Genomic DNA, 516,131 nt, shown 5'->3' with positions numbered 1-516,131 from the left:
ATATGATCAAACTTATGTTGACGCGAGATTTGTTGCTTTGAAGAATTTGCGTGGCAAGTGTGCAATTAGGGATAACAGCAATAAAGGCATTGCTTCCATCAATATCGGACACTACTGGAGCTCGTACTGAGAAGTTTAAGTTGCTTTGGTGGAAGGCAACCTTGATCCACCGAAGCACGCAGCACTGATGCCTAGCAGCCCGCATCTTCTTTTTGCTGTGATCTTTGAATGAAAAGTCGAGGTCTACGTGGATATGTAGGGACTTAGCTGGAGAGATGAAGATGGGGGAGGGAGAGAAGGCATTCAGGGACATTTTTTAGACCCATTTTCCTATCACAGGCATGGGATCATGAATTGTATTTAAATTCATTTTAAGGTACACTGAAGGCATCCATGTCTGAATGGTGTCCAGGCATGCGTGGGGTTTTCCAGGTCACTGCACAATGCCACCGAGCTAGATTTGTGTGACTGTGGCATACTAATGTAGAGTGACACTTGGTTTGGACAGTAGTACTCCAATGGCTCCCTGTTAAGGAGACAGTTTTGAACTCTGGGCTACGCCAACGGAGACAGGAAGGGGTGAGATTTTTCACTGATGAGCTTTAACATAAAACTCTAGCTGACCAGTGATCCCACTTAAATCAGCTTTATTCCAGGGTCCCCAAAAAGTGGCAACCATAAGATTCCACATGTAATCTCTGCTCATCCGGCAGGGCAGCCCAATGAACTATGGCATCCCATCTCTTAGCATGAACAGCCCTCAGAACACTGACCCCAAGGTGAATATGGATGCCTTCTTCCAGTCCATTGTCCTCCAGGGGGACGGTCCTGGATTTAAAGGAAATTTCCTCTTGATGGCCGCAACATCTGCTGAATTTAAACACATGCACTCATTCCCTAGGAGCTGCTTTTTGTCGAAGCTGGTGTTAGGGAAACCAAATCGCCTAACTTCATTAGCCAAGTGACAGAAAGACAATGGGCCTCATTACACGGTAGGCGGTGAGCCATGGCGCTATTAGCGCCATGGCTCATGCCGGTAAAATACCGGCACCGCCTTGGTGGAAAGGGGATTTACCGCCCCATTCCAAGGTTGGAGGGAATGGGGAAGGCGTAAATTTTGCGGTGCCATAATTAGCTCCGAGGTCCCTTTGCGGGTTGGATTTTAACGCCTGCAAAAAGCAGGCGTTAAATCCCCCAACCCGCAAAGGGACCTCGTAGTAAGGTGGTAAGGATTTACCGGTACCGGTATTATACCGGTACCGGTAAATCCTTACCGCCATCTGTGTAATGAGGCCCACTGTGGCTTTCAGGTTGTCAAAATGAAAACATTCTTCACGTTTAATTGTTGCAGAAGATTATTAAATTGCTTAGCTGGCCTGGTCATCACATCTGAAAAGGTGAGCTAGTCAAATAGGTCACCTTCTTAGATGAGAAGTCAGAGGCCTGAGAAGTCCCCACAAAATCTTCCTACTCCTCTTTATCTGTGGGGTCCCTCTTTAGTAGTTGCACATCATCCCTCATGTCTCCAGATGCGGTTTCTGTGTCCCTTAAAATGTGAACCACAGTGAGTAGCACTAATATGCAAGTCAGGTGAATGCTGGCTCCTTAACAGTGAACTTTCCAAGCTGCTGTGAGCAGATTATGCTGAAAGGTGGTCTTAGCCTCACACTATCTCTGGGTGAGAACTGCAGCGAGTACCTTGCTAAACTCGGTGGCAGAACAGTGAGATCTTAAGGGGGCTGCCTGCCTTTATTTATTTATTTGTACTTTTGTAAAGCGCCGTAGCCCTGGGGCATCAGGACGCTGTTATTGAAACCAGTTACACATGAAGCTTGCGGATCCAGGGCAAGAAAAGATGGCCCCCCCTCAGGTAAAGACACGTCGGAGGAGGTGTTAGTACATCTTGCAGTGTCGTTTAGGGAAAGAGCCAAGTGTTTGGTTCGTCTTGCAGTGTCGTTTAGGCAAAGAGCCAAGTTTTTAGGGCCTTACGCAAGGGCCAGTAGGACTCCATTGCCTTTAATGTGCGGGGCAGTGCATTCCAGTGATGTGTTGCCACTGCGGGGAAGCTGGACCCTCCTCCTCTGGCTTTTTTGTCCAAGGGAGGGACAAGGCGGCGGGTGTGGGAGGATTTTACTGGTCTGGTAGAATTGGTTCTCATAATTCTTTGAGACAGGTATTTCGGGGCAATGTTAGCATGGAGAGAGTTTTGAAGAGGACTATTTCCTAGATGGGGAGCCAATGCACTTCCTTTCTTGCTGCTGAGATGTGATCATTTCTTGGGATATTTCGGGCTGCACGTAGGGCATTGTTCTGGATCACCTGCAGTGCCTTGATTTTCTGTTTAGATGTTCCAGCAAAGAGGACGTTGCAGTAGTCAAGTCTTGCTCCTATTATTCCTCTGGTGATAGTGAGGCAGCTGGTGGGTGTGAGGAAATGTCTGGATGCATTGATGCAATGAGCTTGGCTGTGTATGCAGCAGAGGCGGCGATAGCATTTACTTGTCAGGTGAGGGAGGCATCCAAATAGACCCCCAGGGTTTTTACTGAAGCTGAGACGGCAATGGTACGAAACGAAGTTCTAAACAGCAGAGGTAATATATACCAGCCCTGATTGAACTGTAAGGATCTGGAATTGGTTCCAGGTAGGGACCAGTTATGTTATGGAGTGACTTTGCCCAGACATAGGGCTCCCCCTAGTGAGCGAGCCACACAATGTACTGCCTTCTCAGCAGGCCGCTGTGAACAGGGTTCCTTGACCACGTATGAAGCATCCCAGGAGATAGGTACAGCCTCCGTCAGGAATACGCGAGTCATGACCCGTGCTCCCCTTGTTGCAAATAGTTGAAGCATAGACTGTCGCTGTCACTAACAGTTTTATCGCAGCCTCGAGAATCGACAGAAGCGGCCATTTTCCAGAGCTGGCGCACAAACAACAAATCACCACTGAATTCTGCTAGGTATGTATTATGCACCACTCCGATTGACACCGGCTGCAGGCACTTCTACCCGCACGCATCAGACTAAAGCAAGGACTATGACAACGTTTGGCTTTGCTGTTCACATAATACTCTGCATACTTACACCAGACTGCGCCTCAACAGCTCCGACATAAGAATGCAGCGCAGACTCATGACTAATTTGGAATGCTGAACACATGGCGAGTCTCCAGCACTCGCGCCATTTCCTGAGTCCTCTCAGCACCCATTCACATGCCTGTCCGCAAAGGCTGCTTTCTACTGGAGCCTTGCCAGCCCTGCTAAGCCTTATTGGCCAAATTCACGAACGCATCCTAAACGTACTCCCTGTTCTCCATCAGTCTGGACTTCGGTCCTCCAAGGGCATTCCCACTAACAGCTTTTATTGAGACAATAATAATGGTAAAAGGCGCTATATATAAGTGACAAGTACAATACAATATCAGGGCCTGTGGTGGAACAAGGTGCTGCACAGGTCAGAGTGGAGGATGACGAATGATTAGGTATGACTGAATAATATCCTAGAAAGATGAGCAGATGTTTTAATACAAGTTACCCCCACAATCCTACAATGTAAAGGCAAACGCCAAAAGGGTATTCCTGTCGGCGGTCTCTGTGCTTAAGGTCCGGTGACTGATGGTGTTCAGTTATATTATGAAGCTTTGTGCTGTGGCAAGTCATCACCGTGGTGGTCTTAGAACAAGACTAATCAGGAAGTTGGTGCATTTCACCCCCGCATGGGGCAAACAGACCTTAATACGAGGAGGGGGAACGTGCAGGGGGAGATAAGAGAATGAGGAAAGTGGTTGTACGAAAGAGGGCGGGGAGGTTACAGTGGAGGAAAGAAGGTTTTGGGCGCATGCAGGTCCAGTTAAGGCGAACCATGAATTAATACTGCAGAGGCGATGGTGCAATTTCAAATGGAACCCACTGGACTGCCTACATAAGGCAGTTTAAAAAGCAAAAGGCAGTTAATAACAAGCAGTAGATTGGATGCATGATGGACCCAAGATGTCCTCGGGTGGCCCCAGAAGTGAGGTAGCTTTTAGCACGAGATGACCTTTACATTTTCCCACAGGGAAAACTTGGGAATAGTAATTACGCAACTGCCAAGCCTGCAGGCCAGGCGTGTCCCACTCAAGACGAGACGAGACTGCGTGAAAGGTGAACCTGGGTGGATAACAAGAGGTTCGGGTGTGTCTTCAGACTCTTGACTAATTCCAATATAATGAGAGCTTTGCACCCTTTAAGAGCTGTTTTCGTGATAGGATCATTTCGGTGTAGGAGACAACTGGACTTCCTCTGAATGCCAAGTTCGCAAAGTAGGTCGGTCCCAAGCCCAGATGGAGCGGAGGCATTGAACATTGCATAACCAAAGAACAAACTCAATACTACTACCCAAAGAGAACGCTACACCATGTACATGTACATCAGAAATAGGCCCGGTCACCCAAAAAAAAGTGTCCCACCCATTGCCTCAAAAAAGTGCCTCATCCCCCGCCTCACAACCCTTGACCCCCGATGAACACCACCCCAAAGTGACATCACTAGAAGTGATGAAACACGACCTTTCATCCTTTGACAAAACAGGAAGTGGCATCAAATAGCATTGTCCCCAAGTACACTAAATTACTGTGAATGCAAGCAGATGTCCAAGGCCAAATGATAATATGTTATTGTATAGCACTTACGCTGAAGCTCTTTTTTATAGAACAAATATGCATACAATATCACCCAACCTGTGTTGGTACTCATGAATGGACGTAAGAAGGATGAAAGGCTTTTTGAAGAAGAAAAAAATATATTTTTTTTTCACCAGAAATCTCCCCATTAGCCCGTGCCTATCGTGCCTATGATATATGGCCAATAAACCTAGACAGAATGCATCATCTGCATGCCCTGCCCTTGCACTAGAGTAGGGCACGAGTTCCGGTTGCCTGATTGCAAGAGAGTTGTGAAAAGCCTGATCACTAAGATTCTGCATTTCTAGCTCTAGCAGGGTTAAGAATGTTGTTTTTCAGGAGTTACTTCGCATGCCTTTTACTCTTCTGCGACAGAAGAAAAAACATGCACTTGCCTGAATTTTGCCGATGCGAGCTTTCATTTATTTTTAACCAGTCGATAAAGTGAATACACTGCCGTAGGTGCATCTGGTTTCAAAGCCACCAAATAACCCATTTATCAATCTAATCTGCCAAAACAACATGAATCACAAAATGAAACCCATTTCATCTTTTATAACACTTTTTTCATCCCAGAACTACAAGCTGCATGCCCTTTTCAAACAATGACTACAGGCAGGCACACTTATTCAACACGTTCTTCTGTTGGGTGTTCTTTCTGTTCTAGGACAATGGAAGCTGGCATTTTGTTGAACTTTAGCTTAACTCGTTCAAATGAATGAATGCGCTAGAATAGTTCAAAGTTGGTCCTTTGCCTGCAGGAGCATACACATGAAAAGGAAAACCCCCCCAATTAAAAAAAATATAGCCCTGACCCAGAGTCCAACTGGGGCATAAAATGGTCTCAGGCACCAACAAGAAAGTGGCCCACATTTGCAAATGGGAATGTATTCCTTTAGTGACGATGTTTGAATAGTACCTAAGGGGGAGGTTTCTGATAAAATTTGATGCAAATGTACATTAAAAAAAAATATTTATTCAGCAACAATCGTCAAAAGTATTAGCCACGTGGTGAAGTAACTCAACAAACTGGCCCACTTTGTCCCAAAAAACCAGCATTTTACATTTTTGGTTCGGCCATGAGCTTATTGCCCTATAGGCCAGTCCGAGCCTGCATCTGGGTCCTGTGCACTGATTATCATCATTGTGGTATTTATTGAGTGTGGACCTAGCTTCGAGAAGCAACGGAGCGCTTTACAGAGGTATACAATATTACAGATGAATAACGGAGCACTTTTCTGAGGTAAGAGCAGAACAAATACACTACGGGGTGCAGAGGCGTTGCTGGGAGGGAGGGGGGTTGAGGGGGCTATAGCCCGAGATCTTTTGGTTGTAGCCCTGGATAGAAGCTCGGTGGCTACAGCCAAAAGGCTAGCTAGCCCCAAGTCCCAACAGACCCGACATTAGCGTAGCCCCGGATCTTTTCCAAACCTAGCAAAACCCCTGGCAGGGTGTGATACAGAGGGGCACAGAGGAGCGGTGCAGCTGTGGCAGGGAGGAGAGGGACAGAATGTGCAGGCCCACACTGGCAAGAAATCATGGCTGCATCCTTGCCCCTTCACTAAGCCCAATGCAGGCCCCCAGTCCACGCCCAAACACACCTGTCTATGACGATCTGACATTGCTGATGCAGCATTCTGGCTGCATATGTGAAAATAGGCCGAGCACATTAAAAACTGGTTGTTCGAGGTGAGGCGTAGACACACTTGCAGTCATGCAGGCGTCTGCTGGGGCTTGGACTTTACTCAAGCAGGTGACTCATACAATGTCCCCCCCCCCCCCCCCCCCTCGGCTTCCAATGCCGTGGTTGATCTTCACGGACGCAGCGTGCATCAGTGCTCGTGCAGACGGTGCCCAGACACCTGATCAACTGCCTTTGAAAATCGAGTAAGCAGTGGCGCACAGTTGGCCTGCAGGTCTGGTTAGTGCTTACAATACCACCTGGACAGAAACCTCCACGTCTCTCAACTGTCGTAACTTTATTCAGCTGTAGCTGAATGCTGTTTTACCAAACAAATGCAAAATGAATGAAAATACATTTTTTTTAAAAAAAGAGCCCCAGCTCGCTGAGCCAAGGGGGCCAATGGCTGAACCGCAGAAGTTGCACAAGAGGTTTCCCTGTGCCCATGGACTATCCACAATGTTGGGGGTTTGACCATCACATCGTTCATATAGTAGTAAAAAGAGGGGGCCTGGGCTTATGCCCCCACCCAGACATTCCATGTTGGTTTTCAGTTTTTCCCACTCAACCACCAGCTACTCACAGGACTAAAAGCTGATGCTTCTGCTAAGCAGGGCAACATCATAAGAAAACTGTTTTTCCAGATCAGGCCTTTGACAATATACGTTTAAGTTCCCACATGCTTGCACAACGACAGGAGCTCTAACCCATCTGCCAAAAGAGATTCGCAAGCGTGGGACAACCTCCCTCTTGATCTCAGAATTCAACCTGATCTGGATTCCTTTAAAAAAGAATCTGAAAACTCTGTTTCTTTAATTTGGCAGCCCGGGTCTTCTGTTCACCTGTCGGCCCTTTCTGAGATTCATGTTATGTCTCGCGCCCTAATGCCCACGGGTCCAGGGCTGCACTACATAAATGCTTAAACTAAACTAAACAAACCATGACAAAACATTTTCATACCCGCCTACACGGGTATCGTCTGAGCCGTGAATCTCCAGTTGCGAAGTAGGACATCGCAACGGCAAACACTCAGAGCAACATCGCTGAATACTCTGAAGCTGTTAAACAGCAAGATTGATCTTATTCTAACAATCATAGCTTTATTTGTAGAATTGAACAATTCTTGGTTTGAAATAGGCACAAAGAAGACTAAAACAAATGATTCATATACAATGGCAAAGGCAGACATTTGTGACAACAAAACAAAAACCTGAATTCTTAAAAAGGCGGCAATAGTGGCTCTCCATGGAGTTAGTTCAACTAAACTAGGATTTGCCAAGAGGATTTTGGTAAATCATTTGCCAGTGCTGCAGTTTCCCCTGTGAATGACTTTAATCAGCAGTTACGTCCAGCAGTGCAGCTTCATTTTTGAGTCCATGAAGCCAGGGAACCGCATTCTTGCTAGCTTGTCCCATTGCAGACCTCAGATATGTCTTGATGTGTAAGTAAGAGCAGGTGCGCTCCTCCCTAGAAAGGGATAGTCAGTACCATGAAAATGAGTCATGCCAGATCTGGGAAAACACTGAACGACCTTGGAATGATTCAAAGCAACCTGAAAGCATGGAACAGCAGCAGCTGGATTCCATGCACAAGTTCACAAAAATATTCCATTTGTAAACACGTACCCGTTACCTGTGAAGCACAGAGCCATGACTGCGGGGGCTCATTGGTCCTTTGAGCTTCACCTCCCCTTGCCAAATCCTTAAACTTGAGCCGTCCGGCTGAAGTGTGCACACCAGCCAGGGTCACGCGCAAAATGCTTAAAGCGCATCGTCATCACACCGTTAAATCAGATCGCAGGATGGCTGACATGGCGACCGATGATGCTGAACACCCAGCTGACAAACGCTCAGGAGGTGCTGCCTCTTTGGCCATTTCAACATCTCTGGAAAAACTTTTACCCGAAAGTAACAAGTGCACCTCTGTCTCGGTTATCCCATGAACCGAGGCTACTCAAATCTACCAAATGAAAACAACTTGGGGGGCCTAAGGAACAAAATGATCCTCCAATGTCTAAAATCACTAACTACTTCTCTCCACTTCAAGAGTCTAGTGGCATGCCATGCCCTGAAGATGAAGCTACTTTGCACATTGCCCGTGCATGTCTGGGAAGCAAACAATTGTGGCATTTATAACAGGTGCGCCTGTTGAAGCAGGGGTAACCCCTAATCTCAATACTGACGCGTGCCATACAGCCTTCTTGCTGATATTCGGGGCAGAAATCTTGTATGGCGTACATTTCTTCTCAATACAAAAACATTTCACAACCCGGGAATCAATCCATCTGTAAGCTCTATTTCGACTACTAAACCCGCAGAGTTACCATCTACTTTCTCTGTGGACTGATCTAACCAGACGTCTCCCACTTCTGGTGGTAACCCATCCAATTTGCCTTATACACTATCCAGAAGCAAACTATTAACATCTAGTGCCATACTGGTGCATCATAAGGACAATGATTGCCTGAACCAAAGGCTTTTGTCTGCCCCCGAATCTCCCAAATTTAATTCTACTCTATCTGGTACTGTGGAACCAGTGCACAACAAGACACCTGTTGAAAATGTTAGAATCTCACGGCCACAATTACACACTCTAGATTATGAACTATTGTCTCATGTCAGATTTGGCAAAGATCTGACTGAACCATCTGACCACACTTCGCTACTTAAGACTATTATTGAATATCCGAGTCCGCGGCGACCTATTACTAATGTGGCACATGTCATCTCCGATTCCATCAGTGTTCAGCCAGATGATCTTGAGGCTTCTCCAAAATTTGAAATCGTGGGAAATAACCGCAAACCCTCTGAAAATAATCCTAGCAATAACAAGCTTGCAATGCAGGATGCTTATGCTCCAGCCACAGATGGCGGCGATGACACTGTGGAGAACAGAACATAGATTATAAATCATAAAATACTAGAGGCGCTGTGACTTGTTCTGAAGGCTATTTATTTTTTTACTTGAATTTAATCGAAAAGATTTTTACGATTTTTACAAGAGCTATTTCTCCTTCTACAGATGCGCCTCAGCGCGTTCATGCTTTGATCGTAGGGGGGGGAAGGTTTCTCAGCTTAAAAGAGACTCCTATCTTTGTGTCTCCAAGTTGTGTCCCTTCTTTTATGTGACTTGAGTAGCGGAAAAATGTTTTGCGTTGATCACATGATGTATGGCGTTGTCGCGACCCCTTCTCAACCAGGTTTTATTTGCAATCATTTCGAAGGCCAGTTCTATCAGTTTCACCATTACGATGGTCCATCTCGTCCTCTCTTCCGATATTAACCCGTTCCATACAGCCTCTTCATACGGTGCTCGCCCCTTGTATACAAGGTAAAAGGAATATGTCTCTGTTTGGCCGTGTCTTTGGGCATATCAGGACAAGGTGTTTCAACGTTTCCACTTCCTCTTTAATTTTGCATAGCCGGCAGCTGTTGTCCGTCTTTGGAGTGCGAATTGCTAGGATTTGCTGGGTCATCAGGAGGTTTAGTCTGGCTTTCAAAAATGTTCCTCGCATCTTTTTGTTCGGGAATTGTCTGCAGTAGTTTAATGGCGTTTTTACCTTGTTATATGTCGGGGGGAGATGGGCGAGTAGCTTGTTGGCCCTTGCAGTATCTGATGACCGGATCCAGTCCATAAGTTCAATTTTGGTTTTCACTCGTTCAGGGTTTGTTTTCAGGTCTTCTTCTGTGCAGGCCATTTCGATCAACGTTTCTTGGATTTTGGCCGCCCATTTGTTGAGTGCTTAACAAGTGCCCTCTTTCTGAAGGCTATATGTCACTGGTTAAAAAAATACAAAACAATCCATCACACATACTAAAGGCATACTAAAAGGAAAGAGTAATAAATAATACTAACAGAAAAAACAAGAAAAAATGACTTCACAATTTACACAGAAAAACATTACCCAATAATGATTAACTCTGCTACCTCTACTCTTATCACAAACACATCTAGAAATTAAGCCCTTCTTGCAAACTGTTCCATTTCGAGAAAAAAAAGAAAAAAATCTAATGCATGTCCCAGCTCACATATTGAGAAAAAAAGGAATCAATTTCTTTGCTAAAGAAAAACAAGGGGGAGGGGGGCGACGAAACATATAGAAGGACTAAAAGCTATTTGACCCTACTTACTTACCACTGCTATATGCAATCCTCAAAAAACACCTTCAGTGAATAACAAAAAGAACAGATCAGTTCCCCCTCACCAGTGTCTGCAACGACATAACCTCGTTGGAGAGTCTTGGCTTGCGATTTACTCTTGACGAACATACTTTCCCAACTCAAACAAGGAGAAATGCTGGGAAATCCTCCACTGTAGCCATACGAAACATTGGTCTTAATAATTCTTTACCCACTAGTGGAAATATTGTGGGCACGTCTGCTTCCTACAGAAATGGACGGATGCCCTATATTGGCAAGAGCAACCCTTCTAACAAAGACATGCATCGTAAAAGAAATCCTCCGCATACACTAGTAATAGTGATGAATGCTATCTGGACCAAATCCTGCCTTTAAAGTCCATTATGTCATCAGATATAGACATGGTAGAGATACTAGATAATCTTCTACTTGCTTCTCCACGTGTTACTTTTAGTCAGAAACCATTATTGATTTCGTCACTTCCATTGATGTAGAATTTGGTTGTTTCGGATAATATTGCCACTATGAACATGTTAATTTGTCTAAATGCATTTGCTCGAACGGAAACACATTAGCTAATGTATCTACGTTTGCTGTAATGTCCTACAATGGAGCATACTGACCCAACATATATTTCTAGTGGGAATCATGCTACAAATAGCCCAAAGCAGGGTACTGATAACTTCACTATAACAAAAAACGAAGAGGGTGTTAGAAGGGTATATTTAGCCAGTGACTTAGGGGTGAACGGGCCAGCGATGACCTCAACTGTCAATATATTCCTTTGTTCCTACATCCAAACATTGTGATACGACTGTAGCATATCCCTTAGGATTTGGCTATCATGGAATAATCATAGTTATGCCCATCTTTTTGAAGAGGAAGGTTTTATTTATGTGGCTAATAAATTTAGTACAATTTCCTTTCAAGAGACTTGGTTAATCGAAGACATCGTGATAGATGGGGAAGCAACAATACAGAAGCTGGCTAAAAAGGGCAACAAGGGATGCCAAAGGGATGGCCTCCTAATTAGTGTGAAGAACTCACATACTTTGGTGGAACTAAAGGTCTCCTCCAAATCGATACTTGTTGGTACTCTCACTTGGGATGTCTCTCATAATGCACAATGCCCCATTTTATTGATCAATGTTTACGATGCTCCAGGACGCATCATCAACCACACTTTGATCTCTGCTGTCAAAGGACTTTTAAAGATTCACACAAACTCATCTGATCATTTTAAATGGAGAGTTTCATGCCAGGATACCAACTGCCCTTGCCACGCACAAGGGTTTACATCACACCTCACTCAGACGAACCATTCGTCATGCGCAATGAGTTGATTGGGCTGCCTTATTAAGTTCTTTTGGCTGATGTACGTTGAATGGCTGCTGTCGGGGTGACTTTCCAGGTCATTATACTAGAGTTTCCACCTGGAGCACCTCCACAATAGACTACATATGCGTTTCCTTTTTTGTTCTTCACATGTGAGACTGAAATGAAAGTCCTAGCATGTGAAGAAAGTGAAAGCTTTTCCCTACTTGCGCCTATTGGGATAGGAGGGCCTAGTTTACCAACTGACTGTGTAGGAGGAAACTACAGGCAAAATAGATTATGATGGACTCCTCGAAACATGCCCATGGCTAACTCTTTACTATACGAAATTGAAACTAGGCACTTAGAACCTTGTTTGAGTACATGGCAACTTCGTTTTGGGGATAATCACACTTTGATGATGATGATATATGGGCTGATCTATTTAAAGCTTACTTGAAGTACACGGGAGTAACAGGTGATGATATTAATTTAATCGTTTCTTTCTTTTTAGTTTGATTATCTTTATTAAGATTATAAGAAGTACTGGACAATACAAAATATCAACAACGCAGATGATAGTGAACAATGGTTATTGTAAAATGAAAACAAAGCAAATGCAACTCAGTATAAACAGTTAAAACCTTAATAGCAAAATGAGCAAAGCTATGTAACCAACTGGTGAGAAAAAACAGATACTCAAATCCGCCAATAAAAAATTAGTTTATGAGAAAAGGACAAACAATGCAGACGCACAAGGAAACAAACAAGAAATGGGAGGGAAGGAGGAGTGGAAGGAGCAAACAATTTGATTTTCTAGCACACATGAGCGGAAAGATCAACAGGTACAACAAAATATTTAAGTTTAAGAACCATGAGTTGACATGTTAAAGTGATCCAGATAACAAATGCCCATTTGGCATTGTACTTGGGTAGAGCATCGAGGTTTACAGCCATACAATATCCAACTCTTTGCACATGGCAAATATTGTTCCACCAACCTTTACTGGATACATTATTCAAGGATTTCCAATTGGTAGAGATGAGATTAAGAACAAGGGCAATAAACAAATCATATAATTTGGCAGACGCCCATTAATTAAAGTCACAGACAGCCAGACTACCAAGGAACACATTCCTAAAAGTCAGTTGAACATCAACAGTATAAACCAGCTTAAGAAATCTCCAAACCTCCCGCCAAATCTTATGGACAGTCAAAAAACATATGTTTGTAGAAAGCAGGTGCATCACCACATGACCAACAGTTGCTGTCCGCACCTGCTTTAAATTTGGCTAACTTGAGAGGAGTAACAAAGGCTCCGTGAATGAAAAAGTACATATGCTGAGTAATGTTGGCGGAAACAGAGATGCCCCTGATCCTAGAATAAAGAAGAGACCAGGTAAGGTCGCTTAGGACTTACCCAAAATCCATTTACCATTTTGAGCGCACAAGCCAACAAGAGTACACATCGGTCAATATATTGTGCAATTTGGATGCTTTAGTATCGGAAATCATGATTAAAAGCAGGAGTCTGGAGGCATCAGGCGTAAGGGTGCTGTTGGCAAAAGATGGAAGTGCCTCTAAACACGCATTGACAAGATTGGTATAAAAGTTGAAATCTGAAATGGAAAATGCAACACTAAGCTGTTGGAAAGATAGTATGGTGGGATCATTAACAATTTGGTGGATAAATCTGATGCCTTTGTTTAACCAGGATTTGCGACATAGAGCTCTGTCATTAATGGTGATGGATTTATTATGCCATAAAAATGGAGAGAGATTGTTGGACAGGGTTTTGCAGTGGGGAAAAACAGTCTTAGGGCAGAGATAGAGGCCTTAATGGGATCCGAGATCACTGCAGAGAGGTGACTAAAAACATAGGTGAGGTCTGCAAAGTCATACGGAAGTGCTAATTACTTTTCTAGCACACACCAGTAAGAGGTATATGAGGATTTATGCAGGGCGAACCAACTACGAGATTGTTTGAAAAGAAATGCAGAATGATACAGCTTAAAGTCAGGGTATCTAACACCCCCTTGATCATACAGGGGTTTTAACTTGGTGACTGCAACTCCTTTACACTTCCCAGATAACTCAAGCCTCAACTTCTTATGGTTAACTGATTTGAGGAATGAAGGAGGCAAATGAATCGAGAGTTATTGCAGGTAATATAAAACAATGTGAGACAACATCATTTTAATGGTGCACAGCAGACCCCACCATGATAAGTAGAGAGGTGAGCACATCAAAGTTAAGTCAGTAAGTCTATTGACCAGTGAGTGCATGTTGAGTCTGATGGTTTCACTAACTGAGGAAGCAAAATGGAGACCTAGGTATTTCATTGAGTCATTACACCATTTGTAACCAAACTGATCCAGTTTGTGTTTGATACAGAAGGGATTAAGAGGCAGTATTTTAGGTTTATCTTTGTTAAGCTTATAACCAGATACTAAGGAAAACTGATGGAGTCTGCTAAGCAATTGAGGAAGATGTAGTTAGGGATTCATTACAAGAATAAGAATATCATCTGCATATGCAGCAATTTTAAAGTTGGATTTTCCACAAGAGATCCCAGGAATATTCCTATCAGATCTAATAGTTTCTGATAGAGGTTCTAGAGAGAGAATGTAAAAAATGGGAGATAAGGGGCAACCTTCTCTAGCTCCTCTACGTAGGGGAAAGAAGGATGAGGATTGGCCATTAATACAAACAGATGATTTGGGGCATGAATAAAGGCGTCTGATAAGGGATATAAAATGTTCGCCACATCCATGCCATTTAAGTGATTGGAACATGAAGTCCCAGTTAACCCGATTGCAGGCTTTCTCAGCATCGAGCGTGATTGCAGCATAGCTAAATTTGCCTTTTTTATCTTTTCAGACCACATGCAGAGCATCTAGGAGTAATCTAGCATTAGCAGATATGTTCCTGCCCTTGACACAGCCAACTTCATTGGGTTTAACAAGGGCGGGTAGGGAAGATTCAATTCTATTGGCCAGAACCTTAGCAATGATCTTACTTTCAGTGTTAATAAGGGAAATTGTTCTAGAATTGAGTAAAGGCTCGGAGAAGGAGCCAGAGGAGGATTTCTGGGAGGCAAAGAAAGAGTATAACGCTTTATGTCTAGGGGTGAGGGAACAGGCACATTTATCAAACAATTCAATGGAAAAACCATCCGGGCCAGGGGCCTTCCTTTTACCAAGCCCTTTAATAGCACGAGTGATTTCATGAAGTAATGAGTAAGGTCAATCTGGGGATAAGATTGTCTATTAATCTTACTGAGGAAGATGTCAATGTCACCCAGAGATATTGTGGTATCAGGAGTGTATAGATCGGAATATAATTTCTTGAAGCAGTTAGTATATCATCAGAATGTGTATGGATGGTGCCAAATTTGTCTTTGATGTGAGAGATGTATGTTCTTTCCTCCTAGGTCTTGAGATAAGAGGCTCGTGGTTTGCCAGCTTTATTCCAGGTCTGGTAGATCTTGGTTTTATATTTGAGTAGAGTCGTGCAAGCCATCTCAGAGAGTTCTTTGTTAATCTGAAAACGTCAGGCCAGGACTGAACAGAGATTAGTTTCAGAGAAGACTTAATAGAACTGTTTTTCAGCCTTGGATCTTATCTTAAGATAAAGATCGTCAAGATGTTTCTTATGCAGTTTCTTTTTCCTACTGGAATAAGCAATAATATGGCCCCTGAGGGCAGCTTTAAAGGCATCCCAATTATTAACCACTGAGGTGTCACAATCAATATTATCATCAAAATACAAAAGTTGGAAAGCCAGACATGACTGAATAAACTGCTGATCGTGCAGCAGACAGTTAATTCTCCATCTGGAAGATGTTTTTTTTCATGTCCTCAAAGTTAAAGGAAGTAGAAACAGGGGCATGATCAGAGATAATGATATTAGAGATAGTAGAGTCAATAATGGTACCAGTAAGAGATTTAGAAGAGAAGATATAATCCGTGCGAGAGAGGGTATTATGGGGAGGTGAGTGAAAAGTATACTCCAATTGAGTCAGGTGAGAGAGACGCCATGGATCGACGAGGCCGGTTTCAGTTATACAACAGACAAAGGATTTGTGAGTCTTGGAGCTATTGAACATACACCTAAATTTCCCATCTAAAAAAGTATCCGGTATCTGATTGACATCACCACACAAGCTAAGATTGGTGAGGCCAGAGTTAAGAATAATTTGTTTCATGGAGACCCGAAATTCTGGATCAGGTAGGGTAGGACCATAAATGTTCATTATGGAAACATAATCAGAACCAATAAATAGTTTGACCCAAGCCCATCGTCCATTAGAGTCCGCATCTTGACCAAGGATTTTACATGACAATTTTTTGCTGAGTAGAATAGCTACACCATTTTTCTTACCCACAATCAATATTATCATCAAAATACAAAAGTTGGAAAGCCAGACATGACTGAATAAACTGCTGATCGTGCAGCAGACAGTTAATTCTCCATCTGGAAGATGTTTTTTTTCATGTCCTCAAAGTTAAAGGAAGTAGAAACAGGGGCATGATCAGAGATAATGATATTAGAGATAGTAGAGTCAATAATGGTACCAGTAAGAGATTTAGAAGAGAAGATATAATCCGTGCGAGAGAGGGTATTATGGGGAGGTGAGTGAAAAGTATACTCCAATTGAGTCAGGTGAGAGAGACGCCATGGATCGACGAGGCCGGTTTCAGTTATACAACACACAAAGGATTTGTGAGTCTTGGAGCTATTGAACATACACCTAAATTTCCCATCTAAAAAAGTATCCGGTATCTGATTGACATCACCACAAGCTAAGATTGGTGAGGCCAGAGTTAAGAATAATTTGTTTCATGGAGACCCGAAATTCTGGATCAGGTAGGGTAGGACCATAAATGTTCATTATGGAAACATAGTCAGAACCAATAAATAGTTTGACCCAAGCCCATCGTCCATTAGAGTCCGCATCTTGACCAAGGATTTTACATGACAATTTTTTGCTGAGTAGAATAGCTACACCATTTTTCTTACCCACTGCGGGACTTGCAATGACATCTTTGATCGAGAAGGATTTGAGTTTCATGGATTCTACCAATGAAAGATGAGTCTCTTGTATGCAAGCCACAGAAGGTTTGGGTTTGTTGAGATGAGAGATGATTTAATATCTTTTAATAGGATTTTACATCCCTTGATGTTCCATGAGACACATTTAAAGATCATAACGACAAATAAAAAGGAGATAAAAGCATAACACGAACCAATAAGCAATTAAAATAAAGATAGGTAAAGAAGAGCAATAGGTGCAGTGTTTTAGCGAACTGAATCAATGAAGTGCAATCAAGAAAGCCCAAAGGCAAAACATGTAAGTAAAACACAGGAGGGTAGAGGGTAAGTCTAACCAAGGAGTGCATTCTTTAAGCAAAAAAATGAGGAAGTAAAAGACGCTAAACCTGGCAGCAGAATGCATGAAAGACATACAACACTATCAGGCTGGGGTGTGAGGAGGGGGAAAAAAGGAAAAAAGATAAGAGTAGGAGGCACCTACAGAGTAGTCCAAAAAGGAAGATGAGGACGACCCACAAAAGGAGGACGCCAAAACTGTGACCATATCACCCGTGTCAAAGCACAAAAATTGAGACCAGCATTAAATAGAATAAGCAAAAGAGTGTCAAGTTCCAGAAGAGGAGGGAGATTTCAAAGGAAGCAACATGTCCATACCTTCAGTTTTGATAGAGCGAATAAAAGACTTCAGGTCAGCAGGGTCATCGAAAATCGCGATTCTTCCCTCATGCATAACCTTGAAAGAGCAAGGGTGATATAATCCATACCACACATTGAGCTGTTTGAGCACCGGGCAGAAAGATAAGAATTCTTTCCTACGTTGAGCGGTATTCTTAGCTACGTCTTGTGACATATGAAGTTTACTTCCATGCCAACTCAGAGTTCTTTTCTTTAACTTTAGACATAATAAGTTGAAGCTGAGTATACTGCAGTAATTAGAAAATAAGCGTACGAGGAGATTGGTGAGAGGAAGTGGAATTTCTTACAGGACCAATGCAATGGGCGCGCTGAATGTTAAATGTTGAATCCGGTGGCACATGGAGAAGGGCAGGCAACATCGTTTGTAGGAAAGCAATGGGGTCGGATCCCTCACATGCCTCTGGTAAGCCAGACATGCACAGATTATTGAGTCTGCTCTGATTCTCCAACTCCTCATTATGTTTCAGGAGATCTTTAACTGTCTTTTCAAGCTGCAAACCCCTTGGAGAAACATCTTCAACAAAGCCAACCCTTGTCTCCATTTCATCCATTCCATCTTCAAACCCTTTCCATCTGTCATCCAATCGTTCCGATTAGTGGTTTCAATGAAGGGCTGTAATGCTCTAATTTCCTTTAAAATGGCATCAATGGCAGGGTCAGGAAGGGAGAGTGGTGCTGGAGAGTCACTTTTTGGCCAAAAGCGATTAATCCCTGGTGGGATTTGGCATTTTTTGATTGTCCTTGCTGGTAGCCATGGTATTAGAAATTGTCAGGTTAAACAAAAATAAACAATAGGTGAGGAAAGGACGCCAGCAATACACAGGGCAGTGAAGAATATCAAGAGCAGCAGAGAGTAGTCATAAAAAAGACCACTTGGAACTGGGCCGATATAGTTTGGGCAAAATAACACAAGATAAATGCCAAAATCAATATTGAATTGCAGGTTTATGACAGAGAAAAGAATGTGGTACAACACTGGGAGGTGCTCACCAGAGAGTATTAAAGACAACGTTCAAAAAGTTAAAAAAAAGAAAAAAACAAACAAAATAAAGCTGATAAGTCAGTAAGTAGTTAATTTGTAGAAACATTTAGCTTTAAATACAACATTTGGGATAAACAGCTGGTGTAGTAATCCAAGGTCACATGAGGTGGAGCTGTAAATATGAAGAAAGGCCAACAAGGCCCAAGCCAGCCCACAGCGTCAGCACAATGCCGGATGTTTCCTCATGTGAGGCGGCCGTTGTCTGCAGCAGGATGCGCACAGCTGCCATGGTCGATGGAGCGTTGCAGGCAGAAACATCCAGGAGCGGCGAAACACTGGCAAGAAGCAGACCACAGCAGTCGGCGGAAAGGAGAAGAAAAGGAGGAAAAGAGCACCGGTTACCGGGGAAAATGCTGATATAATTTCAGGTGAGACGGAGCGACAGGATTAGGCAGCCATTGTCCTCTGCGCCTGGCACCGCCCCCCAACGTAATAATTTCTAACGAAAAGATTCTAAATAGCAAGACACTATTTGTTAGTAAACCTCCTCATAAACATCCTTATGGCAGAGAGATATGGGATGCTAAGAGGTCCCTGAGGGGTGACCTCAGAGAGCTTGGAAACTCCCTTCTTCCTTTTACAGATACAATAGGTCAGAACTAGGAAGGCCCACTATCAACAAGCATTGGCAAAGCCAACAGTTTAGGCTTTTTTTTGTGTGCACAAAATATATATTTTTTAAGCACTGCCATAATGTTACTTCCTGCCATAAGGTGGAAACAGCTTGAAAATGGTGTGAGTACCCGGGCAAATTATGTCGGCGCCTGCCAAAGAACTAAGCATACTCACGCCATTTTCCAGCTGTTTCCACCTTATAGCGGGAAGTACCATTAGGGCAGTGCTTAGAAAATACATATTCCGTTGACACAAAAAAAAAAAAAAACTGTCGAGTGTGAACTGGAAGCCAGGCTCGGTGGCTAGATTTTGGTTGGCAAATTTGCATTTTCTAAGGCTGGACAAAACCTGCTCCTGTTGCAACTTAAACTCTTCATCAACAAAACATGTTTCTGCATAATTGCTTGGCAACTTAAAATTGGAGTTTAGACAAAGGTGCCAACATCTTGATTTTTTGTATTGGGCAAGAGAAGTTTTAAGGTGCAATCGTTGATTGACCCAGAAGTGCCGGTAAAACATACATGCCAACTTGTCTCATGCCATTTGGAAGATGCAGATCCTGTTGCACTTTTTCAATTTGCACTTTGGCCTCATAGTGTTTTTAATTATTATTATAAAACCAAAAGGGCAAGTTCTACTTTGAAAAATAAATAAACAAATAATTACGACTGGATGACCTTCTCCCGGATGACTATGGGTATGCTGGCTTGCAGGGCAAAGGAAAGGAGGAGCATATTGTGCCTAGGTTTCAAACCAGTTCCTTTTTACCAAAAGTACTCTGCTGTTACTCACCAAGCCGGAAGGTGTGCGCGACCCCAACCTGGATCGAGATGTAGGATGAGCCGTAGACGTCTCCGAAAACCCAGTTCCCCTGATTTCAAGAATCAGGCTTCCTCTTCGAGAGGGGCTCTTTTTCACAATGTATCACTCTGCTATTTATGGAAGCGTAATCTATAATGCAAAAGAGCGGGATTGAGCGCACCGCCAGACAAATGCTGCAAGAGATACAGAAAAGGTTTTGAGTATTATGCCTAACTTGTTTCGTTTTAATTCATTCTATTAAACACAATAGAACGGCCGGTACCTGAGATAATTTATGTGAGTAGACCCGAGAGGAAATTCTGGACCAGTTTCAATAATGAGAACAAAATCCAAATGGTTGATGAAAACGACAGGAAAAAATAATAAATGGGAAGGTTAGTATAGGGAGGACAACCCGAACGGCACGAGGGACGCACTAGAGCCGGGTTGGTGCATGTCCTGGAAAGCGTTCGTAAATGCACTTCAGTAGAAAGAACAAACAGTTAATCAGGTAGTTGGAGCAAAGGAAGCCTTGATAAGCAGCACTGGTAAGAATGGTCTTATAGTCCAAATAGATGATTCAGATAAAACAGGAAGAACCAAGCAACGTCACGCTGAAACGGATCTCAGAAAATCGTAGAGCTGGAGACTCCAGATGGAAAATAAGGGCGTTTGTGCAAACGTAATATGAATGAGAACTGGAGTTCAGTTTTGAGCGGAAGTGAAGAACCACAGAGCCCGTAGAAACTGAAGGTTGAGCGGGGAGGCTCCTGTGGTTTAATGGCAGTAAAGAAAAACTACCGTGGCAACAAGTCCTTAGGGTAATCCAGATAAACAGAATCAGAGTACAAAGCCAAGGTCTGGTAACGAGAGTTCAGAGTCAAAGGTTCACGGAGGGTAATCAGAGGAAGGCAAACAATGCCGTCGGCGGGCTACGAAAAGGCACATAGTAACGTACAATTAGCAGCAACGAAGTTCCCGCGGCTGAAGGCTTCAAGGAACAAGGGGGCATGGCTTCCGTGTAAGCGAAGCACGTCCGATCAGCTGACTAGCACGTTTACGTGACCTGAACAGTTTCCAAGGCAACTTGTAACTATGCCAAAACGGAGTCCATGGTTGGGAAGATCTTCATAAGAAAGCTCTTTGCTGCCGTAGTGTAACATCTGCTCTTTCATCCTGTCAGTCACAAATAATGCAGTAGTCTGGAGAAAGCAGAACTGTTCCACTGGAAGTGCTGCATATTAACACTAATTTTCACAGATTTAGAAACAGAAAGCTTTCATGTTGTCCTATGTAGAGGTAAATCCAGGCATATTTTCTGAAATCATTCTCTTTTATTGTACACTAGTTGTAGTTTTATTTTCCCAGTACAAAAGTGGACCTACAAGCACCAGAAAGCAAAGAGCCTTGAAATAATTTCTTTAAATGTGCCGGCTTTATCCAGCCTACAGTACCTACACTTCTTATTTTTGCCCATAAGGGCTGGGACTTCTCCTAGCTTGAGGAGAGTACCGGTACTCATTGCCAACATTCCTCACTTTCTTGTCCCATTTCAGCATTCACACTTTCTCCTGTGAAAAGTCTAAGTGCAATAAAGCGCAAGAAAGCACAAGCGGTTCCCCCCGAAGTTTCACTTTAAGCAAACAAAGTGTTACAATAAGGGCAATTATGGGTTGCTTGCCCAGGAACAGGAGGACTACTGTCCATTAAGAGGTGTGAACAGGGTGTGAGAAAGGGGAGGGGTACATAAGATTGCATGCTGTGTGAAATAAAGACTTTTGCAGGTGACATAACATTGCGTTGCATAGCCTTTTACCGTGATATATTGATAGGTAAAATAAAGCTATAGTCCTATTTTTACTCAACATGTTTTATTATGATTTATAAGTCAGGATAGTGTTTTTACATAGTTTCTGTACATTTAAATGCATTGCTATATACATTTAATCTTTTCAACCCCAAACGTCACAAATACTTATATTAATTGTAGACGGAAAGATATGTGGCTAAGTGCTTAAATGGCCCACAGGGCTCAAATGTTTTCACCACTTAAACAAAGTGGGTGATGCTGAGCAAACCCTTTGATGGCACTCACTCAAGCCAGTGCAGCCTGGAAAAAGCAAGGTGAAATTGCGCGTTTTGCAAAGCTTTTCTTGACAGAGTGCTCAGTACATAGCGTGCGCTCGGTAAACAGATTTAGGAAACAGGCATGGTGGGAATGAAATGAAAATGTGAGCATGATGAAGCGTGTCATGACACAAGGCTGCTGCGTGTGTGGAAGCTTCTAGTAGCAGAGCATGAAGCGGCCACTGCCGAGAATTTAAGAGCCTTTCATTACAGCTGGCTCTGAGAATGGAAGATGCTGAATCAATCGCCACCACGGAAGAGAACGCATGGCTGCTTTGACACTTCATACTGCCGGAAGCAGAAGCGGAAGATGGGCGCAACGCACGCGCAGGCTGACACAGCCTCTAGCTCAATGATACCCAACATGTAGCTCGGGAGCAACATGTTGCTCGCAGCACCCTAAATTGTTGCTCGCAAGTTGCTCTGGGCCATGGTGTGGAGGGCTAGAAGGAGGTGCTGAAGGGATGAGACCTCAGTCGCAGTACGGCCAGGACAGAGTCCTGGACTGTGCAAGAATGTTGGGCAATGAGTCTGCTGTGGTTCCAGATGACTTATTTTTATATATGCAAGATTTGAGTTCGATCCCACCATGCAAATTATTTTTTCAGTAAATGTCGTTATTATAGCAGTGTCATTGTTAAAACCCTGTCCTCTTCAGATAATTTGCCCAGCTGACAAATGTATTATTGAGCAATATGATTGAAACATGTTTGGTCCCGGAGAAAATGGTCCTATCCTTTGTACAGCTAGTAGGAGCATAATGGGCAAATAAGTGGCATGCATGCTCAACTTACCTTTAATAAACAATTTGCATGCAATGCGATTTGTACAAGTCAGATTTTTGTATGATGCCACCATGCATTATATTTATTGAAAATATACATTTTAGTGTGACCAATATTTATTTTTACACAGTGTCCTACATAGTGTCATAGTGGCCAAATGGTCATCGTTTGATACTCTGCCCACCTGGCATGTGGATAATGGGCAGATAAGGTAAATGGCATGCCACACATTTCATAATTAATTTGCCCTATATTCAAATCCAATTAAATGACATTTAAATTAACCAGCCAATTAAGTTACCACCACAACACTCCTCTATGAAGTGGTCATGAAATGCTCAAAGCTTTGTGTAAAATCTCTTTTGGGAAGAGATAAGAAGCTCCAAATCCTTCAGAAAAATATAGTTTTTATTCCTACCTACTTTTTCACCAATGAATTAGGCCCCGTGAGCTTTAAAATGCACTACATGACAAAATAATTCTTAGGAGGTAACCTCCAAAGCCCCAGTGTAGTGATCTTTGAAGCCTACCGTGTAGTGACCAGTATTAATCAATATTTATGTAATCGTATTTCTCCATTAATTTAGCAACATTTAAAAAAAAATCCATATTTCATAAAATTCACATAGAACAAGCTGAAAAAAACCCAGCTTTAGCATATTCAAACAAGATTTATATAGAAACTCTCATCACAATTAATGATATAAAACATAGCTCCCATGCATGTCCACGCTTACGCAAAACAGAAACAACCACAAATTAACGGAAAATGAACCAAATCTTCATCAACTCTGTTTTTGCAGGCACACTTTGTGCTTCCTCCTGCACACCTTAATTTATTGAGGGGTGGGTACATTCAATTGCACCATTAGCATCAGCCTCCAAAATTCTGGGGGTCTTCTTTCACAGATTTCTCCTTGCCATTTTATATGTGTACTAAATCCGCTTATAAAGCTAAAGATGGAAGCCAATTGATATTTTGGACATCTGCCTCACTCCCTGTTGGAGAAGCTCTTGCTTTAAGAGATATTTTGAGTTGACTTAATAAGCCAAATTTAGTTATGTCCCCCCACCCCCATCCAAATGGACAGTGCCTTACAACACTGCGCGCCCCTGTACCACAAGTCTTTTTCTTTACCAGGGGAGGCTGCAATCGCACTTACACCGAAATTCCCTCTATGATCAGCAGAAAACCCCAGATATGCGTTTCAAAAATGAGTACAAAATCTTAAGTGGCCTGACACCTTCAAACTGAACACCCCCAATTCATCTCATAAGGCGATACCAGGTGTGTCTGTCTGCATGGAGACTTGCTATTTGGCACAGTAATTTATTTTGCAACCCCTCCAGGACATGACAGTTTGAACCACCCTAGATTTTGCTTCCTTTCATAAAATAAATGGCACAGACCTTTGCAATATATTCCTCCAGGCACTTGTCCAATCAGAATGCTACAAACTTGAAATACAAATGTAAAAAAGCCCATTAATCCTTAATGATGCCCTTTCAACTGCCTTCTTAAAATGATTGACCCAAGAACTGCTCTTAGAGAAGGTTATGCTCAAATAAAAATGAGACTGCCACCTCATCTCTACATTCATTTAAACACTAGCTACAAGTTTTCACCCTTTTCCCAAACACTATCATTTTTGTTTTCATCATATTTGTTTGTGACCTGCTAGTGTTAAATCTAAAACAGCTGTGTCTTCGGCATAAAGAAGCAAGCTATAAAATGAACCCTTGATAGAGGGTGTATTAAGAGAAGTACTAGAATCAACGTCTGAAGGAATAAATTGGGGACAGCTAATATCCCTGCTTTTCACCTTTATTGGTGGGGAAAAACAATGTATAATTCTCCAATATTGCATATCGGACAGATGCTGAGATGTCTGCATATGATAGTTGGATAAGATTTAATAAACCAAAAGAGACACAATAAAAACCATTAGGGACCACAAAATGTAAATTGCGCCACACTATGTTTTCATCAATCAAATAAAAAATCTTTTCTCCGAATCTAAAAAAAGAAAAAATAATCTCCCTTCCTTAACCTGACTGTATTTCTCCATGATGGTGTTCAGAGTGAAGAAGTATTCCACTGTACTAAGCCATCCCCTGAAACCCGTTTGAGAGGGCTTAAAGGAAATGTTACTTTGAGTCCACTCCCCCAGTCTGAGCAACAAACATTTTGAGAATATCTTACTGGCAATGTCCAGTAAGGAAATTGCCCTATAACTGTGTGGGGCTGATGGTCCAAGGACTACTTGTCCCAGGAGATGGAATAATGCATGTCTCGACAACTGCATTAAACACAAAACTATTTGGTGTCCTTGAAAAAAAGCTCCCATTGTTTAACAATATAATTTTTTTTGTTTGTCTTTTGGCCATTTTTATATGCCATTTTGAAACAATAACTCTTTCAAGCTGTCATGATGCATACCCCGGGCCATCCAGACCACGTCCATCAGCCCGGGAGCAGGCATCATGTTGCCTTGAGAAAACCCAGCAACCCTTGCTAGGGGCTGTCTGGGTTCAGTCCTGGCGCCTATGGCGCCAGGCTCATATGGGACATCAGTCCTGGTGCCATAGGCGCCAGGCTCATAGGTGCACACTTACCTGATGCAGACCATGCTGCAAGAAGATCCAAGCCCATGTGAGGCCTGGAAGGGACTACTTTACCTTAGGGACTGTTTTGTTACTCGGGTGTGGTCGGGAAGGAATACCTACCTGGGACTACTTTGGAGGCTATTTAAACCACGCCCGAAGAGCAGCACATGCTTCACGTTATTCTGCATCCAGCACCGTAACGTTCACCGTGCCAGCAGCAGCATCCAGCCTTCTGCCACGCCCGCCTTGAACCTGGAGCACCTAGAAAGAAGGAAAGAAGCAAAGGTTAGAACAAGAGTATTACCTGATTTCTTACCTGATCCCGGATTCATTGCATCTTCAAGCCAGAGGAAAGACTTTATTTTAAAAGCGTCACATCGCCAGCAGCAGCGCCGCGCCTTACTCACCGTTCCATGCAGCATCTCTTCGATCCGGCGCTGTCTTCATCTTTACATAGCCGAATCCCGGCACCTAAGGGGGACAAGAAACAACAAGGTGAGCAGAGAGAACAGACAGAGACAATCTCTTTAGCCGCCATATGCTTACCTGATTTTACCGCCGGAGCTATTATTCATCAGCACGCCACATCTTCTTATGCCGCACACGTAAGAAAAGGAGAAAGCAGCAAGTTAAACCCTTGGCATTATTTACCGGACAGTGTTGGGTAACACAGACTTTTACCAGAGCACTTTCAGCTGTCAATCTTCCTTTTTGGGTCAAAGCTGCAAGATAAAAAGAGAATTGGACAGGAGTGAATTCCAGACATTCTGAACTCTTTCGAACTATATACTTACGGCTGTTCGCCAGGATCTTTTGGAGTCAGGATTCGTCTACAACTCTTCCAATATCTTCAGGCCAGTGAAGTAACTGGTCATCAACGCGCCCCTGCATACTTCGCAGGATGGAGAGCTCATCCTTCAAGAATATAAGGTGAGATTGCTGAGAGGGCACTTCAGAGGTGATTAGTGGGAAGGTCAGTGGGGGTGCTATCACTTGAATCCACAAGTGGCTAAATCCATCTCTCCACTTGTAGGAGAATATTTCTACGAGTCAAGCAGACAAGATTAGGAGGGCAGATCCAGTCAGTCATCGCTGCACTAGGCATCACGTGGGTGGAGGCCGCAGCAGTCCGGGTCCGACCGATGCCCCTGTGGGAGCCAGGTGAGCGTAACACAAGCTGTGCACACACCACTCATTAAATCATGGTTCAATTTTCTTTTCTAGATTCTACATTCTGCTTTCTATATATAACCTGCACTCCCTGAACCTGGGGACAGATTGCCAACAGCTCTGTCCCGGATAGTTTCAACCAAAGACTAGCAAACCAACACTTTCCTTTGTGGGCTCTGAACTGTTTAACAGGTTTAAGAGAATATCTTAATATCTAGTGAATTAGTAATACCTTTCAATGCCTCCTTGTTGAGCATTCGGCATCACCAACAAGCTGATCTTGTATGCTTAGGAATGCACAATTTGCCACTAAAGATCCCAGAAAATCCCCAGGCAGAATCCTAAAGTACACCTGAAATTCAGTGCTCCATTTGTGACCAATTGTACAATTTGCCACTAAAGATCACAGAAAATCCCCAGGCAGAATCCTAAAGTACACCTGAAATTCAGTGCTCCATTTGTGACCAATTGTACTGTCCAAACATTTGCACTGTATTTTCAAAAAATATTTCACTCAAGAACCTGAAACCCCCAGTAATGTTTTAGTCCTTCTATATTTTTTAACTGGACTTGGTCTTATGTGTATAAAAATGTCCTACTGACCACTCAATTTACTCAACATTTCCTTTAAACAACCACTTAATGTCAAATGAAGTTAAAGGCCTTATTATTTCTAATTTGTGTTGCAATCATTTGTCTACCAACTAAGCGCTGATATGTTCTTTCAAAAAATTGATGTTGCTCACCATTTTATTTGATATACAAATTTTGCTCAATGCCCTCTAAAGGTTGGGGACCCCTGCTCTAGCTCCTTAGCAAGTCTACTGAAGCTCTTTGGTGAAGCAGCCCAGAGTCTTCCACACGGTTTCAAGAACACCCAAAAGAGGTGTCTGTCTTGCGAACATTTTTCTGCTAGGGTGAGAATTGTGACAAATAAAAAGAGCAAAGAGCCCAAATGCCAATACTTGCTCAAAATGGTTTTATGCTACTTAATATCCGACATATTTCAAATATAAAATAAGGTAATCATTGTCCCCCACTTGTATGGCTGTTGATTCCCGAATAGTGGGGGGTCTCTGCATGCTAGGTCTTACTGTGCAGATTTTTTATTTGGTGAGATTGTGTGTTGAGCTCATATTTAAATGTACCTGAATCAAGCCAAGCAAATTATTTTTGTCAACAACTATTCTTGGTTGTATTGTAGCATTCTGACCTTAACCTCTGAGTAAATTAACATTGATGTGGAATTGCATGGTGTGGACTGGTCAGTTGTGTGCATGTAAATGCTACAGATGGTGGTGAGGTGGCCCCTCGGGGCATTGAGGTGGGCATCCTGCGGCTTTGCCGCCCATGAGTGAGCTCCTGGAATGCCCGTTGACCTACTCTCCGTTCGCGGGACGTTTGTTAAATGCACCTCTTGTCAGAGTTTTGTGGGATAGTGTGCTCCTGTCCTGGAATAGCAGAAAGTCCCCTGGGTGGAAAATTGGAGTTTTGCCTTGGCCCTCCCCTAATTAATGTGGAAACCCCACTGGGTGCCATGGTCAGTTCCAACCTGGCAGCACGGCGCTGTGCCTGCAATTCTTTCTCATGTGGGCACTGCAAGGACACAAATAGTTTATGTATCCGCTAATTAAAGCGATATGTGCTACAAAACGAGAATGGAACAGGATGTGTGGTTATCAGGTTTAGAGGGCTGGCGTGTTTATTGGAGCAGTGGCAACAGCCCCGGCTCTGTGTCAGATTGGGTTCCTGAGCGGTGCTTCTCCCATGCGCCAATTTCGCCCCACCCCCTCAAATAATCCAGAAACATTCTGTGGCAAGCCAACACCACCTGTATCCATATTTGTTTGTACTTCTTACCTTTATTCGCTTTACATTCCTTATTTAGTCGTAGCCAATGTAACTACATTATCCAAATGAACAACAGGCATTCGCAACAATTGGGTTGGAAGCAATACGTTTGAAAAGAAGATGGACATTTACGGGCTGGGACTGGCAGCCCTTCTTTCTACTATTTATGTTGAAGTTGCACGTTATAACCCTACCTTATGGTGACAAAATTACCCCTGCCTGGAGATGCCTGTGCTTGAAACCGCAGTCTCAATGTGCAACGCATATCCGCTCTCTCACTGAGCTACCTCACTTTGGCAAAATAACTAACTATGCTGTAGTCAAGAAATGCTGTATTTTACAACTTAAGATAGTAGTTTGTGATCAATTAATTATAAGATGTGTTAATTCGAACAGTAACACTTAAACCCACCTTCCCCAACCGCTACTGAAGTGTAGTGCCTGGATAGCCACGGTTGAAAGTTAGTCCTACTTTTATGTTAGTAGCCCTGTCCCGGTTTTCCTTTTTTTTTTAGAAAATCTGGTCACCCTAGGTATATTAACCTACACCTGAGATGGTGGCAAACACCTGAAGTTGTACATCATTTTTATGTAGGACAGGCATACCTGGTCTCATAGAAACACAACTTGATTCAGGTGTTTCCCCAACACGATTGTGCAAAACACACCCCCAAAAAATACCTTCCAACATAGATAAACAGGATAGAGGTGATTGAATAGGAGCACATATGTGATTAATGCAAAAAATACTAAGAAATGTGGTATAACCGCCAAAAGGCACTTACAGAAGCAAGAAGCCGCACACAGGGAGCAAGAAGCAAGGTCACCTAAGGCTGAAACTGCCGAACTCGGTGACATCAGGCTGATCATGGATCAACTAATCAACAAAACAATATACCCGTTCAAAACACATGTAAGCACCAGTTCATAATAATGGCACACTGTCAGAATGCTAAGTGCTGACTGTCCAACTTCCTGTCACACTTCTGTCACAAGCAAATCACCCCCTAGATACTGCTGCTATCACTCATTCACTAAATGGGTTCTGTAGAACGCTGCTTGCGTCAGTAGCCATGGAAACAAGCAAGAGTGCCACATCTAAAGCACTGATTCAAACATTAGAGGAAAGGACATATGAACGTCTAAAGAACGTGTAGAAATCCCATAGTTAAAAGTGAAAGTACAGTTTAGGACTGCAAGCTAACTTGAAGTTGCCAATGTGCAAAAAGCATGGTGAAATAAGATGACACATGAATATTTGCCAATCCATAATACTAATACTGAAAAAGTGGAGTTCTGCATAATGACGGGAGGGGACAACACAAGAAAATGTAGAAAGGATGCTACACGTAAAGTGGAACATGCTCAAGAGCATTCATGGAGAATACACACAAGAAAACACCAGCTGAATAATAATTCGACAAGGAAGAACTATAATTAATCTTTTATACCTATAAAGTTAAGATACGAGTGCTGTGGATGAAGTAGACATGCAAGGCTAAAGCAGATAACTCATAGAAACAAGATGGCTGCCTCCATGGAAGAGCTTAGAACTCAAAGAGTTCTGAGATGGGCAGGAATGGGTGGGGTTAGCCATAGGGATTAGCATGGCTAGGGACAAATAATGGGAGGGGATCCATTACCAAACAACACCAAATACACTTTATATACCTCCTCAAATGTCATCTCCATTGAAAAGCCTTACAGACCCTCATTCAAAGCCCATATTTGAAGCTCTTATTTAAATGACAGTAGTACCATCTTAAAGGTAGCGATTTCAGCGCCACCTAATAGCCCAAACTAAAAATGGCTCAGATTACATTGTAAACGAAAAATTCAAGTCAATGTCAAGCATGTATCACCATTATAAGGGACAAGAACATTAAGGCCCTCTGGAAGTTAGTTGAGCCTTTGAGGACCCTCTAGCTCTTGTAGGTGGGGCTACCAATTAGGCTTCAGTTCAGTATATAGGAGAAACAATTTGACATCCACTAATCACCGAACACAAAATCGATCTCTCGAAGGAAAGATGGTATTATTATCTACATGTTTGCAAACTGGTCACAATTCTATGTCAAGACCGGAGGCTCGGATTATGCTTTCTCCACAACATTACTGTTCAGCAGCAAATAAAAAACAGTACCAATGAACATGAATACAAATCTATAAAAAACTACAATAACCAAGTTTTTCTGAGCATTTGTAGTCCATTTCGATTGGTCCTCGAACTGACCATGTGATATGTCCATAAACCAATAAACAAGTCCTTAAACCATAAAACACCTGTCCTCTTTCTCTTCCTTCTCTTTCTTTGCTGCTCGGCAGCGAGTTAAGTACTTTTCTTTTATTACACTATTGTGAATGTTGGTGTGCATGATAACTTTGACCTAAAGTGTGACGAGCGTGTTTATTTTATAAGGCGGAACATTCCGCAACGGTTAGGCGGTTCTAAGGGGCGGCAACCGCGACGGGGCTGGTGCTCCGGCGGCCGCAGCTCCTTCGAACCGTCAAAGAGGGCACTACATAACGGAAGGGAGAGCGCGATGGGACCGCGTAGTTCGGGCGCTCTCTTCTTCGTTTTTCATTGCGAAAGTTTATACGTTGGGAGTTGGACACGAGTGATATTGATCCAAAAGAAAGATTCTTTTATACTGATAAGGGCTTATAACAGCACGCATCGCACGAGCGTAGCGTCCTGTTTTACGAGCTCAGCAGCGCCCCTGCAGGCAATCTTCTGACACCGCACCCAAGACGGGCACAGTCCCAGGTAAAACCTGTGAAGTGAAAATACTGTTATATCTTTGATATAAACAGAACCAGGGAAGACTTATAATTTACAATTTAATACAATATCTGAACCTCTGTACTGAGAGAACCCTGGTACATTATATATATATATATATATATATATATTATATATTTCATAATACTACTCCCCAGGGCCTGGGAATCATGAGTTCCTCTAGTGATGAGGGGAAGGCTGGGGTCAGCCAAAAGCGGAGCCACTCGTACATGAATGTTGTCTTCCAGAAAGCCCTGGGGGCTTCACTGGGACATAATCCTCAGCAGATAGCGCTGATGGTGGATTGGCTCAGATTCTCCCAGGGCCTGGAGGAGGGCAAGAGCCTTAAGGCACGGATGAAAACAAAAGGGGGCAGTAAATCGGCCCGTAGGGCGGATGAAGCCCACACCCCCCCCCCCCCGGGCTCTCCACCAAAAAAGAAAGGTGGTAAAAGGAAAAGAAAGGGTAAGACGGTGCCTAGTCGGGGAGAGTCATCTTCCTATTCCTCAGATGAGGATGAGAATGATTGGGAGGAATATCCCGAGGAAGAAGAAGTGTTATCAATTTCCTCATCAGGGGATGAGAGCCATGAGGCTTCAAAGAAAAGGAAGAAGGAGGAGGATGGTGCTGATGAAGGGGATTTCGATCCGGAAGCATTGATCCATCCCAGATCATCAGAATGGGAACCCCCCAAAAGAATATCGGCATACTTAAAGAAACGCCTGAGGGCGCCATTGGCCAGAGAGGCCAGAAGTAAGATGAGGGCGGAATGCCCCAGACCACTTCTCCCAGAAGGTGCGGCAGATACACCTGTAATAGATGACAAAATGATAACTTTTATGAGCAAGTTTACCAAAGATGTGAGGAAGGGTCTTGATAGATCCTGGCGATCATGTCAGGACAAGATGCTCGATATTACGGGACCCCTCACAAAGATACTCCAGATGGGAGAAGAAGCGAAGGTAAAAGGGGAGCCGATTGACCCGGCAATTCTTATTGGATGGGCCCAGAGGGCGATATGCATGTTAGGGAACGCTAACCATGCTATAACTACAGAAAGGAGGAGATCTTTGTTAGTAAAGATCGACCCTAAATTGAGTGAGTTAGCCTCATCAGAATCCGCCACTTCGGCAAAAGGAAAGTTGTTTGGGGACTCCTTTATCTAGGAGCTCACCAAATTTGTAAATTCTTATGCAGCTTTGGATAAAGCTCAAGCCTCTCTTAAGAGTTTTCGGAAGGCAGATTTTTGGACGGGCCAGCAGAGGAAGGGGTCGTTCGGCTGGCCGGTTCCAATACAATCGATCCTACCAAGACAGAGGGCAATGGAGAGAGCATGAGGAAGGCAAACAAACACCTTTCTTCCCTTCAAGAGGTAGAGGAAGAGGCAGAAACTGGCGAGGGGAGCGTCAGCAAAATAACCCAGGTGAGAATAACAGTCCCGCGTCTACAGATTCTAGAAGTAGGTGGGAGAACGGCTCAATTTTTAAACAACTGGTTGAAAATATCGGGAGATTCCTGGGTGATTCAGACTGCTCAAGGTTATTATATAGATTTTCTAGATACACAGCAGCAGGAGAGACCACCAAGAGGGATGGTATTGAAAAGGGAAGACAAGATTTTACTGGAGAAGGAATTGAGAGGGCTGGAAAGCAAAAGGGCTATAAGACCCACATCAGGTCAGTCATGAGGTTACATAAGCAATATGTTCCTAGTAAAAGGGAAACACAAGACAAGACCGATAATCGATCTGAGAGGCCTAAATGGTTTTGTGGTGTACAGACATTTCAAAATGGAAGGGATACACCTACTAAGAGATACTCTAATTGAGGGAGACTGGCTAGCCAGGATAGATTTGAAAGATGCATATCTGAATATTCCCATAGCAGAGGAACACCGCAGATTTCTGAGATTTATCTGGGGGCAAGCGACATGGGAGTTTCGATGCCTACCCTTTGGCCTAGCATCGGCACCATGGTGCTTCACCAAGATGATGAAGCCAGTTGTATCACACCTCAGGGCTCAAGGGATAAGACTCATAATATATCTAGACGATATATGTCTGATGTGCCAAGAGAAGGAGACATTGATAGAACAGGTTCAGTTAACAATAGACTTATTAGAAAGCCTGGGCTTTATTATAAATTGGGGGAAATCCAGCCTAGTACCAACTCAGACAATGGAATTCCTAGGTTTCATAGTGAACTCAATTCAGGGAACCCTCAGTCTTCCCATTCACAAGGTGAACGAGATCAAGAAACAGCTGAGACACACTAACGAGGGGAGAACTCTCGCTGAGGGATTTTGCGAGAATAGTAGGGCACCTAGCGGCATCAATCCAAGCGATTTTTCCAGGCCCGCTGCATTACAGAGCACTCCAGAAGTTGAAAATTTATCACCTCAGGAAGGGCGCATCATACGAATCAAGAGTGAATATTTCCCAAGAAGTGAGGGAAGAGTTAAATTGGTGGCTCATACATATGGTTCATCCCCGGACCTGATCATCGAATCCGACTCCAGCAGATGGGGCTGGGGAGCCCGATGCGGGAACCTGTCGACAGGGGTTAGGTGGTCGGATCAAGAGAAGAGTCTCCACATCAATTGCCTAGAATTATTGGCAGGGTCTTTTGCAGTGAAATGTTGGACCCAGGAGAGGGTTCAATGTTGCGTTCTGCTGAAGATGGACAACGTCTCGGCAGTCAGGTATATCAACAGACTAGGAGGGACGAGATCCAGAATGCTAGCAGAACTGGCAAAGGAATTCTGGGATTTATGTCTGGAGAGGAGAGTATCAGTGAGAGCAGAGTATCTGCCGGGTCAGCAGAACGAAGTGGCCGATTGGAACTCCAGATACCTCAAAGACGCCAGCGACTGGAAGCTGGACGAGGGGGTGTTTCAGGAGATAATGTCTTGTTGAGGTCCATGCCAGATAGATCTATTTGCATCGAGACTGAACAGGCAATTACCCCAGTTCTTCAGCTGGAGACCGGACCCGGAAGCGACGGATGCTTTTCTGCAATCCTGGGGGCAGCAGACGAACTACGCGTTTCCTCCGTTTTCTATGATAACGAGGACGCTAGCTCAAGTGAGACGTCAGAGAGCATCCCTAATCATAGTTACACCAGATTGGAGAGGTCAGGTGTGGTTTCCCAGTCTACTGGAAATGACCCATCAGAACCCACTGGCGTTACCCAACATGGAATTAATCATTCGAGATCCCAGAGGACTCAGTCACCCTTTGGTGAGAGCAGGAGGACTCAATCTCTTAGCATGGGCGATTTCAGGGGATCTTGGATTAGGCCAGGTCTATCGGACAAAGCTGAAAACATCATTAAGGAATCCTGGGCCCCAGGGACACATAAGGCTTATAGATCAGCATGGGTTAGATGGAGTAGCTGGTGTTTGGAGAGGTACATACATCCCGATGGAACGGATGTAGTTCATGTAGCAAATTTTTTAGCTCAGATGGCATCTGAAGGCAAAGCGTATAGGACCATTAATACAGCCAGGTCGGCTATTTCGGCGGGGCATCCCAGAGTTGAAGGCTTGGCGGTTGGGGAACACCCATTAATATGTAGACTTTTAAGAGGTGTAAAGATGCTCAAACCTCCTAGTGAAAAATATAGTCAATTATGGGATGTAGACAAGGTTTTGAGATTATTTTTGTCATGGCCAGATAATGAGGATTTATCTCGTAAAGCAATTTCAGGCAAGTTAGCCATGCTCGTATGTTTGTTAGCTTGTAAGAGATCTTCTGATGTTAGATCTCTGGAGATTAACAGGAAAAGTATATCCCCCGACGGAGTAACCCTTCCTCATAACAAAGAGGACCAAAACAGGGTTGAGATCTATTTCCTAAGAGTTTTTTCCAAACCAACCAAAATTATGTCCGGTCAGATGCTTAGCGGCATACGAAAATATGACAAGAGAAGTTAGACACCAAGGAGTAACACAATTATTGATAGCAATTTGTAAACCTTTTAAAGCGGTTAGGCCGGCTACCATAGCCAGATGGCTCAGGTGGGTGATGGCACAAGCGGGCATAGATATTGAGAGGTATGGCGCACACTCAACTAGAGGAGCGATGGCTACTAAAGCTTATAACATAGGCGCTAGAGTAGAAGACATTATGAGGTCTGCAGATTAGTCGAATGAGTCGACTTTTAGAACTTTCTATTTTAAACCCATGGAAAGTGCAACATCGTTAGTGGTAAGTAAGCTTTGAACAAGCATAATCCGAGCCTCCTGTCTTGACATAGAATTCAGATTTTCCACACATTCGTTACAGAAAGTCATAATTCTATTAAAGACACGGAGGCGAAGGATTATCCCACCCGATCAATCGTAAGAATGAGATATTTTCATGTCATTGTACTGCTGATATTTTATGCTCAATGAGACATACAAGTTGTATAATAATTATGAAGATGTTGTTAATGATCAATGAAGATATAGATTATTTAAGATATGTGGAATTTGACGATTGACCCACCTTGTTTCGGTTTGTTGTCACCTTTCTCATTTATGTTTCTTTAGGGATGACGACAGACAGCAAACAATCATGAGTATGAGATTGGAAAAGGATAACAAAAAAGTACAGAACTCAGCCTTGCAAGGACAAAGAAAGAGGAGGAAGGGAAAGAGGACAGGTGTTTTATGGTTTAAGGACTTGTTTATTGGTTTATGGACATATCACATGGTCAGTTCGAGGACCAATCGAAATGGACTACAAATGCTCAGAAAAACTTGGTTATTGTAGTTTTTTATAGATTTGTATTCATGTTCATTGGTACTGTTTTTTATTTGCTGCTGAACAGTAAAGTTGTGGAGAAAGCATAATCCTTCGCCTCCGTGTCTTTAATAGAATTATGACTTTCTGTAACGAATGTGTGGAAAATCTGAATTATTGCCACGCTGAAAAATGTGTTGGGGCCTGAAGGGCTATGTGTTAGGGAGAATTCTCTTATAAGGCTAATTTCCCAAACCGAGTGAGTCCCCCAGCAACTTAGCAGGAGAAAAAAACAAACCCCAAAAATCCAGCAAAGAGTGAGACTCTTTTACTCCCACTCTTAGGCATGGTTTGAGGTATGTCTGACTTTTTGTGTGCTTATGGGCTATGGGGTCTTTTACTCCATATGGTATCATCTATTTTTTGTGTATGTGTTACACAGCACCCTCAGTGCAGTAACACTGGGGTGTCATAGTGACCCCCAAACCTAGACTCCATACCCTGGGACTGACTACTGTCTCCCAGGGCATGTAAAGTCACCATTGACTTTACTAGTCCTAAATTGTGAACAGAACCAGTACAAACCATCATATTGTGGAAATACTGGAGGGGGTTAATTATATTGCCCCTGGGTCTGTTTTCAAGGGGGCACTGTCCAGTCCCCCCGTGTCGAGTTTCTGGCTGGGGGCAGTGGTTACCACGCAAAATATTCCATCGGAATATTTCCTATGGGATTTTCCCATTGATTTTAATAGCACCCCTTTTTGGTGCAATGTTAAAGATACCGCCGGTTTATTTATATTGGGGTCGATTCATGGAAATAATGTGCGCCGAAAATTCCCGCGCAGAGGTGCCAAAACGTGCGAATCCCAGTAAAAGTGCGAAAATCGCAGTGCAAGTGCGAAAATCGCAGGGAAACCAGCACACATCGATTCATGGAAGTCCGTGCGCGAGAAAAACATTGGTCATCCAAGAGCGTGCGCCAAGGCCACTGTGAAATTGCACATAGCGCGGCGCACATCACAAAAGTAGGCGGAACACGGGGCGTAACACTCGGAATGGAGAACAACGCGTGAAAATATGGGCGTCACGGGGGAAGTACAGGAGGCAAGTGCGCGGAACGCCCACACGCTCGCCTACAACCCGTATTCATGGAATCGAATAGGGCAAACCAGCGCACGGTCAAAGACGCGCAGAGGGCCAAACAAGTATGCCAAAAGAAAGCAGGCGGTAGCGCCCCTGCGACTGAAAGAAATGTGCGCCAAAATGTGCGCTAACAAAAAGCACCCATATACAGCCATGATGAATGGGCCATACAGTGGCCCTGTAGGACAAATGAGGTGCAAAGGGGCACCGACAAACACGGACACCCGCTGTGTGAAAAATAGCGTGTGCGCGTGTTCCTGGGTGCGCAGGAAGTTCCACACGCGATTGGCCTGGGTACGTGTACTTCGGGGTGCGCGGGAAGTTCCACACGCGATTAGGCTGGGTACGTGTACTACGGGGTGCGCGGGAAGTTCCACACGCGATTGGCCTGGGTAGGTGTACTTCGGGGTGTGCGGGAAGTTCCACACGCGATTGGCCTGGGTACGTGTACTTCGGGGTGCGTGGGAAGTTCCACACGCGATTGGCCTGGGTATGTGTATTCCGAGGTGCGCAGGAAGATTCACACGCGATTTCAGCAGGGTACGTGTATTTCGGTGGTGCCGGGGAATGCTACACGTGATTTGGCCATGTGGGCCCTCCCAGGTGTTCCCTCAACACCCTCTGCAGGCAGCCCAGACCACAGGGTACTACCCTGCACCCCTGCTCATGTCCCACAGGCAACCCATCCACCATGGCCATGCCCACCAGCCAACCCACATGGCACCTTGCACTACTGATCACCAACACGTCTCCCATCACCCCCACCCCCCAGCAGTGCAGGGGCAGCCTCCCACACATGTCCCCCTGCACCCCCACCCCCCAGCCACCAGGGGCAGCCTCCATCACGCCCCCACTCATGTCTACCACCACCCCCACCCCCCAGCCACCAGGGGCAGCCTCCACCAGGCCCCCACCCATGTCTACCACCACCCCCACCCCCCAGCAGTGCAGGGGCAGCCTCCACCAGGCCCCCACCCATGTCTATCCCCCCCACCCCCCAGCAGTGCAGGGGCAGCCTCCACCAGGCCCCCACTCCTGTCTCCCATCACCCCCACCCCCCAGCATCCAGGGGCAGCCTCCACCAGGCCCCCACTCATGTCCAACTCATGTCTCCCTGCACCCCCACCCCCCACCCCCCAGGGGCAGCCTCCACCAGGCCCCCACTCATGTCCAACTCATGTCTCCCTGCACCGCCACCCCCCAGCAGTGCAGGGGCAGCCTCCACCAGGCACCACTCATGTCTACCACCACCCCCCACCCCCCAGCCACCAGGGGCAGCCTTCACCAGGCCCCCACTCATGTCTCCCATCACCCCCAACCCCCAGCCACCAGGGGCAGCCTCCACCAGGCCCCCACCCATGTCTACCACCACCCCCACCCCCCAGCAGTGCAGGGGCAGCCTCCACCAGGCCCCCACTCATGTCTACCACCACCCGCACCCCCCAGCAGTGCAGGGGCATCCTCCACCAGGCCCCCACTCATGTCCCCTATCACCCCCACCCCCAGCAGTGCAGGGGCAGCCTCCACCAGGCCCCCACTCCTGTCTCCCATCACCCCCACCCCCCCAGCCACCAGGGGCAGTCTCCACCAGGCCCCCACTCATGTCCAACTCATGTCTCCCTGCACCCCCACCCCCAAGCAGTGCAGGGGCAGGCCCCACTCATGTCTACCACCACCCCCACCCCCCAGCCACCAGGGGCAGCCTCCACCAGGCCCCCACCCATGTCTACCACCACCCCCACCCCCCAGCAGTGCAGGGGCAGCCTCCACCAGGCCCCCACTCATGTCTCCCATCACCCCCACTCCCCAGCCACCAGGGGCAGCCTCCACCAGGCCCCCACTCATGTCTCCCTTCACCCCCACCCCCCAGCAGTGCAGGGGCAGCCTCCACCAGGCTCCCACACATGTCCCCCTGCACCCCCACCCCCCAGCCACCAGGGGCATCCTCCACCAGGCCCCCACTCATGTCTCCCATCACCCCCACCCCCCAGCAGTGCAGGGGCAGCCTCCACTAGGACCCCACTCATGTCTATCACCACCCCCACCCCCCAGCCACCAGGGGCAGCCTCCACCAGGCCCCCACCCATGTCTACCACCCCCTCCCACCCCCCAGCAGTGCAGGGGCAGCCTCCACCAGGCCCCCACTCATGTCCCCTATCACCCCCACCCCCCAGGGGCAGCCTCCACCAGGCCCCCACCCATGTCTCCCATCACCCCCACCCCCCCAGCCGCCAGGGGCAGCCTCCACCAGGCCCCCACTCATGTCCAACTCATGTCTCCCTGCACCCCCACCCCCCAACCACCAGGGGCAGCCTCCACCAGGGCCCCACTCATGTCCAACTCATGTCTCCCTGCACCCCCACCCCCAGCAGTGCAGGGGCAGCCTCCACCAGGCCCCCACTCATGTCTACCACCACCCCCACCCCCCAGCCACCAGGGGCAGCCTCCACCAGGCCCCCACCCATGTCTACCACCACCCCCACCCCCCAGCAGTGCAGGGGCAGCCTCCACCATGCCCCCACTCATGTCTACCACCACCCCCACCCCCCAGCCACCAGGGGCAGCCTCCACCAGGCCCCCACCCATGTCTACCACCACCCCCACCCTCCAGCAGTGCAGGGGCAGCCTCCACCAGGCCCCCACGCATGTCTCACATCACCCCCACCCCCCAGCAGTGCAGGGGCAGCCTCCACCAGGCCCCCACTCATGTCTCCCATCACACCCACCCCCCCAGCCATCAGGGGCAGCCTCCACCAGGCCCCCACACATGTCTCCCATCACCCCCACCAGGCTCCCACACATGTCCCCCTGCACCCCCACCCCCCAGCCACCAGGGGCAGCCTCCACCAGGCCCCCACTCATGTCTACCACCATCCCCACCCCCAGCCACCAGGGGCAGCTTCCACCAGGCCCCCACTCATGTCTCCCATCACCCCCACCCCCCAGCAGTGCAGGGGCAGCCTCCACCAGGCTCCCACACATGTTCCCCTGTACCCCCACCCCCCAGCCACCAGGGGCAGCCTCCACCAGGCCCCCACTCATGTCTCTCATCACCCCCACCCCCCAGCAGTGCAGGGGGCAGCCTCCACCAGGCCCCCACTCACGTCTCCCATCACCCCCACCCCCCAGCCACCAGGGGCAGCCTCCACCAGGCCCCCACCCATGTCTACCACCACCCCCACCCCCCCGGCAGTACAGGGGCAGCCTCCACCAGGCCCCCACTCATGTCTACCACCACCCCAACCCCCCAGCCACGCAGGGGCAGCCTCCACCAGGCCCCCACTCATGTCCCCTATCACCCCCAACCCCAGCCACCAGGGGCAGCCTCCACCAGGCCCCACTCATGTCTCCCATCACCCCCAACCCCCAGCCACCAGGGGCAGCCTCCACCAGGCCCCCACCCATGTCTACCACCACCCCCACCCCCCAGCAGTGCAGGGGCAGCCTCCACCAGGCCCCCACTCATGTCTACCACCACCCGCACCCCCCAGCAGTGCAGGGGCATCCTCCACCAGGCCCCCACTCATGTCCCCTATTACCCCCACCCCCAGCAGTGCAGGGGCAGCCTCCACCAGGCCCCCACTCCTGTCTCCCATCACCCCCACCCCCCAGCCACCAGGGGCAGTCTCCACCAGGCCCCCACTCATGTCCAACTCATGTCTCCCTGCACCCCCACCCCCAAGCAGTGCAGGGGCAGCCTCCACCAGGCCCCCACTCATGTCTACCACCACCCCCACCCCCCAGCCACCAGGGGCAGCCTCCACCAGGCCCCCACCCATGTCTACCACCACCCCCACCCTCCCAGCAGTGCAGGGGCAGCCTCCACCAGGCCCCCACCCATGTCTCCCATCACCCCCACCCCCCAGCCGTGCGATTTGCCTGGGTACGTGTACTTCGGGGTGCGCGTGAACTTCCACATGCGATTGGCCTGGGTACGTGTACTGCGGGGTGCGCGGGAGGTTCCACACGCGCTTGGCCTGGGTACGTGTACTTCGGGGTGCACGGGAAGTTCCACACGCGACTGGGCCTGTAAGAGTGGGGTACATGTATTCCAGGGGTGGGCGGGAATATTTACCCGCGACTGGGCCTGGGAGAGCGTGCTACGTGTATTCCTGGGGTGGGCGGGAAGATTCACACGTTCGTCTACGATGTGCCGAAAAATAAATGGTCCAATCCTGAAACACGTACGCCAGCATGAGGCAGGCGTATGTCGACCCGCGCAGCACTAAAGTGCGCGCAAACAACAAACAAGCTCATACGCCAGGATGAATATACCGTTCCTAGCAGCCGTGGGTTACCGAAGGAGGAGGAGGAGGATAGTGAGGGCCTGAATTTTCACTCCCAGAACCAGCCTTTTTGGGATGCCTGATGACCAGGTGTATGGGAGGTAGAGGTTTGCACCACACATAATACTGGACCTGGTCAGTGAGTGGGAGGATGACCTCACATCACCCACCCTGTGCTCCCAAGCACTCAGCCCCCTGGAGAAGGTCCTCAATGTACTGCACTTCTTGGCCACAGGATCATTTCAGCGGACAAGTGCCATAGTGGGTGGAGTGTCACAGGCCACGCAGTCACGCTGCCTACACCAGGTCTTGAACATCATCACTGCACGCCCATCAGTCCGTAGGCACATATACCTGCCCAGGTCACCTGCAGAAAGGCAGGCTGCCACCCTCGATTTCTACGGTGTGGCACAATTCCCAAAAGTGCTAGGTGCCATGGACTGCACCCATGTGGCACTACGTCCCCCCAGGGCATCTGAGCACATCTATAGGAACCGCAAGCACTGGCATTCCATCAACGTGCAGGTAGTATGTAATGCTAAGGGAACCATCACCTCAGTATATGCCAACTATCCAGGGTCCACCCACGACAGCTTCATTTACCGAATGTCTACCCTAAGCCGGGACCTAGAAGCTGGGCGGCATGGCGATACATGGCTGCTTGGTGAGTATGAATGCCACTGCACATGCAGAGTTATGTCACTACCCCACTAATGATACCCATCACCTTCTCACCAGGGGGCAGTGCCTACCCTCTGAGCACCCACATGATGACGCCAATTCGGAACCCCATCACGCCTCCAGAGGTAAGATACAACACAGCCCATATTGCAACACGGGGCATAGTGGAGCGTACATTCGGAGTGCTCAAGTCACGCTTTCGCTCCCTTGACCGTTCTGGCGGGCAGCTGTTATATGCGCCCCCAGTAGTGTGCAGGATCATAGTGGCAGCATGTGTCCTGCACAATGTTGCAACACGCCGGGGCGTGGCTGTGGACATGGTGGTGCCCCCACATCCCCAACCACATGCACGTCCGCTGCGCATGGGAGGGGAGAGGGCACGGGGTGAGGCAGCCCGTACGCAGCTGGTGGCTAATTACTTCACATAGAAATCACACCCCAGTGGAGTGCACACAGGCCTGGCACATACCATCTGATAAGCAATGATGACTCGACCTGACAATTAAGACGAACAAAGGGACAGTCAACTGTCAGAACCATAGCAGCCTGAGATTGTTCATGTGGAAGTGTCACAATGTGTGCATCCCTACCTACACAAACACCACCAATGCAGTGTCATCAAAAGACACTTCCATGCTGCAGAAATGAATACCCACTCGCAAAATACTACATGAAAACAGTGCCATATCACCCAACAGTGCCATATCACCCAACCCCTCCCCGGCATGGCCACACAACACACCATGGCATGTCATGCAATGTGAGAGGAAAGAAATTAATCCCCACAACATGCCCTAAGTGTCACCAGCTACAGTGTCCCTAATGGAAACATGTCCACACATGAAATGCTCACAGTAATGCAGGACCTACAACCCACATTACCAAATACTTACCAAGAATACCAATCACCTACACAACCTCCAACCTACCTTAAACATGACATTACAGACTTAAAATTTTGCTAGCCTCACTACCTGATGATGACAGCCCTCCGAACACTTCCAAGTATACAGTGTTAGCGCCACGCAAGAGTGTAAGTGCACTGCTTACAACATGGACTCCAGTTCCAAGGTGGACCGCATTGTGAAGACATGAGGAATGGACCTGCAAATTAGGAGGATGAGATGGATGCAGAGGCACATATTAATACACCATGCAGTGTACAATACAACAACAATATGCACAATGAATGTATACACAGTATTGACTACAGACTGCCCACACAGCTCATGGGAGTCCAATGTCACCATGTACGTCAATGTCACTTGGGCACACCCTTTGCAAGCCCATGGAAACGGGAAGCAGGAGGGGTGTGTGTGACAAAAACCCAAGCATCTGAACCAAATCCATGACAAGCCTGCATGTGCCTAGCCACAATGCAGCGTATGCCCACGGGAGCCACACAAGGCAACATACTGTCCCAAAAAAAAAAATAAATGAAAATAAAAAAATGGCCATTAATGCAGGGGGGGGCACCCAGGAGGTCCGAGGACAGGGTGCACACCAAAACCCACCTGTGTGGATCTTGCGAACGAAAACACCTCCATGGGCTCATGGCCTACACGGCTACCCTATTGTCGCTCTCCTCACCCTCTGCAGCTGCATCAGGAGGTGGTGGCACTATGGGAGGCAGCCCACGCAAAGCCCTAGTCTGTTCCTCCATGGCTGCAAGCATGTGGGTGTGGTAGGTCCCCATGCAACAATTCACGGGATGCCCGGACCTCCGCCCTAGTTGCCTGCATCTCAGCTGAGAGCGTACGGGTGAGATGCTCCAGCTGCTGTTCTGTCCTTCTGTTTGTTGAAGCCTCAAGCTCAACAAGAGTAGTCCTGAGGTGAAGGAGTTCCACCCTCAGGGCTTCCCTGTGGCCCTGGGACTCTATGGAGATGGCTTCCTGCAGAGTCGCCAGTGCCGCCCGCCTGTCCCTGTCGGACGCCAACATGTCCTCCCTGTGTGACTGGCAGATGGAGTCGGTTGCCTGCTGTAGTCGCTCAATCAGCCTTTCGGGGGGGACAATGGAAGTGGCCACCCTATCCATGGCCTGAGCCATCATCTCTGATGATGCTGCCTGTTGGGTTGCCATACCGTATATGGATTGCTCCCATGCGGTATTGCCAGGTGGCTGACGGCCACCACGTCGGCGGGCACCACACCTGTCTGGGGCAAGGCGAACTGCGCCTTTCTGTGCCGGCACTGCCTGAGGCTGCAGGACTGCATTCCCCCTCTGATCTGCTGGCCCAGGAACAGGATCAGATGTTGCAGAGTGTGACCCTGCATCCGTAACCACCAAAGGCGTACCTGCCAACACTGACATCCCCATTGAGGGTTCTAACCCTGGTGCAGGTGGGTCGGACAGAACAGAATCCCTCCCAGGAACACTCACCTGCGACGGCACATAGGTCTCATCCGAATCGACACCTGAATACAGCTCGGGGGAGGTGCAGCCAGAGACACCCCTTGAGAGCACGACCTGCAGCAGTTGTGGGTTCTCACCCACCACCACACCACGTCCCTCACTGGTGGTCGGTCGGCCCTCAGACCTGGGTCTGCACCATCTCCACAACCCCAGCAGTATCAAGTGCGTCATCCCTGCAAAGACATAAAAGAAAACAAATGGAAACAGGCATTAGCACTATGGCACACAATTAGGGCTGAGAGGCTACAGAAACAGTACTTGATTGACACATGTCCCACATGACTAAAACCCTCCCATGCATGCACCGTCACTGCGTGTGATGGGGAGGCAGATGGCACACATTGATGGCACCAAGATGGAAGATGAACACATTTGCTGCATGCTGCCTAGCAGTGGCATCACACATTGGCCAGTGATTGGCGGGTCAAATACACATGCCATCACACAGATGGCATGTACCCTAGCCATGAAGTGAAGAGGGAGAGGAGGTCACCAATTGTTCATTCAGTCCAGTTTGCTCATATAATTGATCTTTTCATTGAAATGGTTCAAATGTTTAACCTGCAGCTGCCAGTCCAAAATGGTCCTATAGCACAGGGACATGTCTAAACTAATCATGTCCAGGAAACTAAGCCAGTCCACTGTACCATAGCCATGTCATACATGTGACAATAGGACTGAGAAATCCTGAGTAAAAGTGGTGGTATACAAACAATCTGCCTGAATAAACAGAGGTAAATAAGCAACAATGTTGTGGCAAGATGACACTCCAAGGGTAACTGGCATGGTGTTGGGCTGGATGTCTAATGTTGGCAGAAGGGATGTTGCTATACCCAAATGCTGGTGCCAAGAATGTATAGGAAGAGGCACATGGGTGACCCGAACCACTCAGGCACACACACCCTCACCTGGCACCCAAACAGAAGCCCTCCCACACACACCATGCACATGGATGACACACACATGCATGTGCACTCACCGGACAATGCCTCGTAATCTGCCAGTTCTCCCACGCCTTGGATCTGTTCCTCCGTGATGTAGGTCCCAGCAACCTGTTCATGTGGGTGAGTTCTATGTCGTCTGCTGGAGACCCACCTCCAGTCACTAGAGTGGCGGCATGACTTGAGGCCAGCTTATTCTTTGCCCTGCGCTTCAGGTCATTCCAGCACTTGTAGCATTCATTAGCTGTGCGCCTCACGATTCCAAGGGCACTTATGATGTCCGCAATGGTCTGCCAGTGTGCCTGACGTTGTGTAGGTGTGGTCTTGGATCCTGCAACAATCACCATTTTGCAGTCATGTGCGGACACATACTCTACAAGTGCATTCAGTTCGGCCTCATTGAAGCTGGGCTTCCTTGACGGGCCGGACTGTGTAGCCGTGTCTGGGGCATCAGCCTCTACTGGACGAGCACTCTTCCTCTTCCGCTTGGAAGGTGGTGGGGATCCTGAGTGTCCTACGCCGCTCTGGACACTAGGGGCAGGAGCATGGGATTGCACACTCAGCATGGGAGTTGGTGCAGGCATTAGCTCAAGTGTGATGGTGTCAGGGGGAATGTCAGCATGATGGACTTGGACCGACATTGTCCTGGCTGGGTGTGTGAGAGGTGGGGTGGATGGAGCCGCAGCTGCCCCTGCAGCCTCCCCAGCCTGCCTACGCGGGGCAGCCGATGACCTAGCTGCCCCTGATCCACGTGGCCTGATGACACCAACGTTCACCGGCGCACGTGGCCTAGATCTGCTGACCTGGAAGTCAGCCATGGAGTCACCCTGTGCCAGGTCTTGTTCCACAGTGGGCTGGTCCAACAAGGGCTGAGCATGGATGGTGTCAGCCATGTTAACCTCAACCAGGGGGGGGGGGCATGGGTGTCCCTGACTGCTCCTCCACACATCGGGGGGCTAGGGGCACCCTGCAAGTCACGGCCACGTCTCCTACTGGATCCACCACGGCCACCACTTGGGGCTCGGCCACCTTTGCCACCCTTGCGGCTTGGTCGCCTCCCAGCCATGGCACTGATGTTATTGTGCGTATGGGAGTCGATGTGAACTATTGTCCTGGGCAATTGGGGGTCAAAGGGGTTGGGTACCAGATGGTAATCGTACCCTAGTGCTCTAGCAAGGCTGTATGTCACCCCTTGGGAAAGATGACGGGTCACGCAACTTCCCTTTTTTCGGGTGCCTGTCACCCGAAAAAAGGGAAGTAAGGTGCACGCAACCCCTCCTAGACCACGTGCATGGAAAAATAAACCTGCACTACGCTGTGGCACCCAGAAACACAAGAATGAATGTATGCATGTCACACGCAGCCTAGAATGACCTCTGAAGGGGTACGCGACACGCGGGGCAAGCACAGATGTAAAATACGTGCGCGACTCACCGTCTGCCAGGAACAAAAGCGTGAAAAATATGCGCGTGTGCGCGTTGGCAACACCCCTGCCAAAAGAAGAATTGTACGCTGTCTGAGGAGACAGGACAACAGTAGAAGGGAACGCTGTTTGAGGAAACAGGCCCAGGAAAAAGAGGAAAAGAGAAAAAGCTGTCAGAGGTAACAGGGAGTACGAACTGGAAATGCCGTGAAGTAAATCGCGTGTGAACCGACAAGAAGTACAGATTTCACCCACTCGCTCTCCACGAAAAGCACGTACAAGGAAATGGCATTCTACACGTACCTTTTATACACACGTCACAGACGCGCATACGCGATGAGGCCATTTCCACCAACTACGCGCTTTGACACTCGGACGTGTATCTCTTCATTTTTACACGGGCCATTCTCTACGGCCATGCGCGTGACGTCACAGCTGCGCATGGTGGCCTTTGGGCCAATGAAATCGCATATGCGAGCACACGTGGTAAAACTGCACGTCCGAGTGTCATCGCATGTAATCGGAGGGAATTGAGTGTACACGCGATTGGCCTGGGTACGTGTATTTCTGGGGAGCGCAGGAAGTTTCACACGCGATTGGTGGAAATCCACATGTGCTCTGTCATCACGTGTAATGAGGGAAACACCCGCGCGCGTCACGTCACAGACGCGCTTACGCGCTAAGGGCCATTGGTCCAATGAAATCGCATATGCGTGCTGACGTGCATACGCGCTAAGGGCCTTTCCTCGATTTACACGCAGACGTGCAGGATTTTCACGTGCCAAATCACTCCGTACCAAGCTGGCCATGCGTAAGCACACGGAAGACCACGCTCCTGCCCAGAAGGCCGAATTACTGCCCCCCAGAGCCCCGAGCACGCTCCCACCTGCCATCTGCTGCTGCCTGACTGCCTGCTGCTCACATACCCTGCCATTTGCTGCCTGCACATCAGCCAGGGGTGCTGTTGCTGTGACCACCCCTGCTGGAACCGAAGACTCCCGACTGGGATTCCATGGCTCCACAGCCCAGCCCCAGGACCCAGTTGCCCACCCACTCCTGCCTCTGGGGTTGTCATGTCGGGCACTGCAACATCTGGCACCACTGACAACCCCCGGCCAGAGAGGCAGAGGGGCACCAGCTTCAGTGCCAGGAAAGTTGGTGTCCTGGTGGAGCAAGTCCTGGGGCAGTATGATGCCCTCTACAGAAGTGTGCGCGCCGACAAGGAAAGACGGACTCGGATCTGGATGGACATCGTGACTGCCATCAACACGGAGGGGGTGGCAGTCCGCGACTTCCAACATGTCAAGAAGCGCTGGGAGGACTTCAGGTCCAGGACCCTGAACAAGGCCCGGCGCCTCTTGAAGGCAGCGGATGCTAAGGGGCGCCGGGGCCACTTGTCGGAAGATCAGATGAGGGTTCTGGAACGCATATCCCCAGCGCTCCACGTCCAGGTCCTTGAGAGGCAGACCCGTCTGGAGTCGAGCGGTAAGTGTACATGCATCATGATTGTAAGCTGTGCGTGTGGTGATGTGCCAGTAGTGTGCCGGTTGCACATCTGTTTGTATGGGGTCGAGTATGGGTGGGGGTGTACAGGACTGTGAGGCTAACACATGCGAGGGCTGTCATGTGTGAGACATGGATGGTGCTTGTGTGTGTAGGCTTGCATGCCAAATGCAGATGTGTGGGCACACATGTTTGGATGAATGTGTATGAAGTGGGCATGTTCGTAATGTCACGCATGTATGTTGTTTTCAGCTGCATGTATCAGCACTGTGTACATGTGTGTGTATTTGACAAGGGTGCAACAGTGAGGCAACATGGCTGCATGTGACAGCGGGATGTGGAAGCCTGATTGGCAGATGTGACATGGATGCCCATCGGAACACTGCGACAGTTGGCTGAGATGTACACATGCATGCAAGTGTGGTGGTGTGCGTGCATGTGTAGTGCACTCCCTGTGTTGCATGTGATGTCTGGCTCACCTTTGCCTGCTCATGCTGTTGTATGTGTATGGATGATTCTGGCAGTTGCGATGTGGCTGTGGTATGGCTCATGTGTGCAAGTTGAAATGACATGTGTGTTGCCGATTGTGATGCCATGTCTGAGGTTTGCCAATGCCACTCATGTGCAACTGTCATGTGTGTATGTGTCCATTGTACAGTGCCCTGATGCCTGTGTTTTATTTCTCCCTGTCTGCAGCGTCAACTGATGAAGAGGGCGGAGAAGGTGCTGTGGAGCACAGCGGCGGGGATCGCACCGCCAGCCGGAGACGCAAGGCCCGGCTCCCCTCCCAGGTTGTCATCTCGTCAGGGAGTGAGGAGTCCGGTGCCGCGTCCCAGGCTGCAGCTGCCGGGGGGAGGTCCAAGAGGTGGAGGTCGGAGTTGGACTCCTCGGCAGCAGAAGGGGCAGCTGGGACCCCAGAGGGCCCAACGGGGGAAGATGGCACGGAATCATCCAGGTTGGTGGGGGGTTTGGTGGAGGAGGAGGCCGTGCAAGCAACAGAGACGGGGTCTGGAGGTGGGGATTCCACTGGTGCTAGTGGTGCAGTGCAGGACCAGGGACAGGAGGCAGCACAGGTCGCCGCGGAGGTGCCTGTGTGCATTCCTGTCCCTGATCCTGTCACTGCATCATCTTGCACCATCAGGGATGCCTACGTCCAGACCCGTTTTCAGGCAGGGGATGAGCTAACGACAACTGGCCTTCCTCTGCCTGCGGACGTGGCTATCCGGGTCCGGCTTGAGTCTGTCCTGACTGGTGTGGCGTTGCGTCAACGGGCCATGCGAGGTGACCTGCAGTCTTTTCACGAGGAGACTGCACGTCATCTCGAATGGCTCGTTGACCGCGTCGGCCTACTGGGACAGGTCACCCAGGCCGGATTCCTCCGTTTGATGGGGCTTGCTCAGACCCCCTCCTCAACTGAACCCCCTATGAGCTAGTCGTCCTCCGTGCCATCTTCCCACCCATCAGTCACCTGGGTGCCCTGTGGAGCTGCCTCTGACGGTGTGGCCAGGCTGGTGGAGGAGGCATCCCTGCCACAGTCGGAGTCGGACGTCCAGCAGGGGTGGCCACATCAACGACTGCACCCCAGCCAGCGGAGGATGTGCAGGCAGCAGGAGGCAGTGCACGGGCAGAGGCGCAGCAGCAGCAGCAACGTGGTGGGAGCCATGATGGCTCGGGGCCTTCGACATCGGAGGGGCAGGCATCGCCGGAGGGCAGGAGGACCCAGGACGGGAAGTGTCTTCCGTGTGGCAGCGGTTGGGCCACGCCATAGATGCGGAGCGGCAGCGGGCGGAAGAGGCACGGCTCACGATGGTCAGGGCGGAGAACTCCATGCAGAGGGCCCTGAGGCGTGCAGAGTGCCTCGAGGCAATCCGCAGGGAGTTTGGGGGGGGGGGGAACATGTGGACGGCCCTGCAGACCCTCTGGGCCATGGAGGAGGAGCGCCTCCGGGACATTGAGCAGGAGTTCGATGATGCCCTGGCCCGGAACATCCCGAAGTGAGCCGTCGGACTAGCCCGCTGCCCTTGTAAATAGTTATATAGTTAGTGTTAGGTTTCCTTTGGTTTAGCTTTTTTTTGGACCTTTTGGACAATGGGCCCCATTTTTGTATATAGTTATTTTTTTTAGGTAGTGTTATTAGATAGGTTTCATTTCTTCGGTTGGGATCATGGACCCTGGATAGTTTATCTGTACATAGTTGACTTTTGGATTTTCAATTTTTATTATGATTTCGCCATGGAGCAATGGTTTTCGATTTTAATTTTCCATTGGATTTACTTTTGTGGACTGTGACTTTGGACACCTTTCCTTTGCATTATGATTTGTGGTTTAGCATTATTTCACGGACCTGCAGTTTTTTAAAAAAAATTCTATTATTGTTTGTTTATTTTTGATTCAATTTATGTTGCTTTTAATACATATTTTTTCGTCAAAGTTCAATGTGTAGTATCATCTCATTGGTTTCATGCATATCATGATATGGGTTTTGACATTCAGTGACACCCATTGGGTGTATGTGAGGGACATGTGTTCATTTCCAAACTTGCAATTGGGCTTCTGTCATGTTTTTGCCATTTCTAAGTGGGTGGATGCAATACTCGGGTGGGTGTTTGCCATTTGGAGGCTGATCATAAGGGCCAGGGATCTACATTGTGGTGAAATGTTGGCTGGGAGACATGAGTGGGGGCCTGGTGGAGGCTGCCCCTGCACTGCTAGGGGGTGGGGGTGATGGGAGACCTGAGTGGGGGCCTGGTGGAGGCTGCCCCTGGTGGCTGGGGGGTGGGGGTGGGGGTAGACATGGGTGGGGGCCTGGTGGAGGCTGCCCCTGCACTGCTAGGGGGTGGGGGTGATGGGAGACCTGAGTGGGGGCCTGGTGGAGGCTGCCCCTGGTGGCTGGGGGGTGGGGGTGGGGGTAGACATGGGTGGGGGCCTGGTGGAGGCTGCCCCTGGTGGCTGGGGGGTGGGGGTGCAGGGAGACATGAGTGGGGGCCTGGTGGAGGCTGCCCCTGCAAAGCTGGGGGTAGGGGTACAGGGGGACATGTGTGGGAGCCTGGTGGAGGTTGCCCCTGCACTGCTGGGGGGTGGGGATGATGGGAGACATGAGTGGGGGCCTGGTGGAGGCTGCCCCTGCACTGCTGGGGGGTGGGGTTAGTGGTAGACATGGGTGGGGGCCTGGTGGAGGCTGCCCCTGGTGGCTGGGGGGTGGGGGTGGTGGTAGACATGGGTGGGGGCCTGGTGGAGGCTGCCCCTGGTGACTGGGGGGTGGGGGTGGTGGTAGACATGGGTGGGGGCCTGGTGGAGGCTGCCCCTGGTGGCTGGGGGGTGGGGGTGCAGGGAGACATGAGTTGGACATGAGTGGGGGCCTGGTGGAGGCTGCCCCTGCACTGCTGGGGGGTGGGGGTGATGGGAGACATGAGTGGGGGCCTGGTGGAGGCTGCCCCTGCACTGCTGGGGGGTGGGGGTGATGGGAGACATGAGTGGGGGCCTGGTGGAGGCTGCCCCTGGTGGCTGGGGGGTGGGGGTGGTGGTGGTGGTAGACATGGGTGGGGGCCTGGTGGAGGCTGCCCCTGGTGGCTGGGGGGTGGGGGTGCAGGGAGACATGAGTTGGACATGAGTGGGGGCCTGGTGGAGGCTGCCCCTGCACTGCTAGGGGGTGGGGGTGATGGGAGACATGAGTGGGGGCCTGGTGGAGGCTGCCCCTGCACTGCTGGGGGGTGGGGGTGGTGGTAGACATGGGTGGGGGCCTGGTGGAGGCTGCCCCTGGTGGCTGGGGGGATGGGGGTGGTGGTAGACATGGGTGGGGGCCTGGTGGAGGCTGCCCCTGGTGGCTGGGGTGGTGGTAGATATGGGTGGGGGCCTGGTGGAGGCTGCCCCTGCACTGGTGGGGGGTGAGGGTGGTGGTAGACAGGAGTGGGGGCCTGGTGGAGGCTGCCCCTGGTGGCTGGGGGTAGGGGTGCAGGGAGACATTAGTTGGACATGAGTGGGGGCCTGGTGGAGGCTGCCCCTGCACTGCTGGGGGGTGGGGGTGGTGGTAGACATGAGTGGGGGCCTGGTGGAGGTTGCCCCTAGTGGCTGGGGGTGCAGGGGGACATGTGTGGGAGCCTGGTGGTGGCTGCCCCTGCACTGCTGGGGGGTGGGGGTGATGGGAGACATGAGTGGGGGCCTTGTGGAGGCTGCCCCTGGTGGCTGGGGGGTGGGGTGCAGGCAGACATGAGTTGGACATGAGTGGGGGCCTGGTGGAGGCTGCCCCTGCACTGCTGGGGGGGGGTGGGGGTGGTGGTGGTGGTAGACATGGGTGGGGCCTTGTGGAGGCTGCCCCTGCACTGCTGGGGGGTGGGGGTGCAGGGGGACATGTGTGGGAGCCTGGTGGAGGCTGCCCCTGCACTGCTGGGGGGTCGGGGTGATGGGAGCCATGAGTGGGGGCCTGGTGGAGGCTGCCCCTGGTGGCTGGGGGGTGGGGGTGCAGGGAGACATGCGTGGGGGCCTGGTGGAGGCTGCCCCTGCACTGCTGGGGGGTGGGGGTGATGGGAGACATGAGTGGGGGCCTGGTGGAGGCTGCCCCTGGTGGTTGGGGGGTGGGGGTGCAGGGAGACATGAGTGGGGGCTTGGTGGAGACTGCCCCTGCACTGCTGGGGGGTGGGGTGCAGGGGGACATGTGTGGGAGCCTGGTGGAGGCTGCCCCTGGTGGCTGGGGGGTGGGGGTGGTGGTAGACATGGGTGGGGGCCTGGTGGAGGCTGCCCCTGGTGGCTGGGGGTGGGGGTGGTGGTAGATATGGGTGGGGGACTGGTGGAGGCTGCCCCTGCACTGGTGGGGGGTGGGGGTGGTGGTAGACATGAGTGGGGGCCTGGTGGAGGCTGCCCCTGGTGGCTGGGGGGTGAGGGTGCAGGGGGACATGTGTGGGAGCCTGGTGGAGGCTGCCCCTGCACTGCTGGGGGGTGGGGGTGATGGGAGACATGAGTGGGGGCCTTGTGGAGGCTGCCCCTGGTGGCTGGGGGGTGGGGGTGCAGGGAGACATGCATGGGGGCCTGGTGGAGGCTACCCCTGCACTGCTGGGGGGTGGGGGTGCAGGGGGACATGTGTGGGAGCCTGGTGGAGGCTGCCCCTGCACTGCTGGGGGGTGGGGTGGTGGTAGACATGGGTGGGGGCCTGGTGGAGGCTGCCCCTGGTGGCTGGGGTGGTGGTAGACATGAGTGGGGGCCTGGTGGAGGCTGCCCCTGGTGGCTGGGGCATGGGGGTGCAGGGGGACATGTGTGGGAGCCTGGTGGAGGCTGCCCCTGCACTGCTGGGGGGTGGGGGTGATGGGAGACATGAGTGGGGGCCGGGTGGAGGCTGCCCCTGGTGGCTGGGGGGTGGGGTTGCAGGGAGACATGCGTGGGGGCCTGGTGGAGGCTGCCCCTGCACTGCTGGGGGGTGGGGTGGTGGTAGACATGGGTGGGGGCCTGGTGGAGGCTGCCCCTGCACTGCTGGGGGTGGGGGTGGTGGTAGACATGGGTGGGGGCCTGGTGGAGGCTGCCCCTGCACTGCTGGGGGGTGGTGGTGCAGGGGGACATGTGTGGGAGCCTGGTGGAGGCTGCCCCTGCACTGCTGGGGGGTGGGGGTGATGCGAGACATGAGTGGGGGCCTGGTGGAGGCTGCCCCTGGTGGCTGGGGGTGATGGGAGACATGAGTGGGGGCCTGGTGGAGGCTGCCCCTGGCGGCTGGGGTGCAGGGGGACATCCGTTGGTGGGCAGTAGTGCAAGGTGACATGTGGGTTTGCTGGGGGGCATGGCCATGGTGGATGGGGTGCCTGCAGGACATGTGCAGGGTAGGCCCCTGTGGTGTGGGCCACCTGCAGGGGCCATGGAGGGTGTAAAGGGAACACCACGGAGGACCCACACGTGCAATTCACGTGTGGTGCTCCCCGCGCACCCCTGAAATACACGTACCCTGCAGATTTTGCGCGTGATACTTCCCGCGCACCCCTGAAATACACGTACCCTGCTGCTTTTGCGTGTGATACTTCCCGTGCACCCCTGGAATACACGTACCCTGCTGTTTTTGCATGTGATACTTCCCACGCAACCCTGGAATACATGTACCCTGATGGAATTGCGTGTGATACTTCCCGCGCGCCCCTGAAATACACGTACCCTGATGGAATCGCGTGTGATACTTCCCGCGCACCCCTGAAATACACGTACCCTGCTGCTTTTGCGTGTGTTACTTCCCACGCACCCCTGATGCACACGCACACAGGACAATCGCGTGTGGAACTTCCCGCGAACCACTGAAATACACGTTCCCCGCTTGGCGTTTGCTGTTTGCCAGGCCTGTGAACTGGTCCAGGGTTATCGCAGCCCTTTGCGATTATTTGGGGATTTTGGAGGCTTTTCCTTGCACGAGGGCGTTCTTGGGGGCGTAACTGGCGCTGCTGCAGGGTCACTGCGCCACGGCTGGTTTTGGATGCGAAAATCCATGAATACACTGTGGAAATCGATTTTAGCGCACGCGGCTGGCGCAGACATTCGCACGGGCACGCTGTGCGCCAGCCGCGTGCGCCACTTTTGTGCGAATTTCTATGAATTACCCTCTTAATATTAAATCAACGGTTGAGTCTTTTTGCCAGAACTCTTTTCCAAAATGCTGTTCATGTCCGTCTCTGTAACTCTGACCAAGGTCGAGCCCTTCGTTCCACTTTTTGGCGGGCTTCTCCACAGAAGCCCTCCAAATGGTGCCACTCTGTCTGGGTTCCACAGGATGTGTGGGGAGGGGAATTGGCACCCTGGACTGCGTTGCCTTAGCAACTCAAGTCACACTCTATTCTGATTGGCCCAGTGGTGAGCCACCCGGCTCATACTTAGCATGTTTGAGTGACAGCTAGGCTGTTGAATCGGGGTTTTTCTGCATAAAAGTAGGACTTTTGGGACTGGAACTTCAGGAGTCGCCACAGGACCTAAGAATCCGAAGAGGGAAGACGCTGAGCCATCTGCAACGACGACACCACCGGTGGAGCCCTGCTGCAACGACCTCACCACTTTCCCAACAACAAGAGGAGATCTTCTGCTGGAAGAGACTTCTCCCTCTGAGCTGGTGGGATAAACCAGTTCACCAATTCGCCTTCCAAAGACGTCTCTTGGTCGAATCGCCCATGCCAAGTACCCCGGCGACCGGATAGCCAAGCTTCACCACTTTGACCGCGAATAAAAGGAACGCACCTTTTACCGACGAACTCCGCGGCTGGTCTCTTCCCTGGGCAGTGCAACGACTACAAGTTTCCTCCTCTATGAGATCTTCTCTTACCCTGGTCAAAACCACGACTTGCATCCACTGCCAGGAATAACTGCCGCAGCTGGAGCTTGCCCTCTCGTTAAGGTACTGTGTTCCACCTGGCCTCCCTTTCTTTGGATTGCTAAAGGTGACCCTTAAATCCTTGGCTTTCCAACTGGTTTGGCTCCAGACCTTCTAACTTTACTTCTCGAATCACCCCAACCTCTTTTGAACACTCTGCAAAGACTTTTAGTGCATTTTAAACCGTGTGATCCTGGGCACATTTCGCTTTGCTCCATTTAAATTGGGCTTGGCCTATGAACTTTGGCTCTACAGTGTATACTACCTTCACTGACTTGCTTTGGACTTAGAAAAGTGTTGGGAATTGTTTTATTTTTATGCTCTGCCTTTTTCTCTCCCTTTAGTTTAACTATTGGAGTGCCATCTAGGTTACACACTCACATCTGTTTTAACAAATAGTGATGTTTTAACTCTGACTTGTCTAATAGTTAGCAAGGGAGGTGTTTATACTTTATTTGACTGTGTGTTAACTTGCTTTTGATTTAGAGTGCTAGTGTATCACCTAAAGTGTTTTTAAATAAATAATTATATACTTTTGATATAAAGCTCTGGTCAGTGTTTGCTTGTTCCACTGTGTTTTTGGCCCTATTGTGTACACTCTGTATACTGCCTCACTCTTCTCGAGAGAAGTCCGACTGCTCAGCCACAGCTACCAGGTACATCTGGGTGGTGCAGACTGCTACCAATTGGATTTACTGCTTACTCCTGTAGTCTTAATCTTTTTGCAGTGTTCCCCAAGGGAACTGCACAGGATTCTGCCTAACACTATGGAATGCTCTTATTTAGCTAAAACCGCCTTTGTGGGCACAATTACTTCACGTCCTGTTCAGTGCTTTTAGTTACACCAGTTTACTCCCAGAAATTTGGTGAGAAAGCATTATTTTTTTTTTTTAAAAAGAGACAATGGAACAACCCTAAAAATTACACAATTTATCAATTCCGGATGCCTCTGGGAAAATATGTGCACGTGTAGTCTCATGGAGTTGAATCACTAGGCATTGGAGTCCAACATTATTCAATTTAACCAGACAGGGTTTCGGAAGGGAGATGGAATATTCATGGAAGGTTCTACAACAAACCATTTATGTGGCTTACATTGACTACAGCTCTGCTTTGGATACTGTACTCAGTGTCGGACTCTGGCAAAAGTCATCTTCCTGGGGAATACCTGCTGGACTCCTCAAGATGATAAATGCCTACACACAGACACTAGTGTCAGAGTTAAGGTATCTCTTGCAGGGGAAGAAACAAACACGTTGAAAACCTCTGTAGGTTTGGAACAGGGTTGCAGTCTTGCCCCACCTCATTTAACCTTTACCTCTCTGACTTGCCAAAAGAGTGTTTTACTAATAAGGCCTCTACTCCTAGACTTGGTATGAATCGTATTCAATGGCTCTGGTATGTTTAAGACGTGGTACTATTAGATTGTACACCCAAAGGACTTAAGCAACAGCTTAACATCTTAAATACCTACTCCAGCAAAAAGGGATCATGTATTAATATAAATAAAACTAACATCATGGTCTTTCAATATTTCCGACAAAGACTTTCTAAAAAATACTGCTGGAAAATTGGCACTCAACCATTATATACGTTCAGTAAGACTACCTGGGAATTACCATTGATATTAAGCTCTGTTGGCATTCACAAATGGATAAAATTGAGGTACGACAGCAGCTTCAAGCAATTTGAGCCTTCTCTGGGAAACATTATGGCTATTTTCTCAAATTCATAATCAATGTTTCTAAAGCAAAGATACCTCTAGTCATACTCTATCGAGCGGAAATATGGGGACACAGGAATGGACTAAAATTGGGAGATTCGAAATTTGTCTCAGAACTATTTTTAAATGATCTACCAATTGAATATATGCAGCATCTGGCCTCATTACTATTTTCAGCTTTGTTAAGGTACGTCACCTTAACATTTATTAGAAATTAATGAATTCCACTCTTGATTCCCTCACATATCACACCGCCACTACCTACGATAAGGAGCCAGACAGATTGAGAGATACTAACCTCAGTATCTTATTTAAAGAGGCTAGCAGTAGGGGTAATCGTAAGGGAATCTATTCCATTAACATCTCCCTTCCATAAAATAAAGTACTACCAAATGGGTAATCTCTGCATTAGACAAACAATTTGGCAAGCAATTCCCTAACCGGATCATAGCTTCTACATTACACTTTGGCCATCAAAACATAATTTTAAATTAAGGAATTTCCTGCTAATTGGATTCTCCAAGAATACAATTGAATGCAGTAAATATGACAGAAGTAATGTGAGCAAGAGAGGGCTAGGGTCAGGATACAAGATATTGTAAACTTTGTAGCAATAATGTATTGGAAACTGTTACTCTTTTAGCATATGGCCATATATCAAATTTTACTGAAATGTGTAATTCAATAGGGGAGTGCATCTTTAGCGGAAATGACGTTGCAATAATTTATTATCTCACGAAAATGTGGCTTCATATCAAATATAAACTAGACATTTTGTAATTTTCATTTTACTTCTACCTGAACTGTGTTTAATGGTAATGTGAGCATTTATACTGTATTTTACAGATATATATATATTTGTACTGGTTGCCATCAATTGTCGAGTCTAAAGAGCATTCCTGCACCCCCGAAGCGCTTTACAATTGGGCAAGACTTCTGTTGACTGTTTCTAAGTACTAGAGAACTGAGAAAGCTTTTTTTCCATGCAAATATAATCACACACACAGACGTGGCCAGGCACTAAATGAAGATAAATTACTATTTAAATGTAAGGTGTAAATAACTATTAGCTGAATACACTTGTAAATGTTATTCTATTTAGTTTTAAAATCTCAACGCATGACAGAAGTAGGCTATGTGCCAAAAGGAATGCAGCCTGTGCTAAACATAGACTACAGGCATTGCCTGGTGTCCGCTAGTGCTTGAAAGACCAGCACGTAACTTAGCAGCTGTTTACTGTCTCTCAAAGAGCCCAGGCAGGCTAAGGCACATGCACACAATGCAGAATTATAGGAAGATAAGGTTTTAAGGGGAATTACTGGATCAGATAAAATTATGAATATGACTGAAGTATGTAGAGCATGACAGGAAAATGTATTTATATATAAATGTTCATAAGTAGCAAAATGATGATAAACAGGAGCTAAAATGTATTCTTGCATAAGCTAGCAGTATGTTAAGTAGTATGTCCTAAACGGAAACCCGGCCATGAAGGAAGGAAGACTGCAGCATCCCTTGTAAGGGAAGGAAGACAGCTTTGGATGAGCCATGCCAGGATCCAGTGACCAAGTTAAGAGTATATAAGGCTCTTGCCTGGCACCAGTCTGAAGGAGCTTGGAGCGGTTAGGGACAGAATGCCGTTCAGGGAGCAGAGTTCTTTGCCCCCCACCCTCATTTCCTTTAAAAGATAACAATTGTTATCCTTGCAAGATATGACTCTTGGCCTTAATTCCCTAGACGGGTGAACTTTAATCTGGTGTGAGCGCGATTAGGGGTACTCGTATAATTAAGGGGTACCCCTGTAAATTGGGCTACCTTTCAGTGGTGACCCAACATGACCTTAGTTTTTTACCCTTGTAATTTGCGAAGACCCAGGCCAGTCAGCCATGCCCATCTGTAATGACCGGTCCCTTAAACAAAAAAAAGATGTTTGCTGAGCGGTTTTAGTAGAAGCCATTTTAAAAACAAGTCCTCTCCGCTCACCAAAGCAGGGCGTGGCTCCAGAAAGACAGGCCAGCATGGGGACTTCGTAACAGAGGAAAACTCAAGTGAAACATGCGGATGCGGGTATTCGCTTGCAAGTGATCACAACATGGGAACATGTATGTATGGTGATGTGAATGATAGTATGGTGATGTGAATGATGTACAAGGTCAATGGAATAGATGGAATAGGACTTTTGGTGATGTATTATGGAATAGGATTTTTGAATAGATTGGATAGGATTTCAGGTGATGTGTTAAGGAGTAGATTGGATAGGAGCTGGGTTATGTATTGAAATTGTCGCATATTTCTGTTTTTCTTCATTTTATAATGGAAAAAGGGAGCCTTAGGGTATACGACTGAGATGAAAGGGAGCCCCAGCTTATAAGGACTGGGAGGTAAGGGATCCTCAGCCATAACAGATTGAGAAGGTAATACCATGCATTATTCTTTTAATGACGATAAAAGCAATAGGATTCTCAGCATATTAAACATTTTTGGGAAAGGCGGCATTACAAAGGATATAAGGAAAAACAGTAGTGGCTCGGTATAAGGAATTGGCCTGGATTTTAGTCAATTATTTTTTGTATATTTTCTCTTGCTGTCTTTTGTGGTAAAGGAAGATAGGTGGATGAGTCGCAGTGTGTGTGGGAAATCAAAGTGGAAAAAGTATAAGGGGGTTGTGGGAAAAATGGATTGATCTATATTTTTGTGTAACGCGCAGCAGAGTGCACAGCATAACATTAAGGTCTAAGTGAAGCATTAGGGACACGCACAACTTTATGGAGGAAGAAACTCCAATAAAACACATGCATAGGGTTCCGACACTGTACTGTGACAGAATAAATAAACGTTGGATAGTAGAAACAAAGGAAGGGGAGGCGGATGTCCTGCTCCTGGCCAGAGCAAGGCGCTCATAACCGAAACATGCTAGAAAAAATGTCCATCTTTTTAGCAGCACAATATAAAGGGAACAAATCCCAAAAAAGAAAAGAGATTCTAGATCCCTGGCAATTATCTGAGGATATGAAAGATCAGGAAGGTGAAAGATCAAATGTAGGGGGATATACCCCATAACGCCTAAACCTGCAGTAGGGTATTAAAACCCAGTCTATAAGCCTCCAGTGGTAGAGTGTCAACAGGATAAGCAACTAGTGGGGAAACTCAAGAACTTTTGCACCTCCATAACACCCATCCACCAGTGTTGATATGTCCGTAGCATCGGTGTACCTAGAGGGTCCACAAGTAGACATAGACAATGCGTTAAGAGCATTGCAGGAAACGTTAGTCAGGTTACAAGAACCTGAAGAAGTATCACCAGAAATAAGGGTAACAGTGCAGAAAACATGGGATTGGAAGTCAGGAGATTTTTTGTTTAGAGGATTCAACCTTGGGGCAATAAGAAATGTTTGTGTTGAAAAAGCTGATGAGCAGAGGGTATGGACGGTCCTGGGACAAGAAGTAGAACAAGCAAGGGAAAATGGAGGGGAAGATCAAGGTGGTATAAATAATGAAGAGGCAGGGCAAGAAGGAGAGGAGGTGGCGAGGAACCGTCCCTGCCACAGGAGGCAGTGAGGAGGGACAGACCAAGAAATAGACCAGATTTAATGATGGTAGTACAAGATCAGAAGAAAAAAGGGGCAGAAGACAAAATAGATATGCAGATGCCTATTATACATAAAGTAGTAGGGATACCGCAGTGTGTGCCATGGCCTCAAATGGACAAAAATAATTTGATTAAGCTCTCCCCCAAGCTTTATTTATTTATTTTTAAACTCTCCATCCCTCCCCCCCTTTGGCCTCCTCCTCCCCATTTGGCCCCTTCTTCCTTCCCTGCCCCATCACACTCCCCAACTTTCCCCCAACTCCCCCTATGCCGCTCACCCTCCCTAGCCCCAACTTGCCCAGTCTCCCCAACTGTTGCCAGCTCTATCCCTGGATCTCGGGCACCCCCCGCATCTAGCCCTTTCTGGCAGTTGCCTTACTCGTAGCTCAGCAGGGAGGTATCGCCCTAGTGGCGGTCCTCCTAGTCCAACTCTTGCGGGTAGGTTGTCTCTGTCCCTTGCTCCCTATTCAAAAATAAGGTTCATCGCACCTCCCCTCTCCTTATTCTCGTTACACATTCTATATTCCAGTCCAACATGTCCAAATGTCTCATGATATAACAACCCTCTGCCCCACGCCATTTATCTCGATATACTTGGCTATTAGGTCACTTATCGTTACTTCCGCGACCCTGCTCCTCATCCTGCTCCGGACAGCCAAGTGCATCCAACCACACCGCTGCGTCCTCTGGGGTTTCAAAAAAGTGCGTTTGTCTTTGTAAAGGATCTTGAGCTTTGCAGGGTACAGCAACATATATTTCAATCCAGCCGTGCGCAGTCTTCTCTTAATTGCCACATAACTGTAGCGTTGTCTCTGGAGTAGCATAGTATAGTCAGGATATGCAGTGATGGTCGCTGATGCTCTCTTGATCGTCCCCCCTTTCCTGAAGAACTCCGAGATCTTTTCCCTGTCTCTGTAATTCAGGATCTTCGCTTTAATTGCTCTCGGAGGGGTTCCAGGTTGCGGTTTCTCATCAGGGCCCTCTGCGCACGTTCCACCGCAAATCCCTGTGAGAGCTTATTTACACCCATCTCCTGCAGGATCATGTTTACCACGAAATTTGTAGGGTCTTAGCCTTCCTCTCCTTCCGGTCAGCTAACCACGCGTATATTGTTGGGTCTAGCTCTTCCTTCTGCCTCCTCTGCTCGATTCTCCAGGTTGGCTACCTGCTGTTTTAGTATGTGCACCGCCTTGGAGTTGTCCTTACTAGTATCTGTGTTGATTTTCACAGCACTCTCCAGGCCGCTAGTCCTTTCCGCCAGTGTTCTTACATCTTGCCTTAGCAGGTTGACCTCCACTCCAGCCGCATCGATTTTCACTTCCAATGCAGTCCTTCGTTCTGCCATCGTCGTCCCCCACAAGGCCTTCAGCTCCGTTATGGCTGCCAGAATCATGTGATTGTCACATGCCATTGCCGCTCCAGTGGCGCAGTGGTCCCGCTTTGCATGGGGGTGGTGGGCGTCTGCTGCGTTTTAACAAAAATGTCAATTGTAGGCTGTTTGCCTTTAGCCTTGCCCCCTCTCACCGACATTTCTGTCCTGTTGATTGTTGTTGCCAGCTTGCGGGTCACTTATCAGCTCTCGGTATATCAATTTTGGCGTCCCCGCCTTTCGACACAGTGGTTAAGCCAAGCTGCAGAGGGTTAATTCAGGATGATTTGCACTCTCAGGCTCGGTGGCGTTGATGTACTGTGGCACGTGGGGTGGCCGTCCTATGCCTCAGCCAACCTACTGTTCTGTGTCCACTCCTCTTACACAGTGAACTTTCCATGTGACACGGTCATCAGCCCACTCTATTGTATGTGTGCCCAAAGGTGTTGTACTGCTGCCTCACTGCTTTAGTGCTGCTTTTACTCCAGCGACTATGAAGTCCGCTTTTACCTCTCCTCTGGGCCCCCGGCACCCATGTCCAGGGGGGGTTCGGGGTACGTGGCACAGCTCGCGCTTTTTTCTTGTGCTGCAAGTGGGCTTTCTGACCACCACAGGGTGCTCCTTCTCAGTATCCCAGCCGCAGGCGCTTCAGGCTCCAGCCTCACAAGCTCACACTGTATCCCACCCAGAGCTTGCGTTGTTGTGCGCTGCAAGGGGCATTTGCATCATACAGGGCCAGGTGGTCCTATTCCCCATATCGTTTGGGTCATGCACTGTCAGGGACTGCGGGGTCGCAACCAGCACCCCAGCATACGCAACGTCTCTTACTTTGTTCGGATGACCATGCTCACATCCGTGTCTCCACAAGCGCACTTAACCGCTCTATCGTGCCATGTTATGGTTTTATTCCTGTGCAGCTGTGTCCTCGTTAATTACATTAGCAAGCCCTCTGGGCGCTCCGCGTGTACCCACCAGGGAGCTACAGACAACTTCACGCACTCGCTTGTATTGAATACGGGTCCGCCGGCGCCGCAGAGTCCTCCTCTTCGTTCAAGGCAGCCTGGGCACCTCCACACTTCGTTTGCCTCTCACAACGCGGGCTGTCCTACCCTCACGGACAGCCGCATATCACCGTTGTGACACTAGTTAGGATTGCCGCGATGCAGGCTCCCGGAGACTCCTTTGTTCTCCCTCCGCTGCCATTTTGTAGCCAGCCTTTTCTTCTTCAGCAGAGGCTACAATGTAACAGAACTTCTGTTCCTGTCATCCGATCTTGACGTGAGGTGCTGCATTCAGCGCCACTTCTCTTCCCATAGATTCTCGTCCGCATTAATTTCGAAAGTAGCTGCTTATAGTTGTGCGAATCCACGGATCGATTGCCGGATCTGGGAGCTCTGACAAAGAGCAGTCTATTACATGGCTGCCAGGCCACGCCCCCCAAAGCTCTCTCCAAGCTTATAGCCGGAACTAGTAAATGGATCACAAATTTGAAAAACAAACAGCAGGGGTAGCCTTAGCACTAGGAAACTTTAATAGTTTACTGGTCACCATAGTTGGGGACCAGGCTGGGGACATATGGGCAAGGGCGGGGTACTCTGGGGTAATCCTTGCAGATAGAGCAGCCTTTAATGAGGTAAGGGAAAGGATATGGGATGCCCTATGAAGGATGTACCCACATACCACTGACTTACATTCTTTAATGCAGTGCACAATGGGTGATGAGGACGACCCAGTTAGGTTTATTCTTAAGTTACAGGAAATGTGGAGGGTTGAGAAAGTACAATTTTTCTATTTTACCATAAAGAGGCGATTACCAAAAGAGGTCCAGAAGGCACTAAATAAAATAGTGGGAAATTGAAGCCAAAGGGTGGGCAGAGATACAAAGTAGAATAGTCAACACTTGCAAGAGAATCAAGGAGCAGGACAGGGAGACAGCCCAGAAGCGACAAATAGACTAGGCAAAATTAGTGGAAAAGAAACTAAATAAGGGTGTCGTCCAAGCACCAGTGACGGCAGGCTCAGGGGGAAAGGACAGGAGACACTCGCCAAATTGCGGCACTATGGGGCGAAGGAAGACAAGGACAATGCAGTGGGGGGAACAGTACCCCAACCCACAGTGGCAGTATGAAGGAGCACTAAGCGGAAGAGGAGGATTTCGAGTAGCACGAGCAGGAGGCTTTGGGGGATATGACCCTGGCGAGGAGGATTGGGAAGATCGAAGGGCTGGTGTTGCAAGAGATGGGGGCATTTCGCAAGGGAATGCAGATACAGGCCTGGGTGGGATTTAATTAGGGACCATCACATCCAGGGCAGGGATTTCAAGGGCCGCAAGGAATGGGGCAACATCAATTTGGCTGAGGGGGTCAAAATCAGTTCCCTCATGGGGCTGACCGGCAAGGGCAACTACAGCAGGGTGAGGGAACACAGTTTAACAGGATGGCAGGGGGAACAGGCGCCCCATTCCAAGGAGTTGCAATGGCAGGGGGCGGCCCTTTTTTATTATCCGGGACAAATACATATTCAAGGACAGCCCACAGAGAGCACTGTCGTGTCCAATCCAATGGATAACCGCGCACCCTGAAGAAGAGCCCTTGGTGGAGGTGGAAATAGGAAACAGGCAATTTATATTTGTGGTAGATTCAGGTGCAATTACATCATGCATTATGGAGGGGATCTTTCCATTATCAGGTAAGGCTCTTGAAATGCAGGAATTCTCTGGGGCTATTTTCTACAGTTCCATGCACTGAGGAGCTGGATATAAGTGGGAGGGAAGGTATACAAGCCCCCTTGTTATATATTCAGAGAGCTCCCTGTGAACTTGTTGGGTAGGGATCTGCTCAATAAATGAAATATAACTATATCATTCACAGATCAAGGGGTAGTGTGTTCCACTCCAGGGATGTGTGTAGCTCGAGCAATGGTAATAATCAATGCAATGGCAAGGGAGTTAGTAGTCTGTGTAGTTCCTGTGGTCCCAGATATATATATTTTTAATGGTATTAAGGTCTTAGTAAAAGCTGTGCCTCCAATTGCAACAGAGGGTTTGGCGTGCACCCACAGATTTTATTTTCCGACCCATGGTGCCACCCGAGATGGTGGCAGGGACAATTGTCATTAAATTTACAAGGACTAGTAGTGTCAGACAAAAGAGTAGTCCTGATTGGAACAGACCAGGACGGGTACGAGTGGCGGACAGTATTATGTATAGATCCAATAGTACAATTGAAGGAAATGACTGAGGAGGAGTTGAGGACAGTGAGCAAAATGGGGAGATTTGTTTGGAAATCTGCATCCTCTTTGATATCATGGTGCAGTATAGGAAGGTGCAGTGCCCCCTGATGGCAGTGGTGACCCAGTCCGTATTTTCTGAGGAGGGCATGCAATATGTGCCAGCACAATTATGGACTGTTAATCCACATGATGTTGGGCTGCTGAGAGGTGTGACCCCAGTACAGATTACACTGAAGTCAGATGACTAGCACAATCATCCAATATGTGGATGATCGTCTGGTATGCAGGTCCTTCCTTAGTGAAAGGACCATGAGGGTGTTCTCCCCACAGATGCAGCGGACCCAATCCCCATCTCATGCGGCGTGCCCCAGGGATCCTGTGTATCGCCAACACTCTACAACATATTTACTAAGCCCCTCTTTGATGATCTGGACCTTCTTGGTATCACCAACACTAACTATGCAGATGATACCCAGAGTCTTCTCCCGCTTTCAGGGGATTATAATGAGGATTTGGCCTTGGTAAATAGGGTGTATCTCATCATCCAGGCATGGATGGCCACTCACGGTCCATGCCTGAATGATGACAAAACAGAGTTAATCATTCTGGGCAACCACTCTAATCTCAAAAAACTAGGCCAGAACTACTCTGCTTTTGAGATCGATGGGAACACTATTAAGGTAGCCAGGGAAGTGAAGACTCTAGGCTTCCATCTAGATGCTACCCTCTCCTTCAACAAACAGGTGAACTCATTGGCTTCAGCCACAGCTTACACATGTAAGGTTATCAGAGCAGGCAAACACTGTATCTCTAATGACAATTGCATGATTCTAGCTAGAGCTCTTGTTCTATCTAGACTCGATTACTGCAACGCCTTATATATTGGGGCCAACAAACACATCATACACAGAATTCAAATTCTACAAAATAACACCCCGAGAGATGCCCTTGGTATCCCTAGACAAGCACACATTTCTAAGATAAGGTGCAATAACAATTGGTTGTCTACCCAAGATAAAATACCACTGAAAATAGCTTCCCTCACTCACAAAGCCCTCAACAACATGGCTCCTCCCTACCTTACTGACAGATTTGTAGAAAGAAGATCCTCCACGCAAGAATCTCCAACACCAACACACTTATCATTCCTAGATTTAAACTCACCAAGGATGGAGGTGCCAGCTTCCCCGTCCGGGCAGCCCAAGTATGGAACTCACTACCCCAAACTATACGCGAGGAGAAATCCTACCCGAAATTCAGATCCAATTACATTAACCATCTGAAAAAATTGGTCAGCTAGCTAGCAATACTTACCCCCCACTATCCTGATGATATACTTCCTGCAAACTGTTTAATACTCTGTATATAATTCACTGTACTAGTGATAAAACGTGTATATATTGTTAATTATATGTGTAACTACGTAACTATGCAACAAACAAACAAACAAGAAGAACAACGGTGCAGGAGGGATTCCGTTTCATTATTGCAATTGCTGGCTCACAAAGGGGTACAAGGCAGATAAAACAGCTACAATACTGCCAACAGGAGGTAGTATACTTGGGGCAACTCATTTTTGCAAACAGGAAAAAATATTACCAGATAGGGCGGCGGCAGTAGGCGCCACCCCTAGGCCCAGTATTGTGAAGGAAATGTAGCAGTTTTTTGGGCTTATGCAATTATTGTAGGGCATGTATACTAGACTACGCAGTCTACACAAGGCCACTTTTACAAAGTCTCAGGGAAGGACAGAGGACTTAAAAATAAATTGGAATGGACTGACAAAAGGACTATACAATTTGAGAACTTCAAAGAAGCTATTTGCACGGCCCCTGTTTTAGCAACACCGGATTACACACAGGAGTTTTATTTATTTTCTCACTCTGTTGAACAGCTTGTGCATTGACAGAAGGAGGCATACTATATGTTGATGGGTCATCAATAATTGACCAGGAGATGGGACGGAGGCACACAGGGGCGGTAGTGGCACGTGATAAAAGGGGGAGTGGGGAAATAGTGACCACTGCTGTAGGAAGCAAGACTACATTTCGATAACACAGCATTGCCCATATTACAACTGGACCATTAATAACTGGGGAACTGATCAGCCCCCAGTTTGAAGGTCCATATCAGATGGTGTTCTGTACTCCTCTCGCCGTCCGTGTGAAGGAGTTCAAATATTGGGTGCATTGACCGAAGAGCACTTGAGACAAGGCAAAGCTCAATCAACAAAGTGAGGACATACCTAAAGAAGAATTATTATTATAATTTTTTTAAAAAGGATCCATGCCAGGGTGGTGTCCAGTGGCACACGCCTGATTGTTTCTTTTTGCTTTCTTTTCTTTTTTATTGTTGTTTTTTTCTTTATCGTTTTTCAATTTTTAGATTGTTCTATTTTTTTTAAGGTCCACAACCCAGTCGGCCCTGGTGGAAAATGGGGTCTCTCTCTCCTTCCCTCACCCTCTCCCTTTCTCTCTCTCCACCCTCTCACTCTCTCCTCCATTTCTCCCTCTTTCTCTCCCTTTCTCTCCCTCTTTCTCTCTCTCTTTATAACCTTTTGTCTCCTCTCCAGGAATAAGCAAGGATGGCTGACACCGACATGTTCAAACCGCTCGGTTATGTAGGTATAATGATAAGGATATCATTTGTTCCAGGTATTATATATTATGGTTTTTAAGTATTATATTGTTTTGTATGACACTGGTCATGGCTGTAGGAGTGGATGAAGGTATGTGTTATATGGGGTGGCCATATAAAGGGGGTGGGACAGTTGGAAAATAATGTTAATATGAATATGGCTATAAAAAAGGAAATACAAAATGGCTCACTTTTTGCCGGCCACCGCCACAAGGTTTCTTAGACGAAGGAAACAGGAAGTATGAATGACGTATGATTTATATAAAGGCTTGAGCTTTGACACTATTTCTGACAACCAGCATTTAGAAACATTGAATAGCATGTACTCCAATATGCACACTGCACGAAGGAATATAATCACTGAAAGCTGTTACGTGTGTGCACTTCTACCGCACGCGGAAGGGGCTCCTAAGGTCTACCAGTCCCAATTATAGAGACACATTGCCTGGTACATCTTGCGCTATGAAGGATAAAGGGTACATTCCAGGCACAAAGCGTGCAGTTGACGAGCATTGATCTATAACCAGTGTTATGCAATGCCAACACGAAATACTGCCAGTGTCTACAAGTACCATATTTTTCCTTGCGAGGTTACTCAAATGTCAACGACAAATGGCAGGGCACCACAGTGACATGCCCGGCAGATGGACTGATCGAGTACAGCAAAGAGACAATAGCCCAACACATCACAAGGCTGACATGGATTGCAACAATTGAGAAGCCAGTGCGAATACATAGAGCCATAAACTTTGTTTTAGCAATGAAGGAACAGTTCCTGTTGGCGCAAACACAGTGCAACCACACTCTTGTGATCCCTGATATGACGAAAGGTATGGCAGAGGTGATGGATTACTACTGGGTTTTTGGCCAACAAGCATACTTGCACCTCCCACCCTCATGGAGGGGCAAGCGTTCACTGGCCACCCTGCACTCAGTGCTACTAGCAATCCTGGAAGAACGCCTGAAGGGAGAAGAAATGCATGTCAAGGTGCCAACAGCCATTCCAGCACCTAAAGAAGAAGAAAGAAGCTTGCAGATTACACAAGCATTTGGTATGCTGGCAGAAAAGGAACAATTTCAACAGCAGGGAAGAATGAAGAGATCAAACTTTCTCAAAAGACTGTTCCGCACTGCTCAGAGAAACACCTGATGAGAATCGACTTTTTAGCTCAGCAGAGACTTTCTTTTCATCTTTTTTGGCTCCTGGGGTACAAGCAGCTGCTGCACTTTTATATCCACAGAGGATGCTGAGAATGGGTCACTATCCCACATCATCGAGGTGGTGCACAATCTAAGTGTTCAAATGAAGACAGAAGTTGGAGTTCAGAACATGGATTGGCTATCGCTTGCCTTTGATTGGGTCCTGTCATGGCTGGAGGCAGCAGTAAAAATACTGGTTCTGGTTATCTTATTCTTCTTGGTCCTCTTCTGCACTTGCCAACAGGGTCTCCGATGTTGGGTTAATTTAGTCCCTAATAGTGCAAAAATGATGGTATCAATTGGGGGATCTAAAACACTTTGCCATACAATAAACAGCGAAACTCAAACTAATATTCCTGGGGTTGAAGATATGTCGGGTGGGGGTCAGTTCGTTACTGTAGAAGTAACAAAAGGGGGGAATATTGGGGAGGAGCTAGCGCCTTCCTGCACCCCAAGCGCTTTACAAGTAGGCAAGACTTCTGTTGACTGTTTCTAAGCACAAGCGCACTGCGAAAGCTTTATTTCATGCAAATATAATCACACACACACAGACGTGGCCAGGCACTAAATGAAGATAGTTAGTATTTAAATATAAGGTGCAAATAACCATTAGCTAAATATACTTATAAATGTTATTCTATTTAGTTTTAAGATCTCAACGCACGAGTGAAGTAGGCTCTGTGCCAAAAGGAATGCAGCCTGTGCTAAAGCAGGCCAGCACGTAACTTAGCAGCTGTTTGCTGTCTGCCCAGGCACGCTAAGGCTCATGCACACAATGCAGAATTATGGGGAAATAACGTTTTAAGGGGAATTACTGCATCAGATAAAACTATGAATATAATGAGTGAAGTATGGAGAGCATGATGGGAAAATGTGTTTATATATAAATGACCATAATTAGCAAAATGATGATAAACAGAAGCTACAATGCATTCTTGTATAGGCTAGCAGTATGTTAAGTAGTATGTCCTAAACGGAAACCCGTCCATGAAGGAAGGAAGACTGCAGCATCCCTTGTAAGGGAAGAACAGTTTTGGATGAGACATGCCATTATCCAGTGACCAAGTTAACAGTATATAAGGCTGCCTGCCTGGCACCAGTCTGAAGGAGCTTGGAGCGGTTAGGGACAGAAAGACGTTCAGGGAGCAGAGTTCTTTGTCACCGCATCCTCATTATCTGTAAAAGATTAAACTTGTTATCCTTGCAAGATAAGACTCTTGGCCTTAATTCCCTAGAGGGGTGAACTTTAATCTGGTGTGAGCGTGATTAGGGGTACTCATATAATTAAGGGGTACTCCTGTAAATTGGGCTACCTTTCACTGGCATTGCCTGAAACACAATTTTCTACATTAACTATACGAACGCACACTGACAATGCTGTGTGACCATTGACTACATTTACTCCACCATTGTCTTTGAGGTGAAGGAGAGGAGCCTTCCCCCTCCATTCAGGTGCCTGGGTGTTTCAATGCGGAGGGCTGTACAGAGGCCACGACCCTCCCTGTGCATGCTGCAGCAGTCACATGAGAGATCATGTGACGGCACATAAGGAAGTCCTGCTAGTGCGTCCACAGCCCTGGGAGTCCTACTCAAATGGCTCTGCTCCAAAGGCGTTGACCATCCGGTTTGTGACTGGACTGACGTTTACCACCTACTGTTTCTATTTGCTATGAGATTTCCATTCTAATCATGTCGCTCTCCACCATGTCACACCAGCCACCTCTCCCCAACCAGGATGATCCTTCCTTTAAGACGTTGGTCTACTGTCCCTCCAGCAGTTGGCCACTCTTGAGATAGCCATACCAGCTCATTTTTCTATACAATCTGTGGGGGTCCCTCTACTGAGAACGAACACAGTTCAAATAACCTGTTCTATGGGAGGTTTCCCACTCAGTAAGGTCTACAACTACCTTTTAGTTCACTGTACCCTTCAAAGAGGAGCAATTTGCAGGCCTACTTCTGCAAGAGTCTGTCCTGATAAATTCTACTTTCACCATCACCGTCTTGTGGCCAATGCTGGATTTGACTTTTATGGACTTCATTGATTCACGGTGCGTCACCCTTTCTCAACTCCCATGCTGGACTTCCTTTGCATCTTGCACTCATGGTAGCCCTGAATCATGCTGTTCCCCTCTTCATCTTGTATCCTGGCTTGCCACATTATGTGTTACTACTGACTTCTGCAATTGTATTCACTCTCCCCTCGTGCTTCTCCACTCTTGACTGCTAACTCTGTTCTCTCCTCCTTTCCCTTATCCCTTTTCCTATCGCCTCCCCTTACTTTCTTCTATGCACTTACTCTATCAAAGTGTCCCAGGACCTATTATGATAGCAACCTCGCTGTCACCTCCCCTTACTGTTTTTTTCCTCCCTACCGCCCCTCCAGCACTATCTGAAATGTCGTCAGGCCTAGTATGATAGTCCCTTTCTAACACAACCACCTCTGCTTTTCTAACCACTTGCTCATCCAATTCTTCTCATGCCCTAGTTAGCAGGGGTGGAGGGACTGGTGTTCGCCAACTCTTTCTTTGTTGTCTCCCCTTCTTTTTCTCTTCCAGTGTTCACCTCTTTTCAATACCATTTCATCTCCTTTGCTAAACCCAATGCTATCTTATTTATCATTATATATCACCTTCCTGCTCTGACCTGAACACTGTACTCAGTCCTGTTACCTCTATCTTCTACTTGCTTTATCCTTGGTGACTTCAAGCTCTATCTTTGATCTATTCACTCTTCATCCCCTTTCCTTGTCGTTATGGACTCCTATAATCCCATCTCTCTGCCATTTAATTCTCTCTGTTCATCTTCATTCTTTCTCATAATATACCATTCCTACTTCTCCTGTCACTCTCACCTCTAAACCAAGTTCTCTCTATCAGAAGGTTTGTAAGTTTGAATCCTGTTTTTCATCCTACCCTTCTCCCCTTACGACCTATTCAACTCTCTGTAGATACAGCAATTTCTTTCTCACTGGACGTACATCATGCGTTACGCTCTTTCCGGCCTTCTGCAAAAAATAAACCTCAACCATGGCCAAAACCAGACCTCTGTTCCTTGCACTCCTCTTGAGCAGCTCTGGGGAAAAACTAGCTCCCATTCGGATCTCATTGCTCTATCTTCTATTCACACTTCTTATGAGACTGCGCTTTCTGCTGCAAAACATTATTCTTTGTAATTTTATCGTCTCCTATTCTCCCCAGACATCCTTTCGAACTCTTTAACCACATTCTTTCACCCACCTCTCCAGATTCCTCATTTTCTTCCTCACTCTCCCCCTCCTCTGACTTTAGAAACCTTTTCATCTCAAAGGTTGCACTTCTATGATCCTCCTCTTCATCCGCTGATGACTCAACTTTGGTCACTGTTCCACGTTCATCGTCCTCTTTTTCCATCGTCTCCCCTATATCTGAATCTGATACAGCCCTTTATATTACATGTGCTTATCTTACTGCCTCTCCGCTTCACCCCATTCAATCCTCTGATCACTAAGCTCTTTCCACTTCTCTTAGCCTTTCCCCTTTAATCAACTTCTCGCTCTTCTGCCACTTCCCGCTGACTTTAAAGTAGCCGTCATACTCCCAAATCTGAAATAACCCTCTGTGGAAACCTCTGCCCCTTCTATCGTCTAATTTCCCTGCTTCCCTACCTTTCTAAGATCCTAGCACAGGAGGTTTACACTCCAGTATCATCCTATCTCAATATTAACTCCCTTCCGCCTTCTCAATCAATTCCTCCATGTCCTCTCCTCTTTTCAATATACACTGCTGCTATCGTTTCCTCTTTTGGGCTGTCTGCACACTTCTATGCTGAGGACTCGCATCTCTTCTTCTGACACCTTAAATTCTTCCATTTCTGGAGGTCTACTTGCTGCCAAACATGGCTGCATTCATGCTTTTTGTTTCTTAGCGGTTCTCAAAAAAGTGAGATTCTCTTTTTCCAGCATCTACTGTCACCCTCTGTCCCATCTACCCACCTGTTTCTCGTCCCTTCTCACCTTCTACCTGCAATTTAGGCGTTCTTTACAACTTTTCTCTCACATTCACCTCATATTTCAAACCCTGCTCGGTGGTGTTGTTTTCAACTTATTAACATTCAAAAAGCTCCTCCTTTGCTCACCTATCATCCTACTAAACGGCTGATCACTAACCTTATTTTTCACATTTTGCTCTTTCCGCTTCTCATCTGGCCCCTTTGCACTCTATTTTTAACTCTGCTGTTTAAACCCTCTGTTGCATTTCCCCTTGCTCCTCCATTACCCCCCCGCCCCCAACTCTCTCTTCATTGGTTATCTTTCGAAGCTCGTCTCCAATTAACCTCTCTCTGCCTTACTTTTAAATGTGTCCATGAGCTTGCACCTGGTTACCTTTGCTCCTTGGTTTCGCTGTACACTCCTCTCGACCTCTGCAATCCCAATCCGAGTTCCTCCTATCTGTCTCTAAGCCCCCTTGCGCTCAATCCAATTTCCGTCCTTTCAGTCTTCTTGCCCACACGTTTTGGAATGCTCTAACACTATATATATATATATATATATATATATATATATATATATATATATATATATATATATATATATATATATATATATATATCTGTGGGTTGGAGTCGAAAGAAGTGATTGTTAAAGGTTTATGTTAATCAAAAAATGAAAAACAAGATGAGGAGCTGTTCTGGTCAAGAAACTGTCCCTGACTCTATACAATATGTGTAGGTTATTGCAAATAAAAAACACTAGGTATTGAAAAAACAGCCAAAAAGAAAGGGCAACCACCAAAAATGAAGGTCTCTACGAGAGTGTAATTAGATCTTATAGACTAGACCGGGTTGTCTCAACTAACATGTGGTAGCTGGGGTTATCGGGATTTTATCTGAATGTTAGTTGAGATAGCATCATTTATTGCAGGTGCAGTACATTCCCAGCAAAATGCAGGCACTTTTTGTGTGATGGCCATGTGGCGTTATGTAAGATTGAAGGCAGCCACACAATCACCGTGTTGGAGGCAGGTCATCATCTGGGACCCCCCAAAACCATCTTGGTAAGTACAAATTAAACGTGTGCAGGCTCAAGGTCAGCTTTGACCGAGTCATCTTTTTGCCCATAGAGAACAAAGGGGCTAAAAGCCCTGCCCTCTAGTCGGAGCCAGAATTGTCTCCAAACCCACGCCCCCATCTCCATAAGCAGTTAAATATCCCATACCAACTGAGCAGGCACAAGTCCACTGAGTTACTAGGGTAAAACGGCGGGGGAGGTGCAGGAGAACTAAAACAGGAAGGTTGTATCCCTTGTAAAAACTCACCAATCCCAAAGAAGGGAAACTCTCCCTCCAACTGGGGAGTGCTCCACATTTCTGATCAGGGACTCATCAATTATTCTTGTCAATTTACCGAGGACCATGGGTGAGGTGCTCTCCAAACGGTTTAGGCTTTTTCTTGGTTTCCCACTTCCTGCTACACTCTCCCTTAAAAGGCAGACCAGAAACTGGCCCTATCAACAATTTAGGAGCAGAAGCAACCACCCCACGATTTCAGAGGGCTTTCTTATCATGAGCAGCAGCTTAGCTGCATGGTCTTGCACTTTTTGAGATGTTGGTCCATTAAGGAGTAGGACAACGATTTCCTATACAAGACACCGGGGAGATGCATACAAAATCAAAGCAATTCAAGGGCCCCAGCCTGGCATACCTTCAGGCATTCATATCTAGGATGAAGCCATTTTCAACAGTGTCGACATAGTGCATCTCAGAGCAAGGAAAGGTGAGACTGTTTGGTCACATACAGCTCTGCCACGAGTTTACACTTGTTGAGGATCAAGCAGGGCGTAGAGTCAGTCATCTTCGGTTTGTTGTTACATCTTGCCTTGGAAGACATGAAGGGAAGAGTTTGCACACACCTTCTACCCAAATAGTTCAGTTGTTTACACTCATCGTCTGTGGAATCAGAGGAGCTTGCCAATATTAATAGCAGCCATCACCATGAATTAATGTAAATGTGGATGCAACGCCATGCAGAGTCATCAAGCATGGTCCAGCAATCTGTGTCAAACCTCTTGCCCACTATCACCATGTAATGGGCCTTCTGCCAAAAGGCTGTCACCACCTTGATCAAAACCATGGTCATTGGAATCCCCGACCTATTGTGCCTGCCAGAGCAACACCATAATAATTACATCATAAATATTAGCACCCAATGCGGAGGCAACAACCCATCAGGTTGCTCGGAACGTGGGCTGAAACTACTGTGATGAAACCTGCAGTCTCACCACAGAACCCCAGCCTGAAGTCTCCTGCCATGTGGCTTGGGGAAGACAGCCGCTACCTGATCCAAATACTGGGGGTGGTATCAAGAGGGAGGATCACATGGCTATCAGGGGGAAGTGATGACTCTTTTGGGAGGGACATGGTGTTTGACCTCTCACGAGGATGAAAGCCCTATAATTCCCAAATAACTAATGGCACGCTGTCATTGTACAAGTGCCTCCCATGAAACTGCCCAAAGAACATGCGATGAAGTCATCTACTCAGAGTAAAATGTGTACCTTGGGAGTTCAGGAATTATATCTGACATCCCCGAATTGTCATGTTTCTGTTTCGAGTAAAGATCCTCACACCAATGTTAAATAACAAACCTTTTCTATAAAATTCCCTAACAACTCTCAGCTCACCAAATCCTCCTAACCAAATAAATGTAAAAGGTGTAATGCCACAATGGACTTCAGGGCCCATAATGCATGTGGTACTGGGACGAGGAACAGTGACCCAGATAATGCTCAAAGGTGCCATCGAACATAATGAGCATTCTAGTTGTTGTAGTGTGAAACGCCCGAGTGGGAAATTTAAATCCCAGAATAAGCTACAGCTGGGAGGAGAAGCTGAAGGAGTAGTGGAGGCAGCAGCAGGCCAGAATGCGGTGATTGCCATGAAAGCCGCAGGAGCACCAGCTGAAGCAGACGCGAGAAAAGGCGTGTGGCATTGCAGAGAAAGCACAGCAGGAAGCAGCGTTGTGGAAGGCTAGTGGAAGGGAAGCCCAGCCGCATGTGAGATGAGCTCCCAATACGACGTGAACTGCTCTGGTGAAAATGTGAAAGGGGAGACTCCACAGAGCTGTCAGAACTCCAACAAAGTGCTGAGCAGACTGCTACACTTACGCAGGAGCTGGCATCAGGGCTCTGAAGGTCTGCCACAGAAGCAGCGGCGACACCACAGAAGACCAATGAGTGGGCCTGATACAGAAGGTGATCCCGGGGCGCGCCGAACAGAACTTTGGGCCGCGCCCAATAGATTTGAATACCAAACATCTAAAGTGCAGGGGCAGCAAGGGCCCTATCTGGGGGAAAAATGCAATCCGCATTGCCAACAGCCAGGAGGTTGTGAAGAAGTTGGAAGGAGGCAACCTGGGCGCAATCCTCCTTTCTTGGGACACCAGTTTCACGGAACCTGAAACCCACATTGCCAAGAACCAAGAAACTATAAGAAGAGGCAACCAGTGTTCAGCCCTCCTCACAAGGGATACTGGTGGGGAGAAATCTGGAACAAATATTGCCACTGAAATTACTTATAGCTATAGGATTTTTTTCTTCCCGACAAGTGTGGGAATCAGGAAAGGGACCATTAGTAGTTAGAGTCCTGACAGGTGGGTATACCAGGAGAGAAATGTTCTGAAGCAATGTGGTAGTGGCAAAGAAGTATGGTGGAAAGAAGTTATTCACTTTCGTAAGATTTTGAAAAACTGTGGCATCATCAAAGATAGTTGTGCTGTCCTGACAAAAGTATTACAACTGAAGAATAACTTTTATGAAATTGCCTTGAACCTTAGGGAAAACAATTGCCTTGATTTATAAGAGACATTTTGCCTCATCAAGAAGGATGCTGTGAAAGATAACAAGTGTTTGATTTTTGAACAAGTGTTTGTAAAGGGACATTTACATCATTAAGTGTTAGGACGCAGCTGAAGGAAAAGCCATTTTTGTTTTGAACCGAACCAAACTTGCTTGAATCAGAACTTTGTCAAGGATATTCCTGAACTGACTGCAGGGGAAAGGAGTTCAACCTTGGTCACAAGGAGTACTTGCTAGAATCTATGAGTTTGAACTTTCATTCTGTTTTGTGAAACAAAAGACAGCCAAACATTCCTGGTTTCATTTTACTGTATGTATTAGTGTGAGGGTCAGAATGTTGTTGGACACTAGATCTTCCTTCTTTAGTTTGCTAGGTAGGGACATCTTTGTTAGGATAGGGAACGATAGGAGTTTGTCACACCCCTTTTAATTTTAATAAACGGCAAACTTTGAGAAAACGACAACTTTGTGTTCGTCTCGCATTTCTGACTCCTCACACTATTGATCTAAGTCTGAGTTCCGAGCAACCTAATGGCTGCTTCCCGGGCCCTGCCATCTTCCCTCCACCCTCCTTTCCCTTCTTTTAATCCCCCCTACTTACCCGATTCCTGCAGCGATTTCACCCACCACTGCTGCTGCTGCCTCCTCCCGTTGTCCGCCTTGGAAATGGATGAGGGGCTTCGTATGGAGCCCAGTCTTCCAGCTCCGTGGCAGCCATCTTGCTAAAGTATTTTGTTTGAATGAACAGGACGCCAGAAGGCTCTCAGCACCCCGGTTACCGTTTTGGCAAACTGGGGTGGTAATAGCATTCATACCCTCTGCCGCATGCCGGATCAGGTGTTATCGGCCCCAGGATCCTCAATAAAAGCCCTGGCTATGCTTGGGAGTTTATTATCAGCCATGTTGTTCATCATCTTTGGCCATTAACTAGATATCATAAGGCAATACATGGGTCTTAAGGGAAACCAGTAGATGACAGTCCATTATAAGTCTGATCCAGGTTGTAGTACGAGTGGAGACATCCCACTGCTGCTAAAAAGGTGCATGTATATTTGAGCAACACGTGCCAGCTCAGAAATTACGATGGCCAATTGCAGTATTGGTTGTCTAAGGGAGAACATATGGCCAGCAGCACTTGTTCATTTTGCCATCTACAACCTAAGCTGCTCCCCTGCTAGTATGATACTGAACAAGGAGAACAGAGACTTTACTTATTGTAAGAAGCCACACGAACTGTCTCAGACAATAAGTAAAGTCTCTCTGTACCTCATGTCAAACAAACGACATGCATCAAAATGAGCCACACCATTTCAAAGCATAATATAGCACGGTCCTGGTGGCTTCTACAAGCACGGCAACCGTATCCTGAGCTAGCAGCCAACTACAGTCTAGTCAGACGATAACCTCTTCCGAGTGGAAGGCAGATCACTCAGGACTGTGAGTGGCAGCGACTGTTATGGATGCTATAAGCTCAGGGGCGGAATATTAAATGACACTGCTGTGGTGACTGAAAGAGGCCGTGATAGGATGATGGTACTATTTGTTTATGCCCCAGAGTGTGAAGCAACAACCCCGACTCATCATGCATGTCTAATAGCAGAAAGAAGGACAGGGATACATTAATTCTTCCCTTCGTGGACATACCAGCATACCGAGTAAACAGGCTGAGTCACTCGCACAGGGGAGGGCACACACAATGTTTGCCAACACTCCTGCAGGCAAGGGGGTGCATATATACTACTGCTTCACTCACACAGGAAAGGGTGGGTACGCATGCACACACTTTGTACATCGATCATATTAAACATAAACCCGAAATTAGTGAAGCTTCTTGATTAAGCCGCTCAATTCTGAGCAGAGTACCGCTGTATGGTGGCACTCACTGCAAACATTACCAAAACTTAGCAAGGCATATTACACGGACACCAGAGGCTAGAGGCACAGCAACAGCAGTTCCTTAACACTTAATCAGCTGATCATGTGGCCTACCATCACTAGGAAAACTCTTCTAGACTGAAAAGGAGCCATTTTGTCACAGTCTCTGTCTGTAACAGAAACTGGGATCAACATCCTCCTGTTTGGAACGGGGGAGAAGGAGTAAATTACCACTGAGTTCCCCGAGTCAGTGTATCGGGTGGCACTCAGCGTATTATGATGTTAGCTCCAACAACAGCCATCTTGTCCTCCCTGTCACCAACAGAGGGCAGGGATGAAATGCGGGACAGCGTCACAATTCTAAACTGGAGTACATGGACGCGACACCTAATGAATAGGTGACAGTGCACCTCTTAACGAACTTGTGCAATTGTCTGCATTCCACTGCAACAGAAATCAGATGTATTCTTCAACACTCAAAACCCTCACCAGCTCTCCTATCTCCACCCAACAAACTCCCACTCACCCATCTGACTACAATGACTCACGCACTCACGGACTGAAAGCATCAGATTCACAAAACGGTACATCTCTCACAACTAAGCCCGCACTCTGCAACTGCTCCTCAGCACTCTTCTCCACTGTCCTTCCTGCACCTGGTCTCTCGGTCAGCCTCGACTCCTCCCAACCTCAACAACCAACACTCTCTTCCATTCCTTTCCTTATTATACTGTTCTCCTCCTTGGCCTATCACTGAGCCTTCCATTGTTTATAATGCTCACATGACTGCTGGCCAATCTAGGTCTACTCTTACACTAGTCAAATCCTTCAGAACCCCTTTCCCTTTTTACTGAACATGGAACGGCTTCTACGCATTGTGCATATCGTGTTTTGTGCTGAAGCAGTGTTTGCTTTGTTCGTTTGTGCTTTGCTGCCAGCACATAAGGTCCTGCAAGGCAAAAGAGAATTCTGGCAAGAAAAAGGTGGTTGAGGCACCATGAGACAGTAGGTGGTACTGGTGGTTCCAATCCAGGTATGCAAGGGGGTTTCATGGACTGTGCCCTCGCTGCCCCAAAATCTCACACCCCCATCTCTGGGACCAGGCTGGTTCTAGTTATTGCCCTGCTAGGCCACCGGCCCGGAGTTGGGAGGGATTCTTATGCCCCAGTGGCATAACACAAAAAGTGGAGCCCACTTGCGAGCCATGCTGAGGGTCCCCAACTCAGCAACAAATCACGGCCTGGCCTAGATCATCAGGCTTGCGCAATACGCACTAACGTGCTGCTGCAGGGATACGCCACACACTGAACTAGGAGAAATATATAAATATGTGTTTTAATGCATTATACAGCACATATCTGCCCCAATATATCAAGTTCAAAGGATCTCCAAGACACAATCAACCAGACCGGTCGGAACCCCCTACACCCACAAACCGATGATTCCAAAATTTTAAACAAGCAAAAGTGGGAGACGCCAGTTTCCCAGTCTTTGCCGCCAAGCAATGGAATGCAGTACCGCAGGCACTAAGAGCAGGGGAGTCCTACTGGGCCTTCCGCAAAGCCCTTAAGACTCTATTGTTTGTCTAAACTCCCTGCATCACCCCAAACTACCTATTATACGACTCATCTGAATACAGTTATTCTATATCTAACACAATGTATGCCTCCATGCCTCGTCTATGGGCTACATGGAACCTTTTTTCCAGCGCCCTGATGCCGAAGGGCTTGTGTGCGCGATACAAATGCAAACTAAATAAATAAAACTTTGAGATAAATTGGCTAAAAAGGCCAGAGCGTTTGCAACTGTTCTGTAGGATAACACCAATCCAAAAGTCCAATACATGCAAGTCACCAACAGTGCACACGAATAATGCTTTATTAAAAATGCCATGCCACAGTGAAAACATGTCCAACTGGCTGCACAATGTAGACCAGTCTAGACACGCAATAACATATTACAGTAAAGCATCCCAGGCCCCATTTAGACATACCTAGACTGGTTGCACCAAAATGCCAGTTGAAGCAACACCACTTAAATCATGGTTATTTTATCACAGATGCCCGCGGTAAGAAAAGGCTAGACTGGCGGCACTCAAATGCCAGTGTCGCCAGGTAATTACACTTAGGACTACTTTATCAGAGATGCCTAGTTAAAAAAAAGTCAAGGCAAACTAAGAAATGACTAGACTGGCTGCATCAAAATTCCTCTCTAGCCACTAATACCACATATCATGCCTGCTTAGCCTGGGCATGAATGACCATTACGATTTATCGCACAAACCCCATCTCAACCCACCCCCCTCCCCACACATCCCGTCTCCCTCCCAACCCCCAAAATCAGCTTTTTGGCCCAGAATTGCCTCCACGTCACTTTTCCTTGTCCCAGTGCTTACGTATGAGGTTCGTTGCCTCATAGGTAAATACTGGGATGAGGAAGAGTGGGACTAGGAGTAATGAAGATTACAGGTAACTAAGCCAGGCATTACCTCCATGTCCCTCTACCTCATCCCAGTACTTGTGTATGAGGCAAAGTGTCTCATGCACAAGTTCTGGGACGAGGAAAAATAGGGCTATGGGTAATGAAGATTACCAATAAGTAACCAAGGTATTAAGCACAAATTGTGGCACACCACCATTGAGCTGACTGGGCTTCAACCGCCTGCCCCACTGAAATTATTGGCTACGTCGACTCGATCTGGCTGACCTGCAGAGCCGTTGCCGGACAGAACAGTACACAGATGTTAAACGGCACATGGGTTACACTGTTAACAATGGCCTGGCAATAACTAACGTAAAGCATTTCACTGTTAGTACCTGCATTTAAATACGTTTAGTACTTGCATGCCAGGGAACTGATTGGAAGGGAAGAAAGGGGGCACACCCACATCACAAAAAAATATCCCATGCAATAAGATAAGCAGGTTAAACACCATCAATACATGAGTCAAATCAAAATGATTGTCCATCGCCATCATACACTAGCGTGAACCCTACGTAAAGCCGGTAACAATTGGATTGTCAATGTTCAATACTCTTCTCATGCGGATTCTCCCCTCACAAGCTGATGCCTGGGGCATATGTAACGGCCCATTTTCTTAACAAAGAAGAAAAACGTGCATTCCCAATACTTGGCGCGTCTATGGCTATACATGCACAACCTGTTAGATGCAAAGCATGTCAAAGATGGCACCTCCTGTTATCAGTAAAGGAACAGACACTTCCTTAGACCCATTTGCTAAAATGTCTGCTACTGTTGCATAAGGATAGCAACTGACCAGGGGCGTGGTGCAACCTTACCAATGCCCCTTTTCCTTCTTGGTCGATTTTCGCATTACTATCACTACTAGACATCGTCACTTTAAAAAACAAAAACTGTATTAAAACCACCTTCGAACAGCCTTGGAGCAAGGAAGCAATTACCCATAAAATGATAAATGCTGCATAAACAGAGACACTGCAAGGTGGTCTGGGGCAAAGTGTCATGGTCCGAGGGTGCATTGGTAACAAAGAGGGAGCTATCTCGCCCACCCACCCTTTTAAATATTCAAGATACCCGCCATTCAAGCCCAAGCGCAGGACCCCTAAGCACTCCCTTAAATGAATAATGGTGGTGTCATCATGCAATCCAGCGTAAGGCAACATTCGCCTAGCACCACGTCACCAAGCTTTCCCGCCCAGCGTGCTGGGACTTGAGATGTGTGAAAACACCCCAAAAGAAAGGCAAGCTTACTTTTTGTTTATTTTAAAACAAGGTTATTTGAGAGCATTTCCTTCTTGTCTGGGATCATTGATCAGCGAAGCCACACACTTGTCAGCAGGTACAAGAGGACATACTATACTGAGAAGACGGCGATGAGATTAGCGGCGGCTATCACACAAGGACAATTGTATTTCCTAGTCTTCATATTTAAGAAATGTATTGTACAAGTGTTCCTGGTTACACAGAATGGAAGCATTTGGAGTTATGTCGACTACACCTATGCTGTCAACTTTACCAATGCCTGCAATTGGCTGGAAACTGCCAAGGATAGTCAGCCCAGAAAGACTAAGCTCAATGATTTCGATGTAAATAAAAAAAAATCTTCCACACACACATTTCTCAGAATGACGATGGGAGAAACACGTTAAAGGTTTACTGATTTCCATCACTTGGTGGAGGCCAACCAATGCCCACAAGTTTCAAGAGCGTAAACAGTTGCTGCAAACTAGCAGGCATGACCAGAGAAAGAGCAAAGCTGATCTACTGAAGGAATGTCTTCAATAATTCAGGGGCATATTAAGCAACTACTTGGCCAACAGGCTACTAAACGGCAAGGAGGTAGAAAATATCAATTAAAATGAATAGGTCAAAACTATCCATGGACTTTTTAGACAAAACTTAAATATTTCGTTTCTCAAAGATAATTGATTTTCATTTGCCCTGTCCATGAAATTGACAGATATGGCTATATAAAACATAAAGGGTGTTGTGATCCTGTTGCCTGCGTTTTACAGGCAAAGGCCCAAACACCCGCAGACCAGGTGAGGGCCACACGGTAACACCCCCGCAACCCCACCAGATCAGCTGGAAAGCAGGGGAGCACTGCAACCTGCAAATAACGCCCAACGTCCTCACCCTACTCTAAATGGGACGGAAATACCAACGTGGATTTGTATGTTTTAGGGATACAATGGGGGAGGGGAAACACAAACTCCGTTTATTAGTTACCATTCCTAACCTATTTCCTCCTAAGACAAATCCCCTTCTATGTTCCCCTGGTGTGAATTGTTTCTAAGGGGATCTGCCCAGTCAGCCCACTCTTCCTTAAAGGGCGACCCAACTGGAAAAAAAACCGACTTAGACCTTGCACCATTCTGTGTAGAGAGGGCCCGTAGATTGCCACAGTGGATGGTCTCACCACCTAGGCGGCCTCTGGCAGGCCACCACTTCCCTTACATGTCTAATGCCAGGGTACACACAACACCCTTTCCCCTTCCTCCCACCTGTACGTTCCCCTATTTAACTATCAAAATACTTTGTAAATAATAACTTAGTATTTATACCTAGAGCTCTATATATATATACACATAACAAACATATAAATCAGGTTGTTACATAGGGGCGACTGCTGCACTGCCACTCCTGGTCTCTAGTGCTGTCCTTGGAAATGATGATGAGTCTGCCCTCCTCTGATGACAATAGCAGCTGTTCCCCCTCAGGCAGCCCTTCTGGTGTGGCCCCGGCTATCTGATCTCACCACGCAGTGCCTGTGCAACAGTAATGTCCACACAAGGGCCGCCACCTTTCAGCTCTTTCTGGGAGACACCATGCCCTGAGGTGCCTCCAGGGATCACTGCCACGGCCCTTGCACCTGTATTCTCTTTAGGCTGCGTCTCTGTTGTCATGGGGACACAGACATCACTGCCAGCCCTCGCAGCACCAGCACCCCCTCTTCATTGCGTAGTGAGGCAGGCTGCTCTTCTCCCAAAACGCCAACCAGTGGGCCGGAGATCTAGGCTTAACCCAGACCGACCGATGTGACGGCCTAGAATTTTTTTCACTGCCCCACCCATAGCAACCACCTCTTCACCTCCTAGGTTGAATTTGTTTTCAGGAGCCGCGTAGCCTGGGCCCGACACTGGGTACGACCGGGTTTCTGAGTCCAGGCCGCCCAGACGTGTGGTCCGGGCAGCTCTTACTTCACCCAGACCAACTCACACACACTGTCCGACATGTGAGGACTGGCCCGGGGTGAGCTGACTGCCATCACGGCTCCCGTGGGTCCTTTTATCCCTGGGGGGCCACTCCCCCGAAGCCAACACTTGGCTGCTTCTTCTCTTTCCTCATTTCTTTAACGTTTCTCAGTGATTTTTCTTAGCATTTTTTCTCCCCTGCCCACCCCATTCTTAGGAAGGGGAGCTCCAGTCCTTGTCTTTTTCTTCTTTCAACATTCCATTCAGCCCCATGGTGGGCTAGATGGTACAAGTTCAGGTATGTTCCCCAAGTAAACACAAACACTACACAATATACAAACACTAAAAGTATTGCATTCCTACGGCCTGGTGTCTGTGCCTATTTCCTAGGGGACAAGCATGTAGCCCTTGATTGCCAGGCCCAATTTGGGCCACCGGCTAGAATCATGATGCACTCTTTCTACTATTTAAAGATGCAAATCCAAGGAATGCGTGTAGTGAGGAATTTTGGAGAGTCTACTTAACTAGGAGACCAACATGTAAAAACAGTTATCATGGGAAAGAAAGGAAGACAATAGAGGAGCACTGGTCATATATCAATTTACTCCACCCCCTTACCTTATGTTACCTACAACAACGTGAACAGTGCTACGTTTTCTAGCTACGTTTGTGCATATAAAACCCAAATATAAAATACAACATTGGCATAACAAGAAATGAGTCAAGTGCAACAGGATATCAAAATGTTTTTAATTATATGAATATACTCTTATATGATGGTTCATGATGTAAACGCTGACTATCGGCCGAGTGATGCAGAAGAGATACCCTTCCTCTTAACCAAGAGACTTCTGGTAGATTCCTCTTGCAGGCCCAAGTCGTCATCCATTGCACAATCTTCCATCAAACGCCTCAGCAAACTGTGCTCTAGCAACAGGTCAATAATTCCAGTTTCAGAAGTCCTTCTCCAAATCTTGAAACAAAAAAAAGAGAACCTTAGAAGGGGCTCATGGTATGTTCCACAGCAAGTGCATGAATCAGCATAGCAACTGCTAGAGAAGGAATCAAGCCAAGGTGCAATACTGCAGTAGCGTCAAGAAGTGTTTCTGTTTGCAGTGCGCGCTATACAAAAATCATCCATGCTCCCATTTTGCATCGATAATTCGAGACTCCTTTCCTTAAATACGCACCTGTTTTTACCGATTTCCTGAATAAAGGCTTTGTTTGAAAGAACATGAACAAAAATGGAAATCCCCCATTTTATTCTTACCACATCTAAAACCCATTAAAAACGTTCTGTGGTGAAGAGAGGCAGAGAAAGGAATTCTTGGTGTAGATGTAGGCTCGTACTCTATGTGCGGGAAATTGACCTAGCAGCATTATAGAGTTGATTGAACCAATGTGGAATAGCCTTCATGACGGTTGGTAAGATTTGCCAGCGTATTTTGTGTAACTTCCCCCAGCGTCAAAGAGAATATATTTCAACAACTGATTTAGACGATCACCTTTAAAAGGGACAAGGGAACATACTCTGGTGTTCTCGCTACTTAGTACCTGATTCTTTACACCCAGTTTGCTCCCTGGTGGAGACTGGAGGTTTCTAATTACCTAATCAGGCAGCTGATGCTGCCACGCACAAGATATTTTCAAAATGCCATTCACTGAAAAATGAGTGACAGATGCCACTTTCCAGATCTAAGGAGGTCACACTGGGAGCTTTTCAGTGCCCAACCTCTGAACAGTCAATGATCAAGCTGAAATGTCACATCACTGTTCAGGAAGTCCTTGTCAACTAAAAATTCACCTTCTCTTCTGGTGGCCATTAGAGCCAAGTGTATGTTGGTCTAATGGACGACGACACACGGACAATGCATTATAAGGATTATGTTGCTTACCTGTAACACCTGTTCTCCAGCATTGGTATCTTTCATGGATTCACATGCTTTGAATATTCCCTGTTGTCAGGCTGGGAATCAATCCTAGGTAACCTCAGTATTACATTATAAAATAAAGATAAAATGGCTGCCTTTTGTAACCCATCACTGTACTTTTGGGTGCATTCAGCCTCAGTCAATGGGACGTCAAGAATTTAGTCTCACTGTGGAGGCCATCTTCATATTCTAAAAATCGGAGTAGCTACTTGAATGTAGCCTATGTGTCCCCGGGGTGGATGACGGACGCATGTGAATCCATGAAAGATACCAATGCTGGAGAGCAGGAGTTACAGGTAAGCAACATACTCCTTCTCCAGCATTGGATCTTTCATGGATTCACATGCTTTGAATAGAATAGACAGCAGTAGCATGTAGAGCATACAGTGGTGCAAAGGAAAGAAAGGTCTACCTTAGTGAAAAAGGTGCTGTAGCATTGCTCTCCCAATTCTTGCTTCCAACTCGTTCTGTACGTCCATGCAGTAGTGTTTCACAAAGGTGTGCAGCACAGCCCAGGTAGCCGCTCTGCAAATATTGGCCATAAGGATACCTGCCCACAACATTATCGATGATCCCATCAGTCTTGTGGAATGGGCCAAACTGGCCCCTGTAAGGGTCCGTTTGCTTGTGCATGACATTTTGAAATAGCCAAGGTCACCCACCGAGCTATGACTCGTGAAGAGATGGAGTGACATTTGTTTGGAGGGGGGATGGGAGGGCAAGGGCTACAAACAATTGTGAAGTGCGCCTAAATGATTTTGTTCTGTCCGGATAAAACTTTAAGACCCTGCAGAGGTCCAACAAGTGCAAGGCTCTTTCATCTGGAGTGGATGGATTAGCAAGGAAAGCACTATACCTGACTGTACATGGGAGTTTGAAACTAGGGTTAGACATTAAGAATACCTTGTTTGACTTGAAGTGAAGGTATGGTTCTTCCATTAATAACACCTGTATTTCTGAGGTTCTTCTCAAAAACATCACTGCCAGTAGAAACGCCATCTTCCACAAAGCCTATCTAATGTGGGCCGTGGCCATGGGCTCAAAGGGCGGTTTCATGAGTGCGGAGAGAACAGTATGTAAGCTCCACTGTAGCGACAGCTTTTTTGTTTGTTGGGCAAGTGCGATAAAGCCCTCAACGTTTTTAAAGATCCTGGCACTACAGGGGGGGCACGATCTTCCTTTCAGTTGTATTTGGAGATTGCTGCTATGTGCACCTTAATGGGTAAGTGCGTAAGGCTGTCAATTTCCAGCTTCAACAAGTATGGTAATAGATGTGGTGTAATGTTGAGAGGATACTGCTGCTGTTGAGAGCACCACCTGCAGAAACAGACTCACCTGTATCCATAAGATTTGTTAGTAGACTTTGCTCCAGCTGCATTTACGATTTCTGTATGATCTTGTGGAATCTGAATGTGACCAAATTCTATGAAATCAGGAGCCATACTTTGTGGTTCAGGGATCGTGGTGAAGGACTTGTTGGTTGTATAGTGACAGCAGAACTGGTGCCTTGCCCAGGGAAATGGGTTGGCCCGAGCTAAACGCAGACGGTCCGAATACCAGGCATGCCTCGACCATGTCGGGGCTACGACTGATTTTGCACATGTACATTGCTATCATTTCAAGGACCCTGCGTATTACTGGTATGGGGAGGGGGAACGCCCCCCAGCAGGCAGGCCCATGCCATGTCCACTACTATCTTGACCCCTCTTCCTTCTAGTTTCTCTTTTACACCCCTCCAGAACCTCTCTATGACCGGGCAAGACCAAAACATATGCACCATGCCTGCATTCTCTTCGTCGCACTTGGGGCATGCTTGCCGACCTGCATTCTCGAACCTCGATATCCTCCAAGGCGTCATATAAGCCCTGTGTGTTATGTAAAGCTGCATCTGTTTCAGTCTCGCGTTTCTAGACACCTTCTTATGATACCTTTGCACCCGTTCCCACATCCCATCTCCCATTTGGGCCCCAACCTCCGTTTCCCAGTCCATTCTCAGCTGCGTGACCTCCTTCCCCAGTTTAGACAACATCTCGTACAGTCTGGAGACCTCATGGCCCCCCTCAGCTATATCATATATAACATCTATGGTGGCGTCCAGTTCTTCCTCCAACACAGTTTCGGGCCACATTCTCTTAATCCTCTGTACCATTCTGTGGTACGTGATGTACTGGCCTTCGTGCAACCCAGCCTCCTCCCGCAGCCCCTCGAAGGTAACACAAGAGTCCCCCTGCCAAATATCCCCCCTCGTTGCCACCCCAGCCAGCTCCCAGTGGGTCCGGAGTATCAGTCTCAGCTGAGCGTCTGCCCCTGTCAATACCACCAATGACATCTGCGGCTAGCATGGGGACGGGTTCCCCATCAATTGGCATGCCTTGCGCCACACCTTCCACCCCAGCAGCATCATTTTAGGGCGCCCCACCATCTCCGCCCTGGGTGCCCACAACTTCTTTCAGATAAAAGGGTGCACAGTCCCGCCCAAACAGCCTGATTTCGGAGGTCTCTTCATCAGATAGCCATTTGGCAACATATTGCAACTGGCTCGCCACATAGTACGCCTCGTAATTGGGCAGCTTTATACCCCCTTTGTCATGGAAGTTCTGGAGCTTCCATAACGCCACTCTGTTTCGCGTGCCATGCCACAGAAAATCCCTACACATGCCATTCAGTTTGGCAAAAAACCCTTTAGGAATCAGATACGGAATATTTCCGAAGTAATGTAGGAGCCTTGGCAGGACCACCATCTTTAGCATCGCCCCCCGCCCCATCATCGCCAAAGGCAGCTTCGCCCAAAACCGCATGCATTTCTCAATTTTTTGGATTGCCACCTCTGTATTACACCTATGCTCCTCCCCCACGGTGTGATATATATCTATCCCCAGGTACCGAAAAGTACTAACCGCCCACGGTACCTGTAAGACCGGTAGCCTCTCCGCTGGAACCCCTGTATACCCCCCCAAATGGAACAGACTAGACCTCTGGGGGGTTCACTGCTATGCCTGATAGCCCAGCGTATCTCCCAAGTACTTCCAAAATGTACTGGAGGTTCTCCTCCGGGTACCGCACATACAGCAACATGTCCGCATATAGGGAGACCAAATGCTGCTCCCCGTTCACCTCGATGCCTATGGTGTCATATTGCTGCCTCAAATAGATCGCGAGAGGCTCCAGGGCCAAGATGTAGAGCATGGGGACCACGGGCATCCTTGTCTAGTACCCCTACTAAGCTGCCACCTCTCTGATATCACAGATCCCGTCTTTACTCTGGCCAGTGGTTCACTCTATAACCGCCTCTCTCAATGACTCCGGCAGGCGGGCCGTCTCGAACGCCTCATTTATCATCTCTAGCAGCGGGGGGGGGGGGAGGACCTCTTCAATATATACCTTGTAAAATTCGCTTGGGAGCCAGTCTGTCCCCGGGGTCTTACTAGTAGACAACTGCCTCACCACCTCCCCCAGTTCTTCCAGGGTAATCAGGGAGTCCAATTCCTCTTTCCTCCTCACTGATCGTGGGCAACCCCATATCCTCCAGTGTTTCTTCTATCATTGCCCGGCTACTTTCCCCGTCTTCCCCGTATAGCACTTTATAGTAATCCACAAACGCTTGATTAACCCCCTCCTGGGTGTCCTCCACGCTACCATCTTCCCTCTCTATAGTTCTGATTGTGGCTCTGGGGGTCTCGCTCTTATATAACCACGCCAAAAGTCTCCCCGGTTTGTCACCTCCCGCATGCTGTCTCTCTATGTACCTTTTATAGTTAAGGTTGCACAACCTCTCCCAATAATCCGCACATTTTTGCTGCAGCTTAAGTATCAAATCTAGTTTCTCCGCTGTATCGTCGCCGGCTTTTAAGGCCTCTTCCAATTTTGCTTCCATCTCCCTCAGTTCTGTTGAAACCCCACCCTGTAGGCCCTTGGATTTCGCCATGGCCGCCCCCCTCACAACTTTAAAGGCCTCCCATAGCGTCCCCGCCGAGTACACACTCCCAGTATTGGTTTCAAAATAGTTTACTATCTCCTCCCGTAAATCTTCTCTAAAGAAGGGGTCTCTCAACGCCTCCGCCCGTAGGCGCCATGTCGGGATCCTCGCCCTCGGGGGGCAATATTGCCACACAAGAATCAGGAGAGAGTGGTCCGAAAGGACCCTGGCCCTGTACTCTATGTGCACAATCTCCGCTATCATTTCTGGTGATGCGAAGATATAGTCCAGCCTTGTTGATAACTGCTGTAGGGCAGAATAATGCGAATATTGCCTATCCCCAGGGTGCCACACTCTCCATGCATCTTCCAACCCAAAGTCATCAAGCAGCGTCTGTAGCGCCCTCGCTGCAGGGGCCGGTCTAACCCATTTCCGTCCGATCTATCCACCCTCAGGTTTAATACACAGTTGAAGTCCCCTCCCCAGATCACCGCGCTTCCCACACACACGCTCAGGTTCGCACTAAGTGTCCTAATGCACACAGCTGTGTTCTGGTTCGGGGCATACATGTTAACAATACTTATCTCCCTATTCTCTACCAATCCCCTCAGCATAACCATCCTCCCGTCTGTTTCAGCCACCACTTGCAACCGCTGAAACGGGACATGTGGCGCCACCCATATAAGTACTCCTCTTGGGTAGGCCGAGTACGAAGAGCCCACCAACACCCCCTTCCACTTTCCCGCAATTGTGTCCATCTTCTCACGTGTAAGGTGGGTTACCTGTAGCAATGCAATATCTATTTTCTGCCTGCACAGATACAGCATAACCTTGTTCCTTTTTAAATAGCTATTAAGCCCCCGCACATTCCATGTGAGTATTTTAAGGTCCCCCATGGCCTGGTATCATCCCATTCCCTCCCCCCAGGTGCAGTGTAACCTTGAGTTCCATTCCAATCTATATAGGCTCGCATCCCCTTCTAAAACCCCATTAACCAAAAACACACCAAACTTCCCACTCCATCTCCCCCCCCCGCCTCCCAACCCTTCCAACACTCCCACCCCCCCCAAACTGTTGCCCAGCTCCATCCCTGGATCTCAGGCTCCCCCGCATCTAGCTCTTTCCGGCTTTCGCCTGTACTCGAAGCTCCGCAGGGTGAGGCCTCCCTAGTGGCCAACCTCCTATAACTACAACTACAATTCGGGGGGTAGGGTGCTACCGCCCTGCCGCTCCAATAGCACATCAAAGAACTACACATTGCTATACAGTTTAAACATATGTAACCGCCACTATATTCAAGTCCCTCAAGTCTCTCACTATCCGCAATATGTTACCGAATATCAGCCCCTCGTCCTCAGCCTTCGCCAAGGATGTTCGTTCGCCACCATAGCAAATTGCATACCGTGTCTGAGTCACTTTTCACGTCCATTTTGTGTCTCCTCCGTGTCTTGATCCGGGCAGCCCTGCCCTTTTACACGACCTTCAATTTCGCAGGGTACAGCAGCATGTATTTTATCTGAGCCGCCCGCAGCCTCCTTTTGACGGTTACATAGCTGTACCGCTGCCTCTGGACCAGCATAGTGTAATCCAGGTATGCCGTGATAGTGCTCGAGGCCCTCTCGATTGTACCGCCTTTCCGAAAATACTCCAATATTTTTTCCCGGTCTTTATAGTTCAGTATTTTGGCAATTATCGCTTGTGGAGGGGCCCCCGGTCTCGGCTTCCGCATGAGGGCTCTATGTGCACGCTCAACCACAAATCCTTGCGAGAGTATACCGGCCCCGACTCCTTGTAGGAGTAGGTTCTCGATATAATCAGTCGGTCCTGGCCCTCCTCGCCTTCCGGCAGACCCACCACACGAATGTTGTTTGTCCTCGCTCTCCCTTCTGCTTCTTCTGCTCGAGACTCCAAGTTGGCCACCTGTTGCTTGAGGACATGGATCTCTTTTGTATTGTTGGCACCGGTGTCCGTATTCGATTTCACCGCGCCCTCCAAGCTGCTTGTGCGTTCCGCCAGTCCCCTGACATCCTGTCTCAACAGGGAGACTTTGATGCCCACTGCTTCAATTTTAGCCTCCAGGGAAGTGCGTAGGTCCATCATCGCAATCCCCCAAGATTCCTTCAGCTCCGTAATGGCCTCCAAAATCTGACGATTGTCAGCCGCTGTCGCGCCCTCAGCCTGTGCCATCGGGCCTTTGGTTGAGGTGGCCGCAGGAGACAGTTGTGCTTTTGCAAAAAGGTCCATCGTGGGTTGTTTGGTGTTATTCTTGCCCACGGCCCCTCGCGCCGCCATTTTCTGGTCACCGTAGGGTCTCCCTATCACGATTCAGCGAACGAGTGTCCCCCGAGCCACAATTTCCGCTCTTTACAGACTGTCGCGGTGGTCTCCAGGCAGTCGCCACCTCCAGCTCCTCTCTCACCGCTGCTTGTTCAATGCCGGGCGAGCGCTTCTCATGCTGGTCGTGGTGCGGCCTGCATTTTCGCACCTCGGGCCCCTGCCGTCCGGGCCAGCGCCCAAGCTTTCACGACTCAAGACCTGCGGCCCACAGGGGGTTTTTATATTCCACCTTCACCTCGCCATTGTCGTTCTTTCCCCGTGGCCGCCGCCTCTATTCGTCCTCTTCGGGTACCCTGGTTTCGTTTCTTTTGTCGTCGGCCATCTTGTGTGACAATGGACCGAGCCGCCGCCGTCGTTCGTCAAGCAATTTCTCCAGACTCCTGCTTACAATTTTCCTCGATCTTTATACAATGAGCGAAGCATCCATTCCCATGTGTATGTGATCGATTCTGGAGTCAGTGGCGCACTTTTAAAGGTAGTTTGCACGGATCAACTGTCAGATCCTCCGGAGCTCCACGGGAAGTACGTCCTACTCCATGGCTGCTCAAGCCACGCCCCCATCCAATGTGTTAGTTGAAGGGGGTTGGCCCACCATTGAAGTTGGCGAGCCAGGTGTCCTGTGATCACCAACTTGTCATTCCACGTTCTGCTCGTTTGCGACCACCGGTCTGATAGAAAATCTTGTAATGCCTCATACAGAGTCTGCAATGAGAGATTAGAGGAATGCAATATGACATTGTCCCCAGTAATTGCATACATTTTCTCACTGATATGACATTTCATGGCTGGAATACTGTAAGTAGACGAGGAATTGAGTCTGCTCTTTCTTGTGAGGGGCAGACCCAGCCCTGCTGGTGTTGAACTGAGCCTCCAAGAGCTCTATACATACTTTTCGTAGTTGATGGTGAACCCTAGCCCCTTGAGGGATCATATAGCGTGTTGGATTGCACATTGCGCTTCCTGCCTCGTGGCCGCTCTCATCAACCAATCGTCGAGTTAGGGGTAGACGTGATACCCCTCCCATCTCAGGTATACAGCCACCAGCGCTAGACACTTTGTTAAAGTCCTTTGTGCCGACCGGACCCTGAAAGGCAGTACTTTGAACTGTTAATGGTTTATTACATTTGTAGAGTGCACGAAAACCCAAAAGCATCAAGGCGCTGTAAGCATAGATGCAAGGTTACAGATGCGTACACATCAGCTAGGCACATGGTGTTCAGTTCAGTTAAGCAGAAATGTTTTACTTTTTTTCTGAAGCTGGAGAGTTCTCCATTCTCAGGTGAGGTGGGAGGGAGTTCCAAAGTGCAGTGTCTTGGGCGGGGAAGCTGGATCCTCCTGAACTCCGGTGTGTGCAGGAGGTTGGCATATGCAGTTCTGGTGGGTCTGGAAGATGTTGGTTTGGTGATACGCTCTGGGAGGTATTGGAGGGTAGTGTTATTGATGGAGCGTTGGGTCAAGTTAAGAATTTTGAAGGAGATGCAGTCCTTCACTGGTATTGGGTGGGCATCTCTCCTGGCTTGGGATATGTGATCCGATTTTGTTAGGCCCAGGGCAGCGTGGAGGGCGTTGTTTTGAATAGTTTGTAGTTTATGCAGATTACCTTTGGCAGTGCCAGCGAGGAGAGAGTTGCAGTAATCCAAATTGGAGTAGATGGTGGCTCGGGCGATGTTCATGCAATTGTCTGTGGAGAGGTACGGGCGGCGGCCGTTGTGTTTGGCAGTATATGCAGATGAGGAGGCGATGGAGTTCCCATGCTTGGTGAGTGAGCGAGTGGAGTCCAGGTGGACGGCCAAGGTTTTGATGACTGGGGAGACCGGAACAGTGTTGTTGTCAATGGTGAAGTGGGAGTATTCGGTTCTAGGCACTGCTTGTGTGCTTTGTGGATTGGCACATGAAAGTATGTATCCTGTATATATAGTATAGTGATGGCAAGAAGAACAAGTTACTCTCTTACCTGGTAACGTTCTTTTGATGGGATGGTCCAACGACATACCATATCTATGACACAGTAATCACCACAGCTGTGCTGCTTCGGAAAATTTTCGGCGTCTGCGTCGATGACGTCGATACGCTGTCCTTAAGGGCCTCCGTCAAGCCAACATCACCGGATGTTATAAGTAGGACGCACGACGCCCGTAGCCTCAGTTGTAGTTTTTTTCCCCCCAACGTGTGGCACCAAACCACTGCCATTATGACCACAGAAAGCCTTGCGGAAACGTAAGCTGCAATCGCATAAGAAATTCTGTAGCGAGGCAAGTAGGGAGGGAGCTATATGGAATACGTCGTCGGACCATCCCATCGAAAGAACGTTACCAGGTAAGAGAGTAAGTTGTTCTTCGAGGGGATTGGGTCCTCCGACGTATTCCCTATCTATGACAGACTCCCAAAGCAGTACCAACGTATGGAGGAGGGAAAAGAATTTAGAATATAGAAATTTAGAATGCCCAATCAAATTGTAGAGTAAAGGACCACCTTGCCAAAGGCCAGATCCTGCCCATGGATAGAATCGAGGGAGTAGTGACGTACAAAAGTATGTACCGAAGCCCAAGTGGATGCATCACAGATGTTACAAATAGGAACACCCCTCTGCAGGGCAGTAGAGGCAGCCATACCCCTAGTAGAATGGGCCGTAAGCCTACCGGAGGGTCCTTACCCGCCAAGCGGTAACTTTCAGAAATTTCCAAGGTAATCCATCTAGACAAAGTCTGCTTAGTCACAGCTTGTCCCAACCGCCTTCCAGCGTAACCAATAAAGAGCTGATCGTCCACTCTGACTCGGGACATGCGAGAAATGTAGAAACTTAAAGCTCTCCTAGGATCCAACCTATGGAGCTTCTCCTCTTCCTTACCAGGATGTGGAGGAGGATAAAATGCCGGAAGAATAACCTTCTGGCTCAAATGAAATTCCGACACCACCTTTGGAAGAAAGGAAGGACGAACTCTTAACTGAAAGTGCCTGCAACTCACTCACTCTGCGAGCGGAAGTGACCGCAACTAAAAACACAGTCTTAAGGGTTAACAGCCTCAAAGGACAAGAATGTAAAGGCTCAAACGGAGCACCCATAAGGGATTTCAGAACAAGGTTCAAATCCCAGTCAGTCACCTGGAAATCCCCATTAGTGAGTCCTTTGAGAAACTGAGAAATTAAAGGAATTTTAAAATAAGAACACTCCTCAGACGAGCGCTTAAATATAGACAGCGCTGCCAGGTAACCTTTAACAGTACCCACTTGCAGGACCCTGTGGGCCAACAAAAGCAAAAAAGACAGAACTACAGGAATGTCACATGAAAAAGGATCCACATACTTACCCCTGCACCAGTTGCAGAACTTTCTCCAATGGCAACGGTACAGGGACTTTGTTGCCGGACGTCTGGCCGAAAGCATCACCTCCATCACGTCTTCAGGGAGGTCCCAATCCTTATACCTCAACCTTTCAGAAGCCAAGCATGAAGGTTGAGGGATCTGACCTCTGGATGGAGAACCTGACCCCCCTCCCGTGAGAGCAGGTCGTCTCGGTAGGGAAGACGACGTGGAGGGCAGATGGACAAGTTGAGAAGGTCCGGGTACCACGTCCTCCCAGCCCAAGCCGGAGAAATGAGGATCATCTGGGAACGGAACCTCCATAACCTCCGGAGCACTTGCGGGATGACGGGGACTGGAGGAAACGCATACAGCAGTGGGAAGGACCACTCCTAAGGCTCCTTTTGGAGGAAATTCCCGGGAGCAGAACCTTTCGCACTTCCAGTTGACACTGGAGGCAAAGAGATCCACCTAAGGGGTCCCCAAAGGGCGAAGATCTCCAGGAGAATCTCCTGAGCCAGCTCCCACTCGTGAGAGATTGCGCTCTGCCTGCTCAGAGCATCCGCCGTCTTGTTTTCATCTCTGGCCAGATGAACTGCCGGGATCGAAACTTCCTGCTGGATGGCCCAAAACCAGAGCTGCATCGCCACCCTGCACATAGGAAGTGACCCTGCCCCCCCTTTTTTGTTGAGGTAGTGCATGGCCACTGTGTTGTCTGTCAGAATCAGGACATTCCTTCCTCGCACAGTCGGCAGAAAAACCTTCAGGGCAAGCCTGATGGTCCGCAGCTCCAACAGATTGAGTCTGGACTCCGACAGAGACCAACGACCGCTGTCAAATTGTTGGCATGAGCTCCCCATCCCGTGAGGGATGCGTCCGTGGCAATCGTCACCTCCGGCCAGGGTAGCCCAAACGGAGCCCCCTTCATCAGATTGCCTTTGACGGCCCACCACAGAAGGTCCTGGGCGACCGAGGGCGGCACCTGAACGGGGTCCGACATCCTGCCGGAGGACTGCGACCATTGCATCTTGAGGGCCCACTGCAGAGATCTCATCCGCAACCTGGCCTCTGGCACCAGGAGAATGCAAGATGCCATGAGGCCGAGCAACCTCAAGAACCCGAACGCCGGAAGACTCTGGCCGTGTTGAAACTTGTACACCATCTGCTGAATGTGATGAGCCCTCACCTGGTTAGGAAAACACTGCCCCGATGTACTGGAGCCGCTGGGTTGGCATCAAATGGGACTTCTTTAAGAAGAGGGAGAAGCCCAGCCTGTGAAGGGAGTGGCAGGTGACTGACAGATGATCCAGGACTTGCTCGGGAGAGCGCGCCCTGATCAACCAATTATCCAGGTAGGGGTAGACGTGAATCCCCCCCTTTCCTGAGATACGCTGCCACCACCACCATGAGCTTGGTAAATACCCTCAGGGCGCAGGTCAATCCCAACGGCAGGACCCGAAACTGAAAGTGCGAGTCACCAACCGCGAACCTCAGGTACTTCTTGTGCTATGGATGGATCGGCACATGAAAATAAGCGTCCTTGAGGTCGAGAGACACTAACCAGTCCTGAAGTTGAAGGGCCTGGAGGACTTGAGAAAGAGTAATCATCTTGAACTTGTCCTTCCTGAGGACCTTTTTCAAACCGCACAAGTCCATGATGGGTCTCAATCCCCCATCTTTCTTCGAAATCTAAAAATAAGTGGAATACCATCCCTTGTTCCTCTCCGCTTCAGGCACCAGTTCTATGCCGCCTTTCTCCAGCAGGGATCGAATTTCCTGCGCAAGGAGTGGATCCGGACTCTTCCAAGAGAGATTCCCTGGTGGATTGTCGTGAGGCCTCTGCCGGAAAGGAAGACAGTAGCCGTGGGCTATGATCTCCAGAACCCACACATCTGAAGTAATGGCACACCACTCTACAAGATGCTGTGCCAGCCTTCCCCCAACCGGCGAACCATGGGACATGGCCTCATGACTTAGCTGAAGTGGCTGCGGCAGTGCCCGCGGGCAAAGAGGCAACTGCCCGAGCGGCCTTGGCACCTCGAGTACCCTGTTTTCCACCTCTGGCACTCCTAAGGTGGCCCCTTTGACTTGCAGCTCCTCTCAATTTACTAAAGGATGAGTAATATCGAAAGGAAACTCCCCTCCATTGCTGTCCCCTAGGACGAAAAGGCAGAGGTTGGAAAACTGCAGTGCTCAATGACTTTGCCGCAGCTTTTGAGGTCTGTAACCTCTCAAGGCTTTCGTCAGCCTTGCTGCCAAAAAGATGTTCACCATCAAAGGGCATGTTGAGGAGCCGGGCTTGCACATCAGGAGCAAACCCCGACTTCTGCAACCATGCAAACCTGCATATAATGGTGCTCGCCACCATGGACCGGCTGACACAATCCACCATGTCCAGACCCGACTGAACAGACTCACATATAGCATCCTTGCCATCCTGGACAATAGCAAGAAAACCATCCCGTTCCTCCCCTTCGGGAATATGTTCAGCAGCCAATGAAATACAGTTCCACAGAGTGTCCGTGAAACGTGACAAGGCGCACACACAGTTGGCTGCCTGTAAAGCCATACCCCCTGAAGAAAACACTTTCTTCGCCCAGCCATCAAAACGCTAGTCGTCCCTATCAGGAGGGAAGGTAGGGTACGAGGCCTGCTTTGCTGGGGCCGTGGCCGCCTGCACCACCAAACTCTCCAGAGTGGGGTGCGTGGTCAAGTAGCAGGGGTCGCTACTGGCTGGACGGTATTTTTGCGGCAAAGACTTGCTCACTGCCGCAAGACTCTCCGGAGCAGTCCAAGCTGCAGCCACCCTTCTTTGCAGAGCCATATGGAATGGCAGTACCGGGTCAGTTGGAGGACCTTGGTCGAGGATGTCCGTCAGGTCATCCTGCAGAAAATCCACAGGCCCTTGACATAAGGTGCCGGTACGAGGACTCGGCATGGGTGCCAGGCTCAGGCCGACAGAACTCCACCTCCGGAGAGTATTCCAGACCACTGGCGTCGTGCAGTGACTGACGCAGGTCTTCAATCTGGCTGTGACCAGACAAAATCTCGTCAGGCTCCTCCTCAGGCACCAAACCTTCCTCGAATCCCTCATCCCCCTCAGAAATAAAATCCAGAGGGCGGAAAGAGGGTCCATAAAAAGGGACAAAGACATTCTTAGCCTTGGCCAGAGCCTTTTTGGGGGGTTCCACCGTGCCACGGGGTACCTCCGACAAAGCAGCCTCGAAAGGCGTTGAGGGCGTCAATGGAATCGGTGTCGATGTTGAGCGAGGCGCCGACAACTTCGACGGCGTCGACACAGGCCTCGAGGGCGGAGCCCCGAGCGTGTCCTTCGACAGCCTGGGCGCTCATGGGGTCGACGACTTCCTCGGAGGCGGAGCCTCGAGAGAGAGTCCCTTAACAACCTTGACGACGCAGGCGTCGATGTCTTCCTCGAAGACTTCACAGGCTCAAGCGGTCTCAAGGGCGTCGAGGACCGGGACCTGGAACAGGCATGTCTAGAGCGACCATCCTTGTCCGACTGGGACCTCGAAGGCGCCTGGTGGTCGCGATGACCGCACGAGCCCGAAGGCGGACGAGCAGTGTCTCTAGCACGGTCACGGCTGGCATCCTTCGACGGTGCGGACGGACCGTAGCCCTGTGATTGAAAAATCGCCATCATCTCCTTTCGGAAGGAATCCCATTCCTCAGGAGTGGAATGCTTGTTGGGACAAGCAACCCGCCGACGGGAGGAGTCCTCGGATGAGGACGGGGAAGGCGACCTGTGACGGCGCTTCCGTGAGTGCCTCGAAGAGGCAGAGGATTGGTGAATCGACTCCTGGACCGAGACCCCCCCGGAATCACGACGACGATGCAGAGAGTCGCCCCTCGAATCGTCCGTCGAAAGTCAAGTGGATCGCGACTTCCGCGGTTTGGCCACCTTACCCACTGACGGCTTCTTCTTATGCTCCCGCAAGGCCTTCGATGTAAGCGACTGCAGTCGACACAGTCATCCGTATCGTTGTCCTCCCCGAGGCACCAGAGGCAAGTGTTGTGCGTGTCCGTCAACTACATCTTGGACCCGCACACCCGACACTTCTTAAAACCCGACCACGGGGTGGAAGAAGCCGAAGACATCATTTCAATACACAAACGAACAGGTTCGAAGAACCGGAAAGGACAGGATTCAGTAGAACCGAGGCGCGCCGAGATCTCCGAAGCGAACACGTTCGTTGAAAAAACGGAACTGAGGCTACGGGTGTCGTGCGTCCTACTTATAACATCTGGTGACGTCGGCTCGACGGAGGCCCTCAAGGACAGCGTATCGACATCGATGCAGGAGCCGAGAATTTTCCAAAGCAGCACAGCTGTGGTTATAAGTGTGTCAGATATGGAATACGTCGGAGGACCCAATCCCCTCAAAATCATTCTTTTTGCACTGCTTTAATCACATCGGTCAATGGGACCATTTTGAATTTTTGTTTCTTGATGGACTTGTGGAGCCCCCACAGATCTAGTATCTTTGCCCCATTCTTATCTTGGAATCTTTTCGATAACACGTTTAACTAGCATCTTTTTTACTTCATCTTGTAGAATGCGTAAATCTGGCTGTTGGATGCTTGGATACATTTGAGTCAGGATATTGCTGAATTCAAGGGCGTGCCCGTTTTGGATCATGTCTAATATCCATTTGTCTTTCATTATTCCCTTCCACTGGTTCTGATGGTATTGGCGTTTGCCTCCCACTTGTGTTTGCTACCTTGTGGGAGCTGGGTGATTGCGCGAGTCAGGCCTGTTTTTATTGTCTCCCTTTTTGGGAGGCAGTTCCTGGTGGTCTTCTCTGTGGTGTTCGGTAGTCTTTTGTTTTATACGGGTAGGTTTACTTGTATCCCTGTGAGTAGTATGTCCCTCTTTGATAGGGCGTGCCAACCCTGGCTGAATTCGTAGATTGTCTGGACGCTCCTCGAAAGGTGCGTTACGATTGAAGGGACGCAAGCGATCTTGCAGTATCAGTGTCCGTTTTAATGGCCTTTAGATCCTTATCAATTTTTGACCCGACTTGCTGGTCTCCCTCGAAGGACATGTCAAACACTTTCGATTGCACATCTGGTGGAAAGTCTGTGCACTAAAGCCATGCCTGTCTGTGCAACACTACCTCACTTGTGATCTGTTTAAATCCCTTCCCGGTTATATCTACCACTATATTAATTGCATGGTTCAATGCTTCTTCGCCCTCATGCAATATGGCTAGTGCTTCCTTGCACTTGTTGTCAGGCAAGTGCTCTAATATTGGTGCCACCCTGTTCAACATCTCACAATCATATCTCGTTATGAGCGCCAATGAGTTAGCCGCTTTTACTGTGGTCGCCCCAATCGCTATGATTTTCTTCCCAAAAGCATCACTATTTCTGCTTTCGTTTTCTACTGGGAAGGAGCACTTGGAGTCCGGGGCACGTGTTTTTCACTCTATTGCTGTAGACGCCACCGATCAGGGGTAGGCTGTGAAGTTAAACATTTGGGAGATATGTCTGGAGACCTGAATTTCTTTTCAAGCCTGCCTTCGAGTACAGGTTCTGAGAATGGCTTCTTCATGAGGAGTAAGCCTTCCATCCAGACATATTCTAGGATAGGTATGGACATGACCAATTTATGTTTTTAATGCACAAGGTCCAATAGAAAACAGACTTTTCTGCTCCGCTGGTGTTAGTCCAAACTCTTTGTAGCCCTTTTCCATTATCGTATGAAAAGCCCCCACCTCATTTAGAGGGGACTGTTTTGAAGGCTCACCTGGTATGGGATCTATGTCTGCATCCCTGTCATCCCAATCTTCCGGTGGGCGAATGGAGGGGGGGCCGCGGGGGTTGGAGTGGAACTATTACCTGCCACATCCCCATCAGTGTTTTTGCAGTTCTTCTTGTTCGTGAAACAGGGAACCAGACAGCCTGATCAGTGAATTGCAACAATGTAGTTTTTCTGGTGAGCCTTTAGCTCTAGCTACCAATGGCACTGAATGGTGTAGTTGGTCTGATTCGCTGTAAAGGCAGCCTGTGTGTAGAACGTGAATTGGTATGTGGAGACTTTGTCATTACTTTGCATGGGGATCTTGGTACATGTGCCGTTCTTTCATACAGGGAATGATATGGCACTTGGTGTATCCTGCCTGGTAAACTAGATGGGCCTGGCATAAGTGGATGACATGGGGCCTCAGACAATGTTTGTACTTGCGTGTGTGGTAACCTTTTGCTCACTTGAGCTACCAACATCTGGCGAAAACAAAACCTGTAAAGATAGTAACATCTGTGGGCCAAGTTCATCTAGGCATGGGCCCACCAGCGCTGGATCCAGGGCTACTGGTGTTGGCAGAAATAGCAGTCTGGAGCCATCTGTGGTAGTGGAGGCAGAGGGTCCAAATAATCATCCTCCTCCTCTTCTTCCTCCTCCTCCTCCAAAAATGCCGGTGAATATCCAGCACCATGTTCCCTTCGGGTGTAACTGTGCTTCATAAATTCAATTCATATCATATACCTGCTCGAACACGGAATCTATGTAATACTCCAGAATGTGTTCTGGTAATATGGAGGAAATTGGGGCGATTAATGGGGAGCTCCCATGCTCAGACTGCAGATTGCTGCAAAGTTGTCAACGCGATTTGTATGGAGTGTGGGCGGCACCTCTGCTTCCTTATGAACATGCTCCACCTGCTGCTGCTCTCCTGCTACCTTGGGTTTTGAAGTTTTAGCACCCTCGCGGGAGAGACGTCCTCTCACAGTGTTATTGGTAGCGTAGAAGGTGACTTGGGTAGTCAGGTCTTTTCTGATTTTTTCCTTGCGCCCCCGACAACACTGGCTTTTCTGCCTTTCTATGTACCGCTGTCAGGGTCATCGGTGCCGCCACCCCCTCGGTTACTGTCATCGATCCGATGGTCGTCGGTACGGTAATAGATTTTCCAATCATCGACAAGTGTGGTGTTAGTGATATGTCGTGCACAGTCGACTAGCATGCCATTGACAATGTGGTGGAGGTTGACGTGGACACCTTTGTGCTGGTGGCCTTGGTCGAAGATGGGGATGTTATTGCCATTTACGGGATGTCAAGTTTTGGCATGGTTGTCCTAGTAGACGAGCCTGCCGATGGGGATGTCACTGTTGACAGCGATGCCGCTTTGGCCAGTCATCGATGAATCTTTATTATTTTTTTTTTTTTTATTATTTTCATTTAGTTTATACAAACTTTTGAAAAACTTTATCTTTTGACATAAAGTCAACATTCCCTCTATCGTCCTTCGTTTTTTTTCACTAATCACCTCATTGAGCTACTTCTCGAGGTTTTTTCTAACCCCAATTCCTCTACCTTTACCTCAACAGATCCATCTTATCAGTCTTTTCAGTGCGGTTGGTCTCCTGACCTGTAGTTGCACCTGACGCTGTTTTTAGGCAACTACCGGATTTGATTTTAGGCACTTCTGCAGATGCTCTAAAAATCGCATTACTGCAATCATCAGTGGCTTGCTTTCGGTCAAGTGTAGTTGTCTCCACCATTCTTCTTCAGACAACGTCTGGTAATCTGTCATCATCTTTCCCATGCAACTGTCCCGTTGGTCGTTTAATTCAGTACAGCTTAGAATGAGATGTTTTAGAGTTTCATCTTTCTCTCCACAGAGTCGACAGAGTGTTTTCCTTTGATATCACACGCCTGTTTCCCAGAATTTCTTTTGTTTCAATAATATTTAGGCGAAACATCAAATAATGTTTTCTAAGGTGCTTGCACGGGGCCAATGCCAGATATTTCTGGAGAGTATTCCGTTTTTTTACTTCTTTTGGTTGATTTATCATGGATTTTTGACAGGCTCTTCTCTCCCCAATTGAGATCCAGTCATGGTCCAGCAATTTTCTCTTTACAAAATCTGGATTATTCCATAATGTTGTCTCATCCGTCCCTAACTGTTTGAGGATTTCTCTACATTGCTGTTTCCAGTCTCTTAGGGCCGACTTGTTTTCACCTATTTTGTTTCCCAACAGGATTTTGAACGGTGGTAGGCATGCTTCCTCATGCATTTTCCTGAAGAGCAGTAACTTGTTCCATGTAATCCTTACATTCAGAGTGGATATTCCTACTTCGTATAGAACACACGCAGTCGGTGTGCTTTGTGGTATTTGAAGAACTTTTTTCCAGAAGAATCCTTCACACCTGGACCATATCTTTATGTGCCAACAACAAGGATTTCTCGGAAGAAAGTTTATACCTTATTTCGCCCATACACAAAGTAATCTGCGAGAGTGTCGTCTACTAACTGGCTGCTTGTGCGGCAGGTTCGCCAGGGATTTACAGCTTCTCTTTTTAGAAGAGTGTGGAACCCTGCACTCGGATCTGGTCCCTTTTCAGAACACAGGGCTTATTAATGCCTGACAGCCACACTCTTAAAGGACTCTGTCTCTGACTGAGGGTACTTCCCCTCATTTAACCAACACTCTAGGCGCCTGTGCCTGTCACTCTGTGTTTTAGCACTGAGGGTACTGCAAATGTCGCAGTCTTCCTGGGTATGGTTGGGGTAAAGGCAATACATGCATTCAGAGTGGTTATTCCTCTCCTACACATTATTTATGTCATGTGTGTTACAAGGATTGAAGACAGATTTTTCCCTCCATAGCAATCCCTTCCCATTTAACTGAAGTAAGAAGCGTGTTGAAATCATGTGCTGACTGAAGATCTTTTTTTAGTTGAATTTTAGATAAGATTTATCTCACAGGAGAAAAGGGTTTAGAGGGCTCCTCAGCACAACCTGCGGTTAGATTCTGAAGATGGTCTCCAGGATGGGGCTGGATACTAGGCATCCCATTGGCTGAAGCTGAATGCACCCAAAAGGATAGTGATGGGTTACAAATGTGAGCCATTTTTTCTTTATTGTACAATGTAATACTGAGGTTACCGAGGATTCCCAGCCTGACGAAGGGGAATATTCAAAGAATGTGAATCCATGAAAGATCCAATGATGGAGAACCAAACGTGTGTCAAAGTCCAGGTCAACTGGAATCTACTGAATGATTTTCCCATTCAGTACAGCTTAAGATTGTGATAAGGAAATAAGAAAACCGCTTGCATCTAGCAACATTTTGAGGGTGGTAACCTCGCATAGACATGTATGACTCCGTTACCTTCTTTACCAGTAGTCTAAGGAGTTTGTGACGTGTTATTCCTGACATGAAAAACTAAATGGAGTTGGGGTCTGGGGGCTACAAATGTATTTTTAATCTTCCGTACCAATGGCATGAAGGCAAAAAAAATATTACTTTGAAGTGTTCTATATACCTTCCTCCCCATGCCAGGGACTAATCCAGCAGGCATGCTTACTCGAGAAAGATACTAATGGGTGCGCATCCTTGTTGCAAGCAAGTTTGTAAAGACTGGAGGGGGTATCTCTACTTCTTCCCACTATATGGTAGGGTACAGGCACAGAACACGCCAGCAAGGCTCTCAATTTGGTAAAACGTGGCACGCAGCCAGGCTTAAGCTTTCAGGAGGTGATGGAGGCAGGTTCTTAAGTACAGTGTTTACACAAAGCCCCGACAAAGGAATGTCCACACACTGTTAGGTGATAACACAGCTTCTTTATATAAAATATGTTTGTTACCTCTACCATATATGCATACATATAAATAACACTTTGTTCTTGGAATACTTATTCAAAGAATGGTAAATCTATACACTATGTGGTACCACACAATACTTACATTCAGTAAGAAATGTACAAACTGCAGACAGTTTTAAATAGGCATGTGGATTCTAAAGTGAGGTGTATCAGCATATAATAGGGAAGAAAGGCAGGTTAGTTGTTAACAGTGGCAGACTACTTTCTTTAGTTTAGATAGATAATTCTAAGGACGGATCGCCCTCTCCCCCCACCTGGGAAACCTCTAAGGGAAAAGCTAGGGAGTAACTTTAACTTATGTTGTCTTTCACAGCCCAGCCCAACAATGTTCAATAACCTTGTGCTTTCTTTAAAAGCTTCTACTGCCCCAAAGTACTTGAGAGGCCACAGGAGAACAGGATCCAAGACAAATATGTGACCCCTGGACGACTACTAAGGCTAGGAGATGCTCTTCATCACAGTACCTTTGCTGCCTTGGCAGGAGAAGTGGCAGAGTTTCTCGGCTTTACTCAATGATTCCCTCAGAGGATGGACCCCCTTTGGAAGAAGGAGCCAGTGGGATGCTGAGCACAAGAATAAAAAGGAACCAAAGTCTTTCTGAAGTGCAACAGTTTGGCTCTTGGCAGTGCTCGCCTTTGGTCGACATTTCTCCGACTGTAGAAGTCCTGTGAAGATTAAACTTGCTGTGGGCTCCTTAAAGGCTTGGCAGCTGAATGTAAGACTCCTGGGACCCTTCGACGATGATGGGTGCATAGGTCACTTTCGATGTCGGCTTTCAGAATATAGCGATTTTGAGACTTTCGGTTCTTCAGTGCTGCAGCTGCATCACAGACCTTTGGACGGCTTCTGGCAACCTGGACTCGACCACTGGAGTGGACCTCAGACCCTCACCAAGTCTGGACCCTCAGGACGTCTGTTCGCTTCTGGTGGCAGGAAACCCATTGGCGGACCCTTCCACTGCACCCAACGACTCTGGGCTCTCTCCGGTAGGAAAAAGTGGTCAGTGGTGACGGCAAGGATGTCCCTTCAAATGTTCTTAGGCAGTTTGGAACTTTCGCTGCTCCGGGTGTCCAGTAGCAGTATGCCCGGGTACTCCCTCTTCTGGGCAGTAGACAGCAACGGCTTCCAGCGGTTGCAAAATGACCCCGCCCCTAACCCCCCCCCCGGATCCTGGGCGACATCAACGGACTACTCTGACTCTGAACTTCGAAGATCCCTTCTTTGGACGGCAGGCACACAGTACTGGCTTCCAGAATACTTTGATGAAATGCAGCAGCTTTGCACGATGGTCCTTTGTAGCTCAGGGAGAGGTCTCCTATGCAGGACTTCTCTGGATCAGTCCTTGGGAGACAACAGTTTTTGGATTACTTGAATAAATTGCATCAGCAGACTTCCCCTCCAGCTGTGCTTCAGGGAACAGCGTCTTCCTGCTTCAGCTTCGAGTTCAGCTTCTGAACAAATTGGTAAGTGAGAGGTACCCAGATATACACATCCGTACCTCATTCACTCTGTCTGAGACAGGCTCAGTCAGCCAATCATGCAGAAGGGCCTTCATGCATGCAGCCAATCAGGCTCACAGGTATTCAGGCCATTCACTCCACCGAAACACCCATAACAAAGAATGTGGATTGGGGCAAGCCTTTCAGCACACTACACTGCATTCATGTCAGTTTCAGTCAGGGTTGTCTCATTTATTGTGTGCCACACACAGAAACCAGACACCGACAACAGAGAATATGAGTTGACTCCCAACTCCATTCACACAGGTCCCACTCCTAGGGGTGTACCTACAGCACACAACACCTAGGAAGGCTTCAGTCAGTCTGAAAGTAGGCAACCCCAGAACCATATATGGTGTTTCCAACCACCAGCCACTCAGGAGGAAGGGACAGAATCTGGGCTTCCCAGGACTTTGGGAAACAAGGTCAATAGAACCCAAGAGGCGAGGGGCCATCTCATCTTCTACCAGGAATCCATCGATTCCTATGGCAGGGCCTGGGGTGTCCCAAAAATGGAGGACACTCTGATCCACTGCCAAGTCAGCATTTTGCTGCCACCAGCCCATACCCTGCTCTGTGGGCAACACACAGATGACCAAAAACACACATAAGCGGTACAAAGGTGTACCCACACCCACGTGTACCCTAAGGTTATGCCATAGGTGTCGTTCAGCAAAAGATAAAATTAAGAGCTGCACTGCCAGAGGTCCAGGCTGGACCTTAGTGGCAGAAAACATAAGGAAAACACACATAGATAAGGACTTGAGGCCCTGTCCCTCCATAAGGTATTTCCAACATCACAAAGTTCATTTTTCATACCTCTAATGGGTGACATGCATGCATATGTGGTAATCAAGTCAGTGTATAGTGTATTGGCTTTTCTCAGTGCAATATTGAAAAATAATGGTGACCATCTACTTGTAAAGCATGGATTGTGCAGATGGTACACCTGAAAAATAACAGTACCTTTAGTGTCTTCCTCGACTAAAGAACATTCAAATACTTACTTTTTCCAAACCATTCACTTATGTATCTATATCCCCTACCAAGACATCTAACAGAATTCTTGGGGTTACAGCAGAGCATACAGTGCCACTCTTCACCCTCGAAGGTTTGCCAAAAGAAAGAATCACTTCAGCAAATATGAAGGGCTATGCACAGACTTATTTGGCCATATCACTTAAGCCTGCTCTGTGCTACGGGTGGGAGTTTAGGAGCCTAAATTGGTGCTTGTTAATTTTTTCATGGTGCGAGAGTCCAACGCAAGGAAGACTTTTTCTGTACAAAGTTACTGTCTAGGTTAACTTCAACTAAGGGTATTTTAGAAACCATAAGCCTCATGAACTACTGAGCACTTTCAAAGTCTGCCGAACATGATGAAAATGCCTCAACATCTACAGCAAACCTTTTTTATATTCTGATCTGTTATTTCATGGCACAGACTGCATTACCCACACTACGAACAGGCTAATTTCCCTGCCGGACTCACCACTTTTTCTCAAGAGTTCACCTTTGCGAGAGTGATCCAATTTTTCCAGGAAATTGTCAAAAACCTTAATGTATGGCGCCAAACTGGTCCTCTTGTAATCTGAAACAGACATTTAAAAATCATAAAGTAAATAAAACCCGAGACCTTGATGGCAAGAACAAGAGTGGAGACAAAGGAAAAAGCTTAAAATAATGTAGGGTTTGGTTTCAAGTTTAGACATGAGAACACTGGAGGGGTGAATCAGACTCTTCTCTGCGGTCAATTTCTTTAGATGAGAACAAATACAGAAAACGAGATGCTACGCTGCAAACCAAACAGGGCTTGGGAGGCGTCACATTCCAAAATGCTCAACATCGAAAAACTTTGATCCACCACCATGATCGATGTCTAAGCTGCTTCAAAGAGGGGTGCAGCTATCCATACTTCAATTTGGAATGCCCAAGAGTCAGTCTATGGGGGGTATTTATGTCAAGTCTGCTACCTCTTGTCCGTCGTTTAATCTCTGGCTCTCCTTCATCGCCAGCTTCCTCCACTACCATCTCCTCCTGCTCATCTTCTTCATTCTTTTTAAGCACAGTGTCCAGCTCACTGCAGATTTGGCTAAAAAGCAACAGAGAAAATATCTTGAAAATATGTAGCAAGTGTTCTTCAAATGGACATTTCACCCCATCCCACCAACTAACAACTCTGCTGCAAACACCAGTCAAGTTATTGCACAATTCAAAAATGTAGGATACCCAGCACCCACACTGGGCTCATACCTGCTTGGTGTGCCTTTGCTCTATTTAATCTCAGTTATGCCTCCTTATGCTTCTTTTCCATGAGGAGTCCTGCTCCCAGGACTGGCCATCCTTTCCCATCATAATGATCATATGAAAACTGAAGCACGTGCCAATTTATTTCCAGCTCGCAGGTAAGACTATTCGTCAACAGCCTTGCATGCATTTGCCTACTTCAGCAGCATTTTGCAACAGACTTTCAGAACTCTTACCACTCTGGTTTATAATCCTCCATCAATATTATGTTTACAATGCATCCCACTTCCTACAACAAGAGCGTGCATCTATATAGGAACACACAAACAGAAGGATGTTTTCCAAGCATTTGAACAAGCTAGCACACTTCATGTTTCTTCAGACTCCTTGCCCTCGAAATTGTTACCTCCCAAGAAGACTGTAGCAATGTTTCCTGTAACCTGTTCCACCATCATTTACATAAAATATATATGGCTAGTTGATGCAACATAACTTAATCTTTGATTATAGCCTTTCCCGCTCACTAGGATTTAGGTTCTCCATCTCCTGTAACCTAAACGTACACATGTTCGGTTCTATGGGGAGCCACCCCTTTTTTTCTGAACCTATCCAAAACCTCCCAGAGCTTTCCATCATGTTTATTCTCACCCTTTCGTTAAATATCCCAGTATATTATGTTGGCACCAATCTGAACGCCATGCAACACCCTAAATGGCCAAAAAGAGTCCTCATACAATGGCACCTGATGGTATGCAGCTGCTAAATCTATTGTCATAGAATTGTCAGCTCCCTTCATGTCATTCAGCCTTTCTGATTCAACTATTATATTTGTATTTAGATTTCAGAGGTTGACACACATGCTGCCGTTTGATTTGTATGCCACTACATTTAGTGCCAACCACCTTGAATATTCTATAGGGTCAAATATTCCTTCTAGTACCAGTATTATTTTTCTACTTTTTGCTTCTGGGAGAATGTACTGCTACACAATGTATGTACTACTGGAATAGCATCTACTAACATTGTTTTATGTGACTATCATTTCAATCTGCCTATTGTAAGGGTGCAGAAGTTAGGTTCGGACACAATAGTGGCATGTTTTGGATATATACTTATTTTTCAAAAGAGGGTTGGAAAAATGCCTCTGTAGCCCTAAAGCTAAGAGGGGTTTCCCTACCTCAAAGGAAACTAGTGAAGTTGTCAGGAAGTCCGAAACTAAAAGGTATGTCACGGCTGTGTCCCAAAACCTACTTCTGTTCCCAACACTAATAATCTAAGATAACTGTGCAAGGATGGCCTCTTCTCAAAATAAACAGTGTTCAATGTGTTTTCAACAAACAGAAAAGTTCCTTCCTAGTTTCGCTGGTAATAAAAGTGATGCAAAAAAAGTTCCAAAATACAAAGATTACAATGCTAGGGTTGTGCTCTAGACTTATCTTTAACCACTGGATAACGCAAAAGGAATGATTGTTAGCTTCACAGTTCTTGTATCCTACCAGCTTGGCACTACCAAGCATTGGATTTTGCTTCTTTTGTTAGTCCTCGGGTTCTTGGTCATCTTTTCCACAACCTCTCATGTGGATGCGGGTCCCAGACTACCAATACTTTACACAGCTTGGTTCACTCTCCTGCCAAGCAAGTCATCTACCATGGGCGGGCTCTTTTCTACTCACAGGGTTACAGACACACTGCTTTCAAGCTTGGTTTCTCGTATGGGTGTGGATCCCAGACTCCGACTGCTGCATTGTATCCGCTTAGTTCACTCTCCTGCAAAATATACAACTCTTTCTCGTTTGCTTCAGGATCCCAGACCCTCTCTTTCCTCAAGGTCCCAGACGCTTAATTCTGGGTGCAGGTCCCAGAATCAAACTGTTGTGTTGTATCTGCTTGGTTCACTCTCCTGCAAAGTATACAACTCTCTCTGGTTTGCTTCAGGGTCCCAGACCCTCTCTTTCCTCAAGGTCCCAGACGCTTAATTCTGGGTGCAGGTCCCAGAATCAAACTGTTGTGTTGTATCTGCTTGGTTCACTCTCCTGCAAAGTATACAACTCTCTCTGGTTTGCTTCAGGGTCCCAGACCCTCTCTTTCGAGTTCCGGAGCTCACCCTGTTGCTCCCCCAGAACTCTAACAGCTCCTGGGCAACCCAAGTACCCGTTTGCTTCCTTCTTGAAGGAACCAGCCGTTCCCGGGCAGCTGTGTCTCTTCAGGAGGTTCCAGTGCCTTCGGATGCTGCAGTCTGCTGCCTTTCTCCAGCTGTGCATTCTGTCTCTTCCATGCCTTGCCGGGTCCTTCATGGCTCCTGCTACTCCTCTTCGGGGGACGGCTCTCTTTTTCGCATCTCCTGCGCTTCGGCTTGAGCTTGAACTGCTTGTGAACTCCTGCGTGCATTTGATGTATTGCTTTGGGCCATTCACTGGCCTTTGAAAATTAGTGCGCCCATTCTGCTTCTTACAAGTGATCTTTAAACCTCACGGCCATCTTCTTCGTCCCAGTATCGACCTGAAAGCTACATGTGTGACATTTTGTACTTTCTAGGTTTTCATTGTTGTCATGTAGGTTAGATTGCCTGACCTGACAACAAAATATATCGGCTCTATCCAGGGAAGGATTAGGAGGATTTAGAGTTGGAGAAGGGGTTGAATATGGTAAATAGGGGGATTTCTGCCCCTCGCCCTCGGTGCACCACCGCCAGGGGGACCATTGTACTGTGGACGTACCCCCCTCTCCCCATGTGAAAGGTCTCCCCCTAGGGGAGAAGGGATGACATCCTTAGATTTGTCACACTATGCTTCATTCAGAATAAGGAAGAGGCAGAGTTATTCACTTGGCACCCATGATTTGTTTTACCATGCATTTCGGTGTGCTTTTATTTCTTCACTGACTTTCAAAACCAATTCTGTCTCAGTCACCACTGTTGCCTTGCAATTCACTCTCTTCCTGTGTGCCTGGACGCAGCCGCAGCCGTAAATTCTAGGACCCAAGGACGCAGGGAATCTGCAAGAGTTGCTGCCACATGAGCGCTAGGCCACGGCCCCTGCTGCTTCCTGCAATTTCATTGCACTGCAGGCCTGCCAGGGCCAAAGTCCGCAGGGACCCAAGACCGCGAGGGGTTTCGTGTCGCAGGGGTGTTCCCCATAAGCAGGGTGCCAAAGACCTGACGGACTGCAAGATAAGGCATATCGCTGGAAGCCCACCCTGAGGGGCTGAAAGGTGAGAGTAAGCCGAAGTTGGTTTGGAGGACTGTTGCTGGGGGAGGCCCTGGGCTGATCTGCCAGTTACTATTGCTAGAACATTCCAATGGAGGCACAATAAGAGGAGCCAGAGATTTCACCCGCCTCCACCTATCCCCCACTAATTTTCTGTAAACAGCCCGTTTCCCAGACCGGGTCCCAAGACCATCCCAAATCCATGTTTGATCGTAAAATATTAACAGTGCAAAGAAAAAAAAGAGGGCTTGTTCACCGGTTTGTGGCAGAGACATCGGCTGTGCGCCTGGGAAAATACACAGAAGTACCTTTAACTTTACGGGGGAGTTTTCCACCCTGGTGAATGACATACATCATTTCCTGGATGCCCGGGGGGTGAGGGAGTAGCAACTGTAGCAGGCAATCAGCATGGGGATGAAGTACCCAGAAACTTTGGTGTTGCACTTGCTCTGGGTCCTGATTCAAGCCCTACACCGAATAATTGGAAATAATTGAGAAGAAACAGCAAAAGCAGGACTGCCCCTCTCTGTTGGAAAATCTGCCTCTGTGGATACTTCCGAAGCCAAAACCAAAGTACCGGCTTGTGGGAATGATCCCTTTCTCCCTTGTTTAGCTGAAATGGAGAAACTGTTATTACCACCGACGCTCAATGTACTAGCTCCTACCGTCGGCGGTCTTTTGTCGAGCCCCAGATGGGGGTTTTGTTTCGCAACTCAAGCCCTCTGTTGTAAATGTTTGCTCGTCTTCTAAAGCTTTGGTTGTACCTGGTCCTACACAAGACCCTCTCCCCTCCACCTCTTTACTAAGCCCTTTAGACCTAATGATTATGGAGATGGCTGATGCGATTGAATATGAGCTTTCCCCTTGCTTGACCAGTAGTACCTGAAGTGAGAATAATTTGTCTTCGTACTCTGGGTCTAGCACCTTTCTTCACCTACCTCTGCTTAGGGTTCCTAAAACAACCAACCAGGGCACCCATCTCACCCCTGACCCCAACACTAAGGAGGTTCACACTGCCTGGGGTTTCTATGGAGAAAGGGTGCTGAGTGAATTGGTTGCCATAAATAAACGTATTGGTACTGATGGAAACCCAGGGGAAGGCAGGAGGAGGCTGTCAGGGGGAGAACATTATGGCTCCTCCTGCTTGCATGGAATCCTGTAAACAAACTCTGGAATGTCCTTCCAATCAAACTCCACTTGGGCCACTGACCTCTGAAGAAAAGGCACATGGACACACTCCTGATTTTTTAAGATTCTCCTTGGGAAAAGCATCCTGTGAAACCAACGTACAGTTTCATAAACCGCAGCCCCAGCGTGAGCAGCTAATTCTGCATAACAGGTCTAGCGAGGCCCCCAATCATCATGTAAAGCACACAGCCTCAAAGTTTCATGAGCACGGCTCAGTGGGAAACCAGGGACTAAGTGGGAAGGAGCCCAGAGTACGAAGTTATAAGCCCAGGGGGAGCATGACCAAGAACAATGTCCGGGGGTGGGGGGCGAAGTAGTGCTATAGTATTCTTGCACAGGGTTTCTAAATTGTCTGCTAATTGTCTGATTCTGTCAAATTTGTATTTTGGGACCAGAGGGTGGCCAAACACATCAAGGAAAGACCTAAGCACTAGGATTGGACTCCCAATAGTGGGATTGTAATTGGCCCCTATATATGTCGAGGTCCTGATGGCCTCCCAGGAAGGGCCTTAACTAACCATGTCCTATCCGGTGCAAATCTTCTATCTTTGGAGCTAATGCCATATTAATCCGGTCAGGAACCCACAAATCTGTTTTTCCCCTTTCCTTTTGTTTTGATAAGATTAAATGTTTTGTGGTCCATCATAGAAATCAAAGAAATGTTTTTATTAGGATGTATTTTGATGGCCTGACGGCCAAATAAAATTAATTGATGAGACGTAAAGGAATAATCCAATTAAATGTTTTTGCATAAAATATAGGCTTTGAGACCTAATTTGCACCGTGGACCAAGCAGAGTGCCTGATGCCGAATTCTAGATTTCACTCGCGACTAGTGCAGATGAAACTGCTCATGAGGTTCCAGAATACAAAGTAGTTGCTAAATTCTGTACCCTCTGTAATGTATTAATAGGGAGTCCAGTGAGGCCCAAATACAAAAAGGAGAAAGACATTTCATAGCAACCTTAACTGAGAATTTGGATTTCATTTTGGAATAGATCTATGTCCAAAGGGAGTGTCCCGTTGGTTCTATGCCCAGATTTTTCACCAGGTTGTGAGGGCTGGAAAAAGGTCTCATGCGCAGGGGCCAAAATTCCTCTGACCTTCGATAAATGGAGACATTAACCAAAAACCTTTTTCAAGCATTGACTTTTAATGCTTAAACAATAAACTACCAGTGGCATTCAAGCAAAGTCTAAAATGTATGAGCTGCATTACTTCAGTTATCTTATCAGACGATCTGTGGATCAACCGCATATGTGTAAAGTGCAGCCCAAAGGACTGACCCACATCAGCCACGGAGAGATTTTAACAGCAGTCATGACATTGCAGAGCCTTGCTGGACACCGCAGGTCAGGGGTACTTAAAGACATTTTGTAAGGTCTATGACTGACCGATCCTCCGAGTGCCAAGCCAATCCCAAGCTGTGCCGTGAAGGCCCAGCTGAAGCAACCTATCTAGTCCCAGCCAATGGTTAACTGTGCTGAATGCTGCAGATTAGTCCAAAAGGATCGGGACTTTGTGCTGAATGCTGCAGATTAGTCCAAAAGGATCGGGACTTTGGAGAGATCATCCAACACACTGGTGAGCATGGACTCCATACCCATGCTGGGAAGAAAACCTGCTTGTTGCAGGGGTAGTAGGTCATTTTCTTTAGCAAAGGCCTGCATCTGGGAAGCTGCAACTTATTCAAGTAGTGGCTCAGATGGGTAATTGAAAGATTGGCCGAAAGTTAGACTGTATTCATGTTAAGCAAGGTTTTTTCAAACTTGTGTTTGTCATCTGTGCATTTTCCTGCCTTATTTTCAGGAGTAAAGATTAGGTATGTTATCACAACATTTCTTTTAGTAACTAATATTTAATGGCTGCAGTGTCTGGTTACATTCATTGAAATTCATTGGCCAAAATTATTGCAGTCCCTAACTGCGATTTCTGCATCATTCATGGGTAAAATTTCTCAATGGAATGTGTCACTCAGACCGAGGTGCATTTAATATCCGGGATATTTTTTTAACTGTTGTCTATTCTTTAATATGTGAGAAAATGCATCTAATAATCCTTTCACTTTATGCATAGTATGGCCGGTTCCCTTGAAATCAGTAAAGAAAACCTCTGGGGGTGATGGCCGGTTATGTTTTGCTTTTTAATTTTGTGGGCGAGTACGCTTCAAGGATTCTACGTTATTTTGCTGCGGGATTTTTCATCGTGGAACTTTTCATTGCGTTTTTTTTAATCAATTCCCTTTCACCCACAAATATTTATTTAATTTTTAACCCCCGCCCCCAAAAAAAGAAAACAATTTTTTTCGATAAAAAAACGGCGATGAAAAGTCCTGTGACGAAAAAACCTGCGGTAAAAGAATGGTATACCGCTTCAAGACCTTGTAAGTTTTCAATTTGTCCATCAGAATAAAGCTCTCATTTGAACCCTCAAAAGAGTTGCGATAATGTCTAACAATGAAGCACATCTATTTCATTTGTTGTTAGCGCCCAGACCCGGAGGTATCACAGCGCTAGGACGGTTACAATATTGGCAGCAGCGTATCCGTTATTTGTTACAGGCAGTAAAATTCAAGTGTGATCATTACTATACAGGTATAATGCAATTTATGATGGTAGGTAGACATTTCTGGTGGGGTCATCCAGTGCGTTCAGGAGTATTTATTAAACAATGTGGTTTTACATTTTTTTTGCGAAAGATTAGGTAGGAAGGTTCATCTTGGATGCAGGAAGGTGGGGAATTCCACAGGTGAGGGGCAATGACTGAAACTAGATCCACCAGTTCTCTTTCTGTTGTATCTGAGGATGATGAGGGAGGAGGTGCGCAGGCCGCGTAGCTTGGCCTTTCTTGAGATGCGATGGGTGAGGTACAGGGGTCTGGGGGGCAGTGATGTGAAAGCAACAATGAGTGATAAGACGATTTTGAATTCAATAAGCGCCTTAATTGACAGCCAATGAGCTTTGCTTCTCGCTAGCGAGATGTGATCTGAACATTTCAGGCCCCACACTTCCTTAAGGGCGTTGTTTCGGATCAGTTGTAGTTTGTTGATGTTTTTTTGAGGGGTTCCTGCAAGGATGGCATTACAATAGTCAGTCTGCTACCAATGATGGCTCTGGCTAGGGTGAGGCAGTTACTGGTGGTAAGGGATTTCCTAGAGAGGTTGATACGTTTGGTGGAATAGACCGCAGACTAGCTTCTCGCCTGATATTCCCTGTCCAGGTTGGAGATAGCACAGAAATTCCCCGATGCCATCGTCTCTCCAGACCTGGAACTGTTCCTCTCGGATCCATCCAACACTAGCTCACACTCTCAAGCCACAAGGTCAACGATGTCCCTGGAGAATGACCTTCACTTGTGTTGGTCACCTTGTGCGTCCAAACTTCAATTACAGACCTCAGGAGGTCAGACTTCGGCTCATACCGTGCAGTTTACTAGTTTAGTTGCACCCTTACTTTAAAATGTCTGTGGGGAGGTTAGGTGAGAAGAGGGAAACCAACTATATATCACTTGAGGTGCTGCGTTTCTGCAGTGCCACTTCAGCACAACACTTCCCCGAAGTGATCTGTCAATATTTGGTGGATAACATGAGTGGGTAGCTTATCAAACAGTATCAGCTGAGGTTTCAACCTCCAGTTATGCAATCTAGCTTGCGCAGTGCGTTCTACTGCAACATGGGTCCATCAGAGACCACACAGCAAACTTCTATGAACAAAGCCCTTCTAGACTCACCATGGAGGGCTGCTGCAATGGCAGGGTTGTTCTGTCGGTTCTTGTCTGACTGATCTATCTATTAACTGGTCGTTATTTAAAAGGAAAGAATTATTGGCCAACAACTATGCATACATCTGCTTAGTTATGTATACAATTGATAGAATTATTCGAAACCCTAAACATTTACTGTTCTAAACCATTCACAATCCAGCCTACTGTGGTGGGGCAGGTTTGGATGTACTTCAAATAAATATGTCTGAGACCATTATGAGGTTTCTAGATTGTATTTGTAGAGTTTATATATATGCAATGGATAAGATTTTGGTTCGCATGCTCTGCACCCTACTCTTCCTCCACCCATGAAATGCCCACCTACCATAATATTACTCTCCTGTATCAGACCGGGTTACTCCACCCAATTATGCCCCCTTTGTAACAACATTTTTAAAAAATCAGTTAATTAGAAAAGGCATTGATTTATCGGATTATGCAGTTTCTTCCTGCGAGCTAGTTTCTGCACTCAGTTTCTTTTTTTCTTGTTCACAATTGCACATGGTCCGTCGTGTTCCGTGTCAGTAACTCATTGTTATGCTGGTGACTTCTCCTTGCTTCTTTGGGTTCTTCTTCTTGTTAATCATTCATCATGTTGGGCATTTTCTTCGAGTTTTTAGTATAGTTCTACTCTTTCCAACTTCCATGTATTTCCATCCATTGTCTGAATGACAAACATTACTCACCGTAATCGTATTTCTGGTGCTTGTATCTGCTTAGATACACATGATGTGCATATAGTCCGACATCTAGTGGTAATAGTGGAGTACTGCATTTTATTTTGCGGATCGAAAAAGGGATGTCGACATGGGCATGACTAACACTATCCGTAACGTGACGTGTAGTGTACCCAAAAGCCTTCATGCATCAAGGTCCCCACGGTTCTTTTTGTTCTGCCATGAGCGAGCCTGATAGAATGCTTGAGTTAGTACAGATGAAAAGCAAGTGTAAGAGGTCTATGTTCCTTCAACTCCAAGAGGGGAGGAAGGATAGGTGCATGTTAATCCAAGCATATACAAGAACCAGAAATACGATTACGGTGAGTAATGTAGGTCTTCTGATGCTTGTGAATCTGCTTAGAATCACATGCTGTGCATAGACTAGCGAGAAGTACCAGGAGATGGTGGTGGGCTGTGTGAAGGAACAGCAACAAAGCAATGTTTTAGCACCGCCTGACCCACCTGATAATCCGTCTTCGAGTGTGTGCTAAGCAGTAATGTTGAGTGGAAGTTCGAACAGGTAGCCACTTTGCAAATAGAATCATACAGAACATTTGAAATAAAATATATAGTAGCTCCTGTGCCTCCACTAGAATCTGCTCTATGCGTAAAGCGTAAATCTTGGATGCATTTAACAATCCATCTAGAGATTGCCGACTTAAAGACCGGGTTCCCTGCTCTACCAGTGGCAACAGAGAAAGAATTTGTCGGTCTTTCTTAGTGGTTTTGTTTTTATCAAGGTAATATACCACAGCTCGCCTAACATCTAGTGTATGGAGGCTTCTTTCAGCAGAGTTAGTGAGATGCTGAAAGAAAGTTGGAAATTCAATTGATTGGCTAACGTGGATATTAGAAATTAATTTAGGTGCCAGTCGTGGGTTTGTGCGTAGTACCACTTTGTCCTTATGAATGGTAACAAATGGGTCTTGAACTGAGAAAGCCTGCATTTCACCAACTCTCCTAATAGAGGTAAAAGCCACTAGAAAAGCAGTCTTATAGGTGAGAGCCTTAACACTAGCCTTATGCATTGGTTCAAAAGGAGGTCCCATTAGTCTTGTAAGAACAGCATTCAAGTCCCATGCGGGAGTCGGGTTAGAAATAGGAGGGTGAAGTCTTTTTACCCCTTCCATGAACGCTATAATCACTGGAATTTTCCACCCGCAACTCTTGTTCTGAGATGTGATTAACACGGCTGGACTGGGAACTAAAAGAGGCCCTGGAAATAATTACTGGGGACCAAAAGAGGCCCTGGAAATAAAGTTCAAAGTGGCCCTATATGACACATTTTGAGCAAGCCCAATGCATTTCCTATGAGAACATTTGGAAATACCACAGAAAAGAGGCCCAGGGTGCAGAGGCCCACCAGGAAATCTCCAGAGTTCCCTAAAGGCCAGTCCACCCCTGGTGATTAATGCAGAGAGGGCAGGAAGATGGACCTTTATTTAGTGAGTTGAAAACAAGTTCTGAATCTAATAGATGTGTTAGATAAAGGACTATATGTTTAGGTGAACAGTCAATAGGGTTGATGTTCTTAGTATTGCACTAAATGACAAAACGTTACCATGTATTGGAGTAACAATGACTTCAGTTGAGGGCATGGGTGTAGTGTTGTCCCTTGGTCTTGTGACAGCATGTTGTATGGGCAAGGCAGTTTCTTCAGCGGGGAGTGTGACATTCACATGAGATGTGAACCATGGCTGTCGAGCCCACATTGGTGCTACTAGGATCAATGTGACCTGTTCATGGTGCATCTTGTGAACTATCCTGTTCAGTAGAGGAACGGGGGGAAAAGCATAGGCAAATATCCCAGACCATGTTATCTATAAACCGTTAACTTTGGACTTTCTCTGTGGGTGCCTGGAGGCGAGATTTGGGCATTGTGAGTTTTCCAGTGTTGCAAAAAGTTTGATGTCTAGATGATCCCATTCTGCAAAGACGTTGTGTAAGATGTGTTCTTGCAAGCACCACTCGTGTTCTACGGGTAGGTGCAAGTCTCTGCTGAGTAAGTCTGCCAGAAGATTGTGTTCCCCTGGAACATGTTGCAACAGTTGGAACATGTGTTTGAGTGCCCATATGCAAATGTTCAGTGACAGTTTGGATAGCCCTGGAGAGCGAGTGCCTCCCCGTTTGTTCAGGTAATACATGGCCATAGTGCAGTCTGTAAGGACCAGAACGGTATTCCCTAGTAGTTGTGTGTGAAATGCTTTTAGGGCTTTGAACACAGCAAGAAGTTCCAACAAATGATATGTTTGCTTGCTACTGATAGTGACCACATGCTGTGCGCTGTGTGTTCTACGAGGCGAGCTCCCAATCCTGACAGGCATGCATCTGTCGTAAAAGTGGCTTCTACTGCTAGGGTGGTGAAGAATTTCCCCTTCAGATGGTTCTACTTTGACCACCACGGCAGAGACTGAACGGGGCTGTCGAGACAACCACTAGATTGCCCCACTGACCGCTTGCTTGACACCATTGGCTCGAGAGCCACTCCTGTATAGGATGCATACGCAGCCGGTTGTGTAGAACTAGGAAGATGCAGGACGCCATCATCCCTAATAGCTGCATGGTTTTCTGTACGGTTACCTGACGACTGGCCACATACAGAGGGATCTGGAATAACAGGTTTTGAACCCTCTCGTTGGAGGAACGACGAGCCGGTCTTCTGTACGAATTAGAAATTGTTTGACTTGAATGGGGCCAGACTTTCTCGTTGATGAGAACCCCAAGCTGAAAAGAAGATCTATTGTCTTTTGGGTGTTCTCTAGACATACCTGGTGTGAGTCTCCAGTTATGAGCAAGTTGTCAAGAGAAGGGTACACTGGAATGTACTACATGCGCAGGTGAGCTGCCACCATTGCCAGGGATTCACAAAAAATGTTTGGGAAAAGAATACTGAATGCGTAATTGGGCCGAATTGCGGCCGTTCAAAAAATCTGAACGGCCGAAAAGTTCGACCAAATCATGCATTCGGTGCTGGGGGATGCGGGGGTGTCCCACGCACCCTTGCTCACTATATTGAGAGAGGGGATTTGCAGGGGACATCCCTGCAGCTGTCCTGAAAAAAAATAAAAAAGGGGGATAGCACACTGCAGCCCAAGTTCCCGATCAAGGAAGGGAAAGGGAACAGGCATTGCAGGGCCCAGCGAGTTGGAAGAAAAGTAAGTAGGGCGTTAGGGGTATGGGCCAAGTCAGAAATGTTCAGGGGAGAAAAAACCAAAGGTTATTTCGAAAAAATGATCTTCGGTCTTTTCTCCCTCAAACATTCCTACCTCGGTCATTCAAGCCCAATCCATTGCCAGTACCTTGGTAACCACTGATTGTGAGTACTTTGAACTGATAGAGAGTGTTCTCTATTTTGAACCGGAGGTATTTCCTGTGCACTGGCAACATTGAAATATGAAAGTATGCATCTTTCATATCCAATGTGCCCATGTAATCTCCTTGTTTTAACACCAGGATCACTTCCTGCAGAGATGTCATCCTGAAATTTTGAGGTTTGACATACTTTTTCGCAGGACGCAGGTCTAATACAGGGCACTTGTTAGATCCCTTTTGGGTACAAGGAAGTATATTGAATGAATACCCTTGTTTACCCAAAGATCGCAGGCGACCTCGATCGCTGCCTCTGCAGCAGGGTCTGTACTTCTTTCAGTAAGATGTGGAGATGTTTTGGAGACAGTCTTCTACTTTTCAGTGGGTGGCATCGTGGTGGGTGGAGACATTCTATACAAGGAACCACTGATCGAGGCGATTCCCATTCCCTCCCATGCGTAGGTGAAAGATGTTAATCGTCCCCCTACCGTAGAAAGATGGGCAGGGACCTGAACCATTGAGTCATTTGCTGGCCATAGCAGGAGAGACTCTGGCTGCTGAATTTCTCCCCCTACCATGGCCACTCCGAAATACCCATTGTTGAAGGGTCTGATGTACCCTGGCAGGAATACAAGGTAGATCCTCCAGTTCCATAAGCACCTATAGCTGAGCTGGGAAAGGATTGCGCCTGCGAAAGGACCAGCGGTTATTTAAGACCCTATGTTGGACAAATGGTTGGGCTGAGATTTGATTCAGAGACTTTCAAGTTTGGTGCTCCTTTGTGGTTTCGATGGCTTCGTCCACCCTTTGCCGAAGAGGGCAGAGTTCTGAACAGGTTTATTAATAAGTGAAACCTGTGTCCCAGACTTGAATCCAGAATTCATTAGCCATGCATGGCACTTCAATAGGGTGCCTTCCGCTAGTACCCTACCCCCGCATTCTCAGTTCTTCATGTACAACTGTCAGAAGCTGTGTTCTAGTAGGCTCTGGAACATTTTACAGGCCTTTGTGCACTAGTCCCCACTGTACGTCATTACAGCTAGAAGGAGTGTCATGTGGAACCCTTGCATGTTTACTGGTCGTGGTAACTAGGAAGTCTAGAATGAATGTCTTCTGATGTATAGTGGATATGAAGTTGCTGGGCGAAACATCTCAACCCGTGGATTGACGGCATGAGCAAGGAGGGGGCAATGTGCATCCTGGTGGAGTTCAGAAGGGGGATGGCCTGGCTGATGGGGACTTTCTCCTTGAAGATATCTGCAACGAAATATGAGTCAGGCACCATCTCCTGCATCACAATCTTAAAGTGATCTGCTGCCTTCCCAAGGAGGGTGTTGAAGAGCATTTGATCATCTATTCGTGAAGCCTCCCAGGGTTGCGAGATGGGGGAGGGGCAAAGTGTCCAAGAATATATTATCCGGTTCAGCCTCTTGGACAGGGGGCCAATTCCCCTGGTCAAACCTGGTCCTGGGATCCAACATCTGGATTTGGGACATAATAGACCTCTTCGTCTAGGTCATATTGATCATACTGAAAAATATTTTCAGGAGGATCAGGCAAACGATGTCTAGGAGAAGGAAGAACGAGCTTCAGGAGAGTGAAGCGGGGACTATAAGGGTCTAGGACATTCAACCATAGGACACAGCCTCAAGGATTTCGTCAAATTTCCAAGAAAAGTCAATACATTCCGGCTTCTTAGTCATGCAGGCCTAAAACCTTTCTAAGTGAAGGTCATACACAGATGTGCTTTGCTCAACTATAGTGCTCCTCAGGTCTACAAATTAAAAGAACACTGTTTTCTGATGCTTGTGAATCTGCTTAGAATCATATGCTGTGCATATAGTCCGACATCAAGTGGTAATCAAAGACAATTGCATCTTTTTTTTGAAGTAAAATGGACGTTGACATGGGCGTAACTGTAACACTATCCCTAACGTGACGTGTAGTGTACCCAAATTCATTCACGTGTCGAGGTCCCCCAGATTGTTTTTGTCTGCCTTTCTGGTTGGTCGCTTTATGCAGAGCTTGTATTTCGAGATAATATTGCTGTTTGCTGCATCTTTGGCACACCCATCGGCTGACATTCTTGACTGGACGACCATCTTCGATGGCTGTTGCTCGTTTGCCACTTTGCAACTCTTTGCTGCCTCCAGCGACTCAACGGCTGTTTCCCAGTTGCCAGAGATGTGTACTTCACAACGTATGGCGTTTAATGCCCGCGCAATGGGTTATTCTTTAAAAGATCTTGTGAAGTACACATCTCTGGCGACTGGCCGTAAAACGCCATCCGAGAGCTACACACGCAGTGAGGTTACTTAAAGTCCTCAAAGGAGATGATGATGCATCACAGACTATGCAGCTCAATATTCACGCTGTTTGATTATTTCAAGAAAATATTATCAACAGTGAATGTGACACTGTAGGTGCAAATAGAGGGACATCTATTACCGAAAATCATCAGTGGTGATGACCTGTTTACTTTAAAGTAAAGTAATGGATTAATTCGAATGCCGCTCCACTAGGATCGTGCTGTACTAATCTCAGAACCATTTTACCTCCCACAACTTAAAGAAATGGAATCCAGTTTGAAATGGCTATGCGCAGGGCCCCGTGCATTTAGCCTAGTCTGTCCTGGTTCCATTAGTTACCTGCGTCCTGAAGACGGGTGTCAGTCTAACACCATCAAGAATTAGTTTATCTAAGTGTTTATACGCCCTCAGATACACGATTAAGTGTAGACGTTACATGTTTTATAGAAATGTACACATGGTTGCCAATAATCACTCGTTACTAACATCACATATCCCTGAATGTGCAAAGTTACATCTTGTCTGCCATATCAGGTGTTGGCCACAGTAGTATCTTCAATTGGTCTTTTTCTCTTCAATAATGCCTGTTAACATAAGTGTTGCTATGTGGTTTTCTATCAGATTGGATTTTAACAATGTTCACATGTACTGCCATACACTCATTAAAATATGTTTTTGATATTGAGTTTGTGGTAACACACACAATCAGGTGAGAGTTATCATCACCCGGGGAGTAGTTAACCTACATCCTTTGTGTGGGGAAGGTGGGTAGCTGGTGGTGAAACTGTTGCTCTATTACATGTGTTTACTTCCTCAATCAACCCAGCCCCCTAACAACAAAAAAAGAGGAATCCTTTTGCTCAATTATTTTTTAAACTCAATCCAGGTCTGTCAATGTGGTTACATGTGATTATGTGGAATCGCAAAATAACTAATCCAATTACAACGAATACCAAAATAACAAATTCCAAAATAACATTCCTTTTTTGTTGTTTTTTGGGGGGCAAGAGTGATTCCCCTCTAAAGCCCCCCTTTTATTGTTCCTAATATTTTTCCCTTATGCCCAAAACCCCTATTCCCACTCCCAACCCCATTTTTTGTTTTTTCCCCAAATTCGTTATCTTGGAATTAGTTTGGATTCGTTGTAATTGGATTAGTTATTTTGTGATTCCACATAATCGCTGCATACCCTAGAAATGTAGAAGCATACGTTTGGCCTCCACGATGCAGAATGTAATCCGACCCGGTTGTAGGACAAATGATCGAATCTAAATAGTCGACAGGACAAATGGTCGACACCAAAAGGTCGACAGGTCAAATGATCGATTTTTTTTGTTGTTTTTTCACATTTTTTGGGGGGGATGGGGGGTCCCCCCAATCCCCCTTTTTTTTGCCTAAAACCACTTTTGTTCCCTAAACGAAAACCTAAAAAAATATATATAACTAAAAAAAAGAATTCAATCATTTGACCTGTCGACCAAGTTGTGTCGACCTTTTGACTGTCGACCCTTTGTCGGTCGACCATTTGACTAGACCCATCTCGCTGTTAGGGGTGGTTCTGTGCACTGCTATGGCTTTCTGCACGTCTTCTGCAATCACATCTGGACAAACATGCACACCTTGGATTATGCTCTTGATGTACCGATTTGCTCTACATGCCAGTTTCTCTGGGGATGATAAAGAGTACTTCTCTTGCGCTTAATTCCATTCCAATTACAATATTTTTTCATTTCTTCAGAGGTGAATTGGACCCCGTGGTCCATTACTAGTCGCATTTTATATGAATGACTAAATAATGGACACATAATACACCATCACAGTGCCATACCACAGTCTTTGTTTCAGGCGTTCCATGGTCCCATGGAAATCACATTCCACTGGCCGCCATATTGTTCTGTAAAGCCGCTGGTGTGGCCAGAAGTCTTATTGCTGTCCTGCAGAATGGGCAGTTGGCTACTTGCCTTTCTATTTCCATATCCATCTGTGGCCACAAGCAATTTTGATCAAACCCTTATTTTGGTCAATGTCATTCATCCTTGCGTGTCCTTCATGTCCCAGGTGGATCAGTCCTGTCCAGATTGTCGATGGTTGGATGAACACATTATTTCTCATCAACAGACTAATTTGCCTGTATTTCTGGTTATACATTCTTGTAGTTTTGAAGGTCTGGTGCTTGGCCCCATTTCATATGTGCATCCTATTCAGGCGTCTAAAATGCTTGGTCTTCCTTGAATCCAATGATCGTTTACAGTGCATACCACACATTTCTCTTTAAGGTATGTTTTTGCTTTCTGCTCTTCTATGGGCAACCTTGACAGACAGAATGTGCTTGCCAGTTTTCACAGCCTGCTTTGTGTTTGTAATTATTCCTGTATTCTTGCACATTGGAGGCCCATCTCGCAGACCAGGGTCTCTGGTTGTGTTTGTTTCTAGGCCCTGTCCACAGTCTTCCCCCACTGGTACGTCCTGAAACTAAACAGCCTATTTTAATTCAGGTGTTTCTTTTACAGAGTAGTGCTGTTTTGTGTCCATTAGAGCCTTTGATGCAACTTCTAAAGTGCACGTTTCTGTATGCCTATTTGCTGCTCCTATGCCTTGCATTCACTGCCATTATGGTTTGTCTGTATTGAAGGAGTGTAGATTGGGTGCTTCCACTTTTTTTTATAATCTCAAATGATTCTTTGCACTGTTCAGTCTACTTGCAAGGTACCCTTTTTACTCAAGCGTGTCTGCATTCATTCCGTTTTCATTGAGATGTTTTGCACAAACATAGCAGAAGACTTTGCCATTCCCATAAGTGATTTACAAGACTGCATTTATTGAAACATTGTCTTGGGTGCGACAACAACCACTTTTCTAGCCTAATCGACACTTCTTCCAGAGTTTGGGTTTTTTCCATTGGATCAGCACAGTGTATCGGAATGTCATTCTGAAAATACTTTGCATTGGATACTCCTTGTAGAGGCTAAGCTCTCATCTTTATCCTTTCTGACAATGAGGCAACAGAACTCACGACGAAAGGCACCGTCTTAGGTTACCAAAAGCTGGTGTTTCAATATGGGGTGAAGCTTCATGGGATGGTTATGTCCAGTTTTGAGAGTACTCTAGTTTCCTGAAGCTAAATCATTATTTCAGTAATGCATACCACCTCCGCATTTAGGCTGCACAGGTTTACGCACATTTGCAACTTGTTTTTATCATTCCGTCTCATCACCACTGAACCAAACCATTCTTTGCCTTCCAGTCTGCATTATTCCCTCTGTGGCAGGATTCCTAGTTTGGAACTGGCATCACTTTTGCATTGGGTCACCGCATGCATGCATTCTTTTAAAAAAACCTACTGAGGACTTGAACACTTTTCCGTGCTTTACTAAGATACTATGCAAGGTAAACTTATTGCACTTAGGGTGATTTTTCAAATATCTATTGATGAGGGCTTAGAAAGATCAACCTACTGTGTTAGGCAGGCTCTACTACCAAGTGAGCTGGAACTTAAGGTGGCAACGAGACGAGCAACCAGACTTCATTCTTAGAAGGGGGGCAGGGTCGCCATAAGGTAGGATTTGCCGACTCACAAAAACGCAAAGGATGTGGTGCACAGTACACTTACTCAACATATGTACTCTTTAGTAGAAGTGAAGTATTTTAGGGATATATACTTTCACAGGTAAGTACTATGTTTAGGTACAAGTAATGAAAACAGCGAATGGTGTCTACCCAGACACACCAGCCACTTCCCAATTGCCAGCATTCTACTGACGGTACTCGCTGAAGAGCAGCAGTGATTTCCACACAAAAAGGCCTATGCCATGGCAGATAAATGCTAGAAACCACGAAGTTACTTAACAGGAACAGAATGGGATCTCTAACACACCCCGATTACCTGCACAGCCAACTGGAAAATGATAACAGGTTAGTATAGTCTTGATTACTTTACAGGGGCTAAAATAGGGAAAAGTAGAGATTTAACATGGATACGTGCATAGAAAAACAAAATCACAGGAGTATTTTAAAAACGTTGGGATTGCTTTGAAAAATCCATAACCACGTGGGAGGGAAAAGGCAGTTTACCAGCAAGTAGAAATTGTCACTTTTAGAGAGCTTTAAACGTTCCAGAAAGTTTTTATACATAGTTTAATGGGACAAACCGAATAGGTCAGCTGTGGTTATGGTGGAAAGGTAAAACTATGTTACAGTCCATAGTGCAGCGATGACACAGACTCCGAAAGGTCCAGGAAGCGTGGTTGCAGAGTTCTCTTCAGAGTTTAGGACTGGATACGGCTAGATAGTGGTTCAGGACTGCAGTTGAGTGTACCGGAAGGTGCCGAGGCTGAAACCGTAGGACAGAGGATGAAGGAGCACGTCTTGCAGGCAACCCACAAGGAGTGCCTGCGAGCAACAGCAGCTGTGAAAGGGAGCACAGAGGTGACCCAGCAAGCAAGGTCACAGGTGGCTCATAGAGGCAAGAAGAACTCTGCACAGGAAGCAAGAAGGCGCCACACGTCCAGGAACAACTTCAGCGGTGTGACTCCAGACATCCGACGAGGAGGAGCACAGACTAGCTGTGCAGATCAGCAGCACACGCCACCCTACCTTAGCATACAGAAGGGAACCCAATTCCATCCTAGTCACAGACAACAGATTCGGGAGCCTTGACCGAGGCACTCCGGGCTGCAGTGAAGAATGATCCAGCTGGTCCTGCTGTTTGTGAGGCAGTGGTCCGTCCGCTGAACGGGGAGGAGCAGAGTCTTGCCTTTGGAAGATGTGGAGGAAACGCAGGTCTATGGCAAGGATCTTCAAGAAAAATATCTTTCCTCAGCTACAGGTGGGATCTGATGGAATGGCTGAGGAGGCCACTTCCTTCACACAGTGTGAGATTCAGCACTTCTTGCATCAGAAGATTTTTTACTATGAAACATTTTCTCTTGCATTCTGGCACGGACATCCGACCACTTGCATGACCCTTAGTAAGGACAAACTAGTTCCCTGAAGGGAGTCAATCATTCACTGAAACATTTGAGATTTGCTTTTCACTGGTAGAATTTATTTTCTATGGGCCAGAGCATTTCTCAGCAAAAGCTTTGCAGCCACAGCCTTGCCTGTGCACTGGTTGTTGGTTGCATGCAGGTGGAGCCGTCACTTGCTGCACCATGGTTTCTTTTCAGAAAAGGCAGTCTGCACATAACTCGAGTGTGAGGAAATGTGCTCTTGTTTTGCTGGTCCATCTATTCTTTGTGACCAGCATCAGTCTTCGGACTATTATTTTCACGTGTTACATCATCATCATCATCATCGTGGTGGAGTAGGTTTGTATGCACTTGTCTAAGACTGTTGAGAAGTTTCCATGATTTATTTTAAGCCTTTATTTATTTTTATTTGTATTAGTTGAATTGAATCAACCTTTCAAATACAAACAAAACAACACTGTATACATTACAATACAAACTCGTATACATATTATTTACATTCACATAAAATAATATTTCATTCCATGAAAGCACAAAAGAATTTTGCAATAAACTTGTTATGTTCTCATTTGGTCAATGTATAATAGAATCAACAAGAAATGTATGTACATCTCCATTAAAAGATTTTTTTTTGCTAAAAGGTCATTTATGTATTTTGAAAGAAAATGTATCACGCCTATTTGGTCAACATCGATGAGTTTCGTTCTCAGTAGTCTCCAATTCCAATGATATTAAAAAATGAACAGTTGCAATTTGTAAAGGTAAGTAACAGGCACCCAAAATTAAAGACCAACATAAGCTCCGATTAGTTAGGCATAGGTATTTACAATGCCTTGTATAATGTATTTCACGCAATGGCCGTAAAGCACAGCATTCTGTGATAATTAATGCCAGTGTCTCACGAGTGGCCTTCAACAAACAAAAACGGTAGAAATTGTCATTCATAGCCATTTGTTTCCGCTTGGCTTGCAAATCCCTGGTGTTCCACAAATTAAAGCGTAGTCTTAGTATGCCATTATGCAGTTTAAGTGAGGGACATGGGACCAAATAAGGGGGTAAGGTTTGTAGTTTTTTATGTGGAAACCGGGCCTCTTCCATATTGTGGTACGAAAGACAAAGGGTTCTGGTTGTTATCCAGTCAAGCTCAAACAGTTTTACTTTTGCTTTGTCAGGGTTGTGTATCAATAGATCTAAAGACACATCTGCCAAATTTAGTATGAGATAGACCTTTGTGAGCCATTGTCTAATGAATGCATGATTAGTGGCAAATATATAGTTTGTCAAGGTTTTCAACAAGACATTTAAGGGAGTCGAAATTAAGCATTTCCTAAAAGCGCATACAAACGCCACTGGTATAAGGCATGTATTGAAACCAAACCCAATTCATATCTTATCCAGGCGGCAGGTATACAATTCGGAAGATGTAAGATACGCCGCCAATATTTTGCTTCCCATTTGGCAAAGGGAAAAGGTGAATTAGTGTTTAGTGTTTCCAGGCCATATAAAAGTGCTGGGATCATTTTCATGTTCCAAAAGAATAGTGCAGGCTTGATGGAAAATTTCCCATATTTGAACATTATTATTCTGGCTATTGAGATAGATGTTTTAAGTTTTGCCTCTAATTGTGCTATATGGCCTTTTGTGTGATACTGGCCCTCAAACAATATACCAAGATAGGTATACTTGGGAACCATTTGTATGGGTGATTGATCAAAGGTCCAGACAAATGATAAAGGGCCTCGGCGCTTGGGCGAGTAAGCAACAATTTGTGTTTTACTTAAATTTATTTTCAACTCGTTTCTTTGAGTATAGATATAGAATGCATTAAGCAAGCGCTGCAGACCCAGTTGTGTTTTTGAAATAAGAACTATATCATCTGCATACATGAGGGTTTGGATAGGTTGATCATTACATTTTGGAGAGTCTGATATGACATCTGTCATAGCCAATCTAACATCATGAATGAAATAGTTAAAAATTGATGAGGCTAAAAAACAACCTTGCTTAAGACCCCGGAATGTATTAATCTGGCCGGACAATAATCTGTCTAAGGTTAGCCTAACTCTGATAAAAGTTTGAGAATGCAGTGAATGAATAACATCATACAGTGTGGCCGGACAGTTATCTTTGCGGCGTTTGGAAAGCAGAAGTACTCGACTCACCGAATCAAAAGCCGCATTAAGGTCAACAAAGGCAAAAAAAACCTGTTTGGACCATGTGACATTGTAGTTTGACTGCATTCAGGGCAAATAGATTAATATTGGTGCCCATACCAGCTACGAATCCTGTTTGATTAGGATCACCGAGCTGGGCTTGTAGGGTCCCAGTATTAAATTTGCAGAGGATTAATTTGGTGAAAATGTTTCCTGGCGCATCCAGTAAGGCGATAGGCCTACAAATGGCTGGCACACTACGATCCCCCTTCTTGAAAACGGGGACGATTGTAGAGGTTTTCCAGGATAAGGGGATGGTGCGGGAGGTTAATATTGCCTTAAAGATGGAATTGAGGATGCCAGCCCATTCATCTGGACCCATCGCCCTAGAGGAGCTAGCCTGCATGATGATAGTGCGAATGCTCTCTATCGAGAATTGTACTTGCCATGAGGAGACAGATGTAGGTGTTCATGTCATTTTTGAAAAAACTGGGTCAGCATATAAGGACAAAAAGTGGGAAGTCCAGGTGGATTTTTGGACGCCATTGATTTGTGCGTCTCCCTGGAGTTGACATCTACAATCATTCAGTAACTGCCACATAGGGGCAGAGTTTTTGTTGACCATGGCATGTTGCATTGCTTCACTATCCCGTTGTACTTGAGCCGCCTTAATACTCTTTGGCCAGTTTTTATATCGACATTTTTATATCGACATTTGGCTGTTTTTAGATGTTTCCAACGAGTTGGATCTTCCAAAGCTGCTCATTTTTTCCTTAAGCTTTTATATTCTGCTTTGATACGGTGAATTTTCGCATTAAAAATGTGTGGATGTCGTATTTGATTATGCCATAAAACAGTAATCGTCTTCCTGAATGGTTGTAAAAGATCCAAGTATTGTCTAGTGTGCTGTTGCATTATATTATAATCCACACTATTTTGAAAATTAATTAATGTATCCGAATTCCACCAGAGACGATTTCTTGAGGAATTGACTATCGCCTCTGTATGAAAATTTTAATGGTCTTTCGTTGTCGCAAAATTCCATGAGGATTGTACAAGTAACAATCTATGATCACTATGAGATTGATCAATAATGTGCAATTTATTTACACTTTTAAACAATCCAGCACTCATATAGATGTAATCAATTATACTAGAGCTAGACACACGCCGCCAAGTGTTTTGGGGAGGTATATCTCCTTCGATGGAACCATTGAGCATTTAGAAATTGTGGTCCTGCATAAGGTTGTTCCATCTCCAAGCGTCCTGCGTGCAGCCAGAGGGCCTCCAACAATCCATGTTGAGATCACCCGCAATGATAGTACCTGAGATTGTGTTGTTCATCTGAATCATATCTAAGATCTCAGTTAGACCATCATAAAATATGTCATCCGACATGACTGCAGTATTCCTATAGATATTGATTAATGCTATTACCTGCGACTAATTGAATCTGAGCCCCCACGGAGGACCAAGGTTTGACACGCAGACCGCAAGAGATTTGGACTCCCACCAGGAGCCCTGAAGATGGTCTGCCTCCACTAGGAAGGGCAGGAAGCAAAGTGATCTCATAGCCATCCCATAGTGGTCAGGAAGTCAGCCAGGTTTCCTGCAATGCTATGACTTGGCACAAGTTAGACAATTTGGCAATGGAGGATTGTAAATGAGAATTGCCTGTCGTGTTCCAACTTGCTATTTCAAAAGTGGCCGAGGTAAGGCAAGTTGGTGGTTAATATTGTTGAGTGGAAACACTTTGAGCACCGACATTGTCCCATTTCACTCCTTGATAGATATTTGGTTTTACCTGAGTGTTTTGATTTTTAGGATGGACACCTACTGGGTCCTCTGCTAAAAGGAATCCCATATCAAACAATTGCATCCTACATCTCCAAATGGAATCCCGCACTAATCCCGATGGGAGCCATAGTCTCACAATTGTGCGTGTTAAGTCTGAGATGAATTCTACTTGGTCAATGTCCCGTGTTGATACATTGCATAGCTCAGGCACATCTCCAAATATATTCAGAACACTGGCGATTCAAATCGTAGGATGGAAAATTCCCATCTCGACATTTTAAAAAGAAGGTATGAAACTGAGCTCTGCATGGATGCAAATGACGTGAAACAGTGCAAATTAGGGTTCTGTGGCATCCATTTTAATTTTGAAATGTCGGTGCTTGTGTTACAATGAACATCACCCGTTTCTTCCTCTGAATGCTGTTCTTCATATAAGGAGTTTTGTGGTTTTTGGCCACTCTACTTTCTGTTTGAAATTCTCAAACACATGTTGGGTCAGTAAAGCATCTGGTATAGATACAGACACTTTTGGCACAGAGACACCAAGATGTGTTATATTAGGCATTGCAGGAAAGGCGGAGGGAACCGATAGCACTTCGTTAGGTTTCACATGAACTGAACCAAACAAAACAGCATTTTGTTGCTTTAACGCTGAGAATTTGTTCTCAGCCTCTGCATTTCGCGCTATCGATAATACTAACTGTGAAAGAGGAGACAAAACTACCCGAGCAATCTTTGTTGCTTAGTCCGCTACTGAGTGGAAGCGCCAAGGGCGGAATTGCCGGTGCTATTAAAACTGGTGTTGGAATGGGTGCTGTTCCAGGCACATTATTTAGAGAAGTGGTTGTTTTACTCAAGGCTTTGAAAAATGAATTAAGTGTTTTTTTAGTGTGTTTAATGTTTATCATAATTTTCTTTTTTTTTCTTTTTTTTTTTTTTTACAGAGCAAGAGCTTTCTTTTGAGCCATTTTAGGATTCCTGGCTTTAAGGGCCTCTAGATGGCTTAGACCTTGGCCTACTGATCGTTCAGGTACCATCCCCACATTCACCTGTTTTACTCCAGAGACGCTTTCTTGAGAGAGATGTGCCATAGAGGCACTCTGTATCTCATTATTCGAGGTAGCGCACAGACTTGTTATGGGGCGTATTATGCCAGAGATCAGGGGTAAAGCACACGACACTGAAGTCATCTCCAGATATGCAGTATGTGTATGTTGACTAATCGTTATCGGTTATGAACAATATCAACAACCGGATAGACACATGCCGCTGAATTATTCACTGCATACATATCAGTTGGCACAAGCAAACTCTTAGATTGTATGGATGAAAAATAAGCTGATAGCCACTTTAAGTCATCAAATTGTTTTGATTGTTGTGAGACCTTTGTATCAAGTAGCTCAAAGAGTTTGCACAAACTCATAATAGAGGTGTTTATGGCAGTGAAAGCTGATTGGATCATTGTTGAGTGCTGCAGAAAAACATCAGCAGGAAATGATTTAATTGCTCTAGGCGTGGGTAGAGCAAATGACTAACATGGAGTTACGAAAGTCTGCTCGAGAGTGTGTTTGAATTAAGACCTCCTTCCCAACATGGAAATCGGCGCCAGGACAGTTAATATCTCTCCATAATATTGGTGATTCACATTGGCTTGCATGGATAGACAAGCACGTTTGATGAAAACAGTAAACTGAAAACGCACCTTAACAAATGGTACACCCCATTCCGCAAAAACCCAAGGCAGCAAAAGAGAAATTGCAAGGCCACCTGGAAAAAATCCCCCTCAGCTGCAAACAAACTCAAACTCTCCAAACTAACCACACTCTATACAAAAGAAATCTACCTGGCCAAACGAACCTCCTTTGACTCTCGCATATCCCAGGCTAAATCTAATATGAAAGAACACTTCTCTATACTAGAAGTAGAAACCCCCATGCTACCCCCTGATACCTGCACCAAAGATAAAAAACTGGTGCTCTGAAATTAAAAATGCTTTGGCAAATAAGATCGTGACCCTTCAAAGTAAAATCTCTAGTAAAAAAGCTGCCCTAAAAGACACTCTCCCCTCCAAAACTCAGGATAAGCACACGCCCACGGATCCTATCCGCTTCAAGTTCTCCAAAGTCAATACTCTTGAAGTAGAAAGAATTACCCTGTCTTTGAAACCATCCAACTGCCAGGGAGATCTATGCCCAGCACAGCTTATCAAAGATGCCGCCCGTGACCTCTCCCCCTTCATCACTAAACTGATCAACGCTTCCTTCAACACTGGCTCCATCCCTTCCAACCTAAAACAATCCTGGGTACTTCCATTATTAAAAAAACCTACTCTGGACCAAGCCATACCCACAAATTACCGACCTATAACTACTGTTCCCTTCTTACTAAAAATCCTTGACAAGGTCGCCTATGTACGAATACAGAAGCACCTGGAGGAACACCACCTCTTAAGATCTAGACAATCAGGGTTCCGTCCTCAACACGGGACGGAAACTGCACTTATTGACTTAAAAGCTCAGATTGATACTCTTAGGGACAAAGGACAAGTTGCCTTGCTCCTCCTCCTTGACTTATCTGCAGCTTTCGATTTGGTCGACCATTCTGTCCTATGCTCACACCTCCATACAGCAGCACACGTCTCTCCAGAGGCCATCAAATGGATCGCCTCATTCCTTAACGGAAGAACTATGAGGGTCTTCTCCCCCACTGCTGCAGCAGACCCCATTCCCATCACTTGTGGTGTCCCACAGGGCTCCTGCGTCTCCCCCAAACTGTACAACATATTTACCAAGCCCCTTTTCGATGATTTGGATCATCTCGGTATCACCTACACTAACTATGCAGATGATACCCAGATCCTCCTTCCGCTTTCCGGAGATTATGAAAAGGATTTGGCCTTGCTAAATAGGGTGTACATCATCATTCAGGCATGGATGGCCACTCATGGACTATGCCTGAATGATGAGAAAACGGAGCTCATCATCCTGGGTACTACGCCCAGTTTAAAGAAACTTAGCCCTGCCTCCAACTCCTTTATGATAGATGGGAATAATATCAAAGTCGGTCAGGAGGTCAAAACACTGGGTCTCTACTTGGACTCCAACCTTTCCTTCAAAAGACAACAGAGTTCCTTGGCATCCACAACTGCATGCACGTGCAAATTAATCCGCTCAGCCAAACCATTTCTGTCAGACACTAGCTGCCTCACACTCGCTAGAGCCCTTATACTTTCCCGCCTTGACTATTGCAACGCCCTTTACCTGGGAACCTCCAAGGCTACCACCAACAAGTTACAAACCCTCCAGAATAACGCCCTGAGAGCAGCCCTAGAAGAGAGCACATTTCAGGACTTAGCCAATAGAATAACTGGCTTTCCACTAGAGACAAAATCCTCCTAAAAATGGCATCTCTAACCCACAAATCTCTCAACAATGCCGCACTGATCTATTTGATTAACAGGTTCCACAGACAAGCTTCCGCAAGACCCCTTAGAACTGCATACAAAGACTGCCTCGCTGTCCCAAATTTCAAACTTGGAGACCACCATATACACGAAAGAAACAGACAGAAACAGCATACTACATGCCAGCAGTTTCCACCCGAAAAAAACAGTAGAAAGCATACCATTCAGTCAATTTCTAAGATATAGAAGAATCATTTCTGAAGGAGAATACAACAACAAATCATTAGTCTTGAAACAAAAATTCGAGAAAAGAGGTTACCAAGCCAAAAACATAACCACAAGTGCAGATAAAGTCAGCAAAATCAGCAGAAAAGAAGCCCTAGATCGCAAACCCAAGGACAAAGGAGACAACTTGGTATATGTGACCACCTTTTCACAACAAAGTCCGAAGATCAATAAAATCATTAAAAAAACTGGACAACTCTTACATTGGATCCTGTAATGAAAAGACTATTCCCTGAACCTCCACTCTTTGCCTACAACAAAGGGAGATCGATCAAAGATCAGTTAATAAAAGCAGACTTTTCAGCAACAAGGGAAACACAGAATAAACACAAAGGGACGATTCCTTGTCACAATTGCAACAATTGTAACAATTTAATCAAAGGCAACATAATCACCCATCCTCACAAGAGATATAAGATAAACCTCCAACACTCGGCCACATGCGACTCAAAAAATGTAATATACGGCATAAGATGCCCTTGTGGGATCTATTATGTCGGGATGACAACGAGAAAAGTTAAAACAAGATGGGCTGAACATAAGTCAAACATAAGAACAGGGGCCATGAAATCGCCAGTTACGCAACACTTTAAAGAAGAGAGACAACATCGCGCCGATGAGGTTCATCATCCTGGAACAGGTGAAAACCCCAAAAAGGGGAGGCAACCTTAATAAAATGTTTCTGCAAAGGGAAACTTACTGGATTGAAAAATTGAATTCGATGCAACCCAATGGCATGAATGCTGATTGGGATTTAAGCTGTTTTTTTTATAACAACTAAACAAATGAAGAAAGATTTAAGATCACAATAGGCTCATAAAAACAGTAAGGAAATGGTAAAATGGCGCCCATGGAATACGAACAATAAGTCACCTCATCGAGTTCCTCAACAAAACTGTTACCATAACAACCAAATCATACGAGAACACGGAGTCACAGTGGAACGCTGCACACACACGGAAACATCAAGCGGTGGACGCCGGAGGAGCAAAGGAAAACGAGACGATCGAAAGAACAGTGAGCGGTCGGACTCAACACAGACGGCGACCGCGGTACAACAACGGGAATACGCACGGCACTGGAACTCTAGGACGAAGGTGAGCACATGATTTGAATGCACATTAACTTCTACTCATCCGGAAAATGTAAACAATCAGGGTTATGACACTGGGACCCAGCGCTTTTCCCAAGCGACTGATCCCGGTGCATAACCCGCATCAAAAAGCCTTAGCAAAAAGACAATATGTAGTGAAAACAATCTCCAATTGTTTTCTCAACAGCTCTAACCAAAGACTGTTTGTTGCACGCTAAAGAAATACAAATCACTAAAAATCTACCGGCGAAGTATGGAAGGTGTTTGGAAGAACACTGGAGTTTCTGTATCAGTGAAAACTGAAGGTCAGAGGTACTTTCAATTAACATTCTTGAGAAACACGCAATAAGTATTCTGAAACACTGAGTGAACTTTGACACTTACCAGAACTTTTTTCTATTTAAATTACAGAAATTGATAAATTGGAACTTGTGAATAAGTCGCACCTGATGAAGGGCTAGAAGAGCCCGAAACGCGTTGTGCATTAAAAACCAATACAAATGCCATCAAATTGAAAGAAACTAAACCACACATTTGGACTACCCCATCTGTAAAAGACAGGGAATAGGAAATTGTGGACTAACTATGTAAATTTGAGTGACTAATTCCACCATCGCATTTTGCATGCATGTGTACAAAAAACACACTGGGAACGTTGAATCCCTTGAAAGTAATGTTTATTTATGAATGTAATGAAGTCATGTACACAACAATTTGCAATGCTAAATTAATTGCGAGTAAGATATAAATTCCGTTTTGGTAATTCACTTTTTTGAAACATTAAAAAATTAATACAAAAAGTCTTGAACATTGACGAATACTTTAAAATTGAAAAGAAAGTCTTAATTTGGAACAAGTTACTTACCTGTAACTGTTGTTCTCCAGCATGGGTCTGGCATGGATTCACATGCTCATGAATATTCCCCGTCGTCAGGCTGGGAATCCGCGGTAAAGAAAAAACCAGTATCAGTTTCGTTTCTGATCTGTCTTTCGTAGCAATAACCAATCACTGGTCTCTGCGTCATACTGACCACAGCCAATGACTGCCCTCTACCTAAGCACCGCCTCTGGCAGCCATCTTCAGATTTGGAAGCACGTGAAGTGGCAGTATGACCAAGTGAAGAGCCGCAGAGGGGTAGGCGGGAGGGTTCGCATGTGAATCCATGCCAGACCCATGCTGGAGAACAACAGTTACAGGTAAGTAACTTGTTCCTTCTCCAGCATGGGGTCTGGCATGGATTCACATGCTCATGAATAAAGAATACATAGCAGTACACACATGCACAACCACGGGAGGTGGCAAAGGCTCAACATTAAGCATCACATCAACTCAACATTAAGCATCTTACCTCCTCACCAGGCTCACCTCAGGCGAACAGGTTGCGCAGCACTGCTTGGCCGACCCTGGACTCCTCCCTGGAATCCCGGTCGACGCAGTAGAATTTCGTGAAGGTGTGCGTCGACCTCCACGTAGCAGCCCTGCATATGTCCAGCAGGGGCACACCAGATAGGAACGCCGTGGTAGCTGCGATCGCTCTGGTGGAATGGGCTCTCGGACGGCCAGGCAGCGGTCGGTTTGCCAACCGGTGACAGTACATGATACAGCCGGAGAGCCATCTGGAGATGGAAGCCTTCGAGAGAGCCTTCCCCTGATTGACAGGTCCAAAGTTCACAAAGAGTTGTGACGTCTTCCGAAAACCCTTCGTGCGATCCACGTAGAACTTCAGCGCTCTAGCTACATCCAGCGAGTGCAAAGTCCTCTCAGCCGGCGACGAAGGCGACGGGAAGAACACAGGCAACACCAAGGGTTTGTTGAGATGGAAGTCCGACGGTACCTTGGGCATGAAGGAGGGGTGCGTCCTGAGCACTACCCTCGTGTCGTGGAAAGTCAAGTACGGGGCCTTGCAGGAAAGGGCCTGGATCTCACCCACTCGTCGTGCGGAGGTGATGGCCACGAGAAAAGCTGTCTTCCACGATAGAAACTTCAACGGGGCCGAGTGCAGAGGCTCGAACGGAGGTCCCATGAGCTTGGTCAGCACCACGTTGAGCTCCCACGCCGGGGCCGGAGCCTTCACCGGCGGGAACGATCTGAATAGTCCCTTCATGAACTCTTTCACCAGACGATGAGACCACAAGGACGTCCGACCCGTGGTTCTGGTGTATCGGGAGATCGCAGCAAGATGAATCTTGATGGACGCGTGTGCCAGTCCAGCTTTGGCCAGCGTCAGCAGGTACGGCAGTACTTGGGGAGCCGTAATCCGTAGAGGGTTAATCTTCTGTGCGTGGCACCAGACAGAGAACCTCTTCCATTTGTGTCCGTAGCATTTAAGAGTCGAGGACGCCCTGGCCTTTGCAAGAACCTCTCTGCAATCGGCCGGTATGTCGTATCCTCCAAACTCTAGCGCTGCAGGAGCCAGGCCTGCAAGTTCAGCGACTTCGGGTCGTGGTGGAGGATGGCGCCTCCTTCCCTGGAGAGTAGGTCTGCGTCCGCCGGCAGCTTGATCGGCGGGGACGCTGACAAGTCCAGAAGGTCCGGGAACCATATCTGCCTCGGCCACGCAGGTGCGACGAGGATCATCCTGCACCGTGACCTCTTGAGCTGGTTGACGAGCCGGATTAGCAGAGGCAAGGGAGGGAACGCGTAGAGGAACAGGCCCTCCCAGGGGAACGAGAAAGCATCGCCCATGCTCCTCGTCTGGGGAAACCTGCTGGCGAACCTCCGGCACTTGGTGTTCGTCGCCGTCGCGAACAGGTCGATCTGGGGTGTGCCCCACCGTCGGAAGAGGCGATCCACTAGATCCTGCCGTAGTTCCCACTCGTGGCACGAGCGCAGCTCCCTGCTGAGTGAGTCGGCGATGGTGTTTTTTATCCCTGCCAGATGAAACGGCACCAGAAAAATCCCTTGGGCGACGGCCCAATGCCACAGGTCCTGCGCCTCCTTGGACAGCGCTGGGGACCTGGTTCCGCCCTGTTTCCTGATGTAAAACATGGTGGTGGTGTTGTCGGTGAAGATCCTCACCACCTTGCCCTTCAGGGACGGAAGGAAGGACCTGAGGGCCCAAAACACTGCACGGAGCTCCAGGACGTTGATATGCAGGGACTTCTCCGTCGGGAGCCAGAGTCCCCTCGCGTGCAGATTTTCGGTGTGCGCTCCCCACCCTTCCAGGGAGGCATCCGTGGTCACAGTCTCCTGGTGGGCTGGGGTCTGGAAGTCCATGCCCGCTGTCAGATGCGCGCGGGTGCCCCACCACCGTATCGCTCGCCGGAAACTCTCGTCGAGCTTGATCCTTTCCTCGAAGCTGCCCGTCGTCTGGATCCAGCGCGCATCCAGGAATTCTTGCAACGGGCGCATCCGGAGCCTGCACATGGGAATGAGGTAGATGCAGGAAGACATCATCCCGAGGAGGGACTTGATGGATCTCACTTTGGCCGCGTCGGCCACCAGCATCCGTTGCACCTTGCCCAAGATGGTCCTGGTCCTCTCCTCCGACGGGGAGGCCAGAAGGGACACTGTGTCGAGCCTCGCTCCCAGAAACAGTGCGACTTGCGCGGGCACCAGGTGGGATTTGGTGTAGTTCACGGAGAATCCCAGGTCCGTGAGGAGTTGGACGGTCCTTGCCGTGTGGACCACGGCGAGCTCCTTCGTCTTGGCGCGGATGAGCCAGTCGTCCAGGTAGGGGTAGACGTGAATCCCCTCGCGGCGCAGCTGCGCCGCCACCGGTGCGAGGCACTTGGTGAATACCCTGGGTGCCGACCGCAGTCCGAAGGGAAGGGCTTTGAACTGGTAATGCCGCCCTTGGACCACGAACCTGAGGAATTTTCGGTGCCCCTTTAGGATTGGAATGTGGAAGTAGGCATCCTCCAAATCCAACGACGACAGGAAGTCTCCTTCCTCCAGTTGACCCAGGACGTGCTGTAAGGTGACCATCCTGAACTTCTGCGCCTTGATGAACTTGTTCAGCCGTCGCAGGTCTAGGATGGGGCGCCATCCTCCCGTCTTCTTCTTCACGAGGAAGTACCGCGAGTAGACTCCGGAGCCCCGAAGCCTCTTTGGGACGAGTTCGATGGCGCCCTTTCTGAGCATCGCCTTTACCTCCAGGAGAAGTTGAGGGACGTGAAGTTCTCTCCTGGCCACGGGGGGGACGCGCGGGCACCTTCTTTGAAACTCGAGCGCGTGGCCCCGGGCCAGGGCATCCAGCACCCAACGGTCGGTGGAGATGGACTCCCACACGCTGACGAAGCCCGCCAGCCGGCCTCCCACCGGGGTGCTTCGGTGGGGGCCCGACCCCACGGCCGGTTCAATCCTGCTTGGACGCGGCCTTGCCGCCTTGACCTCCTTGGCGACGACGGCGGGGTCCGCTAGACTTGCCTCGTCCTCTGTAGGCCTCTTGCGACGACGAGCGGGCCGCTTGACGGTAGGAAGCGAAACCGCCACCGGAACCTTTGGAGGCGCCCTTGCCTCCGCCGCTCCGAAAGGGCGTCCGTCGTTGCTGCAGGACTCCCAGGGCCCGGGCCGTCTCAGTATCCGCCTTGATGGCCTGGAGGGAATCGTCCACCGTCTTCCCAAACAGGTTGTTCCCGTCGAAGGGCATGTCCAGGACTCTGGTCTGGACGTCCTGCCGAAAATCCGTAGCTTTGAGCCATCCACGACGTCGAAGGCAAACGCCGTTGCCTAGCTGGCGGAACCCCGCGTCGGCGATGTCCGTCGCCACGGTGATGGCGTGGTCCGAAGCCACTTCGCCTTCCTGGAGGATCTCAAGGGCCTCAGCCCTCTTGTCGTCCGGCAGAAAATCCAGCAGGGGAGCCATCTTGTACCAGAGCTCCCTGTCGTAGCGGGCCACGATAGCCAAGGCGTTGGCCGCTTTAATCGTCGTCGCTGCCGACGAGATGACTCTACGTCCCATAGCATCCAATTTCTTTCCCTCGCCGTCCGGCGGGGAAGTCGATGTGGAGGCCGCACCCCCCCCCGCTTTCTTCCTGGCCGCCGCGGAGACGACGGAGTCCGGGGTAGGCTGCGCCCGGAGGCATAGGGGGGCCGTGTCCGGGACCCGGTACTTCTTCTCGTACCGGTCTCTTCTAGCTGGCGTCGTGGAAGGGTTCTTGAGGAGGGAAAGACCCTCATCCCAAATGTCGTCCAACAGAGGCACTGCGAGGACCGTCTTCCTCTTGGCCTCGCGCCGCTGATAAAGGAAGCCTTCCTTTTTCTTCTCCTCGGGGCAGAGTTGAAAAAGCTCGGAAGCCCTGGAGATCATGGAATGGAAGGATCCGATCTCGTCGGGCGGAGAAGCCCTGGTGGGGGGCGACGACGGAAAATCCTCGTCGTATGCCTCGTCGTCCGTACCCGTCGCTGCCGTGTCAGTCCCCGTATCATCCCCTCGGGTGGACGGGGAGGAGGGCTGGACGGGGCGCGACGGTTGAAAAGGAGGTGGAGGATGGATCCTTCTTTTCTTGGCAGGGGGAACACCAGAAGGTTCCGGTTCTGGATCCCCCGACGGGAGAGGTTCCTCCGTCGGTAACGGTAGCCTCGTCCTTATCTCAGTGCATAAGGACTGTATGGCCAACAAAATGGCCGCCGAGTTGTCTCGCGGCGCTGGCAGAGGGGAATCCGACGGGCGAGCAGGGGCCCCGTCGGCATCCTCGACGATGTCGTCGTCGTCGCCTGCGTCGGCACCCATTCCGACGGGCTGGTCTTGTTCCACGCCTAGGCCGTGGCTTAAGACCTCGACCAGCTCTTCTTCTGAGGTTGAGGCCGAATCTACGACGACGCCCTGCCCCCCCTTCTTCTCCACGGAGGTTTTCACGGGGGTCCTATCGATGGGCATAAAAGAAGACTCCCTCCGAGGAGGCAGGGAGATTCTGGGCCCTGAGGTCGCCACCACTGGAGTAGCCTCCACAGGCTGGGCCAGGGCCGCCGCGACCGTTTCGATAGAGGGCTTGGTCGGATGGATCAAGGCCTTCACCACCCTAGGTGCGCTCACCGCCTTGTCCTTGAGGGAGGGGGCACTGCCACGCTCCTCCTCTGCCTTCGAGCTCGACCGGGGCCTCTCCAGGAGCTTCGCCGGGTGCTCGGCCTTCCTCTTACCCGACCCAGAGCGTTGGCTCGTGGTTGATGGTGCCGGGGAGGGTGCGCCCTGCCTGGCGCCCGTAGAGCCCGACCGTTCGGCGCTCCCGGTGCCAGCGGACTCGCGGTGCTTGGCCTTATGTTGGGCCCCCGTCGCCGGGGCGCCCTCAAAGGTCTTAGAAGACCGCTCGGATTTCTTCTTCTTCTCGCCAGACGGGCTCTTACCCTGCAGCCAGTTGGCGAGACGTTGATGACGGTCCTTCATGGTCCGTTCCGACATGTCGCCGCAAAACGCACAGTCCTTCTCCACGTGCGTTTTGTCCTCATGAAGGCAGTAAAGGCAGAAAGAGTGTTCGTCCTCCTTAAAGACGTTCTGCAGCTGGCATCCAGGGCAGACCCTGAACAGCTTTCCGGGCGTCGAGCTTCCCTTCTCCTGGGCCATCTCCGAGACCGGGCCTGAGAAGCTTCTGGAGTCCTCCGAAGCGTAGCTCGACGAAATCTTCACCCTTGAGGGGCACAGATGAATCCGACACGGGTCCCCGTAGATCGGATGTAGTATCGGTGGAGCTTGAGGCTCTTTGACCGAAGAATCGAAGTTTTTGTGAAAAAAGCGCGAAAAAATAGCACTAACGCTCGAGAGCAATAGCACGAGGATCCCAACACATGAACGTGCGGTAAAAATCTGAAGATGGCTGCCAGAGGCGGTGCTTAGGTAGAGGGCAGTCATTGGCTGTGGTCAGTATGACGCAGAGACCAGTGATTGGTTATTGCTACGAAAGACAGATCAGAAACGAAACTGATACTGGTTTTTTCTTTACCGAGGATTCCCAGCCTGACGACGGGGAATATTCATGAGCATGTGAATCCATGCCAGACCCCATGCTGGAGAAGCATGGTTACATGCACAAGAGTGTGCACTGAGAATAGGTCACTCTGGGGTAGAGCGACTCTGTTTATTTTGTATGCCCAAATTTCAAACTTGCCACCATAGGAGGTAACAGTTTTCCGGTAAAAGCAGCCAAATTGTGGAACTCCTTGCCTCACAACTTGAGAGCAGATATGCCCTACTTGAAATTCCGATCCATGGTAGTTTCATGGCTGAAAACGAGGGACCACCAAGATAGCTAGGTGCCAAGGCTATCACTTCCTGCTACCCGCACACTGTAACCTCGTGCGCCCACCCGCACTCGTGTTTATATTGTATATATTGCTTGTTCTCCTTACTATGCTCTGTATATACTTCCATTGCCTACATGTATATTCTATATTTGTAACCAAGCTTCGTATATTCTTGTAAATGCTGCGCATTGATACCCCTGGGTATAGCTGCGCATTATAAATAATAAAACAAACAAAACAATCAATCAATACACAAAGGAGGAAACTTTATGGGTGAGGTAACAATACGGGAGGACGAAAGCTTTGGAATGTGTTTGGTCGAGGCTAACATCGTATAATCAGATAAGGGTTGTGGATTGGCTGTGATACCAGGAGTATTCGCAGATAATGGCAAACTATTGACATGTGCCCCACCAGATTTGTTATGATCAACCAGGTGGGACGTGGACATAGATGAAATACACACACTGGAGTCCTTTGTGTGGTTATCAAAAGTGAATGTTGGTTTCAGAGAGGACCCTCTCATTGGTGTAATTGAAGTAGCAGAATAAAATTTCGGCTGAAGAGGTTCCGGGTCACCCTGAAGAGATTATTTCCTTACTGATGTTAAAGGAGGAATATACGGCGGCATACAAGTTGTTAATTTATATGCCATTATTAATTTCTTGACTGATGCAAGATTGGTACAAGCTCCAAAACCAACCCACAAATACCCTGTGGACCTTATGCACCTTCAACAAACTTCTACAAAACCTCCTCCTAGGAGCAAACAACTAGGAGCAGGCGGCCGAAAGACAAACGCCAACTCCTATAACATCTCGTGTCTAGGCGGAAATTTTTCCGTGAATCTTACCAATGCATCAATTAAATTGCTATAATACGTGGGTAGACTCGACTGTTCAAACGGTCTAACCCCACAGTCAGAGTCAAGCAAAATAGTTTAAACAAAAATCACCAGTTAGTCTCTCTTGCATGCATTCAATGATGTTTAGGCAATGCGTGGATGAGAAGCTGAGCTGGACTGTTCAAAGGGACTAGCCCCGCAGTCACAGTCAAGCAAAATAGGTTAAGCAGAAATCGACAGTTAGACTCTCTTGAGTGTGTTCAATGGCGTTTAGGCAATGCGTGGATAGGAACCTGAGGCCATGCCTCACAGATACCAGCACAGAATCCACTAGCTATTTGAATTGGTAAACCATCGATGGTGCGCCACAGTAATTCGTATGATTTTGATTAGGTGGTGCACAGTCAGTAGTATGTGAGCATCAAAGATTTTGCATTGGACTCACTCACCTTTTCTCTTAATGCGGTTGATGACAAGCTCGCGTGCACTGTCCTCAGAACACGCGGGTAGAGTCACTGACAGGGAACTTCTACGGCTTTGCACATCACATTAAATACCGGGGAGGCTGATACAACCTTCTAGGACACCCGAGGAGCACGCCACACAGTCCACACAAGTATCGCCTCCAGAGCCTAACAGCAGCTTAACAGCTTCACCTCACAAAAAAACGCCGCCCTTGACACCACAGCCGGGCTTTACGCCGCGAGGGCTGGGTGTAATGAATTTAACTTCCTGGTTGCTCCCAGGGGCGTGGCTTTGCTCTCGAAGGATGCTTTAAAGGTGTAGGCAACTCCAATAAACTGCTATTATGTTCGTAAAAGGCACAGGAGAATTCCAGGCAATACACTGCAATAGGTTGCCTTCAATAAGTGCACAGAAGCACAATCCACAGAGCGCACAGTGAAAGTAAGGCTCAAACAGCAGAGCCACAGCAGCTTAACAGCTTCACCTCACAAAATAACGCCGCCCTTAACACCACAGCCGGACATATGGAGTACACGTGTCAGCCGGTGGCCGCTGCTGCTTCCCATTACCAGTCCCCACACAGAACTGATATTACCATGTGCCACAGGGAGTCCGACCGCCCCAATATCACTGCCCACGTTTGGCGGCATTACGCCATCACACCTACATCTAAGCTAACAACTGCAAAAATAGGTTAATTTGTATGTATTTAGCCTGCAAACATGAAAGACAATTCGATGAAGCAATAACCAACCGTAATGTGCAGCTCAAACAGAGTAATATTGATGGGCCTGTTTACTTTAAACCATCATGCGATCAAATGTGTGTGCCTGAAAGATGGTGGTCAAAACAGTCCCAAAACATTCAAGTCGTGCTAGCAACACAATTTCCTAGTGTGTGTTGTTCCAAAGGCTGGTATCGTCCAGGATGCATTGTCTGCTGGGCTGCGTATCGCAACGTAAATGCTTTACACTATTATTTCAAAGTCTACTGAAAAACCAATGCAAAAAAATCTGCATCATGACTCAAATGTAGTTCATGAATGTAAACTGTCAAAAAGATTACTTGAATTATGAAACATTTGGATGCCCAAATGCACGTGAATGTGAAGTTAGCTCTAAACATGCAGCACAGTGCAGGATAAAGGCCCTATGATTGGAGCAAACACTTGTCAATACTGCCAATTAGAAAATGAAAACGGATGCGACTTGCCTTTAATGTATAAGCTTAGCCATGCTGATCTTAGTCTTGCCATCTCTCAGAAATATCCCCCACCATTGCACTTGCATACTGACCTGTAGTGTGTACAGATGTGTTATGGCGCACACCTATGCAGAGCTATTGACATGTAACAAGTAAACCAGTTGTGTTTAACTGGATTACCCTTTATGAAGACACCGACTGTTTAGTTATTCAAACTGCAAAGCTGAAAGTTGATGCCTGGAAGGTTTTTAATTAATCATAACCCCTGGCAGTGCTGCAGACAACCCTCCAGACCCTTTTCAGCCTGCTATGCCAATTACAAAAGGGTAAAGATCATTGCTACTGTCCTTATCAACATTTTATGGAGTGTATATTTAGAGCGCTCATGTGTCTTTTCAGCAGCCGAAGTTAATGATGACAAGCTGAAAAAAAGGGGTTGACATTTAGATCAGAATTTTTTTTTTATGAAGTTCCGTGGCATTTTAGCAACCTGAGGGGTCTACACATACACTCCATAAAATGGTGCTCGCACTTTAACTACATTTTGACCTGTGGGAAGATAAGTGTGCCGGCCAGGTTTTCAAAGCACATCTGCAATGATTTATAAAGGCGACATATGTAGGGGAAAACATACTGGAATGGTTACAAATCCCTTCCTTCGAGAGTGTGCAACCCCCTCTCATGCCAAACCTACCTGATTGTTGGAACAACAAAGGGGTCGAATTGATCCAGCTTTTTTAGGTCAATTGGCACAGAAATGCGACCTGAAGATGAGAAAATACAATGGAGTTTAAGCAGAGAAAGGGCTCTTCCAGATGTAACAGAGCTTGTTATGGCAGTTATGCAAGGAGTGCAATATGGATACAAAAATACACAAATGTAAGATCTTAAGAGGTCACCTACTGAAAAGCAGTAAATTAAAATAACCATGGCATGGAATGAAGTAACACAAGCGATAAAGCACCACAAAATGGAACACATCTCGAATGATGATGTCTTGGTTGCTGGTTTCGGTCAATTACAGTCAACGAAATACAAAGCTGCTACCAGTACCAGAATATTAACAAGAAAAGCTATTATGCTGGGTTTTTCTGCACAAGAACCATGACCGAGAGTAGCCACATGCATGTAGATGAGCAAGGAGTCCGTGCAGATCAGATATGGGGCACAAGCACTGGACTTGTCGAGTGGTAACACTGTGTATTTTGACACAAGTCAGGCAAAAAGGTCAGCCAACCTCTTTGTAGGTATTAGCGTAGAGTAGACTTGAGACCTAGTTCTGATCAAAGTACTTTAAATGTATATATTGGAAAGTGATGTCTTTTCTTGTTGGAGTTTGGAATGCAAGATTTATTTTTTATTTTTTTATTTGTACTTATAAAGTGTGCAGCGGGCCTGAGGCATTGTGGCACTGTTACAGAAGATTCACTTACACAGTGGAATACATTGGAGGGAAGCAAGCATTACAAGGTTAACAGCAGTAATACAATGAGTATGTTCCGTGTTACAGGGGGTACTCCGTCAAGTATGTCCAATTGAAGAGCTTTGTCTTCAAAGTTTTTCTGAACGTGGTGAATGAGGCTTCTTTCCTGAGCTTGAGTGGAAGTGCGTTCCAGTTTTTTGGGGCTAGCACCAGGAAGCTGGTACCACCAGCTTTGACTCTTTGGAAGGTTGGGACTGAGAGCTGGTGTGAGTATTGAGCCCTTTTGGGTCTGTTAGTGGGTGCCTGGTGGATACATTCTGAGAGATATTGGGGTGCTGAGTGAGAAAGGCATTTGTGGGTGATACTGAGTGTTTTGAACAATATGGTCTCCCTGACTGGGAGCTAGTGGGCGTCCCTTCTGGCCTGAAAGATATACTCTCTCCTGGGGATACTTAGAGCAGCTCTGAGATCTTTGTTTTTTGTGGCTTGCAGTCTGTTCAGTGTTTTGGACAAGGTGCCTAGGAGGACCTTACAGTATTCCAACTTGTCACTGATAGTGGCTCTAGCAATCTTTAGGTTGGCGAAGAGGTAATGTTTTACTGAATTAATGATTTTGGTTGCGAGAGCAGCTGAGGAGATGTGCTGACTTGACGCTTCATTGATAAGACTGGAGCCGAGGTACACGCTTATAGTTTTGACAGCAGCAGAGGCTGTGATTACAGTGTTCTGAATGCTGACTGTGTTGTATTGGTGGTCTAGTTTGTTCAAAACTTTCTTAGGACCTACAAGTAGGATTTTCATTTTGTCCCCATTGAGACATAGTCCGTTAGATGCCATCCACGCCTGAGTGCATAAGTCTCAGTGAGGGTGTTGAGGTCATGCTCATACGAGCCAGTGAGAGGGAGGAGTATTTGCGCGTCATCGGCGTAGTTTGTAAACACGATGCCATGCTCTTCAAGATCATTAAAGAGGGGAAGCGTGAAAAGATTGTAGCGGGTGGGTGAGGTGCATGAACCTTGCGGGACCCCGCAGTCGATGGGGAATGGAGTGGCCGAGGCCTGATCAGAGAAGGCCCTCATGGCACGCCCTTCTAAGAAGGATGTGATCCAGGCAGTAGCTTCCTGGAAGAAGTGGGCAGCCTCGGTGAGGTGTTTACATAGGATCTTGCGGTCTACCAGGTTGAAGGCACAGACAGATCCAGGAGAAGGAGAAGCGCTGGCTTGCCTTTGTCCATGGATTCGAGTACTGATTCTTCAGGTCTAGCAAAGCAGACTGCGTGCCATGACGTGGGCAGAAACCAGATTACCTTTTACCCAAGATGTTGTGTGATTCTAGATAGGACTGAATCTTTAAGTATGCCACCCTATCTAGAATTTTTTGCAAGAATGCTACAGTGCTAATTGGCCTGTAATTATTGGGAGAGTCGGGATCGGGAGGAGTTTTTTTTTTAAGCAGAGGTTGCACCCATGATTCCTTAAGGGAAGGGGGGAGGTTGCCTGTGGCAAATCAGGCATTGATAAAAGCTGTGAGAAACTGTGCTAACGACTCCACACAGAGGCTGGCTGGGCAGACGTCCCCCTTGCAGAGTGATGGCTTGATATGTTTCATGATCCTAAGGACTTCTAATTCAGTTATATTCTTGAAGGCAAAAGGCTTTGGGTTGTCATTCAACATGGAGTTGCCATGTAGTGACTCAGTGCCTGTAGGCCTGGTGTTGGGGGCATTGTTTTTAGGCAGTGTGTTGAGGTGAACCTTAATTTTGTTCTGAAAAGTGTTTATTTTGTTTAGCATTGCATGTTGAATATTGTTGCACCATGCCTTGTCTTTCACAGTTTGGTTGTGTGGAGGTAGTGCTATGCTTAATTCTTTGAATATTGCAAACAGATATGGCACTGCTTAGGCAATTCATGGTTATTGATGCATTTATGGATTGACCAAATGAAATGTAAACACAGGTGCCCCCATTTAATAAGTACAGGGGGATTCATTCCAATTAAAAGGACTGTTGAAATGTATTACGTATGTATCCCATGCCAAACGTTTGTATAGTTTCATAGTTCCTACTCTTTGCTTTACGTGAGTTATGGATTACCCCTCTTTTGAATTCACAGTCAAACTATTTCTCTTGCCAACCGACAAAAACAAGTCTGTACTTTACTAAAGCCTTCTTTCTGGGTTTGACCATAATTTGAGTGTGTATTTTGCCATCAAGATGGTTTTAGCCCTGCCACGTAGAAGGCCACCTATGTCGGAAGGAGTAGGGAGTAATTCACCCAAAATAGATCGCCAGCTCAACTGCCGACTAAGAGAACGGATGCCCAGGATGTCAGTCAATAGGGAATGCTGTTACCTGTTTTAGGATGAACGCTGAATGGGCTCTTTAGCAAGTGGTTCACTCCTTTGCTGACGTTGACATCCAAACGAGGATAGCAGTACTGCAGCATGACTTCCTCGTCAGCACGGGAACCCTTCTTCAGTTCCCCCTATGACCAAAAACACTGTTAGTGTCATCTGGGTCTCCAAAGTGCTTCCCTTCAGAACCATTGGCCTTGGCCACTCCCCTGAAAGGTGGGCACAGCACTTTACATACAGCCAGGATGTTTCCTGCAGATTTTTTCTCAGTCTCAGAAGAAAAGGTTTACTTACCTGTACCATTCCCAGCTACCTAACAGACAAAGTCGCCATCAATGGTGGTGAACCGGAGCTGGCCAAACTAAAGCAGCAGAAATGCAAAACAGAATGAACCAGGAAATAAGTGTTCTCCAACTATACTCCGTCCATCAATATCACCACAACACCTCTACAGTGCAGTAAAGAAATAAAGGCCTGAACCCACCGAACCCCCCCAACCCCGACCACCCCATCGTAAAGAAGCACCTTAAGACCCTGGAACCCACCCAGCCAAGTACCCCCCCCCCCCCATGACCATCTCCTACAACTCACACCCCCTTTTCAATACCTGCGGCACACCCTTTTAAACACTGACATTTACTTACTGTAAATGTTCACTATTCTCAGCTACCCCAAATGGTATGCCGGTAAAGAACGCTATGTTGTAACTTGTAAGGACGATTTACTCCCTCCCCGCCCCCCCCCCCCCCCCCCCCAACACCCTGCACGCTCAAATACTCGAAACGAAATAAAAACTGTTCATCTTCAGCATGGACATCTTTCACAAGTTTGTGACGAATGTTCCAGGCCAGTCTAGGAACCATTGTATATTTTAACATAATATCAGCAAACTGCATTTAAATAGTAGTTCATTCATCCCATACAAGCCTGACTGCAATCAAGAAGGTGACAGGGTTTAAACTGCACCTCTGGGGGTCATCTTAAGTTTCTAGAGCACAGTTATCATTTGGGGGAGCGTCTCATGCAAATCTATGGAAGGCACTAACAGTGGGGAAATACATTGTGGTATATAACACTTCTTCTCAACATTGACTCTTACAGATTTAAAAGCTCCTAACTAAATAAAACAAATAAAAGCTATCTGAAAAAGAGGGAAGGTGGTATCGAGGCGAAGCTTTTTGAAACTTGCTTCCTTCCACCCCCTGACCTTATTCCAGCTCTTATATTTAAGCCACATCAACAGGTTTATGTCTTGTGAATGTACACATATGATACAAGGCCAGTTTCATTTTAAAGAATTATCCAAAAAATGTAATTCCAAACATAAGAGCTTTCATCTTTCTATGTCCTGAAAAAAAGTGCATCTTTTTGCTTTGTTTTTATTATAGGCCAAGATGTAGCTCCACGCGTTTGTAGGCCTATGCCAGCTAACCAAAAGCATTAGACGCTTTCATCATAGGTTTCAGGTGTTGTGACATTAAAAGAGAAATCTTTGAACATATAGAGACATATATTTATTTCTTTTAATCACTCAACCATGGAATGTTGTTCTATTAAAGAATAGATGACATCTAAAGGTTTAGTTTAAGCGCTGGCGCATGAAGTCACCTCAATATATTGAATGTTTTTGGTTTTGACAATAAGGGCATGCGTCCCCCGTTGGTGACCATTCGCTGCCTGCCACTTCATAATCCACATTAGCCAGCACAGTGCAATAGGATTATCCATACCCTGACCACGGGCTGTCTTGTAAATGTACTTGGAACCCACCAGGCTTCAGTATTGTAAAGTGAAGCAACATGTTGTAAGTAACCAAAAAAAGGTTACCATTCATGCGGTGTTTAAATGTTTAACTTCGGACATTTCCCATGTTGAGGGACATACGTGGACTGTTTGATACATGGTAGGTTAGGGTGTAACAAAATACATGCGGACTGGAATACAAAGCCAGTCAGGAATTGTCAGGTGAGCAAAACCATGTTACAAAGCAGGGTTTAATGTCAGGCTCTGTTTTTATTTAAAGAAAGGGTTCGTTTTTTATGTATAAAATCACATCAATGAAATATTCAGAAATGTGTTTAATCACAATATTAGCAATAAGAGATTAAGTGAAAGTGACCAGTATTTGTATCGGCAAGCAAGCAAGTCTGCACCAACACTTGAAAAATGTTGGTTCACAAATTGCTAAAAGGTTTCTTTTGCACAGGTTCCCCATAGCTGTCTTGCGGTCCCCTTTATTGGGTTTTTCAATGTCAACAGGTTCCGTATAAATGATTAACTTTGCTACAGCGTGAAAACTTTCATACATAGAGTGTTGGCAGCAGAGTAAATGGCCACACCTGAAAACTGATCCAAAAGGTACATCATAAGGCAGCAACATCATTTGCAATATGGAATCCCCAATGCATGAGCCAGACCAGTTTCTGGGGCGGGCGAAGCGGCCGACTACCCTGGAAGCACACCTAAATAGCTCAGGAGTGCGGGGGCGCAGGAAGGGCCCCACTTTGAATACTGCCTCCGTGCTCACCACCGGAGAAAAAGTTAAGCATTCCTTTGTTGCAAACCACGGAATGTATATTGCGAGCGCTGCCTCCGAGATGCTCTGGAGACGCACACCCTGAGCCCCCTTGCCCTTGACAGAGCCTTTAAAGTTTGGGTAATATATAAGTGATGGCTCATTTAACGAGCCATTATTTTTACACATGAGCTGCTTACCATTGGGCATTTCTATTCTGAAGGCCAGCACAAAGCATCAGTTAGTGGACCAAACCTACACATTTTTCCAAGAGAATGTTGCGCCTCGAAACACATTGTGAATAGGCACACTATAAATAGCCAATAAATAAAAATGAACGTGCCACACAGAAAAAGATTTAAACGATGTTCTTATTTTCAGGTCTTTTTATTTGACACACCAAAATGTTTTGTTTTTGTATATTACGTTTTAGTTACATATGGCACATGCTTGGGAAGGTTAACTATTTTTTTTGCCCAAGTATTCTAGTGGCTGCTCGGGACATGGACCAAATGCATCATCTCAGTATCAAAGCTCTTTTCACTTTCTTAACAAGCCAAACATTGCCTAGCGCACACCAGATGGCGCATCAATGTGACTTAGCACCTTCAATAGGAAAGCAGGGTTCATTGTGTGTCACCATGCAGACAGAAGTCCATGGCAAATCAATGCAGTGATGTATGCAGCAATGATCTGTGCGCTGCATAAGTCACCGCCCTGTTGGTTAAAGGCATCTATGTGGTGCTCTATGTAACAGCACATATGCCTGTTTTTCTCCGATGTGTCCCATGTCCATAAAATAGCACACTGGAAAATGTGTATGTGGCTGACGCGTATGCCATACTGTGCCCACACTTAAAACACAAAGCAATAACAAAGTTGCTTCAAATTGTATATTGACTAGGCCAAATGCTTTCCAGTCATATATATATATATATATATATATATATATATATATAATTTCCAAAGAGCCCTTGTACTTAAGTGACTGAAGTTGCAGCCATTTTATACTCGCATCCAAAAACCTAAGCAGTCTGAATGAGTATGTATGGTAAACATTTTAATGTTAGGGTGTGTGTTGTGAACAGTGATGTTGGCACCAAGCCGGTGTCTGTTATGTACTTAGGTTCACACTTACAACCCTTTTATCACATCTAGAGATCTCTGACCACTGTTATATTCCTAAAATGATTTAATGCAAACAGACAGGAACACTCATTGGTGCTATTTGACCACTTCCCACTCTCATATAGGTATTTTGAAAAAGTACAATAGGAGTGCAGCAGACTGTCCATCTTAGAATGATTACCTTCTATCAGAAAATAGATTAATATGATTAGTCTGATATTGCACCTTGTGAAATACAAATAAGGTGGTATGAACAGAAAGCCTGCAACAGAGGGTCAGTGGGTCAACAGAGCCCGGCAGGCTGGTTACACTGCAGTGTGCCAGCACGGACAGTTTGAAACAGGCAAGGTCTTCCCTAAGTGTAGGTGACAGAAGAACGATTTACTTGGGCAGAAACAGATGTGTTTTCACATTAGATTTATTCTGTAAAAGTACTTGAATTACAAAGCAACGAAACCAGCCTAATTTAGATAGCACTGATTTATTGATATTGACGAGGGGTTTGTCGCACGGCACAGGTGTCGTTTGGGAGTGACGCATATTTATAGTGTTTGACCATGGGCACCAAGTTGGCTAGAAACTGCCCTGACATGAGCCCTCGCCTAGAAGCCCGGGTAGCCTCACTGCCTATATAACCATGCACGGGGCTGGTTGGGTGGAAGTCACGAAGCAGGAAGAGTCACGGACTGCTTTTTGTTTCTCTTAATTCCACTGGCTAAAAAAAAAAAAATACTAATCTCACACAGGTACATTAAATCAAGGAGGACCTCTAGAACGAAAAATGAACAGTATTTAGAACCACTTTATCAGCATGGAAAACTAAGGCACCTTGCAGGACAACGCCTGTAACTCAAACTTCACGCAGAAGTGACAACTAGGAAGCAAATCCTTTCAGGGCGTCATTGGCAGCAAAAGAAATACGTCTGTACTGAAAATGACGACCTTCCATCGCGAATATCAGTATATTATAATGTGCTTCCTCATGCAGATGTCAAAATAAGTGTCATGAAGATCGCGCGATGCTAGTTTTCACCCTGCCTGTACAGACTCCAAGATGTCGGGAAACGTCACTGTGTGGAAAGTTTCTAACAGGAGGGAAAGGTTTAGAAATGATAAGTCCTGGATGGCTCTTACATTCACTGACGTTTTGTGCACTCCGATATACCAGGAATTAAATCCGAGCCTTGTTTTGAAGTCCCCGAACTTCCTTAGAGAACTCTATGGAAAAGGGTTTTCCATCTCTAGGAAGTGTTTGGGGTGGCTCTTTGAGGGCATGACGTCAATGCAGGTGGAAATTATCCAAGATTAGCACCTGGCCGGGCGGGGAGTGGGGAGGATAGTTGGGCGGGGTTGGGGGTGGGTGAGTGGGGGCCCCCCCAGCCATTTAGGAGGCTCGGAACAGGGGCTTTACCAGATGGTAAAGCCCCTGTTCCGAGCCGCCTCAGAGCGGGAGGACTGCCATCTTCCCCCGCTGGGACCAAGGTAATTGTCCCTCGTGGTCTCTACACCCACACCCCTTTTCCACATAATTAACCTCCCCACACCCCACTTCTTACCTAGTGCTCCCTTGACCTTCGTTGGTGCTGCATCCCCGTGTGTAGTTTCCTTCTCCCTTTTCCGTGGCAGCAATATAGGATTGTAGTTTTTTTCTCCAAATTGAGAAACAGCGTGTTTGCCGTTTCTCAACTTTGGTGTGGGGTGGGGTGGGTCTGGGGGGGCAGGTATTAGCATCACGATATGACATGCCAGCAGTGCTTTTAGTGGGGTAAGAAATTGAGGGGGGGCCCTCGTTTGGGGGCGTGGCTTCCATTGTGGGCGTGGCTTAAAACGTGCACAAATCATTGTAAGGTGCGCAAACAAATATATAAATGTATGTGAGCATTTATATATGTGTATGCGCACTACTATGGTTTGTGTACCTTTCAAGCCTTATAAACATACCAATGTTACGTATTTCTAGGTTTATAAAAAGGTGGCTTGAAAAGTGCACAAACCATAGTAATTTACGCACACTTGTGTGCTTACCTTACTATGGTTTGTGCACTTTTCAAGCCACCTTTTATAAGCATAGACATTTATAACATATTTCTATGTTTATAAAAGACGGCTTGAAACGTAAACAATTCAAGGCATCTTTTATAAAGTTTTGCCAACGGAGATAGACGCCTCGGGCTCAGCGATCTCTGCTCAGAGCAGAGATCGCTGAGCCCGAGGCGCCTTTCACCCTCTGCGAACCCGTGGGCCCCGTGATCTAATCTGCATATTAGATCATGGAGCCTGCAGGTTCACTGAGGGTCAGTGACCTGGCGAGGGCAAACAAAGGAACTGTAACTTCCCTGATGACCCCTCAGATGAGGGGTCATCAGGGAAGTTACATTGACTGACAGAAGTGCCAGCCAGCCTCAGCGATGCTGTGCTTGGCTGGCACTTCTGTCGGCTCGCCTGAAATTAAAGTGGCGGGCGCATCTCCCATCGCGGCTGCGGCAGGATAATGCATCCCGCCAATGTTGTGTGGGACGGGGGGCCCCGGCAGGGCCCCGGCTCAGTCCCACTTTTTGGAGACTGCCGGGGCCCGACCCCGGCAGGCCCCGGCGAACTTTAAGCACTGCATGCCAGGATGCTAATAGCAGTAAACCCCACACATAGGAGTGCATTACTGCTCACGTAATGCCCTGGGCCATCGTTCAGGCCCCTGGGAATTATCTGACAAGTTATGCCCAACTGCAAGGAGGGTTACTGCTTAAATCAACACGCCACCGCATTAGAGGAAAACAAACACACAGTTGTCCTTAGACATCTCGACAAAGTGCAGATTCTGCAGACAAATCATCATGTACTGCATGAGATTCATCCTGAAAAGATTTTTAAAGGACTAAGCCTTTAAAAATAATACAAGCTCAGAAGAAGGCTATTCTACGAACTCCAAAACTGAGATGCCATAGTGGCACAAAAGAAGAATTTCTGATGCTAGTTGCCTTCTTGAGATGTGACGTGCCAAGCCGCCTGCAAGAAATTGGATATCAGATGCCTGAATGACCTAATCTGTGCAAGTGGCAGCTGCACCTCTTCAGAAGATGCATCCATAGCATCAGCCTCCTTAGGAGGAGCTTCAAACAAATGTGGCCCAGGAGCTGCTGAAGGAAGGACGGGCAGAGAAGCCGCTGGCAACGCCTCCTGAGGCTGGAGTAGGAGCAACTCGCTCAGGAGGCCAATTCATACAAAGGGGGTTTAAAACCACCAACCTCTGTTAGCAAAAATGAAAAAGCAGGTAGCATTCAAAAAAAGTGGGAGGATGGTTAGAAGCAGAATGAGATGGGATGGGCACAGAATAGCCTAGCAGCTGCTGAATCACGGGCCAAGGACAGTGAAATATGGAGAAAAAAAAAACAATTTTGGAACCATAAGCCAAGGAGGAAAACCCTTTAAAACCAGTGAAACAAAAAATAAAGCTATGGTTTGATGCGTCTCCGGAAGGGGGTGGTACCCCTGGTCAGGGATCACAATAGTAAAATCTTCAGAACACTCCAGACGTGCCAACTAAACAACCTCTTCCAGTACCTGGCACGACGCCGGAGTAAAAGCGGACCCACCCAAAAAGGAGGAGCAATGTGTCTTGGGCTTGGAGACTTTTTTAAACGTTTAGGCCTAAATACTGGAGAAGCGGTACCACGCTTTAGTCATACTTCACCAGTTTGTTTTATCTGCTGTGCACTTGGAGCCTTGATTTAGAAAGAAGCTCTATTGGGTGGTCGCAAGAGGGATTTTGAAGGATGACGGAGCCTACAAAATCTTCCCAGAAGCACTGATTGTACATAGGAAGTAATGCTCACTCTCCATAGTACCTACTGTAACTAGCGTGGTTGTTTGGGCGATTCAGCTGGAGCCTGATCAACACCATGGGTGGCGACACTTGGATAGCGCAGAGTAGAAGCATTAAGATCCTTCTTTGGTACCATAATGATATTTTCTGCAAGGAAAGGAGCTGGAAAAGATTTTCCTTTTTATCGGATTTTAAAGCCCCATTCTATGGGTCAGCCAGGAAGTGTGCTCTAAACAAGTGTAAGTCAGTCATTTATTTTTAAATGACTCACTACTGTTGACATTTATTTTTACTGCAAATACGCCCTAATGTGTCTGTAAAGTAGCCAACATGAGCTACCATGTTTTACACACAGTCGTTTTACACAACTGGCTTTGCTGGGAGTCTTCCTGGCATTCTGTGGCTACAAGTCCTGACTACAAACGACGCAGCTATCTGATGAGATATCGAGGAAACTAGAAGAAGCGCGAGGGCCGCAGGAGAGTGATGCCAAGAAAGCCAGCTCGCAAGTGAAATTAAGAAGTCAAATGGACGCCAGATCTGTAAGAGTCCCAGGACCGTTCCCTAAGAAGAATGAAGGTAGCGTGGGACCGGGAGGCATGGGAAGAATAATACAGAACAAATAACTCGTCTCAGTACAAATCAGAAAGAATAGTTACTATATTGGAACGGCAACGTACATTGAAGGAGAGTTCAATACAAGTGAATTAGAATTATCATTGTTATATGTGAACTGTGATGGTTGGGGGAAAAGAACAAGACAGATCGCTGGAGAGGATGGAAGTAAAAATAGAATACATTCATTAAAAGTGAACTCTGCTAACACAAAGCAAGAAAAACTAACGTTCCCAAAGACGGAGGTGAATGAAAGTGAAAGCAGTCGAAGTTCAACCTTAATGAATGAATACCTTGAGCAAAAGAAAGACTATCAGGAGTTAAATGTTGTAGCCTAGACAACAAAAGTAAAGACTTGCCTAAAGTGGAATGCAAATTGTCTAATGTGAGAAAGGAATTACCTGAACTAATAAAGCGTTGCCAAGGAAAACAACGCATACCAAGAAGACAAGTGCTGGAAGCACAGAGCATGAGTCATCATTCTTCCGGACTTTATTTTGTTACGATAGCGATAGCAAAAGGGACGGTTGACAGATTATTTTTGGACATTGACAAAAGAAGACTGACCAGCACCTACTTTAGTTAGGGAACACCCAGTAGCAATAGGGATAGCTAGGCCTTTCTGACATTTATTTAATAAAACGTACCTAGAAATGTCCTCGTGTTTTATTAAGCACCAGCAAGCAGCACTATGCGTTTTAAGGTTATGCGAATATGCTTTTATACTGCTCATAGCCACCAATGTAGCAGCTTTATAGAACCAAGGCTTATCTGTGCAGTGTATACTGTGCCATTGGCAGGGGTCTCCAGAGTCATGGTAGTCTGCCGGTGGATTGAAAAGGAGCTAGCTGGAGGTAAGAGAATGGCAAAGCAGAAAAGAGATGTTGAAAACACATGCAGCAGGGAAGAACATTTCATGATAGCATGGGTACATCAGTCTTCTTAGGTGGGCCATAGAGCTCTTCAAAAGGGAGGATGAGATCTCCTAGTCTGTTTTGATTATTGGGTTTTGTTCCCAAGTCAGACTTGGTGAATTTTAAGTAGTACTCAATGTAATGTTGGATGGATTGTAGTTCAGGTCAAATTCCTAAACGTTAATTCTGCGACTGCCAAATCTGAGCTCGTGAGTGGCTTAGTAAAGAATAGACTCTGTAAAAAGGTCAATGTTGTTGGAAACAAGGTAAGAGAATGGAGTGGTCAAACCAGTATAGTGAAATTGAAACAACCCTGGCAACTTTGATGTCAAAAAGGTAATTATCGACTTTGTTCAATGTTTTGTTATTCAAGACTATTCTAGTTCATGGTGAGGCAGGGTGGTGCCATACTTGGGAATAGGCCATCAAAAGTATATTACAATGTTGCCATCTATAGTGAGAAAATATACGACACCTTGCAGGACCGAGGGACAGGGAGGGAATCTTTCAGGCTGCAAGCCAACAACGTGAATAAGTTCCCGGAGCCAGTCCAAGCATAGAGAATGGGTGTCAAGCAAGAGAAATGGTGATATGGGCAGTTTCTACACAAGCAAACCCAAGTGGCTGTATGTCAGAACTGAGAGTGCCATTATTGCAACTCCTTGAAAAACCAGCCACATTTTCCCTTTTTTCTTCATTATTTTACAAAGTTGTTATACTATGGCAAATCGCTCCACGAGCAACGTGGCTCGTCCTTTTGTGCAAAATCTTTAAGGACAGGAGTAAAGCTGACTCAGAAGTGTGCAGGCTTCCACAATGCCAGGGGTTCTATTTCGTTTTATTGAAGTGCGTGTGGTAATTTACTTAGACAAATTCATGTAGAAATATTTTTTATTGGTTTATTTTTTATTTTTAAATGGGGCATCCCCTCTATACACTCGCTTCCCAACCCCACAACGCTCCCTGTAGCCACTAACCCTATAAACATTTATTTACTTGCCCACAAGTCATTTACTTCGATAAAAAGACGGCATGTGCTGCCAGGGTGTCCATGTGAGCAACCATGCACAAGGAAACTGAAGTACAAAGCCTTTCCACTTAACCTTCTACTTAACTGTGACAATCAACTTCCGGGGCACCAGTGATCCAGGGGTGAACATCAGTTGCTAAACCATCAATCAGCCTCACACCTCTAGTACACCAGAAGGGATCCACACAGATTGGAATAACAAGCAAATTATAAACCTCCTTGTCTAATGTTGGTAACGTGCATCAAACGGCAGACTTGTCTCTAACAGGTTGTGGATCGTTGGTTAGTTGCAACACAGCAAAACATACTATTACCCAATTATAAAACCCATCCTGCAAAGGAATGCTTTGGACAGACTGTGTCACAGAAGGAAAAGAGATGCACTATGGGTACTGACAGGAGGGTAGTCGGTATGGATAATAACCACAACAGTTTAAGGCCACTTGGCTTCAGCACAAAGGGAGCAATAGGTCTTAAAATGTCTCTAGTGCCCTTCTGGGAACGACCAGGGGAACAGAACCACAATGTACCTTGTGCTGTAGGTGCTCGAGTCACCTTCAGGGAGCTTTGCAGACTTGGGTGACAGACTTCAAGATGCGAGTCAGCTGGCGGTTCGGCAAGCAAAGCTGGACAAAAGGCTGCAGGCTGGCCTATACAGCGGCTCAGGGTCAGGAATCATTGTCTCAGTGCTGGTTGGTGGTTCTGAAGCACTGGTCAATACGACTTGGATGTCTTTAAGCAACTGCGGCTTGACAACCGTCAGCGTTGCAGCTCGAGGAACTCGACTGGCTTGAAAATGGTCAAGGCACTTCTCCCAGCTTCATCAATGGGCTTGTGTCGTCCTTTAAGGCGGACCACCTACAGTTGTGGAGTGTGTTGCGGGTAGTTGTCCTTGGTTGTAGGTTCAGAGACCTTCTGCCACTTCCTATTCAAGAAGCTTCCTGCAGAGCCTAGCAGGGCATGCTATGTGCTGGCTGGGTGCCGGTTCTGGAGCTTCTGGAGGGTGCTCAAGAGTTCTGTATCCCCCTCTGTTCCCTGAGAGATGTTTAGGGGAGGGATCCTGCTTCCTTCTTTGGATGTCCAGGCCTTCCTTCACCAGCGGAAGATGTAAGGCAGATTGTACCTTCAGCCAGGGTCCAAGGTTGAGTTCTTCTTTCTAACTTCTTGTTAAGACTTCAGATCTGCCAAGAGAGGGGTTTGTCCCCCCTTTTAAAGCCAAGTGGGCCACAGTGATTGGTGTAGGCTACACCTACCTTAATGAACCAATCCTGTGGTCCCTACCAACAATCTTCTGTATGCGTGAGATCATAACCAGAGTGCTCTGTAACAGGAAAGGTAAAGGGTTGAAACCAGGAGCAAGGTGTACCCCAGAACTAAAATGGAGAAACCCTTCTTTTGACAAAAAGCTCTGGCCACACTCCCTTCTGATACTAAGTCACACCCATTTCCTGTCTGTTGTTGATCAAAGAGTCTCTCTTAATGGTCCCCTCAGTGGTTTGTCATTAAAGATGTAGGTCTCCCTTGAACCTGCAGCAAGACCGGACTCTCTGTCTCCTGAAATCCACATTCTCGTACCTTATGAATGGGATCCCCCTAGCAGTGGCGTAACACAAGATCTGGGGGCCCCCCTGCGAGCCATGTTGAGGGGGCCCTGCCCAAAGCACCAAATCATGGGTTGCGCCACACTCTGGGCCGGCCTAGATTACCATGCTTGCGCAATACGCACAAACGTGCTGCTGAAGGGGTATGCCGCACACTGCACTAGGGGAAAGATATAAACATGTGTTTTAATGCAATGTATAGCACACTTTATAAGAAGAATTGGCTAAAAAACCGCAGTGTTTGCTATGGTTTTGTAGGGTAACGCCAATCCAATACATGCAAGTCACCAAAAGTGCACATGAACATTAATGCTTTGCTATTAAAAATGCAATGCCACAATGAAAACATGTCCAACTGGCTGCACAATGTAGACCAGTGTAGACACATAACATTACAGTAAAGCATGCAAGGCCACATTTAGACATTCCTAGACTGGTTGCACCTAAATGCCAGTCAAAGCAATAAGACTCATCAAAAAAAGAGCACACAAGTCTGCATCTCTGCAGCCTCTAACAGGGCCAAACTCTTTAAAATCTGCATGGAACTGGTCAATCCTGTTGCAGTCTCTACCTCTCCTGTTCCCTCAACAGGCCCTCTGTACGGCTTTGGCCTCTCGCTTCTCTGCTAAAACTCAGGACATCCTGTCCACTATCTCCTCTTCCTCTCCCTCTCCCTCTCTCGGCCCCCCTTTGGCCATCTCTCCCTCTCCTCCTCCTTTCTCCTCTTTCTCTTCAACACCTGACAAGGTTTCTAGACAAGTCCCATCTATGGAAGTGTCGTCGAAACAGGTGCTCGCCCACTCCTCCAGAACCATCAAGGACCATATTGCTACCCTTGCTCCAGCCTTGGCCGATTTCTGTAATCATTATTTTGCCACTGGAACTTTCCCCTCTCCCAAACTCTTGGAAAAGCTGGCTATCTCCCAGCTTACTCTCCACACCGAATCTGTTGGTTGTCTCCACGCCCATCAGTCTGGCTTAAGAGCTGCCAGGGCACGGAAACTGCTCTCCTGAACACCTGTGAAGATCTGATCTCTAACCTTGATTCCAGCATTCCTTCTGTCCTCATCCTCCTTGAACTTTCCTCTGCTTTCGACATGTCAACCACGCCATCCTGATCAATACACTCTGAGAATCTGGGCATCATGGATCAGGCCCTGGAGTGGCTGAACTCCTTCCTCTTGGAACGCCCCTCCCAGGTCCAACTTGGTCCCTTTCACTCAGCCACCTCTCTCTACCTGTGGCGTTCCCCAGGGCTCTATCCTCTCACCCCTTTTTTTTTTTAAACTCTCCTTGGCCCCTTTGGCCCACCTGATCTCTAACTTTCAGTGTTATGCGGATGACACTCAGCTTTCAGTCAGGCTCCCCTCAGCCTACTCTCCTCTCACGCTCATTCCTGGTGTCATCTTCAACTCCACTTTCTCTCCTCACATCTCGGACGTTGTCATTAAGTCCCGCTACAAGCTGCACCCCCTCAAAAGGTCTCTTTCCTTTCTCACTTTCCCCCAGAAGCTCACGGTCTCCAGAGCCCTGGTCCTCTCTAGGCTGGACTACTACAACAGTCACATTCTCAATCTGTCTTCCTCTACTCTCCATCCTCTGCAAATAATCCAGAACAGGACTGCGAGTCTTATCCTTGGCCTCAAGCCCAGGGACTGTATCTCTCCAGCCATGAAATCTCTCCACTGGCTCCCGATGGCTGCAAGGATCAAGTTCAAGACCCTTTGCATTGTCCACAAGGCTTTCTGGGGCTGGGATCTGCACTACATCCAACGCTCTCTTCCAAAATACCCAACTTCACGAGCCCCAAGGCTTAGATGCTTCTCCAACCAGAGAGTGGGGGGGTAGATCCCTCTCCCCTGCAGGTGCCTGCCTCTGGAATGGCTTCCCTGCCCCTCCCAAACTTGAGCCGGACCACCTGAAGTTCTGGAAGCAGCTCCAAACGTCCGTCTCTGTCTCTCTCTCATACCCGTCTACTGTACCAACTGGTTTCTTGGCTACCCTCATTCTCACTGAGTCCAGGCTCTTTCTTGATCAGTCACCCTTGCACTGCCTGCAGGCGTACCACGCAGTTAGGAGCTGTAACTGTAACCCTACAGTCCCTTGTTCTCCTTGCACTACCCAGAGCTGCACTTACTCAGCGCATTGCTGCCCTGTTTTCCCCTCCCATCTCCCTTGCACTTCTCCCCTTCCTTTCCCCTTGCACTTCTCGTTCTCGCACAATCTGAATGACACAAGGCTTAGTAAGACCATTTGGTCTTGTCCTCCCTGTTCTCCTTCCCTTGTCTTGTCGTGCCTAAAAACATTTGTGTACAGGTGCGTTATATAAGACTTATCATATCATATAATTTTATCACAGATGCCCAGAAAAATATACAGTACAGCAGTAAGGAATGGCTAGACTGGCAGAACTCAAATGCCAGTCTAGCCAGGTAATTACACTTCGCAAGAAAATGCCTAGTTAAAAAAAAGTCATACCAAACTGAATAATGACTAGACTGGCTAGCCACTAATACCACATATTATGCCTGCTTAGCATGCACATGGACGACCATTATGATTTATTGCATCCCCTCCCCCACACATCCCCTATCCCTCCCATCCCCTACCCCAACCTCCAAAATCAGCTCATTGACCCAGAATTACCTCCATGTCCCTCTTCCTTGTCCCAGTGCTTACGTATGAGGCGCCTTGCCTCATTGGTAAGTACTAGGATGAGGAAGAAGGGGACTAGGAGTAATGAATATTGCAGGTAGCTAAGTCAGGCATTACTTTCATGTACTTCTACCTCATCCCAGTACATGTGTACGAGGCATACTGCTTCGCACACAAGTACTGCCTCATACATAAGTACTGGGATGAGGAAGAATAGGGCTAGGAGTAATGAAGATTACCAATAAGTAATCAAGGCAATAAACACAAGTAGTGGTGCAACCCCATTGAGCTGACTGGCCTTCAGCAATACCCCCCAGCCCCCAATGAAATTGTGGGCCATGTTGACTTGACCTGGCTGACCTACAGAGCAGTTGCCGGACCGAAAAGGACACAGATGTTAAACGGCACCTGGATTTCACTGTTAACAAGGGCCCGGCCCAGCAATTACTAATGTACAGCATTTCACTGTTAGTACCTCCATTCAAATGACAAATCTGTTAAGCAATTGAAATTGTGATGTGGGTTTAGTACTTGAATGCCAGGGGAGTGATTGGAAGGGTAGAGAGGGAACAGGAGACCAGTCATTCTCACAGCAGTCCATAAGTGGGTGCTTTCCACTTACAGGAGAGAGAAAACTACTTGTAACATTGAATCTGCACTAGAATAGTCTCATTAAAATACGTAAAGAAGTTAGATGCCCCAACAAATAAGTTTGCTCCTCCCTACCACATGTGATGTTAGCAACTCTCCCAACATTTGAAGGGTTTGCACCCCTGAAATGTAGGTTTTGTTGCGCCCCTGAACACAAGCACACACATACCATTCACCATATATACACACGCACACCCAGCCATCCATACATTTAAGTGTGCACCCTTTCACCATACAGGCACACCCAGGCACCCATACATTTGTGTGCTCCCTTTCACCATACACTCACACAGTCACCTATACATTTAAGTGTGCATCCTTTCACCGTACACGCAAACACGCATACCCATACACCCATACATTTGTGTGCACTCCTTCACCATACACTCCGACATGCACACGTCATGGGGTTGAGGGGAGCCATAATACTTCAAAAATAAATTGTTTCTTTTTGAAGTCACTCTGACTTCATGAAGAAATTATTTCCATTAAGGAATGAACTATAACGGAAATAATTTCTTTATGAAAGCAGAATGACTTCAAAAATAAACTATTTATTTTTGAAGTCATAGGGCTGCCTCCACCCCATGACATGGAGGCCTCCAGCGTAGGGTCTTTACTTCATCTCATGGGGTCGGGGTAGCCCCAGGACTTCAAAAAAAAAAGTTTATTTTTGTATTCACTCTGCCTTCATAAAGAAATTATTTCTGTAACAGAAATAATGTCTTTATAAATGCAGATGAAATTTTAAAAAGAAACATTTAAAAAAATGTGGAACACACATTTTTTGTCTGGTTTCTTTTTACTACAAGTGGGGCCCCCTCCCAGGACATGTGATCGCGGGGCCCCCCACACCGCGGGGGATGCTGGGGCACCTGTTACAAGGCAGTAGCTGGCTTCAGGTTGACCCAGTTGCATATGAAAGTTTGTTTGGTTTCCTGCCTCCTTTGTTATCCTCTGCGGCCAGGCCACGGGTACACCTGTTTGAAATACCCCATTGGTATGATAATTGCTGCCACCAGCTGCAGGGCCTAACAAAAGAGCAGGGTGGATCCATGGAGCCTTTGTCAGTTAATCAGGCTGACCCTGGCATGGGGAAGGTTGGTCATCCCCCTTCCTGGAGATGTCATTGTGCACGCCTCGCGGTCATATTTCAAGAAAATAGGATGGGCGGACAGTGCCTATAGGCCTATGCTTTGTCCGGGTGTGAGCATAGGAAAACGTGTGTAGATCAGCCGCATACGTTTTCCTGTCGTTGGTCTAGCATCATTCCATTTAATTGAACATTTCAAAAAGCCCAGGTGAGTGCAGACCCACCGTGCAGATGGTTGAATTCCTCACATTTCCTGCCAGGTTCTATAGATGGGAAAGCTCTGAGGAAATAGGTGCATTTCTAAAAGAGGGTGGGTTTTGAACTGTGCCTACCCCGAGAGGAAGGTCCTGAATCAGGCCCTCCGGGAAGAAGTTGAGGCCTCCTAGGAACCTTATGGGGATAATTATAGTGGTGCGCGAGGCAGGACTAGTGTGGGGCTGAGGCTGTGTTCTTCTGGGAGTTAATCCTGCTTGGCCTGGGATGCAGTTGCCTTGTCCGGTTGATGGCAGCATGCTGATCTTCAGTGGAAACAGGGGTGCGGAGTCCGGTTTCCAGCTTAGATCTGCAAGTCTATCTTCAGGCATTATGTCACTCGTGTGTGAATTATTATTTGGGTGTTTTTATGGAGTGCTACCTGCCACCCTCTGGCTGCTTTAAAGCCCTGGATATTAGACATTAATTTGAAATGAACAAACGAAACAACCTGACCTAACCAGCTAGCATAACAGGAAGCAGCAACCGCTTAAAAGAAAGGTGTACATTGAAAGCACAAATTCGAGTTTACATGCATTTAGATTTTCACATAGAACTTAACAGACTAACATTGCACACTGTCCCTGCAGCGGGAACGTAAAGATGTTTGGAGAGGACAAAGCCAAAAAAATCAAAGTCAAGGGGACTCCATCTTTCACACAGTTCCTCCATTCAAAACTGGGACAAATTGCTCTTTCCTTTCAGAAATAGGTGTCATTTCCTGCTAAGAGGAATAAATACTTGGACCCTTTTTGGCAACTGAGGCATTGAAAGAAATGGTAGGCATATTAAAAAAAAAAAAAAAAAAAAAAAAAAAGATAGTGCCATCTAAAACCTAAAACAAAAAAAGCAATAACATGTTGCCTTCCCATTTGCTTCCTAGTGCTTTGAGACATGGCACCGTGTTGCAAAACATAGAAAATAAGTAAATGAAACAAAGTAAAAAAAATAAATAAAAAAAATAGGAAATTAATCTCAATGGAGAGCACTAAGCAACTTCAACTCTGGATCATTCAACCTTCTGTTTATTCATTAATTATACTTTTACAGTGATTAAAATAAGGGTTAGAATAATCACACTTTTTAAAATTACAGTCCAGTTTACAGAAAGCCATCATTCCTGCATGGGCTTTAGCTGCATGCCTTTGTCTCTGACTGCCAAATGTCGAGGATCAAACAGATCGCACCAGCACCATGTAGTCTCCACTGGTTGCCCATATAGAAAAGAGTTAATTTCAACACCTTGTACATCACACGTAGCTTCTACCATACAAGGGGTTCACGTCTCCTTCAGAAGGAAGTTCCAGCACCACACTCTGCCCTGAACAGGAAGGTCCAGCAAAGGTGCACTAGTACAAGTCTAGAACTTCCAATGAGAAACACTAATTTCCGGCCAAAAAAAAAACTCTGGAACATCATACCTAAACACCTCTGCATGGAAGTGAACCACCTGATCAGGACACAGCTGAAGACTTGGGTCTTCAACCAAACAACTTGAAAGAAATGAAGGAAAACAGAAACAAATCAAAAGCTATGTAACAGATATCCTCCCGTAGCCGGCACCATGCCATATAAATTGGACAACGGGTCCGCGCCACTGTTATAAATGTCATCCTGTAAGAGCTACTCCCATTCCTCCTAACTGCTTAATATGTATAGGTGCTACCCGGAGTAATATTACTTCAATAAAACATTCCCTTGACTTCAAATCAGATTTCTTTTAGAATACGGACTACCACCTAGTTTACCATTCGTGGAATACCCTGCTGATTTGTGAAAGCGGTCTGCAGGACATTAAAGTTCACAGAACCCCTCCAAGTAATCTAGAAGGCCAATTGTTTATATAACGTGCATTGGACGAGAAATAATTATTATCAAAACAATGGCTAACATTTCAAATAGCATTTGATGCTCTTAATAGGATCCAGATTTCGAGCCATAATGGTAGCCAATGGCTCTTTTTGCCAAGTCATGCTCTTTTGACATATAAAATGCTACTACATACAAAGTAAACAATATGTATTTTTCATTCCAATGTACATCCTTTAATGGTTTTAATACATGCATAGAATCAGTTACATATAATGGAAGTAATTTCACCATTGGTAACAACTCAGACATGAATTGTGTATTGGTAACAGTGTGTTTTAAGCCATTCAATTCAGCAATTTTATTCATTATGTTGCAAAGTTTGTGATGCTATGTTCCAAATATTGGTTTAATGCACGCGCTCTCTTTTGTTTGTTTTTTTAAACCAATAGCAATAAATCTTGATAGCACAATTGAAGCAAGCTTTCTTTGCCTAAATTGGCACATGACGTTGCATACCTTAAAATGTACTAATAAAGTAAAGCATTAATAAATTAACTTGTAACATATTAGAGCGAATTAATCAATTGTCAGATTAATATAAGATGCTTAATATTTGGAGCACAGACAATAAATGTACAAATTGATTGGCCAAAACTTGAGGGAATCATTTGGCGAGGGCTCCTACATCTACCGCATTCAGTCCCATTAGTGGGGATTCTCTATCAATTGGGACAGCTCCCCATTCAGACTATGATTGATTGGGGGAAGCTGCAGATTTTTGCAAGTGTACTGGCCTGCCAGTTGCCTCCATCTATGAGAGTCTAAATGTACTGTGGAAAAAAGGATCATGTAAAGTCTTGGTAGAGTGGGGTTCCGAGCGTCTAAAGACATTACAAACAATAGGGGCTACATTCAAAGAATTGTGAGCAACAGCTTATTTGGTAAAGAAAACATTATCCATATATGTGTGGGTTGGTCTCAGAGAAAAACTAATGCAACATCAATGTTTTGGAGACCACTTTGACTGGTTTATTAAGAATTATACTGTGGCACCTTATCTGAAACAGCAGCTGTCAAGGCACGTTAGGTGCCAAATTTTAAGATTCAGATTAAATCAACTCCTAATTCAAGAAGTTTTAGGCAGACGAAAGAAAGTTCTGAGGGACCAGAGCCTTTGCTGACGTTGTCATAAGCAGACATACATTAAAACATGTGTGTGTGCATTGTCCTAACCTGTGGATATTGAGGGTTCAAACTTTATCTATGAATGTCATGCCGACAGAACAGGATGATTTTAAATGCAAATTAACTTTCCTTATCAATTCGTATTTTAAAGTTTTTAAAAGGCATGTGCAGTGGACCTTTAACGTTTGTATTGTAAAATTATTATTTTAAGTAATAATGAATGTAGTGAAATTGCAATTGTTAATTGTCTTAATTGTTGGCAATGGAGTGTGATGTATCTTGTGTTAAAAGTACAGTTTTGTACTGTAATGCAAATAAATAAAATGTAAGATGCTCATTTTCATTACAAAGTTCACTGTGTCCAATCTCCTCTAATTCATAAAAGCCAACTATGATATTATAATTTTTTCAATACACTGGACCACTAAGATGAATTCAAAAATATTCTGATGCCCGATTTGCTGTGTAGCTTAAAACCTACAAAAAATACAAGACAAACTATTGGAACGGATTAAGGTGGAGACATTTTGATCAATACGGGAACCACTAAATTGTCATTTACTGCAAGTTCATTTCCACAACGAACCGTGGAAAACGGCTACTGAGATGATATTCTTTAATAAGAGTGTATCATCATGTATGTAAACGCGTGTGGCATTTTTTGTTTTCAGACACTTTGTGTTTTAAATGATTGGATGAACAAAGATAGCATCTCAAAGGAACTGATAAAACACTATGTAGGGATTTAAAGTGACCACAAATGTACGCCTTTTGTTAATTGGAGTGTCAGATAGCATATACATTAAAAACAGTACGGCACCTTAATGTCAATTACATTGATTTTAATGTAGGCTCTAAGGAAAACACTTGAACAGGAATTATATTTTCCACCAAATGTGAAATAATGTTTAGCCTAGGAATTGTATACTCATACTAATCTGATTGATTGTTTTTCACAATATATGTGTTTGTGAAATTTAATTTGCAACAGAAATAGCACTTTTGAAAAGTGAATATGGTATCCTTGGTCCATTGACAAGTATTTTATTAGGCTGTAGAATATATGCATTTGTTAAAATGATATAAAGAATTAGACAGACAAGTGCACGATTGTTCCTTCTTTACTATCTGTGCGGTGCTGTCAAAAGGTTTGATTGTTACGTTAAAAACCTGAGCATCATAACAGGCAAGATGTGTACTGCACACTGCTAGCAGCATTGGCAGCATCATATATTGAACTCTGAATAGTGCACGATTCTCCAGCACACGTCACTCATTCAAACTAAACTTTCTACATATGCCAACAGGGCATAAAGTGGACTCGGTGGTTACAGCTGAGCAGAGGTCTGGCTCAGTGAGATATCAGTGCCATTAATAAAGCCGATACATGTATACCTCCCATGTGCACAGTCAAAAGACACATCAGCTGCTTAAAGTTAATAAAAGGGTACATCCAGCCTCAAATGAACAAAGCAAAAGGTTCCTCATGTTAGCTTCCTTACAGAAGTTGATTATCACAAGGGAAACGGACTGGCATCCATATATCTATTGACACATCGGTCGCTATCCGTACGCAATGATAGAAAGTGTTCATCATGAACATACTATGTACTTTTCCTTGGCTGCAATTGCAAAACGTCCTGGCGGCAATGGAAGTTTATTTCAACTCAGAAGGTCTCATCTTTAAGTTCACTGGAATTTCCTATGGTCAGTCACACCTGGGGGCAATGTACTAGAGTCGGCTCTGAACTGGATGCTAGGTAAAACTAAATATAAAATCAAAAATCTTCTGAAGGATTACGTTGTGCTAGGATGAGAAACGATGTTCTAGTCAACTCTGTTTCAAATAAACAAAGTTACTAAACTTTACCTGCGCTCATAGGTTCTCAAGTTGAAATGAACAATTGGTGGGAAAGAAATCATCCCCTCTTCAGAATGGAGAGCAAATGCCCTCAGCCCAAAGCAGGATGTCATTTGTTATCATCAAGCAAATGTTTAACATCTCACCAGCATTTGAGGTGGAAGACTAAGGACTGGGTTGAACCCATAACAAACCACTGGAACCTGTTCAGCAGGGTGTGATCTGGGCAAGGGAAGATAACTGCAACAGAGTCCCTTTGATCGTAGGGAGGCAGAACATGGGCATGGAATCAAGCTGGGCATGGGAAGAGCTAAGGTAGCAGCGGAGCTCTGGCTCATCCTTTCCACCATTTTGGATTCCGCCTACACGTTTAGCTCTGCCCCACAGTGACATCACTTAGAACAAGACAATATGCAAATTGCTTCAAAAGAGTGGACACTTCTCCAAGGAGAGGTCCCCACTGGACTGAGCAACTTAGTAGGAGGCTTGGAAGTCATCAAACCCAGTTAGAATGCGGCTATGAATGGATTGGGAGCCCCTATCACGAGGATTAATTGCTGGAGTGGTTAACAGTTCAAAGTCACTTTCTAAAACACTTGTGTACAGGCGCGTTATCATATATCAAAGCTGTGAAAACGCTTGATCAGAGGAAGGAGGGAGACCTTCCCTTTACATGCCAGGGAGATCTCTTGGAAGACATGGAACTTACCTGCAGTGAAAGAACAAGCAACTAGGACACATAGGTACCCAGAGGAAGACGGTGGGCCTGGAGATCCCTCAGTTTACTTCAATCTGTGGGAGAAGAGCTGATAAGTCCAACTCAGTGGGGTACTCTGTCCCACAGCACTCTAAGGGCCAAAAGCTTTACCACTGGTATTTGATGTTGCCCAGCAAACGAAGAAATGTCTTTGAGCCAATTACAATCCATTAAACAAGTCTGCTTTCTTCAAACGTGCGATTGCCTTCTGAGCTGCTGACCAGTCTTGAGTCGCCAGAGAAAGTTATATCAGGTTATCTGGTGCGGAGTTGTGTACACTAAGATAGAGCAACATTGAGGCACAAGTCAACATCATGCATTTGTAGTCATGCACGGACAACCACTAACACACGAGAAGCCAAGAGTCCCCTGCATTCTCTGAAAAACAATGGTAGCTTGGAGCCTTTGCAAAGCTATGACACACATTGACTCCAAACTGTCCTCTGTAGGGAAAGCCCATGTCCCATTTCATACGTATAAACTGCAGCCTATGAGAAGACAACATAAGATTTCATCTTGCTTACCAAGAGACCCAGAGAATACACCAGATACAAATTCAGTTGAAGGGTGGAAAAAACTAATGAGGGGGCTGAACTGGGAGAACCGTCCACATCCAAATAAGGGTAAATCTGAACCCCCTTGTGTCACTGCCCTTCTTAGAGCTCGCAAAGAATTTCAATTAAAACCCTGCCTGGGTCTCTAAAGGAGGGGCCTTCTCTTTTGCCAGAAATCTTGCAGCAACTTGGAAATCTTGTCCGAGACATTTGATGAAAAATGTTGTGGGATAGCAATATAACTATGTTATGGAAACAAATGACTAGATCTCCCCAGTACCATTGTGGCATGATGTAGGCCTCTTGCATGCTGCTGTGGTGAGGGAGAGGGAATTCCATGCAAGTAGAGCATGGTAAAAAGGCATCAAAGTTCAGATCAACAAGTGTGCTCATCATTTATAACCAAAGATATGAGTTGATGCACAAAACAATAAAAAGAAAACTACATCTCTCAGAAGTCTAAAGACGTGATGAGGTCATCACTCTTGCTATGAGGAGAAACAGGAAGGCATTTTTCTGGAGCAGTTTAACAACCAACAATACAGGTGGTCGACGACGCCCTCAGCATCCTTGATGACGGCCACCCCTGCCTCCTGGTTCTACTCAACCTCTCAGACACTTTCGACACAGTAGACCACCAGGTGCTCACAGACACCCTACATTGGCGCATGGGGATCAGCAATCTTGTCCTGTGCTTGTTCAAGTCCTACCTCGCCAACTGCCAGCAGTTTGTTCAGATGGACTCCTCTAGATCGCCAATGCTACACGTCACCTGTGGCGTCCCGGGGGTTCCATCCTCTCCCAGTGATCTTTAATCAATACCTGGAGCTGCTGGGAGCCCTCCTAGCCATACACAACATCCACCAATATGCCGACGCTACACAGCTATACCTCAAGATCAACTCCATCAAGGACATCCACAGGCTCAAAACCTGCCTCTCGCTGAACCAGTCTTAGATGTCCAGTGCATACTTGAGGCTCAACCTCACCAACACCACCAAACACACAGACCTAGTTATCGACCATGAACCCTGAGGGCTTCACACCAGAGCTCACCTCCTGCACCAAGTCCCTCGGGTACCACATCAACTAATGCCTCTTCAAGACAGACATAGCTAACAAAACTCAGAAAGCTTGGTATCAGCTCTCCCGCCTACAGGAAGTCCAGCCCTTCCTCTCTCCGGACAGCTTAAGATCCACTGTTCAAGCACTGATCCTATCCCACCTCGATGGGGGCATTGCCAGCCTCGAAGGCCTCCCGTTGTCCTCCCTTGTGCCCTTGAGAACTGTGCTACACGTGGTTGAACGCCTCATCAAGGGTCTACGCAGATACAACCACATCACCCTGGTGCTCATCGACATTCACTGGCTCGCATTGCACGAACAAATAGCCTTTAAGTCTTACTGCATCCTTTAAAAGGCCGTAGCCCTCAAGTAACCCCGCTACATGGTGGAGAAGCTCAGCATCTCCGGCAGACAGCGCAGCACCAGAAACCAGGACATGCGCAGACTTGAAATTCGCCGCTGCAAAAAGACATGGACCAGAAAACACGCCTTCTATGCCTACACCCAGATACTATGGAACCTCCTCCCCTTCAGCATCAGACTCGCCCCCCCACACCTACAATTCTGAAAAGAGCTCAAGACCCACCTCTTCAAGGAGTCTCTCCTCAACACCAAGGACATCACGTCACCCCCTCCCGCGCCACCTGACTCACTAGACACCGACCGCCCCTCTCTACCCCACCATCCTGTCCAGTTGTACCCCTCCTCTGTGTCCTTCTGCATACTACCCCCGCTGTATATCTGTTCCGTTACTTCTGAAAAGCGCTCCGTTATGCATCTGTACTGATGTATACCTCTGTAAAGCGCTCCATTGCTTCTCGAAGCTAGGTCTGCGCTCAATAAATACAATTTTAAAAAAACGTTAAAAATGTAAATATAAATATGAAAAGTAGCTAAACTGATTATTTGTATTGTGGTAGGTTTAATTCACCAATAAAACTAAAAATAAAATAAGAATAATATAAAATGAGTCTAATGGTGGCAGCTGAAAGGTGAGGAGGTGGCCTATAAAAGTAAATACAAAGCTTGGAATTAAACCAATTTAAGATAACAAAGTCTAACCTTAGCAACGAACATGCCCCTTAAACAAAACTACCAGTTGGAACAAGATGTAAACCACCTCCTAGAAGGCAGCCTCAGGTCAGCAGTGCATAATAGCGACAGATTCCAGGTGAGTAGTCCAAAGTCCATTTTTTGAATATCATTATGAGAAAGCTTGAGAAAGAAAAATGACTAACAAAATAGAGTAAATCACAAATATATCTCATTCCTACAGTCCGCCAAGCTGAGAAAATAGAGGGACGACATGCATATGACAACACTTCTACATGTATTAAGATGGATTTCTAAAATTAAAACTGGGGGAGGAGGGTAGGATTTAAGGAACCCACACTAGGTATAGTGAAGAGGCAGATCAGCGTTTAGCCAAAATCCAATGAAGGTACGTGGAAGAGCAGTCAATGCTTTGCCTCAGGTGTGAAGGACAGTGGTTGAGGGCCCAATGAGTCCACACAGAATTACACACAATAAGTCAGTTGAGACAGTACAAATAAAAAATACAGGTATTATGCCCTTCAGAACACACTATGAATTGAAACTAGAAGGTAGTACCTGCAGAAAACCATTAATCACAAATCTATACATTCAGCAGTAGGTTCACTTACAATATCTATCAATAACTAACAACCAATCACAAGCACGATTCCCTTTACTTAAGAAGTCCAGACCTAAGATGTGTGGGGCTAGGAACCCAAAAGTCACATTTCAACATCAGGTTTCTACAGGGAAGTTATTCTGTAAAAGTGTGCAATGGGATAGGGTGGTTATTTCAAGAAGTAGTTCAAAACGATTTTAAAAAGTGGCATACGAATTTGTTCAAAGACAGGCGAGTTCTCTTCTCTTTCAGTCCTAAGAACTTGACCAGGTTCAACTATCAAAAGGTAAGTAAAGAGGGAGTTGGGAGACAAAGGGTTTTGCACCTTGATCTTATAATGCATTTTCGTAGTAGTGATGCCCTAACTCGTTTTGCTGACACTTCTTAATTGCACCTTCCTATGTTTACCCTGATGTTCCGTCTGTACTGTTTACTTAGCCGACCTATCCGAAATTGTCTCCGAGTTGTGATGCTATACCCCTTTTTAGCTCACCCCTACAAGCGCCTCGCGGTCATCAAACCTTTATTGCATGTTACGCACCTATGACGGTAACTGTTTGTAAGCTCCTGTTAATACTGTGATTCTTGTGTGATTATCCGGCAACTGCACTGTGCTCCTTCTTATGTATACTTTGATGCCCTCATTCCGTCTGTACTGCCTACTTAGCTGCCCTAGCTAAACTGCCCTTGAGTTGTGATATTGTGGCCCCATTAGGCCCCCCCCCCCCCCCCCCCCCCAAGTGCCCAGCTGGTCTCACACTCCAATATATGTATTGCAGATCTAGCTAGTATGACATTGCTCCCAGCTACTGAATCCTCACACTGCCCTCCCTGCGCGATTGCTCTGCAGCACTTACTCTAGACGACCTACTTGTTATGATCATTCTTACAATACTGATCTTCGCCTATATGACTAATTGCTTGTAAGGTCCTGTCATCTCCTGCCACTATGTCCCAGTCTTCAACAGATACTCTCTCCATCCAGCTTGCTTTCCCCAAGCTATTTGCACTAGCCTTGGCTACCACACTTTACCTCACCTCCCATCTAGTACATGCACTGAACTACACTACAACGCTGTCACCTTACTCACGTAACACCACAATTATGGATACGCCCCCCCCCCCATCACATTAATCCCTACCTCAACAACCCAGCCCTATGGCTCCAACACTTTGCCTCTAGACCTACTGAAAACCAACCCTGTCCACTTGTTATGCTCAACACCAGACTGGGCGCCAGACTCACCCATGCCTCTCACCCGTGCCTATGGCTCCAACACTCTGCCTCCAGACTCCCCCCAAACCAACCCTGTCCACTTGTTATGCTCAACACTAGACTGGGCTCCAGACTCACCCGTGCCTCTCACCACCATCTAAGACACAGTGGCCAAATTAAATACCCACCACCCATTGCCAAGACCGTCTACTCTCCACATACACTGACCACCTTAATTAACAACCCTGTTGCAAACACTATCAAAGGGGCTGAAATTAATGCTGGATCCCTCACAGTTCACGCTGTAGAGGTGGCCGATCTCATCTTAACTCAGGACCTGGACTTTATGGCTGTCACGGAATCCTGGCTCCATGATTCATCTGGACCTTTACTCTCCCTAGCTATTCCCACAGACTACAATATCAATCAATCTAAAGGAGGTGGCATCGCCATCATCCACAAAAACTCCCTAAATTTCCGCCTCTCCACTGCACATCAAACCTCCTCTATGGAAGCCTTCACAGCCAAACTCGCCCTCACCACTAACCAGACCATCTCATTTCACCTACTCTATAGGCCTCCTGGGCCTCTTTCCACCTTCACGGAAGACCTTTCCAACATCCTGACAGACAATACTAAAACTAACTCCCAAAGTATAGTATTAGGCGACTTTAACTTGGGTCTGGCCGACCCTAACAACACTGCTGCCCTGACCATTGAAAACTTGCTTACTAACTCAGGCTTTACCCAGCACATCAACTCACCCACTCATTCTAAGGGTAGAATCCTTGATTGGATAGCTGATTTCAACTGTGAAATCAATGTGATTTCCAACCAACCCTGTGTGTGGACCGACCACCATGCTATCACCTTCACCATCCCCGCCAAAACCTCCAGTACCACTCCTAATGTCGCACCCGTTATTCCCACACGTAATAAGCGCGACATAACCTGTGACAAACTTCTCCCTCTCATCCTTCCGGTCCTCAATGAACAAGCACGTACCCTACCATCCTGGTTGACACCTTCAACCACACTACGCTAAAAGCCCTTGACCTCATTGCCCCATCTAAATTGAGAAAATCTAAACCTCAAGCTCACCTTAACTCGTGGTTCACACCCCAACTCAGAACTCTACGCAAAGAAAAACGTATCGCAGAGTCTCATTAGAAAAGTAACCCTTCAGAAGCTAATAAATCTAGCATCATCCTAGCAACATTCAATTATAAGGAAGCTATACTTCAGGCTAAAAAAGACACTTACAAACGTATTGAGCATGCCAAATCCAACACTAAAGAACTTTTCAGAATCTTAAAAGAATTGGAAACCCCCGTCACGGCACCTGACACTTGCATCAAAGATAGCACTTGGTGCACCAATATCCAAAACGTACTCCTTGGTAAAATCGCCACCCTACAAGCCAAAATGAATGACAAACAAACTAACTTACAATCCAATCTACAACCAAACTCTCTCCCTACTGTAAACAACCCTATCCCGGATTCATTAACTCTGTTCAACTTCTCACCACTATCTATTACGGAAGTGGAAAACATTATCAATAGCCTTAAACCCTCCAACTGTCAAGGGGACCTCTGCCCGGCACCCATCATTAAGGAAGCAGCCCATGAGCGAGCTCCCTTTATCACTACACTCATTAATTCCTCCTTTAGCACTGGGATTGTACTTAACAACTTGAAGGATGCTTGGGTTATCCCACTCCTAAAAAAGCCAACCTTGGATGCTAATATACCTACTAACTACAGGCCCATGACCACAGTGCCCTTCCTCTTAAAAATCCTTGACCGAGCTGCCTACCTACAGATTCAAGACTATCTCGAATCCAATAAACTCTTCGGTGTAAGGCAATCAGGGTTTCGACCATGACATGGCACCGAAACGGCCCTCATCGACCTCAAAACACAGATCGAAGACCTCCGAGATAAGGATAAACTTGCTTTACTACTTCTTGATCTCTCTGCTGCATTTGATCTCGTCAACCATCAAATACTATGTCGATACATTAAAGTAGCCGCTCATTTCTCTGATAAAGCCACAGCATGGATCAGGTCATTCCTGGACAATAGATCGATGCATGTCTTCTTCCCCTTTGCGTCACACCCGTCACCTGCGGGGTACCACAAGGTTCTTGTGTTTCTCCTACGTTGTACAACATGTTCACAAAACCTTTATTCGATATTTTGGACTATCTGGATGTCACATATACCAATTATGCTGACGACACCAAGATACTCAATCCAATCTCGGGAGACTACGCGTCTGACCCTCCCGCTGTGAACGCCATCTACCAAGTCATCCAAGCCTGGATGGCGCAGCACGGACTCGTCTGAATGACGAAAAGACAGAGCTCCTCATTCTCAGCTCCCCCCAAAAAAGTATCCTAACTGGCCCCTACGTTCAATTCATTCATTATCGATGGTAACATTATCAAGGCAACCAAGGACACCAAAACACTAGGGATCTGCATTGACTCCACCCTTTCACTGGAAAGACAAACTAATGCAGTTTCATCTGCAGCGGCATACACCTGCCAGCTTATCGCAGCTAGACGCCCCTTCTTATCACCAGCCAAATGTGTCACTCTTGCCAGGACTCTTGTACTGTCAAAAATTGATTATTGTAATGCCATCTACCTGGGCACTAATCAATGTAACCCTAATAAACTACAAATTATCCAAAATAACGCCATCAGAGCAGCACTTAACATCCCCAGGAAACAAACCCACTTCTCAGACACCAGACGTAATCTTCACCGGCTCCTGGTCCATCAACACATCTCACTGAAAACACTTGCCCTCACACACAAATGCTTATCCAACCAAGCACCTGGATACCTAGCCAATAGATTCTCCCTACACAATACTAATAGACCTCACAGAACGGCTCAGTCTAACTGCCTCTCTATACCAAGCTTCAACCTTCAAAGATCAGGCGGAGCCAGCTTCCCAGTGTTGGCGGATAAACTCTGGCACTCACTCCCTAACCCACTAAGTGCAGAACCATCCTTCTACAGATTCAAAAACTTGGCCAAAGCATGGCTTACTGCCCAGGACCCATCAACCTCGTGCTAACTTCCCACCTTGCGTTAGCTCCTTTTTTCATGTATATAGGTTATGACTATTATGCTCATTTCGTTACTGCCCATGTATATATCTGTTACCTAAAATGTAATTTGTAATACTTTATATTCTTTTGTTCATTATATATATATATATATATATATATATATACCTATCTGACTATTATGCTCATTCATGCAACTGACCATGTATATATCTGTAACCTAAAATGTAATTTGTAATGTCCACTCCTCCCCTGCTCATGTTGTAACTACACTATGCGCCCAGATGCCCTTGGGCCTGGAGCGCTCTATAAATAAAATAAATACAAATACCCAATTCTATCCTATGGAGGACAGAGGTAGAGAGCAAAAGGATTGCTTACTTACTCCCCTGACTCAGCTTTTCCCAGGTCACACGATGGATCGCCTGGGAGGTTGCTGGGGACAAACTTCCATCCTTTGTTCGGGTGAGAAGCGTCAAGGGGTGGCAGGTTTGAGTGTTTCTTCCGTCGGGTGCAACTTCAAGATGAAGGCCCAGATGCTGAAGAATACAGACTTGTGAAACATACCTCTTCAGGACAATTCACGGGATGGAGAATTGAGAGTTCCAGCAACAGTCCTCCTTTGCAGGTGACGACCGGGATCCTTCCAGTCTCAGAAGCAGCTCCAGGACAGTTTCCCTTGACGCTAGGAAGCAGAAATGTTTGTGGCACACGCTGGCAACCACCAACGTTTTGGGTTTGAACACGGAACACCGTCCAGGGACACTTCCAAAGACTCTTGGGGCATGCAAACTCGAGAAGGCGTGAAGAATAGTTGGTCCCACTAGTCCAAGAGTCGAAACACAGACAAGGGTCTTCTGGGATCTTCCAGAGGAGCAGGGCTTCATCAGGCTAGTCACTGGAGGGGATACTGATCCACTGCAGAAATAGTCCTCGTGTTGTCAGCAGGCTGCTCTTCATCCCTGGATTCTTGCCTCCAACGTACATCTGAAGAATGGCTGCAGGAGTCTTCCTCTTATTCAGACATGGAGATGTAAGCAAGTCCAAGCCCACCAATGGTAGGGACCAGCACCATTCAAACAGCCAATAGTTGTCCAATCATGGACAACTACTGGTTTCACATCCACTCCAGCAGGAGACTTTCTGGCACCAAGGATGTGGACTGGGACTAGACAGTGTTAGGACAGTTTTTCTGAAGTCCAACTAAGGGCTTAGTAAAACCATACAAATGAGACAATATGAAAGGAACAAGTTACTTACCTGTAACTGTTGTTCTCCAGCATGGGTCTGGCATGGATTCACATGCTCATGAATATTCCCCGTCGTCAGGCTGGGAATCCTCGGTAAAGAAAAAACCAGTATCAGTTTCGTTTCTGATCTGTCTTTCGTAGTAATAACCAATCACTGGTCTCTGCGTCATACTGACCACAGCCAATGACTGACCTCTACCTAAGCACCACCTCTGGCAGCCATCTTCAGATTTGGAAGCACGTGAAGTGGCAGTATGACCAAGTGAAGAGCCGCAGAGGGGTAGGCGGGAGGGTTCGCATGTGAATCCATGCGAGACCCATGCTGGAGAACAACAGTTACAGGTAAGTAACTTGTTCCTTCTCCAGCATGGGGTCTGGCATGGATTCACATGCTCATGAATAAAGAATACATAGCAGTACACACATGCACAACCACGGGAGGTGGCAAAGGCTCAACATTAAGCATTACATCAAACTCAACATTAAGCATCTTACCTCCTCACCAGGCTCACCTCAGGCGAACAGGTTGCGCAGCACTGCTTGGCCGACCCTGGACCCCTCCCTGGAATCCCGATCGACGCAGTAGAATTTCGTGAAGGTGTGCGTCGACCTCCACGTAGCAGCCCTGCATATGTCCAGCAGGGGCACACCAGAAAGGAACGCCGTGGTAGCTGCGATCGCTCTGGTGGAATGGGCTCTCGGACAGCCAGGCAGCGGTCGGTTTGCCAACCGATGACAGTACATGATACAGCCGGAGAGCCATCTGGAAATGGAAGCCTTCGAGAGAGCCTTCCCCTGATTGACAGGTCCAAAGTTCACAAAGAGTTGTGACGTCTTCCGAAAACACTTCGTGCGGTCCACGTAGAACTTCAGCACTCTAGCCACATCCAGCGAGTGCAAAGTCCTCTCAGCCGGCGACGAAGGCGACGGGAAGAACACAGGCAACACCAAGGGTTTGTTGAGATGGAAGTCCGACAGTACCTTGGGCATGAAGGAGGGGTGCGTCCTGAGCACTACCCTCGTGTCGTGAAAAGTCAAGTACGGGGCCTTGCAGGAAAGGGCCTGGATCTCTCCCACCCGTCGTGCGGAGGTGATGGCCACAAGAAACGCTGTTTTCCACGACAGAAACTTCAACGGGGCCGAGTGCAGAGGCTCGAACGGAGGTCCCATGAGCTTGGTCAGCACCACGTTGAGCTCCCACGCCGGGGCCGGAGCCTTCACCGGCAGGAACGATCTGAACAGTCCCTTCATGAACTCTTTCACCAGACGATGAGACCACAAGGACGTCCGGCCCGTGGTTCTGGTGTATCGGGAGATCGCAGCAAGATGAATCTTGATGGACGCGTGTGCCAGTCCAGCTTTGGCCAGCGTCAGCAGGTACGGCAGTACCTGGGGAGCCGTAATCCGTAGAGGGTTAATCTTCTGTGCGTGGCACCAGACAGAGAACCTCTTCCATTTGTGTCCGTAGCATTTAAGAGTCGAGGACGCCCTGGCCTTTGCAAGAACCTCTCTGCAGTCGGCCGGTATGTCGTATCCTCCAAACTCTAGCGCTGCAGGAGCCAGGCCTGCAAGTTCAGCGATTTCGGGTCGTGGTGGAGGATGGCGCCTCCTTCCCTGGAGAGTAGATCCGCGTCCACCGGCAGCTTGATTGGCGGGGACGCTGACAAGTCCAGAAGGTCCGGGAACCATATCTGCCTCGGCCACGCAGGTGCGACGAGGATCATCCTGCACCGTGACCTCTTGAGCTGGTTGACGAGCCGGATTAGCAGTGGCAAAGGAGGGAACGCGTAGAGGAACAGGCCCTCCCAGGGGAACGAGAAAGCATCGCCCATGCTCCTCGCCTGGGGAAACCTGCTGGCGAACCTCCGGCACTTGGAGTTCGTCGCCGTCGCGAACAGGTCGATCTGGGGTGTGCCCCACCGTCGGAAGAGGTGATCCACTAGATCCTGCCGTAGTTCCCACTCGTGGCACGAGCGCAGCTCCCTGCTGAGTGAGTCGGCGATGGTGTTTTTTATCCCTGCCAGATGAAACGGCACCAGAAACATCCTTTGGGCGACGGCCCAATGCCACAGGTCCTGCGCCTCCTTGGACAGTGCTGGGGACCTGGTTCCGCCCCGTTTCCTGATGTAAAACATGGTGGTGGTGTTGTCGGTGAAGATCCTCACCACCTTGCCCTTGAGGGACGGAAGGAAGGACCTGAGGGCCCAGAACACTGCACGGAGCTCCAGGACGTTGATATGGAGGGACTTCTCCGTCGGGAGCCAAAGGCCTCTCGCGTGCAGATTTTCGGTGTGCGCTCCCCACCCTTCCAGGGAGGCATCCGTGGTCACTGTCTCCTGGTGGTCTGGGGTCTGGAAGTCCATGCCCGCCGTCAGATGCGCGCGGATGCCCCACCACCGGACCGCTCGGCGTAAACTCTAGTCGAGTGTGATCCTCTCCTCGAAGCCGCCCGTCGTTTGGATCCAGCGCGCGTCCAGGAACTCCTGCAACGGGCGCATCCGGAGCCTGCACATGGGAATGAGGTAGATGCAAGAAGACATCATTCCGAGGAGGGACTTGATGGACCTCACCTTGGCCGCGTCGGAAACCAACATCCGCTGTACCTTGCCCAGGATGGACCTGGTCCTTTCCTCCGACGGGGAGGCCAGAAGGGACACTGTGTCGAGCTTCGCTCCCAGAAACAGTGCGTTTTGCGAGGGTACCAGGTGGGACTTGGCGTAGTTCACCGAGAATCCCAGGTCCGTGAGAAGTTGGACGGTCCTTGCCGTGTGATCCACGGCGAGCTCCCTCGTCTTGGCTCGGATGAGCCAGTCATCCAGGTAGGGGTAGACGTGGATCCCCTTGCGGCGCAGCTGCGCTGCCACCGGTGCAAGGCACTTGGTGAATACCCTGGGTGCCGACCGTAGCCCGAAGGGGAGGGCTTTGAACTGGTAGTGACGCCCTTGGACCACAAACCTGAGGAATTTTCGGTGCCCCTTTAGGATGGGAATATGGAAGTAGGCATCCTCCAAATCCAACGACGACAGGAAGTCTCCTTCCTCCAGCTGACCCAGGACGTGCTGGAGGGTGACCATCCGGAACTTTTGCGCCTTGATGAACTTGTTCAGACGTCGCAGGTCCAGGATGGGGCGCCATCCCCCCCGTCTTCTTCTTCACGAGGAAGTATCTCGAGTAAACTCCGGAGCCCCGAAGCCTCTTTGGGACGAGTTCGATGGCGCCCTTCCTGAGCATCGCCTTTACCTCCAGGAGAAGTTGAGGGACGTGAAGTTCTTTCCTGGCCACGGGGGGGGACGCGCGGACACCTTCTTTGAAACTCGAGCGCGTGGCCCCGGGCCAAGGCGTCCAGCACCCAACGGTCGGTGGAGATGGACTCCCACACGCTGACGAAGCTCGCCAGCCGGCCTCCCACCGGGGTGCTTCGGTGGGGGCCCGACCCCACGGCCGGTTCAATCCTGCTTTGACGAGGCTTTGCCGCCTTGACCTCCTTGGCGACGACGGCGGGGTCCGCCAGACTTGCCTCTTCCTCTGTAGGCCTCCTGAGCCGACGAGCGGGCCGCTTGACGGTAGGTGGAGAAACCGCCGCCGGAACTTTTGGAGGCGCCCTTGCCTCCGCTGCTCCGAAAGGGCGTCCGTCGTTGTTGCAGAACTCCAAGGGCCCGGGCCGTCTCGGTGTCCGCTTTAATGGCCTGAAGGGAATCGTCCACTGTTTTCCCAAACAGGTTGTTCCCATCGAAGGGCATGTCCAGGACTCTGGTCTGAACGTCTTGACGGAAGTCCGTAGCCTTGAGCCATCCACGCCGCCTAAGGCAAACGCCGTTGCCCAACTGGCGGAACCCAGTGTCGGCGATGTCCGTCGCAACGGTAATGGCGTGGTCCGAAGCCACCTCACCTTCCTGCAGGATCTCCAGGGCCTCTGCCCTCTTGTCGTCCGGCAAGAAGTCCAGCAGGGGAGCCAGTTTGTACCAGAGCTCCCTGTCGTAGCGGGCCACGATAGCCAAGGCGTTGGCCGCTTTAATCGTCGTCGCCGCAGACGAGATGACTCTGCGTCCCATAGCGTCCAATTTCTTTCCCTCGCCGTCCGGTGGGGAAGTCGATGTGGAGGCCGCACCCCCCCGCTTTTTTCCTGGCCGCCGCGGAGACGACGGAGTCCGGGGTAGGCTGCGCCCGGAGGCACAGGGGGGCCGTGTCCGGGACCCGGTACTTCTTCTCGTGCCGGTCTCTTCTAGCTGGCGTCGTGGAAGGGTTCTTGAGGAGGGTGAGGCCCTCATCCCAAATGTCGTCCAATAGAGGCACTGAGAGGACCGTCTTCCTCTTGGCCTCGCGCCGCTGATAAAGGAAACCTTCCTTCTTCTTCTCCTCAGGGCAGAGTTGGAAAAGCTCGGATGCCCTGATGATCATGGAGTGGAACGATCCAATCTCGTCGGGCGGAGAAGCCCTGGTGGGAGGCGACGACGGTACATCCTCGTCGTATACCTCGTCGTCCGTACCCGTCGCTGCCGTGTCAGTCCCCGTATCATCCCCTCGGGTGGACGGGGAGGAGGACTGGAAGGGGCGCGACGGCTGAAAAGGAGGCGGAGGGTGGATCCTTCTTTTCTTGGTAGGGGGAACACCAGAAGGTCCCGGTTCTGGGTCCCCCGACGGGAGAGGTTCCGTCGGCAACGGTAGTCTCGTCCTCATCTCTGAGCATAAGGACTGTATAGCCAACAAAATGGCCACCGAGTTGTCTCGCGGCGCTGGCAGAGGGGAATCCGACGGGCGATCAGGGTCGTCGTCACCTGCGTCGGGATCCATCCCGACGGGCCGGTCTTCTTCCACGCCGAGGCCGTGGCTTAAGACTTCGACCAGCTCCTCCTCCGAGGTTGAGGCCGAATCTACGACGACGCCCTGCCCCCCCTTTTTCTTCCCCACGGGGGATTTCACGGGGGTCCTATCGATGGGCACAAAAAAGGACTCCCTCCGAGGTGGCAGGGAGACTCTGAGCCCCGAGGTCGCCACCACTGGTGTAGCCTCCACAGGCTGAGCCAGGGCCGCCGCGACAGTAGAGGGCTTGGCCGGATGGATTAAGGCCTTCACCACCTTAGGTGCGCTCACCGCCTTATCCTTGAGGGGGGGGGACACTGCCTCGCTCCCCCTCCGCCTTCGAGCTCGACCGGGGCCTCTCCAGGAGCTTCGCCGGGTGCTCGGCCTTCCTCTTACCCGACCCAGAGCGTTGGCTCGTGGTTGATGGTGCCGGGGAGGGTGCGCCCTGCCTGGCGCCCGTAGAGCCCGACCGTTCGACGCTCCCGGTGCCAGCGGACTCACGGTGCTTGGCCTTATGTTGGACCCCCGTTGCCGGGGCGTCCTCAAAGGTCTTAGAAGACCGCTCGGCTTTCTTCCTCTTCTTCTCGCCGGACGGGCTCTTCCAGTTGGCGAGACGTTGATGGCGGTCCTTCATGGTCCGCTCCGACATGTTGCCGCAAAACGCACAGTCCTTCTCAACGTGCGTCTTGTCCTCATGTAGGCAGTAAAGACAAAAAGAGTGTTCGTCCTCCTTGAAGACGTTCTGCAGCTGGCATCCAGGGCAGACCCTGAACAGCTTTCCGGGCGTCGAGCTTCCCTTCTCCTGGGCCATGACCGGGCCTGAGAAACTTCTGGAGTCCTCCAAAAGTGAGCTCGACGAAATCTTCACCCTTGAGGGGCGCAGACGAATCCGACACGGATCCCCGTTGATCGGATGGAGAATCGGTGGAGCTTGAGGCTCTTTTGACCGAAAAAACGAAGTTTTTGAGAAAAAACGTGAAAAAAATAGCACTAACGCTCGAGAGCAATAGCACGAGGATCCCAACACATGAACGTGCGGTAAAAATCTGAAGATGGCTGCCAGAGGTGGTGCTTAGGTAGAGGGCAGTCATTGGCTGTGGTCAGTATGACGCAGAGACCAGTGATTGGTTATTACTACGAAAGACAGATCAGAAACGAAACTGATACTGGTTTTTTCTTTACCGAGGATTCCCAGCCTGACGACGGGGAATATTCATGGACATGTGAATCCATGCCAGACCCCATGCTGGAGAACTCTACTTTTATTATAAGGCTGTACCACCTGAATATTTGGTAACGTAGACAGAGCAGCCAGGCTTAGCTTAAGAGGGAGAGAGGGCTGTACCTTGATACAAACAAATTGTAGCATGCATATCGTCCAAAAAAACACTGAAACATTATGTATTGTAAAATAAATTAATGGTTTATTTAAATACAAGTAGGCCAAGACAAATCTTTGATAAATAAGCACTATCACATTATATATAAACAATTATGAAAACAACTCAATACTTGAGGGACACAACCCAAAGTATTACCTTTTTAAGAATAGCAGTCAGCAGTTCAAGGTTGGGTAAACCTACAACACATTCAGAATGCAATCAGCTATTCTTGGGGAGTAAAACTAGGTTACATATACTTTTTGAATACAATTCAATGGTAGGAGAACGCTGAAGAAAACGCAATCACGATAAGGAAGCACCCCATTGAGAATACAACGAAGTATAGTTCTCGAAGTCCAGCATAGGACCGCGGGCTACGTAGACTACCGAATCGCATTTGGCTCGCTAAAGAAAACACCTCCACCCCATACCAACAATAGAGAAGCAAGCCGTATTCCTGTACTTTAGGAGTACCTTCTGAAAATCAGACGAGGAACGATCATATGTAGCTCATCAGCAAACGGGCTCTAGTTCGCACGGAACTACGGGACGATTAAACCGGGGCAGCCCCATACCTTTCTGAACATGAGAAACGCAAATGGTACTAATTCAGATGACATCAAACTGACCTCTTGATTATCTGCAAGAAGAACGCTAATACCAGCCGCTCTCATATGGCCAGATGCTTTATCCTAGTGACATAGGACATAGGACTGAATAACCCAGGAGAATTTATTGAGGAGGATTGATTGACCAGTTAACCTTCTTCTCCTTAAGTATGGTTTCCTTCTTACGCCAGGCTCCAAATGAATCAAGGACCACAAACAGGGCTAGAAAAGTTTTGATAACCCTTGTGCCTGATCTGCACACAAAGCTTATTTACATGCAACTTGTGTCTTTGATCTTTAGCTGTTGAATCCCGCAAATCTACTTGTGGTTAGAATCACCAAAAGTGTAACCTGTTAATTAAATTGATTAGGTTGGAATTGACGTGGTAGATGGCAGACTACCCCTGATGAATTTCTGTTTTACATATTTACACACACGATCAGAAAGAAACATGTTGGGAATGTGAGAGTATGAGTATGCCTGAAATGAGATTGGAATGAATGTAGTGTGATGATGAATATAGTTTGATGGTATCTACACAACACTACCTCTAAGTGATCTCAATTAGGATCACTTTGGTACACAATTTGGTATTTCTTACTTTGCCCATTATTGTTTGTTTACTCTGCTGCTTTACCTGTTAATTGTGTTTACACTTTTTCTTGAGATATTGTAGTTTTTATGTTTTGTTGACGCTGTGAATACATTTTTAATTATGCCAATTGAAAAGAATTTTAATTATATTTTTCTAAAAAAATATGCTTTGAATATACTTTGAATAACAACAGCTGTGTGCTCTAGATAGTGGGTCTCACACCCAGAAGGGAACATACAGAGCCCTGTAGCACTTTGTGTTTCTTGTTTAAGGCTCTGCCTATATTATTGATGATGTGCTACGAAAAGGGCCGCCAATCCTCCTACCTCCTTTAAAGTGTTTTTAGTAGACCCCGTCAGTCATGCATTGACACTCAGTTAAGAAATCACTTAGTAAACCAACCCGGTTACTAGGATACTTTTCTGAATAGCGGAACACAAATTCATGGAACAGTATGAACCTTTAACTACATTCAGGATAACCCTCAGTTATACTAGGTGATAAGACCTAATGGTGTAATAAATTATTACTGTTGCTTTTCGGATCAGTGGAACACTAATCTAAGCAAGAACTCTTTACACTATTTTAGGATTGCACCAGGCATATAAGGTCAGCTAAACCACAGTACACTTATTCAGAACGGCACACAGCTATTCAAAGGGAGTAAGACATATATACGTTTTAAAGGAGCTACCAGCAAATTAAAGGTATGTATAAACCTAAGACTGTTTTAGAATCTGTATAAAGCAGACCAGGGCAAGCAAATTACACTTTAAGAATGACACACCGTTATTCCAGGTAGAAAAAACCCAATGTAGACTTATTCTATACAGCACGTCCGCGTGAGCAAGACAGAGTTGGTGAACGTATACACTTATATTCTTCAAGAAATAGTTAGGTGAAGCCAACCACATTACTTCTGGGAAGTGGGGGAACCAATTCACAGGTGAGTAAAATAACCTTATGTATACTTTTAAGAAGGGGAAAACACATTAAAAGTAAGAACCTTTGTAACTGGTCATGTTTCAGAGGGACAGACCTCTTCCTCGTCAGGTTCAGGTGTGTGACCAACTAACTCCACCTCAGTGGTAGGCGAGTTAGGGGGAATATTTTCCTTCCCTCTTCTGTCTTGACACCTTTAGCATTGGGTTTCCCCTTTGGCTTGGATTTAGCCAGCGCAGCCCTTGTTTGTGACCTTGTGCAGGGTGTCTCTGCTGCGTCTCCCACAGCCCTAAAGCTCCAAGATCATTCCCCAGCAAGACCTTTCCTGGGACATCGCTCTGAATGCTCACTGGAATCCTAACCACTGTACCATTTATAGTAAGATTTACAGGCATAACTGGGAACTTGAGAGGTGGGCCATCAGCCAACTTCGTGGGTAACAGATGAGCTCTGGCAACATTCCTCTGGGTCTACCAAGGTAGAATCCACTACAGTTCTGCTGCACCCACTATCTCTAAGGGCAGGAGTATCTACTCCATTAAGCAGCACACTGCCCTTAAAGTAGTGCTTGGTTGTCACGAGCACTACTCCCGAGGAGCCAGGACTGGCCCAGTGCCCCCGGAAGCAGACCCTTCTTCCACATCTCCGGACCCAGCAGACCCCTAAAGGGGCCCTTTGGACTGTGTCCTGGCGCCTTTGGCGCCAGGCTCATAAAGGACTTCAGTCCCGGCGCCGGGCTCATATTGATAAACTGTGTAATAATGCTTGGGTGGACTTACCTGAGGCAGACCATGCTGCATACTTACCCAGAACAATCCAGTCTGGCTGAAGTCCCCAGCCATCAGGGCTGGGAGGAACTATTTCCTCTATTCAGGAACTCTTTTCTTACCTGGTGGGGCTGGTGGAAGAACACACCTGAAGCACTTCTCTGCTATTTAAACCACGCCCGATGGAATACACGTGCTTCGCGTTATTCTGCATCAGGACGCTCACCGAGTCGGCTCCTGCATCCTGGCTCCTGACACGCCCGCGAGCACCCGGAACACCTGCAAACAGACAAGAAAAGAGAAGGCGAGCATTAGAAACTACTTACCGGAATCCGGCCTCAGCAATCCTACCTCCGACGATCCTGCAAAGGAAAGGTACAAGATTAGCAGCGCTCTCAAACGCTCGCAGCCGCGCCGCCTTGCCTTACCCATCCGTGGCCTCGCCGAACTCCACCGCGGCCACGACGCCGGCAGCATCTCGGCACCTGAAAAACAGAAAAAGACAGTCTTTAGAGGTGCCCGCTCTAAAGCGGCCACATTTCTTCCACTTACTTACGTGCCTCATCACGCGCGACAGCGGCTGTGTCGCCGGCAGCATCTCGGCACCTGAAAAACAGAAAAAGACAGTCTTTAGAGGTGCCCGCTCTAAAGCGGCCACATTTCTTCCACTTACTTACGTGCCTCATCACGCGCGACAGCGGCTGTGTCGCCGGCAGCATCTCGGCACCTGTAAGCAGAAAAAGACAATCATTAGAAGTAAGCAGTCGCTTTTCTTTCACTTACCTTCCTCCACCGCGGCTACGACGTCAGCTACATCCCAGCACCTGCATAAGAGGAATACATGGTGAGCACTAAGCACGGAGAACAAATACTCACCAAGAGACTTACCAGCTTTAGGTTTCTGGGCCCCGGCTCCTGTGGAGAAAAGACACTCATACTTACGGCTACCGCAGGAGAGACGAAAGGACACAGTGTCCGCAACTATTTCCCATCCAGTGACGTAACTGGATTCTACCCACCCCTGCACCTGAGGCAGGATGGAGAGCTCATCTTTACAATACCTAAGGTGAGAGCTCGCAGAAACCAAGTTGGGGGTCAAGAAGAGTGAGAAACGGGAGATTGGTGGGAACACATATCCACCCCAGCTGGTAATCAATCCCTTTTCTCCCACCTGCAGAAAACTTACTCTACAAGCCAGGCAATCCAAATTCGGAGGCCCCATCCAGAGCATCTTCCGGGCCCTGCGCCTCACGATAGAATAAACGGTAGCAGTCCAGTTCGGGTCAGCGTCTCTGTGGGAATCAGGTGAGCGTTACATTGGTATTATCAGGAATCCTAGCATAAACCTCTGAGACTTTAGGCTCCCAGGAACCCAGGGAAACTAAAGCTACCTCAGAATCTATCCCACTGGGGAAGGAGTCTGAGGAGAAGGAAGCCCCTGTAATCTATTCTTCCTCATAGGAGGAGAAGGCCAGATTAGCAGAGTGGATCCCCAAGGTTTTGACCTTACATCTGGGGTCCCCCTTCACATGATCACTTGCTCCACAAGCCACACAAGATCCACTGGGTCTTGGGACATAGGGAGGCTTACTGTAGCCAGAGTTCTGATTTGGAGGATAGCCTGCACTACCCTGTGTGTTCTCTTGTGACTTACCCTTAAATTTCTTTTTGTGGCTCTTTTGGGAGGATGTTTTATCAGATCCCCCACCCTACTTACCTTTAGAATTTTTCCCCTCCTCCTGCTTAACAGGATGAGCTCTCTGGCCGGCTCTCTTGGCCCTCTTCCTGCTCCTACCTGCAAGGCAAAAAACCTTGGGGTCATCTTCGACTCCACACTCTCCTTCTCTCCTCACATTTCTGACGTTTCTAAGAAGTCACACTACCAGCTGCACCACCTCAGAGGTATCCTTCCTTTCCTCTCCTTCCCCCAGAAGCTCACTGTCTCCAGAGCCCTGGTTCTCTCAAAGCTGGACTACTGTAACAGCCTCCATCTAAATCTGCCTGCCTCTACTCTCCGCCCTCTTCAACTCATCCAGAACAGGACTGCGAGACTTGTCCTTGGCCTCAAGCCCAGGGACCGTATCTCTCCAGGACTGAAATCGCTACACTGGCTCCCTGTGGCTGCGAGGATTAAGTTCAAAACCCTCTGCATTGTCCACAAGGCCTTCTGGGGCCTGGGGCCAAATTACCTTCAACTCTCCCTTCCTAAATATCTTCCTTCTCGAGCACTTCGCTCTTCCGCCTCCAACTCCCTCCGGGTCAGCCACTTCTCCAAGCAACGAGTTGGGGGGAGATCTCTCTCCGCAGCTGGGGCCTCCCTCTGTAACAGCCTTCCTGCCTCCCTGAAGCTGAAACCATCTCCGGTTCCGGAAGCACCTCAAAACCTTCCTCTTTGCTTCTGCTTTCTCTCTCCCCTGCTAAATCACTGAAACTGTACTGAATCAGCAACTGGGCCACTCACCAATCTCGGTCCTTGGCCCAGCCACTCTCCCCTGCACTGCCTTGCTGGCTACCCCTGCACTGCGGGACTGTCTCTGTATCCCTACAGCCCCCCCTTCCCAGCACTTGTCTGCACTTATCTTGCACTTGCCACCAGCTGGCCCTTATTATTTATCTTGTTAATTACTAACCCTGTACAGCACTTTCCCCTCTCCCTTTCCCCCTTGCACTTTTCCCGTCCCCCCCCTACCCATGCACTTGCACGATCTGAATGAGACCTGGCCTAGTAGGATCGTTGTCGGTCTCCCCTTGTTCCCCCCTCCCTGCCTCGTCGCACCTTGAAACACTTGTGTATAGGCACGTTACAAATGCCATATCATATCATGAGTCTTGTCCTTATGGGACACTCTGTGTGACACCCACAAATCTGCTGCTATGGCCAGCTTCTTAGGATCTAACTCCTCGTTACGCTCACCTGGTTCCCACGGGGACGTCGACCGGAACTGGGCCGCTGTTTCCACCAGCGTGATGTGTAGCGCCGAGATGACTGACTGGACTGGCCCGCTCAGCCTAGTTTGTCTGGCTCGCAAGAATATTCTTCTGCAAAGGAGAAGAGGAATTAACCACCCGTGGAATTGAGTGTCAACCACCTTCCCCACTCCCATTGTCTTCCCACAGATCACTCTTGATGTCCCCCTCCTTAGTCTCACCTGATGGTTTGGAAGGATGAGCTCTCCATCCTGCGTCGACCGCAGGGGCGCGTTGATGACCAGTTACTTCACTGGCGTAGAGGCATTGGTGAGTTCCAGTATTGACTCTAAAGTCCAATTGTTCATAAGAGCTCAAATGTCTGATCTTCACTCTGTCCGATTCCTTGCAGGTTGCCGATTAATCCACTCGAAGATTTCCAAATGGCAATTGGTAAGATTCAGGTAAGTCTATTGTGGTTTTCCCCTTAGGAGCCGGGGTACGGCGATGAAGCCGAGTTGACTGTGCCGACCCGAGATGAGGTGAGACCCCCGTGGTAAATCAGGTACGTTTTGTGGGGGGTAACTGGTATTGTCTTTGCTTTCTCCCCTTAGGGGCCGGGGTACGGCAATGAAGCAGAGTTGACTGCGCCAACCCGAGATGAGGTGAGGTGAGTACCTCCCGTGGTAAATCAGGTAAGTCCTTGGGGGTAGCTTGTATAGCCTTAGAGAGTCCCCTTGCTCACCTTGCTGTCTTTGTCTCCTTAGGTGTCGGAGGGTGGCCGCGAGATGGAGAGAGCGTGATGGAATGCTGAAGTACCGCCAAGCAGGTGAGTTCAGCGCGGCGCCGTAGGAATGCGAAGCGATGCTTCAAAGACTTCTGTCTTTCAGTTCCGTGGCGAAATGGATCAGGATTCAGGTAAGGATTAAAGTTAAAACTCCTGTTCTAACCTTTATCCTTCTTTTCTTCTTGTTTCAGGAGTCCCAGGACTGAAGCGGGCGTGGCTGAAGACTGGAGCTGCTGAAAACACGGTGAGCGTTACGCTGCAGCAAGCAGAATAACGCGAAGCACGTGTGGCTGTCCGGGCGTAGTTTAAATAGCCTTGGAAGAAGATCCAGGTAAGTATTCTTCCACAGCCCCACCCAAGTAACAAAATAGTTCCTTCAGTAAAATAGTCCATCCTAAGCCTCATTTGGCTTGAGTCTTCATGCAGCATGGTCTGCCTCAGGTGAGTATGCAGCATGGTCTGCTTCAGGTAAGTTATCAATAATGAGCCTGGCGCCCATGGCGCCAGGACTGACTTTATCTTTATGAGCCTGGCGCCATAGGCGCCAGGACTGCACCCAAACAGCCCCTAACTGGGGCTTTTGGGCATGCTCCAAGTGGCATGATGCCTGCTTCCGGGGCTGCTGGGCCTGGTCTGGTCTTCCGGGGGCAGGCATCATGACACTCCTTTGAATCTGCCAAATGCTGCTTAAGCTCAGGGGAACAAGATGCAAAAATATGTTCAAGCATGGCAAGACATATCATACCCTCAAAGGTGGAGACCTTATAGCCTTCAACCCAGCAAGTCAAGTTCTTTAAAGAATCAGTCACATATGGCACCCAAGTACTTCCTTCTTTCTTTCTTTTTGTACTCTCTAAACCTCTTCAAGTATTGGGCAGGAGTCTTCCCAAACTTGAAGATGAGAGTTTGCGTGAGCATTGCAAAATCTACTCTTTCAGCTTTTGACATTTCCAAATAGCACTGCAGCCAGAATGGGGTAGTCTGCTGAGCATCCATGCAATCTTATCAGAATTTACAACCTCTTGAACTTCACATGCAGACTCAAATGCATTCAACCAATCCATAATCAAATTCTTCTCATCATACAGACTGAGCAGATCTTTAGGAAATCTTGGATGAGAGGAGGACCCAGACCCATGTCCAGATCCCTGATGTCCTGATGAAACTTGTAGCTTGGCCAGTTCCAACTGGTGATCCCTGTCCTTCCGTTTTTCTGCCTGCTCTATGCTCAGCTTAGCCATGTGAAATTCAAGCTCCTTCTGCTTAAACTGCAGCTCTTGCTTCTTGAATTCCATCATGGCCTCAGCATCAGAGCTTGCAGAGGAAACATTGGACATTACATCCTCCCTATTCTCATGGGCACCATGGATGAGGGCAGCGACAGAACTGTTAGTTCTGTAAGTGGGCGCAGCCCCACCTCCTTCTGCACTCTCATCAGAGACTATGACACTGAGTTGCAACTCTTGCCATTCCATGATTTTCTGAATCATTTCCAATTTTGTACCTTGAGCAGGTAAACCTCTCTCAGCACACATCTTTCTCGATGTCTCTGATCTAGAAGCATTTAAGGTTATAAAGGTACATGCTTCCATTATATTAGATAGGTCTATGGCCTTTACAGTCATCACTACAAAGTCACTGTGTGTCCCTGGGTAGGAGTAATCTGAAATGCCTTCACTAGTGTGCAACACTGGATACCTTCAGTCCTATTCCACCGCTGTACACCAATTTGTTAAAACGGATTTCTGAACTCTGACCTGGTGGACAAGAGCAATGGGGTCTAAAGGGTTAATGCACAAAATGGGGCCGTAACCTAAAAGGGGAAGGGAACAGGCAGTGCAAATAGTCTTTGGTCCCTTCTGCATCAAACACAATCCTAACTGAAAGGCAGTCCAATCCCTAAGAAGAGTGGAGCCTATTGCTCAAATGTACTTGCAGGGCTGGCGCACCCAGTAATGCAGATGGGCAAAACAGGGTCTCTTCAGGGGCCTGTAGCAGCTCAGGAAGGTGGGTGAGGTGATGCAGAATAAGTTCCAACTATTCGTGCAGGGTCTCCCCAACAGTGCAGACTAGGTTCCAAGACTTGGGGATAGTTTGCACTAGCAGTGGAAAGGAGAGGGGCCCTCAGGGGCCACTAGTGCGTAAAAAGGGTTGGATGCACTAAGGGCCACCGGTAAGGGTTGGTAGTACTCACCGTGCCCTGGCGCACTCCGGATCAAACTTCGGCAGTCAAGTCCACTTCGGTTGCAGGTTCAAGTGCGGCAATTTGGCGTCTCTGGGGCTTTCGACGACGAAGATACAGCGTTGATACCCAAACGGGACCGTAGCGATTTCACCACTCCTGGTGGATGGATCAGGCCAGTTTCACTGCAGCAGGCTTCAGGGGCAAGAGGGGCACAAAAGCAGTGCACCTGCAAATTTTGTCACCATGGCTGGGCGACACAGTAACCACGTATACTCCGGTTCAGCGCACTCACTTTACTCCAGACCTAGGAACGCCAAATGTACGAAATTTGGTGTGAGTGCCTTGAACACAGAGCTAGCGACGTAACAAGTTGCGAGTGTCTCTTCGAAACGGCGGTGGTATCAGGGCCAAGTTCCTGCGTAAACTGGTCAGCCCACTGGTTAGCCCAGGGACACTTCCGAGAAGGCTTACTTGCAGGGTTTGATGAAGGTGCCGAGAATAGTTGGTCCCACTATGGGTTGAAGCATCTTCGCAGACCTTCTAGGACGACCAGATGCAGAGGGATCCAGTGGGACGACAGCGGGCACAGGGTGCCAAACCTTCCAGCGGGTCACCAGCGGTTCCTCGACTCGGCTTCTTAATTTCAGGATACTTGGATCCTATCCTTCGTTCAGTGAGAACTCCAGAGATCGACATGGTATGAGTGTTTGGAGCCCTCTCTATCCAAAATCTGCTTCGCGCCAAAACGAAGAGGACCCAATGGAAGATCTGCTCTCAGACAGGCATACCATACGTGGACCAATCACAGCCTGGAAGCACACACATAAGGGATGCAGAAGCCAGCGAAATCTTGGCATTTCCCTGGAGATTGCATGCCGAAATAAGGGCCGACACAGGTTGGCTCGACCTGGGGAAGGTGAAGGGGCAAGATGGTCAAAGGACAGGACAAAGGACCTTGTGGCATGGCCATTTTGAAGCCAGGCCACCGATTGGTGCCAAATGCGGTAAACGCGGTTTACCTGGCAGGAAAGGGTTAAAAATACATGAAAAGATAAGCTGCCACCAGCCCTGTCCGAGACACATCTGCACTTCTCTAAAAGAATCCTTTGAGAGGATCTAGGGCCTTTGGAAATGACTATTTGACCCAAGTGCACTGTACTGCAAGGTACTTTGTACACTTGTTACATGTTGCAGAAAAGTTGCAACATTGACAAGGACTAAGTGAAACAAAATCTCCCAGTACTGACTGCCTTTAAGGGCACGTCAGTTTCCCCATAGGAAGTGAGCAAAAAAAAGCCCAGGGAGTGCAGCGGAAGACTGTGCTCCTCTGGTTAAGTCAGACTATGGTGTTTAAACAAGCAAAATGTTGGGGGGTACACAACTGGAGACAAAATTACACATTCAATGGAAATCTTTCCTAAGAGACAGTCTGGCCCAAAAGGCCATAGATTTTTCTAGTTTGTCCACTGCCTTTACTGTGTTCTTCAAGTGTTCTCTCTTAGGGTCATGATAGATATTCACCCCCAAGTATCTGAATGGGGACACCTCCTTAATTGGTAACGCAGGCAATACGCTCAAAGCCCTTCCCCTGTATCCTGCAAAAGGGAATAGGCACGATTGCTGTGCGTTAATCGTGATACATGATAAAACTGCATATCTAAAATATCTCTAGCGTCTTGATATTCCCTCACAAGATACACCGCTATCGGCTCTAGGGCCAGTATAAATAACATAAAGACCATGTGCTGCCCTGCCTGGTGCCTTCCCCCAGCAGCCTGAGACCATTGCTATTGGGATGCTATATAGCAGTCGTACCCACTTTATGTGCGTTGGCCCCATGCCAAAGCTTTTCAGGGCTGCTAACGGTATTGTACAAAAAGACTATCTAAACGGTCGTATCTAAACGGTTGCATGAACAAAAAGTTCTAAAAATGCTACCACCAAAGGCTCGAACACTAAAAGTTTGAACCTTTGGTGGTAGCATTGCAGGTAAGTAAAAAAAAAAATAATAATAAAAAAAAAAAAGACTGCAGGGGTGTCCCCTGCAACACCCGCTCACTACACTGTGTGGTATAGTGAGCGGGGTGTTGCGGGGGACACCCGCACACCCGTGGAAAAAAAAGAAAAACAGGAGCTGCAGGGCTGTCCCCCGCAACACCCTGCTCACTATACTTTATAGTATAGTGAGCGGGGGTTGCAAGGGAAACCCCTGCAGCCCCTGTAAAAGAAAAAAAAAAGACAGCGCCAGTTCCCGATCACAGAAGTGAAAGGGAACTGGCGCCGTAGGGATTCAGCGTGAAGAAAAAGCTAAGTGGGGTTTGTTTATGTTGTGGGTGGGGCGTGTTGAGGGTGTGGGTGGGGGGTGTGTCATGGGTGCGGTGTGGGTATGTACGTGTGTTCGCATGAGAAAGTTGCAAACTTTTGGTGGTTCGCACCTTTCTCATGCAAACATTTCACGTAGATCTCTGCTAACAGCCATGGCCATCTGACAAAGTGAAATGCATTTAACACATTCAGCGAGGGCACAGTATAGTGGTGCGTACTGGCGCGAGTATGGTCGATGACCTGACGCGGCCTCTGCAGGTTACACGTAATATTTCTGTTTGGAACATATCCTGACTGGTCCGGATGTGTAAGTTTAGATATTTCCGGCTTGAGCCTATTGGCCATTAGGGCTGTTAGTATAGAACTGCAAGACTAATCCGTGGTCTCAAGCCCAGCGACTGCATCTCTCCGGCACTGAAATCCCTTTACTGGCTCCCTGTGGCATGGGCCCACTCTATCTGCAACTTTCTCTTACTAAATAATCTCCTTCCCAATCCCTCTGATCGTCTTCCTTCAACTCTCTGCGGGTGAGCAGCTTCTCCAAGCAGAGACTTGGGGTGGGGGGAGATCTTTATCCACTGCAGGTGCCCCACTCTGGAACAGCCTCTCTGCCTCTCTCTGTCTTGAGCCAGATCTCCTAAAGATCCGGAAACTCCTCACGACTTTCCTCTTCACCTCCTCCTCTCTCCCCCTCCTCTGCTATCCACCTCTTTCTGCTCTCTCTGCTCCACTTCTGCTCAGTTTCGCTGACTGGCTGCCTGGTGTACCTTCAGAGCCTAACAAGTCCCAAGCTTTCCTCGCCAGTCTCCTGCACTTGCCCCCGGCCTTTGCACTTGCCGCAGCACTACTGCACTTCGGTTACGACCCATGAGAGTGATATCCCTCTGCACTCATGTTCAGACGGGACTGGGCGCACTTGGTCCCTATTGCCGCCCCCCCCACCCCCTCCCAACTCACTTCCTATCCTGTTCACATGCATGATCTGAATGCACCATGCCTAGTAAGATAGTTTGTCTCGTCTTCCCCACCCATGCATGCATGGTTGTGCTTTGAAACACTTATGTATAAGCACATAATAAATAAACAATCAATCATGCACCGCACAATGGCTTGAGGTCCCAGGGTTTTGAGGTATTGCAGCCAAGCAAGGTCGCAGCATGGCTCAAATGCATGTCTTCTTGATTCTAGTGGCTCTCACCAGGCTCTGGGGCGGGGTTGCCGTTTTTAGGACCCCCATGTCAATTGGAATAGCAGGGTCTGGTTACACACAGCAGGCTCTCCTGTCACTGGAAATACGCTACGGCCGTCTTTTCTTCATCTTCCTCTTCGGTTTCAGCTCTGGTGTTTGACTTGTCAGCAGCTATTTAACAGGAATAACAACTGCTGCATTCTGTCCCTGTCATTTACAGCAAGAGGACGTCTGGCTATCCAATCGGGACAGCCAGCCCCCCACTGGGAGTTAGTTCCTTTCATGCAAGGTGAAAAAAGAAGGGCTGCAGAGTTTTGGACTCCTCCCTCGCTTCCTGCCTTCTCAGCACTCTGGAGCCTGGCCGAAGAATCCCACCGAAGACAGGACTTCCACTGAGGTCGTTCCCACCTAGAATGGCAGGGGAAGACCTCAGAAATATCAAGCACAGAAGAAATGGCAACAAAAAGAAGGAGCCCAACATTTTAGAAAAATGGCGGCCCTTCTTTGCTTTACCGAGGATGAATTAACAGCCTGCGAGTAATAGTGACTAAAAGTCATAAAAGTAGTTACACTGCCACCAGCCATTCATGAAAACTTGTAATTATTACAAAATGTTACCAGGTAAGTAAGAAAGGGGATACATTGTATCCCCCAGCACTCCACATAAGGTGGGGTGTGCTGGCTCACTTATACAAAAATGTAAAGGGGATGAAAATCTCTCTATAGTAATTGGGAACAGTAGTTCACCCAAGTACATTAAAGAGAACTTAAAGGGGCAACCCTGCCTAAGCCCAAAAGTTATTGGAAACTATAACTTCAACCACACACTATGAAGAGACATAAAAAGGTCACCCATAAAAAGAGTAAAAGACTAGGCGACAGGGGAAAAAAAGATACCTAGGGACAACGTCAAATGGTTACCAAATCCAAGCAAAAGGTTCTGGGGTTGACACAGGTCAGGATGATTTATCATAAATATGAAAATCATACCTAACCGACAGTCCCAGCCCCCTTCCTGTGGCACAGGCACACAAAGCCATTATCCTGTGAAAGCAGCAGCTTCCCCAGTCAAGTGCATGACCATATATGGGATTTCCTTACATGGTAGGGCAGCAAAAATGCCAAACTGCAATATGACAAAGGAACAAGCAAAGATCTTGTGCCATTGCCATTTTAGGACACTAGCCACATTTAGTAGCCATGCGCAAATGTTCACAAGAAAAATAACGCAAACACTGTAAAAATATACATGCTACCACCAGCTTGTCTTTAGGCACATATAGAAGTAAGCAAACATCCAAAATATAAAAAAGTTAGGGAGATACAAAGTATCTTCGTTACACTGCACTGTAAGGTGGTGGGTGCAATTGGTAAAAATACAGTCAAAAGAGAAACAAAGTTTCTCAATACTGACAGACCAATGACTAGTCAGTTTCCCCATAACAATGAGCAAAAGGGGAGTGAAGCTGAAGGCTTTACTTAGCTTCAGAAAGTCAGGACAGGATCGTAAACAAAGCAAAAAAGAAGTGTCCCATTGAAATCAATGGAGAGAAAATGTTTCCCAACACTGTGCAAGATGCCACCAATAACTAGAAACAAGGTTATAGGGTGATGTATTTGCCACTAATTTTATAACAAATCAGTAACTACATATATCAACACTAACAGTTCATTATGTATTTGCATCTCAACAGAGGAAACAAACAACGTTTTTTAGAAACACCATATCAATTATCATAAGGATGCTGCCTAGGAGCAATGCTGAAGGGTGTCATGGAATAATGGGGGGCGGGGGCTGAAACCGGTCCGGTGGAAGAACAAGGACCAGACAATGAACTGTTTGTACACATGCAGAATCATTGAGGGTTGAAATTAAGAACTGAGAGTTTAACCACTTATTAGTTCCCGGCGAGAGACTATCAGATTGTTACACGCAATCTGACTGGCTCTCGCCAGAGAATTACCCCACGCAGAATCCCTTGAAGTTTTAGCTTCCTTCACATCCCTGGCAAGGGGCGGGGGTGTGGCAGCCCCTCAGCCAATGAGGAGGCTCGGAACAGGGTAGTCCCCGCTCCGAGCCATCCTCCCCCTCTGGGGATTCAGGTAAGTGTATTCCTCCCCTCCCACCCCCCCAGAAATCCCCTCCCAACCCCACTCGCCTTCTTTTTGCTCTGTTTGAGAGCAAACGTGCTGGGAACACTTCTGTCCCCAGCACGTCCACTCCCGATGGCTGCCATGGAAAGGGAAAACTGACAGAGTTTCCCCTTCCCCGGCAGCCATTTTTTTGTCCTGTTCCAAAACCTGCAGCGTTTCAGAACAGAAAAAAATGCTATTAGTACCCTGGTCTTGCAGGCCAGGGTACTCATAGCAATAAGCCCATTGCTGCAGGGGCATTACCTGACTAGGTAATGCCCCCGCGGCTCAGGGCTTATTGCTTCCGTAATCTACCAGAAATCCAGCTATATATGTCACAATGATCAATCAAAACCAATGAATGTGAATTGAAAACACAGGGACAGATGACAGTGTAAATATGGTGCACAATAATGTGTGGATAATGTTGGAATATATGTGAAATGCTATATAGGTTTTTTTCAATATTTTCAATGAATGTTCAATGTAATTTGTATATAATTTCGGTATTCACATACATTTTTGCAACCGAGAAGCAGCTTCTATACATCAGCTAGAGATGGAGGCACACAGATGGCGGGAATAGAATAAGTGAGCACAGTATTCCCAAAGTCAGTACAACCAGGGTTCTCCTAGTTATTGATCGAAGATTGCCTCGGGAGAACGAACTTAATAGTCACCTCATTTGTCTAAAAGACCCACAGAGGTGGAAAGGCTACTGTTTTGAATGGGTTTGTTGACATGGCTAGATGATGATACACTGAGGATTACCAAACTGATGAAACTATTCAAAGAATGCAAAGCAATTAAGGAAAGGATGCTGGAGATACATGGGAAGTGACACTACTCTGTAGGTTAACAATGGAGTATGTATGTGAGTAACAACCTCATGCTATGCCCAGATCAAGCATACTGTTCTTGGAGAGGTTATCAAGAGAAGGTATGGTGGGGCTAGCAACCACAGAATTATCCTATTGCGAAACACAACCATTGAAGAGTAACATGAAAGCTGCATCAAAAATCACAAGGTACGTTCACTCAATCATGTATTCTAGAAATACATTCCTAGAGGTTCCCAATCTAGACAAACTCAACTAATCAGCGGAGATCACACTGCGGTTACTCACTTTGCGTCTTTGCACAGATTTCTTCAGCTGCTCCCAGCGCTGGCACGAATTGTGTGCTTTGCAGAAATCATGCTCAAGATCCTCACGAATTAGTGAGCGGATGTCAAGGAAAAGCAAGAAAAACTTTGAACACAATCTATAACAATGCAAACAAAAAGTCTCATCTGGTTCCAGTACGGAAATAAACTTGCACCTTCAAAACCAGAAATGTATGGGGCAAAAAAAAAAAAAAGAAAAGCCAATACCCATTTTGCGTTTCCTCATCTTTACATCTTTATAACTCAGAAGACTTGGACTACCTTATCAGAAGCTATTACCAGGCGCTAATCTAACAAAGCAGTGCAATGAAAACGAAACCATGAATTACAGAAATGAACTGCTTGGCGAGCATTGAGAAATTCATTTACAGAAAGATGGGAAAATTGCATTTTCATGAGAAGGTCTGGGGGGCTTTTTTGAGTATGTACTAGTTCAGCTTTAAATTGTATATTGATGTGTCTTTTTTGTTTTTCTTTTCTTTCCCTGTTCCTGCGTGTGTTTTTCCTTTATGCTGTGATAGAGATTTGTGATTAATTGCCCATTCCTGTACGGATTACTAAATTTTAGATAAAGAATAAAAAAAATAACGAAACCATGGGACAATCTATCGTTACAACTGCATTGTCCATTTAGAATGTTCTATGAAAACGCACTCTAGGACATGTGTGCGTCATATGTTGACTTTCCCTTAATAGATATCGGCGCCGACAATCAGACTGATTCTAAAGAAACCCAGATTCCCCCAACAACCCCATATTCTATAGAGCGGCCTCTTGCCAACTCAAGCACTCCGGGGTCCTTGCGAGAATCGTCTTCAGCCGTAAAGTCCAATATCTCGGGGTACACCGATTAAGTGACACTCTGGTATGGTATTGTTTATTTGTAAAGCGCCTATACACAAAGCAAGTGTTTTAAAGTGCTCAAGGAGGGAGGGAACAAGGGAAAAAACAGTGATTCCGAGCCCTTGAATTTCTGAACAATACACGTCTGCACAGGTAGAGTGGGTGCATTGAACAAGTGCATATAAGACAATTAACAGTGTAGATGACAACAAATAGGTCTGACAACGATTCTGCAGCTTTTCCAAGTGCACTGAGGCGCCACCATGCAAGGAGGGGAGACAGGGGAAAAACAGATAGATGATCTTCAAGGTATGGTGTATACATATCGAGCAGGTGCAGGAGAGGTGAAAGGGGGTAAATGCAGGGGGGGCCAAGTGCACCCAGTCAGTCAGAAGCTGGGGTAAGTGCTGAGACATGCCGCTCTCAAGGCTCAACAATGAGGCAAGTGCAGGCCCAGAGGTAAGTGTGAGGAATGACGAGGTTGCCAGGGACCTGTGAGACTCTGAGGTACACCAGGCGGCCAGACGGCTGTGCAGGAAAAGGAGGGAGAGCGGGACAGAGTGAAGGGAAAGGTTAGCAGGGTAAAGGGAGAGAGAAGAAAGAGGAAAAGAGGAATGGCTTAAGGAGTTTCCGGACCTTAAGGAGATCAGGCTCAAGACGGAGTGCGGCAGGGAGGCCCCTGCAGGGGATAAAGATCTCCCTCCAAATCTCTGCTTCGAGATCCGGCTCACTCACAGAAGGTTAGAGGTAGGTGAGCGGAGGGCTTGGGAAGGACAGTATTTAGGTAGGCATCGTTGCAGACAGGTAGGTCCCACTTGATCCTTGCAACCACGGGGAGCCAGTGGAGGGATTTCAGCGCCGGAGAGATGCGGCCCCTAGGCTTCAGGCCAATGATAAGTCTTGCGGTTCTGTTCTGGATGAGTTGCAGAGGGCGCAGAGCAGAGGCAGGGAGGTTGTGAAGAACAAGTAACTTACCCCTGGTAATGTTCTTTCGACTGGATGTTCCTGAACGTATTCCTGATCTTTGACATGTAATGTCCAGCTTGAGCTGCCTCGGAAAATAAATTCGGCAGAGGGCGCTGTGCGTCCAGTCGATGTCCCTCGAAGGCCTGCGTCGAGGGCAATGTCATCGGAGGGTTCATGTAGCACATGCGGCGCCTGTTGGCCTCAGTTCTGTTTTTCCCCCCTCGTGTAGCCCATATGCACATAAATATGGGCATGACAGTACTCCGCCTTGGTGGAACGAAAGCTGTAATCGCATGGGAAATTCTACAGAGGGGTAGGTTGGGAGGGCGATGAGGAATATGTTGGAGGAACATCCAGTCGAAAAAAACTTTACCAGGGGCAAGTAACTTGTTCTTCGAATGGATTGGTGTATATATGGTGGAAAGAGCTCGCAAACCTTCAGGAGGGTCTTTGCCTGCCAGTCTGTAGCATTCAGATATGGTAAAAATGAACCATCTAGACAAGGTCTGTTCAGAAACAGCATGGCCTAGTTTGTGTCCTGTGTATCCTATAAAGAGTTGGTCGTCCACGCTCAATTTTGACATTCTGGAGAGGTAAAAACTTAACGCTCTCCTAGGGTCCAACCTATGGAGTCTTTCCTCTTCCTTACTAAAATGAGGTGGAGGATAGAAGGAAGGCAGAACAATTTTCTGACTTAAACGAAAGTCCGAAACTATCTTTGGCAAGAAGGAGCATTTTACCCTTAAAACAACCCTTCCCTTATGGAATATGGTACAGGGTGGCCTGGATGAAAGTGCCTGCAACTCACACGCTCGACGGGCTGATGTTAGAGCTACCAAAGTATCATCTTGAAGGTTAATAACCTTATCGGACGGACATGCGTGCAAAGGCTCAAATGGAGCACACATCAGAAATTTCAAAACCAGGTTGAGGTCCGAAACCGGAACCTGAAAAGGAGATGGAGGGAACACAGCGGTGAGTCCTTTTAGAAATGGAGTCACCAGTGGGATCTTGAAATAAGAGCATTCCTCTGATGAGCCCTTAAAGATTGGCAGCGCTGCCAAGTAGCCCTTAAAAAGGTGCCAACCTGAAGGCCCTTATTGGCTAAGGAAAGCAGAAAGGATAAAACATCCAGAGTTTTAGGCTGAAAAGGATCAACATTCTTTTCTTTGCACCAGTTGCAAAACTTATTCCAACGGCAACGGTACAGAGACTTTGTTGCTGGTCATCTGGCTGAAAGCAACCCTTCCGTTACGTCATCTGGGAGGTGCCAATCCTTTTATCTCAGCCTTTTCAGAAACCAAGCGTGAAGGTTGACAGTCTTGACAGCTGGATGGAGAACCTGACCCTCCTCTCGCAAGAGAAGGTCCTCTCTTTGTGGAAGACGCATCGGAGGACAGATGGACATGTCCAGAAGGTCCAGACGCCACGTTCTCCTGGCCCAATCCGGGGCAATTACGATCACGTGTTTCCTGAACCTTCTCAACCTCCTGATTACATGAGGCATGACGGGGACTGGAGGAAATTTCGTACAGTAGTGGAAACTCCCAGTCTCGTAGAGCTCGTCTTGGGGAAATTCCCTTGAGCAATACTGCTCGCACTATCAGTTGACACCAGTCGCGAACAGATTCACTTGAGGGGTTCCCCAAAGAGTGAAGATCTCTTGAAGGACTTCCTGAACTAGTGCCCACTCGTGGGAGACTGTGCTCTGCCTGCTCAGAGCGTCCACCACCACGTTCTCCTCCCCGGCTAGGTGAACTGCCGATAAGGAGATTCCTTCTTGAATTGGCCAGTACCAGAGCTGCATTGTTTCTCTGCACAGCGGTAGTGACCCTACACCACCTCTCTTGTTGAGGTAGTACATGGCCACTGTGTTGACGGTCATTATCAGGACATTCTTTCCCCATACAGAGGACAGAAAAGCCTTCAGCGCTAGTATGATTGCTCTCAGCTCCAAGAGATTAATGTGTAGGTTGGACTCTGATGGAGACCAATGACCGCCGATTGTCAGATCGTTGGCTTTGGCTCCCCACCCTGTGAGAGGCGTCCGCCAAAAAGGTTCTCCCTTCAGAATATTTTCCTCGCAGGCCCACCACTGAAGATTTTGAGAGACTCTGGTTGCAATCTGAAGTTGGTCCGACATCTTTCCTGAGAGTTGGGACCATTGTGTTCTGAGAGCCCATTGAAGGAATCTCATTCTCAGGCGGGCCTCTGGCACCAGAAACATACAGGAAGCCATGAGGCAGAGCAACCTCAACAAATAAATAAATAGATAAATAAACAAACCAAAAAAACAAATGCAGGAAGAGACTGGGCAATCTGAATTTGGTAACCATCTGAAGAATGTCTTGAGCCCTAACCTTGGGGTGGCAAGCTCTTTCCCAATGATGCATCTTTCATAGCTCCGATGCATTGGAGCTTTTGGGAAGGTGTCATATGGGACTTCTTGTAATAGAGGGAGAAGCCCAGTCTGAAGAGTGGCAGGTAACGTTGAGATGGTCCAAACGCTCGTATTGTGGTCCTCCCCGAAGCACCACAGGCAAATTCGATGTGGATCGGTTAGAGACATCTACGATCTGCAATCTCTGCATTTGTAAAAACCAACTTAGGTGTCGACTGTGTAGACGAAGAAAACAGTTGTTGAGTTTTATCGAAACAATCGCTCGAGTAATAACTGTCACAGGTATGAGGCGCACCGAATTTATCACGAAGCAAACGTGTTAGCGGAAAAATGGAACTGAGGCCAACGGGCAACGCGCGTGCTATATATACCCTCTGATGACCCCACCCTCAACGGAGGCCTTCGAGGGACATCGACTCCATCGACGCACAGCACACTCTGACAAAATTATTTTCCAAAGCAGCTGAAGCTGGACAATAAATGTCAAAGATGCGGAATACGTTGGAGGACACAATCCATTAGAAAGAGGCTGTTGCAGTAGTCCAGCCTTGAGAGAACCACATCTATGGAGACAGTGAGCCACTGTGGAAAGGAAGAGTACTGGTAGTTGGATTTTTTAGAGATGTCCGAAATGTGAATGGAGAAGGAGAGAGTGGCGTCTAAGATGACCAAGGTTTTTTGCCTCGCAGGTGGGTGCGGGTGAAGGGCTAAGGGAGGCCGGCCAGAGTGAGAGTGGGAAAGCCGGAGCAGGAGTCCCAATGCGAATGAGCTCAGTCGTACTGGCGTTGAGGCAAAGGTCGTCTGCAGCACACCATCACTGAATTACAGACAGACAATCAGATATGAGCGAGGTAGAGGAGGTGGCTGAGGGTAGCCTGAAGGAGAATTGCATGTCATCTACATAACACTGGAAGTTAGAGATGAAAGTGGCAATCACACGTGCAAGGGCAGCCATGTACACATTGAAGAACCGGGGGGATAGGTTAGAACCCTGGGGAACGCCACAAGTTGAAAGAGTGATAGTAGAGAGAAAGGACCCAAGTTCCACCTGGGATGGGCGGTCAGAAAGGAAGGAGGTTAACCACGCCAGAGCCCGACCTGTGATTCCCAGGATGTCATGCAGATGTGCGATCAGGCTGTTGTGGCTTGCTGTGTCAAAGGAAGAGGAGAGGTTAAGGAGAATGAGGACAGAGGAAGTGTTAGTGTAGAGATTTGCGAGCAGGTCTTCACAGGTGGTCAGAAGAGCAGTTTCTGTGCTTCTGGATGCTCTAAAGCCAGACTGATGGTTGTGAAAGCAACCAGCAGATTCAGTGTGGAAGTAGAGCTGAGAGATAGCCAGCTTCTCAAGATGTTTCCCCTTGAAAGGGGAGATAGAGATAGGGCGGTAGTTTGCAGGAAAGGAGGAGTCAGCAGTAGAGGATGCACAAGGGAGTGCTTAAGAGAAGTTGGCAAAACTCTAGTGGCAAAAGAGATTTCTGAGATGAGCCAAGGCTGGAGCGAGAGAGTCAATGTTGTCCTTAATGGTTTTGGAGGGGCAGGGGTCCACCTGTTTGGATGAAGCTTCATTTACCGCACTTTTTGGAAGGCTTCAGTCAGACCCTCGTAACAGGGGCAAGAGTATCAAACCTGTTAGAGATAGAGATTGAAGTTAGTGTCACGGTGGGAGTCAGCCGCACGAGTAGGAGACGGAGAGTAGGTGGAGCCAAAAGCAGTTGCTGTCACTTTTTTCATGGGTCTGGTGACTTTGAGACTGAGTGCCCGTGCCCGGTGTGCCGATGAAAGCTGAGAGGAGAGCTTCAAGTGTTAGGAGAGAAGTGGTCCATCCAAGAGAGAGGTAGTGAGAGGGATAGAGTGACGGATGTTGGTAGAAATGAAAGCATCCAAAGTGTGGCCCGCTGTGTGCATGGAGCCAGAGGGTAAAATAGAGAGGGAGAGAGAATCGCATAGGTTGCGGAAAGGTCCTGAGGAGTCAGGAGAGTCCAGATGAATGTTGAGATCACCCAGCAGGAGGAGATGAAAGGAGGAAGGTAGAGAGGAGGCCAGGTCAGCCCATTCCGAGAGGAAGAGAGTGGATTGTCCTGGTGGCCTATAGCGGGGAGATAGAAGGTGGCCAAAAGAAGAGAAGATTTAGGAGAGAGCGAGAGCCTTCAGACTAGGCACTCAAAGAAGGAGTAAACCTGAGTAGGGATGATGGACACAGGTATCCATTCTGGGAAGATCAGGGTCACTCCCCTGCTGTCCCCTTGGGCCTGGGCACAGAGAGGATCTTGTATCCTTCAGGGAGGAGTGTGTCAAAACCTGTGACAGAGCTGTCCTTGAACCATGTCTCTGTGATGTCGAGCACATCAAGATCCATGAGTTCAAGGAAGTTGCAGTTGTCAGATGAGTTGACAGCAGAGCGAGAGTTAAGCGTGGCAATATGGAGCAGCTTGTCATCTTTGAAGGTCTTCCGTGGGGGGGCAGGCACTGAGGACAAGGTAGGACGTGCAGGACGTTAATGCAGAGTGTACCAACAGCAAAACGCAATTTTGTAAAAGGTAGTGAAGTAACAGTTGTGCACCCAGCAAAAGCGATTTTTAAAACAAATGGTAACAGCAAGTACACAGCCAAGTACGATTTCAGGCACAGCGGAATAAAACAGTGCAACATGTGCACACTGGCAGGTTTTAGCTAAGGCAGGTTGGGGGTATTGTGAGCAGAGTACAGGTGAGACGGAGTGGAGGGTAGAACAGTCAGTTGTCGAGGATAGAAATGCGCCTATGGCAGTGGGTGCTGACCCACAGGGAAGTAGAAAGATTGTCACCTGGAATTTAGTGGGCCCGGACGGAATGGTTCTGTTGCTCTCCCACCATATGATCATGATGGTTAGGAGGGGTGAGTGACTTTTTCGAAACAAGGGGCACAAATTGTACAAGCAAGGAAATGTGCACTACACACAAACCTAAATTCGATTTTCAAAAAACAGGTAGCATGCAGAGCAAGTAGGTGCACAGATGTAAGGCACACACAAAGCTAAATTCGATTTTTCAAATAAAACAGGCACAATGCAGTGGGAGGAGTGGTAGGATAGATGAGAAGGAAGGCAACGAGCAAATGCAAGTAAGAGGTTAAGGCAGTTAATTGAGGAGGCAGTGGAAGAGTTCAGCCATCACTCACTGATGGATCGAAGGGGTCCATGGGTCCAAGTGAAAGTGGTAGCAGTGTATATCTGAATGCTGTATCATGGTTTGAGGAGTGAAGAGCAAGTAGTAGAGGGGCATCCAGCCCCTGATGGGCACGGATGGGAGCCTTTGTTCAGGGCCATCATTGCAGGGGCAGGCTTCTGCCTGCCGGCTATACATTGCACAGAGACTGCCATCCTTATTCTTCCAGATATTTACACAGCCTTTGTGTGTGTGCTGAAATAAAAATGGTAAACTATGTTTGCATATCTTGTGAAAGGTTGATGTGTGACGGGTTCGATTTTTTTCAAAAGCCTGCAACACAAGCCACTTGTGTATAAACAGTCACATGCTGAGATTCTTCAGTAAGTGGCCAGCTCACCATGACCAGGGCTTTAAACAATATTCGCCAGTCTTCAGGTAGAAGCTCGAAAGCAAACAAGATAAGCTGAACATATTCAAACCAGTAAATAACCCATAACAGCCCACTGAACTAAGAATGCTGTAAGCACATCCATAAATATTTAGCGGTGCATCTCATATGACGACAAACCTTGAGCTTGAAATGCATTGGATTGCCTAGCAGTGAAACAAAAGAAAAGGATATTGTCAGGGAGTAGTACCAACACCTTCACCCAGGCTTCTTTGCTTTCCAGAATATTTTGATCTTGCAGGGCATATTTCTCAAAATATTTTGACACCACTTTAAGGGACTCACTGAAAAGAGAGAAAGAAAAGGTACCCATCATAGCAAACAAGATATTGCCCACGGCATCATCAAGCCTGATTGCCCAGGAAGCAAATATTGTACTGACCACATAGTCATGAATACTTACAGATCAAGTACCTTCTATAAACCACTGTTGCAGGTGGTATTAAGAGATATAAAATGCATATGAAGGCACGCCCTTGCACACTCACATCAGAAATAAAATACAGCCCGCTAGGGAAAAAGGCCCAAGGCACTCTTGCAAGGATAACGAGTATTTATTTCTTACAAAAAGAAAAGGCATCAGCAAAGAACTCTGCTGCCACCAAACGTTCTGAGGTCTGTAGGCACGTGCAGCACATTTTAAGCACAAACAACGTGTCCAATGATGTAATCATATATAGTACAATTCTACAGTCCTAACTGGACAAGTTCTATACATATAGGGCCTGCTCCGTTTGAGATGCCAGGCCATTGGCCCACCCTCATCTGTTCATCTCCGTCCACGTGGGTGCTGCAGGGCTCGTCATCAGAGGTGAAGCTGGCCTAACAGTTAATTGGCTACTAACACAATGTTATTTTATCGTTGTAACAAGCACCTGGCAGATACAAGGATGGGCTCGGTGGGAGAGCAGAGGTCACACTAACTCACACGCTTCACTCGCTCCCAGACAGATCAGCAACTCCCAAGGTCCTTCACCTTAGTTTTAGGCTATAATTTTGATGCTACGCTGCATTTCGCCGCACAGATCAAGTGACCCATTTCTGAAGGCGCGATAGCCTTGCCTTATGATCTTAGTGATCAATCGAGGGGTGTAAAGGTTTTATGGTCAGTGGTCTGGGTTTGGACGGTGCCATGGCATGCGGGGATCATGGGATGAAAGCATGGCAAAGCTGTATTTCTCATGTGGGGGATCGTTGGGGGCAGGAGGGTTTTGCCATCTGTCCCATGGAACGGTACTGTCAAGATGCGCTCTGCTCCCTTCTCATGACCTTTCAGGGCGCATTCCTTCCAGGGGGTGAGGGCCTGTAACTTTTTTAGAACAATTGAGGATTTTATGGACTCCAGAGACCTGGTCGGGTTGGGGGTGATGTTCGCACTCATGCAAGGGCCTAATACTAACAGACAAAACGTTGTTCGATGGGCTTGGGACTAACTTCTAAGATGGCTGCTGCTCGCCAAGATGGCGTTTACTCCTGCATGTACCATATAACTTGCATTGCATGCACTGAGGTGATCGCGCACCCTCCTGTATGTGTACCACACAGGCTCTCTGTTCCCTGGATGTGCTCACTTAGCGGTTATTTCTCCTTCGGTATCACCTAGGGGGGTGGGAAGACCCCCCCTCCTTCCCAAAATATATACAAAGTCATAATTGTCTCACCCTTTATATTGTTTGCCTTACTCCGTAATAGCATTATTTAACCTCTGCAACCAATAGGTGAGCAAAAGAAGCCAAGGAGTCCTGTCCTTCCTATATCAGGAAACTACTCCTTTATTGGCCAGAGAAATACAGCTTGACACCATGGTCTATGAATTACAACCAGAGCAGAACTCCTTCATTCACTTCGGGTATTCTGCTGGGAGCAAGATCCGTGAATTTGAAGTCAAGTCTGAGTTGAATCTCACCATTTGAAACCATTCACAGGAGGGAGGATAGAGAAGAGAGTGGAGGGGTAGTTAAGAGATGTAGTGCTACCTTTGAATGAGCAATGGGAGGACACTCCATCTCCGTTAACTGCATCTCAAGGGAAATGTAGGAAGGAACAAAAAGTACAGATGCACTCAGTCTCTACAACCACCCTACACACCAGTCTGATTAGTGGTGCGTCCAAGTTATGTTTTGGTTAAAGTGTAGCTTCTTCACTAAGTGAGCACCCCTGACCTAATGCCCCCCTAGCATACAGCCCATTCTGGGCAAGAAACCGTCAGTTTGATCCAAACTCAGATTCATTTAAATAAATGAATCTAAAGTGGTCCCTAAGTTTTATGTAAGGAAGTCACCACCATATTACACAAGCACAAGCAGCTTGTCCAGAAAACAAAAATAACCTGCCAGCTTCATTTCTCACACAAACCTTAATTTTCATAAGGAAATCTCTATAGGTTTAGTTTAGCTCTGGCATTCTAGTTCTAGTCATAATTCTGCTGCTTGTCAGTCACTTTATCAAAACATCTCCAAATTACACACAAAATTGCATTTACCAATGAATCAAAAAACCTTGCTTTCCCCATAACAGCAGCAATGTATGGAAAGAACTGTAGTATAGAACAATTACATTTATATACATATATTTATGCATCACTTTGCTTCTATTCATCCCCACTTTGTGTAAGTGTGGTGTTGTGGGCTTCTAGCTGGTGTATGTATTTGAAAACAGGCCATTAGGCATTGCATGTGAGTTTTACAGGGTTGTGTTAGGAAAGCAGAGTTATCAATTTAGAATGCCTAGACTATATTCTAGCCCACCCACCCAACCTGGGAGAATAGTTTTTTTTTATAATTTTAGTAAACTAGTCCAACTGCCCCCACTACTATATTTCACAGATTGAGTCCCACTGATGTGATATTTATCTGGACTATGTAATCAAGAGTAAGGGGACTGCATGGGATTTAAATGTGCATACAATTTTAACACATAGAACCCGTAACCGAACACACATTATCAAACAGAACATCCATTTGGCTATGTTATGTTGATAATAACGTGCACGGTCGCCCTAAGGCATCATGGCGCGATGATAAAGACGCCTTAAAAGCACATTTCTGTGAAACCTTTTTGGGGCCAATTTAATGAGATCATAATGTACAAAGAATTGCACGCTGCCTACACAGAAGTGCTATCCGCATCATTGCGTGCAGAGCTCAAGAATGTATTTTTGAGTTGCACTGAATCTCACTTTATAAATGCAGTGAGCTGCACTTTTCATTTCCCATTATAAAATCAATGCATTATGGCATCACCCTTTTAAAAAAAAAAAAAACGGGACTTTTCAAGAGACTAGTTCTAGGGAGCATCTATCATTTCTATTGGAGTATTCTCATACTCACTTTGAATTGATTTTCTAATGGCATGGAGCTGGATCTATGCGATTACTTAGAAAATAAATATACCAATGTTTTTTACCCCTTTTTACCGCATGTATATATGCAGGGGAGACCACCGTAGCACCGCTGGTATCCCTCCACCTTTTTTATTAACTTCACCACCCACACACATACATATATACAGTAAAACAGGGCTCTTGAAATTCCGATTTTGGGCTTCGAAATCTTTACATCCTTTATTTTGGTATGATTCCCATGGAGCCCACAGTCTCCCAGTCAACCATACCCCTTCAGATCTGCTTCCATGAAGTTAGGCCTGCCTCGGATTAAATTGGTTCCAATTCCCTCACTGGAAAATTGAATTTAGAAGTACTCCCAATAGCCTCGATGAAAATGGATTTTAATAGTGCGCCCAATAGCCTCTCTGTGGAAAACTGAATTTAGATATGCGCCCAATATCCTCTGTGAAAGCTGCATTGATGTGTGCCCATTAGCCACGCTGTGAAAACTGCATTTAGAAGTGCTACCAATAGCATCTGTGAAAGTTGATTATAGAAGTGTATCCAATAGACACTCTGGAAAGTTGCATTTAGAAGTTCGCCAATAACCTCTCTGGAAAATTGAATTTAGAAATGTGCCCAGTAGACGCTGTGCGAAAATTGCATTTAGAAGTGTACCCAATAACTTCTGCAAGAGTTACACTTAGAAGTGTGCCCAGTAGCATCGCTGATGAATTGAGTTTAGAAATGCTCCCAATAGCCTCTGTATGGAAAAATGTACTTAAAGGTTTGCCTAGTAGCCTCTCTGTGGAAAATAGAACTTAGAAGTTCGCCCAGTACCCTATCTGGGAAAGTTGCATTTGAAGTTTGCACACTGAAAGAGCATATAACCATTCATACCACACCCCACGCTTACTCTCTCCTTTACATCACCACTCAACTAGAACACAGGGATACTATGACACCATTCGGTATAACTGTTCTCATACGAACATCCGCCGCTTACTCCACATCATTCTATGTAAACACTGCTGGTCTCACACCCTCAGCCTGGCGTTTTCCCCAGGCCTAACGCAGCCACATCCGTCCGGATTAATCCTGCCAGAACGAACAAATTCTCCTGATCTCTCAACCACCACACCTACCGATAAGAACCAGCTATTACACGTGTACCGCACGAGCTGCACACATATCCGGTGCACACACGCACCTTTTGACTCTCCCTTCTCTCTCTACTGATCTGAACTTCGGTTCCCAAGGGCGTTCAACCTACCAGCGCCTTCAGACCATACCAATGGTATATAAGGCGCTATATAAGTGCAAAATAACAATAACAATAACAATATAGAAGGCCTTATCTGCAGATAATATTCATACTCAACACTCATTCAATAGGAACAGGTGGTATTCGTCTCTGTCCCCTTTGTGCTCCAGTTTTGCTTATGTCATGATTACGTCAAACTATTTGAATGGCCCGATCTTTCATTCCCCTGCTTCATGGTCAGACAAGCCTATAGAATACACCCCCACAATCTTCATTGGGTGATTACAATTTATGTGTGTCTTTGGGCAAAATGCACTCAAGGCCCAATAACGTAGGAACGTTTAGTTTGTGGCACGATCCATACCATGTGTTGAGGGCTGCTCTCAGGTGTGCAGGTGATTACTTGCATCCCCCAGATGCACCCTTTTCCTAAGAATGGAAGAAATATGACATAAGTAAAGCAGGAAAGGGCACTATTCCAGCACCTCTACTTCGAATTCAGGTAATCTTCATTTGCCTTTGATTCTCTCCAGAAGTCTAGGACTATGATTTAAACACATAAGCATTAAACCCAGTTCAAAGGGCTCATGCTCGGTTTTAACTTGTTAACTAAGTTAACTGGAGCAAATGTAGTAAGGGGTACCAAGAGAAATATGTTTGTATAAAATGGGCTGGGTCGAGTGTAAAATAATACAACATCCACGAAGGTCACCATCCGAAATGGAGAATGGGGATCCACATGGAGCCCCTTTCCAATTCAATGGCGATGAGCCAGAGGAGAGTGGAGCAGCGCAAAGGAGTTGGACACATTTGTTTGTGGCAGAGTAGGAAGGATGCAGAGACAGTAGGGGAGGGTGTAATCAGCATACATCTTGCTTAGAACCCAAGTTAGGATCAGCAGATTCAGCACAGGTTCTGAGGAACCCTATTGTTTTATGCACCAGTTCAAAGTGCTAATAAGACAGTCAGCCTAAGTGATTGCCCCCAACTACAGTATGGAAATGTATATTATTACGGTTGGTCTTAATAAAACTCCAGCGCTTGTACAAATGAGACCAATATATTGCACTTGAGTGAGTCTTAATGCTGGTTGGATAGCCCATGTGTCCTACCTAGCCAGAGATGTTCCCAAAGAGTAGGTCAAAGCACTACATTAAGGACGCATGAAGAAAAAGTGTTTCATGTAAATCAGAGGACACACTGGATGGGTTTAAACAAAAAGGAGTTTCCTGCCCTTTACCTGCACAATAAGAACCAAATTCACTGACCGTAAAGGGGAGAGCACAAAGAGGGCTAGGCACACTCCGTCCTGTAATGTTAAGCACAACCAGTCCTGAAATGTTCAGCGTCAAACACTGCCTGTCTGGACCAAACATCACACAGTCCTTCAATCCTTCAACACTAGAGACTATTGCTTTGGCACACCAGCTGGGAAAAGGAGCTGCTACAGGAAGTTCTTTATTTCACTAAAGGTCAACCAAGTAAAAGGATTGTGCATGTCTAAATAAATGAACCTAAACTGTAGTGAACAACTTAATGCTAACTCAGTGATTCTGAAACAATGGGGAGCATTAAAAGTTTGGTGGTATCTCAGCGGTAAATCCAGAGATAACACCAAACTGTAATATCGTTACTGCCACTTGGTCCAGGGGTATTACCATCAGATTACAAGTGGTGGTGGCGTTATTAGACCCCATTTAATTGGAGTGCATATGACACCATGGGGAATTTTGGCAGAATTACTGCAGGAGTCATTACATTTGGCAGAAAGGTGGCAGATTTACTACCAGCTCCTAGAAGGAGGTGAATCATCCAACTTTCCACCAAACTCCTAGTTGGGTGGTGCAGTAATGCAGCTCCAACGGTATCACCACTGCATTTTGACCGCACCGTCCAACTTATGAGGCCCAATGTGTTAAGTTTCCATGAAACAAGTAGAACATTTTATCTTCACATTAGCCAGTTCTCAGCAAACTGAACATTATGCACTACAAGGATCCCAATCGCTTATGAGAGTAAATGGGCTTGTGCACAACAAAAAGGAGGAATATATGGGGGTACTGTGAAGGCATCATGAAGCAAGACAGACAACAGATTCAAAGTTTAAACAAAAATAGTTCTATTTATTTAAATGTCAGGATGGTTGATGGCCTAACTTGTCCTATGCTAAGGTGGGATTTCCCTACCTAAAGCAACTAAGGATAGTCTGAATCAATAAGTTCAACTTTAGTCTGTCGGTGTCCAAAACCTATACTTGCCCCCGCAACTAAAGCTAAACGATGTGTAGGGATGTCAACAACAACTGAATAGAGATACAAAATAAAGTTGAGCTTCTCCCAGCTCCAGTGTTGCTTTCCAGCTTCTTTCCCCAAGTTTAAGACAGTTCCACAAAGTCTAGGGGTTCCCTTTCTCAAGTTCAAGACAACATAGGTCCAAAAGGGTCTCAAAGACAAACACCAAAACTTACAAAGTCTTGGGTTTTCCTTCTCCAAGACGTCAGCTTGCCTAGCTTGCCAATTCACAATTAGTTATAAAGGTCTGGGGTCTTCCCCTTCCCCAAGACATCAGCTTGTCCAACTTGCCAACTTATATTTAGTTTGTCTCTTAATCTTCAAAATTAGTTCCAGATCAAATTGACACTTCGGATTCCTTGCCAGTCTATACAGATTGCTTCCTTCTGCTTCACTTCAGCAATCTCCTTCACACATGCAGATGTATTCTCTGTATGTTTCAGTGACTTTCACAGATGTGGTATTCCCAGTCTACCACACGGTCCACCCATCACAGGTGATGCAACCTGCAACCCTAAGCTTTCTTGCCCACACAGATTCTTCTGTCACTGCCCCGGTGTTCCGATTCACATTCACTTGGCTTTCTTCTCGCCAGTCCCTTGATTTTGCCACAATGTGTGCTTTCATAAGTTCACTCCATGGTGGTACTTTTCCTTCACCATTTTACTTTCACACTCTTCAGTAATGTTCATTACTTGTCTTTCAATGTATTTCATAAAATGCGTTCTTTGCTTTTCAAAATATATCACATGTACTTCACACAAGCTTGCCTTACATTCACAGGCTTAACAAAAACTTTCCTTTAGTTCAGTATTCAATGATTCTTAGCAAATGTTTTCAACACAGTTCTGCTTGTTCCATCACAACCCTTAACTTTGGGTTTGTTCACTTCATCTTGCACATTTCATTTTGTTCTATCAGCAATTACTTTTTCCCTTTAGGAGCACCATCGGTACGAGTGCTCCTTTTAGTTCACTCACCGGTCCCTAATGGCTCCTATGGGCAGCTGCTTTCCTATTCTTCTGCTCCGCATACACATCTTCATAGTTTTGTGAGCCCCGCTCACACTCCAGTCTTCTTTCTGTGGTTGCCGGCAGCTCTGCTCGCCTTGCAGTTTCTGCACGTAACTTGCAGCAATTGGATTTCTTCCGTGCCCCGCAACTCCTGCTATGAGCACCCGACCAGGGAGGCTCCCACCACTGGGTCCCTCTCATGGCCCGCTCAGGCCTCGTGCCAGTCTCCTCAGGGTACTTGTCAGCATCCTGGCCTCCAGACAGGACCCTCCTCGGCTGTCTCCGTCTCTCTGTGTGTCTCTCTCTCTCTCTCGAAATCGTAAAACCAAGAAAGAAACGCGCACAGCCGGTGAGTTGGCAAGTGACCGGAAAGACTGGTGTGTGTTAAAAGAAGGTTTGAAGTGGCAACATTAGATCACAAGTGAAGGCTGGATGCGTGTGGATGAGACGCGAAGAAAGGCAGACCTGTGAATGAACTTTGAAGTAAAAAGACAGCTCTGTAATCAGCAATACAGAGTAACTGAGTGGTCCGGGAGCCCACTCGAAAGTGTTTATGAAAGGTGCATTGTTTGTAACTACAAAAAGCAAAGTAAGTACAAAAGCAAAGTAAGTAGAATTACCTCCTACAGAAGAGGAGAGTGGAAGTTGAATCTTGAACTATAAGTCGAAGTGGTCCTGCGGAGATCTGTAAAGAAAGCCACACAGTTGAAAGTCTGCGACACCCGAAAGTGGTCTGAGCCCAGCTGAGAGACACCTGATGTGTAATAAGCTTGAGGATGAGAGCCCCTTTGCAAGTTTTGCTGTACATTGTGATTGAAGAGGTCAGAGCCAATCAGAGGGGGACCTACGTGGGTTGAAACATTATTTGGAGGTCTGAACAAGACACTTTAACGTGGAAGGCCAGGCGGGCCTCGATCCACGTTTTACAACCGTTTATTGTACTAAGAACCCGAGCCAGAGTGTTTCATCCTTCCTACAAAGAACGCCTTACTCCATGGGGTCTAACGTGGGGAGGAGAGCCGATTTACCTACCATTATTAATTTGAACACCTACCATTATTCATTTGAACATTGACTTTTCTTTTGCATACATTTCTCCTTCATACACTTTTTGTACAAGCAGGCATTAGAGGTTTTGTTAGCCTAGGCCATTTTGATTTGACGGACTCTACTAGGACTGTTTTGTTTATCGTTCGATGGTTGAGACTACTCCCATCTTAGTTATAGGGCAGAGTAAGAGTTTACCAACCCCAGAAACTATAATAAAGGTTTTAAAATTGTACCTATTTTGTCTGTATTATACTTGTGATACCATGCCTCACCTACACATTACACTGGTCTGCGGTGATCCTACTGATGCCTTTGAAGCATTTAGCCATACAACACTACGTTATTCACATAATAGACAATTCTGATCCTCAGAGAAACAGCACATCTCAACCTCTGGTTAAGGATTCTTGGGACGCCTTCTATCGCACTCAGCAACTAAATTGCTGCCTCCCATCCTGTCCTTTCTCATGTCCTCTTACCACACTCTGCTCTCCTTGAATCCCTTCTGTTATTTCCAATGTGTACTTTGTTCATCAATTCACCTTCCGCGCCTCACCCTTTACCTATCCCATCTTCCGCATTCTCACTTTCTATTGCGGCACATCTCCAACCTTTCAATTACTTCTCCACTCATCTCAGTGCCCCCCTTTTGCACACCATACATGTAATATCTCAGAAGCCAACATTGCAGTCCACACCCACAATACTTTTCAATCTACAATTACTTCAAAACACAGTCAAACTGCCCACACATACTTTCATGTGGTAGTGCACTCAGCAACTGTTTTGGGCACCCGGATTCCTCCAAATATATGCATGTATACATATGCACATGGGCTTTCACATCCACTGCTATCATGCTACATGCAATATCTTGCTTTGTTATTGTATGCTATGCAATGTTGTCAATCATATGCAAGGTTTACGATGTTATGGATGATTGGCACATCATGCCAAGTTTGGCATTGTACACACCACCTCTCTGATGCTACTCAATCATGTAATATAGCAAACTCCCTCCCCCACACGACAACACTCACACCACACACTGAACAACACACCAAAGACAACCTATACTCATGCCCACTAAGGTTGAGCTGTCGACTCCAGATTCCTACCAGTATAGAACAACCTGACCAACTGGGGCGAACACCTTGACACATCTCAACTTTTGCAAAAGCAACCTTGCTTTCTCACTAACCAGGTCATCCTCCAACTTCTCTTACAGGCTGTACCACAACTCCAGGTTTTTTTTGTTTGGTACCAACTTACAAAGTTACCATGCGCCTGATTATTATTCTAATTCGAGAAGGTGTTGCAGGTTGTGTGGAGCAAGAAAAGGTGACACTAGTGACCCCGACCCCTTGGAGCAATAGTTGAAAGGACTTCTCCACACTTCAAATAAGCGCCACACTTGGTATTTGTGAAGGGTAGGTTGGTTTATTATACTGAATTGAAAATGCCCTTTACGGATGACACGTGTTTCGACACACCAGTGTCTTTTTCAAATCAGGGCTGATAGAAATGCTGGTAAGTAACAAAGACAGTGAACATATGGCAAAATAGACGATATGCATTACAATCATAGGTCATGATAAAACAAATTGAAAACGACCCATACCGAAAAAATCAAAATCGTGGTGTGTGTGGTCACAGAGAAATAAGGAGGGGTGAAGGGTAGGTAAGTCAAAGGTAAGTCATATTGAGAAAAAACAAATAAACAAAAACAAATGACAAAAACACAAAAGCGTTATTAGCAAATAGATAATCAAAAGTAAAAAACAATTGCTTAAATGATTGAAATGAAAAGAAGCACATGATTATATTTAAATTTTCTTAAAAAATGTATAGTATCAGAAATGTAAGACAAAAATGAAACGTTTATTGTATAAACTATATCATTTTAATAAAAAATAAATTTAAAAAACGATATTTAAGAAACTTAACTCATGTGGACATCGGGAGGAATTGTGACGGAAGCTAGCTGCTGTAGTAAAATGTAGTTATTAGAAGCCAATTTGACGAAGAATGCTTAGGTTAATTAAACAGGGCAGTTCTCATTTGCCATTTGGCTTTAGTTGCCTATGCCCAATTCTAAACAGCCTCTAACAATCAGCTTCTAACAATTCAAAATTTTCATTTTTTTTAATGTTAAAGTAAATCTCTTTAACGTTCACCATCTAAACAAAATGGTACAAGTGTTGCAAAACGGTGCATGATGAATTGGAAGTAGTAGATGTATAAATGACTTCAATCGGCGGGATAGTTGAAGAACAAAAGGACTAGCTGCTGGTCAATTTCTTTCTGATGGAAGTTCCTCCCACGGAGTCCCCCCTACACTCCTAGGTATCAGGACCACCAGTCGTCTCACGTCTATACAAATAGCTGGCATCGCGCCCCGTGATTGCAGTTTGCCAATTTCTTGCATAAAGCCAATTAGCTCACTGATTAAGGGGTAGGTTGGGAGGACGATGAGGAATCTGTGGGAGGAACATCCATCAGAAAGAACATTACCAGGGGCAAGTAATTTTACTGTTCTACTGGATTGTGTCCTCTCAGAGACTCCTCATCTTAGACTCCCATAGCATTGCAGGAGTGAAAGTGTGATCTCCTCATAATGCATTTTGCAAGACCCCTTCTTCTGAATTGGGCCTCCAGCCTCCCAAGGGATCAAAGCAATAATGTTTTGCAAACGTGTGGAGAGAAGACCACACTGCTGCTTTGCAAATGTCTACGGTAGGGACCTCTCTCTGAGGAGCTGAGGAAGTTGCCACTCTTATCGTTGGTGTGCTCTTAACCCTTCTTGGACCGATTTGCCAGTTTTATTGTAAAACTCTGAAGTAGCTAGTACAATCCATCTGGAAATAGAATTGCAGGACCAGAGGCACAGTGAAATAAGACTGTTTTATTGTAGTTATTTATATAGCGCCACGTGTATGGCCTCAATGCGCTTTGTGGTTGGAATGCCCTCAGGGACTGAAGTCATGTATGGGAAAATTCTAAGTTTACTTTAAGATGTGTGAGCACATTCTGATGGTTTAGGACTGAAGAGGGATGGCTGGGCCCCAATAAGCAGCCCAGAGGTCAGGCAGGTGGCCAGGTCCAGAAGGTCCGGGTGCCACGTTCTCCTGGTCCAATGTGGTGCTATCAGGATCATGGTCGAGCCGAATCTCCTCAACCTCCTGATGACATGTGGAATGACGGGAATCAGTGGAAATACATATAGCAGTGAATAATTCCAGTCCACAATGAAAGTCTCCTAGTGCTCCTCTCTGGGGAAATTCCCTGGAGCAGAACAACTTGCACAACTTGCAATTCCTGTTGGAGCAGGCTGCAAACGGATCTGCTTGAGGGGTTCGCCACAGGGTGAAGATCTTTGTATGGACTTCTTGGCATAGCTCCCACTAACAGGAGAGCAAACCCGGTCTGCTCAAGGTATCCATCATTGTGTTCTAATTCCTGGGCACATGAATCGCAGATAAGCAGATTTGCCTTTGTGGTGCCCAAACCCAGAGCTGCATTGCCTCTCCACACAGTGGTAGTGACCATATGCCCCCTCTTGTCAAGGTAGTGCATGGCCACTGTGCTGTCTGTCCTGATCAGGACTGTCCACCCGAGTATTGAGGGCAAAAAAGCCATCAGCAGCTAATCTGATCGCCCTCAACTCCAATAGGTTTATGTGGAGCCTCATTTCTGATGGAGACCACAACCTGCTCACCGTTAGTTGTGCGCCCCAGCCCTTTCAGTTAGGCATCCACAACTATTATCCCATCCAGCAAAGGTTGCCAAAATGGCTCTCCCACCAACAAGTTCTCCTTGCTGGACCACCACAGGAGGTCCTATGCGACCCTGGTCAGGATCTGCAACAGATCAGTCATGTTGCCCGGGAACTGTGACCACTGGGATCAAAGAGCCAATTGAAGGAATCTCATTCTGGTCTCTGGCACCAAAAAAATGCAGGCTGCCATGAGACCCAGCAACCTTAGACTGTCCATGGCCAGTAGTGGTTGGGAGTTCTGGAATTAGCAGAAAGAAAGCCTTCCCCTTGGAGGAGTCCAGGACCGCTCTGATGAACTGGAACATTTGTGAAGGTGTCACCTGGGACTTCTTGAAATTGAGGGAGAAGGCCAGTTTGTGTAGAAGTGGCATACACTGTAGGTGATTCTGGCTCTGCTCTTTCGAACTGCTGATTAGCTAGTCAGCCAAGTAAGGGAAGACGTGAATTCCCACTTTTCACAGACTGGCTGCCATCACTGACAACAGCTTGGTGAAGACCCTCATGCAGAGATTAATGACAGTGCCTTGAATTGGTAATCTGCACTACCTAATCACGAACCCCAGGTACTTCCTGTGGTTGGGATGAACATGGAAGTAAGCATCCTGAAGATCCAATGACAACAGCCAATCCTGAAGCTCTAGAACCTGGAGGATCTACGAAAGAATCACCCTCTTGAGTTCCTGAGGAACTTGTTCAAGTGCCTCAGGTCAAAGATGAGTCGCAGTCCTCATAATTGTTTGGGATTAAGAAATAGTGGGAGTACCGCCCTTGTTTCCTTTCCGCTAGTTTCCTTTCCTTTATCCCCAGAGGATAGCTCAGCTGCAACATGCTCGCCTTGGAAACAACACGAAGCAACACCGGTTCCATCCCCGGGTCCACGCTTAAACTTCTGGGTATTAAGCGCGTTATAAATACGCAACAAAGACATATTCATGTAACAGCGCCTCGATGTCCCCGGGCTGTATGAGCGCTTTAAAAATGCAAATAAAATGGTACTTGCTCTATTGCACCTTTCTGCAGCAGGGAACAAATCTCTTGCTGGAGTAGCGGGGCTGGAGATCTTGGACCAAGGGCAGTTGGGGGCAGGCAGGGGGAGTTCAGATTAATAGCCGACAGTACCCTTGAAAGACTAACTGCTTGACCCACACATCCAAAGTAATGTTTTGCCATTAATTGTAATAGCAGGTTAGACGCCCTCCCACCGCTGAGGTGTGATGGATGAGATTAGGAAGAGTTTTGTGTCACCGCTGAATCAGACAGGACGGGAGCGACAAAAGAGCAATGACCCGCCTTCCCCCCTCTTCCTCTGAAAAATATGGGGAATGTTTTAAACCAATTAGGACCATTGCCAACCAAACTTAAGAAAATCTCTTCTTTTCTCTCCCTTATCATGTACTCAATACTGTCTATTGATAATTGTTTTTGACTGCAAAATGAATATGTATGAACCAATCTGCAAATAACTATGAATCTGTATATATATCACGATCACTGGGAATTAAATCACCCACACATAAAATGTCCAAACACAAACGTCGCATGATATACACCCAATCACGAATGGTGCATGCCCGATCTTGGGACCACATTGGCACCAAAAATGTATCAAATCCATTGTTATTAAAAATTATGAACGGTAGCCTAGAAAAAGACCTGTTCGGTCAAAACATGTTTCGGCACCACCTGTTATAGCATCAATTGATGAATTCGAGACAATAAAAGATTGGAAAAAATGAAAGTCACAAGCCTTGTGGAACTACATTTTTCAAACGCAGCAAAAGACAATGGGGTAAATCCCAGCATAAGAAATTGCACACGCGCCGAATGAGTGGAAACTATAACAATTCTCTCTGGACACCACAAGCACAGCCTGCGAGTATCGATGAGTGACATTTTACCGTCTCAATCCTTACAAAGCTTAAAGCCGCAAGGCTTGGGCCATCAACATGCTGTCACATTTATAATGGTTTTCAGAAAAACACTGTTTGTTTTAGGTATTCCGTTGTGGGCTGGGCATGCAGAAAAAAGGAACTGAGGTCACGAGGTACTATGCCGGCTATTTGTATCAACGTTAGGTCTGGTCCTGATAGCGAGGCGTGTCAAAGGGCTTTCAATGCCAAAGTCGCACTGCGCCACCTGGTGGTGAAAAGAAAATCCAAAATTGCGCTGCTACAGCAGGAATATATCAAAAGACGAGGAATCTGTGGGAGGACACAATCCATTCAGATGGGTTTTGCTTCGGTCTGAAAGTTCACTACAATTTTAGAGAGTACACAAAAGGTTGCAGATCAAACCTTTTTCCAAGGGTATGATCTTACAAAGATGTATTTCCAGAGAATACCTTTTCTTGGGTATTTAGGTTTATTTATTTGCATTTGTATAGCACACTTACAGCCCAGAGGCATCGAGGCGCTGTTACATGAGATTTTGTAAGAAGATTTGATTAAGTGGAGCACATGCGACCATGAGGTCTCTTGGTTACAGGCAGATGGTACATTGGTAATACATAATATATATATATATCGAAAGGATTTATATCACCAAGCAATTACAAAATATTGCTAAAATGCTGCTCAAAGGCAACACTTCATGAAACTTGGATTGCCATACACAAAATAGTATCTTGAGTTTATTGAAGACAGAGCTGTAATATGGAACATGTGTTGCCTCCGTTCCCCAGAAAAAGTCGCAGAGGTTTTTCTTAGCAAACAACCTTAGTGAACAAAGATCCTACACTTCAGTGGGTAGCAGGTTTGCATGTACAGGCTAAATTGATAGCAGCAGCTGACTAATGGTATGATTATAATTTATGCAAATATTAATGTGTGGTTTGTATAAATGAATAACTAGTGACTTGCTGTGTATGAAAACTGTTATGTCTGAACTATTGTTAGGATAACCGACGAATATGGCAACTATTGTTAATTGCTGGTAAAATAGCTCAGCGAGTTAAGCCCTTGCTTCAGAGATCTTTGTACAACCAGTAATCACATAATGCAGTTGGATAGTGCCCTTCAGAGGATGAATAACAGGGTACCACTGAGCTGGATTCCACTGAAACCTATTAAGTAACCCATGTGACAGGGCCATCGGTATAACCCTATAAAGGAAGATGCAGCGTTTAGGGGGACCCCTGTCTCCGGCATGCCGGGAGCCATGCATGGCAATCAGCGCCCTTTTCTCTAACCCAATGCCCATCAGCCTTTGCCGTGGCCAGGTTTCTTTCTATTCATGAAAATATGATGACCAGCCTGAACCAGACCTATCAGGCATGGATCATACACCTAGAATTCAGTACAAACTAAAACTGGGAGTGATAGCACCACAATGCACCTGGACCACATGGACAATACCCAGCTTGGAGTAGGAGAAACAGAATGACCGCAAATGGGATAGGTCTGGGATTGCTTCTTTAGAAGCGGAATGGAACACCAAACATCCACCCCATTTACAGTGGCTACAGTGGAGCAGTGGTACAGAAGCCAAAATGATGTGGACTACACAACAAGTGAAACCCAAGAGAACTCCCCACATCCTGTTTGAGCAGAGACTCACCAAGCACATCAGTAAAATCAGAGCGAACAACCCTTCTAGCCCAGTGGCTGGCTAGAGGAAAATTGAGACAAAAGGGAGGTGAAGATCGAGGCCTTATTCCGGCCCTCAAGGGTATAGCTCAGACAGAGATTGGCCCAGAGGAGCAGCTGATCCAAAGATCCAATGGGAGCCCGCAAAAACGGATGACCATAAAAAAAAGTCTGCAGCTTTAGTAGAGAATGAAAGGTGAACGAATGAGGATGAGAGGAGGGGGTGGACCAAGATGACCAGCAAGGAGTGTGTAGCGGGCGGAGGAGGAGTTGGAGGAGAGTGATAATGTGTTGGGACTGAGAGGGTGGTACCAATTTGGTTGTATGCGAGTGATAGACCGACTGACGGGAGTTTCGGATGGAGAGTAGAAGGGGAGGGCTACGAGTAGGTGTGAGAGACTGAGTGTGTTAGAGAGCGAGGGGGATGTGAGAGGCAGGGGCAGTGTTGATTGGAGGGAAGAGTCCAGAAGGGAGTTGGCTGGTGGAGACAGATAGTGGGAAAAGAATTTGTTGGAGGGTGGAGAAAGGAGAAGTGGCAGAATGTCATAGGACCAGGGGACATTGTGGAGAGGAAGAGGGAGAATAAAAAGAGGGAGAGAGTGAGGGGGAGGCAAGAGTACAAAAGCGGATGCAGAGAAGGTTAAGAGACGGTCATTGGGAGAAGGGTGCCAGAACAATCAGACTGCCCCGCTAGGGCCCAAAGGAAGTCTGAGGGACTAAGCTGGATAAGGCTAAAGAGTGGGAACCCACATAGCTTTGTTTACCCATTTTAAGAATAGTAACCGAAACGTGGGCATGGGATTCGTTGAGCACCTGGTCACACGCAGTGCTGAGAAGCAAAGGAATTCGCATGAAGGCTTATAAAAACGGAATATTGTTATTATAACAATATTTACGACACTGGTGCAGTTAGTAGAACAAGTGGTGCAGTTAGTAGAACAAGAGTACAAGTGATCCAAATACAATATAGTGTTGGATTTATTATGTCCATTTACCTTTAAACAAGTGTTTCAGATCTTACCTGATGAAGGGATGAAGGGTATCAGGGAGCTGGACCTTCTTCACTGCATCCTGCCCACCCTGTTAAAAAATATTTTTTAAAAAAGGGGGATATTTCAGTTTGGGAGTCAAAAACGAATAGATAATACATCATGATCAGTTCTTCTACCAACGACAAAAAACAATGGCATGCATAGTGCACAAAACATTAAAAATAAAAAAAAGTACTACAGGCAACACTTCTACTCAGCTTCAACAAGATTAGTTCAGATGGCCTTCACAGCTGCATGTCTTTTATAAGCCAGAAAAGCCTTTTCCAATCACTACGCTAAATGCAAAACATCCATCATTTAGCACATATATTTCCATACATAATAGCCACCTTTGATTTAGTTCAGTAAGCGCATTGTAACCAACAGCTAGCTGTGCAGTGCATCCCATAGAGAAGTCAAAGAATAAAGACATTAAATAGAAATCTTCAACAGAAGGGCTAAAAAGCATAATATTCCTACTGTGCTCATGAGGGAAGAGTTTTGACTATGGCACAAAAGGAAACAGTTGGAGGGATACTGGAAGGGCGTGCAATGCTGCCACCATCCGACTGAAAACATTCTATCTATTCACAGACAGATACCAGCCGTAATTTGCTTTGAGAACAAAGAGGTATTTGCAGACAATAAGGCAACCCCAGATCAGACAATTACTGGGGACCAGGAAACATAAGTAATATCCACTTGATGGTAACAACTTTCAATTTAATTGGTGAGATGATCAGTTCTTCAGTCCCAAAACAATCTAGTAGCTCACTTTTGGACCAACTACCAGAAATGTGTGATCCCATTGTAGAAGCAGCTACAGTATGACAGATAAACATGTGCCAGAGTTTAAATGTGTGTCCAGAGTACTGGGGCAAAGGAGGGGACACATCTGGCAATGTGGTCAATTTGTAAATGGGCACTAATCCAGACAGAGTTTATCTGTTTGACCTGCATCCAAGCCGAATCAGAAAGCTACCAAAAAACTTCCTCTAGAAGCATACACGAGAGTAACAAAGTTTGAAAACCCAGACAATTCCTCGATCAGCCACATCAGAGGTCACACATCAGAGGTCACGTGTAGGAATTAAAGAGAATTGATGAAAGAGCAGCGCCTCTGGGAAAGCCATAGAAACTTGGTGCCTCTTCAGACTGATGCTTTCAAAATCTCACCTACTACACCCATCAAAATTGGCCCCCATCGAACTCGAAAGTGGGCCAGTGAATCCAGACAGATATGCAAGCCCTTCGTACAGGATCCAATACATGTGGCAAATGCAGCCATCAAATCAACTGGAAGCAATGTTATAGACTTAAATGCACGCTCTGGGTAAGAGAAGCCCCTCTTGAATATTTAGCAGGAGCATTGCGTGCCTTCTCTGCCTATGCCCCAAGACTGTAGAACTTCCCCCCCCCCCCCCCCCCCCAGGTCAGCATGAGACATGCCCCCACAATTCAGAAAAGAGTTTAAGACCCACATTTTCAAGGAGTCTCTCCACAAAACATAAGCCATCACATCACCTCTCACACCACCCGGCTCGCTAGACGCCGCCCACCACTCTCCTCCCCGCCACCCGGTACAGCTGTACCCCTCTGTAGCCTGCCCCTGCTGTATATCTGTTCTGTTGTTACTAATGAAAAGCAATCCAGTATGCATCCGTAATGATGTACATCTCTGTAAAGCACTCTGTTATGCATCTGTACTGCTGTATACCTCTGTAAAGCACTCTTGCTTCTCGAAGCTAGGTCAGCGCTCGATAAATATTATTACGTCTCTCTCCTTGGGCAAAAGAAAAACTACAGATTATAAAGGTGGTGGGAACCTAGGCACGCTTGGAGTCGATAAATAACTCTTTTTCCCCAGGTACACCAGAGCACAGGCAGCTAGGAGATGTGACAAATTTTGTAGCCGAGAGGGATTATCCCTGATATAAATAATAAAAATCGAACCACATGGCAGACTTGCTGCCTGGTGTGCGGCATTAGAGCTGGGAGGATAGGTCTGGGGCAATGCCCTCACCTTGGGAGCAAGACTACGTGGAGCAACACAGGTTCGATCTCCGGGTCCACGCTTAGAAACCTCTGGGTACTAAGCGTGTTATAAATAACCAATTATAATTACCATTTATCCTAGATATTGTTATTTGTTTTCAGCTTTCAACCTGGACAACACCTGAGAATCACACACAAAGATATGTAGCAATATAACATTTTGGTGACAGATCTTATTTGAAAGGCACTGAACATTAGAGTCCTCTAAACTAGCATTGTTAAAATAAAATATATCGTAAGCATTTTTTATAACAACTGAGAAACCTGGGAAAAATGCCTCAGGAAAAGAAAACAAGCAAGAGAGAGAGAGAGAGAGAGAGAGAGTTGGGCAAATTCAGTTTTCTAGGTAGTAACATTTTGCTCTGTAACCTGTTGCTGCCAGCACAGCCACACCAGCAATGCAGAGAGCCAATAAGGTAGTACTGGCAACTTCAGTATCCACAGCACATAGTATTCACTTTCATTGACATGGCCATAAGAAAATGATAATTTTCTAGTAATCAAGAAAACATACCTTAATGAGACTGAGATATTCAGCCACTGCTGTGCGGGCCGCCTGGGACAGCTTCCGAGCTGACTCGTCACACACCCAGCAGTGCACACCTCTTCTTCCAGAGTACACCCAGAGCCGGTGCTGAAAACCAAAGTCCTCTAAGAAGCAGAAAAGGCAAAAGGAAGCGCCATGTAAGAGTTGCTTTATCTTTCTGGAAGAAGGCCAGGATTATTTCAAAGAAAGTTATATATGACAAATATTACATACTTGTAATAGTCAGATGCTTGTATTTGCTAAGATTCATATGCTTGGACTAGGCCGACATCCAGTGGATGGTGTGGAGTATTACAAGATATTTCTAGAAGGGACAGACTGGGAATGACCAATACTACTCCTACTGTCACATGCACTGTACCCATGATCCCTCACACGCCAAGGTCCTCAGATTATTATTTATTCCCAGAGGTTGCACAAGGTACATAGTAAAGTGTGAATATGAAGAAATGTACAGTTTGTCTATGGTGCTTCTACCCCCAGTGAGCAGAGGCAAGTTGGGCGCATGTGAATCTAAGCAGATACAAGCATCAGAAAGATGATTACAGGTATGCCATATTTGTCTTCTGAGGCTTGTTGATATACCTAGAATCACATGCGTTGCATAGACTAGCAAGTAGCACCAGGAGAAGGAGGTGGATTGATAGAAGGAACCAAGATAAATGTTTTAGCACTGCTTGTCCCACCTGTGAGTCATTCGCGACTTGTGCATCATCACAATAATGTTGTGTTAACGTTTTTACAAAACTGCACGTGGCTGCTTTAGATATTGCATCTAGTGGCACATTACCAATAAATGCTAAAGTAGCCTCTGTGCCATGTGTGGAGTGAGCTTTAGGTGTACAAGGGAGTGTCTTGTTTACTAATGTGCAATAGTGCTGGATGCTCCTTACAATCCATCTAGAAATAGTAGCCTTTGAGACAGGGGCCCCTTCTCTTCTGGCTGCCAAGGAACATATAACTGTTCTGGTTTCCTGAACTGTTTAGTTTGTTCAGGTAGTACATGACTGCCCTTTGAACATACAGCGTGTGGAGCACACCTTCACCTGCGTTCTGCAGGTTTTGAAAGAAAGCAGGCAGTTCAATTTATTGGTTCACATGAAATTTAGAAATGTATTTAGGAGAAAATCGTGGGCGAGTTCTAAAACGACTGTTTTTTGTGTATTGTGATAATGGGTTCTGCCACAGATAATGCATGAAGTTCACTCGGTCTTCAAATAGATTTAATAGCTATGAGAAAGGCGACCTTATGAGCTAGATCCTTTGGGCTTGCTTTATGCATTGGCTCAAAAGGATGGCCCATGAGCTTGCTTATGAAAAAATGTTAAAATTCCAACTAGATTTGCCATTGGCAGATTCAGACTTATGGTCCCTTCCAAGCAGGCTTTGATGATTGGTACTTCCACTAAGATCTTGCTTTGAGAAGTGGTACAGCAGATAAAGCTGCGAGATGGACTTTCAATTAATTGAAAACAAGACCCGAGTCGAATAAGTGTAATAAATATTGCACTATATGCAGCCCTCCAGATAAGGTGCCTATTATGCCTTTTTACGCACAGAAATCTTGTCAATACAAACCTTTTAATTCTTTCTTGCGTGCCACTTACTCAGGCTATTTGTGGCAGCACCCCCATAAACCATGGATTTCAATGGTGACAGACTGGCCAGTAGAAGCTTGCAAATGCACTCTTACTTTAGCAATCGACAAAGTTCCTTGAAAGAGACAACTGGGATGAGTCCTGGTCAGTTTATTTTTTAACACTCCTCTGTTAATGATTCTATCAAGAGAATACCTACTTAATAATCTAGAAGGGAATTTGCGTTTTGTTCACTTTGATCAACTGCTTGCATTTTGTAGGTGTTATTAAACGTATTTTGAATCATGAACATGCGTTCACATTGCTTTAGGACGCATGCAGTATTGTGGAAAATGAAAATGTTCTAAAACAAGGCCTGCATTTCTGCCTCATTTTCCTCAGTTTTAATCCACTTTAATGGAGGCATCACAGTTGCAGCATGGACATTTCGTTTTCTTTTCATCACAGAAGCACATCAGTTGCATTCAACGGCTTGGGTTTCTTGATGTCTTGAGTTTTTAGGAGAGCTTCCCAGCAAGCAGTTGTTTGGCATTTGTGAGAAGAAAAAGCTTTTGGTGTTCTATATGAAGATGTGTGTTTTTCCGTCTTAAAATTGCATGTGTTCGCGTGCAAGCATTTGCATGAACGGGCACTGTACATAGTTTGATTTCTTAGAGGGCAAGGAATATCTAGACATAACTCCTTTTTTGACTACAAACTGCATAATGGATACAGGTAGAAGCAGTGCTGTATATATTTTCAGTGGTGCACATTGTACTGTTATCTCTCAACAGGACTGCTATATATTCATGCAAAGGTGCCCAATTTATAAGCGGAGCTTCTATAGGTGTCAAGGCACAATGCAAATTATTCATAGCAGGGCTGATTGGATCATGCCCACATTTCCTAGCAGGACTGCTATGTTTTGGGAAAGTCCCTGCATTTCTTAATAGCTGGTGTAATGGCACAGCACCAACAAGTGTTGGGTGTTTTCTGCAGAGAGCTAAAGTACTGAACAAGAATAGTGTCTGAGCTCTTCCCACCATTCTTCTGAGCTAGTGTGATGCACACTGGCAGACAGTGTGAGAAAATGGCTATGCTGTCATATACTTCAATCCCTCCTACTTGGTCTTGCGCTTTTCCTCCCATGTCTGATTACTGAGGCCCACTGCCAAAAATCAAGCACATTTCAAAGCCTCATTATGAAATCTCCTGACTCGCATGTAGGATAGTCCAAACATATATTAAGGTTTTGACAAGCCAGTTAAGCCTCACATGGAACTGCCAAGACCCTAACCCTATGTGCCTTTCAGAGTCAACAGCCTGTTGGGAAAGGTAGCTCAGTAGGTCAATAACCCTGCTGCAGAGATCGAGTAACCTGTTTTCAAATCTTGTTGATAGATGAGTTAATGCGTCTGCATCAGAGGTATGTGTTTAAGATGCAAGTAACATTCAATTGTAATAGAACGGACTTAGGTTTCCACTTCTCAAATGGCCTACTAAATGTTCAGCGATACAGAGCACACACATTTCATCACATTTCATTGCGGATGCTATACCAGTAATGGCTCAGAGCACACCTCATCAGGGCTGCTATACCTGTAATGGCTCAGAAGTAGAACACACATACCATGAGGGCTGCTATACTTGAAATGGCATACAGTGCTGGTAAAGCATCTGCATTCATCAAGTGCTGAATCTGGTGAGACAAACCTCTAACTCTATATTCCCAGCCTAATTGTCAAATCAAGTTTTGCACACATCTAGAAGGAGCGCCCTGGATTTAGTAGTAAATAGTAAACAGTAAAGCTGCACTGGATTTGTAAATAGAAAAGGCATTTTCAGCTTTTTTGGATATTTATTGGTGCCTTGTCAATAATCAAACAGAAAAACAGGAGAAGAACAACTCTGAACCTAAGCAATACCAGAGAACAAAGTTGGGGTGGAGGTTGAGGGGGGATTCCACAGAGAACATACTAGGCAATCCAAAACAGGAAGAGAGACCAATGAGCTACATGAGAGAACAACCAAAATAGTGAGAAGGGAAACAGAGATAAATAATACGACACACACACAACACATACACACACACACACACACAATAGGAGTGAGGGATAGAAGCAGAGCAAAAAGGGACATTTAGAGACAGTAAAATAAGAAAACACAGATAAACAGCAGGCAGTATAGAGCTGGAAACAAAAGCAAGACCAGAGAAAGGCAGACCAATAACATAAGAGGCAGTGCAAGAAAGATGATCAAAAGGAGTAGCAATCACAACGAAGAACATGAAAAAACATAAGAGTAATGACATATGAGAGGAACATTAGTTATATCAATCAATACAGCAAGATATAGGAGGGAAAAGGCAATAATTGAACAGAGAGATGGGAAAGGGAGCAACAGACTGCAAAACCTGACATAGCAACACTTAAGGGTGAGAAGCAGATCATCAGAAAGTGAGACACTGGGGAAAGCAAGTAGCAAAGGGAAGGAGAAATGGAGCAAAAACATGTAGTGGCTGACAGGCAGGTAGTGCCAGTCAGCAACAGTAGGCCAGAGAGAAAGAGAAGTGATGCTGGTAGAGTGAGGGACTTGATTTATTTTGTAACTAGCTGGCAAATGTAGTAGTTCTTAACAGAGTTTTGGTGTCTAAGTATAATGAAGATGAAGCTAGGTAGAACGTACCTACAAGTTCTTTATCACTAATGTTTAGAACAGTTTTCATTTTACGAACAAATCGGAAAGTTGTCAGAAACTTTGCAAAGGTGGAAACTCATTTTTACTTTCTTGAAATTGGATTTACTATAAAAAATACTTTCACGCTAAAATCCTATCTGGAGCACTGACTATATGTGATTGAGAACAGTCAATAGGATTGATATTTGACTTCTTAAACCAAACTACAAACAGTTTCCACTTGTTAAGGTAGCAATGTCTAGTGTTGGTTTTGCGAGCCAGAATTTCCATGCATCAGACAGGCAAATTAAGGTGGCTGAACTCTATGACTTCAGGAGCCAAGCAGGTAAGTTGGTCGTTTAGCTTTGAGGATGAAGGGTTAAACCCTTGATTCTGTGACAGTATGTTGGAAGGACATAGCAGTTTCATTGGAGGGCAGATGGACATTTTGAGGAGGTGGGAGAGCCACATCAGACGAGCCCACATGGGAGCTATTTTGATCATTGTTACTTTCTCTTGGTGCATCTTGTGGATTACCCTGTTCAACAGTGGGATTGGAGGAGAAGCATAAGCAAATATCCCTGACCAACTGATCCACAGAGCGTTCCCCTTGGATCCCTGCTGCAGGAATCTGCAGGAGTAATTTAGGCATGTGTTTTCTTTTGTGGCAAATAGATCTATTTCTGGATACCCCAACGTCTAATAATGTTGTGTAGAATATCCGAATGCAACTCGCACTCATGTTCTGAGGGTCGATATGCGCTTCTACTTAGCCTATCTGCTAGGCAGTTGTGTTCCCCTGGAACATGTGATTGGAGATTTATTCCTCTCTTGAGACGCCAGTTCCAGATCTTCTGTGCTAGTGTGGACAGATTGAGGGAATGAGTCCTGCCCCATTTGTGGTTGTAAAACATGGCTGTTGCACTGTCTATTGATTAGCACATTGTTCCCAAATCAACAGATTTTGGAAAGCCTGAAGTGTTTTGAAAACTGCTAGCAACTCTAAAGTTCTGTGGCAAGTTTGCGTGATCACATGCCTTATGCGGTTGATTGGAGACAATGGCCTCCCCAATTTACAGTACACCGCCTAAATTGGAACCCATTTATCTTGGCCAAATGATACTGCATACCTCAGTCATTCAATTTCCAATAAACGGCATCTTCTATATATAACTAAAAATGTAATTGTTTGTTCAAAATCTTAAATCTTAAATCTCCGAAGGTTCTTCACCGATTACTTCGAAATTTTGACACAACGTTGCATTCAAATAGGCGCCTGTTTTTATATACCTACTATACATAGATGTCACATCTGTGACAGGTAAAAACATACTTTTTCTGAAAATCAGCGCCATCCGTTGGACTTAAAAGCAACACATGCTATACTAAACATTTCACTGCAAAACAGTGCCATCTGTTGGATGTAAAAGCAACACAGGCTATACTAAATATTTTACAATTCCATTTCAATGTTTCTGTGGCTCAAATACATGCCGCGGAAACAGCAGAGCGACGTGCGGCCAGACTTCAGGATGCACGGTTGCAAGCACAGCGATCGCGTTCTGCAGCTTCAGATCTGCTTCGTTCTCAACAGAATGAACGCGACAGGCTTAAGAGTGGCTGAAAAACTTCAACGAGAAACAGTAGATCAGCATCACACACGACTCTCTGCTCAGCAATCACGCAACTACAATCTCCTTGCATTCCAGTACAACCCAGCTGATGATTATAGTTTGAGCCGGCATGTTCTCATCTGCACCATGACTGAAATGTGTCCTTATTGCAAGGCTCTGAAATTTTAATGGAGAAACGAAAGGAATGTGTTGCACCGCTGGGAAAAATTAACTGCCTCAACTTGGATAACCACCAGAGCCATTGTGAAATTAAACATATTACAAATGTGCCCTTTCTCTTTTCTTTCTTTGCCATTTAACCAGACTGAGCCACATGGTTTCAACCTGACCGGCTTACTCAAAATCATTAGGCTTGCTTTCACCATGTCCATCTAAGCGTATGTGCTCAAACATTTCCATACCACCAATATCATTGTCATTTGCGATAGCTACTATGAAGACAGTGGGCCTCATTATGACCCAGCCGGTCCGGAAACAACGGTGGTGGTAAATCCACCGCCACCGTTGTTTCCGGAGCGGCTGATTCGGAGTTCTGCAGGCAGGAGGTGTCACTCCAGTCAGGTCTGACCTGGCGGGAGTAACGCCATCCGTCTGCAGACGGAAATGGAAACACTGGCTCAGTCACAGACGGAACCAGTGTTTCCATTTTCCCCATCCCCATGAAGTCCTATGGGACTCCATGTGAATGGGGATTTACGGAATTACGCCTCCGGAATTACCGGGTCACCAGGGTTGTAATGCCCCAGTGATTCCGGCAATCATGGAGGCGGAATGGTATTCAGGGTCCGGCGGCAGCCTGACGTTTTTTCCGGCACTGCTACCGCCGGACTCGTAATGAGGCCCAGCGTCTGCTATGCTGGTATTCTTGTAACATGATCAAAGTTAACAGAGATACCAATAGTGTAATAGGTTTGGAATAAAAACCTTAAGATGGCAGTTAGCTTTCCCATTGCTGTGTGTAGCAAGAGAAGTGGGTCTTGGAGTGAGCAAGAACACGTCTGTCATTTTTTATTAAATAAAGAAGCAGTTTATTGGAAATTGAATGGCTTATGTGTGCATGATCCTTTGGGCAAAATAAATGGATTCCAAATGAGTTCAATGTACTGTAGGTTTTCCTACATATTATTGATACATTGAAGCGACTGAAGAATCCTATGGATCCCTCACCAAACCCCTGCCTAAACTCTACAGTCAGGGAAAGGCAGACACTTTCTGATCCTGACCTTGGGGGTGGTGTACAGCAGGATCACATGGGAGGAGACAAGGCACAGGGTGGTGAGGAGATGCTGTGGGATGAGAGACGGTATGTGTCCTTTAAAAGGGAAAACCTTTTAAAGTTGCAAAAACAGGTAATGACCTATTGTCATTATGATGTATCTGAAACACATACAATGTGCGGTTCTGGGCACAAATGCCTTAAAACCTGAACAGACCTTAACAACAAAGACCATGTAAAGCACTTCAGGATAAAAATGCTCCCTACTCCCAAAGGTATAATAGAAAGGAATTTAGAAATACTGCCTCAAATAAATGGACTTCTGTAACAACGAATTCTAATGGTTCATCTTTGAATGACCTTCAGGGAAATCAACTTACCTAGAACTCATTTTGTTGTTGGGAACTACAAGTCCCAAAATCCCATAAATACTGGGACGAGGAAGAGGGCTGAAGAGTCATCCTTTAGTAGTAGTCAGGCAATTATACCCAATAGCCTTGAGCGGCTTAATGGGCCCCTCAGGTGCAGGCAATTGGAAGGAGCTGGAAGTGTGGCTGAAGTGTATGCAGGAGTAGCAAAGGCAGAAGAAAGAAGGCACTGTTTGGCAATCTAGGCAGAAGTGGGAGAACCGAACCAAAGGGACGCCACGACTCTGATGCAGATTTCACCTGCTTGTCCTGTGAGGTCTTGTTCCCCCAAATTCTGAGGCGCAGAGGCTCCGCAGCAGAGGGCATGCAGGAAGGCTGCCTTTCCCCATGTGAGCCAAATTGCAGACATTGCGCAGCAAGGAGCGTGTTCGAGACTGTGGTAAAGAGCAGTTGTGAAGCCGTGGGTCTCAGGAGCGTGAGGGGCGCCTTAATTGAGTGGCCAGATCAGAGACACCTTTAGTGAGGAAGGGTGTGGGTCCCAAGTGAAGCCAGAAGCTGTACAACACTTGGAGAAAGGAACACAGAAGCTGGTGAGTTAAACCTGGCGTTCCGATTCCTTGTGCAAGCACTGCCGGCAACAAGATCCAGCTTAATAATCACTTGCGTAAGAGCAGATGTGAGGTGAAGTTGTTCGTTGAGTCTTTAACAATGGGACACTTGAAATGTAGCAATCGCGTGTGATTGGGTATTTTCTCTTTCATTCGCGTGTTAAACTTTAAACTTTGTAAAATACATCAAGTGGTCTTGTGTGCCTAATTACACTTCACAGAGGAAGAGTGACCTCTGAATCATTATTCACGCTGACAACAATTGCTCATGAAGAGAAATCAAGTGTTACAATCTGGTTTGAAGTTGGAGAGAGCAAGCATTGCCCAAGCCAAGAGTGGACCTGGTATTCCCCAATTAAGGCTGAAACCGTCCTTTCGCCAATCCAGAGAATAGTTCAAAAAGCACTGTGAGCTAATTAGAATTTATGCATTGCCTACGATACAAGTGTGCAAGACTTGCCTGAAGCCAAGAGAGTGGCAACAAAGCTTCTGGGTAATTATTCTGGCTAACAGGTGGCAGAGGGATGAAGGCATGGTTGGGGGAAGGGAAACCTGATGCTTATAAATATTCTTTGAAGTGGATAAAACCTACATTGCCAAAGACTATAGAAGGAAAATGGAAGTGGGTTTCAAAGGCAATTTTAAGTTGTTGGTTGCCGACAGACAAGAAAGACAAAGAGGCTGCCCCTCTGGAAAGAAAGGTTGAGGAAGAGTGCCTTTTCTACTTCAAGGTGTTGAAGTACCCAAGAGTGAATCTTGCTCTATTTTGAAAACTGTTTCAAAGCACAAAATACTGAAGTTGTGGTGGCGTATTGGTGCAGACAAGAAAGGCAGTTGAGGAAGAGTGCCTTGCTTACTTGAAGGTATTGAAGTACCCAAGAGTGAAGCTTGTCATAAGTCACAAAGTACCTGAAGCTGTGGCGATGTATTTGGTTGTCAGTAGATGTGAAACTTCGGGAGCACAAATGAAGGTGGAATACTATGAGGCAAAGGAGTAAACTCTTGCAGAAGTTAAAGTGCTGTGAACATATGCATATTGTGCCATTAAACAATAGCACTGTAAAATATAACCGTTCACAGCGGTTAGTACATTAAGTAGAGCAAGTCTCCTAAGGACTCAAGTCCTAACTGGCCACTTTACTTCTGACCAACCTAACCGCAATGATGAGACACTGGAAAATCACCCAAACAAAGCGTGGGAAGCTTGTGAAGCACTACATACTGAAGAGTATTTTGTGTGGTGGGTTGTTGGGGAAAGTTGTGTCACACAGTAATAAGCGTGGAACCCTGTTGACTAGACTGGAGCAATTCTGGATTTACCAATTTCATGCCCATGTTGTTGGCCTGACCGATCAGTTGGATTGGTCTGTACTGTGAAGGGTCAATAATGCGAGGCGAACAACTGTTTGAGGATTTGTCAACATACGCCATTTTACTCTTGAAGAAATATGTTCAAAATACCTCACTATCCCTTGTAGTGTGAAGCACTGGCGTTAACCCACTGAGCTACCTATGCTACATATTTAGGCCTAAGGCTTGTTGCACATACATAATGCTACATAGAACTTATTCGAAGAGTGTAGAAAAATGCTGCTGAATGGTTCCTCATAGATAGATGGCCATCTTAAGAGCCCTTCTGTGCTTAGGGGGGTTAATTGAAAAAGCTTTTCAGCTCGTAAACAGCTATTTCCCGCAAGAAGCTCCACTGTGGGCGGGCATTAGTCCAGCACTGCCTTCCACCGCGCTCCGCACTAGCAGGTGCACTGATAAGGCGCATTCCAGGGAGAGTTTTCCAGAAGAAAAAAGGAGGGGGCCTGAGCGCTAAGGAGAGTGGAAGCTTTCCTATAGAAAACATGTTTTGCGCAAAGGGGGTTGTGTTAAGAAACTTCTAGAAAATCCAGTGCATCACACTGATTGACTGGAAGACCTAATAAGAAGCCTTGTCTGCTCTAGGAAGGGAGGGACTCGTCCTGGGCTGTTTGGATCGTGAGCGCAAAGCAGCACCCGGAAACCAGCCAGCACTGAAGGGCAGAGGCTCGCTGTCAAATCCCACCTCCGTGCATGCTGCAGAGCCGGGGCTAGGCCAGTCTCGGGAGGGAGAGGCGCCAGGCACGAGGGCGGCGCAAGTTCTTGATGTGACGAGATTGTGCCAAGATCAGCGATTTCTAAGAGCGCAAGAACATTATTGCATCTCACCTGTAACTAATAACCTGCATTGTTTAGCTTGCATTTTAATCCCATTTTATTGAAAACTGCTGCTTGGATTTAGTTGGCTTATTAATAAATAAACGCAAGTGTAAAATCTTCTTGTGAGTGGGTTTCTTCCAGACTGTGTACATTGTGCCTCGCATAGTTTCGAACCTGTGAGGGGGGTAGGTGGTTATAGTGGCTGGTCCCAGGGGGTGCAAATACCCTTTCTACTACATCCCTACTCTGCTGAGGACTTCCCTGTCTAACCAAAGCTTAGTGGAAACACTAACAAAGGATAACTGACCATCACGCTAAACAACAAACTTATCGTTCATCAATCACATTGCCAGAACGCCAATACTGTAGCAGACATGCAGAGCTAGGAATGAGTGGATGCTGCAATCTCTACTTCAATTTATCAAACGATAGATACAGCGTTCATGAATCCTTAAGCCTCTGTACAGAGTGACTCAGGCACAAACATAACAGCCCCCATAAGTACATACTGATCAACGGTTCCATGGGCCACAGTTGCGGAAAGCGGCAAAATAGCCAGGAGTATGCGAATGCCATTAGGTAGCGTAGATAACCCAGAAGCTATCCCACACACATATACCAACATATTTCTGCTATTTAGGAGGACATTGGTTGCACTTTTACTTGAAGGTGTACAGTGGGCTAGATGGATTGAGCCATCTATGATTGCGCCTCATACTAGCCACTTGAGGTATTTGCAGATGCACTTTAAACAATGTAATGTATGCCAGACATGTGCACATAGTTTTGTGATGCACTTTAAATAATTGTATCTCAGCTATGAGATTTGCACATTGTTGTGAAGCATTTGCACTTTAACAAGCTGCTGCATGGTTGTTGCTATTTATGTGTTTTAATGAATTACCGGTTTTACTTATTTTTGTCTGTATGATTAAATGTTCCCTTGCTCCCTTCCACTGTGGTCATTTATTTAGTAGAGGGATGGTTCTTCTAGGTGAATCTGCAGATGTTCTGCTGGTATTCTTCTGTGTCTTGGTGGGTGATTGTGCAGTTCTTGAAATTCGATGCAATACCCTATGCTACTGTAGACAGTAATTTGCTACCTTCACTGGAGAGAACTATCAAGCTCAGCCTGGGTCTGTCTACCATTTCTTTGCCATGACTTTAAAAGCACCCCCCACAAGCAGAGCAGGGCAGAGTGCGCATAGAGGGTTGGGCTGTTTGGCAGAGGTGTACTGTGACAATCTGAGCTATCGCCCTCCCGTTATATCAACGCTGCTTTGTCGGCCATTGGGATTGCCACCGCCGTTGTTACTGAAGAAGTTTTGGGTAAGACTAAGAGCAGAGCTACAGCGACATCTATTACAGTGGTATTGACTGTTACCGCGGATGTATGCTATCATTCATTGAATCGGTTACCAGAAAGACTGTGGGCTGTTGTGACGGGGAAAGCTAAAAATATAAAATTGCAAGGTAACACAATGAACTGGCTTGTCTGGGAAATTTTGCTGGTTCATTTGCCAGAATTGGGGGCCAGTGTGTCATTGGGCTCTCTATCAGGTACTAAGTGCTGCAAGAACGTTCTTGGGGTTCATGGACTTTCACTTTCCCATCAGTCAACATGGCGACTGCCAAATTACGCAGTAGCAGAATTTTAATCATTGAAAATGCGTTGGCCGCTCTAAAGGAAATCAAAGGCAACAATCTAGATGGGGGAATGGATGCTCCCATTCCTGTAGGTACATCACAGGAAGGCCTAGTGGGAGCAGGGTCGTAAATGGCTTAATCTCCTCCACCCCAATTCACGGACATAGTGGGCAGAGCCATGCCCCTCTTGCCAGGTATGGCCTTATCGGAGACCATGCAACCCACAGAGCAAATTTGTCCACTTAAAGAGGCACAGACCTCTATGAATGACAGCTTTACCCTAGCAATGGCACTGCAAAACCCGATATCCACCTCACTAAACATGTTTCGCCACGCACAAACCTGGACTTGCTGGGGCAAGAAGAGGTTGTATTGAGGGAGGGGAAAGATAGTCGGCCAGAGCACAGAGTCCAAGGAAATCTTGAATGAATCTATTGTCCTGGACCTTTCTTTTGAGTGCCTTCGCCATGACAGGGAAGGCATCACTAAAAGTAGTTTCATAACAACTGCCTCGGGTGTGGACTTAACCTTGGAACCAAGGGGGGTGTCCTCCAGCTCCCGTTTGGGAAATTCAGCGCCAACACTTCCGAAAAAGCCTAAATCAATTTTAAAGCACCCAGTGAATATGGACTTCTTTACGCCCGGTCATGCAGCACTGAGAGGCAACACAGCTCTTGCAACACAGATGGACTCCTTGGGGCCGGCATCAATTTCAGCACTGCACCTTGTATTAGAATCAATGTTGAGACTCTACGACACCATCAAGGATGTGATACGAAGAGGTTGGACATGCTGGACACAAATGTTGCACACTTGCTGGGAGGAACAAACTTGGTATACTCGGTTCTTAAACCTTTAAATCTGGAAGTACCCAGTCTGAACCACACCTTGGTTACCCAAGAGCGGGACGTTTTTGAGGGTCAGCGCAGGCCGGACATGTCCCCTTGTTTCCAAGTTGCAGTTTTACAACAGTTTTGCTGAAGAGAATCAGGAAATATTCACGCTCTTCCGTGAGAGAATGTCATTGAACCACAGGAGGGAATTGTAATCTCCAACTCTATAAACACCAAAGATCTCTTCCATCAATCCAAATCCAGAAGACAACGAAAGAAAAAAGGGCCAGGAAAAAAAGAAAACCAAAAAACAGCCTGCATCAAACCACAACAAGCGGAAAAGCATCCAGAACTTTATCGCGAGTTGCAACACTGACTGACAGTCTCTGCCATGGTTCCGTCCTCGGTCCAATCTTTCCCAACTGTTGCCTGTCCGATCACACTCCAGGATGAAACCGGAACTCTGGCCCCGGCATTGAAATAAAAGAACAAGGTAATCAGGCAGAGTAAGATCACTACATTCTTGGGGAACCGTGTATCATCTTCCCTGGCTATGCCTCAGAGACGGGAGGTTCCGCAGGATAAGGATTCTAGGTCATCACTGGAGGAAGAGTCTCAGGGGATGGTGGAACAGACTTCTATTACCTCACAGCAGCCGCCAGTTGACCGTGCTCCTTTTATCTTGCAGCAGCCAATAGCGGACTCCCAACCTGGGCAGACAGTGGAAGGGTCTGCTTCACCTACACCAACGAGGCAGGATCAAATCCAAGGCACAGTAATGGTTTGGAAGTTAATTCAGACCAACGAACTCCTTTTCATGAACAGGAGCAAGATGATGAAGGGGTTGCAAGAAATTTCTGTGCTCCGCGCCCTGAGGTCACACGACATTTTTGAGGTTCTCTTTCCCAAACAAGAGGCGAAGAGATCCATTTGCCTTTTTACATCTAATCTGATAGCCCAAATAGTCTGACAAGAAAGAAACTTGTTTAAAAGTTTGGGGTATGAGCGGTTTGATCTGCATACACCACAAGACGACACAGACTTTCTGGCCCCCAAAATAATAACGTGTAATACACCTCCTGCTCCGTCAAATGCTAAATCTCTAAATGGAATAGGAAAGTCATCTTTGGAGGATTGGCCGTGGCTGGAAGCAGCATTCAAAATCTGTTACAAATGTCCAGTCGGCCAGGAATCTCCTCTAGGAGGGGGATTTAAAGGAATAGTGCGCTGAAAAATGTTATGGTCTTCAAAGATGGGCAATAATACAAAATATATAATGAACATCTTTTTAATGAAAGTTCCTATGTGAAATGTTACACAAATAATGTTTAAACCCCTTTAAAATCAAGCACTAGGAGGCGTCCATTTTGTGAAATGGACGAGCCTCCTGTACTTGAGTTAATCTCTGCCCTTGCAGCACTAATGAAGCAAAAGCCACCTGCTGGTAGCTTTTATTCGACCGACCCAGGAAGTCGCTGAGGTAGTTTTCTCTGCTGAGAAGTTTGGACCTTTCGAAGGGAGCGTCGAAGTAGTACCAGAGGGCGAAGTGTGCTTAGACCCTGAAATGTGTTTGTATTCACTCAGTAATCCCGCGGAGGGCGCCAAAATGAAACCGGGGCTGTCCTCTTCTGGCTCGGACTTCTCCACTCCAGCGGGTTAGTCTGTTAGTCCGAAGATGCTTGAGCCTGCATCGCGAATGCCTTCCAGTGTTTTGACCACCAATCTTTCAAGGTTGTATACAGTTTTATACTTAAAGAACCCACACAACTGGCATTTGCCACCCCGATGATCGACGGAAGCAATAATTGCAGACCTTATGGGTATCTCGCCAAAGGGACCTTTGTTTGCACGTGGAGCAAAACTTAAAGGGGGTATTCTCCATGTAGGATGGCGGAGGACAGAGAGATAGTAAATATTATGGGGGAAATGCAAGGAGGCATTCTCCCGAGCCACACTCCCTTCTGTGAAGGCTGAGGCCTTTAACTGTAGTTGGGAGAGCCTGATCTTCAAAGCCGCTAGACGCAAGGTAAAAGTTAGGGTAGGGAGGGATCAGGTGAGGCTGCAGGGGGTCTCCCCCCCCACATAAAAAATAAAAAGAAAAAAGAAGATTTGGTTTTTCGGTGAAAGGGATCTGGTGAAATCTCCAGTACAAGAAATATATTCAAAGAAATTACATACATCCGCCCCGGACGCCTTCATGGTATATGTTGATTTCAAAAACGCTTATCCAGGGGTCATGGTCTTTGATTCCAATCCATCATTTATGACCCAGGAGGGAGAATTAAATGAGACAGTTGCCCAAGAGGATGAAGGAAGAAGACCCAAATTAAACGAGGACAAAGTTCCTGTGTTGAGATCCATTCATCCTCTACCTGTCCAAGTTACAGAGAATAAGTCAAGACCCCTGTTTTCATAATCAACACGCAGACATAAGGAAGGGGGCAACCATTCCTTTAAGTAAAGACTAAGATTAGAAGATTTTCCTATACTCAATGCCAACTCCCTAAAAAAGTAACAGGAACTCAATTTAATCTCCAATCCCATTACACTTCCCCCTGGGACTTGTGCCTGTCCTAAAGGTGTCTGAGGAGCAGGTGGTGAGACCCTGGCCTCAGCCCTGTGTATCCAAAGGGCCCGCTCGTCAATGCGACGCTGCCCGGTGAGTTTCATGTCAGTGAGAGAGAAACTTGGGCGCGTGCGATTGACTGGAGCAGAGAGGGAGAAAGACAGTTGGTAAAGTGGCATGGAGCGGAAAAGTGAAAGAAGCGAGAGAAAGCTTGGAGAGCAACAAGGAGTGGAAAAATGAAAGGAAATATGAGAAAGACAGAAAGCTCAAGATATAGATAAGGAAAGCAACCTATTATTTTTTGATACTGAAGGAATAGAAGCTTGGGGAAGGGAACCATGAGGCCTGACCAAGTTGAATACTTATTGGTTTTTGATGCTAAAGGAGTTAAAAGTTAGGGAAAGGAACCCTGAGAAGCTTGAAGAGGAACTGTGTATTTTTAATTTGGTTTTGTTTTGAACTTGGAAGAGGTAAAGCTTGGGGAAGGGAATCCTAAGGAACTTAACACATTTGAAAGTGTTTGAGACTACTGCAAGAACGGTGGAGAAGGTCTTATGAACAGTCCTTTTTAAATGAACTCATTTTTGTGAAACTGACCAGCCTACACCTGGGGAAACGACCACCTGACACAAACCTTGGTTTCCCATTTTCTGTTGAACCAATATATTTTTCTTTTAAGAGACTTCCTAACACATTTTGTCAAAAAGTTAGTGCAAGCATAGGTTTTGACACATACAGATTTATACTTTGGACTTTCCGACATCAACAGCCCTTACAAACAACAGTTAAGGGAACCATCCCTTTATTGTTAAAATCAGTAAGGCATTACACCAACCCAGGAACCTTAGTAAATAAAGGTTTTGAAAATAACATCTTTGAGTCTGTGTCTCTCTTGATACCATGCCTGTCTCAAAGTGCCCATTAAAAAATGTTATGAAACAGTTTGGACAGCCCTGGTGAGCGAGTGCCCTGCTGTTTGTTCAACTAGTACATGGCCGTGGTGCGGTCTGTGAGGACTAGAACTGTCCCTCGTAGGTGTGTTTGGAAAGCTTTTACGGCTTTGAACACAGCAAGTAGTTTCAACAGATTGATGTGCTTGGATGCTACGGATGGAGACCGCATGCCATGTGCCGTCTGTTCTAGAAGGTGTGCTCCCCAACCTGATAGGGATGCACTTGTGGCAAGAGTGGCTTCTACTTCGGAGTTGATAACGGATTTCCCCTTCAGAAGGTTTTCTGTTGACCATCACTGCAGAGACTGAACGAAGGTTGTTGAGACAACCACTAGATTGTCCCACTGACCACTTGCCTGACAAAAGTGGCTCGAGAGCCACTTCTGCATAGGGCGCAAGTACAGACGGGCGTGTGGAACCAGGGAGATGCAGGATGCCATCATCCGCAGCAGCCACATGGCTTTCAGTACGATTACTCAACGACAGGCTTCATTCTGAGGGATCTGGAACATGTTTTGAACCCTCTCGTTGAAGGGGAGGACAAGCTAGTCTTCTGTTCGAATCACTACCTAGAAACTGTCCTAGAAACTCCTAGAAACTGTTTGATTTGACTGGGGACCAGGCTTGACTTTCTCATCGATTGAGAATCCCAGGTTGAAAAGAAGATCTACAGTCTTTTGGGTGTTCTCCAAACATGGTTGGTATGTGTAGCCCCTGGTTTCTTCTTTTTCCCTGGCCCGGGTGGGCATAGTATTATAACTAAGTGTTTTGAAACACATTGTGTATAGGCGCTATATAAATAAACTATCATAACCTACTCTGGGCCAGGAACGGACCTCACTAACATCACCTGGATTTCTGGCCCTGGTCCGGCAAGGGTGTATTCTTCCCTTCCCCGTAGCAGAGATAGTTCCCATGCATACCACCCCACCATCCCAGACCAGCTGCTCTGGTGGGGCGCTAAGCAACCTGCAAATAAAAGGTTATTAATTCAGGAGATGGGGCACAATTCTGAGATCTGAATGTTAATAAGGCCCAGTAGACCAGAGTAAGTTGGTGACCGGACAGGCTTTTATATAAAATAAAATAATTTGTCAAACATCTCCAACACCCTCAATTACTCCCATGCTTCACTACATGTTCCCACCCTGTGTTGTTTAGAACTTCCATAAATATGGGTAAAAGATACCCATGACATAAACCCCTCTGCATAATAACCTTTGTCAGGTTTCTCATCCCTCTCCCTCTAAGCATTGCCTCCCAAACCTCTCAACCTCCCACTTTCATTACTTGGACAGCTGCAGTTTGCCCCAACTAGCAAAGACCTCACCAGTAAGTCCACAACAGAGTCTTTGAAGTAACAGTAATCAAAACAGTACCTTTGTACATCTGTGGCCTGCTTGCAGTGATGCATTAAGCTTCCCCAACTAGAAACCCCCGCTCTCCTGTGGGTGGCCATCACGGGGCACTTGCTTCATAGGGCTTTGGGAGCCATTACTTCTTCGCAGGGCTTTGAGAGCCCTTATTATCTTTATGGGGCTTTAGAAGCCCGCACTTTCCTCAGTCGCGATGCTGTTCAATGTTGTTGGGGCTCTGGAAGCCCCGTTTTCTTGACAGGGCTGGAGTCCTTTATTTAATTTCCTCCATCATTTCCTTTGTGGCGGTGCAAGTCCAGCACCAGTGGCTAGTGCTAGCCCAATCTCCTCCGTGCAGTGTTTTTTTTTGTTGTTGACAGGGCTCTGGTAGCCCTTAATGTTCATTAGGGCTTAGGAGCCCATGCTGCCTGCTGGCAGCGCAGCAGTTCATGTTTTCCCATTCCTCCGTGGCAGTGCAGCTAAGAGCTTAATTGACGTTGAGCACTGCCCAGGCCCTGCTCACCCAGGCAGGGCCTTCCCCAGTCGTCGGCCGCCCGCGCCGAGCTCCGGCTGCACCAGACGTGATGAAGCTGGGCTGCAAGTTCTTTCTCTGCTCTACCTGTCTGGCCCCGGGGAGAACGGATTACGCGCAGGCCCCCCAGCAGTACTGGTGCCGATGGGGTCTTCATCTTCACCGCCCGCCTCACATGGCTACAGAGCAGGCGGGCTTTCAGCAGCACGGCAATGATCTTCATCCGGGTGGCACCCGCGGGTGGCACCACGCGGCTTTGATGTCTTCTCACCTGCCATGACTGGTCCCCGGCCGGTTTGCAGCCTCCAAGGCCATGCTCCCGTCTTGAGGGCTGCCCCACTCACGGGTACCCGGGCATTTCTCTTCATCCAGGCCTCCCCACACACGCGGCCTGGGGCTGACAGTTCCGCCAGGCTGTAGCTGGCAGACGCAGCCCGGCTCATCTTTCTCCTTTGCTTTCTTTATGGGATCCTTTTTCTGTCTTTCCTATTGCTTCCCCTTCCTTCAACTGTCACCTTTCAAGGTGTTTTTTAAATTTTTTGGAAGGGGAGACCTGTCATTGTCCTTCAGCCACAAGGTTCCAGGTGTTCCCCATGGTGGGAAACTTGGTATGTTCAGGTAAGTCAGCCTATCTAAAGCACATACAAATTTAATAAAGCTTTTTATAAACTCCTTCTGGTGTGTCTGGTCTTTTATATACTTTTCCATAACCCTCTCCTATCTGTTAGGGCCCCTTCTGGGGGGCAAAGAATTGGGGGTCGAGTATTTTTTGAGCTGGGATATTCAGTTGGTACCTCCCAAAGCACAGCTTTCTCCTTTTACTTGGACACATGGAGGTTTATGATCTTATATAAATCACTTTTTTTGTCTACACCTCTTTTTAAGGAAAGCAAACTTGTTGAAATGAATGATCTTGGATTGGGGGATCATTATGCAATTTCCATAAGCTTGGTATTACCCAACCGGTATATTAGGGATAATCTAATGTTTGAACTAATGGAAATGGATAGACCACGGTTGTCCATTAGATGGGAGTCCGGCTACTTGTCATCAGTTGATGTGTAGAATTAGTACTGACCCAATTTTTTGGGTCAAAGGAAATCTTGATTCATCCTCCAGTGCGCAATTGAAAAAATTGATTACATCTAGGCTACAGGTTCAGTCAATTGTATTACTTTTACTCCCAATTGTGTATATAAACCAAATTTGCATAGGTATGCCTTTAATTTAGCGATACACCAGTCTAAAATTGGAAAAAAAAAACGTAAACTTCACCAACTTGGTAATATGCAGCTTGGTGCTTCGTTACATTGCCTAGAGAAAAACTGTATAATATTAGCACATAAAAATGAATAAAAAAGGAGTAAAGGGGCTTGTAATGTTACATGACAACCAACGTATGATGCATCATCTGTTGAAATATGATACTCGGCAGATCTGGACAATATTGAGAACCTTAAACAGTGGAATTGAAGGGACTAAGGAACCAGCTATCCTGGCACCGTTATGGATGGAATATATTAAACGGAAATATGAAATGCCAGGTAAATTTGGGACTCAATCAAAAGGGATTATGCAAATTCAATATTGCAACTGTCCCCAAGGGCACTTGATGACACAGTATGTGCTATAGCAAAAATAAATGAGTCGAGGGCAGTTGGGCCCGATGGGATTTCGCCTTGTATATTAAAAGTAGATCCAGACTTTTGGGCAATGATTCTTAAGCATAAATTTGATAACATCTTCTTAAGTAGAGATTCCTACCACCTGGTGTTCAGTGATTATTGTTCTTATTTATAAAAAAGGTTTGGCCTGCGACCCTTCCAATTTTAGACCGATTGCATTGACTGATGCTTCATCGAAAGTTTTTTCTCAACTGATCTTGAAGGATTTACAGGAGTTTATGAATAAGCATAACATACTGTCAAGATTTCAAACAGGTTTCAGAAAACTGATGGTGCACTTTGAATGCAACAATTGTGTCCTTGCTACAGTGTCAAAGTGTTTTAACTGAGGGCCAATCTATATGGCGACTCTGGATTTAAGTTCAGCTTTTGACACTATGATCAGGGAGATTATGTAGGAAAAGATGTTGCAATTAGGTTTTCCACTCCATTTGGTCGCACTCATTTCGCTACTCCATTCTTCTACCTCCGATTGAGTGCGGTTAAATAAGGAGGGAGCTCTACCTGAACCAATCCAATAGCGATGGAAATTGGGCTTAAACAAGGTTGTACGTTGGCGGCTGCTTCAATTTATATATTTCGAATATTGAAATGTGTTGGAATGATGCCATTATTTTCCCAGCAAAACTTGGCCATTAAAAAATAAACTGGCTTGGTTTCGCAGATCTGTTAATCATTGATAAAACTCATTTTGGTCTACAAACCAAACTGAATCTTTTCGCTGTATTTGCAGAATCGCATTACCCAAGAGTGAACCAAGAGAAATCACAAATTGTTATCTTCTCAGATGGGAAAAAGAGTTAAAAGGTTTGAATGGTCAGTAGCTTGTGAAAGAATTGAACTTGCACAGTCTGTGAGGTATTTGGGATATACACTATCTGATCAATACTCTAAGAAGTGGTGGAAAGAATTATTGACTGAGAAATGTAGGCCCTTAACGTCTCAAATGAGAATTATAAACAAAAAATATTGCAAGTTTTCAAGGCTTCCAATCATCCAGTTTTATTTGTTAAAGATTGAACCTTCCATTTTATATATTTTGGATATATGCAATGTTGAGATTAATGAAATCTTGGACATCTTGCAAGGAACTATGTGGAAAAGGTTTCTCTCTCTCAATTCCCAATGACATCAAATGCCATGAACTTGGCCTGCTTCCCTTATCAGTTAAATGGCACTGGCGCCTTCTTAACAATTATGCTAAGATGGTATTTCCACCAAGAAATTCCCTATATGAGGATCTTAAAAGTATGATTCTGGAAGGATCCTTGAATTCGTTGTCTAAGTTTACGGTGAAAATGAATGCAATTTTGATTTGATTATGGTATCACACAATAAATTAGCTTTAGGTCTTCCTAGTAATAAACAGAAGTTTCAAAGGTATTATTGGTGTGTGCAGACGGACAGAATTGGCAGATATAAATCATATTATGAATTTGCAAAATTCACAAGGAAATGGGGCGATCACCTGAGGTATTTATTGCAATTCCCATGTATGTTTGTACGCAACTTATATCTACGTTGCAAACTAAACCAATTCCCAACAAATAAACATCTACAACTCTGGGAAAGAAAAGAAGGGTTAAACCAGAGAGTTGGTTGTCACTTCTGTAAGAAGCAATATGAAATTGAAACCCTTAAACACCTAGTGATGTTTTGTGAACAAGTCCCGAGGGTTAATTCTTTCGAACATTATTTGCAGACTGGTTCTGAATTAGATAGGGTTTCCCTATGGAATCGGTGTATGTCTGGAAATAGTACTTAGTTGGTAATTAGACTAACAAATACTAGTAACACTTAATAAAAAGTTGCGTGAAAAATGTACCTAAACATACTCAATGGAAACTGTTTAGTGTATAAATACCAGTATCATTATGAATAACGGTTTGTCTAGGGTGAGTTGTATGTTTAACGTCCGATACTTACTATTAATTATTCAAAACAAAATAACAGTAAGTGTGTTAAGATGTGTACTGTTTTATAACATGTTTAAATATGTGGTAATTAGTGGTATTTTGTTTTTTATATGTAAGTGAGTTAAGACGGGTTGTCAAATTGTTTTGTGAAATGTATTTGAGGTGGAGAGGAGGAGAGGTTTGCAAAAAAATTTCAATGACAGGAAATAATTGTTGTATATATAATTTTAACAGAGGGCGATGAATTGTTGATACAAGTTTTAGATGTGTTTGTAAAATGTTTATATTATCATTGTAAATGTTTATATTTAACCAAACACAATACATAAAAAAAGCCAACAGTTTCTGAGCCATGCATGGCGCTTTAAAAGGGTCCCTTCTACCAGTACCCGTCCTGCTGTCTGCCAAAACCAAAATAATTTGTGTCACTTGACGCCCCTCAGTCACCACTGCCAAAAGTTGTGACCGAGTAGGCTCTGGCCCGTTTTGTAGGCCATGTTGCAGAAGGCCCCACTGAACATCGCTATGGCTTGCCAGGAGCATGGATAAGCGGTAAGAGTGCTGAATGCAGCCGAGGTGGTAATGCGTTTACCAAGAGCATAATGCTTTTTACAGTGCCAATCTGGAGGTGACTCGGACGAGGATAGTGGCACCCCTGCACGTTTCCTGGTGGTTGTCACAACCAGGGAGTCCGGAACAGCAATATATAAAGTATCTGAGGGCGCTGGACGAAACATAACTCTCATGTTGATAGTACAGGTGAGTGAGGGTGCCAGTAAGGAGGGGCAAGGCGCTTCTTAACTAAGTTCAGAAGAGGAACTGCCTGACTGACGGGACTTTTGAAGACATCCTCAATGAAATCCGTGTCGGGTAGTGCCTCCTCCGTTACGATCTTGAAGTGGTCAGCAGCCTTCCTGACGAGGGTGTTGAATAAAATGCGATTGTCAATTGGCGAGAGTTCCCAGCATTGACAGACACAAGGAGACCTCAAGGAAAATCTTGTCCGGGTCAGGCTTGTGGGCAGGGGTATTGGCCATCAGCAGGGTCCAGTTATCTAATCTTGAGAGATTGGGTCCTGTGAGACTTGATCCGAATCCGTGACATAATAGAGGTCATCATCTGGGTCATCTTGGTCATCTTGGAAAATATTTACAGGAGTCTCGAGTAGATATCTAGACGGAGAGGAAAGCTGTGCACCAGGAGAATGGTGCTTTGGGGACTTGGAAGGTATAGGGCAGCCCTCCAGAGGCCGACACCATTTTGGAATGTCATCAAATTTGACATTCGACAAATGTATACATTGAGACATTTTCTCCATACAGGCCTCAGATGGCTCCCTAGTCCACACAGAGGAAGAGGAGTGATCAGTGGGAGGGAAAGCTGGAGCAACTGGAGCAGGATCCTGCTGCAGAGCGGGAGAGGCTTGGTTATACCCTTGAGGGAGGCCTTCCAGTCGAAAGAATGTTAGTTGGTAAGTAACTTGTTCTTCGAATGGATTGTGTCCTCCCACGTATTCCTCATCTTATGATAGTACTCCCACCTCCAAAATTACCACTGCTATGGGAGTCTAATTATTTTTCTCATGGACGGAATGTAGTACCACCTTGGCAAATAAACCCTCATTGGAGGAAGAAGCATCTAAGCAGTAATGTTTGATGAAGGTATGCATTGATGCCCATGTTGCAGCTGAGCAAATATCTGCTTCAGGGACTCCTCTTCAGAGCCACAGAAGTAGCCATACCCCTAGTGGAATGGGCTTGAAGCCCATCTGGTGGGTCCTTTCCCGCCAACCTGTAGCACTCAACTATGGCCAAAATGATCAAGCGGGATATAGTCTGTTTTGTCACAGCTAATCCCAATTTATGGCCAGTATAAACTATAAAAAGTCGGTCATCCTGACATAATTTTAACATTCTTGAAATATAAAAACTGAGCGCCCTTGTTGGGTCCAGTCTATGAAACCTCTCCTCTTCTTTGCCCAAATGAGGAGGAGGGTAGAACGTTGGTAGTATGATTTTTTTTGTGACAAGTGAAAGTCAGAAACTACTTTTGGTAGGAAAGATGGTTTAACTCGAAGGACTACCATGTCCTTGTGAAAAGTAGTATATGGAGGTTTGCATGAGAGAGCCTGCAACTCACTAACCATGCGGGCTGATAAGGCTACAAGAAGAACAGTTTTTAATGTTAGAAGCCTCAAGGGACAGGAATGTAAAGGCTCAAAAGTTATACAAGTTAGAAACATAAGAACCAGATTTAAATCTCAAGTCGGGACATGAAAGGGGACTGGAGGGTACACATTAGTGAGCCATTTCAGCAATTGAATGATTAATGGAATTTTGAAGTAGGAAACCTCTTCAGAGGAGCGCTTGAAAATGGACAGCACAGCCAGATATCCTTTAATTGTTCCGATCTGGAGCCCCAGATTGGCTAGATGCAATAGTAAAGAAAGCACCATTGGAGTGCCACATTTAAAAGGGTCCACATCCTTATCCCTGCACCAGATACTGCATTTTTTCCAATGACACCAGTACAGGGATTTAGTTGCAGGCCTTCTGGCCGAAAGCAAAATTTCCATTACGTTCTGGAGATCCCAATCCTTGTATCTCAACCTCTCAGAAACCATGCGTGAATGTGGAGTGTCTGGACCTCTGGATGGAGAACCCGACCTTCCTCTTGCGAGAGAAGATCCTCTCTTTGCGGAAGACGTACTGGAGGGCAGATGGACATGTCCAGAAGGTCCGGGTACCACGTCCTCCTGGCCCAATATGGTGCAATTAGGATCATGGTTCTCCTGAACTTTCTCAACCTCCTGATTACGTGAGGAATCACGGGGACTGGCGGAAACGCGTACAGCAGTGGCAACTCTGAGTCCACCACGAACGTGTCTCCTAGAGCTCCTCTCAGAGGAAATTCCCTAGAGCAGTACCGTTTGCATTTCTGGTTGACCATGGTTGCTAACAGATCCACTTGAGGGGTTCCCCAAAGGGCGAAGATCTCCAGAAGGACTTCCTGAGCTAGCTCCCACTCGTGGGAGACTGTGCTCTGCCTGCTCAGACCGTCTGCCGCCATGTTCTGCTCTCCGGCTAGGTGAACTGCCGATAGGGAGATTCCTTCTCTTATTGCCCAGAACCAGAGCTGCATTGCCTCTCTGCACAGTGGTAGTGACCCTACTCTGCCTCTCTTGTGGAGGTAGTACATGGTCACTGTGTTGTCTGTCATTATCAGGATATTATTTCCCTGTACAGAAGGCAGGAAGGCCTTCAGCGCTAGTCTGATTACCCTCAGCTCCAATAGGGTGATGTGTAGTTTGGACTCCGATGAAGACCGAAAAACCGCTGATTGTCAGATCGTTGGTGTGGGCTCCCCACTCCGTGAGTGAGGCATCCGTCACTACTGTTATCTGCGGCCATGGTTGCCAAAAAGATTCTCCCTTGAGGATGTTGTCGTTGCAAGCCCACCATAGAAGGTCTTGAGCAACTGTGCTTGGAACTTAGAGAAAATCCGCCATATTCCCTGAGAATTGGGACCAATGAGTCCTGAGAGCCCATTGAAGGGATCTCATCCTCAATCGAGCCTCTGGCACTAGAAAGATGCAGGATGCCATGAGACAGAGCAACCTCAGAAAAAAAAAAATCGAAGGCCGGAAGATGTTTGGCATTTTGGAACTTTGTTACAATCTGCAGAATGTGGGGAACTCTCACCTCGGGAGGCGAGGCTTTGCCCGAGGAAGCATCCAGGGCTGCCCCGATAAACTGGAGCTTTTGGGATGGTATCATGTGGGACTTCTTGAAATTGAGGGAGAAGCCCAGTCTGTGAAGGGAGTAGCAGGTGATTGACAGGTTCCTGAGCTTGTTCGGGAGAGCGTGCTCTGATCAACCAATCGTCCAGGTAGGGGTAGACGTGAATCCCCCCTCTCCTAAGACTCGCTGCCACCACCGCCATCAGTTTGTTGAAAACCCTCGGTGCGGAGGTCAGCCCGAATGGCAGAACTTGAAACTGATAGTGAGAGCCGCCAACCACGAACCTCAGGTACTGTCTGTGCTTGAGATGGTTTGGCACATGAAAGTAAGCATCCTGAAGGTCCAATGATACCAACCAGTCTTGGAGTTGGAGAGCCTGAAGGATCTGAGAAAGGGTTACCATCTTGAACTTATCCTTCCCGAGGAACTTGTTCAAGTTTCTTAAGTCCAAGATGGATCTCAATCCCCTGTCCTTCTTTGGGTTGAGAAAGTAAGGGGAGTACCAACCCTTGTTCCTCTCCACTACAGGTACCTGTGCTATTGCACCTTTCTCTAGCAGGAGTAAAATTTCCTGCACAAGGAGCGTATCTGGAACTTTGGCAGAGTTGGTTCCCGGTGGATGGTCCCCGAGGCCTTTTTAGGAAGGGACGGCAGTAACCCTGAGCTACTGTATCCAGTGCCCAAGCATCTGAAGTAATGCCCCGCATTCTTTCAGATGCTGTGTGGTTCTGCCTCCCACCGGGGTCTTGTGTGATAAGGCCTCAGAGTGATTGGAGGCGGCTGCAGGAGCTGCTGAGGGCAAAGATGTCGTTCCTGATGCTAGTTTCGTACCTCTCCCTCGTCCACCACGAGGGACATTTCTTTTACCTCTTTGAATGGCCTGTCCTCTTCCTCTACCAAAAGAGGAGTAGTATCAAAAAGAACGACCTCTCCAGGAAGATGAGCCCGAATAAAGGTTTCTGAGGCTGTTGCATAGAGGCGCTAAGATATTTAGCTGCCGCTTTTGAGGTCTGCAGTTTTTCTAAGCTTTCATCAGCTTTACTGCCAAACAGCCTCAAGCCATCAAAAGGCATGTTGGGTAGTCTGGCCTGCACATCTGGTGCAAAGACGGACTTCCTCAACCACGCAAATCTGCGTTGCACAGTGCTTGCAGCCATGGATCTGCTGATACTATCAGCAGTATCCAGTCCAGACTGGAGACATCACCCATTGCCTCCTTTCCGTCTTTGACAATATTCAGGAAGCCTTCCCTTTCCTCGCCTTCCGGAATCTGATTAGTCGCCACCGAAAATGCAGTCCCACAGTGTATGGGTGAACCTGGCCAGGGTACAGGTGACATTTTTAGACTTGAGAGCCACGCTACCCGGGGTAAAGACCTTACGGGCTCAAGCATCCACCTTCTTATCCTCTCCATCCGGGGGGATAGAGGGATAGGCTGTTTGCCTTGACAAAGTTGCTGCCTGAATAACCAGGCTTTCTGGAGTGGGATGCCTCCATAAATAATCAAGATCAGAACTCGCAGTTCTGTACTTCTTCAGAAAATTACTATTGGCTGCGGAAGCAGTGTCCGGAACCCCCCAGTTTTTTTCCACTGTTCTCTGACGTGTCCTATGGAAGGGAAGAACTAGATCCTTTTGAGGGCCCTGGACAAGCATATCAGTCATATCATCCTGATCAAATGTGGGTGAAGATCTACCCCAGCCCATGTATTCCACAACCCTATTAATTAAACTCCTGTACCCTGAATCTGCATGTTCTGCAGGGTCAGGTTTTGCAAACTCTAGCTCTGGTGACGCATCAATGCCACTAGCAGAGTGAAGGTTGTCACACAGGTCTCTCATTTTCAAATCTGGATCGATTAATTCTTCTGGAACCTCTCTGGTACCATATTGCACTCCAAAAGGAGAAATGACTTCCTCTTCTAAGGCACTTTCTTCAAATATAAAAGACAGACTTAAAGAAGTCTGACTTAGGTAAAGGGGGTAACTCTTGTTTCCTGTGCTTGAGTTTGGGTCGAAGGAATGAAAGGGAATCTTCGAAGGCACCGATGACATCTTCGATAAAGGTGTCGAAAACACCTGTGGCTTCGATGTCAAAGCCGTCTGCGCTGATGACGTTGGCGAAGCCGTCGAGGGCTTCAACGATTTATGTTTTTTTTTTAATTTAAATCGGTGTCGGGGAAACGCTTGATTCTCGATGAGTCGCAACGATTTGACATCGCTTCGTGATTTTCGATGTTCACCTTTACTACTGGATCTTTCCACAGTAGTTCCCGACTTCCCTGTGTCATCCAACGGAGTGACCGGGGTGTGGCTCTTTTGAAGTTTCTTTGAGGGGTCGAGGCCGCATTTTCAAAGACCTTCATCATCGTCCTTCTGAATTCATCAACATTTTTTGGGGGAATCCGACTTGGTCGGACATCTTACCAATTCGGTAGAACTATCAGAGGAAGAGGAAGAAGATCTAGGTCTCCTTTTAACCTTCTTTGATGAAGAACGTCTCGTTCTACTGCGTGATCGAGAATGTTTACTACGATCCGATTCTTTCGAATCGCTCGACTTTTTATATTTCTTTGACAAGGCCTTTGAAGAGGCCTTGGAAGCTTCCCGCCCCACCGCGAGTTTACCTTTTCTCTCACTAAGGGCCTTCTCCGTCATCGACTGACAGGAGCCACAGTCGCTGGTTCGATGGTCTGAACCTAGGCACCAAAGACAAACGCGGTGAGGATCTGTAATCGACATTTTCGATCTGCAATCGATACATTTTTTGAACCCCGTCTTGGGAATAGAAGGGGTGGAAGAAGACGACATTTTCTTGAAGAAAATTCCGAAGCACACCGTTCACGAGAGCGAAGCAATTGGAAAAATGGAACTGAAGCCAACGGGCGTGGCACAAGCTACTTATACCGATGGTGACATGGTACGGAGCCTGTCGCGGGACATCAACGCCACAACCTCGTGCACAGCACCATCTGCCGAGAACATTTTTATGAAGCAGCGAAGATGAGGAATAGGTGGGAGGACACAATCCATTCGAAATATATATGTTTGTTTTCTGATCTTTGGGCTCACCAGAATGAAAATTCCTTTGCATGAGAGGCGCAAAAAATCGTCTAGTGAATAACTTGCCTCGCTCCAGAATTAAAGAAACAGAAGTCGCATAATTGTGTTAATGCATCATTCAACTGCTTCTGAAGGCATCTATGATCAATTAGGGGAGATCCTGGCATATCTGCATGCCATACTTACAAATCTTAAAGAGGAAACTATAGAATCCCAGCCCACTCATGGAACAGTGAATAGTAGAATGAGCATTGACAAAGATAATAGTTTTGGCACCGTCCAGGTATGGGTATCACATGCTCAAGAACCCACACCATTTTCAGGTTTTGTCATGAAAAGCCATTTAAAATAATGCATGCAGATTTGGATTACAATGATGCGTCCATGAAAATAACTTAGCCTATTCGTGTCTATAGACCGCAAGCTCCTTTTCCTGATTTTGCTGAATATTTGTTACCAAAAGCATAGGTACTTACACCATTGCCATCTATTGCCCAGGACGTCACACCATTGTTAAACATATGCCCAGTTGACATAGTGGTGCCAGGTTGATTATGCTCAATTGAGGCAGTAGTGTCAAGTTACATTACACGTCCAGAAGCTATTGGCCCAATTAGAACAGCAGTTCCAAATTCTACTACACACACTTGGTATAACAGTTCCAGATTCCACTTTGCCACTTAAAGCAGTATCTGGTTCCATTATGTCTAGTTAGCACAGTAGGGCCAGATATACATCTATGATAGGAGGCCCTTTACAAAATAACATTTTATGGCTAGTTAGCACACCATTACCAGATTCCATATTGACCCCTTGACAAAGTATGGGTACGTTCTGTAATGCCCAGCTAGCACAGAAACCATTATGCCTAGTACCAACAACACTGCCAGAAAACAAAGCCCAGTTAGCACCAAAAATAACAAATCTTCATAAATGACCAAAGCAGGGAGAAATGTAATTGTGCTGGGAAAGCAGAGCTGCGCCAATTTTATTATGGCAAATTAACATCGAATGTCTATATTTTGCAATAGTGAATACATAATAACTAGGAATTAAGGGGGTTATTTGCACAAAGGCAAGTGTTCAACGCTGAACTTTTTTAGCTCTGTGCAAACGCGAGCAATGGAATCAATGCTACAATTGTTAGGCTGTAGTTTCAAATAGGCAGTAATCCCTGCATACGTTAGCGGTTGCTGTACAGAGTAAGAGAAACCTCCCCATTCCTGAACTACATCTACTAGGCAGAGCAGCGTCAGCAAAGCCACCCTCCCCAACTCACCTTTTATAGGTTGCCGCCCACTCACAAAGCAGCTGGCTGCACCCAGACACATCAAATATAAATGATGGGACATGCATTACTCACCGTAATAGCATTTCAGATGATCTGCTTAGATTCACATGCTGTGCATATGGTCCGACATTCAGTGGTAACCGCAGAGTATTGCATCTTGTCTTTCGGGGACCGAAAGAGGATGTCGGCATAGTCGTGTCTGTAACACTATCCCCATCCTGAGATAAAGCAAGTCTAAAAGACCTTACTTATAAGAAGGGCTTCCTAGTGGCTATCACTTCTATTAGAAGGGTTAGCGAACCGCAGGCCCTTTTAGTTCTAAACCCTTATGTTACAGTCCACAGGGATGAGGTGGTTCTGCGCACTCCTCCCAGATTTGTGCCTAAATTCATCTCGAAATTCCACGTGAACCAATCAATCGAATTACCCACTTTCTTCCAGAATCCCACTAGCATGGCATAAAGAAGCCTACGCACACTAGATGTGCGCAGGGCAGTCATATTTTACCTGGAAAGAATGAAACCACTGAGGAAGACAAACCAGTTTTTCAGTGGCAGCTGGTAGAGAAGGTGATCCTGTCTCTAAATCGGCTATCTCAAGGTGGATTGTCAAATGCATCGCACTATGTTACACTCTTGCTAAGAACTGCCCTTCAAGCCTAGAGCACACTCTACTCGGGGCACTGGGGCTTCCATAGCATTTATTGCAACTGTTCCCCTTGAGTCCATTTGCAAAGAGGCAACCTGGAGTTCTGTACACACCTTTACAAAACACTATTACCTAGACACTCATTCTAGATCTGATTCACAGGTGGGACAAGCAGTATTAAGACATCTTTTCACTACTGTTCCTTCTCACAGCCCACCTCCAACTCCGGGTAGTGCTCGCTAGTCTATGCACAGCATGTGCAGATTCTAAGCAGATTAACAAGCATCCGAAGACATGCATTACTCACCGTAATAGCATTTCTAATGATTGTATCAACTTAGATTCACATGCGCCCACCCTTCCTCCCTGCTCGGATGGAAGGAACATAGACGTTTTGCTACTTTCTCTCTTTATGTACTCACTCACGATAGCCTTGGGCTCCCTCATGGCAGAAAAAATGCAATCGGGGGGACCTCGGAGCGTGAGGCATTTTGGGTACACTACACGTCACGATAGGGATAGCGTTACAAACACGCCTATGCCGACGTCCCCTTTCGGTCCCCGAAAGACAAGATGCAATACTCTGCGGTTACCACTGGATGTCGGACCATATGCACAGCATATGATTCTAAGCAGATTAACAAGCATAAGAAATGTAGAACTTGTTAATAATCAGGTTAACATTGCTTAGTTACAATAACATGAATAACAAAAGAAAAGTGGAGAAAGGCAACATTCGTAGGGAAGCTGCTGGACAATGAGAATGAGGAAAGAGAAACAGAGGACAAAAATTAAGGGTAAGTGCATACACACCACAGTTTATGGTTATTCACCAATAGGCGTTAAGAGTCCTTAAACATAGGCAAGGATTCCCAGGTTTTGTAGGTTTGAGGATGATGGCAAACATTTGCTTTGCGGCCCTGCGTCATGCACTGCACCTTCAGTCAGTCCTTGTTTTACACATTCCATGCTTCTACTCGTGGGTCCATTTAGTATTCAAAGTCCAAGCATGGAATGTGCAAATTCTGAACTAGCAGAAGGCATCACATGGGACCATTGGGCAACTATGAACACTATACAAAAGCTGGTGTGTGGTTTTAACAGAAGGACCACAGCAGCCTTTGAGACCACATCACTAAAATCACTTCCGAATGCGTGACCTCCCAAATCAAGAAATCTGATAATTACATTGAATATTAGCCTATTAATAAAGCAAAAACTGGGAGGAAAGAGTACAGTGTTTCAGAAACCAGGTCCAACATGCAGGTTCGACTTGAGACCTGATATAATACCTTCATTGCACTAGTCAAAGTCATGCCAATAAATTAGCTTAATGGAAAGCACCATCATGCTTTGACATGCAATCCTCTGATGCCCATCTGCAGTTTTACTCCCAGACCCACGTAAAGTTGCATTTCATAGAAGCCAGCGAATTAGAAATACACTTTAGGCTTCTGCACAAGCATCCATCTCCCTGGAGAGGCTGCAAGCACAGGCTGGTGCTAGCAGAGTAGAAGGATCTTCAATGGAATCTAACACTATCACAAGTTTGGCGGTAACCCTTAAATCTGGCGGTAGCGGAATTACCGCTGGATTTAAGGGTCTGCCAAATCAAGGCTTCGGCGGATTTCTCCCCAGCTCTGAGCTGGGGGGAAATCCGCTGGCGGTATGAGCACAAAATGTCCCCATTGAACCCAATGGGGAATGGGGCATTCCCAAATGGGCTCAAGGGGGATTTCCAAATCCGCCAAACCCGTGATCCGGTGCTAATAGCGCTGGTGGGTTTGGCGGTAGGGCAGATAGCATCAGCGCTATTAGCGCCGGCGTTACCGCCCAACTCGTGATGAGGCCCTATGTGTGCATCAAAGAGCAGCAGAAGAAAGGGTGGTGATAGGGCATAGAGAAGAGCAAAAACTTAAATGAATATGGACATTCAGTAATTGGGTTGAAAGGTGAGAGTAGGGGTGGTGGGAATTATGAGGAAAGCATGGTATCAACATAAGACAGACAAGTGACCACAGTTCAAGGGTGTTTATTGAACTTCAAATGAAAGGGTTTGAAAAACGCCCATCTAATCCTAAATCTAAAGATGGGAGCAAGCTACAACCATAATAATAATAATAATAATAATAATAATAATAATAATAATAATAATAACGCAGTCCTAGTAGTGTCCCTTATCTCTAAATACAAATCGTGTGGGAAATAATGTTATGCAAAAGAAAAGTGTTCAAGAAATCATGTCGGGATGTTCAGGCCGTTGGCCTCCTTTCCCCAGGTTTTCAGCACGGGACAAGGCGGTACAATCGAGCTTAGTACAGACTCTGGCTTCTATGGCAAGAGGGTGCAGTTTAAATTTTAGCATCAAGGCTTTCTGTGCTCAAGTCTCTTTGCCTTTCAAAGTCTCTTCTTTCAGAGTGCCTGGTGCGACAAATAAACAAGAAGTTATTTTCCTCTCTGAATTTCACACATACTCAACTTCTCAGGTGATTTACTATTCCACATCAAATCCCCCTCACCCGGGCTCGGATCCGGTTTAACACAACGTTCAATCAGTCTCCCTCCGCCGGGCTCGGACCAATGTAATTCTCTTTAACACAACTTATTTTATCCCAAAATCTTTCAATGGATCTCCCTCGTTCGGGCTCAGACCAACTTAATTCCCTTTTGTCATCAATTCGTTTGGTAGGTTCAACAGATTGTGCACAGGATTTTGCTTGACCCGTCGCAGGACCACTTCGATGCACATTTCTTTGCCACTCGTTCACCTTTTGGCACTCTTAGTTGGATACCTTACAGAGACCTTTGAATTAGCACGTACGCGGTGCCGGACCACACTGTCAAAAGGTATTGTATCTTTGTTTCAAAGTTCAATCACTTATCTGTTGTTCAACTTCACTTGCGTTGGTTATCACATGCGTTTTAAGAGACTGTTCGCTTCAGCGCTCACCATACAATGTTGTTGCTTGCAGCCTTAGCTTCCGCACAGACTGGTCTGGTATCAGTCTCCCCAACTCACTGGCTTTGTTGATTTAACTGGTACTGCTTTGCTGTATGAGCCAAGGATAGTACCACGGCGGCAGGCGATTCTCCCCACCTTGATTATCGAGGCATGAGAGCCCAGAGTACCTCCGACACACAATACAGGATTTCTCAGCCTGGTTTCCTGGTCTTGCACGCTCTATTGTTGAGGGATTGTGAAAGTAACGGTTCCTCGTCGAAAAGGTCAAGGGCACTTCCCTCCTTGCGATCCCCTTCTGTTTAGCCATCTTTCTCCTCGTGTTAAACTGCCATCGCGGAATTGCTGCTTCCTCGTGTGTTTTGCCTTGCTCAGAGTGTGCTCTTGTGCTCTGCCTTTTATCCGTGTGGGGGAACTGTAATGGAAGTCAGGTGTGTGTGATGGTCAGTAATTGCCTGGCCCTGCCTGACCATTGTGTTGGGACATGTCAGGTACACAGCGCTGGTGCTAGTCCGTTTCCTCTCATAATGAGCTGTCCATGAGAAAGTGTTTGTGTTATAAAGGGGAGGGTGCTTAGTTCCTAAGTATCCTACTTGCTTAGTTCCCAAGTATCCTACTTGGTAGGATGGGGTAAAGGTGTAAAAGGGAAGGGGATACCGCGTCTCGCCATCCGGGGTCCCATTCCCAGAAGATCCCTCACCCAGGTGATCCTTCCGCACTGGTCCACCCCAGGAACTGGATCCAAAAGCGATGGCAGTGTCCTGGCCACCTGGATGACAGATCCCCAGGGACTAGCGGGTGAGACACCTTCAGGTTTCTCACAGAATGGAGTCACAGGAGTATTAGTACAATTAGGTTCAAAGTTAAAACAGACTTACCATCCAAGGCTCGATCAAGGATTCGAATTGCAATGGTCATCAGAGTCCAGCACTTGGGACAAATATCCGCTGAACTGAAAGAATAAAATAGCATGCACTTACACCACCTTGTGTCCAACCCCAAATTAATAATATGCAAGAACAAATATAGTGTGAAGCCCATCATTCTGCTTTTTAAACAGCAATTAATCCACAATCACAAAGGAGTCATACCTGCAGCAGTTTCGAACGTCATCGTAATCAGTCATATCAATGTCAAACACAAGCTCTTTTTCCTGAGCCTGGAAGGCACCAGACTTCACTGTGTTGTGTTGGCTGGGCTGCGGAGATGGACGTAGCAGGTTAGTATCATTGCATTCATAAATGCACTAACAATACAACACATACAGTAATACCCGGGTTGGACTAGGCCCAGAGGACACCAAACCCATGGACATGAAGCCAGGTGAATTGTGAAGCTTGGTATTTAGCTTTTCACTTTTAGTTGTTTCAGCATTGGAGGCAATGTTCACTAAATATTTTGTAGTCAATTTCCCATTCTGTAGCGCAAATCTTTACTCTCTCTTAGTGCCACATCATGCCCCTCCTTGCATCAGTCATCCCCTTGCTAATTTTGGGGCTCCCCACAGGTGGGCCTTAATTGATCCGCACTGGTTGAAGCACTGCGCAGTAGTGAAATAGGGGAGTAGTGAGCATACAAGTGAGTTTTGCCTAGGCATGGGAGTTCTGGCACGACGGTGCAACCAGCATTGTTCCATGTATGTGTGCCTGGATGTAAGAATGGGGAAAGTAGACAATCAACCCAGGTCTGCAGAGCAAAGCAATTGACCCACAACACAACACCCCCCACCCCCAAAACAAAACAAATAACCTTGAGCCTCAATCTAGACCTTGAAGACAATTGCATAGGATGGGTCAAAGTCACAGAACACAATAGCCTGAAACATAGCAAGCATATTTCTCACTGCCGTAACTCAGTAGCTACGTTCCATTAGGGCCACCACAGGAGCAGTTGGGACACAAAGTCGGCGTCTCTTTTGTCGGCAGCACACCTTACCACAGCCTTCTTCCAAAGGCAGTTTCAGTCATTGGCATTGTCTTTCTTCTGGATCCCGGTGGGGGCAATGGGGTTTTTCTCTAGAATTGCTGGCTCTTCTTTGCAAAACCAGAAACTTGATGGTCCTCAAAGAACGCATGGCTCAATTACTGGCCGTTACCATAGTACTTTTCAAGACCCCCACTACCAACGATCTTGGCTCAAAAGGCAATGCTCATTTTATTTGTGCATAGTAATTTTATAGCAACACCTTTCTCTCCAATGTGATAAATGATTGCCAGATGGCATCTTCATTTATTCATTCTCTTTGCTATTGGTGACCTCTTGCGTTCCAAGCTTTGTCCCCTCGTGCACACACTATGACAGCGTGATCAATCATTAACATGTTTCATAAAGGGTGCACTGGGACAGTGCGCTTGATCACACAAAACAGAGCTTTTGGGGCAATATCACGGTGGAGGAGCAAGATGCTGTGAAGTATTTCCTAAGAAATTGATAGAATGCTATTTGGATGTCTTGGTTGTTTTCTTTGGCCTTGTGGCAGGTCTTACTCTGGGACAAAAAAGGGTTACACACCCCCATTGCTAGTGGCCAACAAGGTGTGATGCACCAGTGTTCAATTATCAACATATGGAGGAGGTATTATGTTTTGGTTACTGAGATGGGGTATTGCCAGATTTCAGAGATCTAGGAGCATATGAGTGATAAACGCTTTGTCCAGGAAAGATTCTCTGCATCAACAAATAAGAGTAAATTCAATTTGTAGATACCTATAGCACTCTTCCAAAACCACCAAATGCTGTCCAGAGAAAGTCCAGGATTATCCCGTTGCCAGGGAGCGTCACTCCTGTTGCGAGTAGCAATTGAAGGGGAAATGTTACAATCTCCTCCACTCAGCTTCCCAGTTTGGGAATGTATGCAGACTGGCCTTAGTTTTGACCGTTGTTATGTAGAAAGCCCATTGTTTACCCCTTGTGGTAGACTCCTGTACCTTTTTCTGACTTTACTAGGTTTGGACTTGGATTTCTCTCAGCCATGCTTAATCCAAACCCTGACTCTGTGTTTTATGTTCTCCGACTTGGGAGCCGTCATGACTAAAGGTAACACAGTCTCCCAGAGAAAATACCCTCTCTCTATTAGTCCTGTGGCTAAGCTGAATGTGGCAGTGGCATTTTCACCTGTGTAAAATTGTTCCACATGGTGAATTCCATTTTATCTGGCTGTGACCTTCTTGACAATCTGCCATTTATTAAAATGGAACTTGTCCTTGTTTGCATAAAAGATCAGAGTGGTGTGTCTCCCTCAACCCTGGCTATTGGAGTGTCCCCGCCAGGTCTGAGTATACACGATTAATTAGCTTATGAAAATATTGAATCCGAAAATTACAAAATTCGAAATTTTCGTAAAGGAGAAAAAAAAAAGAAATTAAAAAAATAAAGATAAAAACAAAAACAATAATCACACACATTGCAACCGCTCGCCATTTTCCCTCCATTCGCCACCCTGACCCTTTCCACTCCCATTCTCATCTCCGGCACCAAACTTACCTGTGCTCCAACTCCTATGCTCACCCTGCAAGGTGAGATCTGCCTCCGCATTGCGATGCAGAACTTCTGTGGCAGGGTCCTTTTCTCTTTTTTTTCTTAAAAACATCTTTATTAGTCCCCCGCTTTCCTTTATGGATGTGGGTGACACCACCCCCAAATTAGATTGTCGAGCAAGGGGAGCAGGGGACACCCCCAGAACCATCACTCCCCTTATTCAACATTTTTTATTTTCGTTTTTTTGTTCGTACGGAACTCAGAATTTTCTGCTGGTCGCTTCTTTTTTTTCTTTGCTGTTTTCTGCGGATTCCCCAGGTCTGGGGGCTGTAGTCAGCCTGAAATAGTTCTGACTGGCATATACAAATGTCTGGGTGTGCTTTGAGGGATGGCTGGATATTGGTTGACCAGCCCTCTGTTTGAATGTTGCTTGTTGTTACTGGGTGCTGTGTTCACTCACTTCTCCCAGTGGGTGATAATAGCAGACCCCCTTGCCCATTCACCTTGTCAGCTGGATCTCTGAACCTGCCCGGTGGAAGTCTAGCTTCTCGAGCAAAGACTGAAGCTCTGAACCAGCATCTTTTGATCGTCTGAATAATGCACAGAAAAGCTCTGCAACTACAGGATGACCAGAAGAAACCCCCTGGGACGCTCCTTTCACCCAACCTAGTGAGAACTAATGAATCACAGCTCCTGTTCAAAGGGCTACCCTTGTTGAATCTCCCAACTGTTGCTGCATCGTTGGACCCGGAAGTGAGTGCCGTTTTGCTCTCTGATATCAGGTTTGTGGTCTGGTTCAATTTCACACAGCTGGGAAGCTCCAGACGACTGTGCTGCCGCAACTTCAGCACCCACACCACTAAACTAGAGTTCCTGGTCCTCCTTCTGTGGAATGGCTCCTTTCTGGTGCTGCTCTCCCACGAAAATCACGCACAATTATACTTCCACAGGGTCCCCTTTTCACGTCCCAGGCCTCAAAAGCCCAATCCTGTGCCATAGGAAGAAGTGGAAACCCTGCATCAATGCCAACCAAGCATACTTGCCTTTCTTTTAAAAAAAAAATGTTTATTACATTTTATTCATTGCCTGTCACAATATTTGAAAACAATACAAACTCAAGGTTACAGAACAGTACCGGAGCATTTCACGACTATTATTTTGTGATGCATCTTAAGTTTACATCCGTCTTTGTGCTACAACAGTTTAACATGACTTTCCCTTACCCCTCCCCCGACCCCCCTGTGGGTCGAGCAGACTTCTTGGGGAATATAGCTCTATGTGTCTTTGATTGGTCACAGTTTAAAGATGAGGGAATTACTCATTGGAAGAATCTTTTTCCTCTTTCCTTTCGCTCACAACCCCTTAGGTCACTTCCTGTACATTTCAACCCAATGTATCAGACATCTTGACCTTCTGAGTCTCCTGATAAGTGTTTATTCACAAAGTCCATCCACAGAGCCTCACATTGTGAAGATCTCCCAGGGAGAGATGCTGTTATCTTCTCCATTATGCATATGTTTGATTCCACATTGATCCATTCCTTCTTACTCGGGACCGTCTTGGACTTCCATTTTGTTACCAGTATGGCACGTGCTGCTAGGAATAACTGGGGGGGCCAAACCTTTAATCCTACTCCATTCATCTTCACTCCTCTCAAGAGCAAATAATATAAGATGGGGGTCAGGAGTTCTTTGGATATCATCTATTTCTTTGATCCAACCCAAGACCTCGTCCCAAAACACTCTTATTCGGGAACAGCCCCACCACGTGTCAGTAATCAGCGATTTCCCCACTTTCACACCAGCATCTGGGATTGTTTGGAACATTTTAGAAAGACAGAGGGTCGTATTGCCATCTGTGTAATAGTTTGATAGCATGTAATTTGTATTGGCTTGATATGGACGTTTGCGATGCTGACTTGCACATCCTTCCCCACATATCTGAACTGATATGTTCACCTAGGTCTCTCTCCCATCTACATCTCAGTGGATCTGTGGTTCCATCTCCTGCTTCAACCAATTCATTGTGCATAGCTGATATCAGGCCGTTCATCTCTGTCTTAGAATCTAATAACTTTTCAAAGGGGGTGAGGTATCGCATCAACTTGTCCCTCCATGCTGGTCTCGTTAGAATGCCTTTTATTTGTATGTATTGAAAGGTGGACAATGTGCCTATCCCTAAGGCTTCAGTCAATTCCGGGAGTGTGATGAAAGAATCTTTTTGCTGGAGTTGCCCCACCCTCTCCAGGCCAGCCTCATATCATGTTTGAAATCTCTCTACGTTGGGGATAAGATCATTTATTCCCGGGGAGCATAAGTGACTCAGTGGGGATGGCCATGTGGAGATCTTTTGCATCCTCTGGCCTTTTTTCCAAATTCCCCATATGGTATCCAGGATTGGATGGTCTTTGATTCTATTATGAAGTTTTTTCCTTGGGGCCCGGAGCCACTCCAAAACCGTGGCGGGTGATAAGTAGCGATTGTCCATATGTATCCATTGGGGTTCTTTGTGGTTGCGGAAGTGGGGAATTAGGACACACAGTTGGGCTGCTTCATAGTATTTTCTGAGATCCGAGAGTCCAACCCTGCCTTTGTCTCTGGGAAGTGTTAGGGTGCAGTATGAGATCCTTGCCTTCTTTCCCTCCCAAAGGAATTTCGCCATGGCTTTCTTGGTCTCGAAGAAGAATTTATTGGGCATCTCTATGGGTAACATTTGAAAGGGGTACAGGAACCGGGGAGGCAGACCATTTTGATCGCGTTAAAGGTGCCCTAGCCAAGAGATCGTCAACTTGCTCCATTTACTAAGGGTAGCGTGGAATTGTTGGAGAAGAAGGGAGTAGTTGGCTTCATATAGGTCGGCCAGGTCTTTGGTGATCTGTATTCCCAAGTATTTCAATTTGGAATGTTCGATCCCGAGCCCTAGTGGGAAATACCTGGTTTCATTAGTCTCTGCCAGTCCCCGTAGTGGAAATAGGATGGATTTGGTTTTGTTCACCTTAAACCCGGAGAGTCGGCCATATTCCTCTAGAAGATAGAGAGCTCGAGGAATGGACGTCATAGGGTTGGTCATATGCAAGAGTATATCATCGGCATAGAGGGCGACCTCGTAGTCCAACGCTCCCAGTCGAATTCCCGCTACCTGGGGGTCAGCCCTCATTGTCTGTGCCAGAGGTTCGAGGGCAAAAAGGATTGCAGAGAGGGGGCATCCTCGTCGGGTGCCGCGTTCTAGTTCGAACCATCTACAATATTCACCGTTCATGAATATCGATGCTTTGGTGGCTCTGAACACCGCCTGTATTCCCCTTCTAAACCTTGGGCCGATCCCCAACCTTCTTAGGACTGCTCTCAGCAAATCCCACTCCACCCTGTCAAAGGCTTTCTCTGCGTCAATTGAAAGGAGGACAGGGTCATTGGACATGTTTCAGGATGCATGAATAAGGTGGAGGGTTTTACGCATTGTATCTGCCCCTTGTCTACCCAGTATGAATCCGACCTGGTTGGGGTGTATGATTTGTGGCATTAGTGCCTCTAGTCTGGCGGCAAGGACCCTCGTGTAAATTATCGCATCTATATTGAGTAAGGAAATAGGGCGGTACGATCCACATTTTATGGGGTCTCTGCCATCTTTCGGGATTACCGTAATCCGGGCACGGGTGAAGGAGTCTGGGGCTGTCCCCTTCTCAAGTATTTTGTTGAAGAGGTCTGTCAAGAATGGTGTCAGTTGTGCACTGAAGGATTTATAGAATCCAGCCATATAGCCATCTTTGCCCGGAGATTTGCAGTGTTAGCCTCTTTATAGCATCTTGTACTTCCTGCTCAGATACAGGGGATTCTAGCAGGTCAGAGTCAAGGTCTGATATCATGGGCATGTTAATAGAGGACCGGTACGTCTTGGTGTCAGGTCGATCAGGGTTTGTTCCTGTCATGATCACTGCTTCCAAGGAGCCAGGACCAGCCCAACGTCCTTGGAAGCAGGCCCCTAATCCTAAGCACCAGCCGGTCCCCACTGGGACCTTTTGGACCTTGTCCTGGCGCCGGTGGCACCAGGCTCATCAAAACCATTGGTCCCGGCACTGGAAGCGCCGGGCTCATAATAGGTGTGAAGATGCTTGGGTGGACTTACCTGCAGCAGACCATGCTGCTTACTTACCAGCCACTTAGAAGCCATCTGAGAACAGGAACTACTTTCTTACCTGGGTGGGGCAGCTCCACTCCCTGGATACAGCACTGGAACTCTTCTGGAAACTGGAACTCTTTTCTTACCTAGGCGGGGCCGTGGAAGAAGACGCCTCATCACTCCAAGGCTATTTAAACCACACCCGATAGATGAAGCGTGCTTCGCGTTATTCTGCATCTGCAGCAGAACGCTCACCGAGTCTGCTCCGGCCTTTCTTCTTCCGATCCTGGACCTGCAAGAATCCTACTTACCATTTCAGTATCCAGACATCATCAGCACCTGCAAAGAACAGAAACAACAGGTTAGCAAGGCGAACTTTACACGCAGTGCTTACTTACCTGATCCATCGGCTGCGGCCGTTTCTTCACGCCGCATCTCCACCTGCAAGAACAAAAGCATTGCCATACTTACCGGCACGCTGTGAATTCCGGATTTCTTCGTTCTGAATCGCCGCCTGTGAAGACAAAGTATCGTTAACAACTTACTGGCATTCCGCGGACTCCGGCCCTGCAACCCAACATCTGAAAGGCAAAAGAAAAGACATTAAGCAGGTATTTACTTACGTCCATCACGCTCGTCGCAATAAAACGCCTGCGAATTCTCCGGCGTCTCTTTAACACGAACTAAGCTGCAAGGAAAGAGACAGTTAGAGCGCTTGCCATACTTATGAACTTCCAGGCGCTTCACTTCATCTTTCATCTCAAGAGCCCTGCAATACATAAGGGAAAGGCATTATACAGAGTCTGCATATAAACGTGCCACGCATGTAAAGACTAAAAAGACAAAAGGTGTCCAGAAACTCACCGCTCGTGCAGATAACGACGGTAACCATCCTCTGAATTCAAGAGGCCTGTGTTTCACCAGTGAAGGAACTGGCAACGGCACCCTGCACCAGACGCAGATGGAGAGCCCAGCATTCACCTATATAAAGGTGAGCACGTTGACCTGGGGGGGAGGGGGGAAGAGAGAGAGAGAGAGAGAGAGAGAGAGAGAGAGAGAGAGAGAGAGAGAGAGAGAGAGAGAGAGAGAGAGAGAGAGAGAGAGAGAGAGAGAGAGAGAGAGAGAGAGAGAGAGAGAGAGAGAGATTCAACAACCCAGACCATTAACCCCCCCATATTCTTTCATCTGCAGAGCGTTACAGAACGTGAAGCCCACCACAAAACTCCTACCCAGGCGCAATGGAAACCTCAGACACTGATCAACTAGCCCGGTTGCTCGGGGAATTAAGAGCAGAAATACATGCAGCTCGTCAGGAAACAAACTCTCTAAGAAGAGAATTGATACTTTCCAAGGAGCGAACAGAGGACCTTGCTAGGCAGTTGTTACAAAACGCAGGCAGGACAGACACCTTTGCCTGTTCCAGGAGGAAGTTATCCTTCTGCATCATCTTTAAATCCAGTGCAAATCAATCTGCCCGGTAATGTTCCCTTGGCTCCGTCCGAACACTTTTCTGGTGATCCAAAGAAATTCGCAGTGTTCATCAATCAGTGCCGCCTACACTTCTTATGTCGACCAGCTGCATTCCCAACAGACCAGACCAAGGTGGCTTTCGTGCCTTCTTATCTCAGTGGCAGCGCTGCAGATTGGTCGATCCCTTTAGTCACCCAGGATGATCCGGTTTTACATGATATTCAGGCCTTCCAGTCCAGCATGGAGAAACTGTTCGCAAGACATGCACAAGGGCAGGCCTTGGACAATGAGCTTCTCTCATTACGACAGGGTAATCAAGACCTCTTGACTTATATAGCCTCCTTCAATAGACTCATAGTGGAAACACAATGGCCCGAGGACAAGAGAATAACGCTTTTCTACAGAGGCCTGCGTGGAGAGCTCAAAGATGTGTTAGCGCAAGTTGTGAATCCTCCACAAGAATGTTCTGACTATATTGACTTAGCTGTCCAATTGGACCATAGACTACAGAACAGGAAGGCAGATCGTTCCAGATTTGATACCCGAGTGTTTTATAAACCAGAGACCTCGAATAAGGGAGCTGACACTGTGGAACCCATGCAAATAGGGGGCATGAAAGGACCTTTAACCCAGAAAGAGCGGGAAAGAAGAAGGCAGCTGCAATTATGCCTCTATTGCGGAAACTCAGGACACTTTCTTCGGGACTGTCCAGTGAAACCAGCTAAGAAGACTGTAGGAGCCGCGGATACCTGTACCACAAATTCTGAGCAGGGAAACTACCTCGCCCGACAAGAGTAGAGGTCCTCTTGCCGAGCGTTAAGATCTGTCCCGTGACCTCGCATTTCGTGATACCCATGGTCCTCATTAGTCCTGAACGTCCGGATCGTTTGCATGCAATTGAAGCTTACATTGACAGCGGAGCAATCGGTAACTATGTGGACCGTGAAATGGTATCAAGGATGAATCTACCCCTTGTCCCTAAGGCAGTGAAAGACGTCATCACTACTGTTGATGGCACGGAGATAGCCTCCGGGCCAGTAACGCATGCCACCCAAGAAGTGACACTAGTGAGTCAAGATGGACACCGGGAGAGAATCGTGTTCGATGTAATCAAGGCCCCTCAGTTCCAGATCATTCTGGGAATCCCTTGGTTAGAGAAGCACAATCCTCAGATCGATTGGCGAGCAAAGACGGTTCAGTTTCCAGAGTGTTTTACCACTTGTTATCCTCGGCCTGATGTTTCACTGGCGGCAATCTCTTCTGAGGAGGTGCCCAAATTACCTCCCGAATACCAGGAATTCCAAGACGTCTTCCGGAAGGATCAAGCCAACACCCTGCCTCCTCAAAGGTCTTACGACTGTCAAATAGATCTGATACCTGGAACAACTCCTCCTTGCAGCAGGATTTATGCCCTCACCGAGCCAGAGAACCTTCACCTCAGACAATACCTAGACCAATACCTAGCTAACGGGTTTATGCGTCCTTCAAAATCTCCAGCTTCATCGGCTTTGTTCTTCGTTCCGAAAAAGGAAGGAGACCTTAGGACTTGCATAGATTACCGCGCCCTGAATCAGATCACCGTTAAAAACAGATACCAGTTACCTTTGATCCCCGAACTCCTGGATCAAGTCAAAGATGCATGTATATACACAAAGTTGGATCTCAGAGGAGCCTACCACTTGGTACGGATAAAAGAGGGCGATGAATGGAAAACAGCCTTCCGCACCAAGTACGGGCTATTCGAATATCAAGTGATGCCCTTTGGACTGTGTAATGCTCCTGCTGCTTTCCAGTATTTTATGAACGATGTCCTTAGAGAACTCATAGACGTGTGTGTTGTCTACATTGATGACATCCTCGTCTATTCATCATCTGAAGAGGAACATCAGAGACACGTTAAAAAGGTTCTCGAGAGATGGCGTCAACAATCTTTTTGCTAAGCTTGAGAAATGCGTTTTCAACGTAACGGAAGTCGAGTTCCTGGGATTCATATTGTCACCTAACGGAGTCCATATGGATTCAAAGAAAGTTGATGCAATCATCAAGTGGCCATCACTAACCTCTGTAAAAGGAGTTCAAAGCATGTTAGGGTTCGCTAACTTTTACCGCAGATTCATTCCTGAATTTTCTCGGATAGTCCAGCCCATCACCGCTCTGTTGAAGAAGAACAAACGTTTTGAGTGGTCTTCTGAAGCAGAACAAGCTTTTCAGGACTTAAAAGCTAAATTCATTTCTGCACCTGTTTTAAAACATCCTCGCCCAGAACTCCCCTACATCGTGGAAACGGATGCTTCTAGTGTCTTGCTATGGGGGCAGTTTTATCACAAAGAGATCCGGTCACACACCAACTACATCCTGTTGCCTTTCGGTCCCGCAAGTTTTCGCATCCCGAGATTAACTATTCAATTACAGACAAGGAACTTTTGGCCATCAGATCGGCCTTTAAAGCCTGGCGGCATTATCTTCTAGGAGCCAGACACACAGTCACCGTAATGACTGATCACCGCAATTTACAATATCTAAAGACAGCCAAAGCTCAGTCTTCCAGACAGCTTCGCTGAGCTCTGTTTCTAGCAGAATTTGACTTTATAATTACTTATCGACCAGGCAGTAAGAACGGAAAAGCAGATGCTCTCTCCCGGATGGGAGTAGATGAACATTTGACCAATCCAGAACCAATACCCATAATCCCAGAACAAAGAATTTTGGGTTTGGTCAGCGCTCAATCTTTTGAAGACATCAAGACCATGGTTAAATCACTCCTAACTCTGGGCGATTTGCAAGATTGGCAATTAAAGGGGAAAGAATTCTCAGTGGATCAAGACCTACCATATTTCCGGGGACGATTGCATTTACCCTGTGAGAAAATACAAAAACAAGTAATCTCCTGTTATCACGACTGTCTAATGGAGGGTCACCCTGGCATTACCAAAACCATGGAAAAGATTAGAAGACATTTCTGGTGGCCGTCATGGAAAAAGGATATTAGAGACTTTGTAATCTCCTGTGGTGTGTGTGCCCAGAATAAAAGTCAAAAGTAGAAACCAGCCGGCCTATTACAGCCACTAGACATCCCTCCCTGTCCATGGCATACCCTGTCCATGGATTTCATCACGGACTTACCTCCATGCTCGGGGTATACTACCATTTTAGTAGTCGTGGATCTATTCTCTAAGATGGCTCACTTCATTCCCCTGAAGGGTCTACCATCAGCCTCAGTATTGGCCCGAGAATTCTTAGAAAACATCGTTCGGCTGCACGGTTTTCCCTCGGTTTTAGTCTCCGATAGGGGAAGTCAATTCATCTCTCACTTCTGGCGCAGTTGCTGTCGTCTAGCCCAAATTGATCTAAGACTTTCAACTAGTCACCATCCCCAAACTGACGGACAAACCGAAAGGACAAATCAAACTCTAGAGCAATATCTACATTGCATGCTCCAACAAACTGAAAACCCCTGGAAGGATATTCTTTGGATCGCTGAATACACTTATAATAATTCGATTCATTTTGGAACAGGGAAGACTCCATTCTTCCTACTATACGGACACCATCCTAGAACCTCTAACCTGGATCCTCCCCAAGAATTCGAAGCACCTGCTGTGGATCACTTGCACTCGGAGATCACCCGTGCTTTTAAGGAAGCCTCGGCCCATCTGCAAAGAGCTAAAGCTCAATTCAAAAGAGGAGCAGATCGACACCGTAAAGAGGCTCCTCACTACGCTGTAGGAGATCAGGTCTGGCTATCCACCAAGCACCTGCCTCTAAAGGGACCCCGCACCTTCATCCCGAGATACCTTGGACCCTATCTCATATCTGCCATAATTAATCCGGTGGCTGTCAAATTGGAGTTACCTACGCATATGAAAATACACCCAGTATTCCATGTCTCCTTATTAAAACCAGTACAACCAGAAACCCGATTGACTGAATTCCCAGAACCGGTTTTAGTAGATGGAGAACTTGAATTCGAAGTTAAGAACATCCTAGACTCCAAGATCTCCAAATCTAAGTTATATTATCTGGTTGATTGGAAAGCTTACGGCCCCCAGGAAAGGTCTTGGGAACCTTCAGAATATGTCCACGCACCTCGTCTGGTCAAGAAATTCCATCTGAATCACCCCGACAAGCCAAAACCCCCGGAGAAGACACGCTTAGGAGGGGCCTTGAGGGGGGTGGGGGGGGGGGGTACTGTCATGATCACTGCTTCCAAGGAGCCAGGACCAGCCCAACGTCCTTGGAAGCAGGCCCCTAACTCTAATCCTAAGCACCAGCCGGTCCCCACTGGGACCTTTTGGACCTTGTCCTGGCGCCGGTGGCACCAGGCTCATCAAAACCATTGGTCCCGGCACTGGAAGCGCCGGGCTCATAATAGGTGTGAAGATGCTTGGGTGGACTTACCTGCAGCAGACCATGCTGCTTACTTACCAGCCACTTAGAAGCCATCTGAGAACAGGAACTACTTTCTTACCTGGGTGGGGCAGCTCCACTCCCTGGATACAGCACTGGAACTCTTCTGGAAACTGGAACTCTTTTCTTACCTAGGCGGGGCCGTGGAAGAAGACGCCTCATCACTCCAAGGCTATTTAAACCACACCCGATAGATGAAGCGTGCTTCGCGTTATTCTGCATCTGCAGCAGAATGCTCACCGAGTCTGCTCCGGCCTTTCTTCTTCCGATCCTGGACCTGCAAGAATCCTACTTACCATTTCAGTATCCAGACATCATCAGCACCTGCAAAGAACAGAAACAACAGGTTAGCAAGGCGAACTCTACACGCAGTGCTTACTTACCTGATCCATCGGCTGCGGCCGTTTCTTCATGCCGCATCTCCACCTGCAAGAACAAAAGCATTGCCATACTTACCGGCACGCTGTGAATTCCGGATTTCTTCGTTCTGCATCGCCGCCTGTGAAGACAAAGTATTGTTAACAACTTACTGGCATTCCGCGGACTCCAGCCCTGCAACCCAACATCTGAAAGGCAAAAGAAAAGACATTAAGCAGGTATTTACTTGCGTCCATCACGCTCGTCGCAATAAAATGCCTACGAATTCTCCGGCGTCTCTTTAACACGAACTAAGCTGCAAGGAAAGAGACAGTTAGAGCGCTTGCCATACTTACGAACTTCCAGGCGCTTCACTTCATCTTTCATCTCAAGAGCCCTGCAATACATAAGGGAAAGGCATTATACAGAGTCTGCATATAAATGTGCCACGCATGTAAAGACTATAAAGACAAAAGGTGTCCAGAAACTCACCGCTCATGCAGATAACGACGGTAACCATCCTCTGAATTCAAGAGGCCTGTGTTTCACCAGTGAAGGAACTGGCAACGGCACCCTGCACCAGACGCAGATGGAGAGCCCAGCATTCACCTATATAAAGGTGAGCACGTTGACATGGGGGGGCTCTACGAAAAAGCTGGGAAGAGAGAGAGAGAGAGAGGGACATTCAACAACCCAGACCATTAACCCCCATATTCTTTCACCTGCAGAAACCTCACTCTTCGAGTCCGACACACAGTGCGAAGAGGTTCGACCCCAGAAGCCAATCGAGTCCTGCACATCACTTTGAGTCACAGACAGCTTCCTGCCAAGACCCGCGCCTCCGTGGGAATCAGGTGAGCGTTACAGTTCCTGAGGTGTACAAGGTCTCATAGAAGGTGGCGAAGCATTCAGGGATGGTGGGGGCAGTATCAGCCGGGGAGAGATTATCCTCGATTATGTCATATACTTTCCGCTCAGCTCTCTGATCGCTAACTCTCACAGCTAAGTGCGTCAGCCTTATTTCCTTTCTCGTAAAATTTCTGTTTCAAGAGTCGAAGCTACCACACTGTTTGCTCGTATTCTAACAGTTTCAGTTCCTCTCTTTATTTTTTTTACTTCATTAATTTTGTTGGGATCGTTTACCTCTTCTCTCATACATTCTCCCTCCAGCTGACAGATTTCAGTTCTGAGTGTATGTTCAATAATCTTTCTCCCCCCTCTTCTTGCATGCTTTTATTAAAATACCTCTCCAAGTGGCTTTCCCTGCTTCCCAGACTACTTGCTTGGATACCACCCCCCTGCCCCCCCCCCGCCCCAGAGTATTATTTAGTTTGAGGTATTCGTTAATCTCCCTTTCCATTGCTGCCTTGAAGACAGGATCCTTCCACAAGCTTTTGTTACATCGCCATTTACCTCCCAACAATGGCAGATTCTCCCACTGTATATCTGATACCACCAGGTCATGGTCTGACCACGTAACAGATTATCTCTGCAAGTGTTGTGATGTTAGAAAGATCTTTGGATAGATATATATAATCGATTCGGGTGAAAGTGTTGTGAGGGTTATAGTAGAAGGTGTAGCCTTGTTCATTTGGGTGCATGATTCTCCACACATCTCTCAATCCATAAGTATCCATCATCCCCATAAATTCTGTGCCATCACCTCTAGTATGGTCTCTCATGTCGGGATTACCCGGTTTCCAGTCTTTCGTAGGGTATGCCCACTGATTAAAGTCTTCCCCTAGGATATGGCCAGAGGCCTCAAGCATCATTTTGGGGATCGCTTTGGTCAGAAACCTCGTCTGTCCAGTGTTGGGGGAGTAAAGTGTGGCAATCGTGACTTTCACTTTTGCAATGCTTCCTGTTACCATTATAGCCCGCCCTTCTACATGAGACCAAATCTTGGTTACTTCAAATTCTATGCCCTTTCTGATGAGGATCCCACACCTTTTCTCAGTGGTCCAGATCCCCAGAACTCCATCCCGACCCGCCTCCCTAGGATTTGCCGTTCTTCCCCCTTAGCATACTTTGTCTCTTGTAAGAAGAGCACATCCATCCTGGCCCTACGCAATTCTCTGGATAACAGCGATCTCTTAGTGGGCGAGTTAAGCCCTTTTACATTGAGCGTCCCAATACTTAGGGAGTTCCCATTTCTTTCTTCAATAGTTAGTGCCATTGGACATTTTCATGGGGAAATAGCTTATAGTCTGTGACCGGTGTTTAGTTTGCCCATCAAGATTCCCACTATATCGGGCGTTTTGTACCAATAATTCCGCTTCGACCACATCCCCTTGTCTGCTCTCCCTCCGCCCTCCCATCCTTTACCCAATTGGTGGCTTGGTCGATAGTACCGGTCTTGCATCAAACCACCTATGGGGGCCATTACTACACGCCCCTTGACCCAACATGTCTCAATCTCAATTGAGCCCCTTTGTGTCCCCCCCCCCCTAATTTCCTCGTCGTGGCCATACTGAAGTTCCAAAAGTGGCCACACATTCAAGTCACATTTTGAACATTGGAGTAAATCACGTCTTACCAAATTCAAGAGTGTTCAGTTGTCCCCCTCCGGGGAGGCATTGCTCCCATGGTACTTTTTCAAGCGTTTCATCCGCTTCCTCCTGGGGCCCTGAAAGCGCCAGCCCCGGTCTTCCTGCCTCGACTCATCGCAATTGCCTTCTTCTTCCCTGGGTCCTAATAGTTCAGCGATGCATGCTTTAATTTCTTTTTTTGGATCCGACTCATCTTGGTTCCTTCATATTCAAAGGAAAGGGAGAAGGGGTAGCCCCATCTGTATCGAACGCTCTTTTCCTTCAGCCATTTTGTGAGGGGGCCACACATGTGCCTGAGGGCCAATGTCAGCAAGGATAGGTCTTGGTATATTGATATTTGGGCACCGCCTAGTGTAATTGCATTGCTGCCTCTAGCTTTCTCGAGAACTCTGGCTTTGTCTTGGAAGCAATGGAATCGGGCAAGAACCGATCTTGGTCCACCCGGGGGACCTCCAGCTCTGTGGATTTGTTCTGTTTTTGGTTCATCTATTGCATTGTCCGCAACTAAGAGCTTGATGATGTCGTGAAGTGTTTTCCCGAGATCATTTTCAGTTTCTTCTTCTCGTTCCGGAATCCCGAAAAAGCACAGATTGTTTCGTCTTTCCCGGTTTTCCAAGTCGTCCATCTTGAGCTTGAAGTCCTCTTCTCACTGCTCCAGGTCAGTTATCCTCTGCTCAAGCTGTGCTTCGAGGGTGTCTACGGACACTTGGTTATTCTCTACTCCTTCGAGCCTTTGTTCCATGTTGTCTAGCCTTTGTGTGATCTTGTCTATTTTGCCACCTATGTTGGCGCCCATGTTCTTGATTTCACCTAACAAGTCTGCAATATCCCCCTTCGTGGCCGCGGAGTCATTCTGCGTGGTGTCCATCAATGCCATGGTAGAGTTGCAAGACCAAGTAGGTGTGGGGATGGAACAAGTTACTTACCTGTAACTGTTGTTCTCCAGCATGGGTCTGGCATGGATTCACATGCTCATGAATATTCCCCGTCGTCAGGCTGGGAATCCTCGGTAAAGAAAAAACCAGTATCAGTTTCGTTTCTGATCTGTCTTTCGTAGTAATAACCAATCACTGGTCTCTGCGTCATACTGACCACAGCCAATGACTGCCCTCTACCCAAGCACCGCCTCTGGCAGCCATCTTCAGATTTGGAAGCACGTGAAGTGGCAGTATGACCAAGTGAAGAGCCGCAGAGGGGTAGGCGGGAGGGTTCGCATGTGAATCCATGCCAGACCCATGCTGGAGAACAACAGTTACAGGTAAGTAACTTGTTCCTTCTCCAGCATGGGGTCTGGCATGGATTCACATGCTCATGAATAAAGAATACATAGCAGTACACACATGCACAACCACGGGAGGTGGCAAAGGCTCAACATTAAGCATCACATCAACTCAACATTAAGCATCTTACCTCCTCACCAGGCTCACCTCAGGCGAACAGGTTGCGCAGCACTGCTTGGCCGACCCTGGACTCCTCCCTGGAATCCCGGTCGACGCAGTAGAATTTCGTGAAGGTGTGCGTCGACCTCCACGTAGCAGCCCTGCATATGTCCAGCAGGGGCACACCAGATAGGAACGCCGTGGTAGCTGCGATCGCTCTGGTGGAATGGGCTCTCGGACGGCCAGGCAGCGGTCGGTTTGCCAACCGGTGACAGCACATGATACAGCCGGAGAGCCATCTGGAGATGGAAGCCTTCGAGAGAGCCTTCCCCTGATTGACAGGTCCAAAGTTCACAAAGAGTTGTGACGTCTTCCGAAAACCCTTCGTGCGGTCCACGTAGAACTTCAGCACTCTAGCTACATCCAGAAAGTGCAAAGTCCTCTCAGCCGGCGATGAAGGCGACGGGAAGAACACAGGTAACACCAAGGGTTCGTTGAGATGGAAGTCCGACGGTACCTTGGGCATGAAGGAGGGGTGCGTCCTGAGCACTACCCTCGTGTCGTGGAAAGTCAAGTACGGGGCCTTGCAGGAAAGGGCCTGGATCTCTCCCACTCGTCGTGCGGAGGTGATGGCCACAAGAAAAGCTGTTTTCCACGATAGAAACTTCAACGGGGCCGAGTGCAGAGGCTCGAACGGAGGTCCCATGAGCTTGGTCAGCACCACGTTGAGCTCCCACGCCGGGGCCGGAGCCTTCACCGGCGGGAACGATCTGAACAGTCCCTTCATGAACTCTTTCACCAGACGATGAGACCACAAGGACGTCCGCCCCGTGGTTCTGGTGTATCGGGAGATCGCAGCAAGATGAATCTTGATGGACGCGTGTGCCAGACCAGCTTTGGCCAGCGTCAGCAGGTACGGCAGTACTTGGGGAGCCGTAATCCGTAGAGGGTTAATCTTCTGTGCGTGGCACCAGACAGAGAACCTCTTCCATTTGTGTCCGTAGCATTTAAGAGTCGAGGACGCCCTGGCCTTTGCAAGAACCTCTCTGCAATCGGCCGGTATGTCGTATCCTCCAAACTCTAGCGCTGCAGGAGCCAGGCCTGCAAGTTCAGCGACTTCGGGTCGTGGTGGAGGATGGCGCCTCCTTCCCTGGAGAGTAGATCCGCGTCCGCCGGCAGCTTGATCGGCGGGGACGCTGACAAGTCCAGAAGGTCCGGGAACCATATCTGCCTCGGCCACGCAGGTGCGACGAGGATCATCCTGCACCGTGACCTCTTGAGCTGGTTGATGAGCCGGATTAGCAGAGGCAAGGGAGGGAACGCGTAGAGGAACAGGCCCTCCCAGGGGAACGAGAAAGCATCGCCCATGCTCCTCGTCTGGGGAAACCTGCTGGCGAACCTCCGGCACTTGGTGTTCGTCGCCGTCGCGAACAGGTCGATCTGGGGTGTGCCCCACCGTCGGAAGAGGCAATCCACCAGATCCTGCCGTAGTTCCCACTCGTGGCACTAGCGCAGCTCCCTGCTGAGTGAGTCGGCGATGGTGTTTTTTATCCCTGCCAGATGAAACGGCACCAGAAAAATCCCTTGGGCGACGGCCCAATGCCACAGGTCCTGCGCCTCCTTGGACAGCGCTGGGGACCTGGTTCCGCCCTGTTTCCTGATGTAAAACATGGTGGTGGTGTTGTCGGTGAAGATCCTCACCACCTTGCCCTTGAGGGACGGAAGGAAGGACCTGAGGGCCCAAAACACTGCACGGAGCTCCAGGACGTTGATATGCAGGGACTTCTCCGTCGGGAGCCAGAGTCCCCTTGCGTGCAGATTTTCGGTGTGCGCTCCCCACCCTTCCAGGGAGGCATCCGTGGTCACAGTCTCCTGGTGGGCTGGGGTCTGGACGTCCATGCCCGCCGTCAGATGCGCGCGGGTGCCCCACCACCGTATCGCTCGTCGGAAACTCTCGTTGAGCTTGATCCTTTCCTCGAAGCTGCCCGTCGTCTGGATCCAGCGCGCATCCAGGAATTCTTGCAACGGGCGCATCCGGAGCCTGCACATGGGAATGAGGTAGATGCAGGAAGACATCATCCCGAGGAGGGACTTGATGGACCTCACTTTGGCCGCGTCGGCCACCAACATCCGTTGCACCTTGCCCAAGATGGTCCTGGTCCTCTCCTCCGACGGGGAGGCCAGAAGGGACACTGTGTCGAGCCTCGCTCCCAGAAACAGTGCGACTTGCGCGGGCACCAGGTGGGATTTGGCGTAGTTCACGGAGAATCCCAGGTCCGTGAGGAGTTGGACGGTCCTTGCCGTGTGGACCACGGCAAACTCCCTCGTCTTGGCGCGGATGAGCCAGTCGTCCAGGTAGGGGTAGACGTGAATCCCCTCGCGGCGCAGCTGCGCCGCCACCGGTGCGAGGCACTTGGTGAATACCCTGGGTGCCGACCGTAGTCCGAAGGGAAGGGCTTTGAACTGGTAATGACGCCCTTGGACCACGAATCTGAGGAATTTTCGGTGCCCCTTTAGGATGGGAATGTGGAAGTAGGCATCCTCCAAATCCAACGACGATAGGAAGTCTCCTTCCTCCAGCTGACCCAGGACGTGCTGGAGGGTGACCATCCGGAACTTCTGCGCCTTGATGAACTTGTTCAGACGTCGCAGGTCTAGGATGGGGCGCCATCCTCCCGTCTTCTTCTTCACGAGGAAGTATCTCGAGTAGACTCCGGAGCCCCGAAGCCTCTTTGGGACGAGTTCGATGGCGCCCTTTCTGAGCATCGCCTTTACCTCCAGGAGAAGTTGAGGGACGTGAAGTTCTTTCCTGGCCACGGGGGGGACGCGCGGGCACCTTCTTTGAAACTCGAGCGCGTGGCCCCGGGCCAGGGCGTCCAGCACCCAACGGTCGGTGGAGATGGACTCCCACACGCTGACGAAGCCCGCCAGCCGGCCTCCCACCGGGGTGCTTCGGTGGGGGCCCGACCCCACAGCCGGTTCAATCCTGCTTGGACGCGGCCTTGCCGCCTTGACCTCCTTGGCGACGACGGCGGGGTCCGCTAGACTTGCCTCGTCCTCTGTAGGCCTCTTGCGACGACGAGCGGGCCGCTTGACGGTAGGAAGCGAAACCGCCGCCGGAACCTTTGGAGGCGCCCTTGCCTCCGCCGCTCCGAAAGGGCGTCCGTCGTTGCAGGACTCCAAGGGCCCGGGCCGTCTCAGTATCCGCCTTGATGGCCTGAAGGGAATCGTCCACTGTCTTCCCAAACAGGTTGTTCCCGTCGAAGGGCATGTCCAGGACTCTGGTCTGGACGTCCTGCCGGAAGTCCGTAGCTTTGAGCCATCCACGACGTCGAAGGCAAACGCCGTTGCCCAGCTGGCGGAACCCAGTGTCGGCGATGTCCGTCGCCACGGTGATGGCGTGGTCCGAGGCCACCTCACCTTCCTGCAGGATCTCAAGGGCCTCCTCCCTCTTGTCGTCCGGCAGAAAATCCAGCAGGGGAGCTATCTTGTACCAGAGCTCCCTGTCGTAGCGGGCCACGATAGCCAAGGCGTTGGCCGCTTTAATCGTCGTCGCTGCCGACGAGATGACTCTACGTCCCATAGCATCCAATTTCTTTCCCTCGCCGTCCGGCGGGGAAGTCGATGTGGAGGCCGCACCCCCCCCCCCCGCTTTCTTCCTGGCTGCCGCGGAGACGACGGAGTCCGGGGTAGGCTGCGCCCGGAGGCATAGGGGGGCCGTGTCCGGGACCCGGTACTTTTTCTCGTACCGGTCTCTTCTAGCTGGCGTCGTGGAAGGGTTCTTGAGGAGGGAAAGGCCCTCATCCCAAATGTCGTCCAACAGAGGCACTGCGAGGACCGTCTTCCTCTTGGCCTCGCGCCGCTGATAAAGGAAGCCTTCCTTTTTCTTTTCCTCAGGGCAGAGTTGGAAAAGCTCGGAAGCCCTGGAGATCATGGAGTGGAAAGATCCGATCTCGTCGGGCGGAGAAGCCCTGGTGGGAGGCGACGACGGAAAATCCTCGTCGTATGCCTCGTCGTCCGTACCCGTCGCTGCCGTGTCAGTCCCCGTATCATCCCCTCGGGTGGACGGGGAGGAGGGCTGGAAGGGGCGCGACGGTTGAAAAGGAGGTGGTGGATGGATCCTTCTTTTCTTGGTAGGGGGAACACCAGAAGGTCCCGGTTCTGGATCCCCCGACGGGAGAGGTTCCTCCGTCGGTAACGGTAGCCTCGTCCTTATCTCGGAGCATAAGGACTGTATGGCCAACAAAATGGCCGCCGAGTTGTCTTGCGGCGCTGGCAGAGGGGAATCCGACGGGCGAGCAGGGGCCCCGTCGGTATCCTCGACGATGTCGTCGTCACCTGCGTCGGGGTCCATTCCGACGGGCTGGCCTTCTTCCACGCCTAGGCCGTGGCTTAAGACCTCGATCAGCTCCTCTTCTGAGGTTGAGGCCGAATCTACGACGACGCCCTGCCCCCCCTTCTTCTTCCCCACGGAGGGTTTCACGGGGGTCCTATCGATGGGCACAAAGGAAGACTCCCTCCGAGGAGGCAGGGAGATTCTGGGCCCTGAGGTCGCCACCACTGGTGCAGCCACCACAGGCTGAGCCAGGGCCGCCGCGACCGTTTCGATAGAGGGCTTGGTCGGATGGATCAAGGCCTTCACCACCTTAGGTGCGCTCACCGCCTTATCCTTGAGGGAGGGGGCACTGCCACGCTCCTCCTCTGCCTTAGAGCTCGACCGGGGCCTCTCCAGGAGCTTCGCCGGGTGCTCGGCCTTCCTCTTACCCGACCCAGAGCGTTGGCTCGTGGTTGATGGTGCCGGGGAGGGTGCGCCCTGCCTGGCGTCCGTAGAGCCCGACCGTTCGGCGCTCCCGGTTCCAGCGGACTCGCGGTGCTTGGCCTTATGTTGGGCCCCCGTCGCCGGGGCGCCCTCAAAGTTCTTAGAAGACCGCTCGGATTTCTTCTTCTTCTCGCCAGACGGGCTCTTACCCTCCAGCCAGTTGGCGAGACGTTGATGGCGGTCCTTCATGGTCCGCTCCGACATGTTGCCGCAAAACGCACAGTCCTTCTCCACGTGCGTCTTGTCCTCATGAAGGCAGTAAAGGCAGAAAGAGTGTTCGTCCTCCTTGAAGACGTTCTGCAGCTGGCATCCAGGGCAGACCCTGAACAGCTTTCCGGGCGTCGAGCTTCCCTTCTCCTGGGCCATCTCCGAGACCGGGCCTGAGAAGCTTCTGGAGTCCTCCGAAGTGTAGCTCGACGAAATCTTCACCCTTGAGGGGCACAGATGAATCCGACACGGGTCCCCGTTGATCGGATGTAGGATCGGTGGAGCTTGAGGCTCTTTTGACCGAAAGAATCGAAGTTTTTTGTGAAAAAGCGCGAAAAATAGCACTAACGCTCGAGAGCAATAGCACGAGGATCCCAACACATGAACGTGCGGTAAAAATCTGAAGATGGCTGCCAGAGGCGGTGCTTGGGTAGAGGGCAGTCATTGGCTGTGGTCAGTATGACGCAGAGACCAGTGATTGGTTATTACTACGAAAGACAGATCAGAAACGAAACTGATACTGGTTTTTTCTTTACCGAGGATTCCCAGCCTGACGACGGGGAATATTCATGAGCATGTGAATCCATGCCAGACCCCATGCTGGAGAAGTAGGCAAATTAGGCTAGTTTCTGTCTCACACTCATGTAACCCCAGGGGATCACGTTGGCGGTGCTCTATGTCCCCAGAGAGCAAATTGGTCCAAACGCTTGGTGGGGACTTTGGGTGGATGACGCAAGGTCTTCCTGAGCACTAGGAAGTGGAACGTGCATCTTTGCTCACTTCAGGGGCTTGTTGGTGTTGCTGTGTATGGGGGTTCTGTCTTGTGTGGGAGTGCGCTGCTAGAGGGGCGGTGCAATAGTATTTCCCCGGAGTGAGACTTAATGTTCAGTTTTCTTGCACTGCTCTTCTCTTTGTCGTGTATTAGGTTGATTCTCTTAGCGCCTATACCAAGGAGATGTCAGACCGTGTAGTTGCGTTGCTTCCGACCCGTAGGAGGGTGTCTTCAGAATGATTCCAGAATTGAGCTGAGGTGGTGGGCCAGTTGCCAGGCTCACTCCAATTGTATTTGCATCAGCTCTTTTGATCGACTGCGGCTGCTGTCCCCCTAGGGGAAGGAGGTGGGTAGTGGTGCTCTCGTCCCTGAGGTGTATCCCCTCTTTGTTTTGTCCATAGGGTCAGAGTGGGTGGGGGGTCACTATGCACTGCCTGCGCTCCTCTTGCTGTAATGGGGTATCCAGCGCATCTGCAGATCTGCTGTAGTTGGGTTTGGCCAAGGTCTGATGAAGTCCTTGGGTATAGTTATGGTAGGGCTCACTGGTTTGCTCTCTGTTGGTTTCCTTTCTCCTTATGCTGTTGGGATGAGAGCAGCAATTATGTACTGCAATGTCTTAGCCGCTGAGAATGCCCTGTGGTGCCAGTGCTCTTTGCAGTTGAGCTGTGTGTGTTTCAGTTGCCCCCTGTTCCACTCCCCATCCGCCCAGGGCGCACCTCGTGGGTAAGCAGGGTCTATAGTGGCAAGTGCGACTGCAGCGGTTCCGGGATCTTCTCCGGCCGCACAGCGCTCCAGTGGGTGATGCAAGAGCGCTCGGGCTCTCTGTGCTTGTGTTCTATGGGGCCCGGATGGGCCGCAAGAGAATGGATGCAAGGGGGGGACCAATGTGTCTTCCGCTGCCCGATGGTTCAGCAGCCCCTGGATCAGCGAGGCCCAGCCCACGTTTCAGAGGGGGGCCTCCGGACCACGAATGTCGCACCAGAAGGCAAAAGGCACCCGAGGGCAAAGACAGTGTCACACGAGCCTGTGCCACAGGCCCTCCTCGGGCAGGGGGCCTCGGCGGCTACTCCCGCTCAAGCCTGGCCCGCGCAACGTAACGCACCCCCCAGGGGGTTCAAGCAAAGCGGAGTGCGGCCGATCCAGCAGCAGTCCCCCAAAAGTAGTCCCGCAAGGAGCAGGTCCCGAGTCGCAGTGGTTTTAGCGCCACTCTGTCTGAGACACCCACCTCCTAAGCCTGTTTGGCAACCGCGGTCTCCGCTGTAATTCCCTTGTTGTCCGGGACAATGACGATGTATTATTCCCAGGGGGCTTGATCACGGCGCCGTGACGTCGTTCCTCTTCACCGGGGTGTCCCTCATCACACATGTACCTGAATGATTTCACTTTCAGTTTGCCAGGTCCGGAGGGCCATAGATTCCATCGTTGTTTCTTGAGGGTTTCCTACTCAATTTTTCTTCGGGATTTCTCCCACATGGAGGGGGACAAAAGTATTCCCACAGTAGGCACTCACTTTTCTTCCATGGGGAGGTCCGAGAAGTGGGGGGCTGAATCCACCTTTCGGGGCAGCAGCAACAGAGCTCATGCAAAGAGCATGGTTGCCTATGCGCCCCCTGGTGGCCAGTCCAGACTTGCCTTTCTGACACTCAGCCTGAACCTGCACTAATCACTGGACCGAGAATAACTCTTCCCAAGTCTCTTGGGGTCCCTCCTGCACCAGGGACACCCTGATGGATCCCTCTTTGGTCGCAGAACAATGCACACAGCAACCACATCTGGAAACCACCGATTGCCTGCTGCTAAACTGCTTCTCTGGCCCTAGGGTAGTGCTCTCCTGAATCTCCAGCACAGCTAGTGAGACTTTTCTTTGTGCATTCGTTCAACCCTGGGCTTGCCTCCCAACAGACCTCCAGGAAATGTTCCTTGGGGCACATTCACACAAAGAAAAATCTTTCCCGCCAAAGACTGCCCCTGGACGCACTACTGGTCTCCCTTTGTTTCATTTTGAACTTGCTGTCTACGGAGAAAAGCATTCACATACTGGTGACTGCCTTTTTCTTTTCAGATGGGATTCTCTATTGCTTCCAAAGAGCTCTTACTTAAAACTATGTCTTAAAAAGGTTACATTGTGGCATCTTCTCTTTTACAAAGTTACTTACCTATCAGTGTACTGCTTTTGTGCTATGCCTTTGTTTATACAAAGATTCTATTTTAAAGAAAATTAAGTGTGAATATTCTCTTATTTAGCAATAACGAAGGGTTTAAACTGTACCTGTGAACTAACCCACTGCATATCCTGAGAATTAGGTCTGGGCTGCTCTGTCATGACTACCATTCGGAGGCTGGTGAGCTTAAACGAAACGTTAGGAATGCCTTAGGCAGGACAATATACCAGAAGACCCGGGCCAGGTGGCCATAAGGAAAATCTCCCTTATAATCATGCCTTAAGGACCTGTGTGCAAGTTGTATTACTTTGTATATCAGGGAACTGGGCATGACAACCCTCGTACTGCAAAGAAGCAGACCTTCAGGGGAAACGGACAACAGTGCCTTGAACTTCCCTAGCTCCTGGGGGGCAGTCCTACTTCTGTTTGGTACCCTTACGTTGTTGGACATTGTCCCCAATTGCAAGATCCCGACAACGGTCCCACCGAGTGGCCTCCACCATCTCTTGTAGTAACAGACAGGACAATGGCTTCTTGGTTGATAAGTGAGGTGTCATCTGTGAGGGAACTTTTAATCATTTTCACATGAATCGCTGCCCTTAGTTGTCAGGACAGTGCCCACAGGGTTGCCAAGACACCAAACGAAACTGAAGGTGAGCATCATATTCTTTTAATTGGAGGAGCCATCTCTCAATCCCTATTGGATACCATGGTGCTGTGCCCTACATGACTTGAACTGGTTTGTGATCAGTGACTGCCTATACAGGATGTCCAAACATACACAAATGGAAATGGATGAACCCCATCATCACCTCTAGAAGCCCTCATTCCATTTGAGAGTATTGCTGCTCAGTCTGACCGGGCACAGTTTGTGTAACCTATGGTCAGTACTATAAAACCAATCTGAGCCACTTTCAGTAACGTTGCCTCCAGAAATGGTGCTTGCATCCGTCACCAAGAGATTTGACGGACGTTGGTACATTCTTTCTTGTGGATCAAGCCATACCCAAGGGGTATCCATACTGCAAGATTTGCCATGTTCGAAAAAATAACTAGCACAATAGTTCATTGTGCCCAAGAAACTGCATATTGCAGATTGGTACATCAGGAGACCCCACTTTCATATCTGACACTGATGAGCCTTTTTCTGAGAATATATACTGAAGGAAATTCAGCCTAGACTGTACTGAACAAAAGAAATTGGAGTTTCAACAAAGTCATGTTCTCCAGGCTTTTTTAATAATTTGAGAGATCGAGGTCTCAGTGAGAGATGAGGATATCAAGGAGGAGAAGGCCCCCGCCTCAAGACTGGCTAGCACTCTCAATGGTATGTTTAAACACACAGTAGGCTGAAATATCAAAACTCAGTTTCTTATAAAGGCATAATCTCTCGTGTGATAAAAAGGTTGCAATGTACTTGGTGATAGACTGTACTCGAGTCCTCCAGCTTCAAAAACAATTTGGCGGTGTGCCGGTTTGCTACAATAGCAATGATTTCCGTTGTTGGATGTCATTTTCCCTTAATCACCTTGTAGGGGAGTTGCATGTCCATAAATTACAAACTAAATGGACTGTTTAGGCTTGGAGGCTACCATGATGGAGGAGTCATTGGGGAATGCCATGGAGTAGGTCCTCTCACTCATTCGCCAATTCCTTCTCAACTTCGTTTCTTAAATGAAAAGAGATGCACCTCAATGGGATGGCATACCTGTTAATTCTTTAAACACCATACTCCTTTAAAACGAGTCTCTTGCTGCAAGAGAATGCCAATATCCTCCTGGTACATGCTAACTGCGAAGTGGCTCAACTGAATGGCTGCAAAATTCTTACAACCAACTATGGTCTCTTTTCCTACCGAGGTGGCCAGCATGGCCTTCTTATGGCTGATCCTCTTAGAGAGAGTTTGCACCACTGTTAGCATTGGCCATCCTCCAAATGCATAGATAAAAACAAGGCTTTGTGACAAATTCAGTGAATTCGTCCCCCACCACCAAAGGCGAGCCAGCACCCTGGGTCTGGGGAGGTGAGCCTGCTAAGTTTAGCACCCCTAGGGGAACTGGCAAGCGGGAGACCACTTGGGGGGTGACCCCACCCACCAACCCCCTTTCGAGGAGAGGAAGTCCCTCAGAAGGGAGATGATTCCTGTAGTACTTTTCTTGGCCACGTGGGAATTGAATTATATAATGACTTGAAGATACCTGCAAGGATGGCTGGTGTGGTTTTAGACCATCTGTGTGTTGAGTCAGCTGTGACTGAGAAAGCCGTGCAAGTCCCACCCTCTAGCAGGGGGATAAAGTGCCTATCAAGGAGGAGAAAGAGAGAAAGACATCAGCGGTGAGGAACAGACGCAGAATAATTCCCTTGGATAGAGGGGTAGGAGGAAGAGAGCTCATGCCGAGTATGGCAGGCCAAAGTGAAGCCAGGCCCGTAGAATGCAGACAACCCCACCGGACAAGAAGCTGGGAAGGCTCAGACAGGAACAGTGTGGGACTCTAGCCAAGAGACCCCAGGCAAACCGACGAACTGGTATCACCGAATCCTGAGGAGCCCAAGAGGGAGAAGCAAAAGCTCCACCACGACAGAGTTGCAATGCACTGTGTCTACTTAACACCTCCCATCCTTCTCCCATAAATGTCACATTCCCAACATTCTAGTTTCTTTTGTGCCACACCCTATTTCTTCTTTGCCCCTCTTCCCCAGAGTAGCAATTTCCCTCTGTGTGACAGCCCTTCTCTCGCCAATAGAAGTGATTCCCTTTAACGATTCTCTCTGCCTTTTTACGGTTACAGGAATGTTTCTAATGCGCAGAGATTTGCCTCACTGTGGAGCCTTTCTTTATGTCGCAGAATTTGGGGTGTGGTGACCATCGATGTATGCCGAAGTTGTTCTTCAATTGGTAGTTTAACCTCGCCAGGTTTCTTTGCGGACTTGCGCCTGTCCGTGTCGGTTTCCAGTCACTTAGTCTTTATTTCAGCATTTGTCTGTGGCTTGCATTTCTGACAGCGATGGTGTAGTATAATAAAGCTTTATGTAAATGCCTGTAGCGATCTAATTTGTTGTATTGTCCTAGCAGTGTATGTGTGCTGTAGAGTTTCTCCAAGACCTGTTATGATGTTCCTATTTTTGTTATTGATTATGATGATGAATGGTGCCCCTGCCGTCATATAAACCTCTAGCAATCTTTGTGGTCCTTTTTTGGCATGTAGTGGCGAGCATTCGGGCGACTGCTTTTTAATTTGGCACCAGAACTTAAAAGTACTGTTTTTTGGACATTGAGAACATTAGGGGATTTTTCCAAGTTTGAGTTTGCACCCTTGCTTTGGTCATTTCCACACATCGATAGTTTTCGGTTGAAAACTTGGATATCTGTTTTAAAAACCAATTCCATTCTATTTAGTATTGGGTCATATAATTCCCTCCCACAGAGTAGAATTGGAAAATATCAGGGGTAGAAATTGGACTTCATGGGACAGAAGCTGGAAGTAGCTCCTAGTGTTAGTATTTCCCTGTGTCCAGGAGCCATTAAAGGTGGTGGAACTTTTATTTTGTCCAAACTGTGACGTGCACCAAACAAATGCACATCTTGAACCCCTCTTTCCATGGATGTGTTGCTCTGTCTTGGCTGCTAACTGTTTCTATTGAATCCTCGGTCTCTGGTACAGTTGCTTCACATACGTTGACTTTGGATGCTCTTTAAATTGCTTTCCCTTTTTCTTTTACATTTCTTTTTTGTCAATCTTGCTGCTTCCTATCATTTAATCTATGCCACTATAGCTGTTACTGCATTAATCAGTTTCTATCTCTTTACGGTCACTTTTGGTTTAATCTCTGCTGACACACTCCTTTTTCTGTCAAGTGATCGTGTTCATTTCTCTCTGCTGCAGAATGAGGCAATATTATATAGCATGCAACAAATCTAACTTCCAAATGACAATCCACTATAATTTTTCGTTCTTGACATGTCGTCTAGAGGTTTACTTATGTACTTTGTTATGCAAATTCCTACATTTAATTTTGGGAGCCAAATGTAGCTCGTGGTGTCAAGCTAGCCAGGTTCTTATCGGTCCTCCTGACCAGAAATAGTTGGAAACAAAATATTTCCATTGAGGGGAGAGATTGATAGCAAAATCTGTTCCCTTAAAGAATCAACAGTACCTGGCCCAAATGGTCTTCCGATTAACAAGGGGGGTCCTGGGAGTCCCTCTGCCAGACATTAGTCCTGGTTACGAGAGACTTACCCAGAGTCTTTAGCTCACTATCTTTCACAGAGAAGAAATATCCCAAACATATCAGTCTTTGTCCTGCCCTGGGGCAGTCCAGCACCGAAATGCTAGGCAATTCTCCTCTGAACAAGAGTACCAACAGAAACCCCAGACACGTGTTTCGGTCTGGTTGGACCTCATCAGTAGGGTGGATCTGTGCCTCTCTAAGAATAGTGAGCAAGGGGTCCACGTCTGGATTCCCCTAGTAACTTAGGGTGAGACCCAAAGTTACTTAAATATGCAGATTAACAAGGGGGGTCCTGGGAGTCCCTCTGCCAGACATTAGTCCTGGTTACGAGAGACTTACCCAGAGTCTTTAGCTCACTATCTTTCACAGAGAAGAAATATCCCAAACATATCAGTCTTTGTCCTGTCCTGAGCTAAAGACTCTGGGTAAGTCTCTCGTAACCAGGACTAATGTCTGGCAGAGGGACTCCCAGGACCCCCTTGTTAATTTCCAAATGGTCTTCCAAATGTTTCGGTTAAAAATGTGCCAGAATTTTGGGGTAACCTATTGTTCTGTTTTCCAAGTGTGCAAAGATGGATTAATACCAATTTCATGGTGCTGATCTATTTTAGTTCCAATATATAAGCGAGGCGAGAGATACTACGTGAACAGTCTTTACTTCCCTGCTCCGTGTCTGCAGGTGTCAGCATGGGATCAGCCGTCAACCAGCAACAACCTGTAAGGCAAGTGTATCCAAGGTGGCTCCCACCTTACAAAATGTAAATCCCATTAAACGGAAGCCTATATCTCACAAACTCCTTGAACTTGCCCTCCGAGCTTGTCTCACATCTAAATAGTTTGCCCAAGAGACTACTGTTAGTTCAGACTGTCTCACTCTCAAGATTGTTGCGCCTTAGTTACTACTGCGTTGTATTCTGCCAGTCTAAAACACGTAGATTAGTTCCTGTTTTGCATTTCTCAAATCTAGATAGTGTGCCCAAGAGATGAGTGTTGTATTCTACCCTCTTAGCCTGCCTCGCATCTAGTTAGTGCGCTCATAAGATTACTGTGCTGTACTCTGCCCTCTTTAAGACTGTCCAATATCTAGATAGCGAGTCCATGAGATTACTGTGTTGTTTTTTCTGCTGTCGCACACACTTGAACTGTTGCACTTTACCTACTACTGTGTTCTAGTCTGCCAATCTAAAACGCAGAAGAAATTGTTCCCATTAGCCTATCCCACATCTTGATAGTGCACCAAAGTAATTACTGGGTTGGTTCTGCCGGTCTCACTCACTTAAGATTGTCGCACTTTAGTTACTACTGTGTTGTTAGCCTATCTCACACGTAGATAGTGTGCCCAAGAGGTTACTGTGTTGTATTATGCCCTCTTAGCCTGTCTCACATCTAGATAGTGCGCTCAAAAGTTAGTGTTGTACTCTGCCCTCTTAAGACTCTGCCCTCTTAAGACCGTCTCGCATCTAGATAGTGAGTCCAAGAGATTACTGTGCTGTTTTTTTCTCCTTGTCACACACAATCAGAACTGTTGCACTTTAGCTACTACTCACTTAACATTGGTGCGTCTTAGTTAATACTGTGTTGTACTCCGCCAGAAATTGTTCCCGTTAGCAAATCTTGCATCTAGATAGTGTGCCCAAGAGATTAGTGTTGCATTCTGCCTTTTAGCCTGTCTCACATCTAGATAGTGTGCTCAAAGTTTGATGTATTGTACTCTGCCCTCCTAAAACTGTCTCGCATCTAGATAGTGAGTCCAAGAGATTACTGTGTTTTCTCGGTGACACACAATTAGAACTGTTGCACTTTAGCTGCTACTGTGTTGTATACTGCCAATCTAAAATGCTAAAGAAATTGTTCCCATTAGCCTACCCCACTTACTGATAGTGCGCCAAAGTGATTACTGTGTTGGTTCTGCCCGTCATTAAGATTGCTACGCCTTAGGTACTACTGTTGTACTCTGCCTGAAATTGTTCCCGTCAGCATATCTCGCAACCTAGATAGTATGTCCAAGAGGTTACTGCATTGTATCATGCCAGTGTAAACACTTAGAAACTGTTCCTGTTAGCCTATTCACCTCTAGATAGGGTGCCCATATAATTACTGTGTTGTATTCCCACAATCTATAACGCTTAGAAACTGCCCTTCTTAGGCTATCTCACATCCAGAAAGTCCGCCCTAGAAATTACTGGGTTGCTTCTGCCTGGCTCTCATTAACTATATTAGCCTATCCTGCATCCACCTAGTATGCCCTACAGATTACTGCGTTTCCTCCCCCACAACTGCCGCCTGGGTTAGTACTGTAACTCACCTGCGTACGTTTCTAAGCAGCACTTCCCCCATCTTGTCCTCCACCCTATCCCATCCTCCTAATCATCTCCAGCGCCCATGGCGTCTAGATCCTAGGAACAATCTGTACATCAAGGGTCCATCTACCATGACTAGCTCATCAATCCCTAGCCTCCCTTCACCAGATGGAGGCCCGACTCGCAATAATCCCCCTCTCACACGCATCCCGATCCCTAGAATTCCCCGCCACCTCCCTTCCCTCCTTCCTCACCCACCTCGGCACACCGCACGCGCTCTAGCACCCACCTTCTCGAGCCCTTCCATCATTCCTCCCCTGAGCACACCCCTAGAAACCCTCCCGCCCACTTCTCTGCAGCATACCGCCACTCGCCCACTCTCCTACCACCAACTCTGCATCCAACTCAAAAATCGGAGGTGCCCTCTGGCACGCCAACTACCTCCTTCCACATAAGCCTGTTCCCCTCCACTCTTCCATCCCAAACTCATCGCCACACACCCCCCTCCCTCTGACCGCTATTGAGAACTTCCTAATACACCACACCAAGACTCTGTGCCCCCTTTCAAATTCCCAAGCCAGGAGGAGCCTGCTGGCACACCAAACATCCCAAACACTCATCTACCTCCACTCCTTCCTTCCACCCTCCAATGAACATCACTCCCTCCCTTTGCCCCCCCCTTACCTCCAAGTCCCTCCCCCCTAACCCACCACAGAACTGCCCTCCCTCTCGCCAACCCCTCCCACCTATCCCACCGCCCACCTTATCCACCCCTCGATCCCCCGCCAACTACCCCCATCATATCCTTTCCCCTCTCTAAAAGCAGCACGTCTCGCCCTCGTAAGAACAGTAGCTTCATCTCCATCACCCTCTGAACCCCCTACCCTCTCACACCCCTACTGCGCTGAAACCAATGAAAAGTAGAAAACAAGCCTGGTCCCCCCTCATTGACCGTCTATTCCTCACCACTTCTACCTCAAACCAGCCTCCCAATCTCTCCCTCCTCTACCCCAACACACTCCCCCCTACCCTCGTCCTGCTTCCACACCCTCTCTCTCGACTTCTCACCCTGCACACCGGACCCCCGGAATCCCTCAAGACTCACTCCAATGCCTAACCCCATAAACCCCCCTCACCCAATGACCATCTGTCCACTCGCCCACCCCTACATAACTCTACCCACACCCCCCACATATCCTCCTCCGCCTGCCTACTCTTCCCAGCCTCCACCGATCTAACCCCATGCCCCGTCACTCTGAACCCGCTGGCACCCTACCCCCTCACTTCTCCTCCTCTCCCTGTCCCAACAACCCAGAATATCCCACATGTCCCTCCTGCTCACACCCAGATTTCCTCCTCCACGACCACACCCCACTCCGAAGTCAAATGCATCCTTTTTAATGCCCACTCTGTAGCCAAAATCAGGCACAGCATCTTCAACCTCCTCTCCTCTGACCAACCAGACCTAGTATTTATCAAGACATCCTGGTTGTCTGACGACTTTGCCCCCGGTTGCACACAACGCGTTTCTCCCCCCCAGGCTACTCGCTCATTCCGCTCAACAGACCTTCCAGAGGAGGCGGCGTCGCCGTCCTCTTCAAATCTCATTTCTCTGTCTCACTCGTATCTCAGACATGCATTCCATCATGTGAATCCCTTCTAGTTAAACTCTCATTATCCCCATCTTTCTCCCACAGCTTCCTTCTCATCTACAGACCACCTGGTTACATTTCTCAAACAACCTCTGTGATTCTGTAGCCATCATCCAAGTAAACCACCCCTCTCCGAATCTCCTGGGAGACTTCAATATCTGGTTAGACATTCCCACCAATCCCGTGACCCATCCACTGGTCGACAGTCTCGATGCACTCAACCTCTCCCTTCATATAAACGGTCCAACCCACTCTAGAGGGCACACTCTAGATGCTATCTTCAGCTCCCATGACCTAATTGATCTATCCACCCCACCCCACTCATCTGGTCGGACCACTTTGTCATCCCTTTCTCCAACCTCTCCCCCGCCCCTCCCCCTACACTCACTCCGCCTTCCCTCACAAGACCTCAAATGCTGGAACAAAGTAAAGATCCTTCCAGAACTTGCCGAAGCCCTACTTTTTAGATCCCCTTCAACCAACGCCCCTTCCAGACAGATCCTTAACCATCGACTCCTTTGACTCTTGGCTCAATGAATAACTAATTCCTCTCACCCCCATGCGCCCCGCTTCCTCACGCAATGGACCATTTCCCAAATGGTTCATGCCCGAACTGAGGAAAGCCAAAAAACGAAATAAATCTCTGGAACGCAAATGGCGAGCATCAAAAACCGATCTCAGCAGATCCACCTTTGCCTTGCACCAACGCAACTACAAATCTGAAAAGCCAAAAAAGCCTATTACAACAACCGGATTCTCTTCTGTGGAAACCGTAGCAAAGAACTCCATTGAATCATATCTGAATTCATCAAACCCTCCTGCACATCTACCCAATCTGCCCCATTGCAATCGCTCTGCGACTCCCTCTCCCTACACTTTACACCACCGCTTTTGATAGGACGACCTCCCTTAATAAACTATCCCTCCTCCGCACCCCACCACCCCAACAACCGACAAATCCAATAAACCCCCCCTCAAATCCCTGCCCCAACCCCCGACTCATCCTCCTTCGACTCATTCAGTCCAATCTCCAGAGACGAGTTTCTTGACTTACTATCTGTTAGCAAACTGTATGGCTCCCCCCTTCACCCCTGCCCCGCCTCAGTCCTAAAAGAAATATTCTCATCCACCTGCGCAGGAGAACATGCCAGAACCATACTAAATGACTCCCTCAGTTCTGGCATTTTCCCTGATGCCTTCAAAATTGCACATGTCAAGCCTCTTCTTAAAAAACCATCCCTCGACCCCAAAAACTACAGACCCATCTCGAAGACCAGATTCCTTGCTAAACTCACCGACCGGACAGCATACTCCCAACTAAACGCCTTTGTTGAATCCAACAAACTCCTCCACCCCGCATAATCAGGCTTCAAACCACGACATGGAATCGAAACCACTCTGGCCTCAATCTGGGACGATCTCAAGATCACTGCAGACTCTGATGGATGCACGGCTCCAATTCTCCTCGGCCTCTCTGCAGCCTTTGACACGATTAACCATTCAATCCTCCTTGACCGTCTCCACTCCCATGGAATCTGTGGCACTGCTCTCAAGTGGATCGCCTCCTTCCTCAGCAACAGGAAACAAATAACCCTCCTCGCCCCTTTTGTCTCAGCTGCTTGCTCAGTTAATACTGGAGCACCGCAAGGCGCAGGTCTATCCGCTCTCCTATTCAACCTCTATTTGTCCACCCTTCCTGGGATCATCTGCTTACACAATATCTTGTGCTACAACTACACTGACTATACCCAAATCATCCTTAAAATTCACAACTCAGACTCCAACCCCCAACACTACCTCAAAGTCAGTCTCCTAGATATTGACCGATGGATGACAATAAACCACCTCCTCTTAAAGCCCACTAAAATCGAAATCATGGTGTGCGGCAGCACTGTGCTTCTACCTCATCCACTCCCTTGGCCCCCTTCCCTGGGCCAATCCTCCCGCCCCACCCCGTCACAGTAAAAAAAACCTAGGCTGCACTATGGACCCTGGCCTAAACCTCTCTCGACAGATCAACAATGTGTCTAAATGTTGCCACTACCATCTCAAACTCCTCAGACGCATTTTTCTCTACCACTCCTACCCGAACAGACTTGCCGCTGTTATGTCTATTGTAACGTCGAAACTGGATTATGCTAACTCCCTATACGTAGGAGTCCCAGCATACCACCTTAATAAACTTCAAAGAGCGCAAATCGCTGCTGCTAAACTGCTCCTCGTCCTGGGTCCAAGAGACCACACCGTTCCAGCTCTCCGAACCCTCCACTAGCACCCAGTCGGACGAAGGGCCACTTTCAAGACCCTATGTATCACTCACTATGCAGTGCACAAGACCGGCCCATTATACCTGCAAAACAAGTTAAAACCTTACCTCCTACCGGCACCCTAAAATCAAGCACTGCCCTCCTCTTAGTGATCCCAACCACCAACTCTGTCAGGATCGGCGGATCCGCTTGCTCAACCTTGGCCCCCACTCTGTAGAACTCGCTTCCACCACACATTCAACACACCCAAGACTATATGACATTCAGCAAAGTACTAAAAACGTGGCTCTTTCCATAACACCAACCGCAATTTTAAAGATGCGACTGAACTTCCAACAACTCAACGACTATATCCACAATGGGACTCCCAACCATGTCACCAATGAATACGCCCACTGAACTGGCTATAGACAACCGTATCCCTGAACACTGAGTAATGATATCCTTGGATCAGAACTCCAATTCCCATGAGGCCGATATGCCCCCAGCCCGTAAAACGCCTGTGATGCTGTTGTGCCCCTTTGTTCCCCGTGTGTCGCTGTGTACACCTTCCCTCCTGTTACGGTGGTGTCGCTATGTATACCTCTATATTGTCCTCCCCTCTAGCCCTGTGATGTTGCTGTATGCCCCACTTTACCCGTGTGTGTCTGTGTGCCCTGCCTTTGCTCCCCATGATGTCGCTATGTATCCCTCTGCCACCCCTGCCTTGTCGCTGTAAGCCCAGCCCAGCCCTCCGTGCCTGTGTGTCCCTGTGTACCCTGCCCTCCTCGTCCCGTCATGCCACCATGTATCCTTCTGTACGGCCCTACCCTCTAGTCCCTGTGATATCGCTGTGATGTTGCTGTATACCCACTGTGCCAGTTTGTCACTGTATGGTTCCATGTCATTTCATCGTGGGATGTTTTTTCGCAGGGTTTTTTACCGCTGATTTTTTTTTTGTTTTTTTAAACTCACTTTTTTTTTCCCCAGGGGTTTACCACTCCAAACCCCCCCATCCCCTTTCATTTTTTTTATATCCCCGTACACCCACACCCAATTTATATAATTTTTTTAACCCCCCCTCCCCCTAAAAAATTCACAGTAAAAAAACCCATGAAAAAACACCCTAAAAAAGTACCCTACCTTCCTGTTCCCTGTGGTATTGCCATATATCCCTCTGGGCCCCCGTCCTGTCGCTGTGTACCCTGCCCTCCTGTTCAACTTCCTGGTCTCAGGCGCTTTAATGATGATTCATCCTATCGTATCATATCACTACGCTCAGTCTCTACTATACACCATCACTCAACTAGAGTACAGCTATACCTTTCAATAAATTCGGCCTAGCTGTTCACATACGAACACTCTCATGAACACCTCATCACTCTAATAAAATGCAGCTATATCCCATGACAAACCGGCCTTGCTGCTCTCATAAGTGTCCTATAGGCCTAACGCAGCCAGAATCCAGTCCGGATGTCCACCCACCAGACTGCACACATTCAACTGATCTCTCCACCACCACACCTAACGCTAGGAAGCAGCTACCATCAGGCAATTACATCAGCTGCACACAACTGGTGCTCCCACACACCTTACAACACTTTTTCTCTCTAATGACCTGGACTGCGGTCCCCAAGGGAGTTTAACCTACCAGCGCTTTGAGATCATACCAATGATATATAGAGCGCAATTTAAATGCCAAATAACATAACAAATAACGCAAGACGCAGAGGAGCCAATGACTGCAATGTGAACCGTTCACCCAAGTAAGACTGCAACAAAGTCGATAGATATGCAGGGGCTCCCAGAGACGAGGGAGGCAAAAAACAAACATACCTCAGGGCAGGGTACAACCAAGCCAACCAAAGGGTGGTGTTGAGAAAAGCCAGAGTCCAACGGGGGCTGCAAGAAGCCATATCCCAAGGTTGGGTGTTCAAAACTATACCCCATAGAAGGGAGAGCAACCATAGCCCTAGAGGAGGTGAGAAGCCAAAACCCAACCCGGCCTGCGAGAAATCATACCACAAAGTGGGGTGCCTGTGACCATACCACAAGGCGGCATACAAGGAACCATACATCAGGACAGGGAGAGAATCAGTGAATCCCAAAGTGGGACAAGAGAAGCACAACCACAATGCAGGACATAACCAAATCCATAAGCACAGTGATCAAAACCAGATCCCTAGGTGGGGGTGAGGGACACAATACCCCAACGTAGGGTGCTAAAACATAGTAGAAGTACCAAAACCCGAGACCATATGAATTCCAGAGACCTACTCCCAGAACAGCAGAGGCTTGCCTGGTAAAGGATTCCAAGGACCCCCTCCCTGCCTGAAAGGAGGAGAGAAAACGACACAGATGAAATGGTCCCTAGACGGGACAAAAGAGAAAGAGAAACTTGCCCAGACTGGCTGGAACCACAAAAGACTGTTTCGAACAGAGACTCCTGCTTAGATTCTTGGGCGAAGGCAAGCAGCCCTATTCAGAGGAACAGACCTTGGTGGGGGTCAGAAACCAACCACCATTCCAGTACAAAGGCGAAGGACCTATGGTTATCTTGGAGAAAAGAGGGACCAAAGGCAACTGTGCACTTGCAGTGTTTGTCAATGAGTTTTCTCCTGCGTTTTATTAGTCGGCAATGTGACAGCACATTTAGTATACACAAGTAGAAATGCGTCGGTGTCAGGCCTGTGCTTGCGACAGGTTACAATTATAATCACAGAAATAGTGGTGCATTTGTGAAGAACAGAACAACCAACATGTGTCGGCCTAACGGTCTTTATCAAGGCAAGAAGGTTCCGATATGTGGTCCACTACTTAGTGTTGGTCACATGGTTCTGGGGTCGATGGTTCCGCACATAGTGTAGACACACAAACTTCAGTGGAAGAACTGGTAGTTGAATGGTTTAGATAGTTGCAGGAATATAATTTATTGTCAGAGGCTCGCTGCAGAGGAGGTCAAACAGAAGGTTCCTCAACGGTTCTACTGCTGCTGTTTGTTTAAACAGCTAGTAATCTTTGCTGCCCAAGTGCAGGGTCTTCATTCTACGAGGGAGGTGGTTCTCTGTGTGCATCCCAGCAGATAAGTTAGTCTTCCATGATGGAAGACTACCATATTCAACTAAAGTTTGTGCGTCTACACTATGTGCAAAACCATGGACCCCAGAACCTTGTGACCAACACTAAGTAGTGGAACACATATTGAAACCACTGTGCCTTGATAAAGACCCTTAGGTTGAAACATATGTTGGTTGTTCTGTTCCTTCACAAATGCTCCACTGTTTCTGTGATTAGAATTGTAACCTGTCGCAAGCACAGGTCTGACACTGACGCATTTCTACTAGTGTATACTAAATGTGCCGTCACATTGCACACTAATAAAATACAGGAGACAACTCTGACAAACACTGCAAGTGCAAAGTTGCCTTTGGACCCTCTTTTCTCCACGGTAACTTCCCCCGGGAACTCAGGATGTGGTCCCAAACCAAGGCATTTGCAGCATGCTCTTTTGAACCCCTCTTCAATATACTGAATATATACGCCCAATGCTGGCGATTACACGGCTCATCACCCACTCACCTTGCTCAATAGGTGCATCTTATCTTGAGCTATTTTGTTTTTTGTAATAGTGGTAGGGACAGAGTGTAGGTTAAGAATGGGTTCGGACAGAGCTTAATTTTGTACGGATATCCTGACGAGCATCCATTTTGAAATCTTTTCTTTTGGATAGAATCAGGAGTAGGGACAGTTTAGGTTCTTCCGGTGAGAAATGAAAAGATGCTCACAATGCCTCCTTGTCCATCTCCTTATTATGACCTACCACGTTTTACTCAGCATTTGTAAAGTTTGAGATTAAGAAACTGCTTGTGCGAAATCACGTTCACAAAAGGTCCCAGTGTTGGTCAGAGCACTCACACTTTGAGGCTGGGGATTATCACCTTGTACCTAGGCTGCAGTCTTTTGCTCGACATGAGCCACGGGATGGTTGGTATGAAAAAAGTTTTGGAATTGAATTTCTCGCTCATGGTCTTGCGCAAGCTGAGCATCATATGCTCAGTTGGCGGGTGGGTGGGGAGTATCCCTATATGGAAATGCACCTCTTTTTGATCCAGCTCGTGACCTGCCGACATTGCCAAGTGATTTATCTTGTCACACTTCCACAGCTTGTCATTCCCATCGATGTGACAGAAATTACCACCTTTGTTTTCTCAGATTGCCAAAGCAGTACTCCGTTTTCCTAGCCAGTACTGGTTGGTTACTCAAGGATCGACATAACACGCCTGTTTCTCCAATGTAGACTATCCTTCGAACCTGCACCATTCCTTCAGCCCAGTAGTCAGACAACCTATGAGAACATCCCGGCTTGAGAATTCGTTATATTATCTGAGGTTTCCTCAGGATTTGGCTTCTCAGGCAAGCAGAATGACAGCCCTAAACAAGCTGAGGTCTTATTTCGCCCTCCTCATTCATCAAGCAGTGCGCTGGTGTGGCCCTGGTGGAATGCACAATTCCTCTTTAAGGAATTGTCCACCAGATTAGTCAGATCCAGCTAGTAGGGGGAGTTCACCAGAGGCTTAAGGTAGGTTGTAAGGCACTGAAGTAAAAGCAATGGCAAGCTGGCATTCTTGAAAACACAATATCTTCACCTGCCTGGCACAGTATTAGAAAAGGTTTTAAATTATTGGCTAGAAAGCACATCTCTTGGTGCTACAACCACATCACGAATCTGGTGCCCAGGACCTATGGCCTTCATCTTCAATTGGCCTACCGGCACCACTTGGATGTGGCGACGCACAGCCAGTGTTATCACAAGTGGAATCAGAAGCACCAGGCTACCCAGCAGTGCACACTGTGCCGGAGGGGCGGGGGGTATGAGGGGACATAGTGCATGGCTCGTCCAATCTCACAAGGGGTAAACTCAGCACATACAAGGATCCTGCACAGCATGTGGGAAACTACTTTCATTTCCAGAGTTTTGGATGGGGGTGGTGGGGTATCCAGATGAGGGTCCCTGATTAATCCACTGGTGTACAGACAGTCTTGCTGGCAGAGCTGCATAGCGTCAAACGACAGAGGGGTAGTAAGTGTTCAACTGGACCCAGCCTGTGCACAGTAGTTCTCCTTTATTCCCCTGACAACATGATGCAATCAGCACATGCATGTGAAGGAGAAACTACACTGTATTATATGATATGGCATTGATAACGCGCCTATACACCAGTGTTTCAAGGCTCGAAACAGCAGAACTTAGTCCACCAACAGACAATGCCTGGTGAGACCCACAGAAAAACCAGCGATCAATAATCCAGGGACCCACACACTTACCCTATGCTCTGCGTTTGAGGGGTGGGTGTGTGGGGGGTGGGGTGTGTGTGTGTGAGTTTGAGGGGTGGGTGTGTGTGTGTGTGTGTGTGTGTGTGTGTGTGTGTGTGTGTGTGTGTGTGTGTGGGGGGGGTGTGAGTGTGTGTGTGGGGGGGTGTGAGTGTGTGTGTGTGGGGGGGTGTGAGTGTGTGTGTGTGGGGGTGTGAGTGTGGGTGGGTGGGGGTGTGAGTGTGTGTGTGGGTGGGGGTGTGAGTGTGTGGGTGGGGGTGTGAGTGTGTGGGTGGGGGTGTGAGTGTGTGGGTGGGGGTGTGAGTGTGTGGGTGGGGGTGTGAGTGTGTGGGTGGGGGTGTGTGTGGGTGGGGGTGAGTGTGTGGGGATGTGTGTGTGGGGGTGTGTGTGTGGGGGTGTGTGTGAGTTTGAGGGGTGGGTGGGTGTGTGTGTCGCCCCCTTTGCTGAACTGCATTCTGAAACTCATCAGCTGCCTTATTTTTATTTCGATCAAGCCTGCTCAAAATCATTAACTGACTGATGTACTTAAAAGCAATAGTTGTAAAGCTGCCTTATCACATTCGCACTTGTATCAATGCATCTTTTCATTTGTTTACAAAATACACATACTGCATAAGCTATCTACAAAGCTGAACTTTACCCAAAAATCAATGCAGCAAACAATCTATTCAGCACTATTTTACCAGGATTCAAACCAACGTTTCAAGGCTAGTAACATATTCACTGCTGCAGCGATCCATGTGCAACCTGCAAGAATATAGGAGGAAAGCAACGTGCACACACAATCACTATGTGGTGCTACGGCACAGAAAACAATTAAAGAATGGCAACTGAGAATGTTGTGGTAGTCTACAATACTGAATCAAGTGCAGCTCTGGGGGTCACCATTTTAAAGCTTACACTGGGCAGACCAGAGTGGAGGCAGATCAAGCTATGCTTATTAATGCATGGGGCGCAGCTAGTGTCAAATTTCGGGGGGGAAGGGCAAATACTTCAAATGTGTGGGAGGGGCTACGTTCAGAAACTTTGTGAGGCAAACAAACTTCCTTTTAAGAACCCCCCTTCGTTTCTCCTCCTATAATGTATGTCTGAATTACTGTCAACATTACCAGGAAATGGTACATTTCTAAGGCATGCTGCTCCACAAACATTGCCCAAAAATTTAACGACGTCAAGACAGCATTCATATTTGTATTGGTACTGTCAGTATGATACTACCATATTGGAAGATGGTGTGTGGTTGGTTTTATCAATTGATAGTGCATGGTGCATGTCCAGTGCATTATATCAGGCCTGAGGGGTGCTTGTTGGGGGCGTAAGAAATGTCAGAGAGCAGTCCGAAGGGAGGCACCCGGCAACTCTTGGCATCCACCTGGTATATAGCACGGCAGCCTTACATTACATGATAGAACATAGAGAGTGTGCTTAAAGAGTTCACTCCTAAGGTGGTGCAGAGCCCTGCCCAACCAACAGCAGTGAATGAGGGAAGGCAATTAATGCTGGTCGTGCTGCAGTCAGTTCGCTACACTGAATCTCTGGTGGTTCAAGTGGCTATGATGAATATATATATACTCCTGCCAAATCAATTGGTATGGGTCTAAAGGCAGGGCTTGTGCTACAATACCGCAAGCTAAAGCAACAGGCTACTTACTGGACCACCAGATGAGGAGCACAGGGGGCACCATTCTGTACTTAAAAACATCAACCTTGCCCCACTGCAAGGGCAGATTATTGCCATGAACACATCCGGCTGAATGGAAATGAGGAAACTCTGCATCTCTTCTGACCGGAGTTAGGGGAGTGTTCCTAAGGTCCCACTAGGCGGTAAGTCTTTAGTTATCCCAGTGGTTTGCAGACCCCCCCCACCCTCGCCCCACTATTAATATCAGTCTCAGAGACCTTGGTAGTGTGGCAGAGCAGTCAGGCGTATCTTAAGAGGCAGATGTGAGCTGTAGGTAAGTACACTGAACCTAGCTAGTAATGCACATCAAGGAAACATATATTTACATTAAAATATAGATTTATATTTACACAAGAGTCACTGTTAAATACTTCACACAAGAGGACATGCATTACTTACCGTAAAAGCAGTTCTGATGGTTGTATCTGCTTAGATTCACATGCTGTGCATATGGTCCAACATCCAGTAGTAACCGCGGAGTATTGCATCTGGTCTTTCGAGAATCGAAAGGAGACGTCGAAATGGGCGTGCCTGTAACACCATCCCTACGGGAGGTGTAGTGTACCCAAGATCCCTCACGCGTCGAGGTCCGTCTGATTGTATTTTCTCTGCCAAGCGGGAGCCTTAGGACTATCTTGAGTGAGTACAGAAAAGAGAGAGAAAGTGGTAAAACGTCTATGTTCCTTCCATTCGAGCGGGAAGAAGGGTGGGCGCATGTGAATCTTAGCAGATAAAACCATCAGAAATGCTTTTACGGTAAGTAATGCATGTCTTCTGATGTTTGTTAATCTGCTTAGAATCACATGCTCTGCATAGACTAGCGAGCAGTACCTAGAGTTGGAGGTGGGTTGTGAGAAGAAACAGTAGTGAAAAGATGTCTTAATACGGCCTGTCCCACCTGAGAATCAGACCTAGAATGTGTGTCTAGGCAATAGTGTTTTGTAAAGGTGTGTACAGAACTGCAGGTTGCTGCTTTGCAAATGGATTCAAGGGGAACATTTGCAATGAATGCTATGGACGCCCCAGTGCCTCGAGTGGAATTTGCTCTAGGCTTGAAGGGCAGCTGTCTCTTAGCAAGAGTGTAGCAGAGTGTAATGCATTTCACAATATATCTAGAGATGGAGGATTTGGAGACTGCGTCTCCTCTTCCTGCCGCAACCGAAACGAAAAACTGATTAGTCTTTCTAAGTGGTCGATTTCTTTTCATGTAGAAAATGAAAGCTCTGCGTAATTCCAGTGTGTGCAGGGTTCTTTCTCCCAGTCTTGAAGGATTTTGAAAGAACGTTGGCCATTTTATTGACTGGTTCACATGGAACTTTGAAATGAATTTAGGCGCAAATCTAGGGTGAGTGCGTAGAACCAGCTTGTCTTTGTGAACTGTTACGAAGGGATCTAGGATCGAGAGTGCTTGTAGTTCACTTACCCTCCTGATGGAGGTAAAAGCTATTAAAAAAAAGCAGTCTTAAGGGTGAGGCAAGACTTGCCTTGTGCATGGGCTCGAAGGGAGCCCCCATAAGCCTAATTAACACCACGTTTAGGCCCCATCCGGGAGCTGGTTTTGAAACGGGAGGGTGAATTCATTTCACTCCCTCCATGAAAGCTTTAATAACTGGTATCTTCCACCATGACACTTTCTGTTGTGATGTAGTGTAGGCTGAAAGTGCGGCTAAGTGCACCTTCATGGAGTAGAAGACCAGGCCTGAGTCAAGTAAATGAGTTAGGTATAACACAATGTGTTTGGGAGAGCAGTTAATCGGGTTAATGCTCTTTGAGTTGCACTAGATGACAAACTGTTTCCATTAACTGGAATAGCAGTATCTGGTGTTCGGCTTTCTTGCTTCCCTGAGAATGTCCATACATCTCTGAGGTAGTTGCAGGTGTCCAAACTATGACCTCAGGAGCCAGGCCGCTAAGTTCAATGTCTGTGGGCATGGGTGAAGCGTCTCCCCTCTGTCTTGCGACAACATGTTGTACGGGCAAGGCAATTTGACTGGAGGAGATAGGGACATCTCCATCAGATGAGCGAACCAAGATTGGTGGGCCCACATGGGGGCCACCAGCATCATCGTGACTGGTTCCTGGTGCATTATGTGCACCAGGAACCAGTCACGAGAACTTGAGACTCCCCTTCTTGTTGACTTCGGGGGGGAAAAGCGTAGACAAATTTCCCTGACCATGTTATCCAGAGTCCCAGAGTCTGTTCCCCTTAGAACGGTTCTCGGGGTACCTGGAGGCGTAATCTTGTCATTGAGCATTCTCCAGAGTTGCAAACAGATCTCTCTCTGGGAAGCCCCATTCTGCGAAAACATCGGAGACGATGTCTTCATGTAATCGCCATTCGTACTCCCTGGGCAACAGAAAGTCTCAGTCGAGTACGTCTGCCAGAAGATTGAGTTCCCCTGGAACATGTTGTGATAAGAGGAACATGTTGCACTTGGGAGCCCACTTCCAAATGTTCTGGGACAGTTTGGACAGCCGTGGAGAATGAGTGCCCCCTTGTTTGTTCAGATAGTACATGGCCATGGTGCTGTCTGTGAAGATCAGGATCGTCTTCCCCTGCAGTTGTGTCTGGAAAGCTTTTAGTGCTTTGAACACTGCCAACAGTTCCAACAGGTTTATGTGGTTGGATGCTATGTCTGACGACCAAACTCTGTGCGCTGTTTGTTGAGGCAGGTGAGTTCCCCACCCTGTAAGAGACGCGTCTGTGGGTAGAGTGGCTTCCATTGCGGGTGTGTAAAGGATTTCCCTTTCAAGAGGTTGTCCCTCGACCACCACTGCAGCGATGGAATGTGAGCCAGCGAAACGACCACTAGATCGTCCCACTGTCCCCTGGCCTGACACCACTGGCTGTTGAGCCACTCTTGCATTGGGCGCATGCACAGGCGTGTGTGTGGAACCAAGTAGAACCATGACGCCATCATTCCTAGCAGTCGCATAGCCTTGCTTACAGCTACCTCTCGACTGGCTACATACTGGGGGATCTGAAACAACATGTTTTGGGCCCTCTCGTTGGAGGGGAAGACGAGGCCGTCCTTTGTTCGAATTAGAGCCCCTAGGAACTGTTTGACCTGACTGGGGTCTAGGCTGGATTTCTTCTCGTTGATAGAGAATCCCAGACTGAATAAAAGATCTATCGTCTTTTGGGTATTTGACAGACAGGTTTCGTAAGAGTCCCCCGTTATGAGCCAGTCATCGAGGTAAGGATAGACCGGGATGGATTGCCTGCGCAGATGTGTTGCTGCCATCGCTAGCACTTTTGTAAATACCCTTGGTGCAGATGCTATACCGAAGGGTAGTACTTTGAACTGATAATGCGTATCTTGTATCATAAATCTGAGTTATTTTCTATGCACTGGCAACATTGAAATATGAAATTATGCATCTTTCATGTCCAGTGTTGCCATGTAATCTCCCTGTGATAGCAGTGGAATTACTTCCTGCAGCATGACCATGCAGAACTTTTGTGGCTTTACAAATGTTCGCTGGGCAGAGATCTAAAACAGGGCGCATGGTTGGATCCTTTTTGGAAGTACACTGAATAAATACCTTCTTTTACCTGTGACAGAGGTATGATTTCTATGGCTCCTTTCTCCTGTAGTGTCTTGACTTCCTGCAGAAGAATGCAAAGATGGTCTGGTGTCAGTCGTCTTGCTCGTGGAGGTCTGAATGTTAGGGACCGGTTGAACTCTATACAGTACCCGTGGGCCCCGGTTTTTAGCACCCACTGGTCTGTAGTTATTCCCTCCCATGCCTGAAGAAACTATGTCTGCCGGTTCCCAACCGGGGAGGCATGAGAGGGGACCCGAATCTTCAAGTCATTTTGAACCTGAGGCAGGGGAGCCTCTGGGGGTAGAGTTCCAGGCCTCTTCCTTTGCCACAGCGTTGACTCCTTTGGGGATACAGGGTGGTGTATCCGCCATTTCCCTGTGTAGAATTCCAATTGTTTCCAGATGAGTTTTGTTGAGGGAAGCGTTGGACACGAAAAAGCCGTTTGGACCTAGATCGTCTTCTTGTAGAGGGTCTTTGTGTAGTCTGGTCCAGTGTTTTTAAGGTGCCATGCTCCTTTTTTGCAGTTTTGAGGGCCTCATCGACCACTTTCCCAAACAGGTTGGATTCTTCCACGGGTTTATCAGTGATGCTTGCGTCTCTGGCTTGTAGCCAGAGTTCCATAGCCACGCATGTCTCTTCAGCAGTGTGCCCTGAGCCAGGGATCGACCAGCCGTTTCTGCAGAATCCAAAGTATTCTTAAGAATGGTCTGGTTCATCTGTCTGCCTTCAGTGACAGTGGTGAGGAGACGGGTATGTAGGGGTTTGGGAACCTCCTGTATGCCTTCCTGTAGTGAAGCCCACTGGGCATCGGCGTAGCTGGCTAACAAGATATTGAGTTGACAATGCGCGTTGAGAACGCTGCCGCAAGCGTGATCCTTTTCCCAAGGGCATAAAGTCGTTTACCTTCCTTATCAGGGGGTGCTACGCCGGTTGACAAAGGGACCCCTGCCCGCTTTCATGTAGTAGTCACCACCAGGGAGTCTGGGGTGGAATGACCTCTGATATACATAGGGTCTGATGGAGAAGGGCGAAAGAGTTTTTCGATTCGTGGATTGACACCTCTTGTGAGAGCAGGTGTTGATAAGTATGGCGCCAGACGTTTCTTAATTGAATTGAGGGGAATGGCCTGGCTGGCCAGTGGTTTCTCCTTAAGGATGTCCTCCACGAAGTCAGCTTCGGGGACCGCCTCATCCGTAGCAATTTTAAAGTGATCAGCTTCCTTACGTAACATTACGTTAAACGTCAATTGGTCATCCACTGGCAATGGTTGTTGCCTAGTGGAAGTGGACTAGGAAGAGGCCAGAGACAAGGCATCGGGGTATGGATGATCCGGGGGATTGCCATGGTCGGGGGTCACCCACATCTGGGTTCACCCCCAGCCCTCTATATGCTCATGCATGTCCTCAGGGTTGATTAATTCCTCATCCTGGGTATCAGCATGAATGTCATCCTCTGTTAGTTCGTAATTGTATACATCCTCTTCTAAAGACGGGTCAAAAAGTCTTCGAAATTTTGCTTTAGGGTCCACAGGGCTCTCATCCCTTGGCCTCTTTGGTGCGGGTTGTTCTGAACAGGAAACAAACCTGTCCAGCCTTTCCATGCAGTTCTCAAACTTTTCTCTAGTCCAAACCAAGGACCTAGAATGGTCTACAGATGGAAAAAGTTCTTGAGTGTTTTAATCTGTCAAAAAGCGTCGAGAATAGTCCTCCTTCGCCCTCAGAGAACTCCTCCTGAGGTATCGACAGAGTTGAGACGTCTCTGAGCTTCTCCTTAGACTTATGGGTGGGTTCCAGTACCCCCCCTAAGCCATCCTTGGACCTTGATGGATCCTTGGGCCTTTCCGTGAGCCTCGGCGCATCCCCGGCCTGCCGCATCTGAGAATCGGCGGCGACAATCCTGACTAAGCTGCCGGTGACGTCCTCAGCGGTGGGGAGGTGCGTAGCTCCAGCTTGCGATTGCGAGGGAGTCCTCTTCGGCGGTGCCGGAGCCTTGTCTTCTGTGACCGCCTTCTTCGGCGGAACCAGAACCCTATCGTTGCCCGATGCCTTTTTGCGATGCGTCTCGGCGGAACCTGATATATTGGGGATAGCACCCTTTGTTTTCGATGTCCTGGTCGCTAGGCGTAATTGCGGCTGCAGGGAGGGATCCTGACAGTCGGTGGGTAACACCAGAGCTTCCGGCGTACCTGTTGGCACTGAAGTGTTCTTCGACCTGGCCGAAGATTGACTTGGGGTTGTGTGCTTTGTGCTGTGTACATGTTCGTCTTTGTCGCCGGGGTGTGACTTCCCCATAGCAGTGCCTAAGCCGTGCCTAGCGGGGCTGGGGACAGACGATGCGGAACGCAAGTGTTCCGTCGAAAGGTCAACAACCTCCAGTTCGGAGGTATGATCGTCACTCTTGCCGTCGTCGCATTCGGTGGCTGCAGCAGCGGGAGAAAATTCGGCCTTCAACATACCATAGGCCGCCCACCGCTTCACTCTACGCTCCTTTAATGTCTTAGGACGGAGGAGTTTGCAAGCCGCGCATCCTTCCTCCTTGTGATTGAGGGGCAAGCACTGGTTACACCGTCTGTGCCTATCTTTCCAAGGGAATTTGCTCCTACAATTAGGGCAAAACCTAAATGGAGTCCTCTCCATAACTGAGGATGGATAGAGTGACGAAGACCGAAAGGGAAAGAGGAAGGAAATGTGTACTCATATAAGTTTTATATCCTAGTGCACGCACCTTTGATCCAGCCCTATTGTTCATATTGTATATATCCTGTAATCATACTATACTGCCACAGCCCTATTGTTCATATTGTATATTTCCCGCATTCATGCAAACTAGCCACAGTCCTATTGTTCATATTGTATATATCCTGTCTGTAACCTGTGTAATCATGTAAGCCTTGCATTTCCTTGTCATTGCGCCCTTTTACTTACGAGTCTGGTGCGCTTAACAAATGAATAAACAAACAAACAAACAAAGGGAAAGGCATTCTCAATTTGTATACAAATGTCCACCCGACCTCACTCGGTCTACTGTATACGCCGGCGGAAGGCCCGGCCACGTGGTCGGCAGGGCCGACTGGATCACCGTCCGTCGAGTCCTTGAAGGTCTTCGGCAGAGGTCTGCATTAGCCGTCGAAATAAGGGACGGATAGGGTGATATGGATATTTTATAGAATTAGTCGGTCGATGGGACAATAAGCAAAATCTTTGACGAGCTCCGCATCAAGGCAACCAGTCTGCTGGGTGGAAAACAATCTGATGGACCTAGACGCGTGAGGGATCTTGGGTACACTACACGTCATGTAGGGATAGTGTTACAGGCACGCCCATGTCGACGTCCCCTTTCGATTCTCAAAAAGCAAGATGCAATACTCTGCGGTTACCACTGGATGTCGGTCCATATGCACAGCATGTGATTCTAAGCAGATTAATAAACATCAGAATCACTGTTATATACTTTGCACAAAAAAACAACACACACAGGCATACTTTACAATACTTTCAAAAGGCAACTTCTTAGTTGGTAGTTGCGCACACAAAATAATACAGTAATTGCATTTAGTCAGCATACACATATTTAAGATAGTGATTTTTAGGAAGGAAAACCAGTCAGTAATATCCTAGTAGAGATTCAGGTTCTGGAGGTGGTTTCCCTGTACAGCAAGTGTTTTAAAGTCCAAAATACAAACCTAGCTAAAAGGCAGTTCAGAGAGGCTTAAAGCATTGAAAAGCAGCACAAGTCAAAGGTTCGTGTGGATACTTTCTAGTCTCTAGGAAAGGAGATACAAGAACACAATCAAAATTGGAGACCCTGCTATTCTCTAAGGAGACACAAGCAGCGGTTTGAGTCAGAGGTAAGAGGAGGTTGCCCTGGACACCTCTACGTGCACTCCAACGCTCAGGAGCGAGTTTCTGGAATAAGGTACGCCATACCTTTTTCCCTGCAGTACCTTAGTTTTGACTAAAACGTTTGTGGTGGATGCTCCGCGATGTTGTAGCTCTGGGCCCTACCTCCGGATTCCTTGGTCTGGTAACGAAAGGACGGGATCCCTCAGCAGTACTCTCGAGGGAGGATCTCTGGCACGCTTTCATTATCTTCTCTAGCCAATGCGGTTTTGGTGCCTTTTCTGCAGCACCAACATAGGACACAATTTGCCTGGTCAATCTTCTTTGCTTCCTGCAGTCCCACACACTGATGAGGGGGTCTGGGCGAGTTGGATGATCTCTGGAGGGCCCTCAAGGGCTCAGCAAAGATTTGGACGGATTCAGCCTTTCCACAACGCTGCACTCGAAATGGGAAGCAGGTCTCCTGGTGTCGGGGTTCCGCAGCTCTGGAATCTCACAGAACCACGGGTGATGGCTGAAATCAAAGTTAGTCTTGAGACTGGTTGTTCCCACCAGTCAAAGGGAAGGAGTTCCTCCGTCGCATAGAAAACGGGGTCAGGGCAGCAGTGGTTGCTTCACAGTGTTGCAAAGGGTCTTCAGGCGTCTCTAGTCGTCTTCTTCGGTTACTTCAGTTTCCAGGTGTCGACTTGCATTTCCTCACCTTTTATACAGTTCCAGCACTCACTCTTCTGGAATCTTCCTCAGCAGTTTATAGAAATGGGCATTTGGCTGTCCACTCAAGACAGCCAGACCCCAAGTGGGAGCTGGTTCCATTCAGGAACTCAGACAAAAGGACATGGCGGTGGAAAACTCCTCCCCCACATCCTGCTTGCCCAGACACTCTGGAGCCGAAGGCAAAAAACACACACACACACACACACACACACACACACACACCGGCCCTCCCCCTCCCCGAATGGTCGAAGGGCTAACAGAGAACAAACGTGCTAGTAATGGCAAAAAAAGAAGGGAGGCTCCAAGTTGGTATCCGGGTTCCCCTATTGTGCACTACAATGGCTATGGACATAGCCCGCAGTTGGTAGGACACGGCCACTGCCGCCAGCCATAACTAGGGGATGGACTATTTGACTAAGAGGTCACAGGAGCAGAGAGAAGGGGTATGCTAGGCATCCCTTTGGCACCCCATGTAAGGTAGTGTGTCCCAATCTTTCAGACTATAAAGTTTTAGGAGAGATACTAAGTATCTCTCTAACCTTAAGAACAGTACTTACTCTAGGATAAAGAAAAAGAATCTCAAAGGGGGAACCCAAGGGTCCCCAGCAACACTGCCCATAAGGATCTGTGTGCTGGAATAGTAAAATACAGATGCCTTTAAGAGTTATGGAGGAAAATAGACTCCATAGGACAGGTAAAATGCAAAGACGAGAGTTCCAAAAGACAGAGTCCATAGGAATGAATGAGTGGACAAAGGCTCCATTCATTCGGTTTTCAGAAAAGGTCCAGAAAAAAAAGTACTGGGGTCTCACTAGGAGAGAGGATGAAGCATACAAATTATAAATCTCACGAACACTAATCCCCCCCCACCCCTCCAGATTAGGGACAGGAGGATCTAATCCACTCCTGGATGGCTCTCTTGATCCAGTCGGTCATACTTTCTAGAGAGACCATCAATATTCTTATGTGGGGTGCCTGACCTGTGCTTAATAGTGAAGTCAAAGCTTTGTAGGTTTATGGACCACCCGAGCAATGTTGGGTTTTAACTAATCAACCGTGCCCAACACAGGCAACCAATCATGGGTGGAGGGAGGGGTGGGAGGCAGGCAGAGGGATGGGAAGAGCAAGAGAGGGAGCCGGGGACACAAGGCAGCACACGGGGGCTGTGGGGCACATAACAGCAAGGCCTAAGATTTAATAAAGGCCAGGGGGGCCTCACCTGCGCACCTGGAAATGCCGGATAGTAAAAGGTGTGATCCCACAGTGCAGAGAACTAACCAAAAGTGCCCAATACAGGCAACCAATCACGGGTGGACGGAGGGGTGGGAGGCGGTCGGAGGGGAAGAACAGAGGGAGCCAAGGACGCGAGGCAGCACGCAGGGCCTGGGGGCACATAAGAGCAAAGCCTAAGATTTAAAAAAGGCCAGGGGGACAATGGGGTCCCACCTGGGAATGCCGGATAGTAATGGATAAAGGTATCGAATAGTGGTGTTGTACCCCTTCTCTAGGTGGATCGAAGCAGATCCGTGTGCACACCCCGATACCACTTGCGTAGTTTTTAGTACACCAGGTTTTCCCGATGTGGGGTGTGTGCGAAGTACTAAGATTCGATAATGGGCCACATTTTGCTAATGAGATATTCGAGCAAATAGGGCTTTTATTAAGTATAAAGAACAAGTTCTCTTCGGCGTATCATTCACATGCAAATAGAATATGTGAGAGACTCAACGGTCTCCTCAAAGAAAGGATCATTGAGATTAAATTGACTTCGAAAAATGGATGGCTGTACTGCCTACCCCTGGCCTTATATGCCCTTTGGAATCATCCAGGGTCGGACCACCACCTCACCCCACAGCTAGTAACAGGGTGTTGAATGACAACGCCCCATACACCTCCGTCTAGGATTAGGAGTGATCCCAGAGTGTAGCTAAAACTCTAGGTGATGAAATGCATGATTATTTGACATGTAGGACTACCAGTATGTCTTTCATTTCAGATCAAGTCAAGCATCGGGGGGTTGGAGGGGTCAAGGAACACAGAAGATAATTCGGCGACCAATCCGAGTGAACTATTACCACCACCACGTAAATTATATGTTGGTGACCCGATCCTGATTCGAAAGTTCACCCAGAAGTGGCATGAACCTCGATTTAATGGTCCATTCCTTGTTGAGGAGTCAAGATTTCGGGAAGACGAACTTGTTTGCATATGAACGACATGAAGATTTATCAAGGCGAGAACCTCCCTCCTACCGTTGCTGACCCAGAAGCAAGACAAGAAGAATTTCTGCAGACCCGATCAATGACTTCGAAGGACGATAAAGCAACCAGCGACTAACATTCTTTATTTGGACTGGAATTCAATAGACACTCCTTATATATTTTAGCAGGAAGTTCAAGGACTTGCAGAGGAATTCCAGAGGCTGAAATGAAACTTTTAGAAACGTATTGAAGCAGTGAATAATGCATTAGAATTATGCCGAAACGTCAGTTCTTGATCAGAAATTGGAAAAGAGATCAATATCCAGATTCATTTTGTGGAGAATATCTGTTTAAAAAGATAAAAATACACGATACCTGCCAATAGTGACATTCATCGGCTTGTGGTTGCTGTCTGTACTTCAATCTTACCTTGCTCTTGTTAGAAGAGAAGTTACAATTCAAACTTTTATACAGGATCCTAAAAATGAACCAGTGATAAGAAGACTCCTCATTGCTATAATTGAACAAATTGTACAATTGCAAATGTAAAAACTCGATTGTATTAAACATTATTAATGAAGAAGATGGCAATATTATAGAAAGTACACAAGTTCGGCAAGAAGTAGGATGGCACGAGAAATGGTTGTCCAGGTTTCTATGCGTAATATATATTTGCATGATTGTTCTCGTTATCTTTTTGTTCCTTATTTTTCACAGTATCCATTACCTTAACGGCTCTACTGAAGAGAGTTCCTATGATCTTCCCCACTACGAGTACGAATGATGACAATTTCCTTGATCTCTATGGGCATGTTAGGAGGCATAAAAGAGATGCAGAGGAACATAATGAAGGGATAAACACCTATTTAGATAATTCAGCTCACCTGGGGTACAACATGTGGTATCAACACATGAAAAGGGTAGGGGAAAGAGCATCTGATGAGAGTTGCTATGTCTGCTCTCTCATCCCCTATGCCATGAATACAGTAAGGACTTTCATTTCGAAGGCGGTATCAGCATACGATGCAAAATGCCTCAGCCTTCTTGGAGCATGTTATACTCGAGGACAGTAACAAGGAAGTTGGGCGACCTTGCGATGGAGATCAAGAAGGTTGTTTCCATACCAGAATGACTATATCAAGACCATAAAAAGGAGCCTGGATGGATAGACAAAATTCTGGTGTATCCTGCTGCAGGACAGGATGAGGTGTTAGTTGAAGAAATGAAGAGCATGAACTGCCCTGATGTGAAGGAAATAGCAGGATCACCTGAATGTTGGTAATGAACCCAACTGTTGATTTATGGACGAGTGCATACCAAGAAGGGATGGGAAGATGGAATGATGTCCTGTGAAGCTCATCTGCTAAAAACGAAATACGTACAAGAAGTACAGAAGGTGAAAGATGGATGCTTAAAGTCATGGGCTAAGTACTCGAAGTTACTGACATGGGTAGAAGACGAATCATGCCCAGTAGTTATAATCCCGAGTATTGACGTTCCTGGAATGAGAGAAGGGAAAGCCGTCCTTATGGATCGATATTGGGCTTGTGGATCTAGAGCCTATATGAAGTTGCCTGAGGATTGGGGTGGGGTGTGTTCCCTGGTGCTCATCTAAGTTCCAGCATTAGCGATTCCTCAGAGACATCTAAACATTGGTGAATTTCCAAAAGTGGATGACCATTTGAGAAAAAGATGATCACTTAAACTCCTGTGGACAAAAAGATAAAGTTATGTCTCAGCCAAATCAATAATAGCATATGAAACCATTCCTGATGCGCACAAGTTGTTCATCAACAGTGCTACGATAATGACAGCTATACTTAGGCCTGGAATTCAAACAGTGGCAAACGCCAATGGTTGCAAATCACCAGATAATCAATGCTACCATAAAGGGATTCAACACCATTAAAGAAGAGCTGAGGGCCATGCGATTGATGACCCTCTAGAATAGATATGTCCTTGATATGATCACAATGATGGAAGGAGGAGTTTGGGCCAAAATTGGGCCATCATGTTGCCCATTTATACCTTCTCACGATGGCCAGAATGGGACTTTGGCAGAGGCCATATCGATGTTGACAGACCTGCATACCAAGATGGAAGAAGAGACAGAGGACACTGAAGATGACAGTTGGTTTACCTCCTTGTTTTAATGTATTCCTCAGTGGTTGGCGAATCTATTCAAGATTCTTGGAATAATATTGGTGCTAGTAATGTTTGGATTCTGCATAGTCAGGATGGCGATTGTCCAATGCAAGAAGACAGCAAAAAAAGTAGTAGGAACGACGATCATGATGGATGCCAACGATGAACCAAACGCCAAGGAGTTGACTGATGACGCTGTCAGAAAGTACACAAAAGCTAGCATTGTAGCCTGTGAGGGAACAAAGTTTCTCTATCCAAAGAATCATAAGAAATACGTGGGACAATGGGTCTGTTGTACCCGAATGGACAGTGTAACTACATGAGCTCCAGTGTAGACGAACATGTCAAATCGGAGGCACCCTGGGGGGGAGGGGATAATAACAATATGGAAACCTAAGAAACACTTCAAGAGAAATTAACAGGATGTAGAAACACTGAGGTTTTGGCAGAGGACTCGACCAGAGGGAGGAATGTAGAGGAGCGACTGTATATCTCTGTAGGAGACCCGGCCCCCCTTCCTCCTACTTGTTGGAGACATGAGACAGTGCCGTGTTTGACACGAGCCGTTGTGCCAATACTGCAGCGTGTGTTCAAAAGAAGATACCCGCTGAGACAACCCTACCAAATGTATCCCGAAGTGATGACCACCTAAGGGAGGAACTCCCTGAAGGAATATGAGAAAGAGAAGAGAAAAGAAAAGAAGCTAGTGACGTCATTAAAAGTATGCACGACGCCCTGAGATACTGGCTGAAGAGGATGTATGCATCATAAAGAAACTAATGACAAAGTAAAGAATCAAGTGAGCTTTTAAATGCAGAGAAGATCACACATGCACAAAATGCTGCAGAAAAATCAACTGTCCAATAAATGTACAGATGCTGAAACGCAAGGTAGACTAAGTCATCAAAGAAGCTGGCTATACATAGTGAATAGAACGCAGGTGAAGCCGCCATTATGTAGAAGCTGGACATCGGTATCATGAATTTAGTAAGTCAGGACCCATGGAGCGGGAAGTGAAAAACTGTTGCAGTAAGAATAAGCAGAATCGTGGAGCTGCATGGCAAGGTCGTCTGGCCTGGAGTCAAGACTGAAACAGCCAAGGTCAGCCATCTATTCTGGAAATGAGCGAATGTGCGGAGGATGAATCATCCCTTGTTAAGGTGCAAGGAAAGAACACCAAGAGTGTCAAGTTTAATTCCTTTAGAGCATTTAAAACCTCCAAAATGGACCAAATCGTTGTCTCTTGTCACGTGAGCCAACCTGTTCTATGCGGAGACATTGGGGCACGGTTGCAGCCCTCCCTGAACTTGAATCACCCCCTTCAGACCTCTCCCTCAGTAGAAAAGCTGTGAGCGGTGGTACGTGGCGATACTGCTCCTGCGTGGAGATAACAGTGTGCGAGTGCACCAATCTGTGATTGTTGTACCTCTCGAACCCTTCACCCCAAAGTACGGTTTCTGTAAGTATCCGCCAGCCCATAAAGCTCACCTGCGAATTATGGAAGATAAACTCTCCGTCCTGCTACTTCTGGCAGGGGCGCGTTGAATGGGATCTAGTTCTTTCACTGATCCCTGATAAGGATTAGTCCAGTCCAGCTGCAACTATGCTTCTCCTTATGATTGGCAAGTCTTTCTTGAGCTCTTGTGATGCTGTTTGTTCTGTTTAATGTCTTATATGTTGCTCATATTTATGCCTGCAATAATGTCTCTCGTGTTTTCTTCCCTTGGATGGAAATGCAGCCTCAATGCAGCTGTGAGACACGAGACGCGGCCGGATGGAAGATGGATGCTAACGCAATGTTCGACAGCAGGTAAGTGATGGTTTAAGGAAAAGCGCGAAGTATGGCGAAGCGCAACCTTAAACTGACTGTTTTTTCGATGTCTAACCCGGTCTTCTGTTTTTTCTTGCAGGCGCTGCTGTCGACAATGGAGCGTGTCGTGCTGCGGTGCCAAGATGAAGATTTCAGCGTTCCGGAAAGTGTTGGCAAGAATGCTGGCAGGAAGCAGGATGTCCAGGAAGCAGGATCTTCAAAGGTAAGTCTGACCTCAGGCGACGGTGAGCGTTACGCTGTTTGCTAGTGCAGAATAACGCGAAGCGTCTGTCTTGAGGATCGGGGCAGCTTATATAGCGGAGATCGTGGGCACGCCCATTAGGGCTGTCTTACCAGCCACACCCTGCCACTCCTAGAGAGTGAGCATGTGTGAAGGCAATCCATTAGCAGCCACACCCAAGAATACACTTGGGGCTGCTTAATGGATGGAATGTTCAAGGTTAATGCATCTGAAGTGCCATGTCCATTATAAAAGCTTTTTGGTGTTAAAGGGATGCTCTGGTTTACTTTTGTTCATGAGACTGGCGCCAAAGGCGCCAGGACAGTGTCCACCCAGGTCTCCTGTGCATGCGACCCCTGCATACCTGTGCCCCTGACTTCATGACCATGACACATTCTCAAAGACAAGGATACTTTGGCAAGGCCAAGTACAAAGGCAATCTTCATGGCAGAAGGCATGGGTGATGAGATGCTAATTGGGTGGGGAGATAGTGTTATGCCCCATTTCCTTGCACCTGGGTCTGTACTTGCGTGCTGCTGAGTGAACTGAATGTTCCAGACATGGCACAAGCGTGCCAACCAATTACAGTAGTCCACATAACAAAGGACCTTATAGTTTGAAAACCAATAAGAACTGTATCTAATGTTTCTGAATATGACATGTTTTAGAGGTAGGCATATGTTGTCCACCTGATAGTGGACAGCCAATTACAATCCAAGCTCCTAAAGAAAAGCATACTTCGATGTTCCTCTTAGCCAATCCTAACCCTGGATAGGTTTTTCATTATTGCCACACAGTGCGATGTAACGTCTGACATTTGTGTATAAAAGTCATTTTGTTTAAAGATTGCTGAGAGAGACTGAGCGTACATCCGTTGATGTTCGTTGTAAACTGCCCGTTTTAGATAATTGTAAATAAAACAGTACTTTTCCACCTTCCTGAGTTGGTTCGGTTATTTGGACTCAAAATTATTCTGAATGATCCCATCCATTACACATGCACGTTCCTAAAGGGCCCTAAGCTCATTCTTCTTGATTAGAAGCTAAAAGCAAAGCTCACATCTCTGGTCTAGAAACATAAGCCTTCAGACAGTTGGTATGAAAGATCCTTGGGGCCTCCTTGGAGTTGCACAAGTTTACCAAATAATTGACCTCTCCAAGTTTTCCCACAACTTTGAAGGGTCCTGTCCACTTGTCCTGTAAGACCCTCTGTCTAACTGGAATCATGATGAGAACTAGTTTGTCTGGAGTAAACTCCATGTTAACCTTCTGGTCATGCCAATGCTTGACCAGAGCTTTACCAGCTTTCAAATTCTCAGAAGCCCGAGTCATCGTTTGTGGCATCCTCTGTCTGAGGCCTAGCACAGAGTGGCCAATCCTTACTGGCTTGAATCAAGGAGGACTCTCCGGGTCCTCCTTAATCAGGGCCAAAGGGCTCCGACAGGATGACCAGAAAGTAACTCAAAGTGACTAATGCCCACTCCAGCTTGAGGAACTTCTCTATAGGGAAAAAAAGGGCATGGCAGAAGAAGGTCCCACTTTCTTCTAAGTGGTTCTTCCAAAGTCTATTAAACCTCTCTTCCAACCCATTTGTTTGAGGCTGGCAGGCAGTTGAGAACTTGTAGGTGACCCCACAGGTTTTCTGCATGGCTTTTATGTAGTGGGACATAAAACGTCACCCTGTATCAGATACAACCTCCTTAGGAAATCCTCCTCTGTTAGAAATACCAGGTAGGGCCTGAGCAGTAACAGTTCCCATTAGAATAGCTTATGGGTACCTGGTGGCATGGTCCACTACAACCAATATAAATCAGTTGCCTGAAGGCGTCAGAGGGTCTAGGGGACCAACAATGTCAATCCCCAACCTCTCAAAAGGAACTCCACAACAAGGAGAAGCACTAAATAGGAAACAAATCCAGGTTAGATAACCTCCCAAAACAATATGAATCTTTCATTATCAATGGCAACATGATCAAGGTCGCCAAAGAAATAAAAACATTGGAGGGTCTACATTGACTTCTCTCTCCCTTACCAGACAGGTCAATGCCATTGTCTCGTCTGGAGCCTATACATCTAAACTTATCAGATCTAGCAGGCCCTTCCTCTCAACTGATAATAGCACTACACTAGCAAGGACATTGATCCTCTCGAGGTTAGATTATTGTATCTCACTATGCGCAGGTACTAGCACGAGAAATAGCAAAAAACTTCAAGTAGTACAAAATAACGCTATCAGAGCAGCATTGAACATACCCAAGAACGAGCACATATCCTCCACCAGGCGACTTATACATTGGCTCCCGGTCAATGACAGGATCAAATTCAAAATGCTCACTCTTACCCACAAATGCCATACGAACAATGCACCAGCTTATCTCCGTAACCAAATTACCAGAACTCAATACAACAGACCCACCCGTACCTTATACTCTAATATTATCACCACCCCAGGATTCAAGAGTAAAAGCAGGTGGGTTTAGTTTCCCGGTAGTTGCAGCCAACCTGTGGAATTCCCTATCAGCACACTTAAGAAATGACCCATCCTTGTGGTAATTCCGAAAAAGTCTGAAAACTAGACTATTCAGCCTAGACTCACAACAATGATGCACCAATTACAGGTGAACTAGTCCCCAATATGTATTCCTTAAGTACATTGAACTATACTAAAATAGGAATGTCATTTTTGTTTACCTGTATACCCAATTGCACCTGCCTTGTTGAACTCACCTGTACCATGTAACATGTCTGTTGGACTCTACTTTAACTGTCATCTTAAGTACTCTACTGTAACAGTCATCCTAAATATTGATGTGCCTTGATGTCTCTGGGCTAAGTGCGCTTTATACATCTCAAATAAATAAAATAAATAAATCTAAAGCAGCCACTTTCTTGGCTCCACTTACCAGCTAACTGGCAAGTGTGGCAACTCCTACAATGTTTCTCAATCTATGCACCGATGCCAGTAAAAGTACAATGATATCCTCTCCTTGGTCCTCTTAAAACGTAAGTGGCCAGCCAGGGGGTCTTTACGTGCCAACTGTAGGAATTTGGATCTCTATTCTAGGGGTACCACCGGTCCCCTGGAATAGACTTCATAAGCTCACTGCAGAGGAGTCCATCCTCCTAGTACAGCCTATGCTTCCCAGGGTTTTGCCCTTCACCCTGGGAAGATGCCTGCTGACGCAGACCTTCTAGACAGGGATCCTCTCTCTGTCCCCTACTGAAGTCTGTCCTGGAGGGTCTACCTTCTGCAAGTAAAGTCTGCAGCTCAGGGTGGTCTCTTGGATCCAGATATTCCAGGGAGGGTTGAATCTCCTCTGACTCATCAGAAGATAGTTCTTCTGGAGATTTGTCGGTCACCAACTCAGCCTCAGCAGGTGGTGGAGTCACATGAGTGACCTCTGGGTTTTCTACAGGAACCTTTTTCCTTGTGGATATTTTGGGCTTGGGGACCACCTTTCCTTTTGAGACTCTGGGTTTCCCCCTGGTCTCAGTTCGAAGGTTTCTAAAAGTTGCCTCCATTGCTTTCCTGGTTAGCTCTCTTCTCCATTTAGGAGGCGGCTCTGGAGGTGCTGGAAAATACACCCATTCATTACCCAAGAGTACCCTACCTGGCACTTAAGACACTCAGTGATCTTAACAGTCATGGCATTACAATTAACAATAGCTGGCAGTATGGGACAAGTTTGGCCTGGACCACATGCTAACTTGGTAAACCTTTTGGGAGCCTTAGCATCTACCAGAGTTATACTGGCCCCAGGGCCTCTAATGGCAGGGGTGTCCGGGCCATTTACAAGACAACTGCTGTTATAATATTCTTTAGTACTATCAGGAATGGAATTATAGACCTCTATGTTCTGTTGTTCCAACAGTCACAGAGAGACTAAAGAAACTCTAGCCTAAACACCAATAGGTCCTTCAGCTTGAGGGTGAAAGCTAGCCTGTCATTATCTACATCATGTGTGAATGCTAAACTGACAGAGTGGATCCCTGAAGGCTTACCCTTACATTTGAGATCTCCTTTCACGTGGTCACCAGACCCACAAACCACACATTTCCCAAATGTCTTTTGGAATGGGGGTTTCTGATAACCTCCCTCTGGTTTGGGCCCAGATGTTTCACTAGCCCTATAAGGTTGTTTGGGGGATATATACCCTTGTTATGTTTGTGGCACACTTTTGGTGGGGGATTTTTGGAATGATCCTTTTCATCCTTCTTATACTTCTTCCCATCCTCCTTCTCATACTTCTTCCCATCCTATTTCTTGTGAGTAGCCCTAGAATTCCTGTTGGCCACCCACAAGTCAGCAGCTACTGCTAGTTTCTTGGGGTCCAGTTCCTTAGTCAGCAAGGTGCTGTCTCAGCTCTGGGGAACAAGCATCAGAAATACTTTCTAGCATGAAGAGACACCTTATACCTTCATAAGAGTTCACCTTGCAGCCCTTAATTCACCCATTTAAGTTTTTCAGGCTTTCACACACCCAAGTGGCCCACACGTTACCATCTCTCTTCTTGTGATCCCTAAGCCAGTTTAGGTATTGGGAAGGGGTCTTCCCAAACCTGGTTAGGAGAGCAGCGTTTACCACCTGGTAATCTTATCGATCAACATCATTCAACTCCATCACAGCCATTCTGGGGGAGCCTAGAGATTACCCATGGAACAAACCCACTTTCACAAATACCTTGCACCTTACATGTACATTCAAATGTACTCAGCCAATCAACAATATCAGTTTTTGAATCATAAAAACTCAGCAAATCGTTGGGGAGACAAGGCTTTCCGCTCCTGGAGTGGTTTGGCAGAAAGGACTCTGAAACAGAAATGGAATCAAGGGACAACATTTTCATGTCTAGCTCATGCTACATCTCCCCCCCCCAATAGTTGTAGTTCCTTCAGCATTTCTTTGTCCCTCTTCTCAGACTGAATCTCCAGTTTCCTAAATTCAAGGAGCATTTTCACTTTTTCTATCTCTAGAACCAGCTCAGCTGACATGTTAAATACAGGTAGGGTTGAGGTCAGAGGATTGGGAGGTGAATTGGCAATCACATTTTCTTCCATATCATCATCTACCTCACTTTCTGGAAGTTGAGGGCTAAGGGTTAAACTTTCACCATCATTAATTTTCCAAATCAATTCACCATTTAGTAATCAAACAAGTTTTGGATTGACTCTTTTTTCCTTTAGTACTAAAACATTTATCCTTACACATTTCTTTCATTTTTTCAACAGTAAGAGTTAGAAGAACTTCTGCCTTATAGTTTTCCATAGTGGGCATGGTTTAGTACTTTACAGCCAAGCACCCTTGACAATGGATTCTTTGAAATACAATACAACCAGGAGTCAATGTAATCCAACCTACACAAAATCCACCAGCTGTAACACCAGTGATAGGGGAGTTTTCCTGAAGTGCCACTTGGAGGTAAGACTTTAGTAAGCTATCACAGTGGTTTGTAAATCTCAGTCTGTACTACTCAGAGACCTTGGTAGTGTGGCAAAGCAGTAAGGCTCATCTTCAGAGGAAGATGTGAGCTACAGGTAAGTACACTGAACCTAGCTAGTAATGCACATCAAAGAAACACTTAAACATACATTTATATTAAAATAACCCTGCCAACTATCGCCTTTGGCTATGATCGACTCCAGCCAAAATATCTTTGCGACAGTCCTCTTAAGAGAACTCACAGATTGGGTACAAAGAAAAAAATAAAAAAACACTAAGTGTAAATCAGACAGGGTTTCGAAAAGCTCACAATACACTCACTAATATTAGCACTCTTCAATACCTGATTTCTGAAACAGGCAACAGTTGTAGATCAAATGTGTACTGTTGCTATACTGATTTCAGCAATGCGTTTGATTTTGTTTCTCTCGACCCTACTCTGGACAAAGCTCACCAACTGGGGGATAAATCCAACATTACTGCTCTTTATTCAACAGTTATACACAGACACATCAATCACAGTCTGTTCAAACAGTACTGGTTTGCAGCACAAATCACGGTCTGAAACAAGGCTGAGTCCTCGCTATTATTTCATACAATTTATACGCTGCTGATTTGGCACAGATTTTGTGCTCTATTCAAAACTTCCCACCAAAAATCAATGGGGTTCATGTACTGTGGCTCTCCTACGCGGACAACATTTTACTGGTCGATCACAAGCCCATCGACCTCCAGCACTATTTGGATGCTATGATCGCCTACGCTGACAGGAACGCCATGGTCATCAACACACAAAAATCAAAAACTACGTGCCTGGGAAATGTAATGAAGGGGAGAAAAGGATGGAAGCTAAAAGAAAGACTTTTGGAAAATGTAGACGAATACTTATTTGGGCTTCTGTGTAAGAGAAAATCCACCTCCTTGCTATTAGGAGGAGCGAGTCACTGACAAAACCTGGGAAAAAATGGCTGGCCGTACGACATTATGCCATGCACCATGACGGTCACAACGTGCAGGGATTGCTTCAAATTTACCACACAGCCATAATACCTGGCATATTGTATGCCTTGGAGGCACTCCCATGCAGACGGGTAAAGTGGCTTGATCGCCTCGAAGGAAAGGTCCTATGCACTGTCATGAGCCTCCCAAATTCAGCCCTGGTTGAGGCACTTCGATTAGAATTTGGGTAGATGTCACTGAGGGCCTCATGGAAAGTACAGAAAGCCTTACTCTATGCTAAACTCCTGCAAACAAGTTAAAACTTATTAAAACTCCTGGGGAAAAAGATGAACATTGGTGAAAAAAAACGGATTTATTGTAGAATTGAAATACTCTTATCAAATATCTTGAAGAATTAGACCTAGAGATTGAGATTCTTTACACAGAGCCCAACTTTGAAAAAATAAGTAAAAAGAGGTCAAAGCTATGGGACAGGGCTAAAACGATCGATATCCTCCATTCAAAGAGAAGATTTTAAACAATTCTCTCATCTGAGCTTTCTTATGCACCAACCATGTAGCTACCTGACCAAGTCCTGCCCCACAGAGCTAAAACGCTTCATAATTTACCTACGATTTAAACTTCTACCGACAATCGAGTATACTAGTAAATGGAAAAAAACTCAATCGAACGAAAGTACCTGCCGCCTATGTGATATGAATGTGGAACCTATCCGCCACATATTGACAGATTGTACATTTTTAAAAGACTGCCATTATAAAGGTTACATTGATTATGTGTCACACATTGAGGACAACACCAACTATCAATTCTGGTAAGCGCTAGTTGGCACAGAGTCAATAATCATCACAGCAGCGGCATAAGCAATATTGAAGGAGGATCAAGAGAGATTTTGATGTTATACTTGAGTAAAAATGTATCAGCTTTTATAATTTCTGATGGTTTTAGATTTGAAAATGTACTTAGGTTTAAATTTACCTAATATTGTTGATGCACGATACATGTATATTGGATTTATTTCTTTTTTAAATTGATTTTTTTATTCTGTAATGAGCTGATAATTATTTTACACAAGAGTCACTGTTAAATACTTAGCACAATAAACCAACACACATAGGTATACTTTACAATACTTTCAAAGGCCACTTAGTTGGTAGTTGCTGAACGCGCACTGCCGTACTATCGGTAAGGACGCGCACACACAAAGTAATACAGTAATATACAATAGTGATTTCTAGGAAGGAAAACAGTTAGTTAATGGTATCCTAGTAGAGCTTCAGGTTCTATAGGTGGTTTCCCTGCACAACAAGTCCAAAATGCAACCCTAGCTAAAAGGCAGTTCAAAAGAGGCTTAAAGTCATGAAAAGCAGCACAAGTCAAAAGTTCCGGTGAATACTTTCTAGTCTCTAGGAAAGAGTATACAAGAAGACTTAACAAACGTTGGAGACCCCGTTATACGACTCTCTAAGGGGACACAAGCAGTGGCTTGAGTCGGAAATAAGAGGAGGTTGCCCTGGACACCTCTACGTACGCTCAAACACTCTGGAGCGACTTTCTAGAATAAGGTAAGCCATACCTTTTTCCCCACAGTACCTTAGGTTTGAAGAAAACGTTTGTGGTGGATGCTCCGGAATGTTGTAGTTCTGGACCCGACCTCCGGATTCCTTGGCCTGATGACGAAAGACAGGACAATGGATGAGATCTCTTAGCAGCAGTCTCGAGGGAGGATCTCTGGCACGCTTTCATCAACTTATCTAGTTACTCTGCGCTTTTGGCACGTTTTCTGCAGCACAAACAAAGGACGCGATTTGCACAGTCAATCTTCTTCCTTTCATGCAGTCCCACAATCTGATGCATGGATCTGGGCGAGTTGGATCGGATCTCTGGAGTGTCCCTGAGGGTTCAGCAAATATTTTGGACGGATTCAGCCTTTCCATGACGTTGCCCTCGAAATGGGCAGCAAGCCTCCTGGTATTAGGGTTCTGCAGCTCTGGAAACTCACAGGACCTCGGGAGATGGCTCAAATCAAAGTTTGTTTTGGGACCGGTTGTTCCCACCAGTCAAAAGGAAGGAGTCCTCTTTAGAGTTCCTCTGTCGCATAGAAAATGGGGTCAGGACATCAGTGTTCACTTCACGGTGTTGCAAAGGGTCTGCAGGCATCTCTGGTTGTCTTTTTCGGTTATTTCAGCTTCCATTGGTCGACTTGCTTTTCACCCCAGACGCCTCACCTTTTATATAGTTCCAGCACTCACTCTTCTGCAATATTCCTCAGCAGTTTATAGAAAGGCGTGTTTGGCTGTCCAATCAGGGCAGCCAGACCCCGATAGGAGCTGGTCCCATTCAGGCACTCTGGCAGACAAAGGACGAGGGTGGAAATCTCTTCCCCCACTTTCTGCCTGCCAAGACACTCTGGAGCCTAGGCGGGGACACCCAAGGATTCCTGCCAAAGGCAAAACACACACGCCGGCCTCAGCCCTTAACAAAGAACAACCACACTAGTAATGGCGAAAAAAAGAAGGGAGGCCCCCAAGTTGGTACTTGGATGCCCCTAGTGTGCACTACAGAGGCTATGGATATAGCCTGCAGTACAAAAATCACACAATAGTTGATATAAAAACTATAAATCTCCCTAACAACCATTCAGACTGAGTGCAACTGGGACAACAGGCAATATGTTTTACAACTTGATTTGATTTTAATATTTCTAAAGGGGAACCTGGCAGCGAACTGCATCTAGGCACAGATGAAGATCCATATGAATAAAGTAGGCAGCTAATACAGACTAGAGACAGAAATCATTTAAACAGATACGTTTTCATTTGCTTTCGGAACCTGGGTAAGGAGTTAATTTGCTGCAGATATAGCGGAAGGGAATTCTAAGCACGAGGGCCCACATAAGCGAACCGTCTATATATCCCAGGCAGTGGTTCTCAAAAAAGGAATTACTAATAGACCATATTCTTAAGAACGCAACGTACGAGTGGACAGTAGGGCACCATTTTAGATGTCAGATAGGTGAGTGGAAGCCCATGAATGCACTTAAAAACAAGGCATAAGATTTTAAACTCTATCCGCTGTTGAACAGGTAACCAATGCAGGGCTCTGCAGAACTTTGAAATAGATGTTTTCCATGGCAGTGAGAACATTAAACAAACTGCTGAATTTTGCACCACATGTAGGCACTGTAGTTGATATTTTGGGATTCCTGATGAGAGCATCGCGGCAGTCCAATTTAGAATTGGTAAGGGTACCTACTACAAACAGTCCTTCGCAAAGATCAATGGAAGCACAGGTTTTAGGAGTTTCAATTCATAAAAGAAAGATTAAAGAATATGATTAACTTGTGAATTGCAACATAGTCTAGAATGCCAAATACAGCCCAGATTTTTTACAGACTGTGTATAATTGGTTACATCCCGAATAAGATAGGGCAGGGAACGGAGGGCATCACCGTGGCCAGCTTCTTCTTAGAGCCAAAGACAATAATATCGGTTTTAAGGCTGCTTTAGACCAACCTAGAACTGCGTGCCATCTGCATATGAATGATACTGCAAGTCAAATTGTGGAAACATTTAAAGCAGTGAGCGGATGTTAATATTAAAGAGTAGAGGTGACAAAGATGGCCCCTGCAGGCAGACCACATGTAACTGGTAATGCTTCTGAACAAAAAAGGGCCCATCCTAACCTGTTGAAATCGTTCAGTGAGAAATGAATCGAACCATTGAGGCCAGGGACGTCCAGGTACCGCAGAATCCACTGTATCAAAGGCTGCCAACAGATCCAGCATGACAAGCATGCTGATGTCACCTTCGTCAGCAGCTTGGAGGAGATCATTGCAGACAACCAGCGCCATTGACCAGGTATGAACCCCGAATGGAAATCATCCAGAATGTTACATTCTTTTAATGCCTCGGTCACAACCTTCTCCAAAATGTTTGCTGGACAAGGAACATCAGTCATTAGCCGATAGTTTGAAAGAACTGTGTGGTCCAATGTGGGCTTTTTTAGCAGTGGGGGGGGAGGAATTGGCTCTTTAGTTCCAGTGGTGCACAGCCCTAAATCAGTGAACCATCAACTAGAACTTGAATGGGCTTGGAGAGGGCTTGCGCATGTTGTTTGGCCAGTGGTCAGAGATAATTAGTTGGTTTAAGATTGGCAATAAGCTTCAATATTTTCTTCTGTCACCATTGAAAATGTAAATTAAGGTGCAGTTACCCCTTCATCCATCACCTGGTCAATAGTGACCTCAGTAGAGCCGGTCACTGTTTTGGAATCCATATTACATCTAATCTGGCTGATTTTATCCAAGAAAAATACATAAAAATAATTTGCCATTTTGTGAGAGTTCGAAAGGCTAGTATTTAGACAAGTAGCATTAGAAAAATTACTGATTGTCCTAAAAAGGGCTTTTGGCCTATTATCTGCCAGATTTATCTGCTTTTGAAGGCAGGAAGATTTTGCCAATATGCTCTCACTCATACATATTTAATGCAAGCTTAGCTTTAACAAGATCACAAGATTTTAAATTTTCACTAAACCATTGGTCGTTTCTTTGCACATTTTTTACTTTCTTGGGGAGCTATAGTGTCACAATTAGCTTTTAATTGCTGGATCAGATTCGTATATAAGTGCATGTTAATTCCTTTAATGATCCCAATACATCACAGTGTAATTTAGTTGCAAGAATATGGTTGAGATCTTTTATTTTTACGTAATTGTGGAATAGTGAATACCTTTGATTTTCCTACGATATAAATCGGTAACCATGCTTAAATTCACCAAATAATGTCTGACCAGCTAACTTGAATATTATCAAGATGGCAAAAGGCAAGACCTCTGAAAAATACAGAACCTAGACAGTGACCAGTGGCGATTAGAGAGGATATGGAGATGAAGTGAATCAAGAATATCTTTTTTTTTATCGTTATTACACCAGATGTTAAAATCCCCTAACAAAATTAACTTTGAGTAACAGAGGGCTTCTGTACCCAATTAAGCATCCATGGAGTTCAGAAAAACACTAGCTGGTCCCGGAGGTCAATAATACAGGACCACTTGACAAGATGTAGTGGGTGAAAACTGGCACATACAGGATACCTGTGAAGTTTCATCCCAGTTCAAATTCTTACATTTTGGAGCTCGCAAGCGCTTTTAAACAGAATAGCTACTCCCCCCGCCCATTTTTTGCTGTTCCCAATTCACTTACTAACTTACTATGCAGTGTGGAAAATATATTCTGACAAACTACTCTGGATGAAGGGTTGTTATGCAGGAGGGCAAGGCTCCCAATAATGTAGAAGAAGAATACTGAAGGAGATCACTTATAAGCAACCAGGGAACGTACTAAAGAATTGATGAAGATACAGATTGTGGTTAAAGTGGAGGTTCCAAAATAGTAGAGACAGACAAAAACAAGAGGGAAAGATGAGAAGACAGAATGGAGACACGGTACTGAGGTGACACATTTTTATTTGACTCCATATTTTTTTTTAAGTTTGGAGTTGAAATGATTTTTTAGGGAGTAAAAAAGAAACCAACTCCAAATGCAGTTCTTTGGATGGAAAGTAAAATATATTGTATCTTTGAAAACGATAGTCCAGTGCTTCTTGGACCCCAGTAATTCACAAATGAAAGCACACATTTTCACCTCTTTCGAACAAACAGTAACAATGGAGCTCATTTCTGTGGCACAGCTTCATTGGTACCACTGGTTCTAACAGATCCATGGATCTGTGAGGAGGCAGACTCCCATACATCAATTGTTCCCCGTTTTGGGGGCGTTTACCTGTTTTTACAGGGTAAGCATGGCGAGTAAGACGATTATCTGTAGAGCTGTTTTAAGGCGGTATTTGCACAGGCCTCTGGTCAAGGCTGTACCACCACTAACCTTAAGTTGGGGCAGAGCACCCAACCCAAAAGTGAAGCCGAACCTTTCTTAAAATGGTAGCACAGCAGAGCAATCAGGCTTAGCTCTAGAAAGAGGAAGCAGACTGAGAGAAAGGTAAAATTAGTCCACACACTTATCCATCAGAAAATAACCCACTGGTACACTGAAAAATACATTATGTTACACATATATATTTTAGTTAATTAGTTTAGCAAACCCAACACAGTATAAAATAACTTGTGTGTTATAATAACGGTAAGTGTCAGTGACTTTAGAAGGGTTTTAGGTGGGTAGAGCGTTACCATAGAAATCAATGCGACAAAGTCAATACCAATCTGTATGTATAGGAAAAAATGCAGCGTTACCCCCACAATGCCGATTTGGCAAAATACAACCCATGGGGAAACTTCAATGGAGAGTTAGAGGTTGGTTCAAGAACCAGACCCATTTATGTAGATGATGCACAGCAGGTGAGAACTTCAACGGAAGCCAACTAGAAAATGCAGTTCAGACCTGCCTACGAATAATATCTACCACAGGGTGAGGGTGAGTATCTTGAATAACCCCAGGACCCAGAAGTAAGTACTCGCAGTGTTTGTTTACCGAAAAGTCAGTTCCAGGTAGGCTAAACAACCAAGACAGCCCCTTTAGCCAGAAGCACAAGCAGTGGCGAAGACTACTCCAAGCAAGGAGGGTGACTACTAGAGAAAGACAGTCACATGAAAGGAAGGGTGCCCACCACAAGACAGTTGCATGACTATGGTGGGGGCAACCCAGGATGGCTTTGAAAGATGGGTTGGAGGTGGGGGGGCGGGGGGGGAGTCCCAACACCCATCCAGGAAGGCAGCAGTATCAAGGAAGACCCCTTCAGTGATGAACAGCAGCAAGCAGGGTACAACGACTTGGAGCCTGACCCAGCATGAAAAGCTTACCCCAGCACACAAATGGAGCCAGCAGGATGATGGAGGAAGCAATGGTCTGAAAAAAGCGGTGAATTCTCCAGTAGGTAATGAACCTGCTTCTCCCAAAAATGTCAGCACCAAGCTTAGATACAGAGTTTCCCCATTTAATATCGCTGCTCAGGAGGGACTGGTGAAAGTCAGCCCACCAAAACCAATGGGGGGCTAGGGAGAGAGGCTTAGGAGGTCAGACTATCTGGTTGGTCCTTTCATCTGCTGCTCAACCCAGAACTTCCCTCCCCTTGCCACAAGAGGAGATATAGCCAGCCCAGGAATAGAAATTGATCTACTACCAAAAAGGTAAATTCGGCTATCAATGCAGGAAATTGGCTTGGACCCCTGGTGAAACCAAATTAAATAAGAGCTGCAACCTACCTACCCCCTAAAATCAATGTAGGAAGTCTGGGAAACAAATGTGTTGCTTAGGAAGCACCACTGGGCCTGGTAGCCTTAGGAGCGAACCAAGACCATATGCTCAAATAAGGATTGACATGTCAAGGGGTCCTTCTGACCACCAAAAAGAGGTTAGTGATGCAAAAACAAAAAGGAGCCAAAAAGCAAAAAAGGTAGGGGGACCCTAAAAAAGCCCTACAGAATCCCCAAAAATGAAATTCTGTCTCAACATGCTTTATTGGGGAAGGCAAGGTTAATTCCTGAATTAACTGCTGTAGCAAGTAAAGTTGGCTTAATGCAGGAGCCATTCTGGCATCTGTGGACTGCCTTCTTCAGAGATTGTCCTAAAACATACCCCATTTGCCCAGATCTGAAGCTGGCGCTAGACCATAGCAGAGCATGCAACAAAATGAATGGGGTGAAGAGATGAAAGCACAAGAGCTTGGCATGCTTGCTGTGCGACTTTCACCTCCAGCCAAACAATAAAAACATGCTCAATGGATCTCCCTGAGAAGTACCAGCAACCAGGAGCACTATTACTGCAGAAGGTGTTGGCACTCAACGCCACAAACATTCTTGAGCAGCAGAGTGAATTTGAGAGAAGAGAATGGATACCTCACTGATTAACAGAACCAGGAGCCTTGGCTGATGGGCCAGGAAGTCGGGTCAGCAGTAGCAAGCAGGAAGGGACAACACAAATAAGGCGGGGAGCATCAGTGAATCATCACAGGCTACTCCAGGAAACACTTACCAATAAGAACACTGTCCATTGCAATGTTGCTGGTCAATATGCCCACTCAATCCTTAGGAAAAAGCAGAGTTCCTTTAAGACTCGCATGCAATTTCTAAATCCACAAAGATTTCCAGCACTCTGCATTCTTAGAGATTCCATTATGCAGGAAGAGAATCTAGGTAGAAACACAGGACAACAAAGGGGAAAATCCCTGGAGCTCTGACATTCTTGGCCCAACACCATGTGGGTGAATGACGCTTTACATACTTCATGTGCACAACCTGCGCCACTGACGCGTGGCCTTAGCATCTCTATTCATTTTGAGGAGGCAATAGGCCGATCGTGGTACATCTCCTTCAAGTCTTCTCTGCACTATAAAACTCAGAAACCGCTAGGGACCCTCCAGGTACTGGAAGTTGAGCAGCAGAGGAGTTGACCAACAAAGCAGTGCAAGCCTGTCCCAACAAATGTAGGATGGTGCTTCGGCCAAATCTGTTTTTTGCAAGCCTGTCCCCAATTTCTGCACAGTCACACCCTCTCGTTCACCCCACCATATTTGGCAATCTTCTACAGCTACGCTGTTGGCAGTGGACGGTGCTATCTAACACAAAGTCAGAGTTCGTTTGGCACACCTCACTGCTGCAATGATTCTCTGGCCTCCATCTAACTCATGGACAACACATGAAGGAGGACAAAATGTGAAGGAATCAATGGTGTGAGTGCTGTTCAGCTAGTCTGTATTCAATTCATGAATCTGGCCAACTCTCATAATCGGTACTAGCCTCAAAGGCATTGCCACCAAGGCAGAATAGGAGCCAATGTTGATTGACCCATAAGTGCCAGATTGGGCGTGAGAGAGTTGGGCATGGAGACACACTAAGGAGAAATGATCTCACAAAGCCAAGTTCTGGGACTTCCTATAGACCTCCCCAACACACATGTGCTGCACATAACCCAGTGTCTTACGCAAGCTAACACTATAATAAAGATTGATAGGTTGCAGTATTTGGAAAATTGTCAAAAGAAGAGTACTACTAATCTGCATTAAATTGGAGCCAGCCGCCACCCTAAACCTGCCGGTTAGGTTTATAGAAAGCTCAGGCACAAATAAAAGGATCTTTCCACGGACCACCTACTGAACAATCTGTCCTTTTTTCGCATGCCTTCTCTAGTCAAGAGGTTTATTTAAAGTAGGAGCTTCTTGTAGAAAGGCTCTAGAAACCAATCCCGACAGTTCTTTAAAAAAGTCCTTTTCCTGAGATTTAAAAGCATTGAACGTGAAGAGAACACTGGAACTAACATGGTATTGCAACACAACTAGGCAGATGGCAAAATCTGCCCATTTGTGTCAATTATGCTCGCTGAATATGCAATAGTCAAAGTCACAAAACACTCACCAACAAAACATACGCTCTGCTAACTGCTAAAAAAGCACTACCAGCTTGAGGAATTTTGTTAACCTGCACTGGTCAAAAAGGTGATAACATCCCCTTACAAGTGCTGTGTGATAAAACAAAAAAATGCCATGACATTAATATATAAACCATCAGCCCTGCTACCAAATGAAAGGTTCTCTTATTAGAATGGAGTCACGTTGTAGGAGTCAGGCAAGAGTCTCAACCAGAAGTGGCAGGTTACATCAGGATAAGATACATTGGGGAGAATACTCGCCATCACATCAAGCATCGAGGCACCAATTCACTCTCTTGCCACAGTCACTCATACATTCCAGCCTACAGCAGACAATAAAACCATTGCCCATTTGCCAGAAACAAACTAGCAAACGTATCCCATTATATCAGACACACTAAACAATTCCGAATAGAGATTTGTTGCCCGGAAACGCACCTGAAGCTTTTGCAACGGTATTGCTGAAAAATATCTAATGCAAACACTGTGAATCCCATAACATGGGCTTTTTTCAATTAATTTTAACACAACAAAAATATAGATGGGGAGTTGGGTTGGGGTATTGAGGTGGTGCATTTATTTTTGCTGTTTTGTGTTAAACTCCAAAGAGGAGGGCGGTGGAGGGGGTGAATGTCTACGGTACCCAGTTATATCGACCAGATGTGCGACTGTGTGGGTCACCAAATGGATAAGTTCACATCCACAAATACGGAACGTTTGTTACAAAGTGCATCCTGATGTATCACAATGCCATTGCAAAGAATCTCACCAAAATCTCTTGGTGGCAAAGTCTGGGCCCAATAAGTCCCATTAACAAAACAAAGATTCCTCAGCAATTATTTTCTTTTTTAAATGCCTCTAAAATTATAAAAAAAAAATGGGAAAGAGGGACAAATCGGGACATTAGGTCATCCTGAATCCAGGCCAATTTTGAAGGTGAAGTGGACCAGTTTTCCAAATATCACTCCAGCTACTACGGTGATGAAAAACTGGACTTTTTAAATGTAGTATTCATGGTTCAACCCCTTAAATTCATGAATTGAAAACAGGTTAGTTCTGCTAAATTTTTAAGGAGAAAGCACAGCATAAATCAGTAAATCAGACCATCTACCCGAGTGATTTGCCTTCGGAAAAATAAATAACAGGAAAACTCCTCTACCACACATTTTCATTGGTATAACAGACCAATCAATGTCCATTTACGATAATGGATTCGCACAGCACTAGTGTCCCAAATGCCTATATATTCAAATGATGGAACTCCCGTTTCCAATTGGGAGACACAAAAAGTATGGAATTCTATACATTCATTAGTTAACTATTACCATTTTAAATAAGAATAAATGTAAAATGTAAAGATGTGTGCCAAAATATTTGCTTTTTCATGCAACAACATGTTGAAGTCACCAACACTACATCCTATATCCTTGGCGAGGGAGGGAGGCTGGGAAGGGGAGTCAGACATTCCTATTAATATCCAAATACCTTCCTAAAGGATATGATCATTCCAAAGTGGACACCAAAAATCACATTACTGATGCTTCACATCATACTCTGGGATTGGAAAACCAGACGGGCGGCGTCAGGCTGAAGAGTAGATGTACCTTCACACTTCTGCCTCCCCACTCCCATATCGCCTCCTCCCCAAGAGCATCAAGTCTAGACCTCCTATGAAACCAAACATTTTTCTACATTTTGATAGAGTTCAACTTCTGAAAGAACTGGACAACAGACAACCATCAAGGTGACAGTCCTTGAAGCCCAAAGGACAGGTCAGAAAGCATTACAGTGTTTTCATATCTATACCCACCCTGTGAGAATAGACTGCTCCAATATCTATCTTGTAGGGGTTCATTTTCTGCATCTCCTTCTCCAGCTCATTCTGGTTGCTGAACGACTGGTATCGAACGTAGATATCATCTTTCAATGTGAAAGAAAACTCACGATTTTGGAAATAATTCTTCGTCACTAACAAAAACCAAAGAAAAAAATAACAGAACAAAGTCAACTTTCAGCCACAAAAGAAGTGACAAAGCCCATCAAGACACGACAATTGTTTGGCTTGGCCAACAGGTAATAAACAGTTGCTTTGAACAGGGACACAGGTCCGTCCATTAAATAATATTCATGGAGGCCTTTTCCTGGCCGTAAAGCTCATGCTCCATTTTAAATTTGTCAGTTAAGAATATGTCTCTTTAAAGCAAAGCACAACAATCGGGTACATATCAGATTGCTTACTATAGCCAATAATATTAGGAAACGATTAGTCATGAACTCCTGGAACTAAACAAACCACACCCAACATTCATGGAAGATGATGACCTGGACAAAAAGGTAACCCTGCTGCATTCCTGGATTATAACTACTATAGACAACATCGCCAAAGAAAAACCCTTTGCTTCTTCTAATAAACGGTCAATGGCAAAATGGTTCTCCCCACTACTTAGCACCATGAAAAGAAAAAAAAACGAAGACTGGAACTTGATTGGAGAAAAGAAAAGGATGCGGCGAAATAACTGAAATTCCTACAACACAACAGGGCTTACAAAAATGAAATACAAAAAGCAAAGAGGAAACACTACTACGACAACCGAATCTTCGAAGCACCAAACACCCAAAAAGAGCTCTTCAAAATTATAAACGAAATCAAAAACCCTCCGGGATGCAACAACACACCAACTCCGTCCACAAAACTCTGCAACGACCTTGCAGACCACTTCAAAAACAAAATCACCAACATCCAACAAACCATACAAAGCAGACCGTCTGATCTGCAACCCCCACCTACAGCCAGGAGGAGCACCCAAACAAACTACGAGGTTTCCCAGAAATATCAGTGGAGACATTCGTCAAACTGGTGAATGAAAGTAATAACTCAGGGTCCCCCGAAGACCCCTGCCCACCAGACATATACAAATCGATTCTTAAACAAGGAACACCCATGCAATATCACAGGAACGTCCTCAACCATTCCATCACAACTGGGAAAGTGCCACAAGCCTTCAAAACTGCATACATCAGGCCACTACTCAAAGATACAGCGGGAAACGTAGAAGACCTCTCCAACTACAGACCCATTTCCAACATCCCGTCTACAGCCAAGCTGCTCGAAAAGTACATATACAAAACAACCCAAGAGTTTATAGAAGAGCACAGCCTACTAGACCAGGCACAAGTTTGCTTCAGACCACTGAGAGGAATGGAATCAGCTCTACTCTCAATATGGGACGATCTAAAAATCAACGCAGACTCGGACAACAGCACTGCCTTGATACTCCTAGACCCATCGGCAGCATTTGACACAGTCGACCATGACACCCTCATAATGAGATTAGAAGGACTTGGAATAACAGACATCGCCCTACTATGGATCAAATCTTTCCCAACTAACAGAACAGAAACCGTATGGATGAAACCCTTCAAATCCAGCCCGAGAGATTCCACCTGTGGAGTACCACAAGGATCATCCTTCTCCCACTACTATTCAACATCTACCTATATCTACTTATCAGAATCATCAAAAGCCACGGCCTCACCTGCTACAACTACGCTGACCAAACACAAATAATCTTCAGAATACAAGACAACCCACAAAGAAACTCAACGCTAGAAAACTGCCTCTGCGATGTATTCTTCTGGATGAACTCCAACTCCCTCAAAATCAACCCAGGCAAAACCGAAATAATGTTTGTCACAAAAAATGGAGGAGAAAACCAATTCATCCCTTGGCCAAGGGAACTCGGGACAACCCCAGCACCCTCACCTATTGTAAAAAAAACCTGGGGGTTCTGATGGAGAATAATCTCACGCTAGAGCCACAAGTAAACGCTCTCAAGAAATGCTTTTTTTTTTAAAAACAATTATTTTTAAACAACACACCAAACTTTACAACTTTTAGGACGTTCATAATCAATGTCAAATCAACACATTATACATTTCCCGTCCTCCCCCCCCTCCGTCCCCACAAACTCGAGCCGTTTCATCAGTGTCATCCACATGAGCATTTTCGGGAATCTCAGTGCTTATCGACTCATCTGAGTCTTCTGTGTCATGACTGACCTGGTGAGGGGTAGCTATTGAGGTCACCAGTTGCCGCCAGGCCATCAGGGGACCCACTTCCTCTTCTCCCCCCCTGGTGGCGGCTTCAAACCAAACCGCAGTTTCTGCTTCTGCCCATCTCAGGAGGTCCACCCACCATGTCTCCACTCTAGGCCTATGGGCCGCCTTCCAACACATTGCAATCCTGCTTGGCCAGGACATAGGCCAGGTCTTTCATTTTGTTGATATGCTTTAAATTACGTGGCCTGGGGAAATTCCGAAGCATGCATGCCCCAGCAGACCCCTTATCCAGCACCACACCCCCACCGGCCATTTTCGTCTTGATTTCTTCCCAGAATCTATGCACCTCTGGGCAAGCCCAGAACATGTGCAGCAACCCTGCCTCCTCCTCTCCGCACCTGGGGCATTTCTGTATGGCTGAGCCTCCAAACCTGGCTATTCTTGCAGGGGTCAGATAGGCTCTGTGGGTGACATACTGCTGGATCTGCTGGAATCTCGCATTCCGGGAACCTTTTCATGGTATCTTTGAGCTCTATCCCATTGCCCATCTGTCATGGATTCTCCCATCTCCTTCTCCCAGTTATGCCTCAGCTGGAGTAGCTCCCTCTCTGCCTTCGCCCTTAAGAGTTCATATATCCTGGATATTGCATGTCCACCCTACGAGATATCGTACATCATTTCCAGGGTGGCATCAGGTTCTTCCGCCAGTGGCGTCTCAGGCCACCTTCCCCTGAACCGTTTCAAGAGCCTGATGTATGTAATGTATTGGCCACTATGCACCCCGGTCTCCTCCTGTAACCTATGAAATTCCAATACCTCCCCTTCCTGCCATATGTCTCCGAGGATGGCTAGACCCACCGGTTTCCAGTACCTACGGACAGCTTCGAACAACTGGGTGTCGTCCCCGCATAGAGCCACTAGCGGGACTTGCTGAGAGAGCAGGTCCGGGTCGCCCACCGTTTTCCATGCTCTGCGCCAAACTTCCCAGCCCAGCTCCAATAGTCTCCCCCCCCACCATCTTAGTTTTATGCATCCACACTGCCTCTCTTAAAAAGTATGGGGCTGAGTCACCCTGCAGAAGCCTAGCTTCTGCCGAGTCCTCCGCAGACAACCACCTGGCCACATACAACAGCTGTCCCGCCAAGTAATACAGTTCAAAGTTTGGTAGGTTTATGCCCCCCTTATCACAAGTGTTCTGTAGCTTCCACAGGACCACCCTATTCCTGGAGTTGCCCCATATGAAGCCCCTGCACATGCCATGGAGTCTCACAAAAAAGCATCTGGGGATCAAGTATGGGACATTCACAAAAAAGTGCAAGAGTCTGGGCAGAACGACCATTTTGAGCAGCGCTGCTCTCCCCATCATGGCCAGTGGTAATCTAGACCAGAACGCCATGCTATTCCTAATGCCCTCAATCGCTTTCTCTGTATTATGTTTGTGCTTTATCTCCATCTTGTGGTAAATATTCACACCCAGGTACTTGAAAGTCACGGTCTGCCAGGGTATCTGCAGGACAGGTAGCCTCGTCGATGGGGTTCTCCTATATCTTCCCAAGGGAAACAAGCTAGATTTCCTGGGGTTCACCGACATGCCCGAGAGGGTGGCATAACGATCCATCACCTCCAGCACATATTGCAGGTTTTCTTCCGGGTAGTGCAAGTAGAGAAGCACATCGTCTGCAAACAGTGATATCAGGTGTGTGCCCCCTGTCGTGCGAATACCCACCTCCCCGTATTGTTGCCGCAGGCATATTACTAGCGGCTCTAATGCCAGGATGTATAACCTGGGTGTCCAGGGACAACCCTGTCTGGTCCCCCTGCTAAGTTGCCATTTGTCTGAAATTGTGGGTCCAGTTTTAACTCTCGCAATCGGGGAGCTGTATAGCAGCTGGACCCATCTAGTATAACCTGGTCCCATTCCGTATCCTTTCAGGGTCGCTTTCAACCACGGCCACCGCACTGACTCAAAGGCTTTCACCACGTCCAACGACATGATGGCCATCTCGCCCGAGTCTTCCTTAGTTTGATCAATGATATGGTGCAGCCTCCTGTGGTTATCTGTGATATTTCTGCCGGGGACATAACCCGTTTGGTCTGGGTGTATGAACTTGCCGATTACCCAAGGTATGTTGGCTAGCACTGCCGTGAGTATTTTGCTATCCTAATTAAGCATGGACAAGGGCCTATAAGACCCGCATTTCACATCCGGCTTACCTGGTTTCAGGAGCGGGACGATCACTGCCTCGCGGAGGGACGCCGGCAGTTCCCCCCCGCTCATAGGCTTCATTAAACATGGCCAGCAGCGGCTGGAGTAGCTCCTGCTTGTATGTTTTATAAAATTCGCTGGTTAACCCATCCGACCCGGGCGCTTTACATGTGGGGAGGTGCTGGATCACCGCCTCCAGTTCGTCCGCGGTAATGGGGGCGTCTAAGTCTGCGCGTTCCAGGTCATCCAAGGTGGGCAGCCCCATATCCTCTATTGTTTCCAGTATTTTTTGGCTCATGTCCTCTCCTGTATCTTGATATAATCGTCTATAGTACTTGAGGAACTCCCCGTTTACCCCCTCCTGGGTGTTATAAATTCGACCTTCCGCATCCCTGACCTCTCTGATCACCGAACGCCAGGCCAGTAGTCCACCCGGCCTATCCCCCCCTGCATGTACCCTCTCTGTGTATCTCTTATAATTAAGTTCACTACAAGCTAACTGTAAGTCTTTTATCTTGGCGCTGTTCTCTCGGGCGGTCCCCTCGCTTTGAATAAGGCCCTCCAGCTTTTTCTGTTTCTAGCAGTTCCCGTTCAATACCCCGTTGGAACCCCTTATTTTTTTATATGGCTACCCCACGCACCACCACCTTGAATGCCTCCCATACTGTTCCCACAGAGCGTACACTGTCCGTGTTAATTTCAAAGTATTCCTCGATGGCCTCCCTCAGATCCTCTCGAAATTCTGCATCCTGTAGAGCCTCAGTTCTGAGCCTTCATGTCGGGATACGCGCTCTGGGGGGTTGATGTTGCCACTCTAGGACCAAAGGCGAATGGTCGGATAATACCGTGGCCTTGAATTCGGCCCACACCATTTCTCCCGCTATCTCTGCCGCTGCAAACACATAATCCAACCTTGTGTGCAGGTCATGTGGACGCTGCATAGTGCGAGTACTGCCTATCCATTGGGTGTAGCCTCCTCCACACATCCTCCAGACCGAGGTCTATCAATAGTGTCCTCAATGCTTTAGCTGCTGGTGCTGGCTTCCCTGATTTATCATCTGACCTATCTATCCTGGGGTTCAGGGTGCAATTGAAATCCCCTCCCCACACCACCGCGCCACCCACCAGGGGGCTAATTTTTCTGTATAGGGACTTAAAATATGCCGCTGTATCGTGGTTAGGGGCATACAGGTTTATAATATTCACCTCCCTATTTTCCAGGAGCCCCGCCACCACCAGCGTTCTACCCTCTGGGTCTATTGTTGAGCAGAGCAACTGAAACGGCACGTGCAGTGCCACACAAGTGATCATCCCTCTTGCATATGCCGAGTATGCGGCACCTATGACATTACCCTTCCATTTTCTACTGACCACCTCCAACTTCTCCTTGGTAAGGTGGGTCTCTTGTAGCAAGGCTATGTCAATGCGCATCCTCTTTAAATACATCATCACTTTGTTCGCTCTGAAGAAATGCTTCTTCCTCCTGCGAGCGGCAAAGAGAATCTTACTGTTCCTATCGTTCACCAACAAAACAACCACCACCATCATCATTGCCCTCGTCATGTCCAAAGTAGACTGCGCCAATAGCCTATACCTAGGCATGCCTGAACGACTCCTAAAAAAACTACAAAGCTTTCAAAACACGCCAGCCAGACTACTTCTGAAACTACCCTGAAGAGAACACACCGCACCAGCGCTGAAAACACTACATTGGCTACCAATAAAACAACAAATAAAATTCAAAACAATGTGCATTACGCACAGAGCAGTACACAATGAAGGCGCAGAGTTCCTAAGAGACAAGCTGCGCCTACATCAACCAACAAGAATGCTCAGATCAAACATGGACATCCGACTGGAACCGAAGTGCCCTACAGCAAAAGAAAACTTGGAGGATCCCCCTTCTCTCACCAAGCCCCGAAAACCTGGAATGACCTTCCAAAGTACATACGTAACACAAGAAACCACCTATTATTCAGGAAATTACTCAAAACCTGGCTCTTCACGTCTTAACTAGAAAAACTGGCGACAGGGGCACTGACATAACTAAAAACATCAATGAACGTAGAGCAGCCGCGATACGCACTGATCAATCAATGGGGAAAAGCCAAGGTAAATATCCCACGGCATACTAAAGGACCAAACGGGAGACAGCCGCAATACGACCAAAGACAGTAAACATAGCAAACTAAGACAGAAATATTAGGACGAATCATCAAGTGGACCATGACCTTAACTATTACCTTCCCCAACAGCCCTGAGGACAAAACAGAGAGGGAAAGGAAGCACTGCACCATGAGCCCCAATGCAGTGGGTGAGAAACAGAATGTTTGATCACTACACACTGTCCACCAATACACAGCATGAAGCACAATGCCCCACACAAAACTACAACTAAACAATAGTCCCAAGGATGTTCACTCCACGGAAACCAAAGAACCAGTCAAGACAGAAGGATCCACTAGGACATCACATCAACACAACTCCGACCATGAACCATTCAAAGCCTTAACTGACCAGGGTCACACTAGATAACCTGAGAATAGATATTACCTACCCAGTCTCACACCTGAAGATTGGTTCAGGCGCACCTACCAATCCAAACTATACTCAATAGGATACAGTTGGATCAGCACAACACCACCAAAGCGAGTCGGCCGACGAGGAACCAGCAACAACCCAACCCGCAGGTATACAACTCTAACGGAACCATAAGTACCTGAATCAGGATACAGACGCCACTAACCCAACCCTCAACCTTCTGCATACTTAAACCCACACAACCATCTCTCTCCCAGCAATCCGCACGCACTTTACCACACCACATGAACACCTAAACTTCACCAACAGCACTCGAGGCCTCGCCCAATCTGATACTAGCACCAAAGCCCAGCACTCGGTGTATACCGAGCTGAAGCTGCCACCAGCACACCACTTCTCCCACTCTCCTTCTCCACTCTTCCCGACTAACCCTACCCGCCCGTCCTGTTTGCACATCCGCCAGAGCGCCTGGGGACCAATTCCGTTGGTGACGGTGCGCTGTACAAGTACCCATAACATAACATAAACACAAACGAAATGTAAGCATTTCAGAAGCTACAGATTGAAAGATAGATCACAGCTTATTACACTTTTTAGCAGTTTAAACAAAGCAGCTTTAACTAATGATACTATAAGACCACGTCTTTTTATGGGTTGCGGAGGTGGAGGAGGGTAGAATGTAGTATGTAACTCCTCTACACCAGATTTTCATTGGTGTAACAGACCAATCAATGTCCATTTCTGATAGTGGATTCCCACAGCACTAGTGCTCCAAATGCAGACAACATTCAAATGACACTCACCTTATAAAAACGTGTTTCCAATTTGGAGGCACAAACAGTAGGGAATTCTATACATTCATTAGGTAAATATTACTATTTTAAATGAGAATAAATCTAAAGCTGTGTGCCAAAATCTTTAATTTTTCACGCGGCAACATGTTGAAGTCACCAACACTACATCCTATATCCTTGGCGAGGGAGGGAAGGAGGGTGGGTAGGGAAGTCAGAAATTCCTATTAATATTCAAATACCTTCCAAAAGGATATGATCATTCAGAAGTGTACACCAAAAATCACATTACTGATACTTCACATCATACTCTAGGAGTGGAAAACCAGACTCTGGCACCGTCAGGCTGAAGAGTAGATGTACCTTCGCATTTCTGCCTCCCCGCCCCCCTCCCCCAATACCACCACCTCCTCCTCCTCAAGAGCATCAAGTCTGTACTTCTTATGGAAGCAGATATTTTTCTACCTTTAGTTGGAGTTCAACTTCTGAAAATACTGTGGTATCCACTCTCCTTGGGCAGAGTAACGGGAGTCGGGGGTGTCCCCCGCTTACCATTGTGGTAAGCAATGGACAAGAAGGTTTATAAAAAAATAATTTTTAAAACACCCTGCAGCGTCAGCTGCGACCCACGTAAGCGGGAGGAACTGACGCTGCAGGGATAGCGGGGAGTCAGCAGGGCACTCAGAAGTGTGACGCTGTAAGGTAAGTGGGGTGGGGTCGGGTAGGGTAGGGTAATGCGGGCCCAGGGTCGCAGGCAAAGTGATCTATCTGATCACTGCGCCGCAATTGGCATCAACATTTTCATCGACGCAATTAGGGGCGGTGCAGTGATCACATAGATTTGTATAGAACTACCAATACAAAGATATACTGGGGCAACTAACGTAAGGGAGAACTGGGGGCAACTAACGTAAGGGAGAACTGAAGTGAAAGTCGAAGTGGTCCTGCAGAGGATTATGGTAAAAAACCTTGCACATTCGAAAGTCTTCGACATCAATGAAAGTTCCGAGGCTGGCTGAGGGAGACCGGAAACATGAAATAAGTTAGGGGAAGGGAACCCCTGAGAAATGTGAATAAAGCTTGGGGAAGGGGACCCCTGCAAGCGCTGTGATTGCAAGGCCTGAGCCCGGCTGAGGGAGACTTCTGAACTTTTGTTGAAATGTAAAAGAACGTTTGAAAAGATGGAATACGCAACTTTAACATTGAAGGCCAAGCAGGCCTCAACCCATGTTTTGTACGCTCTATTTTTTTGATAACCTGAGCCAGAGTGTGCCCTACTGTTTATGGGGACCACCTTACTCCGTGCTGTCCAAGGAGAGCTGACTCAGCCACCTTGATCCTTTATTTTATAACACCGACTTTCCTTTGCATACACATTCCCCTTTACACACTTTTTTTTATAAGAGATGGGGCAGGCATTAGGTTTTTAGTATAGGCCATTTTGATTTGACATAGACTGACTAGGACAGTGTTTTCTTTATTATTTGATGGTAGAGCCTACTCCCCTCATAGCTATAGAGCAACATACGAGTTTTCCCAAACCCCAAGAATCTAATAAAGGTATTGAAACATGTAACTTTTGTGTCAGTGTCATACTTGCGATACCATGCCTCCCTTACACTACACACTCCCTGGGCCACACTGTAGACCTTATTTTTTGTGCTAGCTGACACGGTCAAGGTCCATTCTGCACTGCCATTGTTAAGGTCAGACAACGACCTTGCTCCTTTCAGTGAGCCTTGTTGTATTCCACGGGCTCGCTGGAAATGGAAACAGGAAGATTTGTGTAGATTGCCACAGATCTCTGACAGTTTTTCTCAGATTCGGTCTACGGATTCCTCTTCTTCAGCAGGATTGCTGATGAGGTGGCGCGGTTAAAAACACAGAGTAAACTTCCCAGACACTCTGCACCTTGGTAACCCTGGAACTTCGTGCAATTAAATTTGTATATAAACGGGCGGAGCATGCTTGGCTCTCGACCTACTCCCCTTCAGACAGATCTTTGCTTAACCTCTTAAGTGCCATTGAGGTTCCCCCCCAGTGCCAATGGCTTTTTTTTTTTAAATTGCGGTATTCACCGCCCAAACCCGCCAACATTTCCCCCCTCATTAACCCCTTAAGTGCCACCGACGAGCCGGCTCGTCGGTGGCAACCTGGAGCGGTTTTTACCGACGAGCCGGCTCGTCGCTGGCATTTAAAGGGTTAATACATCTCGTCTAGATTATCATTGAGCTATTCAGACTGCCAATATTACACTAATTGTAGATCTACGGCAGCAAATAAACCCAAAAAGCTATTCTCCGTGGTTAAGGAGCTTTCATGTTATTTCCCCCTCATGTCCAAGCGTCTCAAGACTGGGGGGATTCTCTGGTGGATTATTTTGCCCAGAAAATATCAGAACACATTTTCCGATTTCCATCTCTGACAAACAGCAGCCCCGTCCCTTGCCAGTTTCTCCTCCACAGCCAAGTCTGTCCTCTTCCCTTCCTTTATGGAGGTCTGTGAGGATTGTGTCCTTGGAGTTATCTTGGGTCTTAAATCATGTTCCCTTCCTTGACCCTATTCCTCTCCATGTGCTTAAGGAGATAGAAACTGAACTTGCTCCCATTATTAACTCTGCAGTCAATGGGCCTCATTACAAGTCAGCCGGTCCGGAAACAACAGTGGCGGTAAATCCGCTGCCACTCTTTTTTCCGGACCGGCTGATTCCGAGTCCTGCAGGCGGGAGGTGTCACTCCCACCAGGTCTGACCTGGCGGAAGTAACACCACCCGCCTGCAGACAGACATGGAAACACCGGCTCTGTCATAGACGGAACCAGCGTTTCCATGGTCCCCATCCCCATGGAGTCCGATGGGACTCCATGGGAATGGGGCTTTACAGAATTCCGCCTCCAGAAATACCGGGTCACCAGAGTTGTAATGCCCCGGTGATTCCGGCAATCACGGAGGCGGAATGGAATTACCAGTCCAGCGGCAGCCTGCCGGTTTTTCCAGCATGGCTACCGCTGGACTCGTAATGAGGCACAATTATTCTTTTATTGGTGGTACTGTCCCGATAGCCCTTAAGGAGGCACTGTTTTTTCCCCCTTTTGTTTTTTCCCAGCCCAGCCTGGATCCCTCTAGTCTGGTCAGTTTTGACCCATTTCCCTGTTAAGGTTTCCTATTAAGGTCCTGGAGGCTACTGTTCGTTCACAATTGAAAGACTTTCTGGAGGACAATCTGATTCTTGATCCCCCCCATCAGTCGGGTTTCCGCCCCTTGATGGGGACTGAGTCAGCTTTAGACTCGCTTCTCAGTGACATTGCTACGATTCGAGACCAGGGTGGAACGTCTCTCCCGATTGTCCTCGACTTATCTGCAGCGTTTGACACTATTGACCACCTTACTTTGTGTCAATGTCTTAAAGACGTCTGCATTACAGGAACTGCCCACCAATGGTTTACTCCTTTTCTCTCAAACCGCTTACAGTCGATCTCTCTTCCGCCTTTCAGGCCAGAGACATCTGTGATGACTTGCGGGGTCCCCAGGGCTCTAATTTCTTCCCTGCCATTTAATATTTATGTTAGGCCTTTGGCAAAACTAATCCACACTCATGGCTGTTTCTATTCCTACACTGAGGACACCCAATTTATTTTGAGAGTGGATCAGAATATAATGGACTCTGCTATACGCCTTAGATCTCGTCTTACCGCCATTGGTAGCTGGATGAACTCCAACTGGGTCAAGCCTAATGGCGAGAAGTCAGAGGTTATGGTCATAGGCCCTCTGGCTAATAGTCTGCTGTGGATGTCGGACATTTGGCCTTCTAGTTTAGGGAACTTGCCAGTGGACTTGGTGAAAAATCTTGGCATTAAAATCACCTCTTTTCCATCGCCTGAACCACTGATTAGTGATCTGTAAATCTGGCCTTTTTAAACTTAAAACACACAAAATGGTGATTCAATTTCTGCCTGTGCACTTTCGGCGCCTGGTGATTTCCACAGCAATCTCTGGAGTCCTTGAATACTACAATGCGATCTTTCTTGTACAGCCAAAATATCATATCCATCGGCTTCAGATTCTGCGGTATTCAGTGGCCGCGACTTCTCATGGGCCTACCTAAACGTCCACATTCTTCTCCCATCCTGGCTCAACTTCACTGGTTGCCGGTCGAGAGTAGAATCAAGTTTAAGGACCTCTGCACGACTCACTGTTTGTTTGATTATTGATTTATATGGCGCACCGGACCAGAAGGTATGAGGGCGCAAGCATTACAAGTATATTCTCATCTTAGAAACCGTACTGTACATTATTTACATTATCATACAAGGGTGCTGTGAGTAGAAGCAGTTATAAAGATACAGAATAAAAATTACAGCAGAGTTGCAAGTTGAACAATTTAGAAGTAGTTGCATGGTGACATTTATTGGTCTTTGTTCTTAAGCCACTAGTTATGCCTAAATTGATGGTAGGGTTGGGGTGCTCTGACGGAGGGTGGTAGTGTGTTCCAGTGTTGGGCTGCTTTCACCTGGAAGCTGTTGCCGCCCGTTTTCGTACGCTTGAATCTGGGAACAACGAGCAGGTTTGCATTGCTGTTTCTGGTGTGTCTGTTGGGCGTGTATCTAGTTATTCTGTCTGATAGATAACGGGGAGCTGCGTTGTTAAGGCATTTATGGGTGAGGGAGGCTACCTTCAGCAGGATTTTGTCTGAGGTGGGGAGCCAGTTGTGAGTTCTCCTAGTATTCGAGATGTGTTCTCTTTTAGGGAAGCTAAGCGCTGCTCTAAGAGCATTGTTCTGTAGGATTTGGATTTTATTAGTGATCTGTTTGTTGGCGCCTACATAGAAGGAGTTACAATAATCCTTTTTAGAAAGTATGAGAGCCCTGGCTAAAGTAATGCAGCTTTGGGTGGAGAGGAAGGGTTTGGCCGAGCGTATAAGCTTGCATGTGTGTGCAGTAGAGGATGCCATGGAGTTGACCTGTTTATGGAAGGAGAGTGTGGAATCGAGATAGATGCCAAGGGTTTTCACTTCCTTGGCTACCTTTATAGGGTTGCCGTCTATGGTGAAGCTGGAGTTGTTTGAAGTCCAGTTTATTTATGTTTGTGGCTGATTCCAGGATGACGAGTTCGGTCTCATCATTCAGGCAGAGACTATGAGAGGCCATCCATGCCTGGATGAGGTACACCTGGTTCACCAAGGCCAAATCCGTTTTGTAATCTCCCGTCAGCGGGATGAGGATTTGGGTATCATCGGCATAGTTAGTGTAGGTGATACCCAAACCGTCGAGATCCTCAAACAGGGGCTTAGTGAACACGTTGTGCAGTGTGGGGGAGACACATGACCCCTGAGGGACCCTGCATGTGATGGGAATGGGGGTCGGCGTAGGCCGTGGTGGAGAAGACATGGATCTATTGCTTAGGAATGATGTGATCCAGCCAATAGCTTCTTGGGAAAAGTGGGCTGCTGAGTCTAGGTGGCTGCATAGGATTTTATGATCAACAAGATCAAAAGCTGCCGAGAGGTCTAAGAGGAGCAATAAGGCAGTTTTCCCATTGTCTCCCAGAGTGTCAATTTGGGCCTTTAGGTCAACGAGTGCGGTTTCTGTGCCATGTTGGGGTCTAAATCCTGATTGCCGGACTCCTAGGAGGTGGTTTTGTTCAAGGAATTTTTGAATTTGAAGGTAGGCTGTCTTGTCGAGGATTTTTAGTAGGAAGGGTACGGTGGTAATGGGTCTGTAGTTGGTGGGTACGGCTGGGTCGAGTGTGGGTTTTTTTTAGAAGTGGGAGGACCCAGGATTGTGCGCTCCATAAGCAGGGTCCCGTATTTCTCCAGGAGAAAATGTTTCCCTACAAGGTCTCAATTTAGCCAAATTTGGCTTACTGGTGATTCCTAAATTCAGGAAGGTCGCCTTTGCTGGCAGAGTTTGCTCTGTGGCTGCCACTAGTCTGAAATTTCCTTCCTCTCGCCTTGAGGCTAACTTGGGATTTGTCCAAATTTCAGAAACTACTTTAAAAATTCTGTTTCCTAAATGATTTTTCTGCTTTTCTGATTTTGCGCCCATAGGTCCTTCTCGTTTAGCGCCAGTATACTCCTGGACGATAGGGGGTATTTATAAAGCGCACTGACATAGCATAACAAACTAAGACATTGAAAACTCTGCTCAAATCCAAGCATTCCCATTTCACCGTTTATATTATCCTGGTGAAATGACTGTTTGGTAAGTGGGAGAATTTAATTTTCAGGGGTCCAGGTCTCTAAGAAAACATATAGTTTTAGAAAGGTAGCGGGCGCCCCTCTCTCGCAAGAACAGACATGATAACCTGTTCGGTGGTTATTAACCACTTGAGAGTTCGCAGCCACTGCTTTTACTCACTGTGCCTTTCACAGATGGGAAATATCCATTTGCATATCAGTCTTTGTCCTGCCCAGGGGCAGTCCAGCACCGAAATACAATGGCAATTCCAATCTGAACGAGAGTACCACCAGCAACCCCATACACGTGTTTCACCCTTGTTGGGGATCATCAGTGAGGTGAAGCTGATGCCTCTCTAAGCACAGTGAGAGGGAGACCACGTCTGGTTGCCCCCAGGAGACCTAGGGTTACCAATCCCAGGTTCCTTAACAAATAGTTTTAGAAAGGTAGCGGGCGCCCCTCTCTCGCAAGAACAGACATGATAACCTGTTCGGTGGTTATTAACCACTTGAGAGTTCGCAGCCACTGCTTTTACTCACTGTGCCTTTCACAGATGGGAAATATCCATTTGCATATCAGTCTTTGTCCTGCCCAGGGGCAGTCCAGCACCGAAATACAATGGCAATTCCAATCTGAACGAGAGTACCACCAGCAACCCCATACACGTGTTTCACCCTTGTTGGGGATCATCAGTGAGGTGAAGCTGATGCCTCTCTAAGCACAGTGAGAGGGAGACCACGTCTGGTTGCCCCCAGGAGACCTAGGGTTACCAATCCCAGGTTCCTTAACAAATAGTTTTAGAAAGGTAGCGGGCGCCCCTCTCTCGCAAGAACAGACATGATAACCTGTTCGGTGGTTATTAACCACTTGAGAGTTCGCAGCCACTGCTTTTACTCACTGTGCCTTTCACAGATGGGAAATATCCATTTGCATATCAGTCTTTGTCCTGCCCAGGGGCAGTCCAGCACCGAAATACAATGGCAATTCCAATCTGAACGAGAGTACCACCAGCAACCCCATACACGTGTTTCACCCTTGTTGGGGATCATCAGTGAGGTGAAGCTGATGCCTCTCTAAGCACAGTGAGAGGGAGACCACGTCTGGTTGCCCCCAGGAGACCTAGGGTTACCAATCCCAGGTTCCTTAACAAATAGTTTTAGAAAGGTAGCGGGCGCCCCTCTCTCGCAAGAACAGACATGATAACCTGTTCGGTGGTTATTAACCACTTGAGAGTTCGCAGCCACTGCTTTTACTCACTGTGCCTTTCACAGATGGGAAATATCCATTTGCATATCAGTCTTTGTCCTGCCCAGGGGCAGTCCAGCACCGAAATACAATGGCAATTCCAATCTGAACGAGAGTACCACCAGCAACCCCATACACGTGTTTCACCCTTGTTGGGGATCATCAGTGAGGTGAAGCTGATGCCTCTCTAAGCACAGTGAGAGGGAGACCACGTCTGGTTGCCCCCAGGAGACCTAGGGTTACCAATCCCAGGTTCCTTAACAAATAGTTTTAGAAAGGTAGCGGGCGCCCCTCTCTCGCAAGAACAGACATGATAACCTGTTCGGTGGTTATTAACCACTTGAGAGTTCGCAGCCACTGCTTTTACTCACTGTGCCTTTCACAGATGGGAAATATCCATTTGCATATCAGTCTTTGTCCTGCCCAGGGGCAGTCCAGCACCGAAATACAATGGCAATTCCAATCTGAACGAGAGTACCACCAGCAACCCCATACACGTGTTTCACCCTTGTTGGGGATCATCAGTGAGGTGAAGCTGATGCCTCTCTAAGCACAGTGAGAGGGAGACCACGTCTGGTTGCCCCCAGGAGACCTAGGGTTACCAATCCCAGGTTCCTTAACAAATAGTTTTAGAAAGGTAGCGGGCGCCCCTCTCTCGCAAGAACAGACATGATAACCTGTTCGGTGGTTATTAACCACTTGAGAGTTCGCAGCCACTGCTTTTACTCACTGTGCCTTTCACAGATGGGAAATATCCATTTGCATATCAGTCTTTGTCCTGCCCAGGGGCAGTCCAGCACCGAAATACAATGGCAATTCCAATCTGAACGAGAGTACCACCAGCAACCCCATACACGTGTTTCACCCTTGTTGGGGATCATCAGTGAGGTGAAGCTGATGCCTCTCTAAGCACAGTGAGAGGGAGACCACGTCTGGTTGCCCCCAGGAGACCTAGGGTTACCAATCCCAGGTTCCTTAACAAATAGTTTTAGAAAGGTAGCGGGCGCCCCTCTCTCGCAAGAACAGACATGATAACCTGTTCGGTGGTTATTAACCACTTGAGAGTTCGCAGCCACTGCTTTTACTCACTGTGCCTTTCACAGATGGGAAATATCCATTTGCATATCAGTCTTTGTCCTGCCCAGGGGCAGTCCAGCACCGAAATACAATGGCAATTCCAATCTGAACGAGAGTACCACCAGCAACCCCATACACGTGTTTCACCCTTGTTGGGGATCATCAGTGAGGTGAAGCTGATGCCTCTCTAAGCACAGTGAGAGGGAGACCACGTCTGGTTGCCCCCAGGAGACCTAGGGTTACCAATCCCAGGTTCCTTAACAAATAGTTTTAGAAAGGTAGCGGGCGCCCCTCTCTCGCAAGAACAGACATGATAACCTGTTCGGTGGTTATTAACCACTTGAGAGTTCGCAGCCACTGCTTTTACTCACTGTGCCTTTCACAGATGGGAAATATCCATTTGCATATCAGTCTTTGTCCTGCCCAGGGGCAGTCCAGCACCGAAATACAATGGCAATTCCAATCTGAACGAGAGTACCACCAGCAACCCCATACACGTGTTTCACCCTTGTTGGGGATCATCAGTGAGGTGAAGCTGATGCCTCTCTAAGCACAGTGAGAGGGAGACCACGTCTGGTTGCCCCCAGGAGACCTAGGGTTACCAATCCCAGGTTCCTTAACAAATAGTTTTAGAAAGGTAGCGGGCGCCCCTCTCTCGCAAGAACAGACATGATAACCTGTTCGGTGGTTATTAACCACTTGAGAGTTCGCAGCCACTGCTTTTACTCACTGTGCCTTTCACAGATGGGAAATATCCATTTGCATATCAGTCTTTGTCCTGCCCAGGGGCAGTCCAGCACCGAAATACAATGGCAATTCCAATCTGAACGAGAGTACCACCAGCAACCCCATACACGTGTTTCACCCTTGTTGGGGATCATCAGTGAGGTGAAGCTGATGCCTCTCTAAGCACAGTGAGAGGGAGACCACGTCTGGTTGCCCCCAGGAGACCTAGGGTTACCAATCCCAGGTTCCTTAACAAATAGTTTTAGAAAGGTAGCGGGCGCCCCTCTCTCGCAAGAACAGACATGATAACCTGTTCGGTGGTTATTAACCACTTGAGAGTTCGCAGCCACTGCTTTTACTCACTGTGCCTTTCACAGATGGGAAATATCCATTTGCATATCAGTCTTTGTCCTGCCCAGGGGCAGTCCAGCACCGAAATACAATGGCAATTCCAATCTGAACGAGAGTACCACCAGCAACCCCATACACGTGTTTCACCCTTGTTGGGGATCATCAGTGAGGTGAAGCTGATGCCTCTCTAAGCACAGTGAGAGGGAGACCACGTCTGGTTGCCCCCAGGAGACCTAGGGTTACCAATCCCAGGTTCCTTAACAAATAGTTTTAGAAAGGTAGCGGGCGCCCCTCTCTCGCAAGAACAGACATGATAACCTGTTCGGTGGTTATTAACCACTTGAGAGTTCGCAGCCACTGCTTTTACTCACTGTGCCTTTCACAGATGGGAAATATCCATTTGCATATCAGTCTTTGTCCTGCCCAGGGGCAGTCCAGCACCGAAATACAATGGCAATTCCAATCTGAACGAGAGTACCACCAGCAACCCCATACACGTGTTTCACCCTTGTTGGGGATCATCAGTGAGGTGAAGCTGATGCCTCTCTAAGCACAGTGAGAGGGAGACCACGTCTGGTTGCCCCCAGGAGACCTAGGGTTACCAATCCCAGGTTCCTTAACAAATAGTTTTAGAAAGGTAGCGGGCGCCCCTCTCTCGCAAGAACAGACATGATAACCTGTTCGGTGGTTATTAACCACTTGAGAGTTCGCAGCCACTGCTTTTACTCACTGTGCCTTTCACAGATGGGAAATATCCATTTGCATATCAGTCTTTGTCCTGCCCAGGGGCAGTCCAGCACCGAAATACAATGGCAATTCCAATCTGAACGAGAGTACCACCAGCAACCCCATACACGTGTTTCACCCTTGTTGGGGATCATCAGTGAGGTGAAGCTGATGCCTCTCTAAGCACAGTGAGAGGGAGACCACGTCTGGTTGCCCCCAGGAGACCTAGGGTTACCAATCCCAGGTTCCTTAACAAATAGTTTTAGAAAGGTAGCGGGCGCCCCTCTCTCGCAAGAACAGACATGATAACCTGTTCGGTGGTTATTAACCACTTGAGAGTTCGCAGCCACTGCTTTTACTCACTGTGCCTTTCACAGATGGGAAATATCCATTTGCATATCAGTCTTTGTCCTGCCCAGGGGCAGTCCAGCACCGAAATACAATGGCAATTCCAATCTGAACGAGAGTACCACCAGCAACCCCATACACGTGTTTCACCCTTGTTGGGGATCATCAGTGAGGTGAAGCTGATGCCTCTCTAAGCACAGTGAGAGGGAGACCACGTCTGGTTGCCCCCAGGAGACCTAGGGTTACCAATCCCAGGTTCCTTAACAAATAGTTTTAGAAAGGTAGCGGGCGCCCCTCTCTCGCAAGAACAGACATGATAACCTGTTCGGTGGTTATTAACCACTTGAGAGTTCGCAGCCACTGCTTTTACTCACTGTGCCTTTCACAGATGGGAAATATCCATTTGCATATCAGTCTTTGTCCTGCCCAGGGGCAGTCCAGCACCGAAATACAATGGCAATTCCAATCTGAACGAGAGTACCACCAGCAACCCCATACACGTGTTTCACCCTTGTTGGGGATCATCAGTGAGGTGAAGCTGATGCCTCTCTAAGCACAGTGAGAGGGAGACCACGTCTGGTTGCCCCCAGGAGACCTAGGGTTACCAATCCCAGGTTCCTTAACAAATAGTTTTAGAAAGGTAGCGGGCGCCCCTCTCTCGCAAGAACAGACATGATAACCTGTTCGGTGGTTATTAACCACTTGAGAGTTCGCAGCCACTGCTTTTACTCACTGTGCCTTTCACAGATGGGAAATATCCATTTGCATATCAGTCTTTGTCCTGCCCAGGGGCAGTCCAGCACCGAAATACAATGGCAATTCCAATCTGAACGAGAGTACCACCAGCAACCCCATACACGTGTTTCACCCTTGTTGGGGATCATCAGTGAGGTGAAGCTGATGCCTCTCTAAGCACAGTGAGAGGGAGACCACGTCTGGTTGCCCCCAGGAGACCTAGGGTTACCAATCCCAGGTTCCTTAACAAATAGTTTTAGAAAGGTAGCGGGCGCCCCTCTCTCGCAAGAACAGACATGATAACCTGTTCGGTGGTTATTAACCACTTGAGAGTTCGCAGCCACTGCTTTTACTCACTGTGCCTTTCACAGATGGGAAATATCCATTTGCATATCAGTCTTTGTCCTGCCCAGGGGCAGTCCAGCACCGAAATACAATGGCAATTCCAATCTGAACGAGAGTACCACCAGCAACCCCATACACGTGTTTCACCCTTGTTGGGGATCATCAGTGAGGTGAAGCTGATGCCTCTCTAAGCACAGTGAGAGGGAGACCACGTCTGGTTGCCCCCAGGAGACCTAGGGTTACCAATCCCAGGTTCCTTAACAAATAGTTTTAGAAAGGTAGCGGGCGCCCCTCTCTCCCGTTTATATTATCCTGGTGAAATGACTGTTTGGTAAGTGGGAGAATTTAATTTTCAGGGGTCCAGGTCTCTAAGAAAACATAACTGAAAAATATGTTGCATAAAAGGGAAAGTGATGCCAATAATGTTTACTACATATTCTTGAGAATGTGTGACAGGGAAAGAGGCTGGTGTTGAGTTTACCTGTTCTGGAAGTTGGGGCCACTGCACTGTGGGCTTGGACCATTGCACTATGGGCCAAAAAAGTAAACTTGCCTCCCAAGCCAAATGTTGCCAGTCCTCCCTGGTTTTCTGCCTCTGGAGGCACCCCAGCAGCATTTAGTAGGTAGTCTAGGATCGAAGTAAAGCTTTGATGAGCAAGAGCTAAAAAAAACAGTTCCTAGGTATCAGTGAGGACTGAGTAAGTGCAAGCTAACCGTGTGGAACCAGAAGTTCACCTTTCAACACACTAAGCAGTAAATTCCACACAAGATTCAAAATAACATTTTGTCCATTAAACATGACCCAGTCTGCTTTAACGGTCTTCTAGGTGTGTCCGAATGCCCCTTCTGTACACATTGTGAAAAACACAGTTAATATCACATAGCTAGGTTTGAACGGCAAAAGGTGGCATTAATGTGCCTCCTGTCATCTGGTGCCAAGCTAACCAAGCCCTTCTATGCTACAAGTGTTAGATAGCTTACATGAGGTAAGAGTGCAGGACAAAACTAGTGATATGAAGCCATTCTAGAATCCCCACATTTACACCTATCAGATACCTGGAACAAGCCTTGTGTCGGTTCCAAGATGTGCAATAGGCTCAATGCATGAACTTGAAATGGTATTAGAAAGGCACTATATTTGATAGCCTTTATAGGCTCTTCGATCATCTTCAATCATGTCTCCTTAACCCTGGCGTTGAGAGGCCCGACCCCAGCATGTTCATACTAATATATACAATCCGGAGATCAGTCCACCCCTGTTTTACCCACTTATCACAAAATGTGGTGGCATGTAGAGAAATACACACATGCGTCATTATATAGAATTAAAAGCTGCAAGTGCTTTGATGCATTATTCCCTGAGCTATTTTGTGCAGGAATATTTGAACCTAGCTGCACTCCTCCAAATTCAAGGTCTTGCAGCAGTCGAGAAGTAATTTTATATAAAAAGGACCCTTACCTGAGTCTCCAACTTCCGGACCGCTCAAAATCCTATTCTGGCCCTCTTTCACATCTGTTGCCTTTGCTATGGTCGTCATCTTCTCTTCTCTGCTCTCTTGGACCTTTACTCTCTCACATCTGCTCTCTTGGGCTTCGACTGTCATTGGACTGCCCTCGGCAAGAACACCTGATCCACGTTACTCCGCCTCCTAGGACACCTGCAGCCTCAATCGCACCCCATCTTGGTTTCGGGGTTCCTCAAGGATCTGTCATTTGTTTCCCCCCCTCCTCTTTACACTCTGCACTGCCACTCCATGAAATCTCCTTCAGCTATGCTCATCACTTATTTGCTTATACTTATTTGGCAAGGGATGCACCCACATCTGCCCTCCCCCACCTCCGAATTATTCCCAAATATGTCCACCGGTCGCACCGGATTGCACTTTGCTGCATAAGGCTCAACTCTACTAAACAGAAGAAGTCACCTACCTTACTGCATTGAAACTCCACCTCCCTGCATTCTTTCTTCATCCAACAGATTACAACGGCAGAGCTCTCAGAGAGCACACAAACTCCACCAGCTGATCATCCGCAAGGACTCGCCATCAGGCTTAACCTCGTAAATATATTATGTAGTCATCCTTACCCATATTACCCCTACCAGGGATCGAAATTAAGATGTGATAAGCAGGAGCTAAAAGCAGTTCCTGGGTATCAAGCATTTATAAGTGACCAGGAGGTACCTCTTAGGAACCAGGAGCTATCGCGTAGCATTTCCCAAATCAAACATAAGCGCAAATAAAATCACTGCGTCCATTATTTATGACCCTCCTTATGGTTTAAATGTCGTACAGATGTGTCCTAATGCTTATTTAGCAGTGTCAAAAATGCACAGTTAAACCCACATAGGCATGTTGGTTCGGCATCAGTTGGCCTGAGGAGCCAAAAATAGCTCCTGTTAGCTGTTGGCGTCAAGCTAACAGGCTCTTCTAAGCCACGAGCAGGAGCCAAATAGCTCCCAGTACCCCTCAATTTCGAACCCTGCACCACGATAAAGCCCCAATTTGTACTTGTGCTCAGCAGGTTGAACTACTTCTCCAGCCTTCTCCCTAGACATGCCAATCTATCCATTGCCCCATTCGTACCCGGCACTGCGTTCCACGGGATTACACAAAAGGTGATTGGCTCATTTCCGAGCCATACCTCAGTGTAATCCCGTGGACGCTCATACGTACCTGCGTTTGTCCTGGCAGGGGGCGGGGGGCGTGGCAGCCCCTTAGCCAATGAAGATGCTTGAAACGGGGCAATCCCCGCTCCGAGCCTCCCCAAGACTGGAGGCTTCCTTCGGGTACGTTTTTTTTTTTTCCTCCACCCTCTTCCCCTACAAACTATCCCCTCCCCACTCTCCCAACCCCACTTACCTTCTTTTTTCTTCTTTTCCTCCAGAGCAAACACGCTGGGTACACTTCTGTTCCCAGCGCTTCTGCTCTCGATGGCCGACATGGAAAGGGAAAATGAACTACGTTTTCCCTTTCCCGGCTGGCCTTTAATTCGACTTTTTTTTCTGTTTCGAAACGCGGCAGCAAAAAATGCTATTAGTACCCCGGTCTAAGGGGCCAGGGTACTAATGGCTATAAGCGCCTCGACAGTGGGCCAATACCGCCCACGGTAATGCCCCCGGGTCCTGTAGTTACAGGCACGAGCCGTATTGGCCCGCTGTCTCGGGGCTTATTGCCACATTAAAGCCCTGAACTTAGCAACTTGCATTCTCTAACCACATTCGATCCTGTTCATGCAGTGCCAACCATGCTGTACCTTCCGTCTTGCTGGTCTTTAAGTCCATTAATGGAATGGCCACCAATCCAGTCAACAAGATTGCTCACTTCTTTCCACATTGCTCTATAGCCCCAAGCCCTGCTCAACCTATGTACTCAACCTTCTATGCCCCTCCATGTACCTCACCACTTGTGCTCGTTTGCAGTCATCGGTCCTTACCAAAAGCACTATTTCTGTCTCAAATAATAAAGTTACCAGTTTTAATGATGCACAGTACCAAATAATCTCTGCCAACATCCAGTATACCTACTTAGCACACCAACACTAGTACATATCATACATACTTTGCAACTAATGTCCATGTTGCATTATGCCGCCACATAGCAAGCTTTGGTTTCAATTATGCTAACCTTAACCTATCATGAACGGTATGGTATGCCTTCTTCAAGCAAGTTTCATCTTTAGTTGTCAGTGGTTAAAAGAAGGGTTGCCAATGCTCTCCATTAAGGTTCAAGATCTCTGTGGGCAGAAATGCTGCAAACAGCAGTTGTAAAGACATGGACATCCATGCATTTAACGCTGGCTTGCAGGCTGGCTTAGGTAGGTGGAACGAGCAAGTCCAGCCTGCAAGCAGACGGGTCTAGGTGGGGACACCAGATATTACTTCCATCTGGGAACGTCTTCATTAGCACATGCATCTTACTTGTTATTGGCCCCAGGTTGCACTCAACACTAGCCAATGCCAAGCGATAATGGACACCTGGCGAGTAAAAACAAATAATGTGTTGTGGACATGTGGAGAAATGAGGGATGCGAGTGACTTTGTATGTTCGACTTGTAACTTGAAACCTTGACCCATTTCACCAGGGAAATAATCTACTTTTAGACTTGTCTTACTGTTAGAGTAATGATCGGATGTGCATTGGTCTACTGGAAGTGAAAGGACAAAATATAGTTGGGTTTCGCAATGGCGCAATCAGTGCTGCAGGTAAGATTTTGAAGTGGGAGTATTTTACTCCCAATTTTTAAAGTTAGGAGTAAAATGATTTTTTAGAGAGTAAAAACAGAAGTCCAATTCACAATGGGAGTATTAAACAAGCGAGCAAAAATATATTTAACTGGCTAACAGAAATGTTTTTTAAACAATAATTCCTTTGCACCTAGTTATTCATACACATTAAAAGATGCACCTTTACTTTTTTCAATTATATAATAGTAGTTTCTTCCTGTGGTAATACATACACGACTGGTTCAAACATATCCATGGAGCCATGTGCGTGAAAGCGTGACATAGGGTCCTATGTGTCTGTTTCCTATTTTTTGTTGGGAGTAGTTTTACTCCGCGATTACATTTTTTTTTTTTTAAGCTCATTTGCCTATTTGTAGGGGGTAAAACTTGCCAATACACCCCTTGTCTGTAGGGTTGGGCACAATGTCAGGATTTGAACCACTAGAAGTACCAGCACAATTCCAGAGTTTGCACTAGTGCCAGAAATGCACAGATTGTAGCACCCAGCACAATTACCAAATATGGTTGTAGGCCCGGGACAATGGGCAAATATGGGTGGTCTTCACCCATGTGCTGCCACAATCCCAAAAGATGCGCATCTGCAAATTCCAGCAATATGTCAGCAATCTATTAAACACCTCAGGGAAGTCTGTTAAGTGAGTATACATTGAAAGCTATGAAGTTGTATGGTACAGGCACCATTTGTTATCGACCCTACCGATGTGCCACCTTAAAGCAGAGTCTTTGAGGAATTATCGCTGCCGTCCTACCTCCAAATTACAATATCGAGGAGGATAAAATACTTTGATCATGGACTGCACTTCATAGAGTTCATTCAGCATCATTTGCAATATTGACTAGCAGTTAATGACAGCAGGCAAGGGATTAACAATACTGACTCTGCAATAATGACCAGCAAGAAGTGTTGGCAAATCTAATAAGCACATTCGTAAAGTCTGTATGCCTTCAGATTTCACGTGTTTGGCAATCGACACAATCATACTTTTAATATGCAGAAGTCTATGGTTACGAATGTTTACTAGCCATTTTATCATAGTGGTGACCAGGGTTACGTGAAGTTGTTTCCACAATCCTTGCTATTTCGGCAAAATAATGCAGCAGACTCTAATCCCACTCTCTCTACTAATCCATATGCTACATATGATTCAGCTTTCACACCCGACACAAATTTGAATGTTTTGAAATAAACTAGACACTAGTACGACATGCTAGGTCAAATATACGCTGAATGTGGTGCTAAAAGGTCTGGATCTTAAGCAGTGCTTCTCTTCTCGACTAAGTAGTTTGATCGTGCCCAAATCACTTCTCCCAGTGGTTTAGTTTCTAATCTGCCAAATATTTGTATTTCCCCACCCCCATGTACATATCAAGTTACCTCAGTGCACGTTAATGACAACTGCAACCTATGCATTTATTAATGTGGTTGGGTGGTGTAAGGACTATATGGTATCAAACAGTGAAGGCAGACACCAGTGATCACAGTTCAAGGGTGTTTATTGAACTTAAATGGGTTGGAAAAACACCCATTTAATCCTAAATCTAAGGACTGAGAGCAAGCGACGACCATCAAATAATAACTCAGTCCTAGTGGAGTTTAAATACAAAATGGTGTGGGATAATGTACGCAAAAGAAAATTGTTCAATAAATGATATGTCAGGATAGTTGACCAGTTAGCTTCTCTTCTCCACGTTTTCAGCACGGGACAAGGCGGCACATGCGGGCGTCGCACACACTCTAGCTTCTTGGCCACGAGCTAACAGTTCAACACATAGGCATCAGGGCCTTGCACCAAAGTCTCTCTCACAATGACAGTCTCTTAATGCAGAGGTCCTGATGCAGCAACAAAGCACAAACGTTATTTTCCTTTGTCAAAGTTTCACTTATACAAGTCCAAAATTGGTCTCCCTCCTTTGGGCTCAGACCACGGGCCCCTCTCGCCGGGGCTCAGACCACTTTTCTACAATGTTCACAACTTGGTCTCCCTTGTTCGGGCTCAAACCATGGATCCCCCCTCGTCCGGGCTCAGATCCCCTTTCGCTACCAGAATTGAAGAATTTCAAATGTGTCATGAGTTTTTGCTTAAACCGTCGCAGGACCACTTCGATTCACTTCACACAATTTACACTTTACATTGCTCTTCTGCTTTCATTTCCTTTTGTTAAGATACCGTACAGAGACCTTTCGATTGAGCACATGCACAGTGCCGGACCACTGTCAATGGTATTGTATCTTTTCTTCTAATGTTCAAATATTCAGCAGCAATTTAGCTTCGCTTGCATCTTTCATCACAAGCATTTAACAATGTTCCTTCCAGCTCTCACTTTACAATGTTGCCGCTTGCAACCTTGACTTCAACACAGACTGGTCTCCCCAACTCATCGGCTGTGATGTTCTCTGTCGCTTCCTTGCTCTTGGAGCCAAGGACGATACCACAGCGTCTGCTGCTCTTCCTCGCCTTGGTCAGTTACGCGGGAAGACCCTCGATATCTGACACACAATGCCTTGAAGGTAACAGCTTCCTGTCAATGAGGTCAAGGGTGTTGCCGCTCTCATGAACCTCTCGTGCTTCGCCGTCTTTCTACCCTCGTTTAGCTGCCAACTCGAAACTGCTATACCTTTGTGTGTTTTGCCTCTCTCAGAGTGTACTCTCGTGTGCCGCCTTTTTTTTCAATCGCTTTATTGAATTTTTTAAAATGACCACAAAACAAAGCAACAGTACATCATAATCATCAAAGCAGTGGATACGTCTTAATTACATAGTTCTTTTAACTTAAACCAACCATCTTATTTAAACTAAAATCTTATTTACACTACCTAATACTATCCACTATAACTCACTAACATAATATACTGACATTACACAATTGAATAATAAAACACCTTTGACAAACATTGACTAATAACAAATAGACAAGTCTCGGTCTCAACACATTTCACGTCTTATTTTCCAATCATAAAAGTCCGTAAAGGCAATCAAAACAGTTTGTTAAATGGCCCCCATATTTCAGAATAAGAGTCCTCTCTCATTTGGTTTTTTAGCATGATATTCTCATAACTCGATAGTGTTCGCATATCAAACAACCATCCCTCCACGTCTGGCTTTTTCCTGGTCTTCCATACCCTTAAGATGCATCTTGCCGCCACTACAAGCACTGATCCATCTACTACACTTACAAGCCACTTCACATCCATCATTGTTAAACAACAGAATAGTTGAATATGATGTTCTTGGTAGCGTAGCTCCCAGTGATAAGTCCAGTCTGTTCAGCACGTCCTTCCAAAAATCAACCACCCTTGAACACTCCCATAGCATATGTAACAAATTACCTCCACTACAGCCACAGCCCCAACATAAATCATTATCAGTCATACCCAAGGCAGCCATTTGCACAGGGGTCCAGTAAAGTCTACACAAAATCCTCTGTCGCACATATCTCAAACTTAAATCAATCTTCGAATGTGTCCCAACTCTCGCCAGAATTTCCCACTGTTTTGCCACTATATTTTTGCCTAACTCCATTACCTATGCATGCCTCAATTTATCCCTTGCATTCACACAACCATCATCCAATTGCATCATATTCAGATATGTCGATACCATACATGGAGAAGAACGAAGAATGCCACAGACCATTGGTCTCTCCTTCACAGGACCATTCAGCAGACCCTGTCTTCCCAAAAGGAGAGACTTTAATTCTATACATCCCCTGCATTCTCTTTTCGCTATACCAACATTTCTTCCTAGTGTCTCAAACGGGATCATCTGGCCATCCTTCCACACATCACGAACCCTGAAGATACCCTTCTTAACCCAGCTCCACCAGTACACAATCTTGTTTCCAATCTATAGCCCCATGTTATGCCACAGTGAAGCATCATAGTGAATCCAAACATTCTCCCTTTTACCAATCATCAAAGTTCTCAAAGCTTCCCCAGTCATATATATCTTGCAGGGTGTATAGCAGAAACTTCATCTTCCACAACGATACATCAACTCTCTCATCAAAATATACAGCTGACTTCTTTAGTACACACCCTCTATAATAATTTTCCAAAATGGGATATCCAAAGCCCCCATCTCGCTCTGGCCTTATCAAAACATACCGAGGGATTCTTGGTCTCTTGCCTTCACCCCAAAGAAACTTCTGAAACACTGTCAATTCGCTTAATGATCTTTTTCAAAAACTTAAGTGGAATAGATTGAACAACGTAGAAGATTTTGGGCAAAAGCACCATTTTTATAGCATTATTCTTCGCCCAGACACCAAGTACCAGTCGATCCAATTTTAATCTCTCTTTTTGGAGTACCTCCAAATCCACTGTCTTAATTAATAAAATTCCACCATCTTTTTCAGGTCACAAACCAGATGAATCCCAAAATACTTCACGAGTTCAAATCGCTTCTTGGCTGGCTAACATTCAGAGGAAACACCACAGACTTTTCCCAATTGATCTTATGCCCAGACAGGTGTCCCACCTCCTCAACCATACTTTTGAGTTTATTCCCGCCTCTTTTGGGTTAGATAAGATTGTCATATCATTTGCATAACATAACACTTTAATTTCCTCTTCCCCCACTTTGAGCCCCCGTAGACTTTGTTCCTGTATAATATAAGCTATCAGTGGTTTGAGTACCAGATTAAAAAGAAAAGGCGACAGTGGACAATCCTGTCTGGTACCCCTAGTTAAGGGAAGAGATGTAGAAAGTTTTCCGTTAACCCATATCTCTGCACTAATACCAAAATGTAAAGCCTTAATGGTTCTCAGAAAGGCATCCCCAAACCCCATCTTCTTAAGAGTGTATTCCAAAAAAAAAAAAAAAAAAAAAAAAATTTAAAAAAAAACAATTGACCTGATCAAACTCCTTTTCCACACCCAGAAATATTAACATGTCTCAACCTCATCTTTGGGAAGACCTAATATGTCAATTATAGTTCTTATGCGTTCATAGCCATGTCTCCCACGCATAAACCCAACTTGAGAATGCCCAATTAGTCCCCCAATGTACCAATACTGCCTATTAGTCAATATTCTCATCAATATTTTGGTGTCCACATTTAGTAATGATATTGGCCTATAATTTTCACATTTCGTATGGTCCCTACCTGGTTTTGGGATTACAGGGATACATGCCTCATGCATTGTTGGGCACTTTACCCTTTAGCCAAAAAAGTATTATAGAGACTACATAACAATGGAGCTAATTCAGGACATAGTGCCCGGTAGAACTCGACTGGCAACCCATCCAGGCCTGGTGATTTACCCACATTGAATTGATTAACTGCTCTTAATATCTCCTCCTCCCCGACTGGTTGATCATTAATTATATAAGGCTTGTTCCACTGTAAATTCTGGCAGATTTATCTTTCTAAAAAAGTCTTCTAAGTTGTCTGTCCCCGGAAATTTGGTTTCTGTACACAAGGACTCATAAAAATTCCTAAAACAATCACAAATCGCCTGCCTCCTAACCATAGATATTCCTTGATCATTCACTATTTTTGGAACATAAGATTTATCAATCAAGCCCTTCAGCTTGTTGGCTAATAATTTACCTCCTTTATCCCCCTGCTCCCAATATTTCTGCCTCATGAAAAATAGACCTTTTTCACTCTGACCATTTCCTTCCTCAAAGATCCACGCGCACCCTCCATCTTTACCTTGTCTTCACTGCCCCTTAACAACTGGAATTTCTTCTAACACTTTTCTAACTACCTCTCCAGACGTTTCAATTCCGCCATCCCCTTTTTCCGTGAACGGGCTGTAAAATGTATTAATTCTCCCCCGGTTGTCACTTTGAAACAATCCCAGACCACTAGCTTAGCGGCTGAACCTCTATTTCATAAAAGGTTTTAATGAAAGATGTTAAGGACGCCAGCACTTTCAGATCCTTTAATATATACCTTTTTAGGTGCCATTTTGACACAGTTGATCTTACCTCTCCCAACTCACAGTTGATCTTACCTATCAATGAATGGTCTGAAATACCACATCCCAGTATCTTAGCCTTTTATCCGTTTGGGGAAGTGTAATGGAAGTCAGGTGTGAGTGATTTTCGATAATTGCAGGACCTCGCCTGACCATAGTATTGGGACAGGTCCTGTACACGGCTCAGTGTGCGCGTTTCATCCCAGAGCGGACTGTCCGTGAGAAAGTGTTCGTGCAGGAACACGGGGGTCTGGGGAGGGGGGAATCAGGTTTGAGTTTCTAAACATCCCATTGGGTAAGATGGAATAAAGGAGTTACAGGTAAGAGAGTGGTACCACGTCTCACCATCTGGTGTCCCAAACCAACTCCCCGAGGTCCCCTCACCCAAGTGATCTTCCCGCACTGGTCCACCCCCAGGGTCTGGATCCAAAAGGCGATGGCCGTGCCCTGGCCACCTGAGAGAGAGATCCACGGGGACTATCAGGTGAGACCCCTTCGGGTTTCTCACAGTGGAGATAGGCCGTGTCTCTCCTCTGTCAAGGTTATGGAGCAGATGAGGACACCTACCAGCAGCCCTTAATAGGGAAAAAAAAATAGTAGCAGATCATATATATAAAGTGGCACCCCAAAGGTGTTGCAGGGCTCCAGGGGTGTCAAGCCACTGAGGAGCAGCTCTGCAAAAAACTGGCTCAACACTCTTGCTGGATAAGTGCTGGAACTCGTCCCCGTGGGCAGGACATTTCCTTTTATTTCCAACGTGACATAGGATTTCCCCGCCAAAGGGGCGTCCTCCGTCATAACAAAAAGTTGGAGCCCTTTTCACCCCTGTGTGAGAGCGCAGCTGTGGCATGGGTGTTGATTTCCATTTCATGTGTAATTTTCCCACCAGTTGTGTACCCCACAACTTTTTGCTTTGTTTAAACACCATAGTCTGACTTTACCAGAGGAGCACAGCCTTCTGCTTCACCCCTGGCCTTTTTGCTCACTTCTTATGGGGAAACTTACATGCCTTTAAAGACAGTCAGTACTGGGAGACTGTTTCCCTTAGTCCTTGTCAATGTTGCAGCTTTTCTGCAACATGTTACAAGTGCACAAAGTACCTTATAGTACAGTGCACTGGGTCTTTCTGTCATTTCAAAAGGCCTTTGTTACTCGAAGGATTTTTTTTTTTTTTTTTTTTAGGAGAAGTGCAGATGTGCCTTGGACAGGGCTGGTGGCAGCTTATCGTTTCATATATTTGTAACCCTTTCTTGCCAGGTAAACCGTGTTTACCGTGTTTGGCATGGTTAGGTGGCCTGGCTCCCAAATGGCCATGCCAAGAAGTTCTTTGTCCTGTCCTTTGGCCATCTTGCCCCTTCACCTTCCCCAGGTCAAGCCGACCCGGGTCCGTCCTTTTTTGGGCATGCATTTTCCTGCAAAGCGCCAAGCTTTTGTGGGCTTCTGTATGCCTTGTGTGAGCGCTTCAGAATGTGGACTGGACTGTCAACTTCCAATACACATCATGGGTGCCAGAGAGTCTGGTGTGTTGTGAATGCCTGGGACCACCGTGGTCCAGTATTGGTCTACGTATGTTATGCCTGTATGTGAGCGGATCTCCCATTGGGTCCTCTTGTTTTGGCATGAAGGATATTTTGGATAAGGAAGGCTCCAAACAACCATACCATGTTGATCTCTGGAGTTCTCACTGAACCAAGGATAGGATCCAAGTATCCTGAAACTAAGAAGCTGAGTCGAGGAACCACTGGTGACCCACTGGAAGGTTTGGCACCCTGAGCCTGCTGTCGTCCCATGAGACCCCTCTGCATCTGGTCATCCTTGAAGGTCTGCGAAGACGCTTCAACCCATTGAAATAGTGGGACCAACTATTCTCAGCACCTTCATAAAATCCTGCAAGTAAGCCTGTTCCGAAGCGTCCCTGGGCCAACCATTGGGCTGACCAGCTTGCGCAGGAGTTTTTCCCCGATATCGCCTCCATTTCGGGAGGCCCGTGAAAATTGGTACATAGCAAACTCTGTGTTCACGGCACTCTCACACCGTATTTCGTACACTTGGCGTTAGGTCTGGAGTAAAGTGAGTGCACCCGGTTACTGTGTCGCCCAGCCGTGGTGACAAACTTTACAAGTTCATTACAGCTGTGGTCCTCTGTGCCCTGAAGCCTGCTACAGCGGAACTGGCCTGATCCATCCACCAAGAGCGGAGAAATCGCCACGGTCCCGTAGGAGAATCAACTTTGTGTCGCTGAAAGCCGCAGAGCCGCCAAATTGCCGCACTTGAACCTGCAACCGAAATGGACTCCACTGCCGCAGTTTGGTCCGGAGTGCGCCAGGGGTCGGTGAGTAATTGCAACCCTAACTGGTGGCCCGTAGCGCATCCATCCATTTTTACGCACGAGTGGCCCCCGAGGGCCCCTCTCCTTTCCACTGCTAGTGCAAACTAGCAAACTATTCCCAACTCTTGGAATCAACTCTGCCCTCAAGTGGGGGCCCACCTCGAACAGTGGGAGCCTATTCTGCATCACCTCACCTACCTTCCTGAGCTGCTACAGCCCATACAAAAAACCCAGTTTTGCCCCATTTGACCTACCGCATGCGCCAGCTACGCTAGTACATTTGAGCATTAGGCTCTCCTCGTTTTAGGGATTGGACTGCCTTTCAGTTAGGATTGTGTTTGATGCAGAAGGGCCTAAAGCCTGCTTCCTTCCCTGTTTAAGTTGTGGACCCATTTGGTGCATTCATCCTTTAGACCCCATTGGTCTTGTATATATGTGTATAGATAGGATTGTATTGGTATTGCTATGATTTTCTAACTGTGTGTTGAATTGCAAAGGCCTTGGAATAAATGTATTTGTATTTTTGATATATATGACAATGCATTATTTATTACTTACCGTAAAAGCATTTCTGATGGTTGTATCTGGTTAGATTCACATGCTGTGCATAGGTCCGACATCCAGTGGTCACTGCAGAGTATTGCATTCTGTTTTTCGTAGTCGAAAAGGGGACGTCGACAAGGCGTGTCTGTAACACTATCCCTATAGTGACGTGCGTTGTACCCACAATCCCTCACGCGTCAAGGTCCCTCTGTTTGTATTTTTTCTGCCCTGAGGGAGCCTTCTATACGTGAGTGAGTACAGAAAAGAGAGAGATGTAGAAAGATGTCTATGTTCCTTCCATCCGAGCGGGGAGGAAGGGTGGGCGCATCTGAATCTAAGCAGATACAACCATCAGAAATGCTTTTACAGTAAGTAATGCATGGTCTTCTGATGTTTGTTAATCTGCTTAGAATCACATGCTGTGCATAAACTAGGGAGCAGTACCCGGAGTTGGTGGTGGGTTATGAGAAGGAACAGTAGAGAAAAGATGTCTTAATACTGCCTGTCCCACCTGGGAGTCAGATCTAGAGTGTGCGTCTAAACAGTAGTGTTTTGTAAAGGTGTGCACCGAACTCCGGGTTGCCGCCTTGCAGATGGACTCAAGGGGAACATTTGCAATGAAAGCTATGGATGCCCCCGTGCCTCGAGTCGAATGTGCTCTTGGCTTGAAGGGTAGTTCTCTCTTAGCAAGAGTGTAACAGAGAGTGATGCATTGAACAATCCATCTAGATATAGTGGACTTCGAAACTGCATCTCCTTCTCTTCCTGTTGCCACCGAGACGAAGAACTGATTAGTCTTTCTCAGTGGTCTGGTTCTTTCCATGTAAAACATGACAGCTCTGCGCACATCGAGTGTATGCAGGCTTTTTTCTCCCAGATTTGAAGGGTTTTGAAAGAATGTTGGTAGTTCTATTGACTGGTTCACATGGAATTTCGAGATGAATTTCGGTGCAAACCTTAGGTGTGTAGTAAGAAACAATTTGTCTTTGTGAACTGTTAGGAAGGGGTCTAGCACTGAAAGAGCCTGTAGTTCACTTACTCTCCTAATGGAGGCGATAGCTATTAGGAAAGCAGTCTTAAGAGTGAGGTGATCAAGAGTTGCCTTGTGCATGGGTTCAAAGGGTGAGCCCATGAGTCTGGTAAGTACCACATTTAGGTCCCATCCGGGAGCTGGGTTAGCTATCGAAGGGTGTATTCTCTTTACCCCCTCTATGAAGGCTTTGATAACTGGGATTTTCCACCACGACACTAAGTTGGGAAGGGGTGTATGCAGAAAGTGCCGCTAGGCGGACTTTAATAGAATTGAACACCAGACCTGAGTCCAATCGGTGGGTCAGGTACAGAACAATTTGTGTGGGTGAGCAGTCAACCGGGTTGATGCTTTTCCCTCTACACCAGATGACAAAACTTTTCCACTTACTAGAATAGCAGTGACGAGTGTTAGGTTTTCTAGCTTCCCTGAGGATGTCCATGCATCTCTGCGGGAGTTCTAGATGTCCAAACTCTAGGATCTCAGGAGCCAGGCTGCTAAATTCATGTTCTGAGGACATGGATGCAATGTCCTGCCCTTGTTCTGTGACAGCATGTTGTACGGGCAGAGAAGTTTCATTGGGGGAGATAGGGACATCTCCATAAAGTGAGCGAACCATGGCTGCCGGGCCCACATAGGGGCCAATAGTATCATGGTGACTTGTTCCTGGTGCATCTTGTGCACGATCTTGTTGAGAAGGGGAGTCGGGGGGGGGGGGGGAGCGTAAACAAATCTCCCTGACCATGGAATCGACAGACCGTTCCCCTTGGACTGGTTCTGGGGGTATCTGGAGGCGTAACTTTGGCATTGTGAGTTCTCCAGAGTTGCAAACAGGTCTATTTCTGGGTATCCCCATTGTGTGAAGACGTCGAAAATGATGTCTTCTTGCAACTGCAATTCCTACTCTGAGGGCAGAGGGAAGTCTCTGCTGAGCTCGTCTGCTAGCAGATTGAGTTTCCCTGGTACATGTCGTGACAGTAGGAACATGTGTCTGTGAGCCCACTTCCATATATTCTGGGACAGCTTGGACAGTCCTGGAGAGTGGGTGCCCCCCTGCTTGTTGATGTAGTACATGGCTGTGGTGCTGTCCGTAAGGACCATCACTGTCTTCCCTTGTAGGTGTTCTCGGAAGGCTTTTAGTGCTTTGAACACCGCCAGTAGCTCCAGTAGGTTTATGTGCTTGGATGCTACGCTCGGAGTCCACACTCTGTGAGCAGTCTGATGGGATAGGTGAGCCCCCCAGCCTGCGAGGGATGCGTCTGTGGTTAGAGTGGCTTCCACTGCGGGTGTGGCAAAAGGTTTCCCCTTTACCAGGTTTTCCTTTGTCCACCACCGCAGCGAGAGAACCAAGGCCTGCGAGACCACCACTAGATCGTCCCATTGTCCGCTGGCCTGACACCACTGGCTGTTGAGCCACTCTTGCATTGGGCACATGCGCAGGCGCGCGTGAGGTACGAAATAAATACACAACGCCATCATTCCTAGCAAGCGCATCGCTTTGCGCACCGTCACCTCTCGACCTGCCACATATTGAGGGATCAGAAACAGCATGTTTTGGACCCTCTCGTTGGAGGAGAAGACGAGGCCATCCTTTGTTCGAATTAGAGCCCCTAGGAATTGTTTGACTTGGCTGGGGTCTAAGCTGGACTTCTTCTCGTTGATGGAGAAGCCCAGTTGGAACAAAAGGTCTACAGTCTTTTGGGTGTTTGAGAAGCATGTCTCGTAAGAATCCCCTGTTATGAGCCAGTCATCGAGGTCAGGGTATACTGGGATGGATAACCTGCACAGGTGGGCCGCTGCCACTGCCAGTACTTTCGTGAATACCCTTGGTGCAGATGCTATGCCGAAGGGTAGCACTCTGAACTGGTAGTGTTTGCCCTCCATCATGAACCTGAGGTATTTTCTGTGCGCTGGCAACATTAAAATATGAAAGTAGGAGGCCACCAGGGGGCGCACAGGCAATGGCAGCCTGAACACGCCGCTCCCGCCGTAACTGGGACACGAAGAGGGATTGAGCCCCCCCCCCCGTGACCCCCCCACGAGAGATCTACGGCTCACGGGGCCCGTGAACCTCGAGTGCCCCCCGAGGCGAAGGAGCGGCATCTGGGGACCCCCGGGGGCCCGAGAACGAGCTCCGCGGCCCGAGGGGAGGAGCCCCGGGGAGCTCCAGGCAGCATCACACCCATCGAGAGGGGAAGCGGCGGCCTGCATTCGGAGGCGCGCGCGATCCCCTCACCCCCCCGAACACGGAGCGCGCCGGCGCCCCGGCAGAAGACCCGCCGGCGACACCCCCATAGCACCCTGCCGAGGAGCCGTCGCGGAGGGGGAGTCCCCCGCTGAGGAGCTGGGAGAAACGCGGGCCGCGACCCGCGTAGGGAGAGGCGGCCTGCCCGCGCTCCCGAACTCGGCGCCGAGGTAGGTGGGGGAAGCCCATCCCAGCCCCCACGCAACCCTCAAGGACCCCGGGGGACCAGCTGCGGGACGCATCGGTGGGGCGAGTCGGCCCCGCCCCCCCCTCGCGAGCCCCCCCCCCAAAAAAAAAAAAAAAAAAAAAAAAAAAAGGGTCAGGAAGACGCGGGGGGACACAAATCTTTTGGAGGAGAGTACCCTCGAGCCCATCACTTTCTTAGGTGGAGGCCCCTGGGCTCAACCCCAGGGCGAGTGCCCGCCTGGGGGCTCTCGCTGAAGGAGTCGCGCCTGAGAGCCCCCCAACAAACCGCGATTGGACGACCATAGCCGCTCCCCCCCACCCTAAGAACTGCCACCAAAGACAGAGGCCACAAGGGGGGAGGGGGTGTGAGGCCCCCACCGGAGGTCGGTGGGGCGAGTGCCCGCCCACGAGAGGCCCCCCACAGAGGGCCACACCAGAAGGCGAGAGAGCGCGTTCCCCGACCGGGCTCTGTCCCTTGCCCCTAGGGACAGAGCGCGTTCCCCGACCGGGCTCTGTCCCTTGCCCCTAGGGACGCATCAGCGGAGGGGAGAAGCAGGAGGACCGAATGAGTTGGCGCCATACCCTCCAGGAGTACCGCTACCAAGGCACCAGCAGGGAGAACAGCGACCCAGACCAACGGGCCGGCATGTCTCATTCCGAGACCTCACCCCTGCCCACCCTCACCATGGAAAAGGGCTTTGCCTCGGTCTTGCAGGAGATCAGGGACATGCGGGCAGACATCGCCCAAAAAATGGAAAACATGGACCGCAGAGTGGACAAAGTCGAGGATAGACTGTCACAACTAGAGTCCAACCAGTCCTCAGCAGCGACCCAGGAGCTGGACACGGCCCTGAGACTAACGGCCCTGGAAAAGAGAGATGAGGAGAGGGCAAGACAAATGGACGACTTTGAAAATAGAGAGCGGAGGAACAACCTCAGAATTTTCGGGGTGCCGGAGTCGGAGGGGGAGACGGAAAGAGACTTAACCAGGGTGGTGAGGGACATCATTACCCTCCTCTTCTCGGATGAGATGACAACCGAACCGACGTTTGATCGGATCCATAGAGCGGGGGGGAAGAGCTGGGGGCCCCCGGTCAATTCTGGTCCGCTTCCACTACTACACTGAAAAAGCGAAGGTCCTGGAGGAGGCCAGGAAATCCAGGGAGATAACCTATAACAACGCTCAGGTGGCCATCTTCCAGGACCTCTCATCATACACGCTGGCCAAACGGAGGATGTGCCGCCCACTGACCCAGATGCTGAAAACAAAGGGGGTACGCTACAGATGGGGGTTCCCCTTCTCCCTCATGTTCGAATACGAAGGCCAACGAGTGAACCTGATTACAGAGGAAGATATAAGGGGAGCAATACAGGAATATACAACGGACCCGACCCCGCGAAGGGAACCCTCCGGGTTCGCCGCGGATGAAGCCAGAGCGCGCCGGTCACGAGGAGAGAGGAGAAAAAAGACTGGCCCACGGAAATTTAAAAAATTGAACCCTCCATCCCCATCGACGGACAGGAATGACACGGATCCCGGCCAGGGTGGAGCGGGACTGTCGGACCCGGGCGAGGAAGGGAGCTGAGGCATCTCACGGCAGGCGTCATCAGCCTCGGGGGAACTGTGTAAAGAATTCACCACGGGGACTCACCATCTGTTCCGGCCTGCAGACAGGCCGGGCTCCAGGACCATGGGGTCCGAACTTTTGTGGATCCTCCCGGAACAGCAAGTATGAGAGTTACATTGAGGGGGGGAGAGGGGGTAGGGGGGGCTCATGGAGGCTCTAATTTGGATATTCACCCAGCAGGAGGCGGTAGGCTGGTGGTCCGGCCAGTTACCAACAATGGTAGAACTATTTGGCTGGACGCCGGGGTGGGGGGAGGGGGGTAGGGGGTTTGTTGATATTGTTACGTTCACAGGGGGGACCAGGGGTCAGTTGGGGAAAGGTTACAGGACCACCTGGGGGGGAGGGGGGGGAAGGGAAATGGGAGATCAGAGGATAACACGAAACGAGCCGGACAAGGAAAGTGCCACGAGTCAGCTATCCGGTAGCTGGTTATTCTTAGAAAATGGCTGAGGATCTGCCTACCCTGGGCGTGGGCTCCCTCAATGTGAGGGGACTGAACACCCCCATCAAAAGATCCCTGGTCTGCAGGGAATTCAGGAGGGCTAAACTAGACGTGCTTTTCCTTCAGGAGACGCACTGGGCAAAGGGGAAAGAACCAAAGCTACGAGGGGGGGGGGATTGGAGAAGTCCTCAGCGCCTCCCACAAGACCAAGAAAAGGGGGGTGGCCATAGTGCTAGCGAGGGACATTGGCTTTGAAGTAGAAGCCTCACTGAAAGACCCAGAGGGACGATTCCTGCTGACGAGGGGCTCCCTGCGGGGCTCCCCCTTAACACTTGCAGTTGTGTACAGCCCCAATGAAGGCCAGGCGCAATTTTGGGAGGGAGTGAAGGACAGACTGAAACTATTCGTACGCGGGCTAATGGTGGTGGGGGGGGGACTTTAACATGGTCCTGGACCCGAAAATTGATAGGAAACGCTTGGAATCCCAACCCACCAGGGCTGCAGACGAAATGATGGCCCGCTCCTTCCAAAGGGCGAACACAGAGCTGGGCCTAGTGGACACCATCCCGACCCCTAGGGCAGAACACCCCTCCTTCACATACTATTCTGCAATCCACACATCATACTCCCGTATAGACTACATCCTGGTAGACGAGTCCCTGCGCCCATATGTCTCTGGCTATGAGGTTGACCCGGTCCCCTGGTCCGACCATGACCTGGTCCGTACCACCATTATAGGGGAATGGCGAGGTGGCAGAAAAGGGCGATGGAAGTGCAACGACTCCCTGCTGAAGGACGACGTCCTGGTGCAGGAAGTGCAGGACGCCATTGTGGAATACTTTAAGCTGAACGACAATGGCGAGGTGGGTGCGCACGTGCTGTGGGACGCCTTCAAGGCGACCTTACGCGGGGTTCTCATAAGAATGGGGGCTCAGAAAAAAAGGGAAAGGGAGGCCCAAGAAAAATCCCTTAGGGAAAAGATCGCACAGATCCAGCCGGGAGGCCCCCCGGAGGCACCCTTGGCTATGGAACAGATCACGGCCCTAGAAAATTACAAATTTCAATTGAAAGATCTCTTGTTGCATAAAACTGAGCGCAACCTCCAGCTAGTGAAACAAAAATACTATGAGAAGGGGGATAGAGCCGATAAAATCCTGGCCTGGAAACTCAGAGAGGTCCAGCGAAGCAGAATGGTGAGGGCGATCAGAAACGAACAGGGCTCACTAGACCATAGCACCCCAGTCATAGGAGCGGCTTTCCGACGCTACTATGAACAACTATATTCTTCAGAATATGCCGGGGAAGACACTCAGATTGAGGAGTTCCTGGACTCCATTCAGATCCCGTCCTTGACAGGCGAAATGGCAGAAGGTCTAGAGGGAGGGGTCACAGAGGAGGAGGTGGAGAATGCAATCGGTGGGATGAAGGCGGGAACGTCCCCGGGGGAAGATGGGGTCTCAGTACTCTTCTATAAGAGGTTCCGGTCTATTTTGGCCACACACCTGGCGAGGGTGTTCAATGCAGTACTGGAGGGGGGCACCCTGCCGGAAACGATGATGAGAGCCATCATAGTGGTACTGCCCAAGGAAGGAAAGGACCCCACTGACTGCTCCTCCTACCGCCCGATCTCCCTCTTAAATATAGATGTAAAGATCCTAGCCAAGGTGATGGGTACACGGTTAGAGGGGATAATGCCCAAATTAGTACACGGGGATCAAGTGGGGTTCGTGAAGGGCAGGCAGGGCTCAGATAATATCAGGAAGACTATTGACCTAATCCACTATACCCAGGAATCAGACCTAGAGGCTAGTTTGCTTTCCTTGGACTCCGAGAAGGCATTCGACAGGGTCGAGTGGAGGTACATGCAACTCCTCCTCCGTCGAATGGGCTTCGGGCCTCACGTCAGGACCTGGGTCTCTGCCCTCTATGAAGCCCCAACAGCGAGAGTGCAGGTGAACGTGGAACTCTCTGACTCATTCCCCCTCACGAGGGGAACACGACAGGGGTGCCCACTCTCTCCGTTAATATACGTCTTGACGATGGAACCTCTGGCCATAGCGGTCCGGGCCCACCCCGACATCAAAGGGATCAAAAGGGGAGAAGTAGAGTTCAAGCTCTCCCTGTTCGCTGACGACATCCTAGCATACTTGGTGGAGCCCAGCTCCTCGCTCCCCCCCCTACTGCGTCTGATGACAGCCTTCGGGCAGTTCTCGGGACTAAAAATAAATGCAGCAAAATCAAAGCTCCTACCCATGAGGGTCCAGGACCCGAGGTTGGACCCCCGGGACAGGTGTGCGGGGATTGCGGTGGGGAAGGATTCCATCAGGTACCTGGGGGTAACCCTGACCAGAGATCTCTCGAGACTGGCCCCGGTGAACTATGGGCCTACCTTGGCGGGGGTTACGTCAGATCTGAGGAGATGGGGTGGTATGATTCTGTCCTGGTATGGGCGCATGACAGCGATAAAGATGAACGTTCTGCCGAGATTACTATATTTATTCACCGCACTCCCAACGGAGGTCCCCACCCAGCTGCTCCGCGATCTACAAAAAGCAATCCGCGAGTTTATATGGCAAGGGCGGGCCCCGAGGATAGGAAAGGCCACTCTAACACTACCCAGAGAGGAGGGCGGGTTCGGGCTACCGGATTTCCTCCTTTACTACCGGGCAGCCCAGCTGCGGGTCTTGCTGGAGCACATGAAGGAGGGGATGGGCACCTACTGGTCATACCTTGAGGATATGGATGCCCACCCTCTGAAAGTGCGCGACCTCCTGTGGCTGCCGCGCAGACTCATCCCTAGCAAACTGAAAGCCCACCCAACCCTGGGAATACTTTGGACACTCTGGAAAGAGGGACCCACAACCTCATACCTCACGACATGGCCCTCTCCAATGTCATCGCTTTGGGGCCACCCTCTCAAACTAGGCAGCAGAGGTTTCAGGAGTGCCCAGTCCTGGTCGGACGGGGGTCTGGAATGGGCGGGACAACTGTTCAAAGAGGGCGAGTTCCTCGAATACGAGGCCCTGCGAGACGCACTGGGGCGGGAGTCCCTTTCAATCTTTGAATATCTGCGCCTGAAAGGCATCCTTTGCGACCAATCATGGGGCCAGAACCTACGGAGACAGCTGACCCCCTTCGAAAAATTTCTGGACACGGCCACATCAAGGAAGGGGGCGGTCTCCAAAATGTACCGAATACTGAACACCGTTAACTTGGAGGGGAGAAGAGGGTTCTGAGGGTTTTGGGATGACCTGGCGGGAGAACCACTTACAGAGGAGGCGTGGTCCAAAGTCTTTAAGATAGCATTCCATGGGAACCTATTTACATCGGACATGGAACACAACTTCAAAATCTTACAGGGCTGGCACAGGGACCCGTTGAAACTGTCCAGGATGTTTTCGGGAGTGTCCCCCAGGTGTCCAAGGGGCTGTGGCCAAGTGGGGTCGAGGGGGCATATGTGGTGGTCCTGCCCCAAGGCGCAGGAGTTCTGGGAGAAAGTACGGGGGTGGATGGCCGAGGTCACCGAGGAACTAATCCCACTCAACCCCCTAACGATGTTGCTGGGCCTCCCCCCGGAGGACACTGAACTGTATAGGTACCCAAGAATGTGGGAGACGATGTTACGGGCGGGTAGAGTGGCCCTTGCACAAAGGTGGAAGAGCCCAGAGACCCCATCCAAAGAAGACTGGCTTAAGAAACTCAAAAACATGTTTTTAATGGATAAACTGACGGCCATGGTAAATAATGAACTGGGCTCCTTTCAGGTTAACTGGTATGGGGTCTACGGGGCATGGGGTTGGGACCCCCACTGACAACATGAGAACACTCTAGCGAGTTGGCGGGGGGTAGGTTTGGAATGCTTCAACCAAGGATGTAGGAGTAGCCCAGGACCCGGGAGACAGCGGATCTCATCCAGCCAATTTGGACGTGAGAGCATAGCATACCTCTGTGGCAACGTACAATGAACTACGATGGCAGCCCCAGCTGTCCGACTTGCGAAGTGACTCTGATCTGGGGGGAGGGGAGGAGTTGGGGTGGGGGGGGAGGGGGGGGAGGGAACCTGGGGGTTTTATGTCAATGTTAAAAGTGATGATAACAACGCTCCCAGCGTTGCCGTTTGTTTTTTCCTTCTAAAAACTACTAATAAAACCAAAGTTAAAAAAAAAAAAATATGAAAGTATGCATCTTTCATGTCCAGTGTTGTCATGTAATCTCCCTGTGATAGCAGTGGGATCACTTCCTGTAAGGTCACCAAACAAAACTTTTGGGGTTTGACAAACTTGTTCGCTGGGCGCAGATCTAATACAGGGCGCATGGTTAGATCCTTTTTGGGTACAAGGAAGTACACTGAATAAATACCTTCCGTTACCTGAGATAGAGGCACAACCTCTATAGCTCCTTTTTCCAGTAGCTGATCCACTTCTTGGAGAAGGATGGCGAGGTGTTCTGGTGTCATGCGTCATCCCCTCGGGGGTCTGTATGTTGGGGAACTGTTGAACTCTATACAGTAGCCGCAGGCTACGGTGTATAGTACCCAGCGGTCTGATGTTATTCCCTCCCATGCTGGAAGAAAGGATGTTAACCGGCCCCTGACCGGCGATGCATGGGAGGGGACCCGAATCTTCGCGTCACTTGGTGTTGTTGGTGGCTTGGGAGCCTCTAGGGGTGGAACCCCGGCCTCTCCCCTTGCCACGGCGTTGGCCTCTCTGATTGTACTGGCCACTATTACCTTGGTAGTTGTTGGCAGAATGCTGTTGTTGCTGGTTTTGTTGCTGGCGTTGGCCACGAAAAGAGCGCTTGTTACCAAATCCCAGCCTGTTAGGGGGCTTTGAGATTTGGTCCAAGGTCTTTATGGTGTCCAATTCTTTTTTCGCATTCTCCAGAGCGTCGTCAACTGCCTTACCGAAGAAGTTAGACTCTTGGATGGACTTATTAATGAGGGACACTTGCGTTTCAGCCTTAAACCCGGAATTGCGAAGCCAGACGTGACGCTTTAGCAAAGTTCCCTGTAGCCGTCTATGCTGCATCGAGTGTATTCTTAACGATGGTTGACCAGAGAGCCTTCATTAATTGTAGCCAATAATCCGAGTTTTAAGGGGTTCAGGGGCCTCTTCGATGTCCTGCTTAAGCTTTCCCCATTGAGCATCTGCGTAGCTTGCCAATAATGTATTATTATTGGCAATTCTGGTGGAGATGCTGCAGAGGTGGTGATTCTCTTGGCCAGGGCATAAAGCTTCTTCCCCTCTTTATCTGGGGGTGCCTCGCTGGTAGACAGTGGGACCCCAGCCCTCTTCCTAGTGTTGGTCACCACTAAGGAGTCCGGGATTGAATGACCCCTAATATATAGTGGGTCTGACTGAGAGGGTGACAACATTTTCTCAATTCTCAGATTGACCCCTCTCACCAGTGCCGGAGTGGACAGTGAGGGGGTAATACGTCTTTTAACTGAGGCGAGGATGGGAATTGTTTGGCTAGTGGGAGGTTTTTCCTTGATAATCCTTTCCACGAAGTCAGTATCTGGGGTGACCTCCCCGGTTTCGAGTTCGAAATGTGCTGCTGCCTTCTTCAGTAGCGCATTGAAGGTGGGCTGATCATCAACAGGCGAAGGGTTCCTGACTGGTGTAGTCTCAGTAGACCTGATGACTATACTGTCTGTGTCTGTAGACCTAGCTGGTGACTGCCAGGGATTTGGGTCACCCTCGCCCGTGTCCTCCTCGTACCCCTCCTCACCTATGTTAGAGTCCTCATGAAACCCTCCTTCTTCTTCTTGGTCTTCATCATTAATGAACTCATCTCCCTGCTGGAAGCGAGTGTCCTCCTCAGTGAGGTTGTAAGAGTCCATGTCTTCGTGTATGGGGTTATAGAACCTTGGGTATTTAACCATTGGACTCTCCTGGGGTGCCTCCCTTGGTCGCTTGGGTGCCCTATTTTCTGGCATGGCCATGAACCTGTCTGTTTTTTCCCTACAGGACTGGAACTTCTCTACGGTCCACTGAGGTAGGCCAGAGCGGTCTGGGAATGAAAGGATTTTCTTCTCCCTGTAGTTGCCTGGTTCTGTCCCATAACGTCGAAGAAAGCGAACCTTCGCCTTCTAGGTAGCCTTCTTGCAGGCTTGGGCTTTCCGTCGACAGCGGGAGCTGTCCTGACCTGTTTTCCTGCGCCTTCAGCGTTTTTGGCGTATCGCTTGCCGTCCGTCTCAGGGCGTCTTTAGTGGATATGCGCGTGAGGCTTTCGGCGATCATTCTCTCTGCCGAGGGATCGGTCGACGTCGCGCTAGGTAACGTCGAGTCTTTACTGGTAACGTGAGCACTCTTACAAGGCGCGTCGCCGGAGGATTTGGTGCTAGCGCCCTTATCTGTAGAATGCCCGGACGCATGTCGCAAAAGCGGAAGCGGGGAGGGCGACCCTTACGGTCGGCGGAAGATGCCGGTGGACCCAACGGCCCCGTTGGCGCTATGGCTGCCTTCGTCTTCGACGAATGCGTGCCGGGGGGTATGTGTTTTTGTGCTTTTTTGTGTGCGCCCTTGTCGCCAGGGTGTTCATCCCCATAAGCTGATAAGCTGGGCGTGAGCCGGCCTTGTCGGGGCCAGGGACGGACGACAAGGAGCGTGAAACTCCTTTGAGAGGTCTACAACCTCCGTTACGGGGGCCGTGTAATCACTGTCCTCATCACATTCGGCGGCGGCAGCGGGCGAGGAGTCAGGCCTAGACATGGCGTAGGCCGCCCACCTTTTGACCTTGCGGCCCTTTAACGTTTTGGGCTTCAGTAACTTACAGGCCGCACAGCCGTCCTCCTTGTGATCGAGGGACAATCAACTGTGGCACCGTTTGTGCTCGTCTTTCCAGGTATATTTACCTTTGCAAAGCGGGCAAAACTTAAAGGGCGTTGTCTCCATAGCTGAGGGCCAGAAGTGCGATTACGACCTCGAAAGAGAGGGAGGGGAAAGAGAAAGGCATTCTCAAAGAGAAAAGAAAGACCCCACAACCCCACTCACCCTACTGTGTAAGGCCGGCGAGGCCAGGCCACGTGTTCGGCAGCGCCGAAGGATCTCCTCCGCTCGTCCTTCCGTCGAAGATCTTGCTCGGCGGAGAAACAGCTGTGCGTCGAGGGAGGGATCTGTTATTAATATTAATAATAAACGACCAAAGGTCGAAGGAATGATTTGGCAATGTCTCTCGAGGAGCTCCGCATAAAGGCGACCACTAACTGGGCAGAAAAAAAACAATCTGAGGGACCTCGACGCGTGAGGGATTGTGGGTACAATGCACGTCACTATAGGGATAGTGTTACAGACATGCCTTGTCGACGTCCCCTTTTCGACTACGAAAAACAAAATGCAATACTCTGCAGTGACCACTGGATGTCGGACCTATGCACAGCATGTGATTCTAAGCAGATTAACAAACATCAGATATGTGTGTGTGTGTGTATATATATATATATATATATATATATATACACACACACATACATACAAATCACTCCCAGCCAGGTGTGTGTGTGTGTAAGTGTCCTTTATTGTGTGCGCTCATTGAGGTCTTTCAGTCACCCTCACCCCTCCCGAGACCTAGTCTCCACTGCCGCCAAGCTACCTTGATTGGTCTGGCTTGTCCAGAAGGTTACCCTGTTCCAAGAAACTAGGCTGGTTTTCTGAACCTCTGCCCACCAGGTCAGAGTTCAGAAATCAGTCTTAACAATGGGCAGTGTCTCACTAGAGCAAATTTAAGTACTGAAGACTGGAGATGGGGACCCCGCAAAGATTGACTCTATAGCAGAGTCCCACTGAGGGGGTTGGGCCAGCTGTAAGGCCACACACACACACACACATCTTGAGCATACAAGCCCCTGAACATTGAACTTTGCCCCAAATAGGTTGAGCCTCTGTTTGCCTAAAGCATTTAATGCCACATAATGCCATATAAACTTCTACTCAGTTACCTACTGGCTGCTTATATTGACATGCTCCACTTTACAGAAATCACTGGTCAATATTTTTTCACCCATCGCCCTGCAGTTCTAGTGGGATTTTTATGAATTTGCAAGGACTGCATTGTAATTAACAGTAAACAAAAAGTGGATGCCCATGTGGGAACATCATATATGAAGAGACACGGGACAAAGGTGGAAAACAAATAAAATCTAATACCAACAGGGAAAAACAAACTACGATGTTCCTTAAAAACGTAACAGAACTTCAGTTGTGAACTACAACGCAGATGCACACTACTGCGTTTCTGCGAGATTAGATGTACCGCCTCGTTCAGGACAAGAAACCTTGATAGAAATGAAAAGGGTTGAACAAGAGAAAAATAATTATATATTATACACTAAGCTGTAACCTGATAGAGAGATTCCCAATATACAGCCTCTGAGTGTCTCACCAGTTTCCTCGGGTTTCAAAACCTCCCAGTAGCAAGGATGCTGTAATTCCATTGTAGGACCAGTCTGTGTCCTAGAGGTGGCATTCTCTATTATTTCTAGAGAACGGAAATTGTGGAAAGGAACCAAAAAAAAAAAGAAAAAACAAAAAGAAAAAAAAAAAAATCAGTGCATGTGGCCTTCCTTCTTATAAAGAAGGTACAGCACAAAGGTGAAAAATAATGTTTCCCTATAAGAATAGCCAAAAATAAGATGACGGGACTAATCCAAACCAAGCACATACCAACCTATATCCCATTTCAAAAGTTCTGGAAAAATCTTTGGCAGGGTAATCGAATTACTAATTGGTTGACAAACTCAGATCTGAAGCATAAATAAAGTCTGGTCTAGGGCAGTGACTGGGAACCTTATTAGAGGAGCTCAATCTTCATCTCCTCAAAGCTAATCATTTAGTGTGCAACAATTCTTCTGTTCTCCTAATCAAAGGACCGTCCTTGATAGTCGATTAAATCAGGGTAAATTGGACTGCGCCAGAGATCCTAACCTTCTTGACTGAACTGCTCAAACTTCCACACAAGTAAGGTATGGCGCATCCAGAAGTTAACTACGCCATTTTGAACAACAATGGAGCCCACCAACAGCGTGTATGGGCACCATTGCTCATTTCACTTGTATATTTCATTCACTATCTAAAGAATTAGACCATAACATCTGGTTTGGCGATATATGACTCCAGATAATAACCGACATTCTGTTTATTATTTATAAAGCCTAGCAATGCCATTTGTAACATCTTTAAGGTGCTACCATCAAAAAAGCAAGACACTCCACAAAGTCTAATCATGTGATGTACTTGGGGAGAACCCTGGCTCAGCCAACTATCTGGTGAAAAGTTGGCTAGTTGTAAGTGGTAGTTCTATTTGGGTATGGTTTTTGCCATAACCCGCTATGCCTACAACTAGGGTGAGCAAACTTTTCACCTGCAAAGCAAATAGTGTAGAACCTGCAATGGATTCCTCCCGATCCACTAAATTAGCATTACTTTTGCGCCACCAGAGATGTTTCAAGCTGTGCGTGATGTGTCATTCCCATGTTAGTTTCGTGTTAGCGACACAAACTTGGAGCTGGTCTTTTCTTTCGATCTGTGCCCTCGTGCAGCAGCACAAGCAACTTTTGGGTGTTTTTTCAATCCACGCTAGTTTCGTGCAGTGGCACGAGAAACTTTGTGCAGCTTTTTCCATTTTATTTGTGCTAGGTTTGTGCAGCGGCACAAAAAAAACTTTGCATGATTTTGTGTTCGATTCGTACTAGGGTCACGCAGCGGCACAAGGAATATCGTGTGAGACGGCATGAGAAACGTTGCGTCGCTCTTTTCCATACGCAGGGGTGGTGGAACAGTGGATTGTGGCGAAACAGATAGAAATCTTTAAGATTTTGCTTGCGTGGCTGGCGAATAGAATTTCACAATTTCACCCAGCCCTACTTACAAATCTCTAGACATGCGCAGAGAATCAGCCAAACCAGTTGTGCAATCATAAAGTTTAGGAGACATAAGGAGGCAAGGCATAACAACTACACTTGATATATATAGAGAACATTTGCTGCCGTAGCCTCTAAGAGCACACATTTAAAAATATTACATTATTCTGAGCCTATGCTTGGATTTATTGATGGTAACAAACATTTAGAATAATTAATTTCTTATATAGTACTTTCTCCAAAGCGCTTTATATAAAACACTCATTAAAAAAATGTATGTTACCCGGCAACCAAAATTATTATTAAATTGGTGGACCTGAGAAGAATGAAAGGTTGAGTAGACATTTGCTAAGATTCAAACCTGTGACCTGCAGAACACACACAGATTTCAGCAGTGAGAACTGAGCTACCAGTCATTTCTCCTTAAATGTGCACACCACAGCATTTAGTAATACATTGGGTCGGGGGGTGGTGGGAGGGAAGACGAGTGTTATATTTCTTATTAACATTACATTTCGCCTGTGCTTAGAATCAGGAAACGTGGGTCAGGGCCCAGTAGTAAACCAGATGAATAGTGTTCTATTCTGTTTTAAAAGGAGAGGGTGTTGATATCCTTATAAATGTTTCTTTTAAGACTGCACAATTAAACAGCATACTGTGCCGCAATTGGATAGCACAGGGAGTAAAAACATCAAATATGACATGTGCCGGTCTGCACTTTCCAAGGCATAAATTAGATTTAAAAAATTGATTAGCAGAGACAATGTCACCAGAGGTTATTTGCACCCAAGGAATGAAATGAGCAACAATGCAGCAGTTGTGCGTACTGCTGAAATAAGACAATATTGAGGTCTCAGGCCTTGCAAATTCTTTAAACTTCAGCTAGACTTGCAGGTCGGTTAACAGTTTACCTATTCACCTAAGAGAAATGCACTCGACCCATAGCAACGAAGGACAACAAATTAAAAATGCTTTTTCTGTAAAATGGTACATACCCACTTTACGTTTGGCACACTGCTGCCAGCCATGCACAGTAAAACTTTGATTTGACATTTACCGCAAAGTAAACGTTAAATGAAAGTTTCAAACATCTCTTGTAAATGCTACTCGCCCTTCATAAAAGCTACTCAACTATGCGAGTGGACGAAAAGACTTTGCGAGCCATAGACGAGTGTCTGTAAAATGTAAAGGTTTAGCTGCATGAATGGACACAAATAAATATGTATGATAAAAAAAAGACTCTGAAAAATGTTTGGCCAGCTGTCACCTGCAGGTTGTAACATAATACAATCATAATCACAAAGTAAAGCGAGCTCTGGAGGCTAACAACAGTGTTTGGTATTGCAGTAGATCTGTAGATGTACAGACTGGATGGCACTATTGATCACTACTTTGCATACGCATCTAGTTTGCTTTGTGTGTTGATTATGTAAAAGGAAAGAAAGACTAAGCAGAGTAGATTGCGTAGCAGGCAAGAGAACTGGGCAAACTAGGTGGAATTCCCTCTGCCCTCTTCACTTCCCCCCCACCCCCTCCCTTTTTACCCTCATCTGATTCCTCTCTCCCCTCTCCTACTCCTCTCTTTTCCCCTTCCATTCTCCCTCGCCCTGTCCATCTCCTACTCCCCCCCACCTCTTCCCTCTCCCCTTTCCACCCCCCACCTAAGTTAATTGCTCTTTGCACTGTTTTGTTGAATGATTCATGATGTAAATTTTGCTCTCATTGTTAAATGTTGTTATTTTGTATTTTGTTGTTCCACTGTACAGCGCCTTGGTATAAAGCGCTATATAAATAAATAAATCAATATTGTAGTTTGTGGTCATCTCACTTTCAGGGTACCTGGTACAATGCAACAGGGTGATAATACAGAATGTTAATGAGTATGGGGTTGTTCATGGGTTGAGCACCAGTTGCAAGATGTATGCAACCTGCAGGTTACAGAACTGGGTTTGCCATCAAAAGATTAAATTATTTAAAAAATACAAATACGTTCTTGCCTAGCACTCCCACACATGCCTTTGGCACTTAAGAGTGGAGGGGACGATTACTGCTGCACTTTCTCTCTATTTAGCACGTGAAGTGTAGAGAGAAAAGAGGGTGAAGAGAGCACCATGGGCAAGAGAGGAATGCAGGGCTAGCTGTGCTTTCATTGAAGAGAGCAACTTAAATAGCTAATTTTGCTACACAAATGCCAATTTGATTAGCAAAGCTACAGAATTGCATAGCAAATTGCTATGCGACACTGCTTATTTTATGCATTGAAGTTCATAGTTCAGTATGGCTCAATCATACTTTGGAGGTGGATAAATGAAGTACTATTACATTTCGTAGAAGTAATACCTATTTTTACAGTGGTTACAAGCAGCAGGAGTCAGACATGAAGACTTACACATAAAGTATGATATAATAACTATTTTAAGTGGATATGGGGAAATGTAGGCCACATTAAAAAACAGAGCATTTTGACATGATAGGCTATGAAATGATAGGCTTCAGAAATATAAAACCATCAAGTTAACTCTAATAAGAAGCTCTTGGTCTGGGGAATCCAGTCCTCCAGGCCTATATAGACAAACACTAATCTCCAGCTACAACTTTACTCATACAGCACAGGGCTCGAAGGTAAGATTGGATAGCAGGAGATAAAAGCAGCTCCTGGGTATCCAGCATTAACCAGTGACCAGGAGTCAACACTGCGGAACAAGGAGCTAGTAAATAGCGTTTCGCAAATTTAACTTCCACATAAGATGGTAACAGAATTGTGTGCATCATTTATGACCCCTTTTGCTTTATATGTTGTATAGATGTGTTTCCGATGTGTATGCATAGGTTGTCCCAAATGAACAGAGTTAAATTCGTGCAGGTGTGTTTGTTCGGCATCGGTTGGCCTGGGGAGCCAAAAGTAGCTCCTGATCGCTATTGGTGTCAAGCTAACCAGGCTCTTCTAGGCTAAAAGCAGGAGGTAAATACCTCCCAGCTCCCCTCAATTTCGAACCATGCAGCACATTCGAGAAAGCTAAACTTCACAGGGTTAGTTACAAAATTAATGAGGGCTCTATGAGCCTTCTTTATTTGTGTTTGCATACTGCATCTGCAGTCCTTGAAAAGGGGTCGCAGAGGCAATGCCAGAAGTCTCCAGGGGTCCCAGCTGCTAGCCCCGTTGATCCCCAAATGACGTCTATGCTTGTGACTAGGACAATCACACATTCGAGAAATATGAATTCGTGATGTTAGGATAGCCGTTTTATATAAATCATGCCGAGTGAGCTGGGTAAGCCTGCATCTCCAAAACGGATCTTTCCTAGACGGCTTATTCATTGATTCGATTAAACGCACATGGCATGCCATTTTCCTTGCACCAGGGCCATGCTCATCAAAACCCTGTAATACAAGTAATGACAAGTAAGACATGTATTCCAGAGTGTATGTAATCGGGTTCCCTCGTTGGGGCATATTGTGCACACCTGCGACTGTCCCACTCAGACACTTCCCAGACCTCTTCCTGTATTCTTATCAGAGATAAGTGAATGTATGTGAATCGGCAGGGCAGCAAGAGCCGAGTTCCACTCCGATGGTTTACATGGACAGTCGGCGTTAAACACCACAGAGAACGGCAGCCTAAAATAAGCTGTTAAAAAAATGCATGCTTAGATTAATGGTATTCAACTACTCACCCTCCAGCTGTTTCAGCCTACAACTCTCAGGCCCACCCAGCATAGTTGGTGGTGAAGGATTGTGGGAGTTCTAGGCCAGGATTCAAGAGACTTACAAGTTTGGCAGTCAGTGCAGGTTGTATTCTTAATATTCCAAATAACACTGAAGTTGTACTAGCAAAATTACAGGAGGCACTAGTCCCAAATTCAGATACCAAAGACAAACCATACAAAATTCCTATCCAAGGCCCCAGATTGCCTACGGTCTTTGCATAACAACGTAGACCAATTGTCCTCCACACGAGAGTAAAAGGTATGAGAGTATCTAGCGAGTTAAAGCGGTATGGAAATAATGATGTGGCAACAGCCCACATCATGATAGAAAATCTAGTTTCTCATAATGAACACACAGCGTGCAGTAGAACAAACACCATTTCACAAATATAACCGATTAGCACAGAAACTGTCAGCTTTTCATACTTGCAAAGAAAAGGTACAAGAGCTGCATAAACACGTTCGCTCACACAGAACAGGTAATCTGGAATAGCAGCCAATCGGGCGTCCCTCACACAAACAGAAAAGGCAAATGAGGACAACAGCAATGCAAGCTTCCATTATGTAGAACAGGTGGAGTGGATCAGTGTAAGTTATTGTGGCGTTGCCCGATCAGGGCCCGCTTCTATGTGACTCCGGTGAGCAGCAACACCCTGCTCAGCTGTGCGGCAGCGGAGGCCCTTGGTATAGTCAGCTTCGCCTATTCAGTATACTTGGAGGACATCAACGACCTGCTCGACAAGTATGCTGACATCTTCAAAGGGATCGGGAGGATGAACGGCGACCCCGTGAGGCTCCACATCGACGAGTCGGTACAGCCCATAGCCCTGAAGCACAGGCGGATCCCATTCCATCTAAGGGACCAGGTGGACAAGGAACTCGATAACCTGGTGAACCTGGACGTAATTGAAAAGGTGGAGGGCCCCACACCCTGGGTATCCCCCATTGTCGTGGCGAGGAAACCTAAACAACCGGACTCTGTCCGAATCTGTGTGGACATGCGGTTGCCCAACAAGGCCATCAGGAGAGAACGACACCTGACCCCGACGATTGATGACATCATTGCGGAAGTGCAAGGGGCCCGTTTCTTCTCGAAGTTGGACTTACGGGCTGGGTATCACCAGGTTGTTCTCCACCCAGAGTCCCGTTATATAACGACCTTCACCACCCACAGGGGACTCTACAGGTACAAGCGTCTGAGCTTTGGAGTGTCGTCTGCAGCTGAGGTGTTTCAGAACTTAATCCGAGGCGCTCTCGCAGACCTGGAGGGCGTCCTGAACATTAGCGACGACATTCTGGTCTTTGCGAGGACTGAATCAGACCACCTGAAACGCCTGGCCAGGACTCTCGAGAGGCTGCAATCGCTGGGGCTCACCCTCCACAAGGACAAGTGTGAGTTCCTCCGCCCGACCATTGAGTTTTTTGGTTTCATCTTCAAGGAGGGCGGGGTGTCTCCTGACCCCAAGAAGGTTCAAGACATCAAGGCAGCACGACCCCCTGAGTCCGCATCAGAGGTGCGGAGCTTCCTCGGAATGGTGACGTACTGCGGGCGATTCATCAAGAATCTCGCCTCGAGGTCGGAACCTCTGAGGGCTCTGACGAAAAAGGACACCGTCTGGCAGTGGGGCCCGTTAGAACAGGCGGCTTTCGAGGACATTAAAGATGCACTAACAGCAGAGGACACCGTGGCTTTCTTTGACCCTGCCTTGGAGTCGGAGATTGTTGTGGACGCCAGCCCGTTTGGCCTTGGGGCGGTCCTCACCCAGGTGAGCAGAGACGGAGGAATGAAGCCCGTGGCCTATGCGAGCAAGGCCCTCTCCGAGACCGAGCAGAGGTACTCTCAGATTGAGCGAGAGGCCCTGGCGGTTCTGTGGGGCTGCCGGCATTTTCGGCTATATGTGCTGGGGAGACCTGTGACAGTGGTAACAGACCATAAACCACTGATCCCAATCATGGCCGGATCCTCCTCCAAACCACCAGCCAGGATCGAGCGATGGATGCTGGCCCTCCTAGAATATGGCGTCAACCTTATCTACAGGCCAGGGGCCAACAATGCGGCGGACTACCTGTCCAGGCATCCGGTGGGCAGGGATGGGCCCGCCCAAGAGTCGTGTGCTGAGGAGGCCGATGATCACGTGAGCATGGTGGTCGAGAGTGCTACCCCCAATGCGATGCCGCTGCCCGAACTGGAGATCGCAGCAGCCAATGACGAATGCTTCCGCATCCTGCGAAGCTCGATGCAATCGGGGTCCTGGAAGACCGTGCTGGAGTTGGTGGCCGGGCGCACTCAGGAGGCCAAGGTGACCCTCGAGCAACTCTGGAAGGTGAGGGATGAACTGTCCTTCACGGAGTCGGGTCTGTTGCTGCGGGGTGATCGCCTGGTGGTGCCGGGCTCCAAGGTCCACGAAGTCATCAACCTGGCACACCAGGGACACCAAGGGGCCGCCAAAACGAAGGCGAGGTTGAGGCTGAAGGTGTGGTTCCCCGAGCTGGAGAGGAAGGTGGACAACTTCGTAGCGGCCTGTGTATGGTGCCAGGCGGCTTCCCCAGTACAACGGGAGCCCGAGATCGAGGTAATGCCACGGGGGACCCGCCCATGGGAAGTTGTGCATGCGGACTTCGGATCCACGGCCGTGGGTACTCATTTCCTAGCCATCGTCGATGAGTACTCGCGATACCCGGAGGTGGAATTCGTTGAGTCGGTGGCATTCGAGCACGTGGTGGGCGCTGTGGAGAAGATCTTTGCCACCCATGGGTTCCCCGTGACCCTGTGCTCGGACAATGGATCCCCATTCCAGAGCGCGAGGTTCTCGGAATTCCTCGAGAGCTGCGGAGTGGCCCACCGGAAGGTGTCCCCGTTGTGGCCCCGCGCGAACGGGGACGCAGAGAGGCTGATGAGGACATTAAACAAGACGTTCCGGATAGCTCAGGGACAAGGTCAGCCTCTCCAGCGGGCGCTATACCAGTTCCTAAGAGTGTACCGCACTACCCCACACGCTTCAACTGGGGTGGCCCCGGCTGAGGCTCTATTCCGCAGGTGCCCCCGAGGTCTCCTCCCGGAGGTGCAGGAGAAGGTACCCGGGGTAATAGACGACCAACGGGTGGAAGCGGAGCGGCTGGCAAGGACCAATCAGGAAAATCTACGGAGGGGCCTTCGTCCGCAGCGGCTGGAACCGGGCGACGAAGTGTTGATTAGGAACCGGCATCCCCATGGGAAACTCTCGCTTCCATATGAGCCCGAGCCGCTGGACGTAGTGGCGGTGAAGGGGTCGATGGTGACGGCCTCGGATGGGAAGTCGGCCGTCACCCGAAACGTGAGCTTCTTCAAGAAACTGGGGGACTCTCGGACTGAACTCCCGCCTGACCCGGATGAGACGGTCCTCCCGGATGAAGACACCCCCCGGGGGGAATTCGTGGGGTCACCAGCACGAGACACCGGGGCGGCCGGGAGTCCGGCGACTGAGGTAGGTGGGAGGTACCCCCAGAGGGCTGGGCGAGGGAGACCTGCCTACCTCGGAGACTATGTGCTGGGGCCGATTGACTGGGCTCCGGAGTGAAGGGGATCCGGGAGGCTGTTAATAAAAGGGGGCCTGGGGCTTGCGAGTTATACATGCCAGTGTGGGTAGTAATATGTTTGATGTGTTTTGTTGTTATTGTTCCTCCCCGAAAAAGGAGGAGTGTGGCGTTGCCCCGTGAGGGGATACGCACGCGGCGGCGTGACGTTGCACGTCGCCGCGTGCGCCTTAAATAAACGGGGCGTTCCCGGCCGCGGCAGAGCGACCGGGGAGCCCGAAGCGTGCAGACGTGTTGGTGTCCCATCTGTGCATGCTGGGGCTCGCGGGCACGCAGCGGGGGCCCCCAGAGACCCCCAACAGTTATGTATGGGTAGAAGAAGCCCACACAGAACAGATAAAGAATGGGAATGAGAAGCAACTACATGGAATAGAGAAGTGCAAGCACCCCACGCTGAACAGGCAAATGAAGGACATCAGAAATGCAAGCTACACTTGCATACAACAGAAACAGCGTAGGCCTTAGCAGTCCATATTCCCCTCACGAAGAACTTGCCCAGAAAGAAGGGGTACCTGATCCAAGCTCACTTCATAGTAAAGGAATAACATGACAGCAGTGGGGACACCACCCACATAGAACAGGAAAGGTTAATTGCCTCTGTAGTGCACACAGGCCTTACAGATTGAACTAGTCCCTTAGAATGCTATATTAGTTCTAAAGCGAAGGCCATCTCTGCTTCCGGAATCAGAACAACTCCACTTAGTAGGAATTTAGTAAACCGTAATTCGAGGAATTGCAACCTTAGACCAACAAAAGATGTGTGTACCACTTCCTAGCCACTCTACAGCTGGTCCACTTCCTAAAGCAGGTTGCAGAAGGAGATGTTATTAGTACAGGATATTATGACCTTACTTTTTCCTCTATAAAAGGTCTGCACATTTGATTTCTTCTGTATATATTTTAATTGTTAAGACGCAAACCACCCTAGCCAATTACACAGTAACGCAAACATGACCTGTATTATGTGTGTTGAGGTTTGATAGCAGAATTGCCTCTCGATTAATGGAAGTCCTCATTTACAGGAACTAGTAGCGTTTAATGTTCTGCAAGTAGTGTGATAAGACAGTGCATAGAGGCAAGTGCTCAATGCTAAAACCTACATCTAATCTCATGGTCAAACGTTGGATGGGCCAAGTTAGCCTTACATCCTTCAGAATCCCAGCGCTTCAAAGTTAGAGGAATCCTGCATGAAGCGCTACTTAAGAATTCAAATACCTATCTGGATTACCACTACAAAAGACATTACATAACAGTGCTTGCACTGGCTGGAGAGACAGTTTTAGAATGTTTTAAGTGTAGTCTTGAAGATTTGAAAGCGGTTCGGACTCCTGTTATTGGTGCAATGGCAATCACTCACCATTGAGCAAAGGCCCTGCTACCGCTGACCATTTATAGTACCATTTACCACATGGACTCCAAGTTAAGGTTTAAAGGATGTTTAAACTAGACTAACAAAGTCGATGATGGATGGGGATCTCTACTGATGAAAAGCAGAATACGAATATATTAAAGAGGAGTAATATGCGGGAGGAACATCCACTAGAAAGAACATTACCTGGGGTAAGTAATATGTTCTTCTAATGGATTGTGCCCTCCCACATATTCCTCATTTTTGATAAGACTCCCATAGCAGTAAGCAGCTGGAGGCAAGTACAGGTGAATTTACTTCTGATTTAGGTTGTGAAGAACAGCTTTGCCAAATTTAGCCTCCTGACCTGGCAGCAATGTTTAGTAAAGGTGTGCAGTAAAGACCAGGTTGCAGCACTGCCGATGCCTTGCACCGGCATCCCTCTTTGCAAAGCCTGAGAAGAAGCTACTCCTCTAGTGGAATGAGCTCTTAGAATGTCAGGAACAGAGTGTAAAACCCAGGAATGCACAACACAAACCATCGAGAAAAGGTCCGTTTAGTAACAGCCTACCCCAGTCTGTGACCTGTATGACCCACAAAAAGCTCATCATGCCTCACCTTAGCAAGCCTGCTAATGTAAACCGAGAATGGCACTGGAATGGACAAGCGGATATGAAGGCTACACAGATAACAGGGGGGTACCAGGGTGGTCATCAGCGAGGGAGAGGAGTATTCTATGGAGGTAGAGTAGGATTTTGCTGAGCAGTGCTGAGATTTGGTAGACAAGGACCGTGTTAGTCATGTGGAAGAACGGGCCATTTTGCGCAGGAGTGTAGAAGCAGGGAAGCGGCTCCGTATGATCCCCACATATATCCAAGCGGGCCAGGGGCCCCGGTCACATAACAGCAGTATGGAAGGAGGCCTCCAAATGCCCTGTATGGTGTACTGCCCGTGCCGGTGCCCCAGCACACTCAACAGTATCAATATCAAGCACCAGTACCCCCAAAGATGCTATTTCCAGCATTCAACAGCACACCAGTGTATGCGCAGCAACAGCCACAACAACCCGCACCACACTCAGCAACACAAGTGTGGGACAAAAATGCTTTGCCGAACAGCACAGGGACACTGTATACCGGGGCAACTGTAGTGGCCGGTAACTCCGTCGTGTTGTCAGAGTTGAAGCCATACCCAGACAGCCCACAGAGAGCTTTGGTTGGCCCAGTCCTATCAGTTAATGCGACCCAGAAGAGGAACCCCTTGTAGGTGTAGAGATAGGCAACAATATTTGTTTGTATGGTTGACACAGGTTCAACAAAATCATGCATAAAAGAAGGTTGCTTGCCCTTATGAGGAAGGGTAATGGGCACGCAATGGTTATCTGGAGCAATAAACTCAGTTCCATTTATAGAGGACATACCCATCAAGGTAGGTAACCAAGAGGTGCCAGCACTGTTACTGTTTTCAACTGCAAGTCATGTGAACATTATGGAAGATCTGTTAAGCAAGTTGAATATGACAATCTAATTTCTCGGCAGAAGTGGTGGTGTGCTCCACACCTGTAATATTTTATGCTAGTGTCCTGGCAGTAACGCAAGTATTGTAGATTTGTTTATGTATGGAGCTACTGTGTTGCCAGGTTGGGTGCCAGGCATAAGGAACAAACCATGGAGTGTAGCCTCTGAATTTCTGTGTATGCCAGCTGTGCCTCAAGATCATGCTCCAGGTACCATCATCACATTAGATTTGGAGGGGGTGCTGATATGCAGATTATAAGGTAGTACTGATAAGGACTGACGAGGAGGGAGATGAGTGGCATACAGTTGTACGTATTGACCGTTGTATGTATTAACCCAGACCAACCACTGAGTAGTGACAGATAGGCAGCTGTTCGAGAATGCCGATAATGAAGGTGGCATATTGGACGTTTGTATCCCATGTCAAATAATGATCCAGCATAGGAAAGTCCCTTGTCCTATACTCACTTCTAAATGCATGCCTTCACACGAGAAGGATTTTTTGCAGGTCCCAAGCACTTTATGAACAGATAACCCACAGGATGTAGGGCTTTTGAAGAGCATAGGTGCAGTATGCATCAAGCGGACGCCTGGTGCAGTGTTACCCAATGTACGACAGTGTCCATTGTGAAAGGAAGCAAATGAGGGAATACATGAGACAATTGTGGCAACAAGACATTTTAGTGCCTCAGTGTGCCCGTGTAACACAGTGATATACAGTCCCAAAAAAGCAAAGGGTTCAAGTTGGAGGAGGATACAGAATATGCACCCCTTGAATAATATTGTTGAAGCAGAGTTCCCAGTTGTACCAAACCCTGCCACGATCCTTTGTAACTAAGGCCACATGTTTCACGGTCCTTGGTCTGAAAAATGCATTTTTCGCCATCCCGTTGCACCCAGATTCTCAATATCTCGCTGTGTTCAATTATCGTGGAAAAAGGTCCAACACAAAAGACTTCCTGAGGGGTACTGTAAATCCTCCACTATTTGTAACAGAGTGCTGTGATGAATCCTGCAGACACCTCACAAAAACACGACCTACGTCTCCTCCCAGATGGCCAGGAAAAGGCAGATACTTTCTGATCCCATTCTTGGGGTGGTGCCCTGCGGGAGGATTACCTGGGAGTAGAAAGGGCCCAGGGGATTGGGTGGGACGCAGTATTTATCTTCTTCCATGGAAGAAACGTCAATGATACCAAAATATGTAATGGCTTGTTGTTAGAGAGCGTTTTTAGCTTCCCAAGTTGAACATCTTAATGTGGGTGAAAACATTCATAGACCCTTTTGGAAGAAATGAAAACCCTTTTAAAAGCAGGGAGACTCAAAGTTAGATGCTCTCCTACACCACAAAGAAATAGTACGAAAAATTCAGAAAATAATACCAATTTAGACGTCAAATTTGTTATTTCTTTGTAAAGCCAAGTCTGTCAAATTATCCCAGTGATATTCTCTAGTTCTAGGACGGAGAAGAGGGCTGAAGAGGAACACAAATGCAAAGTGCAGCTTGTTAATGTAAATGACCCACACGGGAGGGAGACTCAGAGGCTTAAAAGGCCCCCACAGTTGCAGGCCGTTAGTAAGAAGAACAAGCAAAGCAGTAGTATTAAGTGGAGGAGTTGTGAACTCTCCACTTTCCTCAACTGGTATTATAGAAGATGCCAGGACCACGGTCGAGCAGTAGCCGGTCCCGAGAGGGTCTTCACCTCTAGAAACCTCAATTGCAGATGTTGCGCCCCGGGAAGCGCCAGAGAGGGAAGCTTGCCCCCTGGAGACCTGATTGCAGAGGCTGCGCAGCAGGATGAGAAAGTTTGAAAAGCTTCCCCCACAAAAAGGCTGTCTCCGGTGGCAGGAGAGCACCGGAGAACCTGTGGAGCAGAGGAAGCTCTGTTTGCAAGTGGTGCAGGTCAAAGCAGACTGGAAGTAACAGATTGCCTGACCACGAGGAGCAGCAGTGGACCTGGGAGCAGCGAAGGAAAAGGACACGCATGGCATACCTAGTAAGTTCACTAAGCGATTGTGACACAGGAGTGCTCCATAACCTCTCGTGTGCTCAGAACAGGTACTTTAACAACAGAAAGCAAACGCGTAGAGGGGAAACCGCGAAAGAAGGCCATTTTGAACACCGGAAAGCAGAGAAATCATCAGTTTGTAAAACCAACTCGCTATGATTTTAAGCATGCAGGTTTGAACGAACGCCAGCAACAAGAGGTGACAAAAATTTCAGAACCCAATACAAACTACTACCATTGCCCAGGCCAAATGAAATTTAAAACAACGCAATTTAAAAGTAACACACATTGCTAAAGTCAAGAGGGGGCAGATAAGAATCCAAAAGTTTGTAAATTTTGCTGCCCATGAAGTGCATAAACGAAGCTGGTGAAAAACCACGTTGCCAAAGCCAAAGAGGAGATAGAGTAAGACATATTATTGTCAGTATTTGGTTAAAGAAGACGTGGCCAAACAAGTTGCAATAAGGCTGCCCTCCTGGTAAATGATCTGGAGCACAATATGCAACGGTTTTGGACATTACAAAAATATAATAAAGAACACAAATGTGAATCTTGTCTTCCATGAAGAAATTCTTAAAACTTGCGTGTTGTAAAGCAAGAGACATTGCAAAGTTGTTGTGCACTAATCTTAACCACAGAAGCACTTGTTTGTAATATTCTGGCCTGGCAGGGAAATACACCAGGTCAGAGGTTGTGTTTAAAACTTTATTCTGTTCAGGCAGAGGAGTATACCTGAAGTAGTGGGCCTGGCATGGAAGTAAACCAGGTGAAAGGTGAGGAAGTGCTATGAAGTGGTGTTAACAAATCAAAGAAAAATGTGATAGAATCATTGATATGTTTTGGCGAAATATTGCAGAATTATCGTGACAAACTTAATTGCTGAAGCAAGTGTTCTATAAACTGCTGCAGAAGTGTATAATAATTTCTTAAATATGTGGTTGCAGAATAATACGGGTAAAGACAATTTATATTAATTCTACAGAACTCAGGAAATATTCTTGGTTTATGCGAAGAAGGTTTTTCATAACATCACAAGTAGAAGAGAAACAAACCTTTTTGAACAATCCTAAAGTGTTGGAACTTTTTGTTTCGAAAACAAAAGAGCTGCATTTCAACTTTACTACCAAAATGGATTTCTTATAATTTTGGACCTGATGAACAGAATCCTGCTTGAATCTAAGGAAGGGAAATTCACCCAGATTATAAGGAGAGACAGTTCTCATATTGTTAGAATTGTTGCTTTTGAACTTCCATATGTTACCTTGTTGGGTTGTTGTATGTACAAGCGTAAAGGGCAGAAACCTTTTTGTTACAGTGCTGCCTTCGTTTATTTTAGGCAGGGAAATCCTCATCAGAGTAGGGATAGTATGGCGTTTATTCTACCTTTTGAGTTAATGAAATGGAATCTTTGAAAACCCTTCACAAAGTTGTCTGACTCACATTCTGACCCCTCTCAGTGCTACACATGGATTTGGGCAATATACATGTACCAAGTACTGTTGGTCAATATACAGATGACCTCAGTGTGCAGCACAACAGAAGAATTATGTAGAGCAGATTCAATCCCATTGCCGACACTGCTTGTAGACAGTAGACAAAGACAAACAATGCAATATTGACAGAAAGAGGTAGTGAACATCGGGCAAATAATATAATCCAAAGGGAAAAGAGTAACCCCAGAAAGAGGAGCCAAAGTACAGAACACACCTCAGCCCCCAACAGTAAATGAAATGCAGCAATTCCTGGGGTTGTGTAACTATTGTAGAGCCTGGATTATTCCAATTACACAAAACCTTTACTGCAGGGACTCAAAGAAGCACAAAGAAGGAAAGGATGCCTTATATGGACAGGAGAAATGAGGTTTCCCAGAACTCAAAAGTGCCATAAGCAACGCATCAATATTGGCATCCCCCGATTACATGAAGGAATTTTATTTGTTCTCACATTGCAACTGGAAAGTGATGTTGGCCCAGCAAACATCCCTCGGACACAAACCCCAGGCATATTACGGCGGCATATTCGATTCAGTGATGTAGGGTCAATTCCTTTATGAACAGGCATTAGCCACTGCGGCTTTGCCATTTAGAAATCTACAATGATCACTATGGGCTACCCAGTAACACTATATGTAGAGCATTCAGTGTTTGCAATTCGTGAAAGATTGAGCACCCAAAGGGCCTCTGCATAAGTGATTTTGTCAAGCCTGTCCATTCACATTGTTAGATGAAGCACAGTGAGCCCTGCTATGTTTATTGGAATACCAGTTGAGGAAAGTGAGGAAGTGCACAATTGAAGATGATTGAATACAAACAAGTGAGCATGCTCTTGAGGAAGGGGAGGTCCTCTTCGTTGATGGGTCATCAACAATTATCAGGAGACTGCCCAGAGACACACAGGTGCAGCAGTGGTGCGCCTTGCAGAGGGTAATATGAGGTTGGCGTGCAAAAGAGGTTACCAATGCATGAACTGATTGCATCGAGTGAAGCATCAGAAGCATCCCAAGGAAGCTTAGTGACCATAAACTCTGATTCTGTGTACGTGGCCACCACAGTACATCCAGGGTTATCCAGATGGAGAAGGGGCTTTCGGTGGTCGGACAGCACAACGGTCCAGCATGCAGCCAGAATACAGACCCCTTTTCACTTGGTAATGATGCAGCAGATAAGGCTGGCAAAGAAGTGGCGTACCTTAGGGAGCCAGATGTCACCGCTTATTTTGAGGTGGCAAACCCAACAGTTTCAGCTAGTGATTCTGTACACTGCAGTACCACTCACGCAAATAATTGAGTTATAATGTCAGGCTCCCCAGGATGAGAAGGACCTGTGGATAAAAAGGGGTTGCTCTCAGTCACCGACCAACTTCATCTGGAGACAAAACATTACAGGTAAAGTAGGAATGCCACGGGAGTTGCTCATGGTTGCTTTTGATCAGCTGCATTACCCAGCCCAGGTTTCCAAATCGCACATTTTGTGCTGACATCCAGGACTGGTTTGTCCCCAACCTGCAAGAATTTGTCAACACGTTGGAGGCAAATTGCACAACGTGTCATCTTTACAACACTAGCCCAACGCTCGGGACGTTGCGTGGCACATTGCCCTGACCCTCTGGGTCATTCGGTGAGCTTCACATCGACTGTGTGGACACGATAAACAGGTGCAGTAATTACTGTTACCTTATTATTGTGGTATGTATGTTCGCCTGTGGGGTTGAGGCAGGTCCCTGCGCACAACCCGATGCAAAATTAGCAGCAACATTTTTGGCCCGCAAGGTATTTGCTCGTGGGGTGTCGGGGGGTATGTGAAGTCCTCAAATCGGACAATGGATTCATGAGCACTTTAAATAAATATTGTCCCTACTGGGGATAAAGCACACACTTTTCTCAATCTATCATCTTCAATCCAACTTCATGTAGAGAAGATGACCAGACTTTTGAAAAACAAACTGCCTAAAATATATGCAACGTTCAGGAGGAACTGGGTGTAGTATCTCCCTCTGTCTTTATTATTATTATTATTATTATTATTATTATTATTATGTTCAACCTGAGAACGCAGCCCAGTAAAGATCACCACTTGTCCCCACACGAGATAGCAACAGGGAAAAGGATGCACATGCCTCTTACTCGTACACGCACAACAACAAATGCTCACAGGGAGAAGGATGCACACGCCTCTTACTCCTACACGCACAGCATCAAATGCTCACAGGGCAGCAGGGGTTTTGAAGGAGAGGAGTTTCAGGGGGTATCTGCGTGAGATAACCAGATGCATAAATGTTATCTCATGTGATAAATCCGATGGTGTCATCACTCCTTCCTCAGTTGCGGAACTCTCTGCATGTGGCCAGGGGACGGCAGCCGCTACCCGATTCCCCCGTCCCCCTGCCCCCAGGGTCAGGAAGGCTGTATGAGGGAGGGTCACATGGGGAAGGCAACCCTCAAGGGAGTAACACGCGTCATCGGGCGAGACATGGTATCCCCCTTTTTCTTTTAGGGATACCCACTCCTTTCCCCATGCATTGATGGCATATTGTCATAACTCCCTTCACCCAACCATGAAAGCTGCCAAGAATGCCCTCCCATACTCTGTATACAATTCATCAAGAACTGACTGCTCTTTCCCTGTATGTAAAAGTACTGGGATGAGGAAGCCGAGCAGAGTAATGAAGATCGAAAAAGGCCAGAAGCAGAAGCTGCGCTGTAGTGGTTGTGAGCGTATAAGGCCAGAAGCAGAAGCTGCGCTGTAGTGGTTGTGAGCGTATAGTTGATGTCGGGACATTTAAACCACCAAACCAGCGGACAAGAGAGACGCGCTGGCTGGGAGAATCTCAGTATCAAGCGAGGAACCACTGTGCTGCTGAGAAGTCCATGGAGCCAACCAGCTCACGTAGTAGGCTGAGGAGAGCAGACTGCAGGAGCCGGTCCACTTTGAGGAGGCCACGAGAGGAAGAGAAGACTTCCTGGCGTACGCAGGTACCAAAAAGCAGCCTCCATGCCGCTCGAGCACCGAGAAACCCAGAGCAGGCAAGCGGGAGCCACGAGGAACGTGGAAGCCACAAAGCAGAAGTAGCGGACCCGAGAAGAAGGATTGGGACATCCAAGATCCGCTGCATGCATACCGCCGGAGAACCAATGTACGCCAGAGAGAGCCGGGGAGTCCGTCCAAGGGAAGCTGGGACACCAGGGCATGTCAGCAACCCTACCAAAGGCAAATATGAATTAATTAAGCCTAAGAGAAAGAATGGGAGACTCGATATTTCTTAAAGAAACATAACAAAATGAATACGAAACATTGACAAGTTTGCAAGTGTGCCCAGTGGATTACATCTGAAAGTCCTGGCAGGAGAGCATACCAGGCAAAGCCACGTTAGACAGTTGGCAAAGTAAGTCACATGAGGGGGACCTGATGATACATCAGGTATAGGCAAAGACTGTGTTGAAATGATATTGAAGAAGAGAAGAAACCTGATAGGAGAGTACACCAGGTATTGTATTCTATCAAAATTAAGACTAACAGTCAAGTTATTTTGCATTCAAGTTGTTTTGCTAACCAAAAGAAGCCCAAGGAAAACTCACATCCTTAAAAGTCTAAAGTGCAGCGTAGATAAATCCAGGAGAAGGAATTCATCCTCTTGAACTATGAACTTTATCCATCTTGAACCTTTTTTGTAGTTGCACCTTTCCTTCTGAACATTTGTACACGTTGTCAAGAACGTAATGAGATTTGAATGCTGAATAACGGAAAGAGATATGAGAGATCACTTGAATGAAACAGAAAGCGATATGCAGTTGCAAACAAAGTGAATTTAAACAAACAGCATTTGCAAACAATGTGAAACAATTACAAAGCAAAACACTATTGGATAGTGTGGAGGCAAGGTGGTTACCAAGAGAAATACCACAAAGGAAGGTGTGCAAGAGTCGCATGTTGTTAAAGGCCAGAAGCTGCTAAAGTGAATCAGAAATGTACTTGGACTAGTGACATAGATGCAGAAAGGAAACCTGTGTTGTCAAGAAAGTCCTCAAGAGAACAAATTAATTGTTGTAAAGTGCCAAGGGTTATCGGTTGCACGACCTGGTGGACCATGTGGTCCGGCAACTGCGCCTAGACCCAGGAGCCCTTATTTGGAGAAACCAAGACAAGCCTAGAGGCTGAAGCTGATAGGCCTAAGACTATTCAAGTAACAGAACAAGAAGGAAAACTCAACAAGAGACAGCGACTGTGAATCTGAAACTGTGTTGAACTTGGAGAAGGGAACCCCGAGACCATTTCGTGGAACTGTGTTGAACTTGGCGATGGGAACCCCAAGACCATTTTGCAGAACTGTGTTGAACTTGGGGAAGGGAACCCGAAGACCATTTTGTGGAACTGAGTTAAACTTGCGGCAAGGGAACCCTGAGGCTATTTTATTGGAACTGTCTTGAACTTCAGGAAGAGAATTAAGAACAAACCAGGAGCTGGGAGAAGCCCAGAACCTTAGTTTGAACACTGTTTCTTTGGTTACCGGCATCCTTAAACATTGTTTAGCTTTAATTGTGAGGGCAAATATAGGTTTTGGACACAGACAGACTAAGTTGAACTTACTGACTCAGACTATCCTTAGTTTATTTAGGTAGGGAAATCCCACCTTAGTACAGGGAAAGTTAAGCCTTACACCATCCTGACATTTGAGTTAATAAAGATCTTTTGTTTGAACTTTGAATCTGCTGTCTGTGTCTTGCTTCATGATGCCTTCACAACCCCGGAATAGGATGCCCAGGGGAGGGAGGGGGGGCATGTGTGTAGGACATGGGTACACAGAGATGATACAGAAGGGTTAATGGACTATTAACTGAAGGGGGGAATGTTGGGATGCACATACTGCATCCCAGCCGGGCAAAAAAGGTAAAAAGGTACAGTCTGAGAAAAACCTATTACATAAAACTATTGCGGGAGCAGAGTGAGGTCTGCGCAGCAGAAGGACTTTATATATTCTTTGTTAGCTTGGTTTGACACATTACATACTCCCATGTAGCAACTCACATATAGCACACAGAAAGAGCAACACATGTATTACTGTTGCAGAGGTTATAGATAGGGCAATATTGTAGGCCCTGTGTTTGGTTGTGTATTTAAAGCAATAGTCCAAAGTAAGGTGTGCAGGAAGAGCGGAGACAGTTGCTGTGGTAGAAGCAAGGTCATTGAGTTAGCATGATGGAAGTTGAGGCCTAGTAAATTATGAACAGCATAGAACACAGGGACGGATGTGGAGCTGCAGATCTGTGGAGCTTCGCTCTGAAAACAAATCCACTTCCCTGTACCCCAGGAGAGAAGCCAAGGTCAGAGGCACCCAAGGCTTATAGATAAAATGCTAATTGTATCCAGCTGGAGGGCCTTAGCGTGGAAGTAATAGAATGCTAGTATGTAGGCAGGAGCTCTTTGAAGGACACATTTATGAGAACAAATCACAAGGTTTTGTGATGGCAAGAGGCTAAGCAAAGATTTAGAGCACTACTGCCCACCCCAACGAGCGGTCATCCCATATGAATTACATGTAGACATACAACCAAAGCAAATAAATCCCTGAAATTCAGACTCAAGAGTGGTGCTCCAGTCATGTCATCACTGGGCACCTTGGGTGTGAAGGAGATAAGGGGGAGCTGTATGTGAATGTGTAGCTGTGTGATGTCATGACCTACGGACAAATCCTAAAAAGGGGTGTGTTGTACACAAGCTGAAAATGGTAGTCAAGATAACTGATCAATGAGAATGGGGGAATTGGAGAAAGACTAGATTTCTTTTGTACAGGTTTTGACCAGTCGTGTGGCGAAGGGGTGGTTTTAATAACATTTATTGGAGTGTTTTAACTGTTTCAAAAATGTATGCAATGTGTCAACTTGTGTGGTTCAGGGAATTTGTGTTAGTTCAACTCTATAGAATCATCTAGCCCAAGGGTCTCCAACCTTTACGTTAGCTAGAGCTACTTGTAGTGGATGCCAACAGTGGAGAGCTACTAGCGGACGATATCGGGGTGGGGATATTTATGAGCTTCAGAATTTTTACCAATATTTTTTTGGCTCGATTATTTCCCCTCTAGAAACAGATGGAATAACCTATGCCTTCACGAATATATTAAGAACTTCAAAAACCTCTTTGTTGCATTATTATTTATTAGTAGCTGTCTCAAAAAGACAGATATTTGTTGGACTACCATACAAATATCCTGTAATTTTTGTGCCCCTTCCTTTGCCTTTTATGCAGGCTTTCTACATGCTAGGCACACTATTATTATTTTCCAAATAAAAAAAAGTAATTTCCAAATTGAAAAATGTTGCTTGCGTTTTGGTCAGACACCACACATATTCTGTTATTTGCCAGTAAGATAGCTCAGCGGGTTGAGCGCTCGCTGCTGCTATCTGAGCGTGATCTGCAGGTCGCAGGTTAAAATCCCGGCAAGGCCAACTCAGCCTTTCATCCTTCTGATGTCGACACACGTACCAATTTCAGTTGGGTGATATTGCATGTAAATATGTGCTCTGTAAAGCGCTTTGGATTAAGGCGCTATATAAATAACACATCATTACTATTTGTGTGCCCCTCTGTGTTTTAGCACAAGTTATATTTATAAAGATGTTATATGCTTGGCAAACTGGTTAATCACAAATGCTTCTGTTATGCTGACAGCAGTTTTTAGGAAATTAAACTGTGGGTTCATGGGTGCCAACTTTTGATTTTCACAGGGGCAGAAATATCCCCACCTCAGCCCTAAATATAAGCAAGCAACCAGCCCAACCCATACCCTGGCCAAACACATTGTATAGCACTTTTTTTATAATGCATTGCAAAAAGTCATACGATTAACAACCTGTAGTTTTGAATATATAACATCTCAGCATCGGTCTGTCAACCTGCTGAACTACCCTGGTAGGCTTCTACTGTACAGCGTGTCTATGGATTGCTTAATGTACTAAAAGTGGGTGTACTTGTGTCATGGAAGTGATTTAAAGTGGAAATGTAAGGTGTGGAATTTGGAAAGAAATTGAACCATTTTTTAAAATATTATTTTGAACATTTCCAGGCGAGCAGCAGTGCTACTGTGATATTTTCATTGCGTGGTCACAATGATCCTGATCCTGCCCCAGCCCCTCCAACATCTCTGGCAAACAAGAGCAGCTTGCTTAAGAAAGACTGTCGTGGGGGCGCACAAGGCCAACTGTGGTACTGCAGGCGGCCTGCAGAAGCATAACGTGACACTGACATTTTGTCAGTGGATTTACAAGCAGTTCCAAGTGGCACAGTAGCCAAGCTCTCTGCCTGCAATTGGGCCGACTAGGGTTCTGATCCTGAACACGGAACATGGCTGCAAAAATCACCATTAAATAATATAACTTAGGATAAATGTTTATTTTTTCGGTATCTTCAGTGCGGGCGACTGAAAAGGCTCAGGCGAGCTACTAGTCGCCCGCGATCGACTGTTTGGCGACCTCTGATCTAGCCCCTCCTGGCTGATTGTACAATAAACTTGCTTTATGTACAAAAACATGCGCTTGCTTCTTAAGTGGTGGGCCTGCTCTGAGTTAAGGTTAATAGAGACCCATCACCACACTTGGTGAGCCAGGCAGGAGCCCAGACTTTCCGAGCCATTGGCGGTTTCCTGACCGTATAACTCAGATGCAGCGACTCTCTGTGGGGACCAGTCTTCTGTGCACAGTGAAAAAAAAGAAGTTTACAAGCGCCATATTGGTTAGAGGCCTTTCAGTTCCCCGGAGGCATGGTACCGTGGTCCAGCTGTGCAGGAAGGAGCACCACATCGGAGCACTTTGGGTTTGCGCGAGTGCACTTTTGGGGGGGTAAAGCAATGGGGGGGAGAGGGTTTTGGTAATGGCAGAATCTAAGTACAGGTGTGGAGTTAGCCGAGGTTATGGGGATTGAAAGGGTGAATGCTTTGAAGGAGTGAGCGAAACGTTTTGTGTTGCAAGTGGAAGGTGGTATCCCCCCAGCACGTCTGTGGTGAGGTTTGCCCTGATACACCGCAGTTTGCTTGTCTGGAGTCCTCACCTAGGGGTGAGGTGGCATTTTATTTTAAGTCTATCCAAAGATAACGTCCTGAAGTATACCCTTGGCATGCTTCATTTTGTATTGAGTGTGCGGACGGAGCCCTTGCCTCGCTTTTCGTGGTTAGTCGAAGTAGTGAAGGAAATCTTCCTGTAGTCAGGAAAAGACAGACAGTGTTGTAGTCGAAAATACCATACAGGTAATAAAGAAAGCGAGAGCAGCAGTGTTGTAGCTGAAAACATTGCGCTTCTTCTATGTGCAAGTGAAGGAGATCTCAAAGATATGTGTTTTTGGGATAAAAATGCTGTCTTTTGTTTAAGAGTGAGAAATATAATTAAAGTAAATAAGTAAGTGAGGTGCTTACAGTGAAAGCGAGCAAGGAGAGTGATTGTGGGGGAAGACTAAGAAACCGGGAAGGGAAAAAAGGGGTCCCTTGGGTGGAAATTGCGTGCCTTCAGTGTTATTTTTAGTGAAATTATTTTGGGTAAATTAGGTTGGAGTATGGAGAGCCCACTGAATCTTTGTGTCAGGTACTTCCTGGCTACAAGGAGAAGATTTTAAAATAGCATCAGGAAATGAAGGGTAAAATGCTCAATTCTTAGCCTACTCACGGGACCTATGATAAGGGGACATTGAAAAACCTGCATACTTTTAGTTTCTAGGCACAAGGGTTCAAAGCTAGAGAAGCCGTTATTATCAGATTTATGGAGGATGTATGAGAAAGGCGGAAAGGTCCATAATGTTAAAGTCTCAGAGCAAGGGCCGGAAAAGGTGGGTACAGGAATTCCTTTCGCACCACCCCCATATGGGTGCCATCCTTTAAATCGCCCGCAGAAGGGTATAGAGACCCCGAGTTCGAACCTCCATTTTCTCCAGGGCCCCTCCAGTGGTTGCGAGACGGACACAGGTCATGTCTACATCAGCTAAGATTCCTAGAAAATGGGATATTGAGGAAAGTTGAAGGAAAACTCCTTCAATGGTTAAGGGTGTAGAAAGGCTGCGAACGGAGAGCGGAAAAGGAAAAACTTCCCCACCCCACAACTGCTAGGTAAGCAGATAGATTAAGGGTGGAGGAACGCGAGAGAGTGAAGCTGGTAACCAGAAGAGTAGAGAATTGAGTGCAAAAGGGGAAACAGTAACTTTTTACCACAAGGATAGAGGATACGCTGCGAATTACGGTAGAGACACACGAGCAGAAAAAGTTGGAAGAAGCGCAGAGGCTAGCGAAAATAGACTTAGTGCTGTTACGACAGCAGAGAAGTGAAGAGCAGGAAGAAGTGTATAGACAGGCAAAGGACGTAGAGGAAGGAAAAGGTGGAGGCATGGACAAGTTCTTGTTAGGTTGGATAAATCAGTTATTAAAGAGGTCAATGTGGTTGTGGAGGAAGGAAGTATTGCTAAGGGTACAGGATTCAAACAGGGAGAACGGGAGCTGGCACCTTACAGTAGTGCTGAATATGCTTCTGTGCCTGTAGAAGTATTAGGGGGAATGATGACAGGATTAGGACATTGAGGTGAATGGGACCCGGATGTGGAGCAGGGAGATCAGGGTGTAGCAGCCCCCGCTCCAATGGCAGTGACAGAGAGCACACAATGGGGTCTTAGGGTGCACTGTGGTACTTGAATAGCCGTAGAAAGTATTAGGAGTGAGATGGGGTAGCCCCAGTAAAAGCATATGCAACTCAAATTTCTGTTGCTCCAGAAAAAGATGTATTATGTCTCATGGTCACACATGGACCAGAATAATTTAATGAAGACACTCCCTTCGCTCACTGCAGGTGCGGGGAAGTGGATTTATGCATTAGAGAAACACACAAATTCTTAAATTCTATTCTGGCCAAAACAATTAAGTTAAATGATGATCCTGCAGTTAATTCAGGAGATGTGAAGCGCAGAAACGGGAAAGCGTGGAATAAGAATGTGGTGATTTTTTACCACATGCTAAAGAACAGACTCCCTAAGGAAGTCCAGCATGATCTAGATAAAGTAGTAGGGATGGAGGCCAAGAAATTGACCAGAAATTCTGGTGCATATTGTGCATTTTTGTAAATGGAGGCAAGAGAAGGAAAAGGAGAGTATAGAACAGGCAGAAAAGGCAGAGGCCAAGCTTGTTCAGAAGAAGCTAGCGAAAATCTGTTTGGATGTAGCAGCGATTACCAGCTCCACGGAGGGACAACAGGGACATAATGAATTGGTTACGACACATGGTTGGATGTACGGGTATGCTCCAGGTCCAAGGCAAATGAGAGGGTTTCTGAGTGGTGGGGGACGATTTTCACTAGCGGGTTCTGAGGAATGGAGTCCTGGTTTAACGGGCCAATGGGAAATTACTATGGAGGGTTGTATGGGGTTCAGTGTTGGTTGTGCGGAAGTATGGGATATGTGGCACCAGATTGCATAAACAGGCCACCTGGGAGCTCAGCAAATGCAATCCCTAGCCATGCCATATGCTCCAGGCTCTGTGCAATCACAGCCGGCAAGGATTGAACAGAAACCAGCCACTGGGGCTGCACAGACCTATGTGATTCAACCGACCATGCCAACACAGCCACCGGTACAAACGGTCATTCATTACACTGGTGCAAGTATTTCTGGAGGGAATCCTTTCTCACTTCCGGTGCCAATATAAGATTAGGACAGCCCACAGGGATCTCTGAAGTGTCCAGTCATATCCAGTACCACTGATCCAGAACAGGAACCCCGGATAGGTGCAATTCATGGTCAATACATGCGCTACAAAATCTTGCATCAAGGACGCAAGTTCCTCTTGTCAGGCAAAACAATGGACACACAGGGATTCTCAGAGGCTATCCTGTCTGTTCCTTACACTGAAGATCCATGTATTAAGGTAGGGACACAAAGCGTATCTGCTCCTTTGTTGTATTGCACAGATACCCCGGTGAATCTCTTGGGCAGAGATCTCCTCAGTAAACTCCACATGTTGATTGCTTTCATGGAGAAAGTAGAATATGCTTGATTCCAGGTCTGTATCAAGAGGAGCAGCACGTTATATATGATAAGATAGGTTAATTATAACGCGCTTAATACCCAGAGGTTTCTAAGCGCAGACCCGGGGATCGGACCCGTGTTGCCCAGTGTTGTCTTGCTTCCAAGGCGAGCATGTTGCCGCTGAGCTATCCTCACGTTTGCATGCATACTGTAGTGACAGCGTGATAAGGGGGGGTACCTATACATTCGACTTTGTTTCTTTATGGGGTAATGGTTTTGTTCAGTTGGGTCCCGGGAATCTGAGATTAAACTTGTCGTGTGCCGATTGAGGTTGTTTCGGTCTGCTGTGCTGCAGGAGGAAACAATAGGCACCAGTGTTATGATTCTCCTAGAAGCAGTAATCATCAAGACAGACAGGGTGGTTTTCTTAGGCACCGATGAAGGCGGAGAGTGGCTCACAATTTTGTGCATCGATCCGACCTTATCTCTAAGGGACGTTTCCGACTGGCAATTGTTCAAAGACACAGGAGAGATGGTTTTTGAGATTGGTGTGCCTTGCCAGATAGCGACAGAGCAAAGGGAAGTACCACAGACCATGCTCATTGTTAGAAATCCCAAGTGAATTGTAGTTCTTTACACACTTTAATACTATTTACAGGAGCGATAGAGCCCAGTCGGTCCCTGGCGGTTGTGGTGTGTTGTGGACCTACCCTCTTCAAGGTAAGACCTGTTGTAACATGGGTGCCTTTTATTCAGCTGATGAGCCTTTGTCACTCGGGTCAACAAGTTTAGGTGCACTTCTGCTACGTACCTTAAACATAATTAGGCTATATAATCTCAGCCTTGAGAATAAGCAGCATTCACGCATCACTAAGTCGACTCCTCTGAAGGTCGCACTTAACGCTCGTTCTGCAGTGAAGAATGCTACAGCCATTAATGAGGTCATTTGTTCTCTGGATCTCAATTTATGCTTCAGACAATTGCACAGCCCACTTTCATATGGTAGTGCCAGACGACTACCACATAAAGTGGCATATTAGAAGCACACAAAAGAGGGGTTGGAGTGGCCATTGTGCCGAGGTCCTCTGTTGGAATTGATGGTGTCCAATCTCTTGACTGGGATGGCGCATCTCAAATACTAGCCTGTTCCTACCACCCATCACCTAATGAGGCCCATCACTTTCTCTTGTGTTATCAACCTCCTGGCACAGCTACTCTGTTCTTGGATGCCTAGACATCCATCTAGGTTCACAGTCACTCCGATACGACAATTTAATTATCTTGGGCGACTTGGTGCAACATCATGGAAGACCGAGACTGTAGATATCACGTGGTCTAATATAGCCACTTATATAGAAGGACACTGTCTGGACCCAAAGCTCAATCCTGGCCGACTGCACTATGACCCCTGTCAGTTGGTCAGACCATTCGTTGGTGAGTTTTTCTTACAGTGCTCTTGTCAGCCCCTGTCACAGAATATTGCTCCTAATGTGCAACTGCCCCATCGGAAAAGGGATCTGGATGGGATATCCGACAATGATCTCGTACAGAGCCTCCCGCTTATACAATCCAATATGGACTGCTCAGAGTATTATTCTAATTTGATGCTAGGTTTGCAAAATAACTGCAATTGCACTGCCCTTTTAAAAGCCATCAAAAGGAAATAGGAAGAAGAATAAATCAATGGTACAATGAGAAACAAACACCAATATAGGAAAAAGGAAACAATCTGGCTTAAATAAGAGACGAAATCTCTCACATGGCAGTGAAAACAACCCTGGCTACATATAAAAAAGAAATTATGCTAGCTAAATCTTTGGTAATGAAAAACCAAATTGAACAAGCGGAGAATCGGCCCAAGGCTTTGTTCCTTGTTATAAGAAATTTCTCCAGTCCTGAGAATGTGAATTCTCAACTCCCAGCATCAGTCACCTTGGCTAATGAATTTAACTGCTTCTTTCAAGAGAAAGTTAACACTATTAAAAATAATAAGCCTGTTTGCCCAGCCTCTACTAAAGCTGACACCCGTATCACCTATTCTACATCTAGCCTCTGTCCTAGTTCCTCTTTTTCCGCTGTTGGGGACAATGACATTTTTAAATATTTGGAAGAGCTAAAACCCACAAATTTTACCCATGATCCAATTCCAGCGTACTTGGTAAAACAGCATGCCTTGGCTTTCAGTAAATCTTTGGCATCTTTTATAAATGCCTCATTATCACAAGGCTGTGTTCCTCTGGAGTTAAAAAAAAAAATAAAAAATAAAAAAAAAAAAACTTTCCTCACACCAGTGTTAAAAAAGCTGACATTGGACCATAAGGTCCTTGCTAATTGGCATCCAATATCTGGCTTGTTATAGCCTGCCTACATTTTAGAAAAGGTGGTGACAAGGCAACTCCAGACATAGATGAACACAAGATCCTCGACTGTTTGCAGTCAGGCTTTAGACCAGCTCATGGAACAGAGACTGCCCTGGTGACGGTCAGGGATGATGTGCTGGGCGCTGCCGACGAAGGTACTGTCAGCATGCGCATCATGCTGGACCTGTTGGCTGCCTTTGACACACTGGATTTGGACATCCTCATCACTAGACCCCTCAATGGAACATGTTTCAGAAGAGGCCATGAGATGGTTTGTGTCTTTCTTATCTGACCGCACCCAACAGGTGAATATGGGCGATTGCCTTTCTGAGACAGTGCCAGTCGAGTGCAGAGTACCCCAGGGGTCTTCACTCTCGCCTCTACTGTTCAATATTTATGTTCGAATCTTGTTGAACATTCTCTCAGAATTTGGGTTGTCATAACATTCATATGCAGATGACACCCAAATGTACGTGCGTCTAAATCAACCAGCAGAAGCATTAATGCTGTGCTGTCTTGTGCAATAAGAGTCAAGGACTGTATGCTGGAAAACAAATTACAGCTGAACCCGGCAAAAACAGAGGTTATTGTACTGGGAGAAAGGAGTTGGTACAGGATATGGTCCATACTATTCCATGCCCCTCTCTTTTTGGTATCTAGCAGTACAGTATGGACTGCAATTTGCAGATCGGCCAGATGATAAAATCGGTTTATTCTCAACTGAGGCTAACACCAGTGATGCCTCCAATTGCAGTGAAGGACCGGCCAACCGTGGTTGGAATATTAACAAATTCTAGGCTTGGCTACTGCAATGCTCTCCGTATGGGGGTGCACACATTTCAGAAAAAGAGACTCCAAGTAGCCCAGAATTCTGCTATTAGGCTGATTTTTTCATTGGGTAGAAGAGCTGCAATCTCCCAATTCTGAAGGCAGACACACTGCCTTCCAGTGTCCCAGAGGATCCATTTGAAGGTACTTTGTTTAATGTTTAAGTGCATCCATGGGATGGCACCAGCCTATCTGAGTGAAGAAATCCAGTTATACCGCCCTCAGAGACAACCGCGTTCATCAGGTCAGCGTCTTTTGCAGATCCCAAGGGTCAGAACAACCACTTTGGGTGAGCAACGGTTTTCCATCCTTGGTACTCGAATGTGGAATGATCTTCTGCTGAACCTTTGACTCCTCGAATCCCTAATAATCTTCAGGAAAAATCTGAAAACGTATTTGTTTGCCTAGTGTGGATCTTTACTGTTAGCTTGAACCCCTGCAACACTGCAATGAATTATGTAAGAACATCTCTGCGCCTAGATGCGCTTGTGCCTGGTCCCTACATGGGTATGCGCTATCTATCTAAATTCACAAATCAAATCAATCATCGTTATAAATAAATTTCCATGTTGGACCGAGGATTTGGAGGAAGTGCAGGACTATTTATGGACCAGCAATCCTCACAATGTGGGGCTGTTAAAGAGTGTTGGAGTAGTGTGGATAAAATTCAAACCAGGTACGATATTACCATGGGTTATGCAGTACCCCATGTCTAGAGGAAGCCAAAAGGATGCATGAGACCATTATGGCGTTGTTGAAGCAAGGCATAATACAACCTTCTGTGTCCCCATGTAACACGTCCACCTACCCTGCGAAGAAAGCGAAGGGGTCCAGTTGGAGGATGGTCCAGGATTTAGACCCCCTCAATAATATTGTTGAGGCGGAATTCCCGGTGGTACCGAATCCTGCTATGATTCCCCAATATCCCTACTTGGTTGACAAACTTCATGGTGACTGAATTCAAGAATGCATTTTTCTCAGTCCCCTACACCCGATTCTCAGTACCTCGCGGCATTTACATATCGTGGTCAGAGATTTGAGCACACAAGGTTACCCTAGGGGTACTGTGAATCTCTGAGTGTTTTCAACAGGGTGGGTCAAATGGATTTGGGGAATTTACAGGTGTCCAGTACAGTAATTCAGTATGTGGACAACTCTGTAGCACTTCAGGAGAGCAGTATCGAGCCAATTCAATAAGCTCTTCACCCAGCTTCCGGAGAAGGGGTACAAAGTGGACAAAGAAAGATTGCAGTCCTGCCAGACAGAGGTAGTATATTTGGGGCAAGTGATTTCACATGCAGAAATGAAGGGAATGCCAGATAGAGCCACTGCCGTTCAAAATACACCTCAGCCGGTCACGGCGAGGCAAATGCAGCAGTTTTTGGGACTCTCGATCATGGATCTTTGACTACAGTAGTTACGGGAGGCCGTTACTGCAGGAACTTAAGGAAGCGCAGAAGGTGAATGGTCCGATAGAATGGTCCCTTTGCTTTCGTCTTGGCGACCCGGAATAACAAGAAACCAGATCTATTTTCTAACTTAAACGGGCAGGTAATGACAGCAGTCCTGGCACAGCAGACATTGCAAGGCCATAAACCTTTAGCATAGTATAGTGGGCACTTAGACCCAGTGATGCATGGACAGTTCCCTTGTGAGCAAACCTTAGCGGCAGCAGCTTTTGCAAATCAAAAGTCATTACTATGGGTTTTCCAGTGACATTGTACGTGGAGTATGCATTCTTTGCAATCTTGGAAAAAGCCAAGTCGACTTTGATGACACAAAGAGTGTCGGGGTATGAGGTTATTCTATCGAATAATTCCATACATCCCGTTGGGTGTCACCTAAACAATCCTGCTACATTTCTGGCAAGCTAATGAAACCTGATAAATTGTCCACTATTGTGGATGAGTGCTAAGGAGAATGCTTTGGAGGAAAGTGAGGTACTTTTTGTAGGTGGGTCCTCGACAATCAATCAGGATACTGGTGAGAGGCATACAGATGCAGCCGTTGTGGGCCTTGTGGATGGGGAATACAGGTCCGGCTGAAGAAACGGTTGCCCTCACATTACTCTGCGCAAGCGGCAGAACTAGTGGCACTTAAGAGGTGCAAGAAACGAGTAAGGGGAAGGCAGTCACTATTTATTCAGACTTTGCATATGTAACCTCCACTGTGCATTTAGGCTCATCAAGGTGGCAGAAAAGAAAGTTTAAGAAATCTGATGGGACCCCAGTCCAGCATGTTGCCCTTTTATCCAGATTAATCGAAGCGCAAACCCCGTCTATAGAGGTAGGGATTGTTAAGTACCCTGCGCATACTAATCCTACTAACTCAATAGCATCTGGAAGTTATGCCGCAGACAGGGTGGTGAAAAAAGCTGCATATTTGCCATTCCCAGATCCCCAGAAATTGGAAACTGTGTCCCAGCAGGTACAGTTGCCAGCTCTGTGCCATGCAGTCCCTTTGCTTCGAATTATAGAAATGCATGGAAAATGCCACCAAAGAGGAGCAGGAGCTTTGGGCAAAGAGAGGACGTGCCCTCTCACCCACAAATTTGCTGGAGAGACAGTAGCCAACAGGGATGGTAGTAATGCCTGTAGCACTGCTTCCTAAGGCTCTTGCAACTACATTACCCGGCGCACATTTCTCTGTGACAAATTGCAGCAGAGCTCCAGGAGCAATTATTCATATCAAACCTCCAGGAATAGATAAGTCGATTTATAAGAAACTGCATAGTTTATAGGTAATACAATCCTGGAAATACCATGAGGTCAGTAAGGGGAGTTTTGCCAAGGCCCTCTGGCCCATTTCCAGAACTCCACATTGAGTGTCGATATGATTGTGAAATGTAATAACTACTGATACCTTATAGGTCGCAGTTGCCCATATTCCCGATGGCTTGAGGTTGGTCCCTGTGTACACCCTGATGCTAAGCCTGCAGCAAAATATTTGGTGAGGGAGGCATTTCCATGGTGGGGAATTTGTGAGGTCCTGAAGTCCGACAACAGAACCCACTTTTTTAATAGCTTGTTTTCAGAAATAACCTTGCTCTTGGAGGATCAAGTACAGGTTGTGTTCAGTGTACCACCCACAGGCCAATGGAATCGTGGAGCAGTTCAACTGAAGTCTTAAGGTCTGGTTTTCCAAAATGTATAGCGACTTAATCAATAGTTATACTGTTTGCCATTAGTTTTATTTTATTTGAGGAATGAGCCAGGGAAAGATCACCACCTTAGCCCTCACGAGATGGTGACAGATGTAGGTTACACACACCCAGCACTACAGATAAGGGGAGTATCGACTGCTATTACTCTAACGATAGGCAAAGTCCCAAAAAATAAAAATAAAAAGTTAAAATACTCCTAACAAAAAAATGGGAAACAGACACATAGAACTGTGCGCCCCTGTTTTCACTCACAAACCTCCATGGATAGGTTTGGACCACTATTGCAGGTAGTACCACAGGAAGGGACCACTATTATAACTGCCTCATCGGAATAAGTAATCATGTGTCTTTTAAAAAGCATGAATAGGTGCAAAGAAATAATTATGCATTAAACATTTCCGTTTTCTAGTTAAAACATTTTTACTCGCTTATAAAATACTCATTGAGAATTTGACTTCCATTTTTACTCCCTAAAAAATCATTTCACTCCCAACTTTAAAGAATAGGGAGCAAAATACTCCCACTTCCAAATGTAATCCGGAACACTGCACACATCACTCTCACCTGCATGCACAGCATCAGGCGCACATAAGTCAGAGGAGGTCCTGGGTGAAGTGTCTAGGGAGTACCTGAGGGTCTTAACCAAAAGTGTCAGAAATATATCTTCCCAGGTTGGGTCTTCTCACAAACAGCCTAAAGTACAAACCGGCAAAGACTCTGCCGATCTGTACGACCAACTTTTTCTCCCCAGGGACATGATCTTCATTCGTTCCTTTGTCAGATGCTGGAATAAGCAGCGTCTCCATGGGCCGCAATGGGTGATTTTCGGAACTCCAAATGCTGTAAAGGTGGAGGGCAGCAAGAGTTAGGTGCATATCAGTGACGTACGAAGGGATACCGGCGCCCCTCCACGGGCACAGGAGCAGGCTCAAAGCAAAGTATGCCCTAAGGATTCAAAGTTCATTCTACCAGAAAAGGGGGTAGCGAACGGAAATCAGGAATTGTTATTTTTCAAGAGTAGAAAGAAAACTTGGATTTACAATGTATATTAAAATGATTGTTTATATGTCTTTCTCGTTTCCCTTGTCATCATGTTCAAAGATGACAAACTGTATGGATGTAAAAGATTTAAATGTATCTAGTATCATAGAATTTGATGAGATTACCACAAAGGAAAGTTGATGCTGATTTCCTGGCCAGTGAGGACAATGAAAATGTAGACCACATAGTACATGCATATGGTTTTGCAGCAGATGTATGGTATAGCCATATGAAGAGTTGGGGGAGGGAGAGATCTGTAGTATTTTGCTACATCTGCTCTCTCATCCCCCATGCTTCTGGTGTCGCTAGGATGTTTATCCCGGATTAAATAGAGCTAGCAGAGGCACTGTCTAGTGCACCTAGCTTTGTGCAGGGTCTGATGACAATCAGTCACAGCATCTATTTTAACTGTTGACGAAGAATGTTCAGCTACAAATCGAAAAGAACAGAAGAATGTTTGGTGGAATCAAAAAGTCCAGTTGAGTTTAAAAGGGGCCATTATCATCAATAACCGATGGGAGCAAGGGGTGAAGAGTTGCAGAGCTGGAGGAATGAGGGGATTCGTAGAAGAAGGTTTAGCAAGTGTAAACCAAGAATGTGGAAATGTATGGCAGAAATATTTAAAGTATCTGACATGGCTCAAGGAGTCCGAAAAACCTGTTAAGATACAGACACCAATTTTACGCTGTGTTTTAAGGGTGATGGCACAGTGCATGTTTGGCACAGATGGGAACTGCAGCCACACTCGATCTGGCCAGAGGTACAGCTGCGCTTCTTGAGGTTTTTGGACGGGATGACCATACTCCTATCTCCAGCCTGGAAAGGTGTGTGCAGTTTCACCATGTTACATGTTCCTGTCCTTATTCCTGAGGAAAATGTAATCCTCGCCCGCCCAATGCTCAACGCCACATCCATGCCTCCTTGGTCCCCTTTGTCCCCTGTGCCCCTTGTATCATGACACATGGACACCTCAATGGAAAGGAGGAACTAATGCGACGGACCAAGCAGTCAAACTACCTATTGGGGGCATCTTCAAAAAGCTTTGATGACATCCCAGAACAGTATCAGTTGTTCAGGCATACAGAAACGTTCTTTTCTTCCCCCTGGCAACTGGCGTCCAAGCTGCAGCAAATGCAAAGTGGCTCCAGGTGACTCGGTACAAACTCCTGTTATTTGTGAATTCCTCCGAATCAGCTTACGGTGCCATCAAGAAAGAACTGCGGGCCGCAAAGCTCATAGCCTTGCAAAATATATCATCGGCCTCCCAACAGCCATGGAGGGAGGGCTCTGTCAGAAGATAGGGAGCACTTGCTGCACGTTTGCGCCTCCTAATGATTCAGAAAATGGGACCCTGACTCAGACTATTGCCGCTTTGCACAAGCTTAAAGTGATCATGGAGAACGAGGCAGGAATCAAAAATGACCCTTAGTATGACTCTTTGAGTGCAGTTTTGGATGAGCCTAGCCGTCAAAATGTTCATGCCAGTTTTTGTCTTTTTCTTTATTATCTTTTGTTCTTGCCAAATGCTCTTATGATGCTGTTCTGACCAGGTACCGAAAACAGCTGCCATTGACCCTGCCCAAAGCTAGAACCACTACCATTTCATATCACATGGGTACTCATACTGAAGCTGTCATGTGTCCTCCACCAAGTTGGAATAATTGTGTGGAGCAGCGGGTAGATTGCGGAAATGGTGGGGGGACGAGTAGGGGTCGTTCAGTAGAGGAGTGTGCCCATATTGGGACAGATGTGAATGATGTTTGTAAGGCTTTATTCTCCCCCACTCCCCTGAGAAGATGGGTTTAAAGAACAAGAATTTGCTTTATTAGGTAACGTATTAACTAAAGGAGGGACTGTCGGGGTGGTCAAGAAAGGTCCCAATGAGAAAGAGGGCTTCATGTTGCGCATGCCATATTTGTGACTGGGGGAGCAGAGTAGCTGGGACGATGTTGCAATTTTATATGTACCCAGCATAGTTAATGAGAATGGGATATGTGTAACCATAAATGTTACCTTGTGTTTAAGTTGATACATTTAAGATTTGCACACAGCAACATAAATGTCAAAATTACCAAAATAATATCTGGATGTGGGTGCCACAAAGCACCTAAAAGCTGGGCAACGAGGAGTTTCATAATGCACCGACATACATACATGGGGAATTTACAATTCTATATGCAGTGTGCTCTTTCCATAAATTGGTTAAACTCTTCCGTTAGGGTTTGCGAGGTGAATTGCAAGTGACTGAAAAAAACTGGGTTTGGACAAGGTTGAGGGAGAGATAACGAGTAACCACGACATTAAGCAGATGGTCAGCCAACAGGCCGGCTCAGGTTTTTTATGGCTGGGCAGTATCGTGGAATGAAGATGTAATCTTGTAAGTGCATGGGAGCTTGTTATTTACTATTCAGTGGGAACCGGCCATTTGATTTTGACCAGCAATAAACATGGGGTGAATGGACGCCTGAGGCTAAAGTTGATCGATACTTAATGGGTTTCAACTGTTCTCTCAGAATGTGACCGAGCCCATGCATGTTGAATTGGCAGTGGTTTAGATTGTTCAAGAGATGCGAGCAAGTCGGGGTGCGTGGCATGGTTATCATCAATTCAAAGGGAACCTGTTTATTCTTCCCCGCCTCATGTTGCTTGAAGTATTCCTGCAAACCATGTGCAATTACTGGAGTTAGGAGGTCTCAGGCCAGCTGGGACTTGTAATGAATTATGTTTGTATGTAAATGTGTATATGTAAATGTGTAATGATCATGACCCATCACGGACAAATCCTGAAAAGGGGTATGCTGTACACATGAACTGAAGACGGTAGTTATAACTGCGACCAATTAGAATGGGTACATTGGATAAACACTGGATTTCTTTTGTAAAGGTTTTGACAAATCATGTGTGGGGGGGGGGGGGAGTGTTTTAACTATTGAAAAACTGTATATAATGTGTCAAGTTGTGTGGTTCAGGGAACTCTGGTTAGTTTGATGCTATAGAATCATCTAGCCCCTCCCGGCCGATTGCACAATAAACTTGTGTGCACTTGCTTCTTAAGTAATGTGCCTGCTCTGGGTTAAGGTGATCGGAGGCCCATCGCCACACCTATATAGCCATATTCCGAAAGTCCCCACTATAAAAGATGCAACCCTGCGGGATGTAATGAGTTCTATGTCCGTTCGGTTCTACGAGACCGTCCGAGACCTTTCGCATGTAAAGAGTGCACTGATTATTTGGCCTTTTGGATTGTTTCTCTCATTCGGTTTTTGAGTTTTTTTCTTTACACCACATACCACTCTTAAAGTACTTTGATTACAATTTTATAACATTGTGTTTATATTGCAGTGTTATTATTTTGGGGCCGAGTTGCAGTGCAACGGTTTCATAGTAGTGTTTAACCCTGGGCATAATTTTATCTAGAAACTACCCTGTAAAGTGTACACAGAAAATGAGGGAAAAGATAAAAGTGCTAGTACATGAAGCCTCATAGCACATGAAGACATATGAGCATATGTTTAGACACAGTAGTGTTTTTAATTGAAAACAGCCAGCCAGCTCTAACCAAATTGACACTGTTTCACCGCTTTCCACAGCCACAATCTAATCAAGCATTTGACTAAGCACATCAATCCCCCCCCCCTTTCAGGCCCATCTCTGTTCAGAATCCCATTCTGCCAAGGCCCATCCCTGTGCCTCGCTAGGACCAGAACTGGGGGAAACTTGGCTGCTCTCGCCCAACTCTCCACAAGAGTGTGTTTTGAATGTTGACATTTTTCTTCACCTCGTCTAGGAAATGTCACTGATTCTGCTATGTGTCAGGGTAGGTTTTATTCTTCTAAAGTACCTTCACAAGCCAAGAGCTTAGACTAGTGTGGATTTTTATTACATATCAAAGAAGCCCATAATTTTATTTGGGTAAGGTGAACCATGCCCATGCCATCTGCTAACCCTGTCCCTGGGCTGTGGCCAGTGTCTTTGTGACTAATGTTTGTTGTGCAAGTATGACACTTAAACTGAGCATACCTCTCAATCTTTTGAGTCACCAGAGCTGGTGATATCAGATTATTTTGGTTTGGTGAAATCCATCAACGGGTATGAGGCTTGTTGCATTTGTGAAGTGACTCCACAGCAGATGACACCCACCAAAGGCCTGCGAGTTGAGAGGCAAGACTGATGAATCTGTGGTTTTATCTCTCCATAACCTACCCATAAATGATGGGAAATGGCTATTTTATATTATCTCACCTGGGACCAGTAATATTAGTGAAAATAGGAGAATTTAATAATGCATAAACAGGTTTAGATTTGACGGTTTATATGCTGTGGACTTTAACTGAAAGAAGGGGGAAGGCTGAACTCATTTGGACGGGGCCATCAAGAGAGGTGGCCCCCAGAAGAACTCAGACGCTTTTCCAACCTGAAGGAGCTAGCGGCAATTGGCTGAGCTTTGGTATTCTGGAGACCCCTCCTTCAGGATCAGGCGGTATTAGTAAGAACAGACAGTACTACAGCCCTGTGTTACATAAATCTTCATGAAGGAACAAGCTCTCATTCTCTGAGGAGCTTAGCAACCTCAATTGGCCTTGTCCAAGACTTGTCTAGGCTTCCCAGATCTGGGGATTAGACAATGTGGCAGCAGACAGGCTAAACAGAGTGTTTCTAGTATCAGAGCAGATGACACTGTGGCACCCAGGTTTGGGAGTAGTTGCAGAAGGTTCGAGACTCCAGGGATAGATCCATTTGTTCAGTTCCAGGTTCCCAACCCCAGGGGACAGGGTAGTGGATGCCTTTCTCATAGGCTAGCCTGGACCTTAGTCTATGCTGCCCCTCTAATGCTGCGAGTGATCAGGAAAATAAGGGTGAGCCTTGTCACATCTATATTAGTGGTTCCTCACTATCCCAGAAGCGGCTGGTTCCTCTGCTTCTCGAAATCCACTTGAACCTCTGTGGGTGTTGCCCAGGTGGATGTCCCCTCTTCAGAAGGAGAGGGCACTGTGCTCATTCTGTTAAATTCAAGGGGGGGGCAGCGAGTTTGGCAGTTGAAAGGAGACAATTGCAGAGTCTAGGGCTTTCAGTTCAAGGGGAGGAGGCAGTTCAGAAGGCACAATAGTCTTACAAGCTTTATGTCCACAACTGGGCCATCTTTGTAGCATGGCGTGGCACAAAGAATCTTCCGGCCCTTGATTGTGGGATTCCTGAAATAGATTTTGCAATTCCTTCTTGAAGAGGCTTTGAAGGACTTGGCCGTGTCCCCCTTAAAAGCGCGTTTAGAGTTGGTTTCCTCCCTCAAGAAGGGAGGTTCTGGTGAAAAAACTCCTTAAGAGAATTGCTATATCAAGGCAGTGGAATGGTCAGGCGACAATCCAGGCTATTTGCCTTTGGTCCTTGACATGTTGTAGAAGGGCCCTGTTAGCCGACAGGCTCCATGGATTTGAAATGTTTAACCCATTAAAACACCTTTTTGGTTGCGATCACCTCAGCCAGATTAGTTGAAAATGGAGCCCTTATATGCAAACCCCCATTTTTTGAAGGTTTGTGACATGGGTCTAATTTTTCACTGTGACCTGACCTTTATTCACAAGATATCTGCCAGGTTTCACAGGCCCCAGGAGATTGCATTGCTGGCCTTCTTTCCGGATCCCCACTCACCTGAAAAGGAGGCATGGAACAGCCTGGATGTGAAAAAGGCTGTGTTGGGAATACCTTAGCCATACGAAACTCATCAAAAAAAACAATTATTCACCGGTGACATTTGGGGCATGGGGTAATGGTCCGAAGGCCTCCACTGTGACCATTAGTAGGTGGATTAGGGCCCTTACCCTGATGGCATATGGGTGTCCCTGTTCAAGGGGGATCCACGAGAGGGTGGCTACCTCCTGGGTCAATGGGCAGGGTGTGTATCTGCAAGATATCTGTTGATATGGGACATAGGTCAGTCCTAAAACATGTATTAAACACTACAAGTTGAATGTGGATGGATGCAGGTCATTATCGCTTGGGGTAGAGGGTTTTGCAATCTGGGTCTTATTGAACATGGACTTCACAGTGTTCGGATGCACAGTAATGATGATGGGATAGCTATGAATTCTATTCGGTGTTTGTTTTTGACATTGGCCCCTTTCAGCTCTGCATTCCTTTGGTACATCGCAAACCCAGTACTGGCATGAGGAAGAGTGATGGAAGTAAAAGTAAAGTTGCTTACAGGTAATCTTCATTATTCCTAGTCCTACTTTTTCTTGTCCCATTACGGATGTCCCTCCTGTATGTCCCTTTGAGGGGGAAAAGCCCCGGCGGTTCTTTTGGGGTAAGAAATTGAGGGGATGGGGACCACATTTGGGTGTGTGGCTTGCATGATGGAGGTGGCGTAAAGAAGAACATGTAAAAACGGTCTGCCTACATAACTAAGTGCATATCGAAACATTTGCCATACGGGTGCGCAGAAGCTATATTCTGCACCTCCTCATTACCACTTCATTGCCAGCTCCCTGTACATATGCATTCCCCTACAAATGGGCCCGACACAGAGACATCAGAGAAGGCCATGCTGATTAGGAAAGGTCACTTCAGACCCAGCTGGGCCTTTCTGTCGCCCTCCAGGATCCAGCACTAAAGAAAAGGTGCAGCAGGTGTACTTTTCCAGAAAAGTGTTGCTGCGAGTTTGTTGGATGCCCCTGCTTTCCATTCATCAATGAGTTTCTTTAAAAGATGGACTGCGCTCGTGCAACAAAATTGGCACGAAGGTGCCGTAGCAAAATGCATCCCGTTTCAAAAGCTAGAAATTCCCTCAAACGATAAATACATTTGGTGTCAATGATGGTTCATAATAGTGATCAAAATACACAAAGAAGTGGGGAAATGATCTGGGAGCTACGCAATGGACATAGCATTGAGCTTGGATGTTATCTGATGGAAGGGCTAACGTGGCCACTCTGATACATAAAGGACTTGTGCCAACGTCACACAGACAGGCATGGAGAGGGCCAGCGCTGCAGAGCCCTGACCCCAACTCCAGGCTCCAGTCACATAAGTGTGCCGTCTACCTGAATATGATAATGAAGCCGCATAACGGAGACCTCAGCAAATGGCATAAGAAAGCAATCGAACTGGCAGTCCACAAAGAAAGCATGCGTTTGCCACCTTTCGATTCTGTAGAAAAAAAAAGGTTTTATGTGACACATGTTCTAAAACTTTGGCTACGACAATCAATGAAGTTTGATATCAACGTTAAACTGGTTCGTCTCCGTTCCATAATGCCTCACGGTTGCCAAGACATGGCTTGTGGCACACTGCGTCACACAATGGGGTACAGAGACAAGAAATCTCCCCTTTTAAGGCGTAGGCAGTTCAGCACTATGATCCCTTGCATTTGATTAAAATGGCAGTTTGTTACCGCACCATGATCAGAAATAATTGACTTGGTTTCTTGCCGGAAATGAACGAAAAAGCCCTGGCTGCTTCTCTCCTCGCCTCAGCCGTATATGTGCAAACTGCAACTTCCTCTCGCGACCCGCAAGAGAAGTTACAGATTGCGCAACGCTGTGACTGGCGCTTAGGTATGGTGACCAGACGTATCAGTTTTGCCGGGACTGTCCCGGTTTTTGCTGCTGCGTCCCCCTTTCTCAAGATTCTATGTCAAGGCTCAGAGGCTCAGATTATGCTGTGAACTTTCCTTAACTACACGAGCAGCAAAGTAACAACAAACAAAAACTACAATTCCCAGCAGCATGCAATTAATTTGTAGTCCGTTTTTCATAAGGTCATAAAAAAAACCACCTGGTCCCTCAGTCCAATCATATCTCATCTCTTATAACCACTGCCTGAACCACGGTCCTTCCTCTTTGTTTGCTGCTCGAGCAGCCGAGATAAGTGCATTTCGTTTATTATTCTTATGTTAACTTGTCTATGTGTGCATTGTAATGAATTAATGGGCACGCGTGCGAGGCTAGGGAGCGTAGAGCGCAGCGCATTGAGAGGATTTGGCAGAGCATTTCCGCACATAGGACGCAACGGGATGGTGAATTCCGGCGTCTAGGATTGCCTCGTTAGGAGGTACTGTTTCAACGGAAGTTTGCAACGGCGCTACGGGACTTCGGTATTGCGAACTTGGTTGGAAAGCAGGGAGCACTCGCGGAGTACGGACAGCAGTTGATAAGAAAATGTACATATATATTGAGCCGCATTCAACGCTGGAGGCTCGGGGTGAAGAGAGCGACGGCTGATGCCACCTGGTGCCCTAAAAGCAGCACTACAGGCTGGAAAGCCACTGCTGCCTTCTAAGTAAGTGACGGGCTCAGTCCCAGGGAAAACTAGAGCAGACCCCTCATTATCTGCCTGACTGGGGAGGTGATACCTTAAAGACTGTTTATAAGTCTCTTATTGGAGGGACACAGTCCCAGGAAAACTGCTATTAGTGACAGAGACTCACCTAACTACGAATAAAAGATAAGCAAATTGACGGGCAACCTCGGAAAACTGCATATTATATATGTCACGAATTGAAGAAAATGAGTGACTACTCTGAGGGCTCAGAGGGTCCTCATGTAAGCGGCCTACGCATGAGCAAGGCGATTCAGAGGCCAAATAGTGCCGAAAGACCCCATAGGGAAAGGGGCATTATTCAGGACCTGGCTGCTGTGTCGTAGGGCAAGGTTCGCAGGGAGAAAGGGGGAAGCAGGAAAAAGACCAATAGGGATTGTAGCTCCCAGAACCCGTCACGGGTTCATCACGCAGGTCCAAAGCGGAGAAGAGAGACATAACATAAGTTCAAGTGAATCTGATGATGAATACTGTAGAAGCAGTTTGAAGTTGGAAGCAAACAGTACATGAGAGAGTCAGACCTCCCCAGATGACGATTGAGAGCCCAAGAGCAAGAAAGGCAGGAGGGAGGATGTTGACCCACATAAGGAAAAATTTGACCCGGATGAGTTGGTACATCCGAGGTCTAATAAGTCCTGGTGAGATATGGCAGGGACGTTAAAAGAGGAATTGACAGGTCATGGAGGTCTTGTCAAGACAAACTGTTAAGACATGTTGGGCCCCATTACTAGAATCTGGCAGCTCGCTGAGGAAGCCAAAACAAAGAAGGAGCCCATAGATCCTGAGATAGTGGTTGGTTGGGCGCAAAGAACCCTATGCCTGTTAGGAAATGCCAACACAGCGTTGGCCACTGAAAGGAGGAGGTCCATTTTAATGAAGTTGGACTCTAGGCTGGGTGAGCTGGCTTCGTCTGAACAAGCTGCAGCGGCAAAGAGCAAGGTATTTGGGGACCTCTTCATTAAAGATATGGCGAAGTTCGCCAGCACATACGTGTCCATGGACAGGGCTCAATCTTCCCTTAAGAACATTTTCAGGAGGACTTTTTTGACAGGGCTGGAGGAGGAAAGTGCGCTCGTCCAGCCGCAACCAATACAGAAGGCCCTATAACGACAGAGCCGACTGGAAGCAAGAGGACCGGAGGTCGAACCCTTTCTTCCCTTCCAGGGGAAGAGGCAGAGGTTGGAGGAGTAACAGTAGACAGCAGCACCAGAATAATTCAGGTGAGAAAAATAAAAGCAGTGAAAAAGGTGGAATTAAACATCCCTTCACTCGGAGGAAGAGTGAAGTTGCATGTAGGAAAATGGGAGGCGATATCCTCAGATGCGTGGGTGAGACAACTGTGCAAGGTTTTCAGTTAGAATTTTGGCAGGAACCGTCACAGGTAACCTCACCAAGGCAGATAAGGTTCAGCAAACAAAACGAGGATCTTTTAGACAGAGAGGCAGAGCAAGTCAAGATAAAGAACGCCATAGGCCCAGCCTCATATGGTCAGGGAGGTTTCATAAGCAGCCTGTTCTTAGTGAAAGGAAAAAACAAGGTAAGGCCAGTAATAAATCTGAAAGGTCTGAATTATATTCTAATATACAGACACTTCAAAATGGAAGGGATTCACCTTTTAAGGGACATTCTTCAGAAAGGAGATTGGTTAGCAAGGATAGATCTCAGAGATGCTTATTTAACGATTCTGATTCATCGGGATCAGAGGAGGCTATTACAATTCTTATGGAAAGGAGAAAAATGGGAGTTCAAATGTCTTCCGTTTGGTCTGGCGTCAGCTCCATGGTGCTTCACCAAACTATTGAAACCAGTAGTAGGACACCTGAGAGAACAGGGGATCAGAATGATTATTTACAGGACAGAGAGGTTCTGGTAGAGCAGATTTGGACACAACAGTTTTGCTGCAGCAACTGGGTTTTCTGATAAACTGGGAGAAGTCAGAGCTAGAACCAGCACGGGAGATGGAATTTCTAGACTTCATCTTAGAGACAACTCAGGATTCACTCAAACTACGGTGAATTCCATAAAGAAGGAAATAAAGTGTATGATGACAAGACAAGAAATCTCATTGAGAGAGACAGCAAGGTTGGTAGGTCGTCTGTCATCATCGATTCAGGCAATATTTCCAGGACCACTGCACTACAGAGGTTAAAGATTGATCATCTCAGGAAGGGTCTATCTTACGAACAGAAAGTGGCTATATCTCAAGAGGCGAAGTTGGAGCTGGAATGGAGGTATTGCCACATGGAGGCATGGAATGGCAGGGCGATATTTGGCTCATCCCCGGACCCGGTAATAGAGTCGGAGGCCAGTTGATGGGGATGGTGCACCAGATGTGGAGATCAATCGACCGGGAGGAGATGGTCGAGCGAGGAGTTGGGTCTACACATCAATTGCCTAGAGCTTCTGGCGGGATCTTTCGCAGTCCGCTGTTGGACTCGGGAAGGAGTGAAATGTGCCATTCTTTTAAAGATGGACAACGTTTCGAAAGTTAGATACATAAAATCGACTGGGCGGGACAAGATCCAGGATGCTGACAGAAATGGCCAATGAGTTTTGGCAACTATACCTCCAGAGGGGAATTAGTGTGAGGGCAGAACACCTGCCGGGAGATCTCAATCTGGTGGCAGACTGGAATTCAAGATACTTGAGGGACTCCAGCGATTGGCAACTGGACAACTCAGTATTTCAGGAGATATGCATCAGAGAGGTCCGTGTTGGACAGATCTGTTTGTGTCGAGATTGAACAGGAAGATCTCCAGGTTTTACAGCTGGAGACCAGATCTGGAAGAGACATCGACGGATGCATTTCTCCAGGTTTGGGGACCAGCAAAAGAATACGCCTTCCCTCCGTTCACCATGGAGACAGGAAGCAAAAGTGATTCTAGTGACACCCGATTGGAGGGGTCAAGCGTGGTTCCCGGACCTTCTGGAGTTGTCGTACGAGGCTCCAATTCTGCTACCACACAGAGAGGACATAATGTTAAGTTCAACAGGAGAAACACACCCATTGGTACGAGCAGGGAACTTGAACCTGGTAGCATGGGCGATTTCAGGAAGACCTGGGCCAAGCCAGGACTTTCGGGGACGGCTCAAGAATGTATTAGAGAGTCATGGGCCCCAGCTACTCGGAAGGCCTAAAGAGTGGCATGGAGAAGATGGAGTAATTGGTGTATGGAGGGAGAAGTTGATCCCATACGAACGGGTGTAATACACAGTGAATTTTCTGGCAGCACAGGCGGCTCAGTCAAAGGCTTATAGGACTACAGGTCATGAGTACATTGAGGTTAGACCAGCAGGTGAGCATCCCCTAATATGCAGGCTATTGAAAGGTGTCAAGTGCATGAGACAACCCACACCTAGATATGCTCATCTTTGGGACATGAGTGTGGTTTTGAGGATGTTTGAGGCTTGGCCAGACAATGAGAATGTTTCTAGGAAAGCGCTGTGGACTAAGTTAACTACTTTGTTATGTTTGATTTTATGCAAGAGAGTGTCTGATGTAAAGGATTTCGAGTTAAATAGGAAATCCTTCTCACCTTCAGGGGTAATATTTTATATAGAGAAGAGGACAAAGACAAACATTAAATCGGTTGAGTATATGGAGTTCCCGGAGAAGCCCAAGTTATGCCCCGTTAGGTGTTTGAAAGTTTATGAAGCCAGGGCGAATATGGTGAGGCCCAATGGGGAATATCAATTGTTGATAGCTATTAGGAAACCTTTTAAAGCAGTAACATCGGCCACATTGTCTAGATGGGTAAGATGGTGCATGGCCGAGGCAGGCATAGATGTGGGTCAGTTTGGAGCTCATTCGACGAGGGGTGCTATGGCGTCATCAGCCTTTATGGCAGGAGCCCGCCTGGAAGATATTTTGACGGCAGCAGACTGGTCTAATGAGGAAACTTCAGAATTTCTATTTTAGACTGGTAGATCAAGTAGCGTTGTTGGTAGTAACTAAGCTTTAAATTAGCATAATATGAGTCTCCGAGTCTTGACATAGAATACAGATTTTCCATACATTTGTTACAGAAAGTCATGATTCTATTAAAGACTCAGAGGCGAAAGATTATTCCACCTAATTCAATCGATACAATCTTAAGTGTGTAAATATGGTATTTTAAGAGTAATGTAATGTTGTAAATGGCACTGTAGTGATGTTGTTATGTGATTGCCCACCCGTTCATGATGAGATAGGTAATGGTATATACATGTTTCAACAGGAGCAGAGCAGAAGACAACAACGCCTTGAAAGGTGAACAAAGTGAAGATTAAGAAGTCGTCTACCGTTTGGGGCGCAAGTTTTGGATGTTCGATCAGCAGAAGAAAGAGGAAGGACTGTGGTTTATACCTGGTGTCTAAAACACCCAGCCAAACCTCAACAGTGTCCCATCATCTGTCCAGGCCACCACAACCCCCTTCTCCTCCAACCGCTACTGCAGTGTAGTGCCTTGACAGCCACTTTCAAGAGTTAGTCCTACTTTTATGTTAGTTGCCCAGTCCCGGTTTTTCACTTTATAAATCTGGTCACTCTACGCTTATGCGAGTCACAGTTGCCCGACTTTATCAGGGTGGCGGGCTAATGTCCCCTTGTGACTGCGGGCGTGGCGAGCTAGTGTACCGTCACAGCTGCGGCTGTAGCTGGATAATGTTCCGCCGTGGTGGGACCTGGGGTCCCCGGCAGAGCCCCGGCTCAGCCCCACTATTTGGAGACTGCTGGGGCTCGACCCCGGCCCACTTAAATCACTGGTCCCAGACATACTTGCCTAACCTTTGGGTTTTCCCTGGAGACACCGGGTTTTTAACCATTTCTCCGGGGAAGACCCTGGAATCTCTGGGTTCTTGGTGTTGTTTCCGGGTCCTGTCAGATACTCCACCTGATTGGCAAACTAAAGACTGCTGCCGGTAGGCAATCGGGTGGAGGTGTGGGCGGGACCCGGAAACGGCGCAAAAAGTTCCTGGACTGCACACTATATGAGGCCGTTGCTGGCAGCCCGCTTTCACTTACTTTCTTTTTTCTTCATCCTTGCAGGATTGTGCAGCGCCGGCGGACACCGGGCCCAACCTCAGTGTGGCCCGAAGTAAGAGCCCAGTTTGCGTTGTTTTTGTCGCCCAATGCGACCGCCGGTAAATACTGCTTGAAATCCAGTCATGGCATGACACCAGATTGCAAGCACTATTACCCCGTTCATTTTTCTGTGTTTCTTACTTAATCCTGGGTTTGTGGCATACTGAAACATATCTGCTGGCACGGAAAAATACAAGGTTAATGCAGCAGGAAAAGAAAATGCTCATCAGCGCGTGTTACTCTGCAAGGCAATTGAAGACAAATGAGGAGAAAGGTACGTTTCGTTACACTGACATGATGTAACCATGCCATCAGCTTATCTGGGTTTCTGACCAGGTTAATGAATTATGAATTAAAGCGGACCTCAGGGGTTGCACCACAGCCATCAGGTTTGCAGGCTGGATACCCCACCACTGCATTATATAACGTCATGAAAAATAAACAAGGTGAAATGCCCAATTTCGGTACTGCAAGTTCCAAGGAAAACCTTTGTATTGGTTCTTGGAGTTTAAAACATGCACACATTTTAACGTTACCTAATGGTTTTCTTCAGTTTGATGGGTATTTTTGGTTTATGATTGCATTTATTGCTTTCCACGGTAAAGGGCAAACTGCAAACATGTTTCTAATGACAACTACGAGTTTACCTTTTTGACAAGTGGGCGGGGCGGAGCCATGTGCAAATTGGCGGGGCGGAGCCATGTGCAAATGGGCGGGGTCTTGTGTGGCTGTGGGCGGGGCATACATCTAAGGGTTTTTGATTTTCAAATGTAGGCAGAGATGGTCTCAGGACTTGTCTGAGGAATATAAATTGAAGGATCAAGGCCAACGTGAAGATTACATCTCCCAAGGAGGGGCGGAGCCAGCAAATGAAAGAGCTTGAAAGGGGGCTAGTAAGGAGGCGGGCCCCAAAGGCAAGTACTGGGACGAGTTGGAGTAATGAAGATTACCGCCAAATAATACGATCAACACTCAATAAAGGTGTCCCGTCCCCGGTCATTACCGCACCTCGTGGTTATGCACTACACTCACTTCAGGGTGGTCACGCCGCTACCTTTTCATCATTTCCCCGAGTTTTTCTCATTGAAAAGTTACCTTTTGCCCAAAGCACCCCAGCTTGTCTCGAATAGGCCCGCCTCGCCTACGTATCTTTCCACCCATATACCTACTTATATTCAATTTCATGTTCTCCCCCACATTTCCTATCCCTCTGGTCCTTCCTCTACTTTCATTCACACAGCCCTCGCTTCTATTGTACCGTATACACCGCCCGCCTTCTTCAATCCTCCCCCTCCGCCTCCCCGTCCCCCTCCCCTTCCCCTTCTCACCGCCTCCGTAGCTCAACCAACGGTGATACTGTGCGAAGGGGAACAGCCGACGATAATAAAGCGGAAGCAAGTCGGGGAGCGCACCGCTGTCATAGTCTGCCATAACCACTGCAAATTGATGTCGGACAGCAACAACACTGCAAAAACCAAACAGCGCGGGAAAGAACGTCAGCGTCAGCCTAACGGGAGATGTAGTCTTAAACGTATGCTCTAAAATGCGCATGTCTAGGTAGTCCGTCCTCTGAGCGGTGGTGATCTGGGGCCTGGCAACGTTCCACGCCTTCGATAATTGAAAGAAAGAACGTTCCACTGCTGATGATTAGAGCGCCCTTAGTTACAGCCATCTTACGTACGAAGCCGTTAGGCAAGAACTGTGCAAAGAAGTGCACAAAACATCTGAGCGAATACTTCCTTCTGATACTGTTTCACTTTGAAGTTTGTGGTTGTGCTCCCTAGAGTAAAAGGGAAAAACGAAAAATCTACCGTTTATTTTTGGCTTCATGTATTGTGGAGATAAAACTCGGGTTGCCACAGAGGGCCGTCCGTAGGATCTCCAGGCCACTAATCCAGGCCACTAATCAACAACATGTATGTGCCCACGTGACCTTATTTGCATAAATAGTGACATCAGTGATATTACAGAAAATATAGATTGTCTTCAATATGCAAATGAGATGATGTTGAATTAAAGACACCTTGCCATGATTAAGGCATGAGAGAAATAAACTGTGAGGTCCAGTGTATGAATTCTATGTGAAGGCCCGGACGCTCGTATGCTTTACTCTTTACTTCAGGACTCGAGCAGCAACAGGTGCCAAATGCCATTGAGCTGCCCGGGCTTCAGCCACCCTGAAATTTGAACTGAAGGGCAAAGCTTTTTGTTAGTCGGAGAGGGTAGAGACGCCTTTCCACCAGCTTGCAAGTGTTACTGTGTTCGTGCAGAAACATTTATTTGTGCAAACGCAGCAAAACAAAAAATGCTAGTTTCAGGACGCTACCGTACAAAAATGAAATGCACACATCAGCCCTCTCCCCATCGTGGCAAGCAAGCATATAACAACATTATGGTTGGTGTTCCAGTTTTGTCAACAGAGATGGCCATTTATCTTAAGTAAAGTGGAATTATGTATTCTAAGTCAATGGCCCTCATTGCAAGCTTGCTCGTCTGGAAACAACGGTGCCGGTAAGCTTACCGGCACCGTTGTTTTCCGGGTCAGCAAACTACGAGTCTGCGGCCGGGTGCCGTACCGCCCTCCAGGGCAGACCTGGTGTGCGGAACGGCACCCGGGTGCAGACTTGAAGGGAAACACCGGCACCATTATTAACAGTGCCAGTGCTTCCGTCGTCCCCATTCCCTATCGGACTCAATGGGAATGGGGATTTACAATTACCGGCGCCTGATTTACCGGACCAACGGGGTTGTAATGCCCCAGTGTTTCCAGAAAGTCAGGCGCCGGCAAATCATTACGGATCCGGCGGTTATCTGCCAGTTTTAACGGCACGGCTACCGCCGGACTCGTAATGAGGGCCCGTCTCCTTTCCCCTCTCTGTCTGCCCCCCAGGAAAGGCTGCTCCTTCCTGTGAGGCTTAGAACCATGGTGCCATCTTCGACTCCACCCTCTCCTTCTCTCCTCACATCTCTGACGTCTCTAAGAAGTCACACTTTCAGCTGCACCTCCTCAGAGGTATTTTGCCTTTTCTCACTTTCCCCCAGAAGCTCATTGTCTCCAGAACCCTGGTCCTCTCTTGACTGGACTATTGCAATGGCCTCTTTCTAAATCTGCCAGCCTCTACTCTTTGTCCTTTACAACTTATCCAGAACAGGACTGCAAGACTTGTCCTTGGCCTCAAGCCCAGGGATCGTATCGCTCCAGCTCTGAAATCTCTTCACTGGCTCCCCGTGGCAGCATGGATCAAGTTCAAGACCCTTTGCATTATCCACAAGGCTTTCTGGGTCCTGGGACCACACTACCTCCAACTTTCTCTTCCTAAACATCTTCCTTCTCGAGCTCTCTGCTCATCCACCTCCAACTCTCTGAGGGTCAGATAGTTCTCCAAGCAGAGAGTGGCGGGCAAATCTCTTTCCTCGGCTGGGGCCTCCCTCTGGAACAGCCTCACTGACTCTTTCAAACTTGAGCAGAACCACCTCCGGTTCTGGAAGCAATTCAAGACCTTCCTTTTCGCTTCCGCTTTCTCTCCCCTGCTGATGTCCCCGACTGCTCCGATCAACTGGCCACCCACCGAACTAGGGCACAGGCTCCTGCTTGTTCAGTTGCCCTTGCACTGCCTCCAAGCCCACCAGGCACTTAAGGGTCTGTATCTGCATTGTTAAAAACTGCAGATTGCCACCAGGCCTATTTGCTGTATCTCAATTTCTTAAATGTATTTTTAAGCACTTACTCTGCCTGTGTGGACTATTATCGTCTCAGAATTTCAAGGGCTCTAAGCGACTGTTGTTTTTTTTCCCCTATGTTCCCACCCTCCTTGAACTCTTTGAAACACTTCTCTCTGTATAGGCGCTATACAAATAAACAATACCATAACATACCTATGATATCATGCTGAACCAAATGGGGGATTTGGGTGTTTCAACTGTACCCTAATGAATGGTGTGAATATTACAGTGGAGAACAACATACTTTGGGAAATTTGTGGCGGAGTAGAGTGGTAGCATATCACATTGCTCTGCATGCAACAACTTAGCTAACCTCTTTTGAAATTCTGCATTGAAGGAAACTAAAACAAAGATCTGTCATTGCTTGCTGGAATGATCTAAGAGCATGCCCTGAGAGAAAGAGTGTGTCTCAAGCAATGGATGAGCACAGAGTACCATCATTAGAGCCATGCTGTGAAAGAGTGTAATGTGAAGACTGGGTATGCTTTGAAGATCACATTGCCAGGAAAAATGAGAGGGGGTTTCTCACAGTGTGTCAAGAGAGCCATTAATACAGAGAATGTATGGGTACTTACTGAACAGGAACAGGGTGGCTGTTATCAAAGCAGATTTTTGTTTCAGATGGGAAAAGTGATTTTTGGAAAAGAAGTGGAAGTTATATGTAGTTTCACAGATGGCTCAATAAATATAGTCTAAGAGGCGGTTTAAAAGTTTCGTTTTTTTTAGGGGCCTAGAGCCGTCCCCCTCTTTCAACTAAAAAAAACACCAACTCTCCCTAGCCCAGGCATTCCTACTTCTCCCGTTAAAATATACCAATTAGTGACCCCTTCTGTCTAGGTTATAACTTATACTCAATTTTAAAATATTTATTTGGTATAAAATTCTTTAGCATAAGCACGTTTAACAATTATATACATAAAACAAAGGAAATTTAATAAACACAATAAAACCAACACATTTCAATAGAACAAAGAAGGGTCCGATTACAGATATTATGACATCGTTATCTGCTATCATCTTTTGTGGAGAGCACACTTGCAGCCTCTTTAAAATATTTTCCAGTTTTTGGCTATTAGAACCAGTCAATTCCCTTACAACTTCATCTCAATAGCCATACCCGATGCACATACCTTGCAAATGCAAAAACAACTTATCTATCAATTGAGCATATAAAAAATTGCATAGCTTTGTTGGCACTACTTATGCTTTGTTCAATGAGAAACTTTTTCAAATACAGTCTCCTTAATTCCAATGTAACAGGGCAAATTAGCATGTAGTGCGTAGGTGTTTCATTATCGGAACCACACAGTAGACATAAAACTGACCTTGTGAGTGACCACGAACATGTATAACATGCTAATTTATACTAAGATGAAGACCTAAAGACAGAACGCCTTATTTGTCTAACCTCCTTAGGGACTTCCTAAACTGATCCTACACTATTTAATGATTAGAGATCTAGAAAGGGATTTTGGATTGTGAATTTCAGGCACTCTGTCTGGTTTGGTCTTCTTCATGTCACACCCACATACTGCTCTCCCTCATGCTTTCTGAGTTTCTCCTACTACTACTCTGCTCCCTTCAATTCTACCGCTCTCCTCTTATTCTACTATCTATGTCTACTCCTAAGCTCTTCCTTCACCCTTTGATGCTACTTTTCTCTATCAATGGCACTTCTATGCCCTCCTCCACTGTACTGCTCCCCGCTCCATACTACTACTCTCCACATTACTACTCTCTCCTCTACTATTCACTCCTCCACACAACTACTCACCACTACTACTACTACTGCACCCACGTGTTCTACTAAAACACCGTCCTTTCACTCACACATCACTCACACAAGCACTTTACATTCACTCCCTACACTCCCTCGCCTAAAATCACTCGCAACTCTTTTACACAAACTCACAATATTCAGTACCACTTGCACTCCACTGCCTCATCTGCTCCACAAATCACCTCAACACTCCACTCCACCATTCTTTGTCCTGCACTGGTGTAACGGGGGCCCCCACAGCACCGCGGAGGACTCAGTGGTGGAGGAGGGGCCCTCAGCGGGGCTTGCAGGTGGGCCCCCCATTTTGTTTTATGCCACTGCGTCCTGCTGGTCTCTTGGTCTGCCACCTACTCTTTCATTGACCTTACCAAACAAGCCACAATGCCTTGTTTCCTGGTGTATCCTTTAAACCCTGCCTGTCCTCTGGTTGGTCTGCTGTCCCTTGACAATCTGGCCCTGTTTTTCCCACCCAGAAGGTGTTACACACAAGATAATGCCCCTCTGACACTGCAGAACAACAATGGTGGTTCCTCTTGTTCAATGCCCTAAATTGTGTTAGGGGAGTCTGGCCTGGCCACCTCTAAAATAAGTCCTGTTTTCATGTAATATGGTTTTAATTTATGTCCCTGGCGGTTTTGGCAACCTGCAGCAGTTTCCGTCCCAGGCAGGCGTGAAGTGTGAGGCTTTGGAGGCAGCATCGAAGGAACCCTGACTTCTTGGCTGGAGGTTCACTTTGTTCCAGCGGTGTTGCAATCAAGATGGTGCTCCGGACTTCTAATTTCTTTCTCCAGTGACTCTCCCTCTCCGCCAGGGTGAAACAAAGCCTTTGCTTGGGGCACTGATAGTTCTCTTCTTCCGTGTCTGCAGCGTTTCTGAAAAGCAAAGAAGAACCTTGCTCAGCATTTGGAGTTTTAGGCATGGGGTGATGGAAATGGGTGCTGCACATAAACAAACTGGTACACGTGGCAAGAATTGGGAACCTCCCAACTGCCACCTGCCCCCTCTGAGGGAGGACTGGCTCTGGATTCCACCCTGATAGGCCTCCCACAGTTGGTTGAGAGGGTTTCCTATCCCATCTTGACAAGGCAGGTCACTAACCTTGTCACACATTTCCACCCTTCTCTTTAAGTCATCCCTGTACACTAGCTGATTCAGGCTATCTGTAAAGGAAGACAACACTGGCCTTTTTTAAAAGAATATGGCTGTAGGACTAAAAACCATTTCAAGATACAGGGGATCATAACCTTATTTCTTGCAATCCAAACTAATGGGGTGTGATCTGCCACTTGTTTAAACTGCCAGCCTGTGAGATCGTACTATAGGCTGAACATGGCCCATTTGATGGCTAAACATTTTAATTCAACTATCATATAGTTCTTTTCACTGGGAAACAGTTTGTTGCTGATGTACATAATAGGCTTCTCCTCCCACTCCTGTATTTGTGATTGTACCACCCCAAGGCCAATAGTGAAAGCAGCAGTCTGGAGATTTAACTCGTTGAAGAAGTCTGGCATGATCAACACCGGCCTTTTACACAGGGGTTCCTTGAGTTGATTGAAGGAGCTTGGGCAGTGCTGTGCCACTTGATGGACGATATTTGGTCATCCAAGGGCCCAGCCTTCTCTAGAATGTTCAGCATGAACCACCGATGGTAGATAACTAAACCCAGAAAATCTGTTATGCCCTTCTTTGTGATCGGCCTGGGAACTTTCGGGACTGCTTCCACCTTGACCGTTTGAAGCAAGACTTGTTTGTTTCCATCTTGGAACTATAGGTATTTAACACTGGACCTGATTGGTGATTAGATGGGCTTTGTAGAGTTGGGCATAGACAGCCAACAGATAGTTGAGGTGCCCTTTCAAGATGGAGCTGTGATTGACAATATAATCGAGGTAGGCAATTGGAACATTGGGCTGAGGCCAAACAGGCCAGTGTTGTCTTCCTTTACAGATAGCCTGAAGAAGTGTCAAGGAGTCAGGATTGGGTCCATCAGTCTCTGGAATGTTGCTGGGTCTCCAAAGAAACCAAAGCTCAAGACAGTGAACCTTTGGAGATTAAAAAGGCAGTTTTGGGTTTGGCTTCTTCGTCCAAGGGTACTTGTAAATAGCCCTTTGTCAGGTCGAGGGTTAAAATTAGCCATTGCTGGCTTAATGTCTCCCCCAAGCCTGTATCAGATAATCATCAAATTTCATTTAACACCAGAAGCCGATACAAAATCACCATATGTTATCAGATTTTGGGAGAAGGTCAACCAGTGAGAACCACTCACTGTACGACTTCTTCATTTCTCCCAAGCCAAGTATAATTTTCATGTTCTCACTGATTGTTTCCTGGTTTCGGGGAGCCTCTAGGGCCCTTGCTTAACAGACTCTTCTTTTGGATTTCCTTGTCGGTTTTGGTGAACACTTGGATTGCTTTTCTGGATTACTGAATCTTTCTATTCTACAGATGGTCTTGAATTGCCCTTTTGGATTGGCGCCACGTACTTTACATTTTGCTTTTTCTTCGGCGCAGAGCATCGCCCTGGATTGTTTTCATTCTTTACCTTTTGTTTTTAATCTGCTGCAGAACGTCGCTGTGGAGTGCTTTGTTTTTTATTTTTGTGTTTTTCTCTTGGAAGGATCCTGCTATTTACATACCAGCTTGCACACCGGACAATTGCTGTTTCCTCAAGTCATCATCTCATTGAGTGATCAGCCGTTCCCGTTTAGCCTTCAGGTATTTACATTGAAAGAAGGTTTAGGTGGGGGTTTTGCCACTTTTCTCATATTGATAACCACCTCTCTCTCTCTCCCTTCACAGCTGTGGGGTATCCAGTGGTGCTTCCTTCCTTCTTTCTCTGCAATCACTCAGCCCGTAGAGTTAGAATTGTATTCTCTAGCTGCCTGATTGCAGTGAAGGGCATAAGCGCATCTAGAATCCTGGTCCTGACTGAATCTGACGTTAAAAACCTGACATTGATGTTCCTAAGGAGTTTCAGACAGTAGTGGCAGTTTTTTTTATATGTCATTTGTCTGGAATTCAGCACTGAGGGATGAATCGGAAAAGACCTGAGAGTCTTAACTTTACCAACTACTGGGATGGAGCAGTCTTTGACCTTGAAACATGAATACTCTTTGTCTAGTTTCACTCTTGGCAAGGAGCTTCCGAATAGCAAGAGTTCTGTTTTTTCTCCATTTAAGCAGAGCCAATTCTATGTCCTCCAGTGTTCAACGACCTCATAGATGGTATTCAAACTACTGGAGTTGATGTCATGATCCCCACTGATTTCCAAAATCAGTTGAGTATCATCTGCGTAAATGGTAAAAGGGATCCCTCTGATCTCTAGCAGTTTACAAAGGAGTCTGACACATACATTGAAAAGTGTGGGCGAGATGCAAGGCCCCTATGGGACACCACAATGAATGGGAGCTGATTTTGAAGAGGCATTATCCCAGCATACTGAGGTTTGTCTATTGGAAAGAAAGGATGGAATCCATCTTGTGGAATGGGGGGCACAATTCCCCAGCTCAGATAGGGTGTGGATAACCGGGCATTGTCCAGCAAGTCAAAAGCTGCAGTCAGGTTGAGGAGGGCCAGCAGGCCTGTTTTCCACTGGTCCACCATCTCAAGCATATTGGTTTATAAGTCGATCAAGGCGGTCTCTGTGATATGATCAGCTATGAAACCAGATTGTTTGCAGTGAAAAGGGGAGGATGATTCCAGGTATGCCTGCAATTGTTTGGTAGCTACTTTGTCCAGGATTTTTAGCAGGAAGTTTGAGTTCATAATTGGCCTAAGATTACTTGCATCTTTGGGGTCCAGACCAGCCTTCTTCACCAGAAGGTTGATGGTGACCACTTTAATGACTTATGGGACTGAGCTATGGTCAAATGAGGAATTCACAAGTCTGTTAAGAAAAGGTGTAAAGCTACATTTATTGTACAAAACTGGTTCCGCAGGAATTATGTTTTCTCGACAGGAGTTAGGGTACATGGAGGTGAAGATTCTATCCATCTCTTCTATCCATCTCGAAATTGGTCCTATGTTTAAATGAGAATTTTGGTTGTCCTTCTGTATCTCCTACTGTGTGAGAGTCCTGGGTTTGGGCACCCAAGCTAGTAGCTAATTCTTTTTAAATTTTGCTGTGGGCAGCCCGTAGTTTGTTTGCAAAAGCCTGCTGGACGTCTTCGCAGTCCTGGTCTGTGGGGCAAATAGGAGGGGTTAGGGCTTTAGAGCTTTTGAACATTTTCATTATCTCAAAAAGCTTTTTTAATCATTTTTGACCCCAGCTATTTCTTCATTGAAAAAATTAGTTTTGCCAATGATAATATGAGTTTTGTAATCATGCTCGAGTGCCTTCCTTTTTGCTGTGTTAAGGGATGTGGGAAATCAAAGCCAAAGTTGTTCCACACTCCTTTTCAGTTTTATTAGGATGGAGAGGTCTGGGGTGTACCCTTTTTTATGATTAGAATTTTCCCCTCACCAGTTTTTTCTTAATGGGAGCGATTTTATCCCGCATAATAGACAGGGCGTTGTTAAATGTCACCACAAGGAATCTGCATCAGCTCTGTTGCACATGATGTCTTGGAGGCAGCTTTGAAGGTGAAGGGGTTTGATGTTTTTAAAATTGCGATTATAAATTACCTTGCTGGAATTCATTTTTTTTTTGTGCCTTCTAGGAGAATCGAAAAGATAATTACGCAATGGTCGGACCATATGCATGGTTTGGTGTCCTTAATATTCACGTTCAAGTTTCTGGAATTTACCCAGTCCAGGATATTTCCTGATGTGGCTGTTGATTTGTTATTCTAAACTTAATATTAATTTCCAAAAGTGCTTCTTCTAGAAAGACTGCTTCTTTGTCCCTTGGATTGTAAAGCCAGCTATTGGTGTTTCCAACTAGAGTAGAGCAGTTTGGGCCAGTTGTGGTTTTAAGCAGCTGAGCCAAATCTTCGTCGAAGTTGGCCATTTCCCCTGGTGGGCGGTAGACTACAATAAGGTTGAGACAGCAGCACAGGGTCAGGGGTACATTTTATTAGTAGTTATTCACAATGACTGCACACATTTCGGCTTTCACAGAACTGGAAGTGGTTCTTGATGATTTAGGGCTACAGAAAGACAGGTAAGGGATGTAGAAGAAGGAAGGTGGAGCCATTGCAAATGGTCTGAGAAAGGCGTATTATGTCCCGTGGTTACACATCGACTGGGATAATTTGATGAAGACACGCCCTTCGATCACTGCAGGGGCTGGAAAGTGGATGTATCCGTCAGAAAAACATACTGCTGTTATCATGTTGGCCATAGGGGACATGAAGTGCTTATTCACTGCCCTAATGTGGGAGCAGTCAGATGGGCTTTGGAGGAGTTTGGGGTATCCAGGAGTTCAGTTGTATACAAAGGCCCATGATGGAGGGGACCTTAATAATTGCAGCACGCAGGTATGTGGGGCCTGGCGGATTATGTATCCCGATTCGCCTGATATAAATTTGATTCTAGCCAAAACAATGAAATTGGATGATAATCCTGCCACACACATCCAGTTAATTCAGGAGATGTGGAGGGCAGAGATGAGAGAAGCATGGGAGAGGAATGTGGTGATTTCTTACAACATGCTGAAGAAGGGACTTCCCAAGGAAGTTCAACACGATCTAGATTGGGTGGCATGAATGGAGGCCAAGAGTTGGCTGGAAATTCAAACACACATTTTACATGTGACAAGAAAAAGACAAGGAGAGTATAGAACAGGCACACAAAGCATATGCTAAGCTTGTTCAGAAGAAATTGGCAAAAATGTGCTTGGAAGTGACAGTAATTACAAACTCTACGGTGGGACAGCAGGGGCAATTGGGACAACAAAGACACATTGAATCTGGTATGACACAGGGGTGTAAGGACGGGTATGTTCCCGGTCCAAGGCAAATGAGAGGTTGTCAGAGGAATAGGGGGGGATTCTCATGAGGAAATTGGTAATTTGGCAGGTTCGGAGTAATGGGTCCTCGGTTTAATGGCCAATGGGAAAGAATGATGGAGGGTTCTATGGTATTCAGTGTTGGCCATGTGGAAGGTTGGGACATATGTCATGAGATTGTCGTGACAGGCCACAGTTTTTTAACATGGGATCTCAGCAGATGCAATCCCCAATCCTGCCATATGCCCCCGGTTCTGTGCAATCGCAGCAAGCATGGGTTGAATAGAATCCAGTGACTGGGACTGCCATGCCTTTGGGATCCCACCGACGATTCCAGAACAAGCATTGGTGCAGATATGGGAAAGAATCCTTTTCCTCAAGAAACAGTTACTCATTACACTGAAGCAAGTGTTTTTGGAGGGAGTCCTTTTTTGCTCTAGGGTGCTAATATGCACCCGGAGTAGGGCAGCCCACAGGGGTCTCTGATGTGTCCAGTCCTGTCCGTTACCACCGATCCAGAAGTGGAACCCCAGATAGGTGTGTAGGTAGGTGACCAAACGTTCTCATTCATGGTCAACACAGGGGATATGCATTAAGGAAGGTGAGCCAGGCAGAACGATGGAAAAAAGGGATTCACTGGGGCTATGCTGTTGGTTCCAGGGTTGTATCCAGTAAGAGAAGCAGTGCGTTTGGATGCCTATTATAGTGACTGCGTGATCAGGGCCTGTGCATTCAACTTTGTTTCTTTATGGGGTGATGGTTTTATTGAGTTGGGTCCCGCGGATCAGAAATCAGACATGGCGTGCACAGATTGAGTTTTTGTTTTTCGGGCTGTTGTGCCGCAGGAAGTAACACCAGGCACCATTGTTTTACGAATCTCTTAGAGGCGGTAGTGAATAGGAAGAAGAGGGTGGTTCTTTAAGGCACAGATGAGGAAGGCTGGAGAGTGGCGAGCATTACTGTGCATCAATCCGACCTTATCACTAAGGGACGTGTCTGACAAGCAATTATTTTGAAGACACAGAAGACACAGGAGAGATGGTCTTTGAGATTTGGGTGCCTTGCCATATGGTGATAGAGCAAAGGGAAGTATCACAGACCATGCTCATCATTAGAAATACATCGCCACATTGGAAGGAGGATTTGAGAAAGGTACCAGAACATTTATGATCCAGCAATCCTCATGATGTGGGGCTGCTAAAAAGTGTTGGAGCGGTGCAGATCAAATTGAAACCTGGTGCGATATTGCCACCGATGAAGCAGTACCCCAGGTCTAGTGAGGCGGACGAAGGGATTTACAAGACCATTATGTGGTATTGGAGCAAGACATAATACAACCTCTGCGTCCCCATGTAACATGTCCAACTACCCTAATAAGAAAGTGAAGGGGTCCAGTTGGCGTATGGTCCAAAATGTGCATGCCCTCGATAACATTGTTGAAGCTGAATTTCCAGTGGTACTGAATCCTGCCACCATTCTCTGTAATGTTCTTACTGGGTCGACCCACTTCACATTGATTGATTTAAAAATTGCATTTTTCACCGTCCCCTTACACTCCGACTCTCAGTACCTCACTGCGTTTACGTATCGTGGTCAGAGATTCGAGCACACAAGGTTGCCATAGGGGTAGTGTGACTCTCTGAGTTCTTTAACATGGTAGTTCAAATAGATTTGGAGAGTTTACATGTGTCCAGTACAGTAATTCAGTATGTGGATGATCTATTAGTCTGTAGCAGTTCAGAGGCTTAATAATGCTCCTCAGCCTGCTCTTGGAGAAGGGGTAAGAAATGGACAAAGGGCCTCATTACATGGATGGCGGTAAGGATTTACCGGTACCGGTAAAATACTGGTACCGGTAAATCCTTACCGCCTTACTACGAGGTCCCTTTGCGGGTTGGGGGATTTAATGCCTGCTTTTTGCAGGCGTTAAAAACCAACCCGCAAAGGGACCCAGGGAGCTAATTACGGTACCGCAATTTGCAGTACCGTAATTAGCGCCTTCTCCATTCCCATAGAGCCCTATGGGCCAAAAATGGGAATGGGGAAGGGCAATGGTGGAAAGGGGAATTACCGCCGCGCCAACCTTGGAATGGGGCGGTAATTCCCCTTTCCGCCAAGGCGGTGCCGGTATTTTACCGGCATGAACCATGGCGCTAGTAGCGCCATGGTTCTCCGCCATCCGTGTAATGAGGCCCAAAAAGAATAATTGCTGTACTGCCAGACGGAGGTAGTATATTTGGGGCAAGTGGTATTGCAAGGTAATGCCAGAGAGAGCCACTGCAGTTCAGAGTATGCCTCAGCCAGTCACAGTGAAACAGAGGCCGCAGTTGACTAATCCAGTTACGTGAGGCCCTTACTGCATGGACTTAAGCTAGTGCAGAAGACGAAAGGTCCAATACAGTGGCCTGAGGAAATGGGGACTTGCTATCAGGAACTCAAGGCTGTGATCAGCAATGCTCCGGTCTTGGTGACTCCGAATTAACAGAAACCATTTTATTTGTTTTTATATTCAAACGGGCAGGTGATGATAGTGGTCTTGACCCAGCAAACGTCGCAAGGCCACAAACCTTTAGCGTATTACCGTGGGTTCCTAGACCCAGTGATGCAGGGACAAATCCCCTTTGAGCAAGCTTTAGCACCAGCAGCTTTTGCAATTCAAAAGTCTTCAACCATTACTATGGGTTGCCCGGTGACATTGTACGTGTAACATGCAGTCTTTGTGATTTTAGTAAAATCCAACGACCAAAAGAGTTTCAGAATACAAGGTTATTTATTTTATCTAATACATCGATACACCCCATGCGGTGTCATCCAGTCAATCCTGTGACATTTGTAGCCGAGCCAGTGAAACCTGAGGACAGTCTTCATGATTGTGCCACTTATGAGAGAGCAGAGAAAGAAAGGATGAATGTTAAAGAGGACATTTTGGAGGCAGGTGATGTACTTTTCATTAATGGGTCAACAACCATAAATCAGGACACTTGTGAAAGGCATATGGGTGCACCCGTCGTGTGCCTTGTGGATGAGAAATACCGGGTCAGACTGAAGAGACGGTTGCCTTTGCATTACTCCACGCAAGCAGCGGAACTAGTGGCACTTATAGAGGCGCTAGAAATGAGTAAGGGGAAGGCAGGCACTATTTATTCTGACTACACGTATGTCACCTCCACTGTGCATTCAAGGTTCTCCGGGTGGCATAGAAGAGAATTTAGTATATTTTACAACACCCCTGCCCAGCATGCTGTGTTGCTATCCCGACTATTTGAAGTGTTAACTTTGTCTGCAGAGATAGGTATAGTTTAAATGTGCTGTGCACACTAACCGTACTAATCCAATAGCTCTCAGGAAGATGTTGCAGACAAGGTGACAAAAGAAGCGGCATACTTACCATTTACAGATTCCCAGAAAATGGAAACCGTGTCCCAGCAGGTACAGTTGCCAGCCCCATAGAACGCAGTCCTGGTGCTTCAACTCATAGAGAGGCAAGGGTACGCTCTTAGAGAAGAACAAGAGCTCTGGAAAAAGAGAGGATGTGTTCTCTCACCCATGGATATGCTGTGGAGACAGAAGTTGACAGGAAAAGTAGTAATGCCCGTAGAGCTGCTTCTTTTGGCTCTAGAGTAACTACATTACCCATCACACACTTCTCAGTAACAAATTGCAGCTGAGCTCTTGGAAGAATGGTTTATTCTGAACCAACAGGAACAGGTAAGTAGATTCGTAGGAAACTGTGTAGTGTGCAAAGAATTCAATCCTGGAAACACCATGAAATCAGGAAGGGGAGTCTTGCCTAGGCCTTTTGGGCCCTTAAGGGAGCTCCATATAGAATGTGTGGATATGATTACAAGGTGTAATAACTATCGATACATAATATTTCAAATTTATTTTTATTTATTGGATATTTGTGAGGTGTTTCAAGGCACCACAAGACAAAAAGGGGAGGGAAGGGAGAAAGACACAATAACTGTCCATCTAGAGCTTGTGACTTTTGGATTGTGCAAGTGGAGAACAAGAAGTGCGAGGGAGGGAGGAATGCGGGTCTGCGCAAGATGCAAAGTGCTAGGTTAGCAAGGAAGAATGGTAAAGGGGAGAGGTGCAAGTGCTAAGGGAAGGCCAGAGGGCAAGTGCCAGGGATTTCAGGGGTGAGGGTCCACATGCTAACTGCGAGGAAGGGTGTTGAACTGGGTGTTCAACCTGTAGTACTCAGAGGGAACCAGGCACTCAGCCATTGCAGCAGAAAGAAGGTGTTAGCAGGGGAGGCAGAGAGAGATGGAGGAGAAAAGGAGGGTCTTGATGAGCTTCCAAAACTTAAGGAGATCTGGCTCAAGCCTGAGAGGGGCAGGGAGAACATTCCAGAGGGAGGCTCCTGCGGAGGAGAGAGCTACACCCCCACTCTCTGCTTAGAGAAGCGTCTGATCTGCAGAGAGTTGGAGCTACCAGACCGAAGGGCTCTAGCAGAAAGGTATTTAGGGAGAGAGAGTTGGATATAGCAGGGTCCCAGACCCCAGAAATCCTTGTGGATGATGCAGAGGGTCTTGCATTTGATCCTAGCAGCAACCTGAGCCAGTGGAGAGAAATTAGGGCTGGAGGGATGCGGTCCCTGGGCTTGAGGCCAAGGATAAGTCTTGCAGTCTTATTCTTGATTAGCTGAAGGGGCGAAGGGAAGATTGAGGAAGAGGCTGTTGCAGTAGTCCAGCCTAGGGAGGACCAGAGCTCTGGAGACATTGATTTTCTGGGGGAAGGTGAGGAAAGTGAGAATGCCTCTGAGGAGGTGCAGCTGATAATCGGCCTTCTTGGCAAGGTCCACGATTTGAGGAGAGAAAGGCAGAGAGGATTCAAAGATGACACCAAGGTTTTTAGCCTCACAAGAGAGTGAAGGGAGGGGAGCCATAACTGTGATTGCTTGTCAGTTCTCCTGATGGCTTCAGATTGGTCCCTGTGTACATCCCGATGCTTAGTCAGCAGCAAGATTTCTGGTGATTTCTGGGAAGAGGGGAATTTGTGAGGTCTTCAAATCTGACGATGGAACCCACTTTTTTATACCTTGTTCACAGAAATTACTTTGCTTTTAGGAATCAAGCGTAGGTTGTGCTTGGTGTATCACCCGCAGGCCAATGGGATCATGGAAGGGCTCAATGGGGTCCTTAAGGCCCGGTTAGCCAGAGTGTGCAATTAGTTGAAAAAGTCATGGTACCACTGTCTTCCCCAAGTATTGTTTTTATTTGATAAATCAGCCAGGAAAAGATCACCATTTGAGCCCCATCAAATCGGAATGAGGCATGGGCTACAGCACCTCTCCCACCTGCATGCACTGCACCAGAACCACAAGACCACTGAGGTCCTAGGATAGGAGTTTAGCGAGTATCTTAAGGCTTATCCAAGAGTGTTATATCTTCACAGGTTGTGTCTTCGCATCAACAGACTACAGGAGTGAACGGCAAGGAAACCGACAAGCAACGTAAGGCACAGCTACTCCCAGGAGATCAGAATTTCCCCCGGCCCTTCGTGCACCGTTGGTAGTAGCTGCGTTTCCGTGGGCCGCACCACGTAATGTATGCAACTCCAACTGCTGTGAAGGTGAAGGGCAACAAGAATTGGGTTCACCTTAGTGATACCCGACTGGATACCGGCACCCCTCCGCCAGCACAGGAGCAGGCACAAAGTTAAGTATGCCTTAAGGATCCGCTGTTTATTCCAGTGGAAAAGGGGGGCTGCAAATGAAAATCTGGAACTTGATTATCTTTATTTAGGAAAAGAAGAAATATTTAATTTTATAATGTGTGTTCAAATCGGTGTTTATATGGTCTTTATGGTTCTCTTGTCATCATGTTTGAAGATGACAATAAGTGCAAATACAGAAGGTTCAAATGTATCCTGTTTTATAGAACTCGAAGATGTATTATCAAGAGAATAAATGCATGTTAATATTAACTTTTTGAATGATGGGGATGATGAATTAGATCCCACAACACATGCACAATGCAGTGGATAATGTCTGGGATAGTCATATGAGGAAGGTTGGGAGAGCGAGATCAGTAGCATATTGCTACATCTGCTCTCTCATCCCCCATGTTTCTTGTGTCCCTAGGGTATTTATCCCGAACGAAGTAGAGGTAGCAGAGGCACTATGCCTAGTGCACCTAGCATTGTGCAGGGTTCAAGGACAGTTTAAAGGGCAGTCAGTTATGGCATCAATCATACCTATCCATGAAGACTGTTCAGTTGCCGATTGTAATGAGCAGAAAGACATAAGGATTATCCAAAAAGCCCAATTGAGTCTACAAGGGCTATTTTTTCTGAAAATCAATGGGAGCAAGAGGTGAAGAGTTGCAGAGCTGATGGAATGAGGGGATTATAAGAAGGAGTGGCACGAATAAACCAAGAATGTGGCAATGTGTGGCAAAATTAATTGGAGCATCTGATGTGGTTCAAAGAGCCGTAAAAACTTGTTGAAATAGAGACTTACCCATTTTCTCTGTGTTTTAAGGGCAATAGCACATTGCCTGTTGGCACAAATGGGAACTGCAGCGGCACGCTTCACATCGCTGCTCTAGCTGGATGTACGGCTGCCCTTCTGGAGAATTTGTGCACCTCTGGATCGAACGCAGTTGCCTCCAGCCTGTCGAGGTGTGTGCAGTTTATCTACACTTCACGTGCCAATCCTCATCATCCCTGAGGAACAGCTGGTCCCCTTCCATCCCCAATGGCTTTGTTCAAAAACAAGAATCAGGAACTATTGCAACAAGGCAGACAGTCAAATTTTCTTTCAGTGGCATCATCAAAACCCTTAATGGACATTCCTGATCAGTACTGAATGCTAAGCCATACCAACACATTCTGTACTTCTCAAATGGCACTTGGTGGGCAAACAACGGCGAAAGCCAAGTGGCTCCAGCTGACTAGATATGAACTTCTACTATTTGTTAAAACATCTGAGTCAGCATTTAGTACCATTAAGGAAGAGATACAGACACTGAGGCTAATGACTGCAGAATTGCTACATCATTGACCTAATGGCAACAATGGAGGGGGAGTCGGTCAATAAATAGGGAGTACTTGCTGCACATTTGTGCCTCCCTATGGCCCAGAGAATGGTACCCTAACACAAACTATAGCTGCCTTGCATACACTCAGAGTGATCATGGAAGATGAGGCAGAGGTTACCAATGATTCATGGATAGACTCTCTTTTCTCCTCGGTACCATCTTGGATGAGCCTCTCTTTGAAGATTGTCATCCCTATTTTTGTCTTTTTTCTTATTCTTTTCTGTTCCTGTCAAATGCTCTTACGATGTTGTTCTGCCAAGGTACCAAAAGTAGCTGCTATGATAACTGTGACCCTGTCCAAAGCCAGGCCCACTACCATTTAATCTCATATGGGTACTCAGACTGAAGCTGTTTTGTATCCTCCACCGAGTTGTGATGATTGTGTGGAGCAGTGGGTAGATTGCGTACATGGTGGGAGGACGAGTTGAGTTTGTTCAGCGGAGGAGTATTCCCATATTGGCTCTGATATGAGAGATGGTTGTAGGGTTGTTCCCCAAGAAGATGAGTGTGATTTGTTGGGTAAAATATTAACTAAAGAGGGGAATGTTGGGGTGGTCAGGAAAGGTCCCCACGAGGGGTTCATGTTGCATTGCCATATTGATGACTGGGGGTGCGGTGAACTGAGCACGATGTTGCAATTTCATATGTAACCAGTATAGCTAATTATGGATGGGATATGTTACTTTAGTACTCAAATATAACTTTGTGTTGAAGTAGATTCTTATTAGCTCTGCACACACACTGAAAGATAAAATGCCAAAACCTTCAAATGAAATGTAAAACCACAATTCAAACATGGTGTACTATGAAGTGTCTAGAAACTGGGCAACAAGGAGTTTTCCATAATACACATGGAAGGAAGAGGACTGGTCATAGAGAACCCACTGTGAAGACAATATGACAGTTATTAAACATGCATGCACACTGATACACATATACAGGGAATGTATGCATCTAAATGTAGTGGGTTGCCTTTTACAAGTAGATTAAAGCATAGCAGTCAGGGATTTTGCAAGGTGAATTTTAAAGTGACTTTGAGAAACTGGTTTTGCAGAGTTTCCGGGCCAGAGGGTGTGTAAATATGCCACTACGACCTTAGAAATGGTCAGCTCAGCTAAAGGAGCCGGCCATGGGTTTTATGATCTGATAGTATCGCAGAAAGAAGATGTAATCTCTTAAACGTATGGGAGCTTAACAGAGGGTTCTAACCATCTGTCTGACCAGCAATAAATACGGTGTGAAGGAATCCAAGGCCATGGCGTTCGATGCTGAATTGTTTTCTGAAGGTGAAACTAAAGGCCATACTTGCTGAAGTGGTAGTCATATAAATTAAAATGTCAATGGGGCCAGTAAAACAGGGCAGATGAGATAGCCATTGATAAATCAAAGAGAACTTGTTTGCTCAGCTTTTCCTCATATCACTAAAGTATCCATGCGGACCATGTGCAATCACACGTAAGGTAAAAGGGCTTAGGCCAGTTGTTACTAGTAATGAATTATGTTCGCGAACAAATGTTTAACTGTTTGATGATGTCATGTCCTACCATGGGCAAATCCTAAAAGAAGGTTGTTTTACATATGAGCTGGAGATGGCAGTTAAGATAATAGCTACAAATGACATGTAGGAATTGGAGAGAGATGGTATTTCTTTGAAGAGGTTTTGTCCAATCACATGTAGGGGGTGGTTTGTAATAAAATATATGGGAGTGTTTTAACTGTTGCAAAATTGTATACAATATATCAACTGATGTGGTTAGCTGAGACTTGGGTTGGTTTGGCTCCAGTGCATCATCTAACTGCTTCGCAGATGATTGTACAATAAACTTGCTTTACGTACAAAATGTGCACTCATTCTTCAGGTGGTGGACCTACTTTGGGTTAAGGTAATTAGGGGTTCACCCTCACATAGGTTTCTCCCATTCCTCCCGCATGATGTCTGGTACATTGCGGAAGTATGTGCCATAGACCAACTCAAATGGTGAGAAACCTATGGATGACTCTCATAACTGCAAATAGAGCCAACAGCAATAGGTCATCCTAATTATGCCCGTCCTTGGCGATAAGCTTCCTAAGGATGCATTTGAACGTTTGATTAAAATGCTCCACAAGGATGGTAAATTGGGGACCATTGGGTCTTTATGGAGAGATGAGGAGTGCCCAATCCTCCCTATCCAGGATGTTCCTGCTTCCCACGTGAGTGTATACAGATCATTAACCCCAACTGCCTAGGTTCTAACTTATACTAAAGGTAAAGACCTAAAGGCAGAACTTCCTATCTGTCTAACCTCCCCCAGGTACTTCCTATACTGACCCTACACTATCCAGCATTTAGTCATCTAGAAAGGGTATTGGATTGTGCCTTTCAGAAACTTCCCAATTCAGTATCCTTCCTATCACACCCAGGTACTCCTGTCCCTCTCAGTTCCTGATGTTTTCCTCATACTATTCTCCTTCCACCTTCTCCATCCCTCTCCTCTTATTCTTCTTTCTGCATCTTTTTCTGTTCCTCTGTTTTACGCTCCTTCTATGCATTGCCTCCATCCTTTGATGTTACTACTCTCTTTTCATGACACTTCTACACCATCCTCCCCACAACTCCTCCCTACTCTGCATTACTACTAAACTTAATAGTAACACTACTACTCCCTCCTCCACTCTACTACTCCAGCCTCTACTGCTCCCTCTTCCACACTACTACTCTCTCCGCCTCACGACAACTCTCTCCTCCTAACTACTACTGCATCAACACTACTACAACTTCACATACCTTCTACTCGAACACCGTCCTTTCACTCACATAAGCACTTCACATGTACTCTCTACACTACACTCCTAAACCCACTTGCCATTCTTTTATACACACCCCAACACAGTACCACTTGCACTTACTAACCAATGGGTTCTTCTTCAATATGCAACTCACTTGCAAGAATCAGGTACAGATTTAATGCCTGATTCGCAGTGCCGAGACTATAGCAAAATTCTAACTGTGAGTCAGATAGGATAGTATGTGATTCCACCCAGTCGCAAAAATAATACAAGAAAGTTAGTGAAAAATTTTCGAACATCCTGATTGGGATATATATGGCAATATGAAGATGGCAGTGTGTTTATTGCATTCCCTATAGATTGAACACAAGATTGCACCTTTCCAAGAGTTTGGGAAGGTGTTTGCCGCTAACAATGTTAAAAATATAAAACAGGATGAATGACCAGAAATAAGGATCATATTTAAAAAGACCTATTGGGCCCTGCGGCGTTGCCTGCCCTTTGTGCTTTGATCATCTTTAATACATTTTCCCAAACGAAACTCATGTTACAGGTAGTCGACCACCCTACGGAAAAGGTAAAGGAAGGGCTACTCTCGTGGGGTAATGTTTCCGGAGCATGGACATTAGACGTTGTAAAAGGACAGTCGGAATAAAGTTTGGAAAAATTTGTCTGCAAGGACAGGGCAAGGCAATACCTGTCCTGAACCACTGAAAGGCGGGCCTCATTTCACAAATTCCCAGAATCCTTCCAGGAGCTTCTCCCAGGCATCATTGAATAGGTCTTTTTTCCTCTTTTTAATTGTTTTATATTCTGGTCTTCTCTTCCCTATAGCCCTTAAGTCGATGGGGGTTGCTTTCAAAGCGGTTAAGAGCCTTTTTTTCTGCTAGCCTACAGTGGGTATCAAACCAGCTTTTATTTTAATGCACAGTTCGACTAACCCTTATTTTGGCCTCAAAGTATCCATTAAAGGAGATGAAAAATGCTTCAGTTTCCACATGGAGTACCTTTGGGCTACTGAGGTTAGGCAGCATGAGATAGAAAGGTTTCTGTATGAAGCCTGTTTGTTCAGTTATTACTCGCACAAATATGAAGGAAGAATTCTCAGGGTTCCAACATAATTTGCAATGGGTGGCGTGAACATACCCTCCAGGCTTAGCTGAGATTTCCTTATAAATACAGAAGGCACAATAAAGTTTTTTTTTTAAAGTGAGCATAAGTGGAAATGATCACTTTCTGGCCCCCCCATCAATGCAGAAATCTACAATTCTATGCCAACAGGACACGTGAATAATGATGTAGTCTATCAGTTTCTTGCCAAGGTGACCAACAAAAGTTTGTTTTCCAGGTTGAACTGATGGGGTGTGTGTGTGAAAGACCAGAGGGTGTTTCACTGCCTAGACCCCGGGGATCCCTTACTCAGGTGGCCTGGATCCAGACCCTGGAGGTGGACAAGTGTGGGAAGATCACCGGGGTGAGGGATAATCAGGGAGTGGGGGAGGAACGCCCAATGGTGAGACATGGTATCCCCCTTTCAAAATACCCCTATCCCATCCGATTTTATAGGATATTCTAACTTCCCAGATCCCCCACCCCCTTTCCTACACAAACATTGAGCTGAGGAAAAGGAGATCTGAAGCAGAAAGGAGTACCAACCATGCAATACATTGGACATGTCCCACTAATAAGCTCAGGCAGGGTCAGGGCTTAATTGCCGCCACCTGAGACCTATTACCTCTCCCCACATGGTTAAAAGGTGGAACACTGAGACACACTCTTGGTAAGGCGATGCACTAGAAGGAGCAGTTCTTCCAGGTCAACGGTGAACCAGGCAGAGCAGAGCGAAAGGCCGAGGGACCGAACCGAGGTACGAAATCGAGGTACAGAGAAACCTTGGACACCCCAGCGAGAGATCCCTGCCTCCAAAGGGCCTTGAAGGTTGCACAAAGAAGCCCAGCTAGAGAGAAGAGACAAACCTCTTTTGTGTCTCAAGGATACCAGCTACCCTGCCGGGTGAACGGCAGAATTGGGGAGGTGCAGCAGCAGTTGTGGTATCAGCCTTGACTTCAGGATCAAAGCCGCGAAAGATGCAAAAGAATTAACATAGCCGGTGAGTTGATGAAAGCAATGAAAGTCCAGTCTGTGTTAAATGAAACTTTACAGCAACAGTATCCGATGAATGAAGGTTGTGCATGTGCCGATAAGACACAAGAGAAAGCTAGCATTGTAAAGAACTATAAATTAAAGATGCCAAGTAACAGAGTGGTCTGGCGAAAGAAGATTGCCCAATCGAAAGTCTCTGTGAAATGTGTGATGCTGTAGAAGCGACAGGAAGAGAAAGAAACTGAGATGCACGATTTGAACTGTTAGGTTTGATCCCGGCAGAGGGAAAACCTGGATGTGAGAGATATCTTTGAACTTTGAAATAAGTAGTGTGCTCCCTTGTGACTGTTTTTTTTTTAATATAATGGTTTTGTAGCTTGGTAAACTACATTTACCAAGAGTTCTTGGTGTAGGAGAGAAAAAGTGACGCTTCAGGAAAGAAGGTCGAACTGGTCATGCCAAGGTAAGAGGAAAAGCCTAGCAGTTTCAAAAGTCTTTGACAGAGGAAGGAAAGTGAAAGGAGGCTTGTGCCCAACAGAGGGAAGCCTATGAAGGTGTGCTTGAAGCTTGGGGAAGGGATCCCCCACAAATTGTGATTGAAAGGTTTGAGCCCAGCAGAGGGAAACCTTACTCAATTGTGGTACCCAGAAGGAAAAAACCTTTGTTGAACTGTATTACAAACTAAAAGATGACCTAGCAGGAGTGAGAGAAAGCCGAGAGGTCTAATCGATAAACTAGTGACTTTTTCGTAGAAGGCCAAGTGGGCCCTGGTCCACGAAACAAACTGCACCCTTGTGTCCGAAGCCAGAGTGTGTCCCACAATGTTCAAGTTTGGCACCTTACCCCGTGCTACAAAACATGGGGAACGGAGTTTACTGACAATTCTTTTGAACACTGATTTTTACTTTTTGCATTACACTATCCCTTTACACATTTATTGTATTAGAAAGAGGGCAGGCTTTAGGTTTATTAATGTAGGCCATTTTATTTTGACTAAGGACTGAATTTTCTTTTTGTTTGATGGTTGACAATGCTCCCATCTTAGTTATAGGGCAAGACATGAGTGTTCAACCGCTTTTAAATAAAGGTTTTGAAACTTGCAGCTCTTTGTCAGTGCCTACTTGTGATGCCATGCCTCGCTCATAGGTGCGACCATAAGAGCATGCTTGATCAGCCATAATCCAAGATGCTTCCCTGCTTTATCTGATCTTTTATTTATTAAGATTGGTTTAACCAATCCAAATGCTCGGTCACATTCAGTATCATACAGCTCGCCCCCCGGGCCTTCACCCAAGTGAACATTAAAGTCACCCCCAATTATCCAAATTGTGGTCGCAATGTCTCCATAAAAACTTGCATTAACTCATAAAACACACTTAGAGATGAACCACTGACAGAATTGTTTGCATGATAAAAGTTCACAATACCAAAAGCATATATCATGTGGACAGAAACTGCACCAGACGAATTCACTTAGCTTTTCTAGTGACAATTTCATTTTGGTTGATAACCTTTAAATCGAATTCAGTCATGTTTTGTGTTTTTTTTTATATAGCGTGACACATGCCATCAGAGCATACTCAGGGTGCTGGATACAGAGAGCATATTCAGATTGAAAGTAATTTATAAAATGCCATGTGGTCTTTTGTTTCTCTGACAATTGTTGAAAGAACAAAGCACTCAAGGATCTGCCTGATCTAGGAAAACACTGCTGCCACCTTATAGACCTCTATTACCATCTTTGCCTCGCCACCTCAAAACACACACCCAGCAATTTCCGCCACTTGCCACCTCAGGCCAACCACCCCACCACAGTATAGCCGACACCACAAAACATCCATGCGTGCAAGGCGGAACTCGATAGCAAGCGACTGAGCTTGATTTCTACACCTAGGGCTCTCCTTTGGCAGCAGACCGCCCTTCTGCCCAAAACCAAGGCCAACTCCAACCCATCCTGCTCTTTTACAGCCCATAGCGCCAATAAGTCACCTGAATAGCAGAAATCAACCTTTGTAAGACCCAGGTACATTACCTCGTATTACCCCCTATAGAACCCACCAGAATACTGCAGGTGATGGCAAGATGGTTGAGTTTTAGAACCATAACTTTGTGATCAGTTGGTAAAACACCAAGCTAAAGCTGGACTCTTTTGGGCAGTGGTTGCCAATAAGGGGTCTTTTTTTCTCATGAGATGTGGTTTTGCCTAGAGTGATATCAAAAGGCATGTCTCTGCATTTTGAATGCTTTGTAGGTGCTTGATAGGAACTTTTGATGAGCCAAAGACCGGCCTATTGTTATAAACTAGCCTCGGTAAAATAGACCTGAGCAAACTAGGTTTTAATTTAAATGTGATAAACACTGGGAGATTCCATAACCTGTGGCATTTGACCCCTTCGTTGAATACTATATTGAAGGTTCCTTGTCTATATCAACATGTGATGTGGCTGTTTCTCAGGGCTCCTGGCCCTCAGCCTCTTGCATGCAGCACCCTCACCAAGACTGTAACCGGGTCTCGGTAGGAGGGCAGCATTGTCGGCTGTGCGCATGACCACTCGGCTCTTCCCTAGATGATTGATCTATTGGGGGCGTTATAAAGCTCTTGCACACGCCATCCTGCAGCCTCTTCATAGTATAGGTAGTGAACATTGGAGGTCAGAATGCAGTGTATGAAGGATGGCCGCCTACTGGGAATGTTACCTTTGCTGCAAACGGGCTAACGGCCCTGTCTTTAAAATCTTTTTCAAGAGCGCCGTTTTTGCGAGTTTCCATAAGAAAAGACTGTGTGGTTTAGCCCTCTGTCGTGGATTTGATATATGAGAAGGGACACACACTGTGTGTTATTATTTAGGTATTACACACCAATTGACAGCCTATGGCGATTCCAACCACTATGGCCAGCCCCACCCAAAACACCTCCTTCCAGGGATCGCTAGCTATATCAAGCAGTAACATCAAACGTTGGTCTGTCATTGTTATTTTTTAGCAGAGTTAATGGGCCTCATTATGACCCTGGCGGTGATGGTATGAACGGTGCTGGTAAGGCACCGGCATCGTTCATACCGTCCCGCCGCATTACGAGTTCTTCTTGCGGGTTCCTGACAGCCCGCCAGGTATTACCTGGCAGGCTGTGCGGCACCCGCAAGCATAACTCGTAATTGCGCCAGCACCGTTCTCAACGGTGCCGGCCCAGCCATGCTCCCCACCCCCATTCTGCCCAGAATGGGGACCGGGAGTCCGGCAATACCGCCACCCGCGAATGGGCAATTACCGGTCCATTCATCTCGTAATGGACCGGTTATTGCCCAATCGCGGGAGACGGTGCAGGTAGCGAGCATGGCGGTAGCCGTGCCTGCCATACAGGCACAGCTACCGCCATGCTCGTAATGAGGCCCAATGTCTTAATTGCAGCTGCAAATTCGCTACTCGTGTAACGTCTTAACCAAGTGTGCTTTCAGCCACTTGATTTATATCTGTTCCTGCACTGATGTCTGGTTAAAAACCAGCATTGACAAAGCCAACAGTTTTGGATTGTGTACAGGTATTAGTTAGGCATTTGCTAGGCACTGCTATTATATGTCCAGGTAATCACACCATTTTTCAGGTTAGCAAATGTATTTGGAAAATACCCATTAACATAAAACATATGCATTATTTAAAACATATACATTCATTATATAGGACATTAAAAACAAGAGTAATCACAATCCATATAAAAACATCATAGTGCTCCTGATATTCTTCGAAATGCCGATTTAACAACATTTAAAACATCATACATAAAATCTTCGTCGCTGTGATTCATTAAACTTGACATTGCCTCCCTATATGACCTAATATTATTTCTAATAAAATGAGGCCTAAGCATCTCCTTCTAAAATCTGAAAAAAGCATACAAAATAATAAGAAATGCACCATATCCTCTTCTTTGCCTGTACGGCAGGAACACAGGAACGTTTTTGAACTATTGCCATCTTATAGCCAGGAAGTGCCACTATAGCAGTGCCTGGCAAATGCCTATCCCATGACTACATAAAAGACATAACCGTTCACTTTGGGAATCCTTTGTTTTATAAAGCGCCCGTTTACAATAATATTGTTTCAAAGCATCAATGGGGGTACATGCGAAACACAAGGAAAGTGTATTGCACACAACAATCATGCATGAAACAAGGGGGGGGGTGCATTCCTAGTTGACCACAAAATACAGAAAAAGCAAGTGACCGAGCTTGACATGTGCTGGTCTATGAAGGTATGAAGCAGTCCTTGTACCATATAGGTTATTGGATGGAGACGTGGGATTTAAAAGCTTGGTGTGACAATATACTGAGGGCCTAGTAGAACAGAGCTGTCTAAAGGTCATGAGGATCTAGGTCATCTTCATAATGGTGCAGTCCAAGTGGAGAGAGGACCCGTAGATGACAGAAATGCAGTCTCATTGGTCGTGTTATGTATCTGGGTAGACCGTTTGGAAGATGGCACTGGATGAAATACTCTCCCCTGGCACAGGATGACTTGCAATCCCTGCATGCAGACGCTTCAGGGTCACGTGTCCATGAATAATATCCATTGTCTTCCCTCGAATAGACAAGAGCTCTGAATGCTTTCCTCAATTTAGTGTCAGTGTCACTTAAAACATGATGTTCAGCCAGTCAAGGGGGCTGCCAGAGGATAAGAACCTCAGATAGCATTTTTTATATTCTGAGAGTCTCATGCTAGTAGGGTCTCTGGGCCGGCACCAGTGAGGTGTCAGAGCCCCTCAGATTGTGAGTGTATCAAAGCCCCGGTGCTTCAGCTGGGGACTATCCTTGTGCCTGTGCATATTATGAGAATGATGTGTGTTATTTATGTAAACCCACATTACTTGCAGGTTTTCTGTGGGGTCGGGGGCGGTGGTTCATGTTAATTTTTTGCCAGTTGATCTTTCCTTGCTTTGCGGGCTCGTAGCACGAGTGACGCGCTGGTGGAGATGGTAGTTGGTACGCTCCACCAGGACGGGGGCCGCAGTATGTGAGTTGGTTTCACCTTAGGTATAGCAGGAGGAAGGTCCCCGGGGCACATAACAACAAGAGGGACGAAAGACCGGGAGAGAAGAGGAACTGGGAGAGACACAGAGGGCAGTGTGGCCGTCATCCGTGGTGGGACGTCCTCACAGGCCGTTTGCCTCCGGAATGGAATGGCGCCTGCTCTCCCCCTCCCAGGATTGAGACTGCGAGCCGGGCTGGGAGCTGTAAGAGGGGAGAGTTGGCCGGTGCGTGGGCTCATGCGCCAGCACTGCTGTGAGGGACAGAGCCGTTCGCATATCTCGCCAGGCAGATCCTAGCACTGAGGTAGGAGTGGGCAAGTGTGAAGGGGTGGGGGGAACAGAGAAGCTACACGGCAGGCTGCTGTAATAATTGCTGTTGGTGTTTACACACGGGGTGACGGGCCTGACCGCGTCGGGCTAGTCCCGTCGGAGTGGAGCTCAGAATAACAGTCTCTCTGTCTGGCCTCAGGGGATGTGCTGCTGAGGGGTTTTCCACTGGCCAACGTCGGGTGCTCCTCCAGAAGTGTTAGGGGGAAGGATCTTGGATAATTAGAGGGTGTCACTGTCCCTCTTGGCAGTATCATCCTTTTACACCCGGGCCCACCCGGATGGGAGGCCCGGGCCCGTAAGCTGGGAGGTGGGGGGTTTGTGCTAAGTCCGGTGGGGCAGTGCCTTTTGGTGCAGTCGCTGCCCCCTGTCACCTTGCCCTCCATACTTCAAAGGCCCCCTTTCCTATCCTGCGGGGGCCGTTTGAAGTTCAAAGAAAGGGCCGCCTTGCCCCCAGGCCGAATTTTGCCTTTATCTGGCATGGGCAAGGTGGCCCTTCTCATGCTTCCTCCCCGTTAGCCACGAACAGCAGCAGGACGGCTGCAGGTCTAAAAAACCATCCCTCCCACCCTGCAAATAACTGTAAGGAAAAGCTATAGCGAGGGCCAGGTAGAAGATGGAACACAATCATATCATTAGGGGAGGCTAAAACGCCTCACTTCAAAAAATAAACATAAAAATTCAACTCCAAGAAGGGCCTTTTTAAAATACTGGGGGGTCTTTTTGTCTATTAGTTAATATTCTAGGAAAATACAGTTATAGAAGACCCAGGCGCTCAGAATCCACCAGAGAACATCAATACAGGTGGGAGCTCTAGGGGTATAACAAAACTGAAAAGGAGAGAGGAACTTGAGCAGAAACATGTACTAGTAAGCCTCAAGTATCCACCTCCATGCATGCAGAAGCGGGGGTCTCACAACAAGTGGATCAGGAGCAGGGTAAGTTCCTAGTAAGGCTCCGGAACCCACCCCCTCGCATTTTTTTATGCAAGATAAGCGCACTGGGGTACGCAAGTGGATCGTGGGCAGGGGAAGTTCCCAGCTAAGCCCTTAGAACCCACCCCAGCCGCGAAATAGTACAACACAAGCACTGAAGGGGTTTCACAACACAAGTGGATCGGGAGCAGGGAACATTCTAGTAAGGCTCTCTTTTTGAACCCATTCCAGCTGTAAAAACAGGCAGCCTTAAGCGCTGCGGGGGTTTCACAATGCAAGTGGATCGGGAGCAGGGTAAAAACCTAGTAAGGCTCTTTGAGCCCACCCCGGCTGTAAAAACAAGCAGCTTCAAGCACTGAGGGGGTTTCATAATGCAAGTGGGTCGGGAGCTGGGTAAAAACCCAGTAAGGCTCTTTGAACCCACCCCGGCTGTAAAAACAAGCAGCGCTAAGCGCTGAGGGGGTCTCACAAGGCAAGTGGATCGGGAGCAGGGTAAAAACCTAGTAAGGCTCTTTGATCCCACCCCGGCTGTAAAAACAAGCAGCTTTAAGCGCTGAGGGGGTTTCACAATGCAAGTGGATCGGGAGCTGGGTAAAAACCCAGTAAGGCTCTTTTGAACCCACCCCGCTGTAAAAACAAGCAGCTTTAAGCACTGAGGGGTCTCACAATGCAAGTGGATCGGGAGCAGGGTAAAAACCCAATAAGGCTCGTTGAACCCACCCCGGCTGTAAAAACAAGCAGCTCTAAGCGCTGAGGGGGTCTCACAATGCAAGTGGATCGGGAGCAGGGTAAAAACCCAGTAAGGCTCTTTGAACCCACCCCGGCTGTAAAAACAAGCAGCCTAATGCGCAGAAGGGGTCTCGTAGCACAAGTGGATCTGGAGCAGGGAAGACCCTAGTAAGGCTCCTAGAACCCACACCTGAGGAAACTAGCCCGCAAACGGAGCGTGGGGGCTTCAAAAACTCAAGTGGATCATGTGTGGAGAAAGTGCCAAATTCATCTCCAAAGAGTGGACCAACAGGCTAAAACGCCTCCATCCGTGGAAAAGTACAAAACACATGACCAAAAAATCAAAATGGCTCCAAGAACACATCCCGCGGAGGATCAAGTGAATAGCTTCACAACGCGGGGTTTTGTTTTATCAAGAAATACGGATCAAGAGCCATAACTTCAGCGAAAATCACCCTGTGAGCAAGAGAGGGTGCAAGTGCTAAACCTGGTCAGACTGGACAGCAATGAAAGGCACACAAGCGCACACCTCCCCACCTCACTTGGAAAGGACAAGAGAAAGCAGGATGAACCTGCTCCAAAGACAAGCAATTATGAACATGTCACAGCTCACACGCTGGGGCCAAACAATTGTCACAAGCTTTCATTTGAATGGCGGCGGGGATCAGCCTCGAGCGGGCCCCTAATTGGGATTAGGGCCCCCCGCTCACCTGTTCCCTCTGTCCCCAAAATATAGTATTGTTATCCTTATGTGATGTTATGGCTGGTTTTTCTTTTGGACCATGGCTGGTACTAAAATAAAGCTTGTGGCCAAAGTTTTTTCCACCTCACATCCTGGTCGTCAGTCTCCTCATTCCTGCAACTGTCATTCTGCATTGCCTGTCTTGTCACACTTGTCATCCATCCGTGTCACCCGCATGCCACTCCCCAGCACAAAAAGACTTCCAGGCTTACTCCCGAGGCCAGGTTCGCCCTGTGTTTGTTTGTGGGGTGCCTCCAATCCGTGTTCTGTTCTCCCTCTTTCCCACAGTCAGGCGAAGGCTTGACTGGGCATTGCCTGTTCATACTAAAGTGCCTTACCCGTGATGTTCACAGTCTCGGTGTGAGGCTGAACTTTGCCTGTGCTGTAAGAGTGAAGTGGTATGAGGTGGGCTATTGGTGAATAGAAGGTCGGTTTGCAAGAGGCCATTCTGGTTTCAGGGCCAAACAAAACCCTGTATTTTTTTTTATTCATTGGGGTTAGGACAGGCTTGGTGCCCTTTATTGACTCGCCTTTTCAATCTTAATAGAGGCGGTTTCAGTGTTAATGGTATGTTTTTCCAAAGTACCCACCACCAATACTCCTACCCAGTATAGAATTGATGCTATTTAAATTATTTCTTTGCTAAATGTGAATGAACTTGCGCTCCAAAACCAACCTCCCAGAGTTCAGAAATGATGCTATTTAATTATTTGTCAAATGTGAATGAACTGGCACCCAGAACCCAACCCCCCCTCAGTACAGAATTGACACTATTTTACTTATTTGTCAAATGTGAATGCACTTGCGCCCAAACCCAACCTCCTATAGTTCTGAATTGATGCTATTTAATTATTTATATGTCCAATGTGAATTAACTTGCACCCTAAACCCAACCTCCTAGAGTACTGAATGGATGCTATTTGTTTTTTTGTCAGACGTTAAGGAACTCTCTCAATCCCCCCTCTGCCCCGGTGACCCAATTGATGCTATTTAATTATTTATTCGCAGACGTGAATGAATTCAGGTTAAACCTAATACCTATTTAAGGTATGTGTGAAACCTTCCCATTCAATCACCCCTTTACACAGGTGACCCAATTAATGCTATTTAATTATTTATTCACAGATGTCAAAGAACTCAGATTAAAACTAGTACCTATTTAAGGTATGTTTGAAACCTTCCCATTCAATCACCCCTCTGCCCAAGTGGCCCAAATTGATGCTATTTAATTATTTAATATCTAAGGTAATGGAATGATGTCATTTCAGTATTTATTTATTTCATGTACTGACAGCGCCCCCTCTAGGGGTAATATTACTGATGTGATACAGAGAATCTGTTCTACCAATTCAAGTATATAAAAAGGCTGTTCAAGCTAATAAAATGAAAAAAGACTGCGTCTGTTCATTTACCCAGGTGCACAAGTACAACTGTCAGTCATCAGGGCTAACCTGCCACAGGGGAGGGCCAAATCTCCCTCAGGGCAGCATGCGTATATTGAGGTCTGCCATAGGCCTTCATATGAGGTTCATCAATCAACCCACCGGGTTTTCATTTGCACATGTGTGCAGTAAGGTGTAAGTATCCCATGCTTGGGTCTCCTACATGTTGCTGCTCACTTCCTCAAACAGAATCAAAGGGAGAAACACCTTACATTTATATAGCGCTTTGCAAAAACGTTTTACATAGAACGTATTTACATACAATATTACCCAAATGCAGTTGGTACTGATTTATCAACCACGGAAGGATGAAAGGCTGAGTTGGCCTTGCCTAGATCCGAACATGCAACCTTCAGATCACACACAGACCGCAGCATCAAGTGCTCCATCCGCTGAGCTATTTTACCCACATTATTCGAACAGGAGGGCCTTATGTCACAGCCACACAGATTCAAGTGTCTGAGCATTCCATCTAAGAGGACCTGAATGGTTGCATCACTAAGACATAAATGGTCTCTGAGTCAGAACCCCTCATTGATACTCAGGGTTTCCAGACCCAGAAGCTGGCACTGCCTGAGGGTCACAGCGCCTGAGGCTAGCATCATCGCTGTCTGCTTCTTCCAGAGAAGGAGAGACAGAACCCAACAAGCCCATCAGAGTAGGAGGTTGGCAGAATGAGATCCATTCCATGTGAAGAGGTATCAAAATCAAATCCCCTAAGACCAGGAGAGTATTGAGGTAATGCCCACAGACAAATAAGGTTGCACAGCCTGAACACCTTACTCTATGAGGCTTTCTAAGTCTGAAAAACTGGAGGGTGGCCGATGTATATGTCCTCATCCCTCAAACCTAGAGGATACCAAGGTCAGGGCTCCCAATATTGCAAAGGTTTCAGAGTTTCTTAGACAAGAAGGATCTCAGTGACAAAAGGTCCTCAGACTAGATGAGTACCCTCAGGCTATGGGCTAGGAGGGTGCCTGTGCAACAACCACCTAAACTAACATAGTTTAAGACTCAGACACTCTCGGATTAGTAGATTCTCAAAATCTGAGCCCACCCCCTCATTACAAGGTAGGAAAAGCCCATCAGTCTAGAAGGGTTTTGGAAACCCTTTAAATGTGCCCTCCTGCACTGCTGCAAGTGAATAGAACCACACGTTAGTTTGCATTAAGCTGATGTAGGAAACCTGTAATTCAACATGCAAGATGTTGCAAATATTGTGAATGTTTGCCTTTTTTTTGTTGAATTTTTGGAATTTGTTTGTTGTTTAAAAATGTCTTTGTAACTTGTCAATTTCTATGGTTTGATTTTGATTGTGAAGAAATCTTTGGTATTAAGAAAAAGGTATGAGATATATGTATGAGAGCAATACATACACATGAAATCAAACTATCACTATTATTTCTTGAATGGTGAATTGAATGAATTTGTTAACACTAACCAATTAACTGAATAAGTATTCAATTAACTAATGAATCTGTTGAACTAACATTGACTGGACGTCATTGCCAGTATCTATAGGTGTGCAGGGGACGGGGGTGCCCATATATTATGGGTTCTCCATTTACCTCAAATATTGTGAAGCAAACAGATATTTTTCAAGTGTTATTACCATTCTTACATTGCTTTAAAAAGATATATAAGCATTTACTGCACTGTTTACCATTGTAATTTACATGTGTGCCAAGGAACTGCGCCAATTGTCGTTTTATTCTTTTTTCATTTGAGAACCTTAAACTACACCACCTCAAAGCATGTCGACATATGCAGGTGGATTCCCCATCTGTAGGCAAGTGAGCCAGCCGTGGAAAAGGCCATGCAGGTTTCTGTGATCGGTTTCCCAGTCATCTCGGTGATTGAGGCACAAGAAGTGTAGGAAATGGCCCAGAACAGAGCTGCGTGCAATGTTTTGCATGCAAAATATATCTTGCTTTACTAAGACTCGTCCATGAAACTCCCAGATCTGTTCCCAAGTCCTCACAGTTGAGGAGCCTGGCCTCAGAAAATTCAGCACACAATAATGAAAGTAGAAACAGCCAAACCTCACGTTCTGTTCAGGAGCTGTTCACATTAGTATATAGCTCTTGCAATTGACAGACTTTTTTTGTTAGGGTGAGTATTGTAGCCAATAAAAAGAGCAGAGTTTAACTTCCATTACTCACTCAAAAGGGGTTCTTGCTGAATCACTATCACAGACATGTTTCACATTATTTAAAATTGTGGGTATTCTAATGTTCCCAAAGTGCTATTTGCTTTTATGCATATCACCAGGCTTGGGTTCCATGAAGAGATACTTCACTGCCTGATCTGAACTCATGCCGCGACCCCTCCTCCTATACCCTCTAACACACCAATGGAGGAGAGGGTCCCCAGAGTAATTTTGTTCTCCATTTCCAGCACTGGGCACAGGGATGGAAAAAAGTGTTGCATTTTAAACAGTCCTCTACCCATCATAAAGGATACCAGAAATAGGCAGAATTACAAAGAAGCAAAAATAATATGTATTACTACAAACACAAAGGTAATGCTATAAAGAACCTTTACAATAGAAATGAAATGTGCAATGAATTCAGCTTGCCAATTGTCCATTGACTTTCATGATGAACAGAGAAAGGTTTTACATTCAAGTGTCCAATCAAAATTAAACCAAGTTCTCCTTCCCCAGTACAATATTGAAGGCCAGATTCTTGAAAAAAATACCATTACATTCTTGAATAGCGCTTTAGATGTCATTCAGGATTTTAACAAGCTTGGATTATATACCTCGGAACGACGAAAGACGGACGCAGGATTTGGACCTGTGAAATCTTGGAGGCAAACTTTTAAATCGGTGAGGGAATTTACAGACTTTTGAGAAGTAAGAACTTGACCAACACGGTTCTTCACAATGGGAGTCATTACAAGTTTGGAGGTATCCTGGGTGACTCACCATTACCGGCACACGGTCTGCAGATTCCGAGTGCCATTAAGGCAAGTAATTCCCCATTCCCTGGAGTCCTGGTTGCTGGAACTACCACCACTGGTATTACCAGCATTTTTTGTTTGCTGGTGGTGCAAAATATACCTTCAGATCTTGGCTGCAGGTAAATCAGTGGCCCCACCGGCGAACTTGTGTTTTGCTGGTGCGGGAATTACTGGCAGTTTTACCAGCACTTTCACTGCACTGATAAAACTACAATGAGGCCCAATGTCTGATGTTACTTGGTGTCATGTTAGTTGAGTACCCAGTACTTGTGGTGTCAGAGTGTTGAGGTCAGAGTGGAATGTATGGGGTGTGTGGAGTGTTGAGGGTTCGTTTCAAGAGTGGTAGTTGGAGATAGAGAGCTGGCTGGCAGGGTGTGGATGACCAGTGGTCTGTCTGTGGATGTAACTTACCTGTTGTATTCAGTGTTCTGGAAGTACCAATGGGACAATAAAGCCTAACGTGCATACTCTTGCTTCCTGTGTTCTCTGTACATGCAGACCCATATCATTTCACTGTGTTAAGGCACACCCCAGTGTTTTATTTGTTAAAAGAGTTTCTTAATATTCCATCTGCCCTCGCATTTGGACAAAATAACATGCCTGCTAAAGTTTAGTTTCCTGCATATGTTTTCATTAGTCAAATATTCTGAATGGCAGTATTGATCATGGATGCTTTAGCGCTCAGCAAAAGATGGGATTTCCACTTCCTCCATGTGGCCGTCCTTAAGTGTATGCGCTGCACCCCAGCCAAGACATGCAATCTTTCCTCTAATTCGAATGAATCATTTTGTTGGTGCAGTTTGCCACCTGGGCACTCCTTAGCCCCTCCCCTTTAGTGGGAGGGAATACCAGTCATCCTCTCTTTTCTCTATTGTGTGTGAAGTCCAGTACCCCAAGCACAGTCTGAGCGACATAAAGTGAACGTAGGAGAGTCCCAGGAAAGGAGTATGTACAGAGGCATGTAAACCCCACCTTGATGTCTAGCATGAGGGCATCATCGCAGCGGGACACAGTGGTGCTGTGCCCGGCAGAAAGGACCAGTATGCTCCAAGGGCTCAAAATCAGCTAAGAGCCCTGCCGCTTCAGTGCACCGAAACAAATTGGAATTGATTGCCCAAGAGACAGTGCTCATTCCCACAGGGGCCACGTCAGATGGCATGGTGCTCCAGAGATAGACGGGGAGGGATAGGAGCACCAGGAGACATCGCTCCCGATCCCTGAGGAGAGATCACCTCTTTAGGAGCCATGACTTTTCCTACCTCCTCCATGAGAGGCCAGCTCAGCCGCTTCTCTACACATTGTTGGAGTACCAGCTAGAAAGGGACAGAGACAATAGTGAAAGTGACCGTGCATAGGTGCTTCCCTAAAGGACCACCAGTGTTCCCCATCCCTGCACACCCACTACCACCCCTCCTCTTATTCCTCTTGTTAGTGGGGGGAGTAGGGAGGTGTCATCCCTGTTCCAAAGGAGAACCAAAGTCTTGTGGGATATACTCTGTCATCTTCCCTGTCAAGAAACGCTCAGGGATTTTTTTCAGGCCAATCATAGACCTAGAACTAGTCAACAGGTTTGTGGGGACCATCGCCTTCAGAATGGAGACTGCAGAATGATTGGTTCTGGAGAGTTCATCACATCGTTTAATCTGGAGGACGCACACTTCCATTTCCCAATCTTTACAGCTCACTGAGGTTTCTTCATTTGACAACACCTGTACAACATTTCCATTTGAGGACTCTCCCTTTTAGACCTTTCAGGCTGAATCCCTGTGGGGACCTCACCAAGGTCTGGGCTCCCTTGGTGGGCATTATTCACGGCAAAGGCATTTTTATCCAGTATTAACTGGATTGCTGATTGATTTGTGCATAGACCTTCTACCAGGCAAGCCAGTTCATGAGAAGGGTCCCTTTTGTCCTAATGGTGTTCACATGATTCATATATCAGGTGTAATTCACCCTCCTTCTCTATCTAAGGCTAAAATTGATCTTGGCAGTCTTGGACAACTCAATGGGCAGAATGTTTCGCCCAGAGTGGAGGGAATCAATGCGTCAGCCCATACTGCAGACCCTGCCGACCCTCCCTCGGGCGCCGGTTCTAGGGTGGCTACAGGTGCATGGGAGATGGTGTCCTGCATCTTCACAGTCCCCTTGGCAAGAGCATACCCAAGCCCATTGTTAAGAAACATCCTGAGCCATTGATCCCCAGACTCTGGGAAAGACAAGCTGGTGATTCCGATCTCTAACCAGTTGGGTCTGTCCCTCACCAGGTGGTGACTCCACTCCCTGAACATCATAGACCTAGACCGCCACAAGGCAGTTGTCATCTTCACAGATGCCAGTGTGGTGGGATGGGCTGCCAAATTTGACAAACCATCTACTCAGCAGACCTGGTCTTCCGCAGAGCCAGGCACGCCATTGAACTAGAAGCTGAAGGCCACAGTACGTGCAATCAGATACTTTTCACCTAGCCTGCTTAGCTCTTCAGTCTTCATAAGGTTGGGCAACTTGGTCACCATGTTGTCAATAAGCGTTTGGGGACTCAGTTCCATAACCTGGAAAAGGCCATAGCAGTATTTTTCAACAGCGCAGAAAACCATCTGCTGTCCACCATGGCCTATTTTATGCCAGGGCGGACCATTTCAGGACAGACTACCTAACCTGTGTTGTCCCGGCCTTCTTAGAATACTCCCTGTCCAGTATTGTCTAGCATAAGATATGCAGTTTATTGGGCACCACGCAGATATATGTGTTTGCCTCTGAAAGCAATGCCGCCTTCTGACTTACTGCTCCAGGCTTAGGTATGTACAGGCTTGGAGGGGGGGTGGCCTTTCCCTGGCCTGCCCCTTCACCCAGATTTGACCTGGCGCTACCCAGCTCACAGACACCACCACTAAGACCTATACTCGCCACTGGTTGGCATTCTCTTAAGTGGTGCGAGATAGGGCCTGGAGCATCTAACTTGTGATTGCAAGAAGATCCTGGATCGCCCACATGAAGGCTTTAAACTGGAACTTCCCATTACCACACTTGGCGCCCAGCTATCAGCTGTCTGAGTCTTCAGGGAGCACTTGCGCCACCTGTTGTCTTAAACGCTTTGAGGTTTCTCACTTTAGGATTAGGAAGCCCTTCCTTTTCTTTCTTAGGACCTCTCACTGGGCCTAAGACTCGGCCGACCTGTCCTTTCCTCTCCTTGATATCTTCGCGGGCTTTATTCTCGGTGGCCAGAACGCTTGCTGAAATGTGGGCCCTTCTCTGTGGTGTGGAACCTTTTCTTAGTTTCCCTTTTGTACTCCCCTCCTGACTTTAAGCCTAATGTTCTCTCGCCAGGTTATCGTCCTTCCCCTGCCTTGGGCCCATGAAAGAGGCCCCTTATCTCTGCTCCCTAGACGTGGGGGCAAGGAGCCGGATCACTTAGTGATGACTGTCTCCTTCATGCGCTCCAAATCCCCGTTTCTGACTTTCTGGAGTGCATGCAGGGGAATATTCCACTTCACATCGGGCAGATGGGTTAGGCTGTTTACATGAATATTCCCCACCCTCTCCTAGGACAGGGCGGAAAGAGGGCTTCTAGGACAGAATGCACTGGGAGAGTACTCTCCTGACCCGCTCATTAAGCACTACATGTTGAAAGAGGGCTCCAGACACAGTCTCCCATTCCTTTCCACCTTCTCCCCCTTTTTCTTTCCCATGTCTTTTTCTTCTTCCATGAATCGTTTCATCTTCTTTCACTTCCCATCTTTCTTTTTTGCCTTTCTTCCTTTCTTCTCTCTTTGTCCACTTCCACACCCATACCTCCCTCCCATATTTTTCCCATCTCTCTTCCCCTTCTTTCCATCCTTACATCGCCTTTTCATTTCTCATCTCCATTCCCCTCTCCCTTTAATTTTCCTTCCAGCTTTAATTCCCTCCTTTCATGTTCTCTCTTACTCTTTCCCCTTCCACTTTCACCTTCTTTTTTCTGGTTTTCATCCCCTTTCTCTCTGTTACTTGTACTGTGTCTCAGTGGCCCCACTCATGGACCCTGGCTCCTGCAGCTTATCTATTTTGATCAAATAACTGGAGCTTACGAATGGAGTGGGCTATGCCAAGGGAATCACGTGGATCCATCAGAGGTTCATTGTGGGGGGCGATTCTGAGCTCATGATCAAAAGAGTGTGGAAATACAACATTCTACCCTCCAGTACCACTCTTCAGAAGTGGGTGCAAGTATTGGAGGGGAGATGTTGTGCTTTTCAGCAGCAAAAGATGCTAAAACCACTCGTTTTGGGGAAAACATGCTCCAGTAGCATCACAAGCAGTTAAGAAATGTTCTTAAACTTTCATTAAACTAGTAAAGTGGTGCTGCAGTCTAAGAAAGGCTATATTAATAAAGGGAAAAGTGTGCAATGGAGTGTGTATTTTAAATCCTTTTTTAGATGTGCTAAACCAGTGCTGCTGGGAGTAGAATCCCCTCCATATGGCTGCCGTGCATTCCTTATGGTTGCTAGGGCTGTTGTCGAGCCATTAATCAGAGACAGGCAAAAGAGGCTTTCATGTTCCTTCACAACATTATTTAACTATCAGAATATGGTGTTTTTAAGGAAAGTGTTCCTCCTTCACGGAAGAACACTTTCCTACGTTTGCACACACCTCAAAATCGGCCCCTTAGGAAGAGGCGCAGAATTCTGGTGGTGCTGCATTTTTCGCTTTTTTAATTTGGCAGTGCTACTGCCCCCTGAGCTCTACCGCCTTAGGCACATGCCAGAGGGTTCCGGGTTACAGGCAAGGCACTGGCTGCCTGTAAGTTTATATGTTACAGCTGTTATGGAGCTCACACGATTAGTTGTGCATTGTTTCCCTCGTATCTCTGCAATGTGCAATGAAACTTGGTGACCGTCTACCGTCTGTATGATTCGTCGATGTACCAGGAGATGGCGTGGAAGGATTAGAAAAGAATAAAGTGAAAGGTCTACAAAGACAACATTGCCAACACCGCCTGCAATATGTAACCACCCGTATGTCTCGACCTGCAGGATGCTCCTATGATTCTCAACCCTCCGCCCCCACATTAGTGACCTGTTTTCCTTCTATAAACCTCTTTTTTAAAGATATAAAACGTTAATTACTGGGTATGACGCACATTCCCCTTCATTTGCAGGAGGATACCTAACTGGTACCACTGGAAAGGACTGTCAGTGGCGGATTGGCCCTTTCTCTGTAGGGATAATGTGTTCGGTCTTCCTTGAGTGTTTTTTTAGCGGTTGCATATTCATACCTTTTGTGATGGTTCGCTTCTAGGCCTACAACTAGCATTTTGGCTAAAGTGACAAGTGATGCTATTCTGGTGAACGCCACACTCCCTTGTAAATAATGTTTGAAATAGTAAGAATACGTATTGATAATTTAATGTGTATTCGAGGTGCAGGGGAGAAAAAACGGCCCTGGAGCCTGGGCCATAAAAATATGCAAAGCAATGAATGGCAAGTTCCCAAAGTGACAAGTGGGCCTCCTTCCATAGGAGGCCGCCCTGGGAGATAGCTCTTTGGCATTCAGTACAGGGAGCAATCCTGGGTCAATCCCTTAGGGTCCCCCTCCAAATTGCCGGACCCAACACACAAGTTTAGCAAGCTGCAACCTCGATTGGCTAAAGAACTCTGTACAGAGAACACGTGGTGCTCCCAACACGCCTGTTTCCGTCCACTGTGGTTATGATGTAGTCTTCGGAACCTCTTTCCTCATCCCTTTTCTGATGCTGGAAGAACTCATCTCTCCACAGTTTAGATGTTCTGAGAGTTCTCAGATTCAGCTTGGAATGTGCGAGGCATAGCAGAAACTACTCTCTCTCACGGCAACACTAGAGCTCGTACGCTTAAGCCTCCATCACATAGTGGATGTCTTGCCACATTCTTGAGACATTGAATCCAGGGCATTCCTCCACCAAATGAATCCAAGCTTATGCTGTCACAGCCAAGGGCACACTTTGAGCTTCTGCAGGCTGATGACCTTGGCTACTCTGCAAGTGTTTTGAATGTAAGCTTACTGTTGTCTGGCCAAGATGAAGACTATGGGCCTCATTACACGGTAGGCGGTGAGCCATGGCGCTATTAGCGCCATGGCTCATGCCGGTAAAATACCGGCACCGCCTTGGCGGAAAGGGGATTTACCGCCCCATCCCAAGGTTGGAGGGGCGGTAAATCCCCCTTCCGCCATTGCCCTTCCCCATTCCCATTTCAGCCCCATAGGGCTCAATGGGAATGGGGAAGGCGCTAATTACGGCACCGCAATTTAGCGGTGCCGTAATTAGCTCCGAGGTCCCTTAGCGGGTTGGTATTTAACGCCTGCAAAAAGCAGGCGTTAAAGTACCAACCCGCTAAGGGACCTCGTAGTAAGGCGGCAGGGATTTACCGGTACCGGTAGTTTACCGGTACCGGTAGTTTACCGGTACCGGTAAATCCCTACCGCTTACCGTGTAATGAGGCCCTATCTTTGGTTAGAGCGGGATAGACTCCGGCTTGGGAATCTTTCCATGCATTGGACTGAAAGGGCTTGTACTTGAGAGCGAGCTCCAGTTATTGACAAGCAGCTACAGCCCTTTAAGTCTTTCAGCTCCCATCAGTCATATGTTATACCCTGCATCACTTCTACCAAGTATTGACCATCAACAAGTTCACTTTTGGTTGCCTTGAAAAAGCCCAAGTTAGGGCGAAACTGACGGCCATACAGTCAGTATCTTTTCACTTTCTCTAACACACTCAAAGTTAATGAATTTTGTGTTTGAGAGACTGGATTTTTCAAGTTCATTGGAATAATTTATATTGTATACCAGTTAACTAATTAATTACATCAGATTATAGCTAATTATTGACTCAAGGTTAGTTTTGAATAGAGGAGCGCTTGTCTAAGAGATCCTATCACTTGTGTATTTCAAAGTTTCAGCCTTAGGTTGTGAGCTATTTATCTTAGACTGCAGCCCTCTGCTTATTTGGATATCTGATTATGTGAAAGGTGCAGCACTTGAGGGTTTGCCATCCAGCACTCACATTTACTAAGTTCACATTTGATGTCTTGAAACTACTATGGTGGTGATTCGGCGCAATGCAAAAGCATAGTCACATAACATTACATTATTATGAGACATCGCCCCCACCCCCCGCATGTTCCTGAAGGGGCTAAAGGACTGTGGTGCATAACTTTAACTATTAGGATAGAATTGTGCTTATTGTCTAAGAATATTGTTTAAATATAATGCAACCAAGAACAATAGGGTCCAATTTTCTGTTACTGTGTCTAAAACATGCGGATACAGTTCCATTTCATCAACACATCAATAACCTGGGATTGTTTATCCCACAGGGTCTTGCTTTCTGGGCCCGGCAAGCTGATGTTGTATTCTCTCTTACGATAGGTAATTTCCCTTTTTTAATACCGATGATAGCCGTTTCTAAGAGCCCCAGAATTTTGGCAGATAAGCAAATGAGGCACAGGGTGAAAAGGCAATATGAATGAGATGAAGCAATTTGGTCAGGTGTGTAAGCCAAGATTGTAGGGGAGTTCTCCCTGTTCCATGCATGATATCTTAGCCACCTGCTGACACCCCCTCTCCCTAGACTGATGACCAACTCATGTGGCTGCATACTTTAGTCCCACCCTTCCCGTGTGCATATAGAAGTGGCGTCTAGGACCAGCTGCAGGCCACGTTTGCTGAGCATATGTAGTTGACAGCTCTAGCACAACACCTTTCCTCCATTGTGTGTTCTTAAAATCTTTATCATTACGGAATGAGGGAGGACCCTTTGGCAAAGGTTCTCTTATAAGGAATGTCCCGCATGGCTTTCTCTGAGGTGAACCCTATCGGAAATTCGACCTGACAGGTTTCATTTGAGTTCTACTGGATCGAGTTGTTGCACATATGCTTTAGGATATTATATCTCTGGAAGAGAAAATAAATAATTCTATTGGATAAATAAAAATACCAAATTAAACCAATAAGTACTACAAAATGCAACTGATTTTTTTTCAGTGCATTTTAGCAAATGCCCCAAAACCCATACATGAAAAACGGGATCCAGTGGAACCAATTTTAACTAATCAACTGGAAATTCCACCAGGAACCTATGTCCAGTCTACACTGGTCAAGGTTGGCATCGGCGGGCTGGCACTCTCAACACAAGTTCAGTTCCTCCTGGTAGATTTGGCCACCGATGGAGCCAGCAAGTAGTCTGCCATGGCCGTCGGGAGGTACGAGATGGGGATGTAGAAGAACTTTGCGTCCCAGCCCACAGAGTACCGTGTGCGCGGATGCAGCGCCGTCAGCCCGTGCTCCATGCAGTTGGTCACAAGTGTTAGGTCCTCGCTGCCACTGGCGATGGACGTCCTGGCATAATCGCAATCTGTGTGCATGAAAAGAGACATTTCAATTATTTAGGTTTTTTGTGGAGTGTCACATGTTGCTTTGCACCTTTACAAGATAATAGCGCCAAGGTTTAAATAGTCAAATGCACCCATTCACCACAGTAGTCGGTTTTCAAAAGGTGCACAAGGCATATGTTTCCCCCGCCCGTGGGTCTTTCCCCTAATGGGAATGATCTGTTTTATTTCTGTTGTTTTATTTCTGTCACCTTAACCTGTTTTGTAAGGGCAGGAAGATTGCATGCCTGTGCCATTCTGCCTCATGGGAAAAGGGAGAGACTGCTACTTGTGTCGCCTTAGCTTGCAAGAGCAGGCAGAATCTAATGCGTGTATCAACTTATTTCCCAAAGGCAGGCAGGTCATTATTGTACCTATGTCACCCTATACTATGGGAGCAGGCAGGGTTTGGTAAGCAGAGCACATGCCCTTGCCATTCTGGATGAATAAAGCATAAACTCCACTTCACTGGAAGCCAGTATTACCAACAGACTTTCCATTCCCCCACCCTAACCAACACCACACCCCTCCATACTAGAAAATACTAAAACACGACGCCAAACACTCACCACCACAAACACAAGGCCCATGGCATGCACGCATGAATCTGACGGGATCAACGCACAAACCCACACTTGATACCAAGCGCACCCCCCTCGAAAAGGCTCACCGAACCTGCATCTCCAAAACAACCTTGAAGTTAACCCACACACAGCCTTGATTCTTCTGATCTACAAGCAACACTGTAGCAACCACTTCCTTTCTCTCACCCCTCAACTCCTTTCTCTCACCCCTCAACTCCTACTAACACCCCACATCATTACAACCAACCAATAACCCAACCCAACCAAATCCGACCCAACCCCCATCTCTTGCATGCAACTCTCGTCAAGAGGCTGTGGAAATAACGTAAGTTTCACTAACATGAAAGCAAGAGGGATCCTGTTACCTGCCCAAAGATCTTTCATGCAACATCTTGTATAACCAAATACCTTAAATTCACCGGCTAAGTTGCCTAAGGAGATTATATCCAGCCCCTCATGCACCCATGGACCTCACATTCATCGTCTTGTGAACACAGAGAGCTTAGGTTCAGCATCTTGTGCACACGGAGAGCAGATGCTTAGCAACTCGTGCCATGGAAATGGGGATCTTACATTCACCCTCTTGCACACTTCCCATCCTAAAAACAAACAGTACCATTTTGCTCAGTTGAACTGCTTCCTGCACTTGAGGAGGTCACAATCAACCTCTTGTTCGACCAAATAACTTGTATTCACTGTTTATTGTACTTGCAGACCTTGCATCCACCCTTTCTGTGCATCACAATTGATCATATTAACTTTCTCGTGTGCCAAGAGCTCACATTCACTACCTTGTGAGCCAAAAGACTCACAATCACCCCCTTGTGCACCAAAACGACTCATATTCATCCTCTCTTACTTGCACCCTTTTCTACAACCCAAACCATGCAATCACCATCTCTTGCATCCGAGGAGCTCACTTTCACCCTCTCATGTATCTTATGCCTCACATTCCCCCACTTGCACGTCTAAAGAACTCACATGTAACCTCTCACCAGAAGAGGGTCAAATATAACTTCTTGTAAACCCAAAGAGCTCACATTTAACAATTTGTTTCCTGTAGATAAAGTGCTCATATGGACTCTGTCATGCGCATTCACTCTCGTGTGCACCAGCAGAGCTCACATTGTTTCTCTTATGCACCTGAGGGGCGAATGTTCACCAACTCATGCACCCGAAGAGCTCACATACATCCTTTATTGTACCCAGAGAGCTTGCAATGGTCATCGTATCCACGTAAACAGCTAACCTTCACCCTCTCGTGCATGCGAAGATCTCCCAATCACCACTACTTGCACATAGTGCAGAGGCTCAACCGCCCTCTGGTGTGCCAGAAGAGCTTGCATGAACAGAAGTGCACCCTCAGAAATCAGATTCATCCTGCTGTTCACCTGCAGAGCTGATATTCACCATGTCCTGCACCCAACAGCTCAAATCCATATGATTGAGCATGTGAACACCTCACATTCACGCCCTCGTGCACCTGAAGAGCTCACTATTATATTATTGTACAACTCAAGTGCTCAATTTACATCAAAGGCATTTAAAGGTCTCATATTCTCTTCCTTTCCTCCGAAGAAGCAGACATCCGCCCACATGAGCACTATCTTCTGCAAATGTAGTCTTCTCATTCACATTTTTGTGCACTTTAAGAGCTCACATCATCCTTCTTATTCACCCTAACGAAACAGTATTCAACATTTTCTTAGCAGAAGAGATGATGGCCACTATTTCTTGCATCTAAAAGACGTCAAAAGCACTCTTTTGTGAACTTGGAGAAATTACATTAATTCTTTGTGCAAATGAAGTGCTCACAGTTGCCATCGTGTGCATCCAAAGATCTCAAATTCAATGTCCTGTGTACCCGAGGAGCTGCTCGCGTGCACCCTCTTGTGCTTCAGCGGCAGTGCAGGAATTGAACTGATTGCCTCACATTCAGAATCCAGGATCTCTTTGGATTCCCAAACCCAGGGAAACCAAAAGCCCAAGCCTGTTGTCCATGTAACAGCGCAACCACAGTAGATCTGCTGTTCCCAGCTCTTGAATACTCAGCCTTCAAGCTCAGAAGACCTCTGCTTCAATGTATTTTTGTTTGTTTTTACTTTGAAGCACGAGTGATGTTAGATTGTTGCAGGCACAGTAGGGAGTTGGAAATGGGGGTGGCTATTGTTGGTGGCATGCCGCTTAAGTGGTGAAAAAGGGCCTGTGATTAGAGGGGGGTGGGGTGGGCCCCCAGAAGATTTGGCTGCATATGGGCAAATGGGAGAAAACATTGGGAAGGGAAATATTATGGGAAAACTGAGAACATCTATGGAGGAACATCCCCAAATTGGCGAAATCCTCTCAGTTACAAGAAATGTGGCATAAGATTATATATAGATGGCATCATACCCCTGCCAAGCTCAAAAAGATATATCTGGAGTCCTCGCAGGACTGCTGAAGGGGCTGCGGGGGATAGGGACTTGGTCCCATATCTGGTGGAGGTGCCCCAAAATTGAGGCCTTCTGGAAAGAAGTGTAGGAAGCACAACCTCAGGTTTTTGGGGTTAATCTGGCAGAGCCTCCAGAAGTTCTGCTCCTACTCGGGTATTAGCGGGCCCCAACGAAAAGCCTGTATAATCTTGGTTTTAGCTCCCATGTTGTTAATAGCTCAGAGATGGAAAGGGGTGGACATTCCAAGGCTCCAAGATTGGCTTTGGAAAATCTGGGAATTGGTGACCCTTGAGTGGGCCTCGAATGCTATCAATAATGAGGCACCCCGTTTTGCCAAAGACTGGAGTGAGGTTTTAACATTTCTCCAGGGAGATTATAGAATGCAATTGTGACCCCAACGGTATAAACTTGTGGAGTTAAATTGAGACATGTTTACGCTGAGGTTTCATCCCCAGATTATGTCGTTTTTTATTCTTCTCGTAGGGGGGAGGGGCCAGTGGGATTGGGGAATATTACTTGGAGCTGGTTGTTGATGATCATTGGCAAATTATATGCTCAACAAAACTGAAAAAGAAATGTATTTTTTTAAGAGAAAGCAGAGGAGTGCATAAAGCTGAATGCTGGTGAACAATAGGTACAAGCAGGTGCTCGTATGATGCATTTAATTTCATTGTGTTTCCCTCTGTCCTGATGGTACAGTTGCAAAACAGGGATTTTTTTGGGGCTCACATTACTTTGTAAGTTGGTACATGCAGGCTTCCATTACAAACTGAAACGGGAATGTTATTTTAGCCATGTGTGTTTTGAGCTTTTATCCCGTTCCTGCCATGACTTCACACCTTGCCCCACACCCATTGCTCTACCTCCCCTAGCAAGATGGGAATCCTCTAGCAATTTCTTTCCATTTCCACCATTGTGCATTAGAAAAACTAATGTTCAAACTCTGGTGCACCGATGAGCCCACGCTCAACCTCTTGTCTACTTAGAGAGCACATGGAAGTCCAGTCTGTGCCTCTTCATGCATCCATCTCCCTGCTTGTCTCATAATTCTGACCAGGCCCCCGCCTGATGCAGAAGGGGAAGATAGGTAAGGGGAATGGATGCTCCCAGCCCCTGTCCTGTGCAGAGAAGCCAGTGCCTGGATGGGGTCCTTGGGTGAAGTTGTAACTACCTCTGCCTGAAGATAAGTACGTCTGTGTGTATGTGTCAGTGTGAGAGAGACACTGTTTATTTACAAGTGTTGGAATGGTGCATAAATGTGGGATGTGATCCCCTGTGTAGAACACTTGGAACGATTCAATACGAAACATCTAACAAACAAATAAAATAGGCAGCTTGGTGCAATATAAGGAGGATAGACCCCACAATATGTACTTAAGCCAGATAACAACCCTAGTGGGGATTTGAGGCACTCCTTCGTTCGGCAGGTAGCCCTGACAATCTTCCTTTGACGTCGCTATTTAGAAATCCCCAGTTTGCACAGAGGGTGGAAAAGGGGGATTTTGCCTGGTGGGAAGCAGCTCGGTGCATCCTTCCAGCCATCACCTCTTTTGTTTTGTTGTAGCCAAAAGCAACAGGACATGGTTCAGGGCCAGGAAATCAAATCGTTTGACCAGTGCAAGCAGCAATTTGGGATAGGGGAAGGGGAGAGGTTCCGATATTCGCAGTTGAGGCACTGGCTGACGAACCAGCCCGTCAAAACGGCTGCAACCAGGGAACTCACTCCCTTCGAGAAGTATGTCACGACTAACTCAGGCGACAAACACCTGGTGGCAGCACTGTATAGACTATTTTCAGCGGGCCTGCATAACCCAGAATGGCTCTATACGAAACAGTCACCCCTTAGAGGATGGAGCACTGGTCTCAGTTGTGGGCAGACATCCCCAAACTCACAAGTGGTATTCAGATTCAGGCGATGTGGATCAAGGTAATGGTGCAATTGCATCTTGCCCCCACGAAATTACACAAGTATTATCCACAGGTATCAGCTTTATGTTGGAGGGGTTGCGGGGAGCTCCGGTCCTCAAAACACATCTGGTGGGCGCGTGCAGACATACAGCCTTTCCGGAATATGGTTCGCACAGCAATGAGTATGACATTTGTCTCTCAGAACCAGGGTTCTGTCAGAAAGGCTGTGCTGGTAATTGGTGAGGACCTGGGGAATCTACCTTTGAAAGCGCAAAGGAAGGCATATGTGATTCTGGTGGTGGTGGCTCTGTTGCTAGTGGCACAGAAATGGACGCAGAAGTGCACCCCTACAGGGCAAAAGGGGATTGTCAAGGTTTGGAACTATGTTGTCTTGGAATGGGCGACCTACTCGATTCAGGGGGGCTATCAGAAATTTCTGGTAGAACGGGACTTTGCCATGAGGTTTCTTCAAAAAGACTTTTGGGCTAGCTGGTGTCTGCGAGATTGCGAGTGTTGGGTCTGGTTTGACATAGTTGTTTCTGTGGAAAGATGCCTTTTGGATTCCCACAGGGGTTATTGTTGCTGTTGTTTCGGGAGGGGGGTAGATGGGGTGGGCTGGAGGACGGATGGTTGCTGTATGATGAGAAGCCAATAAAAGAAACTTAAAAAAAAAGTAATTAAGAAAACAAAAAAAGCATGTTCGCCCTACTCCCCATTCATTTTTCCATGGACAAAAAAGGTAAATATTTGCTCCACCGCACAACCCAAATGGCTGGATGGATTTGGACCAGGTCACAAACTACTTGAGCACGAAGCGTTGACTTGCCGTGCTTTTGTGATATGGGGTTATTCTGTCCAATTATTTTTTAAATATTTGACGAGAAGGGGTGTCCTCTTCTCCCAAAATTAAAGCTATATTCCCATGATGCATTGAGGCAGAGAGACTTTTCAGAAATGAAAAGGCTGCCATCTTTTTTTATCGATGCGAGAGATAATCGAATTTATACCCTCGGTTATCGGGAAAAGAAAAGGCATAAAAATGCCATTTTCAGGGTGAAGAAAACAAGCAAATGCCATTAGGCAAGAGGTGGAGGGGTGGCAAGAGGACACTAAGTGAAATGTCGGAGTTGGAGGTGGGCAAGGGACAGAGTTTGCAACATTATGCTTTCCCATACCCTCGGGTATTGAAGGAATAACCACAGCTACCCAACTTCACAGATTAAACTGTATGACAGAAACGAGTGTTGTGGGGAATGGGAGAGGTCAGGGGAGGTGAGGAGGCCATGAGGGGAGTGGGGGAGCAAGCAAGGATGAGGGGGCACTTGATGAGCACCTGGTGGGCAAAACAGTATTCTTTTCCAGCATTTTTCTCCAATAACCACAGGTATAATGACTACAAATAATCAAGGGTATAACCAAGGTTATCTGTAGTTCATTACAATGCAACCGCGGTTATAGAAAAAATATATTTACAGCTACAGTGACATCAGGGGTGAAAAATCACGGACACAATAGCGTTTTAAAATTCAGAGTGTACATGGCCGATTGGGCATTATAAACAGTGGGCATGGTCTTTGGCCATGGCCAAAGTACATGGCTAGTGGCCTGTTTGTGTTTTAAAATATACAGTAGGCACGTCCTTTGGTCGTGGTTACTGGTCATGGCTTTGGCCAGTGGGCTGTAAGTGTTTTAAAATATACAGTGTGTACGGCCGAAGATCATAGGTAGTGGCCTGTTTGACTTTTTTAACTATATAGTGGGCATGGCCGAAGGCCATGGCTACAGGCCTGTTTCTGTTTTAAAATATACATTGGGCACAGCCTAAGGCCGTGGCCACTGGTCATGGCAAAGACCATGGCTAATGGTCCGTTTGTGTTCAGCCATGCCCACTGGCCATGGCTAGTGGCACAGGTCTGTTTTTAAATATACAGTGGGCACAGCCGAAGGCCGTTGTTAATTGATATGATTGATGAAGGGATTGATTAAAAGTGTTCCAGCCATCACTTTTGGGTTTTGGTGAGAGCGCAGTGTCATTCAAAATTGGGCTTAGCTATTGAGTTGTACCAGGCAAGTACCTACGGGTCAAAGGTTGGGTAATTGGACTCGCCTCCAATAAATTACAAAGCTGCCTCCCACCCCCACTAGCATCTGAACAGCTCATATTCACCCACTTGTGTATACATTTTAAGGGCTCGTATTCATCCACTTGCACACCCAGAGACCTCACGTTCATCCGCTCATGCACCTGGAAGGCTGTAGTAAGATAAGAGGATAGATGGCAGTCCAGACTACAGACCAGCTCCATCTTAGTTAAAAAGTCCAGGTAGTGTTATTATACACCTATACTCTTTCTTTATGGTTCCAGTTACTCTTGCCATTATACATAGAGAGGCCACCAACCAGCCATCCTCATGCACTCTAGCTCAGACCCCAAATGACACATTGAGAACATTCACACCAAGCACTCATGAACTTTCTGCAGAGCTGTGAGTCACACACTTGCATGAACCTTTTATTGGCATTCATAGATGCCCAGCAGGACTGGACAACATTCAGACAGACACTGCAAAGACGCACAGTCAACTTAGCATACACATGAAGCTCTCAACCTTTTCTGCACATCTTCTCGTTCACATTGCATGCTCAGATTAACCATCGCACGCCGCCGGATATCACAAGCCACTATTTGCTGATACTTACAGGCCTTGAGGTAGTGTTCTCCATAAGTCTTTTTGATTTCCTGTGGGACGCGGCTCCAGACCCGCTGGAGGTTATCAACGACAGACTGGGTGTCCATGATAGCCGTTCTGAACTGACCAGGCTCAATGACAGAGACTTTCACACCAAAGGCACGAAGCTCCCTCCTGCGGAAAAAAGCAACAGCCTGGTTTTCAGATGATGCAATCATGTTATGTTATTTTATGCTAAAGGTTCTTAAACCGCGCACTGTCACCACCTGCGTGGTCTCTTGGCGCTCTCAATCATCGCTCATACTTATGGACTAAAGTGCATAATGTTACATGTTCCATTCAGCAGGGATCAAGTCCTAAAAATAAAAGTGGGGGTCTCATCAACAAACGCAATGCGATGGGACTTCGCCAGAAATTAGGATATCAAGTTGAAATATGCAAATGTCATTAAATTGTCTTCGCCTAACCACCCAAATTACACAGGACATATGGCGTTTGCCTTTCATAAAATCAACACACACAAAACCAAGAGAGGACATTTTCTGCTGATAGTGTTTTTGAAAACGTTGAAATGTGTGCAATTCCATGAACCACTACACATATTTTCCCTGGAACTCGCAGTACCGCAATAGGACATTTCACTTTTAGGTGTTCATTACTTTTCATGAGGTTATAAAGTGCAGTGGTGAAGTGTCCGGCCTGCAAACCTGACGACTGCAGTTCGATCGCCGGGGTCGTCTTTAAGTCATAAATTCAAAGAGGACATCAGTGTTTCTAATTTTAGCTGGGGGTTCTGAGTCCACCCTCTGAAAAAAGTGGGTGGACTCCGTCCACCTGCGTGTACCCTTCCACTTAAGCCCTGCCAATGAGGAAAGGCGATTTGGATATGTTTCGGCTTAAGTTAAATGTAGTGGTAGGGATGTGATTTGAGGTCGCAGCTGCTAGTCCTGGCTGCCCCTCTGCTATCCCTAGAGCTTCCCTTGTGAGCCCTGGTTCAGGGGTTGCAGGGGCAGTGCCAGAAATAGAAAGAAAACATGCTGTCACAGAGGTCCATGCTGAAAGGAACAGCGCAGCAACCTCGGAGCACAATGAGGAAATCAATGAGATGCAGAAATTAAACAGCATGTATACTGCTAAAAAATACATTATAAAGTAACACATATTCAAGCTGTAGTGGTGAGTGATGCAATGCCTGATGTCACTGATGGAATGCTAGGGTGCATCTTCTGGGGGAGGGTTCCGCAGTGTCAGTCACTGGAGAAACTGAGCTGAGAGCAGCCTGGGTGGTGGGCACCAGTACATCGAATATGGGTACTATCCTTGGTCATGTCCTAGCCTGTACCTGAGGAGAATAAAGAACCACAACCCTCACCGGAACAGAGTGGCCTCCTTTCTTGACTCCTGCCTGTATTCTATGAGTGTCACACCAAGGTACAGCCTGGGCACCAGGCATAACACAAGTCTTTGATCTTGGGATACTGCCATCTTTGGGAACATGTTTATTTTGTCCCAGTGCGTGTTATTTGGAGGACTCACCCTACTCACCATTTCATATTTTAAAGCAGTTTGCTCAAGGCCTGTGAGTATATTTGCATGGGAATGTATTTAGAATGTGTTTTTAATCAGTAGGCTGATATCATTGTGTAGTTGCATTGTGCCTCTGGTGCAAGCTTTATATTCGACTGATCTTTGAAGTCTCCTATGAAAGTGTTCACCCCACCTCCAGCGGGATGGTTTCAGGAGCAAGAAAAGAGGATGTGGCAGGAAGAGCTGTGCATGGACCACATCACTGGGGAGCAAGAGAGTAGTGACTGTTCTATAATCGCAGTGCAAACCTGCTGCAAATCTGCACACCTGCTGCAAATCTGCACACCTGCTCATCAAGCAGGGTTTTAGTTGCAAAATGTGGTTCCTGCAAAGACTGCATGCAGGGGCGAAAAACAAAAAAGGAACATTCCGTGCAAGAACAATATTTTGGAAATGAAACCTTGCATTGAGCAGTAGTTCTGCATGTCATAAATCCTACATCACTCAAACAGTCCTCAAAAGCCTTGTACTCTCGTTTTACTTTATTTTGATACGCCTTGCAATGTCAGTCCCTTCTTACAAATGTTGGCTGAAGGCAAACCAATCAGCCTGTGGTCAGTAGATGATGTTTAATAAAGTAATAAAGACTTATCCTCATAGTCACCAGATATGTGTTCTTGGGGACCAAACCATACAATAACTAATTTGCTGGTGCACAAGGGGACATGGACTCACTGGAGATAACGCAAATAACGAGGTGTGGTGCATGGCAACTACTTTGGCTCATTTGTAAACCATTGCCTAGGTGTGCCCGCCTGACCCGCACATGGTGCCAGTGATGTGCAGCGGCAGATAGCCTGGCAGACAAGTCAGAGATACAAATGAGGTGACCTAACCTGTCTTCTGGACTGCATTGGGTCGACAAGGTGCAGTTGAGTGAATTTGAATGCCCCTTGACCATAACACCTGTCCTGGCAGTAGGCAGACCTAACAAAGCGTATTATAATAGTAGGTGGACTACGGAGGCAGTGAGGCTTTGCCTGGCATGGGATGGCAGTAACTGTACTGTCATAGGTCTGCAGTGCCCCTGGCCTATGATCGGTCTGATTCTCCTGTCCTGGGCAATACATTTAATGCAGCTCTAAGCATCAACCATATATTAACAAGGATGCTCATTAAAATACCATTTTGTACTGCCCAAGTATCGTTTTTATTTAATTCATTTTAGAACCTGAGTTTTTGTTTATATCATGGATGCCACTTTGAATGATGCCATTGCTATCAAAGGCCATATTACATCACTCCATGCGGTGTAGGGGGTAAAAGGTCCTGACTGTCATCAGATTAACGATGTCACTTCTGCTACCCCTTACATTTTGGTACAACGACGTCCCTGAGTTATGGCAGCAAACAACCCTCGAGGCAGAACTTGTCCGCCTGAAATCCGAGGCTTGATTTTCACAGAACCTATTTAACTCTGACATTGTCCATACTCTGCAATTCCATTTCAATGGCCATGATCCATGCTTTCTCCATTCAGCCACTAGGAGCCTCCTGGCTTTCAACCGCTTCTCCTCGCCTACCACAGGGCATCTTTCATTTCCTCGGAAACAGCTGATGAGCATTCAAAGCTATTTTTGTGGTAAAATGGAAGTGCCTTTCAGCTGATGGAAGGTCGTAGGAAGCACTGCTCAGTTAATACATCCAATTTCAGTCCTGTAACAGTCAGTAGAAACCTCAAATCAGCAATGTCACCCTGCAACCCACCTTCTAAGCTTGGGATGACTGTCTTTGCATCCGCTGACATTGCTCTGGCGCCACTGCCCGTTGCATGGCCAGTTAGCTGTCCCGCCTCTCCTCTTGTATTGGTCTCCTGGACTCAATCCTGCACATAGAATCTGGACTGTGGTCCATTACTTGCTTTACCACTGGTGAACATGCTAAACATTGGACCCTTTGGTCGACTTCAGCCTACTGTACCCATAGTAACCAGGGAAGTACACCAATGCGTTGCCGCCATGGCACACTACCTTGTCCACCAACAGTGGCAATGCAGATACAACTGGATTCCTGACTGCTTCCTCCGAAGTCCTATATAATAACCATTCAGAGCAACCTCTGTCAAGGCCCAAGATGCATAACGCTTTTTACTTTGGAGCTCCTGGTATAACAGTTAAGGTATATTTCACCATGGAGTGAGTAAAGGGTACACCAGGCATTTCACGGACTGCCTATTGTGAGTGCTAGTGTCTTTATTAATTCCCATGATATTTATTTGCTCTTTGGGTGTAAATCAGTACACAGTTTCTATTCAATAATACACCGTATTCACACAGTGAAAGGGAACGGTCTGGTAGCTCGGTTCAGAGATCCGGTCTGACCCTTATTTTTAGGTGAGCTTAGACAGCTGCACAAGAGGTTTGCACAGGTCTATGAAGCAGCAGACATGACCTCTTAAGGACGGCTGGAAGTTCCTCTTCCATTGCGCATACTACTAAAACATGCCTTTATTTACAGCAGAACCATGAGGACAGGATTAGCTGAGAGTATTGAGCTAACCCAGGATTTCGAGGGCGCTGTCTTTTCTGTCGCGGAGTTTCCTGGTGTGGGCTAGACTAGAGAGACAATCTTTCTGGGCCACTTCAGTCTCTGTCATCCCCTCGGAGCCCTGGTGCCTGAACCCTGCTGGAGGGTCCCTATGGGAGGATCAGTCTCTCACAAAGGACTGTGGAGTCCTGTCCTCAGAACCTTAAGGCAGGAAACTAGGGGTGCACACCCTACGCTACATGGAGAGGACCCCAGAGAGTTCTAGTGTTTGGTGTAGGATTGCGCGGTGTCGCGCCTTTATCAGAACACCGTAGGTCTGGTGGCAGGCATCAAGAGGGCTGAACTGCAGCAGCTCTGAACAGGATCGCATGCTTTCTAGGCATGTGTGTCCTTTCTGTCATGCATACATGTCGTTTCCCAGGACAACCAGCCCCTCCCTGCTCCCAAATGTAAGGCCAGCTAGAGTAACAAGAAACAGGCTGCAGCACTCTCTCTGCCTAAAATGGTGGATGGTGGAACCACTGCGCGATCCATGTGACTAGGCCAGGGGAAGGAATGCATTTCTGTGCACGAGCAACAAAATGGCCTTTAGCAGGAACAACATATACTCCACCCACACAAGCAGGCTGATGACATTCCAAAATGAAACTGCTCGGACGTCACTCAGACAGGACAGCACTACTCTGCCTCAGCACCAGTAGCTGTTCGCAGGCAGAGGCTCTGGCAAATTCCAGGTGCAATTACTTTCTATGGATTATTTCTAAGGAAACTACCTGGATTTTCACAATACTGTTTTCACGAGACAAGGGTTGGAGAATGAGTCCTCAGAGTAATGTTTCGCCGAGTGTACTACTTGATTGGGGAAATCACTCTCTTTGTTAATTCAGTGGCATGGTCATGGTCAATCAGTTTGCCCAAAAGAAGACCAGCTATCAACGTGCCCAAATTGCCATGGCTCCCCCAGAACTCGAGTTGTGAGGCTCAAGTTCCCTGGCAGAGGGACCATCTAAGCAGGTGCTTACGGTGTATGAGCTCACACAGGCAGCTACCCTTCAGGTAGATGTTGGAACTATTGGCACGAACTCCGCTATGAGATGTCTGCCGCTTCCTAGTGCAGAAAAGCTGGTCAGATATTCTTTTCTATTGAATCATCTATTGACATTTCTGAAGTGGGTAGCGTTTAAAGGAGAGTCCATCACCTCTTCCAAAAACCTCTGTAATTGAAGTAGTGTCATCTCATATGTTTTAAGCCTTGTGACATGAGGAAGGGGAGTGGTTGCAAAACCGGAGCACCTCCATAGTTTCCTTGTTCAGGGTTAGACCAAGTCAATGGAACTTCCAGGTTTGGGACTGAAAGAGGACTGGTTGTGCAGGTAGCCCATCAAACTCACTGTCCTACCGAGAATTCCCCTGGGCTTGCCTTTGTGTTGGGGAGTCCTCTTATCTTCAGTCATTGTGCATACATGTACCTAAATGTAGGGGGTTTCTTGAGTGAAGGTTTATGCGGTTGCAGGAGTGAATGTCACAGCACCAGAGGTTTTCAGGTGTTCCAAGTTATTGTACTGGGAAACCTGCTCGCCCCCCTCAACCACATTTGTTTCTTAGTTTCCGCTCTGCACAATCCCCAAATCCCCCTGCCCACCATGCTGTGGCTCACTGCCAGGAAAATAGTGGCAGCAAATCTGCTGGATACCTATTGTCACAAGTTGCAAGAAATGATGCAACAAGAATATATGATGTATGCTTTGGATTTAATCTGTCAGGATGGTTGGGTTTTGATGTAGAGTTCCCCAGAACTTCACAAGAACACTGTATGTTCTTCTTGGTTGGGTCAGTCCCCAGGGGACCTTTTACTTTCTTAACCTCCTCCTTCTTGTCACCTTCTATGTCTCCTAAACCATGCTCTCTACCCTTCCAATCTCTGCACACCTTTAGGGCACTTCCTTCTTCTCTCTGTTCAGAACCTCTGCCCTTTCCTGCTCTACCTTTCCCTTGGCCTTTGTCTTTAACTTTTCTGTCCTTCCCTTGTCCAAGGCGTCTGCCTTTGCTTACTTTGCCCATTTCTTAACGAGGGCTTTGCCAGGTCTTTATTTACCGCCGGGTTATCTCTGCTTCAGTCTCCTTCTTTTCTGTATTTCTGCTCTCTGTCTTTCAGTCTCATCTAGTCTCCAAGTTTAACAATCAGTCTCTCCTATCCGGGTCTTACAATTAGCCTCTCTTCTCACAGAGTTAACATTCTCCACTCCAGGTTTTACAATCTGCCCAGCAATCTTCCCCTCCTCTTTGGGTCTTGCAATCTGTTCTTCCACTCCATGTCTTACAGCCAGCCCATCTCGTATAACTCTTCAACACCACAACTTGCCTTCTCTGTACCACAAAACTCTCTTCCACTCTTGTAATAGGAGCTGGCCCTTAAATAGTGCTTGGACAGACTAGCTCCCTGCTGGTTGGCCAGAGGGGTCACGTGCTCACTCTGGGTATGCTCCATGGCAGGGGTGCTTGGTAATCCTGAGTTGATGGGAGGCAGTCTGTAAATGGAAAAGTCGCCATGTTGGAACCCACTTGTTTGTTGCTGGTGGGAAAGGAGCTGCTGGTATATTTCCGTGTCTCAGGCAGGGAGTGTACCCTCTCTGAATTCCGTGTCGGTGACCTCCTGTGTCAAACAGCTCTGGGTATTTATTAAGCATTACTAATGTGGGTGGAAGTTTGGAAAAAATGTTTCTCCTTTGTTTGGTGTAGTGCTGGTATCCTTTCCCTTGCGTTTTATGTATAGAGTGGCTGCAGGTGTTTGTCTCATTTGTGCTGGCAATTGTGAGGAAGAAATTAGTTCTCACCTCCCCAGCTTTCCTGGTAGCGTGGGAAGGAAGTGGGGCTCCGTCTGTTTGTCCATTAGCTATATGGCTAAGGAGTGGGCTTCCTGCTGCTACTCTGGATATTGAATAGGTGAGGGGTATGTGTTCCTCAAGACTGACTCTTTGGGGGGTGTAAAACACTTCCATGAGTTACCCTAGACTTCCCCATCATCTTCCTGATCTGGGTTTTATGGTCCGAGTATTCCTTGTTTGGAAAAGAGGGATTATGGGAGATGCAGTCCCTTTGTTGTTGGTTTGGCCCATCTCGTCCAGGGATGTGTTTTCCAGCCTTCTTTCTGACCTAGGAGAACTGACTGGGTCTTCTGTATGATTAATGTAGAGCCAACCAGGGCAGAGAGAGACTGGAAAACACAGTGCCTATCCAGGTGATACCTAGTGCAATCTTTTCAAAGGCAACCTAATCAGTAGCTAGTTTTGAGGTAGATGATTGCATCGGGATGTGGGACCCCTTCCCAGGGTATCCACCAATTGGTAAGCTAACGGATTGATACAATCACACTGCGCATGTACATAAAAAACAATGTTTTATCGGAAATATTGGTATGTTGGTTACAGCCGACACGTGTTTCGACCACAGGTATTTTTCTGAGGCTTAAACATCAAATGCGCCCACTGCTGTGGGGTTGGTACTAATACAGTCTATAGTGATCACCAGCGCATAGTGTAAATCTCAGTTCTTGAATATAACTCTGCAAGTGCGGAATAACTTTTCTTACGTCTCAATACTTTTCAGCCGCAACTTATGCGGCTGAAAACCATTGAGACGTAAGAAAGGTGTAAAAGCTTTGGCATTGGGTGGACTCGCCTTTCCTTCCTTAATTATGGCACCAACCTCTGCTAGGCATCCCTTTGCAGCTATCATCGGAATTGTACTTTTTGACAGACTATAAATGGTCGCAAGGACCAAAAGTTCTAAAAATGCTACCACCAAAGGTTCGAACACCAAAGGTTCGAACCTTTGGTGCTAGCATTGCAGGTAAGTAAACAAAATTGCAGGGGCTGCAGGGGTGTCCCCCGCAACACCCCGCTCACTATACTTCGTAGTATAGTGAGCGGGGGGTTGCGGGGGAAACCCCCTGCAACCCCCATTGTATGTACGTGTGTTCGCATGAGAAAGGTGGACAATTTTGGTGGTTCGCACCTTTCTCATGCAAACATTCCGGCCGCGCCAAAATCAGCCGCGGTCGGATCACTTAGAACCCGAGGTGCGAGGGTGATGATCTCTGCATCTCAGGGATGCCTGTCTGTGGTCGGCGCCAATATTAAAGAGCAAACGGAGAGGCAGGAGGGAGCACTTATCTATGCCTCCTGCCACCCGTTAGGCCACGTCCCCTTCATGGCACGCCCCCTTTAGGCCATGCCCGTTACCTTTCTGATTCTACACTTTCTTTTGGTTTCTTTGAGATTCATCGGATAAAAAGGGACTGGCCTACAGGCTTGCCTAAGAGACTGGCCTAACGGCTGAACACCCATGCCAAGCGATTTCGCAGGGCAGAGCACAGCTAAGCTGTGGAATGCTGTGATGCCTTAGACTGCCCGGCATGAAGAGCCCCTCCTGAGAAGTACACAGTGATGAAGCTGCTGGCTCAAATACCAATGCTGCCAGAGCCTGCCTCGCAGAAAACAGCCTGCACTTGCCAAATGTACTTCCTTCCTCCTGTTCTGCAAAATGACCTCTTTGTTATCATACGTGCATTATTTTTTTTTTTTTTAAATGTCTTTATTAATTTTACAACAAACTATACACATAAGATCAATGATTAATCATTGCCACATGAGTACTTCAACGGAACATAAAACAATTCCCCCCCTCCCTCCCCACCCACCTCTTCCGAGACCACAGTTAGACCTTCAATCCTTGTTTTAGACCCTCGACGGCCCTGGACTGTCAGAGCCTTCCGAAGCGCTCTCTCGCGCTGCTGGGTGGAGCAGTGGCACAGTTAATGCCACCCACCGGAGTAGTTCCTCGCTGGATTCTAATCTCTGTACTTGGATTGCAGTTTCCCAAGCAGCAGTCTCGGCCGTTATCCATCTTTTGAGATCGGCCCACCAGAGGGCTTCACTCGGGCCTCTTGCGCTTTTCCAGCTCATAGCTATACGTCTTTTCGCCGTTATGTATATTAAGTCCTTGAGCTTGTTGAGGGGTTTGTTTTTGCTGTTTCTTGTATAGCTACCCAATATGCAGGCTGCTGGGTCAAGAATGTCTACTACTATTTCGGCATATGCTACCTTTTCCTTCACCTGCGCCCAGAACCTTTGAACAGAGGGACAACCCCAGAACATGTGGGTCATTCCGGCCTTTGGCGTATTGCATTTGGGGCATGTCTGGACTGCGGCTCCCCTGAACCTAGATATGGCTTCTGGTGTGAGGTAGGCTCTATTAGTAATGTAAAGTTGGATGAGCTGTAGGCGGGCATTCCTAGATATTTTTTTGTGGTAGTGGGTTATCTTTTCCCATGTTTTATCTTCAAACTCCCTACCCAATTCGATCTCCCATCTGCTCTTGCATTTGAGTTCGTTTGTGGTTGTGCCCTGCAGCAACGCTTCGTATAGTCTGGAGGTTTCGTGGCCTCCCTCAGCAGTGTCGAGCATGGACTCGATGGTCTCGTTTTCCATGAACTGGTTTGTGGCTTCCGGCCATCTCTCCTTTATGGCTTGGATTACCGCCCTGTGGAGCAGAAACTGGCCTGTGGGTAGGCCTGTAGACTCACTGAGGTCGATGAACGACATTAGTTCTTGTTCGCTGGTGAGGTCCCCCAGCACCGCTACCCCCCAAGGTTCCCATAGGGTGCGTATTTCCTTGTGCCCCCATGGGTGTTTGGCCATGATTGCGGCGATGGGTATTTGCGGGGAGAGCGGATCCGCAGTCCCCACTTTCACGCAGGCACGCCTCCAGAGCTGGGTCCCAAGTTGAACTAGATAAGGGTAATGCCTTAGTGTCTCCCTTTCAACCCACAGTGTGTCCCTAAGTAGCAACGTGGGCATGGCTGGCTGGAGAAGTCGGGTATCAGTGGTGGTTTCGTCGGCCATCCATTGTGTCACGTGTCTAAGCTGGCTGGCCAAGTAATATAGCTCGAAATTAGGGATCTTCAGCCCCCCCCTCTCGTAGGGTCTTTGGAGATTTTCAAGCGCCACTCTGTGCCTACCCCCCTGCCAGAGGAATCTTCTACAAAGTTTGTTCAAGTCTCTGAAAAAGGAGGGGGGAATGTTGAAGGGAACGTTTGTGAAGAAATGCAGTAGACGTGGGAGTGCTACCATCTTGAGTAGACCCGCCCGCCCCGCCACCGAGAGAGGGAGTTTCCCCCAAAAGACCATGGACTTATCAAGGGATACTTTGGCTCTGACTGTATTAAGGATATGTTCCGTGCTGGGGCTGCGGTGTATGGTAACCCCAAGGTATCTGAAGGATGTCGGCTGCCATTTAAGGTCTAGTGGGGGTAGGGATCCAAGTTCGTCCCTGTGTAAAGCAGCCAAAGGGTAAAGACACGATTTTTCCTTGTTGATCCCAATGCCCGTAAGTTTATGAAAACATTCTAGGGTCTCTAGTATGTAGGGCAGGAGGTGCTCTGGATTGTGTAAGTATAGCAGCATGTCATCTGCGTACATGGACACAAGATGAGTCACCCCATCCAGTTCAATGCCCCCGTCACCATATTCTTGTCGGAGATACGCTGCTACCGGCTCAGCCGCAATAATATAGAGCATGGGGGACAGTGGACATCCTTGTCGGGTGCCTCTGTGAAGGGGCCATTTATCAGAATACGTCCTGTTGGTGCGCACTCTGGCGGTGGGGCGGGCGTAGACCAATTGGGTCCATTTCAGGAAGGCGGGCCCGATCCCCATTTTGCCCATAGTGGCATACAACCATTCCCATCTCACCGAATCAAAGGCCTTGGTGGCGTCTAATGACGCCACCGCGTATTTTCGGGGGTTAAGCTCAGTGGCGTATATGATGTGGTGCAACCTACGCAGGTTTTCGGTAATAGAGCGCCCCGGTACGTAGCCAGTCTGGTCTTGGTGGATCAGCTGGGGGATCACTCTGCGTAGCCTATTTGCAAGAAGTGCTGTTAGTATTTTGCAGTCCACATTTAGCATAGAAAGTGGTCTATAAGACCCGCAGTCCGTTCCATCCCTTCCAGGCTTTAGCAAAGGGATGATTGTGGCCTCACTCATGGAGTCTGGGAGGGTGCCCCGCTCATATGCCTCATTGAAAACCCGTGCTAGCATTGGGGCGAGGGCGTCATCGTATGTCTTATAAAATTCCCCTGGTATGCCATCAGCGCCAGGCGCTTTTCCGGTTGGTAAGGATCTGATTATAGCCAACACCTCATCTTGGGTAATTGGCTCCTCTAGGGCCTCAGCCGATTGGGCATCTAGTGAAGGCAGCACTATGCTACTCAGGGCATCCTCTATTTCAGTGTTGGTGGGGGGCGGGGATTTGGAGTAGAGTTCTCGGTAAAACTCGGAGAAGACCAAATTAATCTCATCTTGGGTATGTGCTGTGGTGCCATCTGGTCTGAGTATGGAGCAAATGGGTGACCTGGGGACTTCTCTTTTGTAGAGCCAAGCTAACAGTTTACCAGGTTTATCCCCCAGTGCGTGTGTTCTTTCAGAATGTTTAGCGAAGCTCAGTTTCCCCAGCGACTCCCAGTGAGCCAGGCAGGCCTGTCTCAATTCAGTAATTTTCTGTATATGTTCCGGGGTCGAGTCAGCCTCGCCTTCCAGCACACTCAGTTCTTTTTCAGCGCCCACTAGGGAGGTTGCGATGGACTTCAGGGTACCCCCAATTGTGGCAATCATCTCACCTCTCATTACTACTTTATAAGCCTCCCAAGCTGTTCCGATGTAGTCCACACTATCTAGGTTGTTCTGCCAGTACTCCTCTGTGCTGTCTCTTATATGTTCTCGGAAGGCTGTATCCAATAAGGCCTCGGCTCTAAGTCTCCAAGTGGGAACTGGGGGTCTAGGGGGGTATACCTCCCAGGTGGCTTGCATGGGAGAGTGGTCTGATAGCACTCTGGGCAAGTAACGTGCATCGCCAAATCCATCAAGCTGCCCCCGGCTTATTAAGATATAGTCCAATCTGGTATGGACCTTGTGAGGTGGGGAGAAAAAGGAATATTCTCTTACCTCAGGGTTCCTCTCCCTCCACAGGTCGCATAGTGCCAGCTGGGTTATTAGTTTAGAGAGTACTTTGGCTGGGGGGGAAGGACGGGAGTGCTTAGAGTCGGACCTGTCTTTTCGGGGGTCTAATGTGCAGTTGTGATCACCCCCCCAAATCACTGTGCAGTCTACACAGGGGCCAATCCTAGAATAAAGGGAGTGGAAGAATGCTGTGGCGTCATGGTTAGGTGCATACGTGCTAATCAGACATATCTCCCTCCCCTCCATGGTCCCCTGTACCAGTGCCATCCTGCCTTCGTTATCTGTCTTTGTGTTCACTACTCTAAAAGGGATGGATGGGTCTATCCATATCAGGACCCCTCTAGCGTATGAAGAATAGGGGGATCCAACTAGGGTTCCACGCCATATTTTGGCCATAGCCTCTTGTCTGTCCTTTGTTAAATGTGTTTCCTGCAGCATGGCGATTCCCACCTTGCATCTACGCAGGTAGGTGTATATCCTGCGTTGTTTAACAAAGCTATTCAAGCCTCTGACGTTCCACGTTAAAACGTTAATGCTTCCTGCCATGGGTGTCATGGTACCTTTAGATTGTCCTCTGCTTGGGCCCAGGCCTTGCAAGTGATATTACTGTTGTGAAGTGTTCCTGTGGTCTCGGTGTGGTCAGACTAAAATTCCCAACTTGGGCTTTACCCCTTTGTGTCCCTTCCCTCCTTGTATTTAAGACTTCTGTAACAACGGGTCCCCAAACATGACCCTTTAACTGCAAGATCCCAGAACATAGGACCGGTCCGGCGAGGTTCCTCTCGCCGTGACGGGCTCTCAGGAGTGTAGCATATGAGTTTCCCATCCCAAAAACGTTAACCATTAAACTTTTAACCAATAAAACCAGTCTAGTGGGGTTGCCCCCCCTCTGACTATCCCGTTTCCGCTCCGTTTGACCTAAGTCTACAGGTGCCCTACGGGTGGGTTAGTCACCCAAAAAGAGTTACTGGGGAAAAAAGAAAGGTTGGCTCAGCAGGTGTATGCTTCGCCGTTGGTCTTCAGTATGGCTCCGGTTGATTCCGTGTTGCCGCATTTAGAGTGTCATGCTGTGTGTTGTCGTCATCAGGTTTTGGGCCAGTGTTGCAGTGGTCAGGGCTCCGACCGGCGTGGTCGAGGCTGTCTGATCTCAATGTCTGGGATTTGTTCCCTGTCCATCCACTCGCATACTTCCACTGGTGTATCGAAAAAATGGGCTTTATTGTTGACTAGGACCTTCAGTCTGGCGGGATATAGGAGCATGTACCGCAGGCCTGCATTTTTCAGTCTAACTTTGGTGTGGATGAATTGGGCTCTGTTCCTTTGAACCTGGAGGGTGTAGTCCGGGTAGATGGCGATTTTCACTGAGTTCCTGATTATGCTGCCGCCTGACCTGGAAAAAGCAAGGATCGTTTCTCTGTCTCTGTAATTAAGCACCTTGGCTATTATCGGCCTGGGTGGGTTTCCAGGTGGTGGCCTCTTGGTGAGGGATCTGTGAGCCCTTTCGATGGTAAATCCTTGGGACAAGTTACCAGCTCCAATTTCCTGGATCAGGAGATTCTCCACATAGTTTGTGGTGTCATTCCCTTCGATTCCCTCCGGTACGCCGATGAGTCTGATGTTGTTTCGGCGTGCGCGCCCCTCCGCCTCATCCGCCCTGTCTTCTAGATTCTTAATTTTCTGAGTTAGAATGTCCACTTCTTTGAGGAGCAGCGTTTTCGCCTCCGTGTTTTCCTTAACTTGAGTCTCAAGCGCTTCGGTTCTGCCCGCTATGGATCGTACATCCTGCCTTAGCAAGTTTAAGTCTATAGCAACTGCGTCGATTTTATTCTCCATCGTTTTTTGTAACGTCAAGATGGCTTCCAGCAGCTGGGAGTTAGCGGGTTCGGGGGGCCCGTTGCCCGCCGCAGCTCCAAGGTCAGGAGCGGCATCTGCCCCCGCAGCCCCCGTGGCCGCGTAGGTCTCCATTGTTGTTTGCCTCTGTTTGTTTCTGGGCCCTTTAGTGGCCATTGCTTCGCTCAAGCCTTCGCGCCTGCTGCCCATGAGGAGTTGATAGTACGGCGATGCAATTACCCCTGTCCGGGGCTCAGCCCAAAGCGTAGAGCCCCTGGGCTTATCAGGGAGTCCTCTGGGGTGGTCGCCCGAGTAGGATGTTTAAGTATGCCGGTCCCTGGTCCCGACTCCGAGCCAGGGGGTGTGTACGTGTTCGGCCTGTGGGTGAACCTCCGCACCCGCACCACGGAGTCCAGGCCCCCTCACCCCTTTCGCCCCCTCCTTACTTCGTTTTTAGGGGGGTATTCCACCGAAATCCTCCAGCTGCGGATTGGTTGCGACTTGCTGCGGGCGAGGATCAACTCGGCTCGGCGAGGGTTGGTCGCCTCTTCTCATCCGTCGCACGCGCTGCCCCTCCCGGCCTCTCCAGGCCTCCGCCGCCTGGTCTTGCGCTAAGTCGCACAACTCCGGCCCGGTCTAGGGCCACACACCGACAGCAATCCCCGCCTCAGCCCGCCTGCTCCTTGTCAAGCGTGCTCCGATCTCTGCGGAGTTCGCCGGGTTCAAGCCTCCGGGTGTAGCGGCCGATCCGTGCCGATCCCTGCCGCCATTTTGTGCGCCGGATCGCTTCGCCAGGCCCACGGCGTTTCTCTCCGGCGGAGTCCTCTAGACGTCCGAAACTTCGGCAGACTGCGCGTCCAGCCGACCCCTGCCTCTGGCATGAAAATCGGGAGTGGTTGCTGCGGCTAAATGTTGTTTTAGCGGCCAAATGTTGGGCACATCGCTGGAGCCGACTGAAGACGCGTCCTTCTCACATGGCGGTTAGCCACGCCCCCATACGTGCATTATATGTGCTGGTTTATGGGTGGAGAATAGATTTAGCTACTCCATTGTACATAAAGATGAGCTAGGCCTGGGAGGGACAGAGCAGAATGCAGCCCTCCTATGCACTGGTGTGTGTTTGCATTACAGCCAATGTCTCTCTACTTCTGGTCTCCTGTGTATTATTTGTGTCCAAGGGCCGAGTGCCTGCTGTGCCTGAGGTGGCGTGGGGGAGCTGGATGAGCATTGGTATCGTGGGGAGCAGGACGAGCCTGTAACAATGCCACCCTAGAAAAGCCCACCCCCTTGATTCGCAATACCACGTATAGCACTGGAAGGAACCATTGCTCACCTGAGGCTGTCGGAGAATGCCTCCACTCCAAACTTGGAGATGCTGTAGCCCCCTCCACTACAGGAGACTCTCCCCATGATGCTGGCCACGTTGACGATGCGGCCTCTCGCCTGTCTTAACAAGGGCAGCAGGTTCAAGGTCACGTCGATGGTCCCAAGCAGATTGACATTCAGCACCCGCACAAAATCGTCCCTCTTGAGCCACCCATTGGGTGCGGTAGGCTGGGCAATGCCAGCATTGTTCACCAAACCCCAAAGCCCTGGAGAAAAGAGACATTGGGAGTTATACAATGAACGTCTCATGTAAGGTGTTGGCAGAGCAGACATGCAATCAGAGAATTTCCATAAGGGCTGTGGACTCACAGCCCAATCAGGAGGTATAATTTGGGCTGTGGACTCACAGCCCAATCAGGAGGTATAATTTGGCAAGACCCGCTTGCCTTCCGACACTTTAACTTGACTAGGAACCAGGGCTTTAAGAGGCCTAGGCTAGCCGGGGCCGAGCACCGGCAGTCTTCAAAAAGTGTCAGTGAGCCGGGGCCCTGCAGGGGCCCGCACAAGCCCTTCAGTAGCCCTAGACAGCTGTTGGTGTGATCCCTTGGAGTGCTCATCTGTTTCGTGGGGAGGGACTGAAAGAGAGGCGATTCATCACCCTTTCAGTTCCTCCCCATCCAATAGATGCTGTTAAACGGGGCTGCGTTCCTGGTCTAAACTAAAGGCTGCCCTTGTGGTAAGTCAGCGTGCTGCAATTACAAAACAAAGGTAGGTGCAGGTGCACAAAGATATGATTGCAGTGCCCCCATGACCGCCCCCCACCCACATTGATTAACATGCACAGAAGCTTTTGTCCTCAAGTCTTGTGGCTGGGCAGTGCAACGTTTCGAGGAATGAGGGAATGAATTAAGGTAAAAGCGAATAATTAGCAACAGAGGTTTTGACAACCACCCATTTTCTTTGGAGCACCTTCCCCAGCTCTACATTTTGAAAAGTTGGCAGGAGGCATCATTGTTTGTGTTGTGCCTAGTAATGTATGTAGAGAGTTACTCTTTTGTTTGATGGTTCTTAGTACGAGGGTATCTACTTTCGACCTTTGGAAGCAAATAATGTTTACATTTTTATCAAGAGTTGAAGCCACATTACTAAAGTGCTTTCTTTTTTCTTACTATGTATATTCATTACCTTTTTTAAATGCCTCGGGGCAGGCCCAGCTGAAGATGTGTGGGGGTCCGCCCGTTCCAATATTATAGTTGGGGCCTACCCTTAATTAGAGCAGAAAGCAGTCTGTGGCACCCCTGGGGGGCATGCATTATAATGGGGATAAAGATAAGGTTAATAGCAGCCAATTATCAGGAGACAGCAAGCCAGCAGGGAGCTGAAACGCTGAATGCCTGCTGAATAACAATGAATCCTTCTTTGTAAGCAAGTGGCTGGCGTAGAGGAACCAGTGTTGAAAGCTAACAAGGTGATACCACTTCTGTTTTCCGCAATGGAATTGATGCCGGGGTTCCGGCCAAAGTAGCTTGTAAAGTGAGCGTTGCCAAGTGCACACTGTAAGCCCCAGAACGTAAGTAATATATAAAGGAATATATTGTTGTGTTAGACTGCGGACTGGCAGTTGCTGGGGGCCCCGCTGAGGATCGTTGCCCCTTTCATTTGAAAAGTTTGAAAGGCTCTGACCCCGTCCTTGCTTCAGTGTAGTGGACCGTGTTCACAGCCTGCCACCCCTCCCCCCAGCAGGTTCGGGCAGGAGATGCAATGGTCTGCATGCCACAGAAGCATTATTCCGTGCTCCAGCACAACCGCAATCATTATTTCCCAAATAACATATGTTACACAACTTGCTTTGCCATTTAGTTTTGTCTACATTTGCCACGTTATGTATTGTTCTGCACAGTCAGCCATTGCATAAACTGATACCCAAGACCCCCAACGTCATGCCACGCCCAACACTTTAAGCCACACCCCGTATTAGAGCCCTGTCTCTATTTTTCACCCAACTTAAAGCACTGCTAGGAACACTGAATACAATGCTTCCTGAATAGTTCATAGACAGTTAACATTAGTTAAGGACAAAGGAAATTCACAAACGCACCATTCTCGCCCACTTGCTGCTTCACCCACTGGGCCGCCACAACCACGCTATCGCCATCAGCAACGTCCAGAATGACTGTTTGCAGCCGCTGGGAGGCCGCCTCCTTCAGCTGCTCCGCCCCCTTCTGCGTCAGGCACGCCGCCAACACTCGCATCCCACGCTGGTCCAGTTGCCGTGCCAGCAGGTTCCCAAAGCCAGAGTCGCAGCCAGTGATCAGAACATACTTATTGGCAATGTTTGGGACTGTTTGTCTCTCGCGGTGCCAGCGGAAGAGGAAGTACAGGCCCAGCAGAGCTGCTAGGTACAGACACATCCTGGACTGTTGGCCTCCTATTAGAGAACAGTGAAGAATAGGATGGGGACCAGAGGTAGTCCAATTCTCTTCGCACTCTGTAAGAACCAAGAGAAAATGAAAAACAGGAACATTTTAGTCTTTATCATAAAACTACCCTGACCTCACCGTTAGCACAAGAATAATATTTCTGGCAGGTGCTTCATGAAGCAAATCTGGACACATCTGTGACTGAGAATCATGGCCATCATTTGGGGTTCACCAGGGGTCCCAACTGTGCTCCTGGCTTCCTATTTGGTAGACTCAACAATGCCCTTGTGACCCCTGGGCTGGGCCAAAAGTCACAGGTACACTGCAAGGAACAGAAAGTGACAACGGCTTGTAAAGCCATGTTTACTTTCTGTACTTTACGGCCATGCCCCTCACCTCTCCTCCACTCCACTCCCAACATGGAACAGAAATCTGTTCAGAATGTTAGGTTGCGACAAGGGATGGGAACACTCCTCACCAGTGCAGCCATGGAATTTTTTAACTGAAGGGCTGTAAATATATGTCTCAGATATGCCACAGGGACCAAGGACAGCGGGGTAATGCACACCAATAAAGGGAGGTTCGGGGTGGTTGTCCCCCTGAGAATTATTTTTAAATAATGTTTTAAAATGGTGCTTTTTAGAGCATAGTTTTTAGAAAAATTGGGTAAAAAGCCACAGTTTGCAATTGGTTTTGTAGGGTAACTCATGACATAAATGCTGCACATGAGCTTAGTGGTCCTCTTTTTTCGGGGGCTAGGTGGACGAGGACCAGGAACCAAAAATATCTATGAGAGTTCCACACTAGCTTCCCTCCCTCGCACTCAAAAGGTGTGATAATTCTTATACCATATACAGAAAACAGGGAAAGGAGTTATAAGTACACCTTATGCCATGATCACATACATATTTTAATTGTTATTAAATACACAAACATAATAAAAACACAGTAAAATACATTCACTATTGTGTACTACTGAAAAGTAAATTGAAACAACACATATTTCGTCTCAACCCTACTGAAGATTAAGTGGGAGATGATGGTGAGGTTAGTATTGGATAGTGCGGGGGGTATGGTTTTTTATCAACTCTTAGCCTACTTCCAAACTAGGATGAAGATATGTGGGCCCGTCTTCAGGACATTTTTCTTTTCCTGTACACTCATTCATGTAACAATAGACTGTTACTCCAAAATCATCTTGTTTTGGAGCAGAAACAACTGTAAAAAACCAAATATGCTCTTGGTTACTAAAAATAGATTTAAGAAGTTATGGCATTCTCTGTCTAAAATGGGATTAGACTGTCACTAACCTTATATTTCTTTCATGGAGTACGGGGAGCCCTTTCTAGGTGCAATGTCTGCGTAGTTGGGCAATGAGTGGATTTGATTACGCACTCTGTATCACATTAAGAAGAGCAAATATTCTTGAATATGCTAGTCATGATATTTCACATATTTTTCAACTATTTTTAAATATGCTATTCGTGATGTTACACATATATTTCAACTATTCTTGTTACAGTTGTATCATTTCCTTAAATTTTTGCGATCCGTTTTGTAGCGTGTTATTTCATCATTTTCTTTGTAATTTCCTGTTTTAACGACAGAAAAAACAAAGCAATTTTTCTTTTTCAGGTCTAGCATTTGATTTTCTCATTATCAGCAGTCTTATAGTTTGAATTATTACCTTTTTTAAGGGAACAGGAAGCTGTGTACAAAGTTCGCCTATGTTTGTTTCCATGTGTAGTTGGTCTTTTGTCCTTCAGAGAAATTGCGTGGCTTGTGCCTAGATACGCTTCACACGCTTCGTGCTTATATCTGCAAATAAACTGTATTGGTAATTCTGGGGTTTTGTGACCATATTTTCTAGGGAAGGGGCCTTTGTTATTTCAAAAATGGTTTTACTTACTAGTATCTCGGGTCAATTGGCTCCCGGTGTTTCCTCCTCTTGCTATTTCAAGGTTCGGAAGCGAACGCACGATCATGTGATCGGCGTCTTTTGACTTAGCGCGTCATGACGTCACCCTTTGGACGGCAATCCGCCATCTTGGATGTACCCGTCTAATTCGAATCGGAGTGAATGAACCAGTTGCAGACCGGCCATATTGTTTTGTCATAACCATTAAAAAAACCTTAAGTAAAGAATAAGAGCTAATTTTCAATAACAAAATGGGTATCCAGGCCTGTAAAATACTATTAAGATCAAATAAACCGGACTTCTATGTATCATAATTAACATCTATTGGAACCCTGCCTGTATCAACCTCCAGGACTTTTTGTTGATCGTGTCGTCATTGTTGGAAAAGATTAAGATAGAATTTGGGGGCTCCAATATAATTCTGGAAGGCGATCTGAATACCTTCTGCATCAAAAATGCAATCAGGGAGGAGGGAAAATAAAACAAAGGATTTCCACTAACGGAAGAAGATGTTTGTACTTCTTAAATGACTGGGGCCTCAAAATGACAAATGGATCAGTTGCGGGGGATTTTCAGCCAATAACAACTTGGCAGCGAGGCGACTCATCCTCCACAATCGACTATATTTTTTTGCCATCGGATCTTTTTCTCTGCTGTTCTTCATTAAAGATCAAACATGGAGGAGCAAGCAATCATGCACGGTTAGAATTGGTTTTCTCTGATATGACTATTACACCAATGGCTAGACGGAATCAAATGTTAATATCTAGGAAAGGGAAAGTTAGGCTGGTTAAATATAAGAGAGAAGGGATCCGCCAAAACGACAATTTATCATATTTTGATGGTAAGGTTGTTGAGGAAAACTGTCAGCCTTCAAAATGTATAAAATATATTTGGGCCACCAGTTCACTGAGCCCGGTAACAACAAGGAAACAAGTTTACCATCGTCATTTATTTGACGAGGAAACTTGGGAGAAAAGAAGAAGGCTTAGCCAACTGTGGAAGACACCCATGAATATCGAACTCTTGGAGAAAGAGAGGAGGAGATTAGGAAATAAGTTTAGGCACTGGTCAAAGGGGCAAAAGATGTTGCGCCCACAAAAGGATGGTTAGCTGATGCTGAGAGCAGTTCGTGGGAATAATGTGGGACATTTCTGGACAATTATCAACCAGTTGGGGGTGCAGCATAGTAACTCTCAATGCAACTTGGTTGCAGAATATAAGTGGTTGGAATATTTGTCAGAGCACTTCGAGAATCCCTATATTAGAACTCTGATTAGTTATACTGATGGCCCTGGGTTAATGAATTTTGATGAGCATGAAATAGCAGAGCTCATCACCAAATCATCTTTGTCTAGGGCATCTGGCCCTAATGGGCTGACTTATCAAGTCCTAAAAAATAATGTGCACCTCTGGGCTAGATTACCTAAATTACTCTTTAGGGATATCCTAAAAAGAAAGATGTTTCCTTCCTCTTGGAAAACAGCCATAGTTATCCCCTTTTTCAACGGGGGCGATCGGGTGAATCCGGCAAACTATCACCCCATCGCCCTCCTTGATGTGGAGAGTAAGTTGTTTATGGACCTGTTGCTATCAGAACTGGAAAGCTAGGTAGAAGAGACACCAATTCTATCCAAGCTCCAGACAAGGTGGGGGATTCCAGAACATATCCTGGCAATGTTGGTAGAACTTCATAGGGACGCGTTTATGAGAGTAAGACTCGATGAGCAAGGTCATCTCTCTGAGCTCATTAGGGTAGAAAGAGGTGTTAGACAGATCTGTATGGGGCCCCTTTGTTCTTTAATCTGTACTTGGCAGACATGGGTACATCATTAGAGTCATCAGCATTGACCAGCCCTAAATTAATGAAAATAAAGTCTGTTGGCTGGCCTATGCTGATGATATTGTTCTGCTTGATAGGAGAGCAGTTGGTCTGCAACGTTTACTGGACAAATTGGGGGATTACGCTAAAGTCAATGGCCTTTCCATCAATCCAGACAAATCCAAGATACTGGTGTTTAGACAAGTAAGACAAAAGGCGCAGTATCATCAATGGTTCTTGGATAACGAAGAAATTCCAAGAGTGCAGGAGGTGGTTTATTTGGGGTATGTAATGAACACATCACCATCAATAGAAAAAGTGGAATCAGAAATAGATGGTAAGATCATACGGCTGATTCCCCAAATGAAAAATGTTTACAGAAAATACTGCAAATTCTCAATAACCCCTCTAATTAAATTGCATGTGGCCAAAGTCGTACCAGTGATTGTGTATGGTCTGGAAGCTAAACCACTACTTTGGAAAACAAACTGGCGAAAATGGGAGGGTTTAATTTGGAAGAGGGTCCTTGGACTTCCGCAGGATCTTCCTACCGTATATTTAAGATACAAACTAGTTCTTAAATCCTTGGCATCTCTGGTGGATTGGAATCTGGTTTCCCTCTTTCAATTAATTATGACCTCTAAACCCCACACTCTGCATGCAGATAGCAAACACCACCACGTAAACTCTAAATCAGCGCTGCTAACTGACTTAAACCTGAGGGTTGGCGAGATCTTGGCAAGATCTGATACAGACTTGGAGACCCTGATTACCAATTCCATGAAGTCAAAAAAAGCAATTGAACAGATGGATTGGATTACAATGGAAGCTATGCGGGATGCTACCCGAGCTAACTCATACTTATTATTAGAAAAGAAATTGCGCTGTGTCCCAAGATATCTTGAGAAGTTCCCCGATTGGAGAGCCAGACAAAACTTTCTCAGACTCCGCTTAAACATTGCACATACTGGAGAAGTTCTTTCAAAATGGGGAAAGGGGGGGAAGTTGCTCATAACCTGTGTACAGTATGCAAAACTCCTGAGAAGCAGACAGTGAAACATCTTTTGATGGAATATGAGGGCACCTGGCCTCTTAGAGTGGCCTTATTCCAAAGATTTGTGGAAAAAACAGAGGTTATTCTTACAGATATGTTTTGGGCAAGGTCGATGTCAGGACAAGAAAAAGGTAAATTGTTTTTAGTACTAATGAATTAGTAAGTATAATGGAAATAACCTTTTTTTATTCTTCATTTTTTTCTTTGCTTATGTTCTTTGTAACCATACAGAAATAAAACAATTAAAAAAAATGTAAAATATATTTTTCATAAACACCCGGCACGGGGGAGCCAACCAATCAAGTTGCTTGGATCGCGGCCTGAATCTCACAATCCTAGCCGGTATCAGGTAATAATATCGCTATATATATATATATATATATATATATATATATATATATATATATGGTCGCCGTAAATAATATCGCCGGGAAAATGTTGTGGCGATATTATTTGGGTGACCATATATATGGGGACAGGGGCAAAAAAAAAAAAGAAAAAAAAAGTTTGGGGGTTGCGAGGGTGTCCCCCGCATGTTCCATGCAATAATGTCGCCACAAAAAACGGCCATTTTTCGGCGATATTTTTGCTGCTTTCCCCTGCCACCGATGTCTCCTCCCTTCCCCTCAGGTCTCTGGTCCCCTCCCAACTCCACTTACCTGATTTCTTTTGGTGGTGGCTGCCCAACCACCGCCGCCACCACTTCATCCTCCTGAGGCATAATGGAACTGGAAGAGGCCCCGCCTTCCAGATTCAAGGCAGCCGTTTTAGGTGAGTATTTAGTTTGAATGAATGTATTGCTGTCAGCACCACTGTGTTCCCGATTCAAAAACCCGGGGTGCTAATAGCAAGAATATCCACGGCACAGGGCACATTGTTTATTATTGTTACATTAACAAAGCTGGTGTGTCACATTTTAACCATTAGCAACTAATAGACAGCGCAGGGCACATCTTCCTATCCTGACATATCTAATCAATTGGATGCTTTCCAGCTGTGTTTCCTCTTTAACTAATAAAGATAATAATATTGACCATTTCAGTAGTTCATACAACCTGCTGCAAAGTGTCTTATCTCACACAGTAGCATCAACGCTTAACCTTGTCCCTTTGACCTACCAATGCTGGTTAGGAGGCAGGGCTTTTACAGGGTTCTGTCCGTGGTTATGATTAATTTAAAACCTTCACCCATCAGTCAACAAGCTACACCGCACTGATGATGGCCAATGAGGCTAAAACATGCTGGGGCTGTTTGTCGTCTCGTACAGAAGGGATGTGACTTAGCAGCTTGGGCTGGACTGCCCCTTTTTGGGTGGGACTAACCATTATTTGCATATTGTCTTTCCTCTGTAATGGCTTGCCAGTCTGAAAAAATATGGTCTGTAGGGTTGCCCAGAGCAACTGTGGTTATGTTCAATATAAAACCTTCCAGCCATCACCCCAGTTTTTCTTATAGGGTTTGGTGAGGCCTGGGGTCAAAAATTTGATGAGGCCCCCTTACTATTTTTTGCACTGGCCTAGCGGCAGCACAACACTATCAACAGGAGATGCTATTTATGGATTGAGGAGCCTGAACTTGGTTTGTTCAGCTACGGTAAATAAAATAATACACAGCCCTGTTCAAGCCACTAATCATGGGAAAGGCTCCTAATTAAATGTTAATTAACAGCCTGTATTCATCAACAACCAGTTCCTAGGTAGAATTGGAGTGAATTATGTGTTTCTGTGGTAGTATCGAAGATGCCAAAAACCCACACACCACCAAATGATCCAGTAACAAACACGTGAACTGGCTCCCTGGAATTTAACCAAAGGTAATATGAGAACCATTCTCTCAAAGAGACATTCACTTGAAAACCAGGAGTATTTCACTCTCAGGTGACTAGCATAGTCACACTCAAGGTCTGCACGCAGTGCCATTAACCTTGCACATGCATACAAAGCACCCATCATTAGAGCAGGCAGACCCCCCCTTTGCCAAATAAGTAGGCATTTTGAAGAACATCCCATGGAAATAAATCTCCCGCTCGAAGAAGCCTGAGAAATAGGTATGACGTCCATTCAATTACATTCATTTTTCCGATTTTTTTTTGGATGATTTTCTTCTAAAAAAATATCAAAAAAGTGGGCTGTCGGAAAGAGTATATAGGAAGTGCGGGGGGTTGGGAATAGTGTTAGATTAATAGGGGGATTGGGGTGGAGCCCTTCAAAAAGAACATTTCGATGGGTTTTTTCAGAAAAAGAAATACAGCAAAAAACCCACCAAAAAAGTCCATGTCGATAAATGAACATAGAACCGAGAAATGGCACCAAAGGGTACTAAGGCAGTTGTGTCTAAGCCAAAGACACAACTCGTAACTTAACCAAGTTTCTATATGGTCACTGTTTTCACCACTCATAATTTTGACACTTAAGTGGACCGAGGCAGAGAAAGCAAAAGTGATTTGCTCAGGATGACTCCATTTTGGTAGTAACCTGTGTAAAGGCATCATCAAGTAGACACAGATAACTGAATTTAAAGTTTATTTTAGCAATTTTTTTTAACAGAAAAAGGGTTGGAAAAATGCCTATGCTAAGGTGGGATTTCCCTACCTAAATTAACTAAGTATAGTATGTGTCAGGAAGTCCAAATCAAATGTCTGTGTCCAAAACCTATACTTGCCCTCACGTCTAACTGTATACGATGAGTAGGGATGTCAGCCTCAAAATAAGCTGTGTTCAAAATAAAGTTCAAAGTTTCTTCCAGCTCTAGACTGGTAATCAGCTTTCCCCTCCCCAAGTTCCAACTAGTTCATACGGCACAAGGGTTCCCTTCCCCAAGAGTTCAAATCTTCTACCTTCTCAAAATAAAACAATTCCTTGTGACACTTCCCAGCTCTTCTTTTATTGTTACCTTTCACTAGTTCACATAGGTAGTTCAGTTTATTGACTTCAAAATCACATAAGAGATGTTGTAGTTTAAACACACGCTTCGTTATGGGTGCTTTCAGTGGCTTTTCCATACAGGTGTACTCAGCCTAGGCACAGTTGTCGGACCAAACTGTCCACCCATTACAGGTCTCCCAACCGATACCCCTTCTTGGCTGCCTTTGCATCAACATTAGGCCACTGCTTCAACTTGACAGTGGTGCTTGATTTATTCACCTGTGTCATACGCTCCTGACACTGTACCGTGGCTCGGTTAGCAACTATGCACTTGTTACACTTTCCTGTATTCTCCTGGCTCTTGCCAATGCTTGTTTTCTCATATAATAGTTCCTTTGAATTCTCTTGGCTTTTGCCAAAGCTTGTTTCTCTTAGAATGCAGTTCTTTGCATCAAGCGGATTTACAAACTTTTTCAATCCAATCAATATTCAAAAGTACTCAAACTTGCTTTCACTCCGATCGGTATTCAAAGGTTCTTATATTTACTTTTACTCAAATCGGTATTCATACAAATGTGTGTTTCTGTTCAAATCAATGTTCATTACTTTTTTTGTATGTTTGCCTGCCAGCCCGGTGTTCCCCCATTCTTGGTACACTAACCGGTCTGAGGTTACGGCTTCCCTCCGAGGTCCTATGCCGCCACAAGTTCTTTCCTTCCCGCGCGGTACCTCGTGTATTCTCCCAGCAGCTCTCTGTGGCTTCCCTCACCCAGCAATGCTGCTCCTGTAGCTCGGGACTCACAGGACCGCTTCGCTCTGTCATGCTGATCACCCTCTCACGGTCTGCCACCAGCCTCCACCGTCTTTTAGCTTTGCTGCACAATGCATAAACTCTGCATCTTCCGGAGGGACTCGAGCACTCGGCTTGCCACACCGCTGCTCCGGAGAGGTCTGCTTGTAACTAGCAGTCCATAGCCCTGCTTCCACAGCTGCCTCCATTTCCACAATGATTCTGGCTTTTTAAGTTCCAGCCAGCAGGATTGTCCCAAAAAGGACTGGGCCACTTAATGTAGAAAGGGTTTCCTGCATCACTCGTATTTTCCTCCACCTCGTCTCAGTACCCTGCTGAGGCTGGTATGTATGTGTGTTAATGAAATGAGGATGTGTCTCCCGAGTTGGTCTCTTCCTCGTCCCATTGTCAAATTGGTATTTCTTGAGGAATGTTTTAAGGGAGGAACAGGGAAACGGCTGACAATAGCCTATAAGGATTCAGGGTTCGTTAGGAAATGGAAATGGGGGATACCATGTCTCATCTAAGGACATCCTCTCCCCACTTCCCCAAGTCTCCTCCGCCCAGGTGATCCTCCCTCGCATATCCACTCCCAGAGTGAGGATTCAAGAGCAATGACCTTTCCCTGGCCACCCGAGAGGAGGGTAAAGGGGGAAAAAGTAGTGAGGACGCCCTCAGGTTCCTCACACTTGACACATACAGCTCTCCTGTTCACAAATGATACATTTGCACCTTCAATAGTTTGACAAAAATATTGCATGCGTCCATTTTAATCCCATACAAATATGAATTGTCATATCAAGTAAACATACCGAGCTTCCCACACAATTTTTAGTTTGTACTATTAGGTGTCACTATAGAGCCACCTTTAAGCCGAAATTATTGCATTCGAGTACAGCTACGAAGAAATGGCATATAATGATAATGTGTTATTCATATAGCGCTTACACCTAAGTGCTATATATATATATATATATATATATATACATACATACATACACACACACACACACACACAACATCACCCAACCAAAGTTGGTATTCATTTATCGACCTCAGAAGGATTTGTGGCGGAGTTGCCCTTGCTAGTATTCAAACCTGAGACCTGCAGATCACACACAGATCACAGCAATGATCGCTCAACCCGCTGAGCTATCTTACTGGCTATGAGGAGAGATACAAAGCTGGTAGGTGTTGTGTGATTATTTACCCAATTGGCTGCCCATGGCCATGCACATCCCTATTGCCATTCCCACGCAGTTCCTGACCCTTCCAGACCAAAACACCCCCTCATGGTAACTCTTTGAGCTTGCTTTAATCAAGCCTTGCCATCAAAGTGTGTGCTTGAAGTGCCTGCCAGTGTTTTATCAAAGCAGTCTTTTGAGAGCTAAATGACTTCATTGGAGTTGTAAACGCGCACTGGTGTAATACAAATGTCTTAACCAGGTCTGGCTCCTTTTACAAGCTCTATGCACGTCCTTCACTGAAGTGCTGTTAAAAACCAGTACTGGCAAAGCCAACAGTTTTGGCTTGTGCATAGGTATTAGGCATTCGACAGGCACTGCTATTAGATGCTCATGTACTTGCACCATGTTGCATCTGCTACCATCCATAGCCAGTTAATACCACTAGGGCAGTGCCTGGTAAGTGAATTTCCCATGCCTAGCAAAAAGCCCAAACTGTTGGCATTGCCAATGCTTGTTCATTGTGCAGTGGGCCGAAATTATTGTTATAACGTGAATTGTTTAGCTTGGGGACAGGATGCAGGATATATTTAATCGATGTGCCTCTTTTTATGAGTCCCACCATCAAACCTTGTAGCCTAACATTTGGACTTTTCTGTGTAAGAACAGGCTCATATGTGAACCTAACACTATACGTATACGAGGTTATAGAAACCTTGAAGGCAAAAATAGCATGGGCCACTTTTACAGGAGAAATTGCAACAAAAGGTAATGCATATCTTCAAACGTTACCACAGTAAAATAAGTGGATTAAAAACATTAGAAATGCATCTTGTATTTTTCTGGAAAGGGGGTTGTTTAAAAGAAAGTGGGCCACATGATGAGAAATGAGATTGCCCAAAATAATGAACTAACACAAAATCCCCGATTTCAACAGAGATGCACCCTCACTCCAGTCTGATGCTCACAAGATGTTAATTGCACTGTAGGAGGGCCTGGTTTATGGGCCAACACTGTTAAAATCATAGAGAAAGTACATCAGCTCCAGAGGCCCTGTCAGATTCAGCACCTCTGTGCCAAAACAAAAAGAAAAAGTATGTGCTCACTTCACCAGACAGCGGGAAAAAGTTGCACTAACGTTCTAGCAATCCTTCATGCCATGAATCACAGGTACCTGTTGGGATGCACATACAATGCCCAAATAGGGAAAAGAGATTTACGCTACGGAAGTGGTATTAGTCTATGGTGTGGCTTGTTTAAACGCAATGTTGCAATGAAAATATGCTCAGTATAGTTGGAGGATTTAATTTAAGTGTTATTTTGGGTTTTGTTTTTGAATATATTTTAGATTGCATTAAGTAGCAACATAATAGGCAGCAGTGTGAGCACAATGTTATTGTGTGGAATACAACTTTGTAACTTCATAACCCCTAGCGTCGCGTGACAAGAAGCTATGTGCCTGTGAGAGAAGGGGGTCTGACAACAGAGAAAGCAATTGTGGGGATGCAGCAATCCCATGCAGTGAACATGTGGGGACTCAAGATGATTTATGTTGCAGATACTGTTAGAATATTTATGTTATGAGTTTTACGCATACACATAAGAACTTTGCAGATTACAGTCCTTTCGCAGTTAAGGCCTGTGGAGGCTGCAGAATCTTTGGTTTGCAAAGTCTGAATTTCTTTAGCTCTGGGAGTTTGGATGACCGGGCCGAGGCAGATGGTGTTAGCAAGCAAATGGTCACTAGATGCAAGGATGAAATGATTTTATGGCCAGTTGGCAACATAGGTGCAAGGGGCAATCTTCATTTGAGCATGAAGTCCTGTTGTTGAATGACGTGGGGTGTCCGGTTAGGTAACAAGGGTTAAATAGGGGCTAGTAAATAAATACACGGAGTGGGTGCTTAAGCGCAGAGCTTGACAAGTGTTTTATGGTTCCATCTGGACTCTCAGCTACATAAGTAGGACAATGTGCTAGAGGCCATATGATATAAGATGGAAGTCGTAAAGAGATGATGTCAAGGAATGTCCAGGAAGCAATTTGGGATGCCAGCTTGTCTGGGGCGATAAGGAGGTTCAAAGGAATGGTCACTGTTTTCTCTCCTCCCTCTAATTTACAAAATCTTATCAGGCTATGCACATCATTCACTGAGTTAAAGTTTCTCTGACAAATGGGGCAAGTCAACTGTTGAATTGTGTTGATTTAATAAACTAATTATATTTCAGGATGTCATGACCGGTTAGAATGAGACCATGTGGAAAGGGGATTGTGCCTAGTAAATGTAACCAATGGGATTAGAGAATGTAGGGGGAAGATTAGATGTCTTCGTTTAGGGTTAGCCAATGGGGATTGTGGGATGATGTAACTGGTATGTGTAATTATGTAAATTATCTATTTTCTGTGTATAAAAATGTATCTTTGTTGAGCAGGGTAAGGAATTGTTAGTTTACAGCTTCACAAAGCTGACTAACGCATTCAGGCCGTTTGCATGTAATTAAACTCGCTTTTCCGACAACGTGCATTCACTCTCTTTTTGGAGTTTTGTTTCATATCGGTTTTGGGTTCACCCTTCTACATTTGGTGACCTGCAATGTGATCTCCAGGCCTTGTGAGGCACTGGGAGTTTCCTTGCCGCACACCTCAGCTGAGGTGCTTCTCTATTGGGACCAGACACGTGCACATCCAAGAGAGGTTTGCAGGCCCCATATTGTTGTAAGGCTTGCCTGCTCCATAAAGATGGGATGCCATTGCCCAGCTGTGCAGGACATTCGAAGGGATGCAGCTTCGGAGAGCTTCAGAGGACGCATTTTGGGAAAATTGAGGGGGGAAGAGGGGAAAGTTATGATTAATTGGGATTATGGGAAATTGTGAGGATGAATGGAGTCAGTAAGGTAGTTGAGAATGAATAAGAGAGAGAAAGGCAAATTGTGAGTGTGGAGGAAATGCATGGAGATGTGAATTATATATTAAGTCTTTTTTCAATATTTTGCTTTGTTTTTCTTTTCTTTTCTTATGGGTAGTTAAAGTAGTGAAAGGAGATCTTCAGGTAGTTGAGGAAAGACAGCAAAGCAGTTGAAAGTGCTGTAGTTGCGGTACGATAAATGAAGGATGTGCAGTGCTTCCCCGTCCCAGTCGAAGGGGCTGTGTGCAAGGTATATTCCTTTGTCTCCAGTGAAGGAGATTTGATGATGAGGAACCATGGTATAAGTTAGTGTTTTTTATTGATGCCGTGTTTGTCTTCTAATTAGGAGTGTTTAGTGTGAGCCAATGACAGCCCAGAGTAAAGTGAGTGTGGTGTGAGTGAGGACGAAGTGAGTGATTGAGGGGTATAAAAGGTGGGGGGAAAGTTGGGCTTTTGTTTGAGTCATCATAGTATTTTGAGAGCCGCAGGATCGGCTATTGTGAAGGTTTTATTTCTATTTTTTATAATAACTAGATGGAGTATGGAGACTCAGTTGAAACTTATGTGTCAGACACTCCCAAGGTATAAGGAATACATCTTGAAGTACCACCAAGAATAGGTACAGGGACCTAAAGGTGGGATGTTTAAATCTTGGGCAGATTGTTTACAGACCAGCATTCCGGAAATAAAGGGAGAGGGGGACCTGAGCTTCCAGAGATGACAGAACTATGTTCCTGGACGAAAGGGGGGGGTGAGCCAGAGATTCCA

The 516,131-nt window shown here is 46.7% G+C and overlaps 2 protein-coding genes across 2 annotated transcripts; both read right to left on the bottom strand.

The window, feature by feature from the left end:
- Nucleotides 1–85,625: 85,625 nt before the first annotated feature.
- On the bottom strand, nucleotides 85,626–435,335 carry PRIM1 (DNA primase subunit 1). Its single transcript, XM_069653478.1, has 13 exons — nucleotides 435,021–435,335; nucleotides 340,342–340,499; nucleotides 266,189–266,295; nucleotides 265,976–266,049; nucleotides 231,613–231,749; nucleotides 229,034–229,092; nucleotides 211,882–211,991; nucleotides 203,866–203,957; nucleotides 151,404–151,536; nucleotides 148,325–148,394; nucleotides 109,475–109,593; nucleotides 108,994–109,092; nucleotides 85,626–85,869 (listed from the first exon to the last, which is right to left on the bottom strand). Exons 1-13 carry the CDS (start codon nucleotides 435,241–435,243, stop codon nucleotides 85,850–85,852), a joined length of 1,401 nt encoding a protein of 466 aa, XP_069509579.1. The 5' UTR covers nucleotides 435,244–435,335; the 3' UTR covers nucleotides 85,626–85,849.
- Nucleotides 435,336–475,650: 40,315 nt separating this feature from the next.
- LOC138582309 (retinol dehydrogenase 7-like) lies at nucleotides 475,651–502,850 on the bottom strand. Its single transcript, XM_069653477.1, has 4 exons — nucleotides 502,508–502,850; nucleotides 500,417–500,675; nucleotides 485,172–485,335; nucleotides 475,651–477,531 (listed from the first exon to the last, which is right to left on the bottom strand). Exons 1-4 carry the CDS (start codon nucleotides 502,818–502,820, stop codon nucleotides 477,314–477,316), a joined length of 954 nt encoding a protein of 317 aa, XP_069509578.1. The 5' UTR covers nucleotides 502,821–502,850; the 3' UTR covers nucleotides 475,651–477,313.
- Between the last annotated feature and the right edge of the window lie 13,281 nt (nucleotides 502,851–516,131).

This window comes from Ambystoma mexicanum, chromosome 3q, assembly GCF_040938575.1.
Source record: "Ambystoma mexicanum isolate Mex_15411 chromosome 3q, UKY_AmexF1_1, whole genome shotgun sequence".
NCBI classification, from domain to species: domain Eukaryota; kingdom Metazoa; phylum Chordata; class Amphibia; order Caudata; family Ambystomatidae; genus Ambystoma; species Ambystoma mexicanum.
Note: the sequence above shows the minus strand (reverse complement) of the source record. Positions and strands in the feature narration are given on the sequence as shown.

Excerpts from the sequence above, each read along its gene's own strand:
- PRIM1 (XM_069653478.1), bottom strand. The coding sequence starts at position 435,243 with ATGCGCATTTTAGAGCATACGTTTAAGACTACATCTCCCGTTAGGCTG. Across the intron at positions 340,500-435,020 it reads TTGGTTGAGCTACGGAGGCG|TGACGAAGAATTATTTCCAA; the intron begins GTGAGAAGGGGA and ends GGTTTTTGTTAG. Across the intron at positions 231,750-265,975 it reads CCTTGATCGAGCCTTGGATG|AGGACTTTGGTTTTCAGCAC; the intron begins GTAAGTCTGTTT and ends TCTGCTTCTTAG.
- LOC138582309 (XM_069653477.1), bottom strand. The coding sequence starts at position 502,820 with ATGTGTCTGTACCTAGCAGCTCTGCTGGGCCTGTACTTCCTCTTCCGC. Across the intron at positions 500,676-502,507 it reads GCAGCAAGTGGGCGAGAATG|GGCTTTGGGGTTTGGTGAAC; the intron begins GTGCGTTTGTGA and ends TCTTTTCTCCAG. Across the intron at positions 477,532-485,171 it reads AGAACACTACCTCAAGGCCT|ATTGCGATTATGCCAGGACG; the intron begins GTAAGTATCAGC and ends TCATGCACACAG.